General features: G+C 36.4%; 5 protein-coding genes across 20 annotated transcripts; 3 read left to right on the top strand and 2 right to left on the bottom strand.

Moving 5' to 3' along the window:
* Nucleotides 1-40722: 40722 nt before the first annotated feature.
* TYW3 (tRNA-yW synthesizing protein 3 homolog) lies at nucleotides 40723-64058 on the bottom strand. Of its 6 annotated transcripts, none has more exons than XM_002750970.7 (6): nucleotides 63812-64058; nucleotides 60545-60625; nucleotides 58320-58418; nucleotides 54330-54401; nucleotides 52456-52589; nucleotides 40723-41193 (listed from the first exon to the last, which is right to left on the bottom strand). In XM_002750970.7, the coding sequence occupies exons 1-6, from the start codon at nucleotides 63983-63985 to the stop codon at nucleotides 40977-40979; spliced, it is 777 nt and encodes a 258-aa protein (XP_002751016.1). In that variant the 5' UTR covers nucleotides 63986-64058; the 3' UTR covers nucleotides 40723-40976. The 6 variants fall into 6 exon arrangements, with proteins under 6 accessions (XP_002751016.1, XP_008999748.1, XP_078188376.1 ...); XM_009001500.6 differs by having other exon boundaries at nucleotides 63953-64058; XM_078332250.1 differs by lacking the exon at nucleotides 63812-64058 and adding an exon at nucleotides 63699-63796.
* A 79-nt stretch (nucleotides 64059-64137) lies between these two features.
* On the top strand, nucleotides 64138-90986 carry CRYZ (crystallin zeta). The gene is made up of 9 exons (XM_002750967.7): nucleotides 64138-64234; nucleotides 71689-71805; nucleotides 73243-73395; nucleotides 77126-77289; nucleotides 81803-81854; nucleotides 86340-86489; nucleotides 89295-89396; nucleotides 89496-89591; nucleotides 90010-90986. The coding sequence occupies exons 2-9, from the start codon at nucleotides 71695-71697 to the stop codon at nucleotides 90169-90171; spliced, it is 990 nt and encodes a 329-aa protein (XP_002751013.3). The 5' UTR covers nucleotides 64138-64234; nucleotides 71689-71694; the 3' UTR covers nucleotides 90172-90986.
* Nucleotides 90987-121449: 30463 nt separating this feature from the next.
* Nucleotides 121450-230833, top strand: ERICH3 (glutamate rich 3). 10 transcript variants are annotated; one of them, XM_078332247.1, is made up of 16 exons: nucleotides 121450-121674; nucleotides 143719-143812; nucleotides 146877-147002; nucleotides 150557-150628; nucleotides 152236-152364; nucleotides 157236-157390; nucleotides 161809-162024; nucleotides 171310-171490; nucleotides 180123-180309; nucleotides 186369-186670; nucleotides 193916-194152; nucleotides 210164-210613; nucleotides 222442-222567; nucleotides 222976-223017; nucleotides 226404-228748; nucleotides 229439-230833. In XM_078332247.1, the coding sequence occupies exons 6-15, from the start codon at nucleotides 157265-157267 to the stop codon at nucleotides 228728-228730; spliced, it is 4194 nt and encodes a 1397-aa protein (XP_078188373.1). In that variant the 5' UTR covers nucleotides 121450-121674; nucleotides 143719-143812; nucleotides 146877-147002; nucleotides 150557-150628; nucleotides 152236-152364; nucleotides 157236-157264; the 3' UTR covers nucleotides 228731-228748; nucleotides 229439-230833. The 10 variants fall into 10 exon arrangements, with proteins under 10 accessions (XP_078188373.1, XP_035107774.3, XP_008999741.4 ...); XM_035251883.3 differs by having other exon boundaries at nucleotides 157232-157327; XM_009001493.5 differs by having other exon boundaries at nucleotides 157232-157390.
* A 22344-nt stretch (nucleotides 230834-253177) lies between these two features.
* Nucleotides 253178-560215, bottom strand: TNNI3K (TNNI3 interacting kinase). 2 transcript variants are annotated; one of them, NM_001204802.2, is given in 25 exon segments: nucleotides 253178-253701; nucleotides 256966-257045; nucleotides 304170-304339; nucleotides 306778-306837; nucleotides 333667-333776; nucleotides 351652-351784; nucleotides 355500-355552; nucleotides 355876-355928; nucleotides 425223-425327; nucleotides 426016-426210; nucleotides 426337-426394; nucleotides 426485-426577; nucleotides 427537-427593; nucleotides 428153-428239; nucleotides 440991-441140; nucleotides 441735-441829; nucleotides 445688-445792; nucleotides 445881-446025; nucleotides 451583-451721; nucleotides 455873-455971; nucleotides 526113-526223; nucleotides 546952-547049; nucleotides 548170-548255; nucleotides 559398-559506; nucleotides 560111-560215. In NM_001204802.2, coding segments are annotated over 25 exon segments (2508 nt in total). In that variant the 5' UTR covers nucleotides 560151-560215; the 3' UTR covers nucleotides 253178-253624.
* Nucleotides 315067-326389, top strand: LRRC53 (leucine rich repeat containing 53). Its single transcript, XM_035306675.3, has 3 exons — nucleotides 315067-315882; nucleotides 320185-320700; nucleotides 324028-326389. The coding sequence occupies exons 1-3, from the start codon at nucleotides 315075-315077 to the stop codon at nucleotides 326340-326342; spliced, it is 3639 nt and encodes a 1212-aa protein (XP_035162566.2). The 5' UTR covers nucleotides 315067-315074; the 3' UTR covers nucleotides 326343-326389.
* Nucleotides 560216-576716: the final 16501 nt, after the last annotated feature.

Raw genomic sequence — 576716 nt, 5'->3', positions numbered from 1 at the left:
GGAAGGGGATTTCATGAAGAATCTGCTTTCAGTTCTGCATCACTTGGAAACGTCACTCCTACTGGAAACCATGCTAACAAATGGCAATCAAAGCCTATGTGGTGTACTTCTATAATACAGGAGTTGTTTCCCACAGCCTCTGGCCCAACTACTGGCATAACATTTGAGTTTTAATGTAGTATGGCCTTAATGTGTGGCGAGGGGTAGGATACCAGGCATAAATTGGATGTGTTTCCTACAGGAAACTTGCCTTCCAAACACTTTGCTCACTCTAAAGCTAATCATATCTATATGTTATTAGAGTGAATATATATATTATTAGAGTGAATATATACATATTCACTCTAATAATATAATATATAAAATAATATATAATATATATAACATAAGAATATATTACAATTATAAAATAATAAAATATAATTATGTTATAATATATAATTATTGTATATAATATACAATATTTTACATTATTTTATATATAATAAAATTATATCTATAATTGTATAATATATAGTATAACAAATATAACTATTGTAGAATTATACTATCATTTAATTATATAATATGTATTATATAGCAATATATAACAATTATATATTGTCATATGTGATTATTTTAAATATAATGTATAACAATATAGAATTATATTTAATATATAATTACTAATGTATTATATATGAGTATATGATTATATTAAATTATATTTTATATAAAATTATTAAATAAATATATAATTATTAAATAATGTTATAGCATAGAAAGTATTATAGTATAATTCTAAATATTTCTGTCTTTGGATAATGACCCAAAATATATAACCTTATTAATTTCTTTATATCCTTTTCTGCATATAATATTAAGGAATCACATATAAGAAATACTGATTATATGTTCATTCTTTTTTGCACCTGTGGTTACGACTCCATTATTAATGTTAACAGTCAGTTATTTTTCAGTTTATGTAGTTGTTTTATTTAAAATGGGAGGCATGGTGAGGAGGTAGATTAAGGACAATTTCACTGAAGTATCTTTCCCCTTAGATCTGAATGTGGTGTAAATAGCATATAAAAATAATCATTTATGTATATAGGGTCACAAAATAGTAAATGTAAAATCTGTTACTTGTCTCCCTCTCTCAGTAATTCCCTGAGGGTGTCTAGTAGCAGACTGGCCTCCCCTCAAATCTAAAGAACCAATTAAGCTACATGCTGGTCTAAGAACATAACTGATGAAAATATAAATTATTTTACTATGTTGGGAGGTATAAAAATGCAGTATGGTTGGAACAGTATTTTTCATTTATATGTTTATATAAAATATGTTTCATTATACTAGTGTCTATTAAAAGCAATGCCACACTATCAAATACTTCAGGAATAAATAATACCAGTCCTACACAAATGCTTTCAGAAAATCAAAATGAGGAAACTGATATGAAGTCCCCATTCCCCTTATTCCACATGCAAGAATAATAATAATAAAAAAGTACAGTAGTTACCCCCTTATCCATAGTTTTACTTTCCATGCTGTCAGTTACTCATAATCAAATATATTTAACTGTGGTCTGAAAATAGGTGAGTATAGTACAATAAAATATTTTATATTCACGCCTGTAATCCCAGCACTTTGGGAGGCCCAGGCGGGTAGATCACGAGGTCAAAGACCGAGACCATCCTGGTCAACATGGTGAAACCCCGTCTCTACTAAAAATACCAAAAATTAGCTGGGCATGGTGGCGCGTGCCTGTAATCCCAGCTACTCGGGAGGCTGAGGCAGGAGAATTGCCTGAACCCAGGAGGCGGAGGTTGCAGTGAGCCGAGATCACGCCATTGTACTCCAGCCTGGGTAACAAGAGCGAAACTCTGTCTCAAAAATAAATAAATAAATAAATAAATAAATAAAATATATATATATAATATTTTGAGAGAGAGAGAGCACACATACACATAACTTTTATTTTAATATTATAATTGTGCTATTTTATTATTGTTGATAATCTCGTACTGTGCCTTATTTATAACAAACTTTGTGATAGGTATGTATGTGTAGAAAAAAATATAGTATATACAGGATTAACTACCATCTGCAGTTTCAGGTATCCATGGGGGTTGTCGGAATAGATCTCTTGTGGATAAAGGGGTATACTGTATAAAGCAATATCCCTTATAAATAGAGACTCAAAAATCTGTAAGAAAATTAGCAAATTAAGTAAAGCAATACATAAAAATCTACTATATCATGATCAAGTGTGATATACCTCAATTAGCAAAATTTAACATTTGAAATTTTGTCCATGTCATTCATCATAGTAACTGAATTTAAAAAGAAAAGACATATTATTATTCTAGTAGATATAGAAAAAACATTTGAGAAAATCTAAGTTCTGTAACTGATTTAAAAATTGCTCTGGTCAAACTAGGAACAGAAAGGAATTTCCACAACTTGATGAAGTACCTACAGGTAATATTTTACTGAAGGGTGAAAGACTGAATGTTTTCCTCAAGATTCTATCTAACATAGTACTAGAGTTCTTAGTACAATAGGCAAGTTAAAAAAAGGAAAGGCATGCAGATTTGAATGAAGGAAATAAAATTATCTTTATTAGTGGACACTGATTGAGTACATTGAAAATTCCAAGAAAGCTAAAGGAAAGCCAGTAGAACTTGTGACATTTACAAGGTCACAGGATTCAAAGTCAGAAATCAATTGTATTCCCTTGTAATAATATAAGCAGAAAACAATGAAAAAATACTGATGAAATTGATGAAAACCTAAAGTAATGAAAAATATGCCATGTCTTTTATGAATTTTAAAAATATGCCATGTCTTTTATGAATATGAATTCTATATTATCACTTCTCCCTACACTGATCTATAGGTCAGTGCAATCCTAGTCAAAATTCTAGAAGCGTTGTTATAAAAGTTGACTGCTAGAGTTTGGATATTTGACCCCTCAAAATCTCCTGTTGAAATTTGATCCTCAATGTTGGAGGTGGGGCTTAAGAGGAGGTGTTTGGGTGGTGGAGATAGATCCCTGATGAACAAAATAATGCCCTCCCTGGTGGTGGAGGGTGGCAGTGAGTTCTCACTTTATTAGTTCCTACACAAGCTGCTTGTTTAAAAATAACCTGGCACCTCTCTCCTTTCTCTCTTGCCTCCATCGTGTGATCTCTGCGTACATACACCAGCTCCCCTTCCCCTTCTGCCATGAGTGGAAGCACCCTGAAGCCCTCACTAGATGCAGATGCTGTTGCCATGCTTTTTGTACAGCCTGTAGAATCATGAGCCAAATAAACCTCTTTTCTTTATAACTCATCTCAGATGATCCTTTATAGTAAACAAATGGATTAAGACATTGGCTATATTATTCCAAAATTCATACAAAAATACAAAGAACTAGGATAACCAAAGCAGTTCTTAAAAATAAGAACAAATTTCTATCTAATTTCAAGACTTGCTACAGCACTGTTAAAGATAATTTTATGTGATCATAAACATGTTCTATAATTGTGTGTTGACCTATAATGAAATACAGTGGGGAATCCAGAATTATTTCTTCATTTTTCACCTAACGAACTAGGTTTATGGTGGCACTTTTTCCCAGGAAGAAGTTGGGGAAAAGAACTGGTTGAGGTGGACAGCCTCATTTTAATATGCTTGCTAGACTTCCAAGTAGAAATTCATATTTCTATTTCAGTAGTCAGGAAGATTAAGGTAGCTTGGACTGGGATGATGGTGTTGAAGGCAGTAGTGAACTTGTGAGACATAAACTAACTGGAGGTGTTTTTAGATGTTCTCAAACCTTGTGATATATTAGATAGGAGTGTAAGAAATATTCAGGTGTCAGAGATTATACCAGGTTTTTCTGGTTTGCAGAACTGGGTGGGTGGTAGTGCTTTTGAATGGAAATGAACAAGATTTGTAGGAATTTTCTACTGGAGTCACAAATTTCATAGTGGATATTTAAAGTTTAAAATAATTGATAGATAGCCAAGATGTGATATCAAGCTGACAGTTGTATAGGTGGCTCTGGAGATACAGATTTGGGTATCACTAGAATGTATCAGGCAATTGAACTATGGTCAAGAAAAGTAATCGCTAGGCAGTGAATATAGAGTTATATGATAAAGAAGCATAGGACTGAGTCTGGAGGAATTCCATTGCTAAAGGACTGAGTGAAGTATGTTGAGCTTGTAAAAGAGAATGCTGAGAGTCCCAGTGAGATAATTTATGTGGAAGGTATTTTACAATTTGTAGAAGTTCAGGCAAATGATAATTTTGATAATTAAATTAAGCCCATGCTTCTCAAATAGGGATTTGAGTGCCCCCAGATGTAAGCTGATTGAATCAAGGGGCACTTAAAGCCCTGAGATAAATAATGATACATTTTCTTTGAACATCAATTTTACTCAATAGTAAGTAATTTTAAACATTGCTTTTATATGGTAACAAACAGATATATTACGGATAAAATGGAAACATCAAGTCAACTTAAAGAAAGTCATCTGATTGTACTCCCAGAAGTTCCTCCCACAGCATACCTTTTCCCTTACCTCTTGTTGTCTTCACAGGAATGTTTAGTGGGAACGTTTGAGAAGCACTGAGTCAGGGTCTTTAAGGTGATAAAAAAATTCTTTTCTCACTTTCAACTCACTATGGTAGCAAACCAGGTACTTTTGAAAAGACACTGCTTTGTCATTTATAATTTTTAAAGGTAACTATAAAAACATTCAAGTGATAGGTTGAAAAGTGCAAAGAGAAAAGCAAAAAATTCTTACCACTCAGAAACCACCAAAGTTAACATTATAAAAATGTCATTTCTGTCAATTCCCTTCGCAAGTATACCAATGATAGGATAAATATTTAAAGCCAATTATTTTAAGATGAGGCGATAGACTGAATTGTATCTCCCCAAAATTCATATGCTGAAGTTTAATCTCCAAGTATCTGGACATAGGGTCTTTAGCAGGTAACAAGGCTGCTTTCTTAATCAGATAGGATTGTGACCTTATAAGAAGAGGAAGATCTCTCTTTCTCTCTCTCTCTCTCTGTATCATGTGAGGACACAAAGAGAGGGTGGCCATCTGGAGCAAGGAAGAAAGAGTCTTCATCAGAACTCATCTATACTGGCTCCTCCATATTGAACTGTCTAGATTCCAGAACTGTGAGAAAATAAATTTCTGTTGTTTAAGCATCTAGTCTATGGTATTTGTTATGGCAGTGCAAGCAAAGGTAGATAAGACGATACTAAGAAAACTTGTAATTCAAAGTATACATTTAATTTGATCTTTAAGAGGAAAAAGGCTGAGGCGGGTGGATCACGCAGATCAAGACCATCCCGGTCAATGTGGTGAAACCCCGTCTCTATTTTAAAAATACAAAAAATTAGCTGGGCATGGTGGCATGTGCCTGTAATCCCAGCTACTCAGGAGGCTGAGGCAGGAGAATTGCCTGAACCCAGGAGACGGAGGTTGCGGTGAGCCGAGATCACGCCATTGCACTCCAGCCTGGGTAACAAGAGCTAAACTCTGTCTCAAAAAAAAAAAAAAAAAAGAAAAGAAAACAAGAGCGAAACTCCGTGTCAAAAAAAAAAAAAAAAAAAAAGAAGAAAAAAAAGAGGTAAAAGAGAAAGTAAAATGATACAAAAAGGAATTATTGAAGTTTCCCAGAGGAGGAATTGTCTAATTTTTGGAAAACAAAGAGTTAAATATTTTATGCAAACTTATGCTCTCTTGACAAGGAAATAAAAATTCACAGTTTCACTATGTTCTTGCTAAAATTGAGTATGTTATTTTCAAAAATAGTAATTTTTTCCCATTGAAATATGAATTGTCCTAATTTGTATCTCTTTGATTCCTGGAGAAGTAATCTTGTTTTTCATTTGAGGATAAATTATACATATTTTTAATATATTACCTGTCACTACATTTCCTGTTTTGTTATTTTGGGGTCTTAGAGATACATAAACTAAAGAAACAAAGGAATTAGAGCATTGCTATTGAGCAGCCACAATAATAATAATTATTTGAAATAAGAATCATCAGTGGATGTGAACATTGTCCTTTCATGAAGGGAGCTGCCTTGCCCAAGACTATCTATACTCTTCTAGGTGGTAGTGCCCTCCATAAGTCAGGAGAGTTTATATGGGACTGCATTCTGAAGGTACTGAATCAAAGGGATAGAAAACAAAATTGGATTAAAGAGAGTGTCTCAATATGAGAGTGTTTTCCCAGGACTCAGGATTTAATGCGCTGGCAAGGACCCCAGGAGGCAGCACTAGTATGTTCTAGAATGGCTGTTGCAAGTTTGGAAAAAGTGATAGCCCACACCAAATGAAACAGAAATGCAGATTTGCCATGGGAGATGGCAGTAGAAGGGATTAAGAGATCTAATAAGTGAGCATGCTAGATTGCCATTCAGCTGTGTTCAGCTGGGGAACACTGTCAAAACAATAAAGAATGTGCTGGAGAAAGTGGCATTAGCTTCATTAAGAAGATCAATGGTAGCTGTTCTCTGTAATACAGGACTGTTCCAGAACTAGGCTCTCTCATACCAAAGGGGCAAAAGGATTCTGAAATAATAGAGGCAAAGCGACAACATGTAACCACCAGTAACAAAATAGGCAGAATTATTTTAATGAGTATCAAGTTCAGAGTGGCATCCAACAGGTCTGACCTACATAGAACTATGGAGTTGGTCCGTGGAACTCAGCATTTCTATGGGCAAGACGGATGGGCAGTCAACAAGCATATGCTTAACTTATTTAACCAGAAGAAATTGAGAATGGATGATCAGAAAGTTGAGGGCCCCCGCCCTAGTTAAAAAGTCATGATTCAGATCTGAACCAGGCAATTTTCAGACCTAAATCCTGTGCTTAAAAAGGGAGGCTATGTCTCCATAAGGAAGAATCTTAGAGTAGCATGGCAAGTTTTATCATAATGATTCTCTGTATCTTTCTCCAAAGGGACTTAGGGCCTTTTGCTTAGGTGACCATACATTGGAGTAAAAATACTCAGACATTTCAGGGAATACTGGACACAATTGTACAAGTTGATATTGAAGGAAGTGTCACAATAAATTCGATTAGAGAAGCAGTCAATGGGGTCCAGATAGTAAATGGAGTGCTAACCTTGATTTCCCTCAGTGGGTCAGTTGTGTTCACAAACCCAGTGGCCATTTTTTCCAGGCCTCAAGTGTATAATTGAAATGTCCATGCTTAGTAACTGGCAGAGCCCTCCCATGGATTCCTTGATCGGTGGGATAAGGACTAGCATAGCAGCAAACACCACACAGAAACCTCTGAAACTGCCCCCTCCATTGGCCAAGATAGAAAATCAAAAATATAATATTCTGTGTTGAGTTTCTTTTATTTTTATTTTTATTTTTTTTTTCTCTGGAGCATAGATTCAAGTTGCCCTAGATATACATGCCTTGAGTTTTTTAGTGGTTTGAAAAAGTATAAAGTAATGTTGGAAGAATTCTTTATAAAGAATTGACATTTTTACAGTATTTAGCCTTCAGCTCCTAGAAGGATAAATAAGCCTTTCCATTTATTCAAGTTTCCTTGCATATACCAATAAGTGTGGTTTCTACCTATAAATATTGCATGTTTCTTGAGAAAGTTGATCCTAAATATTTTAGTTTTAATTGCCATTCTGAATGGGAAAATTCATTACATTTTCTGATTGTTGCTGCCTCTAACCAGCTCTCCAGCCACTAGTGTAATTCCTTAATCTAGCATAGGAATCATAATCTCCATGATTCAAAAAAAAAATATTCCTTTGAGAAACACAACTAAGGACAAAGCAACAGTTTCAGTTTTTTTTTTTTTTTGGAGAAGAATATTAATCATTTATTTAACAAATATTTATTGAGGGTTCATTGTGAATACAGGTTTTAACTATATGCTTTATAGGTATGTATACAAAGAGGAATATGTAGGCCCTATCCTCAAGAAGGTTTTCAGTTCATAGGAGAAATAAATCTTTATATCATTAAGAATGACAATAAGAAAGCTAAAGGATTATTGAGGTGGGAAAGGCAGGAGAGGGAAGGAGAGAAGGAGGGAGGATGAATGATGGCAATTAGAGGAGAGGGAGTTGTCTTCTGAATAATGGGATTGCAGATGGCCTCAAGGAACAGGGCACAATGTCAGCCTTGGATCCGAAGTTCTCTTCCCTCTGTCATAAAGAGAAGAGTTCCAAGGATGGACTCAGAAAAAAAGAGACACTCAAAGAATGGAAACTGAAGAAATTCACCTCAGTTACCTTGTTCTCTGTTAAGTAACAGGCAAGGTCATCTGTAGATAGCAAATACTGCAGTTTAACACATTTATGCCTGAGGTTGCAGTTTTTTGAATTTTTGCAATCAGAAGTTGGTGATGACCTTGAGCAGTAGCATATAAATAACTCCCACCTGCTTGGTGTTCCAGTAATGTAACACTAATTAAGGAAAAAAGAAGAGATTGGGCATGCTGGTTCATGTCTGTAATCCCAGCACTTTGGGAGGCTGAGGTGGGCAGATCACTTGAGGTCAGGAGTTCAAGACCAGCCTGGCCAACACAGTGAAACAGGTGTGGTGGCGCATTCCTGTAATCCCAGCTACTTGGGAGGCTGAGACCGGAGAATCGCTTGGACCCAGGAAGTGAAGACTGCATGAGCCGAGATCTTACCACTGCACTCCAGCCTGGTGAAAGATCAAGACTCCATCTAAAAAAAAAAAAAAAAAAAAAAAAGAGAGAGAGAGAGACATTTTAAAATCAGTGATACAGGAGAGAGTACAGAAAACAAAGATAAGATTAAGCAAGGTTTCACTAAATGTGATCTTACAGATCACCCACATCCGAATCACCTATGGATTCTCATTTGGTAAAAATAAGAAGTCCCCAGTTCCACTCTAAACCTATGTAATCAGAAAGGAGAGGGCAGACAAGTGCATTTTATTGTCCTCTTTAGGAGATTTTTATGCTCACATTGAAAAAAAAGAATCAAAGGAATTCTGAAGCATACCAAGTGTTCAGATGAGGAGAGGTTACTTGAATTTGTGTATGAAACATTCGATTAATTTGACTTTTATATTAAGATAGGAATTTTTAAAGACTGTCTTGAATACTAATGATCAATAATAAAAATATGTTTGGTATCATAATAAATGCCAATTAATAACTTGTGGTAAGGGACAAAACAGTGTAGGGATAAGAAGATAAAGAAGTTAAAGATGGTGTGGGAGGAGAAAAAAGTTGACGACAAAATATTGGAGAAGTAATGAGGAAGACACATGAAGGAAAGTATTAGAAGCAGAAAGGGAAAAAGAGGTACACAGTTACACAGGAAGAGATATAAAGGGATTTAATAAAACGTAAAAAGGGACTAAGTAGATTTTGCGGTTACTATTAGCATAGCCTGCTTTTAAATTTAGCTTTCAGAATAAATTATCACATTGTTTTCACCTTATCTACAGCGCTTTTTGCCACGGGATGACAGAATTACTCCCAGAACTCATTCTTCTGGAGACTTTCTATTATGACCAACTTCTAGGGCTCAAAGATCAGGGAAGACAGGAAAAATCTGAGATGTAAGCTGCGGAGTTATTGTTGGTAACCTAAACTTTGGTCACATACACACCATCAGGTCAGTGTTTTTCCTTTTGGAAATCACTTGTTACCTAGGTAATCAATCAACTAACTCTCTATAATCCCCATGCTAGATCCCTAAATACATTATCACTTCTTATTTATATTCATTTACAGAAGTAGAGCTAAAACTCTTCCTTATTACAAGTCCAGCACTCCTGTGTTAGACATGTGACAGTGCTTGATGCCCATCACAGAGAAGTTAGTGCCTATTTGACCAGTGGTATGGAGACTTTCCTGGAAATTCCTGAGAGTTTGAAGTGCAGAAGTGAAGGCAATGTGGAGAAATTGTTCTTGCAGGTAGTAAAATTTGTGTAAATTAAACTGTGTATTTACAAAATAAACTTTGATGAAGTTGAGAAGCATCCACAGAGATTCAAAGAGACATCTGTTGCAGGAGAAAAATTTCTTTCAGCACAAGGTAGAGCAGACCTGTGGCCTTTGCATACTGGTATAAGACTATAAAAATATAAATTATTCACTTCTTGACACAGGGACAAGATTAAAACAGACCCCCATATTTTATGCAAAAGTAAATTTTTAAAAGAGTGGCTCATGCCTGTAATCCTAGCACTTTGGGAGGTCAAAGTGGGCAGATTGCCTGAGCTCAGGAGTTTGAGATCAACCTGGGCAAGACAGTGAAACCGTGTCTCTACTAAAATACAAAAGAAATTAGCTGGGCACAGTAGAATGTGCCTGTAGTCACAGCTACTCAGGAAGCTGAGGGAGGAGAATTGCTTGAATCTGGGAGACGAGGTTGCAGTGAGCCGAGATTGTGCCACTGCGTTCCAGCCTGGGCAACAGAGCAATACTCTGTCTCTACAAAATAATAATATAAAAATAAAAGTTGTAAATCTTTAAAAAAAAAATACTAGAGAAAACTTTTATGGCATTATGTAAAGAAGCATTTCTTTAATACAATACAAAATGCAAAAATCACAAAGGAAAATACCAATGAATTTGAGCCCATTAAAATAAAAGCAATTTCATAAAAAAGACATTGTAAGATGAAAAGACTGACACAGAAAGATATTTTGCAACCTATGTCTTAAAAACCAACAAGAATGAGAAGGCATAAAGTCAGAAGAGAAATAAGCAAGGGATATCAACAAGCAATTTATAGGAGTGTAAATAGTCAATAAAATATTTAAAAATATGCTCAATATTATTTAGTAGTCAGAGAAAATTAAAACATTAATGAGCTATAATACTTCACAACCATTAAAAATTAATTTTAATCAGTGGTCTTACATCAAGTGTTAGTGGTGATGTGAGGAAACAGCAGTTCTTATTTATTCCTGATGGTAGAGTAAATTGTTACCATGTTAGAGAGGAATTTGACAATGCACATTAATGAAGATGATCATTCCATAGCTTCTAGCAATTTGACTCCTAGAAAAACTCTCTTACATGCATTCAAGAATATATATGCAAAAATGTAATTTCAGCATTGTTTGTAATAGTAAAAAACAAAATAAAAGAATCCTGCCATTCTATTAATTGGGATCAATCTAGCAGTTATTGAGAACTTGGACTGACTTCCCAGGAAGGGAATAGGTTATACACATAAAGGGATAAAGAACTATTGTTCTGCTGTTAAATCATATACATAAATATGAATAAATCTTAATGTTTTAGAAAGTTGCCAAAGGATATATAAAGCATAGTGCCATGTATGGAAAGTGTGAAATGAAATGATAGTGTATAGTGCTCAGGAACACATACTTATGTAGTGAAAGTACAAACATATGTACAAAAATGATTTTAAAAACACTGCAGATAAGTTTTCACCTTTGAGGAGAACTGAGGGGAAAAGTATGATTGGGTGAGGCTACAGCTATATGACATTTTTTATAGACATATGTCTATAAAAGAGGAAGATATCATGCCTATATTTAAAAAACATTAAAGTCTGTTTAATCTTGGTGGTGGAAACAGAGGTCTGTTATATTACATTCTGTGCTTTGCCGCATGTTTTAGATTTCAAATGCAATGTTTTATTCTTTTTTAAATAAGGGAAGGAAAGCAGAGATGGGCAAGAGATGAGAGAAAAGCCAGGCAGTGAAAACATTTTCCTGAACTAAAAATCATTCATTATTTTTTTAAACAGGTATTGATTACAGATTTGCTATGTGACTTATCTTTTTGTTAAGAATTTGAACAAAGTCTTTTTTTAAAGCTGTGCCAGTAGTAATTATATTGGTGTTATTTAATAGTAGAACATTATGCTTTATGACTTCAACCTGCTGAAGTCAAACCCAGTAGGGATGCTTTATTTTGTATAATACAGACTAATCCAAGTCTTTAGTTTTCTACTAGATTGTTCCTGTGTATTTGGATGGCTGCTGAATCTTTAAAGGATATACCCCTGTTCATTCACTCAGCTCCTTCCTCTTCATTCAGTGAAAACTAAACCATCTGGTGTAATGAATATAAGACTTCCTGCTCTCAATTCTATCTTCTGATTCCTCTACTAAATGCTGGTTGTCACTTTTAATTTAGAAAAACATCACTATGGTCTCCAATTCCTTCTTTAGAATTTTTCTGGGAGGATCTCAAAGCTCTTCATCCACTTGAGGGAGGCATTGCAGTTTGTCCAGGGAATTCAATTGTGGTGTCAGCCCCATTTTACAGACTGAACAAATGGAGATTTCTAAAAGTTTCAAGGCTTTCTAGCTACTGTTTCGAAAGTTAGTGCCAGTTAAGAAGCGAAGTATTAGTTGCTACTTTGAGACCTAAAATGTCAACACCAGGCAGCGCTCTGTGGAAAAATATCAGCAAAATGTTCACAGCATTAAAATCTACCCTGACGGACTCTGTGTCAGCTGTGGCTGACAGGTTTTCAGCACTTTTCCACTTGTAGGATGTGGGTGGTCTCCAGGCCAAGCCCTGGTAGAGCTCGTTAGTGAGTTGGATGGGACTTGAGGAAGAGAGAGGTAGTTGGGAAAGAGAGGGCCTAGAAATGGTGAGCTGGAGGTAGGGGAGGCTTTTACCAGTGAAAGGAGACATATCAGAAAACCTGGACCTTAGAAGGAAAAGCAATGAACAAGTGATTCATTAATCAAGGGAGCTGGAATTTAGAGTTATAATAGAAAAGGCAGAAAAATCCTCATTTGTAAATAGGAAATTTACTATTAATTTAGCCTATTACCAAGGCTTCAGTCCAGCAAGAAGGAAGGTATTCTATGTCTGACTCATTACCATCTAGCCATTTTAGTGCTTTGATTTCTCATAAGATCACTAAAGGAAGACATTTCCTCCTTCTGTTATAATAGTAAATGGGAAATTTCACCTTAGTAACCATAAAACAAGGAGTTTAAAGTGAGTTAAAGGGTTTTTCTAATATACTTCTTACCCTTCCTTTGCTTTCTTCTCTTCCTCCTTTTTTTTTCTAGAAGTCTCTCTCATATCCATCTGTCAAAGGTGATCCATGAGATATTGTCAAGAGACAGCTTAGCAGTTTGACCCTTTCAGATCCTGAACAATGAGATGCTCATTGATTGGATTCTGTGCCCCCAAGTAACATGATTCATTCCACTCAACTAAGAAATTTAACTTTTCACTTTCCGCTCTTAAAAAGAAAATAAACCTCTTAGCAATGTGGGACAAACCTGGATCTTGAGCATTGAATCTAACCCAGTGTTTTCAAGAAAATATAGACTTTATCATGTTTAGGGATTAGCCTAACAAAAATTTTTTAGGAGTCATTAAAGAAGTGGCTGAACTGTATAAGTACAAATTTCTGATTTGTTAATAAAATAAACTTTTCATTCTAAATGACCAAATGCTGCTCTTCCTGTGTGAACAATATATTGATCTGGCTTATATTCTATATATGGCCCCTCAAAATAAATCTTATGAGGTTCTGGCTTGCCCTTTCTATTGACAGATTCAGATCTCAACTATATCAGACCTAAATCTTAAGTCTCTTTGTTAGGGACCAGCAATAAATTACTTGAGGTCAAGTTCTGTTTATACAGTGGACTGTTCTGAGAGAATTACCTTCTTGACTTAATAGCTTCCTTTTGGGTGACATTTCTCCCTGAAAGAAGACAAATTGTCTAAGGTCAGTCTGCAGATCAGCTACAAGTGTAGGAGGAAATTGTAGTGGATCAGTCAAATTGCACCAGTTCTACCAACCAGCATTAGGCAGCATGCCGCCAGTCAGAGGCGGGCCCTGAGGGACTGAAGCCAGAGCTCCTTGGAAGAGTAGAGTTTTCAATTCTTTCTTTCTGGACTGCTCTTGACTTTTATTTTCTCAGGCCCCACCAAAAAACCAAAAACAAACAAACATACAAAAAACAAAACCAAAAAAAAAAAAAAAAAACCAAACCCCCCCCAAAAAAATCCTGCATTAACTATGAAATAAGATTTATTAAATTCTTTGTTCATTGCTGAGTTGCTTTAAAAGTTGATTTCCCTCATCTACCAAGGCTAATTTGAAAGTTGCATGAAAAGAGATGGTGAATTTCAGACTCAACTTGAGCTTGAATCTGCTCTGTTTCACCTCTCCTGGAATGGCTAAGTGAACCCCAAATTGCCATTTTAAAAAGGGAAAGTTTAGAAATGAGAAGTAGACGCAAAGCAATTAATAAGTTTCAGCGTTCTAAAGACAGTAATTCTTAAAGTTAAATGTATTCTACATGAAGAAATTTAAAAACACAGCTTCTTCATTACATATTCACCTACAATGGAATTGGTAGATTTGCCTTTTTACTCCTTCTTTAAGGGAAAAACAGAGAAAGAGAGAAAAAATAGAAATACAAGTCTCTTTTTAATTAAGCATTTTATCCTTTGAAGTTATTCTGATTTTTTTCACATTGATGATGTAATTTATGTAAATAATCATCTATCTATGAAAGGAGTGTGTCTGTCAAAAGCTGAAATAAAAAACATCCGTCATTTTGAAGTGATTAACATTCTCCAGATGTTTAAATCATCAGATTTCAGGAGTTTCTCTTTGTTGTGATAATGATATAGTATCCAGAACAAGAATGTTTACTTTTTTCTATGGGTCAAACGCAGATTTTTCACAATCCTATTAAGGCATGCAGTTCATTGTAATTGTATGTGCAGATGAAAGCATATTCAGTTATTATTATTCCCCTTAATTGTAAACTGCTGCTGGTAATTTTACTGTAAAGCTCAAACAAAAGGAATATACTTGAAAGGACCACCACTGCCCACTTATGTAATCAATTTATATATGTCAAGTTTGTACTGGGATGGTTATCCCCTTCTGTTACCAGACATGTGACATGCTACCACCCTGCAGCTTGGGGCCATGCATGCATGTCTCTGGCTCCTTTTGCAGGATGCTTGGAAATACAGTACATGTCGGTGATAATGTTAAATGACAGTTTCAAACTATTTCCCTTAGGCCTGCTTGACCCTTTGGTTCAAGGTAAAACAGGAATGGTTCCGCTTACCTTCAAGACCTGAGCATCCTCACCACTGGCAAATTTAACTTGGAGGCTTGGTGAGATTCCCCTGGAGATCCAATTACCCTTGTTAGGGGACCTATTGAAACATTAATGACATGTAGCCACTTCATTCATAAAGTTGGGCTCAACTCGTGCCTAGCATTACCTCCCACACACCCCTGCCAGCTTCAGATCTGAAGTGCTTGTAGGGTTTTATTAAAACCGTTTGACTAGGGCACAAACTGACTACATGCTTATTATATGCTACCTCAATGCAGACAAGGCTGAGAGAGGGGTCTCAATCCCCACACGCTAGTGCAGTCTTATAGAACTGCATTAATTAACAAGAGATATACAGAATAATGTCTCCAGAACTGCTCATTATTCATGTTTTTGGTGTGTTTTTTTTTTTTTGTCTATTGTGCTCTTGACATATATGTTCAGGAATTTAATGTGGTACTACTATTCCATGAATTGCCACACAAATCGTCTCTCTCAAACATGCCAACAGAAGGAGGAAATGTCTTCCTTTAGTGTTCTTATGAGAAATCAAAGCACTAAAATGGCTAGATGGTAATGAGTCAGACATAGAATACCTTCCTTCTTACTGGACTGAAGCCTTGGTAATAGGCTAATAATTAATAGTTACCATCTGCTATTCCTAGTACCCTACCTTCAAATTATTCTTCATTTGTATTTGAACACACACATTCCTTTTAATCATTCCTTGGCCATTAAAGTACTTTGATAAACCTTCAGTCCCTAAAATGTTTCCAAATCATCTCCATCTGACATGGACTCTTGAATCAGAACTTTATTAAAGAGAAAGTGTGTCTAATAAGTGACAAAAGCTGGAGCATTGGGCTGGGAACCAGGTAACAGGGGCTCTTTCTGTTGTTATGCCCAAGCATCAAAGCAGGCAGCTGAGCTAATCCATTGGCTCAGTGCATTAGCATTTTGTTCTTACCTTTTCTGAATAAATGTAGTGGCCTCTTCTTTCACATAAGAATGGGTTTCAACCCTCCTCTCCATGTATCCCTCATTTTTCCTCTATCTAAAATAATGTTGACTCTGGGATTATCATAAGACACAAACACCATTCCTTCTCTAAATTAAAGAAAAAGATTTGCTTCCAGGTTTTTATACAACATTTCAATTATGTTTCCACTGGATATTGAAAGGATCCAAAATGTCTTGGATTAAAAAAAATGTGCAGAGAAATACGGGGATACAACAACTCTATTTTTTATTTATCACCATCATCATCACAGCTGCTCTTCACTTAACATTGATAGAGCACATTTTAAATCTTCATATCAAATTAAAATGAGAATATTATTTCAAAATTTTAAAATGGTTCCAGATAGGGTAAATGACTTACCCAAGAACTTATATTTGTTTATTCATTTATTGACCATCTAGTTTTCTGGGCACTGTACTTTATGTTCAATATAGAACAGGAGTAAAATAATTAATTTCCCGTCCTAGGAAAGAAGAAGAGCCAACACTAGAAACTTAGGGTCAAACTGCTTCTGCTTCTATTTCCCATTTCTTTTTCCCCTCACATCTGGACCCATTGTTTTTAAGCATAAAAATAATTTTCTGTTGTGATTTGTTTTAATTTGGCAGTTAACTGCATGAAACAAATGGTGGGAATACTTCTCCGGGCAGGATAGACAATAGCTATAGAGGAGAAGAAAGAGCCCACCATTTATTTTCTGAAGTTATTAACCCTCCACATTATGATACTTTTTTCTCCTGAGATCCGAAACTAATGTCTTTACTAACAAGGAAAATCAAACCCTGGCAGAACAGGGTTCTTTTTGACAGGATAAAATTTCCTAGACCAATTTTAGACTCCTTGGGAAACTTGTAATAATCTTTAAAATAGCTAAAAACGTTAATTGGTGAACCTTTCATCTTGAGCAATTTCTCACCCATGAGCTACTATCATTGTTCAAGAACATAAATATGCAAAGTTGAACAAACAATGGGGGAGGTGCCAGTAGGACATTCTCAAGACTGACCAGTCCTCCCAGATCGCTAGCAAGTGATTTAGCAAGAGATGAAGACAGCTTTCTTATTTTTGTATTAATATAATATTAAATAGACTCCTTAATAAAGTCTGTAGATGTTCTCTTCAGCTTTTAATGCTTTTGAATTAATACACTTAAGTCTTAGGCAAATTTTTTTCTGTTTCATTTGTTTGATACAAAAAGTGTGATGTGCAGTTTAAGTCTAAGTATTTTTTAAATTTCAGTATGAGTGACTATAGCCCATTGGCAGAATCAGAATAATGTTTTTTTGGTAATTTGTCTTGCAAATGAATCTTTAAAAAAAATTCTTTCTCACATTTTTTGCTCTTCACCTTCCTCCTTGTCTCCATCTTTTTTCTCCTTTCCTCTCTCCACCATTAGCTTTCTTGAGATATTGGTCATGGAGACTCACTGTCTCTACCTCCTTAGTCTATACTGGATCAATTTGTTTCAACAGGTATCATATCTAGGCCCTGACAAACATTTCTTAGCTTTTCACTTTAAGGTGATTTTTACCCCTTTCACTCACTGCCATGTTAATCGTCCTCATATTCCATTTTTATGTTAGTAAATATCCACCAGCTAATATAAAATCCAAACTCCTTTGGATTTTTTTGGATCATTTATGTGTCCTTTTTAGTCACCTCACCCTGTCATTACTCGTTTCTGGGTTAGCATCTTTTGTAAGTACATTATGTAACACTTTACTATTTACAATGTAGCTGCACAACTGATGGTCCATGAGAGACTCATACAAATCTTAGATGAAGCTTGGTGAGATTAAACTACTTGTCCAACATCTCACAGGTATTGAAAGAGTGTTCTTAGGCTTGAACGTTGGTTTGTTGCACTCAAACCCTTAGGTATGGGATCTGGCAAACTATGACTCAAGGGCAAAATATGACCTACTGCCCATTTTTATAAATAAAGTTTTATTGAAATATAGCTATGACCATCTGCTTTTCCCAATGGCAGAGTTGAACAGTTGTGACAGTCATTGTATAGAGTGCAAAGCCAAAAATATTTACTATTTGGCCTTTATAAAAAGATTGCTAACCCAGAAATGAGTTATGACAGGGTGAGGTGATTGGTTTAATGTATTAAAATCTGATCTTTAAAATTTAAAAAGTTTCTTAAAATTATAAAGCGAATACAAGTTTATTGTAAGAACTTTGCAAAATATCAAAGAGTTCCAATATTCATCCTACTTTCCTTCATTTTTTCCTCCCTAAACCATCAGATCTCAGAGCCTGTAGGTGGAGTTGAGTCTGCAGTGGGGTGAGAGTTTAGGAGTTGCAGTGGCCCAGAATAAGGGTACACCTTACCCATTCCCCTTAGTGTCTAAGAGAAATTAGGAGGCCATAATCATAGGAGGATTGCCCTGCATGGGGAGTTAGAGCCCAAGCAAGGTAAGGAGGGCATTCCTGTGTGGGGACAGCCCAACACATCATACAGAGCTCCAATGGGGATAAGAAGGGATTGTAGGAAGGAGGTTGGTGTGGGGAGTCAGAGCCTGAGTAGGATAGGAGATTGCCATATACATGGGCATTAGTCAAATAAGAAATGCTAAGAATCATGGGAGCTAGGTTTCTCACTGTCAAGGAAGGGATTTGCAAATATGAAAAGGACAGAAATGGGAAAGAATCCTGTGAGGTTTGCTTGGAATTAAAGGCATTGGTTTTAATTTATAGATTTCAATAACTATAGGAATATATAACAATAAATATAGATGTAAATATGGATATAAGTGCGTATGTTTTACAGCTCTGTATACCGAGGGCCCAAGAATAGTTACAAGCAAATAATTAGCACATTTAACTCTAAAATGTTATCTTTTAAATGCCATTCTGCACTAAAAGAAATCAAAACTCCTTAGAGAAATGGCTTGGTCCAGGCATGGAGCAAGGAAAGTACAAGATGAGCTAAGAATACCTTGTTGTGACAGAAAGCCAAGAAGTATTCAGCAAAGGCTGAGGTATGTTATAAACACATAGAACCTTTCTTGCCTAAGCTTTCACTGCTCAAACAGGACAAACTCCCCATCAAAATAGTGTTGTTAATAGGTTACAATAAAACAAAATAAGAAACCAGTTAATAAATTGAAATTTGATGAGAAAGGATATTAGAATTGTGCCAATAATTACAAGTAAGAAGAGTAACTTTGCATGAAGAAGCCTAGAAGACCCAACTTTAATAAAGTGATCAAAGTGAACATGATCTATAATGCGGACAAATCAAAATTACAAACTACCTGATAGGATACAATGAGAATACATCATTGCTTCTTGTGATATTTGTGTCACAGATGCATAACCAGAAACTAATCATGAGGGAATTCCAGACAAACACCAATTGAAGGACACTCTAAAATTGCTTGCTTGCAAACTTCAAAAATGTCAAAGTTATGAAAGTCAAAGAAAGCCTGCCAAACTATAGGAACTATTTCAGAATAATGGAGACTGAAGGGACATGAGAACCAAATACAATATGTGATCCTGAATTGGATTTATTTTGCTACATTGTACATTTGGGGAGACATTTAGTGGAAATTAAATGGGACTGAAGATAGGTGGTAGTAATGTATCAATATTATTTTCATGATTTTGATAGTTTTCATTTGGTTGGGTATGCATAAGAATGTCTTCATTTTTAGAAAATACATGCTAAAGTATTCAGAGATATTGGAGGTAATATGTTGCAACTGACTTTCAAATGGTTTATGTTATGACCATTTGTGACTTATAAATCAAATTTCTTTGTATTATACTTACAACATTTCTGTTAATTTGAGATATTTCAAAATTTAGAAAAATATCTTTCAAGTTAAAGAAACAAAAATCACTTGTCAGTTTTCTATCCAAAGATAGGTAACCATTTTTGATTAACCTTGGTTTATAGCTTTTCAGCTTTTGTTTCTGTGTATGTATTCTAAAATGTTATTTATTATTTCTCATTTTAGTATATTTGATCATATCAGTTTTAATATTTCTTTGTTTTTTTACTGAAGATAGCATTTTTTCAACTTATTAAATATTAAATAATCAAATATCGGTGCTTATTTTTCTACAAGTTCACTGGTAATGCCTATTATAAATCATTTTTTTAAGCAAAGAGTCAAAACAAAATATTTTAATTTTAACTTTTGATTTGTGAAGATTCATTGTGAGTCACAAAAGACACCACTATAAAGAGTATACTCTGTTCAGTCAGGTCTGCTCCTGGCTTCCGTGCCTTTTTCCCATCTGAGAATAATCCTTGCTTATAGGCTTGGCTTCTTGGAGCAGGAGGAGCTATTGTCTACCTCCAGAAATAGAGTATGACTTCACAGTTTGGGGAACCCAACCTAATGCAATGAAGCTTTCCGCATGATCATCTTTGTAGTTTTTAATGTTGTTTGTGGTTTCTATCTTGATAAAATAAAAATCTGCTTTTATGGTACATCAAAATAAATAGAATTGTAATAGTTTATGTTTTAAAATAATACAACTATTCAATAAAATATCTGTAGTATTAAGAGGCAGACATGTCTTGGTGTAACTGACATATACTGAAACACCAGTGATTTGTTTTCCAATAATTTATATCTAAATGAGGTTAAGTTGGTCCAAGTTTAGCATCAAACAACTTAAGATAAGAATAATTAAGTTCAACCCTTTTGGCTATCACTGGCACCTTGTTTTCTTTCTCAAATTTTGCTTTTATCTTTATTAAAATTTGTTCATAAGTTAAAGAGTAGAACACTAACAGTAATAATAACAAGTGTGATAGTCTTTTGGCTTTTTGCCCAAATTTCTGCTTCTTTCTTTAATTCTGGATACATGGTAGAATTGTATGTTTTTGATTCCCTTATATTTGTGTAGAGCCAATGTGTTGCAAGTAGAAGTGGGATATGAGGTGTGTCACTTCCAGGCTGGAACATTTAATTACTAATGTGAGACTCTCCAGTACATTTTTTTTTTAACTCTGGTGCAGTGTCTGGCAACATTCAAGACAGTAGTTACTTCATCAGCCTGGGTCTATGGGAATACGAAGAATAGAGACTCCTGTCAGCAGTGGACATTTAATATGAGCAAAAATAAATATTGATGGTGTAAGTCACTGAGGTTTTGGGATTTTTGTTACTGCAGTGTAACCTAATCTACCCTGATAGGTATAATAATGGCGATATTATAATATATTATTATTTTATATTATTTATCATAAGCATTTTATGTCTACTATTATTTTAACATTTTTAAAAAGCTTAGTATAGTTTTATTAATAGCTTATATTACTTGCTACTGTATCATCATTATTATAGTAACAAACAGTTCTTACTATTTGTTAGGCACTATTCTAATGATTTACCTATATTAATTAATTTAATGTTCACATTTCTTCATAGAAGTAAGTCCCATTATTATCCCATTCTATATGTGACAAAACTGAGGAACAAGGTGATTAACTAACTTTTCAAGTAAGTGGTGGAACTGAATTGTGAACCTAGGTAGTTGTTCCCAGATTCCAGAATCTTAACGACTAAGGCAGTTTTAGAAGGCTTCATTAGTTTTCTATTGTATAACACATTACTCAAACTTAGTTACTTAAGACAACACTCATTTGTTATCTGACCATTTCTATGGATCAAGTGTCTGAGCCTGGCTTAGCTGGGTTCTCTGCTTCAGGATCTAAGTGGGCAGCAATAAAGGTATTGGTTTGGAGGCTTAAATGGGGAAGAATTTACTTCCAGCTCTTTCAGATTGCTGGAAAGATTGTATTTCTTGCAACTGTCTTAGTAAGGACTCTGCTTTTTGCTAACTGTTAGCTAGTGTCTACTCTCAGGACCGAAAGGGCACCTGCAGTTCCTTGTCATGTCATCAGCTTACAGCATGGAAATTTGCAATGGAAAATGTGGAAAACATTCATGAAGAGATGAGAAATTTAAGCAAAGATGTGGAAACTATAAAATAGAGCTAACCTGGGATAAAGGAGCAAGTCTGAGTGCTGTATGGTGCTTGACACTTAGATCAATATCCAGATAATTGCCGTTGAGAGACTGCTATAAATTGAAAGAGGAGAAGGAGAAGGAGGAGGAGGAAGGGAAGGATAAATGAAAGGACAAGGGGAGAAGGAAGAGAAGGAGAAGGAATGAAGGAGTTGAAGAAAGAAAGCACTGCTTTATTAAAACTTCTGTAACACATGAGGGCAAGGATAGATATGCAGATGCATCAAATAGAATGTAATGCAAACAGTCGGAGATGTATGTCCCTTTACCATGTTTCTTTGCCACATTGAAGAGTTCAGTACATTGGAGGTAGCCAGCACCTGGCAGAGCAGTGAGAGGCTATGGAGGGAACATCAGGTTCCTGAAAGGAGGCAGTGTTAGCTTCTGACAGGAACAGTGGTGTTTGGTATACACTACAGTATCTAACGGAAGCAAAAGTGAAGGTAGTAAATGTGTTAGCATCCCTGTGGAAAGAGTAGTAGGCAAACATCTCAAAACAGTTTACTTAGTGTATAGACGATATCTTCTGGAGACTCCCGGAAAATGCATTGAGGACTTTGCAGGGCCCTGATGTCTTGCATAGTATGTGGGGGCAAAAAAAAAAAAAAAAAAAAAATGACACCTGGGTTATTACCGTTAATATTCCAGCCATAAAACAGGCTGATAAGTCCTGCTTCTACTCAGATTTTGATAAATTAGATCTATTTCCCTTCTTGCAAAACCTTCATTATGGGGTCAAAGTGGCTTATTTCCTTCTTGTTTGTAAAGTTGCTCAGTTGATGTAACAGTCACTTAAGAAATCAAAGAATATTCACATTGTTTTAGAATAAGTCTTGTTGATCCAAACCACAGGTGTTATTCTGCTAATGGTTTCTTTTGTTCTTGAAAGAAATTAGTGGTCTTTTTCCCTTTCTATTTGGCATTCTCTTTTTCTAGAGCACAGCTTATTGTGTGTGGGCTATGCCTTTTCCATTTTCATTTATAAAAACTACTAGGCACTGTTTTAGTTACTTTACACACTTATTGAGACAATTCTTTTATTCTCTACTAACCTAGTTTTATTTCTGGTGAAGCTTGACTATCCTTAATAGGCCTTTCTATTTTAATTCATTGCTTATTAGCACTGCTTTTCAATGTCACTAGGTCAATTACAATCAAGAGCTTTAACCGCACCATCCTTCAGTTTAGGTTTCGGTGTATAGATTTGAACAAATTATGCAACTCTGTCAAGAAAGGATTAACTCTGTCCTTAAGATTGAATTATATTCTTAGCAGAGCCTCAATTGAAAGTCATTTTTTAAAAAAGTAATCCAGGTGTCTCATAGTACCAAGTCAAGTGCAAAAATAATAGAAATAATGACTTCTTTCTACTGTGTACAATGTAATTTGATGGAAATATTCAGGCCATACAACACTTGCCTTTTTTAACATTATATTTGAAACAACATTTGCATCTGTAAGACAAAATATAATAATGATAATTACTGAATTTTTAGTTATAGCCACAGTTTTTGTAACAGAAACACTTTTAAGTTCACTAAGTCAAATAAAAGTCCTTAATGTGTTGTGCAATTGTATGTTGTGTTTATTGGGTACTGAAGGCTAAATTCTTATTGGTAAAAGGGTAGGAGAAAAATGAGAGACCTCCAGAGCAACCAAACTGCCTTATAGTTATATCTTGCTTGTGATATGCAACAGATGACAGATGGAAATCTGGACTTACAAAGTAAATTCATGGAAAATTGATAATTTGATTTCTAAAAGGATTCACTGCAAAGGCTTTTAAGTTGTAGTCTCTAGAAAGTAATGAAATGCTTATCAATTTTATTGCTAATTGCATGGTACAGGTATCTCTGCTACTTTAGAGCTAAGCCATAGAGATTACAAACAAGTTCTGGGTTTTCCTAACAGGTAGGCTCCCAGCATCTGCCCCCGGCCCCCTACCAAGAAACTTCAAAAGCAAATGCATTAATTGCTGATAGTTTTGTCCACATTTCTACCAAATTTGCCTACTGAGCTTGGTATTCAGCAATGGCTATAAAGGGCTGCTGCTGGTAATCACTTTTGTGAGTGCAGCTGAGAAGACAGCATTTTACAAATAACATCCTGCTGTAGGCCTGGGAGGGCAAAGCTCAGGGTCTCTTCCCTGAGAATAAGCTTCTTTACATCCTGATTTTTTTCCTGTCATTTACTGTTATCAGAGGGAGAAGTATAGAGAATGGGGTTTTTTGGTTTCAGGTTCATTTACATATGCATTGTTCAAAATCATTTGTGACCTGGGCAAGGCTGAATTTTGAGATTCTGCTGACCTAGCGCTGGGAAAAGATTTAATGATGAGGATGAAGTTAGAAATGAAGAGTTCAAAAAACTCGTTTTAGTGAAAACTTTCAGGTTATTATAAAGGAAATGTAGTGCAAAACTGTTTCTTCTCAAACTGGCACAAATATGACTGTTGATTTTGTTTTTAACCTTTTACTTTTCTATCTTGCTCTGACTTTTTTTAGACAATTATATTAGAAACTGATGGGATATTGTTGTCCATTAAGAGTTCAAAAGAGATTTGCTCAAAGTTAAAAACTTTTGTGCTTTGGAGACACCATCAAGAAAGTGAAGAGTCAACCCACAGACTGTGACAAAATATTTGCAAATTATATATCCAATAAGCGACTTAGGTTCAGAATATATAAAGAACCCTTACAACTCATTAATAATAATTATAAAAAACTAAAAAATGGGCAGAGGACTTGAACAGACATTTTTTCAAAGAAATATATAAATGGCTAATAAGCACATGAAAAGGTTGCCATCGCTAAGGAAATACAAATTAAAAATCACTAGATCAAATTCTCACCCACTAAAATGGTATAATAAATAAGACAGACAATGACAAGTGTTGGTAAGATTGTGGTAAAATAGGAACCTCATACATTATGGTGGGAATGTATAATGATGCAACCATCTGCAAACAGGTTAGCAGTTTTAAAAAGTTAAACATAAGTTTATCATATGACTCAGCTGTTCTGCTTCTAGGTATCTATCCATGAAAACATATGTCCACACACAGATCTATGCAGGAATGCCTGTAACAGTATTAATAAGAATATCCCAAAAGTGGAAACAATGTCACATCCAAATATCTGTAATTGGATGAATGGATAAAATATGATGCATTCATACAATGGAATACTATTTATCACTAAAAAGGGAAAAAAGGACTGTACATGTGACCGTATGGAGGAACTCCAACCCTTAAAAATATCTCAGTGAAAGGGCCTGACATAAAAGAACACATGTCACATTATTCTATTTATATGAAATGTCCAAGAAAGACAAACATATAGAGATAGAAAATAGAATCGTGGTCGCACAAGGGTTGGGGTGAGAATGGAGAGTGATTGTAAATGGGCATAAGATTCCTTTTTAGGATGGTAGAAATAATCTGGACTTAGATTGTGATGATAGTTGTGCAATTCTAGCAATATATGAAAGTTTATTAAATAATATATTAAATGAACAAATCTTATATTTGACCAATTATACTCAAGAAAGCTGGTGAAAAATTCATTGTGAGTTTTGACTCAGATTTTGAGGGAATTACTACCTACCAGATGATATTAATCTTTGTGAACTTCCCTTTATTATACAGGTTTATTATGACCCAGACTCAAGGGTCATTAGAAAATTCATTTCATGGACGTTATTTGGACATTTTAATTTGGGGGAGGAGGCGCAGAAAAAGAGTGTCGGGCACAGGTTCTTATATGTGTATTGTTATTTGAAGATGATCAGCTCATTCCAGCATTGAAACTCCAGTTTCTTTGGTGATTCTCTAATAAATTTCAAGGTGTAAAATGTGCAAAGTTTAACAATTCTTAACAAAAATATCCCTTACTGTTGACAAGAATAGATCTTTTTAACTTAGAGGAAGTATTCAGTAAGTTTTTAACCTGATAACATAAGTTTCTATTTTCAAAGGTTTTAAATACCTTCTTTCTATAGGATTTAAATTTGGTGAAAAAGTTATGAAATGCTCTCCACAACAAAGGAAACGAGAAGCTCTTGTTTTTACATTATTTTCCAGAGAACAAAGACCCTGCTAGTGTTAAAGTTGATGAGCCCTCTGACGCCTCAACCCCGGCTTTGTGCCATTATATGTTTTTTTTTTTTCAGAAGGGATAGAGAAATGGGAAATATGCTCTAACAAGCTTCAAGTTGCTTTCCAAACTTATTTATTTTAAGTGTAAAAGTTCAAGTTCCAACATGACTGTTATTTAGAGTGAAAAACTTCTCTCTGAAAATATAAAATAGACACATTAATAAGCCAGATGTATATTAGTTACCTGCTCCCATCCCCCAATCCCCCCTTTTTTAAAGAGATATATTCTGCACGATGGAGGCTAAAAGGTGGCAGCTGTGCCAAAGTAGTGGACCCTAAATCACTGGGCAAAAAAGAGAGGGGGAGGCTCTGATTGCTCACAGTACTGGAGTGAATATGCACTCTCAACCACAAATCAAGCAGGCTGAAGGAAAAAAAAAAAGGCCCAATCAAGGCAGTAATGGCCTCCACTTCACAATCAGACAAGTGCTTCTTACTTGAAAAATCCTACCATTTATAGCTGATTGCTAACCCGAGCCTCATTTCTAATCTAAAGGGCGAGTAATAATTTGGAAAAGGAATTATAACAACTTCCCAACAATTTAGTAAATTGTTATTATTTCAGGGGGAGGGAAGGGTAGAAAGGGGTTGCTTTTGTAATGTGTTTCTCTTGCGGGCTACCATTTTTATGACATCAAATCCCATTGCCACTATGCTAGAATAGCAACTAGTATATATTGAAAATATGCTTTAAAGAAAAAGAAGAAAGAGAGAAAGACGGTATTGTATGCCATGTCACATGTTTCAATGTGGTCAAAATTAAGGGTCTCCAAAGGAGGAAGAGGAGCTGTGAATTCTTTTGCACACATTTACCTAGAATATTCCCAAATTAATTTGGGTGATTCTCTTTGAACACTACTGTTTGGAAAGAATCTTGACCTTTCAGATAATTCGATTTCATAAACAATAATACCTTTAAATACTTCATTGAGTTTGTTTTTCTTTCAGTGTTGATGAATTTAGCTCAAATAAGGTTTTCTTTACTGAAAATATTGTAACATACGGTCATTATTTACACTCTTATTTTCTAGCTTCTAAATTAGAATGTGTTTGTGCATAATATATATATATATATATGAAAGATATATATAGCCAAGCATTTCACTAATATTTTAAAATGAGTCTTTTACATGGATGCTATTTTGGAGATTCAGCTTCTTTATTATTAAACAAATGAGAAAACGGAGGCTACAATAAGGAGGTAATTTCCTAAAGGTGACACAGCTAGCCAGTGACAGATTAAAATAGAACTTGGTTGACCTTAATCTGACTACCACACCTTTTGTATTATGTCCTATTCTTTCAAGATCATTCTTTCAAGTGACTTTAAATTATGCATTTTTAGGAATGTGGCACATTAGCTTTATGTAGTGCAGGCATCCGTGATTTTTGTTAATAAAATATGCTTGACATCAACATGCAACTTTAAGCCTGAAGTGTGAGCAGTAATATTGTATCCTCATGTTTTGCCACTTTCCATTATCTTCATAATAAAACCTATCTGTAATTCAGAACCTTTTCGTCCTTAGGTCTAAGAATGTTAAATGTCACCTATTAAAAATATGCCTCATTCTCTTTTATTTCCAAAATTAAAACAAGCTACTTAAAACTGAATAGACAATTAGCAGAGCCCAAACACAATATTGTTCTTTCATTTGCCTTTTATAGGTAAGTCTACAACAGAATTCAGTAAGCAGAATGCAGGCCTCTGCAGCTGTTGCTATACATGGAGTTATTGTCATATCTGGAAAATCAGGCCATAATTCTGATTCTAAGTTAGAAAAAGGGCAAGTCTCTATCATTTGCATTAATGTAAGCTTAATAAATATTTTTATCACTTATTCATTTTTAGTAGAAAAAATAACATTCTTTGGTATTTTCCATATACTAAATATGGAAAACATACCTAGTTTTTGAATGAAAGAAAATAGTTTGATTTTAAATTGAAAAGGTTAAACATAATATACGATGCTTTCTGAAGCACAGCCGATTTTAAACAGATCTAAAAAAAAGATTTAAAAAAACAAATAAAACTATCTTTATTTATATGTGCAACTTGAATAAGAAGGCTAAATTTTTCAGATATGCAGAAATGATTTATAGCTTGCAATTACCCACTCCATTCCATATAAACAGGATCATAATTCATATTACATAATCTAAAGCTCATTTGAAATACATAATGCTATTTGGAAAAAAAAAGTTGGTTATGTCATCTTGCATGTCTAGCACCATGGCCTTAAAGTGATTTTTTTAAAATAAGTAATTTGTAATATAAAGTCCCAGAGAGGAAACGCAAAGAACTTTTAAGAAACTGCTTAAAATTTTAAACACTTTTAAGGGTAGAATATCTGAGCTATAATAGAATGTATTCTTTTTGTTTTTGTTTTTTTTTTTTTTTTTTTTTTTAATTTTTTATTGGATTATAGGTTTTGGGGTACATGAGCAGAGCATGCAAGACAGTTGCGTAGGTACTTTTTGTTACGGGAAGAGCAAAGTTCTTTTCTGACAGATGCGCGTACTACACTTCACAGCAGTTTGAAAATTAGAAAAAAATAAGTAAGACTTTCACTGTAACTCAAGAGGATCAGAATGTAAAGGCTTGAAGAAAAGGGCCAAGTAAACCCCAAAATATGACAAAATAGTAAGTAGTAACCAGAGGCACAATGTGAGATGAAGCATGATGCCTTCAGGAGTGCAACCTGAACATTTTAGTAGAATTAACAAAAATGAACTCGAGATAAGAAACCCGAAGCACTTTTTGGTTTTACTTTTGAAAATTAGACACAGTAACAGAATCTGTTCACACTTCAACGAAGGGAAAAATTAGGAATCTGAGCCCAGGAAACTGTTTCTCCAGGATAATATTTTTCTAGGAAATGTCATATTCCTACTCTCTTGTTTTATTAAAACTGAACATCATACACTGTTGTCACAAGCTGAAATGACCCCTAGTGTTAGAAAATAGATTTCTTATAGTGAATCACGGGCACAAAATATCATTGCTAAATACAATAATGTTAGCACACATTTTGTCTGTGCCTGTAATGGAACAGGCTGCTTTAGTCAACACAAAAAGACACAATCAAAGCGTATGATAAGGGAAATCACTTTTCTCTTGCCCATTAAATAAAAGAATATCTAATCCTCAGAGCCACTCAAGCAATTTGAGATTCTTGTCATCCAGAAAGGACTTTGCTTTCATTGTACAATATATATTTATAGCTACTAGTTATAGCAGATGTAGCTTCAAGGAGGAAAAAGGCAAGATTTTTTAATAAAAATTCTGGTAGCATCGTCAAGGATAATGTGTGGAAGAATTTGAAGACAAGTTTCTTGAGTAATAAAGTTACTTATATATGGGAAATCCTAGCTTTTATGGCTAAATGGAAAAGTATTCAAGATGTTTTAGCTGTGCAAATCATTAGATACATTATAAGGAGACAAACTTTAAAGTATTTAAAAGTACTGTCTCATTAAACCTACATAAATGAATTCTATGTTAGCCGCTTAATTTTTATATCTTAAAGAGCAATTTTGGGGTAGAAATATAATATTAAGGAATACAGTTCCCACGGGGTATCAAAGAAATATAGCGTGCACATTGTATAGAGATCTTTTTACTAAGAAAAACATTGTTGAAAGAGGATTGCGTTACAATTCAATAATTAATAACTAAACTCTACTATGATTCTTTTTGTATTTGTGTCAAATAAAAAAAGCTAGTAAATACCAATCAGTGTGGTTTATAGAAGCAAGGAGGAATTAGAACAAAAATTAACAAAAAACTTTTACTGATTATAATTAATGCAAAATGAAACATTAAAATACAAAATACGGGCATATGCTAATGCTTTTTAGAGATTGTCAGTCATAAATGAGATATAGACTTATGTTAAAAATAAGAAGTTTTATTTGCACTGCATTATTTATAAATGAAAAATAGAAAGAAATGAAAGAACTAACAATTTATAGATTTATGATACAGGTTAAGCAATAAAAATTACTTAGCTAACATCCAAGCACAATGTAATTATATTAAAAAATACTACATACATATGCATATTAGAAATATAGAAAGCCATTTTCAAATATGTTTTAAACTCTGCTCTGAGATTAATTTGAAAGCTTTCCTTGAAGAAAAAAAATACCAACCTTCTTATGTGCTTATTGATACCAGAGTAATTATCTAAGAATATGCCATGATGGTAAACTTCATTACTCAATAACATTAGTAAACGTTAGAATATTTAAAGAATACTGCACTGCATTATGGTTTATTCTATTTAAAACTCACAATTATAGCAGTCTTTTCTAACTTGTATTGCTCTATGGAATGAATTGCTAGGATTTGATAATCTGCTGCTAATGCAAGATGATATTACAGTCATATGACCTAATTAAACGTTGGAATTCATATTTTAAATATATAATTACCAGAGTGTCATTTTTAAAAATGTAATTACTAGTTTCTACTTTAATAGCAAAAATTGGTGTTCATGTCAACAGACTAAGGAAAGTTTTCTGGAAAATGTCTTTTTTCTCTGATTGTAAAGAAACAATGAAAAATCTCAGTGTTAAAACGCATTATTAATATTTTCACAAAATAAAATCCCTTGTCTTTTTATCTTTGTGGAAATTTCTACTTCCAGAATTATATTATATGTCATTTCTTATTGTCACTTAAAATTCATTCATCTTTTCTTATAGAAGTATATTTTCATTTTTGGCATTTAAGAAATTCACCTAACAATGCTAACATGATATACAAATGAAGAAACAAATTTCCATTATTTTAAAACAAAATACTCAAAGATTTGGGGCTTTGGGGAAGAATTTTTCATTTCTGAATTGCACAAAATCATTCATAATTACCTCTCAGTGATTTCAATATCACAAGTCCCTTCTGATTAGCCCTCTTAAAAAAAGAAACAAACCCGATTCAGAATTGTTTAGCCCTGTTGGAAGCCCTGTCATAGAGAACTACAGATTAAGTAATTAAATTGAATCGTGTATTTCCCACAGAAAGAAGGCATGATACTGGAACTGATGCAAGCTATATGATCATTTCTATATTTAGACGCTCAACATTAGCAGGGCAGCAGCTCACTGACCAACCAACCGAGTTAAGGGATCCTACGTAGGATTTCCATTTAAAAAATATGGAAAGGCAGAAAAAAAGTGACTATAGAAATGGGTGATGAAATGTAACCTTTTTAAATAACCATTCTTCATCCCTTGAGTGAAAGAATGTCCCCACAAATAATATCTTCCCATTTAGAGGATTGATTTACTAAGACTGCAATATACAAGTCTGGGGAAGCAGTTAAGTTTAGCATCCAAAACGGAGATCCAGGCAAGAAAGCAAAAACGCTAAGTTCACGGAGAAACACATGCCAAATACCTCCAAAAGTTTGTAAGTGAAAATACAAATGTGATATTTAAGAAAAATGCTGCTTTGTTTTTCAAATAAAAAGTGCAAACTAGAGATGACAAGGATAAGCCAGAAGTTACTGGGACGAAATCTAACACACACTAGGATAGCGAGGGAACAAATCACTAACGGTTTCTCAGCATTTGGTTATTTGTATCTTCACATGAAGGACAATATTTCTTATCAGACTTTACTTCCAGAGTCTCTTAATTTATTTCTACTTTTCTGCCACCAACCACAATTGAGGTCCTAAGGACTCAGCTGTGCTGTATTTCGAAATCCTCAGCAGTGTCCTCTAAACTGAAAGTATTTCCATTTTACTTATTCAATCATCAAGAGAAATCAGTGTCACACAATCCCCTAAAATCAAAGGATCAAAAATAATATATCAATAGTTGTCCAAAATCTAGAATAAGTTTTCATTGGGAATCAATTACTATCAATCTTAGAATGATTGTTTTGAACTGGCAGCAATGGATTATTTAGAGACTCGGTGGCTGAATGTAGATAGTTAAATATTGTAACTATTTGTTGTTCAAGTATTGAACATTACAGTTAACATAAAGAATAAACAGGACTACACATGGAATAGAATCATTAAAAGTACAATTGCAAACAGTTTGACACAAAAATCTATAATCCTGATAAATTTAACTGTAATTGTTTACTTTTTTTCAGACCACGTCTAGATTTAATACAGATATATTGAGAAAACAATTTCCTTAGAGACCTATATACAAATAAATAATCCCTATCTATTTGTGTATAGGTCTCTAAGGAAATTGGATAGAATAGGATAAATACAGTTTATTTCTTGAATTGGTACAAAATGATGTTGATTATGAATACCTTATGTATATACATGATGTGCGAATAATATATTTAAAGATATAAAGATGATTTCACAATTTTAACTAAATGCATGTTTTAGACTGCAACAGCCTAAAAATTTGAAGTAAATCTTGTTTCCAATAATTCTTTCATTTTACTCTTTAGACACAAAATAATTTTAATGGCATACTTTAATAACAAAGGTGAAAACTTCTGGATAGCTTTTGCTATTACAATACCATATGACTATTTAATTTATTAGAAGGATAAGTAGAAATTATGTTTTCCTAATGTTATTTTTTCTTAAAAATAAAACTATCAAAATATTCTGGAATTGACTTTATAAAAACAATAAAACAAACCAAGCCTACTCCGTCTTAAATGATGCTCACACGGCTCGGCTGTGCCCACTATGTGTAGTACTCTGCCACCTAGTGGATAATTGGAAAAAAATCAGCCAATGTGAGCATTTGATTTCTCCTTTTTCCTTCTTTACTCTCTGTTTTGTAGAATCTATGAATTAAATTTCAATTTGACAGTATGCCTATTGCTGTATGACAGTAGCTGCAGGATACATTGGTTAGTCTATGTGACTTCTTCATTTGCTTTTGCCTCATTTCAAGGCATCAGTAAAAATTGGCCACAAAGATTAACAAGTTTGAATAATTTATTGGGAATTGTTAAGTAGAATGAAATTAGCCAATATTTCTGGATCTCTGCGTAGTGATTTTCTCCAAAGAGTTAAGGACAGTTTATTTAAGTCTTATTATGTCACAGAAAATAGGTAGGAGTTGGTATGAAAAGCTGAGGAATAAAGGAATTCATTAAAGGAATGTAATGAGACAGTATTTCAGTATATTAATATGAACATTCCTGCTGCTATATCACAGTGAAATGAACTTAGTAGACAGTTTTATATGTCATTTCTGTCAACACATCTCATGGATAATGTAAACTATAAGATCTAACCTTTAATTAACAATTATTTACTGATTATTATAGACTGATGAATAATTCTATAATTAAAAAAGAAAAAATGCTGGCATGAACACACTTACTGCTTAGGAACTTTGTTTCTAAATGCCAGTCCCCCCTGAAACAAATGTGGTTCTTCGGCTGATTCTATGGCTGGGGCAATAAATGTACAATATGAGCTCAAATGCTCAAAAACTGAAAGAGGTATGTTAAAATAGACAGGGTCAACTTGAAAGGATTCTCACTGGTTAAATCTGGAATAATACAAACCTTAAAATAAATAATGATAGCAATGGGTTATATAACATTTTGAATAAAATAAGAATCCACGAGTTCATATGATAGTTGATGTGGGGACAGTGTGTGAAAGTGAAACTGTCTTTTAAAGTTGAATGCCAACTAATAAATGTAGTAGGAATAATGGAGGTAACAAATAATTATTTTGCCATCATAATAACTTATTTGGATAAGAATAATCAATGGATGCTGAAACTAGTGGGTAAAAGTTTGATAAAAATAGGTGATTTACATATTTTCAAAGTAGAGCATCCTACAACTTTTTTATTAATTACAAAAGGGAAAATTACTATTCTGGTGGTGAAATCTAGCAGACACCACTTCAGCCAAGAGATCAAAGTTAAGCTAACCAGTAATGGGACAAACTGAATTCCTGTACCTACTGAAGTTGTGCTTTGACAAGAACACATCACTTATATAATATTCTTGCCCCAAATGCGTCATCTGAATCTAGTTAAAAATTAATATGAAAAAACAATAAGTTGACGGTTATTAAATTTTCCTGTATTCTTCAAACCTATCAATGTTATCAAAGACAAAGGCTTATAACCAATTATATGCTACTAAACAAGATTAAAGAAACGTGAAACAAAATGCCATTCGGTTTGTCCTACAAAGAATATCATTGAGGCAATTGATGACCTTTGGATAAGGTTTGTAGATTATATAATTATGTTGCATAACTTAAATTTTCTGATTTTATAATTGTAATGATATTATATGAGACTGCCTTTGTTCTAAGGAAATATACATTGAAATATTTAACAGTAAAGAGTAAAATATCTTTATCTTACTCTAAAAAGTTTATATATTTATGTGAGATTATTCATATATACTATATGTCTATATCTGAGAGAGAAAGAGAGAGAATGGTCACTCTGGGTAAAGTATATTTAGGAATTCTTTGTGCTATTATAACTTTTCTGTAGATCTGAAATTATTTCAAAATAAGGCTTTCACAAGGCTTGGTGACAAAACAGAAAGACAAGATCTATTACGTTTAGTCACAAGGTATATCTTGGAATACTAACATCTGGAAATTTGTATACTTTGTCAGATATAAAGAAAAATATTTTGTGCATATTTAGTGAATTCTGAGCATCTTTTTTAACTTAGGTCATTTAACTTTATCAATCAATTTCAAGAATCTTTTAAGAAGCGAATAGTAATAGAATTTGGTTAGGGATTTTGTCGTTTGCTTTTAAAATAATAAACTAGATAATATTTCTGAACTCTCTCATATAAAATGTATTTATAAATCAAAATAGAAAGTACTTGTTAAAAAACAACAATGTCCAAGACACTGGGGATATAAAAATGATGGAAAAATAGCTTTCTTCCTCAGTTAGTCAACGTTTAATAGGATGCTGGTGATGGACATATATATATATATATATATATATATATATATATATATATATATCTCACCACTATCAAGAGACTTCTTGGTTTGTGTGGTTATAGTAGCATAAACAAAATGCTATGTATTTATAGTGAGACAGTGCTATGGAAAAGCAGGAATGGAAGAAGTTAATTATGAAATGAGCATTTAGGAAAGCTTCTCAAAAGAGGCAACATTTGAGCTGAGCCTTGATTGATGAGTAAAATTTAAAGAGCACTAAAGATCTAAGGCAAGTGCCAATACAACGTTTTTAATAATATTACTAGAAGGAAAACCCAATGAGGGCAAAGGCTTTTTCCTGTTCCAGGTGACTGATACATAGTAGGTGCTCACTAAATATTTGTCAAGTAAATGAATAAATAATAAAAATGGCATGTAAACAATCTTATTATTGAGAAATAGTTCACTTTCCTCTTGCATAGCTTGGATTTGGTAGTGGTGAGGACATTCTTTTCAATTATCCTTGGAATAGCTAAAGAAGGTAGATCATTTTTATAATATGCAAGTGTATGAAAGGTTTGTGTAAATAAAATTTATTGAAGTACCTGGGAAAAGGTATATAGAAAAATAAATAATTATTTGAACCTTTAAATAATCTGCCTTTATTTGAAAAGGAACCACAAAGAACTAGAAGTAATAAAATATAACCTTTGAAATGTAAAACTCAGTGGACTGGCTGGGCAGTAGATTAGACACAGGTCAAGAGAGTGTGAATTAACCAAACAATGACACAGAATGACGCACATAAAGATGAAGAGAAGTTTGGTGAAGGGGGATGAAAAAACATGACAATATGGAGAATACACCCATAAGTAGGTATAATATATGACTAATAGACTAATAGTTCCAGAAGGAGAGAACAGAATTGAGGAGAGATGAAGAGAGGCAAAACCTATGGACTTAAATCAAGAAATGTCAATATTGCCTCATCACTTGTAAAAAAAAAAAAGTTCCACACTATTGTAAGATGTAGAAAATATAAGATAACAGGAAATTGTGTGTGGGCCGATGAAGGCGGTATATGGAATCGAGCTGAGCTTTTTCTCTCAATTTTTATGTAAACCTAAAACTGCTCCAAAAATGGTATTAAAATAAATGAATATTTAAATAAAATGTATGGTGAGTTATAATTATAGTTGAAATTCAACCACATTAAAGGCAAAACCAAAACAGGCTGAGAGATACATGCCTAGCAAGGATAGAAAGCAAAAACACCCAGGATGTTAAAGGACTGTTAGGTTTAAAAACTTTAGCATTTATGAGTATTAAAATCCTTTTGCATTAGAGAAGCCTGCATGTTGACAGAAGCACAGTAGAGAATGGAAAGAAGAGTCTTGAAGGTCAAAGCCCATTTTTAAAGGCCAAAAATTCTAACCAAAAAATAGTCATTATTATATGCTCCCACACCTTATATGGGAGCACAATATTTACTCCCCCCAACTTCAATCAAATTAAATCCTGCCGAAGGACCCATCTATAGGAAAAACGATGGTGATCATTTTTCAGCGTTCTTCAGCACTTAACCCAGGAAATCAGGTAACTCCTCTCAAAATGGAGAAATCCCTTGTTTCCAAAATGTGGTGCTCATCACTGCCTTTGCTCACATTTGAAATCAAGTGGCTCTGAAAAGGACTTTGTTTTACTCCATCTAAGGTTAGCCACTGAGACCTTTGCCTTAGCTTCCAAAACTTCCAACCTTGCAGGCTTCCAAACAGCCACTCATAGTCCTGGAACCCAAGGGCGTCACATGTGAGCAGGTGTCAAGTCCTGGCACGTCACGGCTCAATGTGGGAAGGAGGGTTAAACACTCAGTTTAGTAAGAAAACACCCATTCCTTCTAAAACACCAAGCCTCACGTATGTGTGACCTGTGCAGTTTGCATAGGGCCCCATGCTTAAATGTACCTGTACTTGATTTAGTGCTTTGCTGATGCCATCTTGTAATTCTTAAAGCTTTTATGGGGTCCCATGTTTTCACTTTGAACTGTCCTTTGCAGATTATATAGCTGGTCCTTCTCTAATCTCTTATTTATTATATAATATACTAACATAATAATAGAGTTTAATTCTCCCTCAAAGATCTACCCAAAGTTTGCCACAGGGACCAATGATGCGTAAATGATTGAAGCAGTTGTATCCGTGAGCCCGTAGTGGGGGCGAGGTCTGTAGTGAATAGGAAAACAAGTCTAAAAAGAGCAGCTAGTACTTGACTGGCTAAGTGTTGTCCTGTGGGAATGTGAGACAGTGTTAGCCAGATCTTCCAATTAAAAACACACACACAAAACAAACTAGAGATGCACCTTTTATTTTTAAATATGAAATCATCATATTTTAAAACATTGATTCAATTAGGAAGAATATCCTCTGTATGGGCCAAACAAAACATCTGATTGGCCACAGCTTGGTCAAGTTATAGTTTATGACTTCTGGCTTAGAACAAGCAAAAGCACATGTTTCTTAGTTTCCCTCCTTGTTTTCAATAAGGTTGACAACTGTATTTTTCCTCTCTCTGTTAGAACACAAAAGCAGTTAACTTGTAGGTGATGTGGAGAATCCAGACCTTAGGAATAAATGCTTGCCTTCATCCTGGAGGAGGGAAAAAAAAATTCCTTTTATTTTGGATGGCTGCACTACAATGAAAACAAATATAAAGCCATTCTCAATAGGAAGGTTATTGTGTGTATTAAATTACTACTAAACATAGAAAAGATACAACTAAGATATAGTTGTACCTTTTTACCCATTATAACAGGTGAAAAAATAGGACACCTGAATAGGGCACATACCATGAATGAAGCTTGCAGTACCGGAAGTTCAATCAGTAACTCACCCAGAGCAACTTCTGCCATCATGTGAACTTGTATCTTGTCCTTTTAGATCTAAATGAAATGGTATCTCCCTGAATTGGACTTCTAGTACTTCCTCACCTGTAATCAATTATTCCCACATCTTTGTTCCTGTAACAATATGTGTTATAGAAGTGAAACTTAAAAGTTGTTACATATCCCTAAAAGAATTTTTAAAACTATGTATTTATATTATTAATTTAATTTATAGCATAAGTTTAAATCACAACCAGATAAAATTTCTGGCATATCAACTATAATGTTAATTTCCAGCATTAAAATATCAACTATTATATAAAGGTCTTTTTACTTAAAATATTTATGTAATCCCTTTTCAAAATATATCCAAAATAATCTAAATACCTGTCTTAGGTCAGGTTCCTTCAGAATAAGACATTATTCAAACATCTTGATTTATTAAGCAGGTGCTTGTGGGAGAAACTGGTAAAAAAGTAAGGATAACCATAGAATTTCAGGTGAAATCCCAGGATAAGCCAGGTACTGCTGAGAGCTTAGATGGCAATTGCACATCCAAGTTTATCCCATTTCTGGGCAACATAGTTTGAAGCTCTGCACTTGTCATTACTGGCTATGAGACAAGGAGTGTGAGTATGTGTGGTGGTTGGCAGGGGGTGCAGGAAACAGGCTTCCAGGCATTTCCTTCTCTCCTTTAGAGTGGAGAGGATCCAGGAGCCTGAAGCAAGAGCAGCAAAGCACACAGGCTGGAAGATGGGCACAGCATTGGTATGAGGAATACATGGCCATCTGAATGGCTTTGCAAGGGTGTCCTCACAATGTACCCCAACAATTTGATATATTATCAATACTTACTTAAAATTAGACTTCTGATTCTGGGAAAATGGAATAGGCATACTTTCTCTATTCCTTCTATTTAAACATTATATATAAAACAAACACTGGCAGGTAGAGAGAAGAAAGTGGACGAGATGGGGATTTGGGGGATCTGAAGGACAAAGTGGCAAGTTTCCTGTTTTGTTCTGGCTTGCTTTTCCTCCTTGCATAGGCACTGAAAAAGCCAGCAACCAGAAAGTGTCAGTGGGCTCAGACAAAAAAAAAAAAAAAAAAGTCCTAACCAAGGACTGCACTCTAAGGCCAAAGAATCAGGAAGGGAGAAGTCTAACGAGAGAGAAAAATTTTTTCAAATAACAGATCTACTGGAGAGATCCAGCAGTTAGCCAAAGCTGAGGAGGCAGGTCAGGGAAAGAAGGCTGGGAATCACTGTCTGATGGGTTAAGTCTACTGGAATTAATGTGATGGCTGGGGTGAAGTAAGAAATGCAAGACGAAGGCCAAAGACAGATATCTGGTAATGCCTACAAAGTTATTACCCTTTGGTTTACAATTAGAAAAACTTCTGACCTTTTATATATAAATATATGTATGTATATATAGAGAATACCTAGTGTCTCTTCCTGGAGAGTTCTGGGTCCTTTTTGTATTTTTTTCAAGATGCAATAAATGTTAAAAACTGTTAAAGTATTGGAGGGAAAAAGAAGCAAGGATTTGCCATAAACAGGGAAGTGATTCAGAAGACAGCATTCAGGAAGCCCTTGACAGCACCACATGCTGCAGAATAGCAAGGAGATTGAGGACTCAGGGAAAGTTGTTTCTCAAACAATGAAACAAAGACCTGTGTTTGAAGATGTCCTAAATGTTGTGGGAACACTACAAGAAATTGGGTCAGTAAATATCAGCATCTTATTTTATAGGCCCCAAAGACAGCAGTTCAGAACAATGATAAGAAAAAAAACAACAACCTTACAATAGCTTCAGAGCTACCTAGACACCATCTCTCATTTTATTTAGAGGACAACAGATGTCCATGAATTCTACCTATTTTGAAAATGAGAATACCAACTCATACCTATTAGAAGTCAAGCCAATGGGGGGCAAATCTAATTTCTATAACATTAACTTAGATAAACTATAACATTATTAGGAAATGCCCAAAATAATGTTCACTACCTTATATAATTTTTGACACTCTGGTATTTTTATAATTATGTTATATGACTACTTAATAATTTCTCTTTAAATATATATTTATATGACTTGGTACATTCTGAAAACATAAAATAGTAGCATATACATAATGATTTATTAATAAATGCTTTCACATTTTAAAACTTGATAGTGGCAACACTCCTATAAGGTAGGCAATAGAATTACTATTATGCAGAAGAGGAAATAGAAGCCTAGGAAATTAAATGATTTGCTCAAGGACCTCTAACTTCCATGTACAAGCTAGAATTCAAACCAAAGGCTTTTGATCCTCACAATTTTCCATAGCAAATTTGTTCTATTAGGATGCTTGGTCTTAGTAGTCATTTCTGATCAGGCTTAGTGAAAACTATGCCCATGTGTTTCACAGAGACTGTGTCAGTGGCAGGCTCTACTTTGTGAAAAATACTGGGGAGAGAGGGTTCAGATATTTTGTCCTGAACAAAAAGGTATCAGTTGTTTAATCCACAAGGTCCAAAGGGAGGAAAAATTTCTCACTGGACTCCATGGCAACAGAAGCAAACTTTGACCCCTCCTTTAAAGGCTGGAGGTTTCAAAGTTAATAGTAAATAAAATGTTACTATGATTTTTATTTAAACATCTCTGATGTTAAGGTTTCTTGAAAAGGTATACTTAGTTTTCCTGTTTTGCAGAAGTAGAAATTGAAAGAAATAAAAAGAGAGAGGCATTAAAAAATCAGTTTTATTTTTGCAATGAATCTCTACATGACTAAAACAGGCAGTATTCAATGAGCAAACACACGAAGCTATTTTTAAAAACTATCTATTTTTATAAGATAGGTTTCTCTAAAATGTAGAGAAATTACATCTTATTTTTCTGAATGGCTGATACACTCAACTAACTAAAATACTCTTATAAAGAGGAGCTTTATAAGACCTACTAGAAATATTACAACCAAGACATGCCAGAACTAAAACTCAGTAGTCTTCAGGGAAGATGGTAATATTGATCCCTACATCATCATCATCATTTTCAAGTTCTTTGACATTTTCTTTAGTAATACACTGGCTACGTGCTTTTTCTTGGTTTCTTTGTTTCTTATAAGTATATGATGAGTTATTTTTCTCTTTGATCTTGGGATGTAAGTTAGTCATAGTTTCCCTTTCCAATGCATGCTGTAGGCAGTTGTAAAACCTGTAAAGAAATAAGTACTATGGTTATATCTGTGTGTACTGAAATGAAATGAATGAAATATACCAAGAGCTTATAAGATATAAATTTGACTATGTCTCATATTAGCTTTATAAATATAAAATAAATCAAATAAATAATATGTTTTTCTAGGGAAATAAATGTGCTTTCAGTTTTTTAAGAACAGCCCTCAAAATTGGGAATCACCTCTTGCTAATCTCTGTCCTACCTCCATTTTCATCCCAAATGTAGGGGTCAAAGAAGAGGGTAAAAAAGAATGGGAATTTGTACTTCCTTATTACAAAAAGCATAATCGTAATCGCTCATTTTAGGCATTTTGTAAAATGTATGAGGTTACAAATACAGATCACCTCTATATAACTAGAAATAACTGCTCTCAATATTTTTCTTTTAAGCTTATTAATGAAGTCTGAATTAATGTATTTATTAATTCATATACCTAGTTTTCACAGTGAGAATATTCCATAAAAAGTTTTACATTGTTTTTTCAAATCTAATATTTATTGAGAATGGCAGTATAACATTATGTCATCTAGACTGGACTTTATTTATATTCAAATTTTCCCTGATACAAAAAAGAATGTGGTAAGCCTTTTTGAAAACGATGTGATGTGAGTTTTAGCCATTTCTTGACTACAGACACCTAGAAATACGATCACATAGTTAAAGGGCATAAACATTACAAGGCTCTTGATAAATACTGTTTGTTTTCCACAATAGATGTTCAAAGAAATATGCTTCTAATAGCAGCACTAGAGAGAGATCGCTACACCTATACATTGAATATTACCGTCAAAAAACACATTCTATCTGGATGGGTGAAAATGGTATCTCATTATTTTAACTTTCATTTCTTTGTAAGTAAAATAGAATGTTTCTCATTTATTAGCTATTTGAATTTTTTAGTGTAAATTGTTCTTTTCTTTTCTTCATTTTTCTATTAACGTTTTAGTATTGATTTTGTGATATGATAAACTGTAAGCTCTCTGAGAACCAGGAATCGTTTCTTTTCTATCTACCCTTACGTTAACACCTAACACAAAACTCTGCTTGACACAGTAGCCTTCAGTATATGTTGGAAGGCAGCAGGCAGCATGGTGTGTTGCATGTATTTGACAACAACATTCCTTTGGGAAAGCTGAAGTCAGCTAATTCCAATTAATTTCCCACAGTCTTGATTTTTCACATTTATAAAGCCAGATATTATTATCCTGTACCTAGCAGGGTTTTCAGAGGATTACAGATACATGTAAGTACCTAACAGAGAGTTAGTTCTCAAAAATGACTACTTTTATAGAATACAGACTTCATGAGACCAAGAATCCTACCTACCTATCTTCTATTATATTCTTAGCATGTAGTAGAGTGCTGGCATACTCAGTAATATAATGAATGAATAACCAATGAATAAAAAAGGTAACTATAAATGTATTATCCTAGGTCCCAAATTAGAATGACGTGAAAGTTAGAAAACCCCCTTGCCACTGCAGAGATCTCATCTTACTTTTATGTCCTATTATAATAGGAGACTATGGCAGGAAATTTTTGATATCTACAGAATAGATCTCTATTTGGACCAATTTTCATCTTTGTTTGAGTCAATGAGCAGGCTAAGTTCTACTCGCGAAGCCTGTAAAACTTGAAAACTCCATATAGCCACCTACTCCTAAATACTTCATATAACTCTAATATATATACAACATGATTAGTACATATCTTGTCCATTTTTAAGAACTTATGCACTCATCCGTGTACACTTTGATAGCTAGTGCTGTGCCTGGCAAATAATAGATGCTCAATAAATATTTTATCAATGAATAATCTCAAAAAGGGATATAGAGTTGAATTCAAAAAGACTGAGAAACATGACATACATAACTTTTTGGACCTTGTTCCATGGTAACATCCTTTCACTTAATGCACCCTTTACTGAAACCTGGCTCCCCTATAGACACCATTTTCCATTATTCCTCCCAAGTGGAGACTGCTTATCCTTTCCATATCCTGCTACCACAGAGCTAAGAGATGAGGTCAGAATTCAACCGGCTCAACAACATTTTCCCAAATTTCTTCATTTGCTCTTCAAGTCATCTACCAATACTCTGTTTGGTTCCTTACATTGATGAAAACTTCTATGCTTGATTTGATCTTTCTTTCCAGGTCTTGTCACCATCTTAGGTGATGTCATGATTGGTATCCTTCTCGTGTTCCACACCGCCTGTTCAGAATGACCTCAATTAATGTTATCTAAAACATAAATCTGAGCATGCCACAAGATGGTGTGGCTTATCCTGATCATAAGATGCTATCCATGTTATACAACCTCATCTTGTTTATCTACCCAGCACTTTAGGGTTAGGTAACTGAGTGTTTTTTTTTCTGGATTATACTTTCTTCCTAGAAAATGAAAGATAAGATCGAATTTCTCCTTTATTAAAGATCACAGAGAATTAACACCTGGTGAAAAATGTCTCATCGATCACATTTAAAAAAAAGTAATTACAGAGGAATGTACACCTTGCTTTAATCAACCATTAAAGAACCTGAGAACTCAAAGCTATATCCTTAGGTTACCAAAACAACTGGTAAAATGGAACGAAGATCCTTTCCTGAATAAAAACTTCAAATACCAGTTTTCCTTTCCCTTTTCTAAGAGAACTTTAAAAATCCTTTGAGAAATAGTCCTCAGTAAGTCAAAAGTGAAGTTCTCTCCTTTTACAGTAACACTTAAACCTGATTCTCAAAGGTACAATTTTCTCAGCTCACAGGCAATGAGCTCTGAGTATTTAAAAAAAAAAAAAAAAAAAAAGTAAGTTGGGGCAACTGTGTTTTTTCCCTCCTTGAAAGAAAAGCAAATAGTCTTCAGATAACTTGTACTTAGTTCTCTTCGTAAGTTTTCAGGCCAAGCCTGAGAAAATGAATTCTTGTTTTTCAATGTCAGTTAGAAAACCACTTGCAACAGAAAGCTGGTATTTCTTTGACTTCTCAAACAAAACACAGAATTGAGGAAATTGAGGAACAATTTGATTTCCTTTTAGGCTTCCATCATTCACAAATATCAAATAATTCTATTTTAATATGTATTTAGATTTTAACTGATTAAGCTCTAGCATTTCCATTAAAAAACAACATATATGTGACAGGCCCAGTGCCAGGTACTAGAAGCACAGAAGTGGTCTGTGGTCTGTGCTCTCAAGCAGCTTGTGGTTTAACAGGAGCTGCAGATGTAAAGCCATGTTTACCATGCCATGAAAAAGAGAAAGTGGAGGCACGCTGGGGACACAGTGCTCCAACTGCAATCACAAAATCCTCCTGGTCATAAGATCCAATGCCTGGGCTGAACTGCAAGGATGAATGGAAGCTGATGATGTGATAACAGAGGAATTGGGAGGAAAAAAAATGAGAGTAAGGGGGATGTCCCATGAAAAACTATTAAAAAATAAAACATATGTTTTCACTTTATATTATTTACTTATTTGGTCGTAAGTATACTGTTGACCCTTGAATAATATGGTTTTGAACTATGCAGGTCCACTTACAGGCAGACTTTTTTCAGTAAAAAGCTACGCTGAATATTACTGCTTTTCCTTCCACCTTCTCTACTTCTTCTACCTCTGGCATCCCTGAGACAGGAGGACCAACCACTCCTCTTCCTCAGCCTACTCAAGGTGAAGACGATAAAGATAAAGGTTTTTGTGATAATCCACTTCCACTTAATCAATAGTAAATATATTTTCTCTTCCTTATGATTTTCTTAATAACATTTTTTCTCTAGCTTACTTTACTGTAAGAATACAGTATGTAATATATATAATATACAATACATGTACTAATCAACTGCTTATGTTATAAATAAGGCTTCCAGTCAAAAGTAGTGTATCAGTACCTAAGTTTCTTGGGAGTCAAGTCATATGTCAGCCAGGTGTGGTGGCTTATGCCTATAATCCCAACGCTTTGGGAGGCCAAGGCAGGCAATCACTTGAGTCCAGGAGTTTGAGACCAGCCTGGACAACATGGCGAAACCCCATCTCTACAAAAAAATACAAAATATTAGCTGGGCTTGGTGGTACACACCTGTAGTACCAGCTACTCAAGAAGCTGAGGTGGAAGATCACTTGAGTCTGGAAGGCAAAGGTTGCCGTGAGTCAAGATCATGACACTGTACTCCAGCCTGAGTGACAGAGTGAGACCCTGTCTCAAAAACAACAACAAAAGCCATACAGATTTTTCAACCGCATAGCGGGGTGGTGACCCTAGCCCCATGTTCTTCAAGGGTCAACTGTACAGGGAAATGTGTGTTATTTACTTAGCTGTTTTAGACCCATTTTTAGAAATTATAAGACTTGACCATGTGCAGTGGCTCATGCTTGTAATCCCAAAACTTTGGGAGGCTAAGGGGTGACAATCACTTCTGGCCAGGCCAGGATTTCAAGGCCAACCTGAGCAACGTAGCAAGACCTCATCTCTGCCAAAAAAAAAAAAAAAAAGGCGAGACTAGCAATTATGAGGAATCTAAGACATCTGTTATTTAGCTGTGTTACTCCTATTTCCAATCTGCTGCCATGTCTGATTGATATTCTGCAGTCTCATTCTCATTCATATTGTTACTCAGGGTCCTATTACTTCTTCCCTAGACTATAGAAAGAGCCTACTTGCACTTACCCCATCTCTAAGCCATCTCACAGGTCTTCCAGAATAATAATCCTAATGCTTTGATGCCTTAAAAAAGTAGCACTATTTATGAAAAAGTCTAGTCAACAAAATTTGTGAACATTTATTAACCACTATTCTCATTCCAGACACTCAGAATATAATGATGAGCAAGAAACTGTTTTTGCCTTTGCAGAACTCAATATAATGTGTTAACTCTTGAGTTCCTTTATCTTTTATAATTAATTGAATAAATATTTCTTGGGCTTCTATTATGAGCTAGATATATGTTATGTTGTGGATGAGATATCTCAAGTGTGTTTGTGTATGTGCGTAAAGTTGGGGGCCGGAGGGAGCCCTATCTTCAATGTGACCATGTTGCAGTAGAAAAAAAAGATGTGCAATTAAACAACTGTAAATCAATGTATTACACATCTCTGTTTTTCACTGAGGCATAAACTGTAATGATACTGCTAAATGATGGTAAGAATCAGAACCAAGAAAATGGCTAGGGAGGTTAGAATAACATAAGAAACATATTAAGGAAAAGTTGGTGAGAAATTTTAATTAGATATGTTCAAACGGTTATTGGATATATTGGCTCAACACTCTAGAAAGATTTGGAAGACCTGCCAGTATATGGAAAAATAGCAGAACTAGTTGAAGCCATGGGCCAAGGACAGAAACTTGGAGAACAGTATTTAATGAAGAGGTAGAAGAAGAGAACCCTACAATGAAACTAAGAAATATCACAAGCAGGAAGAAAAGCAGCAAAGTTATGTAACAGAAATTGTTACTCTCTAATCTTCTAGGTAAACTGAACCATTCACTGATCCCTGTTTATGGCTTACATATTGCCATCTGTATTAGTCCATTTTCACCCTGCTGATAAAGACATACCCAAGACTGGGCATTTTACAAAAGAAAGAGATTTAATGGACTTATAGTTCTATGTGGCTAAGGAGGCCTCACAATCATGGTGGAAGGTGAAAGGCATATCTCACATGGGAGCAGACAAGAAAAGAGAACTTGTGCAGGGAGAATCTCATTTTTAAAACCATCAGATCTCACGAGACTTATTCACGATCATGAGAACAGCATAGGAAATACCTGGTCCCCATGATTCAATTACCTCCTACTAGGTCCCTCCCATAACACATGGGAATTTAAGATTAGAGTTGGGTAGGGACAGAGCCAAACCATATCATTCCTCCACTGGCTCCTCCCAGATGTCATGTCCTCACATCTCAAAACCAATCATGCTTTCCCAACAGTCCCCCAAAGTCTTAACTCATTTCAGCATGAACTCAGAAGTTCATAGTCCAAAGTCTCATCTGAGACAAGGCAAGTTCTTTCCAACTATCAGCTGGTAAAATCAAAATCAAATTAGTTATTTCCTAAATACAATGGGGGTACAGGCATTGGGTAAATACAGCCATTCCAAATGGGAGAAATTGGCCACATCAAATGGGCTACAGGCCCCATTCAAGTCTGAAATCCAGCAGGGCAGTGAAATATTAGAGCTTCAAAATGATCTCCTTTGACTTATGCCTCACATCCAGATCACAATGATGCAAGAGGTGGGTTCTCATGGTCTTGGGCAGCTCAGCCCCTGTGGCTTTGCAGGGTACAGTTTCTCTCCCAGCTGCCTTCACAGGCTGGTGTTGAGTGTCTGTGGCTTTTCCAGGTGCATGGTACTAGCTGTCAGTGGAACTATCATTATGGGGTCTATAGCCCTCTTTTCACACTAGGCAATGCCTGGGTAGGGACTCTGTATGGGGGCTCTGATCCCACATTTCCTTTCTGTACTGTCCTAGCAGAGGTTCTCCATTAGGGCCCTGCCCCTGCAGCAAACTTCTCCCTGGGCATCTAGGTGTTTCCATACATCTTCTGAAATCCAGGTGGAGGTCCCAAATGCCAGTTCTTGACTTCTGTGCACTCACAGGCTCACACCACATGGAAGCTGCCAAGGTTTGGGGCTTGCACCCTCTGAAGTCACAGGCCAAGCTCTACGTTGGCCCCTTTCAGCCATGGATGAAAGGCACCAAGGATGCAAGGTGCCAAATTCCTAGGCTGCGCACAGTATGGGGACCCTGGGCCTGGCCCACAAAACCACTTTTTCTCCTAGGCCTCTGGGCCTGTGATGGGAGGGGCTGCTGTGAAGACCTCTGACATACCCTGGAGAGATCTTCCCCATTGCCTTAGTGATTAACATTAGGCTCCTTGTTACTTATGCAAATTTATGCAGATGGCTTGAATTTCTCCCCAGAAAACGGGATTTTCTTTTCTATCACATTGTCAGGCTGCAAGTTTTCCAAACTTTTATGTTCTGCTTCCTTTATAAAACTGTATGCCTTTAACAGTACCCAAGTCACCTCTTGAATGCTTTGCTGCTTAGAAATTTCTTCTGCCAGATACCCTAAATCATCTCTCTCAAGGTCAAAGTTTCACAAATCTCTAGGGCAGGGGCAAAATGCTGCCAGTCTCTTTGCTAAAACACAGCAAGAGTCACTTTGCTCCAGTTCCCAACAAGTTCCTCATCTCCATCTGAGACCACCTCAGCCTGGATTTCCTCGTCCATATCATTATCAGCATTTTTGTCGAAGCCATTCATCAAGTATCTAGAAAGTTCCGAACTGTCCCCCATTTTCCTGTCTTCTTCTGAGCCCTCCAAACTGTTCCAACCTCTGCCTATTACCCAGTTCCAAAGTTGCTTCCACATTTCTGGGTATGTTTTCAGCAGTGCCCCAGTCTACTGGTACCAGTTTAGTGTATTAGTTCATTTTTATGCTGCTGATAAAGACATACCTGAGAGTGGGCAATTTATAAAAGAAAAGAGATTTAATGAACTGATAATACCATGTGGCTGGGAGGCCTCACAATCATAGTGGATGGTGAAAGGCATGTCGCACATGGCAGCAGCCAAGTGAAGACAGCTTGTGCAGGGGGACTCCCATTTTTAAAACCATCAGATCTTATGAGACTTGTTCATTATCACAAGAATAGCACAGGAAAGACCTGCTCCCATGATTCAGTTACCTCCCACCAGCTCCCTCTCACAACACATGGGAATTCATGATGAGATTTGGGTGGGGACAAAGCCAAATCATATCACTATCTCTTTTTTCTTTGTTCATGCTGTTCTTTTTTTAACCTATCTTGCTATTTTTCCCTTCTGCAGAGCTCTTCATATCAAAATCCTACCTGCACTTTAGGCCCTGCTCAGTGACTTCTTCCATGAAGCTTTCTTTGATTACACTACACCACTTCTGAGTATATATACAACATAACTGAAAGCAGTGACTCAGATACTTGTGCAATAATGTTCAGAGCAGCATTATTTACAATAGCCAAAAGGGAAAGACAACTAACCATTGACAGATGAATGAAGAACAAAACAGTCTATAAATACAATGGAATATTACTCTGTCTTAAAGAGAACTAAAATTCTGATACGCATTACCGCATGGATGAGTCCTGCATTAACTAAGTAAAACAGACCAGATACTAGAGGGTACATATTGAATGATCCCACTTAGATGAATTACCTATAATAGAGAAATTCATAGAGAGAGAAAATAGAATAGTGGTGACCAGGGGATTGGAGGATGAAGAATGGAGAATTAGTGTTTAATGGGTATAGAGGTTTAGTTTGTGATAATGAAAATGTTCTGGAGATGGAATGTGGCAACAGTTGCTTGACAATGTCAATGTACTTAATGCCACAGGTTAAAATGGTAAATTTCCTATTACATATGTTTTATCACAAAAAAGAGAAAAAAATTAATGATTGAAAGTGAACTCAATTACTTTTCTTCCAGATTTGCTTTATCAACAGTATTATATGACAATATATTCTGCCACTTTATTGTATATTTTATTTAATATTTTCTCACTACACAGTGGGTGAAAAGAACATGGCTAATTGTATGCTACTCATAGTCAAATGGTGGTTTCATTTGGCCCATGTGCTGACTGCTTATTAATAAATACAAAGATAGCCTTCCTCTTGTAGTTAGTCAATAGCTATCCAAATTTCTCTACATCGTTATGTATGAAATATCTTCCTCCATCTGGTGTCAGTCCCTGTCTCTCTAGTCTCCAACTTAGTTGTTTATAAAGCAGGTTGCTGCTTGAAGGCCTTGTCTTGCCCAACTCTAGAAACAACAGGAACCCAATGAATAAGTCTCTTCCCACTAAGAAGAGGGCTTAGGAATTGTTTCTCATGAACAAGGCCTTTTTCTATTAAAAATACGTTATCTCTTTAATTTTCACATTTCCAGAACATTTCTTACTGCTGAAATGTTTCTTTAGGATTTTTTTGAGTTTTGGAAATTCTATTATAGATACTTGAATTGTGAAACTTTGGTCCTATGACAAACCAATCTTAGTACTTAATGAATGTCTGATTGCATAACTCATCACCTCCAGTATTTATTTTTTCTCTTTTCAACATCAGAAGAGTAACACTTTCTCTGCATTTGGTTGAACATACAGCTGTTCCCAAAGGAGCTCCTTAATTTGTTCTCACTTTCTGAATTCACATGTAATTTTCTAATCAGTATCTTAAGACATTTTTACCCTTCTTTAATTTTTCCCTGATTTTATATAATAAGCATGGCTCTTGATGGCAGCATGCACATTATAATCTCAAAACATATTTTTGAGTCAATGGATTTAAGCATAATTTGATTTTATAGTTGGTGAACGTAGCTCAATTAACTCCACCAGGTGTATAGTTAGTTGATCTTGGGCTATATTTATAAGCTTGTTAAAATTCACATAAGGAAATAGAGAAAACTGATTTGCTACCTCCTATGTTTTAGCAAACAGTCTCACTGGATTACAACTTAGTAAGTGGTAAACTTATGGAATGGTACCAGTAAATACTTAACGTATAGTAGTCTATAGTCTGGTGGAGTAGGAAGCTGCTTATTTAAAATTTTATTTTAGTTAGAATACTTGCTCAGAGCATTCTGTGGCCAGATTTTTGTGGTCAGTTTTTCTCAACCAGCGTGTGGCTAGCAAATTAAGCTCTAGTACCCTAAGACATCCATTGTAAGTAATGAATTAACTTTTCTCCAATGTATCTAAAATGGTACATGTTACATAAAATCCGTGAGATAATTCAGAAAATAGTCACTCAAATAATTTTGTGAATTCTGTGGTTCAAATGAGGAACCCTAGCTGAGAAAGCCTGGATGGCAAGTATTTTTATAGTTATAAGTTTATTCTCTATGAATCAATGAAGAAGGAGAAGGGCTATCTTGTCCTGAGAGTCCAAAACATAACACAGTCAGAGCAGTCATTATACATATCTAATACATATAGCAATTATTCTTTAAGATAGGCATTTTCCAGAAGTTAGAGATAAGAAAACTGAAGTCCAGAAAGTTGAGCCATTTTGTGGAACCAGACTGAGTAACTCAGAACCCAGATTGAGTAACTCAGGATTTTAACCCAGTTCTGCCTTTGTGGCCTATTTCTACCTCATTTCACCTTTTTACACTGCCACCACTAGCACTTCTGGCCTTAACTGCTTCAAGAAAAGTTCTAAGTATTAAAGAATGTAAACAGGCAAGTTAAGCAATAGGAATCTTTTGCACTTTACAAACATGATTTGATAAAGAATGGCTTAGCAGAGAGGCATACAAGAAGCATCCTGTATGAGACCAGTGAACGAGGCTATTGCAATGGTCGTGAATGAGGAAAGAAGCAGTATGGATGGAGACAGAATGACTGAAGAGATATTTAGGTGGTGATTGACTGAATGCGAGGTAGCCAAAAGGGCTGGGAGAAGAAAAAAAGGAAATTATAAATGACAAATTGGCTATTACTCCTTGAATAACTCAAAACTGCATCTTGCTGATGGTAGGTCAGTGGCATTACTTTCATATATGAAAGACAGCATAATATTTACCACTTCATATATAAACTTTATTCTTTATATGTAAAAAAGTTAAGAAAAAAGTTGTAAAAGAAAGTAATATAAGAGTTTCCTTTGCCAGGAGGTGAAGCTGAAGAACAAAAGAAGTATGGAGATGTGAACTGAAAGCACCTTCCTACTTAGAAAGTTATGGCAATTCTAGATCTAATCCATGACAAGAATTTGGTATTAAACTAGAGATGTGAAATATTAATCAGACAAAAAACTAAGCCAGAAATGTGAAATATTAATCAGACAAAAAAATTTGACCAGGCTGTTATCCTCAGGTGAGTCTAGGTATTCTCTGATAGATCTAGGGACAGTGTGCACCTCTTCCCTGGCTGCCTTCAACTTGATCAGTTACAGCTCCTGTGGCTGCTGGGCTGTCTTTCCTAAATGGTTATGTTTCTCCCCTTTCTTTTGGTTTCTGGTGATCATGTGTCCTACCCATTCCCCAGAGAGACTCTCCGTTATGCTCCATTTAGTGCCCATGGCAGCCTGACTCATCTATTACTTTGATCATCTTTTTTATTACTGATGATAATAAAATAGATTTTAAAAATATCTACAAATGGATAAGCAGTTGGCATTATAAACTGAAGATGGCATGCATTAATGTTTTCAAGGATGACCTAGGCATGTACGAATGATATGGAAATATAATATACCTCTCGATTCTTTTCTTGTTTTCCTCCATTTTTTGATTTGCCACATTTAACAGGAAGTCAATATATTCCTCTGTCACCATCAGTTTTCCCTTATGAATTAATGGAACTTCTAAGCCATGTGTACTCCGGACAGCCTATAAGGTAAAAACAATTTAGATATGAAGACTTAGATACCAGAGACACTGAAAGTAACTAAAGAAAAGTCCCAGTCTGGGCTGTGTTTGAACATACTTTAGTTCCATTACAGCATTAGGTTTGTGCTTTGATATAATTTAGCTGAACACAGTTGAATCAAAGGAGATTAAACAGAATTTTCCCATCATCTACAGTCATTTCTAAAGAAAGGCATTCTATACATTGTCTTTCAGAGACGGAAGAAACACACATGCGCGTGTGCGCGACATGCACACACACACACATACACACACACACATAATGCCAAGAAAATGTTGAAGAGAAGCAACTAACTGAGTCTAAGGACTCAGCTTTATGGGAAAAGCAGCAATTGAATTGGGATTTTAAAAAATGAGTGCAATTTCACCAGACATAAAAATTAAGAGAGGCTGACGCTGGTGGATCACCTGAGGTCAGGAGTTTGAGACCAGCCCTGCCAACATGGTAAAACCCCATCTCTACTAAAAATACAAAAACTAGCTGGGCATGGTGGCAAGGGCCTGTAATCCCAAATACTTGGGAGGCTGAAGCAGGAAAATCACTTGAACCCGGGAGGCGGAGGTTGCACTGAGCCAAGATCGTGCCACTGCACTACCTCCTGGGCAACAAGAGAGAAACACTGTCTCAACAAAAAAAATAGCAGGTGGGGAGAACTCCGGCCAGAGGAACAACTTATCTGTGGGCAGAGAGACATGAAAGAACATGAAACTCTTGGAAAACAACTAATACGGCTGGAGCATTAAGTACATGAGTGGTAAACATAAACAGGTAGATGCAAAATAGTCTGGTTAAGACTTTGAATATCAGGAAAACATTTGGAGGCCCTGAGGTTTTTTTTCTTTTTTTAATTTTCTATTTAGCTATGCTTTATGGGTGTCCTCTTTTGTAATCCACTGCTATTTGGGAAATAGGTTATTGTTAAAGAGAGATAGAAAATAGAATATAGGAAGGTAGAAGGAGGGTAATCTCAAATAGTTCAAAAACAAACAATACAAGCCATGCCAAACTGTAAATACCACAGATCACAATAGGGCAAAATATTTAAGGGCTAGCTTGACCAGAGGACTCAAAAAGGATGCAAGTCTTTTAAGATCATCTAGTCAAAAGGTTGGAAAACTCTGCTCTAAAGGGACAGACAGTAACCACTGCAAGCTGTACAGTATGGTACAACTATGAAATTTTGCCATTGTCTCACAAAAGCAACCTCAGACAGTAATGAATCAAGTGAGTATAGTGGAATCTGGCCCCATGTGGGCTGAATGTGGCCCTAGGACAGTAGTTTGCTGGACCACTGATACTACTGAGAAAATTCAGACCCTGAGGAATGGAGAAGCTGGCCCAAGTTCACATGGTAGAGCTGTGATCCAGCAGGATCAGTACAGGGGACTTTGAACTCCCTCTGTGACTCTTTCCATGATGTCACAGTGCTTTTGGGCCTTGCCTACTTAGGATAAGGAGGGCAGAGTTAAGAATCAGGTTAAAGGTAAGTGGAAAAGAATATTATAAAATAAGACCTCAAATGCAAATCTAGACTCTGAACTTCGCCCTGTAGGAAGGAGTAAGTCACTAAAGGTTTATGAATAAGAGAACGGAAAGAAGATTTGAGTAAGGAGACACTAAAGGCAGGAGTCTAATTAGGTTATGCAATCTCTGGATCACTTTACACTGTAAAAATTGTTCTTTGACAAAATGTGTCTTACCAACATGGTTTTTCCTCTCTTTCCCACTGTTATGCCAGAGTTCCTGAAACCAGAATCTATTGCTACGGAATGCTGTTAAGAAAATAAAACTTGTTAAATTTTGATACTGTGGCTAATCACATTATCTGTTTGACTCCACAAACTACCGAAACATATATAACCCTAAAACCAATTTTTTCTTTTTTTTTGGCTAGCCAATATGGACTATGCTTAAAAATGATTTTTATCAAACTCCTAACATCAGGGAAAATATTGAAATACAAACTATGGAAGTGTCATTGAGAGAGTATAAGTAGACTTCAATAACAAACAGCGACATTTGGCTAGTGATTGCTTCCATAAAGCAGAATGTAACCAAAAATAATCATTCTTCTAATTATGTTGTATAAAAATAAATAAAATCTTTTTAAAATGAGTAAAATGTTTCTCAGTATCCCTTCTATTGCTTAAAAAACTTTGTTGAAATGATATGAGAAAAGTATAGAAAGCACAAAAATTCTGATCTGATTGGGGTGATTTTGTAAGTTGTTTTATCACTCTCTAAATGTCAGAGAGTCCTGAGGAGCGGATAAGGGTCCCTTCTTTTCTCTAGCTCAGGAGTTCTTAAGCAAGAATCATTTCGAACCCAAGGGGCCATCTGGCAATGTCTGAAGACATTTTTGGTTGTTAAGTTGTCAAAACTCAAAAGAAGAGGAAGGGGGATCTCCAGCAAATAGTGGGTAGAGGCCAGGGATGCAGCGCAAACATTCTCCATTGAACAGAACAGCCCCACACAAATAATTATTTCACCTAGAATGCCAATAGTGTCATGGCTGAGAAACCTTGCTCTAAGTACATGCTCTCCTTTTGAGATTCCCTGGTTTAAATATCATATATATATAGATGAATCCCATTTCCAGTTCAGACCTCTACCCTGAAACTGACTTTCCCTAATATAAATCTATTTTTCTCACATCCAGTCTAATTTCAGTAAATGACACCATCAGCCATCTAGCTGTTCAAGCTCCAAACCTAGACAGCCCTGATGCTTTCTACTTCTTCCTTCCCTATACCCAATTCCTATTGATACTACCTCTACAACATACCTCAAATTCATCCAGCTCTTGCCACATCCACTGCCCACTCTTCTTCAAGTCTCTGTCACCTCTCTCCTTAACTTCTGGAGGAGTCTCCCAATTAGTCTCTGCTTTCACTCTCACCCCTTCAAACCATTCTTGCAGACTAGCCAGCGACAGAATCCAAGCTCTAAACCATGACTAATGTGGTTCTATTTGTTCCACCCTCTTGCTATTTTCTCTAGCCTTGAGTGGCTTCCCTTCTGTTCTTTGAATACTCCAAACCCTTTCCTGCATCAAATTCTTTATTTTTGCTGTTCTTCTATCAGGACTATGCTTTCCCTGGTGGGTTTCATGTCATTCATCCTGTTTCTATTCAATGCTACTGCCTAAAAAAGGTCTTCTTTTTTGTTTTGTTTTTGAGATGGAGTTTCACTCTTGTCTCCCAGGCTGGAGTACAATGGCGCAATCTCCGCTCAGTGCAACCTTAAAGGCTTTCGTTAACCACCCTCTTTAAACGCAGCTCTCCCCTCACTCTCTAGTGGAGTGCTCTCCTCATCTCCTTTATAGCATGTCTCACAGTGAGAAATTATGTTTATTTGCATACTTATTGTCTGCCTCTGTCCCCTAGAATACAAATGTAAGCTCCTTAGGAGAGGGATATTTACCTGTCTTTTTCTACTTTTCCCTAATACTTAGCAGATTGCCTGACACTCGGTCTGTATGTGCTCAAAAAGAGGCTGTGAACGAGTGAATTTCTCAGTTAGCTCCCTGAAATGGTAGACTTGCATAGAGGCTTAGGCCCAGAGAAGAGCATGGCTGGGCTCAATCAGGATTACCACAGAAAACAGAACATGAATGTAGAAACAGGAGACTTCAAGTCTGGAGACGCATCAGGGATGTGGAGTGGCAAAATGAGACTGAAACAAGGTTAGATAAAAGGTCAGGGTTAGAGCAGAGACTGAAGCCACGAGCCACTGAATGATTAAACACCATGTTTTGGAGAATATCTCTAAATGCTCGTGTTTCTCAGGCCCTTTTCCCTTTATCTTTTGTACTTTCTGCACAGATGATTTTATCTAGGCTCATGGCTTAAAATAATAATTGTGTATTGGCGTCTTCTCAATGTTTATCCTTACTCCAGATGGCTGCCCTGCCTTCCAGACTTCTACCCAAATGCCTATTTGAAATTTTCACTTAGGTGGTGTTGTTATGGACTGAATTGTGCCTACAGGGCTTCAAAATTTATATGCGGATGCACTAAACTCCAATGTAACTATATTTAGAGATGGGACCTTTAAGGTGGTAACTCGGGTTAAACAAGGTCATAAGGATGGAGCCTTGATCCAATAGGACTGATGTCCTTACAAGAAGTAGAAGAGACATCAGTGGCATGCATACACAGAAAAAGGGCCTTGAGAGGATACAGGGAGAAGGCAGCTGCCTGCAAGCCAAGGGCAAAGGCCTCAGGAGGAACCATCCCTGCCAGTACCTTGATCCTGCACTTTCAGCCTCCTAATTGTGAGAAAAATAAATTTCTGTTGCTTACGCTATCCAGTCTGTGCTATTTTGTTATGGCAATGCTAGCGGACAAAAACAGGTGTCTTACAGACATTTCACACTTAATATATGAATCACATTCTTGATTCCCATTCCTTCAACTTCAGCACTTCCCATCTAGATAAAGGCTACTACCATACAGCCAGGGGCTCCAGTCACATCTGAGTAGTTATCTATCCTTGATTCCTCTTTCTTCTCCTCCCTCAGGCTGTCCTTTTCCAGGCAGCCTGACAAGTCTGTAGATTCAAACACTGAAATATAATTAGAATCGATTCCTTTCTCACCTTCTTTGCTGCTATCACCTTTGGCCAACCCACCACCACTTCACACTTAGATCACCACAAACTACTCCTACCTCACCTCTTTTCACTTTCTGCACTCCTTTCTCTACGCTGGAGCAGACCTGAGTTTTTCAGAACCAAAACCTAGAAAGCACTCTTTGCTTAAAACTGTCCCTTTGATAACTTTTCCGAGAACTCAGAAAGCAATTTGAGCTCTTTAATCTGGTCTAAAAAAGCCTTACCTGACCTGGCCCCAGCCTCCTTCTCTCACCTTCTTTCTACTCTCTAAACCCACTGGAACGTTGTATATACTTTTCCATCTTCCTGGAATGTTCATTTCCCTGCTGCATGCCTAACTCTTTCTGTTCCTTTAAGTCTTAGCTTAAACAAACCTTTTTAGAGAAGACTGTCTTCAAGTGAGCTGCTTTTTGGACTGTTATTACCAGGTTGTTTTTTCCTTTCCTAGAACATTTTGTAACTTGCAGTTTTTTTTTTTTTTTTTTTTTTTTTTTTTTTTTTTTTTTAATTTGGCTGTTCACTTGTTTGTTTTTGCTGTCTCCTAACTTTGGGGGAGGAACCAAGACAGTCTAAAATCTTGTTCATCACTGTGCCCCTAGTACTTGACATACTGAGACTCAATACGTTATTGTTGCTTAAAATGCAATTTAGTTATATACATAAATATCTAAAAGGTATAAAAAGAAGAATGAAGACTAAACAGATGTTTACTCATATTCATTTAAATGAGAAAAATGAAATATTCTTTAAAACACCTAATTGTATATGGAATTCCACAGTATTTTTTCTTAAAACTTGGCAAATGAAAACAAAACACAGAACGCTAAAGTAAAATTTATAAATAAAAATGTTAAGAAAGAAAAAAGGACCCATAACTTGTGACTTATATATTCCTAGTAATGATTAGGTACTCTTTTTTCCTAATACTAAAAATAAATAGATTGAACAGATAAATAATAAATACATAACTACTTTAATAAGATAAAATCTCATTGATATTTATAAAAAGTTAAAAGTTTAAAATTACATCTACCCATATACCTATACATTCAAGTATAATTACAACAAAATTTTACCAGAATCTGTGCATCCTGTAATTGTCGACACTGCACATGTAGAACAAATGGTTCAAATTTCAAAGTGGCATCACCATTTGCTTTCTTCAGAGCTACAATCTAAACAAATGAAAAGTGCTATCAGACACAAGTATATGCCCTGTCCTTTGGTGACTCTTAACCCCATACATAACTTCAATTTCTCGTAGAAATTTTCAGAATCACTCAGCATACTTTTTCTGCAATAACTTTTTCCTCTGCTTTCTTGGTTCTTTTTCACCAAAAACTTATTTGCTTATTTTCTTAAACTTTCTAGTTCTCCCATAAATCTTCTATACCATTGTTTCCATCTATTAATGTACCTTGAAGAGGTAAACTACTACTTTAATTCTATAACAGAGTTTTCATAAGGGAAAGTAGTATACAAAAACTGCATTAGGAGTGTTTAAATTTTTTTTATTAGATCAACATAGAGAAACATGTAATGTGAGAGAAGGGTCCAAACAAAACACTGCAAGCCATGTTCCCAAGAAGCATCCTGTACCCAGCACTAGCGTTTAACAGGAGCACTAGTAAGCTCACAAACAGTACCACATGCAATGAGCTCAGAGCACAGCCAGTAAGTTCTTGTTCCCTCTGTAACAGGCACACATAAAATTCCCTTGGCATTAGCTGGGCATGGTGACACGCACCTGTAATCCCAGTTACTTGGGAGGCTGAGGCAGGAGAATCACTTGAACCCAGGAGACGGAGGTTGCAGCAAGCCAAGATCATGCCATTATACTCCAGCCTGGGCAATGGGGCAAGACTCCGTCTCAAAAAAAAAAAATTCCTTGGAACTGCTTAGCTACATGAGAACCAATGGCCCCTGAGCCCCTGAGCATGTTCCTAGCTTTCTGTATTTCAGACCCTATGGGGCAAGGGTCAGGGTCCTTCTACTGCAGCACAAAGGAAGGTATATGCCATCACTCTGCCCTGATCAGCTGTGGAACCAATCTGCTAGCCATGGGGACTGATGCCTTGTAAAAGGCTAGATTTTGTATAGTCTCTTTCCTCCTGCTGTAAGTAAATGTTACAGCACTTGAGCCTAGTATGTGTGTTGTTTGTTGTTAGTGACCTTGACTCATGTACTAGTCTCTTCCCCAGGTAGCACCTATCTGCCTTTTGACTTTGGTTGCATCCATCTTATAGTGTATCCTGCAGCACAGTGAAACATATATTATGTCTGAGCTAGAATTTATATGAGACAGTTATTATTGTCTGCCCAGAATCCCTGGGCAACATTGTCCCTCTCTCACACCAATTGATTCTGGTGGGGCTGTCAATCATGACCTTGTTACACACCACTCTGTTAGAATACCAGAGGTGCCAAGTGCTTGCTTATGTTTGATCACAGATATTATTTCATTCGACTAGCAAAAATAATTGACCTAAGAGGGAGAGCAACTCATCTGAGCTGGACAACTCTGAGTCTTTCTCTGGGATGGACACATGAATTGTTGGAAAAGGAAGTCTTTTTCTACTGGGGTTGCTGGCAGCTACCATTTCTACCATAAGGAAGATTACCTGCAGCAGAAGAGAATAAAGGCATACTGCAAAGAGAACCAGTGCCCAAAGAGGGAGATGAATGGGTACTCTAAAGATGTGAACATCTGAATTAGCAATACTTGATTCTAGCTCCATCCGTCCTTTCCAGTTAAATAAATGATCTTTTTTGATTAAAACAGAATTGGATTTGTTAATTCACTGTGAATGAAAAATGCCTGGCTGATAAAAACTTATGAATTCCTCTAAACTCTTTAACCTAGGAAACTAAATAACCCAGCGGAGATATGAAGATTTTCAAAAAGCAATCCAGGTAAGCAGTGTATAATTTATTTATATCAGTAAAGCCGGTAACACACAGATAGTGCTAATCCCCTTCTCTTTCTATAATTTGTTCTAGGTTACAGGATTATCGAATGGCAGAATTAAAATTCAAAATTTGGATCTAATATGTGTCTAATATCCATGAACTTTCTGCTGTGTCCAAGAGGATATGTTTTGTTGAGAAGCAGTAATGCTTCCATACTTTTATCTCCTGCAACCCAAAAACAGCCATTGTAATGAAAACTCTCTAGGTTTTATAATCTTTAGCCATTATGATTATGCATACAAATCACCTTGAATTTTCTATTCTCGTCATATATATTTAAAGTAATTGTGAATTTAAAAGTTAATTTCCAAATTTATTTTTTAAAACTTACCACATCATCTTTTACACAAGGTTTGTGTGTTACCAGTAGCCAGCAACAGTTTTGTTTCTGAACTTCAAAACCATTTATACCCTAAAATAAAAATAATGTTAATCATATAATATTAATAAAAGTAATAAGCATAATGCATAGCATATTGCAGGCTTTCTTAAACTAATAATCCCAAGTCAGGATTTTAAGTGTTAATTAAAACAATTCAGTATGTTTTTGGGTAATGTTAACTCAGAACAAGAATGAGCACAAATAACTTGAGGTAGAAAATGATTTGAAAGGTAAAACTACTTAATAAACATGTTGTGAAATATGGTCATGATTTTGCAAGAAGAAAAGGAATTAGTATAAGTGATAACACCAGCAGCACATCATTTGTACTCTAGCTATCTGGCTAGCACAATATTTAAAAAAGGAAAAAAAAAATTTAATTCCTTTTGTAGGACAGCACTGTCCCAATTCCACACAAGACTTACTATTCTTTACTGCCACCTATGTTGTTCACACATTTATAATACTTCCTTGGTCTCTACAGGCATAAATTTGTGACCTCTGAATTAGACTTTAGATGTAGTCCTAAAGGGTGGAACTAAGACTGAAAGGTCAAAGTTTCAAAAAGGCAAGCATTTTAATATTAACTTAAATTGGACAAATGTTTATTTGCAAAGTTCTATTAGGTACTTTGGGTATACACAGAACCTACCCATCAAGGACGCTGGAAAAAGGATGCAGGAAACCACATGAACAGAAATCACTATACTCAAAGTAACTATTTATATGATAGGTCCACAGGAGACGCGGCTGTCTTGGCCTTGGAACTGGGAATTGCTGTGCATGTCCTAAATAAATATTTTGAATTCATTGTATGACTTTGGTGATGGTGACTTATATATTTGATCTTGGGCTGGCTACTCTAATCTTAGAGTCAAACGTATGGCTCACTTCTGGCAAGTTTACAGGATCTAATGATAGGACTGGAAACGAATGCCATCACTGGCTTCATCTTATCTATATATTACTTATCCAGATTTTCCCACTTTTTATTTTTAGTTGTGCTGCCTATTAGTAAGTTGCCCCAAATCCTTACTGAAATAAGGCAGATTAAAAAAACAAACAAACAAAAAAACCCCACAATACAAGGTGTAAGATGAGAAATGAAAATCCTAACTAGTTCAGAAGCAGTCACTACTTCCAAGTAGGTAGTATGTGTTTGTGAGTGTGTTCAGGTGGGAGAGGGGAGTTTTGGGAGTCATGTCTCAGATGGGCAGAGATGGAAAAACATTTCAGAAAAAAAAAAAAAACCCAAAACAGGTGAGCAAAAGCAAGTAAATACAAGATGAAAAACAATAGTTCAGTTTCAGTAACTAGCTAAAGATGAAGAAAAGCAATGGAAAATAAGGTTGAAAGGTATACTAGAGTAAGCATTTGGATGTTCTGATGTAGAACAAATGTGTAATAAAACATAGCATAGGTGAGAGATAAGCAGAGTTGTAATTTAAAAACATGAATCTGTTAACGGTGTCAAACATGGTTTGGAGAAGAGTAGTTAAGTGACTTGTTAGAACCACTGCAAAAACCAGGAGAGACAGAGTTGTGAAAACCAGGCAAGAGAGAGTGTGTGGGCAAGAATGCCAGTGCTCTGGAGGTAATGGAAGTGATATAAAAATGAAGAGGCTCTGCTAACGTGAGAGATTAGCAAATGAATGATCAGTCAATAATGGACCTAAAGAATGAGCCTCATAATATGCTGCCTTCCATGCTCTTAACACAATACTACGAATAAAATTAGTACAGCCAACTTTTACAGTGCACTTGGCATGGGCCAGGCACAATGCTAAATATTTCCAATAAATTATCCTATTTTATCCACACAAAATCCCTATAAAGCAGATACTCTTTATTATCCTCAGCTCATAGAATAGGAAGGAGTAGAGTTGAGATAATTTTGCTAAGGTCACATAGCCAGTGATTTTTAATTTAAGTAGTATCACTCCCAAGCAGCCTTGTCCTCAGGGACGATGTCCCAAGACCCCCTAGTGGATGCCTGAAACCTCAGATGCACGAATTTCTTTTTCTTCACAATTTCACTGACAGAAGATTTGTTCTTTCCGTAGATCTTAGCAACCTCAGCATATGCTGGTTTTTTTTCCCCGTTAAATCTTTCCTTAAGAACTTTCACCATTTTACTTCAAAGAAGCACTTTATGACTTACTGTTGGCAGATCCAAATTGCCAGCGCCATTACTCTCTTACTTTGGGGCCATTAGTAAGTAAAATAAGAGTTACTTGAACACAAGCACTGTGATGTACCACCACAGCCGATCTGATAACCCAGAGGGCTACCAAGTAACTAAAGGGCAGCAGGAGTATATAGAGGAATATTCTGGACAAAGAAATGATTCACCTCCCATTCTGGAAGGAACTGGTTGGCTCAAGATTTTATCATGCTACTCAGAACAGCATGCAATTTAAAACTTGCTAATTGTTTATTTCTGGAATTTCCATTTAATATGTTCAGACTGCTGTTGACTGGGGTAACTGAACCTAAAAATAAGGAGGTATAGTTTGTACAGATGCTCCTTGATTTATGATGGGGTTACATCCCAATAAATCTGTCATAAGTGGAAAATGTAAGCTAAAAATGCATTTACTACCCCAGCCAACTCATCATGAAGTTAAAAATCGTAAGTCTAACCATCCTAAATTATGTACGATCATACTTATCTCTGCGTAAAACTACCAGTTGTAATAAGAGTTGTAATAATGAAGGGGCTCACTAGGAGGCAGTGAACTCCTTAACCCTGGTGATGTTCAAGCCCTGGTGATGTTCAAGCAGTAACAATGATTTGCCAGAGCTATTGATGAGCGGATTCCCGCATTCAATACCTTGACAGGCTACAAAGTCTTTACATTTTCTTAGTATACATAAAATAAAATCAAGTTTTCTAACCCTTGCCATACAAGATAGTTCCCAGGTCAGTAGTTTCAACATCTTTTGGGCACTTGCTAGAAATGCACAGTATCAGGCCCTACCCTACATCTAAAGAATCGGTATCTGTATTTTAAAAGATCCTTAACTGATTAATAGCCACTTTAAACTTTTAGAAGCACTGATCTAATCCCCTAAATTTCCCAAATAAAGAAACAGAGACTACCCCGCAGAGGAACAAACAGACAGGCTGGATCGGGTGGTCAGTGGGTGGGCACACAGGGCTCCTAAAGTTTCGCACTAGAAGGCCGGCGCTGGACAGGCGCAAAGGAGCCTCACCCCGTCAAGGAGGAGAATGCGGCCAGCGCAGGAGCTGGTGGTAAAAAATTGATCTCGCATGTTCAGAAACTGCACAAGCTCTACCACATCCTCGTCCACACTGCCCTTCCGGCTGAGGTCCGCTTTGCTTAAACATTGCACCTTCCATTTCCTGAACTCCGCGATGCGATCCATGTGTGAAGGACTCAGGGTCCGCGCTCAGCTTCACGGTAGACTCATCTCTCCCTGGAGGCAGCCATATTGAAGCGAGCGGTGGCCGGAAAGGTTCAAACTTCCTCGACGTTCTGAATTTGGGAGCGTCTCGGGCCTTCGCCTGGGGGTGGAGCATGCTCTAGGCGGAGCCTGCAAAAGTTGGAGATGTGGAAGACCTCCTGTGGAATCTGAAGAAGCCCTCGCAGATTTTAATTCCCACTCTAGATTCTGGTAAGTGGTTTTAAAAAGTCTCCTTAGTTGTTCAGTCAGCGAATCTCCCCACTGCTCGTCCAAGTGGAACCGAGGATTCTAGCTGCACTCCTTTCCTGCCCTCTGTCCTCGCCGAGAACTAGTGCATAAAGAGCTCCAGATCGAAGCCATTCCTCTCCAGGGGCTGCAAGTTCCCGTCCATAAATCACGCAGGGCGTTTTGTTTCCTGGTCCTGGGCTCCTAGCCCTGGTCATGCGTTTAGGCTCTGAGTTTAGGTTACTACACCAAGAAGCGTCAATTGGCACTACCCCTGCCCAGTTCCCCCCCGCCCCAATGTCACGCTGCACCCTCCTCCAGTCACCTACTTGATTTTTCCTGTAGCCTGTGCCTGGGTTTGGGGATTCCTGCAGCAGCGCCCGGCAGTCTGCCCAGACCCCTTCCCACAGCTCAGTTGTAGGGGATTTTTTTCACCTGGGTTCCCACAATTACAGGTTTCCCAGAGCTCTCCACCCGATCTTCCTCCAGCTTTCCCAACAGGATTGCAGTCTACTTTCGGAGACAAATGTATGGTTATATTGACCTGTGAGGCCCCCCCACCTAGAATAATCTTCAAAACAAAATTACGAAACACTCTATTAACACATCGTTGGATGTTTATACTGAGTTTCTAGAGGAGACTGTGACCAGGGAAGGTGTGTCAATGATTAAACCGTTTAAAGGCTGAAGTTTGGAATGCTTGTCCATAGCTAATGGAAATTGGTGTAAGAGTCCCACTGAAGCCACTGTGACTCCGTGTCTGGTTAGCGCAGAGTTCAGCAGCAAATCTCTCCGAGCTCTACTCTACTAGGGAACAGACTGCCCTGTTCCATAAGATCATGGAAGCTGGAGGGGTCCGGAATCAGCTCCTAAACTCCTCCCCTCTTCATACCCCGTCTTATCACAAATGAGCAGAAGTGACCTGACAAGATCACACAGCCAAACAGAGACTTTCTCTGACCACTTGTAATTCTTGCCTTTTTTATATTTCTGGGTTAAGAATAATAAACCATATGCTCACATGAGTCATTTCTTATTAGCAGCAGAACATTTTACAATGATTATTTTTCAAAGTTCTCAATTTTTTTCTTTTTCTGAGTTTTCAATTTTAAAAATTCTTGCCAAATTTCTTATTTAATTTTACTTTTGCTTTTGTCTCATAATGTTCCTTTGCTCTGGCTTTGTGAGTTAATCTGTTCATCCTATGTTAAAATATATTAATGTTTTCCCAATTCCTTTATCGAATGGATACAAGCATAGCGAGGAAAAGATCACCGTTGGAGGAAGGATTCTGGATTTCCTATTTCCTAGATGCGTAAGGCCTATTGGCAACCTTTCAGAGGTAAAAAGTATAACCAAAAATTAAACCAAGGTACTCTAAGTTTTAAAAACATTTTATTTGATAAATAGGAAGACCTGTTTGAAGCATGGTTTAATTACAAAAACACACGCAATGGAAAGGCCTGTCCTGTCCACAAGGCTCCAATGCTAGGGAGTTACTTTTTAAATTAATTTTAAAAAATAGAATCATGTACTTTGTATTTCGGCAGCATTCCCTGACTTAGTGGGCATTTGAGAAATTTCAAACTCTAAGGATGCCTTAGTCATAAAATATGTGATTCTACCTGCAGGTTAGTTTGATTTCACATTTTCTAGCTCAGTCTGTCTCACTATTACTATTATAAAGTTTACGAAGTAAAGGGACTTATATGCCAATATTTCAAAGGGTGAGATGAAAAGGATTGTAAATAAAGTTAAAAAAAAAGTCAGCTAACACCATTTAAGTATAGTAGGACTTGGATTCTAGCTTTGCTTCTTTCTATGTGACTCTTGCCAAGTCTCTTAACCTCTTGAGATATTTCCTCATCCATAAAATGGATGGTGATTTTATTTTTACTTCTGCGTAAAATAATAGTTTAAATAACTTCTCTACCTGTTGTGAAAATAGTTATATCAGTGGAGGTGGAAGACTTATGCTTTTTAGAAGAAATGAGGTATCACAGGAGTTTAAGTGTTATCCTATTTACTATTAGTATGCCACATTCTTTTATTCTTTTTATAATCTTGTCTGACATCCTTCATCATTATGAAGCATATGATGATCCCATGGATAGGTGAGCTCAAAGGCAACGAGTGCAGGTTGGAGCCTGATCCATCAGAATGCTGGAGGCTCAGTGTGAAATAAGATCAGCAGAAGCAAAGTAGGAGATAGTGTGGTGAGGCCATACCGCATCACTTTACAAGCCTAATAGGCTAATGTGGCAGTATAGTACTGGGCAAGGCAGGTGAGTCTTCCAAATCCAGTAGAAAGGGTAAGTCTCCTTCCTTTATTCCTTTCTCTCAACTTAGCCAATGCCAAAATGTGGGGATGTGGGGAGATACAGGTCCTTTTTCAGAGTAATTTTACTTTTATTATTAAATAGTTTTTTTATGGTAGTCGTGAGATATGAGTGTTTGAAAGAAATACATAGGTAGGAAGAGGGTAGATATTGAAAATGAAAAAAGAGCAAGCTCATCATAGGGTATGTGTGTAGGTATAAGAGAGAGAGCACTCAGCTTACAGAAGGTGGGGCAGCGTGGGACATTTTCTCCTTGCTCTTTGTGTTCTTTGAGTTTAACACACTGCTTTATGTACATTTAAGGTTCAGAAGAATACACATTGGGTAACAATCAATGTTTGGTATTAATGTTTTGTTTAAGTCATCTTCTAGACTGAATTCTTTGAGAAAAAGAGCTTGTTTTGACTGAGTCCTGTAAATATCGTTATAGTAAATTAAAGATGATTATAGAACTATAACATTTTAGTGATTTCTCTATTCTGCCTTTTTATTTTTTATTTTTATTATTTTTTTGAGACAGGGTCTCACTCGTCACCCAGGCTGGAGTGGTGCAGTGGCACAATCATGGCTCACTGCAGCCCCAACTTCCTGGGCTCAAATGATCCTGCCACCTCAGCCTCCTAAGTAGCTGGGACCACTGGTGCTTACCACCAGGCCCAGCTAATTTTTTTTTTAAATTTTTGTAGAGATGGCATTTCACCCTGTTGCCCAGTCTGGCTTCGATCTCTGAGGCTTAGGCAATCCTTAGGATTCAGAAATGGAAAAGAACAATAGAGGGAAAAATAATGATGTCTAGTATATACAAGAGCCATGTTTACTAAGTTCTGTACTTGGTGCTTGCCATGTCTCTAGCATGTAACTCTGAGTGGGAGCCTAAATTTCAGATGAGGAAACTGAGACTCAAAAGGTTGACTGCCTTGTCTAAGACCATGTGGCTCTTACATGATAGAGCTGGGACTCACACCTAGAGCTGCATATTCCAAAACCTGCTCTTTCCATAACACCGTGTGGAAAACAAACCAAAAACAAACAAACAAAAAAGAAAACAAAACAAAAACCTCTATGTTCTTATATCCACCATGGAAAACTCTGATCTGGGCAATCTTTTCCTTTTTTATTTTTTTGATGCTTTCACTTTCTTCTCTAAGAAATTCTCGGCTTGAGTGGAGACCAGAATGGAAGTACAGTGGTGGGATTGCTGGGTAGGACTGGGCTGTTTTTTCCCAGCCCTGCCCTCTGACAGATCACCTCCTGGTCAGAGACTGCCAAGCTGTTCTAAAGTGCAGTCTTTATGCCGTCTGCCTGCTTCTGCCTCTTTTTTTCCCTGAGGACCACCCTTCAGGATATGTTATTGCTAAACAACCTTTGGAAATGTCACTTTCTCCTTTATGCTAGACACTGTGTTAAATCATTTTAAGGGTTTTAAAATGGCACAAACTTTTGATTAATTATATCAGGAATTTTACATCAATAACACTACTAAAATACTTTTGATTCCACCCCCTGCCCCCAATTGCTGTATGTGGAAATGTGGAATGACATTTTATAGCCAATATGGGCTCTATTCTGAGTAGTCCTGTGTGAAGTTCTGGTACAGTAAATATCTGAATTCTTTCATGTCAGGTCCTGGTTTCTGCAACTCTTTTTAATGTTTAAACTTTTTGTGGTTGAGGAAGATGTTTTAGGTGATGGCAGAATCTAATACTATTTGGTTGATTTCAAGAAATTACGATAACCCACAGATAAAGTTATGGAGATATAGTCAAAACCCTTTCATTACATGTTTACAGGTACAGAAGGTTTTCTAAGATCATATAATTTTCTGTACAAATGTCATTTGCCTTTTTATAGTTTATATTAACTCTGAGTTTTCATTTCATTTGACATTAACAGTGGTAGGACAGAAAGGTTAGACATGCTACTTGTAATTTACAAAAGATTGCATATGGTGCATTGTTTTTAGTTTTTGATGTTTTTCCCCTTTTGTTAAAATGAATGAACTACATAAAGCCAAGTGTTTCAACATTGATAAATCTCAAAAACTTAATGCTGAAAGGAAAAAGCAAATTGTAGAATTCATTTTCAAATCCAAATTTGCTTTTTTCTTTCAGCATTAAGTTTTTGAGATTTTTATATTTCTTAAATGATATAAAGTTTGAAAACATGTAAAACAATAACACATATTATTTAATATTCCATACACATGTAGAAGTGGTATTAAATGCTTGGGAATGATGAGCACTGAATTTGTGGTTATAGTTACCTCTTGAAAGGTAACTAAAGGGCCAGAGGCAGGTTTGGTTATTAGTACACTAGTCTTCGATTATATCTATAATGCTTTAGGTTTTTAAAATGCTAAGGTTTGTTAAAGCTGGATAATATGGTTTGGCTGTGTCCCCACCCAACCTCATCTTGAATTGTAGCTCCCATAATTCTCATGTGTCGTGGGAGCGACCTGGGGGAGGTAATTCAGTCATGGAGCAGGTGTTTCATGCTATTCTCATGAGAGTGAATAAATCTCATGAGATCTGATGGTTTTGTAAAAGGGAGTTCCTCTGCATGCACTCTCTTGTCTGCCGCCATGTAAGTTGTGTCTTTGTTTCTCCTTTGCCTTCTGCCATGATTGTGAGGTCTCCTTAGCCATGTGGAACTGTGAATCCATTAAACCTCTTTCCTTTATAAATTGTACCCAGTCTCAGATATTTCTTCATAACAGTATGAAAATGAACAAATACAGTAAATTGGTACCGTTAGAGTGGGGTAATGTGGTAAAGATACCCAGAAATGTGGAAGTGACTTCAGAACTGGGTAACAAGCAAAAGTTGGAACAGTTTGGATGGTACAGAAGACAGGAAGATGTGGGAAAGTTTGGCACTTCCTAGAGACTTGTTGAATGGCTTTGACCAAAATGCTGATAGTGATAGAGACAATAAAGTCTAGGCTGAGGCGGTCTCAGATGGAGATGACTTGTTAGGAACTGGAGCAAAGGTGACTCTTGTTATGTTATAGCAAAGAGACTGGTGCCATTTTGCCCCTGCCCTAGACATCTGTGGAACTTTGAAGTTGAGAGAGATGATTTAGGGTATCTGGCAGAAGAAATTCTAAGCGGCAAAGCATTCAAGAGATGACTCACGCATTGGTAAAAGCATTTAGTCTCATATATTCATAAAGATATGGTTTGGAATTGGAAGTTATGTTTAAAAGGAAATCAGAGCATAAAAGTTCAGAAAGTTTGCAGCCTGAAGATGCAGTAGAAAAGATAAACCTATTTTCTGAGGTGAAATTCAAGCCAGCTGCAGAAACTTACCTAAGTAAGGAGGAGCCAAATGTTAATCACCAAGATAATGGAATGGGGAAAATGTCTCCAGGGCATGTCAGAGACCTTTGTGGCAGTCTCTCCCATCACAGGCCCAGAGGCCTAGGAGGAAAAAATGGTTAGCTGGGCCAGGCCCAGGGACCCCATGCTGTGTGCAGCCTAGGGACTTGGTATCCTGCATGCCAGCCTTGGCTAAAAAGGGCCAACATACAGATCAGGCCATTGTTTCAGAGGGTGCAGGCCCCAAGCCTCTGAGGAGTACATGTAGTATTGGGCCTGCTAGTGCACGGAAGGCAAGAATTGAGGTTTGGGAATATCCACCTAGATTTCAGAGGATGTGGGGAAATGCCTGGATGTCCAGTTAGAGGTATGCTACAGGGACAGAGCCCTCATGGAAAACCTCTATTAGGACAGTGTGGAAAGGAAATGTGGGCTGGGAGCCCTTGCGTGGAGTTCCTACTGGGGCACTGCCTAGTGTAGCTGTGAGAAGAGGACCACTGTCCTCCAGAACCCAGAATGGTAGAAGCACAGACAGCTTGCACTGTGTTCCTGGAAAGGCTGCAGACACTCAATGCCAGCCCATGAAAGCAGCAAGCAGGGAGGCTTTATCCTGCAAAGCCACAGGGGCAGAGCTGCCCAAGACCATGGGAATCCACCTCTTTTATCAGAGTGACCTGATGTGAGACATGGAGTCAAAAGAGATCATTTTGTAGCTTTAAGATTTGACTGCCCTGCTGGATTTCAGACTTGCATGGGACCTGTTGCCCCTTTGTTTTGATCAATTTCTTCCATTTGGAAAGGCTGTATTTACCCATTGCCTGTGACCCCATTGTATCTAGGAAGTAACTAACTTGCTTTTGATTTTACAGGCTGATAGGCCGAAGGGACTTGCCTTGTCTCCAATGAGACTTTGGACTGTGAACTTTTGAGTTCATGCCAAAATGAGTTAAGATTTTGGGGGACTGTTGGGAAGGCATGATTCGTTTTGAAATGCGAGGACATGAGATTTGAGAGGGTCCAGGGGTGGAATGATATGGTGTGGCTACGTTCCCACCCAAATCTCATCTTGAATTATAGCTCCCATAGTTACCATGTGTCATGGGAGGTACTGGGTGGGAAGTACTTGAGTCATGGGGGAAGGGAGTCCTCATGGTATTCTAGTGATAGTGAATAAGTCTCACAAGATCTGATAGTTTTTTAAAGGGGAAATGCCCCTGCATATGCCCTCTTGTCTGCCACCATATAAGACATACCATTGCTTCTCCTTGCCTTCAGCCGTGATTGTGAGACTTCTCTAGCCATGTGGAACTGTGAGTCCATTAAACCTGTTTCCTTTATAAATTATCCAGTCTTGAGTACTTCTTCCTAGCAGTATGAAAATTAACCAATACACTGGGTGTCAGGTAAATGTTTGAAAAGGAGGTCAGTTTACCTAATGTTAATAAAACTAAACTCATAAAATTTCTAAGATATTGCAACCCAAGCTTACACAAAAGAAAACCTAAATATGTATCATGCTATGTCTATCCAGATGTTTTTGTTTGCATGTTTGAGTCCTTTGTGACTGAATCCCTATAGGAAGTAGCATGAAGTATTTTGCTTTGTAGTTGAGGGATTTGTAAGATGAAAGGTCCTTAAACATGAAATGAGATCAGTGGTAAGTTCATGATTTAAATTGTTATTTGAAAAAATTGTTTGATGTGTTCCCTCCAGGGGGTACAAACATGGTGATATACTAGATACAATATGACAATACATTAATTCTTTTCTTTCTTAATATCTAGATCACCATGGCAACCAGACAGAAGTTGATGAGAGCAGTTAGAGTTTTTGAATTTGGTGGACCAGAAGTACTGAAACTGCAGTTGAATGTTGCAGTACCGATTCCTAAAGACAATCAGGTAGAAATAAAGTTACTTTATTGAGGCCATAATTACACTGAGTGTGAGTCTCTTGCACATAGTACTCAAAAGAAGCAGACTCACAATGATTTTTAAAGACATGGAATTAGGATGGAATTCATACAACAGATACATATGGATGTTGATAAAGTGAACATAAATCTGATAATTAGTGAAGTAGATGTATGAAAAGGAATAACCTCTGGTTATAAGAAAATTTTTGATATATGGAGTGATCTATGTAGTGCAATAATTGGATTTTTTACGGACACATAAGGAGTTTTGAATAAGTTATTCTCTTACAAACATTCATGATTTTTATTTTGTGCATGCTGGGGAAACAATTTTCTTTTGCATTCATGCTTTTTCATGTGTTGTGATTCGTGAGAATTTAAGTATACAGTTTAATTCTCTCCAATGACTTTAACAATATACTGTTGATTTAAAATTATGTATTTTTATTACTACACCCTCCAAGGGTCCCAAGTCCAGTTTTCTTAGCAAACCTATGAGAGGTTTTACAATTTGGCTCTAACCTATCTTTACAAGTTTATTTCTCATCACTCCCTCTCCATAGAGAAACGGTGCTGTAACAACATTAGATTTTGTCCAGTTTCTCTAAGACACCCTTTCATTCCTGTCTTTGCACATGTAATTTTTTAACTGAAATATCCTTTTCCTATCATTTCTAAAGAATTTCTCCTTATCTTTTAAACCCTAACTCAAATACTACTTCCTTTATGAAGCCTTCCCTTACACTTATACCAGAGGTAATCATTCTGTGTTAATTAAGGTAAAATTAGCTCCTACAATTGCTGTAACCTAAAAATGCAATGGTTCAGCCACAGATAATTATGTCTCATACACTAAATTTAAAAGTTCTCAAATGTGGGTGTGTATCTGTTCACCAGAAGTGACTTAGGGACTCAGCTTCTTCTTTCAAGTGGCTCTGTCACAACCTCTCTCTTCCAGGATCACCATGGAAAGAGGAAGAGCACAGTGTGACTTGGCTAGGAAGTTTTAATGGGTCAGGCCTGCATGTGTCTGCTATCACTTTTGCTAACATTCCATTGGCTAAAACTCAGTCACTTGGCTACTCATAACCATGAGGGAAGCAAAGAAGCACTGCTCTTACTGTGTACCCAGGAAAAGGAGAAAACGAGTTTGATGAACACGCAGAGGTCTCTGCCTCATATTCCCTTAAATATTTCTTTCACAATTTTCCCCAGAATGTTTTTAATACAGTACATAAGCCATTCTGTCATGTCAATTTAAGTTAGCTTGTAAAACTGGAATGTGAGTTCGTTGAAGGCAAGCACTTATTTGTTTTGTTTTGTTTTCTCCCATTTCATAGCTTCTATAATCAGCACAGTCCTTGCATAAGGCTGAATGAATGCCTAAATTCTTTCTGTGAACTAAAACACATTGTCATTGCAGGTTCTAATCAAGGTCCATGCATGTGGTGTCAATCCTGTGGAAACATACATTCGCTCTGGTACTTATAGTAGAAAACCACTCTTACCCTATACTCCTGGCTCAGATGTGGCTGGGGTGATAGAAGCAGTTGGAGATAATGCATCTGCTTTCAAGGTATTGCATTTTTAATTATTTCTATTTTGGCTTAATTTATTTTCTTAAAATACTTGAACATAACTTTCAAATGCATTCTATTTAAGGTTTTAAAAGGCCCCATTACACAATTTCTGCCACTTGGGGGACTCCTTTAGTCAAAAAAGAAATTACATTTTATCCAGAGGCCTTATTTGTTTACATTGTTGTAAATAGGTGCTGGGTAATTTCTGGATCTTCATGTCCCCACAGAATGAACTGTGATTTTTTTTAATTTAATTGAAATATGTACGGAAAGAAAACAAACAAGGAAGTGAGACTACTTCCTAACTTTTGATGATATAAAAACTAACATAATTTTTAATTCCCTTTATAAATTTAGCTTCATAAAGGGCAAGTTAATTTTTCTGAAAAATAAGTAAAACGTGAAAAAAATTCAAGGTCACTATACAGTTTTGGAGCTCTGACTCAGCCAATGAAAATGCTATGATCCAGATCTATATATATATCAAAAGACATATTCATAGTAGACTCATGTCCTAGCATCTTTCCTCATAATTCCTTGATCTTCTCAACTTTAGTAGCACCCTACCAAAATGAGGGTGATGGAGAAGATTATGGTGTCCCTCACAGGAAGACTGGCAAATTCATTCAGCTTTTCACTCCTTAGCCTGTGACAGCTTGGCTTCTGCCCTCATAGCTCCACTGAAAGGATTCTTGCTAATGTCACTAATGGCCTCTGTGTTGCTGGAGTTAATGGGCCCTTTTATGTCATTGTCTTTCTTGACTTTTCTGTGACATTTGACACTCACAGCCACTTAACTTTTTCTTCAAAACAACTGTTTGCCTGCAGCTTGTGTGACATTATTTTCTCCTGTTCTCCTCTACCCTTCCTATCTGGGCCTCCATTTTGAGGCCTCTCGTTTTTCTGGATATTTCTCAAATCTTAGTGTTTCCTGGGGCTCTCAGTCCCTATTTAAAACTCTACTTTCTGTATTCAGTACCTTTTCCATAATCTCATACACTCCCTTCGTTGCCATTATCATGTTACATCTTTAGCATAGAGTTTTCTGCTAAGTCCTGGATCTGTGCTGTCCAAAACAGTAGCCACTAGCCACATGTGGCAGTTTAAAATTCAACTTAAATTTATATTGAAAATTCAGTTCCTGAGTCACTCTAGCAACATTTCAAATGCTTAATAAAAGCCTCCTGTCCAGTGGCCACCCTGCTGGACAGTGCAGATGTGAACATTTCTATCTTTACAGAGAGTTCTGTTGGAGACACTGGACTCACATGGTCACACTCCAGAAATGTCTCACAAAATGTGTCTGAAACCGAGTTTATCTTTTCTCACTGCCAATAGCGCCTCTCTTGTGTGACTGTCTTGGTGACTTCTGGGGTTTGAGGCTTACTCCTCGCTTTACCTTATTGGAACTGTTTTCTCTCTCCTTTCCATTTCCACTGCCTGTAGTTTAGTTCAGGCTCTCTTACCTACTTAACTACACCCCTGACCTGGATTTATATAATAGACACTTAACTTCCTCTTTTTCCCTGAAATTCATCCTTACTCTAGAATGAATCGTTTTATAGAATTTGATTCTGATTGTTTTACACCTCCCTTTTCATTCTTGCATCCATGTCTTGTAGACTTCAGAGAGACTGGTAAAATTCCTGGTTGCTGTGAAGTAAGATTGCTTCATGCTCTCTTCTCCCATCTATGTTAACATTCTTACCTCCCACTCCTCCTCACAGTGTGGTTTATTCTTCAATAATGAACTCTTTGTCCTTCCCTGCACATCCCAGGCCTTTCATCCTTGTGTTTTTGTTCATATTGGTTCTTCTACTTGACATAATTAAATTGAAACTTTTTTTTTTTTTTGAGACAGAGTTTCACTCTTGTTACCCAGGCTGGAGTGCAATGGCGCCATCTCGGCTCACCACAACCTCTGCCTCCTGGATTCAGGCAATTCTCCTGCCTCAGCCGCCTGAGTAGCTGGGATTACAGGCACGCGCCACCATGCCCAGCTAATTTTTTGTATTTTTAGTAGAGACAGGGTTTCACTATGTTGACCAAGGATGGTCTCGATCTCTTGACCTCGTGATCCACCCGCGTTGGCCTCCCAAAGTGCTGGGATTACAGGCGTGAGCCGCCGCGCCTGGCCAAACTGAAACTTTTAAACATGGATTCAAAGGATTTTACACTTTAGCTTCAATTTCTTTTCATTTTATCCCCTGAAACGGTTACATACCACACATTCATCTTCTTACTCATTGGTAGTAAATGCTGCTAATTTCTTGGCATTTATTGCTGTCCCTATCTTTTTGCCAATTTTGTTTCCTTCACTCAAAATGACTCTTCCTTGCTCTAGTTTTCAAAATCTTATCCTGTTCTTCAAGACTTCCCTCAATTATTAGTTTCTCGATAAAGCTATTCCTAATTTCCTCTACTTAGAAGTAATTTCTTTTTCTTCTACCTATCTTCAGTGGTTCATCACGTTTGCCTTGCTTTATAATTTTTTTCTGCACTTTTCTTTTCTCTCCTCTTAGAGTCTAGGATGCTTGAGGTTAGGGACAGGGGTATTGCGGTCCCTCACATAACTTGAAATAATGCTTTCTATGTAGTATGTTCTCAGTAAGTGTTTGAATTATATTGAAATCAATTCAACAAGCTTTTTAAGCTGTAAAAACAGTATTAATATTCACTTCATCATATTTGACATTTCTAGGCAACCACATTAAGTGGTGGTACTTGTCTTTGACTCTTGGATGCCTTTTGAATCTTTTTTTGTCTTCATTCTATCAGATAGCTTTTCTGCCTTTTCCGATTTCAGTAAAATAAAGTGTACTTTAGTACACTTTAATTGACTAAAGTCATTGCCTTAATAATTTGCCTATTCTAAGGAATATTAAGAAGGAGGAGTTAAGGCAGGTAGTTGAAGTAGGCAGCCTAATTTTCCCTAGTGTGCAAATCATACACTGGACCGATAATGCCTGGCTAGGGCATTACATCAACCTCAGTCACCCAGCTGCTTTTTAACAGTGAGGTCCAACAGACATTTGTTGAGACTTCACTGTGTTTCTGGTGCCGTGACAAGTGAAGAAGCCTGTCCTGGCTCATCCTGCTATCGGGGTCCTAGCATGGTTTTCTGCCTTTGGGTGTTTTGCATGAGGAGTAATGGCAATGCTGGGGTGAGGAAGCTCAGGGACAAGATTTAGAATAGGTGTTTGGTGTGCAGAAGAAAATTCACATTTTATTTGTTTCTTCTCCTAGTATTTTGGACAAAAATAACAGTTTATGTTGGCTGCCATTTACTAACTGCTTGATCTGAGGAAATTACTGAACTTCTTTGTACCTCAGTTTCCTCATCTGTGTAGCGGAGATTGCTTTAGATAATAAGCATGCCCACCTCACTGGCTGTTGTGAAGATGAAATTCGTTAACACTCCAGATTCACTGAATGCAGTGCCTGACATAGCAAGCTCTTTATGGAGCTGAGCCGTCAATACCATCATAATGCCATTCAAGGAAGTTTCTCCTTCCTTTTCTTATGTTTTTCTATTTTCCTTAGATTTTCTTCCCATTCATTCCCACTAATAAACATTTTAAATGTTCAGTATTTTAAAATTATTTATATGAGACCCTATATAGGGAGAACAATATATAAGTACTTATTTCTTGCTGTAAAGGATTATATCTATTTTGACAGAATTTTTTAGTCCTCCTGCATTTATTCATTTTTGTCTTCCCCTAGAAAGGTGACAGAGTTTTCACTAGCAGCACGATCTCTGGAGGCTATGCAGAGTATGCTCTTGCAGCAGACCATACTGTTTACAAACTGCCTGAAAAACTGGACTTTAAACAAGGAGCCGCCATCGGTATCCCATATTTTACTGCTTATCGAGCTCTGATCCACAGGTAATAACACATGCTGTCAATTTTATAACCGGTGCCAAAAGAGGGCAGTGTTAACTGCTTTCCTTCTAGCTATCTGTGCATCTATCTGTTCATCATTTTTGGTTACCAGTTCTTGTCATGAAACATTTATAGAATGGAAAGTATGAATTTGGGGGATTGTGCTAATCTCTGAAGATACAAAGTAGAGCAAACACTGTCTTCAAGATGCCCATAGTCTAGTAAGGGAAATGACATAAGAATGGTTATGTGTATGTATAATGTGGAAGCTACAGTGGTGGACATGTACATAGGGATGTATGGGCTCAGAAGGCATGTGCCTGTGGTGATGAGGTAGGCCTTCCTGGCAAGGTGTGAGACTTAGACTATTTTAAAGCCATTGTTCAAAATCTTGTTATCCATTAGAATCATCTAGGCAGCAATTTAATAGTATACTTTAGGGCTCTACCCCAGACCCTCTGGTTAGTTGCCATGGCTGGTGCCTTAGAATCTATATTTTAATCTCATCTACTAAGCATTTGAAAAGCATTGGAGTGAATTCACCTGAGCAAGCGTAGCTGGAAGGAGAGAGGACATTCTAGACAATAGGAACAGTATGGGGAGAAACAGTATGGTGTATGGTAACAGCTATAGAAACTTGATTTTGTTAGGAGATTTCAAGCGAAAGAGTAGTGAAGAATAAAGTTGGAACAGAGTAATCTCTCAATAAATGTAAGCTGTCATCAAGGAGATAGAAATCAGATGGTAAAAGATAGGTTATAAAGTTCGTCCCTTGTTCTGTAAGGGATTGGAATTAATGCAATGCTTTATTCAGGAGACTGTTATTGTCATGTTTGGTTTTTATTGAGATCATGTATCTGCTGTGTGTAGGATGGATTTGAGGATAGGAGTGGAGAGAGAGAGATAGGAGTATCTTATAGGAGTCTCCACTAGACAAAATCCTTATGGGCCAGAGCAAGGGTTATGGTGGAAGAAGTAAGTAGAAAGGGAAGAATAACTATTTAGTGGTGGTAAAATCAGGGGTATTTGGTGATTATATGCAGGTAGAGAATGAGGGACAGGAAGAGCTTAAGAGTAGTCTAGCTTTCTAGCTTGGGTCTTGTTTAACTGTGACAAAAAAAGGAGAAAGTTTGAAAGGGAAGCTGTTTTCAGTTTTGGATTTGAAATTGTGAGAGACACATCCTAATGGAGAAGTTTGGTAGCCTGTTGAATAAAAAAGTCTGAAGCTTGAAGACTGGGGATAAAAATTTGGGGATATCAGCCTGTAGGTAAGAACTGACAAGATGAAAAGTGGTTGAAATCCCTCAGGAAGTGAGAACACTGGAGTGAAAACAGAACCCTCGTGAACATCACCATTTAAGAATGTAGTCAGAGAAAAAGGATTCCATGGCTGGCAGAATCTAGAGGTCATGGTATCCCGTAAGCATCCAGTAAATGCATGGGCTTTGAAGACAGCAAGGCCTGGGTTAGTGTCTTCACACGGTACTAGTTGTGTGACCTTAAGCTACTTAACCATCTCAGGTGCAGTTTATTGACTTGAGAAACATAGGTAATAACAGCACCTGCCTGCTAGAGTGTGGTAAGAATTACTTGGAGGTAATGTGTATAAAGTTCTTAGTACAGGGCTGGCACAGGGTAAATACACAATCACTGCGGCAGCCTTAGGAGTGGCAGTTGATACTGCTACTAAGGAGTTTGGCCAGCTGTCAAATGCAACACAGAGGTCTGTTCAGAGAAATGTAACCGTTGGGCTCAACAATGAAGAGGTCATGGTGACTTTAGTCAGCTTCTTTTCAATAGAATGGTGGGAAGAGCTTAACTGAGTGGATTGAGGCAGGAAGGAAGAGGAAATAATTCCTTGAATGGAGACTATTCTTTTAAAAATGGAGGAGACAAGGAAGAGAGAATTGAAGGTTGCTTGAGGAGAGTTTGTGGAAAAAAAGGATTTTTTTAAAGGATAGACAAGACTTGAACATATTTACAGATGGAGCAAGATTCGCATAAGGTAAGATGGAAAGGACTTAGGACCTAGGTAGAGAGATTGGCTTCCAGTACGGACAGAACAGCTCATTCATAAAACCTAGAAGGGGTAAAGATGACATACTTATGGAAACATTTGAGTGGGGAGGTGGAGTGTTAAAGGCACTTATCTGTGATTGCCTCACTTTTCACAATTAAGTAGGAGGCAAAGTGGTCTTTTAAGAATCAGAGCTGAAGTGGCACCAAAATGCATGGTCATGTGATTTTTTTTTTTCTGTAATAGCCATTTGGATAAAGTATCAAGGAAGTTAGATTTGAACATTAATTCAGGGCTGGAATATTGGTGGCAAAATGGAATGGCATAAAGGAAATGAGAGCACAGAAGGCGAGGGAGAGGAGATTGGGCAGTCTTCTGTGGGCCCCAGGCCGAGTAGGGACAGAAGGAAGGCCAGGAGCAGCACGTGGGCAGACACAGAGCTGTGGAGAGTCAGTGATCTCTGCATAGTTGAAGAAAGGTTTTGAGAGAATATGGGTTTTCAGAATTAGGATAGATTGCTGTCATAGTATTGGTCATTGGCATCTGATGTTTCTCAGGTAGAATGGTGGCTGGTGTTTATAGCCCTGGGAGAGAGTGGCTAACGTGGAGGAAAATTCAGGAACTGTGGTGCTTGATTTTCTTTCTGAGGAATGCTGAATCTCCTAAATGGAGCAGGATTTGAGGTGGAAGAGAAAGCCTATGTGCCAGGTCTTAAGAGTCTTCAGTGACTAGTAGATGGTAGGGGATAGCAGCATGGAAGGCCAGGCTGAGTGCTGTGAGCACCAGGGAGAATGACTGTATTTGTCAGGGTTCTCCAGAGAAACAAACAGCAGGATGTGTGTCTGTCTGTCTGCCTGTCTCAGAATCAGTCTGTACACACACACACACACACACACACTCACTGACTGATTTATTTTAAAGAGTTGGCTCACGAAATTGCAACTGACTGGTGAGTCTAAAATTTGCTGGAGTGGGCCAGCGAGCTGGAGACCCAAGGAAGAGTTGCAATTTAAGTCCATACAAAGTTTGCTGGCTGAATTTCCTCTTGTTCACTGGAGGTCAGTCTTTGAGAACAAAGGCCTTCAACTGATTGGATGAAGCCCACTCACATTTCTAGAAGGTCATCTGCTTTACGAAAAATCCAGCTATTACAGTGTCAATCTCATAAAAAGAAAAAAACCCTGTTACAGAAACATTCAGAGTAATGTTGGAACAACTATTGGGTTCCTTGGCCCAGTCAAGTTGACACATAAAATTCACTGTCACAGCGACTCTGCGTAAGGATTCCGCCGGGGATTTGCTTGCTTTTTCTCCTCTCACCCCAGGCCCAGGGATTTATGAGAATGTGTCTTTAGTGTTTGAGGGGCATCTTATAATAATTTTTTAAAAATTTCATTGGAAAGTATTATATATACCATAGCTTAACATTAGTCATCCTATCCCCTTACGTTTATATTTTACTTTTAACGTGTTAGTTTCTTGGTAACAGTTCTCTCGATTTATTATTCAAACCTTCAGTTTAACTTATTGTCTTCAGTCCCCTTAGCTCCAAGCAAGAGTGTGGGAGAAAGTTTCACTTACTGCTCGTTGTTGCCACTTCTCAGCTGTTGGGCACAGCTGGGAGCAGGACTCCAGTTACTGTGTTCTCATTCCCAGATGGAGCATAAAGTTCCTTAATGTCTCTGCAGTGTGACCACCCCACATTGTTCTAGGACGTAAGAGATCTACCCTGAGAATCAGATCCAGATCTCATAGCATCTGCTGGCTTTTGACATTGGCACTTTCCATGTGGAATAGTGAAGCATCCCCTCATTCCTTGCTGCATGCTCCATCTTTTCAGTATGTACTAGAAAAGTAGTCATGTGAACCAGAAGTAGAAAGAATATGCCATTTCACTAGAGGCTCTGGACATTTTAGGGGACGACAAGGGAATCTTTGTGATAGGATTTATTACATTTCCTACTCTCTGACCTTTGCCGACTCAGCATTGCTTTCTGAAATGGGAGTTTGAAAACATGAAGAAGAAGAAGAAAAATACTTTTTTTCCCCGGGCAAAAAGTAGCCTAGCTATTGTGTTACTTGGGCATTACTCTAGTCCACAGAATAAAGACTGAGCTATAATAAACCTGCTTTGAGGCCCTTTCTGTGGGAATAAATGGGAATGAGAGATTCCAGATCCTCTAGGCTCCGCAGTTTCACTTCATGACCCACAAGGACTGTAGCGACTCAGAAGTAGCACCACGTAGTGATTCTAGTGTCCAGCATCGTGCCTGGCACATAAAGACTCCCAATGAATATTTATTAAAGGAATAAATAAATTGAGGGCTTTGTTTATTCTGTGGCGCTTAGGGAATATTTGGGGCTATATATCAGGTTGCATTTGCTCTTTGTGTCAGTGTTAGCCAGACTGAAAGTAGAAATTCCTTAAAGATGATGAAAACACCTGAGATTAATTAGCTTCAGAACATAAGGAGATATGACTTATGCTTTCTCTTGCAGTGCCCGTGTGAAAGCTGGAGAAAGTGTTCTAGTTCACGGGGCGAGTGGAGGAGTAAGTATTTTTTTTTAATGTATTTTTAAACAAGCTTGGGTTTGTGGGTTTCACATTATAGTTCCTTTGGTCATTTTTAAAAGCCAGATTTATAAATACAGTTAAAGCTGCTTTTTTTCTTTATGTAGTAAAACTTTTTTGATTTTGGTCTTATGAAGGTGATGCTTTTTCATGAGTTTAGCATTTCTTGGTTAATAAATTCAACAGAGGACCCCATCAAAAATATATTAGATTTTCCACCCGTATTGGGTGTGGACTAAGATAAACTCGCCTTGTTTTTGCCTTCAAGTAGCATGTTATAAGAATATTTATTTAGAATTTTAAACAGGTTTTGAAGGTTGATATTAATTCCATATTCTCTTAGATAAGGAAACTAAGGCTCATTAAAGCTTACCTGTGTTGCCCAGACAGCGCGTTAAAGCCACACTGTGAATTCTTAGTCCTTTCTATCTCCCTTCCTCTGCTTGCCTGCTGCGCTTTGATGACATTCAGGGAGTGCACTGTATACAGCCCTGTCCTTAACACCACAACCCACGGCTGAAAATGCTAATGTGGGGGAATTCGGGAGGAGGACTCAGAACTTATAATAAAATAAGCCCTTCAGTGAAATCACCCAACACAGGGCTGTCAGAAGCCTCTTCAAGAAACTAGCTGCCAATCTGCCTCTCAGGAGCTTAGAGGGAAGAGTTAGAGAGAGCTCTGCAGTTAGAATTTAACAAGAAATCCACATCAACTCTATCAGTGGATGCTTTGGAAATTTTGGAGATAAGATTTTGAATTTTAAAAATAAAAAGCCTGGGGCTAGATGCTTGCTTTGGGGAAGCTGGTTAACCCTTTCAGAGCGCTGTGTATTCTGGAGAGTAGATTGAAAGAAGTAACCTATTAAATGGCACATTGTCCCCTGAACAATGAGTGGTATCCTGAAAATGTGAATTTACCTTTAAAAGTGGCCAGGTAGTTTCAGTCCTTTTTGTCACTCTGTTTCTTTAGGTAGATGAATCACGAGGTTTCACACCTAGCTTACTACACTTCAAATAGATCATTCAAAGGGATTTCACAGATCAGACAATTTATTAAAAAACACCAGGATTGTCTTTATGGGGCTTGAGAAAATATGACAGACGTACCTTGTCCAAAACTCCCATTATTTAACTTCACTGAAGAAGCTATTTTTTGGTTAAATTAAATGTAATCCTAAATAACTAAAGGGTCTGTCAAACACATACATTTATTTAAATTGCCCTGGCTTTCAGAGAGCTAACCTTGTGCTCTGTACAGAAGGGAAAGATTTCTGTAGGAAGGGGAGAGAAGAGTTTAAAGAAAATCTCTTTATATTCCCTTTACCCTCTTGTAAAAAGCCCAGTTGCTTCACCATGATTTTTTTTTTTTTTTTTTAAGGTAAAATCCACACTGTTCTCTGAGCTGGCTGAGTTTGTTAAATCCTTGGCTGGCAGGGATAGGCTGGCGACCTGGTGTGTGAAGCGCTTCTGATCCTCCCTGTCCTATCAGAGGGAAACAGTACTGGGTTTTGCCTTGCTTCTGTTTGTAGTTTCTGTCCTCATTTAATTCAAATTCCTGTGGGATTATGTTGTGTGTTTAAAATGGTATGGAATTTATGAACACAGCTATTATCCACGTGTTGGTGGGGAGTGCCCTACTTTAGTGTAAGCAAAGTAAGTAGAAGAAAAATAGTTGACACATAATGGTGTATAATCTGTCGAAGGAGTATAGCTGTTAGAATTGTTGACAAGATTAGAATTAGAATGCCTTTAAATTGAGTGCCCTTTTAAAGCAGTTAGAACCCAAGGAGATCTATTTACATTAGCATTTTAAAGGTTGGTGTTATTAGAGATCTTTTATTTAAATTTGAAAATTAAAGTTGAAAATCAATTGTGCCCACCCCATAGTAGATTGTGTTTTATCTAATTGGATGTCTCTCTTCTGTCAGACAGTGAGTTCCATGTGTTTTTTTATTTCAGTTGAACCAAATTCCTGCTGTAACCTGGCTGAGTTCAGCCTCCTTATTACCATGGACCAAAATCTTTACAGTCCATTTCAGGCCTGGGAGTCTGTTACAAAGTTTCTATCATTATTTTTCATCGTGATTCTTTTCTTGCCCAACCCAGTCCTACCTGTAAATCACTGGTTATGAGTAGCAGGTGATTTTGCAACATTTCTCCTTCCATCCTGGGACATTTGGTAATATCTGAAGACATATTTTGTTGTTACAACTTGGGGAAGGGGTTCTGGCATCTAGAGGGTAGATATCCTTCAACACAAGGGATACTCTCCCACATCAAAGAATTATCTAGCCCAAAATGTCAATAGTGCCAAGTTTGGGAAACTCTGCTCTAAATGTTTGTGACTCTTATTTGTACCAACATTTGTCATCTAATCAAACATATTTCCTAGTATTGTTATTTAAATAATTGCTCTTTTGTCTATATTCTTAAATTACTTTGATTTCTCCTTTATACTAAGCACATTTATTTGGTATTCTATTGATTTCTTACAATCCTGTGACTGTTTTCTTTTTTTTGAGGCAGAGCCTGTACTCACCCAGGCTGCAGTGCAGTGGTATGATTTTGGCTCACTGCAACCTCCACCTCCCTGACTTAAGCGATTCTCCTGCCTCAGCCTCCTGTGTAACTGGGATTACAGGTGCATGCCACCCTGCCTGGCTAATTTTTGTATTTTTAATAGAGATGGAATTTCGCCAGGTTGCCCCGGCTCGTCTCCAACTTCTGACCCCAGGTGATTCACCTACCTCAGCCTCCCAAAGTGCTAGGATTATAGGCATGAACCACCATGTTCCACCTAATCCTTTGGCTCTAAATACCATCTGTAAGATAACAAATCTCTAATGTATATCTTCAACTGGACGCTTTTGAGCCCATACTCATATTCAACTGACTGCTGAATGTCTTCACCTTTTAGTAGATGAGCACTGTGCAGCTCAGCCTGTTCTAAGTGATTCTTTTGTGTTTATTTTTTAGAGACAGGGTCTTGCTCTGTTTCCCTGGTTGGAGTACAGTGGTGTGGTCACTGCAAACTCAAACTCCTGGGCCCAAGGGATCCTCCCGTCTCAACCTCCCACACAGCTGGGATTACAGACGTGTACCCCCATTCTTGGCAAAGTGAAATCTGGAGATTTTCACAAACTTACTGCTGTCCGGTTTTCCCCTCAGTTACTCTATGCAGTTAATCTGGCCAAAGACATAGGAGACATCCTATATTTTTCTCTTTTCCTCATCTCCGACATGAATCTGTGAGGAAGTCCCATTTGTTTTTATTTTTTTCCAGTGCTACCCCCTTTGCTCAAGCCAGCTTCATATCTTATCTAGACTGTTCTAACAGCTACAAACTGATCCTCCCCCTCCATTTCTTTGTGCCTCACATGTAACTGGAGCGACCTTTTTAAAGCCTGAGTCAACCAGATCATTTCCTGGTTTAAGCTCTGCAGTGGTTCTGCAGTTTTTAATATACTTGGAAGCCTCTACCTTCACCCCTCAGATCCTGTGTGACTCACCTTTACTGGCCTCATCTTCCACTCTTTCCCACAAGCCCCCTCCCTGAGGCACGCTGCCCCTCTTTCTGTTCTTTGACCCTAACTGCATTCCCACTTCCCCAGGTTACCATGGCCATTCACTGTGCCCATAGCATCCTCCACGTGGCTGACCGGATGTTCTTGTGGCTTGTTCCTCACTTTTTTTCGGGTCTCATTTTTTCAGAGTGGCCCTTTCTGATGATGTAAATAGTCCCTTTTCTTATCCCTCTAACCCAACAGCCAATTTTATTTTTTCTTAGCACTTTTATTCCTGAATTTATTTTATTCATTCATTTGTTCATATGACTATTATCTTCCTCTACCCTTAGAATGTAAGTTTCTTTCTTACATTATGTACCACATCTCGTACAGTGTAAACACTCAATAAACATTCACCATATGGATGAATTAGTTAATTTGCCCATATACCTGTCTCTTTCACTTAAATGGTAGAGGCCTTAAATTTGTTATTTAGAATCTCGTATGCACAGAGAAGTCAGAGAGCATGAACTGCTCATTATCTTTAAATCCTACAAACATCTTGATGCAGTGGTTAAAAACTCAGGTTCTGCAATCAGACTGGTCTAGCTCCTATTTCCGTCTCTGTATGTGACTTGTCCAAGTTACTTATAATTTGAAGCTTCAACTTTCTTATCTGTAGAATAGGGACAATAATAGTATCTACTTTATAGGGTCATTGTGAGGATAAAATAAAGCGGTATATAGAAAGTATTTAGTAAGGTACCTAGAATATTTTAAATATTCTTAACTGAGAGCTGTTTTTCTTATTTCTTCTTTACTTATTGCTTCATTTACACTCTTAAGTTGCTTAAAGTTAGGATAAGTCCTATAGGAATCTTAAGTTCATTGTATGTATTTAATAAGAGTTTGCAGGAATATAGAGAATATGTAACTATTGGGTTATATTTGTTTTTCAGGTTGGATTAGCAGCCTGCCAAATTGCTAGAGCTTACGGCTTAAAGGTTTTGGGCACTGCTGGTACTGAGGAAGGACAAAAGGTTGTTCTGCAAAATGGAGCCCATGAAGTGTTCAATCACAGAGAAGTTAATTATATTGATAAAATTAAGGTAAAATTTTTTACTGTTTTATGAAAGTCAAACTTTGTTTCTTGGAGACTTACCTGATTTTTAATGCATTTTTAGCCAACTACTCTCTTAAAGTCGTTTGCTTCCTTTATTCACTGCTCAGATATATTTTTACGAGTGTTTTAAAACTTTATTTAAAAAGCAGAGATGTCTAATTTTTAAACCTTCACTGTCATTTTTGTATTGTTTATGTGTATTAAATAGAATATAGCTTCTCTAGAATCTTAGAGCAATAAAAATTGATTTTTAATGCAAATAACGTTTTAAGTAAAGCTGCAGCTTTGTATTTGCAGCTTGATGTGAATTCTCCATGGAAAGTGAGATATCCATAGATTACAAACTGGATCTGTGTGGCCCAGGGAATAAAGTTCATTTGTTACTTGGATGCTTTGGAGGAATAATCACTACTGTATCCAAAGTGGTGGGGTGGCATTTAGTTAGTTGCTGCATTTAACAATTCAAGCAGATTCTGAATTTCTCCACTTGTACTGTAGCAGCAATTTGCTAAACACTTATTGCATTACTAATCCTCAACCACTTCCTCATGTTAGGGCGATTAGAATTTCCCAAATATTGAGTACCGTGTAGACTAGATCATTACAAATGAAGGAAAAAATGGGAGTGAGAGTTTATTACCTTAATGGCAATCATCTTGCTAAAAAGCTGAGCAAAAGCACTTACTTCTTTGTTATAAGTCTGAACCTAAGATCTAGCACTCACTGCTGATACCATTATCCAAGAATATTCACAAAGATGAAAAATGGCCCATTATTATAAGAGTATGATTTTGTTTAACAATAATCTAATTTTAGGACGATGAGGTCTTAGGGGCTTCCACTGACTCCTGCTTAAGTGTCTCCCATTTTCAAAAAATTCTCTTAACCTTTATCTCAACCCCTTTCTGTCCTTCTCTTTCCCACAAAACTTCTTGAAAATGTAGGATTTATTGCTTTTACTTCTTTACCTTCAACCACTTCTCACTGTAGTTTTGCTTATAGCCCAAGTTTTTATACTGCTTCCCTGAGAAGCTCCTAACTAACTGTCTGCTGGTCTTCTCTCAGGCCTCATCCTGTTTGATTTTTCAGGAGCATATGACCCTGACTGCTTTTCCTTGAAACAGGTTCTCTTCTTACTTTCCTGACTTTTCACTTTCAATCTCCCTCCTCTTCATATTATTTAATACTCATGTTCCTTCGGTTGTTGTCACTTGGTCTCTCATCTTCCGTGGTGCTAGACTTTCGTCCTCATCAGTCTCACATACTCCTGTGGCTTCCTTACTACCCATATGCTGTTGATTTCCAGAACTGTCTTTGTCCTGAGTTTAGTTCCTTCATGCCATCAACCTGCTAGGCATTGCTAGTCATCTGGTGACCCAAGACAGAAACCCTCACTTGATTTATTTTCCTTGTCTCTTAATTATCTTTCTCCCTCCCACCCAACAAGTTGGTCACCTCATTGTATCAGTTTCATCTCTGATGTGCCTCTCAAATGTATTTCCTTATCTCTGTTCCACTCACCACAGTAACTTAGTTTAGGCCTCAGTTTCTCCAGCCTTGACTTATTCATAACTGAGCTGATAACCCTTTTTATCTTTGCCGTGGTCTCCCTCTTTTAAAAAATCTACAGAAATAACTAAAATGGAAGCTCTATGAGGAGAGGATTTTTGTTTCTCTGTACTTGCACATGCAGTAATGAATACCTGTTTTAAAAAAAATCCAAATCTTTTCACATGGCATTCACTGTGTTTTTACTATCTGTCCCAACTTGCAATCTCCTCTCTCCTACCTTTTTCTCTCCCTGCCACTACTCCTTACCTGATTACACATCTCAGCCTTGCTTGTATTTCAGTCCTTGTGTTCTCAGTCCTCTCCATCTTTGCTTTTCTGTTTATTTGGCCCAGACTGAGTTGGCCTCAGGTCTAGCTTCCCCTTGCTCATCTTCCTTTCTTTTGGCTTAGGAAACTCCTATTCATCCCTCAGGGCCCAGGTCATCATCTCTGTGAAATGTTCTCTGACCGTGGCAGGCAATCAAATTTTAACCTTTTTTCTCTGTAATCTATGGTTTATTTCTGCAAATGTGTTACTTAGTCCATTAAATTATAGTTATGACTGTAGTATTCTCACCTTTCTCACTAGTTTTGTTTTGCGCTCCCTATGTTTGTCTTTGCAATCCTGGTACCTAGTATAATCCCTGGCATAGGGATTCATTTTTGTGTGTGTGTTAAAATAAAATGAATTTAATGTAGAAATATGTAGCTTTTTGTAAGAGCCAGCATCCAACATCCAAGATGTCAAAGGAAAAGAATTAGTGTGTCAAACAGATTAGAACAAAACCAAATTCTCCAAAACAACAAAAATCATGCAAAACCAAACAGCTAATGATATTTTCTTTTGTTTTTGTTTTTTAATAAAAATGGGAGGCCCCTGCAGTTTTGGGACTTTTTATTTTTTGTTTCTTTATGAAAGTTCATTTTAAAGATAGAAAATTTTCAGCTAAGGAAAGGTATTTTATACTCAAATTGAGTCTAGCACCTGAAAATTCCAGGCAAGTTTTATTTCATTACAGCAATGTATTTCGTACAAATATTTATCATTTTAGATGTTCTGGCTGGTAACTTGGAATTATATCATAATTATATAACTAAATTATTTGAAAATTACATTGTTGGTCTCAAAGATGTAACATTTATATATCATTTGAAACATATTTCTATAATATGTTATACAGATAGTAGCTATTTTACAGTTTTTCACTTGTCTTACTCTACATTTCTCTTTTATTATGTAGACATATGTTGGTGAGAAAGGAATTGATGTAATTATTGAAATGTTAGCTAATGTAAATCTTAGTAAAGATTTGAGTCTTCTGTCGCAAGGAGGACGAGTGATAGTAAGTATTCTTTTTTTTTATTACCACTTTAATGTTTTACCAAAATTTAACACTATTTTGCAGTAATCTTAACTGTAGACTTGCTGCTTTTCATATTAGGTTGTTGGCAACAGAGGTACTATTGAAATAAACCCACGGGACATCATGATAAAGGAGTCGAGTATAATTGGAGTTACTCTCTTTGCCATAACCAAGGTAGGAAAAGAAGTACTTCCGATTTTGGTAACTTACACACCGGTACACACCTGAATAGGCAAACTGAAAGTTTAAGTAGATGTTAAACTTAGTTATATGACTAGAGGGAGTAGGTAAGGATTAGTCACCAGAGGGACAGCTAGGGTGACAAGATCATTTATTATCTTTTGAGAGAGAAATGTGATACTAATAATTATTTCAGGACAATAGGTATTTTGTACACAAACACTGTCCCAGGCAGATGGGACTCATGGTTACCCTGTAAATAACTACTTTTTCTATAATTTTGGACAAGTTGACAAAAGTCACACATTTTTAAGAGACTTGTTATGGTATAACTCTTAGATCCTGAAGTTTTTCTAATCTTCTGAAAATTAAATCATATGGTCCAAAATTAATTTGTTATTCTTTTTCTTAGGAGGAATTTCAGCAATATGCAGCAGCCCTTCAAGCTGGAATGGAAATTGGTTGGTTGAAACCTGTAATAGGTTCTCAGTATCCACTGGAGAAGGTGGCTCAGGCTCATGAAAATATCATTCATGGCAGTGGGGCTACTGGAAAAATGATTCTTCTCTTATGATGATTAATTATTTCATGGATTTCCTATGTAATTAGAGGTATTGTCTTTCCCCCAGTTGGACTTACCCTATCTTTTCTTTAATTAACATTCAATTCAGTGAGTTTCTTATGTGAAAAAATAAGATTTTTATTTGGAGAGCAGAAGCAGAAGAGTAGAATTCATTGTATAGCTAGCAATATTTTTTATGCCATCTGTCTCAAATCAAGGAGTCATCACAGTAGCAAATAGCATGTTAGTGGTCATTTGGCATGAGGATGCATTCCAGTAATTCTTAAATGATGCTTGATTAATTCCATACCTTTGATTAAAACATGCTAGTTCACAATAAGACTGCTCAGTTTCCAAGGGTTTTCAATCCTACTTACCTTTCTAAAGGTTCTCTAGTCTCTGATTAGCCATGACTGTATTGGACTTTGAAGATTTTTTTGGACTAAAAAACCTCTCTTCTAAACTAATCTTTCTTGGATCTATAAATCTTTTGTAAAGGCAAGAATAAAGAATGTCCAGGATAATTCATTAGTTTTCTCAGGATTTTCTCAAATATTAGAATAGTCACTTCATTGTTGGCTAGCTGCCAATGACTCCATATGTTCTGTGAGAACAGGAGCTTTATCTCTGCTATAATACATAGCCTCCAAATAGGTAATACTTCTCAATTGATTAGATTTTCAGAGTAGATTTAGGTTATCTGTTTGTGTGGTGAGGGTCATATATTTTTGTTGAAAATTTATCAAATTTTATCACAAATTTGATAAATTAATGATCTGCATTTGTCTCATAACATAATGTGTAATAAAATCTATGGAAAATTAAAACTTGCTTTCTAGTTTTTATGGTATTTGCTTCTTATCACTTCTGCATAGCTCCTCACAGTCACTTCTTAACAGTGCTCTTTGCTGGAAGCCTTTATCTGAATTAAATGCAGTGATGACTTCTTAGCAGGCTTGCCATCAATACTATGTTCAGGAAAAGAAAAAGTTTGGCTGCTTGTTGTTTCTGTTTTTCTTCACATGAGCACATCCTTTTGTCTTCTTACATGATGTGGTTGATTGTTTTGACCTGATTTGTCCTATTGAATGACAATTTCTGGCTTGAACATGGAATTCTGCCTCAATAATAAACAGAAAACACAGCTAATTTTTATAGTTGAAGGATAATGTTGGCTTCTGGCTGTATGTGCCATGGCTGAAGTGTTTTTGCTATTAGCATTTTCCAACTTTATCCACTATTTCTTTTATAGGTTAACTGTCCTGTAAAATAACACTGAAAAAAAAGGGTTAAAGCAATGTCACCAATATAGGCTAGCATTTTATTTGCATCCTAAAATGGAGGATTCCTTTCCATGCCACAAGGTAAAAGACTAATTATTCTGCAAAAGTCAGTTTAATCTGTTTGTACCTTTGCCTCTTCTATAGAAAGAGTCAAAGCATACAGATGACAACATTTCACAATACATTGATACAGTTCAGTTAATCTTGAAGGCAAAACAAGCCAAACTGTATGTATTAATACCATATTTATGAATATGTAGCACTGGGTATGTTCTCTGCATAAATCTGTGTAGTTCTAGTCTTGTCCCAACTTTCAGCCAACTGCATTCACTACTTGGGTGGTGCCTGTGGCCTTAGGGCTACTGCATAGTAGTGCCTGCTCCTGATGAAAAGTAGAGAATAACCTGTATAGTAAACAAGCATTGTTTCACTCAGTCTTGGATTTCTGTTCCTGGTTGCTTTGACTTCGGTGACCTAGAGTCACATAATGTGTTCAAGACCAAATTGGTCAGCACCCTGAGCCCAAAAAGGTGAATCAACATACCAGAGGTCACATGACTAGGAAATTCAAATTCAGCTGACTTTTTTCTAGGCTATTGATATAAAACCATAAATTTAAATTCCCAGGCCTTTGGCTTTCCTTGCTCACTATACCTCTGGCTTCTCTAATAGATTATTCTGTTGATCCATTAGTTCAACAAGTATTTACTTAGTACCTAGAGTCTGAGAAAGCACCCTCCTGGATTTTGAGAATACAGAGGTATGTAAGACAGAGTCCCTAACCTTAAACTCATAGTTGGGTACGGATGAGAACCAAGTAAAACATTTTAGAGTACAAGAGAGTGTCAGACAGGGTTCTCCAGACAAACAATAAGATGTATGTGTATTAAGAGATGTGTTTAAGAGAATTTGCTCATGCAGTTATGGGGAATGGCAAGTTAAAATCTGTAGGGCAGGCCAGCAGGCTGGAAATGCAAGTAGTTTCTATTGTTCCAGTCTTGAAGAATTCTTTTTCTGGGAAACCTAGTTTTTTTGTTCTTAAGGCTTTCAGCTGATTGGATGAGGCATACCTGCATTATTGAGGGACATCTCCTTAAAATCAACTGATAATTTTTTATAAACACATAAGTAGGACATGATGACTATGTTGACACAAAACTAACCATCACAAGGGTGACAGACACAGAGGAGGGGCACTTAGTGTAGCTTGAGATTCACAATCATACATTTAATACATTTGTTGTATTTGGTAGCTGTCTCCATCCATAGTAGCTCTAACCATAGAAGTGAAAAATAGAATGCTTCTGAAAGGAAAAAAAAAAACCTAGCATTTTATAATGTCCTTAACTTAGCTTATTGAGTCAAGAAATTACATATGTGCCAAGGGGCTTCCCCAGTTCATAGTGTAAAGAGTTTTCTTTTTCTGCGCAGTTACCAGGAACAGCAAAACCTGTCAGGTCACTTTGACCTACCTCTTTCAGCCTCCTCGACCATATCTTACAAACAGAAAAACACCTCAGGTCACTGCTCAATCATTTCTTTCTAATACTGTCATTTTTTTTAGTATAGTGCTTCCAAATGTCATTTAAAAATTGTCATATGACAATTTTACTAATCCATAGGGCTCATACTGTGAGAATTTCCTACATCCAAGGAAAGGGCTTAGAAAATGTTATAGAAAGAGACATAAGTTCACTTTGGTCTGTGTCCACTCCTAAGTCATACATGGAGACAGTCTGTGTATGTCATTAAAAGTGAGTCTAATACTCATCCCAAAACCATTATGTGATACAGATGTTCATTAAATGTGCTAAATATAACCACAGATAGCAGTCACTGATTTATTCATTTCTAACTTTATGTAAAAATACCCACAAAACTCCAGTAGTAGAAGAAAGTGAAGAGTATACCTTGTGCCAAAATCCATTGGGAATTTCTAACATCAGTGTCAATCATTTGATTCATTGAACCAAATTATGTACAGAGTAGGCAGGAAAAAGCCACAACTCAATCACTGCCCCATGACAGATATAACTTGTCCAAAACTCCCATTGTTTAGCTTCACTGAAGAAGCTAGTTTTGGGTTAAATTAAGTTTAACCCTAAATAAATAAAGGGTCTGTCAAACACTTACATTAATTTCATTGCCCTGGCTTTCAGAAAGCTAACATCGTGCTCTGTACAGAAGGGAAAGATTTCAGCAGGAAGGGGAGAGAGGAACATGAATGGATACAAGACTAAGTACATGTAACCAGTGAACTTATGAAAGGAGTTGTTCAACCTCACTAGTAACAGAGGAAATGACACTCATGTACTATTGGCAGGAGTATAAAATTGTTTTTGTTCCGGAGAATAGGTAAGTAATGTCTTTAAATTTTAAAATGTGGATTTCCTTTGATCCATTAATTCTACCACAGAAATTTATCCTAAAAAGATAGACATATATGGAAAGATGTGCCAAAATTGTTTTCGTTGCAGCATTGATTATTATAGTGAAATATTGGAAACGACTTAAATTTCCATCAATTGAATGATTTAACATGCCAATCAATACATCCATACAGTGCAATACAATGTAACTATTATAATGACAAAGTAGACCCATAGTTCTAGACATGGGAAAATGTTTAAGGCATGCTATTAACAGTATTATTAATAAGTTTGAAAAGCAGATATGGGAGATATGTAGTATAATTCTACTAACATATAATCCTTTTTGTGTGTGCATTTCAAGATATACCTAGTAGATAGTTACCAAAATGATTTGTCTTAGTGCTGGGATTATAAATATTTTCCCCAACACTTTTCAAACATATTCAAATTGATCATTTTTAATAAAAAGTTGTTTCTGACAAATCAGTAGCTAAATTCTATTTAGGAAGAATAATTTATTAAATAATAAATATTAATCTAAATCTTAATGTCAAAAATAAAAATAAACTCCAGATTTCTAAATATATATATATATATATATATATATATATATATAAAATTTTGAATCTTCTGTAATTGTCTGCCTGCACATTCAGATTAACAGTTGTCCCTTGGTATACATGAGGGATTGAATCCAGAACCCTCTGAATATACCAAAATCCTCACATACACAAGAACCACAGTCATCCCTGTAGAACCGGCATACATTAAAAGCCAACACTCCATATTTATGGGTTTCACATCCTGCAAATACACCTGCATTTGGTTGAACAAAACAAAATCTGCATATAAGTGGAGGCATATAGTTCTAACCCATGTTGTTCAGTGGTCAACTGTAGTTCTTACATGTGCAGAAAATTTATTCTTATAACATGCTCAGTAAAAAAATTATAGTGTGTTTGTATTGAATTTGAACTAAGTGGATCATAATAATTTAGTTTTTTTTTAAATAATAAATTGTCCTTTGAAAAAAGTTCCATTTTCTTTTCAAAAGATAAAGCATTCTTCAGGCGATGGGAACTATCTATTTTTGGAGGAAAACTTTGTGTTTGCATTTCTAGAAATGAAGGATCAGTTTAACTCATGGCTAATAAGAAACTCAAAATGAACTTGGGCTTATTGATTGGTTTTGGATGTTTATTTTTATTGTAGCATCACATTTGAAATCCAATTTTAAGCATCACCTCTAATCAAAGCTCTTTTAGTATGTGTGACAAATGCATTTTAACAAAATTGTACCCATGTATTATTTGGTGAAATATTTTGCTTAGGAATTAACACTGCAATTCTGTTTCACAGTTTATCCATGTAATTTGAGTTTTTACATGTCTTGCAGTTTCTTTCATCCTAGAGTAGCTTTGGGTTTATTAGCTGGTTTCACTTAGTCTTGTTTATAGGTCTATCACTATAGCTTCTAAGTGCGTCTCAGATTATGTTCTCTTTTATGTCTATCAAACTGCGTTTCCACATAAATGAAAACTCTTCAATTGCTGGAATTCTTTGCTGCTTTATTGTCAGCCTACTAGCTAACCAAATGAGGAACACTACTTTCCAGAGTTTTGTTCTACCCGATGGTAGGCAATTTATCTGGATTTTTTTTTTTTACAATGAAGGAAATAATCCTATTCACATTTACAAATTTATTTGCATCCTTTTGTTCCAGTCTCCTGCTTCATTGGGAGTGATGCCCCCCTTCTTACTAAACACAATTTCTCTGAATCTCATTGCTCTGGCCTTTCCATGAACTTTCTTTAATCAGTCAGACCCTGAATCTTATATCTTCATCTTCTTCCTTAAAATATAAACCTCTCAATGTGTTTCCCATCCTGAATTCCAGAATATTATTCTCCTGGTACCCCTGGGCCTTCTCAGCTTTATTTGTAAGCATCGCTTCTTCTACTCACTTTTTAAATGTTGCTTTACTTTCTGATTTTTGTTTTCCCTCTCTACATTCCCTCTGGCTGGCATGTAAACCAGGCCTCAATATCACTTGGTATTGGCGACCCTCAAGCCTTTGTCTCTAGCTTGTTTTATGCCCTAAAGTCCATATGTTAGACTGACAACTGCTTATTACTCAGATGTTTTATAAACTTCTCAAAATTGACATGTTCCAAATCAAATTCTCCCCAATAACAAACCTGTTCTACTTCCTGTATTTCCTATCTCAGTGTATAAAGACACTGTGTACCTAGTTAGTGAAGACTGGTAGTCATTCTTAATTTATCCCTCTGCCAAGAACCCCTTCCAGACTGAGTGCACAGTGGAAAACTAGCAGCACTTAGGTTATTGGAGAAGCAGAGGAGCAAGACTTAGCAGCTGCAAGACCAGGAAAAGTAAACTCGATCTAGAGAGCCCTGGACCCCCAGAAATACTTGGAGATTATTTTTAGAGAACTATATGCCCTGAACTAGGCACTGGGGTTACTGAAATAATACAGTTTGCATTACTTCTATTTCTATGGCCTCATTTGCCCTACCTGTTAACCCCCAGGTGGTGAGGACTAGCAATTAGGTTGCACACCTTTCTAAACTCATTAGAGAGGGAGGAAATCAGGTTCCAAAGCAGAGCTTCCAGAGCTTCCAGATGGCATTTATATTAACCTCTGAAATACATGTTGTGGACATTAAAATCCATTTGGGCTGCTATAACAAAGTATGTTAGACTGGGTGGCTTCTAAACAACAGCAATTTATTCCTAACTGTTCTAGAGGCTGGGAAATACAAAAAGGTCCGGTAGATTCAGTATCTGGTGAGGACATGCTTTCGGGTTCATGGATGGTACCTTCTCATTGTGTCCTCACATGGTGTTAGGGAAGAGCTAGTTCTCTGGGCACTCATGACCTATCACCTCCCATTAACCCCACATCCTAGTACCATCACCTTGGCACTAGGTGCTTCTACCTGTAAATTTTGGGGGCACACAAACATTCAGACCAGATGGCATTTATATTAGCCTCTGAAATACATGCTGTGGATATTAAAATCCATTTGGGCTGTTATAACAAAATACCTTAGATCATTTTCCCTCATTTCAATTTTACCTCCTCTTTGACTTCATTCAGTCCCTCTCTTTATTTGCTCTCTCATTGCCAATCTCAGTTCAATGGCCCTCAGCAGCCCTCACATCCAACCAAGCTTATGTTAGTCACTAACGTACCCTCAGTTATCTTGAATTACCATCCTACAAAATTCACTAATTGAAGCCTAGCCCTGGAAGAAACCTGTAATCTGCCTCCAACTTCCAGCTTTTTTACCACTTCATAGATGGTTGATGTAGCCAATTATAAGGAGCATGTGCTGCTCTGTCTCCCCCTCCCGTTTGCCCTTCAAACCCAGCACTCTTCTGCCTCTGGTTCATGATGTCACTCCAGTCATGATGGTAAGGGAATTCTACAATCCACACAACAGACGAAAATATGGACTGTGTGAAGCTCATGCAGTTACTGATCAGGAGGAATGAATATTTTCATCTTAATTTTAACTTTTTTGCTCTAGAACTTAAGAAACTTGAGGTGAGGTATAAGATCTAGCACACCAAAGGCATTCAAATATTTGATGAGTGAAAGGTTATAACAGGTCAGGTTTTCCTACCTGTGCAATTTTCTCTTTCAAGACTAATATGTCACTTACCATTAGAGAAATGCAAAGCAAAACCACAATGAGATACCATTTCACACCAGTCAGAATGACTATTATTAAAAAGTCAGAAGATAACAGATGCTGATGAGGTTGTAGAGAGAAAAGAATGCTTATACAGTGTCAGTAAGATTGTAGATTAGTTCAACCATTGTGGAAGACAGTGTGGTGATTCCTCAAAGACCTAAAGATAGAAATATCATTTGACCCAGCAATCCCATTACTGGGTATATACCCAAAGGAATAGAAATCACTCTCTTATAGACACATGCACACATATGTTTACTGCAACACTATTCACAATAGCAAAATGTGGAATCAACATAAATGCTCATCAGTGATAGACTGGATAAAGAAAATGTGGTACATATACACCATAGAATACTGTGCATCCATAAAAAAGAATGAGATCGTGTCCTTTACAGGGACATGGATGGAGCTGGAGGCCATTATCCTTAGCAAACTAACATAAGATAAGAAAACCAAATACCACATGTTCTTCCTTATAAGTGGGAGCTAAAAGATGAGAACACATGGACACATAGAGGGGAACAACACTCACTGGAGCCTATCAGAAGATGGAGGGTGAGAGGAAGGAGAGGATCAGGCAAAATAACTAATGGGTAAGAGGTTTAATACCTGGACAATGAAATAATCTGTACAACAAACCTGCAGGACATAAGTTTACCTATGTAACAAATTTGCACATATATCCCTGAACTTAAAAAAGTAATAAATGTGTGTGTATGTATATGTACATATATACATATACATATGTATGTATACATAATTTAAAATTTAAATCATATCACAGAAGGACACACAGAGGTGTATATATACATGTTTGTACATTAACTGTAAAGTAGAAATTTGACATTTGACATTTGGATCAAGTATGAAAAAACTGCCTTTATGGGCAATCAAAGTGTAGCTCTGGGCACCTGCCATCTGTGTTCAAAGTAAAACTTATTTTTGATGGTCCAGAGAAAAAAATGGAATTAAAAAATAAGTAAAACCAATCTATTAAAAATTATTTATCTTTATTATTTTGTTTGGGTGAAACAAGAATCTAGTTCTCTTAACCTTATTCAATTTTTTACCTTTAAAACTTTTAACAGCCTAATTCTTAAACTCACATTCTAAATACTGAAAGTGTATAACATAGGTCAGTATTAATTTTTTAAATGTCAATTCAACTTAGTAGAAAAAAAGCAATTGATGTGCTTCAGTAATAACTTCCACTTGTTTTAACTTGTTATATTAGCACTTGCAATTCTATTTAATTGGCATGTAATTTAATTGCCACATAAGTTATTTAATTATATACTACAAATGGGAAAAGTTGTTTATAGGCAATCATATCTCTTTTGTTAAAATCTGGAATGCTAGATCTTCCTCAATCTTGAGTTTATATGTAATTCCTTCATGCTGATTATTTGCATTGCATAATTGAGTTATATCACATATTAACTTGTTCTGTCATTGTTTATAGTGGGGTCCTGTATGTATATTTACATTTGTATTACATTTTAGTGACAAGTTCAGACAGTCAAATTTCGATCTAATTTATTATTAAAAACAAAGGTACTAAGATCTGTGTTTCTCTCTTTATGGAAATTGCAATAGCACAATAATTCACACGTAATTTGTTCAGGCCAGGATTCCTTACTTGCTCTCCCTTCTTTGCCTAACTTCAGTATATTATTTTTGAAGGTTTACCGTAGGTGTTGCTTCTACTAAGAAGGCTTTTCTGACCTCATTAATGATCAGGTGGTTTTTCTCTGTGTTTCTTTCAGTACCGTAATGATATAGGGTGAGACAGAACTAGGGTATAGTCTCTATTTTTCAGTAGTGTGGCAGCCTTGGACTACAACAGGATATCCTTGGAAAGCCTCAGGTTTTTTGGTTGTAAATCAGTGATAATAGTTACTTATTTGATTGTTATGAAAGATATATTAAACAAACCTTATTATGCTTTTGCCTGATGCCTGGCACATAGAAAAGCTTTGAAAACTCTAGCTTTCTTCTATTTAATGTTCAATAAATAAAGGTTGAATGAATGAGTAGATTACAATTATCTATTGACTTATCTGACTCCCACTGTTCTGTTCATTTATTCAGGAATGAGTTTGTGATCTTTTGTCTCATGTAAGATGGAAAATAGTACTTGCCTCATAGTAAGTGGTTGACAAGTTGTAAAAACCTTTTGCTTTTTATCTGACTAAATCTTCCGTAAATATTATAAGTAAATATTACTCATTTAACAAGTATTTGTTAAAGCCTTACTCTGAGCCAGGCATTGTTCTGCAGGCAGGTTATACTTCAGTGACAAAGTCTCTAGTTTCATGGAATTTGCATTTCAATGGAGAAGGACTGACAATAAGCAGATAGACAGGCAAGTACACTGTCCAGTGACGAGAGGAGCTACACAGAAACATGAAAGAGAACAAAGGGGCAAGAGAATATCGGGGCAGTTGCTATTTTTATGCAGCATCATCAGGAAAGCATCCCCAAAAAGCTGATATTTAACAGGAGACCTAAAGGAAATGAGGAAGTCAAGCCTGTGGACAGATATCGGGATACAGAGCTTTCCAGGCAAAAGGAATAGCAAGTGTAAGAAATATGCACTCATGCTTCCTAAATATATAACAATTAAAAAATTTTTAAAGAAACCTTGGCTTTCTAGCATTTGCTATACAGGGTGGCAGGCTATGATGCTCCGGTAGATGCTGAGACCCAGTCAGTGGCAATCCACTCAAACCACTCACTACTCGTCACTGGTAGTCATAGGAGGGTATTCAGGAAATACAGTCTGATCTGGGTTTTGACAAGACCACTCTGGCTGCTGTGTAGGAAACAGACAATGGAAGACCAATTAGAGGCCACTGCAATAATCTAGTGAGAGATGATGGGGCTTTGCGGTAATCTTGTATTTGAACTAAATGTTATAATCTAGACCAACTCAGTCATTAAGCCAATGTCATTCATTCATTCATTCAACAGTTTACATATCTTATAACATACTGTATCTGTAATTCTTAAGGAGATGTATCTGTGTGGTCTTATTCAAAACTGAGTAAACATTTCTGTAAAGCCAATAGTGAAATTTGTATGGCTATGTGAATTAAAGTTTAATTTTAAACCATCTTTCCAATGATGATTTTCTACATTGAAAAACTCAAATACACTTAAAATAGTTTTCTTTCATTTTTAACTTCACAAGATAAACTAGTTTATCCTATATTTTCATCCACCTTGCTGCATGTAAAGCATGTCCAAACTTGTAGAAGATGAGTTATAGACAATTTATCCCTTGCAGGTTTGCTATAGGACACTTGTACATTTGGCAATATTGCTTATTCACATGACCCTCACAGAAGCTCATTATTTTGTAAATCAAGATGTGGTAATCATTCCTATGATGAAATATATATTATGTAGTCAAAGCTGGTTCTTATAGAAATTTATTTTATATCATTTTATTTTTTCAATCCTTAAAATTCATTCAGATTGACATAAAATTCCAAAATATGAATTAATGCCACCAGATGGCATTTAAATTAGCCTCTGAAGTGCGTGTTGTAGATTTTAAGCAGATAATTAAAAAAAATAGACTTCATAATAAATATAATTTTTATTTTTTGATCAAATATTTTTATAGGTAAAAATAATTCAGCTTCCCTGCTTAGTTATTATAGGATATGTTTTCCCAGGTGATGGTTTTAATTACATTAGCTGGCAACATTAATTCACTCTATGTTTGAATTTTTATTCTTTTGTACTTCTTTTTAATATATTCAACACATACTTTGTTTTTTAAAAGAACACTATAATAATTATTCCTGTGGAACCATGTAATGTATTGAGTGAAACAATTTTAAAAAATGAATATCTTTGTACATAGCACCCACATAAGTAAATATATGTAATATTTATAATTTTTGGTTGTTAATTCAAGTTTCTTCTTCATTTTTATTTATTTTTCTTAAGTTTCTGTAAGTTATATTTTAACATATTTGATTGAATAAGTGGTATTGTATTGTTAGGTGGTATGATATAAATGGTGAAAGGCATACGGTTTGCTTTAAAGCTGCAAGTTGTATGTTTTATATACAGAAAACGACCTTAAATCATCTGTTCTCACTATTCAAATGTCACAGATAAAAAATGTCTAATAAGTAAGAAATTTTTAGTTGTTTATTTCTAGAATACTTCCTCACACTTAATGGGCTAAAACAGATGTATGTACACCCTCACATACATGTGCACACACATACATATACACAGGCATATGTATATATTGTATACATATATGCGATATATATATACTTTAAATACATATACTTTAATAAATGGGACTATCTTTCCTAGAAACTGAGGGATTTGTATTATTTTTAATACTTTTATCTTAGTTCGTACATACAAACACTCAGTAAACATTTGTTAAATAAATGAATATGAGTACATGCCCTTGTCTGATTCTCAACGAGGAAATATATTCATTTGAGTTCCTTTGACAGTGAGGGAAATCATGGCCTCTTTTTCGCTATATTTAATTTCTCAATTTACTATAAGTCATTTAAAAATTTTAGGATGGTTGTGGTGGCTCATGCCTGTAATCACAGCACTTTCGGGGGCTGAAGTGGAAGGATCACTTGAACTCAGGTGTTCAAGGCTGCCAAGAACCATGATGGCACCACTGTACTCCAGCCTGGGTGACAGAGCAAGACTCTCTCTCTCTAAGTAAATGCGTAAGTAAATATTTTAAACCTTCCTTTGAAAGAATATTTATTATGGTCATCCAAATTTCTCAAGGACCTTGAGTGTGTTTTTTATTGAAGCACTTAAGCACTGTGGACACAAATTGGTGTTTCTGTGTCCTTGTCTCCAAATTGCACTTATTAAGCACTGTCTTCAGGTGAGATCAATATTTTTTGAAAGTCCCCAAATTTACTTTATATAATTATGTGCTTGGATTTGCAGCACAATTATGCTCTCATATGATATGAAATATTTTAACTCTTTCCTAAGACCACACACAAGGGAAAGAAAGCTATCTACATTAAAAGGCCAGACTCTCTTTTTTTGTTGTTTTTAAGAAAAAGTGCTCCTTTGATTTGTAACCATATAGACATAAATGATCTTTTCAAAATCCTTCTCCTTTTTCAGAGTCCACACCCAAAACATGTTTTAATATTGGCTGATGCTCTTTCCAAGAAAAATTTCTACTCAGTACATCTCAGCATTCCCTGTCCTAATTAATTGAGGCTCTGACCTCTCCCGAGCTTTCTCAGCAGGTTCATGTCTACCTCCCTGACCCTAACTAGTCTCTCCCTTCTTTCACACAGTGGTCAGAGTAGTTTTTTTAAGGTGAAAATCTGATCACTTCGCTGTCTTGCTTATCTTCCAATGGGTCCCTGCGCCACCTCCTTCAAGATTTTGGTATCCCCTTCTCTGTGAGGCTGTCCCTGATTCGTGAGAGAAAGTCATGTCTGTGGGCCCTGTACTATCTTATGTGTACCCAACCCGACTTGACAACCTTGACTATAAAAAACAATCTCTCCACAGTTAGGTGTGTAGATAGAGATATTTCTTCCCAGAAGTCTGTGAGATTCTTGAGTGTAAGGATCAGATCTCCCCCTAACAGTTCCAGTGCCCGTCAGAGCACCTGAGACATACCAGGTATTCACAAAAGATAGATTTGTAGGAATAAAATATATCTAAGCAATCCATTGTCTCCATTTGTTTTTGCTATTGTTGACACAATGCAAAATGGTAAAAAAAAAAATGTTTCTTACCAGAAGGTGTCGCACTAGCTCCATGTTTTCTGCATGATTTTTGGCTTTTCAGCTTTGCTGTAACATATTAATTGGGCTGTTATGGGAAGGAGATGATAATTTAGGCACTGTTTACAGAATAAAGCTGATTTAACCTTCAGTTTCTCTGTGAACATTTTTTTTTCAAACGTAGTGTTCCAACTGAAATTGCCAAAGTAAAAGGAAGACTTCAAATTTAAAAAACGATTAGAGTGAAATAAAAATTCAAGCTAGGGCATCAAGTTAAAAACACAGGAAAAATGTGAAGCACAAAATCAACACCTCAGAATGGTAATGGCACAATAATAGCTATAGCCACACAACTGTTTCTTTCCATCTCACAAGTGAAAAGCAAATTGTGGTTGGTATTTTAGCAAGAGGGCTCAAAGGAAAAACATGACCCAGAGTGAAATGTGCCTTGTTTTTAGGGTTCTTTGGCTTTGAAGAGCTCAAGATCCTGACAAAAAACTTCAAATCATGGACCCATGAACATTAGAAATGTAACACTTTTACAAGCTGAGAACCAGGGAAAATGAAGAAACAAAGAGAAGAAGAAACACAGAAGATGAAAAATCATCTCTGAAGGTATGAAAATATATAGTGAAGATAATTCTTTAAATAAGATATACAGTGGTCAGATACACATTACTGAATACTTACAGCTCAGGGTAGTAAAAGGAAAAGAAAGTCTCGGAATCAGACGATCCAGGTGATGGATTCTAAAATTACTAGTTGTGTGACTTAGGGTTTTATAGACCCTGGCATCTCAAATCATCAGTACTTCCAAACATAAAATAAAGCCTATTTACAAAGGGTGTTGTGAGGGTCAAATAAGATAAATCATGCTTTGTGTTCGTTAAAATGCCATATTTGGATAAGGCAATGTTAGAGAAGGATGAAGCCAACACTTCTTGAGCATCTATGGTGTGGCGAGTGGAGTGCTGGGTACTTTACATAAAATCACATGCAATTATTTTCCAGGCGGCAAGATTCTCTCCAAAGTTTCCTAGTCCATAAGCTGCAATCACAGCTCCCTCCTCCTCATATCTCCTTTCTGTTATGGCCCTGTCACCATATTCCAATGAATACCTCTGAAATATGTAAATGATAGATATTACTCCCAGCCTAAACACTGAAGGGACTCAATGAGGGATGAGCTTTACTGGAAGTGGTAATTTTCAGCTTCCAGAGGCCTTGCCGTAGGGGTGAGTTAGAATTAGTGCTTCTAAAGAAGCTCTGGATATATTTGCCAACAAATTCTGAGTGGAAATTTTCTTTTGAAGATGTAAAAGAATTTATCATCAGACCAAGATCACATATACCTTTTTAGACCTTTTCATGTGGATAGAAGAGACTTTTTAAAAAAAATTCAAAGGTTTCTTCTATTGCAGGTTAAAACTAGTTTTGGAAGATGACACTTTGATACAATAGGAATAGCCTTACCCCAGATGAGCCCTGAAGACATTTTTTCTTAATAAATTAAGATTAGGCCATATACCAAGCAACACTGCAATCTATATTTCTAAGGTTATTATTTTCATTATATGCACAAAAGTATAAGCTGTTTAGTGGTTTGTAATTTTCATTCAGAAATAATCAGACTTGAACAGGCAAATATATCATCTTATATGTATATACTCTTGGGTACGTTAGAGTCAATAGTGTTATTCTAATGAATGTCACATGGGCTAGGTAAAAAAAAAAAGAAGCCAAAAAAAATAGCAAAAGAGAGGAAGGAAACTCTAAGATTGTGTTCTGTTTAAAATACCAAAAGTGAATCTTACAGCAGTGAATGCCCTTAATTCCAGGCTTTCTCTTCTTCTATTTATCTTTGATTTTAAATAAATTATGCTTGAGATATTTGCTGTTAAAAGAAGCCAAATAGTGCCAGAGATTAAACTGTTCATCCTAAAAAATTTGCAAAGGTTTGAATCAGTATCATAGAAACACTGTTAGGACATTAGCAATGTGTGCAATAAATTATAACTTCCATAGATTTTCTTGTGCAGCAGTTCTGCAAAACTTCATTATTTCTGTGACTGTTGAACTGGAACCATTTCCAGTTACTAAAATGGCAGGTCGACTATTACGTCAATTGCTGATTAGTAGTTCTATTTCTTGACAAGGTTACCAGTGCTGCCATTTGATGTTTTGCACTGAGTGGAATTAATGTAATTCCGGGAGGTAATGGTAATGAACTAAATTTCATATCTACAAAGAAGCCTGGACAGCGGGTCAGACTTGCACTTTGGTCTTTATCTGAAATCAGATGCCTTATCACCACAAATCCTGTCAAGTTCCCCCAAATAAGCTGGATTTATTAATACGAGTTGTTACTCTTTGTTCCAATAATGAGCTCCACTACTGGTGGTTGCTCAAAGAACCACAGAAAAGCAAAGCAGAGGACCTGTCATTAGACAGCAGCCTACACAGGCAGTGGGAATTGGATATGGCTTTTAACTCCATGCCATTGGTGGTAATTTTTGGTTGCTTGCCTGATTCGCCTGGGGCAACTGAAAACCTTAGTTTTATTCACCTTAGTTTTATTCAGGCTAATTGTCAGCCTGTGCAGTGGTGCCAAATTTGAGACATGATTGACAACCAGATATATATCCTCAGATGTATGAACCTCTGGTTCATAGTCATTAGCACTCCATCACAGGGCTGCTCTGCCCCAAAGACATTAGTAGAGGCCAGTGATCTGCTGAGTCCAAAGAGTTCAGGGGAGGAGAAGCAGCACATTCCCACCCAGGTTTTCACAATTCTTGTTGCATTATTGACCATCTTGCATAGGAGAAGCCGGATGGTGTAGGGCCTATTGATGACCTTCTTTGACACCCATTTGTGTGCAGAGGCGGCTCAGGCTAGACATCATCTGTCCTGACTTGCTGGCCATATCATCATGTAGCTGTCTCTTTGTGTTGATGGATTTCTTTGAATAGCTTAGTGAGTTGAGCATTAGCTAAGTCCATAAAAAACAATATATAAACCCTAATGTTGCTTATCACATTTTTTTCTCACTCTAGAAAATCCTAAAGACTGTGTCTCTGAGACTTGTCTATAATTTTAAGAAATGCACATGAGAACAAAGAGAAAGAAAGATATGTGGAGATATTACATCCATCACCTTTAAAATCTAAACATATCTCAAACTATTCTTTTCCCCTTTGTTCTATTAAAACACATTCCCCATACAGTGAAAGAGGATTATCCTGTGCCTGTCACTTTTTTTTTGGTGCTTCTAGTGCTTGATTGTGTAATCAAAATATTAAAATTAAAATCCATATGAACAAGCTGTTGAAGATTGTATCTAAAAACAGGGCTGATGGCCAATGTGTTATGTACTGAGGGTTATCATTGTCAGGGAAAGACAATTCAAATGATATAGTAAATATGACTTTTTCCCCAGTCTGAGGGAAAAAAATCTTGCAAGGAATTAAAGCTTTCACAGGTGGCTTCTGGTGTTCATCCCCACTTTCTTATTTTGCTATATTTCTTTAGGACTCTTCTCCTTCCTAAGAATGACTTTCTCTTCAAACTAGTCCTCGAGCATCTTCATTTACCTTTTGGGAAAAATCCACTCTCCACCTACAGGGGCTGATGGTACCAGAGGATCCAGTGGCCTTCCAAAGTCTGAGCTACTTCTTCCAGAGAGCAATGCCCGGGAGTTCAGCAGGACAGTAAAGACTGGCCTCTGGCCCTTCAAGTCCTGCAGAGCAATCTCATGTGGGAGGAGCCACCCTAACTGAGCCTTCTTCAGATCTTCCCAACAGTGTAGTTGTTCTACTTTTCTTTGTCTTCATTTGCCTGATAGACACCTGCTGGCTCCTATGGAGATATATATGTGTGCATGGGCTTCCCACTCATTTTTTTTCTGAAGGCCCGGTCTTCCTTTCCAGATTAGGAAGCCTATATTCCTACACTGTTCTCATAAACTGGAAGCCAGTGGGCAGAATTCTAACCATAGATATTATTTGTTTGGCTTCCATAATGTTCTGAAAAATTAACTCAATCTACATAACTTTTCTTCTTCTTTGGAAAAAGCAGAACCTGTGGCAATCCTAGAAGGCATTTCTAGAAAGCAACATAGCTTTGGAGCTCAGAAGCAGCCAACTTTTAGACAGGCCTTGCTATAGGACTGCCTGCCATTCCCCAGTGTCTTAATATTTTTCTTTCTCCCTTGGGTTTAAGACTATAAGGAAGAAGAAAACCTTTTCAAATCAGACACCTCTCTCACAGTGGATTTGGCAGAACTCATTAATATACAGAGCAGTATCAGGTTCTTTATTTCTACTTTCACTCCTCTCTCAAATTTAATTCTTAGGTCTTCCAGGAATAAAAAATAAAACCAGCCCTTTAATAAAACATAGACTTTCTGTGGCTGTTTGCTTAGCTACATGAGACCTGACAGAAACTTTCATATGTGCACATACAAGGGCTGGATCAAGCACTTTCCATAAGGCCTCAACTTCCTTCCGGGAGGAAGGTAATGGGAGTTCCTCTTCCAGGACTGGTCGAGGTTAGTAGGTTTTAACACCATCATGCAAACACTTAGTTTCCTAGAATATGCCTTATAATCCATTTAGTTCAACGTAACTCTATGCAAGGATATCCTACAGAGTATTTGATTCCTCTTCTTGATCACTTCTAGAGATAAAGTGCTTCTCTATCATAAAGATTATCCATCCCATTTTTGGACATGTCCCCTCTAAAATGGGTGTAAAGTATTAAACTGTGCCCTTTGTTGTAGGGTTTTTGTGACAAGATTTCTATTTGCTGTTTGGTTCTAGAAAGTTATTTCTTTTGCTGAGCCAAAATTCATCTCATACCGTCTCCTAATTATCTCCCATAGATCTTCTCAGTTTCTTCTGCATAAAATCCTTTCTAATATTTTACGACACCATGGTCCTGATTATGCTTAGTTTAGACATCACCAGTTATTTCAATGTCCTCCTATGAAACAGTTTCTAGAGTGATCATCATTTTAATACCTTTATATTTTATATTGCATTTTAAAAGGCAGTTCTTTTGTTTTGGAGCACTGCTTATCATACCTAGCAGTAAATTAAACATGCTTTTTCTATTTAACTTTAGGCGAGCTTGTACAGGCAGAGAATAATCATGGTGGTCATCATTCCCATCACAGTCCATGTAAACAGTATACTCTGAAGTTGTGCGTGCAGTGTGCAGCCTGAGTGACCCTACATGGAAGTCCCTTATATATCCCAGGGAGAAGTGCCAGATATATATACAGGACAGCCATTAGTTCATTACCCATTCCCAGGGTGTAAGAAAGAAGGCAAGCAGTTCACTGCAAGAAGGAAGAAGTTGGTGGTGTGGATTTCAATGGAGAGAACTATACATATTTTGAGTTCTACCTGTTCCTACACCTACCTGCCATGCATGAGAGGGAATACTTTGCCCTCGCCTTAAACCACATGAAGAAGGTTTTCAGAGCACAACTCAGAGAATCTGGCCCTTACCTCTGAATTTGGAGAATGCAGTAAAACATATGTTCTTTGAGATATAAGTCTGTCATATAAGCACAGTATTCCAGATGTGATCGGTTTGATGCAAAAAGCAATGGAACCTTTATATCTGAGAGCATAAACCAGTATCCCATTGATGCTTTTAGTTGCCATGTTACAAAATTGCCTTATATTTTGTGAGATCCAAGATGGCTGATCATTAGCAGCTCGGGACTGTAGGTCCCAGTGAAAGTGCAAAGAATGAGAGGACGACACACTTTCAGACGAATTTTTGTTGCTCACGGACCAGGTCCCAGCAGAGGAGACCCATGGGTCACCAGTGAGACTCTTGTGGCCAGCGTGGCAGTTTTGCTGGTGACTTGGTGTGGCTGTTCTTGGTGCAGAGTAAACGGGACTGCGTCCCCTTTTGGCTGACGTTTGGAGCTCCGGGAAGGCAGAGTCGCAAGAAGGAAGCCAGACCGGAGATTCCTGGGCAGAAAAGCACCATCAATCTTAATGCCACTGTTTTAGCTGGTGCAGTGGGTTGCTCAGATTCCAGTACTGAGAATCAACAAATTGGATGTCGACTCAGAAACCTAATTAGAAAGTCGATAATTACAAAGATGATAGATGGATAAATTTATAATGAGGGGAAGAAACCAGCCTAAAAAGGCTGAGAATACCCAAAATCAGAATGCCTCTCTCTCTACAGGGGATCACAGTTCCTCATCAGCAATGGAAAAAGGCCTGATGGAGAATGAGTATGTTCAATTAACAGAAGTAGGCTTCAGAAAGTAGATGATAAGAAACTTCTGGGAGTTAAAAGAACTTGTTCTAACCCAATGCAAAGAAACTAAGAACTTTGAAAAAAGGTTTGACAAAATGCTAACGAGAATCGACAATATAGAGAGGAATATAAATGAATTAATGGAGTTGAAAAACACAACACGAGAACTTCGCGAAGTATGCACAAGTTTTAACAGCCGAATTGATCAAGCAGAAGAAAGGATATCAGAAGTCAAAATCCAACTTAATGAAATAAAACAAGAAGACAAGATTAGAGAAAAAAGGATAAAAAGGAATGAGCAAAGTCTCCAAGAAATATGGGACTACATGAAAAAATCTAACCTACATTTGCTGAATGCGATGAAGAGAATGAATCCAAGCTGGAAAATACTCTTCAGGATATTATTCAGGAAAACTTTCCCAATCTAGCAAAGCAGGGCAATATTCAACTCCAGGTAATACAGAGAACACCACAAAGATATTCCTCAAGAAGAGCAACCCCAAGACACATAATCGTTAGATTCATCAGGGTTGAAATGAAGGAGAAAATACTAAGAGCAGCCAGAAAGAAAGGTCAGGTTACCCACAAAGGGAAGCCTATCAGACTCACAGCAGATCTCTCAGCAGAAACCCTACAAGCCAGAAGTGAGTGGAGGCCAGTATTCAACATCCTTAAAGAAAAGAACTTTCAACCCAGAATTTCATATACTGCCAAGCTAAGCTTCACAAGTGAAGGAAAAATAAAATCTTTTGTGAACAAGCAAGTACTCAGAGATTTCATCACCACCAGGCCTGCTTTACAAGAGCTTCTGAAAGAAGCATTAACAACCAGTATTAGCCTTTCCAAAAATATACCAAAAAGTAAACAGCATCAACATAATGAAGAATTTACATCAACTAATGGACAAAACAGCCAGCTAACATCAAATGGCAGTAATAAACTCACATATATTATTATTAATCCTAAATTTAAATCGACTAAATCCTCCAATCAAAAGACACAGCCAAACCCATCGGTATGCTGCATCCAGACCCATCTCACATGCAAGAATACACCTTGTATTTTCCTTGGTTCTGGAGAGGAGATTCAATGATAATCACAGTAATAAAAATCTTGCCTTTATGTAATTTGGAGTGTTGATACATGAGAGAAATTAGATGGTAGATGTGAAAACTTTTTGTAAAGTGTACAGTTCTGTAAAAATTAGATATAACATGACACCATTTTCAATTGCTAGTGTATGATATCATAGATGGAGCTTTGAAGATATTGAAAACTGCTGAGCATAAACAAAAAATACATTTATATTGTAAGTTTGTGACATCTTGAAATTGGACAGAATGCTTAATAATAAATGTTTACTATGTGACAATCACTTATTTATAATCTCTGTTCTCCTTTCAAATGTAAATTAAAAAATAAAAAGAATTGCCTTATATTGAGTTTCAAAGCAACTAAATTATTCAGGTATTTCCAGATGAACTGAAGTTTGGTCATACATATTGATACTTTATATGGGCAAATAATTTTTTGAGTGTAAATCTGAAGCAACTTGCTACAGGAGCAACATCACTAAATGTGGGATTTACAATGCCTTGGTTTGCCTCTTACCTCGTTTACTTAGTTGGCCAATCATGGATCTCCCTAAGCCTCAGTAGCCTCATCTGTACCATGAGAATAATACCTCTCCCAAGGAATTGTGAAAGTTTCAGATGATTTGTGTGGGTGGTTAGCACATTGGAAGCACTAGATAAGTACAAGTTCCCTTCTGCCTTCTTTGATGACACCCACGATTTGTGATTTTGCTCATCTCCAACCACCCTGCATAGGACAATGTGACACAGGGACTGAGAGCTATTGCTATGGAGGAGAAACCACTTACAAGCATGTGACTTTGGGCAGATTGCTTCAATTCCCTGCTTCTCAGAACGTTTCTTTGTAAAAAAGGTGAAATAATAGCATTTGAGTATACGATGAGACATGACACTTGAAGCATTTAGCAAAGAGCCTGGAACACATCATATGTTCAGTATTTTTTAAAAAATTGTCATTCCTACCGCCTCAGTGACTATGACTACAGTGGAGTTTATTTGCTTTGATGGCAGGGCCCAAAACTGTCCTCCAGAAATCTGACCAAAGGATGTCTTTGAAACACTGTCTTTATTTTGTGACAACTGAAGAGCCTTTAATTTAGTTAGTCTGGAACTCAATAGCTGATTTCCAGCAGGGGGAGGTAGAAGGAAAGATGGCCACAGAATTCCATATTGAGAGTCTCATTCATTTTCATCCACATTGTCTACAAAGTCTCTTGCCAATTTCTCTGAGAGATCCTCCCCCAAATTCTAGGTGTTCTGTTCTGTTTCCCCAAATGACAAGGTAACATTCAGTATGTCACTTTGATTTCACCTGTCAGCTCTTCCTTTTATGTAATTGACTTGAAGAGAAGTGGCTTTCCTCCTGTTTTCTCTGAATTCACTCTCTAGCTGGTCCTTCTACTAACACTGCATCATCCTTTGCCGTCTGCCCTTAGTCATCACCTATAATATTTCCTGCTGTGTTGCTACCCTCTACTCTTGGGATTACAGGGAATGACCTGGGTTATTAGGAGCTAAGCTGCAAAGAGATGGCAAAATGAAAATTGAGGTTTGTACTGGCCAAAATTTAGGATTTACGATATAGCAGTGTTTAACTACATTTTTATAACTAATGGGTCCTGTGTAACTTTTCTAAACTACTATGAATGTAGTGTTTTGATAAATACTATTTTTATGCAGGAAAAATAACAAATAATGTCTTCCTATGAGAAAGCCAAATGAGCTACAATGAGATGACCCGCTATAATGATTCTGAAAAAAGAAAAGAGCAATTTTTATTTGGCTTGGGCCATCTTGTCCTCTGTAACTATCATTTCTTCTTGGCTTGTGGAAATCCTGAGAATAGGTTGCAAACCCATATTATTAGCTGAATTAACCCTTGGGTGTTGGTCACCCTAGATTGGGAATGACTGAGCATCGCCGTAGCTGGAATTATTAAAACAAAATCATTTGGTGAGAAAGGTGCTTTGTCTGTTGAAGAACATACTAATTAAAAATTCTAACTTATTTTCTTTTTATTTGTTTTTTCATGTTATGATGTTTGTGTTAATATTGTAAGTTCTCACTTATTTCATGATGGATTAGCTGCATTCTCTTAGGAGAGGTAGAATGGTGAATAAAGCAAGAGCTTTGAATCACAATGATCTGATTCTTCCACCTACAAGCTGATACCTTCATCAATCTGTAAACCTCTCTGAGGTGTAGTTTCATCATCTGTAAAAAAGATCAATAACACCAACTTCACAAGATTGGCATGAGGATGAAAGATGATGTATGTACAGGAAAGATAGTGCCTGGCACAGTGTAGATGTCTGATAATGTGTAGTTATTTTCACGAAGATGGGTAAATTACCATTTTTGAATACTTGCTATATACCAGCCCCTCCTTATTTTCTGATTAGAAAATAGAGGCTTTGGGAAAGTAGCTTTCTCTAAATACCATAGCTAAGATATGACTGTGTTCATCACCATAGGCCAGCTTTGCTGGGATAACCGGCAGCCTCCAGATCTGAATGGCTTTAATCAGCAAAGATTCATTTCTCATACATATCATATCCACCATGGGTTTGTGTGTGGCTCTACATCCCATCATCCTCAATGAGGAGGACAGGCTAAGGGAAGCACCACTATCTGGAATGTTGCTGTTCACTGAGGCCAAGAAAAGAAAGATGAAGAATTCTGCCGGAGCTCCTAAAACATTCTACCCAGAAGGGGCACGGATCACTTTTTATATTTCATTGGCCAGAACAAGTCACGTGGCCATGCCTAACATCAAACAGGTGGAAACATGCAGGCCTTTCTATAACCCAAAGTGGTAACATCTTTACAGTGATTGAATTCAAATTCAAAAATAGGTATCTGATTTACATATGCACAAAACAGGGGAACTGGAACCTCTTACTTTTTCTTAAATCCATTCTTCATCACAATGCATTTTTGGCACATCTGAAGAAATTTCTCAGAATTTACAATATCATAAGTGTAACTACTCAAGTCTAAGTGCAAAAGCACAATGCCAAGCAAACTGGAGGGGATTTGTGGGTTTTCTTCTTTTTGTGATTGTGCATAATCAAACTATGCACCTTCTTTACGGACTTTGCCTGTTTCTTTTTCATTTATTTGCCTTTTCAGTGAGTAAAGTTGTATATTCCCCTCTCAAATTCTTTTCCCTGCTTACTAAATATTTCTCCACACCATAGCACACTCCAGTGTTAACCATGTTGCTTTTTCCCCTTTGGCTTACAGCTTACGAAATCGCCTTAGTTGCTGTGTGTGAGTACGGAACACATCAGAACAATGAGCACTATACAATTTTGCACTTCTGTTTCCAGTGTTGCAGAACCTTGGCTCATCAGAGCATTTTTCTCACGTCCTGTCTGACTGACCAGTTAGCTCAGGGATAAAAGCTCCCTATGGTGACAGGCTTGCACAGGTGCAGAGAATAAACCCTGTAGTCATGATTCTTTCTCCTCAACCAAAAGGTGGATTTTGATGTGGCCTTTAAGTGAGAGAAAAACTTATTGAAAAAGAAGTCCAGAGGAACGAAGAAACCCCACAATTCTGATCTTGGGTCAGCTATGGGGATCGTATTACAAACAGTCAATTTATCAAAGAATTCTCAAGTTTTTATTTTCAAGTGAATCTGCAGAGCCTTGGGAGCATGATTTTGCTGTTTTAATCTTCCTATTTATTAATTTATTTTTACTGCTTTGGGTTTTCCTGCAATTCACCAGTGAATAATCACTCTCTCCAAACTCCCCCTCCAGAAATGTGTTTTTCTCCTTGTATTTTCTTTTATGTTTGTTCCACAGCTTCCATTGAGTTATTGTCTTTTATCATAATAAGATATTCTCATTAGTTCAGAATTTGTGATCACTCCAACAGCAACAAAACCTTTTTTAACCTGTGTGCCCTTAGGGAGAAAGTGTTGGCTAAGCAATTTACTAGTGAAAGCATGCTTGTCTGGAGAATATTTAAGCCTTATGTGATAAATCCATGAACTCCTTTAAGGGTGCTTATTTCCATGAAATGAATATGGTCATTACCATAAAGAATCTTTACCTCATCAATGTCTACGTCTTAAAATCCCATCAGGTGGCATTTCCTTAATCAAGTTTGAGTTACAACATGAATGTGTAAGTAATAAAGTTATGCTCTTATTTTTTTAAAAAAAAGGAAGTACAGTTCACATGGTGTGTTCTATGAGCTTTATCATCTACCTTCCAAATGAACAATCCTAGTCTTCTGTTTGAGACCATCACTCTACTTATAATTTGAGTTTAAGAAGCATAATTTTCTTGTCTAAACAATTTAATTCAAATGCTCACAGTTTCTCCTGTTCTCCTAGCTGTGGAGAGGAAGAGAATAAAGCAATTCCGCCAGCAATTTGTGATGCAGGAATGCTTGAAGACCAGTGCTGCTACGCATCCTTGGAGGAGCCAACTCCAATGTCATTTAAACCAAATGAAGCTATAAAAATGTTTTGAAGATGGTTGCTCTTAAGGGTGAGAGGGCATGGAGTATACTACTTACTCTGTCAAAAAACAGATGTGTGGTAATGAATGAAATTCCTTCTTTTCAGTTTGGTTTTTCATCAGCCACATTATTGAGTCATTGCGAGTGATGAGGGTTGGGAGAAGAACAGTTGGCACAACTGAGAACAGCTTTTATTTGAGATCAGTGACCTCACAGTTATTACCTTCCCTTTGTGTTTTTATGCCTTCTTACTTCTTGGATGTGGGAAGCAATACAGAAAAGTGTTGAGGAGTGTGGTTTCTAGAAACATAGACAATGGGATTTGAATTTCAGCTGTGCTACTTACTAGCTGGTATTTAACCTATCTGAACCTCAGCTTCCTCATTTGTGAAATAGTGCTAAAAATAAAACCCACTTCACAGATGTGAAGATTCAGAGCACCTGATATATAAGGTCAATGGATATTTTCTGATCTTGGGCCAAGTGGACCCTTAGTTCCGTGAATGGCAAGTATAATATCTATTTCTAATGGCAAACAGTAGTATCAGCCATCTGTAGCTGCTTCAGAAACACTGGATCAAATAAGCTAACCTAGTCTTCAATTACATGAGGCTATTGTGATGGCTCTACTCAGTTCCTCTCCGAAAATTCAATGCCTGTTGTTTAGAATGCATTTTTGGCTAATGGTGGACAATAATAGAAATGCTGAGCTCCTTAATATCTCACAAGTTCACTCATACATGGGTGGGGCCAGAGCCAAAGAAATATCCATTTATTACACTTTTTATGTCACAATTTTTCATGTCCTCTCCTCCAAATGGAGTGTCATGGAAAACATAGATTACGCTTTTTCTATCATAGTTCAAGAAATACTTGTTAAATACTTCCTAAATCATGGTAATTTGATTGATACCGAAAGATAAAGTAGGAATTTATGCTAGGGTTGGAGGAGAGGAGACGTGCACACCAACAACACAGTATATGAATGGGGGCAGGAGTGACACCCACAATCCACAGTAGAAGAGGAGGCCACCTCGCAGCAGCAGTTTGACACACCTGAGCCCTGTTGAGTCCCATTTCCTTGATGAAATTATCTCCTCCTACCATTCCTCTTTCTCCTCTCCTTTCCTTGGTTCCAAATCACAGCCTCCATGAATATTCAGGTTACAGAAGCTGGGACAGTGTCTACAGAGACAGAGTCCACCCTCACCTGGAGAGGCTTTGATGGAGAGTCTTGGCATGGGGAAGACTTGCCTCTTTTCCCCAACTTCCATCTCCACAGCCAAGTCCTACATATCTTTTAAGCCTCATCTTAAGCCCTGACTCTTCTGTGAGTTCTTCCTGAATTCTCTAGACAAACATTTTGGGGTGGGGTGGAGAATGCATTTATCAGAAGTATCATGTAAAAATAAATGTCCCTTATTCTCCTTGGAGCTCTCTTAGTAGTTATTTCTCTCCAATGACCTTTATGTTTCTCTTCTTCTTCTCTTCTTGTCCAACATTGACATTCCCTTCCCTCTCCTAGTATAGAATCTCTGGGAGAGGATGGTGAGAAATAATCAGGGTCTCAAGGGTAGAAGAAGTAATAATGTGGTTATTGTGAAGTGATGTTAGCATCAGAGACAGTGGGTACATAGCTGGACCTGTTGTGGGGTGAGGGGCAGGAACATTAGTTAGAAGACACTCCATGTTGTACCTTACACACGTTTGCATCACAGCATTAGGCACTTTGCTTGTCATTCTTTGCATGTCATTTTACCCAATAGACTTCAAATTTGAGAGAAGATAGGAGTTCTGTTCATCTCTGAGACCACAGGCCTAGAAAATGTCACTGATTTCTGGTGGCTGCTAAATAAGTCAATTGGCTGTCCCCATTCCAACTCATCAGTTTGCACATTTGATCCAACTGAAAAATAGGGATGGAAGGATCTGGAGACAGCTTGCCTATCCAGGTTGTTCAGAACTGTAAATTGGCGATATACCTTTGGGTTTGTCGCTTTCTTCTTTGAATATGTCTGCTCGGCCTTTCCTAGATCTGATGCCATAATAAACAGATCTCTGGAATTAAGCTTATTGTTTTAGTCTGTATGTGCTACTATAACAAAAAACTACAAGCTGGATCATTTATAAGAATAGAAACTCAGCTCTCACTGTTCTAGAGGCTGGGAGCCAAAGATGAAAGCATTAGAAGGTTTGGTGTCTGGTGAGGGCTGCTTTTTGCTTCCAAGATGGTAGCTGATTATTGTATTCTCCGGAGAGGGTGAAACTGTGTCCCATATGGCAAAACAGACAGAGGCAGTGAATCCATTCACCCTTTTATAAGGGCCTTAATCGCATTCACGAGGTTTTACTCTCATGTCTTAATCATGTCCTAAAGACTTACCTGTTAATACAATCACATCGGTGATTAAATATCAACACATGAATTTTGGGGGACATTCAGACCACATAAAACAATTTCAAGGCAGTGCACTCCTTATTATCAAAGGTTGGAAGTTAAATTTTGCACATTGGCACTTCATTCTTCAGCCTCTCAATGTGATAGTTTTGAGTAAACCAAGCTAACATTGAGGAATGTAAGGTATTAGGAAGCTCTCTTGCAAACTTAACCTTCTGCACAAAGGAGCATGTCCTGATGAAATGCTTACCTTACTCACCTCCCACTGAGGTCTTATATAATGATGATAAAGAAGGTAGCCCTGGATCACAGCAAATCATCATGCTTTAAGGCCCTGACACTCTAGACCCAAAATGGGAGTGGTAGCCTTGACGATCTCCGAAATGCCTTTGGGATTACATCTGGGGAGAAAGTCTTGATAACATGAACTCTGTCTTTCAGGAGAATTATAAATGCATGGGAAGACTTATTTCTCCAGTCTATTCATTAATTCCTTCATTTGCCTATTTATTCAGCACCTTCTGTGAGAGGCACAGAGGTGATAGATACTGGGAATACAGTGCTAGTCTTTGTTCTTGAAGTCTATGAGGACAAGTTACATCTCCAGTTGTAGTGATAAGATAGGCCAGAGGTAAACTTCTTCGTAATGGGAAAGATAGCAACATTGTAGGTTTCATGGGGCATAAAGTCACTGCTGCAACTACTCTGCCATTATTACATGAAAGCATAGGTTATTTGTAAAAAAAAAAAATGGTTGTGGGCATATTCCCATAAAACTTTATTTATTAACAATAGAATGTGAATTTCATATAATTTTCATGTTTCATATAATACTATTATTCTTTTGAATTTTTCCTAGCATTTAAAACTGTAGCAGCCCTTCTGAGTTTACAGACTGTACTAAAACAGGCAGTGGATAAGATATAGTTGGCAAGTATACATTGCCTACTTCTGATTCGAGATCTGATCACTGCTATGGTTTGAATGTGTCCTCCAAATTTCCGTTGAAAACTTAATCTCTGAATTCATATGTTGATAGTATTTGGAGATGGGGCCTTTGGGAGGTAATTAGGATTAGATAAGGTTATTGAAGAGAAACCCCAGTGATGACACTAGTGGCTTTATAAGAAGAGAAGGAAAGACCTGAGCTGACATGTTCTTGCCCTCTCACCATGTGATGCTCTCAGTGATGTTATGTTGCAGCAAGAAAGCCCTCACCAGATGTGGCCTCTTAACTTTGGACTTCACGGCCTCCAGAACTGTAAGAAATAAATTTCATTATAAATTACCTTATCTGTGGTCTTCTCTTATAGCAACAGAAAACAAATAAGACAGTTACTGATGTACTGATAGTTTAGATCTGTGATTCCTAAGTCCAGCTGCTGTTCACCCTAAATGAAGATCCAATCAACACTATATGTGTAATGCTTATCTCTCCCCGAACCCTGCCTTCTACTTCTCTCAATCTCCTGACCCCAACTCTCATTTCACAGGTCTTTCTATAAAACAGAAATCTTTTTACAAATTTTTGACACTTCTGGGGACATCTGGGGACTTTTTTTTTCCTGTGAAAAAATGAAAAGGACTCCAGTGACTATTTGGTCTTGAAACAGTTTAATTTAGTTTTTTTTTTTTTCTTTATTCTGTTTCCCTGTCTCCATTCTAGAAATTAACATAGAAATTCATTCTGGCTAAATTCCCAATACATTTTCACAGTGAGCATTTTCTGAAGTGAAAATTAGTAGCTTTCTTGCAGTTTTCATCAGAAATGTGAAATTGTGGAGCTCATAGGGGTGGAGAACTCAAACCCCATTTATGAATTAATACATGCTGTTGAGGGTACCTCACTGTCTGCAGAGTGCTGGGGAATCTTTTCTACAGAATCCTGAGTATCTAAGTAGTATATCTTAACTTTCTTTCTCATTCTACCAGTGAGAAAATACCATTTTCTATTTGCAAAAATGAATTACTGTATAACAACTAGCACCTATATAAGATTACATTATTTACATCATCCTTAGGGATTGCGAGCATTTGGGCAAGTTATAATGTATGTTTCTAGTTCTTCCTCCTGTTCCTTTCCTCCTCCCGATTTTTATCCTGGTGACATCTAGTTAGAGTGAGCATTAAGGGCAACCTCAAATGGGAACCACTGTTAGTGGGGATAGACATGCGGTAGAGGGGTGAAAGGAGATGACCTCTGCCTTAGTCTAGTTCTAGCCATTTGGTTCCCAAAGCAGCCTCGAATCCTTCAGTCTCAGGATCTAAGCAACTGAGCTAGCATCCTATTTTTTTTTTTTTCTTGTAATGGCTCTGGTTACTCAAGTCCAAAACCTCTAATGGTATAGCATATCTGGCTTCTATGGCAATTTATAGGGGCCATGGAAAAATGAATCAACTTGTAATTGTTAAAAGCATTTGTAGACTGAAATCAGATAGGTCTGGATTTGAATCCTAGTTTTTCCAGTGGGAAGCCATTGTAGATATTAGAAAAAATGATTAATTTCTTTATTTATTAGTTTTGATAGCTATGAAATGGAGAAAAAAACCTATCTCATAAAATAAAGATGAGGATTAAATGAGATAGTAAATGTTCAATAAAAGGCTGAGGAGAGCATTTAGTAACAACTCAGAACAAATGCTACCACTCAAAAGAGTTTTCTTTTTTACCCCTTCATTCATGCTGCAAACATTTATTAAACTGTTGCTCCCTTTTAAGAATATAGATAAATAAAACAGATGTACAAAATGAAATGGAGGAGCTTGCATTTGAGTAGGAAAGGCAGCCATTTACTTCAGCAAGGGTGTAAGTATAAAAGAGAGGCATATCCTGGCTGAGTGGCCCCCAGAGGTCAGAGCCATCAGCACACCTGAGGATGTCAAAGAGGAAGCGATTAGAAGTTTTTCAAGTAGTCAAGGGTGAAAATATGTTCCCACTAGAGGAATAGTGCAAGAGTTTGGTATTGCTAGAGTTTAAGGTAGTGAGAATGGAGAAAGTGGTCACAGAGGCTGGGGAGTGATGCTGGGGTCAGGTAATGTGGAGCCCTGAATGTCGCAGGAAGGAGTTTGATCTCTGTCATACTCAGTGGGCCTTTACCACTTGGAGACAAGCAGAATGACATTAATCAGGTGATGTTCTTCCCAACTCTGAGTGTGGCTGACCCAGAATAGAGACCCTAGAAAGCTTATACATGAGGAACCTGAGGCCAGAGATCAAGTCATTCTGTGAAACACTTGACCAAGCAAGAACAAAACAAGAATAGGTTATCTGAGTCCAGCGCTCAAACTTCCTCCACAGTAAGATCCTCATTTAAATCCAGGCTGCTTCATCTAAGCCCTGCATTCCATGTACTTCATTCCAATACAAGTACTGTTTCGAGTGCTTTCCCCCATCTTCTGAAAGCCAGCACTGTCAGCTCTGCTTGCTGGAAGTGGGGATCTCAGGAACAAGTAGGGGTTTTCCAAGGAGGAAATGAGTCGATTGTAATACCTTACAGATGCAGAAACAAATTCAAAACCCAAAACAGATTGAGAGACTTCCTTCTTTTCCTTGAATTTGCATTCGCTGTTTTACCACTGGAAACCACCGCATCACGCAGTAGCTGCTCCCCAGTCCTTCCTTCCCCAGGGCCTAGCAGAAAGCACTACAGCCAAAATGTGTGCTTGTGGCTGTTTCCATACGCGCGTGTGTTTGTGTTTTCAGATTACGGGTACCTGGGGAACTCGCGCCCCCGAGCAACAGAGCAGGGGCTCGCCTGGGTCTCCACCCATTTCAGGGCCCAGAAAAAGGGGTAGAAGCTGGCAAAACTTCCAGCTTTCGCAGGCTCGGTTTCAGCGGCGCCTCCGCTTCTCCAGATCCTGGGCGCTTGCCTCTCTCCTCCCTTAGCAACCGGGAGGCTGTGGATACCGCCGGAGGGTGGGGGCTCGGGAGGCTGCGGGTATCCCGAGCTCCCAGGGGCGGCGGGCCCAGCCCAGGTGCCTGAGCACAGGCAACCTCAGTGAGGAGCCACCCCGCGAGCGCGACTGTCGCAGCGCCAGCGTGCACGGGGCCCACGCACCCACCCTCCGCACCTGCCGCGGGGTCCAAAAGGGATCCTGCAAAAATGAGCCATTCTCACCCAGCTGGGTAAGTGACAACTGGAGCTTTTCCACGCTGCGGCAGGTGGCGGCTTCAGCGAGCGGCCCCTCCTCCCTCCTGCTGCGGAGGGAAGGGGCGAGAGGGGAGCGAGGGGGAGGGCTGAAGAGAGGAAAAAATATACAAATTCTGGGTTGCAGGGAGGATGGCAGAAATCCCAGGCATCATGTCTCCTCCCTCCCCTTCTTCGTTTATTTCACCCACGTTCGCCCCTTTTGAAATTTGCACCCTGGAAGGATTATAAAATGGATGTGAAAAACGCATACCTTAAGCAAGGACCTTCGCTGGGATCAAGAAGATCCTGTGGTGTGGAACATGTGTGTTTAGATGCAAAAGAAGAGATTACCAAACTATACATTCGTTAGGAGATTGGAGACTGAGAGATGCAGTCTCACCGTAGCTTACATATAAGTGAAGTGTCAGTTTATTCAGTATTGAAGGAGATTTCATTGGGAAGAGGGAGTATTATTTCAGGGTTTTTATCTGCTCAATCTCAAAAGGATCATAAGGGTTTTTAAAAAGTATTTTAATCAAGGAAGATTTTATGGCACAGAAAAAGAGAGGAAGGAGTCGTGTGCCTGTGCATTTACTCAATTGCTTTAGGTAGGTGAACTCCTTAGAGGACCTATTTTGGCAATATTCAATGTATTCTAGAAAGAACACCATCATTATTGACTGTTGCAAAAAAAAAAAAAGCTTTATTTTTTTTAATTGGAAGGGAGAATATCCAATTTCCTCCTGAATTGAACAATGTAATGCGTATTAGATGGTTTTTTATTATGATACATCTAGTAAGAAGATAAATATCGTAGTCAATCTTGCAACTAAATTGAAGATACTTTCCTTTTTAATTGCATTTATTGCACATTTTTAGGAACAGCAAATTAGCAAAGGACAACATATTTGAGATCATTTGGAGTTTGTGATGTTTGAAATACCACATTAGTCATTGTGTTGGAACTTATACCCAAACTTCAAGATTTTACTTTTTAATGAATTCTCTGAGTGTAATGACATAAATGAGAATGTTTGAAAAAACTAAAGCCATATAAGGTACCATATTGGAAATTAGTTTCAGAACTTTGAGAAAAGTGATATAGCTACGATTAAATGAACCTCTTATTGTATCTCAAGTTGAATTTAATTTAGGTACCTTAACATTTTGGTGCTGAACTCCTGTGCAATTTCGGTTAACTGTGGGTCACGTAAGATGTAAATAGCACTATTTTCCTGCAGCTGATGTTTGCAGTATGTTTGCATTTGGGAAAATAAATGTGTCAGTCATAGTTGTCTTCCTATGCTTTTCAAGTTTTGGCTAGCTGGAATCTGACTAGACCATTTAATCATCTATTTTAAAATGTGAAAAAAACCTGTAGCTATTTATTAAACTGAGCATGATTAAGATTTCAGAAACTAAAGTCAAATTTTTCTGAAGCTCCATTAGTTCCAAGTCTACGGGGAAAACGGAAAATTTATGATTTAATGAAAGAGTATGTTTCATGGTACTCTTTAGGAAAGGTATTAAGATGGCCACAAATACTTCGCACTTAAATGGTAAGTTCCTGAAAAGTAGGCACCATTATCTTATTAATTCCTCTGCCCCCTTTACTTAGGACAGTGTTCAGAATAAAATAAAACTCAACAAATGTTTATTGAATAAATTATATCACTGGATGGTGAATCCAATCTAGAGGTGCATGTATTCACAACTGAAAACTTTGTTAGAACTAAATATTTAATAAGTGTGTACCATGTGCCAGGCTCTTTTCTAATGTTTTACATGAACTATCTTATTAAATCTTCCCTTCATGCTAGTTTTTAGTCACCCTCATTTTTAAAGATAAGAAATTTGAGGACTGAGAAGTTTCTAGAGGTAGCACTGCTAGGAAGGATCAGGGTTGGAATACAAAGCCAGACAGCAGAGCTTCAGAGCCAGAGCTCTTCACCATCACCCTATATTGCCTCACATAGTCAACGCTGAAATGTACAGGAGCCTAAATATATAAACATTTTTTTCTGGATTAGACCAACATCTGACAGAGGATGGCCGTTTGTAAGCATCTAGTATTTTGATAGCTGATTGGAGGCTAATTTTGTAATAGTGTGCTTGTGTACATATTTTTTGGTTTTAATTTATCAAAAGTAAATGAAAACAATAAGCATAAATACAACAAATTTAAATGTCTTAAAATTCACCCAAGAACAAAATGATTTGAATTGCTAAAGTTTTTCCTCAAATAAAAGTAGTGACTTTTTCTTGCTTATGTTACCATTTGGAAATAATAAAAGTTTCAGTAGCAATTAAAAGTTTTCATTAAAGCGGAGAAGGCTTTTCTATCATTACTGAAGCAGTTTGTACTTATTACATTTTAAGGATAAAATGGTAATAAAGTGCAGTTACATACTAAAACAAAAATTTTAAATCCCTAAAATGCCACCAATCAATAAATGTTGTCCTGATTCCTTGTCTTAGTGCTTCCTTTGATTTCCGTTGCTTATTTAACTACAGCATGAAGCACTTGATGTAAAAACTGCAAAGGGTCTGTGCTGGCTTTGTTCAGATAGTTTGGAGTAAATAAAATTGGTTTTTAAAACTTCTGCCAAAGACAATAGAGATTTTGAATCTGAGCTGCATCATAATTTGGTGGAAGTCAACTATAAAATGCCATTTCCAGCATTACTATCTCTAATGAAATTGTTTTAGAGTGAAAACTTAGAATTGATTGTCCCTCTAGTTTACTAAATCTCACCCATGTTGCTATTTGCGTGTGTGTGTTTGTGGGTTGTGCACAAGTCCTAAAGGTGGAATAGGGATTTTATAACCCTCAGTCATGTATGAGGATAAAATGATATGGCTCTTCTGGCTCCTTCAAAGGATCATCACTGAATTCATGTGAAGCTGGTTTTCTGTTTGAAAGATACACTTAGCTCTAAGTAGAGATAGTCACACTTGTCTGTAAATTTTCTTTGAGGAAGGAAGAATGAGAAGCATTATAGCTCACAACAAGAAAAAAATGCAGAAGACATAGGTTTTGAAAGACTGTTCAAAGGTTTAGAAGCACTTTTTGTTAGTTTAGACTTTTTGTTTATTATACCTTTTTAGTGTAAAGAAGTGTTTCTGTAATGACAGAGTACACTGAAGTGTGGTAATGAAATAATTAACACATCCTTAGGACTATCTGATAACTCAGTCCTTTTTCACTGAAGGCAGAGTAAAGGTCATTAAGTTGTCCATTTTACATAGTATGTGTATCCAGGAGAAACATCAATGATGAACCCACCATGTTATTTACTACAGGAAGGTCCATTGCATTCCTAAGTAGCAAACATTTCTTGCCTTCTGAGTTAGCAAACTGGAATGTACTTTGGACAGCTACAGTACCATTCGTTTGTTACCCACTCCCACCATCAAAATTATCTCTTTCACACAGAATTTCAGACTTTAAGTCATTAAATATTTAAATTTGACTTTGGTAGTTTCTATTCACCCTCCCGTTAAATGTTAACAAATTAAGGAGTAAATTGATTCTGCTTAAATGAGGTGAATAAGACAGGCTCATCTGTTGTGTCTTCCTCTGTGAAGCATTTCATGTTATAGATTCTACTCTTTTAAAAATATATGTAGATGTCATTTCTTCTCTTACTCCTTTAGCAAACATGTTCACATAAGTAAACAGGAAAGGAAAGGGGTTTGTTATGGCAATGTCATTTAATTCTTTGAATTTTTTCAGAGTTATAAGGCAAAAATCACATAGCGATCACACACACAAAAAATGTTTTCGATGATCTTTCAAGTGACAATCTAATTAGGTCTTTTTTCTATTGTACAGAAAACTAAGGATTGGAAACTACAGTGTTTGACTTGCAATTGGATTTGTTGCCCAGTCATGAAAATCATTTGTTGTGTCAATATCTGTGTAATACTTCAAATTGTCTGTTTCTCAGATGTTTTTCTAAGTTCAAAGCACTTAAATAAGACCACCAGATGAAGAGAGATGTGTCCTTCAATTGTAAAATATAAAGCTAATTACAAAAAGGTGGGTGGAAATCAACATGACTGGAAGCGCATTTTTCAGGAAGATCAATTTTAGGGGCATACCAAGCAAACTTGAGCAATAGAAATTGATTCCCATAAAACAATTGTATTGGTCCATTATTACACTGCTATAAAGATACTACCTGACACTAGGTAATTTATAAAAAAAAAAGATTTAATTGACTCATAGTTCTGCATGACTGGTGAGGTCTCAGAAAACTTACAATCATGGCAGAAGGCGAAGAGGAAGCAAGGCACGTCTTACATTGCGGCAGGAGAGAAAGCAAGTGAAGGCGGAGTGTCACACTATTAAACCATCTGCTCTCCACGAGAACTCCCTCACTATCACAGGAACAGCATGGGGGAAATTGCTTCTATAATCCAGTCACCTTCTACCAGGTCCTTCCCTCAACATGTGGGGATTAAGATTTGAAATGAGATTTGGGTAGGGACACAGAGCCAGACTATATCAACTATCCTTATCGAAGTTCCCCAAGGAAAGTCTTTGCATTTCTCTCAGTCTCTGCTGAGAAAAAGCAATCCATACAAGGTTTTCAGGGAGATGGGCAAATAACTTCTCTTACTCAATTCTGAATTTAAAAATCAGCCTCAAATATTCTGAATATGAGGTAAAGTTTAATTATTTTTGAGATTTTTAATTTCCACTGATATCCTTTTCAATGAAAACTAGCCTCTGAAGGTAGTACTGAAATAATCTTCTAACCTTTACTTATTCATTTTGGTACAGGCCAAGAGAAGTTGTGTGCAGCCTGAATTATTGGGTTTTTTCCTGCTATGGCTTACTCACTTCCCCACACAAACAGTTGAGAATAGTGTATGTTATGGAATGACTCTATAAATGTCAATCAGTTTAAATAAATCTGTCAAATCAGGTGAGGATAAAATTTGCAAAAGAAAAAAATCTAAGACTAAACATTCATATTAGTTTGTAAGTGTCTTTGTCACCTTTTCCTAACTGGAAATCATAAATGATGTATTATGTGTATGATTTGCACAAAAAAAGATATTAGAGGAAAATCAGCTGAGTCACAAAGTAAAGACCTTGGCATCACACAAAAAAATAGTGAACAGATATATATTATGCTTTCAATTAAAAAAATTAAGGTAGGCCGGGCACGGTGGCTCAAGCCTGTAATCCCAGCACTTTGGGAGGCCGAGGCGGGTGGATCACGAGGTCAGCAGATCAGGACCATCCTGGTCAACATGGTGAAACCCCGTCTCTACTAAAAATACAAAAAATTAGCTGGGCACGGTGGTGCGTGCCTGTAATCCCAGCTACTCGGGAGGCTGAGGCAGGAGAATTGCCTGAACCCAGGGGGCGGAGGTTGTGGTGAGCCGAGATCGCGCCATTGCACTCCAGCCTGGGTAACAAGAGCGAAACTCTCCGTCTCAAAAAAAAAAAAAAAAAATTAAGGTAAATGTATTTATATAGAGTTACCTCATGAATTTTACTTGTTGTTTAAACGACCAGCTACTGGTTCTGATTATATTGAATAAGAATACTTGTGCAGTGTCCTACTTGTAAAATGTCTACATACTTAAGGGAGAATTATTTGAGTATGTAGACACTGCATTTTGATTTTTCCTCAGTTTCTTTTGTCTAGATCCATGGTTCTCAAACTTCAACATATAAAAATTACTGAATAGTACATTATACACACAGGCATGTGTGTTGTACTTCATGTATTAAATAAGTGATTTTCAAGGATAGACTTTTTTAACCAGGTAGTATATTTGTATATTGTGCTAACTAAAATGTCAACCCAGATGTAAGATAGGATTTACTATTCCTCTGGGTTCTAGCAGAAGTCATTTGGTTCTTTCACTGGCCAGAACCTCTAAATCACTCTCTTCTTGCACAAGTCCCAGTAAGGAAATGCATCCTTCGCTGACAACATCATTGCCGCAAATTATTATATCAGGAAATATACTTAGATTAAAGTAACTCACCTGAGAGCTCGACTTTTTGGATTAATGTTTTTCTAGAGGAAAGAAAAAAGATATGACAAGTTGAATAGTGCAGCTTGAAAACTCTGAGACTCTTTCAGTATTAAAATTAAAATTTTTTTTGACAATTGTAAAATCATTGCTTTCACAGTTAGCCACAAGAAGCATACTTTAAAAGTAAAGAACACTGAAGAGTGTAGATATATAGATTTTATGTAGGTCTGGATTCTTTAACAATTTCTTATTCTCTTGCGGGTCTACTCACTCACACTCTTTGTCCCTTGTCTCTTTTGTATGGTTAACTTTTGGTCGATGGGCAGATTACTGTGAAGTGCAGTTTCTTCTGACAGTGAAAGCATGGTTTCCCCATGCTCTGGGGACCCTCTTAGAGATCTTCATTATCCTCTTCTCTTTCTTCTGAGCTATCTACATGCATGTTCTGGGATGTGGAAGGTATCTATGCCCGTTTTTGACAGTCATCGATGATCTTTCTGTTTGCCAGCACAGATAATTCAGAATCAAGGTAGAGTATTTTGGGTTTTTATGTACTTAGAAAAGATGTTCCTTATTTCTTCTGTCTAAATCCATGATACATACTTAAATTGGTCACTTCTCTGGTTATTTCTGTGTCATGGACTTAATTGTGCCACCCTACCCTCTGCCTGCTGCCCCCTCCCCTTGTCATTTATATGTTGAAGTCCTAACCCTCAGTTCCTCAGAACGTGACTGTATTTGGAGACAGTGTCTTTCAAGAGGTAAGGGTTAAATCAGGCCAATGTGTGAACCAGACACCAATGTGACTGGTGTCTTCATAAGAAGAGGTGTTTAGGACAAAGACATCCTCACAAACATGGCCATCTGCAAACCAAAAAGAGACCTGAAACAGGCGCTTCTCTCATGGCTCTCAGAAGAAAGCAACCCTGCTGACACCTTGAAGTGTCATTTCTAGCCTCCAGAACTATGAGAAAATAAATTTCTGTTGTTTGAGCTACTTGATATCTTCTTATGGCAGCCCTACCAAACTAAGGCAACCTGTTTGTATCTGCTGATGCTCTTCATCACTTGGCTGTGCAAAAGCTGAAAGTGTTTTTTATGAGAAATGCAGAATCATTTAAAATAAATGATTGATTGGTAACATGAGGGTCACGGGTGTCTTGGTCAATTTGGGCTCTTAAAATAGAATACCGTAAACTGGGTGGCTAATAAACAATAGAAATTTTTTCTCACAGCTCTCGAGATTGGGGAGCCCAACATACATTTGCGGTTTCTGGTGAGGGCCTGCTCTCTGGTTCACAGATGACCATCTTCTTGCTGGGCTCTTCTCTTACATGGCAGAATGGGTGAGAGAGCTCTCTAGGGTCTCTTTTTTAGGACACTAACTCCATTCATGAGGTTCTACCTTCACCTAACTAATGCCTAAAGGCCCCATCTTCTAATACCATTACATTGTGGGTTAGGATTTCAACATATGAATTTTGGGGTGATACTGACATGAAATATAAAACAAGGATAATGGAGATTTGAAGGCAAAAGTTCAAAAGGGAGATAAAAGTCAAAGCTAACAAAAATATGAATAAAAGCTTAGTAAGGAGAAATAATTAAGATAATAAATCCATGATCTCTACAGGTAAGTGTTGAACTGTTAAGTCTGATTAGTAATCAAATTACTCCCTACCTCTCAGTGCCTGATGGTGGTTGGGAGACAAAATTGAACATTTTAAGCTGTTGATCCATTTTTATGTGTCTGTTATTATTTTTCTATAATAGTCACAACATTTACAAATTAATGAAAATTCTTAGGGCAAAATATAGAAGCAAGGAAAGAAACAGCAGGGAACTAAACAGACAATATAAATTGCACATAGTAGTTATGAAACAGCATTAAAAACTAAGGATTTTAAATTGAATTGAATCATAGTGTTTTATAGTAGCAGTTAATTTGGCATTCTCTATATGCCATGGATTGTAATATTTTATATTTGTGAATATTATTTGGCTCTCATACAAACAAGCTGTTTCTCTTCATAGCTTGCTCCAAGATACTTACAATAATATTGTTTCTGTTGCTTAGATTGAAATAATCTGCTCTAAATTAAAGTAATAGAGTTAGAAGGAGCTTCGACTCTCTGGGTACTAGGGACACAAATTTTTTTTATTTTTATTTTTTATTTTTCTCTTTGTATTTGTCTCTATTTTGAAAATGTTCTACGTTAAGCAGAAAAGTACCATGAGGAAAATCAAAATCATTTGAACTCCTACATCCATAGATATTAGAGTTTGCATTTTTATTATGTTCCTGTGGATTATTAGAGTTGGATATTCTGTTTTTAAAACTATACTGATAAAGCTATACTATACAGGGTGAAGACCACATCTCTTTACATCTTTGGGTCCTCATTGTACCTCAGGACTGTGCCCCAAATTTAGCTCAATAATTCCTACCATATGTCTCTGACTTTAGTGACCTTAGGAATACATCCAGCTGCAAGTAACAGAAAACCAAACTAATAGTGGCTTAAATCATAACAAAAGTTATTATTTACTTTACAAGTGGTCCTACAGGTAGGTGATTATATTTTAATAATATGAGTACTTGGGGCCTTATTTCAGATTTATTTCTGATCATCTCCTAAGCCTTTATAAAAATGGATTTGAGCATTATTTTTTCTCTTGAAGTCAATAGTTGGGAATCTCTCTGTAACTGCAGCAAATGAATATTTCACCACAATTCATAGAGATTTATGTAAGATTATGACTTTTAAAACCTTCTTTCCCATAGTTCTTTCCTTTCAGTTAAGCTGGAGACATGGAACTTCAACTAGGCTGGCATCTTCTAAAACAGAACCTGAGGGAGTAGGTGAGGCTGGCCTCAAGCTGCAGTGTGTGAAGAGGAATATTCAAATTCTAGTCCTTGGTGAGGAGATTGGCTCAGAAAAATTATTGGAAGGTCTGATGTTTCAGGGCCATATGAAAGAGGATGGAGCAGAAATCAAACTTGAGAATGCTGTGACAGGGAGAAGAAGAGCTCAGCAGGGCTGTTAAAAGGCAGAGATATTCAGAAACTGTAGATAGGAGTGTGAGAAAAAAAAATGGGAACACTTCAAACAAGGAATGAATAAAACTTCAATTGCCCAAAACTCATCTTTCCTATTTTTCCTCTTCTTCTAAATTAAAAGGACTTATATTCTAAAGAGAAAAAAATCAATGTCCAATCCAAAAAATATGACATAAACATGCTATTTCAGAAGAGGATTTATTTTTGGAGCCAGAAGGATGTACGTTTAAATTCCAGTTATGCCTTATATAAATGCAGGGGAGTTAATTTCTGCATCTCATTTTCCTCTTTCAAAAATGTGGGGCTAATAAATATCAGCACATAATAGGAACTCAGTAAATGGCAGCTATTGTGTATTTATTTTGATCTTTGTGTAAAGCACATGTTGCTTAAGTCTTTAGAATTTAATTCTTAAAGGACATATACCCCAAATAAATAAAACATACACTTCAAAATAAGCAGACATGTCCCAAGCTAAGGACATGGAAGGGAACATGGAGAAAGTGTTTCCAGTCCATAAATCACTTTCTTATTCAATTAAACTAATTACTTTTAAATGACAACCTGTTCTTAGACTCAAGAATCTTTAGAAAGAAAATTAACATTGACCTACCAATTCATGACCCCTCAAAATGAGATTGCTCCTTTAAGGATATCATGCTCAGAACAATGGAGAATTTTAATAAAAATGGATGCAATGACCCAGAGCATTTGTACCTCCCCAGCACACTTGCTCTTTTTATCAAATTTGAGAATTCAAGACAAACTCATGAAACTACATCATTGCTTTGACATTGACAAATGGTAGAAAGGCTGGTGAAAATCTTATGGGTATTATTTTTAAATGGTTGAGCATTTAAAATTTAGTCAACTTCTTTAACCTTTGCCCACGTGTCATTACCATTTTAAATCTTACCGCTGCATATAAGAATTACATTTTAGGGCAATGAGGAGGTTTTCAACATGGTTGATTATGTTTTCCTTCTCAACACACATAGTAAATCTATTGATTTGCCCTCTTTGGCAGCTGGCTTTTTTTTTTTCTTTTTCTTCTTCCTTTTTTCACCCTACTTCTTTGTTTCTTTCACATAGTACATCACTCTGTGGGATCATTTCTGAACATTTTCCTATTGGACATTAAGATAGTACTATTGATACTGAAAATAATATGTGAGAGATTTTCTTTTTTAATTTGCCATGTTTAATTCAGCTAGGCAGACCCTACGACTTGCATCACAAAAAACTAGAGGGAATCACTGACAGCTGTTAGGTACCATTCATAAGCATTTGTGGAAATACCCAAAGACTAGAAAGTAACTGAAAATTACACATACATGTGTAAAAGCATTTATGTTTGTATGTTTGTATATAAATACACACACACATACATATATGTCTGAATGCGTGGACATATGTATATTCAGCCTTCTTATAATCAGTAGATGGTAGTTTAAGGAGCTTAAGTAGGCTAGTCATAGCTGTTAGAGAGACTGTGTTCTAAGATCAAATATAAATAAAGAGTGATCAGATTTCCAAGCCAATGTAACCTTCTAAAGTATATTTGACACATAATGGTAACTGCCTTAATCAATAATTTACAATGTAATCATACTGTAGAACTCAATTCTCTTTTATTATACTAATTTTATGGTGAATTGTATTAGTCCATTCTCACACTGGTATAAAGAACTTCTTGAGACTGGGTAATTTATAAGGGAAAGAGTTTAAAGAGGTTCCTAGGAAGGCCTCAGGAAACTTGCAACCATGGAGGAAGGGGAAGCAAACATATCCTTCCTCACATGGTGGCAGGAAGAAGTGCCCAGCAAAAGGGGAAGCCCCTTATAAAGCCATCAGATCTCATGAGAAGTCACTCATTATCACAAGAACAGCATGAGCAGCATGAGGATAACCCCATGATTAAATTACCTCCTACTGTGTCCCTCCCATGACACATGGGGATTATGGGAACTACAATTAAGATGAGATTTGGGTGGAGATACAGCCAGACCATATCATAAATAATCAATGAATTCCTATTTGGGTGACAGAAACCTGTAATCTCTCTGGGACTTTGTGTACAATTTCCCTATTTCTTAGAATGAGTCCAGATAGTACTTCTGCCCCCATAGTTACCCATCCAAATTTTACTTCTTTCCACAGCACTTGATTTGTCATTTAGGATCCAGTTCAGATTTCAATTCTTCTTGTATACCCTTCTTGTGTGTGTATAATTCACTTATTTGTGAAAAGAGATAATAATCTGATACATAGGATGTTTTGCAGACTAAATGAGATTGTGCATGCCAAGCACAATAAACAGCTGCTGTTGTAATTGTAGCACATTATACTGCACTGCCATTCTTTCACTGGTTGGATTGTGAGTACCTTCAAGACAGGGATTGTGCTTATGCAGCTTTGTAACCTTGGGATAGCACGAGGCCAGGCACATAATAAGCACTTTGGGTTTGTTGCACAAAATAATTATACTACTCTTTGTGTCTGGCAGCAGGCATGCTAACTGACTACCCTCCTCTCAGTTTTACCCTCTGGCCTTTGAAAGACACCTACTGTCTTTGTAAGGGGGTTTTGTAACTGTGCATGTGTGTGCACAAGCACACACACACACATATGTGCCTGTGCAACAGGGGTGGAGACAGTAGCAGGAGGTGGTTCTAGCAGGAGGATAGTGTAAAGCTAGATGCCATGGTGCTCTCCCATCCCTGGACCTTTGCATATGGTAATCCCTCTTCCTAGAGCAATCCTCTGGTAAGTTCCCACACCTACCCCTCAAATGGCCAGGCACTTATTCAGTTCCCTTCTACTGGCTCAGACTTCATTTTCTTTTTGATTGTTTAAATCATCCTCCTGCTCTCAAGTATCCTTACTCTACTTCTTCTATGATTCTAAACCATAGAATATTTTCCTTTCAGAGCACAGGCAAATGTATATGTGATTCATTTAAGAATAAAACATTGCTAATAACAATAGCAACTAATAGTGCCATGCACTGCACTAAGCTCTTTTCTTGCATTATCATAATAATACTTAACAGAAGTTCTATGATATAAGGCACAATTTTATTCCCCTTTTACAGATGAGGAAATTGAGTTTAATAGTGAGTAAGCAACTTGTCAAAACTCATAGAGTAGAAGTGTCTACAGAAACAGCAAGACTTTTTAAAAGAACTAGCCCTTAGGAAATTAACCTAAACTTTAGTGGAAAAAAATGATAGGCATTTGAATGAAGCTCTTTAGTACAATTTTATTTTTTTCCTTGTATAATATACTCAATAATATATTTAGAAAATGTATCCTACACAGCAGCATTTTTTTTTTTTTTTGCCAATGCACAATTGCTGGTAGAACCCACTTATTAGGTGTTTGTTGATTGTTCATTAACAGAGGAGCACTACTTGCTACAGAGTTCCCTGATAGGTTGGCCATGGCTTTACTTGGTCTGTGTACAATTTGACTTCTTCTGATGCTCAATGCTGCTTCCTCTCTTTTCCTTTCACAGGTGTTGATCTCTAATAAACATCTTTTACCCCAAACTTCATTTCAGCATATGTTCTGAACAAATCTGAGAATTGTTTTCCTGAAATTAGCTAAGATGACAAGAAAGTGGGAAAAAAGGGGAAAAGGAAGAGGAGAAGGAGGAGTACATTCAGTTTTATGGTTAAAGTAGAGAAGTCCTGGTTTGAATCCTGGATCTGCTTTTAACTAATTATGAGCTAGTTATCTAACCACTCTACATCTGTTAAGTCATCTATGAAGGGGGAAGATAATACTAATTCACAGGATTGTGTATGTTATATAGAGTGTTTACACACTACAAAAATTTAAGAAACAGCTCGATAGATGCTAGTTATAAAAATTCTTGGTTTCCAGAACTTTCCATCCTGGTTACCTTGCCTCTGAACGGCCTCATTATGTCCCTTAGTTTAGATACTATTTTTCTATTAATGCATATTTTCAATTATGTGGCTACGATTTTTTTCTGTTCAAAAATGTAACATTGTAAAGAGAAGAATTCATAGTACATGAAAGTATATACCATGTCTCATATGCAACTGGTCAAACTTAGTGTGTCTCGGGCCTACTAACTCCCATTCACTGCTTCCCTATTGCCTCATCTGTGAACACTGCAAAATTTTCTTGCCAGCAGTCAGCACAGTTGGAGACCAGTCTTGTTTTTACTAGTCACTTCAAACCATTATATTAAGGCTATAAATAAAATAATATTATGGTTCTCATCTGGCTTCATTGTTAGAATAAGCTGAGAAAAATTGTAAATCAATATTTAGCATAATTGCTGAGATCTGGCAGGTTTGGATGCAAATAAAAAGAATGAAGAATGTAATATAAAATCATTTATATGATACCAGTTTAATCACCCCCTATAAAGTGACAGGCTGTAAAGACTCTTGGTCTAATTGTAGTTGGCAGAGTTTTCTTGTATAGGAATAAAAAATTATTGACCCTCATGTCAATAGTTTGTCTTTTATCAAATTTCTTCAAAAGGATATATATTTTTTTCTGCCTCCCTGGGAACTATTTTTTTTTTTTCGAATGCAATATGTGGCATGCCACAAAGGCCCCATTTTGCCAAACACAAGAAAAAACAAAAACAAATGACAAAAACAAAATTGTTAGTAAGATCACTCATGCGGAGAATGCTGTATTTAAAAAAGCCAAAATACATAAAATTTGCTTTTGAAGCTTTTTGTCATAGACTACTTCCATTTATTGTCCAGAAGCAGAAAAGGTGATCATCCTCACATGTGGATTTTAGAAAAGGATATATGTCAAGGAATTGGACCAATATGCTTTGTTTCTATTAATTGATTTGTATATTTACTCAATACATCTTGGCTGAATTTGTGTCAGTTTACTGTGTGCTCCATACAACGTCTTGTCGGAGGATAGAGGAAGAGAATCTTATGTGAGTCTGAAGACAGTGATTAAGCATGGATGAAAGAAATTCTGGTGGAGGGTGGTGAGACAAGGACCCTATGAAAAGGCTAGGTACAATTTTATGGGAACTCCTGTGACATTCTGGCATGTCCCTTGTTGATTTGTTGATGACTCATGCCTACTTTTGGAACCTGTTTGCTGAATGTAAAGTGAAGTCTTTTGTCAGATTCCATGTGGGTATTTCCCCATGTGAATTTCTGTATTCCAAAAACGATGCAGCTTTAAGCAAATATATTTCCAGACCAGTAAACTGAGATGATCCACTTTGGGGAGTAGTCCTAGCATTTTACTTCATGAATAATTGTTGGGTAAAGAAGATTGAATTATCCAGGGTCATGTATCTTGTAAGGGGTAGAATTAGAATTGAACCTCGAGCCAAGGGCTCATGGCCGTGGGTGTGCTCTTGCCCTTCCACCTTCTGCCATGAGATGACTATTTTGCAATGGGATAGTTTCAAAAGTGACAATAGGGGAATTCCCACAAGGAAGGGCCTCAAACCATCCTGTGATGGGGCCAGTTGGGATTCCAAAGAAAGAAACACTAAAGGCCCAGGTGATCAGTCCAGAGCATTTATTAAGGGAACCTAGATGGAGAGTGCTGCATCATATTCTCACAATGAACAGTGAGAGAAAAGGGATGTCCTATCCAGGTATGTCCATGATGAGGGGGGCCAGTGTATGGAGTTTATAGAAAATTTTGTTCATGGCCCTGGGCCAATTTCTTTCTAGCAAATCTAGGGAACTTTTCCAGTGCCTGAAACTTTTTACAAGGCCTCAGTTTGAGTCCAAGCCTGCTGAGAAAAACCTACAGCTGGCTGAGTCATAGAACAGTCAAGGCACTCTGATCTTTAGTCATGATACAGAAAGAGAGTGAAGGAACTGGGGAACCTTGCAGTGACACACTAAGAAGGGAGAAGGCCCTCACCAGATGATGGCACCTTGATCTTAACTTCTCAGCCTCCAGTACTGTGAAAAATAAATTCGTTTTTTAATAAATTACCCAGCCTGTCGTATTCTGTTACAGCAGCATGTAATGGGGTAAGACACAGTCCACTCACTCTTACCTTCAGTGTCCATTGTTTCTGCTCCTGGCATCTGGCATGTGGGGGAAATCTTGCAGTAGGTAGAAGAATGGCCCTTAAAGATGTCCATATTTTAGTCTTCAGAGCATGTGGATATGTTACTTTATGTGAAAAGAAGGAATAAATGTTGCAGACTGAATTAATATTGTGAATAATCTGACCTAAAATAAGGAGATTATCCTGGAGTAATGTGGGTGGTCCCCATGTAATCACAAAGGTCCCCAAATGGGGGAGAAGGAGGCAGAAGAGCCAGAACCAGAGAGCTATCATTGTGAGAAATAGTTAACCAGCCATGGCTGCATTTGGCAATGGAAAGGGCACAGGACCCAAGTCATGTAGGCAGCCTCAAAGATTGAAAGGAAAAATAACTGAATTCTCCTTTAGAGACTGCAGAAGGAATGCCATCTTAATTTAAGTAGTTTTTGCCTTCTGACTTCTAGAGCTATAATAGATTTGCATTGTTTTAAGCTACTAGTATGTGCTAATTTGTTTTAGCAGCAATAGAAAACAAATGAACTCTCTATTAATTCAGATGGACTAAGTCACAATCTAGGTTAAATAAAACTTTGTTGAATCAAAATTATTTTTAATATCTCCTCAAACAAGTATGCTTTTGAGGAAATTTTTAGTGCAAAGCATGATGCAGGAATAAATATTTAAGAGATTAGCTGATTTTAAGACTTCAGCACATTATTTTTACACTAAAATTATAAAGAACAACCATGCCCTTTTTTACATTTTTGTAGAGCTAGAGTCATCAATATTGCCCAGGCTGGTCTGGAACTCAATGGCTCCAAGCAATCCTCCCCCGCCGTCAAAAATAAATAAAATAAAATTATAAAGGAAAATCATATATTTGTTAATATACGTCTGTATGAATTTTTATTTATAGCGAGATATGATGGCTTATGCCTGTAATCCCAGCACTTTGGGAGGCCAAGGCAGATGGATCAGGAGTTCGAGACCAGCCTGACCAACATGGTGAAACCCTGTCTCTACTTAAAATACAAAACATTAGCTTGGCCTGGTGGTGGGGGGGGGCACCTGTAATCCCAGTTACTTGGGCGGCTGAGGCAGAATCACTTGAACCTGGGAGGCGGAGGTTGCAGTGATCCGAGATTGTGCCACTGCACTCCAGCCTGGGCAAGAGTGTGAGACTCTGTTTAAAAAAAAAAAAGTATATATATATATGTGTGTGTGTGTTTATATATATATAAACACACACACACATATATATATATACACACACACACATATATATATTTAAAATGTTTCTATCTCTGTAGTGGTGAACTGGGTGGATTATATTTCTCTGTGAATATTTCCTGATTCACATTTTTCCATCATTATTCTTAGCATACTGTAATCCTCATATTAGCAAGACCTGATGAGTGGTGTTTATTATGATTTGTTACATATTAGCAGGAAAAAGGCTTAGGTTACATGATCTTTGGCAAGTGATTTATACTAAGCCTTGTTTTTCTCATCTACAAAATGGGAATGATCATATCATCTGTTATGGACTGCATGTCTGTGTCTCCCCAAAAGTCATATGTTGAAACCCTAATCCCCAGTGTGATAGTATTTGGCGATGAGGCCTTTGGGAGGTAATTAGATCATGAGGGAATGGTGCCCTCGTAAGAAGAGACACAAGACAGCTTGCTTCTCTCTCTGTTCCTTGCCATATGAGGACATGATGAGAAGAGCATCATCTGTAAACCAGGGAGAGGCTCTTCTTCAAGATCCCAAACATCTTGGTTCCCTGATCTTAGACTTCCAGCCTCCAAAAATAGTTAAACAACAAACACTATTTTTGGGGCTTCTATAACAGAATATCATAACCTGCGCTATGGTATTCTGTTATAGCAGCCCCAAAGAAACTAAGAGAAATTGGTACCAACAGCAGAGTACACATATCTAAACATGTGGAAGTGGCTTTGTGGAAGTAATGGGTGGAGGCTGGAAGAATTCTGAGGTTCATGCAAGAAAAAGCCTAGATTTCCATGAGGCAATTTTTAAAGGTGATTCTGGTGAGGACTCAGAAACAAGAGAGAGAAAACTTTCATCTTCTTAGAGAATACATAATAATAAACAGAATGTTGGTGAAAATACGTATGGTAAAGGTCATTTGAATGAGGTTTCAAATGGAAATGAGGAACATGTTTTTTGATATTAGAGAAAAAGCAATCTTACAATAAATTGACAAAGAATTGGCTGAACTGTGTTCATATACTAGTGTTTTAGAAAGGTAGAAAAATTGAGGCAGAGGGTCACTTTTTCCCAGTTATGGAGCCCGTAATGGTGGAGCCAGAATTGAACTAAAGCTAGAGTTGTAATTTCTCTAACTCTTTTCATCTCAAAGGGTAATGTAGACAGTGTGGGGATGGGCAGTATAGGTAGAGATGAGGGTGGAGTTCCAGGGTGCTTCAGGCCAGAAGAAATGACTTTATCAATGTGATCCATAAAGAAATACTGCCTTAGGTTTTCCTAAAACTGACTCACATTAAATAGTAATCTTGTTTTGGAGCTTTTCCACTTTAGTAAGATAAAAGAGCTGTAATAGTTAGAGACTGTTCATATTACACGGCTCTAAAAGAAACCAGATGAAACTATGTATGTGAGAGTGCTTTGTAATCTGCAGAATGGAATATGGATATTATACTCCTTCCCCAGATCAGGATTCAGTACCTGACATGGAGATACTTGGTAATGAATTAGCTTATGATATAGGAAGAAATCTCTCCTCTCTCTCTCTCTCTCTCTCTCTCAGTCACACACACACACACACACACACACACACACACACACACACACACGTATCTGTGTATCTCCACACTAGATTGGGAACTCCATGAGTGCAGTATCTGTGCCATCTCTGTGTCCCCAGTGCCTCCAGTGCCTTATGGAACAACCTAAAATTAGTCATTAAACAATAAGCATTTGTGATTTAAAAAAACCTGTTATAATGCCTTTCCTTTGAGTTGGGATTTTTATAGGGTAGACTATCTCTCTTTGGGACCAGGAGAAGGGATTGTTAGGAATCACTGACTTTATTACAGAGCCACATTTATATATTACATGGTAGGAGGCAAGGGTTTGAGGGTTAAGTGCTGAAAGGCTGCAGCTTGGGAAGGTAGCACTCCCAGTGACTCAGCTGTGGCTCTTCTGAACTTCAAGCCCTGAAAGATGTGGGGTGCACATTGAAATGAGGGAAACAGGAACCAGCATGGAGATAAGGTTGCTTTGTTTCCTGGGAGACTGTTTCCCCAGTGCATTGAGCCAGGAAGTGGGTTTTTCCCCACCTACTGACCAGGGGATGGGTTAGATAGTCTTGTCCATCATCACATAAAAAAACAAGCATGATAGACTGGTCAGACCAGTAAGCTGTGGGTCTTGGCATGACAACATGGCCTGTGAGTAACATAGTCACAATAACCTGGTGCTTGCTGTGACCAATGGAGTGGAAGAACAGGGTACAGTGAAGGATCACAGGCTGGAGGCAGCATGACCGGGAAGTCTAGTGTTGACACTGGATGCAGAGCGTAACATGCAAAGGAATGTACAGGTGCAATGCAAACACCAAGCCCAGAGCAAGGTGACCTTATTCAGCCCAGGGTTATGCCATGAGCCAGAAAAAAAAAAAAAAGAGAAAAGTGAAGGGAGTAAGTGGCAGTGAATGCAGAGGAAAGGGTGGACTTTCAGAAAAGCTCTACTAACCGAGTTTGTGTTGGTCAGTGAAGCGCTTGTAATTGGGTAAATGCAAAATGGGCTACAAGTCCATATCAAGCACCTGTGAAGAGGACTGGAGCAGAGAGGATGAGCCAGACCACAGTGTGGCTGATACCGGCCCACACAGTGTTTGACCATCTCCCCAGAAAGGAGTCTCGACGGTCAGAAATATGGTGATGTATATGTATATGTATATGTATATGTATATGTATATGTATATGTATATGTATATGTATATGTATACAGCGGAAATGCTTGCATTGACCATTTTACCAAATCTGTATGTAATTTATTTTAGTGTAATTTCTTGATATCAAACAATTCATTAATCTACAGTTTCTGTTAAAACAATTTCAGCATTGTCTAAAAAAGAAATACCTGAGCCTGGGTGGACTCTGCTGGTTATTATTCAGCTGTCCTACCAATGCTAGTCATATGATCATAGTTGTGGAAAGAGTTGCTTTACAAATGGCATCCCAAGCAGGTGCCCACATTCATGCCTAAATAGAAAAAAGTGAGAAAACTGATGTGTAAAGACCTTTCAACCCAACTGGACTGCTCGACCTTTTGTAAGCTTGGGCAGGCATTATGCACACATTTGTTAGTAGAAGCCCAAGAGAGTAGAGTTAAAATTAGGTCCTACCAAAGCTGGCTAAGCAATTATTAGGATCTCAATAGCAAAGAAGTTACAGAGCCTGAATTAAGGAAGGGGATATTTTATCAGTCAATAGGGAAGTTGAGGTTTATGTGATCCCAACTTTTTGACCCCACTTCATTTAATCAGGGTTTAAACACTCCCAGTCATTCCAAAACTATTGACTTTTTAAGAAAAAACTTGAGCCTGAGTAACAGACAAAAGACTATATATGATATCACTCTAATGATTTATCTTAAGAATCTGTGAACTGTGGAATCATGATTGTTAGGACTGAGAGACACCTGCTCACCTTTCTGAAATGAGGAGCTGAGATATTCTGAGATTTAGAAAGGGTAAGGTATACAATGTTGACCTTTTGGAGACAGGAAACCTTTGATGAACTATAGGACACCAAGACAGTTCATTTAAAGATGGTTTCAAAGCATTATCCGGAGCTGGTTTCGATGTGCCTTACTGAAGCTCTTGGGTTGTCTTTTTACATAAACCTGGTGAAATAATGGCTTTTGCAGTTGTTCATGTGTCTGCAACTCTCATGTGGCACCTTGGTTTCTAAGCTTTGTAACTGCTTTTCAGTCTCTTTTGTGGATGAAATTAAACTTTTCTTACTGTTTGGGCAGCATGGAACTTTCCTGCGACGGGCTGTTAAGGAGCAAAAAGGCATGAAGAAGTCACCCAAATCATCTCCATGTAATTAAGGAGTGCAAACAACTAAAAAAATTGTTGTTAATGATACTTACTTGACTCTATAATATGAGTCCCTGCTCTGGTCTTAGAATAAATTAAGAACTAGCTGCTAATAAATTGCATAGATTATAAAACTTTGTTACAGGTAATAGGGTATGCATTTTTTAAAAGACAGATTTGCATTTGGGCTATCTTAAGGCTTTCTTGTTCTTTTCCTTTCTCTGCCTCTCCCTGACTGCTTCTGTCTATCTCTGTCTGTCTCCCCCTCTCTCTTTCTCTCTCTATATACACACATACAGTAGTCCCCATTTATCCATGATTTCACTTTCTGTGGTTTTAATTGCCCATGGTTCAGCCACAGTCCAAAAATATTAAATGGAAAAATTCCAGAAATAAACAATTTATAAGTTTTAAATTGCATGCTATTCTGAGTAGTGTTATCAGATCCTATGCTGTCCTGCTCTGTCCTGCCCAGGATGTGAAATGTCCCGTTTTCCTGGGTATCCGTGCAGTATTTGCCACCCACCCTTTAGTCACTTAGAGCTGTGCTGGATATCAGATCGAAAAAGCCTGGTATACATAGGGTTGAGTACTATCTATGGTTTCAGGCATCCTCTGGGGGTCTTGGATTGTATTCCCTGTGGATAAGGGAGGACTACTGTATATACTAACATCTATGCCTATGTCTGTGTATGAATGTGTATGTACATGCACGATGTATACATACATATGTGTGTGCCTGTTTCTCTAAGGTACTAAATAATTAATGAAAGATAGGTTAAAACAGAAAATAGTGCTCAACTTTGACATATATACTTAGATTGACGTACTAAGGTTTAGCATACAATCAAGAAACCAGTTTATCCTCTTTAACTCTTAAAAGACTCTAAAAATCAAAAGTGATCTATGCATTATTGGTTTGGTGCTAGATGTGAAATTAATGCAAATCTCTCTCTCTGTCTCTCTCTCTCTCTCTCTCTCTCTCTCTCTCTCTCTCTCTCTCTCTCTCTCCCCGAAAGTTAACACTTCAAGAGCTTAAATTTAGTTAGGAATTTATAATGATAAAAATAAGCTCCAAACAAAATTGTATCTTTATTTACTGAGCACATTATTATTTTGATACATGACAAATAACATCAGTAGGGATACCAAGAATAATGCTCTATCCTGGCCTGCAAATCTAGCAGAGGAGATCAATAAATAAAGAATTACATATTATGTAATGAGATAGTAACTCAGGGTCTTAGGAGGTGGGAGATGGGGGGTGGGGAGTGGAAGGCTACACAGCACACCAGGGCATATGAGAGAATATTTCCCAAGAGAAGAGATGCTTATACACCACGGGTATCATCTGCTGGCTGGCAGGTGAAGGAAGGGCCTTCACAGTCGGGGGACTACATTGTATTCTGAACACAAGAGACAGCAGGTAAGTTTGAGTTACCAGAGTTTAGGGTATGTTGTGAGAGGCTGAAGAATCTGCTGAAGTAGCCCTTACTTTCCCAGCTGGCCTCCTCTGTGAAGCCCTTTTTGACAAATGGAGCTGGCAGTCTCCTCTGTGCTGCCATGAGTTTTTGCATATTTCTGTTGTTGTACTTTTCCCACCCACTTATTGATATGCGATTTCCATACTTATCTGTGGAATAATTAAAATCAGGATGATTTCCTAGTTCGTATCATAAGGCCTAGAAAACAGCAGGGACTCAATACATGTTTATTAAACACATACATGCATGATTGGCAGGCTGTGTGAGTGAATGATTATGCACTGTTTGAGGATGAGAAAGTAAAGAATTGCCTTTGTTATCAAGCAACCCCTTGTAAAACCTTATGGGTTTTGTTTTTAAATTTTAGGTTACTTGCAGCGTATAACAGCCTTACAGATAAACACTTGGCTGGGTATTTTAACAATACGAGGATAAGGCGGCATCTCTTAAGATCAGGACTGGTAAGTTTTGGTTTCTTTTCACCCATCTTCTTGTTTTATTAAGTCCAACAATTCCCTACCTTTTCAGGCTTTCTCTTTGAGTGACATCTTCCACTTCCTCTCACTTTAGAAAAATTACTTTCTTTCCAAAGTTTTGATTTATGTGTTTGAGGTTGTTTGAAAAGATAGGAAGGCAGGTCATAATGACTGCTAAGAAAACTTATAAATAATTGAGGAAAAGGCCCTGAGAGGTTCCAACAGCATATTTCATTTGTCTGCTTATTCATTCATTCAACACATATTTATTCAACACATTGTATGAGCTAGAAACTGTTAGGAATTGAAGATCAAGACCATTTTACTGTCTTCTTCAGAAAAAAAATACTGCTTTTGATATTCATAGAATATGATATGGAAGTCATGTACATTTCAACCTTTCTCCCTAAATTTAAAAACAATTCTTTCCTGTGATGGCTTATTGATAATGTTGGTGTATTTCATTAGTTTCCCAAATGTGCTTTCCACAAAATTGGTATTCCTCTAAATGTATATAATGTGAAACCTTTTTTTTTAAAGAATGAACAAATATGGAATGTTTACTATAATTTTAAAAATTTAAATCCAAATATGAAGTGTAATTTTAACTTTTTTTTTTTTTAGTTTAAACCTGTGAAATGCTATGCAATTGCTGAAGAGTGATTTACTTCCAATTTTGTGGTCACTTTTAGAACAGGTGTGATGTGATACTGAGAAAAATGTATGTTTTGTGGATTTGGGGTAGAGAGTTCCGTAAATGTTTATTAAGTTTACTTATTTCAGGTCTGAGTTCAAGTCCTGGATATCCTTGTTAATTTTCTGTCTCGTCGATCTGTCTAATACTGACAATGTAGTGTTAAAGTCTCCCAATATTATTATGTGGGAATCTAAGCCTCTTTGTAAGTCATTAAGAACTTGCCTTGTGTATCTGGGTGCTCCTTTATTGGGTACATATATATTTAGGATCGTTAGCTCACTTATATTCCTCTCTAAATTGTCTATTCTCGTTAGCATTTTGTTAAACCTTTTTTCAAAGTTCTTAGTTTCTTTGCATTGGGTTTGAGCATGTTGAAACCTTTTAAAAATGTTATAGTATTCCATGGAAAGAAAGGGGTATGGCTATAGAAAATGTTGGTTGTTTACCATCTTAAAACACAATGGGTTTTCTTAACTATTGTTGTCATGGTGTTGAAAGAGCAGGTATTGCATTTCTAATTGTTTCTGTGCTTGGCACTCAGCTGATCTCAGAGAACTTGCTTTTCTCCTCCTGGGGCTTTGTTATCAGACAGACCTGGCTGAAACCACACTTGGTACTCATAAGCCATTGAATCTTGAGTAAATCACTTTCTTAACTTTTTCAGCCCCAACTTCCTGTAAAATGAGAGTGATGGCACCCAGCTCTCAGAATTGTTGGGGCAGATAGAGAGATATGCAATAAATGGGTATTGTAATTATTGTTACTATTAACATAACTTCTTTGGATAACAGTCTGTGAGCTTGCATACAAATGGAAAGGAGTTTGTATTTACTTATCGGCATCATTAACAAGCACTGGTTGAACCCTGGCTGTATGCATAGCAATTCAAATAAGAAAGATGCCCCCCTTTCTCTAGAGGTTCAAATATATCCTCTCTGCTAGCAGTGTTCATAGTCACCAGGACACTTGACAGAAAACGCAAATGTGATAGCCCTGCCCCAGACCTACTGATTCAGAAGCTCTGGTAAGGGGCCTATCAATTTTCAACAAGCCCTGCAGATGGTTTTCATGCAGGGTCAAGTTTAAGCACCTTTGCCCTATAGGAGCTTCTACTCTAGTTGGGGTGATCAGACACAGTCACAGCGGGGTGATAACAGTGACTCGTCTTAATTGCCAAGGGAGTGGCAGTCAGGATGTTTTAACATTTCCTCCAACTCAACACAAGTTACATGATATCCCATGGATAACACATTCAAAGACTGTAAGTGGGTTATTTGTAATTCCAAAAACACTTTCCATAGGTATACCTCTTTCTTCCACTGGAAGATGTATTAACAAAATAGATTATCAATAACCCATCACTTGTAGTGAGATCTGGTGATCTCAATATTCCAGTGTGTTGCAACTCTATTGTTAAAATACTACAATTAACAGAATTAAAAAATACCTATGTGGCTTGCATGAAAGAGGAGAGCAGAGCTTAAATAAGTGGAGAAGAAGAAGGTGAACAATCCAGATGGGTAACACTATTTGTTTACAGGGGATAGAGAACAATACAACAAATCAACAAATATGCCCACAGGAAGGAATAAAGAAAAGAAAAATAAGTAAATACGAAACAAAAACGACCACTCTTGGGACTTGCAATGATGCTAGTTGAGACCAATATTAAATATCTTGTATGTATGCCAGTGCGTAATCTGTAAAAATCTGAATCAAAACAACAAATTAAATTATATTCCAGGCTGGAGAGTGGAAGAAAAAAAGCAGTAGGAAAACAAAGTAATGAAACCAATTATTTTTTTAAAAAAACTGATGAGCTCCTCTGTAGCTCCCATGTTTGCCCTTCAAAGTATTTCCTTCGCGATCATCACTGCTCCTGGGCATTGTTTCAAGGTAGTACCCCACCCCCTTCCTCCAGGAAAGTGTTCAAAATAGAAATGAAAAGAACACCTGGGTTCCATCAAGGGAAAATTCTTACTCTGATGAAAACCTTGTTTTAAACGTCAAGTGTAGCACCTGTGTGTGTTTTCACAAGGATGGGTATATGAGACTGCCTTTCTCCTTTTTGCCCTATGAAATATTCATTTAAAGTGAAAGTTTATCAACCATAGTGATACACTCCTTTAGGCTTAGAAGCTACTGCTGCTTTCTCTCACTCCTTCTCTCCCTTATCCTTTTTTCTCTCTCTCCTTCCCTCCCACCCCCATCCCCAATGCCTCTGTGTGTGTGTGTGTGTGTGTGTGTGTGTATGCCTGTCTGTGTTCTCCACCCTCCAGCCTCCCTTTTTTGGAAACTAACACCACATTTTCTATTTTATATTTCTATGTATGTTTTATTTATTCATGACAGATCACAAGAAGTGGAAGAATACTTTCCGAAAAAGAATATAAACTAAATATTATGAAGCGAGATCATCAAAAATATATTCGGGAGTGTTTAGCCCAGGCAATTTTTCATAAAGTTCTTGATATGGAGGTACAAATATTTATTTATTTATGTATGTATTTTTTTTCTACTTCCATGTCACTGAAGACGGAGGTATAAATCTTTATTGTTTTCTTTATAATTGATATTTTCTAGTATGATAATTAATAATGTTTTTGTACCTAGAAAAAGAGATATTCTTCCTGCATTTCATTAAAAAAGAAAATGAAACAAAGAAATTCTCAATATCTCTCTGGGTAGCCAGGAGCCAGAAGACTAGCATAAGCCTTCCTTCATTTTAGTTGGAGAAAAATATGGACATCATTATATATTTTGTGATATTTAATTTTCCAAATGTAGATTTTTCATTCACAATGGCTACTCTAAAACATACCAGCCCTCACCATCTGTACCTCAATTTCCATTTGCTAAAAAAAGTGACATCTGCTTAAATATCAGTAATTCCACTGCCATGAATTATTTCAGATCTGCTATTCTTTTAAGGCTCTGAAGCTCAGCCGTATGTTACATTTCAAGGAATAGGCATTTTAACATCTGCTGTCCCTCCTACCATAGGCCACTCTGGTCAACATAGATGCACAAACCAAGCATCAACAATATATTTTTTTTAATCTGACAGGGCACTTTAGTGAGGTATCTAGCTAATTTGATAAATTATTTCAGCCTTGCTCCATGGAACTTGTAGTTTCAAGCATCACCACCATTTCAATCTCTGTGAAAAAGCGTGTCACTTCTTGGCTTGACCACAAAAGCAGTAAATCAGAAAACTTGGCTCATAAAACCATTGACCTGTGAGTGCAGTAAACATTTATGAACAACTGTAGAATTGGCAGTGAATCAATACTAAGTCTAGTGCCACTGAAAATATTTATTATTATGCTACATCAAGTAAATGAGGTATTCACTTAAGATGTGTATAATCTGTTAATTTAGGAGTTCATTTTCTGTGTCATATCATGTCCACGAATTACACAGAATCATCATTTGTGGCCACAAATTCTTGCTTGTAAAGCTATCAGCTGTAATTTTTCTGTGAAAACAATAAATAGACAGCATAAAATTAATCAATACCTTGTTTTAAATTTACTCCACAGGCACTGAGTTCTCTGATGGTCTTAATCCTTGAAGTCTAGTTTTCCAAAATCTCACTTATCACATTGCAACACATCATAAGTGTTGAATATGCTATTATTTAAATCTTTGCAGATTCCTAAAGTTTTGAATAAATATTTTAGATAAATGTTAGTATAATATACTAAATATATTATACTAATATACTAAATAATGTAATTTTTACATAATAGAATAAATAGCATATATTAATACTGTAAAACATAAAATATTATCTTTAAATTGTCACATTTGTCTCACATTTAGTTTATGATGATGCTCCTTGCTAATACTGCTATATTAACATTCATGCATTCACTCATTTAACAAGAAATAATTGCAGTTGTCCCATGTGCCAACATGAGGCTGTGCGTTTTAGCTGCAATGTAGGTTTAAAAATGTGACTAAGTGCTAGAAGAGAGGACCAAATCGACCGGACTCAGAGAATAGGAGAAGGATGACTTTTCTCTGTGGGAGTCAGAGGAAGCTGAACAGAGGTCTTGCTCTTTGAAGACTGAGTCAAAGTTCCTATGAAAATGCGGGAAGGGTGTTCCAGACCTAGGAAGTTCCAGAGGTGAGAAAGAACGTAGTAGATGGAAAGGAACCCTCATAGAGGCCAGACTGCACAGTGGGTTAGGTGGCAGGAGTGGCAGGAAGTGACATTCTCCAATAAGTTGGTACCCAGTCTCTGGAGAGCCTTAAATTTTCAACTAAGTTTGGGATGTAGGTGATGAGGCGATAAAATGTTTTTCAGCAGGGGAGTAAAAGAAATGAGCAGAGCTGTTTTAGAAAGATGATGTTGCTAAAAATGTGGAAGATGGATTAATGAGCTGGAAAAGATTGGAGGTGGGAGGTCAATTAGGAAGCTATTGCCAAAGGGTGCAAGCTAACAGCAGTAGCAGTATTGCTGGGAGACGCAGCTGTCTACAGAGAAGCTCAAGTGGGGAAAAGAATTAAGTTGACTGAATAGGGAGTAGTGAGGGAGAAGAAAGATCTCAGAAGAAGGAGTTTCTCACCTGTTAGGAGGTATGTGCACTGCAGGAGATCAAGAACAATAACATGGGCTGAAAAGAAACTTTCAAGTGGTCAAAAAAATGTCTTTAGAATGGTGTCCTGGAAGCTGGAAGGTTCTCACAAGCTGCTGAATAGTTAAATAAGATGAGCACTGGGGTAATAAAATGAAATTAGGTTTGACCCAGAAGATGAAAACATTGGTGGCTTTGGTAAAAGTAGTTTATGAGGTAGGGAATGGCAAGTCAGCGGATGCGGATGACTACAGTGAGTTGGAAATAAATGGAAGATGGAAAAAATGCTGATAGTGAATTGAACATTTTGATGATACGTGGGTAGGAGATCAGAGGAAGAGAGAGGAAAGGGAAGTGTTAAGAAGAGGATTGATGGTAGGGAATTATTGAGTCTGCAGGGTTCCTAAGGCAGCAGGAGGGAACCAAGAACAGAGGAGAAACATTTTTTCAAAGGCCCAATGAATAAAACACTCCAAAATACATCTGATTAATTTCAGTTTTCTTTGTAAGCAGATTATTTTTATGTGAGGCTTATTTTTAAATTATAGAATAATTATTACAAAAACTTTGGGGGAAAAAGGCATGAAAAGAAAAATAATTACATACAATTCCTCCTTTCAGAGACAACTACTGTTAACATGCATTTCCTTTTAGTCTCTTTTCTATTCATATTTTTACCTTAGTAAAATCATACTATGTTGTGACAGGGACAACATGGTTTTGTGAAAAAACACAAGCAAAATACAGGAAGTTAGTGTCAGATAGGCCAAGGCTGAAATTACAGCTCCTCCACTGGCTGGGTATATGACGTGGGGCAAGTTCATTATCCTCTACCTCAGGGTCTTTCTTTGTAAAATGATATGGCTTGGCAATCAGAGTCGATCAAGAAGAAATAATGTATGTGAAGCACCTTCCTAGCACAGAGACACACACACAATATAAGCTTGATAAATTGTATTTCTGAGAAATTCTGTGTCCTGCAGTATGTCCATTGTCCATTTTTTAAACAAAATCTGTATGAACCTTATTTAAGTGATCAATCATATATTATTCCATCATATGGATGTGCCAAAATATAACCATTCTTTTTATACTTCATACCGTTTCTGCATTTGTTTTGCTTTGAAGAAAAAAGGGGAAAAAAATCTTTCAGACAGTGTCTTTGTGCATTTAAAAAAATTACTTTGATTTCCCACAGTTTTAGAAGTGAAATTTAAGGGTTAAAGGTTATGAATGCTTTTAACTACCTAATATATGTTCAAAACTGAATTTCCAAATAGTTACACCAATTTATATTCCCACTTGTGCCCTGATTCAGGTGATTCTTCTTCATCTCAATGACAAGAGGGGTAATTGAGAATATAGTTAGCTGTTGGAATTATTTTCCTCTAAAAAGGTCTTTGCTACAACTGATATGATTCTCTCCTTCATTCTTTCCTGTATGCTTAGCGTTACCATCAGCTTGAAATAAAAAAGAAATTGGAGACTTTAGCTAGGAAGGAACAAATTCAGAGGTTTAAGGTAAGGAGCTATGTAACTCTCTTTTACTTTATTGTATTATTTTATGATTAAAAAAAAAACAGTGAAACTATGATTCGAGTTCCCTGGGACACTTTACTTTTGGGTAAAACATAGTTGAAGTCAATGATGGTTCCACCAAGCCTAAATCCTAGCCATCATCATTACCAAAGATTGTGACAAAAATAGAAGCTGTTTGTGCAAAATAAATTAAATGAGGCGCAAACCTTTCAAAGACAAACTTGAAAATGTTCTTTTGCTTTTATAATTCTTGTGATAGAGGTCAAGAGATTTATGTTTGTGTCTTAAGAAGGTAAAAATGGATGGTAATGTTTCCAACCTGATTGAAAACAAGACTTTTTAAGAATTATACAATGGCATATTTTCATTTGAATGTGACCCTTGGAACTATATGGTAGAAAGGATTCTCTTTAGCAAAAGAAAGCATGATGAAATGTAGACATTTAGTAAAAGGCATTTTACTAGTCCTTGTTTGTTTTCTATTTTTTAAATATATCTTCTTTGCAGTGAATGTAGGAAATAGATAAACTTGAATCAGGAGATGAGAGATTCAGTTAAATTCAAGATTTCCATTTAGGTTGACAGTTTTACTTAATTTCTTGAGTCATTTGTAATCACATGTTGTTCTTAATTTTCTGTATACTGTAGTACTACAAGTGTGTGGCCTAAGATACGTTTCACAAACTGATGAATGTTTTGTAAAGCTTCTCTAGAATAACTTGCTATAAGAAACAGTAATTTTTCACCCTTGCCTGATGCACTTAGGTCTATTTTATCAGGGTGAGAAGATAATTTTGTTACAAAAGTGTTTTTAAATGGCAGAAGATGGGTCAGTTTTCAAGATCAAAAAGTTGGTGTGTAGAGATTTGTGGTTAATCCAACTTTGCCAATATTGTTCTACATCAAGGACTGGATCATATATCTTATAATTTATCTGCTGAAATGTTGATGGAGAGAAATGGTTACTGGAAAAAAGAGTCACTCACCTTGCACGAAGCAGGAAACATTGCTGTGCGTTATTCACCGTGGCCCAGGTAGCCAAACCCACTGCTGGAAGTACATGGGCATTTTGTAGCATTGTCTGAGATGTCTTACTCTTGTGCCTCTTCATATGATTTTTATTTGTAGCAATTTTCACTTTATTACTGAATTTGGCACAAGATGTATTTTAGCTCTCCTTTTCTTAAAACATGCGACACTTTTTGCCTAATGGAATTATTTATTTTCTAAGATAGAAAAGTACTACTTTTGGTAGTCTACTGATCACAGTAGTAAAGCTAATTATGCTCACTATGCTTTTTGTAGTGTTCTGCTTAAAGCAAATTAACAAATATTACTGCTAAAATGGAGGATACACTGCTTTTGCAGTTATTTATTTGAGTAAAACTAAAGCAGACTCAATTTTTTGCCTTTTACCACCACACCTAACTCCTTAACAAAGCTGTGGAAACTTTTCCTAACTACCATGAGAGGCCTCAAAAGTAACTCTTGGATTTCTTTAGTCATATAGTATTTCTTTCACGTCAGGCACAAATCTAACCTAGATTACTAACTCTGCATCTATTTGCTAAAGCGCTTTCTTATTCTAGGGAGAGCACACAAGAAGATCTGTTGAAAATAACATGCCAATCCTGTCTCCCCATCCCCCAGTTGGCCCAAAGACTAACCGTGGCCATAGTATTCTGGTTGATGAAGGACATTCTAGTCCATTAGCACTGGTGAGTAATATTAAACACTTTGTCATGTAGTATCCCAGCTAATTAATTTATTATTTCTTATTCTCAGAAAGAATGCTCTCTGGGAGCATCCTGCCAGTCTCAAGAGAGACAATCTGTCTCTCTTGAATGTCTCACTTTTAGTCAATATCATTACCACTAAATCAATTTTGCTCATTAATGCTAGATTAGTTTTCTAGAAGTGCAGATTACTTATGTTACTTATATATCTAAATACTTTCCCTGGCCTGTATTCTCTTTAGAAAAACCCAAACTCCCAAGTGACATTTAAGACTCTAAACCATAGAACCTCAGGTTAGTTATTCCCATTTTTTTCTGCATGATTACTCTTTAGCACCCTTCAATACAGAAAAATTGAACCACTAGTTGTTCTATACATATTCTATATTTTCTGACCTCTGGATTTTGTTCTTGCTCTTCCCTCTACTTCCAGCTTATCTGTATAAATTCAGTGGCACCATACAGCATATTGGGCTAAATACTAACATTTGAGCTTCTTTTATTAAGAGTCTGCACATACTCTAAGATAAAAATAATTAAATGTGCAGAAATTCTATCTGAAGAAACTAAGCACTGATATTTTATTCCAGGTTGATTCATTTCTAACCTAAAGGTGGTATTTGCTTGAGGAAAGGTAAAGTACCTTGAAATAATATCGATACAGGAAAAGATTTGTAACACATTTGCTGGAGGTTGATGGTTTAAGTTGTAAATGAATTGCTTGATTATATCTTCATTCTTGCTTTGTGTAGCTTAATATATTTCCTTGTTAGCATGAACTTTTTCTGAATTGCAAAACATTTATGGAGAAATTGCAATGCTTTCACAGATTGTTGAAGTAGGTTCATCACATATAGCGTTAAGCCTTTGACATTTTTCAAAGGGTAAATATGTTTTGACATTTCTTGATGAACAGCTCAGATGATGAAAAGCAACTGTCTTTCCTTTGTTGTCACCCTATTTCCAGGTTTGATTTGAACATGTATATGTACATATTCTTTTACTGGATGGCAAATTCACTAGACTCTCAAAAGCTTAACCTGAGTGAAACAAAAGAAATAATCAAGTGCTGTTTTCTGTCTTCCCACCTGGTTCAGAGAGGAAAAATCCTTGAAAGGCTTTCTTTTCAATTTTCCAGCTGAACACCCTCAATAAATAGTTTATGAGACATCCAGCAGATCTTAATGTTGTAGGAGTGAAAAGGTAATTTTAAAATTACAGGAAACACTGACACCAGCCTCAAAAAACTTTCTCTCTGGTAAGCCAGGATTCTTCACGTGGCCAGCCCTGATGGTGCTTTTGCACCTTAAGGGATACCTGTTGTGATCTTGGAATTAAATAGTTTCCATTTTACAGAAATCCAAATCCTCCTCACCCCCCTTTTTTTCCAATCTGGATACATATTCTTTAAATCTGTCTCACGATCTCCAAGTGTCCCTGAGATAAAGGTAATAATCCTTTTGAGATATTGCCATTGATGTTTTTTCTTTTTGTAACTTTCTTAAATGAACAAGAAAACACCCAATACAATGTTAGTGCCCTTGGTAACCTAAATTTTCAAAACAGTATACAGATTTTTAGTTGTACCACTCCCATTAAAACCATGAAAAATCATTTCAACTAATTCTGCTTATGCTTGGAACATTGACCCCTACAGATCTTCTACTAAGAATTAGAAATAGCTAAGCTGAGTGATCACCAGGCAGTTATTTCAATTCTTATTCTGGTATGGTTTTGAGAATGTTAAGCTACAGTGCCATGTTTATTCCAAGAAAATATATTACACACAATTTAAAATATAACGAATTTAAGGTGGCTTCTGATGTGAACTACAACAATTTGTAGCTCACAGCTGTTAGTTAATGGTGCAGATTTGTTTTTGGAGTTAAATGTAATCAGTTAAACATTTGACTGCCACATTCATCTAACTGAATGATATCTATATGCAAATGTAGGGAAGTAAAATTTAGAGCACAACAGCCAATAGATCATGTGCTAGTTTGCAGTAAACTGTTCCCTTAAATTTCTACAATAGATTGTTCAAGTTTTTTGTTCAGTCGCATTATTTGACAGGAGAGAGTCTTGAGGCATGTTTGTTTTACAAAGTTCAAAAGAATTCTTTTGGGTGATCTGATTCCGTTGTTCAGAAACCTTTATTCTAATTTCTCTTTGTGGGTTTTAAGACCTTTTACCTTTGGTCCATGCAGGCTTATCTTTTATTTCTTTAAACTAAATGCTGCTTTAGTCAATTCACTTGGCTTCTCATATTGGTCGTGATATAGGTTTGTGTATGGGAACCATAAATATAATAACACTGGGAAAAACAAAACGGCCCCCTCCCCATCCCAGCATATACATGAGTCTCAGCTGGCATGCTAGCTCAGCTCTATGAAGTCATCAGAAGCCTAGACTCCTTGTATGTTGCTGATCTGCCAAACTTAAAGTGTTGCTTTTATCCACAAAAGCCAAGATGGTATATCACCATTTGTATATTTCAGCCAGAGGGAAGGGGTAAAATGAGAGCATATATCCTCTCTAAGCATATGATCTGGAAGTCTCATGTGTCACTTCTGCTCACATCTTGTTTGGCCAAAACTGAGGCATACATCTACAAAGAGTTGCAAGGGGTGCTGGGAAATATCATATTTATTCATAGTAACCATGTTCCCAGATAAAAATTCTGTTACTAGTGAAGAAAAGAAAACAGATATTAGAGAATATTATCTTTGCTACTCTTCCCATGTCTTGCTCACAACCAGCTCTCTTCCGGGTTGGATGTTCAAATTCATCCTTCTTTTCTGCTTGTCCATTTTCTTCTCTTGTTTACCATTTGGATAAAATCTAACTGCTTCTGTGAAACTTTAAATTTTATTAGCCTCTTTGGCTTGCCCTAAAGATCCTAAGAATTTTTGCTTCTAAGTTCTGTTCCCAGGTAGTTTATTGTCTGTTTGGCAGTATTTGCGTGGCTCATTTGACACTAATTGTTTTGTGTTGCCATTAGATGTTAAAATTTACTTTTTATGTTGTCATGGTTTTTGTGGTGGGAATTCAATAAATAAATATTGATTTAATAAAATCAGAGATTTAGCAACATAGGACATGCTTCAAACCTAACTTCTAAGGCTGGTTTTTGGTAGTAGGAGCTGCCTTATCATCATTTTTTAATGTATATACCCACACTTTTCCAGAGCTGAACACTTCTTGTTCACCATTCTTTGAAGTCGATATATTAAACCTTAATCATGAGTCACTTACATACCATCCTTCTCACTCTCCCACCCAAATATGTAGGTACTATTCTTGATAGGCTCTCTGCTATTGTGTTAGAACAGTTGGGTCAAAAGTCTCATTTATTCTACTTTTGACACATTGCTAATCTTTTTTTTTTTTTTTTTTCTAAGACAGCATCCCACTCTGTGGCCCAGGTTGAAGTGCAGTGGCATAGTCCCGGCTCACTGCAGCCTTGACCTGCCTGGGCTCAGGTGACCTCCTACCTCAGACTCCCAAGTAGCTGGTGCACGCCACCACACCCAGCTAATTTTTGTAGAGACAAGGTTTCACCATATTGCCCAGGCTGATCTGCAACTCCTGGGCTCAAGTGATCTACCCACCTTGGCCAACTTTTGGGATTATAGGTGTGAGCCACTGCACCCAGCCACATTGCTAATCTTTATACTAAACTAACAATATTCTTTCAATGCCCCAAAAGGCACTTCTAATGCACTATACTGGCACTTTTGATATTTGCTGCAGTACATTTTTGATTAGAAAATTCATCCGTCAGTGGGCTCAGCAGATGACAGATGGCTCAAACAAATAGTATAATTAGAAAGTGTTTAATAAACTATTTACAAAGGAGTAGGCAGGGCCAAGGAGAACCAACTAGGGATGCTAAGACTGTTAGGGACAGCATATCAGAAGCCATAGCACCCAGGCCTAATGGGGGAACAGAGGAATTGGGCACTAGAACCAGCTGCAAGTACCTGTAGCTGGGGGAGGGCTTCCCAGCCGTGGTTTTTTGTAGAGGGACCCAGCTGGCCCATTATGACCCTGCAGGGTGAGTCAAGGAGAAGAAAGAGCCTAATCTCATCTCCTGCTAATGCCTATCACTGGTGGACTCCAGCTGCAATCCTGAGCTTAGTTTGCATAGTCCCGAAAGGAGTGACTCCCAGGGTCTAGGTCGGGCCGGAGAAGGTGAGCAGTAGATCTAGAGGGACAAATGGAAAATATCTAGTGTAGAAAAACATATCCTATTTTATATAATAGTTTCCAAAGTTGCCAGTTACAATTTTTTGTTTTTGATTTCCTAGTATTTCAAGGATGCCATTGAATAAATTGCAATGCATTTCCTTTCCTCTTTTGTTTGAATTATACTGTCTGCTTTTACTTCGGCAACACTCTTAAGGCTTAAAAGATTCAGAGTAGAGTTTATATTGAAGACATTTAGACAGAAATGAGTCCATTCCAATAATATCCTTTTAGACCCCTAAAATAGGAACATTATTCAATGTAACATTAAATTGAGCAAAGCCATTGTATGAACAGCATAAATTATTGTCAGCAAGTTTGCAGTATGAATAAAAATACGGGAATGTAAAGGAGGACATCTCCTTTGTCTAGCATACTCTATAATTGTGGCATTTAGTTATGTAGAGGACTTCAACACCATATGTTTTAAGAAATACTTTGGGTCATAAGGGTATGTATAATGGAAGGACATAATTAAAGTTTAATCTGTTCAGTAAAAAGGCACCATTAATTACTCTAGGCAATTTATTGGGTTATTAATTGGTTCTGGAAACATGTCAAGGTCCTAATATAAATGGAATTTTTTTCTCTAATTGTCTAGACAGCCCCTCGACCATATACTGCTCCAGGAAATATGCAGCCTCCTACTCAATTACAGCCTCTTCCCAGTAATCTTGCAGTAGAAACTGTTCCAAAGGTAACTTCAAGGTCCAGATCAAAAACCTCATTGCTGGAAAATGAAGTTCTGTTTCCCATTGGGGTAAATGTTATTTTTGTCAATAAATATATTTTAATTTTTGAGTAGAATGTTATAGATTATCACAGTTTTCAAGGTATTATATTTGATTATAATCTACACAGCAAAAATTATATTGTGTATGTATGAAACATTTACTACATACTTGTGATTAATTATGTCTTATTATGGGAAGGCCTGTAATTTGTGTCATTGAGCAAAAAAAGTAAGGAATAGATTGGTAATAATGTATGGTGATTTCTCATTAGTTTGAAAGGCTGATTGAAAAACAAGGGGAAAACTTTTCTTAACCAAGTATGACTTCTATCAGAAAAGACCTAGTGTTGACTTCTTCCAAATTTTATATGCATGAAACCTAGAAAATTAAACTTTCCAAGAATAGGTTTGCATTTGCATGCCGACTTAGTTTCCCATCAGTGTATGAAATTGCTTCAAGTTTGACTTTTAGAAGGTTGAATATAGAAGGAAAAGAATGTCCATCTTTAAAAAATGCTGAGTTAATCATACATAAGGGCTTGATTTTGCTTCACTTTCAAGGTTATATCTCAGGTAATTTTCACTTATTTTAATAGATCACAAGAAGGAAGTATGGTAACCATGAAAAGTGAATTGCTTAAATAAGGAGGAAGAATTAGTACATTCACTAATTAGGGAGGGTATAGTTAATTTTTCTAACATGAAGAAAATTTTGCCAACTTATGAAGAAACCTGAGACATAAGTATGGTCGTCACTATGTTCAAAGGAATTATTATCTTCCATTTCTTAGGAAACACCGATATGAAATTAACATATTTTTATTTTTAATTAACAAATAACTTTGACACTGAGTAATTAATTCAGACAAATTATTGTGTTTCACAGTAAAAGTATAAATACAACTCTAAAAATAATACTATCTTATCCACTTCATGTGCTTTTCAGCTTCTTATTTCAGTTAATTGAATAATAGTTTTCCGGAAACTTTTCAGAAACCTTATTTTCAGTTAATTGAAAAATAGTTTTCCAGAAATCAAGAGGAATTTTCCAAAAGTGGTGGTGCTTCATCTAGGGATGACTGCTTACAGTTAGGCAGAAACTTGTTGAGTAATATGTTAACTAGTTTGAAACTTTCTAGGCTCTGATCTCCATTTTGAAGGCCCAGAGATTTCCTGTTTTAACCAGGGTCCAGGAATAGTCACATCTTGTGAGATTGCCCAGGCTAACTAAACGAACTCAAAATAAGCTCATTTTTCTCTAGATAATAAATGAAAATAGGAAACTCAATGATATTCGGGGGCCATTTATTCACCAAAAGATACCATGGTCAAAATTTATAGAGGAAGTGCATTCTCCCCCAGTAGGCACACATATATGAGAAGCCAAATCACAATGAGAATGTTGCCTAGTGAGCATGGAATCAGAATGAGGGTATATAGTGCAATAGAATGTTAATTCCATCAGGCTTAGGTGGCCTGATACTCCCATCTCATCTTGGGAATGCGCTAGCCAAAGGTACCAGAAAACTCAACGTCTTTGGCTGAAACCCTCTGTATCCTCCAGTGATAACTTTGCCATTAGGACTAGAAAAATTCAAAGTCCAATAGGTAGAATTTCCTCTTTCCTAGATCGTATTCAGATGGGTGCTTTCCATGCTTGCCAAGTTGATTATATTCTTTTTTAAGTTCCATAATTATTAATTCTACTTTGATCAGTACATTGTCCCATCAGATATGTGAACACCTTCAATTAGGTATTATTTAAGCTCTGCTGGCTGGGGAGCAGTTTTTGTTTTTCTTTAATGTGATTTTTCAAATCCATTCTCTGCCACTGGATGGATTTACTAATTGAATCTTTACAGGGCCTTTTCCTGTTTCAAGTTTTTGGGGCATAAATTATTGAGGGACAGGCAGCTAATGGTAGCTTTCATGTGCTGACAAGACTGAGATAAATTCCACAATAATGTCAACTAGCTAAACTCACTTTCATTTAGTAAATATTTATTGAGCACTTACTATGGCCTAGGTACTGCTTTAGGCATTAAGACAGACAAAACTAACTTATTGGAGCTTATAATGTAATGCTCACAGACATATATTTTGTCTGTGAGCATTACATTATATGATTATGTTTTTACCTGGAATTTTTTTCAATGGCATTGATGACAAAAATGATTTAATATAAAATCAGAGAAGAAACTCTTAAAGAAGAATAGTATTCTGCATCATTGCTGAGCATGTAGTGAGCACCCAATACATTCTTATTGCTCTTTACAAGAGTGAGGTATGTACTTTTGGAAAGCACTTGAAGGTACAACAGATATAAGTAAGTTGAACTTTGCTAAGTAGCAGGAGTTAGAGTCTTTAATTTAGGAAGAAGTGATTTGGTCAAAAACAGACTAGTTGAGATAATAATGACTGTATTGAAAATGAATGTCTTTAGAAGGAGAGTTTCTCATATATTATTGGTAGAAGTAGAAATTGGTACAGGCATTCATAAAGGCAATATGAAAATATATATCACCATTTTAAATGAACATGCTCAAGCATTTTAACAAGTAGGAATTTATCCTAGGAATACACACATGTGTGTAAAGAAGTAGATTCAATAATCTTTTGTATTTGCAGTGGTGAACAATGAGAAGTTATCTAAGTAATAAGGTATTCTTTTAATGTGTTATGTTATAGTCAAGAACATTTAAAAAGTATAAAGTAGAATTCCTTGCACTGGCATGAAAAGATATCCAAAATGCTGTCAAGCTAAAACCAGTAAGGTGAAAACCAACATGTTAAGTTTTTTGAAAAATTGGTAAGTCATTTCCAAGCAAGGCATGCAATTGACTGATACTTACTCAGAAATAATTTTGTTTTAAATCCCTAAACACAAAAAGTTCTAGATTCATTGATTTTCCTTTTCCTATTATTTTTTACTTATTTTTAATTTTTATTACAATATAAATATACCCCATTACAGAAAAATTGGAAAATATGAGAAAAGAAAAGATAGAGCATGACACAATGCAATATCAACCATTCTAACAATTGTAAACTCCTTGGTGAATATCTCCTTAAATCTCTTGCTGTTAGTAGAATTTTTTTCAGTCAAAATATGGGCTATCAATGCCCTTCACTCATAAGTTCCTTTTGCTCATTTAGCAATGACACATATTTGGGGAATAACTTCCCCTTATACAAAATAATTGTTCAGCAATAGGCATATTAAAATACAAACTAAGTTAGCAAAAAATTAATTAGAAATTTAAAAACAAACATAAGTACAATATGTTTATAGTGTATAAACAAACATAAGTACAATATTAGTTTATAGTGTATAAGCAAACTAGATAAACATACTTAAATATTCCTTAAATTAGGAAAACTACCTCAGATACACAAAAATTACCAATTTGTGAAAATTCAGTGACTCACTTAAAACTGACAAATGTAATTATTGATTATGCCTTTGGTGTTTTTTAATGAATAAGGTAATACATGCTGACTAAACTCTAAAACAATATGAAAGTATATGCCTGAAGGCAGCCCCACATTCAAATTTTTTCAGTCATTATTGTTTTAAATCAGAATTCACACACAAATTATTTAAAAGAAATTTATGGTCATACCATATGAATCTTTTTATTTCAAAATAAATAGATTCATGTTTTTTTTTTTTAACATGAATCTGGTGAGATCTATCATATGAACAAAGCAACATTTAAACATTCTCTTATTGATGGACTTGTATGATGTTACATTTTTTTCAACTAACTTCCTAATATATAAGGAAGTGTGTGTGTGCATGTGTGTACATGTATCCTTATACACATTTATATTAGTGAACTTGTATAGTTATCTGTGCAGGATTTATTCCTAACACTAGAATTTCTAGGTCAAAGGGTATGTACCTTAAAATTTTGATAAATATCTTATTTTTTCCTCTGTAAATGTGGTAATAATTTATTCTAAATAGTACATGAGTAATTTATGCTAAACAGTACATGCCAGTTTGTTTACAGCTTTGCAAACCCTGGATATTCTCATATCTAGATGCCTGAAACCGGAATATGAAAAGAAGTACTAATTTCCTATTGCTAAGTGTACTAAGCTCTACTTTGAAGCACAACACTTCAAACTTATTAATTTTAAGTTGTTTAATTTTATCGAGTTTAACTAATTGTTGAAGAAAAACTCCAAAAGTATTATAAGAATGTCATCACTTTATGTTAGTTAAAAAAAATCACATAAGATTAAAATTTTATGAATATTTAATTTGCTGCAGATACTACAAAGTGTCATTTTCAACAATCTGGAGTGTTTTGAGTTTGTCTATTGGTATCAGTTGTGTTTGCATGCAATGTAATCATATAGACTTGTCTTTAATTTTGGGTTACATTGAGTCACTGATTCTGTTTCATTGGTTCTTACATGATGAAATATGATTACAGGGCAAGAAGGCAGTGATGAAGTTCAGGAACTACATAAGCAATTCACAGAGAATGAATTCATATCAACTTCCAAACATTAACAGCTACATGATGCCTATTCCTCCTCCACCTCCCCCAAATGGGAAAATCACAAGAGAAAATAGATCTGAAACATGGAGAAGGAGAAGATTTCATCCAACCACTGCTCCAAATGGCTTAGAACCTCTTTTTACCAGGGTGATTATGGAACAAATTTTTCTTTTTATTAATTTAGCACAAATTACATTGCACTATTAGATTTCTAGATTTGTAGTGAAAGAATTTGGAGGAAACTGCTTGCAAAAAACATTGTGTGGAAAGAAATACAATTTTATAAGTAAGTCTGAATGAATATGAAAGCAAAGCTTAAATAGTTCAGTTGCATAATGAGTTTAGCACAATTAATAATAAAAGATTTAACAACTCTTGTGGTCAAATTTAATGTGAACAATACTTCTTTCCAAATCATTTATTTCCTTAAATTCACCTATTTAATCACAGGTTATTATAAATATCTTAACATCTCTTTCGTAAAAATTCAGAAACCGTGATATACCTAAAAAACAAAATACAGGTTAACAATTTATGGCAAATTGCTGTATTATACCTAGAAAAATTTTCTTTCTGTGTTCTTTAAAAAGATTATAGTTTGTTTTACTCATTTTCTCAAAATATTGATAGAAGAAACAGTTCTAAGGCCAGTTGGAATTTATACACCTACAAGCTGGTAAGAAAGCAAAGACCTCTTCATTTTTATTATGTTAAATATACAACCAATAGCAAAGTTTTGTGATTGGCAAATCTGGGTCAACATTTCACTGACTGACCATGAGGAAGTGAAGTGCCAGCATGCACATTGATTCTTTAAAACCAAACTCACCTTCAGGGACCTTATTCACCCCACGTCCACATCTCACTCTCAGTAGCTATACTTACTTCTAATCTCAAAAAGTGGGGACCATCTTTTTTCTTCTTGCTCAGATTTCCTTTTTTCAATTCTACTTTTACCAATTCTCTCCTTTTGTGGCTGTCTTTGACAGGGTGTTTTCTCTTTCATCCCCAAGGCCCACCCTTGCCCTGTGTCTTTGATCAGATACACTTCCACTGTTAGTGGTACCTCATACTATCTGTCATCCTCTCTAATGTGGATTTGCCACCTTCCTCTAATATTTGTCTCTGTCTCTCAACATACCCAGGCCTTAGATAAGGGAGTCAAATTCTTTCCTCAGATGCTGTAACCTTAGACTTCTGTTTTATCCTGTTCTTCATTAGTGAGTTCTCTATAGAGCAGTTTACTGAAGCTTAGTCTAACAACCCCAGGCAACTCAACTTACAAGAATATTCTTGCTCACAGTCTTACCTACAGTTGGTCAGCTGTAATTCTGAGACTCAGACTGGAGGAACAGCTCAGAATGAAGAAGTCTTGGGTTTGCCGGCCTTATAGGCAACAGAACCACAGCATGCTTTTAAGGTTCCACTCAGGAGTGACACATGTCACTTACACTTGAATGTCATTTGACAAGTTCTTGAGCAAGCCTGACCACAGTGGAGTAGGAAGTATCAGTCTCTCACAGAAAAGGGAAGTGAATATTTGGAACAATAACAGAATTGACCACAACCAGTATCTTGATTTTTCACTCTGCATGCTGGCATTGGTTTCCATTTGGCCAATGAACATGCTCTCAAAAGGTGTGGCTCACACTTAGCAAAACCAGTGACTTACTCATCATTCCCAAACACTTGGTGGTAGGATTTGATTTTTGGATGTTAAAATGTCTTACTGTGATATGCTCTACCTGTTCATGCTCTTTAAAAAACAAGTCTAAATGTCTCATGAGCCATTAGAATGTATAAAGCTTTATCTATATGAGCAAGTTCAACAACAATAACCAAGCAAGCACCATGCACTCACTACATCTTCACATTGAACTCTACTATCATATTATGCAGGAGCCCCCTTTCTCCTGCCCCATCATTCTTTACTTTTTCCCAGAGCAACCACCACACTAACTTTTATGTGAACTATTTCCCTGCTTTTCTTTAGAGTTCGATCACTTATGCATAAAATTTCAAAAATAAGCTCAAACCTAGCATTGCAATGAAAGGACACTATTTCCAGAAGAAAAGAAGCTGAGTAGAATATTTAGATCACAGTCTGGGTTTGGTTTTTTAAAGAGTTTTAAAACCCCCTTCTGAGGAAGTCAGAGTGGCCAGGTCACATGTGTGTCAAGGTATCTGGTGAGGTCCTAGTGTGAGTCAAACATGGGATGTCCAGGAGGAAAATGATCAGGGGAATGTGGTTCTGTAGCTGGGCATGGAGGAGGGAGCAGCAGCTTCTTCATCCCAGGGTCATGACAAGTGAAGCACAAATAAGCATCTGAGCCGGGTTCCCATGAAGCACAGCGTGGTGTCAGCAGGCATCCTGGCTTTGACAGACCTTTTCATGTCTGTCTCCTGAGTCAGAGGGCTTCAGTTTGACTTATTCTTTTTTTTTTCCCCCAAGAAAAAAAAAATATCTCTGTTCTCTCTCTCTTTATTATTTTTTTTTTTTGAATCTCTATTTTGGGAATGTTAGAACTACTAGACTGGTGCTCTAAGATTCTTAGCTTTTCTCTCCTACTTTCTACTTCTTTGTCTTTTTGTTCTACTTGCTGAGAGGTTTTTTTTCAATTTTATCTCCACACATTCTACTGAGTTTTTTCTTCTGCCATGTTTCAACTCTAAGAACTCTTTTGTGTTCACTGAATGCTGCTTTTAGAATGCATCTTATTCTTGGTCTGTATGATTTTAAGTCCTTGGTATTTGTGGACACTTGGTTTGTGAGCTAATATATGTCCAGTTTTAGGAAAGAATTGTATTCTTTAAATGTTGAAATCAGGGTTCTATAGGGTTTCGATAGATAAATTTAATTATGTTACTCATATTTTTACATTCATAGACTTTGTATGTGCTTGGTCTCTAATTCTTGAGTTATAATGAAAATTCATTCTCTGTAATTATGGATTTGTCAATCTGTCTATGCCAAGTTCTGTTTTGTAAATGTTTAGAAAATCTTATATGCTCTCAGACTTCAGTTTATTTTTATCTTACTGGTGAGGGAATCCTTTTTGTCATATTACTTTTTGTCTTAAAAATCTGTTTTGTCTAATAATACTTTTTATTTTCTTTAGTGTGTGTGTGTGTGGTGTGTGTGTCTTTGTGTGTGTGTGTGTTTACCGTATATAGAGAGTTGACACTTGAATAACATGAGGGTGAGTGATGTCATTCCCCTGCACAATTCAAAATTTGTGTATAAACTTTTGACTCAACCAGAACTTAACTACTTATAGCCTACTGTTGACTGGAAGCCTTATCAATAACATAATTCAATTAACACATATTTTGCATGCTATAGACATTATATACTGTATTCTTACAAAATTAAGTTAGAGAAAAGAAAACATTAGGAAAACTATAAATAAGAGAGAATACATTTATAGTACTGTACTGTATTTATCAATACCATAAGTTATGTGTTCTGTTTACAAAATGCATTGTCCGCCTGTGAGCAACCCCAGCTGGAGACTTCAATTCAACCTTTCCTTGCAATGTCATGACTTTGCTTCCTGGAGTGCTTCTAGCATCATCAGTGAAACTTTATTGCGTTTCATGATGTTATTCAGTGTTTATGATATTACACTAAACATGATGAAAAATATCCCAAACGTCAAGAGATTACGTTTTACTGTGACAAATGATTTTCTAAAGAGATGAATTGCTCATGTAGACACGATTAGCGGCACATCACATTTTAAGTGTATACTCACAACACTTGACCTCACTACAATAGCAAGAAAAGGAGGCAGTGAAATTATTACAGTAGAACAGTATGTACTGCAGTTAATTTATACAGTTATGATTTAATACTGCATCTTTATATTTGTTTACATTTCTCTTGATTGTGAATGGTACCATGCATTATCTGTTAAGTGTATGTGTTAAGTTTCAATAAATCTTAACTTTTTATAATAGATTTGTATGTATTCTATGGTAGTAAATGATAAAACAGACTAGCATTTATATATGTTTTATGCATTCATAACATACCTAACTTTTTCTTATTTTCAAAATATTTCTAGCCTATACAGTTTGCTTCAAGTTTTTTTCAAATTGTTGTAAATATCCAAAGAATTTTCCAATATATTTATTGAAAAAAGTCTGCATATATGTGAACCCATGTGGTTCAAACCCATGATGCTCAAGGGTGAACCTTGAATATACACATAAGTATGTGTGTGTGCATATGCGTGTATGCATCATTTTCACTTTCAGTCTTTTGGTATATTTAGGTTTAAACTTTAGGCTTTAAATGTGTTTCTAAAAAAAAAAATGTGTTTCTATAGCATATGGGTGGATTGTGTTTGATTCAATCTGAGAATCTCTGTTCTATTAACAAATGAGTTTAGTCCAATTATATTTACTTTGTTTGGAGATATATTTAGACTTATTTCTACCATCTTAGTATTTTTAAATTTATTATGATGATGTTTCTTTGCAGAATTTTAGGCTATTAATTGTCTCTTCCTTAAACCTCTCCTCTCTTGCCTTCCATGGCATTCTGCTTTCATGCTTCCTCGCTGTCTCCTTTTACCTCTTCTCCTACTCCTTTGTGATTCTTTTTTCACCTTCACCCATAAATCTAGCCATTCGTATAGGCTTCAGTCTTTATGCTTATTTTCTATTCAAGATGTAGTCATCTTCACACATGATTTCATCTAGATGTCTGTTGGCATTGACTCTAGCCCTGATCTTTAGGCATAGAGTAAAAATGGCTCAGTGGGGAGAATCACACACTTTTACATTAATACTCAAGTTTAGTTTATTTAGATATGGAAAAGATTCATTTAAGGTGAGATGGCTCTTGTGACTAATTTACACATAGAATCATCTTTCATTTTATGGCTACCATTCACCAAAGCATCTTTTAAAGGCTCTTAAAAAAGGAAAGAAAGAGTAAAAAGCAATGAAATATAATTAAACATTATGGAAAAACTCTCAACATGCTCCTCTACTGATTAAAACCTTCACTAGTTGACCCTTTCTTAATGAAAGTAGGTATATCCTTCTGGAAGTCTATTTTAAAGTGTGGGTTTTTAAAAATTATTCAGGTATGGTGAGACTTATAGATTAAGAGACAATTGCTATCAAAAAGATAAATTGTCACAGTTCCCAAGAAGAGAGGACACACCATGTGCATTGATTATGGATCCATATAGAATAATGTTTGCCAGTCTGGGCATTGAAGTCCAGCTAAATTGATAGGTAAAATTAACCATGACTGGGCCAGGTGTAGTGATTCACATCTGTAATCCTAGTGACTTGAAACACTGAGGCAAGAGGATCACTTGAGGTCAGGAGTTTAAAACCATCCTGGGCAACAAAGCAAGTCCCTATCTCTAAAATAAATACATAAATAAATAAAGAAATAAAAATTAGCCAAGCATGGTGGCACTCATCTGTAATCCTAGCTACTAAGGAGGCTGAGGCAGGAAGTTCGCTTGAGCCCAGGAGTTTGAGGCTGTATTGAGTTATGATTACACACTGCACTCCAGCCTAGGTGACAGAGCAAGACCCCATCTTCAATAATAATAATAACAACCCTTACACAACATTATACAGAGCCACATAAGGAAGCACCAGGGTAGGTTAAGAAGCAGAGGGAGTGAGAAAGAATATGTGAGCAGGAGCCCTTACTATGATTTCTATGGGAAGGAATAGGTGAGGTAAATCCTGAAAATCTAGAGCTCTGATGTCTCTGTAAGGATTGAGGTGTTTCTGGGCATGTTAGGAATAAGCATGAGGTAAGGTTTACATGGTAGTAAGAAAACTGGCCCAGATAAAAATGAAAAAGAAAAAAGAAAGCATACTAAAAGCAAAGATGGGAGGCAAAACCAGTGAGAAAGAGAAGAGAACGAGAAGAACATTTGCAATGTAGCGATGTGAAGTTTTCATACAACCAGTTCCTAGTCTTTAGGATATGAACACTCTTCCTCTGGCTTCTGTCAGATTTTCTCTCCCTAGGGCCACCAGCATCAACATGGGGATTGCTACTCTTTATGATCAGGCTGGTTTTGTATCAATCTTTATAAAGGAATAGTCAGCAAAGTTGGCATTTGGTTTAACAGAACACTGTGAATCAGTTTTCTTGTTTTGGTACCTATTGAGTTACTATAATTGTAGCAAGCTTCCTATTTCGGGTGAAACCAACCTACCGTAGCTTTATCAGAATATGGAAAGGACAGAATATAAAATGCTTCATTGTTCCATGTCTGTGTCCTGTCGGATCACTGTTTATTAGGTCATTACAAAGCATCTGCACTGGCTTTACTGATGGCATGAAGATGGGCAGGACATTATCCTTATGTACTGAGAGAGAGATAATACAGGAAATAGTTCCAATATCATGTGATTCATATAAACAGAGGCTTAGAGATTAAAAGTAGTTGATAGCGTTAGGACCACTACAATCAGTCCAGTTGCTAGACATTTAAATGTCTAGCATGAGAAATTGCAATCACTGGGAGATAGTAGGAGTTAGAGAATATAGCACATTTTATGTTGTCTGAGGAATGTTGGAACTCATTCCATGAATATTGGGAATCACTGAAGGACGTTAACATGATCTATTTAATAACAATAGATCACTTTGATTTCCAACAGGAGGGATATTTTGAGGAATATCAGACTAAAAGTGGGAAGACTAATTTGGAGGGTGACCATACCTATCATTTTTCCTGGAATAGTTCAAAATTCTGCCCTTCCCCCTCATTTCGTAATAATTAATAACACTTCTTTCACTGTGTGTCCAAGTTTGGATGATAAATTTTACGGTCACCCTACTTGATGTCCAGAATTCACCAGGGCTTCATCAAGTAGATGAAGAGGAGTTACTGCCCAACCCTATCAAAGAGAACAGTCACTTTGACACCTGTACTGTCTCTTTAATCTACCTCTCACACAGGCTTGGGCATGGATAAAAGGAGATTTCAGTGAAAACTTAATGTATCAATTGAATGCCAAATGTTGCAAATATATAATGGCTGGTGGGTTAACCACTCAATGGGCTTGCTATTTATTTATCAGCTCAATTGTACTTGCCTGAGAAATCTGAAAAGAAATGAGAAGAAAATTCCTAAGCAACTGGTGAAGGAAGTCAGAAAGATAAGCTAGTTGTGTAGCGGCTTGAGGCCTTGCTCCTGTTCTCCAAATGAAACTGAATTTTCATGGAAGGTTTTCATACTTACTTGAGGACAGCAGAAAGGGCCATGAAACCTTGTTAAAATTTCACCTGTCTGAGGTCATTTTATCTTTGCAAGATGGTAAGTATAGAGGCAATTCAGTCAACTGAAAGAAACAACTGTTTATTTCTTAGTGCATGTATTTAATCATGAGCTGTCACTTGGGCTTTCTGTTAGAACCCAGAAAAATTTACTTGGTGGCAATAATCAGGGAGTAATTTTTAAAGATAATGGAATAATGAGACCCAAGAGAAAAGAGATATTACTATCAGAAGTATGTTTTAGCAGAAAGCAATGTGAATAAAGGATAAAGGGCTGCCATTTCCTTTATTTTCTCTTTAAAAGTTTCTCCTTCCAGTTTCTCATTGCATACATATGACCCAGGTCTTTCCCTGGCTCTAATCCCAGTATTATCTTGTATTTATATAGTGCTTATCTCCTACAAACTCACAGGGCTACCTCTAAATCCATGCTGCTTCAGAAAGTATTGCTTAACAAAAGGGGGATGTTTGTATTTAATCAAACACTTCATTTAAGGTGCTGGGCGCAGCTTGGAGTTGGATTTGCCTGAGGTCCGCTGATTGTGCAGTTGGCTGCACACAGGCATGTCACAGCTCCACAGTTACCCAGGCAAGAGGAAACATGGGATTATGATTTTCCAAGGAGGAGCCAGATCTGCCATCATCCCTTTGCTTCAATTGTGATTCAGGGAGATGTTTCTAATCTGCAAGAAATTATCCAGTTTGCTGATTTACTTTCATGGCTCTTGATGCCCCTGTAATATGACTGTTGATTATCTCTTTATTTGAGAGAGTTCTTCCTTCCAAGAGGCAAGAAAATTTGCTTGAATTTTTAAAACTTGGACTCTCTCCTCATTTATACTTTCAGACTGTTCCTAGCAGAATTTCATTCCATCAGATTTCTTTCCTCTGGTTTTTGCTTCAGAGAAATAGAATGAAATGGAAAAAAAAAAAAAAAACTATCTGAAGTGGAAGAGGATGAATTTAGGGATGGAAATATTTTAGAGTTCCTTCAAAACTTTTTGTGGCAGCTTTGTTATTCTTTAGAAAATGCATGCTTCTCATGCATCTATAATTTGATGGAATCAACTCAGATTACTGCCTTGGATACACTTAAAGTTGGTTGCTGAACATTTTTTGTCCAGTTTAGAATTGATTTTTAGGAAAGTGAAGTAGGTGAGAAGCAAAGTCTGGCCTGTGTACAGCTCTAGAGGCCTACAGTTTTCTTCTTAGGCCGTCTTAAAGTCTTTCAACCCTCCAAGACTTTCCTATTTCTCTCTGCCTCTTCCTCCTTTCCTTTTTTTCTGTTTCTACTTCCTCCTCTTCCTCTTAGAGGTTAGGCAAACATTATGTTCATTTATTATTATGAAAATATTTCAAAAAATTAATTAGGAGTCAATGCCTAGAACATTTAATTTCTGGCATGCACATTTGCTGCATATTTTAGAAATAATTTAAATTGGGCAATGCCATAACATATCAAATAGGTTTATATAGTAATTTTAGAGACTTTTTGGGTATATTGTTTTGATACTATAAGCAATATTAATATTGGCTTTTCAGTCAACTAAATGTCTCTGTGAAACTGGATAGTCCCAAGCACAAAATATTGATGACCCCTAATCTTCAGAATGACTGTAGAAGAACTCAAACACGTGCATCTCCCTCTCAGATGGAATAAGCCCAGGGAAGGATATGTTGTCAGTGCTCAGCTGTGAAGATAAAGCAGTCAATGACAAAAACTATTGCTAAATCTCTAAGGCAGCTCACATTCGAACAAAATGATGTTACTAATATTTACTTAGTTCAATGGTTTGGATTTTTATTGGAGAACCAGCTAAAAGAGCCAAAAGTTTCTTCTTGGCATCATTGAAATTTTACTCTATATAACACACACACACCCTGACACACTTCCCTACGCACTTGCACTTAAAGTAAAAAATGACAAACTCTATCCAAATCCCCAGTATTTACATTAAAAATACAAAGCCAAAACGTATATGTTATTTAGGAGTATTTATTTTGCAATGGGCTTGACTTTTTGTGCCTTTCTAAATTGACACTTTATTTATATATTTTGTTGGTAGGTACTCAAAACCTTTTTTATTCTTTATCTTACAATGTCAGGTAAGAACTCTGATTGGAAAGTAATTAATTAATAAGCCTCATTTTTTTGTTTACTTCAGGATTCAAGAAGGATTCATAAAACATCCTTGCATAGTAATGCAGCTATTACAATGATCTATTTGGGGAAAAACGTGCACCTATCTTCTGATAATCCAGACTTCCGGGATGAAATAAAAGTTTATCAGCAGCACTGTGGTGGGGAAAACATTTGTGTCTACAAAGGCAAACTACTTGAAAAAGGTACACATAAAATGTGAATGTTTTTTAATTGCTTGGAGTTGATGCTATAGATAAGCTGCTATTGATATAATATCAAAATGACTTCAATCACTTTATGAAATTATGCATATCCAGGGACTTATAAACCAGCTGCCTAAAAGTAAATGTAGATTTACTGCTCTATGATTGAAACTGAAGCAGCAATTACTCTCGCAGATTGTGGAAGAAAGGATTTGGAGTGATTTAACCTGGTAACAGATTAATTTTGGGATGGAGATATATGATCATTAAAATGTTGCAAGAATAAGCTGTCCCCCAAATTACAAGTTAACTATTTGGCTTGCCATAGTGAGTTATACCATACATTATTCTAAGAGAAAAATACCAGATTGGCAATTTGTTCTTTAGAGGTATGCTGAGATAAAATCACAAATCCAATAAGCTGCAAGGTGAATCACACCGAAATAACTTGGTGCAGAATTTGGCTAAATAGCTTTTAGTACATTTTTGCTTTCATTTGATCATAAATCCACGTTTGTCAGCACGGGATAATTTTTATATGCAATATAGGTTTTCACAAGTTATACTGTAGTGGTTTTCTTCAATATTTAGTTCAAGGAAGCAGCAGTGAAAAGGAATAGTGTTTACAGGGTTATATTGTCACTTTCTTGCTGAAGAAACTGTCCAGAAAATAATAGCATTTTTACCAATTAAAAGAAATATTTATATTTGGATAATCTTGATAGGAGTTAAGGGGAAAATTGGGACAAATGTGGAATTTTTACTTTTAGTGTTTCTGATTTCCCTCATCAATTAAAGACAGTGACTATAACTTAAAAAGAAATTCATGTACTTAAAGAGAGACTATAAATTCATATTTAGGAATTACATATGTAAAACTTTCCATCACAAAAATGGTAAACACTTGAATGATAGTTTTAACTTAAAGTGAAATATAATATGATGCTCAATCATGTTAAAAACTTTTTTATTTCCATTTCCATTTTATATATTTGGTGGAATGCTATTTACCTTGTTTATTTGGCTGTAGCAGTCCAGAGGTCATTCCTTTCATTTTGTAGATCAGGAAAATGAGATGAGTCCTGAGTGGAGGGGCTCCCCAAGGTAATACTCTGAGCAGAGTCAAGAGTAGACCCCCGATCTCCCGACTATGTGGAAGGCCCTTGATCAGTTCCAGGAAGCCCCAGTGAGCTATTCTGAATAGCATGGAGTTTCCTACATTTTCATAACATGAGTGGTATAAAACCCCTAATGATAGTGGCATAGATTCATATACATATTTTTTAAGTGCAACTTTCAGCTATTAATTTAGGAGAATGCTGAAATTTGCTGTAAAGTCAGAATTAACATGATGAAACCTGTCCTGGAGCTTAGATCACACTTTATTCAACAAAAATGCATATATAACATCTATTTGCTGGAAAATGTGGTAGATACAAATGAAAAAAGAATGAGGTTAGCTAAAGGATTCTCTGGTAGATGAGGTACACTCTGTGACAAGAATGAAAAACCAAAGGTGATGGGAGAAAGGGTGTTACTTGGCTCAGTGTTATTTTGCATACATACTGTTGCTGGGACTTTTTGCTTATGGCATTGGACAGTCTTGAATAACAGGATGGAATAGGGACTTAAATAATTAAATCCTGTCCTTGCAATAATTTTGTCTCAGCTTGCCCTTGATTTCCAGGAAAGTAATTGTTCAAAATTGGAAAGTTGGGTGGCTCAGAGTTGACTTGTGGTTCAGCAATCTTAGCAATTTAGCTGGACTGAAAAGAATCTGCCCTTTCTACAAATCAAAGCTGTGCATGAGTCAGTAAAATGTGAATAGGGTATTAAAAGATTTCTGTTAACAAAAGTTGGAGGGGTGGCATTTGACATTGCGCTTGGAGCAGTAAACTCATTAAAATTTGGCTTTTGTGAATTTGTCTTGCCTTTTTATTAGAAGTAACAATAAAATTAATTATTTAGAACTGTGGCAAGTACATCCTTTATTCCCAAGTAATTTATGATGTCTTGCAGTTTGATTTTAGACTTCAAGCCACAAGCTGATTGTTTATTATATACACCTATGAAGTTATTGAGTATTTTCTGCTACTTGTAGAGTACAATTTCTTCATAGGCATTTTTATTTGCCATGTTTATCCTTTCAAACAACACAAACCTTGGCTTCTTGGGTTTACATAAATGCAAAAAAAAAAAAGTAACATTTTTTCTTTCTGGCTTTCTTAGAATTCCTTCCTTTCTTGCCCCATTTTCTTGTATTTCTATAACTGGATCTTGTTGCACTTATCTGTGCATTCCTTATTATGCTCTGGCAAACACAGCTGCTTCACTGTCCCATACACACTATTACTTTCTCTTTGCATGTGCTATTTCCTTTGTCTATAATACTTTCTCGTTTCATTCTTGTTACCCAGGCTGGAGTGCAATGGCGCGATCTCGGCTCACCACAACCTCCACCTCCTGGGTTCAGACAATTCTCCTTCCTCAGCCTCCTGAGTAGCTAGGATTACAGGCACGCGCCATCGTTCCCAGCTAATTTTTTGTATTTTTAGTAGAGATGGGGTTTCACCATGTTGACCAGGATGGTCTCGATCTCTTGACCTTGTGATTCACCCGCCTCGGCCTCCCAAAGTCTTTTCTCCTTTTCAAATTTAAATCTTACCCATCTTCTGGGACTCAGACTAAGGCTGGGCAGCTTTCTCACTGATTTCTACTCTGTTTTACCCCAATAGCTTTCATGCAACACTCAAAACCAAAGCAGCTCATTGTGCTTTGACTTATACTGTTTATTTTTTATTTTATTTTTATTTTTTTATTTATTATTATTATTATTTTTTTGCCAATCAGTTTGAGCTTATGAGGTTGATCAGGTTAGCCTTGAACTGATGACCTCGCCTTCACGAGCGCCATGATCTCTGGCAGGAGCCACTTTGGACCCCATTTTTTTTTTTTTTAAATTTTAAGAGACAGTCTCTCTTTCTCTCTCTCTCACCCAGGCTAGAGTGCATTGGCACAATCATAGCTCATCATAGCCTTGCATTCCTGGAGTAAAGTGATCTTCCTATCTCAGCCATACCCAGCTAATTTTTAAAGATGTATCTTGCTGTGTTGCCCAGTCCGGTCTCAAACTCCTGGACTCCAGCAATCCTCCTGCTTTGGCTTCACAAGGCATTAGATTACAGGCTTTAGCTACCACACTGGCCCTGTTTCTTATTTTTGTTTTACTTATTGCCTTTTTTTAGGTTTAAAAAATAGCTTTATTGAGGAATAAATTAAATACCATCAAATTTATTCGTTGTAAATGTATAATTTAATTTCTTTTTGGAATTGTACTGAGTTGTGCAGCCATGATCGTAAACCAGGTGTAGGACACCTCCAGCACTTCAGCAAGTTCCCTTGTTCTCTCTGACAGTTGGTCCCTATCTCATAGTCAGTCCCAGGAAGCCACTGATCTGCTTTCTGACTATACAGATTTTCTTTCCTGGAAATTTCCTATAAACACGATCACTCCACGAGTAATATTTTGCCTTGTTGCTCTTGGCGTAATGTTTTTGAGAGTCATGCATATTTGTACTATCAGTAGTGGCTCTCTCCTTATATTGTTGAGGATATTCCATTAGATGGATATACCATATTTTTAAAAAATTATTCCCCAGTTAATAGACATTTGTATTGATTCTAGTTTGGGACTATGAATGTGAAAACACAGGTTTTTGTGTAGATATATGTTGTTCTTGGTTAGATTCCTAGGTGTGGTTTTGATTCCTTTTATTTCTAAGTGTAGGTCACATTTTCCACTTTTTTTTAACATGTATTTTGATTTTTTTGTTGTTGTTGTTGAAAGCTACATATTTTAGGTAGTATATTAAAGCTCCTGAGAATTCTGGAATTCTGGATTCTGACCTTTCCCTATCAAGGGTTGTTGTTGTTTCTGTTTTTCCCTTTCTCTTTTTTTTTTTTTTTTTTTGTTTTTTGTGGTTGTTTTAGTGACTTACTTAAGTTAAATCAGTGAAATTTAGCCTCCATCATCTTGGTGCAGAGCCAGTGATGTTTTGCTTAGATTTTTAAAAAAGTATATTGCTACCTTTTTTAGTCTGGACTCTTAGGTTAGTCTCTGTGTTTTTATAGTTCAGTGCTAATATCCCCAAAAGTAAAGCTGAAAACATCAAGAATTTATTCTCTCGTGGGTTTCTAGGCCAAAAGTAAAAAATGAAGGCGTTGGCAGGGACACCCTCCCTGAAAAGCCCCGAGAGGAAGTATTCTTCTTAACTCTTTCAACTGGCCTTCCTCAGCCTGTGGTTCTATCACTCCAATCTCTGCCTCTGTGTTCACATGGTATTCTTATGTGTCTGTGCGTGTCCTCACCTTTTTTTTTTTTTTGAGACGGAGTCTTGCTGTGTTGCCCAGGCTGGAGTGCAGTGGTGCAATCTCTCCTCACTGCAACCTCTGCCTCCCAGGTTCAAATGATTCTTCTGCCTCAGCCTCCTGAGTAGCTGGGATTACAGGCATGTACCACTACGCCCAGCTAATTTTTGTATTTTTAGTAGAGATGGGGTTTCATCATATTGGTCAGGCTGAGCTCGAACTCCTCACCTCGTGATCCACCCACCAAAGTGCTGGGATTATAGGCGTGAACCACCATGCCCAACCCTCACCTCTTTTTATGAGGACATCAGTCATTGGGTGATCTCATCTCAATCTTACACTAATTATATCTGTAAAAACCCTATGTCCAAACAAGGTCGCATTCTGAGGTTCTAGGTGGTTATGAATTTTTGGAGGACACAATTAAGCCGACTACAGTGGGTTCAGGGGTACATTCAAACCTCAGGCAGTTTTCAAGTCTGCGTTAACTTTTATTTTCCACCAGGCTCTCTTGTGTTTTTTTCTGTGCATAGGGAAAAGCTACTGGTAGGCTGGAGACGTATGAAAAGGTTGAGGCCTCTCTGATCCATGCCACTTCCAGTTAGCCAGGGATCTATAATGAGCTTATCAAATGCTTTTATGACTGCCTTATTGTTTCTATCTTCCGGTTAAATTTTGAGTAGTCCACTGGCCTATTGTTTACTCTTATTAGAACTACAGTCATGACAGTGTGGTGGTTCATGCCTATAACTCCAGCACTTTGGGAGGCTGAGGCAGGCAGACCCCTAAGGTTAGGAGCCTGGCCGGCATGGCTAAACCCCGTCTCTACAAAAATACCAAAAAAAAAAAAAATTTATCTGGGCTTGGTGATGTGTCCCTGTGATCCCACCTACTCATGAGGCTGAGACATGAGAATAGCTTGAACCCAGGAGGCGGAGGTTGCTGTGAGCCAAGATTGCGCCACTGGACTGCAGCCTGGGTGACAGAACAAGACTCCTAAAAAAATACAAACAAAAACAAAAAACACCAAAACTACGATAACAGGCCAGTGGAACCTCTGACTTCTTTGTCAGATTGCCTCTGACATTACTACTTATTACTGGTCATGCCACAGACCAAGGGTTTTTTTCCTTGCACTTCAAATTGAGTCAGTCTCCACTGACAGCAAAGTGGCCGGTTATTTATGGCCTGGCCTACTCTATTAGAACTGCTGTGATAAGGTAGTAGCAGATGTTGGGGAGGACAGTAGCCCCAGGCAAAAATGCCATGGATTCCCATTACCTAACGTTCAATAATTTTTCATGAATACATACTTCTCAGTTGGTTTTAAGCCTTTGGTTCATTTCCAGAGATAAATTTTTAAGGAAGAGAGGATTTGGTGACCGCAACCCAGAAGTCCGATGTATTTATTTTGCCTCTCCTGTTTAATGATATCTTCTTGAGTGAGGAGACCACATTTGATATTTTCAGTATTTTTGTTTCTCTTTAGTCCCTAAAACAGTGCTACCAACTGTAAGTGAACAATAAATAATGAACTGTACAAATATTATAATTGTAAGCATATATAATGCTTTCTAATATTTTATGTTGTCAAATCTTTAAGGCTGTGTTGTGGATAGACTAGAGCATTCTCCCCACCCCCATCTCTATTTTATGGGTGAGAATTCTGAAATGCAACAAAGTTAAAAGGCTCACCAAGATACGCTCACCTGCATCATGGACCAAAACCTTCTGATTTCTAAACTATATTCTTTCCACTACTCCATGAAGATAATCATTAAGTCAAGATGGGGAGGTATCACTGTATTTAAATTACAAAAATAAGTAGCAAAGGAGTAAAGGCAAAGGGTGTCAATTCTTGTTCTAGAAGTCTGAAAAACAATGAAAAAACAAAATGGAGTAATATCTGGGTATTCTCTTGAGCTGCACGAGCATCAGATGGAAGGGCAGTCACTTCGATTTCCTGAGTCCATTCTCAACATTTCCTTGACTGTAATCTATTACTAAACTGAGGACTTAGGAAGTTATGGGGCATGATACTGCAGCAAAATGGTTCATGTTACATGAATGTAGAATCCAAGTTTCTATAACAAAAACAATCAAACTTGCTTTCACCACCTGAGGTGAAATTAAGGCAAATGGATTTTTAAAGATATTGTATCATTAAGACAAATGGATTTTTAAAAATAATTGTATCCTAGTTTTCCCAGACTCTGTACTTTTTCAGCTTTCTCTTTCCTAGTTTGCTTAATTTTACATCAGAAACACTAAGGTATAAATGACAGAATGACATTTTAAATAAGTCTGTTCTTTAGAATGAACTGCATCTAGTGTAGAGACTTTTTTTTTTTTAGGGAAAATGTGGTACACAGCGTTTCAAAATAACTGAAAAAATAGATTAAAATAATTCACTAATTTTTGGGGGGTAGCCTTCTATGCCGTCATCCTGGGATTTGGAGAAAAAAGATGCATCAACTTCAGCTCTTATGGATTTCACAAACATGCAAAGCAGCAAACATCTAGATTAGCATTCTTAGAAGGCAGTCCATAGACTAATAGCATCAGCACCACCTGGAACCTTGTTAGAAATGCAAATTCTTGATTCTTACCACAGACCTATTGAATCAGAAACAGATAAAGCCCAGCAATCTGTATTTTACTAATCCCTCTAAGTGATGCTGATATACATTAAAATTTGAAAACCATTGGTATATATCTTAATATGTGGTAGTAAGTGCAACAATAGGAAATGTGTACATAGTAGAGAGGTGAAAATTGTTAACATTATTAATTGGCAGACATGGAAGTGTCCAGAGAGGCTCTTTCACTTTCTTTCTTCCTTTTTTTTTTTTTTTTTTTTTTTTAAGGAAGTGACATAAGAAATATTCATGAGGGCCAGGCGCGGTGGCTCAAGCCTGTAATCCCAGCAATTTGGGAGGCCGAGGCGGGTGGATCACAAGGTCAAGAGATCAAGACCATCCAGGTCAACATGGTGAAACCCCGTCTCTACTAAATATATAAGAAAAATTAGCTGGGCATGGTGGCGTGTGCCTGTAATCCCAGCTACTTAGGAGGCTGAGGCAGGAGAATTGCCTGAACCCAGGAGGCGGAGGTTGCGGTGAGCCGAGATTGTGCCATTGCACTCCAGCCTGGGTAACAAGAGCGAAACTCCGTCTCAAAAAAAAAAAAAAAAAAAAAAAAGAAATATTCATGAGACACAGGATTTTGAGTCACTCTGTAGAGAATAAGGTTTCCCAGACTTACGGCTTAGGATCTCTGTAGGGAAAGCGGGGCAGGGTGGGAGCTTTGCAAAGAGCATTATGAAGACTTGGATGATTAAAAACTGTTAATTGTAGGCAGTGGTTCTAAATTTATTGGTGGAAAGTGTTCTCAAATCCAAACAGAATTGAGTATAGCTTGGAGATGAAATAACTGTTTCATTCATATATGCCTTAGGATATTTAAAGTCACAACTAAAAACAAAAGCATTTTAAAATGCTTTAATGAGCTCACAGTAGGCTTTTGCCATTAATTGCTTTGTCAATATATAGCACAGAAAGATAGAGGTATGGACTCTACAGAGATGTTTGGATTCAAATTCTAACTCTCCAACTCCTTGTATGATCTTGAGTAAATTACTGAACTCTTCTAAGTGAGCCAGAAGAGTTACTGAACTCTTCTAAGTCTTAATTTCTTGACCTAGAAATTAGCAATAGAAAAATTCCCACTTCACCTGATTGAAAAATAACAAGATAATAAGTCATAATGCCTGGCCATAGTAAGTGCTCATATAACCTTAGGTATTATTATTTTATTACAAATCAGAGTTTTTATAAAAAGTTAAAGTATTTATTAAATAAAAGTAATCAAATGCAATCTTATTGTCAAAAATTGTCCTCAAATTAAAAGATGATCTAGATCAAGCTTATCCAATTTATGGCCTACGGCTGCATGTGGCCCAGGATGGCTTTGAATGCTACCCAACACAAATTCAAAAACTTTCTTAAAACATTGTGAGATTTATGCAAGAACCTTTTTTCCTTGTTTTTGTTTGTTTGTTTTTCTCATCAGCTATTGTCTGTGTTAGTGTATTTTATGTGTGACCCAAGACAATTATTCTCCCAGTGTGGACCAGGGAAACGAAAAGACTGGACACCCCTGATCGAGATCATAATATTGTATTTATCTAATAGAAAAATATGATTTAACAGCTGTTAGTCCGAAGTCAGTTGCTTTCACTAATGTATTTCTATTTTAATTCCAGAGACCTTTCAGTTTATTTCCAAAAGACACCATGGTTTCCCCTTCAGTCTCACCTTTTTCCTGAATGGGATGCAGGTGAACAGGCTAAGCTCCTGCTGTGAATACAAGCATCGAAAAGGTTCCAGGCTTGGAGGCAAACGAGGCTACTTTGGGTTTGTGTGTGTTGAGAGATCATCTCCTTGCTACAAGTATGGAAACAAATGTCCTTTGGTAGAGGGCAAGTTTTGCTACATTTTTCTTTGAATGCTTTTACTAATGCATTTCCCTTCACAATTGTTAAAAAAATTGCCTCCTATATATGAGCCTAAAATATGTCAGTTCAGGGTTGTTTATTTTAACATGGAGTACTGAATTTGAAATTTTAAGATATAAATCAGATTTCCAGAGGTGTTATATAATAAAGATAAAAGGCAGTGCATTTTAAATTATTTCACTTTCTATCTTTCATTTCCTCACACTTTTGTTTGTTTGCTTTTTTCAGAGACTGAGTCTCCTCTGTCACCAGGCTGGAGTGCAGTAGCGCAATCTCTGCCCACTGCAGCCTCTGCCTCCCTGGTTCAAGCAATTCTCCTGCCTCAGTCTCCCAGTAGCTGGGATTACAGGCACATGCCATCATGCCCAGCTAATTTTTGTATTTCTTTAGTAAAGACGGGGCTTCACCATGTTGGCCAGGCTGGTCTTGAACTTCTGACCTTGTAATCCACCCACCTTCGGCTCCCAAAGTGCTGGGATTACAGGCATGAGCCGCCATGCCCAGCTCCTTTCTTCACACTTTAAGATCTGTTTCTGAAGGGAAGGAGAGAGATTTTTTGTTTGCTTGTTGTTTTTGTTTGTTTGTTTGTCCTGTTTTCTTATTCATCTTACTAACTGGTTTAACGCTGAGCCTTAAAGTGTGTGCCAAGCATCTGACTTACACGGCTGGACATTATAGGTTATGCCTATTAAAGGTTTGTCTGCATTACTGTCTGACCCAATTTTCATTCTCGCCCTTAGTTTCAATCGTGGGCATAACAAAATGCATGATAAAAGGTCAGTTTTGACTGTTATCAGCTTTCATATTGAACATTCTGTTTGAAATCAGGAGTCTTGCTTGCGGGCTTTCACATTTTCTGAAAGTATTCATCAAGCATTGGCTAGATGCCAAGCTAGAACACAAGAGTGAGTCAACTACATTACATGTCTCTGTGGAACTTATTCTAATGGAGGAAAAGCTAATAACATACCAGTAAAACAATTAATATGTTTGAGATGGTCACCATTATGAGCACAAGCAGGGTAAGGCAGATTCATGGAGTGGAGGAAGACAAGAGTCACAGGGAGTGTGTTATTTTATGTAGGATGGTTAGGAAGGGCCTCTCCGATTTTTTTTGAGCAGGAACTAGAAAATCTAAGTCTCTTTCTTGAAGTAGCTTTTGAGATAGAGGAAAAGCATATACAGAAGACAGGAGGCAGGCACATGCTTGGTGTGCCTAAGGTAACTTGGCCAGAGCAAAAGGAATAGAACCATGAAATTGAAGATGAGGTCAGAGAGACCATGAGGATAAGCCATGTAGAGTGCTAGGGTCATTGCAAGGACTTTAACTTTTATCTGAGAAAGATGGGAAGCTTCTAAGGTAGGTTTTGAGCAATGACTTATCATGATCTAACAGTAACTCCTATGGGAAAAATAAACAAGGGAGTGTAAGGAAAATAGAAGAGCTACTTCAATCCAGAGATGAGTTAATGGTGGAATGAGTTAGAAGTAATTTCAAAGGTGGAGATTACAGAATTTACTGATGAATTGGATGCAGGGAATGAGATAAAGAGCAGAGTCAAAGATAATTCAAATTTTTTTGTTTTGAATAACAAAGCTGTCCAGTTAACATGTACTTAAGATGAGACTCTGGAAGAAGAAGGCTTTGGGGGTGGTATGAAGTGGTTTTTGCCCAGGACACATTAAGTGTGAGGCATGTATGAGATAAGCAAGTAGAGATGCTAGTAGGCAGTTGGATATATGAATCTGGGGTGAGGTAAGAGGTCCAGGCTGGATATACAAATCTAAGAATGATTTGCATTTGGATGACATTTATAAGATTGCCTCAGAATTGAACATAGAGAAGATGTCTGAGTAATGAGTTCCATATCACTCGATTTAAAAGGAGAGGGAGGTAAAGAGGAACCAGCTTAAGAAGGAAAGGCAGTGAATAGAAAGAGAATCTAGAGAGAATAGTATCTTGAAAATAAAGAAAATGGTTAAAGAATAAGGGCATGATTAATGGAGTTGAATGTGCGGATAGGTGAAGTAAAATGAAGACTGGGGATTGGACATTGACTTGGTACTGTGTTGGTTACTAGTGATCACGGCACAAGTTATTACAGTGCAGCAATTGGGATGTAAGCTTTCTTGGAGTGGGTTTAAGAAATACTTGGGGAAGAACTAAGGCCAGCGACTATAGAGAAGTTTTTAAGAGTTTTGCTGTAAAGAATCATAATTAGGTGGTAGCCAGGAGGAAGAATGTAGGGGGTCAAGGAAGACTTTTTACTTTTTAAAATGAGAGATACTGTAATATATCTCTCATAAGATTGAATACCCTGGAGAAGAAAAAACATGAAGTATGATATAAAGGGGGAAACTTTCTGGAGCCAAATGCTTGGGTAGACAGGAGAAGATGAGCTCTAGGGCTCAAATGGGGGTATAAGCTTTAAGAAGAGGAGAAACAGTCTTGTATAGTAACAGGAGGAAAGAAACTGGGCATACAAGAAAAGTAAATTGGGACTGATAGATGTGCTGGGAACAACTGAAAGCTCTCTGCTGATTGTTTCTATTTTCTTAAACAATGATAAATTTATCAACGGAGGTTAATGCTTACATAAGAGGGGTTGGATGTTTTCAGAGAGATAAGAGCATGAAAGAATCATGAAGAGAATGGAAAATTGAATGGTCTAGGGCAAGATAGTGTCAATGCCCAGCTGTACTGGGGGTCACCTGAAGTGCCTTACTATTCCAACTCAGATATGCTATCCCCTTACTTGGGAGCAGGTCATTTAACACAGTTCTATTTAATTCCCAAGACAGCTAATGAACTTATATACAACCCTCCATGTGCAAATATATTGCATTCTTTGGGAGTTATGGTATAAATCTAAGCTGTAAATTATCAGCCCTGAGCACTTTCTATGAAGGTTTAATAATCATTACCAAAATCTGACTAATGGAATTTACTCTCCTATTCAATACCCACTAGGCTCTGTACAATTCTTTCTATGATTTCCACACTTGGTCCCCTCCAGATTCTTTCTTCAACCTTTCAAATAATAATATTAGAATGGTTACAATATTAAAGAATAAGGCTTATGACTTTCAACTGAAATGCACAGTTCTTATAGAAAAATGGTTTTCCATTTTTTTTGCTAACTTCATAACCATTATTCCAGTGAAATCTGTGAATGCTCAAAGTAGAACAGTATATTGTCATTGGATATAATGACAATAGTTTTACCATTGTCACTGGTAAAACTCCAGATTGTGTTTTACCTGTTATAGGTCAGGTAAAAGTTGAGTCAGACTGGTTTAAATGGGACAGGGGTAGGTGAGTGAGTCCTAGGGCTTTGATTGTTTGTCCTCTTCCACACTTGAGACATTTCTAGTTATTCTAGAGGCCATAACACTGCAGAACTCCATGGAAAGTTAAGAAGTACCCTGAAGGAAACTGATATCACTTATTATCTTCTGTAACCTTGGTTTTGTTGCCACACCCATAATGATACTTTTAATTATTTTAAGCAATGTACACTAATTCCTCCAATTCATTCAAAGTGAAATTAATTTTACATTTATGATGAGAAAAAGGAGGGAATAATACAATAAAACAACAGAAAATTATATTTCTAAAAGGATTAGGAATAACCTGTTTAAGGCACTCAGAAAGCAAGAAAAGAGGAGCAGTGGTCACTTCCAAAGTGTGAGGTTCCACAACTGTACTCATCTCTCAATCATAGCAACTGTCTGAAGAGGCATAGTAATTTTCCATTGCTAGCGTGAAGCATGGGAAGAATTGCCTAACCATGTAGAATGCAGACTGCTTTGAGCTTTAGTAATCATAATCAACACCTCAAATTATATTCAGAAGTCAAATAGGTAGTCACTGACGAGGAGAGCACAGATGTTACTCACTTTGTTTGTCCAATTCCCTTCGGCAGATGGGCAATAAAAAGTCTGTGCATGCAGTAGGGAGGCATCAAAGCCTTTACGCAGCCACAACATAAACTAAAAGTAACAGCATATCACAGGCTCCAAATCAATGGATTTGGTGTTGCAATTGATAAGGGAAGAACAGCTTGAACAGAAGGGAGTGCTGGTAATCATATTCTGTGAAGATTCATGACACCTTTATCCCAAGGAAAGCAATGTGCTAAGCACATCATCATTACAGTCAAGAAATATTTATCATGCTTAATATGGGTGAGATAAGTATAATCTTATTATCTCATTTTTTACAGCCTGATAGTTACTTTGAGTGCAAATCCTTTTAGCTTTATTTTATGGAGAGATATTGAAAAGTTAAGTGATATAACTCAGTTCTCATATTTGCTTGTTGGGAAAATTTATTGAGATCAATTTCTTTGCTGTTTCTACACTGTAGACAGCTGAAATTTAGGAAAATCTTCAGTTTAAGAAATTGCCATTGGATTCGTTCAGGTTGAGGCATTTTTCAGATTTTACATATTTTTCCTATTCTTCTGGGACTGGCAAGTCTTGACTGCTTTCTGATCCCTTTCACCTGCCTGCTATAATTTCAGTTCTCTGACAGTTGGGTTACAAGGAGAGAGGGGGACATGAGTAGTTCTAGAGAAGGGAGAACGAGGAGCCTGATAACTACCAGATACCTATTTCAGATCATGGGTTTTCTCCAGGTTTTGCCAGAAACTTCTCCAGATTGTGTTAGTGTCTGCTGAGAGATTGTGAGTTCTTTCTTTGGTGGTAAGCTCAACAGTGTAACATTTGTCTGAGTAACTAGTCATCTCTACTAGTTACATCATAACTAGGAACTGGAGGGCTACACCTGTAATAGATGAGTATGTTTGTGCGTCAATATGATATGATGGAACCTAAAAATCTTGAGTTAGAATCCAGCTCTATCACCCGCCTGCTGGGTGACCTTGAGCTGCTAGAACCTTTTAAGCCTCAGTTTTCTCATTTGTAAAGTGGTGATGATAGTTCTTAATTTATTGGTCTATGAGGTAACGAATTCCTTAAGATAATGGATACAGAGTACCCAAAAAAGAGCTTGGCACAGAGGGAGTGCTCAATAATCTTATCATTATCATAATCATCATTTTTATTAATGTATATACTATCATCATTAGAATTCTTATTTTAATATCAACTTAAGAGGTAGAAAAAGGCTATAGAAGACAATTTATTCACATTACTTTTGTTATAATTGATTTTAAAAGTTTTAATGTCATAATGCATTCAGATTATCTGCATGGCTCAACAGATTTGACTTGAATGACCTCATAATCTCCACAAATTATTGCCGTTTTGGAGGAATAAGAACTTATTACTCACCAGAAGACTGTAGTATAGACTTCAAAAGGCCATTCTAAAAACAATAATGACAGTTCCATGAAAATAAGTGTACAAACTCCTGAGTTATTTACTTAAAAGATGCAACAACATTTGACTATACATATTTTTTTAAAAATTAGTCATATTTATTTAGAGTCAATCTTGTAAGTCTTTTGTTACTGTTGTTGTGTTGTTAAAATAAATTATCAGAATGAATGGCATCTTTCATCTTCTCACCATTTTTATATCAGCTTCTCTATGTTTATAAATCTGCATGTTGTATTATCACATAATTTTCATTTAAAGACTTGAAATATATCTTCATGTATGTAAAATTCTATACCATCTGTATTTCTGTATTTATGATAGATATTTACTGTTTAGGACCAAAAATATACTTGAAGACACCGATTTTACTTTGAAACTATCATTCTTGGTTGATGAGTTATTTTATTTATTATTGTGGGTAAATATTAAGAATTCGTTGTGTTTGTTTACAAGATTTTAGTATCAAAAAAGAACAGTTTATTTTTAATTAACTTTTCAAATAGTTTATTTTTATTAGCATATACTCTAATAGAAATATTTGCATATCATTTTTTACTAGAATAAGAGATAAGTGATTTCAAAAGCTTTGAGGTTCTCTTGTGCTGCCTATAACGATTAACAAACACTTCCTGTTAATATTTTTCGTAGGTGCATTATTGCGATGGGACTTGACAAAAAAACATCTTTGCCAAAATCTAGGGAAGAAAAGAGCACTGAGAAAGGAGAGGAACTGAAGAAAGCTGAGGGGAAAGTGAGGGAAGAGAGAAAGTATATGATACCAAGAAGAAATGAGATTAAGGGGAACAAAACCTCTGTCTCAGACATTTACTCAGCTCAAGAAATAAAAACAGGGCTCAAAGAAGTAATAACTGCTGTGGAGGAAATGGAAAGTAAAGGAAAACCAGGACAAGATGTCTGGGAAGATGACCAGGAAAATACTTTAAAATATGGTAATCAACAACACAGGTGTCTTTTGTTGTTGCTGTGGCTGTTTTTTTTTTTTTTTGTCTTTGAACCGTGATTATCAAAATTTGCAAAAATATCCATTAAATGTTGTGGACTTTAGGCAGCTCTGTTACATGTGAGGCACCCCTGACCTCCTTCCTCTGCTGTTTTGTATGGAATCTTGTGTCCCCTGCCTTAGAGGAGGGCAGACCTAAGGTTAAAGGTGCTGTTGCAGGGATGAGAAGGGAGAAGGGAGTATAAGCCAATGTTAGTTAGAGACTCTATTGAGTTCTGCAGAAACCACTTTGACCAAACAGAATTTTAGCTATTTTTAACGTTTTGGAATGTACTGTTTTGGGTGAAATTGATGAATTGCTTTGGCATCAGGTAGGTACAATGTATATGATTATATGGTGATACAGTATTCCAGAACTAAAAGCAATTGACTATAGGCTTAGGGTCATGGAACCTATCTGTCTGCTGTTTATTTGCTTGCTTCTTTTTTCTCTCTTCTCTCCTTCCTCCTCTCTCCTGCCTTCCCCTGCTTCTCTGTCTCTCTCTCCACAGACACACACACACACACACACACACACACACACAGACACATCCTCATTCATATATATACATACATACATACATAAGCAGGTACACTTCATTTTATTGTGCTCTGCTTTATTTCACAAGCTTTGCAAATATAGCACTTTTTATAAATTAAAGCTTTGTGGCAACCCTGCATCAAAGTCTGTCGGCATCATTTTTTCCAACAACACGTGCTCACTTCATCTCTGTGTCACATTTTGTCAATATTTCTAACTTTTTCATTATTATTATATCTGTCATGGTGATCTGTGATCAGTGATCTGTGATGTTACTATTGCACCTGCTTTGGGGTGCCATGAACTCTACCATGTAAGAAAGTGAACTTAATCAATGTTCTGACTGCTCCACTGACCAGCTGTTCTCCAGTCTCTCTCCCTCTCCGTCCTTTCCCTAACACACAACAGTATTGAAATTAGGTTAATTAATAACCCTACACAGTACACTCTAAATGTTCAAGTGAAAGGGAGAGTTTCACATCTTTCACTTTAAATCAAAAGCTAGAAATCATTAAGCTTAGTGAGGAAGGCATATCAAAAGCCAAGATAGGCCAAAAGCTAGTCCTCTTGTGTCAAACAGCCAAGTTGTGAATGCAAAAGAAAATTCTTGAAGGAAGGTAAGAGTGCTATTTCAAGTGAACATGTGCATGATAAAAAAGAAATCCTCATTGCTGATATGCAGAGAATTTTATTGGTCTGGATAGGAGATAAAACTAGCCACAACATTCTCATAAGCCAAGGCCTAATTAAGAACAAGCCCCTAACTCTCTTCAATTCCATGAGAGCTGAGAGAGGTGAAGAGGATGCAGAACAAAAGTATGAAGCTAGAAGAGGTTGGTTCATGAGAGTTAAAGAAAGAAGCTGACTAGGTGTGGTGGCTCACGCCTGTAATCCCAGCACTTTGGGAGACTGAGGTGGGCAGATCACGAGGTCAAGAGATCGAGACCATCCTGGCCATGATGAAACCCCATCTCTACCAAAAATACAACAATTAGCTGAGCGTGGTGGCACACACCTGTAGTCCCAGCCACTCGGAAGGCTGAGGTGGAAGAATTGCTTGAACCCAGGAGGCAGAGGTTGCAGTGAGCCAAGATTGCGCCACTGTACTCCAGCCTGGTGATAGAGCAAGACTCCATCCCAAAAAAAAAAAAAAAAAAAAAAAAAAGCCATCTCCACAGCACAGAAGTGCAAGGTGAAGTGGCAAGTGCTGATGTAGGAGCTGCTGAAATTTTATCCAGAAGACCTAGCTAAGATCATTTACAAATGTAGCTACATTAAACAACAGGTCTTCAGTGCAGATGAAACAGCCTTCCATTGGAAAAAGTGGCCATCTAGGACTTTCATAGCTGGAGAGGAGAACTCAACACTTGGCTTCAAAGCTTTAAAGGATAGGCTGACTCTTCTGCTAGGGGCTAATGCAGCTGGTGAGTTCACGTTGAAGCCAATGCTCATTTAGCATCCAAAAAATCCTAGGACCCTTAAACTTTATGCTAAATTTTATCTGCTTCTGCTCCATAAATGAAACAAAGCCTGGATGACAGCACTTCTATTTACAGCATGTTTTTGGAGTATTTTTAGCCCACTGTTGAGACCTGCTGTTCAGAGAAAGATAGTTTTCAAAGTATTACCACTCATTGACAATGTACCTGGTCACTCAGGAGCTTTGATGAAGATGTGTAATGAAATGAGTGTTGTTTTCATGCCTGCTAACACAGCATCCACTCTGTTGCTATCCTTATGGATCAAGGAGTAATTTCAGATCTTATTCTTTAAGGAATATATTTTTTAAGGCTATAGCTGCCCTAGATAATTGTTCCTCTGATGGATCAGGGCGATTTCAACTGGAAACTCTCTGGAAAGGAGACGCCATTAAGAACATTCATGATTCATGGCAGGAGGTCAAAATATCAACATAAACAGGGTTCGAAAGAAGGTGATTTTAGCCCTCATGGGTGACTTTGAGGAGCGAGACTTTGGTGGAGGAAGTAATTGCAGAAGTGGTAGAAATAGCAAGAGAATTAGAAGCCTGGCCTAAGATGAGATTGAATTGTTGCAATCTCATGATAAAACTTGAATAGATAAGGAGTTGCTTCTTAGGGATGAACAGAGAAAGAAGTTTCCTGAGATAAAACCTACTTTTGGTAAAGATTCTGTGAACATTGTTGAAATGACAACAAAAAATTTAGAATATGTATAAAGCATATTAGTTGATAAATCAGTGGAAGCATTTGGCAGGATTGACCCCAATTTTGAAAGAAGTTTTACTATGTGTAAATGCTATTAAACAGCATTAAATGCTACAGGTAAATCTTCATGAAAGGAAGAGTCAATTGAAGTGGCAAACTTCATTGTTGTCTTATTTTAAGAAATTGCCTTAGCCACCCCAGCCTTCAGCAACCACCACCCTGATCAGTCAGCAGCCATTAACATCAAGGGAATATCCTCCACCAGCAAAAAGACGATGACCAGCTAAGGTTGAGATGATTGTTAGCAACTTTTATCAATAAAGTGATTTTAGTTAAGGTGTATACATTGCGTTTTTATATATGATGCTGTCGTACACTCAATAGACTGCAGCATAGTAGAAACATAATTTTAGATGCACTGGAAAACCAAAAAATTTATGCAACTATCTTTATTTCAATGGCCTGGAACTGAACCTGCAATCCATGAGGTACACCTGTATATAGAATATATATATATTCAGGGATATAAGTATGCTTGTATATATTTATACATGTATATAGGTATGCCTATATATACTTATTCCTAAAGCAGTAATAACAACAATAATGAAAGTGTCAGATACTGAGCACTGAACTAGGCACTGTGCACATGCTATCTCATTTCATCCTCACCATTCAGCATGGTAGGTATTATTACTACTTCCATTTTACAGGCTTAGAAATTGAGGCTTAGATATACAAAAAGAAAGTAGCAGAACAAGAATTTGTACCCAGGTTTGTCTAATTCCAAAGCTTAGTCTTTCAAACACTGTACAACCATCTATTCTGTAAAAGTTAGCTTACCCACTACATGGTGGTACATAGCATGTCCAAAGAATCAGAAAGGGAGAGATGCTTGTGTATCCCTCAAACTCAGGAGACAAAACCTGTATAGAAGGCACAATAGCCATGGGTTAGGGTGACCTGTGGAAGGGCTGGCTTTGGGAAAGGGACAACTTCTAGGTATCTTATTCCCCACCTCATATTTTTGCTGCCCAAGTGTTTCAGAAATCCAAGAGAATAATTACAGGGCTGTTATAGCAGTAGACTTCATGCTTGATTTTTACTGAATAAAGTGTATCTTTTACAAAAGATTTCACTTAGAACACTTTTACCAGCTCACCTTTCTTCACAATCTCTTCTAGTCTTTGTCTTATCTTGAGATGAGAATTCTAATCTATCTGTAGCAATAATAATCACAGAGGGATTAACAAATAGGATGTGTTCTCATGTTTTTTAACTTTGAAGACATGGTGGTTTATTAAAGTCATGTTCAATGAAAGCTTTTCATTTTCTTTTTTTTCTTAAACCAACATAGCTAGTGCTATGAGTGATGTAGTTTATACTCATAATACCTATGATGAGGCTATTCCATAAGTCTTTCTTCTGTGTTAGCTAGTTAATGGACTTTAAATGTCCATTTCTGGTCTTTTTGTTTTTTTGAGATGGAGTTTCGCTTTTGTTACCCAGGCTGGAGTGCAATGGCATGATCTCGGCTCACTGCAACCTCTGCCTCCTGGGTTCAGGCAATTCTCCTGCCTCAGCCTTCCAAATAGCTGGGATCACAGGCACAGGCCACCAAGCCCGGTTAATTTTTTGTATTTTTATTAGAGACGGAGTTTCACCATGTTGACCAGGATGGTCTCGATCTCTTGACCTCATGATCCACCTGCCTCGGCCTCCCAAAGTGCTGGGATTACAGGCTTGAGCCACCACGCCCGGCCCATTTCTGTTTTTAAAAATGTAGCTGCAGCAGCAACGGTTTAGTTCTTTGCATAATAGTCGCTGATCTAAGGGCAGCAAGAAGCTTGAGTCGAGGTCAGTAAGAGAAGGTTGTGGCTGGATTGATGCTGACCTGGTGTTGACTCACATCCTTATTAGTGGGGATGGTAAACAACAAGCTAATTAAATTCTCTAGAAGAAGGCAAATGGGATGGGGAGAACAGAAGATATTATGTAAAAGATTTTAGAAAGCATGCCACTAGTTCATTCATATCAAAACTGTGAGTAGATGACACAAAGGTGGTTCGCTTTGAGCTATACTGCCAGTGGAAGGTTTGTGGTTAATAGAAAGCTAATACTTAAATGTGATGATAGTGGGGATAGAATAAAGCCAGGGCAGCCTTGACTTCCACATTTGAGAGAAAACACAAAATACGATGCAGGGACTGTGTTTTGGTTCACTTTATGTTCCTTTATTTTTGTGCAGTGCTTCAATCATATAACTGTAATTGTGTCTTAATTGCGGATACTTGTACTGCTCTGATTTTAATCAGGTGCCTCCACTAAAGTATGTTGCTGTCAAAGGAGCACATACGGTGTGTAATTTCTCCTGTTCCATAAGCTACTCCCTCCACTTCCCAATCACAATAACTATTACTACTAATCCACAATATTTATTAGGTACCTGCTATTCACGGCACTGTGCTAAGCATGTTTGAGGGATTATTGCTCTTAATACTCATCACAGCTTTGTATAACCCTTGTTACAGATGAAGAAACTGAACCTTAAAGATATTAAACAAATTGTCCAAGTTCACATAGTAAGTGTTTTAACTGGGTCTTGGGCACGGAACTGCCTGATTCCCAAAACCTCACATTTCACTACTGTGTGACACTATGAATGAAATTGCAACAATCCACTCATATTCTCTCTGGCCCTCTGCTTATCTTATGATCAGTAGCAACCACATGTGGTGTGATATATGTATGTGTTTTCTGTAGCTAACCTCACCTTCTTCTTTTGGGAAGTCTTCCATGAGCCCCTAAAATGAATTTCCATTTTCCTTTTATTCCATTCTGCTTACTTAACACTACTTCACATAATTAATTGTATGTCTTATCTAAAAATCCATAGCAATCCAGGCCAGTTGTGTTGAAACTAACATTACTGAGGACCACATATATAAACCTACTATAAACGAGTACAGTATGTCCTCAACAAAAATTGGAGAGTCCTTCATGGCAGGGAATGATTTATTGTAATGTCTTCTGTCTTGCAATTTTATCCTCTTAAACATAGAAGATTCTCACAAAAAAAGGCTTAATGATTGATAGTTAACCGGATCAGGTGAGGAATTATTCTATAACTTGGTCAGTAATACTTGCACCAAAATATTTACTTGTTTTTACTAGTATTTCCTGTTTGTGTCTAGCAATATAAAGCAAATTCTTCATCTTCTTGCATATTTTACAATTTTGGTTTACCGATATTCATATTTGTTATTTAAATGTATTAAATCTCTTTTGTGGAAACACTTTTGTGATTATCTGACTTTGTTAAAGGTTTTGATTTCACTTTTCTTCTTACAGCTCCCTCATTCATTCTCTGTATATACAGAGCTTTCTGTATATGCACGGGGCATCCATATCTAGATTAAGTTCCTTTCACTGGGTAGACAGCTCTCAAATAAATTACGCAAGAGCCCCCCCCCCCAACCCCCGACACTGGCAGAGGAGCCAGTATAGCTAATTACTAAAACACACAAAATTGAGAAGCCTTTATTTTCTCTGTAATTTTTATTTTAAGGATGAGTGTTTATTTGCTTAATTGGTTCTGCATGAGATCCTCTTGTTCTCTATCCTTGGCATGTTGTCACTTCAAGATTTTTAGTTTTTGGTTTTAGATTTTTAGAAAAAGGGGAACACTTAAATATGAAAGGTGAAAAATTATAACCATGAGGGACAGCTGGAGTTTATCTGATGTGACAATTTCCTTTTTCTACTATAGATTTGTTGCACCTCTGCAGGGAATAAGCAAATCTGTGGCTGTGACAGGAATATTCTATTTTGTATAAATTTTTATCATTGAAATGTAATTATTTCATTTATTGTAGGAATGAATAATGCATATGATTTCGATTCTGGCCTACTTATAGAATCTTTCATAATGCCTTTTCTTGATGTCCATTTGTTTCTTGAAGAATGTGCTATTCACAGTGTTACTTCTCAGGGCCTTTGGACTTGATAAATTGAATTTTTCCACTTCACTATTCATTAATTTGATATCCAAATATTTTGAACATTTTTCATATGAAATATGACCTCACTGGATCTCCAAATTAACTTTCATTATTATACTCCTGTTCTCTTCATTTTTAATTTATTTCTAATTTATTGTTTTATATCAAGTTCTTCTCTTTCCATTTTGGTTATTTTAGATGATGATGTTCATTTGTAAATGAACTTTTATTAGGTTTTAGCCTTGTCATTTGGAGCTTCATTTCTTTTGCACTCTTGCGTATGTAACTGATTGCAATCTTTGATCATTTACTGTTAGTTTTCCATGTTCACTAATTGAGTGAAAGGAAGAAGCAAAGAAAGTCTCAGAGAAGAGAGGATAATGGAGTCAAAGTTCTCATTAAAGAGAAATGGGTTAAGTATAAGAGGTTCTATTTTCATTCTAATACTAGAGATTTTCTGTTTTCAGAATATGAAGAAGATTTTGAAGTAGATGAGGAGAAACGAGATGAAAAAGTCAATGAAGAAGGACAGGCTGATGTTCAAATGAATGGAATACCAAAGTCACCTTTGGATGATAAAAAGGATAATTTAGACCCTGAAAAGGAGAGTGAAACCTCATCACAGAAGGCACCAGATGCCCATGACAATGTGATAGATGAGAATGACGGATGCCCTGAGAGTGAATTGGAAGAGGATAAACAAGGTGAGTTGTTCAGCTTATCATGTAACATAGGCTGTTTAGTGAATGTGTTTACTACTTTTCTTTGTTTTCTATTTAATGAAATAATCCTCTTTTCTTCCTCTTGAATATATATATTTTAACTTTTAAATAAAGGGTACATGTGCAGGTTTGCTGCACAGGTAAACCTGTGTCGTGGGGGTTTGTTGTACACATTATTTCATCACCCAGCATTAAACCTAGCACATTTGTTATTTTTCCTGATCCTCTTTCTCCTCTCACCCTCCACCCTTCAATAGACCTCGGTGTTTGTTGTACCCTTCTATGTGTCCCAGTGTTCTCATCATTTAGCTCCCACTTTGAGAGCATGTGGCAATTGGTTTTCTGTTACTACATTAGTTTGCTAAGGATAATGGCCTACTGCTCCATCCATGTCCCTGCAAAGGACATGATTTTATTCTTTTTTTAAGGCTTCATATTATTCCATGGTGTATACGTACCACCTTTTCTTCATCTAGTGTACTGTTGATGAACATTTAGGTTGATTCCATGTCTTTGCTATTGTGACTATAAAGACATGTGTGTACATGCCTGTATAACAGAATGATTTATATTCCTTTGGGTATATACCCAATAATGGGATTGCTGGGTTGAGTAGTATTTCTGTTTTTAGGTCTTTGAGGAATTACCAAACTATTTTCCAGAATGGTTGAACTAGTTTACACTCCCAAGAACAGTGTATAAGTGTTCCTTTTTCTTTGCAACATCACCAAATAATAATGTCTCTTATTTTTTGACTTTTTAGTAATAGCCATTAGAACAGATATCAGATGGTATCTCAATGTAGTTTTGACTTGCATTTCTCTAATGATTAGTGATAATTGCTATATCCCCTGAAGAAGTGCAACAAATCTGTAGAGATTTTTTTTCATCTGATTGCCAGCCACATGTATGTCTTGTTTTGAAAAGTGTGTTTTCAGGCCTGGTGCTGTGGCTCATGCCTGTAATCCCAGCATTTTGGGAGGCCGAGGCAGGTGGATCGCTTGAGGTCAGGAGATTGAGATCAGCCTGGCCAATACGGTGAAACCCCATCTCTATAGAATACAAAAATTACATGGCAGACATCTGTAATCCCAGCTATTTAGGAAACTGAGACAGGAGACTCTATTGAACCTGGGAGGTAGAGGTTGCAATGAGCCGAGATTGTGCCGTTGCGCTCTAGCCTGGGCGACAGAGCAAGACTCTTTCTCCCCCTCACCCCCAAAAAAGTGTCTGTTCCTGTCCTTTACCTGCCTTTTTAAATGATGTTTTTCTTGTAAATTTGTTTAAGTTTGTTGTAGATACTGAATATTAGACCTTTGTCAGATGACTAGTTTGCAAAAATTTTCTCCCATTTTGTAGGTTTTACGTTCACTCTATTGTTAGTTTCCTTTGCTATGCAGATGCTCTTTATTTAGATCTCACTTGTCAATTTTTGCTTTTGTTGCAATTGCTTTTGGCATCTTTGTTGTGAAATCTTTGCCCATTCCTATGTGCAGAACTGTATTTCCTAGGTTGTTTTCCAGGGTTTGTAGAGTTTTCATTTTTACATTTAAGTCTTTAATCCATCTTGAATTAATTTTCATGTACAGAGTAAGGAAGGGGTCCAGTTAGCAAATGGCTAGCCAGGTACCCCAGCACAATGTATTAAATAGAGAGTCCTTTCCCCATTGCTTTTATCAGGTTTGTTGAAGATCAAATGCTTGCAGGTATGTGGCCTTATTTCTGTGTTCTCTGTTCTCTTCCATTGGTCTATGTGTTTGTTTTTGTATGAGTACCATGCTGTTTTGGTTACTGTAGCCCTGTAGTATAGTTTGAAGTCTGGTAGCATGATGCCTCCAGTTTTGTTATTTTTGCTTAGGATTGCCTTGGCTATTCAGATCCTTTTTTGGTTCCATATGATTTTTAAAATAGTTTTTTCTAGTTCTGTGAAAAATCTCAATATTAGTTGAATAGGAACAGCACTGAAAGGATAAATTGTTTTGGGAAGTATGGCCATTTTAATAATAGTGATTCTTCCTATCCATGAGCATGGAATGTTTTTCCATTTGTTTGTGTCATCTCTGATTTCTTTGAGCAGTGTTTTGTGGTTCTCACTGTAAAGATCTTTCACCTCCCTGGTTAGTTTTATTCCTAGGTATTTTATTTTTTGTGTGGCAATTGTGAATGGGACTGCATTTTTAATTTGGCTCTCAGCTTAACTATTGTTGGTGTGTAGGAATGTCAGTGATTTTTGCACTTTGATTTGGTATCCTGAGACTTTGCTGAAGTTATTTATCAGCTTAAGGGGCTTTTGGGCCAAGAATGTGGGGTTTTCTAGATACAGGATCATCTTGTCTGCCAAAGAGGGATACTTTGACTTCCTCTCTTCCTATTTGGATGCGCTTTATTTCCTTCTCTTGCCTGATTGCCCTGGCAAGGACTTCCAATACTATGTTGAATAGGAATGGTGAGATAAGGCATCCTTGTCTTGTGCTGGTTTTCAAGGGGAATGCTTCCAGCATTTGCCCACTCAGTATGATGTTGGCTGTGGGTCTGTCATGGATGGCTCTTATTATTTTAGTTTTGTTCCTTCAATACCTAGATTATTGACAGTTTTTAACATGAAGGGGTGTTGAATTTTATCAAAAACCTTTCTGCATCTATTTAGATAAGCATGTGGTTTTTGTCTTTAATTCTGTTTGTGGGATGAATCACATTTATTGATTTGCATATGTCAAACCAACTTTGCATCCCAGGTATAAAGCCTACTTGATAATGGTGAATAAGCTTTTTGGTGTGCTGCTGGATTTCATTTGCCAGTATTTGGTTGATGATTTTTGCATTAATGTTCATCAAGAATATTGGTCTAAAGTTTTTGTTGTTGTTGTTGTTGTTGTTGTTGTGTCTGTGCCAGGTTCTGGCATCAGGATGATATTGGCCTCATAGAGTGAGTTAAAGAGGAGTCCCTCATCCTTGATTTTTTGGAATAGTTTTTGTAGGAGTTGTACCAGCTGCTCTTTATACATCTAGTGGAAATTAGCTATAAATCCATCTGGTCCTTGGCTTTTTTTTTAATTGATAGGCTATTTATTACTGACTCAATTTCAGAGCTTATTATTGGTCTCTTTGGGGATTCAGTTTCTTCTTGGTTCAGTCTTGAGAGGGCTGCATCCAGGAATTTATCAATTTCTTATAGATTTTCTAGTTTATGTGCATAGAGGTGTTCATAATATTCTCTGACAGTTGATTGTATTTCTGTGGATCAGTGGTGATATCCCCCTGTAGTTTCTGAATGTGGTTATTTGAATCTTCTCTGTCTTCTTTTTTATTAGTGTAGCTAGTGGTCTGTCTTATTAATTAAAAAAAAAAAGTTGCTCCAGAATTTGTGGATCTTTTGAATTATCTTTCATGTCTCAGACTCTTTCAGTTCAGGCCTGATTTTGATTATCTCTTGTCTTCTGCTAGCTTGAAGATTTATTGCTGATGGTTCTCCAGTTCTTTTAGTTGTGATGTTAGGTTATTAACTTGAAATCTTTTATTAACTTGAGATATTTCTAACTTCTTGATGTGGGTATTTAGTGCTATCAATTTCCCTCTTAACACTCTCCTTAGCTGTGTTCCAGAGATTCTAGCATATTGCATCTTCATTCTGTACTCAAATGTCATTCCAGGGCAGGTTATTCAATTTCCATGTAATTATATGGTTTTGAGTGCATTTCTTAGTCTTGATTTCTAATTTGATTGTGCTGTGGTCTGAGAGATTTTTTTCTTATAATTTCAGTTCTTTTGCATTTGCTGAGGAATGTTTTGCTTCTGAAAATGTGATTGATTTTTAGAGTACATCTTATGTGGCAATAAGAAGAGTGTATATTCTGTTGATTTTTGGATGGAGAGTTCTGTAGATTTCTACAAGGTCCATTTCATCCAGTGCTGAGTTCAAGTTCTGAATATCTTTGTTAATGTTCTATCTCAATGAGCTGTGTGAAGTGACTTTAACACCACACTGGCAATATTGCACAGGTACCTCCACATTATTATTACATGGGAGTCTAGGTCTCTTTGAAGGGCTCTAATAACATGCTTTATGAATCTGGGTGCTCCTGTGTTGGGGGAAATATTTAGGATAGTTAGGTCTTGTTGAATTGAACCTTTTATCATTATGTAATCCTCTGTCTTTTTTTTTTTTTCCCAATAATTGTTGGTTTAACGTCTGTTTTGTCTGGAACTAGGATTGGAGCCACTGCTTTTTGCTGTTTTCTAATTGCTTGGTGTATTTTTCTCCATTCCTTTATTTTGAGCCTATGGCTGTTGCTGCACATGAGATGGGTCTCTTGAAAACAATGTAGCAATAGGTCTTGGTTCTTTATCCAGCTTGCCATTCTGTGTCTTTTAATTGGGGCATTTAGCCCATTTACATTCAAGGTTAGTATTGATATGTGTGGATTTGATATTGTCATCATGATGTTAGCTGGTTATTATTTTCCCATTGTTATTACCTCTGAAATTGTTTTTTGGTATAAAATCTCAAAATTTTGAATTCGAGAAGTATATTAGGATAACATAAAATAAAAGTAAATTAAGTACTCACAAGAACAAATATTTAGTTTATTGTTCTACTCTTTTCAAAAAAGAATTTGAGCAATCCTATTTTAAAATTTTATATACACATATACAAGGCAATATAATAAAGAACATAAATTATTAGAAGAACAGACAAGATAGTTTACCAGGAGCCAGAGTTGGGACTGTGACTAGGCTGGAACTAAAAATTGAATCCCAGGCTTCCTGACAGTCAAGGTAAAGAATAAAATACAATGTGCAAAATGAGAATGATGTTAACTATCAGTGAATTTTAAAACAACATTTGCCATTATTTTTATTATGTTGAAAATACTACTCAACATAATGGTCACACAGTGAAATTTTCTTTTTAAAGTTTTAAACCAGGCATTTTCTATATTTCTTTTCTACCTATATTTTATGTTTCTTAGATTAGAAATGACTAGTATATAAACTCTCTTCCAAATTTGAATATGAATATTGCAGTTAGGTTTATAATTATAATCCTATACGATATAGAGAAAGTTAAATAAATTTTTGGAAAAATGATGTAATCTAAGTCAATAATTTTGAAGAAACTATCCAAGTGACATGAACCTGGAAAAAGAGTGAAAATATATTTGCATATTCATATAACTAGTTCAAAACACAAAAGACTCTTAATTATTTCTTTAGTACAGGTGGGAAACTATCCATTTGTTGATTTCGTAAAGATTCAGTACACTCTTGTAATTGGGGATGCATTTTGTGCTGCATAATCACCTTGCTTCCTAGGAATCAAATAGATTTTTCTAAGACAGAATAATTTTTTATATTCAAACAGAGAAAAATTTAGGCAGTTCTTGGTTCTTCCTTGGAAGAAAAGCTTTAATCATTTAGACGTGTAATTATTGAATAACTGACAGCAATAAGTAAACTTTAACACTGAATACTGTTTGCATATAACTAATTAGAATCCTATGTTTGGAAAGGTATCTTATAATCGATAATGCAATTGCTCATATACCAGGCACTGTTTATTAAGACTCTATTTAAAATGTTAAGCCCTGTGCTAAATATTTTACATGAATTATCTCAGTTACCTCAACAACCTTAAAATGCAGACACTTTCCTTTTATCTCCATTTTACAAATAAATAAACTTGGTGAGATTAGGTAATTCCCAACGTCACACAGTCAGAAGGCAGTGGAATCAAGATGCAAATGCTATCCAACTTCAGAATCTGCATTTTGGAGAAAAAAAATCAAATTCAGAAAATATTCACTTACCTAAAATTAAAGGACATACCCCAAATAAAAGTTATATTTTCTTAAAAATATGCATTTTGGAGAAATTTATCTTGAGCTCTTCACCTTATCCTAGTCTGTAGCCTCTGTTTTTTTTTTTAATTTTGTTTTTAAAAAGAAGAAAATGGACAGTTTCTACTGTCAAATTTTATGTTTTTCCTCCCTGAATGGACTTCCCTATCTACCCTAAGACTGTTTGGTTAGTTCTAGTCCCTCTCCCTCTTCTTCCATGACTCTCTTCTACATCACCAGTCTTTATTGAGCTCTATAATTTATGAAAACCCATCATTCAATAGTTTATTTTTCACTCATTGTTTAGGTATGTTAAATTTTGTCCCTCTAATTTATTACACAAGTTAATAACACAAATTAATTATCATATAAAAGCTAGGACTGCGTGTACTTGTTATTTCTCACATAGCTGACTTTTCCTTTTTTTTTTCAACTTTCATGTTCAGGTGTTCATGTGCAGTTTTGTAACACAGGTAATAGCCTGTCCTGGGGGTTTGGTGTACAGATTATTTTGTCACCCAAGTAATAAGCATGGTACATGATGGGTAGTTCTTTGATCCTCACCTTCCTCTTACTCTCTAACCTCAAGTAGGCCCCAGTGTGTGTTGTTTCCTTCTTTGTATCCATAGGTATTTAAAGTTTAATTCCTACTTTAAGTGAGAACATGGAGTATTTGGTGTTCTGTTCCTGTGTTAATGAACTCAGACTGATAGCCTCCAGTTCCATCCATGTTGCTGCAAAAGGCATGATCTCATTCTTCTTTATGGCTGCATAGTATTCCACTGTGTATATGTAACACATTTCCTAAATCCAGTCTACTGTTGATGGCATTTAGATTTATTCCATGTCTTTGCTGTTGTAAATAGTGCTTCAGTGAACATGTGTATGTATTTGTTTTTTGGTAGAATAATTTATATTCTTTTGGGTATATACCCAATAATGGCATTTGCTGGATCAAATGATAATTATGTTTTTTTTTGTTTGTTTGTTTGAGCCAGAGTCTCACTCTGGCTGTAGTGCAGTGGCGCGATCTTGGCTTACCACAACCACTGCCTCCCAGGTTCAAGCGAGTCTCCTGCCTCAGCCTCCCGAGTAGCTGGGATGACAGGCTCCCACCAGCATGCCTGGCTAATTTTTGTATTTTTAGTAGAGATGTGGTTTCACTATCTTGGCCAGGTTGGTCTTGAACCCTTGACCTCATGATCCATCCTCCTCGGCCTCCCAAAGTGTTGTGTTGGAATTAAGGTGTGAGCCCCCACACCCGGCTGGTAATTGTGTTTTAAGTTCTTTGTAAAAACACAAACTGCTCATGAGGTGAAGAGATCAAGACCATCCTGGTCAACATGGTGAAACCCCGACTCTACTAAAAATACAAAAAATTAGCTGGGCATGGTGGCGTGTGCCTGTAATCCCAGCTACTCAGAAGGCTGAGGCAGGAGAATTGCCTGAACCCAGGAGGCGGAGGTTGCAGTGAGCCGAGATCGCGCCATTGCACTCCTGCCTGGGTAACAAGAGCGAAACTCGGTCTTAAAAAAAAATCACAAACTGCTTTCCAAAATGGCTGAACTAATTTACATTCCCACCAGCGGGGTATAAGCATTTCCTTTCTCCACAATCTTGCCAGTGTCTGTTATTTTTTGACTTTTTAATAATAGTTACTCTCACCAGTATGTGATGGTATTTCGTTGTGGTTTTGATTTGCATCTATCTAATGATTAGCGATGTTAAACATTTTTTCATATTCTCATTGGCCATATTTATGTCTTTTCTTTTTTTAAGTTTTCGTTCATGCACTTTGCCTACTTTTTAATGGAGCTGTTTTTTTCTTGTAAACTTAAGTTCCTTATTGATTCGGGATATTAGATCTTTGTTAGATGCATAGTTCATAAATATTTTCTCCTGTTCTGTAGGTTATCTGTTTAATCTGTTGATGGTTTCTTTTGATGTGCAGAAACTCCTTAGTTTAATTAGGTCCATTTGTCAACTTTTGTTTTAATTACAATTGCTTTTGGTGTCATTATCATGACATTTTTGTCAGGTTTTATGCCCAGAATGGCATTTTCTTGGTTATTTTGTATATTTTTTATAGTTTGAGGTTTTATTTTTAGGTCTTTAATACATCTTGAGTTGATTTTTGTATATGGTATAAGGAAGGGGTTCAGTTTCAGTTTTCTGCATATAGACATAGCTGATTTCTCAAAAGATATTTTTTAAATATTATGCAATTATTTGAATGTTAACATCAGTAATACTAAGATGCTTTTGTTAGTGCCATGATATCTGGCTGCATTTATGCTTTATGATTGGTGAAATTTTTAATAGAAAAATTGTATAACTAGCAACATATAGATAAAAAATATATAACGTTTTAAATAGATATGCAATGAAAGCTATAAGAACATACAGCTAGTTCACAAATAATAGAAAATTTAATAACCAAAATTAAATTGGCTAGGTATTTTCTTTTGTTGTTTAATTAATGATGTTACTAAGCTATGGTTTTTTTTTTTTTTTTTTTGAGATGGAGTTTGCTCTTGTTACCCAGGCTGGAGTGCAATGGCGCGATCTCCGCTCGCCGCAACCTCCACCTCCTGGGTTCAGGCAATGCTCCTGCCTCAGCCTCCTGAGTAGCTGGGATTACAGGCACTCGCCACCATGCCCAGCTAATTTTTTGTATTTTTAGTAGAGACGGGGTTTCACCATATTGACCAGTATGGTCTCGATCTCTTGACTTCGTGATCCACCCGCCTCGGCCTCCCAAAGTGCTGGGATTACAGGCTTGAGCCACTGTGCCCGGCCAAGCTATGCTTTTAAATGGTTCTTTTGCATGCTTGGTGTTTACACTAAAACAGTGTTATTATTTGGAAATCAAATCTCATTGCTGATTACTGCTTTTTTTTACTCTATCTCCAGACTTTCTCTTATTTTCCATTTCTTTATTTAGATAACTTGGCTTTTGTTATTTAAGGCATAAACATACCTTTTAGTATGTGGAGTATCTGTATTAGAGATTTTATCCAGCAAACAAGTAGAATGTATTAAAAATGATAATGACATGTTGGATTCCTTGGAATACTCTGTTGAAAAGCCAGACAGCATTTCATTTTCAAAAGTGTAAGAGGTATATGTGACCACTGAATCCCAGACACTAGTACATCCTTTTTATTGACATGATTAAGAATCTCGCTGTTAGTATTTGGATGTGTTTCATTTGAACCTGCCTGCACCTGTTCCCAGAGGGCAAACAATTGCCCAGGCTGTCACTCTTGTGACAAGTCGGCCCCATTTGAACTGCCAGCTAACAATTGCGTCAACCCGCCTTGATGAATACGCTGTGCTGAGCAGCCCGTGAGTGATAGAGTGCTACTGGCTGCAAGCTGACTAAGAGAGGACCCTGGCTTAGGAGTGATGCGTGAAACTTCCTATCATTTAAAAAGAACGACAGCTTCCTTTTCTCTGCATTTGTGTTGGCAACCCCAGGCACTAATTCACCAGTTGAAAATATATTGTCATAGATGAATGTTATAAGGTTGAGGGGAAAAGTATCATGTCGCTGAAAATATAATTTTATGGACAGTTTGGATGATAGTGCCCATGAGTAAGAGATCAACAGGTACAAAGTTACAGTTAGGAAGAATAAGCTCTAGTATTTTACTACACAGTAGGGTGACTATAGCAAATAACAACGTAATATGTATTTCAACATAGCTAGAAGATTTTTGAATGTTGTAGCCACAAGGAAATGATGAATGTTTAAGGTGATATGTATGTAATTGCCCCAATTTGATCATTATACTATGTGTACATGCATTAAAACATCACATTGTATCTCTTAAATATGTGCAAGAATTGTCAATTGTAAATTTAAAAATTAATAATGGAAAAAAGACTAGCTCCTTTTGAGAAAGATTAGACAGATTGAGGTCAAAGTAGAGATGGAGAAGATACTTCTTCCAGAATTTGAAAAAAGAAAGTAAGACTTGAAGCACTTTTTTCTAGTAAGAAAGATAATTTCATTCATGCTATTTTTCAGTCTGTTGAGAAAGTAGATCTTATAAACTTTTAAAGTCCCAGAATCACAATAATATTGTACTTAATTGGCTTATGATTTTAAGAATCTTACCCTTAATTTTTCGGCTTTATTATGGGTTTGAAAAGAAGTGTAGGGGTATAGGCTGCTCCTATGCTGAAATTCTATGTGTTGTGAGACGCACCCTTGGACATGTGTTGTGAGACGCACCCTTGGACTTCAGTGTAATGTGTCTGCTTCTTGGATCAGACAGGATTATGGTAATATTATTGATGGCTTCTGATCAGACTATAATATGTATGATTTTTTGCATGGTCAATCAAACTTAAATGTTTCTTAATGGTAATAATTGCCCAATCCATAGTCATTTTTCAATTGTCGAAGCAGGAAGTCATAACTTCAGGTTAATACTGAAATGTGGAACCATCCTTCAATTCACATAAAAATACTTTTCTATGAAGCGTTTCTCTATAGTTTGAACCTGCTTTGTAGAAACCTAGACACTCAGTGAACTCTTGTGAATGAAGAAGGGCTGATTAACTAGATCAACAGATGAATGAAAACAATATATGAAGCACAATGTGACACATGATTTGATTGTATTGTCAATGTTTTAACACTTTATTTTAATGTTTAGAAAGTGCAATTAAAGGTAAATATGAAGAAAATTTTATTTTATTTGTTTTATTCTCCTCCTGCTGTATTTTCATTTACCTGTGGATATTCATTCTTCCACATACTTGTCTCACTGATGATTTGAGACGTTTCAAATGATGTTAATAACTATCAGTATGAAAGCATATGTTCCCTATTGAGACTAAAAACCAGTTACTGTTCATAGCTGGAATTTGATAATTTATAATTTATTTTCATTAAGCATAGTTTCATCCTATAATATTTATTGAGTATAAAGCACTTGTCTAATTAGCTGTTACTATACATGAAGATATTGATTGAACTGATATAGAATGTAAACAGATTTTCATGAACTTGTGAGTATCATGAAGACAGAACTATTTATATAACTAATAGCAGGATATATAAATTCATGTGTCATGGCTAATTTGAAGAAAATAGGAAGAGCATATATGCAGATTTTTCTGTGAACTCTTGGACTAAGGAATAGGAAGGAGAAACTTGAATGGTATTAGAGTTGAAAAGCCTATTGGATACACCGGGTAGGGATCCATGGTTATGTCATTGAGATCATTTCAAGTTTTAGTTGCATTTACCAATTCTAGTTTTTGAACTTAAATTGCAGTTTCAGGACACTAATGAAGGAAACGGTGAATTTAAACTGTGGTAAAATCATGCTTCTTGCTAGCAAGTGAGAAAATGACTGAAAATGAAGGTCAGGTTTGGCATTGGTTTAAAATGGACAGTTTTGCTACTCATGGCAATAAGCGTATGGCAATAGTTTCTCAGAGGGTTATCCACAGTCACTGTTAGAGTGAACCAATACCTTTATGAACATGCGCAGTTGATCTGTTGCTCTCATGCAAAATGGTAGACAACTAGTCAATCTCTGTTTTGAGTGTGTATTGTAGGTAGAAGCAAGGACCAAGGCTTCTGTTTTCTTGTAGAACATTGCCTGGCACATAGGAAGTTCTCAATATGTATTTAGTGGACAATTGAATCTATGTAAGTTGGAAGAAAAGTGAAGGACAACTCAGAACCTCAGTTATGAGGGAGGGAGTGCAGACTTTATCCTGATTTTGTTGGACTGATGTTGACTTTGTATGTGTGTGTGACTGGTACCCTTTGTCAGGCGTATCAAACTGGCAATCAGGCAGTATAGACAGTGAGTGAGGATTGCTGGCATACAAAGCACACACACACACACACGCACACACACACTCACACACACACACCCCACTTTTGTGACTCTCCCCACAGTGTTCCATAGTTACTTGCTAAGTAACTGAATAACATGTATATTTTCATACAAACAGCATCATGATCAACATTATAAATAAACTAAGGAAGACTTTGATTGCTGCCTTTGCTTTTGATTTGTATTCATATTCGGTGCCTCAGAATATTTTAAATGGACTCTGGGCTCTAGAGTGGTGGACCAAATGTAGAATGACCACTACAAATATAAAATGAGGCCAGACTACACATTTTATGAGTTCTGATTTTTGAGAGAGAACAATTTTCTGTCTGTCATTCTTGAGTGGTAGCAGTAAAAAGTTAGCTAAGAGAAGCAATGATGGGTTCATGGCTGTGGGTACTTCCTGTCTGAGGCCTTTTAGCAACTAGAGGGATTTTGGTTTTATTGCAGTGTATCAATACAAAGGAGCATTTAACAAAACTTGCTACTTGCTAGCTAATGGACATTGGGTACTATTGAACTTCTCTGGACCTTTCTTTCTAAATCTCAAAATAGAAGGTAACTATTATTCCATAGAACTAAGTGAGATGTATGTAAAGTGCAGTTCATGGTTTGGTTTACAGTAGGTGCATAATCATGATTAGTTTTACTTTTACCATAGTAGCAGTGATATCACTCTTAATATCACAAGAACGAAAGTACGAAAGCGAAATTTATTAGAATATAGTACATGTATGATGTCATAGAGGAAAAAAGACTAATCCATCAAAAAATTATTTTATTTGATTAGGTTAAATTTTTCGCTCATGTAATTTCTACAATTACATAAGGAGAGCAAGTAAAATTATCCCCATTTTACAGTAAAAAAAACAGAGGCTTAGAGAAGTTATGTAGTATAACCAAAGCCGACACTAATAAGTAGCTGAGCTGTGATAGGAACACCAGGGTTTGTTGTACGGAAGAATATGTTATTTTCTCTCAATCTCGTGCTGCGTGAAACAAGCTTTTAATTATAGTGATGCCAAAAAAAAAAAAAAAAAAAAAAGGTTATCAATAACATGAAAAAGGAAGAAGGTTCTGGAAAGCTCCCAAATGTGGAAAGAGAAAAGTCAAAGATCTTGCTTAGGACACGGAACAACAGCACCAAACTCGCTGCCTTTGGCCAAGACCTCAGGCAATGAGGGCAGATCTTTGCTTTGCCAAAACAAGCAAAAGCAGGTTCTTTCAGCATCACTACCAGAAGGGAACACATGGACAAATGGAATTGGGTAGGAGGCATAGCTGTTTATCATCATGCTTCCAAGATAATTTTTCCCTCCTAATGACAAAGCAAATTCACATATGTGCCCTCAAAGTTTTTTTTTAATATAAGCATTTGCTTTATTTCTAACAGAATAAATAAAATTAGTTTTGAAAGTCCTATTCCATAGCCCTGAAGCTTTTTTAAGCTTTTTTATAGGCAAAGGCTTACCTAGAGTCTGTATATATAAATGAGAGCAAGAAACGAGAGTAAAACTAAATTATAGCATGAGGTTAGGGAGAAATTTGAAAACTGAAATGAGTTTGTATGGGAGGTCAGGTGTCCTGGCCACTTCGAGGCCATCCATTCTCCTATTTTTTCTTCTCTGAAGGACTGACTTAAACTTGAATCAGAGTGTATTTCAGCCCTTTGAAATAAAATAATAAAATTAATGGAAGCTACTAAAGGAAAGCAGAGAAGCACTCATTTTTTAAAAATTATATGACCAACTCTCAGAGCCAAAAGTAAGAGTCATCATTTCCATATTCAGATGGTAGATATATTTTTGGAGCTCAGAACGAGTATGACATTGAGTCCTAGCTAACTATGTAATTAATGAAAGCCATTGATTAAACTGCTAATATATCAGAGCTGATGTTCTCTTTTAAACAAGAAACATAACACTCTGAAGGAAAAGGGGAACTCATATATGCTAAAATTTCCGAACTGATACAAATAAGACAGGGAAGAGCTCTCCTTGATCTGCTACATTTTCTACCAGGGAGACGACATATCCAGATTTTATAAAATAAAGAATAAAGAATGAGTAGTTGTAGTATGTAATTTATTTGAAAAATAGTAGTCATATGGTGTTTGTCAAGGTATCAGGAGATAAAAGCAAATGGGCTTACACTTAAGGGGCTCTGTTGCTTAAAGGCTTTTTGAGTTTGTTTTTTACTGCTGTGTAGCATCTCTCAAATCTTTGTGGAAACTCTGATATGTCTCTGAGACTATATTTAAAATGCTAAGACCTGTCACAGAGAGCCGGCAGAGCTGGAGGCATGGAGAGAAGAGGATAAGGGCAAAGACAGGTATTTCTTCCCTTAAATTCTGCATTAGCTGCTACAGCCATCGGTGCAGCTGTTACATGGAAATCAAAGAAATAAAGAAACAGGAAATCCAAGCCCCAGTGGAACCACAGCATGTTCTACCCTTTATAATAATAATAAAGAAAAAGAAACAGAAAAAAGAGTAAGGAGTACAGAGAAAACAAAAAAGCTATGCAGCATTTAAATGTCAGATACTTTATTTGAAAGTATATTTATAAAAAAAAAAAACTCCAAACATAGATGTATTGGTTAGAAAAGCAAGAGCAAGATTGTATTTCTCTGGCCTATAGCAATGTATGCAGGGATTTTTATGCTGTTCAGCTTCCTTATTGAGATTCAGTGTGTATGGTACTTTATGGGAAATTGTTAAAACATTTTTGGTAATACATAAGCCAGTTGTTAAGTTTCTAGACTACATATCTGTCACCACACTGCCTAGATCTCCCAGAATTTCTTTCACCAACTTTGCTCACCCATCTCCCATCTTCTGCTCCCTTTGGCTTTTTCAGAGGACTTCCCTGGACTACTGGAGGTGTTTCAACCTCAGACTCAAACAGCCTAGAAATGCCAGAGAGTTTACATCCCCCTAGGGTGGCCCATGGTCAATGTCTGATTTTCCAAAGTATGAAAGCCCAGCTCCTGCCTAATATAAATTATATCTTAATATACCTTACACTTCAGAAGTGCCCATGGGATCAGGTTGAGGTTTAGATGGGGCTGGAAATAGCTCCGTGATTGATTTCTGCCCTTCCTTCCCTTGCTTCCTCCACTCCCTTAAGAGTTCTCCTGGAGCACATCTTTAATACATCTCTTGCACATGAATCTTCATCTCAGCTTCTGCTTCTGCAGAGCTCAAAATAAGATAAAATCTTCATCTATGCACACAAACAAGCAAGTATCACCTAAAAATATTTGTCTATGTAATGGGCAAATACATAGATCTTACTATGTCCAGATACCAAAATATCCCAGGGCGGTGGATGGTACAGTAGATAACAATTTAAGTCTCATACACACAGAATACTGTGCTGATAGAAGGAAATAAATAAAATAAATAAGTAAATGCTTTTGTTGAAGAGACAAATGATTACTCATTTTTTTCCTATAACAAAATGGATATTTACAAAGGTTTTCAGTAAAATGACTTTCAAAAAACAAAAAAAAAATGGATGGTTTATAGTTAAATGTGATCTATTGAAAAATTCTATATGCTCACATAGTCCATCAATTTGGTAGGTTTTCTTTAGCCTAAAAATCATTTAGACCAGGGGTCTTGTCCCCGGGCCACGGACTGGTACACAGTTCATGGCCTATTAGGAACCAGGCTGCACAGCAGGAGGTGAGTGTCTGGGAAGCCAGCAAAGCTTCATCTGAATTTACAGCCACTCTCCATCCCCCATCACCGGCATTACTGCCTGAGGTCCATCTCCTGTTAGATCAGTGGCAGCAACAGATCCTCACAGGAGCAGAAACCCTATTGTGAACTGTGCATGCCAGGGTTCTAGGTTGTGAGTTCTTTATGAGAATCTAATGCTTGATGGTCTGTCACTGTCTCCCATTACCCACAAGCGGGACTGTCTAGATGCAGGAAAACAAACTCAAAGCTCCCACTGATTCTACATTATTGTGAGTTGTATAATTATTTCATTATATATTACAATGTAATAATAATAGAAATAAAGTGCGCAATAAATGGAATGCTCTTGAATCTCCCAAAAACCATCCCCAATCAACCCTAATCCATGGAAAAATTGTCCTCCATGAAACCAATTCCTGATATAAAAAAGGTTGGGGACTGCTGAGTAGACTATATGGGAAAAAAGTATCAAGTCTATACTAAACTATATTTAAAAATTTTTAGTATGACTAGTTGCTAGCATAATTTTCACAATTAAACCAATTGCTTTACGAAACAACAGTATCATCACTTATATTTTTTGTAGATATGAAAACTGCTTCATCAACCTCATCCACCAGTCACCCTTCTTCTAGTGACAGTGAGGATGAATCTGCAGTGGGGGTCAGGGAAGCCCATGCTGACAATAGTACAGATGAAAGTGCCAGAAGTTCACCTTCTCAGGAGCTGAGTGAACATAATGAGCCAGGAAATTCCCACCTTCCAATTGAGGAATCCTTAGAAATTGAAATTGAAGACCAAGAAATAACAAAAGCAGATGTGGAGACCAAGCCAATGCCAATAGAGGAAAGCTTTGAGAATGTTCTTAAAGAAGGAATGGAGAAAGAAACCCAAGGGATTGCAGAGGGTTTATCTGACAAGTCTCGGAAACTTGTTTCTGCAAAAGAAAAAGAAAAGGATAAGAGCAAGATTTGGGAAGAAAGCACTGCTCAGGTGACGGACAAAAAGGCAGGTCTCCCTGGGGTGGAGGAAGGTGGTAAGTATGGCAGTTAAGTTGAGCTGACATCGTCCTCATGCATGGAAGCTGGTTTTGGTCATTGCATTATGCCAAAGCTTGGGAAATACTATTGTGATGATGCTTCTGGGAGTCAAGATTTTTTCTGTGTCTCTCTTTGTCACATAATCATACATGTATTTTAGCTTGCTGTTTGCTTTCTCTTGCGCTTAAAAAATTACTTGATAATGTCTCTCCAGCCTGTTTCCTATTTTCGGTAAATTCCTTTCTATGGGAATTCCATCTCAAGAATCAAATAAAGCACAGTGTATGTCTGAAGGCAAGAATGTGTGTGGATTTTTAGAGGTTATTTAAACAAATACTATTTGTTCTGAGCTGTATATGGATTTTCAGATATATAGCTAATGTTAATAGGTGCTTATTATGTTCCTGGAATGGTTCTAAACACTTATATATATTAACTCATCCCATCCTCACGAAAGTCCAACCTCCCTCTAAGTTAGGTTCTATCATCATCATTCCTTTCCAGCATCTGTTGTCTTCAGATTTTTTAATGATCACCATTCTAACTGGCATGAGATGGTATCTCAATGGGTTTTGATTTGCATCTCTCTAATAATCAGTGATGATGAGCATTTTTTCATATGTTTCTTGGCCTCATATATGTCTTCTTAGGAAAAGTGTCTGCTCATATCCTTTGCCCACTTTTAAAGGCGTTTGTTTTCTTCTTATAAATCTGTTTTAGTTCTTTGTAGATTCTGGATATTAGCCCTTTTTCAGATGGGTAGATTGCAAAAAAAATTTTCCCATTCTGTTGGTTGCTGGTTCACTGTAATGATCATTTCTTTTGCTGTACAGAAGCTCTGGAGTTTAATTAGATCCCATTTGTCTATTTTGGCTTTTGTTGCCAATGCTTTTGGTATTTTAGTCATGAAGTCCTTGTATTTTTAGTGAGATGTGGTTTCACTGTGTTAGCCAGGAGGGTCTCGATCTCCTTGACCTCATGATCCGTCTGCCTTGGCCTCCCAAACTTCTGGGATTACAGGCATGAGCCATCACGCCTGGCTCACCTTGAAAGTTTTAATAAAGACCATATTTGAGAGACTGTAAAGGTTAAATATAATTTTGAAGGTGGGATACAGGATGATAAACTTGTTTTAGATAGTGGAGTAGAGCAACATATATGACCTTTGAATAAGTTAACAAAAATAACTCTAGAAAAGAGTTTGACATACTTTGGCCCACAGGACAAATCCGAAGCACTACTTTTTGTCTTGTTTTCTAAATAGCCTGCAAGCCAAGAATGGTTTTATACTTTAAAATAGTGCACAAAACCCCAAGAATTTACGAACTGGGACTTTAGAGAAAAAGTTCATCAACCCCTGCCCTAGAATTTTAATGCAAAGACACTGAACACCTTCAAAAGATTTTTTTCATATATAAATCAAGGTTTTAGTTCAAATATATTTGAAACCCTTTTATTAAATAATTCAAATCTTTGATCTTGAATTTCATTATGAAATTCTGGTACATGTAAAGTATCACCTAGAAAATGTGTACAAGCTGGCAAGCTGCTAATCACAAAGGTAGAGGTATTAAACACTGACATTATTTTCAGTTTTAAAATTTTCACTGTATAAAACTAGATTGTTTACCTGAATTTTTGTAAGTAGATTTTTTTTTGTAAAGTAGGATATACATAATGAAGGCCATAATTAGGCTACAGAATATCAGAGATGTGGCACTATAATCATGTCACCTGTCAGACAGTAGTTTTTCTTTTTCTCTGAGTTTGTAAAATGAAAAGTGTATTGGCTTATTACTTTTCTCAAATATATTGGGAAACCTATGTTCTTGATTTGATAACATCTATAATTTTAAAACATTTTGTTATCTTTTTACTAAGGTGGATTCAATACTAGATGGCAAGGTTGGGGACTATTTTTCTTTGTTAAGTTGTATTATATGTGCTATTATTAATTTTTTTATTAACTTTGCACATGGAATGACATTTAAACAATGGAGAAAGTAATTTTGAAAAATTACTCATAGATTTATCACACACAAAAAGATACTTTTAACATTTGGTCAGGCTTTTTATTTATAAACTTAGGATTTATAAAGTTTTGTTGTCATATTTTATAAAATGTAGTCTGTGTTTTATCTTAACATTATACCATGATCATTTTTCACATCTTTAATTATTACGAACATATTTAATCTCTATGTGTTATGTCATTCCGTGGTTTTCTCATAATTTAGCCATTTTCTTATTGTTGAACATTTATATATTTTCTTACTTTCATTACTGTTATTAATACTTTAGTGAATATCTTATTACTAAGATTATTTTAAATTTATAAACATTTTCTTAAGATAGACTTCAATAAGTATAATTTTTGTTCAAAAATTATAGATATTTTAAGGTTTTTGATAAACTTTTTTTAATCACAAAAGTTAGGTTTAAAAGTTTTAACATTACAGAATAGAATAAAGTGAAAGTGAAAGTCTTTCTTGCCCAACCTATATTTTTCTCCAGCAATAATGGTAGACAGCAATTTTTTGTGTGTGTATGATTCCAGAAATTATAGGTAAATATATATATATTCATATGTATATATTACAAAGATACATATATGCATGTTATTTTTATATATAGTTGGAAACATATTATACATTTTGTTCTGAGACTTTTTCACTTAACACTGTATCTTGAATGTCTTTTCACATCAACAGACATCTCTTTTCTTCTTATTCACCTTATCTGTTATTTTTATATTGCCACAGTATTGTATAACTGCACATATTCTTTAAAATATCTTGCCCTCTCTGTAAGAACTCATAGTTTTGTTCTATTGTTCATCTTCCATAAAAGAACAAAATTTGGGGATTGTGAAAACCAGGGAATCTAGAGTCAGGGAATACAAAGCACACTGAAAAATATGACACTAACAGGTAAAACAGAACAAACACCATTTATCATATTCAGAATGATGTGGGAGGATTGATGCTATCAAAATCCTGAGGCTGAGTAAATTATAACAGTTGGAAGGCTACTGTTTTTTAGATATAAATATTCTGGGAAATAAATCAATAAATTCGTTAATAAATAATATATTTAAAAGTAAATAATTTTTATGAATAACAATTTCTAAGAAAATTCCACATAAAATCACAAAATAAGCACATGTGTATATTTCACTTAGATCCCTGACTAGAACCTTAGGTAAAAATGAAAGAATGCCAAGAGAATGTGTAAATAATTGTGTCTCACGTTTGTATGGTACTTAATTAATCATTTTTCAGTTATAATAAAAGCTGTGATTATGTTAAAGAATAATCTATGTCACAAATAAACCTATGGGCTAAAAATTATATACGATGAATGCGGTTTTATAGACTCTAAGCTAACACAATTTAAATTGAATTGTTTTTACTTGAGCTCATAGCAGCGGATAAATGAGTAAAGTATAGCCATTGCCTTCATACCTTTAAGGTTGATTGCATAAAATGATATTTTCCTTCTAACTACTTCATAGTCTGTCTTATTTAATTGGACTTTGTCCAGTCCATCAACAAATCAGATGAATTGAATAAAAGATGTGCTGCCCACAGTGAAGCAGATAAAGTAAAAGATTATAATTGCTAGCTACAGTAAGACAGTGTTCTTGGGTGTTAATCCGGTATTACAGGGCATAGTGTCATTTTAATGTTTATTTTCTTTCTGTTATTTTCAGCTTAAACCGTTGTAATGCATTGTGACACAATCTTGGCAATATGTTCTAATAGTGGAATAACTCAAGTGCATTAATTTGCGAAGTTAATTTAATTTATACATCATAAATATAAATGAACTAAGAGTAATGTATTTTAATGTAAATTAGAATGTAAAATGCATATGGAAGTAAACAGTTTTTATTTTTGTATGTGAATCAGGAAAAGTCATAGTGCTTGACCAGGCAATTTAAACTTAAATAATAGTATAACTAATATGACATGCAATTTTGTCATCAGGCAGGCAAGATAAAATGGTCCTGATGAAAGAACACAGAAGTCAAGTGTTATGAGTTGAGGTCCAAATACAATTTCTGAATGACCTATGGAAGCCTGTACTTGTTCTAATAGACCTCTTCGGTCAGTAAATATTTGCTGAGAATATGCTTTATGCCACACACTGTCCTCAGTGTGAGCATAACAGTCCCTTTCCACATCAATTTTATGTTCTAGGAGGGAGATATGCCTACCAAGTGAAAAATAAGCATGTGATAGGGTATCTGGGCTAAGTGATAGAAGGAAAATGAAGCAGGGTAAGGGGATAATAGACTGATGGCTTGAGGGAGGGGTGGTATTTTAGGGATGGCTTCTGAAATGATAGGACTTCTGAACAGAGATGAATGAAGTGCTGAGGGAGGCCACTCAGTCATCTGTAGAAAGAACACAGGGAGCGGGGGGTCCAGCAAGTGTGATGGCCCCAAGTTGGGAGCGTAGTTGCCGAATGAGGGATTTGGAAAGGAGGTCAGTGTGACAGGAGCTGAGTAAACAAATGAGAGAGTAGTACAAGATAAGGTCGGAGGAGGAAACTCATAGGTCATGCAGAGGAATTTATTCTGGAGTTAAGAAATCTTTCCTCTAGAAAGATGTGAGTCTGCAATAGTGTGATCTGATCATTTGGAGAAGATTATGCTGCCTATTATATGGAGGATAAACTTCAGGTTTCTTTGCAACTGTCTTTGAACAGCTGTGGTCTTCAGTTGTAATTAATCCTGGTATTTTGTGGGCCATGTGTCAATGTCAAAGTCACCACAAGAACATCTTCACTGTGTAGGTAGATGATGTTAGTCATGAACTTTGTCATAGCAAGTTGTTGGGAAGATCATCGACTGGCTACACAAAGATTGATTAGAGCATAGGTATACTTTTCAAGGTGTCCAGGAACTTAGAAAAAGTTTGGGAATATTTCTATGATGTTTTTATGGCCTTCTTACATTCTTTTTTGTTTTTTTTTTGAGACAGAGTCTTGCTCTGTCACCCAGACTGGAGTGCTGTGGTGAGATTTTGGCTCACGCAACCCCTGCCTCCAAGGTTCAAGTGATTCTCCTGCCTCAGCCTCCAATTAGCTGGGACTACAAGCGCGTGCCACCATGCCCAGCTAACTTTTTGTATTTTTAGTAGAGACAGGGTTTTGTCATGTTAGCCAGGATGGTCTCGATCTCCTGATCTTGTTACTGCCTGCCTCAGCCTCCAAAAGTGCTGGGATTACAGACTTGAGCCACCACATCCAGTCCTTACATTCTTAAAATACAGATGAAAATTCTTGGCAAAACCTTCTGATATTCAATTGCTTAGGATTCTTAACATGTTTTAAGATGGGATCAATTTGTGTTGTTTAAAACAGCACAGGAAACAGAATGAATTAGATGTCATTGAGAATACAGGACAGGGAATGTAAAAGATATAATAAATACCAAATTAGAGCATTTGTGTTTCGACATTTGGGAACCTGGAAGAAAGAACCAATAATGAGGATTCAAGTAGGTATGAAATAGAATAGTACTTTTGTTTCATGGCTTAAGCCATTTATTAAATTTATATGTATTAGTGGTTCTACATCTCCTTACTTTTCTGCTGCCCAAACCCCTCAGACACTATTGGCTAGAAAATACATAGCACAGTTGACCCACTTATCTGCAGTTTCAGTTACTCATGGTTAACCTCAGTCTGAAAATAGGTGAGTACAGTACAATAAGACAGACAGAGAGAGAGAGAAGAGAGAAAGTCCACATCAATGTATCTTGTATTATAGTGTATTATTATAATTTTCTATTTTATTATTATTGTTGTTAATTTCTTTTGTGCTTAATTATCAATTAAACTTTATTACAAGGATGCATGTATAGGAAAAAGCATAGTATATATAGAGTTTGATACTATCTACTGTTTCAAGCATCTGCTGGGGGTGTGGAATGTATACTCTGCAGATAAGGGGAGTCCCCTATACTGTAAAAACAAACAAACAAAACCCCTAAAGCCTCCAAGATACACAGTAAATTGAAGTTCTTGGCTGATTTCTTGGACTATCCTTCTTACTCCTCTGGATATTTTCTTTTCATCTGCCCTGGCTGACCATGCTGTCTAAGGCCTTAGCATGGAGAATAGGCAATTACAGGACAGAAATACCATGGCTTTGTTCTGCCCCTTTTTACATTATTTTAAGGGAGAAAAATGGCCTAGATGATATGTAAAATTGTGGAAAGGTGGGAGGAGAAAAGAGAAATAAACAAACAAAATAAGCAAAGAATTACAAAAAAAAATCAGAAAAGAGAAAATGGTACCCTGCAACTCTGTTTGGCCTGAACAATTACAACCTTCAGCATCATCATTCTAAATATTTTATTTTTTTTGTGAAATCAAAGTTTATGGTCAAGAATATCTGAAAGTTTCCAAATTATTCATTTAAACCACATAAATAATGCTTCCAAATGATAAGAATGTTTTTTAATTTAGTAAATATTTAATAATTCAGTTTGCATCTTGACTAGTAGATATTAAAGTGTCAACTTTTACATGTCACTTGTGATTGCCTGAATTTTAAGATGCGATTTGATTTGTTTCCACAAAAGCAGTTGAATTATTGCAGAGTTTCTAAGTTTCTACATTAACATAGCAGCAAGTGATATGAAGGCTATAAATTAACTTTTAAGAGAACGTTAATCAGAAACACTGTGAAATTTAGTTCATTTGGTAATATGAGTTCAGGTACCTGATTTTGCTTTCTCCCTCTTCTATTTTAATTGAGGAAGAACGTATATAAACAGCAGTGTAAATGTTTTATAAAGTATAAAAAATGTGTTTTTGTGTGTAAGGAAGGTACCATCCAGATGTCACAAAATCCAAGGAATTTGCTACATGAGGGCAAATTAGAGAAAGACATCAGGAGCTATCTTAGGTTTGTTTCCCACGAGAAAGAGGAGCATTCTCATGGGAGTTAAAATAGAAATCATCCTAGACTTCAAGGGTTAGAAGAGGCTGGAAGCACGAGCGAGCTGTGAGGAAGCAGAAAGATGGTGTGCAGGCTTCTGATTGTTCAGCGTTCTTCACTGTTGCCACCCCCCAGGAAAGCTTGTGAGGCAACACCAGCAAAAGGTCAGCTGCACTGACTGGTAGAGGGTCTTCTCCCCTGAGTTCATAGAGGCACTTCCCTACCAAAGAAGATGCCAATGCCAAGAGTCTAGCCAAGCCTGGAAGCTCTTACAACCATAGGAAAGTAACACAGTGAAGTACATTTCTGCCAACAGGGTTCAAAGCCCCACTTTCCTTTCCTTTCACCTCTATCTCTTGGGTCACTGAATTGGCCTTGGAAATGATTTCAGCTTAACCTTTGTGAGGAAGATCTGTATCCCAGTGGGATTTAACAACATTCAAGAAGCTAACCACTCTTCTAATGGAAAACACAAAATGAGCCACTCTCATTTTTATTTAAATATGAACATAAGTCCTTTTCACAATACATAAGGACATGGAAAAAAGGATTAATATAATTTAGAGGGCTGGATTCTCATGTAACTATTATTCTCTATGTGCCTTTTTTATAGCACAGAGCAGAATTTGTTGAATACACATTGCATGATAACAGTGCAATAAAACCAGAAATTATTTATAAAATATAATTCTCACCAGAAAAATTGGAAATTTAAAAGCAGTACTCTAAGTCATTCTTGGATTTAAGAGAAAAAAACAACTCACTGGATAATTAATTTACCGCAATTATTAGTGCCAACAAGTGGTGTTTGTAAGGTGACCAATTTCAAAGTATAGCCTCAAACAGCTCCCCCACTCAAACTATAACAACAACAACAAAAGTAATAAACCATATGGAGGAATGCGTATAATCAGGCTTCAAGAAATGTATAAGAAAGAAAAGCCTAACACATGAACTTAATAAGAAAAATATGCTATTCCACACAAAGAGGATGAAAAAATATGATAAATGTGAAATCGTTCCCACTATTTGAATAGAAGACTAAATATAAAGATGATGGTAATTTTTGCCAGATTAAAACCAAAATTTGATGTAGAATGTCTGCAAATCTTAAAAATAATGTTTTGGGATTTGGAAGAAATAGTACTGAGTAATGTAAAATTCTTTGCAATAGCAGCAGCAAGAACAGCACTAACAAACAACTATACAGAAAAGCAAACTCTGGAGGAAATATGTGCAACGTGGATATGACAAAAAATTTATGTTTGTGTGGACATAAAGATGTCAACAACACACATTGGGTACTACTAGGCGGGGAAGGTGAAAGGGGGCCGTGGGTTGAAAAACTTCTTATGGGTATTATGTCCGCTGCATGCGTGATGGGATCATTTGCACACCAAATCTCAGTGACATGCAATTTACTCATGTAAGAAATCTGCATCTGTATCCCCGAGTCTAAAATAAAAGTTGGAAAAGATGATTGATGTTTGTAATACATGAAGAGTTCTTATAAATCAATAAAAAGGCAAACATCATAACAGAAGAATGTACATTGTATAGCAGGAAATTCACAAAAGGAAAGCTTGTTACTAATATTGAGAGCTCTGTCCTTGCCACTACCTCAATTACTAAATTATCAAATAAAGAAAGAATTGGTGGAAATTGTGAAAGTAGTGCAGGCACATAGGACTTGCAGTCATTATTGATGACATCGCTCATCACATCTCCTTTTAAAAAGGACATTTAGAAATACATACAAAAGCTCCTAAAAATTCATAGCAATTCCTATTCTAGGAATTTGTCTTAAGAGAATAATCAGAAATATGTGCAAAAATGATTATAAGTGGTATTTAAAATAGCTTTATAATCACAAAATAATAGAAATAACTCAATATTTAACAATAGGCAATTGATGAATCAAAATTCAGTAAGGCTTTCTTAGAATATTTTATGTGTTAGTGAAGAGTCTTTTAAATTTAATGATGTGGGAAAATAGTCACAATACATTGCTAAATTAATAAAGTAGGATATTAAATGCTACCTTTAGTAAGAATCGAGTAAAAACTACTTGGAAATCTATTACAATGTTAACTAATAGTTTTCTCTGAGTAGTGAAATGATGATAATTATTTTCTCCTTTGTATCCTTTAATTTTTACAAGGTTTGGATAATCTATATAAATACTGTCTCCATATTTAAGGAAAATACAACATATATTATTTAAAATATATTTGTTTTTATATTTAAAAAGCTGACATTATAGGAATATTTCGATATTTAAAAAAATACCTTAAGTATAATATATCATTTGAGTGGGAAAAAAGGTGATTTTCTAAGACTTTCTCTGTGTGTGACAATTCCATTTTGCAACTAATGCTTTGAGAACTGACAATTACCTTTGCCTCTAGTGGTCCCTTTATTGACAGGTAAAAGACAGGAGCCTTGGGGGATGAAGAACTGAATAGAGAGAAGCAACAGTGATGTGTTGGGAGTCTCAGCATGCAGTCCTCTTTTACTATGGGTGGGAAACAGTTGAGTTTAGACACCAGCCAAGTTCTTGCTTTTAAGTTTCAGTTTCAGAAGAACATCTGAGAAAAATGACCAAGTGAAGCCTTTTCTAGTTTCACACCTAGTAAGTCCTTGATACTTAGGCCAGGGTCCCATTCTTGCTGAACCTGAAATAGGCAACACTTAACTATACAGGCTCTCATCTACTTCCAAAGGCTAATCCTCCAGGGGCAAGCCAGCAGATGTGGGCAAGTGGTGACTACATCCCTGAGACAGAGGGACTACAAGCTTCACTATCATTTCAGAATGAGTTTTAATTTTCAGATTATGCTAGTACCGTTTGGTTTTTTATAATAGTCTTTTGGTTCAGTAGCTGCTAACTGCTTAATTATTGTTTATTATTAATATTGTAACCTATATTTTTTATACCCTGTAGACTACTTGAAAAAAATTTTGATGTTTTAGCACTGATGGAATAAAGTTTCATGTAACTGCGAAACAAATTTATATGCAACACCTAAAACATTGCTTATTTGAATCTTTAGATATACAATATTCACATTATTATAGTAAGATGATATTTAACTCACATGTATTATGTTTATAAAGTTTCTAAAATAAAAACTTGATAGCAAATCCAACTATTACTTCATTGTCATGAACCGATGTCATCTAAACTCTTACTGTAAAAACATTTTTGTTACATTGGATGAATAAGAAAAAGTGATATTCAAATATTTTTAAAAGAGAATACATTTGAATGATATTATTTCCCTCTTTTAATTTATGTTTTTCCTCCTAATATTGTTAAGTCACAGTATTTTCTCCAAAACGGATTGGAAGCAGGTATCTCACTATTTGTTTCCAAATACAGAGAGATCGGTAAATAATTACCTCTTAGCAGTTCACCTTAAACTAAGCAAGAAATGACATTCTAGATCTATTTTCTCAAAGTAAAGTCTTTGTATCTGCTGTAACAGAACATCAGGGGAGGTTGAAGAAAGGAAGGAAGGAGGGAAAGGAAGGAAGGAAGAAAGGAAGAAAAGGAAGGAAGGGAGGGAGGAAGGGAAGGAAGGAGGGAAAGGAAAGAAGAAAAAAGAAAAGAAAGGAAGAAATGAAAGAAGGAAAGGAAAGAGGAAAGAAGGAAAGGGAAGGAAAGGAAAGGAAAGGAAAGAGGGAAGAAGGAAAGGAAAGGAAAGAGGGAAGAAGGGAAGGAAAGGAGAGGAAAGAGGAAAGAAGAAAAGGAAAGGGAAGGAAAGGAAAGGAAAGGAAAGGAAAGGAAAGGAAAGGAAAGGAAAGGAAAGGAAAGGAAAGGAAAGGAAAGGAAAGGAAAAAGAGTTACTTGGTTTCAGAAATACCATGTTCTTATGCCAGAAGACAGATTTCAGTTTTGTTATTTGAAATAACTTTTGTTAACCAGAATGTAATATAATGGGTAATGTCAGGGATTTATGGGATTTAATATATGGGTCATTAGATGATAAGCAAGGGATGTAGACAGGAAATTATCAGAAACTAAAGACAAACTTAATTGGCTTTACAGTTTGGCCTGGAATTATACCACATTGGGCGATGATACTTAGAAATGCTCACCATCATCATCACCATCATCATCGCTGTTATTAAGTGCCTGGACACTTGCTAATAAGTAGATGAACATGCTCTGTCTATAGTATTTCATTTAAACTCTCAAGAACCATTGAATAGGTAATTCTTTTTGACAGATGGGCTCAATGTGATATGGTTAGTGTATAATATGAGACTTGAATTTAGGTCTCTGTAATCCTGAAGTCCATGCTAGTAACCAATTACAGACAACAGGAATTTCTACAATAGCTTTTACTGTCAAATTTATAGGAAACTTGTAATAGCCTTTTTGCTTATGTCCACATGGAGTGAATATTGAGGTCAAATCATTAAAGTCTACTAATGGATGAAATGCTCATAGAGTAGTCAGCTCTAGCAGTTTTAGCAATTTAAAAAAGCAATGATGATTGGTGTCATAAAAGCCGTAGCACATGTTCCTAGAAGGGAAAATGCAACTAAACTGCTTTTTTCAATCATTTCGTCGCATGTGCATTTGGCAAACCTGTCACTGCTTCTGGCTGTTGTCTTTTTTTTTAATGCAAGTATTTCTCTGCATGGATTTCTTTACTTCATGATCTTCTTTTGTGTATTGTGTTTGCTTTTTGAAATCATAGCTTGGGAGTTGTTTATGCTTCAGCGATTTTTAAAACAAGGTTACATTTTAATGTAAATGTATTTAAATTGACCCCACTTGTGTAAATGATGTGAAATAGCTCAGCAATGTTCCCATGACCTATTTTAATACCTTTCGATATTTTATGTGACCCCCAATAAGCTGGAAAGATAATAACGGAAGGCTTGGCATCGGGCTACCACTGTCACTATGATGCTGAGTCTGGTGTCAGCAGCGAAGATGGGGGTGGGAAGCCACCGAGGAAGCTGGAGGTTGACACAAGTGGCGGTAAGAGCACATCATTACCTCGGAATGACCTTCAGAAATCCTCTGCAAAAACAACCTGTTTCCATTTTTCCTATTCGTGTTTCTTCCTTCTGCCACCTTTTTGTTTTCTTTTCTACTAATGAAATAGCATGGCCAAAGGTAGTTGACAGGCCCTAAGGGGAGCTTTAAAACTAACATCAGGTATACATTTATTATTCTTTTTTGAATATATTGATGCCTAGGATTATAAACAGGATGTTAGATTTTAAAATACTGGTAGGAATTTTCAGATGAGTCTTATTTCAATAGCCTGCCTCCCAGATAGCTGAACAGGTAGATGAACTTGCCTTAACTGACCCAATTGAAGCCATAGAGAACCATGGTACATTTCACAATGATTCATTTGAACTTTTTCTTTTTTTTAATTAGGAAAGGATTCATTGCCATTAGCATATGACCTGGCCCTTGGTGGTAAGTATTCCATCTGTTAAGAGTTCCAGTTAGAGTGTTCCAACACACCATGACTCATACAAATCTGCTCAAACTTCCTATGTTCTTGAAATCACCAGGTTTTCTGGTATGTATTGAATGACTTCTAAAAAATGTCATGATTTGAATATATGTATGTGTATGGGGGCAGGGAAAGATATTAATTTATTCATCAAATGGTCACATTATTGCACCTTCAATATTTAATAATTCTCATCGAGCACTGTGAGGCACTTGAGATGTTACTCTTCTTTCAAGCAACAACTTAGGCAGCCATGGTTTTATAGATCCTGGCAGAAGACATAAGACTTCTGGGTCAGAGAAAAAGGACTTTATTGCTTATAGCAAAAAGCCATAGCCAGAGTACCTGTATTTATGCTGTTTCCCTGAGCTCTAATTCTCCCTTGGCAACATGAAGAGGGCCAGGTAACACTTGAATATGCAGTGGCCTGAGTTACAAGAGGGGAATTCTGAGTTTAGAGAAGCCACATCTTTTATAGTGGGCATTCAACTAGAGGAATTCAGGTGCACCTTTCCAGACATTTATTATGCAATGCAGATACTGGTTATTATAGACTAAATTGAATTAAAGCAAGAAAATCTAGTTATTTGTAAGCAATGAAAGGTGTATGCAAGGAAGATTATTAGGGCTTTCTTTATGCCAGGCACTGTGCTCAGCATTTTACATAAATTATCTCACTGTCAAAGATTCTGTGAGTATAGCATTGCTATTCCCATTTTATGGATAAGAAAATGAAAGATTAGAGAGGTGTTATTTGCCAAGTTTAGTAAGTGGCAAGGATGGCATTTTTTACCCAGGTCAGTCTGACTTCCAAGTACACACTTATTCCACTAAACTAAATTGCCACTGTTTGTGAATATTGCTTATTCTCTTCTATTACATATTTTTCAAAAGCCCATGGGGTTACCATAAAAAATGTGATATTTTTATACTGATATTTCTTAGAAAAGCTTCAATTACTCTTTCTCCCTTGCTTGAGGAACATCACGTCTGACTCCCCTATGGTGTGTATGTGTTCATATACTGCCTCAGCTGGATGCCATTAGCACTTTCTCTCCTAGAATTTAGGCATAGTATATTACTACATGGTGGCTAGGCAATTTTATTTCCCTGTTTCCCCAAATGTTCTTTAATTAATTCATAAATTTAGGAACTAGATTAGAAAAACAGAGGATTTTATTTAAATGTTTTTCATAACTGCCTTTTTAATATACTTTCATGCAGGATTTTGAATAGCAACAGACACCCTATCAAAGAGACTTGACACACGTTATTGTTTCCTATTGCTCCAATTTAATTGTGTTTCAAATCTGTAATGAAATAAAATGGACCATATTCTCTCAGGTGAATTGGCTACATTTCTGTGAACAAATACTTTATTCTACATTTTGCTTTGAAAGCTTTTAGTTAAAAGTTATGAAATAACTGCTGTGATAAGCAGACCTGTAAAGTCAACCTCCACCCTATTGATAGATGGCCTGAAATTTTTATTTTACTCCTTCGAAAGGAGACATCATAAATTACCTTCCAGACACATTTTAAGGGAAATGTAATATCAACCGTTATTCCTTTACCTCAGAATGGTTTATCATAGTAGCTGGCAAGAGCCGAGGAAACACAGCAAAGGATAACCATGTCGTGGGTTAGAAGAGGTAATGGAATGGTAAGACAGTCTTGAATGGGGTATAAAGTAGAGAAGAAGTGAGAAAGATCAGAACTCCAGGCTTCTGATAGGTTGCTGGTGATGATGTGGCAGGTAAGATGGCTAGCCGAGAAGGCAAGCAAGTAAAAAACAAATGATGGACACTTGCCTACTTTATACGTTTTTGTAATTTAGAGTTTGCCACCTTGGTATAACTTATTTCATACAATCTAGTCCAGTGGTGTTTTTATAAATGAAAAAGAAGATTAAATTGATATAAATTATTAAGATGACCCTTTTCAAAGCTCCTTGCTCCCTAATTACTATTCTGCAGTTGGGAAATGGAAATGCTTTAGGCGTTTGGCATAACATGCTTTTCTTTACTTATTTTGCTTGCATATTTCAGAACATGTATATAACTTTATTAAGTAATAAAAAAATCCACTTGGTACCATTAAAAACATATGAAACCTATATTATATTTATTGAACTATGAACTATGATAGCTTGTCCACCCAGGTTTGCCAGGAAATTATGGATGAAAACTTGTACTTAAAGAAGATTATTTATGCTGAAAACAGTCCCAGTCTACAAAGTGCTGTCTTGCCCTGTGGTCCTGTTTTGCCAAAGGCAAATTAGTTTCTGAACACAGGTGAGAGACAATACAAATTGGTGTCTTTAGTGACAGGTCTTACCTTAAGCTAAAAAGGTAAGACTTTTTTACTAAAGACACCAATTTGTGATGACTAAATCTAGATATAATAGCTTATCATCTGGGAGTAAGAATGATCACTTCACCCTGTATTATGATTGTGTTGCTAAAGGCCCGTGTATAAGGAACATAGGCCCAAGACAGACATATTATGCTGCTATAGAAAATAATGATTTCCGGGCCAGTGCAGTGGCTCACACCTGTAACCCCAACAATTTGGGAGTTTGAGACCCAGGAGTTGGAAGTCAGCCAGCCCAACATGGAAAGACTCTGTCTCTACAAACAAAACAAAACAAAACAAAACAAAATAAAAAACAAAACTAGCCTCACATAGTGGCATGCACCTATGGTCCCAGCTACTTGAGAGGCTGAGGCAGGAGGATTGCTTGAGACCAGGAGGTTGAGGCTGACGTGGTCCATGTTCGCACCGCTGCCCCCCAGCCTGGGTGACAAAGCAAGACCCTGCCTCAAAAACAATAACAAAAAATAAATAAAGAAAAAAAGAGACAAAGAAAATAATAATTTATAAGAAGACAATGCTCACTATTTTTCTTATTGCATAATTTTCCACTTACTATTATTTTTAAGAAAGGAAGTTTGTATGTATTTGTAGTATGTGAGGGAGAGAAAGAGAGAGAAAGAGGAAGCCAAGACAGAGTGAGACGAAGATTTTATTGATTAAGACATGGGAACATAAAGATTTTTTTTTTTTTGCTTATTGCTGCTTATTTTCAACATTCCTGATGTTCAGCTTTTCTTTAATATCAGTGTGTTCATTAAATTTGAAAGCATTCATTTCATAATGAAAAACCATTATTAATTCATGGTGCATGTTATAGTCAGTATCTTAGATTCAATGGAGAAAGTGTTTGGCCTCTTGATATCGCATACAAACATCTCATACTGTAAATAGTGTTATATAATATTATAGTGTCTCCTCCCCTGTTCACTTGGAATTAAAGTAACCTTGATTTCTAACCTTATTTTTATAGCACCAACAATGAATTCAGTGGTGGCTGAAACAGCAACAATCAACTCAAACAAGGAATCCCAGCGATTGGCACAAGAAAAGTATACACTGGAGAAGAAAAAAGCAATGGAGGCAGATGAAGTGCCCCAGCACAGAGACACTGACATAGTACAGGGAAAAGGGGAGGCAGCGCTGTGGGGAGAAGCAGGAGTTGTTCATGAGGCTCCCTTGAGGGCGTGGAAGCCAACAGCAGAGCTGTCAGAACTGGTAGAAGAGTTCACAGAGAAAAGGGAGATTTTTCCAGGTATAGAAAGGGGGGCAGAGGCAGCAGCAGAAGCAGAAGGGGCCAGAAGGCTGGGCGAAGGGGGGTCAGACTCCACTGGACAAGCGGCAGCAAAAGATGCTGTGGGCCTGAGTAAAGATGAGGCTCCTGTAAAGCAGGCCTTGATGCTGATGGTGCTTGAGACAGAGAAGGCAGCTTCTGAAGGGGAACAGGGTTTGGAGAAGCCAGTGCTTGCAAGTAAAGCAGCAGCCCTGAATTCAGAGCATCTTAAGGAGGTGGTAACCCTGAGAGAGGCAGCGACATCGGAGGAGGGAGAGGCTGAGGGTGGGGTGGCCGTGAGTGATGCCAGGGAAAGTGAAGAGCAAACATCCATAGACCTAGAGGACACAGAACCCATGGAGGACACAGCATCCAAGAGAGAGGATGGTTCTGAAGGGGCAGTTCTTGGGGGAGAGGAACCAGCCAAAGAGAGAAAGTATGTGAGAACAGAAACACCCTTGAGCCCCTTTGCAGGAACAGCAGAGGCAAGCCGGATGCAGGGCAGCCCTGAAGACCTTTGCAAGGAAGATGTGGAAGGGGAAGAGATAGCTTCTGAGGCAGAAGCTAATAGGGAAGATGATAGGAAAGAAATGTTGCCCAAGGAATTAGATGTAGCAAGAGAGGGAAGGAAAGCTGAGAGACCAAAAACGCCTCTGAGGAAAACCAAATCTGAGAGAGAAGAGGTGACAAGGCCAAATGCACTTAAGGATAAAGACGCTTTTAAAGAAGAGCGAAAACGTAAAGCAGAAGAGGGGAAATCAGAGACAGAAGTAAGAGCTGAGGAAGAGACAAAAGCCCCACCCAAGGAAATGGGATCTGATGCTGAGAACGAAGCACCTGTGGAGGCATCTGAGTTGTCTGACAATCCAGGGCTTCTAGGAGAAGATTCAGTAAAAGAGACAGTGGATCCCATATTTGAACCGACACCTGGATTTGAAAACTCGCTGGAAAACATAACAGCTTTGACAAAAGAAGGAGGAGAGGAAAGACTGAGCGAAGCCAGAGACACAGAGCACAAAGATGGAGAAGAGCTATTGAACAGGGAGAACAGGGCCCTGGAGGAGGGGCCCCACCAGGATGGAGAGGGGGCCTTAGCAGCTCCTGAAAGTGAGCCAGCCGGAAAGGTGCAGGCCCCTGAGGGGCTGATCCCAGCCACAGACCCGGCAGAGGAGCTGGCCGCCAAAGATCACAACTGCAGTGCAAGAATGGAGGAGAGGGCTGAAGGGCAAGAAGGGGTGGATGTCATGCTAAGGACCCAGGAAGATGTTCCTGAGGGAGATTCCACGATGGCAGAAAAGTTCAGGGAAGAATTGATGGATGAGGACCCAGAGGAGGAGGAGGACAAAGAGTGCACTCTGGGGAGAGAAGTGATTCAGGACGGGAACTTGGAAGTGGACAGGGACTTGGGAGGAGGGGGAAACACAGAAAAGAATGAGGGCCTGGGAGGAGAAAGGGTTGTGGCTGAGGAAGTTCTACACGGAGGAGGGGAAATGGCAGAAACAGCCAGAGAGGAGAGGGAGGTGTTGGCAGGTTTGGAGACAGCTGAGGAGAAAACAATAGCAAATAAAGCCTCCTCCTTTTCAGATGTTGCTGAGGAAGAAACTTGGCACCAAAAGGATGAGTTAGTAGGAAAAACAGCAGCTGCAGGGAGGGCGGTGGTAGAGGAATTAGTGCAGAGTGAGGAGGAAATGTCAGCGGCAGAGGAGATGACAGTGACATGTACAACAGAGGCTGGGGTAGGTACCCCAGGAGCCCTGGAAGGGAAGACCTCAGGGCTAGGACAGGAGCTAGAGGCAGAGTCAGAGGGCCAGGAGGCAGCCACTGGGAGGCAGGAGTTGAGAGCAGCTGAAAAATTCACATTAGGATTACCACGGGAAGGAGAGAGGGAACTGAGTATAGAGAGTCTCCAGGCGATGGCAACACATCCTGAGAAGACTGATTTCACTGCAACCCAAGAGAAGCAACAGCGCATGGTGCAAGGAGAAAGCGAGGCTGCAGATGTTTCTCCCAGCAACGCGCAGGCCTAGGAGACTTGCTGGTAGATGGTGAGTTGAAGTCTGATGTGCTTGCAGGACTAAATAGCAACCCTGTGGTGGGTCTCCTCCTCTTGGGGCTGGTTGTTCCTTTATTGGTTTCTGTGCACATATAAACACACAGACTTCAGTTCTGTGTCACTTATCCCTGAGCCTATCAGGAGAGGGGCTGGGAAAGATGGAGGAGGGGCCAAAGCACACATGGGGACCCACTGCTCTTCCCTGCATGACAAGTCATGCTCGGTCTTTGCAAGGCAGCTCCTTGAAGTTGTGAGATCCGTGTCTCCCAGATAGGACCCCAAAGAGGAAATACAGAGGAGAATGTGCCGCAAAGGACAGACCACAAGAGTAAAGAATCAAACTCTATTTCACAATGCATCTCCACCCTAGTGTTTTAAAGGATGAGTCGAAGGTTGTTTGTAATCATTTGCCTTTAAATGGTCCCTTTGATTTCATTTCTGCAGTTTTGCAGTGTTTAACACATATAATTTTTACAGATATGTGTTAAACACTGCAAAATATAAGCATTCTATATTGAATATTTTAATACAGGTTATACATCTTGAGGAGTGGAACTAAAGACTAAAATTATTTTTTTGCATATCCTGCCATTTCCTTAATGCCCTCACATTCTTAGTGTCCAGTTTCCACTATTGTGAGTGATTTTATTCTGGTACTACTATCCTTTTTATTGTTTTTCAGGATAATTTAAAGATGTCTTCTGGAAGACGTAAAGAGTGGAGAAAGATTTGCTCAAGCATCTCACCAGGACTCTTGATTTTGTCTCTCTTTTCTTTTTAACTCCGAGCTATACTTGTCTGAGATGATTCCCAATCTGTCAACCCTGGTCAGTAGCTCAGTAAGCACCTTGAGAATAGCTCAAGTAGATTTGTAGGATCCTTCTTAGGAGCCATGGTTCCTCCTGGAGAAACTCGTGAGGCTGTTACACATTCTACACACCTAACACTATTTTCAAACAAAAATGATGATTTTCAAATGTTTGACTTTTACCAAAGATCACTGGAAGGCCCAGTCCTAATATTAGGGGTTTGTCTAAAGTCCTTTTTATTTTACAATACAGAGCCCAAATCCATTCCACAATCTCAGATTCATACATGGGAAATTTATTTATAATCTGTGGTTTGGGGCTTTAATGAATTGGTCTGTGATCTCTAACTTATTTTAGCAAACAATTTCATGGGTCTTTATAATAGAATGACTTATAATCCTTTGGGTATATACCCAGTAATGGGATTGCTGGTTCAAATGGTATTTCTATTTCTAGATCCTTGAGGAATTGCCATACTGTCTTCCACAATGGTTAAATTAATTTACACTCCCACCAACAGTGAAAAAGCGTTCCTATTTCTCCACATCATCTCCAGCATCTGCTGTCTCCTGATTTTTTTAATGATTGTCATTCTAACTGTGTGAGTTGGTATCTCAATGTGGTTTTGATTTGCATTTCTCTAATGACCAGTGATGATGAGCTTTTTTTTCATATTATAAAGACACATGCACACGTATGTTTGTTGCAGCATTGTTCACAATAGCAAATACTTGGAACCAACCCAAATGCCCATCAGTGATAGACTGGATAAGGAAAATGTGGCATATATACACCACAGAATACTATGCAGCCGTAAAAGAGATGAGTTCATGTCCTTTGCAGGGTCATGGATGAAACTGAAAAACATTCTCAGAAAACTGATACAAGAACAGAAAACCAAATACCGCATGTTCTCCCACATAAGTGGGTGTTGAACAATGGACACATGGACACAGGGAGGGGAACATCACACACTGGGACCTGGGGGATGGGGAGCTAGGGGAGGAATAGCAAGGGGTGAGGGGACTGGGAAGGGATAGCATTAGGAGAAATACCTAATGTAGATGACGGGGCAATGGATGCAGCAAACTACTGACACGTGTATACCTACGTAACAAACCTGCACGATCTGCACATGTACCCCAGAACTTAAAGTATAATAAATAAATAAATAAATAAGATTTCATGGAATGTATTTGCACTTATACTTAGAAATATTCATTCTTTTAATTTATGCCAGAATAATAAAGGAAAGTCTTATTTCAAAATGCTCTTTGTTTTTTGTGAGTGTTTCTGTAGTTCTACTTTCTGGGGTAGACTAGTAAAATGGCAGCTTGTAGCATTTGATCCCTGGGGCCTTATTTACAGAGCCATTCAAATTTAAATAAAAGTAGTAAATAATTAAGTTAAGCAGAATGAGTATAATGATTATAGCGATAGGCAGCGCACATCAGCATGTATGCCAACATTCTGTACTCTTTAGTTGCTGTCATTCAACGGAAAAGAAACTTGGACTAAATGAGTGTGCTGCTCACCTTCCCAAGTTCTGTTATTTCAAACCTGTGAACTAACCTTGCAGTTCATTATAAATCAATAGTCACAATTGCATTCTAAATTACCCCCGATATTATTTTCTAGTTGTATATCAGCCTGCCTCCTAGGGGTTTCGATTTCCTTGAAGACATACCAGTGCCCCAGAGTGCATGTGTTTATCTACCATTTCTTTATGTGAGGAGGCAAAAAAAATTTCCTTAAGCAGTGATTTTCCAGCAAGAATAGACATTAGATTTTCATGGGGCACTTTTATAATGACTCAATGCTTTTCCGCACCCCAGAGATTCCGCTTTAATTAGTTTTGATGGATCTATGCATCAGTATATATATATATATATTTTTAACTTTTCACTTGATTCTTCTATATAGCCAAGGTTGACAACTGCTGCTCTAAATCATATAATCCATGCTGGCCACATTACACTCAAGGTCCCTTGGGACCAGGCATATTATCAAAATAGGTATTTTTCATTTTAATGTATGATGGAGCCATTCAATGATCAAAAATACACTGAGCCAGATAGTAGATAGGTCCTTGATGAGAAGGATCAGCATCATCTGCAAATTGGTCCCAGCTCCTTCTCCTACCTACTAAATTAGAAACTCTTGGTGGGGTCCAGTAATCCATATCTTAACAAGACCTTCATGTGATACTGGTGTACACTGATGTCTGAAAACTGCTGTCATGGACTATTGATAGTATTAAGGTTTAGTCTCAGTTGGAAAGCGAACTGCAGAGGCATTGTGAACTTTCTTTCTTTGCCTCTCTCTGTCTCTCTATCTTTCTCTGTCTTCTGATTTATCTGTCTCTTTCTTCTCTAGGAAATGGCACTCAATATAAAAGCGGTGAAGTCAGGATTAAACCTATTTTTACTATGATTCTATTGATACATACAAGAAGTCCCTCTGCCCTACTCCCTATTGAAGGATATCACTTACTGCACATCATAAATCGCTATAATCTGTCTTAAAGTTTTATGAGTAGATTTCATCTACATTATATTCAAGTTCATTTTTTTTTTTTTTACTGAGCTGTGTTACTGTGGAGCTTTAACAGTATTTGTTTCCTGATTTCAACCTCAATGCTACAGAGCACTTTGAATACATTACACCTTATGGGAAAGATAGTAAACTTATTAATCCCCTTGAAAACTCAGTTTTGTATAATGTGCTCAATGGAAATTGCATTGGATTATGTTTACACTTAACACATTTCAACAAAACATCCCATAGCATAATTCTACAATCTGCATGTGAGTTTACCTATGAAATTTAGTATTGTGATATTTTGAATAAGTGAATTCTTTTCCTGCAAATACTATGTTGATAAAATTATTTCTATGTCCACCTGAAATGATATTTTTCCTGTTTCTTCACTATTAAAACATATACCAGTCATATGTTTACAGAGACATGTGAATGGTTCTTTGTATATAAGACTTGACTTTTAATCTCTGTGTTCTTTCCTTATAATATTTGAACTCCACAGAGCAGAGAAGAGAGGATTGGTTTCACTGGGCTGTATTTTTGAATACAGTATATGTATTTATACTGATTTCTACGTTCATATGTGTCTTTCACACACAAGAGATGATGTCAGGGAGGAAAATTATTATCACCTATCACCATTTTATAGATAAGTGAACAAAAGCTCAATAAGGTGGCTTGTCTAAAAATCAGTCAGTCTCAGGTTATCTGACTCAAAATTTGGACTTTTTCTTATCGTATACTTCTAAGAAGAGGTATCTTAAATAGATACTAAGATCGTACATGTGAACCTCTACATGTATTTGTTTATTTATAGAAGGGAAAAAAATAAACTTCCTCAATAGATCTTCTATCAGTGGGTAGGGAGTTATATTTCCATCTAGTGTCAATCAAAGAAAAAAGGAGATTATTAAAATAATTCAAAAGCGAAATAGGCAATCAAAGGAAATGTAGGTGGAATTAGGTTTTCTGCTTGAACTTCTTGAGTTAAGCTTTTTCTAAGAGTGTTGTAAATTTAAAGTACAGTTGAGTTCCTTAATCCTTCTAAGATCAATACTTTTGCCAAAATTATTGCCTTTGGAAAAATGATTGTTTGAGAAAAGAAAGGAAAGCCGTAAGGAAGATTCATCCAGTAAGTGAAATATTCCAGTAGGTTCAAGGACAGCCCAGAAGAAGCCGCTTCTGACCTTGGGTAATATTTCCTCTCTGTTTTCTGTACCATTTGATTATGTCATTAAAAAAAAAAATCCCTGACACCATGGCCAGCAGCAAGAGGTACAAGAGAACAGGGAATAAATGCAGCTGGAATTCTTTAACAGTTGCTCTCAAACTCACCCCTCTTCTTTTTCCCTGTGTTTTTTGTTCTTTATTCTAATATGCACTGTGACAGGAAAACTATGCTTTTCAAAATAACTGGAAACTGACTTAGCAAGATAAAATGCTGGAATTTGAGAATGCACATGCCTTCTCTAATTTTGTTCCAGAAGGCTCAAACTGTTTAATAAATCTGTGGGACTCTTACAATATTTTGGAAAGTTGAAATACCCTCATTTTTAATTAGGGAAAATGAAGTACACAAAAGATTCTTGCGACAGAGAAGCTAGTGCCTAAGTCTTGCTGCTTTGTCAAATGTTTCCTGGTCTTTATTAAATATCTACTTAAACATTGTATTAGGGACCCATAAATTATGAGCGAAATCTCACAGTTGTTAGGGAAATTGATGTAATGAGACACAGAAACTTTCAAACTGGTGTGAATGTACCTCCCAGGGAAGATGAAGCTTTTCGTGGGATTCATTGGCAAGGCTAGTTTGCAGATGCTTAATCTCCATATGCACTTTATCTTAAAATGGACTTGAGAACCAGTCTGCAGTCAATGTCTTTTGTCAATCCCCCAATCTTCTCACAATAGAGGCCAACTCTTCATTCACTTACCAAGTTTACTGTGATACAATGATCCCTAGAATGACACAAATCAGACAAAGGAGCAATTTGAAATATGGCACAGGAAAGGACTTTAATGACTGGGTAACAAATCTGTCTGCAAATCCGTTGGTTTTCAATTCTTTGTTTTCAACACAACTAAATGAAGATGTGATTGAATTGTCAGCTGATAAGTCATTGAAATATTTTTGGTTTATTATCAGTCTGTAAATTTTAGCAAATCAGAAGGAGTTCAAATAAGAGCATTGTTGTACAGTATAACAAAATAACTCCCATTCCCATTTACTTATTTATGTGACATGCATAATTACTATATTTTTATATCTATAAAACAGAAAGTAGAATAGAACTGATGTTGAACACTGTTATTCCAGCAGTAAATAATATTCATTCACAGACATACAAACTAATTAAAATAGAAATCATTATCTTAGATGCATTTTTACTTTTACTTTTTATGTGTAATATTTGCCAAAATTTATAGTATGAATGTTGTTTTGATCAAATGTGTATTACTAATAATTGCAATGATAACTCAGTCCAGGTGACATTTAACACATAAAGTCTTATGGTCACAAGAAATTTTTGAATTAAAATTTAATTTGCATAATAATTTAATGGCAGATAATTATGACAGGGTGAGAAGTAAAAGACATTTAAGTATAAAAATATACTGAAGTAGCATACATATCTATGGGCAAAGTGGAACAGAAATGTAAGTTTAAGAAAATAAAAAACATGAGATTTTCTAACACTAAAGAAGAGCTTAGCCACATACTTTTGAAAATGAATGTCTTAGGTCAGATTCTTCCAGAAACACTTTGGATCAGAGGTTTGTGTGCAGGTTTATTGGGGCTTGCCCTGTGAACAACACAATGAAGAGCTGAAAAAGCAGAAATGGGCCAAGATACAAGATGGGCAGAGATGTAGTTGCCACAGAGGTGCAACTCATCAAAGGAGAGCTCTGGAGGTGGGATGGCCAAATGCAGATGACGGACCAGGCCTCTATGTCCCCACAACAGGACAGTCATTTGATGTTGACTTCCTACTCAAGAGCAAGCATAATCCTAGGCTCGGCAATTCCTGTGGAGAAACTCAGATAGTGTACCCCACCCCAGACTGCTGGAGACCCATAGTGTCCACTATGAAGAGAGTATCAGAGTGGCACCCCATTGCATCCATGACATGGATAAAGATGATATGGAATTTCTATGGCATTTTTATGTCTTTGGACACACGTAGAAAAAAGATACAACCATTTAATCTGAAAATGTCTTGTTTTATAAAATAATAGAAGTTTACATCTGTAACTACTTAAATATATAAAAATTTTTACATGTAAATATAAAAACATATGAGGGGATATTGTTTTTCAAAACCCCTTCAGACATATGTAAGTCCACTAGTATAAAGGACAAGATGAATAACTGAAGGCCATATTTCTTGTGGCCTGGCAGTCATCCCAAGTCAGTAGCCAAAATTTTGATTAATGTACAAAATTTGTTTTATCTACTTACTATTAAAGTGATATCTGCCAGTAAAATAAATGAGTGGGTCATGCAGCTTGGTGTTGCTATAAGGAAGAAAAGTCCTAAGCATAATGCCTAGCTGTTTCTAGGAAAGGAAGCGTGAGTACACCATCAGGGCATGATACGGTTTGGTTCTATGTCCCCACCCAAATCTCCTCTCTAATTGTAATCCCCAGGTGTTGAAGGTGGGGCCTGGTGGGAGGTTATTGGATCATATGGGTGATTTCTAATGGTTTAGCACCATTCCCCTAATGCTGTCTCATAATGAATTCTCATGAGATCTGATGGTTTAAAAGTGTGTGGCAGCCTCCCCCTTGATCTCTCTCTCTCCTGCCACATAAGATGTTACTTGCTTCCTCTTTACCTTCTGGCCATGATTGTAAGTTTCCTGAGGCTTCCTCAGTCATGTGGAACTGTGAGTCAAGTAAAATTACCCAGTCTCTTTCTTTAAAAATTACCCAGTCTCAGGTAGTTCTTTATAGCAGTGTGTAAAGGGACTAATAAAGGGCGGTTAACAGTTGTATTCAAACAAAATTTCAGTGCTAACGAGGAGGGATTAGCTAACTTTTCCTGTAAAGAACCAGGTTGTAGGCCGGGCGCGGTGGCTCAAGCCTGTAAGCCCCAGCACTTTGGGAGGCCGAGGCGGGTTGATCACGAGGTCAAGAGATCGAGACCATCCTGGTCAACATGGTGAAACCCCGTCTCTTCTAAAAATACAAAAAATTAGCTGGGCATGGTGGCACGTGCCTGTAATCCCAGCTACTCAGGAGGCTGAGGCAGGAGAATTGCCTGAACCCAGGAGGCGGAGGTTGTGGTGAGCCGAGATCGCGCCATTGCACTCCAGCCTGGGTAACGAGCGAAACTCCATCTCAAAAAAAAAAAAAAAAAAGAACCAGGTTGTAAATATTTTAGGCATTGTGGGACATAAAGTCGCAAATATTCAACCCTGCCATTTTAGAATGAACGTTGCCATAGACAATATTTAAAAGAATTGGAATTGGTATGGCTGTGTCTCAAAAATTCTTTATTTGCACAAGGAGGCAAAGTGTCAGATTGGGGCTGAGGACTGTGCTCTGCAGACCATTTCTAAAGCGCTATTAACTTAATAAATAATTCTATAACTATGACGAGTAATCCTCACTCTGCAAGGGAAATTTTAATTTTCAAAACTGTACCTTAAACACAAATATTTGAAATGACTAGACTAAGAAATGAATGGCCTTTAATCTCTCAGGGGAATGGATGATTTATTTGAATCTGCTTCTCCTTTTAAGACTATTACTTTAAAACTTCATTTTAGTCAGGTTTTTGATCCTTCCTTTCCATTCTCATCTTCTCTGTTACATCTGTTGGAATGCAAATGTGAGGTGTTGTGAAGAAGGGAAAAATAACTTTAGAGTTCTGACAATTACATGTCCTGTTAACACAGGCTGATTTATTCTTCAGTAGAATAGTATTAGCTCCATGAGAGAAGAGATGTGATCTGTTCTGGTCCACATGCAATCCCCTGTGCCAAGAACAGTGTCTGGGACACAGTACATGCTCAATAAATATATGGAAATGAATAAATACCTGAATTAACATACAGACTGGGGGAACATTGTTATATGCTGTTTAAAAAATTTTTAAGCCCAGATTTCAGTGATGTTGATAGGATGCATGGAGAATCCGACTTTCTTGAGCGAAAAGAAAAACTAGTAATTTTCATAATACATTAGAGTTGGTAGGGACACTAGATATCATTCTACCTGTTCCCCTTTATGTATCAGACTGAAAAAGAGGCCCAGAGGGCCTGAGGAGTGGGTTACACACTGATTAGGGACAAAAACAGAGCCGGAAACTCTATTTTTACTCTAGAGCTTGTTTCACTTCAAAATGCTGTTTCTCATTAGTCAGATTTTCTTTTCAGAGACACAGAATCTTAATTTCTAATCAAATTTACTCTCTAAAACTCAGTGTTTTTTTTAAGAGCTAATTTAGTTCTTGCCTTGCAAACATGGAAATACAAGTTTTCAAATGCAGTGTAAGGTGAAACATTTTGGTTGTCTGGATCTTAGAGGTCACTGAAATTTGTCATTGCCCTCTTATAATCCTCACTGAGATTGTCAAGGTCAGTTAGAGACAGACAGTGGATATTTTGCACACATGACACACATACCCCTGCCGTTAATTAACTTAAAGCAAAGAAAATCTCTGAGGATGAATGGAAACTCTTCCCACTGAAGTAATCATAATGTTAATGGGAGCCATTACATTATGCTTAGCACTGAACTCTCCAGTAAAATTCAACAAATTTTAAACCTATCTAAGCATACACAAATTGAGGTAGCAAACTAAAATCTAAATTCCTGCATATTAATGATATTGGTTGCAAATTAGAATTTTCCCGAGGGGATTTCAATCTCTGGGAGTAGAAGTTGGGCATAAGAACAAAAAGAAATCTTCCCAGGTGATGGATATACACAGCCAAGCTTTCCCACCACTAATCTCCAGTTTGAATAGCTACTGCGATTAAAATGTGGACCTAAATATTATTTCACAAGCCAATTTAAATCAGTATAATACATGCTAACTCATTATGCTTTTACTTTTTTACTCTTTAGTTTTCCTGTTTTTCTCTTTTACTAATTAAGCTTCTATGAAGAAGGTACTATTAGCCCATTTTATAGATGATAAAATTGAGGCACTGAAAAGTGAGGTAACATATTCAAGACACAGAGCAAGGAAGTATCACAGTTGATATTCAGCTCAGGCAACATGGCTCCATTTGGAGCAGGAGTTCTCAAAGTTTGGTCTGTGTAAGAGTGAAGGGCTTAGTAAGATAGAATTTGCTGGGCTTTATCTCTAGAATTTCTGATTCAATAGGGCTCCAAGCCACTTGTGACTTTTATTTCTAACAAGTTTCCATGTGATGTTGATGTTGCTACAATTGGGGCCAGATTTTGAGAACCTAGAATTCAAATTGTGTTGGTGATATGGATGCATGCTAAAGTTTGAGACACCCAGCCAGTGGTTCTCAGCCTAGACTGCACATGGAGTCCTGTGGGAAGCTTTGAAGATCCTTATGCCCATCCTTCACCCAGATAATTAGAATCTCTGGGTCATCAATACTTTTTAAAGCTCTCTGTACAGCCATGATAAAGAACTATTGCTTTGGAGCACACTGTATCAGCCACAATATTCTATCGCGCCCTCCCCTCCACTGAGATTCATTTCTAATACATAATACTGCTACAATTACAATGTTTCCAATGCACAGTGCTACTACAATTACAAGAGTCATAGTGGGATCATTGTTCTGACATCCAAGACACAGTATTTGACTTATACACTATTATTCTGTAAGATGCCAATAAATATCCTTCCATTCACCACTGAGGCCTCTCTTGGAGTAGAATATTTCCCCCACAATATTTAGATCCTATTGTTTTTCAGATCTTTATCACCATTTGCAAACCATAAGATCTGTGAAGCTGAGTCCTGGTGGATGTGGGGCTGATGTTGCCTCTGGACAGCCAGAGCGTGTTAAGTGCTGTGTCTAAGTAGAGAGCCCATGTTCGTGGCAATCACTAGCCCATGTGACCCACGACCTTTAATGTAAGATGGTTGTGCAACTCCATGCACCCAAATCGAGGGATCTTCTCTAAACTGAGCACCTCTAACCTCCACGCTTGTCCAGTTCACCCCTGAAAAACATCCGCCTTGGCTGATCCTGAGGAGGTTGGGAATGGTCAAATCACAGTGTGTATTCATCTTGTCCCCCAAATTCATCTTCAAGGGAAATCAGGGTATAATAAACAAGAATGGCTTTGAGAAAAATAAGTTAGACAAGAGTAGCCTGAGGAGAAGAGCTGGAAAGGGACCAAGACAGTCTCATAGAGTATATCTGTTGGTATGTAATGGTGGTTTCCACTTACAGGTTATTATCACATATACCTGACATTATTGTCATGAAGGAGAATCTAGCGGCAAAGGAAGGAAGAAAGGACAGGCATTTTAGTTCCTCATAGGTGAGTCAAAAAATCTCTGAGATTTTTCTTCCCTCTTGCTCTTAAACGTTGCATTCTATGTAATTTTTTCAGAGTCATCTGTCAGTTTTTAAAAAATGTATGTGTCTAATTTTCTGTTTAATGCATACACTGAGCTTGTTCTTTCAACAATTTTCCTTTCTTTCTCTTTTTCTCCTTCCTTCCTCTTTTCTCCTTCCTTCCTTCTTTCCTTCCTTCCTTCCTTCCTTCCTTCCTTCCTTCCTTCCTTCCTTCCTTCATTCCTTCTTTCTCTTTGTTCCTTTCTTTCTTTCTTTGGAGCCTCACTCCGTTGCCCAGGCTAGAGAGCAGTGGCACAATCTCAGCTCACTGCAACCTTGCCTCAGCCTCCTAAGCAGCTGAGATTACAGGCACCAGCCACCAAGCCCAGCTAATTTTTTTTGTATTTTTACTTGAGACAAGGTTTTTTCATGTTGCTCAGGCTGGTCTCAAACTTCTGAGTTCAGTTATCTGCCTGCCTGGGCCTCCTAAAGTGCTGGGATACAGGCACGAGCCACCATGCCCAGCTTATATTTTTTCTTTCTTAAGGTTTTATGCAGCCATTAATTCAAATATACCTGATTATTTTTAAGGTCACAGGCTGCTCGTTAAGTTTTCATACTTCAAGTCATTTCATTAAAAAAAACCTTTAAATATTTTATACGCAGCTATTTTCTGTTCTGAAATGGATTCTTCCACAATCTGGAACTCTTGGTGGTCTGGTTCTGCAGTTTGTTCTTTCCACTGACTCTATATTCATGATGGTTTCCACTGTTCTTTCCATATTCACGATGGTTTGTTTCTTAATTGTTCATGTGTATTCAGTTAATTTGTGAATTTGTGAATCATTTTTGGGGGTCCTGTTTAATGTGCCAGTCTTTAATATATCTTCTTCTCTTTATTATTTTCTGAAGGCGTTATCTCCAATTTTAGCACTAATATTTCATTGTCCTCAGAGAAACCTTGATTTCCCTTTCTGCTTACAAAGATCACAGGTGTTTTCACTCAATTTTTTAAAAAAGGAGTTTCCTTATTTCTTGCAAGTTCAGCAAATAAAAAAATGTTTTATGTAGGCTCTACTAGTGTTATAATGGGAAGGCCCTTCAAAGTATAGAGTTCCTATATTAGAAAATGCATACTTTTGACACAATCTTTAAAATAACTGCATTGTTTAATTGAAAAAAGAATACATATATGTTTTTCAAATATTTATATGTACCAATATATAAATAGGTACAAGTTCCCAAGAATAAAGTTTGAATTTGATTATAAAGATACTAGCAGTTGAGACAATTTTTTCACAACTGAAGCTTCTTACATAATGGTTTAACATAATCGTCTTTAAATTGTTGTGAAGAGACTTTAAAATCACAGTGCTTTTGTTATTGACATTTAACATTGTAATATTCTTTTTAGTGGCATTCAAAATTGCAATGCTCTTGTTAGTAGTATTTCTTCTCTTATTTCAACTCCAAGCAGGGTTCATATATGGGTCAAGAAAACAGCTAGTTTGTATGAAACTTTAGGAAAGCAAAGGAGTTAAGTATTTTGAGAACCCTATTTTTTCATTTTTTTTACTGTTTTGTAACTTGTCTGCTGCAGCTGGTAAAATTAGATGGACTCAGAGCCTCTTTCTACTTAGTAGTAAGTTACAGGACCCTTTACTAGGGGAAGTGGGTTGTCTCAGTCTATGCTGCCATAACAAAACACTCTCACAAGTTGTTTAATGACAAGGATACATTCTGAGAAACATATTAAGCAATTTTGTCCTGCAAACATCCAAATGTACTAACACAAACTTAGATCTTATGGCCTGGACTATACGATGTAGCCTATTGCTCCGAGTCTACAAACTTGTACTGAATACTGAATAGTATTCAGTATTCTGTTACTGTACTGAATACTGTAGGTAATCGTAACACAATGGTATTTGTGTATCTGAACATAGCAAAGATACACTAAAATACGGCATGAAAGATTTTTTTTAAATGGTATAGGGCACTTACTAGGAACAGAGCTGGTAAGACTGGAAGTAGCTTTGGGTGAGTCAGTCAGTGAATGTGAAGACCTGGAACATTACCATATACTCCCGAAGACCTTATAAACACTGTCCAGTTAGACTACACTAAATGTATTTAAAAATTGTTTTCTTCAGTAAATTCACCTTACCTTACTATAATTTTTTGCTTTATAAATTTTTAATTTGTTATTGACTCTTTTGTAACAACACTTTGCTTAAAACACATTGTATATGGTATACAAATATTTTCTTTATATACCTATTCTATATGGTTTTTCATTTAAAAATTTTTCCATTTTCATACTTTTTAAGCGTTTTGATTAAACACTAAGACACAAACACACATATTAGCCTAGATCTATGCAGAGTCAAGATCTTCAAGACATAACTAGGAAATAGAAATTTTCCAGCTCCATTATAATCTTATGGGATCACCATACTATATGCAGTTAGTCTTTAACCAAAACACTGCTATGCAGCACATGACTGTATCTGAGACTTATTAATGTATAAATGACAGAGAATGTTTTTTTCACAGTTCTTGAGGCTGGGGAGTCCAAGATAAAACTGCTGGCACACGTCTTGTTAGGTGAGGGCTCATTTCTCATAGATGGCACTGTCTTGGTGTCCTCACATGACAGAAGGGAGAGAAGAGACGAGGAAACTCCCTGAAGTCTCTTTTGAAAGGGCATTAATCACATCATCTTCCAAAGAGCCCAGCTCTTAATACCATCAACTTAGCTGTTAAGTTGCAGCATATGAATTTTGGAGGGAAATATACATTTAAACCATAACCTGGACCAATGTCAATTTCCTGGTTTTGGAAGTGTGCTATACTAACACAAAATATTCCATTTGGGGAAAATGGGTGATGAATAGTAGGAGTTCTCTGTACACTGTTTTGCAAATTCCTGTGAATTGATTATTATCTAAAATAAAAAAAGGTTTTCTAAAAAATCGAGGTGGGGTGGGAGCCACCACTCCCACCTGTAATCCTAGCACTTTGGGAGGCCAAGGTGGGCAGATCACCTGAGGTTGGGAGTTTAAGACCAGCCTGGCCAACATGGAGGAACTCCATCTCTACTAAAAATACGAAAAATTAGCCGGGCATGGTGGCACATGGTTGTAATCCCAGCTACTAGGGAGGCTGAGGCAGGAGAATTGCTTCAACCTGGGACATGGAGGTTGCAGTGAGCCAAGATCGTGCCACTGCACTCCAGCCTGGGTGACAGGAGGGAAACTCCATCTCAAAAAACAATAGCAAAAAAAACAAAAAACGCTCAAAGTCGGGGGCCTAGTACAGTGGCTGTAATTCCAGCTATTTGGGAGCCTGAGGTAGGAGGATCCCTTAAGTCCAAGAGTTCAAGATTGGCCTCTGCAAGATAATGAGATCCTACTCTCAAAAATAAAAAGTAAATAATAATGTAAAAATGTTTTAAAATTCAAAAGTGGAAGCTAGGATAGGGCCTAGTGGAAGGGAGACATGAAGGAGGATGTTGTACCTGTCTCTGACTAGACCTGAAAAGAACGGAGAAAAAGGAGTCTTTGTGACACACACAGTTTGCTCTAGTTCTCCAAAGTCATCATGGGCCAAAGCTCTAATTAGTGATAACAAACATTCATTTGCCTGCTGTGTACTCTTCTATGAAATCCCTGAGTGACCCGGCAGGGTGACATGCAGCTATATAAGGGTACAGAAAACCAGTCATCTTCTCCTTGGAGACAATACTAATAGCCCCCTTTAAATGAATAGTGTTATTTGGATAGTTATTAATGTCATTCTTTACTAACATAGACCATAAATTAGCACCACAGGAAAAATGAGCTGTATGGAATCTATAAAAATAAGTGAAAACATGCCTCTTAAGGCAGATTATTAAACATTATAAGGGGATGAAAAAGGATCTTCTAACTAGGCTAAGAACATTTGTAAACATTTGTAAACAGTCCTATTTGTTGTGCAATGTAGTTCTGATTAATTACAACGAAGGCTTATGTTATGAATAATCATGTTTGATGCAGCAGTAACATTTGATGGAAAAAAGGAGGTATCTTTCTGTGACTTGAGATGTATTAATATTTTAAATCAATTAACAGCTTAATGGACAGGGTGGGGAAAGGAACAAACTAATTTAGCTTAAGCAAGCAACTTGAACAGTTTCCACTACTCACTATTGTACATTATGCAGAATTTCCATTTGTATTAATAACTTATTACTTCTATTAAACATGCATTTTCCCTAAAGCTTAATGTTTCTTCAGTGGAGACCAATTAACTGAGACAGTCTTTTCTTAGATAGCCAATTATTGTAATTACTAAAATTTTTTTAAATGTGCTAGCTTTGCATAGCTTTGACCACTTGAACTTGCCTGATCAATGCATTGACTTAGTATAACAAGAGGTGAAAGGTTTTTCATGAGTATGTGAATGCTAAAAAAAAACATTTTAGACAGTTGGGTTCCACTAAGCATAACAATCCTGTGTTGCTGTTTTATACTTTGCATTTCAGTATTTATCTTTATCTTTAACATGGCACCTTTCCAATCCAGCAGTCTTTTTGTCTTGTTTTGTTTTGTTTTTTTTTTTTTTTTTTTTTTTTGAGACAGAGTCTCGCTCTGTTGCTCAGGTTGGAGTGCAGTGGCAGCGGGATCTCTGCTCACTACAACCTCCACCTCCCTAGTTCAAGAGATTCCCCTGCCTCAGCCTCCCGAGCGAGTAGCTGGGATTATAGGCACACACCAACATACCTGGCTAATTTTATTTTTTTGTATTTTTAGTAGAGATGGGTTTCACCATGTTGGCCAGGCTGGTCTCAAACTCCTGACCTCAGGCAATCTGCCTGCCTCAGCCTCCCAAAATGCTGGGATTATGCCCGGCCTAATCCAGCAGCTTGTTGTTCTGTTTTTTTTTTAAGCTTTCTTGGGCAGAACTATGGTTTGAAGGATGGGCAGGCAATTACTGTAACTAAGGAGGAACTATAATGTGGTGGATTAGGTGCAGCTCTCCTAGAGAAAATCTCGAGTTTTTGCTTCCTGATTCTTTCCAGATTAGAGGGAAAAAATGCATTAAGCCCAGGTTTAATAAGTATTGAAGAGTTAAAAGCACAAGTAAGGAAAGATCACTGCATTCATTAGTCTCCTAAAGTGGTGAGGGATGCTTAAAAGGAAGAAACGAGAAGCATCCTGAAGACAGTTTGTTTAGGGGGTTAGTATCCTCCAGACCACACCAAGAATCCAATTATTTTCATGCAAATAACAGAACATTTCGAAACACAGGTAAAATGTCCTCCTTGCCACCTTGCGAAGACACTGAACAAGCAAATAGAGATAAAAAAGAATACTACTAATAATGTGAAATTTAGGCCAGGTACGGTGGTTCACACCTACAATTCCAGCACTTTGGAGGCCCAGGCAGGCAGATCACCTGATGTCAGGAGTTCGAGACCAGGCTGACCAACATGCAGAAACCCCATTCTACTACAAATACAGAATTAGCTAGGCCTGTGGCACATGCCTGTAATCCCATCTACTGAGGAGGAGGCTAACACAGGAGAATTACTTGAACCCAGGAGGTGGAGGTTGTGATGGGCGGAGGTTGTGATGGTCAGAGGTTGTGGTGAGCCGAGATTGCACCATTGCACTCCAGCCTGGGCAGCAAGATCAAAACTCTGTCACACAAAAAAAATTAAGTTTAAAAATTAATATTCTAATAAAGTAGGAAAGGTAGGATTTGGATTCTAATAAAGTGGGAAAGTAAGAATATTAATAGAATAAGAGTGACAATAAAGAGAGAGAGAGAAATGACTTTATGGAAATATATAGAGCAAAGGCAGCAAATTCCTAGTAACACCCCCTAATTTTGCTGATGATAGCGGGACTGCAAAGGGGTTGATGAAGCACAGCAGTGCTGAGTACAACATACCACATGTAAGAGACTGTGGAACAGCGAAAACAGGGAAAACAGGAGACGCCTGAGGGGCTGAAAGAAAGAAGACTAAAAATATCATCTCATCCCAACATTCAACTAAACCCATTCATTCATTTATTGATTCATTCTTACTCTCATTTAAGCATTAATTCACATATTCCTCCACTCCACAAACCACTCTGTACTAAGGAAGAGCTGCTGGTCAAAATTTATTTGTATACCATCTATTCTAGTTAGGTCCCACCTGAAAGCAGAGCCTGAGGCAAAAGTTCAGAAACTGCTACTTTTTAAAGGCTTGCAATCCCATAAAAGTAGAATTGAAAGGAGGAAAGTCAGGGTGAAAAGGGAGAGGATGGAAAGCAAATCTTACAGTGTTATTGAGCTAGATGCAGTTTGGGACCCAGGGCAACATCAGTTTCAAGGAATTGTCTTCTGAGGCTCTAAGAATGACTGTGCCTCAGGACAATAGGGTGCCGTGGAGAAGGGAGAAAAATTTATTTCCTGGCTTTGGTCTCTGCAAGGCAGGGGAAGACCTGGAACATTTCTCCTCAAGGCAACAGGAGAGGTCCAGGGAACAGAGCAAGAAGCAATAAGGACCTGCCTTGCCCTTAAGTGAAGGATGGTGAGGTTTTTATCCACCTGAAGTTGGTTATGGTGATGGTGGGTAGCTTAATGGCCAAGGGTATAGGGTGTTGCCAAGGTCTGAGGTGGGACCTAAAAGATGTCTACTACAGGGAGGCTGAGGCGGGTGGATCACGAGGTCAAGAGACCGAGACCATCCTGGTCAACATGGTGAAACCCCGTCTCTACTACAAATAACAAAAATTAGCTGGGCATGGTGGCGCGTGCCTGTAATCCCAGCTACTCAGGGGACTGAGGCAAGAGAATTGCCTGAACCCAGGAGGCGGAGATTGCGGTGAGCCGAGATCGCGCCATTGCACTCCAGCCTGGGTAACAGGAGCGAAACTCCGTCTCAAAAAAAAAAAAAAAAAAAGATGTCTACTACATATTTCGTAAAGATATTAGCAATTGTTTAACTATATTATGAATCTAGTTATAATTGTATCCAGATAAGATTGTGCTTTTGTGTTATTTTCCTATTCTTTTTGTTGTATAGCCTCAATTGCAGCATCCTACTTTAGGGCTTATCTTACAAACACTCACATTTTCTCAAGCCATAATGTTCTCTTAGCATCCAGGAAATAATTAACCCTCGGTGCTTGGTTGATTCCTCTCTCAGTCATGTTATATCAAGCATGGCCAATTGTTATGGAACATTTATCATGTGCCTGGCCCTGTGATAAGTGATTTTCATGCATTATTTCACTTAATCCTCTCTCTGAGGTAAGAATCATTATCTCCAATTTACAGATGAGGAATCTGAGGATGAGAGGGAGATGAAGTAACTTGCCCATGGCTGCACAGGTCACCCAGATGGTGGGAGCCAGGCATTCACTCAAGCCTAACTGTAAAGCTCATGCCCTTGACAACTATGCCCATGCTTTGCAAGTATGGTTCCAGGACAAGCAGCATCAGCCTCTTCTCGTAACTTGTTAGAAATGCGATTTCTTGGGCCCCCTTTCAGGGCTTCTGGTTCCACAGTGCTGGTGGTGGGCCCAGCAACCTGTGTTATAATGAGCCCTCTATGAATTCTGCTGCAGGCTGAAGTTTAAGAAATGCTCTATGCTATTCCACCTTTTATATTTCCATAACTGTATAGGATTAACATGTATCATCCGGTGTTCACTCACTTTTATTCTGATCACCTCAAGGTACCCTCAATATTGACATTAATTCTTATTCCTCAGATGAATTTGAGTTGCAGGAAAGAAAAAAAATACTCTTAAAGAAGAGTCTGATATTCTTCACCTTAGACTAATTTTTGAAGTGGTGTTAAGCAAACCATGGATTATTATAAGTAAAAACTGAAGGGCAGATCAACTTTCAAATTATTTTTATTGCATTTCATGGTCCTGCTTCAATCTTACCCTTCCCTGATTAGTTGAGATGAAAGAAGAGATTGAGGTCAGTGAAATTTGTGCTTAAAAACTTTCTTTCAAGATGGTGAGTATACCTTTCTTCCGCATATGAGTCCATTGCTTTAAAGACAGATACTTGAGATAATATTCTTTTATCTCACTAATTAAACATAAAGCTAGGCTGCGAGTGCTTAGAGACATGTCCTCATCAGCAGGGCCTGGCCCCCGTGGCAGTGTTTTAATTCAAGAAGCCTAATTTAATTAGCACCCTGCCACTGGGTCAGCTGCTGTGAGGCCTTGGATCTCTGGCCTGAGGAGAAATGTGCAACCCCTGCTCTTTTTATTTCTAGTTAGCCTCATAAAAGGTAGAATGTCCAAGGAGAGAGAGGAACTTTGCTTCTCCATCATGTTTTGCATATGGCGCTAATTGAGCAGATAGTCTTGGACCACAGTCTGTTATTGCTGCAGCTGAGTCTTGAGCTGATACCCAGTGAAGGAATTGCATATGTCAAATGGTTCATTGTTGCCCTTGTGGCTCTTGAAATATGGAAGTAAATTGATCAGGGGGAGCTCTTCAGTCTGCATGCTTGAGTAACTGCAAGCAAAACAAAACTAGGAAGAAATAAGGTATTCAAATCCTACTGGTAATGGCTACACCCTCTCTCCTCACTTTCCCTACCCAGTGTGCTAATGAGGAAAGGAAAATGTGAAACTCCTTGGCTTCCCTAATTGCTGTGCTTTGCCCTTATAACTTTTTTGTTCTTGATTATCATGGTGAGAGTCCTGTTTCTGTCAATCATTTTTGGTTCTTTCTGCCTAGAAAATAGCAATGCATTTTTTTTTGTTTTTGTTTTTTTGTTTTTTGCCTTGAGATTATTCCAGCTTCTTCTTTTCTATAATTACAACAGGAAAAACGAAGATGATGATAATTTTTTTTTGTTTTACTTTGCAATAATAAGCTGTTGCAATCAGGAAAAGGTTTGTTTTTCTGGCCCCTGAAACTTCTCCTGTGACAGTTTCCAAATTTTCCTCAGGACTATAGAGCTGCGGATTTGTTCACTTCCACTGCAATTCTGGATTGCGAATATGTAACGTTTTTCTATCCTTTCCTCCATCACAGTGAAGGCTGTGTTGGGTAATAAACAAATCATGGACACAAGTGCAAGACAAAAGTTGTTTGAAACCTGCCTCTATTCCTTACAAGATTGGATTCATTACTTGGCTTCTCTGAGCATGAATTCCCCACTTGAATAATAATTTTTTTAAAAATCCCCTCTTCCCAGGGTTGTGCACAAAATTAGGCCAAATACTGTATTTTAAATATTTTAAACTATTTTTTTTTTGTCACATAATAGTGCTCAATAACTGTGTTCTCTTTCCATTTTCACTTAGCATCCCCCTTGCTTGGGGAGCTCTTCCTGTGTTTCGTATTTGGCTGAAAGGATTTGATTTGTCATCTGATTTAATTTTAGGATAAACAAGGCATTGCTATCTAAGGTCTGCTGGATCTTGGCTCAAACTAACTCAAAGGTGTAGGCTCTGCAACTTGCTATTTGCAAAGATGAGGTTTTTAGGGACATTGATAGTTATTTTTACAATGGAGAAAACAATCTTCACCATCTTCATGCTCTCCTTTTATAATATAGTTCTTTGGATGCATGGTCGTGTAGCAGTAACACAAACAACAACATATGCTGGCGGTCTGGTGGCGCAGGCCCAGGGTCCCAGAACTTTGGGAGGCCAAGGCAGCCAGATCGCTTGAGCCCAGGAATTCAAGACCAGCCTGGGCAACATGGAAAAATCCTGTCTCTACACAAAATACAAAAATTAGCTGGGTGTGGTAGCCCATGCCTGTAGTCCCAGCTACTTGGGAGGTTGAGGTTGGAAGAGAGTCTGGGAGGCAGAGGTTGCAGTGAGCTGAGATCTCGTGGGTGAGCAGCCTGGGTGACAGAGTGAGACTCCATCTCAAAAAAAAGAAAGAAAGAAAGGCAAAGAACGTTGCTATGGTGTTTCAGGAACTATAGTATATACTTTATATCATTTGAAATCCTTACAGCAAATCTGCAAGATAAATTGTTTGTTTTTGAGACAGGGTCTCACTCTGTCATCAGGCTGGAGGGCCGTGATACGATCACTGCCTTGACCTCCCAGGCTCACGTGGATTCTCCCACCTCAGCCTTTTGAGTAGCTGGTACCACAGGTGTGCAGCACCACATCCAGCTAATTTTTGTCGTTGCTATTGTAATTTTAGTAGAGACAGGGTTTTACCATGTTGCTCCGACTGGTCTCGAACTCTTGGGCTCAAGTAATCTACCTGCCTTGGCCTCCCAAAGTGCTGGGATTGACACCACGCCTGGCCAAAATGATAAATTTCATTCTCATCACCCTAAAGATAATAAACTGCAGCTCAGAGAGGTTGAGTGACTTGCCCAAGGTCACACAACTACTATGACAGTTCTGAGTGACTCCAAAGCCACTGTTTATTGTTTATGAAAGAGAGAACAAAGTAATAAAATAGGAAAGGAAAAATGGAAGCAAAAGGAAAAATAAAAAAGAGAGAGAGACAGAGAAAGAAACAGAGAAATCAGACACTTCATTTTAGATGGATTGCCTAGCATTAGCCTTTTCTCCTACCACGAGCACCCATATTTTTCTCTTTCCTAGGAAAATGTCAGCTTTGGAATAATTTAACCCAAATAATCACTCTGTTGGAATAACTCTCTCCTGGTGCTGCTATAATTTGGCTTACAATTACAGTTAATTGAACATCTTCGGAGTGAGATCAGTGCTGCATGCACATAGAGAGAAATTTAATGTGCTAAGCATGCAAAAACATGATTTTAGAAGTTCATTTTTATTGGGAGGAAAAAAAAAGCAATTAGTGAGACATTTTTCAGCACGGAAGAAAAAAAAAACCTCGTAAAACCCATGGTCTTGAAACAAGCTCTAAGATGATCCCTGGGCGCCATTAAGGGTGCAGTAATGTAAAGGGTCTGTGAGCTACAGGTTGACATGTGCAAAAAGGTTCTCCTTCTCAGGAATCAAGACACATTAGTCTCATTATTTGCAGCTACTTGACAAGACAAGGGCCAGAGGGAAGCAGCAACATCAGGAAATGCAGTGTGAAGAGAGGAGGTGGCTAATTAGAGAGAAAAAAAGAGATATTGAGGAATCTGTTCTAGAAAATCTCTTTCCAGAAGAAGGGCATTTCAGAAGCAAACAATCCTCGCTCTGGATATGACCTGGGAGGACACCAAATTTACCCCAGCACTGTATACTGCCCTGACTATACACACATTTGGCATTACGTATACTGTGACTCTTTTAGTTAAAACTATCTTTTTAAAACAACTCTCTAAGGTATTTCTTTCAACTCAACTCATAAAAGGATTAAGCCCCAAAGTAGTCTGGACTAAGTGCTGTTTCACTTACTAGAGTAGCTAGGGCAAAGGAATAGAGGGAAAGCTATGGAGACAGGTGTTTTTTAATCAGCTCCTTTTTCTCCTTCTCAGTCTTTGCCGGAAGGGTTATGCCTGAGCCGTCACTTCAGGTTCTTCAGTCCTGCTTATTATAAAGTCCTTTGGGAACCTGCTTGGTGGGATAGAGTATCTGTGACTCCAGAATAATTGGATAGGGAAATGAAAAGGCTGGAGGTTAAAAGAGGATAAATCTAGTTGGAAGTACCATGTTGCTTTTAATTTCTGTCTCTGAACCTACACTGGTCTATCCACAAGCTAATCAGAGCATGCCAGGATTTGTGACTTTACAACCATAAGTCATAAGAGGCTCAAAGGGATTTAGAGGTGGGGTTGCTGTTCTTTTGATAGAAATTGTCCTCTAAAAACATAATTTCTAGCTGGCCAGGGAGAAGTGGAGGAGACAGGAACTTGCCACAGATATCTAAGGAGCAATCAGCACTTCTGCTATCCAATTATCCAATTCCATTTACATAGGAATCCACATTACTTCAGGAGAAAGCAGGTATGTCTAAATGCAGCCAGCCAGAGTCAGGCTCTAAATTCTTTTTTTTTTGCATTTTAGGTTTTGGGGTACATGTGCAGAACGTGCAAGATAGTTGCATAGGTACACACGTGGCAGTGTGATTTGCTGTCTTCTTCCCCTTTACCCACATCTGACATTTCTCCCCATGCTATCCCTCCCCAGCTCCCCTCCTCCGCTGCCCCTCCCCTATTCCCCCCAATAGACACCAGTGTGTAGTGCTCCTCTCCCTGTGTCCATGTGTTCTCATTGTTCATCACCCACCTATGAATGAGAATATGTGGTATTTCATTTTCTGTTCTTGTGTCAGTTTGCTGAGAATGATGTTCTCCAGATTCATCCATGTCCCTACAAAGGACACGAAGTCATCGTTTTTGATGGCTGCATAATATTCCACGGTGTATTGTTTGCTCTTTAGGTTCGTGGTTATCTTCTTTGAATTTAGAGAAGTGGATCTCAACCTGGAGCAACTTTGTCCCCCGTGGCATATTAGGAATGTCTCAAGACATTTTTGATTGTATAACTTGGGAGTGTGTGTATTACCATTCTCCAGGGAAACAGAACCAATCAGATATATATGTGTGTGTATATATATATATATATATATATGAAATTATGGAGGCTGGGAAGGCCCCTGCTCTGCTGTCTACAAGCAGGAGATCTAGAATAGCCAGTTGTAGAGTTCAAAGGCCTGAGAGCTGGAGAGCCAATAGTGTACATTCCAACCTGAGGTGTCTGAAGTCCTGAGAACCAGGAGCGCCAAGGGCAGGAGAAGATGGATGCTCCAGCACAAGCAGTCAAGCAGAGAGCAAATCCTCCCTGCCTCCACCTTCTTGCTCTATTCAGGCCTTCAGTGGATTAGATGATGCTACTTGCACTGGAGAGGGCTATCTGCCTTTCTCAGTGTACTGGTTCAAATAGTAATCTCTTAAGGAAACACCGTTACAGACATACCCAGAAAGAATGTTTAACCACATACCTGGGCATCCCATGGTCCAGTCAAGTAGACACATAAAATTCACTATCTAGGGGGGTGTTATTGGCATTTGGGGGGGTGGATACCAGAAAGCTGCTAAACATCCTACAATGCCTAGGGCAGCCCCCGCACCCTGTCAACAAACGTCAACAGTGACAAGTTTGAGAAACCTTGATTTAGAGAATATCCAAAATTCCTTTGCTAACCTTACTTCTCTTGCCAAAATCAAAATACATGTTTATCCTTGAATTTTTATAGTTTCCTGGCTGTTTCTTCTCATTTGTCTTTCAATAGCAAAACCATTTTGTCTCACAGAATCATTCCTGACTTCCAACTAGGAACCAGAATGGAGGGCAGATTTCTCATTTCTTGAAGGCAGTAGGCACGTTAGGTATTCTCCCACCACATCGTGCAAAACTCTAACATTAAAAAATGGCAGGTTTGCCTTCATGGGCTAGTTTCATAACTGACCCAGAGCATCTGTGACCTGTTGTTTGGACAGCAACAGGTTACCAAGTAGAGCACGGAGCACTTGGTATGACATGGAAAGGGAACTAAATAAGTGCTATACTTTTGCAAGCTTCTTGACCTAAAAGTTACTGTTTTTACCAATATGACTGGAAAAAAAATATACTCAGTGGAAATCTCATTGAAATAAAACACACTTCTAAATCAATTTTCCATTTCACCAAAGAATCTTTAATCACAGAGGTGAACACTAAAAGTAACATGATGAGGAAAGAAAATGAACAAAGTTCTAAGAAATCAAACCCATGGCTGTCAGACACGTGTCTACATAACTCAGCCTAGGAAAACATAATTATTCTCTGTCCACCACAGACTTAGGCTCCATCTCTAAGTAACAATATACACTTTTTAAATTTACAGAATTAAAAACATTTATTCATATACATTCTGTCTTATTTCTTTTGCATATTATTATTTAGGCACAAATCCAAAGCCTGCTTGTACTATGGAATTAAATAGGACCAATATAAATAAGCCCAATTTAAGGAGACCTTTGAGAGTGAAATATTATAGTTGGAAGCCAGCTTGCCAAGGTTGGAATTGTTACTGTCATTTTGGGGAAAACTCTCCTTAGGTATACGCTGAATGCTGTCAGCTGCTGTCCTCATAGCTGCCACTGTTTCGGCAAGAATGAAAATGCATAGGGCTCATGGGATCCGATACATAGCCTGCGTCAGAAAAGAAGTTCAGCTGTTACTTGTTAGTCTTTCTGTACATCCCCCAATTTTTTATAACCAGCCTGAACCAGGCAGGTCTTCCAGATCCTGTGAATAGAGAATTTGGACAATGGTTATTGGTGAGTGTTGCAAAGCAAAAGCAACATTTAACATGAAAACAGAGAGCAGAGGCCAGGCAAATACGAATAATGAATGTCTAAATTGGACCTAAGCTGGCCAGGTGGGATTTTGGGTTAGGAGTAAAGAAGGGTACACCTCATGTAGATGGCAGGTCATGATGGCTGAAAGCACAGGCTTTCACATCAGGCGAATCTGGGTTTCAGCACAGATTACACTACTTGCTGGCTCTGTGACTTTTGTCAATTTAAACTTTCTAAGCCTCAGTGTCTTCATCTGTAAATGGGAGAAATATTAGCAGTTATTTATAAGGTTGGCAATGCACCTAAGACAATTAGTAGTGTCTGAAACCCAGGGAATGCTAAGCAAATGATGGCTAAAAAAAGGAAGGTGGAGACAGCAGTAAAGAAAAAGGAAAGAGCCTTCCTTTCTCAAAGCAGGTGGCTTTGTTTGTTTTCTTCTCCCTGGTAGCCCCAATTTTAAGCGTACATCAATTCTTATGCCTAAATACCAGTGGCATTTGATGCCCTTTGAAGCAGTAGCCCTGGATGTGTCCAGAGAATGAACCTAGTGGCTTAGGATCAGGCCACTGTCGAGAGAACCACAGGGCTATGTGAAGGAGGCAGTTTTCTTTGCACTCTGAAGCAAGAAAGCCATTCATCACTCCTGTGAAAGTGAGACATTTGTCAATAGCTATTGCTGCTTTTGCTCCCTTTTGATAGCTGAGTTTTTATAACCAACCCAGTCATCTACATTTCCATTAAGGCATCTAGCAATATGCATTTGGATTGGCATATTTATTTTCATAAGAAAGGTCTCTGTCAAAATATCTTAGGTAGCACATAAACTCTCTTGAGAGGAAAAGCCACTGATAGCGATACTCCTGTCAACTGGCCTCTCCCACTCACCTCTTTTAGGACTGGCTCCAGTCAGATGTGAGGAAGGTTGCGATGGGTGAGGATGAGATGAGGGGCAGTAGGATACATAAGAGGGAATCTTAACTCTGGGTAGACTAATACAAAATCTACCCCCTTCAGCAACATATTTCCTGTAGGCTGGCTAAAAACAAGACTTTATTTCAGGCAAAGATAGATGCTTTCATAAACTTGCAATCCTTATGACCCTAATCAGTCTTCTGACATACCACATGCAACTGTACTGGCCTGTGATGTTCTAGTGCCTCTTGCCCCACAGGACTCCAGTGGAAATCTGATTGTGGACATATGTCCCACAAGGGTGGGTGGGCTCTCCCTCAGGGATGAGCAGTAAAATCAGTAAGGCATGGAGGCCAGCATTTATTATTGATGCCATGAGTGTCAGAATGTAAGAATAGATGTGTTGGATTGTGGAGCCACTCAGTTTAAGAGGAACTCAACTGAAATTTGACCATAGGCTTTAGGAGAAGACTGAACCAAGTCTGCATGTTTTGCCACTTTAAGGGAAAAGGTCTCAAGTAAAGATAAAACAGCTATGCAATTCATTTTATCTCCATTTTCTAGCTCTGCTCTTTGGTGGCAAAGCAGGGGGAGAAGAAGCTCATAAAGTTGCTGTTATACCGCAATCAGTTTATGAAATAGAATAAAGGGCAGTTAAAGGATACTTTCTTGTATGATGTGATGCTCCTAATGGGAGAGATGGGAGATTTCAAATGTATCTTCTTTGTTTATAGGCACTCTCAATCCATCCAAACATCCTCAATTTTCCTGCCATCCCTGGGGCAGATATGCATAGGAAAACCCAAACTTTGCATTATTGCACCACATTTGTCTTACTTCTCCATCTTGGAAGAAATCCTTCTTTAAGAAACAATGTAAAGAAATGCTCCATCTTAAAACTTCACCACAAAAGGAAAGACTTCTGGTCAAAGCATACATTTCAAAGGTTGCCCTATATTTTGTGGTTGTGAATTTATATCAGTAAAGGTTTGAAGAAACAATATTATATCTATTAAAAATGTGATGATGTGACACTTGGAGCGCATTTTCCTCTCAAAAGGATCTGTTTCTGAACTGGCCAATTATGTTGTAAAGCTGATGATAAAATGGGTTCATCTGCATTCTAGAGACATATTGGGAGTCAGAAGCACAAAGTTTCCCCTTTTTAAATGTGCCCCAGTAGTTTGTCTGCATCTATTCAAAAGATATTTTCTTTTGTTTGTTTCTTAAAAGGTTTCTAATGCCTTAGCTAATGATTCTCTGAAGATGAGGTGAATTGCTGAGGATCCCAAAGCCAACGGTCTCCCGGGTCTATCACCATCTATGTCAGAGACCCAGGCTCACATCATCCAATTTCTTCTTCCCCAAACCCAGCTCTTATAATAAATCTGATCTCTTTAACTGGCAGACACTATTTCAGTCCTCCATATAGTCAAAGGAAGTTGCAATGAATAAATGGGCCCATTGTGCTAAACTTCCAATTAAATAAACATAGTGCCTCTCAGGCTTAAAGGTTGATAAAAGGACATCCCAGCCCTAACACATTGATGTGGCAGCTGATGATAAAGGCAATTGTCCATCCTCTGGCTTCCAGAGGCCTGAAAAAAACGTTGTTAATTATTTTAAAGAGCTTTATTAATCCTTTCTGAAGCAGTGCTGTGTAAAATGGATCCCATCAACTATCCCCTCACCACCTCTCCAGCTGTTTGAAGGAATGGTTGGATTTGCATTTTACCCTTGAGTGCTTGGCTAAAGAGGAAGAGCTCTCCCAATACATTATGTAATTGTGAAAACTCATCTCTTGTTTTTCTTCTCCCTACCTACACACACTCAATGTGGGGCTTAGAAACAATGGACTTAATAAGATGTTGACAAAGTATTTGGTATATCATGAGAGGAAGCAGAGTTTTTTTTAAAAAAGACGTGCACTTTTTTCTATGTACACAAACACATACAGGCACTCACACATAATTACGCATATACTTATATGCTCATACACACTCACACATGCTCACACACACATTATTAACCTTAAAGGTAAAGGAGTTATGAAAGACATATAAAATCAAATTCTATACTTGCATATTGTATCATCCACAATGACGGATGATACAATATGCAATGTTTTGTCTTTTTTTGTCAAGTAGACATCACCTTCCCAGGGTTAGTTTTCTTAACAAACCTAAAAAATCTGTCTACTTACCATATTTGTCAATGGGTGAATATTGAAGACTTCTTTTCATCTCCTCCAAAGACAGACCTTGAGAGGAACATTGTCCAGTACTAGAAAATTAATAAAACACTTAGTTTCACAGTGTTGTGATCTGATAATAACATTTTTATAAACACATAATTTTTCCACTCAACATAGATCCAAGAGAAATGGCAAAATGATACAAAACAGCTTTTATCTTACAAGTGACTAGATGGAGAACAGTTGAGAATTATTTGATTTAAGTCATATCTAAGTGTGAGTCCTGGCTTTTATGCATAGTTACACTTTCTAGTAGTATAACCTTGGGTATGCCATCCTTACTGAGCCTCAGTTTATTTATCTGTAAAATAGGAAAAGAACACAAATAATTTCCAGTTTGTGTTTGTTATCTTTACTAAAAAGAACTAAAATAAGAACATTATCTTAGTAACAATATAAATAAAACACATCCCAAGAAGTATTATTATAGTGTTGTTTTTATGATAATGATAAGATATAGTGATAATATTCATTGCATGATTTTGTGTGTGTGTGTGTCTGTGCAAACATACATATATATATATATCACTTTACATATAATGTAATATTATTTCCATATTTTATAGATAACAGAACTGGCACTGGAACAAGTAAGTAACTTGTCACGCAGGTTTGGTAATAGCTCATCCACAATCGAATCCAAGCCTTTTAGATTCCAAAGCCAATGTATTTATCTATCTACTATCAAATATGAATTTCTTCCTGATTCCTACTCTTTATTGATCCTCCTTTCTCAAGTTCCTCCTCCTCTTTAGCCAATTTGTTTAATGAGGTCACTTCCTTCCAGTTCACTTGACTCAGAACCTGAATTTATCAGAACCCTCATCCTAACATCTAACTACATCTATCAGTTAATTACATATCTAAAATCTCTCTTGCATCCATTCATCCTTTGTCATTCTCAAAGCAACTACCCTTGTTCTCGCCAGACCTTCACCATGACCATAAGAGAACTCTTAATTCTCCCAGCCCCCAAGCCAATTATTTCCATTTCAGTTACCAGTATGACATCATTCAGTTACCTTGAGCCAAAATTATTGGAGTTATCCTTGGTAACAGCTTCTTTCTCTCACATTTCTCACTCAACTCAAGTCCTTTTAGCTCTGCCTCCGAAATATAATCCTAATCTATCCATCTCTCTCCAGCCTCAAGGCCTAGATTAATCTTTTTCTTCTTTGGACTTTTGCAGTTTGCCAGCTAATTGATCTTCCTGCTTTCACTTCTGTCTCTATTTAGTTCAGTCTTCATATATTATCCAGGGTGATCTTTTCAAAATATAAAACAGATTACATCATTCACCTACTTAAAACCCTTCAATGCTTCACAGTTCATTTGGAATAAAACACAAATGCTCTACCTACAAGGTCCTGGTCCTGCCTACTTCTCAAACATCAACCCATACACCTCTCCCCTAAACACTTTTTGGCATTATTTCTGTCTCTTCAACCCTCCAAGCTCTTTCCCAATTCAGAACTTCTGCCTTTGTTAACTCTACCTGGAATGCGCCTCTTAATGAATGCAATCCCTTTTGCTGAACACTTGCCCCGCCTTCATCTATGACTGACTCCTTTGCCATTCAGGCCTCAGTTCAGTCCTGAATGGCAGAGGAGTCAGTCATAGATCCTGACCACCACTCTAAGTGACTACTCCTCTGACCACGGCCACTCTCTATCACATCACATCACACATCACATAACATCACATCACACATAACATCACATCACACATCACATCGCATCGCAACACATCACATCACATCACACATCACATCGCATCGCGTCACACATCACATCACACATCACGTCACGTCACATCACGTCACGTCACATCACGTCACGTCACATCACGTCACATCACGTTACACATCACACAGCATATCACATCACATCACACATCACACATCACATCACAGCACACATCACATCACACATCACACATCACATCACACATTAGATCACATCACATCACATCACATCACACATCACATCACATCACACATCACATCGCATCGCATCGCATCATGTCACATCACATCACATCATGCATCACATCACATCACACATCACATCACATCACACATCACATCACATCACACATCACATCGCATCGCATCGCATCATGTCACATCACATCACATCACGCATCACATCACATCACACATCACATCACATCGCACATCACATCACATCATATACATCACATACCACATCATATCACATCACAAATCATGTCACAACACATCACACATCACATCACATCACACATCACATCGTGTCACATCACACATCATATCACATCACACATCACATTACATCACACATCATGTCACATCACACATCACATCACATATCACATCGCATCACACATCACATCACAACACGCATCACATCACATATCACATCACACATCACATCACATCACACATCACATCACATCACATCACACATCACATCACATCACATCACACATCATGTCACATCACATCACCCATCACATCACAACATGCATCACATCACACATCACATCACATCACACATCACATCACACATCACGTCACATCACATCACACATCATGTCACATCACACATCATGTCACATCACATCACATATCACATCATATCACACATCACATCACATCACATATCACATCACATCACATCATCACATCACACATCACGTCACGTCACATCACGTTACATCACGTCATGTCACATCACATTACACATCACACATCATATCACATCACATCTCATCACACATCACATCACATCACAACATATCACATCACACATCACATCACACATCACATCACATCTCATCACGTCACGTTGTATCACATCACATCACATCACATCACACATCACATCACATATCACATCACATCACACATCAAGTCACATCACACATCACGTCACATCACATCACACATCACATCACATCACATATCACATCACATCACATCACATCACATAACATCACCATATCACATCACATCACATCACATCACATCACATCACATCACATCACATCACATCACATCACATCACATCACATCACATCACTCTACTTCCCTCTTTCATAGATAATTATCTTGCTTATTTTTCTGTTTACTTATACACCCTCCATATTCTTTCCACACAATGAGGGTAGGGACTTGTCTCTCTTGTTCCCTGCTATATCCTCAACACTCAGAACAGTGCCTGGTTTATAAGAGAAGCTTTACAGAGTTTTTGGAGCATATAATAGAATTAATAGATCCTTAAATGACATTTTCCCCACCAGTCACTCAATACTCCCCCAAAAGGGTCTTATTATAAAAAAAAGCTTACTCCAGCACTCTCCTGCAATTCCCCAACCTGATATACCACGTCCTCTATATCCCTACTCATGTCTCTCTGTATTGTATTCTACAATTTCTCAACACATTTTTTGCCCAAGTTCAAGGCAAACAAATAAACTGAATTTTCTAAACATTCCTCAATTTTCTTTTCTCTAATGACGGTGACTCAGCTGACCTCACTGCTTGAATATGCCTATTTATCTCTGACAGGAAGCAGTATAGTGCTATGGTTAAGAATGCACATTCTTTGCCAGTCTCCTTGGATTTGAATCCTGACACCATCACTTAATATCTTGGCAAATTATTTAACTATTCTATGCCTCAGTGATGCAACTATAAAATGGGAATTATAACAAGACTGAATGTATAAAGTTAATTATGAGGACTAAAATAGTTAATAGTTTAAAGTACTATGGACATTGCTGGAATTTAGTCAGCATTCAATGAATGTTACCTACTTTTATTATTCTTCAAGGTACAACTCAAAGTTGGCATCTTCCTTGAAGCCCTCTTGAAAATCCCCAGTCAGAATTAACCTCTTCCTCTTCCAAACCCTTCTTGCACTTGATAATCCTACCACAGTACTCATCAGAGTCAGCCTTAGTGTAGAATTATCTGTATTTGTATGCTAGCGAACCTCATTACACAGATAGCTCCTGGAGATCAGAGATTATGTCTGACATCTTTAGATTCCCCACAGGGGTTAGCCAGTACTTTGCAAATACTTAAACGAAAAGTATGTTAAATTAAATAAAATTAAATTATTACAAAATGTTCATTTAGAGACACCAGATTTTTCTGAAAGCTAACATAAGTTCACGCTGATTAATTCTTTCTACTTGCCTTAAAAATGAATGCATCTTTGGCCTCACTTCCTTAAGCTAAGGAGTAGAGATGCTGCTTTTTAGAAGAAAGCAATACTTAAAAAGAAGACAAAGTATTGGCTTTAATGTGACATTATGTGTTCTCAATCAACATTAAATGGCAACAGAATGTCACTCAAGACATTTTTCAAAACACTATTTCCCTTATTAATATACGTGACTTCTTTAGAACTCTACCTCCTTTTAATAACTGTGCAATGCTCAGTAGTCTTGGCAACACAAGACAATAGGAAATAAATATTTTATCACCAAAATGACTATCTGGTTTCCTCTGAATAAAAGCTCATATCCAAGCTGCTCCATTTGCTCGGTTGCTAAATGCAATCCATGTCAGCGGACTTAACCTTTTCGCCCAAGAGATACCACATAGGCTGGCTCCAGACGCTGTTCTAGGATGACAGACAGATGGAAGCTACCCATGCCCAGGTCAAACAAAACAAGAAACCAGACCCTGATAGATGGAACTAGCTGTTTGAACCCGTGTGCATCCAGACTTCAGCAAGGGTTTCACAGATGCCCAGGGTTTAGGGGATACATCAGAACCTCTATTTCTGAAGTTGTGGTCAGTGAAAATAAGGAACTTATAGCGATGCAGCTGCCTCAGGAATTCAACAAAAGTAAATGCAAACTAATGACAGGTAAGGAAAGCACTCAATTTTGCAAGTATTTCAACACTGCTTGTCAACTAAGTAGTCTTCTTTATGCTAAAAAGATGATACAAATCATAGACAGCCATATATATGAGCTACTTACTATATGAATAATTTTGTGAATGTGAAATGAAATTTTAGTTTATTAAGAGAATGAGTCTTTGGGTTAGTTTTTGCATACTATCATGTTATAGTAATATATATTATTGTAGTGCTAATTCAAATTAGCTCCATGATATATACATAAATATAAATATTATCATCAGTCACTGTTTTTTTGTAAAGGTGCATGAAGATATGAATAATTTATTAAGATGAAGAACAGAACCAAACTTTTAAAAAATATTTTTTAAGAATTAATTCATACCTTAGGGGTATAGATGTCCTAGTGAACATCTGCCAATTAGATCAGTTCACACTCAAATCCACAATATGTAAACTATATTTTCAAGTGTGCAAGCCATTTAGGCCATGGGTTTCAGCACAAATTAGCCTGTTTGCAAATAGTCACATTGTCTGTGAATGAATTAATGCACCCTGGGCAAAGATAAGAACAAGGACATTTAAAACTAATGACAGGCCAGGCGTCGTGGCTCATGCCTGTAATCCCACCACTTTGGGAGGCCTGGGCCGGTGGATCACCTGAGGTCAGGAGTTGGAGACCAGCCTGGCCAACGTGGTAAAAGCCCTTCTCTACTAAAAATACCAAAATTAACCAGGCGACATGGCAGGCGCCTGTAATCCCAGCTACTTGGGAGGCTGAGGCAGGAGAATTGCTTGACCCCAGGAAGCAGAGGTTGCAGTAAGCCAAGGTCGTGCCACTGCACTCCAGTCTGAGTGACAGAGTGAGACTCCATCTCAGGAAAAAAAGCAAAAGCAAAAACAAAACAAAACAAAAAAACAACTAGTGACAGAAGCATTAAGAAGAATGGGAAAAGTGCTAGAAGATAATATATGCAAATATAGCCTCAACTTTACAAAGCAGGAGTAAGACAGAGCCTACAAACTAGAGTAGTGAGTTAATGTACATTATGGGCAAAGCTTCAGAAAGGAATGACTTAAACAGAAGTTTTCTCGGCTCTTAGACAATACTGATTACTAGGGGCTACCATGGATATATTAAGAAAAGAAAATTATTCTAGATTTGCTGTGTTTTTGGTGGTGGGTGAAGATAAATATAAAAGGGGAATTAATAGGCTAGAACATACAACTGGAGTCTAGCAGAGTGTTGGACAGAATTACTCCTGACTGCTTTGTAAGTAAGAAGGGGAGATCTGTGCCAGATGACAAGTGATTAGAGTGAATTGTGACTGACTGAATATCCACAACTGTCACAGTCTTCGAATAGTGAAGAAATTTCATATATATGACATTCCAACAGAGTTAAGTTGAGCCTCAGACATCGGGAATAATTAAAACAAAACACTGCATTTCCCAAGATTAGAACTGTCCAAAAAGGGGTTGAATTGTTCTAGTAGGGGGTCCTGTTCCATCCCTAGAAGCCAGTAAGCTAAGGATTGGAGTACCTCTTGGCTCCAGGTGTTGTCGAGGGATTAAGGCATCTACCTGGAGGTCTGACAAGTGATGTCCCAGATTCCTCATTTCTTACATTTTGTGATTCTTTGTTTGTTGTTGTTGTTGTCATTTTGTTGTTGTTTTGTTTTGAGACAGAGTCCCTCTCTGTCCAGCCCAGGCTGGAAATGCAGTGGTATAATCTCAGCTCACTGCAATCTCCACCTCCCAGACTCAAACAATTCTTGTGCCTCACCACAAGAGTATCTGGGATTACAGTTGAGTGCCTCCATGCCTCGCTAATTTTTGTATTTTTAGTAGAGATGGGGTTTCACTCTCCTAAAAGTGATTGGTCAGGCTGGTGTCAAACTCCTGTTGATCCACCCACCTCCACCTCCCAGATCGCTGGGATTACAGGCATGAGCCACAGCATCTGGTCACATTCTGTGATTCTTTAGAAGGCATTTGTGAATCCCATAGACTTGAGAAGCTAGTTTGGGCACGTTGGGAAAGCAGAGTGAGATTACACTGTCCCTGTTTAGTCAGGACATCTGTATCTTCCTTATCTGAAGTGTCTGACATTTGGCCAGGGCTGAATGCCTGATTTTCAATACATGCCACAGTATATCTGGCTATACATTACCACTGCTACTCAGGGTGGTGTTAGTAGCTTTTGTCTAGATACATTTCATTTGAAATGGTAACTGAAACCTGCTATTTGCCTGAAGGAACCATTGCATTTAGTGTTCCGTTTCAAAGAAAGAACTACATTGCCATTTGAGATGAAACAGAGGAAACTAGAGAAACCACTTTCACATAAACCCATCCTTAAGGATTTGAATGACAGGTTGTGTAAGGCTGGCACTAGAAAATCCAGAGCTGCCTAACAAGAATTCTTACATAAATTGGTAGAATATTCATGTTGCTTACAGGATAGAGGATCTACTCCTAAAACTATGTAATTTAACCCAAAGAGATATATCATTAAGCAAGTCCCAAGAAGAAATATAAAAAAAATAATATCTGAAGAGACTGGGGAATTCTGGTGCCATCTTTCTAGCGTGGTGGGACCAGGCAAAATGTGTCACAATAATCCAAATGGCCCCATTTAGAGCCCTGAAAGCAGTGTTGTGGCTTCCAAACTACAGCCTGCCAAATGTTTTTGGTATTGGAGCAATGAATCATGGTTTTGGCTGTGGGATTTCATACATTCTCAGAATATTTGCTAGTGCCACAATTGCTTCTGACTGAATTACATTCCAAAGAAGACTTCAGATGGGTATGCCATCCAAAAGAAATCATTTTTTAAAAATCACATTCTTTTGAGTGCAAAGCTTTTGCAAACTTGGGAACTTGGAATTATAACAGATGTATATGATTTTACATGGCTTGAAAGTAAGAGTGAAATTAAAACAATTAAAAAACAATCAAATAAAAATAAAGAGACCCAGAACATTAAGTTCTTCTATAATATAATGATAATAATTTCTTATACTTGCAGAAGGCTTTATAGCTTGCATACACTTTTCAATCAATTAGCTTGTAACATTTTACAAAACCCCAGTGAGGTGCCTGGGAAGGAATTAATTTCACCTGCATTTTGGGGATGCAAAGTCAGGCTCAGAAAGTTTGAATGACTTGCAGAAACTCACAGAGCTAGCAAGAGACAGAACCCGAACTTGAACAGAAGTTTTTCAAACTTCCAGTCCATTTTCTACTAAAACACACTCCATTTAAAAATAGCACATGTCAAACTATTGTGCAGTTATCATTTGGGGAACTCACTGAATTACAGAGCTGATAATGAGTTGAAGGGTTTTGGATTCTTTGTTCATAAAGAAGAACACTAAATTCTTAGAGAAACATCCCTTATAATCATAGCAAAATCAGAAAAAGCTTCTCTTGCTTGCTTGGTTTTTAAAAAATGATACTTTCTTTTATCCAGCAATTGCTTGCCTGTTACCTTGCTATGATGCTAACGCATGAGATACACATGCACTAAACTTTCTAAATGAGAGATTTATGATTCCTCTCAACCCTCTGATCTTGTGTAAAATTTTCTAAGCTGCATGCATGGATTCATCTTCATAAACACAGCCTGGGCTAGGTTGAACAGAGAACCGTTAGGTTATTAGTGTGATTAAAGACTTCAGGCAAAATTTTCTTCCATTCAAATTGGTCCAATTAGTTCTTACACAGCTAACAATGCCTTCGGGCTACCTGTACCCTGGAAGATTTAGCCATTTAGATTTAATAAGGCAATACCATTCAAGGCCTCCCAACTTTGCAAACACGTTTCGTGGTTTATTGCCATCTGTCATAATAAAGTTACCCATGTGATAACATTAGCACAAGGATCAATGCCATATGCACACTTACTGCCTTCTTCAAGAGGGATATCTCCAATTTAGAAGTTACCTCCTATACTCCAAAGGAATCATACACAGTAATATCTAAACAGAATTTCAGTTCTTTGCCTCAATCTAAGGAACTAATACAAAGAAAAGGTGGAGAAACAGCCTGCTGAGATGTCTAATAGAAGTGTTTACACTAGGATAATAAATGTCTTGCCATAGAAAAGGCTACTAGAGTCATCTGGCTCATCCTTTTGGCATTTAGCTGAAAACAAATAGATCTATTTAAAATAGATCTGTCATACAGGGTAAATGCCTTTGAATGCTTTGCAGTGTCTTTCTATGTAGCCCACCTTTTCTCCAGCCTAAAAAGTAAGATGATATTTCTATTAGAGACAGGAATTTATTTGGCCTAGCTTTGAAATGATCCAGTCAGACTCTTATGCATGACGATTTGCTAATTTATCAGTTAAGTTCAACATGTTTATTTATTCATGATTTCATCCCGGGTGTTTTCAAAGCATTATTTCATATTTGTCAATATTTCCTACTTGACAATTTCCTAAATTAAAACAAATTTATTGCTCCCATTACAGTGAATGGGCAAGGGCCAAAGCATTTAATGGGGCCAGAGGTCAGTGCAAAATATCTCTTTCAGGAATATCAAACCCATCAGTTTTCTTTCAATGGCAAATGTCCCCAGGCGATATAAAAATCTAAAAGATTTGGCAACCAGGTCATGGTTCTGCTTGAGCCATTAGGCAAATATCCAAGGTCTCAGCTCCCCTCAATTTTAAAGGGAAAAGCAATTAGGCAAAGAATTACGAATAAGGAAAAATGCAGTAAAAACTTAAAGTGTGTATTAATTCCTTGATGGCTCATAAATTATTAATATGCTCATCGGTAACCTAACAACACTACCACCTCTCAATTTACCTATTAATTTAAGCAGGTATAAATGAGTCAGCTGTATAAACCATTAGGAGGCAGACTTTGCATGCCTTGACTGCTAAAACTGAGGAAAATCCTCTATAGTAAAATCTCTCATATCCCTCACCTTCTGTACTATCATGCAGAAAAAAAAATTAAACTTTAAAACTAAGAGTTCTTGGCAGAGTGACAGTCATAAGGTCCACTCCTCAATTCCTCATTTTCCCACTTATCATCCGACCAGGAAGGAAACTGAGGCCTGAGAATTGAAATAACCTGTCCCAGTTCATATCTCAATGTTGTAGTGAAATCAGGAATATAACGTGGAATTCTAAATTTCTAGTTTTATTTGATGATTTTTATTCTTATTTCTAAGAAGAAAAGGAAAACAAATGTGTTGCAGACCTGCAAAGTGCCAGGGACTCTGCTAGATGCTTTACCAAACTTACAAAATTTTTTGTCCCATTCTATATATGAGGAAACCAAGGCTCAGAGGGTCTATGTTTTCTCCAATATTACCCAGTTGTAATTCAAACCTAGGCCAGGCAGTTATTAAATAACTTCCAACTTAACTCTGTTGGCTCTAGAAGTGATTCTCAAAGTTATGTCTCTATCCTTCTCTCTCTCCCTTTCTCTATGACTGTTTATCAAGCACAATCCCAGGAGCTTTCTGCTATATATTAGGAATACAGACATGAGTGTGATGGACATAGACCCTATCCTCAATAGAAATGTAGACACGTAATGGCTGGGCACAGTGGTTCATGTTTGTAAGGCCAAGGCAGGAAGATCTCTTGAGGCAAGGAGGTAGAGGCTGCAGTGAGCTGTGACTGTGCCACTGTTCTCCAGCCTGGGTGAGAGAGTGAGACCCTGTCTCAAAGAAAGAAAAAAAAAAAACATGGACATGTACAGGTAAGCTTCAACACAGGAGAAGGGACATGCTCTGAGGATACTCTCCCTATGCAGTGAAAATGAAGGACAAGCCCTGGTTCACAAGGGATACAGCAAGGTGGGAGCATGTGGAAAGACTTGGGAATCAAATGGTTGAAGTGAATACATGAACTTTCTTTAAAAAAAGAGTTTTATTTAAAAACTATCTTAAACATAAAATTGCCACAATTATAGTGTTTGTTTTTCTGAACAATTTGAGAGTAAGTTGCCAATGTAATGCCCATCATCTCCCAAATACTTTAGCATATTTCTGAAATAAAGACATTCTCCTCCATAACCACGATACAATCATTTGATTCTTCCATCTACTCCCAGATGCCATTCAAGTTTTGCCAACTATCTTAATAATGCTTTTTATAGCAAAAGAATCTAATTTAGAATCACATGCAGCATTGAGTTGTCACGTTTCTTTATTCTCTCTCTGTCTGAAATGGTCTCTCAGTCTCTACTTGAATTTCAGAACCATGACATTTTTGAGGATGACAAGCCAGTAATTTTGCAAAATGTCCTTAAATTTGGTTTTATCAGAGGTTTCCTAATGATTAGATTCAAAGTATGCATCTTCCGAGGGACATATCACAGAAGTGAGGTTGTTTCTTTCATTGTGTCCCATCACATTTTGATTTGTGCCATTATTCTGTTGTTAATTTTGGTTACTTGATTGAGTAGTGTCTGATAGGAGTCTATACTATAAAATTGCTCTTCTTCTCTTTGTAATTAATAAGTATTTTGTGAGGAGGTACTTTGAGACTATATAAATATTCTGTACCTCAGCCAAATTTTATATCATTTATTTATATCTATATAAACTTATAGTTACCATTTTATTCATGTCACTGTCATTTATATTTATTTTGATACTCAAATTAACTCATAGTTGGCCACCTGGGGTGCCCTCAATGTATCCCTTTGATATGTCACCATCTTCCTTTATATTTCTCTACTTTCTAGTGCAAGATGTTTCAGGCTTATTTTCTTGTTTCATACATTCCTTGTCTCAGCCTTAAAGTCTGTCGTTTCTTCAAGTGCCTTGTTTCTTTTTGGTAAATAACAGTATTTAGCAATGAAAATCAAGGTACTAGGTGTGTTCCTGTTGTTGAAGTGCTGCTCCTCCCAGGCCCTGTCATTTAGCAGGCACAGCTAGAGCATATGTGTGAGCAAACATAGATGTGTAAACACATTTAGACTTCTCTCTGTCAAAGCATGTTTCCACCAACATCTCCAATTCCAAACCAACTGACAGAGTGAATTCTAGTTTTCATTCTCTCCATGTTTACAACACCATTCTCTGACAATGAGAAACCTGGTTCCCATTATCCTAAATATATTTACTTATTTGATCATCGTCCCTGAATGGAAAAATCACCCACTGGTGTTGTACCCTTTCTCCACTCCAGCACACACACAGATATCCTCCTTTACCCACGAAGGCACCAATATTTCACACCTATTTGGAAGCCTTCCCCACTCTCATGAGTTCTGACACCCACCCACCTATTGCCCACCTGCCTGCCCCAAGTGGGTCCTTCCTCACTTACCTTGGGACCCAGCACTCAGCACTGAACTATGTACCTTATGCCATGACCTCCTCACCCTGCTCAGGCTCCGGCCCTTTGCACTGAGTTGTCTGCCCATACATATATCTTCTTCACCACCCTCATGCTCCAGCTTCCTTTCACCAGGCAATTTCCTGTGCCATGTCCTTCCTAGTCTGCATGAAACCACAGTGGCACTGCTCTGTAGGATGTCCTGCTTACCATGCCTGGGCTGTGGCCTTACTGGGGCCACCGTACTCTCTACTCTTCTCATAGAGACCCTTCTTCCTGGGCTTGGACTCTGACCTCCTACGCCAGGTTGCTCTCCCATGTGACTACCTTCTTTACCATATTTAAGCTCTCCCACTTTGGCTGGGGAGCCCCAACCTCCTGTGGAAACGCTTTTCTTCTCTCACTTTTATTCTGACACCCCGTGCCAGGCAGGGCCATCCCCGCTCCCATCCACCACGTCTTCTCCACACCTGACTTGGACTTTGACATTCTGTCCACACCCTCTGGGGAATTCTACCATACTGAGTCCTGCGTGATGGCTTTGGACTAAAACATTCATGAAGGGAAGGAAAGAGAGAAAACAGTAACAAAGGTGAAATTTTTAAAATGTTAATCAGATCATGTCACCTCCCTGATTATAATCCCCCAGGGACTGCCCAACACATGTAGATCAATACCCTAACACCCCGCCCTGGCTGATAAATCCTCATGACCTGGCCTCTACCTACTTCTGGAACTTCATCTTGTACCATGTTGCTCTGTCTCCCCTCTCCATCCATCATGGTGGCCTTCTGTTTCTCCTCTTTGCTCACGCCTTAGAAAGCCCACATTTGCTTTTTAGCTAGGCTGGATGTGTTTCTCAAAGTCTTCGTATGACAGACTTGTCTTTGTCATTTACCACTCAATCTAAATTTGTGTTTCCTGTTTTTAACTGTGCCTTGTTTCTCAGTAAATATAGATTAAATGAAAGACTGAATGAACTTATGATGTTTCCTCCTCTGCAATTTTGCATGTTTATGTTTGCCTGTTTACTCTGATTCTTTTTAACAAAGTTCGTGGTCATTAGTGAACCTCCTTTCATTTCTTTAGCCACTGCTCAAGGATAAGCTATATTTCCCTGACTGCTGCACACATGAGAGCAGTGACCTCTGCAGAAAGTTCCCTATTCCTATCCCTTGCCTAGCCCATTTCATCCTGTACAGCAGTGCCAGAGAAATCTGAGAATGATTTCCCATTATGATATCCTGGTCTATCCGGTGGTTCTCAGGGCAGTCTCAGATATAAAAGTGAACTGGAAGGCAATGGAGAGTGTCCATGCAAACTTCACCTCTTCTCTGATGGAGGCGATGGCCACATGGAGGAAGAAGGAGGCCTTGGTACTCCTTCAGTCATTTCCTCTCATAACTGGCATGGAACCTATCTCACACTGCAGTGAACTGTAATTTATCAGTCTCCACAACTGGACTTTGGGTTCCTTAGGAACCCTACCTTCCGAGTCTCTGTGTGCCTGGCACTTCACACAGTACCCAGGACTGGCTAGTAAAAGTGTTTACAGTGACCTGAAGGTAGTCTTCATGTTTTTCCATGGGAAGATGAATTTCCAATGTAATACAGCTTTCAGGTTATGTGACTTGAAAAAATATAGATTTTTTATGCTTTTAGAGCAGGCAAGGGTCAGCACACTTTTCCTGTAAAAGACCAGACAGTAAATATTTTAGGCTTTGTGAATCATACGGTCTCTTGCAACTACTTCACTCTGCTGCTATGGTGCAAACACAGACATAGATCATATGTAAACAAGTGAGTGTGGCTGTATTCCAACAAAACTTTACAAAAACAGGCAGGGAGTTGGATTTGGCAATGAGTTGTAGTTTACCGATCTCTAATCTCTTCTTTAGAGCGGCAGATAAGTCCTATACATATTGCTCTCCTAAGGCCGAACAATGATATCTCAGTGAATGTAGCATCTCCACACATCTTAGATCTCCATAGCTTCTCCTAGGAGAGGAATGTTAAAGACTAAAATGCATGAGCTAATGGAAAACAGAAAAAATACCCAGTTTATATTTATTTAGTGTTTACAATATATTAGACATGTGGAAATTGCATTCTCACTTCACCTTCATTGCAACCTAATGAAGAAGATGATATTCTTATTTTCATCTTATAGCTGAGAAATTTGAGACTGGAGAGCTCAACTAACTTGCCCAAGGTCACAGGTTACAAGTCGTAGAACTTGAATTTGAACTCAGGTCTATCTGAGCCCAAGCTTTTAACCACTACTTTATACTAATGGCCACTGGGTAGTTACATAAATAAAAATCACAAAACCAATTTTATTGATGGAAGATAAAAGCAGCAACTAGATTGGAGCCTACAGAGCAATACATATTCTTTCCCCCTTTTGGATTTAGAGAAGTTCAAAGGCCATCTTTGTTGATTTTAGATCTCTGGGCTCCTTTGTGTGAATTCAGATCCCTGCAAGAAATTCCATGTTCCTTTGTTCTTTATGACAAGCCAGTCCGAATGGGAAGGTTTTAAAACTCCCTCAACTCTTTGAACATGCAGAACATTGATCTTCACAAACCATTTGAAATACCCTAAGGAGGTTACAAAATTACAAGCAATTTTTTTTTTTAAATGAATGTATACCAAACCTCTGGGACCTTTTGCCTCATCACACAACACCAAAGCTTTCCTCTCCTCCTCTGTGTATTCTTTGCTTTCAGACCCTGAATAACAAAATGGTATTATGTCACCAGGGTGCCTTGTTCTCATTGAAAAGCTCTTCTCCTGCCAGTAATGTGGGGGCTCTTACCCCACTCTGGCATGATATGCTGTGATGCCTCTTTGAATCCTGGGGCAACACAAGGTTTGACATTTCCTGCAGAGCCAACCACTGCTCCTGGCTTCTGTATTGACAGGAACATGACAGTGCATTCCGTAAGAAGTTCTCTGTGGCCTTCTGCACAGCCAGACCTCGATGGTCAGTCTTATATTGGTATTTATTAAGCTTTGATAAGTGGCACACCAGAAACACACTCCTTCAGAATAGAAGCCATGCTTTGTTACTTATCTCTATAGTCCTGGCATTTGGGAACAGAGTTTACTTGCAACCCTTTTTTTAAAAACAAATTTGGTTGAAATGAGCTCCTGGCCATTTCTTCAGCCTCATATCTCAGCCTCAATGTTCTGTGCAGGTTGGCCACGTGGCCAGAAACTCAGGGTGTGAATTAGACTGAGCCAGTTTCCAGTCTGGGCACCTCCACTTCCTGGCTGCTGTCCTTGAATGAATTATTTTACCTTCCTGTGCCTCACATGACTGTTTTGTACTATGAGGACAATAATAGTGCCTATCACATATGTGGTCTTTGTGAGAATTATATGAGATGGTATACATTCCAAGTGCTTAGAAGAATCCCTAACACACAGGAGGTGCTCAGTATTCGCTACCTTATTATTGTTGTCATTATTCTCATTTTCATTTATGCTTGTGGCATTCCTTCTTTCCCTTCGTCCACTAGATAATGCTACTCATCTTTCAGGCCTCAGCTTCCCCTCCCCAACCCTTGGTTAGGTGCCCTCTTTAGTATGTCCTTTATTACAATGAAGAATATCATCTTTGATTCTTTGTCTGTGTTCCCAGTATCCAGCTCATAGCCCATGCAAAGTAGCATATTTACTATATAATTGAATGTATAGAAAGCAGGTATAAAAGAGCAAATTAATTGGCTACATCTCCTTACAGTCCCAAAGTACCTCAGCCAGAGCAATCCTTTCAGAATCAGCCTAATGAAGTTACCTCTCTGTGCAAACTCCTGCAGTGGCACACATCTCAATCACAGTAAATCTCCAAGCCTGCCAGTGGCCTCTTCCCCTTCATGAAGTGGCCCCCTTAATTCCCTACTACATCTCCTACTACACTTCCCCATCATCATTTTCCTTCATCTGGCCTCCGGGTTATATTCTCTGAATCTACAGACATAACCCCACCTTGGAATTTGCACTTGCTGTTCCTAGAACTTGCAAGGCTGATCCCCAGGGACTTGTGTTTCTCTTGTTCACTTAATTCGCATCTTTGCTCAAATGCTGTCTCCTGGGTGAGGCTTTCCTTCACCATTCTGTTTGAAATTATGAAGAGAATCATCTCTCTCTTCACTCCCTATCCTTCATACTTACTTTAATACTATATAATTTACTTCTTAAAAAGTTGCCTGTCACTCTCTTCTCACATTAGAATAAAACCTCCATGAGGGAAGAGATTATTTTTTGTGTTTGATTTGCTGCTGTTGTCGCCAGAGCCTAGACGTAAAAGCTTTGGATATTTGCTAAATGAATGAATACATTAGATTAAAATATGCTCATTGTTCTTAGAACCAAGAAAAATGACAAATATTTTATGAGCATCATTCCAGAAGAGATTTATGTGACCTTTTCCGAATGCATTTTCCTGTGCAATTTTTTAATAGGGAGAAGTTGTGTGGAGATTCCACAGTGAGTCACCAGTTGGCCCTACATACCTCAGCTCTGGCCACAGCCAGCGGAACTCCACAGCATCCCTGGAGTCCACAAGGTGTCAGGTGCAGAAGACTTGCCATTTGCTACCTAATAGACAAAACCCCCTCTATTTCTGGAAGGCCCACAGAGCTATTCCCTTTGCCTGTTTCCATAACCATCTGAATGGTTATGGAAATAACAGATCAGGCTGTTAAAATTCCCAACCGACTCTTCAGAACGCCTCTAAATAATTCTGATGGTAATTGCCACACAGTTACTATGTATTTTGAAGAGTTTTCACATAGAATTCACCGGAGTCTTTGTGGACACAAAAACTACTGGACTGTGTTTGTGGCTGGCCACAGTTAGGCTCTTGACAAAATGTCAATGCTTTGCAAAAACAATTTTTGGTGAAAGCAACAACTCCACATTCACTCATGCCTTTGGAATTGTGGCCTGATAGAATTGCCTTGTTCTCTCAGATGTGTGTATAGAAAAACACAAATATCATGCTCAAAATATGATGATACATGTCTTTACAAATCCATATGGAAGTATCAAGTGGCATAATGTCTATAGATGTGTTTTTTGAAATCATAGATGTCAGAAAATTTATTTTACATACAATTCCTTATTTAATCTTCCTAGCAACCATGTGGTATCGGTATTATTATATAAATATTTTTTTCCTTGAAGAAACTGAAGTGCAAATTGGTCAGGCAACTTGCCTCCGGTCACCTGGCTGGTAAGAGGGAAGAGAAGATTCAGACACGACCCACACTGAGGCTCATTGTTTTCCTGCTCCACAGTGTGGCTGTATTATAGAAACCTTGTGATCTGTTGCAGTGAATACACGGGGTTTCCCTTCTTATTAGTGATTTGGATTCTTCAATTTCCAGTGGGCAGTTGGACTTGGGAGTTGGAAGTGTAGGCTTCTGATCCTGGAACTACTGAAGCTTTAGACCATGCAGTGCTGGATTTTATGTGTTCATAGTCTAATCTTGAATTCCCTCTACAGATAAAGTTCCACTAAAGCTAGGGGCTAAGGTAAAAAGACTACAGATTTTCAACCTAAGAAATATACCAGTTTAAATCCATATTTGGATCAAATGATCAATATTCTAATCAGAAAATTAATCATATTCTGGAATTGCTTCCTGGGGTATTTCTCTCTCTCTCTCTCTCTCTCTCTCTCTCACACACACACACACACACAAACACACACACCACACCACACACACACACACACACACACACACACACACACACACACTGTCTATCTCTCTCTCTCTCTCTCTCTCTTCAGGGACCAGAAAAACAGGTACTTACATTTTGGGAATATGCAGGAAAAAGACAGAGTCCCTCTTTTTCATGCTACTTTTTAATTGTATAGTACCCTCAGGAGTAGGTCTTCTATACTGTGTGGGGAGAATTAGTCATGCAACTCCTACTACAAATATTCCCCAAGCACCATTCTGGAAGTGTACCCCTTGGTCTACCTTTTAATATGAGACACCAAGCTGAAAGGAAATCCTGTCTAGGGAATCTGAGCTGCTGCAGGTTCCCATAGGAACACTAGGAACTCACTGCCTTATTTATGCGCATTTGCGGCAGCTGCCTCCTTTGGTTTCTGGCTCTTAGTAAGTACAAGCAGCAGCTCCAAGAGCAGATCTATCCTAAATGTCTCTCTTTGAAGCCCTTGAGTCCATAGCTTTCTATTTGTGTCTGGACCTGATTCATCAAGGGCCTGAATGCTTCACCTGCTATATTAAGTTTCCAATAGAATCTGAACCAGAGTTTTGAAAAAAGAACAATCCCTGGCCAGTGAACCAGCATGAGAGCATTGGAAAAGTGATAAGGCAGACAGTAATTACTGGCTGTCATCTATCATTGGAGGGATGTTGATCTATCTCCCTCATCTGAATGTTTTTACTCTACCTGAATCTCTGTTACCTGTTTGGAAGATTAACAACAGTTGGATGCAGCCCCAGAATCACTCTGGGCTTTTGAGTAGCTATGATTCATAGCAGAAATGGCATTATGAATAGACCAGCAAAGGCTTTAAAGAAATTCTGACTTAGGGATCAAAACACTTAACATTTCAGTAGAAATAGTAAGAAACATTCACTCACCCATTTATTCATTCATGTATTCATTTATTAAACCTTGTGCCCCTCTTATCATAAATTTATCACGCTTTGCTGAAATGGCTTGTTCACCAACTCTGTGAGAACAGGGACTGGGGCCATTTTGCTGATCACTGTGATCTCTGTGCTAGGAATATAGTGTGTCTTTACCAATCATTTGCCAAATAAAGGAAGGCAGAAAGGAAATGAAAAAAGCTTTATGGAAATAGTAGCATTTAATTTTGACTGCATATATCTATATAAATAAGCATATATATATATATGTATGCACATACACACATACATAACGCATTTACACGTATGTGTGTGTGTGAGAGAGATAAAGTAAGGATTTATTGTACTAGAATACATATTTCATGGAATAGTTAACATTTATTGAACAGTAACTATGTACCAGGTGTTGTTTTAAGTGACTTACATAGATTGTTTCATTTAATCCTCACAATGACCATGAAGTAAGTATCATTATTATGGCCGTTTTATAGATTGAGAAGCAAATAGCAACTCGAAAGAAGTTAATGAGCTTGGGCAAGATCACATAGAGAAAATGGTACTGCAACAAGGTGAACCCAGCCAGTCCTACTGGGAGCATGTGCTCCTTATCACGATAATACACAACCTCCAAATATATCCTAATTTCAGCTCTACAAACTTCTATGGTGATGGTGAGAAGATATTATCTAAAAATATTCTGAAGTTGAAGCTGTTGCCCAAAGGAGAAACAGCTATTAAAGAACACCCTGTCCAATGAGGGCACCCAGAGCAGAGAAGGTGGATCTGTGCTTCCACAGATAGGACCCACACACTGCCACAGGGACCCTGCAGACTATTCGATCTTCCCTTCACCTCTGCTCCCATCACCACTATTCACAGCTGTGCAAGTTAAAGCTCCAAGCAATCCTCCCCAAGATGAGTCAGCTCCACGTGTAACTTACAGGTTTAAGTTTCATAAGGGGCTTTTTAGACCTGTTACACCTACCCCAGCTGCTTAGACATGTTGCAAATCAGAGGGGACTGCTTTCTTTATCACCGCCTCATAGACCAAGTCCCAGACACCAGATAGTATGCCCCAGGCCTCCCTTCCTTCTTCTTGCTCTTTTGTTCTCAGTGTCTTAAAAATGGAGGTATACCATACAGTTGCTGTTTAAGGGATTGATTTTTCTCATTTTCTTGAAGCTGTGAGACAAAAATATTGGTGTTTTGCCAAAAATTTTGGAAAGGGAGGAAGGAAATGTTCAAAGGAGACAAGTAAGGACTGAGAGAAAAAGAGCCAGAGGCAGAGGAGGCAACAGGGAAACAGATGGATGCATGAGCCTCAGAAATGAGAAGCTTGATTTCTCCATCCCAGGTAAAGAAAGGAGAATCCATGCAGTCATAGAGATCCTGGAGGGGCTGAGGAAGAAAGTCAGTGGAAATCATGCGAGGTGGTCTCAGATTCTTCAGAAAAGTCAGAGGCGAGGTCATTTCAATTCTGTATGCGTATTTAAATGCCATATCTTAAAATCTCACACTAAAGATGCTAGTTCAGTCAACTTTTGAAAAATGGAATCATAGTTTATAATCAAGGCATATGAGGATGCAAATGCATAAGAAATGACACAATGGACTTTGTGGACTCGGGGGAAAGGGTGGGAAGCGGGAGAGGGATAAAAGACAACAAATTGAGTTCAGTGTATCCTGCTTGGATGATGGGTGCTCCAGAATCTCACAAATCACCATGAGAGAACTTACTCATGTAACCAAATATCACCTGTTCCCCAAAACCCTGTGGACATAAAAAATTAAATATATATATGAGCTTGGGCGAGATCACACAGAGAAAATTGCATTGCCATATAAATAAATTGTATTCTAGGTGTAGATAGTGAACATATCACAACAGAATGGTAAACATTATAAACTTAAAGCTTTGGTTTATCTTAACTATAACATATCTTATTATAGATACTTGTCCTCACATTAGAAAATTTCCATGTATAAAATTTAATTTTCTTTTAAAGTTACATTCTGTAAGATCATTTTCTATGATTATTTACTTTATAAAAAGATTCTTAGATATTATTATCTCTATTATTCTAGCCTTTCTATAATTTTAGTTTAAAGAATCAATTCAAAAATTATACTTTTAAAGTAAGGTAATGTGTTTTAAATTAAAGTCTAAATACTCCTTAAATAATCCATATTTGTAAATGTTGTTTTAAAAATGCACCATTTACTTACAGAAAATAAATTATAGAAAAGCAAAATATGTGTTTGAAACATTAATACAATAATTTTGAGCTTAAAAGGCAGATATTATTTTGAAAATATCATTAATGATGGATTATGAAGCCTCTGCATTGACATTGTGCTTCCCAGATAGGCATCAGGTAAAACACGGGATATGAAAACTTCGTCATGATCAGTAGAATCCACTAACATCTGTAAGGAGTGGGAGCTATAGAGCCACCCTACAAAGAAGGCATATTGGGGTGGGAGAATCAGAGGTCCTTGAGGTGAGAACAGCATCTCAGGAGCAAACAAGAGTCTACAGCTGCCCTTTAGATGCATTGGTCCCTTTAGATAAAGAAGAACGAAAATGCTGTGGAAGTCTCATAAATAAAAACAATGAAAGGAGTGTGCCGTTAAGAGGCTATGTGGAAACAGTAGATGGAAATAAATATAAAGGTAGAACTCCTTTCAATTTCTATTAATGACCTTATCATTCTTCTAGCCATCCAGACTGAAAAGCAGACTGTCACATCTGACAACTCTTTTCTTCCATCGATCAGCAAACCCTCTCTGGCTACTCCACTGGGCCAATATATCTCAACATCTATTATCATCTCTCTGCTTCTTCTTGACTTAACTGGGAACCTCCTGATCCACCATCTGTCCTTTAGTACCCTGAACACAACTGCCATATTAATCTTCTAAAAGTGCTATTCTAGCCAGGTCATCACTTGCTCAAAAACTTTGAATGACTTCCTGCTGTATGCTGACCACAGTCAAAGATTGTTACATTAAGTACTGACTAAAGCAGTGGTTCTCAAAGTTTGATGCCTGGGACATCAGCCTACCCTGGGAATTGGTTAGAAATGCAAAATTTTCAGTCTACATTGCACCTGCTGAATCAGAAACTCTGGTAGTGGGCCCAGCAATGTGTGTCTTAAAAACTCTTCCACGTGATTCTTGCACATTTTCAATTTTGTGAGCCATTGGCTTTGTGATTGAGACCATGATCTCAATCATGGTTGTTTAGTTTCAAATCCTCTTTCTGTTTACCAGTTGTATTCCTCACATAAGACACTTTCTAAGCCTCAGTTTCCTCATCGATGAAATGGAACCTAGTTAAGGTTGCCGTTGTCAGTTGGACATAGCAGATTATATATAAGGTTTAGCACACAGCCCACACATATGGAGCTCTCCATAAATACCACTATTACTAACTATTATTAATAAAGGATGGCCCTGCTCTGATTCTAAACTCTTTCTACAGGCTGACTTAGTTGACCCACTTACTATTTCCGATGCAGCCTGGTACCCCTAGCACAGTACCTTGCTCATATAAGTGCTTGAGCATTTGATGTATGAATCAGTGAGGAGCTAATGCCAGAAAATTATTAATACTAATTAAGTGCCTTAGGGAAGAAGCAGCTTAGTTTGAAACTGGATGGAGAGAAAATTCTAACGAACGTTAATGAGGCATTGATTTACTATCTGACCTGAGAAAATATGATAAACCACTTGTCTTTTATTCCCATCTGTAAAATGGGATTAATGTTATTAACCTTTTTTTTAAAAGAATTACCCCTACAAGATATATTGCATATAGAAAGTGCCCACAGGTGTTGAGAATGATTTGTGTAATACATAATAAGGAACAACATCTACGAAAATAGCGGTGGGAGAAAAGCTAAATTAAGTAACCCCCATCAACAGAGCTGGGGACAATAATGTTTCTGTTTTCATTTTTTTAAATTGCTATCAGGGTTTTCTCATAATGATGCTTATGGGAGAATGCATTGTAAATATTTCTGTTAGACTTCTGCAGAGAGGCTGCTGGAGAAAATATTGTCTATCGTGTGGTTAACAATTGTTGAGAGCATTTTTGTGAACTGGCAATAAGGGCATTTCATCTATGTAGAATATTCTAACATTGAAAAATCCCAGAAGTAAGCTGCCTTAACTTGTTATAATAAGGGTTGGGGAAACATGTGGCTGTATGAGGGCACATTCATTATTACTACTGTAGAAATAATGCTGGAATTAGTGAAGGGGAATATACAATGCTGTCTATATATATGAAGTAGACACCATACTGTTATCATTTGTAACATGTAATACTTGCCATGACTTGTCACTCCTCTTTTAAATATAGCAAGACTAACTAAAGCCTGATTCTGACAATACCAAACCAGATTTCCTCTGCCACTGGGCATTCTTTTTCTCTCTCTAGGCCATCCTCAACCAAGCTGTGGAAATGTCCTTCTTTTTAAACACGGCTGACCATGTGACTTTCTGCCAAAGTCCCATGGCCCACAGTAGTGAGGTCCCATGGCCCACGTCCCATGTGGCAGGCCTGGGTCTATTTCTCCAGCTTCAGTCTCATTTTCTCCCTGCCTCATATAGGCAGGCCTTATCCACCATGAACTTCTTTCTTGAAGTTTTTCTCACATACTAAGCCCCACAGTAAAAGAACTCGATCTCTTTTCTATGACACCTCATGCCTTTTACTGTATGGATTTGATAATGCCTTCCTGACTCAACTATTCTTATCTTCTGTCAGAAAGCGTTTGCTATTTTTCCTTTATTTTCATCGTTTAGCAACATATCTAGAATTAAGAATCCCTTCCCCATCCAAATAAATAGTGATTGAGCAGGTGAATGAACAAAAAAATGGATAGTAGCATTCACTGAGTAGTCTTCAACATTAGTTAACTTTTTTTTTTCTGGCTAATGGGAAATTTCAGGACAGAAAGAAATGACCAAATTTTTTTTTTTTAAATTGAAATGCCAAAGTTATTATCAATAAAAACATGGATGATTTGCAATTCAGACCAAATTCCCAAACTAGTTCCAGTTCAAAGATCTGCAGAGGATGGCCTCACCAGTAACTGGATTGTCCTTTCCTTCCGCTCTAGTGAGGCTCCTAAAGACATCAGTACTACTGTCTCCATTTACATTTTCTGCAAAAGCACATCCTTTCTTCTCAACTGAGTCAGACTTCAGAACCTTGAAGGCAGCTGGGAGGTAAACTGCCTCTATGGGCCATTAGGTTGGCATGTGTAAGTATAGTCCTTTGAACAACTAATGATCTCCAGTCTAAAGAAATCGCCAATTTAGGAAGACTAGGCTTCTGAAGAGAAAAACCTCAGACTTCCCTTAGTTTTTATCACACTTATTTTTTTTACCTACTTGAATGTCATTGCCAGATTCAGCTTTTAGTTATTTCCATCAGTGTTCAGTCTCCATCCCTCACCTGTTGTGTCTGCCCACCTCAAACCATGATCCCCTTAGTTTGACTACATCGGATGTCAGCCACCTGCCCAACCTGAGTTATGTCTGACCTCAATTACTTGCAGTCTCTTCCTGACTTCTGCCCTAATTAGACTCATGCCTCTTGTAGAACTGGTTGCCAACAGCAACCATCAGAGAAACTTCAGTTAAACAGCATACCCTTTTCTCGTATCATTTCGATACGTATGGGCACAATAAAATGTTAGAATTTCACCTTAACTTTGGTTAACAATATATTTATTTCTGAGAAAGCACCAAAAATGTCTTTTAAGTCTCATACTGGGTTAGGTGTGGGTTTTCTGCATAGTCCCAAATGATGAAAGAAAAATAACACGACTATGACCCTCATGAAGGGCACTGACCTAACATCCAGTCTGGAATTGTTTTCTTCCTAAGCTCTGCAAAGCTCTGCCATTCCCTATATTTGTTTCGTAGGCTACCGTAAGAAAGTTTCAAACACTTGGAGGTTTCAAACAACAGAGGTGTATGCTTTCACTGTTTTGAAGGTTAAAAGTCCGGAGTCAGGTGTTGGCAAGGTTGGTTCCTTCTGAAGGAATATTCTGAGGAATAATTCTGTGCTTGTGTCCTAGCTTCTGGTAAGGAATCCTTATATTCCTTGGCTTCGAGGTACAGCACTTCAGTCCTTGCCTCTATCATCTTCACATGACATTCTCCTGCATGTCTCTGTCCTCTTCTTCTTCTTTGATTTTTTGAGACGAAATCTTGCTCTGTTGCCCAGGCTGGAGTGCAGTGGCGTGGTCTCGGCTCACTGCAAACTCTGCTCCTTGGGTTCAAGTAATTCCCCTGCCTCAGCCTCCCTAGTAGCTGAGATTACATGTGTCTGCCCCCATGTCTGGCTAATTTTTGTATTTTGAGTAGAGACAGGATTTCACCATGTTGGCCAGCTGTTCTCAAACTCCTGACCTCGTTATCTGCCTGCCTCAGCCTCCCAAAGTGCTGGGATTACAGAAGTGAGCCACCGCGCCCAGCCTTCTGTGCTCTTCTTATAAGGACAAAGTCATCTTGAATTAAGGGCCCTGCTCCAGCATAAACTCCTATTAACTTCTCACATCTGCAACAACCCTGTTTCCAAATAGGGTCACGTTTTGAGTCACTGGGGTCTGAGACTTCAACATATCTTTTTGGGGGATAAATACAACCCATAATATCCCTTCACATTTTTGTCACAATCTCGATCTTGTTTTTATCATAAATTCCGAACATAATTTCTTATGCTGTCCTGAAAAGAGCACATATGGCTTTGGGTGTAGATAGACTACAGTCAACCCAGCTTCCCTATTTACTATCTCAGGAGATGTTTCTTGTTTTGACCAGTTTTCCCATCTTCAAAATGGAGATAATATCCACCTTGCAAGTAATTGGGAATATTATATTGATAATATGTATACTAGCACATAGTAAGTTCTCAATAAATTCTATCAAGACTTTTCTTCTTAAGTGAATAATTGTTAGATACAGAGAAAAAAATAGCAATTTCTCTGAAAATGAACGTTTTCATCAATGTTCCCTTTTTACTTAAACTCTTGCTCTTGATGAGAAATTTCTGTGCAAATGTATATACAATTACACAAATTGCCAAAAGCATCACAAAGCCCTTTCAGTTTGTCAGCTTGTGAGTCTCTGACAAATACATAGAATTGTGTGAAAATGCTTTAAAACAACTGCTCCTAGCATTTTGGTCAGAATGTATTTATTAGACCGTATCTTATACTTGATTGTGAAAATAAACAAGAAAATAAATGATCTGGATTCAAATGCTCTATAAAATCTGCATTACAAGATTCTGTTCTATGGTTCATAAGGAAGCTTCTATTTTGGTGTGACTGGGTAAATTTGGTTATATAAACTTCGAATAGCCTTTGAATGGAAAAACGCAGTCATCGTTTACTGCCTGACAACCTTTTCAAGGGAGAGAGAGGCAGGCACTGTATCACCAAAGATAACTCTACTTAATTAGTTGCTGGAAGATTATTTACTACCCTTAGTCTATAGGAAAACAAAGGTCTGTCAGCATCAGATGCATCTGAGCTTTGCAGACGTGGTTGTGGCTTCTTGAAATCTTTAAAGATTCATCTAAAATATGCTTTCAGGTCTCCGTTTTTGTGAAACTTTGACAGGATAATAGAATTAGATTTGCTGAATTTCACTAAACTGTAAAGTAATGTGTCATCAGCTTCACTTACTTTCCAAAAAATATTTCTCTCTGGTAATGCTCATCAATCTAGCTTTTCAACCCCTAAACATGAAACTGAAACAAAAAGGATGACTCCATCAGTTACGCAAGTGACAAGATGTTAAACATTTAACACTCCCACATAGTAGCACCAGCTGCCTCTGGATGAAGCAGATTTGCTTAGGTTTGGCGTAGAGAAAAGAAGGAAGACAAGGAGAAGAAAAATGAAAAGAAGAGGAACTTCTCTTGCAGCGATAATGCAAAGTTCTCTGCAGATGTGCGGGAGTCTGAAGTGGGATGTGCCTACTGCACAAACCTTTTCTCCAGGGGGATCATTGCAAAGACAGCCATCATCAGGTCTGCAACTCCTAGTACCAGGGCCTCTGCATCCCCGCCGTTTCATGGACTCACTCTGATAAGAGCACTTAGTGCACTGGATTAAAATAATGAAGGGATGTGGCCTCAGTAAATTTCCACATCCCAGTATAATTTCTCAATAAATATCAGCTGAATTAAAGAACCAGGAAAGCACTCATGGGCCTCTGGTTCATCCGGACTCCTTTTCCACAACCATTTCCTCATCTCAGGCACCTCTGCTGTAATTCAGGCCAGTGAAACAGTATCGACTGAGCAAGCTGTGTGCTAAGTTGATTCTAACAGCAAAATCCTTTGACTTTGTTAACAGCCCAAAAGTAGCATCAACTTTAAAGAGTCAAGACTGTTTTCCTCTGTAAGTGTCTGGTCAAGAGGCATGTTAGTGAAAGGGTAAAAGGTATCTCCAGTTTTCCACAGTGAGCCATTTACCTGGAGGAGGAACAGGAAAGGCCAGCTTTAGGGGTTCACATAGTGACCCCATCATAAGGCTTGTTAACAGAGAAGTGTTCCTTGTAGAGTGAGGTATGCTGCAGGGGGTGCCCATTTTGAAGAACACAGTGTGAAGCTCCCAACAGTGAAGACAGAACAGTATAAATAGCAGCCCGTCAGTGGTAGGTGTTTGTTCTTTCACTCACTGGACTTTTGATGAGTAACTACCGTGTGCCAGGCATTATTCCAGGCAGTAAAGGATGAAGGCGGGAGGGGGTGGTGTGGTAGTGGAGATGCATATAAAGAGGAATAAGGCATATGGCTGAGATGCTGGACAGTTAACTCGGTAGGTCTCAGATTCATCATCCACCTTTTAATGTAGAGATTAACAAACTACAAGCTGTGAGACCTTTGAGTAAGTTAATTTCTTTCTTTTGGTGTTTTTGTTATAATGGCTGGATTTTTTTTTACATCTTTATTTCTCTTTCCTCACCATTTAAAGAGATAGACTTATAAACAGATGATCATGTGTGTGACGTCATCAGTATAGGATTAGTTGAGTGCCACAAGCCACCCTGCAGTACTGCCTGATTTGTGCGGTTCTGGGGGCCAATTCTCGGTTCAAGGTGGAGCTCTACTGTGTCTATGCCACTCATGTCTCATCTATATTACCATATTATCTCTAGCTTCATGTCTGAGTCTGTGCAATGACTCATAGTAAACACAGCTGCAGAAATCATGCTCCTTCAGGGTCCCTCACAGTTTTGAGTCATGCCCTAGCACAATTTCAATAAAGACTGGTGGCTGCTGTACCCAGTCTCATCCAGATCTTTTCATGCCCACTGACTGAATAAAGAGAAGAGTCTGAGGTCTCAGTGACTGGAAGGAAAGCTGCATAAAGGAAAGCTGCTCTCTTCCTTTCAATTTTCCTTGGGTACTGAATTGACTTGTCTCTCCATATTCTGTTATTTATACTTCTATGACTTTAAATCCTCCTCTATGGCTTCTCCTCTAACCACGCCCAACCCTTTGCTGTTTTCTAGATACTGCACAGGTTCCCACTTCCTTGACTTTGTCCCTGTTGCTTCCCTTTCCTGGTACACTCTTCCTTCCTTTCTCTGCCTGGTTAATTCTGCCAAACTCAGGTGTAACAAGATGGCTTTGAGGACGCCTACCTTGACTCTTCCCAGGCTTAATAGGGCTTCCTACACACGGCTCACTACTTATCTTCCTGTTTGTTTCTTTGACCTCCTCCCTTAGACTGTGAATTCCCCCAGGGCTGAAGAGATGTCTAATCCATCATCGGGTGTCCAATCTTTACCACATGACTCAATACATAATAGATGCTTAATAAATGATAGATAAATGCATATCCAATGGAATTAGATAAATGAAGAGGCTAGCATAATAGGGAAAATGACGCATACATTTGTGTTTTCCACCTATAAGTAACATATTGTTAATTTTTTAAATAAAGAAAATTAGAGGACAGATCACTTAGGTCAGGAGTTCAAGACCAGCCTGGTCAAAATTAGTTGGGTGTGGTGGTACATGCCTGTAGTCCCAGCTAATCAGTAAGCTGAGGCATAAGAATCACTTGAACTTGGGAGGCAGGGGTTGCACTGAGCCAATTGTGCCACTGCATTCCAGTCTGGGTGACAGAGTGAGAGACTCTGTCTCAGAAAAAAATAAAAGCATATTCAGTTTGACAAAACTCTTTATACAAGAAAACAAGACTCACTAACAAAATATTGGGCCTCTCTGGATAGGGGCAAACAGTGCTGTGTCCTTAAAAGGAAATCAAAACATATTTGTGAGTTAGTTGATTAATACCATGAACTTTTCAACACTAGCCATATTTAATTATATGGAAAGCTGCTCTCTTCCTTCCAATTTTCCTTGGGTACTGAACTCATTTGTCTCTCCATGTTCTATTATTTATACTTCTATTGACTTTAAATCCTCATCTATAGCTTCTGCTGTTCAAGATCGTATATATGTCTTTCCCAAAAAAGAAAGTTTATTTAACAAAGTATAACACATAGATCTTGGTAGTTTTGAACAAATTACAGACAAAGTGTTGTCTAATTTAATGAGCAGTAATTTTTTTTTTGAGAGATGAAGTCTCATGCTGTCACCCAGGCTGGTGTGCAATGGCATGATCTTGGCTCACTGCAACCTCCACCTCCTGGGTTCAAGTGATTCTCCTGCCTCAGCCTCCCGAGCTGGGACTACAGGTGCATGCCACCATGCCCAGTTAAGTTTTTGTATTTTTACTAGAGAAGGGGTTTTGCCATGTAAGCCAGGATGGTCTCGATCTCCTAACCCCATGATCCACTTGCCTCAGCCTCCCAAAGTGCTGGGATTACTGGCATGAGACACTGTGCCCAGCCAATGAGCAGCAATTTTTTAAAAATTCAAGAGACTTGACAATCTCTTGATACATTATTTTCTCGTTTTATTCAGATTTTTTTTAAAAGGTGAGAATTGATTGCCCTCTGTGCTAATAATCTCAGAAAGTAAAAATCAGGGGACAAAAAGCATGGGCGTGGTGGCTCACGCCTGTAATCCAAGCAGTTTGGAGGCCAAAGGCGGGAGGATCACCTGAGGTCGGGAGTTCAAGACAAAAAATGTAGTTAAACATCTGTAAGTCATGTTTAAACTCAGAATTGTCTATCCTTTACAAAAGAAATAAAATAGCAAAATGATACACAAGCAACAGAAAATTTGTTTATAACATTGAAATGCAAGCTGGGCACAGAGGCTCATACCTGTAATCCCAGCACTTTGGAAAGTAAGCAGATCGCTTGAGCTCAGGAGTTCGAGACCAGCCTGGGCGACTTGGCAAAACCCTGTCTCTACAAACAATGCAAAAATTAGCCAACTGTGGTGGTGTGTGCCTGTAGGTCCAGCTACTTGGTGAGCTAAGGAGGGAGAATTACCGAGCCTGAGGAGGCTGAGGTTGCAGTGAGCCATAATCGTACAACTGTACTGGGTAACACAGTGGGACCCTGTCTCAAAAAAAGAAAAATGAAATTCAGATCACTCAATACCAGAAGGTAGTTCACAGGAACACTTCAAAGTCAAACCCAACACTCTATTCCTTAACATATATGATATGTCAAAAACAACAATCAACATTTTAATATGGTGTTTTGTCCTCAATTTTATTTATTTCATAATTTTATAATTCATTTTTCTCTATGTTAAGCTGATAAAATATTGAAGAAAAGAGTACACAATTTATCTTTCCCTAAACAATAAAGGACAGTTTTTAAATAAAATGAAAATCATTCAGTTGTGTAAAACCAGTACATTTAGATTTGTTAGTTTTCAAGCATCTTAAATCTTTTCTATTTTTATGTAGTACTCTAGCATTTAGCAGCCACATTCACAATTGATTATCGTTTTATTTTCAGGGATTACAGAGAAAAATTGAAATCCTCCTGATTTCTGTCATTGTCATAAATAGCTGCTGGGTAGAAAATATCCAGAAACCTTTAAGTTATTCTATATGGCAACTTGAATGAAGAATGGTCAACATTGTCAAATTTGACAATCAGGTAGTGTAAATAAGTAAGGAAAGCTATGAGAAATTTATGGGTAAAGCTGCTCTTTAATGAGGAAAAAGGAGTGCTTTGCTATCTCAAAGAGAATAAGTGATAAAAAGAAGACGAAAGTGTCTGAATAAAGATCCTGAATTTCTGATAGATACAGGCTTTCATTTCTCAACTCAGAAAGGGGTTTATCCATCTGTGGGTAGAACTGTGAAATAGGAGACATTTATCTTTAGTTTAAAACAAAACAACCTAAGTTTCTTAGGGATGATATTAAGTATTTTATGTAAATTTTTTGCAGACCTTGTGAAAAACAGACAAGGTAATACATGGTCCCTCTTTTAGTTACTGAGGACCAAGTTTACACTGTTCTTAAAGGCAGAGGTGAGATTAGAACATATACCTCTGGCTTCAAAATGCAAGCTGTTTTTCCGCATAGCACAGTAACTCCCACTTCCATTATCCACAAAGTATCCTTTCTCCTGAGCAACTATTCTACCAGATGGATGCCCTGGGTTGGGCTCTGACCCATAGCTCGCTGTTGGTTTTCTCAGTTTGTGTGCAATCTCCCATGCTACCGATCTGGCAGACTGATTAGCTAGTTATCCTCTGAATGCAGTTGGCCTTCTGGCCTGCAGACTATTTTTTAACACTTTTCTCTCGGGCTTTTGTAAAGTTTGGTGTCTGGATTCACCAATTTTAGAACTACTCTGGCCAGGTTTAAATCCTATATCAGGCATTTGCCATCTGTATTTAGGGGGCTATATTTTTTCTCATCTGTGAAATGGAAAACATCATAATACCTTCTTTATTTTTATGAAGATTAAATGAGCTAACACATTTAAAGTACCATATCCTGTTAGCTGGTACAAAATAAGCACTTAATATGGTTAGACTTATGATGGTTATTATTAGTTCCATCTGTATCTCTTTGCCAGGACCACCTCTTGCAAGTGAGTATCCACATGCCCTTTAACCTGATAGAACGGCTGCCTGCCTCTCCTTTTTCTTAGTAATGCCTCCATCTGTGTTAGATGACCCTGGAGTCGTGTGCCCATTATTGTGTGCAGTCACACTGCAATATAATACATTTGGGGTCTATTTTCCATACAAACTACTTAAAGGTAAAAATACTATATATTGTTTGTGTTAGATGACCCTAGAGTCATGTGCCCATTATTCTATACAGTCACACTGCATTATAATACATTTGGGGTCTATTTTCCATACAAATTTCTTAAAGAAATATTTAAAGGAAACTACTTAGAAACATTAGTTTATGTTTGCTTTTTGACATCTTTGATTCCTGGCAAACTCCTGACAATATAGGGACTCTGCAAATGTTTGTTGAATGAACACCCGACTAACCAGAGAGGAAAAAGATGCAAATGATGCTTCAATTTTCAGGTTTTGTAATTCCAAAGGTACGTGAGTTCCTTAGTCTCAGAGCCCATGATCCTGGATGACTAGCTCATGCCATGGTACACTAAAATACCATATTAGTAGGGAATACCAACATGGCTAAAACAAGTTCTTTGAAAATCTCAGCATAGAACTGTGCATCTCCATGTTGTTGGTGTCAGTGAACCACCCTAATGTGAAGGAGAACAAGAAGTGCATTAAAGCAAGAAAAGAGACTCTGGGGCCAAAAAGATTTATACTGATTGAGCCATTCATTCATTCATTCAACACACGTATATCCATCACGCTATATGCCAAGCATTGTGATAAATATGAAGAATTGCAAAGATGAGAGATACAGTTCCTGGCCTCAAGAAGCTTACTCTGTGTGTGAATGTAAGTGCACATGCACGTGTGTGTGTGTCAGTTGACATACAAAGACATCAATTATTACAATAAAGCTTCGATTCTCTGAGGGTATATGCACAGAATATAGTAACAACAAATATGATCGGGAACTAGTTGAAGTTATTTAGGATGACTTCCTAGAGGAGGGGATGCTGGGGTTGAGCTTTGTCTTAATTGAATCCTTTATGTATTTTTGTGTTAAAAGGTGGTGGGGGGGTGGTGTGAAGAAATTTAAAAACTGCTCATCATGTGTGCTATTTGCAAATTTTTCTGCATCTATATTTAAAGAACTTGGATTGTGCTTGTCTTGAAATATTTGTAGTGAATAATACAGGGATCTTGCAATCAGCATAGTATGTAATATTTGTAACTAAATTAAGATAATAATTTATTCAACATTCCTTTCAATATATTTTCTTTAGTTTAATGTACCTTGTCAGTTGGTATTACAGATATGAAATTATTTAATATAAATGGCTCTTCCCCTCAAGAAACTTACTCACCAGAGACGTGATACCAAGTAGAAAGTGGTAAGTGAATTAAGATTGATAAATCTTTTCTGGGAAGACAGAGAATCTTTCCATCAAGTATAAGAATGAGATTAGGAATGCACATAGGGAGAGGTAAAACAACCTTAGAAAATGAACAGAATCTAGAAAGAGATGAGCACCAAGTGACATTCTAACTACCGTACATTAAGCTGGAAGGGTCCACAGAGATTGGTTACTGTATATTTGCAAGTCACCTGTTAAAATCTTGTTAAAATGCAGATTCAGCAGACCTGGTGTGGGGCCTGCGATTCCACATTTCTGACAAGCTCCTAGGTGATGACAAAGCTGCTGGTCTGTGAGTCACACGTGGAATAACAAGCATCCAGTTCAAATGCCTCATTATGATGATAATCCTAAAACCCAGGGCAGGAAGGGATTTGCTCATGTCACACAACTGATTAGTATGAGAGCAGCTCTCTTGTCTCACACTGTAGCAGCTCAGCAAGTAGTAAAAAGATCATGGGCTTTGGAATCAGGCTGATCTCGGCTCAAATCTTGGCCCTGCTGTTTACTAGTTACAAAGCCTTGGGCATGTCATTTATACTTTCTGTGCTTCAGTTTCTCATTTGTAGAATACTGATAAATAACTCTTACCCGTAGAAGAGTTGTGATAAGTCTGTGCTACGACTGGCATACAAAAAATGCACAATAGCATCTAGAACATAGTAAGAGTCTATGTTCGAATAGGCATTTCTGTTCTATGTTACAGATCAAAACACATCATGCGTCTTCTCTTTTTATCCTTTGGCTAGGTCGGTATTGCCATCAGAGCACATGACAATATTATCTACATCATAACCCCCTAGGGGCCAGGCTGTGTAAGCATCTGGTGACACTTAGTGGCACAGTTAACACTGGCTGGGCTGGCAAATAAGAGACTGACGAAGGCCAAAAAAAAAAAACCAAAAAGGATTTCATTTTTTTCACTGAACCTTTGAAAGAGAAGGTAGGATCGCAAACGTATGTCCACCAGTAAATGTTTTATACTCGTTTTCAGATGAGGCCTTTAAAACATCTGCTCATTAATAAAAAATGTTCAGCTAATATCACAAATATTAATGGTGATTATTTTCATTCCACTTTGGTTAATGCAGAAGTTATTTTCTTCCTGAGTCCATGATTTTTTTCAGATTTCCTTAGTTGCCATTACCTAAATGCCAAGAAAAACTCTATCTTATAGGTTCCAAGGAAATAATAAGAAATGACAACTGGTTAAATGTGTTTTTTTTTTTTCACAAGAAAATTCCTACTTTAAATACTAGTAAGCGAAAGGAAGAAAGATGCCATTTTTGCATTATATGAATTTAGATTTAGTTCACATGGCAGGTGTTAAAGGTGAAAGAAAAAGAAAAATCCATGAGGAATTAAACCTGTTAAACTGTTCAGAGCCATTGTAAGAGCTGCTTCAGAAATCTATTTAGAAATCATTGCCCTTGTATCTGAATCATTACAGAGACACCAGCATCACCCACTTCTTATTGCTGAGAACATAGCAACAGTTGCCATGCTAGCAAGAGATTCAGATTCGCAACACAAACACTGGAGTCAGGAGGGGGCAGGGCGAGGCCAGAGCCGGAGTCAGGGCGACTGAATGGAACACAGTGCTGCCTGTATAGATTTAATTAGGCCGGTTGTTCTCTTTGGTCTCTGTGCTTGTCCTGTCAGATATTTCAGGAGAGCAGAAGCAGTCTCAAAAGCAGCATTTTTGGACCAAGTCTTACTTTCAGCTGTACACACATGCAACTGCCAAAGGCAGGATCTGTGTGCTTTGATGTGCTTAAGAGTGGGTCTGGGCCCTCCTTTGTGTATGAACGGAGAGGGTTTCTCTTCATTTCTAGCAATGAAAACCTCATAGAACTCTCATCAATAGAAAGTCAGGCCATTCGTTGTCCCAATATGTCATTTAATCTCATTGAAAACTGAGAAATCTGTCACCATTTATTTAGCAGTTTGCCTTGGGAGAATCTTCGCAGGTTCTCTTCATGTGGCTGGGAATTAGTTAATTAGTATTGCAAAATGCTTGAGGAGGGAAATGCACTCTGGCTCAGCCTTTGGGTTAGGAGGGAGTGCATTTTAGGTTGCTAACAAGCACTGTTGAAGGATAGAAAAGAGCACGAAATTACAGCATCAGAATAGCCGTGGTGAGAGCCGCATCTCATTCTTTCTCTCAAGTGGATATGTTGTAATAACCTAAATATGTCACTCGCTCACTCTTTTCATGCAAATCTTTCATGTGTGACAATAAATCCAGGTCCTTAGAGCTTATTTTTTTAAAAAGAAGGTGCCAATTTTACACATGTAGGGCTCTTCTCATATCTTCACTTTTATTAATTTCCCATTTTCATCACCTCTTTTGAACATTTTGTTTGATGTTCTTTCTTTTACATTTTTCATGGAGAAAGGCTATTTCAAACTAAGAGTGGTTTTAAAAGTCAAGGAAAAGATTGACATTTTTCATATGCTCCTCAACTTTGAGGCTACACACCTTTGTTCAGTGTGAAATCTCCAAGCCTCTATCCTTAGTATAGCAGATAGGAAAAGCTGGAGGAGGCCTCACTCGTGGTTTATCAACTGATTGCTAGATGGCGCTAGAGAGCAAGGCAGCTAAAAACAAGCAGCTAACATGTTGCCTTAGTCCACATCAGCCAAAGGAGTTCTTAACATAGAGCCCTATCGCCTTTCAGCACAGACTATGTTCACTTCTGGTGATTCATAAGATACCAGAAGCATGGAATGCAGATGGCACTGGCAATCAATTTATAGCCCTCCTTTCACTTTTCGTGCAGATGTGTGCATATAGGAATTGCTTATATATTTCCCTATAGTGCTTTCTGGGTATGCTGCACCTAGGGATGTGGTGAAGAGGTGTTATGTGAACATAATAGATGGCTGTGTTTATCGTTTGGAACTTCGTGGAAAGAGTTTTAACTTCGTGAAAGACCCCTTGCCACTTTCTTTAATGTTCTCATCTATATAGGATAACATTCAGGGGCATACTGAGGTGTACCAAATATTTTCACATTGTCACATCAAGATGCACAGTTATATATTTCCCTTGTCAGCCCCATATTACCACGACATTAGGAGATTTTCTGATTTTGTTAATTAGTAAAAAATATGGGCATCTCAAGAAGATACGAGCTTAAAAAGAAAGAGATAAAAGGCAGCTGATAGGCATCGTGGCACTTGCTTAGATTCTAGCTCCTCTCCTTTGGCTTTTATATTTTGCCACTGAATGTCCTTAATGAGCTTGATAACTGATGTTCAGGAAGTGAGTGTCATAAATATTTTACATCTCAGAGATGATAGCTATCCTAAAAGGAAAAATAGTCTTGTCCCTAGATTTAGACAAGCAACATCTTATTCTTCTCATTATACATGCAAGATTCATAGAACTTAAGTCACCAGTGTCACTGAGTAAGAAATGCAACTCTTTCTTACAAGCTCAGAAGACACTGTTAAGGTGAGGTTTAGATACTAATATAAGGTTCAAATAAGCCTTGCAGTCTTTTGAATATTCTATAGACATCATATTTCAAATCAGCATTCTTTGAATAAGTAAAATATAGTTTAGAAAGCCAAAGATCCTTTTTTGTTTCATTATATTTATAAATCTTAAAATTATTTCTATGTAGAATTGGCTAAAAACACTGACCCCTTATTGTATTTATATGTTAGAAAGAGTGGCCTTTTCCTTCATTTCTGGCCCTTAAAAGCTCTTGGATTCTCATCACTGAAAAGTCAATTGTTACGCCCAAATGTTAGCTAAAAGACTGCTGCTGGTATTTTTAATTCAGTGAGTGCAACTGACTACTACAGTGGATAGTATGTTTAATGAGAAAATGAAAAGAAGAGCCTAATTTTACAGTGTACTCAGTTCCATAAAGAAATCATGCTATAGTAGAGCTATCTTCAGAGCTCTACTATAGTCCACAAGTGTCACTTCCGTTAAGTTCCTAGAAGGAAGAAGCTTATCCTTCTAGGTGTTCTGATTGGTTGTTGTGGCTTTTATAAATGTGGTCAGAGAGTGAGGCTGTTTTGGAGAAGTGTGATTGAAGAAGATACAGAGGGTAGGGTTAGTCCATGGCATGCCTATGAACGAGGCAGCAGCTGTGGAGTTGTGTTCAGTTTGGGTCTCTATCAGCACAGGCAGGTGATTATAGCATTTCATCAGGAGGCATAAGCTGAGGCAAAGTGGCTCCTATCAGAGTTAGTCAGAGTGAGAAGGGAAATTTCACTGCAGTCAAAGACTATTGGCTGTAGAGAGAATGCAGTATGTTTCACTAGATCTGGCAGAGCTTAAGTGTGAGGTAGTTCAGTACTCTGGATAGCTCCCTGCTAATTCTCAAAGCCCAAACTTGACACTAGAATTTTCTGGCGGTTCAAACATGTTGGCAAAGTTTAGTCTCCAGAAATAGCATGATGTAATGAAAACACTACCGGACAGGCCCAGATTAAATTATGAACTACCGTTTTTTTTTTCTACTAGTTATATGCATTACTTACATGATTTGAGTTTCTGTTTGATCTAAAAAGGGGAAACCATGAGGTGTACTTCACAAGATTGTTGTGAGAATTCAATGGCATAATTGCGGGAAGCCATTATGTTCATGCACTTCACACATGTACCAGGCACTGTTCTAAGTTCTGGAGGAAGAGCAGCAAAAGGAGAGACATTTTATGCCTGCTTGATGTTTACCATCTACTGTAGGTACAAATATAAAAGTAAATGATTTTCTAAGATGATCACTCCAGATAAATATAAGTGCTATGAAGTTCTCACACTGAATCTTGTTGGCCTACAGCATGAATTTTAATAGATTATATGGTAGATACAAGCCGTGGGTTTAAGCAAGGTGCAGGTCAGATAGGAAACACCCATATAAAGCCAAAATGCTCAAAAGGCAACATCTAGACTAGGTAAATCAGAAAAAACAAAACTCACTCTACATAAAGATATGCAGAGGATAAATATCCTATATTATTCCTGGCTCCAGGTAAGGTGAGAAAAAGAAAAATGCATATATAAACCTCAGAAGTCTCATTTGCCAGCCCACATACAAGCAAGTTTAAAGCAGAATTATTAGTACATGTGTTTTATGAAAAACTCCAAGTTGAAGTTTTAGAGTAGTCTTGAGGTTTTAATGTCTCTAGATAAAATGTGTTTGAAGAAAAAAAAAAAAAAAGAAAAGTATGGAGAGGTCTACAGCATTTTTAAATTCTCCTGTAAAATTGTAAATGATATGCAGCTTCTAGAACTGGCACAGAAATTAGAAATGCAATGAAAAAAATAAACAACACATTAAATCTAGCTTCTGCAAGAATAAATGAACTGGAAGACAGATCTGAAAAAAATTACCCATAAAGCAGGATAGAGAAAGTCAAGGGTGGAAAACTTTTTTAAAAAGAGTTTGAGAAATATGGAAAATAGAGTGAGAAGCTTTAAAACATATCCAACTAGAATTCCAGAAAGAGATAATAAGGAAGAGGTAACAAAGAAATGTTAGAAGAGACAATGGCTGAGGATTATCCAGAATTTCTGAAAGATGCCAATTTTCAAATTCCAGAAACACAATATATCACAAGTAAAGTAAATAACATAAGTTTATATCTATACACAACATAGCTAAACTGTAGGATACCAAAGATGAAGAGAACTTCTAAAAGCAGTTTAAAAAGGCAGATTAAAAACAAAAGAAATAACAATTTGATTCATAGATCAAATTTTAAGAAACAAAGAAAGTAAAACATGGAGCATTTTCCCGCTGAAGGTGCAGGAAATAAAAGTAACTGAATAACTAAAATCCTATATCTACTAAATATCTTTAAAAAGAGGGAAAATACGTGTTTTTCATATGTTTACTTCCACAGAGTAAGGCTTAACTAATTTTTAAAGGTGCATTTAAGAAAAGGAAAAGTGATACTAAGAGAAAGACTTAAAATGTAAGCATAATGAACAATGAAACATTAAACATGGGGTAAGCCTAAATCAGCTGTAGTTGTATAAAACAATGATATCACCATGGAATTTGTAAAATCTTGATGAAGCTAAAGTACTAGAAATTAAATAAAGAGATATTGTAGCGGTCAGGAGAGAATGATTTGTGATTAAAATGATCTAAGGTATTTTGTTTGAGAATAATAACACAAACAATACAAATATAATTTGTTATTTTAAATAATATATTAAGGTTTCTAGGGTACTCACCAAAGAATAGAAATATAGATCATATTCAAATAATCAAAGAAAAGAAAAAAGATAGGGTGAGAAAAAAATACTAGACAGAATAAAATAATATGATAGTAATCAGTCCAAATGATTTCAGCAATCACAATGAATGTAACTATTTATCACGCAAAAGGTATATAAGAACCCCAGAGAGAAAATTATAAACTCTTACTAAAAGATATTGAAGAATATCTAAATAAGTACAAAGATGTACTATGTTCATGGTAATGAGGACTCAATATTATAAAGCTGTCAGATTTTTTCATATTGACCTGTAAGTTCAAATATCTATAATCAAAATCTCATTTTTTTGGTGGAAAATGAAAACTGATTACAAAAGTTTTAGTAGCCCCCTCCCCTCTTATCTACCAGGAATACATTCCAAGACCCCCAGTGGATGCCTGAAACTAGATATATTACTGAATCCAATACACACTATTTTTTAATACATACATACCTATGATAAAATTTAACTTATCAATTAGGCCCAGTGAAAGATTGACAATAATTAATGATAAAATAGAACAATTATAACAATATGTTATAATAATAGTTATGTCAGGCCTGGTGCAGTGGCTCACATTCATAATCTCAGCACTTTAGGGGGCTGAATCATTTGAGCCTAGGAGTTTGAGAACAGCCTGGGCGACATAGTAAAACTCTGTCTCTACAAAAATAAACATTAAAAATTAATTGGGCACGGTGGTGCATGCCTGTGGTCCCAGCTACTCAGAAGGCTACTAAGGCAGGTGGATTGGTTGAGCCCAGGAAAAAATTCTAGGTAAAGTGTTCATTCACAAAAAATAATCAGACAGGGTCCCACTTGCAGGAAAAGTACATACCCTGAGTGTTCAAGGGAAATACAGGCTGGACGTCCCTTGTAACCCAGTGTGCACACACTTGCATTGCTGGGATGTTTCTGCCCATTGTTCTGTTGGTTTGTTTGTTTATTCATTTCTCAAATGAAAATTCACATTGATAGAATATTAAAAAAATGAATCTATAATTGGCATATTTAACAGAATACTACGTTTTGCTTTTATCTCATGGGAAAATAAATGTCATATTAATGCTCTGCACATAAAATTCACTTTTACAAAAAGAAAAAAAATAAAATTCACTTTTGAAACAATGTTACCTTTTGTCATAGAACTTTTAAATATTAAGATTAAAAAACTCATGGAGCGAATGTGCTAGTCATTTTTCTCCTCATACATCTTAGTCACCTACCTTCTATCCTTTTAGTTATTAAAAAGAAATATATTAACATTTAGTGCCCTAATAGTGAGGGGGTAGAGTGAAAAAGAGGTGGAATATCTAGCGGCTCATTATTTTTAGATGAGAATGTATTTGAATTTGACAGGAATGTAGGAGTCAAAAAAATCTGAATGCCAGAGTTTCTCTCACTTAAATTGTGGAAATACAAAGTCTGGTATTTATAGCCCAACTAATAATTTTCCTCGTTTATTATAAATAAACATATTTAATATTCACCACATGCAGTTAAAAAATAAATGAGATATTGTAGACACCTGAACAAAACAAAAGAGAAGGAAATTTCTGTTTTTAATGTATTTATGAGCTATTAGGGACTAAGACACATAAGAAAAAATAAGATGAATTATAAAGTGGCACAGAGTCCTGTAGTTTTTAGTGAGGCATGAATGAATGGAGATGGGGTAGTCCCCAGAAAATACTTCTTCATGACGTAATGATTAAGCTGGTTGAGGTAATTACTGAAGGCTGGTTCATATTTTGACAAGATCGGGGGGTGTCAAGGTTAAAAAAATTGTTAAGGTCCAGGGATAAGTTGATGGTAGGTTAAACATGGGGTGTTTATGGGAAGTAGTAAAACTTCTAATTTGTCTACAGTTTTCTTCTTTGGGAATGCTATTGACATTTTGTGTAAGATAATTTTTTATTTTTTGAGACTGTCCAAAACACTGGAGAAACATTAACATTCTGGTCCCAGATCACTAAATAGCAATAACGTCTCTTTAGTCCTTGGAAATGAAAAAAAAAAAAAAGCCTCCTACAGGTCCAAAAAGCCTAGGATGAAGAGAGAGAGTGACAGTATCACTCTCTTGAACCACTGGATCATATGATGGAAACGTGTATCACTGAGGATTTTGGACTCCTGAATCAATAATTTCACTTAATTTTAGAGACATTGGAGAATTATTGAAGGTTTTAATGCAAATAATATAATTGGAGTTTTCCATAATAAAGATTATGAAGGTAGTAGGTGGGTTAAAGCATGAGGAAGCTGGAACAGGAGAGAAGTTAATGATGTTGCAAAAGCTAGGAAGCAGAGAGGCCAAGGCTGAATAAATGAACTGGGGTTCAACTGTGTGTTTGTGGAGTGTGGGGTGTGTGTGTGTGTGTGTGTGTGTGTGTGTGTGTGTGTATGGTATGAGTTGGAGCCATGGAATTGTAGAAATGACAAGAAGACCCATGGAAAGAAGAGAAGCAATGTGTGGGAGCATTTACAGTGATCATGAATGTGGTGCTGAAATTGCTGATTGTGGTTAGTTGACAAGAACTTAGGGATGGAGAAAGGATTGAAAGTTGGAAGAAAAGGAAAAATTTTAAAGTTTTGGTATAAAAAATGGTGTAAGAGAGGTGGTAGATAAAAGAGGGGATGTTTGACCTGGGGTGATGAGGAGGAGACACGGCCATCGTGATCTGGTGAGCATGTTCTTCACTGCAGCAAATAAACATGGTCCCTTTGCTACTCTCCCATCTTCATTCCTCCTAGTTATGTCAGTTTCATGGTGCTATCACCTTACACAATTGCTGTAACCCAGAAAAACTATGAGTAAATTAAAATTTTATAAGTTATATTCAACTTTTATAAAACGAATTCCATTCTAAGTGCAGTAGGCAAGCTTTCTATTTAAAGAAACCTTTGATGGACCCTTTTGTAGTGTGAAAAATTAATCCCAAATGTATCTGTTTTACAGTTCCAAACTCTGGATCCCTGGTTTTCTTCTCCCGGGCAGCTAACTAGGTCATATCAGTCTATTCTCAGAGCCCAGCCCCACACAAACACTAATTGGTTTTCACATCTGAAAGTTTGTGTATCAGTTTGTCATTTCTAAATTTACATGATGTAATCCATGTACAAGATGGGAGATTTCATACCCTGTGGGAGGAGCAACTGCCACATGCTTAGTTTTCTAAATATATCTAGAGATACAAAATATTTTAAAAGAGGCAGAACCTCAAGAGTGCATTTCTCAACTTCAGATTTTACCAATTTGTGGGTTTGGTAGGAATTAGGGAATTCCTATTTTCTGTGGAGAAAATCTCTGACACAACTTTCCACCTCTAAATTTATTTTATAAAGAAAAATGATAATAATTAGAAACAAATATACAAACATAAAAACAAAACCTCCATCAAATCAACCATTACAAAACTCAAACTTATTGGATGTGAACTTCATGACCAAAAATTGAGAAGTAAGTGCATCATTTTTCAGGACATTGTTGAGGAGTCCCCACATCCATACATTAGTAGGGTCTATAGGAAAAACTTTGTGCTGATTTTTCAGGATCACAACACCATACCATAAAAATTACATTATAACTCTGTAATTTGAATGAGCTAGAAAATCCAAAGGTCGGGGTTACTGGTACATTGCAAGGACTTTTGGCAGGGACTATGCAGGTAATAAGTCATCAAAATAGTCCCCTTTGAGCAAGATGCTATTCCACCTTGGCTTTCTCTTTCCTCTTCCATTTCTCCCATTAGCTGTACCCACTTCTTACATAATGACTGGAAGGTTAGTATTGTACCATTTCCTTACAGCATGTTTCTAATACTTGGTTGTGTATTGGAATCACCTGGGGAACTTAAATCATTCTGATGCCTGGGTACCAAGCCCATGGATTTTGGTTTAATTGGTCCTGGGCAGTGGTACTTGTAAAAGCTTCCCAGATGATTCTAATGTGCAGCCAAAGTTGAGAAGCACTGTCTCACAGGCTGTTAAACTCATGGCCCTGCTGTACTTGTCCATCAATTCTTATGTCCTTGGGCTCAGGCTCTTCGACTTTAAGCATCTATTGATCGCTGGTCTCACTTCCTCTGCCTTCATAGACACAAGCTGAAAAGGCAGACTTGGGAGAAATAGCTGAATTTATTCACAGATTGACTTTGACTGGAAGTCCAGCAAATACAAGTTTTGGCAAAATATATCAAGCTTCTGGAACATGCCACCTCCTATGCCAGAGAAACTCAGAAAGTGCAGGAGAGTCCTGAATGAGAATTCCAGCTTTGCCTACTTACACTCTATTAACTTGGGAAAGTTGCTTGTCTTTTCTGAGCCTCAGTTTCCTCATCTATAAAAATTGGAATACCTACTTCCTAAGGCTGAATTAGACGACTAAAGGTTTAAAATAGTGCCCAGCATGTTCAATAGTGACAGCTATTTAAATGAAAAGAGAAGTGAAAATAGTTAAGGTTCATTCACTGATTACACACCAAGTGAATAATAATTACCATTTATTGAGCCAATTTATCTAATTTTTTATTCCTTATCTTCTCAAGAAATATTTCTTACTGACTTTATGCTAATCATACTGCTAGATACTAAGGATATAGTAAGGAATAGAACACACCTAATTTCTATCTTGACACATTTTAAAACTTAGTTAAATGCTTTGTCTATTCCTAGAGTTGATTTCAAGTAGCACAAGGATTGAGCTTACTTGGAGGAATGGTACTAACAAACTGACCATGAATGCACCCTTACAGCAAATCCTCAAGGAAATGCCATGCTGTGAAGAGAAACTTACACCCAGCAGACCAACAAACACTTATCAGAGTTCCATAACAGTCATGAAAGGCCAAAAGGCTATAAAACAGTTCATGAGAATATCAAAGGGAAGATCTCAAAAAAGCTGATGCTTTTTTTTCACTCAGCATGTAGTTTTAAAAAAATAAATTAGTAGTGGTATACATCTCTAGATTCTTGAAGGCCAGAGAAGCTCTGTTCCTTCCACCCCTTATTTGCCTAACTGGGACCGCTGCTGTGCCTCCTTTTCTGTGTAGCTCTCCATGTATTGTTAATTCTGTGTCTTACCTACTTTATTAGAACGATCTTTTTTGCTTGGTTCTGCTGCCATCTTTCAATCAACTAGTGCCACTATTATGACAATAGTACCTCTCCTTATAACAACTCTAAGAGCTGGTATTATTACCAGTATTTTACATGTGAGATTTAAATTACTTGACCAAAGTCACTGAGCTCGTACATGGCAAAGCTAAGATTTAACCTCCCATCGATCTGATTTCACAGCTCATCCTCTTAACCTCTGTTTCAACTGGACAAACCTCAGGTGACTGTGCTTTAGAAATATCAAGATCTGGCTGTTCAGAGAAATAACTTTAAAAGCCATAAGTAGAGAATAAGAACAGCAGATTGAACTGGAAGATGATGATGCAACCAAACCTAATGTAATCTTGGCTTATGGGTCCTTTGAAATTATGTGAAAGACTAAAATCCAATAAAAAATGGTGTCCAGTTTGTGTGGTTATCAATAAAAACTACTGATACTTAATTTCATGACATTCCATAGATTAAAGACTTATGAATCAGAGTACCATCTCTTCATAGCTCCAGCTGCAACTCTTTTGTCAGATCAGGAATATAGTAACTACAGCTAAAAAAGCAACAATTGCAATATGTAGATTGCATAAAAACCCCTGCTAACTCCAGGTAATCTTTTCCCACTTAAGACCTTTACTCTGATACTGGAGTGTGTAAGTGTGTATGTATATGTAGGTGTGGGTGTGAATGTGTATGTGTAACTGGGCCATGTGCAAATGCTTTGGCACTCATGTGGAAGGAGAGAGATTTTAAACCAGTCTTTTCTGGTCTTCCATGGGTTGGAAAGTATACACTCTATAGTGTGCCTATGAAGCTCACAGTGACTGCCTTCTTTTCTCCCCATCTACAACAGGGGCTTCTGAGAGCCATGTTTATATCAATGAAATATGACCCCATTCTTACTCCAGCTATCCATGACTTTTGCCATATGGTTTTGCAGTTCTTCCCACTAGAAATCAAGTATATTTTTTCTTCCTATTGATGTTGAAGTCAGCTGTGAAACTTGCCAATGGAACGTTGTCAGATGATACAACTTGAGCAAAGGCTTTAAATGTGCATGTAAATTCAGGCTTGTCCTCTTGAGTTACTAGCCTCTGTCTATGAGAGGAATATACCCCAGGTAGTACATTCTTCCATGTGGGTATCCAAGGAGGGTGAGAGACACAAGGAACAGACCTGAACAAGATCTGTAGCTCACAGTCAAGCTCATCCAAAATGAGCCCACAAACAAGTGAGCAAGAAATAAATGCTTATGGACTGAATACCCCTGAATTCTGGGATGGGTTATTATACAGAATTATTATAGCATTATATGACAGATATATTTCTCCTTGAAACTTAACACTTAAGCTGAGAGACAAAGAGACTACCTATTGGGTACTGGGGCATGTAAATGGCAGAGGTAGCTATGAAATGATGTTGATCTTTTATTCTGACCTACCTCTTTGCTTAATCTTTTTGTTTTTGCTCCTTTTTTCATCAAGGCAAAGTTCACAGAACATAGAATTAACCATTTAAAAACTACAGTTCAGGGGTATTTAGTACATTCACAGTTTAACAATCACCACTTCTAATTCCAAAATATTTTCATCAACCCCAAATAAAACTGGGTGACAATTAAGCAGTTACTCTTAATTTCTCCCTCCTCCCTATCCCCTGGAAGCACCCATCGGCTTTTTGTTTTTATAGATTTACCTATTGCTATGGACTGGAGTGTGACCCTTCTCAAATTCATATGTTGAAACTTTAGCGTCCCATGGGACTGCGTTGAAGAGAAGGTCTTTAAGGAGACAATTAAGGTTAAATGAAGTCATAAGCATAAAGCCCTGATCCGGTAGAGTTGGTGCCCTTATAAGAAGATAAAGAGACACCAGAGCTCTCTCTGCCATATAAGAACACAGAGAAAAGGTGGATTTCTAGACAATAGGAAGAGAACCCCAACCAGAACCCCAACCATGATGACAACCCAATCTTGGACTTCCAGCTTCTGTACTGTGGAAATAAATTTCTGTTGTTAAAAGTACCTAGTATATGGTATTTTGTTATAACAGCCCGAGCTTTATCTGGTCGGGCTAAATGTTGATGGACATTTGGGCTGTTTCCATCTTTTGGTTATTATTAATATTGCTCTATAAACATTTAAGTACAGGTATTTGTTTAAGTACCCATTTTTAATTTTAGGGTATATTTTGAGGAGGAGAGAAATTTCTGGGTCACATGGTAATTCTCAGAACCCTGAACTCTTGTTGCTCAGATCCTCAAAGCTGTTTCCTGGTTTTCATGTAAGAATTCTTCCTTGGATGTCATAAAATAGCCCAGAATACTTTTAATACATCCCTTTTGTTGCTCTAAAACAGACATCTCTTACTTAAGCTAGGTTAATGCCTGTTACTTGCAACTAGAGGAACCTAGACTAACAGAGAATAAAATTTTGAATTTTTAGCCATAAGAAAAATGGGCCGAAAACTCCTCTTTCAAAGTTCTCCAGAGGGATGGTCAACACTTGGTGATAGTAATCAGTTGACTGTCTTGATAAGATTCTGAAATAAGACTTTACTATGAGATTTGCTTAGATTACTACTCACCTTTGGGAAAAGGCAGCATAGGACCTTGCATTTAGAGCATATTCCAATTCGAAACGACTTCGTAGAGCTGACACATGACTCCTGCCAGGTCCTCCGCGACTCTCCAGGCAATCAGAAGATGAAGAAGGTGAGAGAGACCCGCTGCTGTTACTTGATGCAGGAGACATCAGCTGAGTGGAGGAGGGGCAATTTCAATTGTAAAATAATCCCAACATGTGTGAAGGCATAACATAAAATATGGATTTAACTTTCTGTTCTAAGGTTTCCCACATTTTAATTTCTATTCGCTTCAGCTTGCTTTTGGCTTTTTCTTTCAGGGAAAACCTAATGGCAACATCTGGCTAGCTTAATTTAGTTTTTTGACCCAGTTCTGTGCTGAGAGCTGGCCTATTAAATTTATGCTCATCTTTCTGAAAACACAGTAGGCCCAAATCAGATTCATAAAATATATTTAGAAGGTTATCATTCAATGATCAAAAGATTCTTCACATTCTTCACTATGGCAATAAGATTGATGGCAGAGTTTCTTTAAATCATAGCTAAAATTATTCCCTTTACATGAAATTATTCCCTTCAAGTACAATGAATTTACACAGTTTTCCAAGAATACATCAATTTTATAAGAAGAAAAATGCTTTAATGCCTGGTAAGTGTTTTCCCATATTGGACAGGCCAATCCCTTTGCCACATGGTAGTTCTTCAGATGTTTAAAAACAGCTGCTGGACTCATCCTAACTTTCTCTTTTCTGTGGTAAGCATCACTAGTTTCTTCAACCGGTTTTCATGTTACATGGTTTTCAACTTATTCACCAGTAAAATCTCTCTCTTCTAAAATGTGTATCCCAGTTTTAATTACTCCTTTAAAAGGCTCAGCGACACAACTGGATACCACCTGGCTATTTCAGAACAAGAATAATCATATCTGTTATTTTGCAAAAGAGTCACTTTATATTCTAACTCCCAATGAGTTTATTAACCACAAGAATTCATGATGCTCCTAAGCCACGTCTCCACCATTTGATACTTTCATTATTTTTTTTTTGACTCTGATGCAGGACATTATAATCATATGCATTCCTGTTAAAGTTATTCTTATTAGACATGTACTATTACTTCAACCTCCAAGAATGTCTAGAGTCCTGCTTTCAAATATTTTCTGTCCCTCTTTATTGTATCTGCTTTGGTCCAAGCCATTGACTGAAAAGTTGAAGAGTATGAAGGATAAAGTCTTATGGAACTGCATAAGACAGCCTCTTAGGCTGACTCTGGTCCATTAATTGGTGCAATTCAGTTCAGCAAACTCTCTTAGCATATAGACCATTCATCTTCTGCCCTGGGGGCAGAGTATAAATAAGAGGCTTGATCAATATATTATAATAAGACAAGCTAGTTTAGCAGATCCTGTCATGGTCCTAGTTTCTAGAATCCACCTCCAGATGGATCTATCCTATATGCTTGGAGCAAACTTGCTGGAATCCTATGTTTCTAAATGAGAGGGCATTTTAAATTCAAGCCTTGAAGCTGTCTCTTAACACCCAAGGCTTCTACAGATGCTTTTGTCCACAGGGCCTGCTGAAGCCCCACCAAATATGTGACTACTTCTCCCCACTTTCTGTAAGTCCCAGGATTGAAGAAGAGAAGGGAAAGAGGATCTTAGGTCTAAACACTGAAGCTTCTTTCCACACAAAAGTTTTCTTTAGAACTTCCAGCAAAGAGTCATGAGACAGAGCCACTCACTGCAGGCTGTAACTGCAACTAGGTCCAATGACTCTTAGTTGAGATATTTTATTAAGGGAAAAAACTCTGCTTTTCTGGGATGGCTCCACTTAGAGACTTGGTTGTACAATCTCAGGTTAATGCTATTTCTCTCTGTTGTTGCTCCTCCCCTGCATATGCAAATGTATATATGATCCTCTATGTGTGATATATGTCTTCCTCTGCCAGTAGCACTTATTTGCATTTGAGAATATATTATTTTTGAATCAGTGTGCATGTTTTAGTTCCCTCACCTATTTTGAAGTGCTATCTCTTAACCAGGTGTATGGAAAATCAAGGCAATTATAAAGAAAATTAAAGCAAACAGCTTTAATAAGGAAAGAAAATTCCATTAGCCTGATTACCGACATATATCACATTAAGCAACATACATGTGGTGTGAAAGCAATGACTTCCAATTAACTTATGCACATATTTTATTGATAATTTTTCTTTTCACATTGAATGTAAATGAACAATAGCTTAACATTTTAGCTTACATATCTCTGTATGAAGAACCTTTTGCATGAAAAATCGATTTAATAATTACCTTCTAAATGTATGTTATACTTTCCAATATTTACTTATCAATTTTTTAAGCTGAGTATGACTATGTCCATTTGCCTGCCTTATTATTTGTTGGAAGGGCCCAAATTCACTCGGACTTTGCCTTTGTCCCTGTAGATACGGCTAATTCTGCTCCACCCTAGAAACTTAATGAATAGGGTAAATATGGATGGAGTTATGGGTCCTCATAGTAGCTTTTCATAAGTACCGTCTCACCTACATTCCCTGACAGCCTTGGATATTCAGGGCTTTTTTGTGGACATATTTCAGAAGCTAAACTTTTTACCTCAATGTTGCAGAGACACTCTTCTAACTTCATGACAACTTCAGAAAACTCGGGTCTTCCCTGTAAATAGAAAAAAAGAAATTTTTCTTTTCCCTGAAGAATAAAAGGAAGGAGACTCTCTTTGGATTTTAAAATTGGGTATTAGCATTTGCAAAGAATGAGATTAACAATAAAGTGTATTTTTTATTTAAAATACACTTTTATTGAAGTGTTAATTGAATGTTCATTTGCTGTTCATGGAGGAATGTTGAGTCTCCCTCTGATAAGAGTTTTAAGTCAGAATTTGCAACTACATTCAGATAATGAAATAGTGGAAAAGCTTTAATTAGCTTTGCATGTTTTTAAATGGCAGGTTTCCTCTTCAAAATGAAAGAATAATAGCGAATACTAAAAACTATTAACTATGTCACTGCCTAGTAATATACCGCACACTATGTATAAAAAGAACTGCTAAAGCTAGATTTATAATGAACTTCACTTCTGAAAAGATCATCTCAGATTCAAAACTAAGATGATGATAGAAACCTCAGAACTATGCCTTACTTTAGGGTTTAAGATAAGCTTTTTTAAACTTCTTAGACAGTGTCATTAAAGTTATTGCCCATTATAAACCTTTGTGTCAGATGAGTTTGGTTAAAAAAATGTTGCATTCCCAATATATTTCAAACTTTGTTCCAGTTGCAAGGGATATAAAAATGATTATTGGAGAAATTCTTGGAAGTTTAGAAAATGTTGGCCTCTTTGGAGGAAATTATTTTCCTTCTTTTGTCGGATCCTAAAACCATACATTCTATCATTTCTCTCTATGAAACTTTCACTACCAGGAGGTGGAGAGCCCAATTTAACATTCAGGTGCAGTAATCAACTAACTTAGATTCTAAGTAGAACAACTTTTCCCTTACTATCTAGCACGTCCCTGAGAACATTGCTTCTCTTATAAGCTGTTTCCTCTCACAATCTCCTTGTATCTCTAGGTTGGTGGGGGCACTGGGAATAGTGACAGCAGTGGGGTGAGCAAAACCCTGTGTCTTCCTTGCTGTCACTGCTACTTCCAAATGGTTTCTTCCTCTGAACACCATCAGCCCATCAGGCTATACCACCAGAGTCTAGGTATAGACTTCCTTTGCTTACTCTTCTCTAATGAGCTTTTCCTCCAAACCCAGTTAGTCACTCAGCCTTTTAGTTATACCCTAGACCCTGTCACGACCAATGTCTGCAACCCCTCCATACTCTCCAACCTCTCAATCTTTATTAGACAACTCTCTGAGCTCTGTCTCCTTTCTCTCTTGCTCACTTCTTCTAGAAACCCAACTCCAACAATCTTTGATCACACTGGTTCTTAGAAGCCATTTTACCACTTAAAAAAACAAACAAAATAAGAGCTTTTTATTATGAGCATTTGAAAATATGTCCTAAAGTAGATACTCTTCTATCTGCCTATCTACCCACCTACCTATCTTTTCCCCAATTTATTTCATCCTTTTTTCACTGTCACTTTACCTTTACCTACCTTATATTTCATTTCCATGTATCACTTAGGTTCACTTCCAACTATCACTCCCTTTCACACATCCTCAGCTTCCTTGCCTCATCTTGCATTTTGTACACTACTGAAAAAATCCTAGAATTTGTTGAGTCCATTCTGCCTGGTCTCACTTCAAAATCATGGCCCTCTAACCTCCCGTAGATCATCAGTACTGCGCAGAGAGACGATTACGTATTTCCAGCCCATTCACTCTTTCACACTTCAGATGGCTATTTTGTACCTTCTCCCGTCTCCTTAAACCTTTAGTTCCCACTGCTACATTAAACTACTCACTTATGACCTACATAATTTGCCCTGACTTTTGTTTCTTTGGATGATCTTTGCCTAATTCTGAGGCCAGCTCCTTTACTTGTGTGCTCCAGTAATAATTCTCTCACCCATTGTTTGCATTGTTCATGTTCCATCTTTATTGTTTAATCTCCACCACTATACAGACATACTATACATTCTCCTATCTTAAAAGCAAACAGCAAAATAAAGCTCTTAACATCTCTTCTTCAAGCTTCTTCAAGCTACTGCTCCATTGTTGTTTACCTTTACAGCAAAACTGTTCTAGAGTTATCTAAATTTGCTGTCTCTAATTCCCCTCCTCCCATTTGCAATCCATCCTAATCAAGCTTTCTCTTACCATCAACACTGCTGAAACTGCCCTTGTCAAGTTACAAAGATCTTCTCATTGCTAAATTCAATGATTACATCTCAGGGGTCATCTCACCTGGCATAGCATTAAATACAAGCAACAATTCCTTTGTCCCTGAAACATGTTTTTCAATTGGTTTTGAGGACATCATTTTCTTTTTTCTCTTTTTCTTTCTTTCTTTCTTTCTTTCTTTCTTTCTTTCTTTCTTTCTTTCTTTCTTCCTTCCTTCCTTCCTTCCTTCCTTCCTTCCTTTCTTTCTTCTTTCTTTCTTCCTTCCTTTCTTTCTTCTTTCTTTCTTTTTTTTTCTGCTCTCATTGGCTTCTTCTTAGCCTCCTCTTTTGGTTTCATCTCTCCTCCTTATCTTCAAGTTTTTAATTGCCCCCAGACTCAGTCTTTGGTTCTCTTTACCCTTTAGAGTTAATCTGTTGAGGAGTTAATTCAGCTTCATGCCTTTACAAAACAATTCCCAGATTTCTATCTCTAGCCCAGAACTTTTTCCTGAACCCTAAACTCATACATGCAATTAATTATATTTATAGCCTTTCCCATTTCAGTAAATGAAAACTCCATCCTTCTGCTTGCAGAGGCAAAAGAAAAGAAGAAAATAAGTTGATCTTTGACTTCTCTTTATCATACTTGCCTTTAAAGTATCAGCAAATTATATTGATCCGACCATTCAGTATTTGAATGATCAAGTAGCTTATATTAGATCAACCCACCTACAGAAAACAACTAAAACTCTGGACAAAATGTAAATGACAGCTACCTGAAGGCAGTGGAAAGTTAATAAAAGCAAGTAGATCTTGGAAGGGAGTGAGTCACTTAAAAGAAAGGAACTAATATATTTCCCACCTCGCTTGCTCTCTCTGTATATCATTTATATACTGAGGGTAGACCACTTCTGTATTCTAGGAAACAATTAACATTCTGATGGTTTGCTTGTTTGAAGGACCAGAGGACAACATTCAGGGCAACTGGAGTGTATCAGTTATTGTTTTATAACCAGTTACCAAAAACCTAGCGATTTAAAACAATGTCCATTCATTATCTATTTCCATGGGTCAGCAGTCCAGTATAGATTGGCTGGGTTCTTTGCTCAGAGTTTCACCAGACTGAAATCAAGGAATCAGTGGGCACTGTGATTCTCATCGCATCAAAGAGGCTCAGGGCCCCTTGTAAGGTCATTGGTTCTTGGCAGAACTCATTTCTTTGTGGCTGTATGACACGTCTGGTTTTCTTGCCAATTGTTGCCCAGAAATGACTCTCAAAATCTAGAGGATGCCTACAGCTGCTTGCCACATAGGGAGTTCACAACATGGCTGTTTGCTTTTTTTTCTGATGGGCAAGGGGACATGCCTCTGACTTCTTACTCTGTGACCAGTTGTAAATCTTATTCTGCTTTTAAAGGGTTCACCCAATTAGGCAAGGCCCACTTGAGATAATCTTCATTTTGCCATATGATGAAACATAATCATGGGAGTAATACCTCATCATATTCACAGGTTCTGTCCACACTGAAGGGGAGGGTTTCCACATGGCATGTACAGGGAACAGGAATATTGCAGGCCATCTCAGAATCCTTCTTATCACAAATGGGCAGGGGAAAATGAGAAGAGATCCTGGAAAAAGTGCTGGAATCTGAGTGTAAATTCTGCCTAAATCTCTAGTTGGCCCCTAACCACACATGCATGAGGCCAACTAGCCAACCAGTTAGAGCTAAAATAAATGAACTGAGATTAGATCTGCTGCCCCATGCAGGGCATTCTTCTTACTATTTTTTCAGACTGAAATTATCTAATGCTTATTTTATGTCCATGGATATTCACTGCACTCTGCAAGGCACAACTCACAAGCTACATCCTTCTTAAAACATCCAAGTTATTCCACAAAATAAATATTCACTTGAATTTAGATTTACTTCCTTTCTCCTTGTGTTATAGACAGGTATTTACATGTCTATCACTAGCTGGAAAGTGCTTTGATGATAAGCAATGGTTTATTTAAACTTATACACCAAGCGAGTTCCGTCAGACAAGTTAAATGAGCTCAAATTTATTAAATTAAATTGCATTGTTATAATAAAAATATCATCTGGAATATGCTTACCTCTCATCCTTGTCTATGCCTTATCATCTCTTGCTTATATCACTAAAATTGCCTCCTATTTTTTCTACTTCTGTTCTTTGCCTATCTGAAAGTACGTCCCCAATCCAGTAGTTAGTAATCATCATTTAAAAATATACATTGGACCAAGAAATGCCACTCATTATAGCCTCCAATTGCGTCTCATGTTATTTGGGTAAAAACTCCATCTCTAAGGTATACAACAATCTGCTCCTCTGATCCTGTGCCTCCTTCTCTTCTCCTTCGTCTTGTGCACTCCACTCTGGCCACACCAGCCACCTCATGCCCTTGAGAACTTTGCACTGGGTTCTCTCCACCATGACACACTAACACCTTCACCTCTTCCAGCTTATTGTTCAAATGTTGTTTTATCAGAGACATTTTCCTTGTTTGTCATATTTAGAGCTCTCAGGCCAATGTAATCTTCTTCTTTTCTTGTTTTATTTATTCTATAGCACTTAACACTACATGAATTAATACATATTTTATGTTATTTGTTTATTATTTATATTTTTTTATAGAAAGTGCACTTCACAAGGGCAGGGGCTTGTCAACCACTGCTCCATCCCTAGTACTGTGAGCAGTGCCTAGCCTATAAAAGGTGAGCTACAAGTGCTTGCTGTACCAATAATATAATTAATCATTTTATGTTTTTTTTAACATTTTATTTTCTTCTCAAACTATCTTATTATAGGTAGAGGGTTTTATTATAATCTGCTCCTTGTTTTTTTTTTTTTAAATCAACCAGGGAAGACATTACAAGTGAATTGTCTTTCTTGAACATAAAATTCAAATGATGTTATATATTTCATTGGGAAGTTGGAAAAACATAATAACAGCAAAATTTAACATTTACTAAACACTGCGAGTACGCATTTAACTCTTATAATACTCTGCATTGTAGAGATTTATTATTATTTTGATTTTACACATGAAAAAGCAGAAAATAACAAATAAAATATTTTTTCTAAGATAATATAGTAAAAATAGAGCAGAATTCAAAACTAAGTAGAGCTTTTGATCTTAATCATGACTTCATATTCACTCCCTAGGTGTGGCATTTAAATCTGTAAAGAGTAAGAATTGAGTTGTAATCATGTAAGATTCGGTGCCTGAGATTAAGTTTTCATACTAGAAGAAACACTGGATTGAAAGCTAAAAGACTTGGTAAAATACCTACCAGCTATGTGACTTAGGATGGTTTATTAATGATTCTGAGCCTGTTTCTTTAGTCACCGATTGGGCTGCAGAATTAAGAAAACTAAATAAGATAATGTTGTAAAAGCACTAGGAACTATACAGTGTTTTGCAAAGTAACTTAATTTTTCAAAATACTAAGAAATATGACCTGTTTGTGAGCTCTCTGAATTTATAGCCAATGCTTTAACATTTAGGTTTAAATTCTATGCAAATTAAGGAATGTAGTTATTTATCTGGTACCTTATGAGAACACTAAGGTGCTCATTGAACAGCAGAAATTACCATAATGCCTCATAAGCTTTACATACTGAAATAATGGACAGTAAATGCCAACATTATGATATGCATTGCCTTCTACTTTCCTTTCAGGTGGATGGCTGGTACTCTTTGCCATCACGTTGCGGTTGGTGGCAGCTTGCCCTGAGTCGTGTGTGGTGTGCACCAGAGATGTAACTCTCTGTCACCAGCTAACCTATATCCTAGGTAATAAAACTAATAACTCTAAAAAGTAGTGGTCAGTGAACCTGGAAAATCGGTTGCCATACCTTTCACTGTACTGACTGTTCTCTGTGCTCAGCTGAAAAGAGGTAACCCTTTAATGAATACACTTCATACAATGACTAAAGAGACTGGTAATATTTTATTTTCCTGTTCCTGATGGTCTCAACCAAAACTATTTAAAGACCTTCATAGGTAATAGAGATAGTTTGCTGTTGCAAAGGAATATTACCATTTTCTCTAGCTGCACACTTAACAAATATATCACTTTAATTATATTTTTGTACATACTTTGTGTAGACTTGAACCCTGCCACCAGCTAGCAGAAATATAAATGAATCAGAAACCTGAACTGCAGTTGTTCAGCGTTAGTAAGATTAAGTGACGTACCAGTGAAACAGATTATTATCAAAGTGCGTCTCATTTTGAAAGTCTAGTCTTTTTTTATTGGTGGTAAATGAGCTGTAGAAATGCTAACAAGATACACTGCCTGTATTCATTACATATTGCTTGCTTAAGTCAACAATTTAATAAGACACCTTATTAACAAATTTGAGGAGAATGTGATTTACATCCTGATATCCAAGAAGAGATAAACAAGCTATAAGCTCTGCCAATGGAAAATTTCCATAAACAGCCTGAGTTAAGACACAGTGGAAGAGAATAATTTCTTCCATTTCTAAAATCCCACGACTCCGGTAATTAGGAGGCAGACGTTGTCACCACCCTTGACAGGACAGAGAAGGTTTCAAGGAGAGTTGATGTGCATATTGTTTCTAATCAGTATTGAAAATGCTTTAACACTAAACTCTCACCATCTAAAATGGATTTGTTGACTTCACTACATTTATTTTTTCTGATCAGAGATGGTCGATGTCTGTAAGAAACAAGTATTTCTCATCTACATTGTTGTACCTCAATATCCTGCTTCTCATTTACAGAACACCACATTTGTGAAGTTAGATTTCATAAACACAGAAAATAAAATGGATGACTTGTGAGTGGGGTTTCTCTCTAGATCTAGACAAGAAATAATTGACAGAAATGATAGCCTGTGTATTCAGAGTCAGCAAATCCCTAAAGGACTGGGGACCCAGGAAAACAAAACTTCATCCCATATCAAAAACAATAATGAGAGGAACAAAATACCAAACTGGCCAGAATTAATAGAATTCAAATAATCAATAATAAATGCTGAAAAAACTACCAAGATTTAAGCTTGCTTGTGCTGCAGGGATGAGAACAATTCTTCCATAAGAAGGCACTCTGAGAATCTTTTGTCTTTTATCTATTTTTTAATCTCTTTGTTTCTGCACTGCAGTCTGAATTTCCTAAGGGATTTGTGATTTGCTTCCCTATGGCTGACTGTTCTAATATCACCTGTAGACCTCCCAGTGACAATGGACTCCTCCATCCTTATGACACTGTCATTTGCAGTCAAAACAATTTTAGCATGATAAAGATGTGTTACAATAACTCCTGATTATAATACATCTTTATTGAGTTAAAATGCTTTGATTTCTAATGACAGAGCAGTGATAGCTCTGAGGTGATTATGGTGAAGGGATTTAACAGTCGGAGGCCCTGAGTACCACCTGTCATCACATGATGGACTTCATTGGAGGGAACAGATATTAGACAGGAGGCCAAGATGGCCCAGACTATAATGAGAACCCCACTGACAGATCCTTGGGTTGTCTGCAGTGAATATATATCCTTACCAAGTTGTCAACTTTCAGCCTGGGGCTAAAAAGCAGAAACCAATGCTCTTTCTCACTCTCCCCACCCCAACATGCACCTTTATGTTTGGAGAAAAGATGATTGACTTCACAGCATAAATAAATATACATTGCTATGAAACACTGGCTAGGGGGCTCAGACACAGGCTCAGCTGTTAGTTGACTCTGTACTGGGTCTGCAGGGCTAGAGCTGGTCAGTACACAGCCTCAGAGGGAGGGCCTGAAAAGACACCTTCAACATAACATCGATGAAGATAATCCGAAACAATGAATTAACTTTGACATCTGAAGTAACAGATGGGTTTATGTTTCTCAAACCAACATGTCACAGTAGCAAAGAATATAAAAATCCATCATTTTGATATATAGCCAGTTTCCCCTTAAATGTAGAAATCAGAAAATTATTTTCATGTTGTGTATTGTTTATTGTTCTTACCCAGGTGATAAGATTGCTCAGAGGGTATTGATTCTCTCTGCTCTCCACCACACCCCCGCCCACTCACGTATATCCTGCATCTAGTCTGTGCTTTTCTTCCCCACAGCAGCCCCTATGACCACGAGGGTTTTAATCATCACTGATGGATATCTCTCCTCTATTGAGAGCACAAACCTGTCTCTCTTGTTTAATCTTGCCCTGCTCTCCCTGAGCAGAAATGGTATCCAGGATGTTCAGGAAGATGCCCTGGATGGCCTTACGATGTTGCGGACCTTGTTGCTGGAGCACAACCAAATATCCAGTTCTTCGCTCACGGATCACACCTTCAGCAAGCTTCACAGCCTGCAGGTGCTGGTGCTGAGCAATAATGCTCTCCGCACCCTACAAGGGTCTTGGTTCCGAAACACGCGGGGCCTGACCCGGCTCCAGCTGGATGGGAATCAGATCACTAACCTCACAGACACTTCTTTTGGAGGCACAAATCTCCACAGTCTCAGGCATCTGGATTTATCCAACAATTTTATTTCCTACATTGGGAGAGATGCCTTCCGGCCCCTGCCTCAACTACAGGAAGTGGACCTTTCTCGAAATAGGTTAGCCCACATGCCGGATGTTTTTACTCCACTGAAGCAGCTAATCCTTCTGAGCTTAGATAAGAACCAGTGGAGCTGCACTTGTGATCTCCATCCCCTTGCTCGGTTTTTAAGAAACTACATTAAGTCTTCTGCTCACACGCTCAGGAATGCCAAGGACCTAAATTGTCAGCCATCTACCACAGCTGTGGCAGTTGCAAAGAGTGTGCTGAGGCTGTCTGAGACCAACTGTGATTCCAAAGCTCCCAACTTCACTCTGGTTCTAAAGGACAGAAGTCCCCTCCTCCCAGGGCAGGATGTGGCCCTGCTGACTCTCCTTGGCTTTGCAGGTATGCCAGGGAGAAGTGTGTCCTCCTCTTCTCTCTTCTCTTGTCCATATTTTTGCAGCATGCTAAGTGATACTTATTTCAGACACTCGTGGAAATTCGCCAGGGCTATGGAAAGGAGAGGTTGCCAGTAGATGTGGGAGGATATTAGCTGATTTGGCACAGTTTGTAAGAATTTCCTGTTTCAGGGAAGCTGTCTAACATACAGGAAAGAGCCCTGGACCAGAATTCAAGAGCCCTGGTCCTGGTATAACTAGCACTGTGATCTTTAACATGTTCAACTTGCTATTTAGAGTTTAGTTTCCTTGAGTGTAATACAGGAGTGATAATATCCATATTTCGTCAATCATCCATTCGCCCAAGAATACTGGTGCGTTTGTTATGAAACTAGGAGATATTTAAAAACTATGGGACATAGACTCTTTCCTCAAGGCACTTACATTTGTGTGCTTCTCCATGGTATATAGTAAGAGTCATAGTCTTTCACAGATGCACAAAGAGATGCTATTATGGAAATCACATATATCTTAGTCTGCAGTGTTTATATGGCACAGTAGTTATGTAAATGAGTTCTGTAGTTGCATTGCCCAGGTTTGAATCCTGGCTCTGCTCTTATTAGCTGTGTGACTTTGGATACATTATCTAACTTCTCTGTTCCTTGGTCTTGGTCCTCCTCCTGTTGGGGGGTTTGAATTCTTCGAAGATTTCTGTTCGTCCAACTCTATATAAACTTGGCCCATATTTCCCAGACCAACCAAGGGGAGGATCATATACAATTCTTTATATATTTTTTGTAATTTAAAATTTATTAAACTATGCATCGGCTATCATTACATCTCACTGGATGAATAATATAAAATGACACTTAATGTCATTAGTTGAAGACCAAAGATATATGAGATTTTTAAGTTATCTAGCTCGATGTGTGTGTTTTCTTCTATGCTCTCAGTGTATGGTGAAATCCTCTGCACCTGTGGTAACCATGGTGATGAGGGGAGAAGAGGAGAGAGAGAGAGAGATCAGAGACTGACAAATGGCATCCAAGACTGATGTATTTTGAGTATGTGCTATAAATCATTATTCCATAACAATTATCTAGTGAATTAATTGATTTGTATTTTTACTTAACTTTTAATTAGGATAGATGGAGACCAGCATCAGGTGTAGATGATGGAACTACCACCAGCAGTAATCAAGCTCACTTGGAAGGAAATTCAAATCTTAGGAAAATAAATTGTTTTATAAACCATGTAACTATGTCAGGAATTGTATGTGCTAAGAAGTAATTTACCATAGAAGACATAAGTGGGCAGCAGACGGGTTTTCCTTAAATGTGCTTCTTAGAATACTAGTACTAGTGAATAATTAATAGATATTCTAATAAAAACAGATGCACACATAGGCAATAGATGGTGAGGTTCAAATAGGTTTAGGAAGTACAAGGTTTAGCAAAGTGAAACAGGTGTACTCACTGCAACACTTCTTATAATCTTTCATTTTCTAATGAGCATTATAAATTTCTAAGAGGAATATGTGATATGGAGCATTTCTTGAAGTTATTTGGCCCTGATCCATTTTATAGAGAATTTCACTGAATTTGTGTTCTAGAGGACATCATTTTGGAAATATAATAGAGCAATTTTTAGTATCTTTAGTTATCTTTTACATATGTTTTCAAAAATATGTATTCAGAAATATATTTAGCTACATTAACAGCTCTTTATTAGTGTTGAGATGAATAAAAATTCTAGAAGATTCCAAAGGTTTTGTCAACGTGAAAGGGAGCTTAATATACATGAATAAATTTTGATAAATTATAAATATGATTACATATATGTTAGGTTTTGGTGTGTAAAATTATCATGCTAATATATCTTTCATCAAATAATTGTTAAATTATAGGGCTTTGAGTCTGTAAAAAGCCTCTGATTTTTTATGTTAATTTGCTCCATTAAGATTCTACTCTTTCTGAAGTACAAATGTGGTGAATTATCCATACTTCTAGATTGTGGAAAAAACACTTAGAACTATAATTTTGCCTATGATTCCATTTTCTTCTTCAGCTATAGCTATGTCATAAAAATTCAAAGGAATATAAATAGCTATATTCAGTAAATTTAAAACTAATAAGTGGTTATTTGGCATCAAACACTAATATCTTGACACTTAATGCTATGAACTGGTAGATAAAAAGTTTTTATGAAGCTGTAACGTATTTCTAATGTTTCAATGAGAACTTATCATTAATTTTCCCTTTTTCTCTTGCCAACTCTCAAAGATTGTTAGAACAGTTTTTAAAAATAGAAACAATGCCCATGGCAAAGAAAATTCAAACAATCCTCTTAACAGCACGTCTGCCTGCCTACAAGCTTCGTTTGCTGCTTTTGCTTTCTGCGCTAATGGCAAGTGACCATACCAGAGTGGTAATGGGATACAGATATATACCTAGCATCAGCAGCAGGGGAGTGAGTGGGTCCCTGCCATTCAGACACAATTGAGGGGAAACTGTATCTTATAATCAGATTATGTTTACTCTCATTTCAATGGCTGATTCACTTAGCTTAAAGAAAACTTAGCTTTTTCCTTCCTATATTGTTTGGCTTACTAACTGCACCAGTCGTATAAAATATCCTCCTAATGACTTTTTAAAGTTTTTTTTTCTAATAGCTGAGTCTTCCAGGAACCAATAGAACAATGTAAAACCTAAACAATGGTAGCTCAGTAATCATAATCATAATCACAAATTGCAGTGAACACTCATGAACTTTACTGTATAAAAACACTGTATTAACCATGTTACATATATTATTTAATCAGTTATCCTTATTTGAGAAAGGAGGTAAAATAAGTGTTAGAGAAATTGGAAAATATCCAAGAAAATTGTCAGAACATAGCTTTCTATTTTGAGTTTTCTTACCCATATGAGTTAAGGAGTAGCTCTAATTTTTAATTTTTTAATATGTACTTTAACATTTTAAAACCAAAATCCTTGTTTGGGATAATCTAAACTCTAGAATCTATCAACGAAGGGATTATTATTTACATAATTTTGCTACAACTTTTAAAAAGTGCCTTTAATAGAGATGATTTCAGTATGTTATAGCACTTTCCAAGAGCATATTGTTGGTAAATGAGTTAAAATGGATTTAAGAGCTCAAGATATGGTAAACTATACAATGATTTGAGGATTTTACCAGAAACTGCTATTCTCTTTGTTTGCTCTTCATCTTTAACAACAACAAAAAAAACCAATCATGACCTGATAACTTCCCTTTTCATATAAGTTTTCATTAATATTGTCTCCAGTGGGTAGAACTAAGCATGGAGACACTGAGATCATGTCATTCACTGCCCTTATTTCCAGAGAAGGGCACTGTCCTAAGGCAGATGTGGGCTTAGGACACATATCTCTTTATTCAATCTGTACTGACACCATGTCTTCCTAATCACATCTTGAGAATGTATAAAATTAGATCACCAGAGATTTTATTATTAGAATTCATAAAAAGAATCCCTTCTGTTGATTTAAGAATATTTAGTAAACATTTCTGGAGTGCCTCCTTTGTTTCAGAGTTGTGGATACTAGAGATAGAATGTTGAACAGGACTGAAAGAATCTGTAGCCTCACAGTGCTTAATTCTAGCAGAGGAGGGCTGTCTGTGAAGAAGCAAATGAACAAATAAATACAATAATACTCTTGATTAGTGTGAAGAAACAAGGAAAATCACTGTGATACACAGAAAATGAGGGTATGACTCAGGGACACTGGTTTGAACACTTAGGTGGTTGAGGAGGCCATCTGTCAAGATAGGAAAAAGTGAAACAGAAACAGGTTAGAGTCGGCATCTGGCTTTGAGAAACACTGGTCCTTGCAATTTTATTCAGAGGAGAAACTGCATAGAACATGAAATGACAGTACCAGGCAGTCTGATATTAGATGTCATTCATTCTATTATAAGTGTTCATAAAAGGAAGTGCCATAGACAGAAAAACTAATGTTACTGCAGGAACCATTTTATCTTAAATGAATTTCAGCTCATGAAACAGTCCTTTTTTCTACCAAAGAGATTCCAGATGGTGTTGTTTCTTATAATCTTTAATATGTATAAAGATCCAAATTGGAAAGCAGAACAATGTCCATGATAACCTCTCTCTGGACTGATATTTTTCCAAATGGTGAAGGACTTCCTACCCACTTTGATATCTTTCAAGTCATTAACCTTTGTATTTGTGGTTTTTACATTTGATGATTTATATGTTTCTTCCCCAGATGTTATCTTTTAATGGTCTCTCTATTTGTCACAGGAGCTGTTGGTCTTACTTGCCTAGGTTTAGTTGTATTTAACTGGAAACTCCAACAAGGCAAAGCAAATGAACACACATCAGAAAACCTTTGTTGCGGAACCTTCAGTGAACCCATGTGTGCTCATGAGGCAAGAAATTACCATACTAAGGGATACTGTAACTGCCACTTAACTCAGGAAAACGAGATAAAGGTCATGTCCATTGTGGGGTCCAGAAAGGAAATGCCACTTTTACAGATAAATAGCCATCAAGCAACATTGGTCTCTGAGTCCACAACCCTTGATGGATCATTTGGAAACCTGAAAAAGAAAGACCATGGGGTAGACAGCACTTTGTTTTGCCAGGATGGTAGATTGCTGCATTCAGGATGCTCAGAGCCTCCTGAAAATATGACAGCTTTTAATGAAGCAGGCTTACTTACAACATACTATCCAAAGAAAGTTGAAAAGCTAAGGAATCTTGAGCCTGGAGAAGTCCAGCCTCAAACTCTGCGACAGCATGTAGTAAGAACAGAAGGTGAGTTTGTCTTGTTTTAGAAAATCTCACTCTTTTTAATTCTTATTGAAGGAGGGAGCCTCCCTCCTTTAATTTCAACAGGAAATGCTATAAAAATCACTGTAGCACTAGTCTATTCCTTTTCTAAAAATACTGTGTGTGTGTGTGTGTGTGTGTGTGTGTGTGTGTGTTTAGAGTGACGTTGAGATAAAGTATTCTTTCTTTTAGGAGCTGAGAGTGCATCTCTTGGCTGCTAAAAGTACATTTTGAGGCCCAACACCTAACGGTGTTTAAAAAAGTAGTCTTTTAAATAGCCATAGTGCTGTTAAGATCTATGGGATGGCTAGTATCAGCTTTTATTCCAACATCCTTTGAGCTCTAATGCCAATTCTGCAGTAAGCAACCTCCCCAGAGCATGACATGTTAGAAGAATGGGCCTTCTAATGCTAGTGATTCATTTTAGGAATGATGTCAAGAAACACTTTGCTTGCTGAGCTGTCAGGGATGATAACTTCCCAGTCCAGGGAAAGTCAGGACTTAATTCATCGTCCCATGTTGGGAGCCAAGTGAATCTGGCCGTGACATCTACCCACTGTACATGGGCGATGTCAATATTTAGGTGGAGGCAATGAATTAAATGTCTTCCTTTTTCTTCCTGAATAGCAAGGCTATGCTTTCAGGCTCAGCAGTGAAAACGTTGACAGCTGCTCTGTAAAGAGGTTTCTGTCATTTATTTGAATTGGTTTACAACAAGCAGAGCCTTCTCTAAGAATATGAATGACAGAGGTGCTGTATCAAGAAATTCTTACCACAGGGGTCTAGCCCTAAGGATGGAATTAGGGGCAACTGGATAAGAATAAAACCATATGTTATTTCACGTATGTTATAAGGTAGGATGTGAGTTTATTTCATTGCATTCCCACACTCCAGTTCTTACCAGTGTCTGGATAATTTCACTCAAAACAGGGATGGCTGAGGAAAGAAACATACACCATAGAAACCACATCATACTGGCTTTATTTTAGAATGAAATAAGCACTTAACCTTTCATTAGACTCACACCTTAGGCAGATGTTTCATTTCATCTTTTAACTTTGTCCAATGCCTGCACTTCTCTGTGGAAAACTCTGGTAACTGAAGGGGATGCAGTCTCTTAACCATTTAAAACCCAGTCTGTTCTTTCATACTGAGAACAATGTTTTGTCAAATTGACATGAATATTTTTAAGAAATACCTGAATTTCTGCTACATGCCAGGCATTGTACCAGAACTAGAGAGGGCAGGTATTTGAGGAGAAAACAGCCAAGGCCATATCTGCTCCAGAACAAAAATTGGTAAAGAAAAGAATGCCACTCCAATTATGCCTTCTGACTTGGAAACAGAATTACAGGCCTTCCAGGATAGAGGGGACTTTAGCTCTAAACTAATAGTTCTTAATGTTTGTCTTTGAGTCACAGAACTCCCTGAGACTCTGACAAGGCTACAGATTCTTTCCCCAGAATAATTTGTATACTCACATAAAGCTCCCATCGAGTCCAACATCCTAATACACAGAGAGCAAGTAGCTTCTCCAAGGTCACCCAAAATGTTGATAGCCGATTTTAGACTCGAATTAGATGCTAGTCTGTGACTTAGATCATCTCTTGGGGCAAAGTGGAGATGAAGTGTCTCTACCCTTAGGACTGACAGTACATCTTCTGTCTACTAAAAGTGAATTTTGAAGCCTAACACCAAACAAGTTAAAAATGAAAAAAGGGGGAGCCTTTTTAAATAGCAGTAGTGCTGTTAAGATTTATTGGATGTTTTGTGGTTAAAATTTCCTTTTTTCTCACAGAATAGAAAACTTTTCTTTTTCTGAATGAAAACATTTCATGAAATAATAGCAAGTATACTAGTAAATAATTTTACATTTTAGATGAATTGTGGTTAAGACAATAGGGTCGTTTAATGTCAGGTAAACTTGGGTTTAATTCCTTGTTTGAACACTTAGCTGATATGTGACTAGGGGAAAGAATTTAACTTATTTGAAGCTTATTCCTCCATCTGTACAAGTTATAAAACAGTAAGATCTGTCCAATGGATCATGTCTCTTGTGAATATTAAAAGAGATGATAAATGTACAATATGAGCACAATGCCTAGCTCTTAGCATGTGCTCAATTAATGGTATTACTATTATTTTTGTCAATAATATTATTTATGCTTATAGGGCCATAGAGACGTCTATCCCTGAATAGTGAAAGGAAGCTTCCTTTCTAAACGGTTCATCATGTACTGTTTTCTTTTCTTTTTCTTTTTAAATTTTCTTTCTTTCTTTCTTTTTTCTTTTTTTGAGATGGAGTTTCATTCTTGCTGCCCAGGCTAGGGTGCAATGGCGTGATCCCGGCTCACCACAACCTCCGCCTCCTGGGTTGAAGCAATTCCCTTGCCTCAGCCTCCTGAGTAGCTGGGATTACAGGCAGGCACCACCACACCTGGCTAAGTTTTTATTTTTAGTAGAGACGGGATTCTCCATGTTGGTCAGGCTGGTCTTGTACTCCCAACCTCAGGTGATCCTCCCACCTCAGCCTCCCAAAGTGCGGGAATTACAGGCGTGAGCCACTGTGCCTGGACATGTACTGTTTTCTTTTAGTGAAAGAAAGATTGTAACACTAAGAGGCATTTGCAGGCAGACATTTAAAAGAAGCTAGCAGAAGAAGTTATAAGATTAATAAGATTAAATATTGTATTAATATGTATCATTTAAAAAGTTCTAGGCAAAAATTGCTGCCACACAAATCAGGCCATATTTCAAAATACCTATTCATTTAGCAAATATTTAATGAACAATTTATTAAGTTATGGGAAATAAAACAGATATGGTCTCTGCTTTCATTGAGTCAATAGTATTTCAAGTACTTCCCTTTCCTTGTCCAGGTTATTCTCTGAAACCTGAACATTACTCAATATTGCACCCATGTTCTGCCCAATATTTAAGTTGCTAATAGGAAATTAATTCAGGAAAAAATTACTAGAGCCATTTAAAAAGGAGTTAGATGTTATTCATATTTAAAGCTAACATAACCAACAACTAAAGATATATGACTATAAGTAGTATTTACATTTCTAACTCCACAATTTTTAAGTCATCATCAGAACTGACTCCAGTGTGACCATAAAGAATTTCATTGCAAAACATACAAAACAGACAAATGTCCTTTGTAGATTTGGTTAAAAATTAGGAAACATTCAAGAGTTAGAATTATCAGAAGAGTCAGTTTTATACTTTTCATAAGATTTCTAAGCATCTGTTTGGTTGGGGTAATAAAACTCTGCTAAGTGCTAAATTCTTGCATTTATTGTTCCACAGATAAGAGCAGTGACATATTTAGAAGAAGATATGCAACACCCGCTTCAGCCTTGGCAGGAGAAAGTCTTGAGAAGCATTTAACAAATGAATCATGGCAGCCTCCAGTAGAAAAAGAAGACAATGGCTTACAACCTCATAGGCAAAGACATTTTATTACAAGCTCATCATCCAAGCCTTGTGAGCCTGAGGAACACTGTGTACAAAAGACCGTACAAAAACATAGATCAAAATATGATGATCCTTGCAGACTGTTAAAACAGAGCAGACCTAAGTATTTTCAGCCAAACAATTCTCTTATCTGTAAATATGTGCCCTGTAATCAATTTGAAGATTACATGAAAGAAAAGAAGCCAAATTGTAGAAAACACTCAAAGCCTGAGAAAGAGCAAATCCAAATTAACAGTGCAATTGAAAAGTTTATGAGTGAAGACAACATAGATTTATCAGGATTATCAACAAAAATCAAGAAAGCATGTTCTCCAAAGAGGGTTAGCTTCCATGATCCTGATTTAGCAGAAATAAATAGATTGATGATATCATCCAAAACATCAACCCCTTGGAAACAGCAGAAAAATCAAAGTAACCAGCAGACTAAGTTGGATCTCAAAAAATGTAGCAACATTGGGAAGAGAAACAAAGGAGAAAAATGGTTTACTAATTCACGGGTTCTGAAAAGCAAGAGAATCTATCAGTCTGACCTCAACCGGAAAATTAAAGGACAAAACTTAAAGATAAAATTAAATTTACATCCTTTTAGAAAAGTTAGAGTCCATCCAGAAAAATCCTTGTCAGGCCTCCCAAAGCAATGCAAGCAAGTATTATTACCTCCTAAGAAACTATCCAAAACTTCTGAGACAAAAGCCAAAATAAATACTGTGTCTTCTGCAGATTTTCTTCAACAGTCAGAGAGTAGCAACTCTGTTAGACTCACTTCAAAGAGGCTGCCTCTGAAACATGCCTCAAAGCAGACCCCACGTTACCAACGAAACACTAAACATGCCCCCCTGTTCAGTGCTAACAACTTGTCTGTAGTCAACCAGAGCTCTATTGAAGACAACCATCACTCAGCTGGCCAAATTCCTGATGGAAACCCATCAGATGTGCCTCAGCCTCCTCCTATTGATGCTGAGCACAGGCACTCACACTCTCAATTCTCAACTGAGCCAATGGAAGGTGCAACTCAGCTTGAATCTAAAGTGCTTGGTTATTTACCAACTACTTGGAAAAATACAGAAAATGATGTTTTACCATCCAAACATTCCAGGGGGGCTATTGACCAAGGGACAGCAGAGTCCACTGAGTACATGGAACAGAATGTATCAAAGACCAGTGAGCTAAATCAGCTTGCTTTGTCCCCAAGGAATCTAACGCAACTTTTAGATGTTCACGAGACTGACAACTACAAGGAATACACTTTAGACCAAAATGAAGCCTTACAACACAGAGAGCAAAATTCAAGTCATGCACAACTTGAAAATAAAGAAAAAGCTTTAATGACAAAACCTCAAATACCACATAAAATTGTAGAAAATTGTATTATGGATAAGGAAGAAAATGATGTAGGAAGAAAACTTTCAAAAACAGAAACTTATGATTTCTCTCTCATTCCCCAAATACAATCCAAGAACAACCTATCATTTATGAAGACAAATTCAATTCCATTCCAAAATAGAAGAGAGCTTCCCGAGGATATCAGTACTTCTCCTGTTAGTAGTCAAACTGTTTGGCACCTAACCAAGAGTGGCGAAAAAGGAATTGACAGCACAAGTGCATTGCCCAGAGATGACGGCACTGAAGCACTAGAGATAAAAATAGTAGGGAAAGAAGAGAAAAATATGCTCGATGAAAGCAAGACAGATTCTAGTATGTTAATTCAGATCACACAAATGACCTTAAAAGGTGACACAAAGGAAAGGCAGCAAACTTGGGAAAATGGAACAAGTGAAAAACATGTATTATATGATGTGAGCTCTGCTGAGGAGATCATTACAGCTAAAGATTTAAGTGTCACAGGTTCCCATGAAACCATACTTTGCAGTGAAGTAGATCCTGAAATTAACAGTAATATGCATAATTTGCGAGAAGTTCAAAATATTCAACAAGATAAAGATAGTGCACATAAAGAAAGCACAATGACAATGGAGACACATGAAGCGCTTTCCCTCTTCCCAGGGTTAAAAGACAGTTTTGAGGAGGAAAACGAGGTGCTTTTAGTTCCTAGCAGAATAAATGAAGCCAAAAATTCTGCTCCAAAACCTGTACTGTATCCACCATCTGCTGAATATGCTAGTACCTCACCTTTAGAAGTAGAATAAAATGAACAATATAACCCAAATAATAATCCTTTTCTACTTTAGCTTTCTTCAAGAGGACATAAACACCTGCTAGCCTTTGCATAAATTACAAATGGATCCTTTTTGAGGACAAAGATGTCCTCAGCAACTCTTTGTTATCAACCAAATAAAAGCACAGAGTTGAATATATGACAAAAATCAAAGATGGAGTCATAGGATATGCCTAACACAATTAACTGAGTATGCTTCTCTAAGGAATGGAAAAACAAGTATGCAAAGTTTTGCCTAGTCTTGCAAGAGCAAGCAAACATTAAGAAAAAAGCCTCAGACAAATCAGACTACATAAGAAGAGTATTTGAGCAGATTTACATTTGAAGTTTATTTTATGTAAATTATTATACACATCTCAATTAGTAGTATTATAATATTGCTTTCTACACAAATAATTATATATTCATATTTGTGTTTGATCTGTTTTCCTAATTATAATATGAAAATAAAAGTTCAGCTTTGTTAACTGTAGTCTAACCGATATGCATATTGGTATATTTCATACATTTGCAATTGTCCTGTTGACAGTTATCCTAGATTTAAGTAGAAGTCTTTAAAACCTGTTATTTCTCTAAGAGAAAAAAATTAAGGATTTCCAGTGATAGTTGGCTGTTTCCACAAAAGTCTGCAAAATTCTATAAATCCACTAGGTGGAGATCTCACCTTAAATCATCTTAGAAGAACAGGGCTTGAAGATGAACACAATGGATCCTGAACAAAAGGAATTTTAATGAGTTTTATTGTCAATTGTTATTAGTTTAAGATTTTGAAAACTAAATGACCTATTAGTACATAGCTTTCAAGGTTTGATCTCTTGGGTTTAGCATGCCACTATTGTTTGGAGTGAGAACTCCTCCTTGTTCACTGGAATTAAATGTGAATATAAATATTAAATTTAAAAGCAACAGCAGAATAAACATGTCTCATTCAAAGCCACACTTATTTGAAAAATAGTTATATTCAAATAATTTAATTATTGAGGCCACTGTACAAATATTTAAAGCATACCTTCACTGTTTAGAATATTATAATATTTTACATGTTTTAGTAGGGGTAATAAAAGATAAAAAAGGAAACAAACTTCCTCTTCTCCTATCTCTATATCTGTCTAGGTCTATACATCTTTATATCTACATTTGGTATAATAATATAATAAAAAATACACTTTATAAAGCTTACAAGATTATTAGAACAATATAAATATTGCCTACATATCCCACCCCTTTTGTTTCCCTTCCTGTTTAGAATTGCTAGGAAATGACTTCAGTTTCTTATTTTGAAAGTTCCTAAATTTCTTACCTCTCTTCTTCTTTTCTCACCAATATTCAAGACTTTATTGCTTTTAATCCTAATTTCTCTGTATTTTTGTTCATTATCTCGGCTTGAGCTTAACTCCTCTGCCACATATCTGCCTTGCTTGATCCTACTTTATTTTTAAAGCCCTTTTAAGTTGAGACAAGTACCTATAAGCCAGCTCCTTGCACGATAAGTTTACTCCACCCTAATTGACAGCTTCTTTAACTTTGTAGGACAGGTCACTTGTTTTCTTGGTAGCTATCTTTCCTTTTACTTTTCCTTTCTTTTTCCTTAAACCATCGTCACCTTCCTGCAGTGCCTTTAGCTTTGTTCTCTCTCCTCTCGCTGCCAACAATATCCCAGATACCTAGAGGCCTAATGAGTACTCTTTGTGGCTAGCTGACTCTCAGGAGGTAGCAGTGATAGTTCTCCTGGTCTCTTTTCTCTCTTCCATTTCTGAAATCCAGTCTCTTACCTCTTTATGCTGTTTCCTTTGAAATAGTTCTCAGGTTTACCCTTGCCCTTGAATCTCCATGGTAACCTTTGTAGTCTGCCTGTTGTAATCAACTGGATTACTCAAACAGCAGTCCAGCTGGCTGCTCCAACTTCATTGTCTTTTGCTTGAGTTTCAACCCACTAGTTCCCTGTCTTTATTGGGCACAAACCACCTGGGGCCCTTGTTAAAATGCAGAGTTTCAGGCTCCATCCCAGAGATTTTCATTCAGTAAACTTAGGTTAGGGACCCAGAATCTTCATTTCAACAAACATTCCAGGGTAATCTGGAACATACAGTTTGCAGCCCACATATCAAGAAACAATGCTTAGGTAGTCCAACGAGCATTAGAAGATAATTTAGTGCTTGCCTTACTATGGGAACTACATACAATTTTTTGAGTAAGTAAATAAATCCTTTATATCAAACTCAGATGAACTTTCTAAAAATTACTTTTATCTTTATATGGCTTAAGAGAGAAAAATATAATTGCCATAATTTCATGTCCAAATTCCTTGTTCCAGTTTCCAAAATCTGTCGCCATCTAATATCAGGCTATTTTTCTATCTCTTACTGCTTTCCAGCAACCTTTTTGCATCTCCTCAATATTTTAGTTTATGAATTTTGACTAAGAAGACACCCTGGAGAAAATACTGTGCTTCAAATTCAAGGAATGAAATAAAGACACATATGGAAGAAAAAAGAGAAGCAAAGTTGATAACCTAGAAAGTCATGACCAGCATAGCAGGATGTCAGTGTCCTCCATCTAAAGATGAACTTGTTTCCAATAATGCCTGATACAGAGATTTAACCTCCTCATGGCTACAATGTTCCACCTAGTACTAGGACTTCCCTTGTATCTGTTCTCCCAATGAATTTTCACATGTTCTCTCTGCTTAGACTGCTTTTCTTTCTCACCAAGCTGCCTTCTTTCAGAAAACTCCTGTTTATGATCTCAGTGCAAGTGTTACTCCTTCTGGGAAACCTTCACTAACCTGCATTCTGTCTTTGTCCCCCAACTTGCTGGTAGTATTCTTTTAGTTCATGTTCTCACAAAATCTTGTCTTCCTTAATCTTGGCATGTAACTATAGAATCATGAATTTGTTTATGCATTAAACCAGTCTCCATATAACTACCAGGTCTTAAACTCCATTTAAGTTAAGAGTTCATATTTCTATTGAATCCCGTGTCCCTATCCCTGGGAGGTATACAGTAAGAACTCAATAAATAATTGTTGAAGGAAAAATGACAAATAGTCCATTATTCCCTTTTTTTTTTTTTTTGCCATGCAGCTTGCTGACATGGTAAAGACCTTACTGGGCCATTAATGAAGACTCAAGTGTGTCACATACAGAAGCAGCTCAACTTCACAATCCTGAGGTGGTTACCAGAGTCAAGCCAGGGCTCCGCTAACTTGCCTTACCCACATATCGCAAGTCAGTTGAAGACTTTGCTTTCCTAATATGTTTTTTCTCCATCGTCCCCTCTGCATCTCATCAGCAGAACAAAGATTCTGTGTGATAAACTTTACTTCTTAGCAGTACAACTTTTCTACTAAGCAATTGATTTCTCTCCTTTCAATATCCCCCGTTTTTTTAAACAGCATTCTTCTTTGGCCATATTCCAATTTTTGTTTCTCATTTCCCAATCTTTCGCTTGAGACATCCATTCTGCCCAAAATATGCTTTTAATACCTGCCAATGACTTACCTTTATCTCGAAATTAGAAATTCCACATGCCTATTAGCTATAATTATTAAGAGGCACATCATCAGAGCAAAAGGAATTCCCTCGATTGTTACTTTATGGTGAACTTTGTCATAGCTCACATCCCACAGAGAGAATGAAATTCTCGAATAGGTGCTTAACATACTTTTGCTCAGAAAATATGCCTGAAGTTCACACTGAAATACAAGAAAAGGTTTTCCTAAACTATTTATGTGATGTAATATTTTTATTGCATTTTAGGTTTTGGGGTACATGTGAAGAACATGTAAGATTGTTGCATAGGTACACACATGGCAGTGTGGTTTGCTGCCTTCCTCCCCATCACCTATATCTGACATTTCTCCCCATGTTAACCCTCCCCAACTCTCCACCGCTGGCTGTCCCTCCCGTATTTCACCCCCTACAGACCCTAGTGGGTGATGCTCCCCTTCCTGTGTCCATGTGTTCTCACTGTTCAACACCCACCTATGAGTGAGAACATGCTGTGTTTGATTTTCTGTTCTTGTGTCAGTTTGCTGAGAATGATGTCTTCCAGGTTCATCCATGTCACTACAAAGGACACAAACTCACTGTTTTTTATGGCTGCATAGTATTCCATGGTATATACGTGCCACATTTTCCCTGTCCAGTCTATCATCAAGGGGCATTTGAGTTGGTTCCAAGTCTTTGCTATTGTAAACAGTGCCGCAATGAACATTCATGTGCATGTGTCCTTATAACAGAATGATTTATAATCCTTTGGATATATACCCAGTAATGGGATTGCTGGGTCAAATGGAATTTCTATTTCTAGGTCCTTGAGGAATTGCCACACTGCCTTCCACAATGGTTGAACTAATTTACACTCCCACCAACAGTGTAAAAGTGTTCCTATTTCTCCACATCCTCTCCAGCATCCAGGAAAACTTCTTCAACCTAGCAAGTCAGGCCAATATTCAAGTCCAGGAAATACAGGGAACACCACAAAGATATTCTGCAAGAAGAGCAACCCCAAGGCACTTAATTATCATATTCACCAGGGTTGAAATGAAGGAGAAAATGCTAAGGACAGCCAGAGAGAAAGGTTGGGTTACCCACAAAGGGAAGCCCATCAGACTCACAGCAGATCTCTCAGCAGAAACTCTACAAGCCAGAAGAGAGTGGGGGCCAATATTCAACATCCTTAAAGAAAAGAACTTTCAACCCAGAATTTCATATCCAGCCAAATTAAGCTCTATAAGTGAAGGAGAACTAAAATCCTTTACAAACAAGCAATTACTCAGAGATTTCATCACCACCAGGCCTGCTTTACAAGAGCTCCTGAAAGCAGCACTAAACGTAGAAGGGAACAACCAGTACCAGCCACTCCAAAAACATACCAAATGGTAAAGAGCATCAACTCAATGAAGAAACTGTATCAACTAACAGACAAAACAGCCAGCTAGCATCAAAATGGCAGGATCAAATTCACACATAACAATATTAACCCTAAATGTAAATGGGCTAAATGCATCAATCAAAAGACACAGTCTGGCAAATTGGATAAAAAGCCAAAACCCATTGGTGTGCTGTATCCAGGAAACCCATCTCACATGCAAGGATATACAAAGGCTCAAAATAAAGGGATGGAAGAAGATTTACCATGCAAATGGGGGAGGAAAAAAAGCGGGAGTTGCAATCCTAGTCTCTGATAAAATAGACTTTAATCCAACAAAGATCAAAAGAGACAAAGAAGGACATTGCATAATGGTAAAAGAACCCATGGAACAAGAAGAGCTGACGATTCTAAATATATACACACCCAATATAGGAGCACCCAGATATATAAAGCAAGTTCTTAATGGCTTTCAAAGAGACTTAGACTCCCACACAATAATAGTGGGAGATTTTAACACTCCGCTGTCAATATTAGACAGATCAACGAGACAGAAAATTAACAAGAATATCCAGGACTTGAACTCAGACCTGGAACAAGCAAATCTAATAGACATTTACAGAACTTTACACCCCAAATCCCCAGAATATACATTCTTCTCAGCACTACATCACACCTTCTCTAAAACTGACCACATAATTGGAAGTAAATCACTCCTCAGCAAGTGCAAAAGAACAGAAATCATAACAAACAGTCTCTCAGACCACAGTGCAATCAAGTTAGAACTCAGAATTCAGAAACTAACTCAGAACCGCACAGCTTCATGGAAACTGAACACCTGGCTCTTGAATGTTGACTGGATAAACAATGAAATGAAGGCAGAAATACAGATGTTTTTTGAAACCAATGAGAATGAAGACACAACATACCAGAATCTCTGGGATTCATTTAAAGGAGTGATATAATTTTTAAGAAGAAATTTTCTGGACATCAAAATCCAGATGTAGGGATTGAAGGAACTGATAAGCAACAGTGGATTCATTCATTTACTAAACAAACATTCTTGAGCACCTTACTTTAGATATTAATGTTATAGCAGTGAACAAAATAAAACAAAGCAAAAAGCCCCTGCTTACATGGAGCTAATATTTTGGTAGTGATGGAAAATTCTAAACAAATACACATGTAACATATCAGGTTGAATGGTCAGGATAAGAGGTTATCTTCTGAGACACTCAATTCACATCTCAAAAGAATCTTTATTTTTCTTCTTAAGAGTTTCTGTGTATATAAATGAGACTGGGTAAGGATGTGGTCTGGATTTTGCCTTTAGAAAAAGAATGGAAAACTTGGTTTCCCTTTTCAAACATCTGGACTGGGGCTTATTCTGTTTCTCCTTCAGTGAGATACTTCCTGAAATAATAACAGCCTCACTTTATTCTCTTGTTGGAGAGAGATAAAGTGCCTAGGAAGGATCAGAAACAAAATTATATCTTAAGAGGACAATAATAACTAGAATGGTTTAGGATGGAAAAATAAGAACCATTAGGTCTTTATGTGTGAGGTTCTCCAGTGCGAAGAATGCTAACTAATACTTTTCATTCTGAGAAGAGGAATCAATGGATTGATATCAAACACAAAGATTTTAATAGACAATAGAATATGCTGGCAGAAGGATTCTTAGACACTGGACTGAACTGTGCTACCAAGAAAGAAGTTGTGCAAAATCCTCTGTGAATCTCTGAGAACAAAGCAGACATCAACCTGTCTGCACACTTAAGAATCCTTGTAAACAGATTGTCTGGAATTTCATTCTGTGATAACATGACTATTCCCCCTCTATTCTTTTAGACTTCTGACTATATAAAAATTTATTTTACTGTTTACATATCCTTCCGTAACATTGATCCCTCCATTTGAACTCTAAGTCTATGCTGTTAACCACATTATAATACTGTCATTCAGAAAGTTAGAGAGGGATTAGGACCCAGGTCTTCTGCCTCCTACATGACCCAGTGCTACTGAAGACCACCTACCCCGAAGGCCTGCCTCATGTTTAAAAGCAAACACAAATCCATCTTGTGCCAAATTTCTTGCTTCAGAAAATGACTAAATGTGGCTCACACGTAGTTAATAAAAATTGCAGCTGAGATGAGACTGTGAGTCATCTGTCATACCCTGGTCTCTCTTTTACTAATCAGTTGTGAGAAACATTTCAAAATCAGAGAGCAGCAGCTAAGAAATATGAGATACTCAGACTTCTTGAGGCAATTAGAGACTAAAGAGCAGAAGGCAAATCAGTCTTCCCGCCTTGACAGTCTTAAAATACACACTGAAAGTAGACTTTGGAGTTATACTATTTGTGACAGATTTTGACCATAACACATTTTCCAAGAGGAAATAAAAATTTAAAAATTACTCACTTCAGGACATGCATTCCACCCTCGTATCAGAAGAGAAGATATGGGCTTGGGAATAGAATAGCCAATGGGAGGTCTGATGTTGTGGTAAGCCATGTCTGCTGCCGCAGCCGCTGCAAACCAAATGGTCATGTCAGTTTTGAAATTCACATATTTATTTCAAGAAACAAATGAAGAGGCAACAACAAAAAAAAAGCGTTAAAAATCAATCTGGGCAACATCAGCAGAGATTAACAGAGACCTCTAGGCTTTTCCCCTCAATGGTCTAAATAAAGTGGTGGATAATTTGATACTATAAGTTTATCTTTATAATTGTTCATTCATTTAGTTTCAGACTCAATAAATAGCAGAGGGCATTTATAAGGAGTGAAAGAATATGCAGAGAGCAAGTAGTTTTGTCTGTCTGAAGTATAGGGTATGTACATGATATTATAAGAAGGAAAGATTGAAAGGAAGATTAAACAAGACAGTATGATGTCATAAATCACAGGCCAAAGGGCTTATACTGTGTGCAGTAAACATGGGATACCACTGAAACTTGCACTTCTGATAGCACCTGTATCACTTGAGCAAAATAGATTTTTTAAAGCTTAAATCCTATTACTGGTTACAAGGTTGTTGGGGTTTTAATTTTTAATATTTATATAGTAATTCTTATTTTTAAAATTCTCTGGGACACTTCAAATCCTTATTTTAGCTAACAATATTCATTGACTGAATTCTCTTGCATTGCCTGCCTGCATGGATTTCTGAATATTGCTCATCACAAACTCCGCATCACTGTGTTGTGATTCTTAGAACTTCATTGTAGATTCCTGATTGCTAAATATTTCCTGTTATGCAACCAACGATTTCTATACTCCCTTAGAAACCAAGCTTGTAGCTACTTCTATGGAACACATTTTGAATCAGGCATCATGGTAGATAACTACACAAACTTTAATCCTCCTAACAACTATGCAAAGTAGGTGTTGTTGTTGTTGTTGTTGTTGTGTGTGTGTAACTAGTTTTTAATTTATAAACATTTTACATATAACTAGTTGGTGCAGCCTTTTGTTTCAAAATCCACGGTCTCTTCAGCACACATTATAATGAAAATACTCTGTAATCAACACATGATGCTCTGTTTATTCCTCACATAAATTGCTCTGCATCAGTGGCAGGATAAAGTTTCAGGACATTCCTGCTTCCTATCTTTTAGATTGTGGTGTTGTAAGTATCTGCCTATATCTTCAATGACTTTCGAGATGTAACCCACAACTACTATCTCTACTCTACCAAAATTTACTCCCATCAAGTTCTGTTTATCTATACACTTTCAGTAGATCTAGTGAAATTATATGCAATGTGATTTGATCAACACTTTGCTTTGTGCATTATTCTGGATTATTACCTAATTTTACCAATTGTAAAATTAATATTTGTTCTTTGTAGAAGTTTAAAATATTAAGAGATTTAGAAGGAATAAATGTTATCATTTAGAAGAAACCATTGTTAAAATATTTCACATATTTCTTATATATTCTTTACATCATTGAGCTTATGTCAATATACAATTATGTAATTCTTTTTTCCTAAATATTAAAAAACTAATGTAAGCAATTAAGCATTTTCTCATGTTATTAACACTCTATGTTAGCATATTTAATGACTGCATTTAGTTTTTAATCATTTCCCAATTTTAGGTTGCTCCAAGTTTGGGTGTAAACACTTCAAAGAATATCTTTTCAACATGAGCTGCCAGATTTCATAGATTATTCATTTATGATATTTTGAGGACTGAAAACGATGTGCCAAAGTACATAACTACTTTAAAGACTTTGGTACAACGATTATTTTAACAGTTGTACTAAATTTATACTCTCAAGAGCATGTGTGTGAGGATTATCATTACATCTGCACCAGAATTAGGTTTTTTCATTTTATAAAAGACGTTACTAATTTCAGAGGTAAATATATCCACTCATTTTTTGTTATTTAAATGGAGTTCTTACTTATGAAATATGCCACTACTTATCAAATGTGTCTTTTGTGTCACAAAAAAATAGGCACTATGGATTACTTTCACTGGTTACTCTTGAGTGTTTTAAAATTATTTCTGGAATGAGGTAAATCAATATGAAAACAAACTGGTGCTTGGCAATCATTGATCTTCTAACTACTTTGTTACCTTATGATCATTTGGATATTTTTGAGCTGGTGTAGCTAAAAGCACATAAGCCAGTATGGGTAGCACATTTAAAGTAATTATACATAGCCTAATGGGTGGGGAGGGACTAGTCATAAAACGAGTTAAACTTAGATGCAAGTGCCAACCATTCCCCTTTGAAACTCTTTTAGATGCTGATATCAAATGTATAGAGTTACTTGTTTGCTTCTTGGCAGTGTGTCTGGAAAATCAGTTTAAGATGAATGATATTTAATTCTTCATTATTCAAAGTAGATTCTGCAGTCTTGGCATCTCCTTCTCCTCTGCTTTATGCACTCTTGGCAGTAAAGCTGCTCATTAGCGCCTCCACCAGAAAGTGGGCGATGCAACATGAGGGGTCATGAAATTGAAATTTGTCATCCTGAGATTGTTTTGTCAGTCTTGCCTAAGCAGCCACGTTACACTAACAGCTGGGAAATTTTCTAGTATTACAGATTCAGGAAGGAGATGTTAGCCCAATAATAAAATTTTTACCTTGATTTATTAAAAAAATATGTTAAAGGATTTATGTAAATATTGGTTTCTACTTTACAGAGTGAGATTTTGCCATTAAGGAGAATAAAGCTAAATTAAAAAATATTAATAACTATTTATTGAGCAACTATTATTATCCTGAAATATTTATCAATAGTTTAATAAAAACAATAATCTAGATTCTAGAGTAGGAGTATCTAATAGAACTTTTTGCAATGATATAAATGTTCTACGTTGTTCAATATGAAGCATAAAGTTACAGAGCACTTAAAATGTGGCTAGTGTGACTGAGAAATTGAATTTTTAATTTGTTTAATTTTATTTAATATATATTTAAGTCGTCATGGTCAGTGGCTTTCATATTGAACAACGTAATTCTAGAGCAAAGCTCGCGGTCCCATTATCCTGAATTACAAGACTTGAGTTAAACACAATATTGTGAGTCAGTCTCAGAGTCTACATAACCATAGTGTCAATTTGTGGATTCAACTTCTCCCTTGCTTATCAGTACTTTATCAAGAAAATGAAAGACATGAATGGATATTGTTGATGTTGTTTCTCAAACGTTTCAGACCTGCGAAAAGCTACAGAACAGCCATTCAATACAACATGTGATAACTTCATTCATTTATTCATTTGTCAAAATGTACTATTTTATGTAAGTGATAATAAACCAAAAATAATCTGGTATTTTTTTTTCAATGAAAGCTGCTAAATGAAGAAATAATAAACAAGCGAATGACTAGTTTTTTCACTTCATTTTATGGTTCAGTCATTAATTCTAAAATGTGATTTCTTTTGCCTGGAATGTTCTCCCCTAGCCCCTTTCCTTTATAAAATCTACTGTCATGAAGGTCTTATCTTTGATTCACTTTTCCTGGGTACACTTCCTATGCACTCTTATAGCAACCTGTACTATTATAGCATGCATTATACTTAATTGCCTCTTTATTTGTCTGTCTCTGCATATAGAGCATAAATGCCGTGAGGTCATGGACTGTGTCTTTTCACCATTGTATATTCTGTGCCTAGCACAATAACTGGCTATTACTAGGTTTCCAAACGTATGCATTAATTCCCTTAGGATAATGGCCTCCAGCTGTATCCATGTTGCTGCAAAGAACATTATTTTGTTGGTTTTATGGCTACATAGTATTCCATGTTGTTTACATACCACATTTTCTTTATCCAATCCACTGTTGATGTGCACGTAAGTTGATTCCATGTCAATGCTATTATGAACAGTAGAGATCATTATCCCAAGGGTATTAATGCAGGAACAGAAAACCAAGTAACACATGTTCTCACTTATAATTGGGAGCTAAACATTGGGTACACACGGAAATAAAGATAAGAACAACAGACACTGCAGACTACTAGCGTAGGAAGGGAGAGAGAGGGGCAAGTTGAAAAAATTCCTGTTGGGTACTATGCTCACTACCCAGCGATGAGATTCATAACCCAAACCTGAGCATCACAAAATACTCATGTAACAAACCTGCACATGTACCCTCTGAATCTAAAATAGAAGTTGAAATAATAATAAATGAAACAATTAAAAAATGTAGGCATTTTTAAATTATTTAACTGGAACTGAAATAAATTCTGATACATAGGACTCAGTAACATTTATTGAATAAATGAATGAAGATGATGGCTAAACAGCAATAAATATCTTATTCATTATTATGTTTAGAGAACAGAGAACAATGCTTAACCATCAATAAACACTGTAGAATGAATATAATGCTTAGTTTAATTTTAGATGACAACATGATCAGGTGAAGTACTGAAATCTCATGGCAAATTTAATCAACGACGATATTATCTTTCATTCAAAATATGGAGGGAGGTGCTTCGATAAATTGAAGCAGAATGACATAATAAGTACCTTTATCAAGAAAATCTGTGGTCTAATTTTCAGTCTGGCTCTGTTGTAAACTCTCTGGGAGACACTAATTAAGCCGATATGTCTCATGAGCATTAATTTGGCTAAATGTAAGAAGCAGAAAAGACACAATATATTGGTGGCAAGCATGGGATTTGAAGACAGGGAACCCGAGTATTTCAGTCTTGATTACCCTCTTACTAGCATATGACATTCACCAAATGTCTTATCCTAAAAGAACCCAACCCACAGGTTACTAGGACCAAATGCGATAATATACATTGAGCACCAGGCACGTTACTGGCTCTCAAGAAGTGGACCTGCATTGTCGTTGCTATTATTATCATCCTGCACATCTAAGAGTCTTACCGATTCTTTTTGGTTTGAACTTAGAGAACTAGACATTTTGTTTATTTTGTTTAACACCAGTCATCTAAGGTCCTTTTTAGGTTCTCTTTGGGTATGAACACAAAGTAAAATATTTCATTGAGTTACAGCAAATTTTAAGGCTAAAACCCATCTCATTGGTCATAAGCCTCAGCTCATAATGCAATATCACTATGCAAAGAGACTGACTATGCAGCTCTCCATGACAACCTTGATTATCTATACCCCACTTATGGATAAGTTAGTATTAGAGTCTGAATCTCTAAAGTAACCTTTCACTGTCTTCTATTTTATAAAATTAAATTTAGAAACTCATATTAAAAAGGGTGCAATAGAATACAATATTTTGTTAGTAAGTTTTGACTAAGATAAAATTGCCAGAATGTCTTAATTTTTTCAATTTTGATTGTGTTTATATGTGCTCGGAAAAGTATAATTGATTCTACTTCATTGTTTTTAATGGGCAGGGCTGTGGTGAGACAAAGCAAATGTGTTCTACAATCCCAGCAAGAGCGAAGACACATTCTTTGTTAAACTGACACTTTTCAATGATGTATCACCAGAGTGTGTAGCATCTGAGAGAGACCGTGAGATTACAATCTTGAGATTGCACTAAGAATGGCTTAATTTTTTAAACCACATCCCATTCTCATTACATACTGTCAAAAGAATAGATTAATTTGCTCCATTGTCTGTTCTCATTGCAATCTTTGTCAGTGTAATGAAATATTGGAATGTTAATATCAGGTATATTCAGAGAAATATCTCCATCCATTGGACTGATTTGATCTTTCCAGTGATCTGTGTGGTGATTGGTTGGCTCTACTCTTTTTAGTGATAGACTGATAAGGATTAGCACCATAAACATAAGATTTCAGAACTTTAGCTCACTTTTATTTTCCTGCTGCTTGTCAAAGCACAGTCCACATAATCAGTGTGTTTATACTCTTTGAAGTTATGTTCGAAATGCATTAGGGTCCAAATAATATGTGGAAAAATACATAATCGTCTAATATTTAAAGAGGGGTGGCAAACTCATATGACTACCAATATAAGACCTGTCAAATATCTGCGTCTCTAAATGTACTTTAATTCATACTTTTAAAAACCATATCGGACATAAAAAAAGTCTGCAAGCCATATTTGGTTCCTGGACTTCCAGTTTGCATATTTGAGTTAAGGTCTCAATATGAAGTCTCACCAAAACCTGCCTAAAATATTGACGGATGTTCTTAAATTACTACTACATCCCAGACTTACTAAGAGCCTGGCATTAAGAAATCCTAGGACACAGAGTTAAGTCTCTTTGTGGACCAGCTGGTATCACACAGGAAAACAAAAAGAAAACAAGAGGCTCTATACTTTGGTCCCAGACTATAACTTGAAAGTGATCCACAAATCTGGGTACCTTGTTATAAGGAAATGGGAATGGATCCAATACATATTGATGGATTAATTCATCTCAGCTTTCTTTTTTAGTTGATCATGATGTATCAGAGGATACAAGCCCAGGAGAGAAATTAAATCTGGGAAGCAGATGTTGATTTCTTTCTCTAAAATGTATTGAGGACAGCTCCTATTTGCCAGGTTGTGTCAGCTTCTTTTCCATCTTGCCTGGTTCTCTCTCTACTTGGCTTCATACCTTGGCTCCTTCTCCTCCTAATCTGATCATTTCTCTCACAAGTTTTCTCCTTTTCTTGTATCCATCATTATCATGATGGTTAAGCCAGAATCCTGAAAGTGTTTCTTGACTCCTCATCTCCCTTGTGATCCCACCTCAATCCATTGGGAAATCCTATTAAAATTTCCCCCAACTGATATATCCTTTCTCTTTCAAAACTACTGCTTCAATTAAGGTCGTGGATATTTCTTCTAGACAAACTGATTTTCTTGCCTCCAGTTTGGAATTTCTCCAATCCAGCCTTTGCTTTGCTATTCGAGGGAGCATTCTAAAATAATAATAAGAGTTGTTCTATATCCCTTCTTAAATGTTGCAGAGACTTCCACTGATCACACACAAGGCCTGTTAATTGAATGTGACAACTTGACTGGCATAAGGGATACCCAGATAGCTGGTAAAATATAATTTCTAGTGTGTCTGTGAGGGTGCTTATTGAAGAGCTTAGCATTTGAGTTAGTAGACTGAGTGTAAAAGATTCACCCTCACCAATGTGGGCAGGCATCAACCAATCCCTTGAGGACCCCAATAGAATGATGAGGCAAAGAAAGGGTGAATTAGCTCTCTTATCTGGGGCTGTGACATTCATCTTTTTTGGACCTCAGAAATCAGCACTTCAGTTCCTTGAGCCTTCAGACTCTAGAACTTCCAGTGGTGACTTTCCTGCATCTCAGGGCTTTGAACTCACACTGAATTACGTCACTGACTTTCTGAGTTCTCTGGTTCACAAGACAGCATATTGTGGGGGTTCTTGGCCTTCATAATCACGAGTCCATTCTCAGAACAAATCAACTCTTTATATGTAAATAGATATATTCCACTGGTTCTGCTTCTCTGGAGAACCCTAACTTGTACAGGGACTTCCAATATCTGGTTCCAGTTTTACATTTATAGTCTGTGTTGTTTGATGTCCTTGTAGTCTCTACTTCATCCCTACTGAATTATCTGTGGATATCTCAGTCCTCTGGGCCTTGCTGGTACAGGTTTCTGCTGGAACGTCTTCCTCACCTCTTCTTACTTAGTAGTTTACCTACTTAATTAGTAGTTACCTTTTAAAGGTGCATTCAGGTATTATCTTCTCTAAGAACCCTTCTCTGATACCTTTTTACTACCTCCAGTCTGGGTAAAAGGCCCTTACAGGGAAAATCCTTAGCCCTCTGTGCTTCTCTCTAGTTGAGACTTATTCTGCTTATTGTACTTCTGTCACTCATTCTCTATACTATGAGTAGTTTGATGGCCTTGTCAGTGACTTATTCCTCTTTATTTTCTGCTTACTATGGCATAGTTCCTGGCCCATAGAAAGAAAGCACTCAATGGTAGCCTAAAGATAATAATAGTAGCTAACATTTATTGAATGCATATTATTGTCAACCACTGCTCTAACCTTTTGAGGGAGGTCTTATTATTATGTCCATTTAAAAAATAAATGAATGCTGGTGAGGATGAAAGAGGAACTCTCATACACCGTTGGTGGAAATGTAAATTAGTACAGCCACTATGATGGAGAACAGTATGGAAGTTCCTGAAAAAACTGATAATTGTACTACCATATTATTCTGCAATCACACTGCTAGGTATACATCCAGAAGAAAAGACATCAGTATGTCTAAGAGATGTCTGCACTCCCATGTTTACTGCAGCACAATTCACAATAGTAAAGATTTTGAATCAACCTAAATGTACCTCAATTGATAAATGGTTAAAGAAAATGTGGTACATATTCAGACATTAAAAGAATGAAATACTATCATCTGCAACAACTTGGATGGAAATGGAAGCCATTATGTTAAGTGAAACCGGCTTATTTCACTTAACATAGAGCCATATTTCACTTGTCACAGAAAGACAAATATCACGTGTTCTCACTCATACGTGGGAGCTTAAAAAATATGAACTCATGGAGACAGAAAGTAGAATGATAGTTACCAGAGGCTGGGAAGGGTAGTGGGGAAGATGAGATAAAGTGGAAATGGTTGATAGATACAAAAATACAGTTAGATAAAATGAATAAGATATAGCATTCAGCAGCATATTAGAGTGACTACAATAATTTATTGTATATTTTAAAACAACTAAAAGAAGTTATTTATAAATAAATAAATAAATTATTTATTATTTAATTAGAATGTCCCTAATGCAAAGAAATGATAAATATTTAAGATAGATATTCCTATTATTCTGGTTTGATCATTACCCAGTTTATGCCTGAATCAAAACAGCACATGTACCCCATAAATATGGACAACTATTATATATCCATAATAACATAAAAGAAAGAATTAAATAGGTTAAATAAATTGCACAAGGTCTCAAGACACATGACAATTCTCTTTAGCCTCTACAGTGTTAGTCTGAAAAATGTTTTCTTTAAAATATTGAATTAATTGCCAACATTAAACATTTACAGATTCCTTAATTAAGCAGAAATTAGTGATATGGTCAGAGTGGGTATACCTACAGTCCTGCTCAGTGCTGTTTGGCCGGAGCGAGAGTCAGAGCATGTGATTTCTTATTTAACACACTGTTCTGCTTTGAGCATCTGCATGCTTCCCATGGTCCTGTGGGCATTTGATCTTTTTGATTTGACCTTTAAGGTGGTGGATGTGATGGATTTTCAGTTTTTCTAAACCTGAGATTACAAGGTTAATTTCAACATGTGAGATGCAAAAGACACCCTAACTTCAAGTTTTTCTGAAAGTATACCTATCACTTGTGTAGGAATCAATGCTAATATTGGTGTTCTTTGTTTATATTTTTCCCAGGAGGTAATATGCTGCTAAATCCAGAAGGATGAGTCCTGTATGATGTTGCTACTACCATAATTGATAACGCTGTCTCATTTGCAGTCACGGATTCGTTCCTCATTGTAAATGGCTAATATGTAGCTTATATTGAATCTGATGCTTCACATAATTTATTGCCGAACATATGCTAGATTGCCTAACCACTGCAATGATATTAGACATCTTGTTTCTTGATTCATGGTAACTGTCCAACTTTGAAAAATTCAGCATTTATCATAAACAAACTCTCTTTCCAATAAAGTACTACACATTTTAATATCTGTGATATTGGAATAAAGTTATTCTTAGGCAAGACTTTCAACTTTTTATTAAATAATATTCTCTCTCTAAAATGGATAACTATTTCTGGTGTCCATGAACCAAAATCTTAGGTCCATCTTTATCATTTTTAACTATTTGCTTTATAATGAGCTAAGCCAAAGGAAGTAGAGAAAATTACAAAATAGTGTGAGCAAAATGTGATAAACATTATGATAAATGGTGACTTGAGCTAAGGAGCAAACTGCACTTAACTTGATATTGGAGAATTAAGATAGATTTTTGGGAAAAAATTATATTTAGACTAAGACCTGAAAATAAATTGGAGTTGGTATAATGAAAAGTGAAGAGTGTCTCTGACAAACAGCCTAATGTGCACAAATGGAGGTGAGAGGAGACATGCTGGGGAAACAGAAAGCTTCCTATGGTTGGGATGACTCCGGATGACAGGCTGCTTGGGGTGAGAGGGAGGCCAGGGAGGCAGGCAGGAACATCATCATGAGGGGCTTTGAAGACTGTTTTAAGACATTTTGTTTTTATCTTAAGAGCAAACGATAAACACTGGGGATTTGAAGTCAGAGAAGTGCTATGTTCAATTTTGCATTTTTAGAAAGCTAATTCTAGTGACTGGTGGAAAAAAGATGACGAGCAAAGCTGAAAACAGGATACTATGTAAGACACGGTGCAGTATTTGACATGTGAAATAAGGAAGTAGCAGTGGGGATGGAGATAACTGGATGGATTTGAGAGATAGAACGTAAAACCGAAAATAGGAAAATAATTTTAAAAAGAAAGAAAGAGAGAAATAAATAAAGTGAAAAGTAAAGAGGAGTCAAAGATGACTTTGAAGTTTCTACATGGGCCACCTAGAGAACAAGAGTGCCACTAAGTACAGAATCAAAGGGAGCCTTGACCTTGTATTATACTTTTTCCTAATCTTGCACCTTACAGTTACAGAAGGTTTGCAATTAATAAAATTTGGTCACAAACATCATCTCATTTAATGCTCACAGGAATTTTGGTAATGTGGTAGTCAGCATTAATTGAATTTACTGAGGAAATAGAACTTGTGAAAAGGCGTAGAGGTCAGATGAAATGCAACATACTGAAGTGAAAGAAGGCTAAAATGGCTGGAGTGCAGAACGTGAAATGGTGTTGGTAATGTGAGGGGTATAGAATCAGGGAGAGCTTTATAGAACATATTAAGAATTTTGAGATATAATCCTAAGAATATGGGAAGCCATAAAATAATTTTAAGCAATGGTGACATACTAGGTTTATGTTTTAAAAATATCATTTTGGTGGATTGTTTGTTTAGAGATTGGAGAGGAAAAGGAAACAAAAATCAAGAAAGAACAGTCAAAAGTGATTTCAGAAGTTCAAGTGATAAAAATGGCAGTTTGCACTGGGGTGATGGCAGATGAAACATTCTGAGAAATAGGCAAATTTGAGGTATATATCTCACCACTTCAGTTCAACATTGTACTGGAATTCTGTGACTGTTCAAGAAGGCAGACATAAAGATTGGAAAGAACAAAGAAAAGAGAAAGAAGGAAAGAGAAAGAAAGAAAGAGAGAGAGAGAGACAGAATGGAGAGAGAGAGAGAGAAAGGAAAGAAATACAGAAAGACAGAAAGAGAGAAAGAAAGAAAAAGAAAGAAAATCTTTATTAACAGATGACATAATTATTTATGTAGAAATCCCAAAGAATGTACAAAAAAGGGAACTAGGATGGAGAAGTAAATTTAGTAAGTTTGTGGGGTGCTAGATTGTAATAAAAATTTTGTTATATTTCTATATATTAATGCTAGCAAAAAACAGATATTGATTTATTTTATTTTATTAAGTTCTCAGGAAATGTGCAGGATGTGCAGCTTTGTTACTTAGGTAAACATGTACTACAGTGGGTTGTTGCACATATCAACCCATCACATAGGTATTAAGCACAGCATGCATTAGCTATTTTTCCTGATGCTCTCCCTCCCCTTGCCTCCACCAACAGGCCCCTATTTGTGTTGTTCCCCTCCCTGTGTCTATGTGTTCTCATTATTCAGCTTCCACTTACAAGTGAGAACATTCAGTGTTTGGTTTTCTGTTCCTGCATTAGTCTTCTGAGTCTACCAGCTGCATCCATGTCCCTGCAAAGGGCATGATCTTATTTCTTTTATATAGCTGCATAGTATTCCATGGTGTATATGTACCACATTTTCCTTATCCAATCTATTATTGATGGACATTTGAGTTGATTCCATGTCTTTGCTATTGTGAATAGTGCTGTAATGAACATAAGCACGCATGTATCTTTATAATAGATTGATGTCTATTCCCTTGGGTATATACGCAGTAACATGATTACTGGGTCAAATAATATTTCTGGTTCTAGGTCTTCAAGGAATCACCACGCTGTCTTCCACAATGGTTAAACTAATTTACATCCCCACCATCAATGTACAAGCATTCCCATTTCTCCACAGCCTCCCAACATCTGTTGTTTGTTGACTTTTTAAAAATTGCCATTGTGACTTGCATGAAATGGTTTCTCATTGTGGTTTTGATTTGCATTTCTCTAATGATCAGTGATGCTGAGCTTTTTAAAAATATGTTTGTTGGCTGCACAAATGTCTTCTTTTGAGATGTGTTTATGTGCTTTGCCCACCTTTCAATTATTTTTTCTTGTAAATTTAAGTTCCCTATAGATTGTGAGTATTAGATCTTTTTTGGATGGATAGATCACAAACATTTTCTCCCATTTGGTAGATGGTCTGTTAGCTCTGATGATAGTTTCTTCTGCTGTGCAGAAGCTCTTTAGTTTAATTAGATCCCATTTGTCATTTTTTTTTTTTTTGCTTTTGTTGCATTGCTTTTGACATTTTTGCCATAAAATCTTTGCCCATGCCTATGTCCTCAATGGTCTTGCCTAGATTTTCTTCTAGGGTTTTTATATTTTGGGTTTTACATTTAAGTCTTTAATTCATCTGAAGTTACTTTTTGTATAAGGTACAAGGAAAGGGTCTAGTTTCAGTTTTCTCCATATGGCTAGCCAGTTCTTCCAGCACCATTTATTAAATAGGGAATCATTTTCCCAAAGCTTGTTTTTGTCAGGTTTGTCAAAGATCAGATGGTTATAGATGTGTCATCTTATTTCTGAGTTCTCTATTCTCCTCCATTGGTCTATGTGTCTGTTTTTGTACCAATATCTTGATGTTTTGGTTATGTAACCTTGTAGTATAGTTTGAAGTTGGTTAGCGTGATGCCTCCAGCTTTGTTCTTTTTGCTTAGAATTGTCTTGTCTATATGGGCTCTTTTTTGGTTCCATATGAATTTTAAAATATTTTTCTCTAATTCTGTGAAAAATGTCAATGGTTATTTAATGGGAATAGCATTGAATCTATATATTACTTTGGGCAGTATGGCCATTTTCATGATACTAATTCTTTCTCTACATTAGCATGGAATGTTTTTCTATTTGTTTGTGTCACCTCTAATTTTCTTGAGCAGTGGTTTGTAGTTCTCCATGAAGAGGTCCTTCACTTCCCTTGTTTGTTGTATTCTTAGGTATTTTATTTTCTTTGTAGCAATTGTGAATGGGAGTTCATTCATGATTTGCCTCTCTTCTTGTCTATTGCTGGTGTATAGGAATGGTTATGATTACTGCGCATTGATTTTGTATCCTCAGACTTTGCTGAAGTTGCTTATCAGCTTAAGGAGTTTCTGGGCTGAGACAATGGGGTCTTCTAGACATAGGATCATATCATCTGCAAACAGAGACAGTTTGACTTTCTTTCTTCTTATATGAATCTGTTTAATTTATTTCACTTGGCCTGATGGTTCTGGCCAGAACTTGCAATACTATGTTGAATAGGAGCAGTGAGAGAGGGCATCCTTGTCCTGTGCCAGTTTTCAAGAGAAATGCTTCCAGCTTTTGCCCATTCAGTATGATATTGGCTGTGGGTTTGTCATAAATGATTCTTATTATTTTGGGGAATGTTCCATCAATAACTAGTTTATTGAGAGTTTTTAACATGAAGGGATGTTGAATTTTATCAAAGGCCTTTTCCACACCTATTGAGATAATCATGAGGTTTTTGTCTTTAGTTCTGTTTATGTGATAACTTACGTTTATTGATTTGTTGAACCAGCCTTACATCCTGGGGATGAGGCCAACTTGATTCTGGTGGGTAAGCTTTTTTTATGTGCTACTGGATTTGATTTGCTTTACCAGTATTTTATTGAGAATTTTTGCCCTGATTTATATCACAGATATTGATCAGAAGTTTTCTTTTTTTGTTGTATCTCTGCTAGGTTTTGGTATCAGATGATTACAGTCTCATAACAGGAGTTAGGGAGGAGTCCTTCCTTTTCAATTGTTTGGAATAGTTTCTGAAGAAATGGTACTAGCTCCTTTTGATACCTCAGGTAGAATTCAGATATAAATCCATCTGGTCCTGGGCCTTTTTTTGTTGGCAGCCTATTTATTACTGCCTAAATTTCAGAACTTGTGATTGGTCTGGTCTGGGGTTCAACTCCTTCCTGAGGGAGTATACATATCCAGGTATTTATCCATTTCTTCTAGATTTTCCTTATTTTCATAGAGGTATTAATAGTATTATCTGGTGGTTGTTTATATTCCTGTGGGGTCAGAAGTAATATTCAGTTTATTATTTTTATTATGTCTATTGGATTCTTCTCTCTTTTCTTCTTTATTGGTCTAGCTAGTGGTCTATTTTATTAATTTTTTTCAAATCCACCTCTGGGATTAATGGATTTTCTGAAGGGTTTTTTGTATCTCTATGTCCTTCAATTCACTCTGATGTTGGTTATTTCTTTTCTTCTGCTACTTTGGCGGTAGTTTTCTCTTGGTTCTCTAGTTCTTTTAGTTGTAATTTTAGGATGTCAATATGAGATCTTTTTGAGGTAGGCGTTTAGTGCTATCAATTTATCTCTTAACACTGCTTTAGCTGCATCTCAGAGATTCTGGAATATTGTCTCTTTGTTCTCATTGGTTTCCAAGAACTTGTTAATTTCTGCCTTAATTTCATTTTATACCTAAGATTCATTCAAAAGCAGGTTGTTCAATTTTTTCATGTAGTTACGTGAATTTTAGTGAGTTTCTTAATCTTTACTTCTAATTTGATTGTGCTGTGGCCTGAGAGACTGTTTGTTACAATTTCAGTTCATTTGCATTTGCTTAGGAGTATTTTACTTCTAATTAGGACACTGATATTTTTAAGAGTAACATTTACAATAGCATCAAGAGACACAAAGTAGATAGAGATAGGTATAATAAAAATTATTCAAGTTTCTAAGCTAAAAACCACAAAATACATAATGGCAGAAATTTTAGAAGACCTAAGTGAAGAAAGAAAGAAACCATGTTTATTGACCAGAAGACTAACATGAAGATGTTCATTCTTCCCAAATTTATCTAATAATTCACTGCAATTGAATCAAATTCCAACAAGTTTTTTATAGGAATATAGACAACCTGATTCTAAAATTTATATGAAAAACAGAAAACCTAAACAACTGAAGCCTTTTTAACACAGAAGAACAAACTTAGAGGATTCACATTACTTATTTCCATGACTTTCTATAATATATTAAGATAGTGTGTTATTGATTTAAGGTTAGACACATGACCAGTGAAACAGAATAGAGTTGAAAGTAAATGCATACATATAGGGTCAACTGATTTTTGACAAATGTACCAAAATAATTTAATAAGAAAGGATAGCATTTTTAAATCATGTCAAAACAATTGAACATCTGTATTCAAAAACCAAATGGACAAACCAAAGAATAACAAATTCAACCCATATCGTACTTTAAAAAATAAAATTCAAGGTAGATCTTATACAACCTAAACTTGTAAGACTTCCATACAAAAAGTAGGAGGAAGTTTTTATGACTCTGAATAAGGCAAAAATATTTTTAGATATGATACAAAATAATTTAAAATTTTGGTAAGACGGATTTCATTGACATTAAAAACATCTGCTCCTTGAAAGACATTGCTAAGAATACAAAAAGGCATGCCACAGATTATAGAAAAATCCTTGCAAAACAAGTAGTGGATAAAGTACTTCTCCCTATAATCTAAGAGCTCTTACAACTAAATGATGAGACTATTTAAACAAACATTTTATGACAGAAATATGGATACCAAATATGTACATAAAAATATCAACATTACTAGTCATCAGAGAAATGTAAATATCACAGTGACATTCCACATACACCCCCTCAAATGGCTAATATATACATAGATATTTAAAAAGAGACAATCCAAAGTGCTGGCAAGGGTGTGAAACAACTGAAATTCTCACAGATTATTGTTGGAAATCCCTAATGGTATAGACACCTTGGAAAAACTCTTATTATAACATGTAGCACCATCTGTTACTCATTTATCCAATGGAAATGAAAACAACTACACAAAGGTCTCAATTATTTGAGCAGATTTATTCCTAGTAACCTTAAAATGAGAAGAACTCAAAAGGCACGAACTTCCATTGTATAAACAAATCATGGTACATCTACAATTAGAAATATTACACAGAAAAAGAATGAATCACTGATAAATGCAACATGATTCCATTTATATGACATTGGTATACAAGCAAGCTTATGGGGACAGAAAAGAGATCATTGGTTGCCAAGGGCTGGAGGTATGAGAAGTGGACTGACTCCAAAGAGGCACTGAGAACTTTTTGGAGTGATGGAAATGTTCTACATTGTGATTGCAGTTGTAGTTATACAACTGTATATATGTATAAAAACTCATCTAAGTATTAACCTAGAAAGGTAAATTTTACTGCATATATATAATACCTCAATAAACCTGATTTTTTAAAAGACTATTGCAGTGGTTTAAATGAAAGAAAGCTTGGGCCAGGATGGTGGTGGATTACGGTAGGTGGTAGAGAAACCCAAGATGTATTAGAAGGTAAAATCAATAGGGCTAGGTTAACTGATTGACACAGGGAATGAGGAAAAAGGAGTTGTATTTCTCTCTTATGAAAAAAACACCACAGTACATCTAAAGTTATAGTCAATTTTTTGTATATCCATCATTCTTACCAGGATGTACACCCTCAGAAGTAGAAAGAAGGAAGGACATCAAACAAGACCTTACAAATGGCAACGTTGGTCCAGCTTAAAATAGAGTACACACATCCACACTATAATAAGGGCTAAGTATAGTTTAAAACTTTAGAAAATATGTGGAGAAAAATTAGGACAATTACAATATCGTTATGCTGAACAAACTTCGCACAAAGCACATAACCTGTGAAAAGCACTCTGCTATGCAGAGTGCAATTAAAAGACCATGTGGTAGCTTGGGGAAAAAAGTACTCCAAAAATAGAGTATGAGATGAGATATGGCTTCCTCTCTGTACGTGAATACTCATATATTTTGATATTGGTTAAGACTTTTAACTTGTTAAAAGGGATGTTTAAGTAACATGTCTTTTGACTTCATCCTTCTTATATATTGTTATAGGGTGGCCATTAGGAGATTACAATATAATTATTTAAAATTTACTTATGATGACATTTGACAACTACTTTACAAATGTGCTAACTTTTAGGGATGCAAAGTCCTTAAGAAGACATTTCTAGTGTGACAACATATGAGAGCTATCCAAATACAATTGACAGCTATATGCAAATGAAGTTTACTTTAAAACTAATGTACGTGTATATTTTGCCTGTGATTAGATTCCTCACCTTCACTTTCTATATGTAAGTAAAGGATAATGTTTATCATCAATGAACACTAGACTCACTGCATGTCCCATTTTTAGAATGTATCTATCTATGCACAAAACACGAAAGTGTTAGGAAAATCAATATTCTTTTGTATTATGTGAGAAAAACAGAGAGCAGCCCTAATATGTTATTTTTGTGTTACTACTTTCTTATCCCTATATACATATTAAAAGGGTAATTCTAAAATCTATTCTCAAAAAATAAATATCACATTGTCCACCTCATTTGCCTCACATGCCACATGGTCATAGTTAGTTGCTTGTTTTATTAACAACCAATAAATCAAAGTCCTAAACTTTAATAAAATATACTTACATTTCTATGTGTCTATGTCTGAAATCACAGTTAAGTCATTAAATTTTCTGGACTGGGCACACACCTTAAAATAATTTAAGATTGCTCACCTCCTCTTTCGCCATCTCACTGAGACCAATCATTTTGGAGAAAATGTTTCTTGAAGTCATAAAAATGCAACGAACTTCCTAAAACAGGAAAACTTTAATTGCAGCATGTCTTACCTGGCTTGAGATGAGCGAATGGAATTTCGCCAGTGAGAATTTCCCATAGACACAGGGCATAGCTGAAGACATCTGCCTTGATGGTGTATCGAGTGCACTGCGTGAACACCTCAGGAGCCATCCAGCGGAGGTTCTGCACATCAAGAAATATCCACAAGCCATTTACCAAGTGTTTGGTTCTTCTGCTGCAGAGTAGCATTCTTCTTAGCGAGAAGTTGCTGTGCTCTCCCAACGCTCTCAAAAGGCATAAATATAAATTAATATCCATACATATCACCCTCAATGTGTGCAATGAACATATTTATACATACACGGTGTGTTTACTGTGGCTGTTCACTTCCTTAAAGGGCATTTTTAATCACTGGAAGATCATAAAATTCATAATTTTTCCAAAAATGTCACCAGTAATTAATTATCAAGTAACTCTGCCTCTTCTACAATGAAAGGCAGCATATCTTTTTAAATCTATGAGCACCTTTCTTCCCTAGAAGCCTTACAAGGTTCAGAATAGCCAACCATGGGTTCATCCAGGTACCCTATATCTCCCTGGGAATCAATCACACACTGTGGGAGACACCTCCTTCAAGCCTTAAGGTTGTAATTTAGGAAGTCATTAACCTAGGCCCATAAATAGTGTGCTCATGGCTGAGGAGAGATATGGCTCCAGAGGAGTGCCCAGAATATTCCTATGAAGTAGATTCATCACTGGCAGGATCAGGTCTGTCTTATTTTCTCTGCCCAGATACGCTTTTTATGAATTCTGGTTGTGAAATATTCCAGAAAGGAAGCCCATAAAATGTTACAAGTTCTTCTGTACAAAGTTCTAGCCTCTGTTTCAATAAAATTATTTACATTCTTTTCATTTGTGTTTTCATATTTTTCAGTTAAAAATATGAGTTTCCATTCTGAGACGCAAATGCATAAATTTGGTTGATTTCTAGTTTAGGGCACAGAACACTGGATTTTTGAGTTAGGAGATGAAAATTCTAGCTCTGGCTCTACCACTTGCTGAATAGCCCAGGGCAAGTCTCTTGTGTTCCCTGGAACTCAGATTCCTCAAGGACAAAACAGAGGAGCCACACCTCCCGGTTCTATCCCCAGGGCACCATATCAATAAACTTTGCTAAACACTTTTAAATGTCCATTGAAGGAAACCATTATTCTTTTACCATTCTTACCAAAATCCTGTGTGTACTGTTAGCTGCTAATTCTTTTGGAATGCCCACCTTATTTTGAAAGTGTGCATAGTTACAGCTTTCGATTAATATCTTTATTCTTATTATGGGGTTTATATGCAATTCCTCTACATAAGCTTCCGGATTCCAGAAAGCCTCCATTTTTATAGCAGATTATGCATTGTGTCACAACATTGTATATATGGAAGCAGGTATATAATATGCCCGTTTTTTCACAGAGGGGTCATAGAGTAATTAGATAACATTCATACAGCCACATAACTAATAAAAAAACAGCTTTCACTGGCCGGGCGCGGTGGCTCACGCCTGTAATCCCAGCACTTTGGGAGGCCAAGGCGGGTGGATCATGAGGTCAAGAGATCGAGACCATCCTGGTCGACATGGTGAAACCCCGTCTCTACTAAAAATACAAAAAATTATCTGGGCATGGTGGCGTGTGCCTGTAATCCCAGCTACTCAGGAGGCTGAGGCAGGAGAATTGCCTGAACCCAGGAGGCCGAGGTTGCGGTGAGCCGAGGTCACGCCATTGCACTCCAGCCTGGGTAGCAAGAGCGAAACTCCATCTCAAAAAAAAAAAAAAAAAACAGCTTTCAAAACAAATTTCAAATTAACTCTCTTATTCTACTAGCATCGTCTTTAAGTACAGCATAATTTATTCATTTATTAGTGCTGTGCTTAAAGACAATGCTGCTCGAACAAGAGTGAATATACTTACTGTTGGTTAAATTCAATTTAATTCAATTCAATAAAAGTTTATTTAGTTGGAGAGTTTCAACTAACTGCATTTTAGAATCATGTGGGGGAATTTTTAAAAGATGCAGGTACCCAAGATCAACCTTAGGCCAATAAAAATAATAATTTCTAGGGATCAGATTCAAGCAGTATGCTTGAAAAAACTTTTAAACTTATTTTAATGTACACCTAGGGTGGAGAACCACTGACTTAGCTGCCTCTATGTCCCATGTCTTAGATGAGGTTTGTGTCCTGCCAAAGATCACTCATTGTTCTGACCTCCTTTACCTCATAAACTACCACTTCCCTCCTTGTTCACCTCACTCCAGCCATTCTAGCTTTTAACACATCAAGAACTCTCCTGCCCCAGGACCTCTGCACTTACTATTGCCCTCATCTGAATAGCTTTTCTCCCACATAGATTACTCCCATGTCAGATCTCTTATTAAATGTTAACTTTTTCCTTCATCCTGTCTAAATGGCATCCTCCTCACTCTCCCTTCATTTACTCTTTTATTTTTCTTCATAACATTCATCACTGCCTGAGATATAGTTTGTTAATTTGTCCAGTGTCTATATCCTTCCTGTAGAATATTAGCTCCATAGGAACAAGAACTTAGCTGATGTTGCAAAGAATGAACAAAAAGAGAGGACTAGAGTTAGAAGCCTATTGTGATATTAGTCCAGAAAAGAAAAGATGAGAATCGGAACTGAGGCAGCAGGAAATGAGAAGTAAGAGGTTAAGATGAACTTAAAGAAGAAAAGAAAGAGACATCCAGAAAAAGCAATTGAATATAAGCAGAAGCAGGAAAGGAAAGAAATGAAAAATTACTCCAGGCTTAGGTAATTAGTTATCAAAAGTAGTCCAGACAGAGAAGTCTACTTTTTTTCAGGGGGAGGGATTGGGGAGAGTGAAGGAGAGGGCAGATAATGAATTTAATTGCAGACATTTTGCGTACAATTATCCTTCAGATATTTTATATATATAATAATCAGATATTATATATATATAATATCTGAAGTAAGGTTATTATATTATATATATAATATATATTTATTTATATTATAAAAAATATAAATATTATATATATAATATAATATCCTTACTTCAGATTATATATAATATATATATATATTATATATATATATATATATATATATATAATATATATATATATTTTTTTTTTGAGACAGAGTTTCGCTCTTGTTACCCAGGCTGGAGTGCAATGCCGTGATCTTGGCTCACCGCAACCTCCCCCTCCTGGGTTCAGGCAATTCTCCTGCCTCAGCCTCCTGAGTAGCTGGGATTACAGGCACGCAGCACCATGCCCAGCTAATTTTTTGTATTTTTAGTAGAGGTGGGGTTTCACCATGTTGACCAGAATGGTCTCGATCTCTTGACCGCGTGATCCACCCGCCTCGGCCTCCCAAAGTGCTGGGATTACAGGCTTGGGCCACCACGCCCGGCCCTATATTTATATTTTACTTAAACATTAACACTTGCATATACCACTTATTACCTTACAGTGTTAAAGTGGAGAACGATGAATAGTTAATAGATGCTGATGAACTACTAATTATATAGTGAGTTCCCTATTAAATGTTAACTCTAATATAAGTAGTTAGGTGATCTCAATATGAAATGATCCATGCTCACCTCATTCTTTTCAGTTACATTTGAAATATATTCTGTATTATTTTATCCATAATGTTTTCCAAATATATATCTTATCTATTTCTCTAGTAGAGCCTTGAGATAATTATTTTGACAGCTTACTAAAAAGAAAAACAAGCCATTATCCTGACACTGAGACAATGACATTTCTTCCAGTTAAAACTGCTCTCATCTTACGTCCTCTCATGCTGAGTTTACACATTTTAATTGGTTTATAATTATAGGAAACACAAGCAGCGGCGAACCCCAGGTTGTTTTGTCATGTTGTCTTCATCCAGAGACTGTAGAAATCTTGATTCTGAGGGAAAGAGAAAATAAATCACGTCAAAAGAAATATCTTAAAAAACAGTAAAAGATCACTGCTAAAATTTTGAAACTTCAAGAAATTTTTGTCGTATTCAAATTCTCACTTCCTTTCTCTTGGCTGGAGATAACAAAGAAGGAAAACTAAAATTAAATGACAGATTTTCAAAATGTAGGGTCATTGTAATTTGAAAGATTTAGGGTAGCATAGCTGTCAGTGTGAAATCCATTTTCAGTTGCATGGTACAATATCAGGTGCCAACTAGGAACAAAGAAAAAAAGGGATGCCCTTTGGGGTATTACTCACGGACATCTCACCTCCAAAATCTGCCACCACAGCATGCCCGTCCTCATAGAGAAGAATATTGTGACTGTAAAAAAAAGGAAGAAAGAAAAGAGTAGGCCTAGAGTAAGCTTTGCTATGTCCTAATCTAATTGGCCCCTCAAAGAAGGGGACTATAGACATCATTTGTTTTCCCAGAGACTAAATGGGCCCCAAAGAGCGAAATTAAATTTTCTTAGTTTTGCTAATTCAAAAATCTCTATTTATAAAATGTAATCATGTTTATACTTTAATCTAATGTGAGGATCTAAAGAATTCCTAGTTTAGGCAAGCCTTTTAAACTTGTCAAAAAGACCCATCAGCTGAAGATCAGTTTTTCCGCTCCTTGAGGCTCATTTGCTAAAACAATTGTGGTTACCAGGAAGGAGTAAAAAACATCATGGCCCCGTTAGATTCAGAGGAAGAGAACCAGCTTGCTGGAACCCTAGGCACAAGGACAGTTCAAGACAAGGCCTGAAATGCCTGTAGTAAAAGGATTCTCTATGGAAAATGCCATGATCTATACATTCTAGATACAATCTCAGCACAAAGGAGTGTTTTGAAATCTGAAATGATGCCAGCTAAACCACTTTTCAAGGTTTTGAGGAGAAGAGCATAAAGGTCACCAAAGTCTCCCTTCAACCAAGAATTCAAGCTGGATTAAGAAGAGTATCAGAGTAGAGCTTAAATGTTCTCACAACACACACAAAACAGTAGCTATATTAGGTAGATAGATATATTAATTAGCCTGATTATAGTAACAATTTCACAATGTATACATATGTCACATCACCTTGTACATCATATGTATAACTTTTATTTGTTAATTATACTCCAATAAGGACAGAAAAAAAGAGTGCCCTTTTTATGAAATAAATCAACCTGGGATAGTACAAAGAGAGGTTACTCTTCCCACAAATTAGTAAACTGAGTTGTGGACTATCTTATAGACAAGCATACGATAGTCTGAGATTGTCTCTGAATGCTACTTACCAAATGTCTTTGATATCCATTTCACATTTGGCTTGTAAATGAGTCATTTCAGTATTAGGAGGTTGCCGCTGGATTTTTTTATGCATAAGGGCTAAGCTATATTTATTTTATAATAAATTACATAATGTTCCTTTATCCTTAATTATTTTGCTTCACGGTCAAAATAAGAAAAATTCCACTATTTCTTAATCTTGCGTGAGTCCAATATGATATTGAATCAATTTATATAATTGCTTTCTGACCTGACTTGACCTTTATAAAAAAGTTACTTTTGAACTCCTCTTGTAGTTGCTACTGGTTTTATCTTTGGAGTACAGATAATCTTCTTTTAAATTACAGAAAATCTAAAATACATTAAAATCCCTTTTCTTGTGGTATCCCAGTGTAGAAGTATTCCAGGATGGCAAAGAAAACGGGGACCTCCAACATGATGCCTTAACCACAAATTACTAATTAATACACATGATGAGAATGACACTGCCCTATCAGAGAACTCTACAGCCTCGGGAACTCTCTGGAAGTTCAATGCAACAAGAAAAGTGCATCTACACGCTATACTACTAAATAGAGTAGGTTAAGAAAGGGATTAGCTTCGAAGTGGGCTTTGATGAACACTCAGTAAGTAATCGTATAAATATGTGCTGAGACTTTGTCATGTGCCAGAAAAATTTCTGTATAGTGGAATATAGTGGTGAACATGACAGGCAAAGACTGATTTTAAACAGTAGTGAAAAGATGAGGCTGGAAGAGACAAAGGGGAAATGAATTCTAGATTGGGGAAAGATCTTGGCAAAGGGCAAGAATTGAGAGTGTATGCAGTATGCAGTAGGAATTATACTAAAAATGTACTGACTAAATCAGAGAATACATGCTGAAGAATTTTGAGGGAATATTTGGGTGGATGTGGTGTTGATTTGCAAGGGAATTTGAAAGCAGAGAAGAATTCTGGACTTGATGCAGGAGGTCAGAAGGCACTAGCGTAGGTTTTATGCATACAGTTTCATGCTCTGAGATCACAGACTGGTATTTCCAAATAATTTTAGAATGTAGTTACCAAATGACTAAAGTATGAAGGTAGAGCAGAAAAGAAAGCAGAGTGGATCTATCAAAACATCTGAGAGAAGTGCTTATATCTGTGACCAGTTTAAATATTAGAGGCTAAAATACAACAACAACAAAACAAAGATAACCTCCATAACTCTAGCTTGGCCTTCGAACTATGAAGCAATAATATACACGGTGAGAAAGAGCCATATAACCAGAATATCTGGCAACTTTTATGAAGAGCATAGTGGCTTACTTGGGAGTTTGTTAAACTTGAGTCAGTGTTATCCTTGGCAAGATTAGACCCACCAGATAAACAACTGTAACATTTATCGTATTGAAGTCACATTCAAAATGAACTCTTATGTTTAAAAAATAATAACAAGTCAAACAAAACAAAGGATGTAGTGACAGTTTAGGAACACAGGACAATGCAAATTAGTAGCAATAAATGGGTCCAAATGTCAAAAAGAATGCTATGAGAGTGACTTTCCAGAATGAGAGCACCATAGCAAGTGCTAGATTAAAGTGAAAGTCTCTATGCACTTCAAGACAGCCCTTTGGATTTGTCTACTTCTTCTCTAACCACTCACTAATGATGAAAATTAAATTTTAATACCATCTCTAAGAATCTTCCACTCATTTTTTCCACTTAGTAGTAAGCTATGCTTCCTATATGGAGTGAAATCCATGAAGCGGGCAGGCAGGGGTGAAGCTGACAGAACCTGTGCTAATCAGTCATGGTGACACAGTGTCAGTGGGCATCACACCCAGAGTCACAGCCTCTAGAGTCAGGGAGGTTGTCAGAAGGGTCAGCAATGCCAGGTTTGAGGATACCAGGGAAGGAGAAAAGCTTGGAGCTGAAGCCAGCTAGGACAACAGAAGTGGTGCAATTATTATTAATGATGAGTTCAAGAGTTTACTACTGAGAGATGTCACGAGCTACAAGTTTGGAGCATCGTAAAGACTGTGGGAATGTGGGATCCGTGGTGGAGAGGGTGGCAGTGGAGAAAGAAGGGAGTGAATACTGAGTGAGGGTCTCCTGTGAGCAGGCACTGGTGTTTTCAACAGTTCTCCATTCCTCATGGAGCCACTATGGAAATGGTATTAGAAAACTTATTTTACAGCTGGGTAACTGAGGCTAGAGAGCTGAGATCAGTGGCCTGTATCATAGTTGGGAAGAGGAGGAACAAACAATCAGTCTCTAAAACTTCCCCATTTTAGAAGCTGACTCTCACACCAACCAGACCCAAAGGAGGGGTCAGGACTATTACAATTAGATATCTGGAAAGAAATTCCAGAAATCTTGCTTGGGTGAAGTCAGGCCTACCAGCTAGTGCCCAAAATACCTGTTTTCACTGTGTTACTTACTGTAAGGTAATAAGGCTGAAATCAATAAGCTAATTGGAAATAAATCTAATATGCCTCTGCTCTACGAAGACTAAACCGGCAAAGACTATCTTTCTACCCTTCAAGTGATTGGGTGTTATATCATGGCTCTTTAAAGAAACATAGGTGAAGGAAGCACAGTCACTGCAAACAAGGAATGTGCAATTTTGACTGGGAAGTAAGCCAGGCACATAAAGAGTATCAACACCAGGCAGACTATCATCAGGATCAGAAGCAAGAAACAGAAGGGTGATGGGAATTCTCAGGCTTCTTTTCCTTCAAAAGACCACCCAAGAGGTTCATTTACATCTGTTTGCTCTTTTATAAAATCTTGAGAGAGAAAGGCAGTCCTCTGTCATATATGCTATTGTAGAGTACATTCATGAGCATTGTAACACTTCATGGAAACAGCCCCATGAATCAGATCCTTCTGATTTGAATTTGACAAATCAGCAAAATTTGATTTGATTTGACAGACTAGCAAACCTGTCAATGGTTGAGCTAGCACCGCAGCCCTTACTTTTGAGGTCAAAGAAAATTGTTAACCTATATTGTAAGACACGAACATGTACATACAAGCAGTGCACATGCATGAGTACACACATACATGCACACACATACACACACTTGCATCTTACACTCTCCAGAAACATCTTTAAGGGTGAAGAGTCACTGAGGAATGCTTTTTAGATAACAGCGAGTTTGCCAAGGGAATGTAAGTAGATAAAGGTCAATAAGTCCTTTATGCTTAGCGTAATTTTTAGCATTTCTGCATTTAACATTTTGATTTCATCTAAATGAGTGTGATTTCTATACTCCATGCTGTTTGCTAACTTGCAATTTTGTTGTGTCAAGTGAGGCTTAAACTCAGAAGCAAGTTGCTTAGTTCATGAGTATGCCCAGCCAACCTTGCAGTGTCAGCAGCTCAGAAGGCTTTCCTGCTGCTTTTGGTTATCCTGCTTTATAGGAGATATGATATGCTAGAAGTACATTTACTAATCTGGAGATCTGAACAAATCTCTGCATTTTACTGTAACTTATCTCTTTTCATCTCTTGCACCTTGGCCTCCTCGGTTTCTTGCCCCAGATAGTAGGACTTGGGCTGAAGCTCTAGCTCAAACAATTACTGACAGAGTTTACTCTCTCTGTTGCGAAGCCCAAGTTCTATGCTAGAAACTGCAGTGCATACCTTCAAAAGAAAGAGTGTGGTCTGACTGGGAACTAAATGCAAACTGAAACAAAGAATTATCAAGGTGCATAATCTAGAATTTAAAGTGGTTTTCATTCTGAGAGACCTAGAAAATCATATAGTAAATGTAAGAATTTATTATAAAAAAGATCATTAACCAAGTATAAAAAATAGTCTTAAGAAATGTGAGGAACAGGAGGTACTACATTTTAGAAAGAGGAGCTGTAGTGAGAAGACTACTGAATACCTGGTTTTTGCTATTACTAGTCCTGTGATTCTGGCCAAGTTATAATACTTTAACTTTTTCAGACTCCTTTTCTCATGTTCAAAAATTGTAAGAGAAATGAAGAAAATGAAAAAGAGATAGAGGGAATTGGATAAATTCTGAACTGCTAAATGGGTATTAGCTAGTATTAATACATATAATACCTAGCTTACAGCAGGTCTATAAAACTTCAGTGCAAATGGACTTTTGTAAAAAATAAAGCTGTATACAATAGGTATTAAGTAAAGAATCTTGGAAGCAAAGTGACTTTCTGGCTCAAAACTCACAATAGAGACAGACTTCACAGTGAAATATTTCAACTCACTCTTAGCCCTAGAGAGTCTCTTCTCCTTCCATTCTTATTGTCTTATTCTCTAAACCATTTTTGCTTTGATTGAAAGACTGTGTTACACCTAAAGGAATCTTTGTTCCCCAGACTACACTGATACCACAGTATTTGGACTTGGGTCTAGCTTTGTCTTTTATCATGAAGTAAATGATTTGAGTCAATTGTTTATGTAATAGAAGTGAGTATTTATCTCTTTGAAGTGTCTGTCTTTCACAGATTACTCCGCAATAATGTTCTCTTAACCTTAACAATACATGCACTTAGTGGAATACAAAATATAACTTAGGACAAGATTTACCTCATCCAAATAAGCAATGCAAACAGAAGCCATGCTCTGACCTTCAGTTCTTTATTCCTCAGTAACACAATTCACTTTCAGAGAAGAATAAGCTGTTTGCAATGTGGTGTGTGCATATGTGCATGTATGTGTGTGTGTGTCGTGTTTAAATTTCATAAATGTTTTCTCCAGCTTTCTTTTAACCAAAAGTGAATGGAAGTTAAAGTCTGCTGGTTCCTTTCTACAAAAGAAAATTTTCCCCAACCTCAGAACTGAATTAATTTAATGAAGTCATTATGTAAGGATCATGAGTCTTTTCATTTTAATTGCCTGTATTGAAAATTTACCTAAAGTGCTCAAATGATTCATAATCAGTTGGTTATGCACTGTAGTCCAATACTAATTGTCACTATTAATCAGACTGGCCTGATTATTAGACCATTTTCCAATTCTGATTTTCTTCCAGAGCTGGACTGAAGTTCATGGTGGCCTTAGAAGGATCAAGGTGACTCACTACTTTCACTCTGCTACCATTAGAAGCTCTTTTAAGTCACTTAAAAATTCATAAATATTAATTCATCTTTTTCTGAATTACAGAGCCATGTAATTGCCTATGTCAGTTGTTACTAACAAAAACTAGTGTAAGGGCACTATGGCCAACCTTTCAGCATCCTTATTTGAAGAGATGACAGCCCCCAGAAGTGTAAGCTTAATAACACAACTGCAGTGTTTCCCAGAGTTCCTATAAGCCACTATTCTCTGATGTATCCCTGAAGGTAATTAACTCACATGATTAAAGACACATGGCTATCGGCATGCCTGGAAGGATTCCAAGGGTTAAATCAGTGGAAGCAATTAGGCTTCATTTTCAATCTCATCACACTGTGAAAGTCATTAGTTTACAAACACATTTGCCTAAAAGGCAATCATTCAGACCTGATGCTGAGAAGTCCTGGTCTGTGGATCTGCTGGCTGCCACATTTTGCCCCTAGAGCTGCGTGATAACTCAGGACTCTCTTCCTGCCACAGACCAGTGACCTTTGGCATAGACAACTACATTTTTCTCTTCTCTTGAGTCTTCCTTGAAAACTCCTCATGAACTTTGGCAGCAGCCACTGCCAAACTCAATGGGATACCTGAACATTAGACTCCCATACACTGAACTGATTCCAATTTGTTTCAAGGTGCTGAGTAGACCCGTGAAGTGCAATTCACATCCACTTACTTTGGATCTTTGTACCCTTTCCTAAAAAACTCTTCCAAGTCATCTAGATCAGTTCCTTGTAGTCACAAATATAATTTCATATACTACCTGTTTTGGTCTTTTTCTCTATCTGCTTCTATCTATCTATATCTATCTATCTATCTATCTATCTATCTATCTATCTATCTATCATCTATCTATCTAATCTCTGCTTCTTACATAGCTAGGTAACAGCTGTTGATCATAATGTCATTATCTTCTTGAGGGTAACTACTGGAGGTACTGGTTTTGAGCCCCAGGATAACAGAGACAGTACGTTTGGGCTCAGGGAGATTTGCTCCTTATTCATGTATGTTATGTGGTAACTGGACTATCAGGAACTGCCTGAGGCTGTTTCACAATTTGGATTACAGATAGAAACATGACAACAATCGTATAGTAACATGAGAAATCACATACTTTTAGTTTATAGCCAAATAAAGCCTCACCCTTCATTCTGTGTTTAGAGAGACAGGATCTTACTCTGTTACCCAGGCTGGAGTGCTGGTGTGCAGTGGTGTGATCATAGCTTACTGTAACCTCAAACTCCTGGGCTCAAACAATTCTCCCACCTCAGCCTCCTGAGTACCAAGTACTACAGGCACGCACACAATGTTCAGCCGATTTTTGAACATTTTGTAGAAATGAGGTCTCAATATGTTGCCCAGGCTTGTCTTGAAATCCTGCCTTCAAGCAATCCTCTTGCCTTGGTCTTCCAAAGTGCTGGGATTGTAGGCATGAACCCCTGCATCATGCCACCTCCCCCTACATTCTGGACACCTCCTTGTACCTTGGGGCCTAACATAAACTACTTCAGGACTCCTACCATGTCCAGAAGAATTTTCTTCAAGATAAATGAAGCCTTCAGGGGTCTGATTTTGTTTTTTCGTTTTGTTTTGTTTGTGAGATAGAGTCTCACTCTGCTGCCCAGGCTGGAGTGTGGTGGCACAATCTCGGCTCACTGCAACATCCATCTCAGAGGTTCAAGTGATCCTCCTGCCTCAGCCTCCCGAGTAGCTGGGATTACAGGCACCTGCCACCATGCCCTGCTAATTATTTTTGTATTTTTAGTAGAGATGTGGTTTCACCATAAAGGTCAGACTGGTCTCAAACTCCTGACCTTGTGATCCGCCTGCCTCGGCCTCCCAAAGTGCTGGGATTACAGGCATGAGCCACGGCGCCCAACCCAGAAGTCTGTTTTTTTAGACTTTATTTTATCAGGGCACTCCCCTCCTTACCAAAGATCAGAGAACCTCAAGCGTAAGCATCCCTCTAAATCCCTTTGAAGGCAGTTCTTCACTACAAATGCAAATTGTAATTTTATTTTTTTATGATGCCAGAAAAGAACTCTAGTTTAACTTTATACAGATTGCCTTGAGATTCCTTGTACATACCCTTGGTTCTTTAGAGGAGGTATACAAGTGAAGAGCCGTGTTGACTACTCAATGGCTCCCAAAACTCATCCAGGAATAGCAATATAGAGATCTTAAACATAATCTAGGTTAGAGAAAAGGAATTTACCAAAGCCCCTGTCATGAACTTCTAAACATGGAAAGCCTAATTTCAGTGAACTCTTGGAAACCATGGAAACGGACAACTCCAATAAATGCAAAGGATTGTAGAACCTTGATTTTTCCTAAAACAAACTTCAACCTGTCAGTAGAAGTATATTTCAAGGCTTACCTCTAAAGCTACCGGATTTGTCCCATTGCCAGTGGGATTGAAGAGGTGGATTATAAGATTTGTATTGTGGTTAAACCCATTTATTGAGGGTAATGTGAAAAAAATTCATATTCTCTACTTACTCTTTGCTCAGCACCATAAAATGCAAGTGGAAGAGTGATAATGACTAAATAAATCTAACCACATACATGCACGCTATTGATTGTGAGGTTTCTATGAGCAAGTGCTCTAGAATAAATAAAGTATAATTTTCATTTCTATGTATGGTTATAGTCATTTCTTATTCATCTTAACATGGTATAATCTTATGAAGAATCTTAGGCATGCAAACTGCAAAATGTAACACTTTTGAATGCTGGATTGACAATCAAGGTAACACAAGAGATGACAGCTATGCATTCACTATATATACTTTTTTTAATTTAAAATTGAGAAAGGGAGGAAGGTTATCCGAACAAAATTGGCAACTTTTCTTCACAGGAACTAACATTTTTCTAGCGCAGTGGTACTGCGGATGAGGAGAGGTTTTTGACTTCAGACAATTGGTTGTGAAACTTGGATTTGGTGGTCATAGGTGAAACATGGGAGTTTTTTTTTCCCCATAAAGCATATAGTCAAAACTTTAGAGAATAAAGAAGATGGCAAAAGATATGTGACATTTAAGTGTGAAAAGGTAATAATTAGCTAGTCTGATTACTAAAATGAAGTCATCAGGCCAAAAAAAATCAAAAAAGTTTCTAACTTTTGCTATTTAACTATTGCCTAAGTACTGCTTCCTAGCCACCTTTCTAAACATTCAGTTTTGAATATACAAAAAAATTATAAAGTCCCTATTCAATCCCTACTCTGTATGTAAGCCCTGAAATGCACTGGACATTTGCATGTGATGAGCAAACACAAGTCTTCCAAAACAAAGGAGAGGCGGGAAAACAATACAAAAGTCTAGTAGCAGAAATGTGGTGGACAGAAAAAAGGAGACATAGCATGCAATATTCTAGAACTGAAAGGAAAAGATCATTAAATGATACTTTATTCTATACAGGAAGAATATGAAGAGCTATTTCCCGCCTGCCCCCACAAGGCCACCTAATGAATCATTTAATTAACAACTATTCTTTTTCCTATATTTGCTACTCTTTTCCCCTGAACTGAGGATTTAAGCATGTCTCTAGCCTATGCAAAGTGTGTAGATACAGATGCTAAAGGCAGGAACTGCAGGGTATCTATTTTTACAAAAGTGTCATCAGATTTTTCTCACTCACATTTAAGAAACTAGATCCAAGAATACTCTTTGGCAATGTGCCAGAGACCTTCTGAGCACCTATTCAACACCCAGATATAAAATGTCTGTTAACACTCTCCATCTCTGCATGTTAAAATTAAATCCTAGACACTAATGGGGAAGCGAGGGGAAAGAAACAAAGCCAGAGCGAGGAGAGTATAAAGGAAGAACTAGATGAAAGACAAGTAAGAGGAAAAAGTAAGATGCCATTGACATTTTGTGTGCTAAGTTTCCTGTTAGAAGACCCTGGCATAGGTGTACATGTGTCAAGCAGAGGAGGGCTGAGCTTCAAAATAATACCTATGAGGAGAGCTGGGCTTTATAAACAAACAAGGTTTTCCGTATTAAGAAGAGAAGCCTCAGACTTGGGCAACTCCAACAGAGCAGGAGAGGCAGCTCTATCTCTGATGAGCAGAGGCTTTGCTCCTGCAGAGCTTGACCTCTAAGGAATGTCTCCTTCTAATCTCTCAGAAGGAGCCACAGATGAGTGTTTTTAAAAGTATGACTTCAGGGGAGTTTGTTTGCAGTCCTTTGGAAAGCAGGGATTTGTTGGTAACTCAGGAAAGGAAACCGCTTTTACCTACTGGACTAATCTGAAGCTATAGCTTTTACTATGGTATCTCCATCTCCACTTAGCGAACACAGGAAAACTAAATGCCCATCTCTGCAAAAGGGCAGGTTAAAAATGTACTTAGTTCCATATGCCTTCCATCAAGGACACTTTGAAAATTCACAAGAAATGAACATATCTTTTTTTTTTAAACTCACTGAACCATTCATCGTCTCTTCAGTTGCTGAGAAGAGAAGCTGTTTATTTTTTCAAGACACCAGATAGTCTATCCCTGTGAGCTAGAAGTATTAGTCACAGGACTGTAAGTTATCAACCATGACAGTTGAGGGCTATTTTAGCTCAAACCCTTCGTCAATGCTATGTGACTGTCCCCAGAATACCCTCTAGCTCCTTCTTGCTTCTCTCCTTCCCTTTGTTCATGGTGTCTCCTCCAAGTTTGAATTTACTTCCAACGTTTTCTCTAAATAAATATCCCCATATTTCAGGATGCTGCTCAGTGATTTCTTCTCATCCCAGCTTTCATAGCATTTGTTTCCAATAAGGTTATAAGATCCACCGAAGCAAGACCCATGCCAGGGGAGTTATTGGTAACCAATGAGCTCATATTGAATTAAAATGTATTCCTGATACTGGAGGAGTAAAGGGCAAGAAAGAATGAGAAGCACGGGAGAATTTTAGGGGCTGGTCATATTTAACAGCAACGTTCCCTAGAATTGAATTCTGTATTATCAGACTAAATTGTTGTTTCATATTTTTTGTAAATATCCAACTTGTGACTGAAAATAAACTTGCTGAGACTTAAAACCTCAATTCTTAATTTTCCCCTTTTCGTCCAACTCCAGGAAAATTCTTATCTATAGGTTTTCTATATATTCAGCATTTACCCAATACATATTTATGAAATATCCATTTGGCTTTTACTGCATTGCTGGATATTGTATAGGACACAGCTTTCCAATAAACTCACCTTTCCAGTAGAGATGAGGAAATGAGCCAAATAAACATTTTTTACTTTATTCCTTAATCATTGACTGCCATGCCTAAGCCAGGCCCCTCTGCCTGAAGCTTTACTCACACCAATGACTCTGGCCTCCTGCCCTTCCTGACCAACTTGTTCCTTCTCCTGATTTTAAAACAAGCTTGTCTTGTCTGCTGTTTGAATCCTTACCCAAATATTCTAGCCTGCATCATTGAGACTAAATGCTTATAACTATTTTCAGTTCCATACGGTTGGCACTTAGTATTTGTTCTCTCTTACTACTTTTTTCACATACAATTTTTTTCTTTTTATACATATCTCCTATTTCTCCAGGTAGATTAAAACCATTCTTAAGCCACTTCGAATCATTTGTCCCCCATGATCTGAGCAAATTATAGCAGCTCAAGAAACACTATGGTTGTAAATCATCAGTATATCTGATATAACATCTTGACTCTTCAAAGTAACCTTTTGAGAAACATTCTATTTCTCTCTTCTTCCTGCTTCTTCAGCTTTTTTTTTTTTTTTTGAAATGGACTCTCGGTTTGTCACCCAGGCTGGAGTGCGGTGGCATGATCACTTGATCATTGCAGCCTCCACCTCCTGGGTTCAAGTGACTCTCTTGCCTCTGCCTCCCAAGTAGTATGGATTACAGGTGCCTATCACCATGCCTGACTAGTTTTTATATTTTTATTAGAGATGGGGTTTCACCATGTTGGCCAAGCTGGTCTCAAACTCCTAACCTCAAGTGATCCACCTGCTTGGCCTCCCAAATTGCTGGGATTATAGATTCAAGCCTCTGTGCCCAGCCTCTATTTCTTTCTTCTTTATAGTCAATATTCTTAAAGGGCTTTCTGCTTCTACATCTTTACCGACCATCCCCTCTTGAATCCACTACAGTCTCACTTTGTCTCTATCACGCCAATAAACCTGTCCAATGTAAACTAGTAAGTTGTTAAATCCAGTGGAATCTTTTAGGCTTCATATTATACCACGTGATGCTTTTGAGCTCTCTGCTTGCTTCTTTTCTCTTAGGGCAGGATATCATCATGAATTTAGTTACCAAAATACAATTTTGGGGCCATCCTTGATTCCTCCCTCTTCCTGAGCTCCCTCATAAAGTGTCACCATGTCCTATCAATTCTATTTTAAAATCAATTCTAATGTATCCATTATGTGTTTTAGATATTACTCAATTCAACAGTAATACACTTATCTCCACTTGACATCAATAATCTAAGACTTTGTCTTCTAATATCTCATTTGTAGAACTATAGGAGCTCTCTTTTCAATGGTAGGAATGATGCTAGGTTTTAAATAATTATAATGATAGAATTACTCTGTGCTGGGCACAGTCATAAGCAACATACGTTAACCAGTGTAATATTCACACAACCCAACACAATTATTATGTCATTTTAAATGTGAAGAAGGAGATAGTTGAAGCATGAAAGGATAAATTACTCGGATAGTGTTTAGAAAATCTAATGACAATGTGTTAAGAGAAATGTTATGTGTGACTAAACAGTTTAACTATATGAAGAAACGTAATCACAGAAAGGTTAAGCAACTGCCTTATGGTAACACAGCTAGGTATTTTGAATTCCTCATCTCATTTAGTCTCCACAGTAGCCTTATATGGTGATATTCATATTTCATCTCTACAACTGAGATATAAGGTCACACATTTGATAAAGTGTCAGAATTATGATTAGAATCTAGATTTTGCTGGTTTCCAAATTCGTTTACTTTCCTCCACACATACTTTGACAGGGTCACACAGAATGATTTAAGTAAAGTTAAATTAGAAAGTATGGCATAGATTTCTAATTTGTTGAATCAATTTGGGAACATCTGTTTTGAATATTGTTTTCAGTGGAAGCAAGGAGAATGAGTGTTAGAAGAGTGCAGTCTATAAGCTAAAGAAAGTACGTGCAACAAAGGACACCAGAAATGACGATTAAGGAAAAGTCTGGAACAGGGAGAGACAAAAGAAAGAGGGACCCCACGAAGGCGAGAGGTGAGGAGTGTGCATGTGGGAGGAGTAGGAGGGAAAGTGGTGGCAGAAGGGACCTGTGGCATCTGAAGGAGGAGATAAGCTGAAGCATGAAAGGATGAATTACCCTGATAGTGTTTAGAAAATCTAATGAGAATGTGTTAATAGAAAATGTGATGTGTGACTAAACAGTTCAACCGCATGCATATTTCATGATGATGTCTTTATGTGATCAGGTTACTCATGAATCCACCAACTGAAACAAAGCCAAAAGTTATCTAGTGATTTTATTCAAGTTTACCAATAGCTGCTGAGACTTTGTATGCATCATGGAAGTGACACATGATTAGTATTCTAAAGAAGTCTACAGGCTATCCAGCACGTTGTGGATACTTTGTATTCTGTATTTTATCCCTGTTGCAGAACATTTTGTTCCTAAAGAATTTAGTGTTTTTTTTGTCTTGATTTATGTATAGCTGCTCGATTTAACTCCGTGGTAATGGAAACAAGAGTCTTGTAAAGATTACCCACATACCCTGTATAGTCAAGAAAACAAATGCAAACATTAATTTCAGTGGCTGGTCTCCAGGAGATGATGAGCTGAAGTGGCCCTAAACTCATGCACTTGAAGTTTGGTTAGGGAGCTCTTCTGGAATGCGGAATGAGTAAGGGACTGTGAAGTGGAGATTTGGGTTCAAATATCAGCTCTGCCATTTAGTTCACTGAGTGATGGGGGAGGGGAAGAAATTAATTTACTAAGCTTCACATTTCTCTTCTTTAGCAATGTGAGATTTTTTAGTAAAGATGAAATAAAATAATATGGATGGAAAAAATCATATAGCATAAACCTGACATATAGTGTTTTCTCAAAAAAGAAATAATGGAAATGAAATGCCAGCACTGGAGAATTAATTGGTTGGTTTCTAATAGGACAGAAATAAAAAAAGTCAAATGAGATATTTCTCATCAGAGTGATAAAAAATACACATATACTTTCACTTTATTTCAGGTAAAGGGGATGTGTGAACAATCTTAAATAGCGAGCAGAATAATAAATAACCTTAGGTAGAAATCACGTTAAGATATTAGCTTTTGTAGAAGGTATTGGCACATTATGGTTCTAAAGGCTGCAAGTGAGCAAATATTTATTGTTCCAATTTAAAATGTCCTTTCTTATGAGGAGTAGGATTTCTAAAGGAAGCAATTGTGCTGAAAAAATTAAAAGAAATAAATAATTAAAAAGGCAATCAAGGTTTCTTCTCTCCTCCCACATTGGCATGTAACTCTTGGCTTTTCAAATTTTGCCCAACTTGGAAAAATGCACTCAGCAGGTTGAAAAACTGAGAATCTGGTGACCAGGAGGGCATTCCATGTTAAGAGTGCTGAGAGTGGTATGCTACACAGTGGGCCTGAGAAGGCCCAGCACATCCCCTTTCTCAATGACATGGAATGGCTTATGCCTTTATCCCTACCAGATATTAAGGGGATGTCAGTTCTCTTATCCTTAGCAATCAAGCTAAGCCACTTATTCTTGCGAAGTCTCTACCATTTTCCCATTTTACAATCATCTTTCTTTCTGGTTTAAATTCTTACAGCACTTAATTCATACCATAGTATAGAAAGAACAGTGAATTTAGAGAAAAAAGACTTAGACTTTACTACAGCTCTGCCAATAAATAGCTTTTTTAAAAAAAATTACCTCAAATTGCTTATTTCTAAATATGTTACTTCAATTTCTCTTATCTCTAAGAGCTATCTCACCAGGTTATTGTAAGGATTAAGCAGTAAATCTATACAACCTTAGTAATTTGCAAAGCACTATACAAATGTAATCATTCATCATTTATGTGTACTTCAGAACACCCACTTGGCTGTAAGCACCTTAAAAACATGAATCATCCTTTTTGTTCTTTAAATCTTCAGAGATTAGAAGTAGGTAAAATTTCAGTTTTGATTTTTACACACTGGACGTTCAGTAACCGTTATTCATGCTGGCAGGGCTCTAGGGCTTGTCAAATATCAGGAAGAGCCTTTAAACTTCATAGAGACTCAGGACAATTCCAGTAGTTGCTCGTTCACCTAAAAGCAGATAGGTAAGTGACGCTGGCTGTGGATAGAGAAGAGATATTTTTAAACCCACTTATGCTTAGTGTTCCATTATTGGAACTCTAAGCGTGTGGGAGTTATTTATATCCTATGGTTCAAGGTCATTGCAAAGGTCTGATTTTTCACTCATGCAAAAATTTTAAAAATTGCAACCTCCAGCAAACATGGGTTAAGATAAGAAAAAGAACAAAACTAATTACAATTCCTGACAGTATAGATAAGAATAAGCCATCTTTTTCCTTCTAAGGTGGCATGTAAATTTGAAATCAGTTAGTTTCAAAGACTGACACAAGTCACATTCCCAGCTTGAAAGAGTTACCATGTGATAATGTTCTCTGACACTTCTTATGGCTATTGCTAAAACTGGCATCTGTGGAACATTGCGTCTTAATGTCAATATTGCCTTGTTATGGCTTGAGTGGAAGCATTGCAGTTTGAATGCAGCTGCCTTATGACATGATAAAGAATCCTGAAGCCTGTGATGCTGCTTGCAGTGTTCTCTCCTGATAAAGTAAAAGTGTAGGAGATGTATGTTGGTATTTAATAATTTTGAAAGCTTTGAGAAAGCTGTGAGAACTTGGCAAAACATAGCTGGCCAGAAAATTTCTTTGAAGTATTTCTCAAGCCCTGTGCCTATCCTCAAAGGCAAAGTGAAATTCAAGGAAGACACTGCATAGAAGCAAATCCCAGTACCTTCCTCTGGCAGTCTTTCTAGAGTCTCACAATGTTCTTTTCTTCCTTTTCTTTGAACAATTAGATGCAAAGAATGAATTATGTGAATTCTAAAATGTTTAATATAAAACAGTAGCTTTAAAATATATTAATTTAAATATAGCAAACAATTTATTTGCAATTTTTCTCCTCCAAATATAGTAGTACTTCTTCTACTTAATTTTTGGCTTTTGTTACATAGACTTCTACTTCTCTTGTAGTGACAAGTGAATAAAAAATGCTTCCAAATCTATTTACTCATTCATTTCATACTTATATATTAAGGAATCAAATTTCTTAATATATTTGTATATTAAAGAATCAACTGTCTCTTCTAAATTATTTTGTCTTTTGTCTTAACTGTCTTCTTGACACCCATGCCATTTGAATTTATTCTCTCCTCAGATCTTCATTATCTTCTACTTTGATGTATAACCATTTATGTTATATCACACCCTCTAAATACATTATGAAATCTACAAATACAATATATATGTATTTTAATCATTTCTATACTTAGCATGATTCCTGGAACATCATAGTCATCCAAGAGATGTGAGTTTAATGCAAAAATATAAGAATATTTAGCTTTTGTCAGCAATTTTCATTTGTTATGCTACTTTGTTAATACCCTGCGTAGGTTATCCAAATTTTCTGCCTGAGAGCTGAAAACTAGATAGAAGCTTTTGCCTGAAAAATAATGGATTATATTGTTTCAATATATGCTGCATATCTAGTTTGTAGACACAAGTTATTGGGCACCCTCAAGTTTCCTTTTGAAGTACCAGAGAAAAACAAAACACATACAGAAATGTACACACATCACAAAGACACATACACACAAATTCACAATAGCACTGTGATATACACTCAATACACAATAGCACAAATCAATGATTGGCTGAACTTTCAAAGGAAACACCCCTAATTGTAGCATGGATAGTGTAGTAAGTAAGCCTCAAAAAATAAGTCCACCTCCTAATCCCCAGACTCTGTGGATGTTATCTTATTTGGATGAAAGGTTTTTATAGGTAATTAAGTATTAAGTTTCTCGAGCTGAGATCATCTTGGATTATCTGGATGAGTCCCAAATCCAATGACAAATGTTCTTATAAGAGATAGAAGAGAAGAAGACAGGAACACATAGAGGAGAAAGTGATGTGAAGAAGGAGGCAGAGATTGAAGTGATATGACCGAGAACATCAGAAACAAGAGGCAAGGAACAGAATTTTCCCTAGAGCCTCTAGACAGAGAACCATCCTGCTGACACTTTAACTTTGAATCTGGCCTCCAGTACTGTGAAAGAATTAATTCCTGTTGTTTTAAGCCACCAAGTTTTGATAATTTGTTATGGTAGCCACAGGAACCTAATCTTGATGGACTGGTAAAAAATAATTCTTTGTTAACTTAAACCCAGAATTTTTAAACAGACCAACAGAAGAAACAAGAAGGAACTATGATAAAGCATCTAAGTGCCCCTTTGTGAATATTACCCACTTGCTAAGTAGCAGCAATCAGCCACATCTAAGCATATCCTAGTGAATTATAAAACTGCAGCTACTGAAGGTATCCTATGAACATCTAAGACAGAAACTGACTTAAAAGAAAGTTTATCAACATGATGAAACCCCGTCTCTACTAAAAAATACAAAAATTAGCTGGGCGGGGTGGCACGTCCCTGTAGTTCCTGCTACTCAGGAGGCTGAGGCAGGAGAATTGCTTGAACCCAGGAGACGGAGATTGCAGTGAGCTAAGATTGCACCACTGCACTCCCGCTTGGCACCTGGTGACAGAGCGAGACTCTGTCTCAAAAAAAAAAAAAAAGAAAGTTTATGATGATTTTTATTTATTTATTTATTCTCTTGAGCACCGAGAAGAATGGGCTAGGGAGAATTTTGCTTTGGGGGTTAAAATGGAAACTGAGTCTTTAGTTTGGACAGAATATCAGTGTAAGATTAGGTTGAGCTATAAATGCCAACTATCTTCCTTAAATGTAAAATTGACATATTGTAATATTTAACATTTAAATAAAGACAGATAATTCACATTGGACTACAATAAAGTTCTTTTGAAAATGCTTTTGAGTCAGTTTGCTGAGAATGATGGTTTCCAGTTTCATCCATGTCCCTACAAAGGATATTACCTCATTCTTTTTTATGGCTACATAGTATTCCATGTTGTATATGTGCCACATTTTCTTTATCCAGTCTATCATTGATAGCATTTGGGTTGGTTCCAGGTCTTTGCTATTGTAAACAGTGCCACAATGAATATACATGTGCATTTGTCTTTATAACAGAATGGTTTATAATTCTTTGGGTATATACCCAGTAATGGGATTGCTGGGTCAAATGGAATTTCTATTTCTAGATCCTTGAGGAATCACCACACTGTCTTCCACAATGGTTGAACTAATTTACACTCACACCAACAGTGTAAAACTGGTACTATTTCTCCACATTCTCTCCAGCATCTGTTGTCTCCAGATTTTTTAATGACTGCCATTCTAACTGGTTGAGATGGTATCTCAATGTGGTTTTAATTTGCATTTCTCTAATGAACAGTGATGATGAGCATTTTTTCATACGTTTTTTGGCTGCATACATGTCTTATTTTGAAAAGTGTTTGTTCATATCATTCACCCACTTTTGGATGAAGCTTTTTTTCCTTGTAAATCTGTTTTTTTTTTTTTTTTTTTTTTTTTGGTAGATTCTCAATATTAGCCCTTTGTCAGATAGGTAGCTTGCAAAATTTTTTTCCCATTCTGTTGGTTGCTGATTCACTCTGATGATTGTTTCTTTTGCTGTGCAGAAGCTCTCAAGCTTAATTAGATCACATTTGTCTATTTTGGCTTTTGTTGCCATTGCTTTTGTTGTTTTAGTCATGAAGTCCTTGCCTATGCCTATGTCCTGAGTGGTTCTACCTAGGTTTTCTTCTAGAGATTTTATGGTGTTAGGTCTTATTTTTAAATTATTAATCCATCTAGAGTTAATTTTTGTGTAAGGTGTAAGGAAGGGGTCCAGTTTCGGTTTTCTGCACATGGCTAGCTAGTTTTCCCAACACTATTTATTAAACAGGAATCCTTTCCCCATTGCTTGTTTTTGTCACAAGAACAGAAAACCAAACACTGCATGTTCTCACTCATAGGTGGGTGTTGAACAATGAGAACGCATGGACACAGGGAAGGAAACATCACACACTTGTGTCTGTTGTGGGGGTAGGGGGCTAGGGGAGGCAGGTGGTAGGTGGGGAGGAACTACATTGGGGGAGGAACTATATTGGGAGAGGAACAACATTGGGAGAAATGCCTGATGTAGGTGACAGGGGGATGGAGGTAGCAAACAACCATGGCATGTGTATACCTATGCAACAATCCTGCAAGATCTGTACATGTACTACAGAACTTAAAGTATTATATATATAAAAAATATTTTGCAATCCAATATCACTTCAAATAAGTTTTGAAGATTAAAATTACTACTGAGAACTCTAAAATAAATTATCACAAAAGAAAAAAAAAGCATTAGGTTGAGCTGCCTAAATAAATTGAAAGCACCAAATAACAATTTCTTGAACTAAGTAAGTTTATTTCTCCTGTAAGTTTCAGAGTCTTAGAGGCAGGATTCTATGGCTAAAGTGCTAATTTCAGTCATTAGGAACTGAGACGCCTTCTTTCTTGCTGATCTGCTCTTTCTGATGCATTGCCTTGTGTTCCAAGATGGCTGCTTGAGCCCTAGCAATCACATACACAGGAAGCCCTAAAGGAGAGGGTGAAAAGGGAAGACCTCCTACCTTTTAAGAAGAGTTCCCACAATCCCATATAACATGTTTACTTGTATTTCCATTGCTTGAATGTAAGCATCAGTTGATGTTTAAATTGAAATAAAATTCTAGGCTGGATGCAACATTGAGCTTCATACATCTTTTTTTTTCTGTAATTTTAAAATTTTTATATTTTAGCAGCCACATTTTACTTAAAAACTTTCAAATCTTAAAACGAATAGTGAAATGAATACCCATAGTATTCTCCTAAATGTATCAATTATTAATATTTTGAGATATTTGCTCTCTTCTTTTTTTCTTTTTTCTATCTCTCTTGCTCTCTCTCTCTCTCTCTCTCTCTCTCTCTCTCACACACACACACACACACACACACACGCATACATTTTCCTTCTGAACCGCCTGGACATTATAGCATGTAATCCTGTAGACTCAGACTCTCTGTGAAGTAGGTGCCAGTATAGAATTGGGCTTACAGGAGATGTATTGTGTGGGCTGTGAGAAGTAAACAGTTGGCGCAGTAGGTGAAGGCTGAGAGATACTTGAGACTCCTGTGAAGAATGGGGAGACGAGGAGTCTGGGGAGAAAAAGTTTCAGAATGCAGCACATTTCTAACTAAGTTTTGGCTAGGCCAATGGGAAGTCCTTGAGCCAAAGCCATCTGTTAATGGAGTCCTGCTTCTTAAGGGCATGAGTTGCATTAGTACACCTACCGTGCACAGCCACAGACTAGGAGCAGCATGAAGGGTACATTGGCTTGAACAGGGACATACATGACATATAGCTACCAGGGTAGTCAATTTTGCTCCTGTCTACAGGAGATCTGAGCAGTACATTTTCAAAGTTGCTATGACACCTAATACTTCATCACATATATCCTAAGAACAAGTGTATTTCCCTGAAACACCAAAATAACATTATTATGCCCCTGAAATTTCAATTTTTAAAAGATATCTCTGTTAACATGTTATACAATTACCTAATGTAATATATTAACAGAGATATTTTGTATTTTGTGAGAAATGAATGAAAAATAAAAAGACAGAAATGAAGAAAACATCATATAAAAAATTCCAGAAAACATTACCACCAGTCAAACATTTTTCTAAATGATTTTAGTGAATTTAACAAAATTAAATTGTAAGGGAAAAAAATTATTCTTGAAAAAGAAGATATTTAATGTAAGAGTAAGAAAAAAATCAATTAAAATTCATGTACCTAATTTCAATTACACTAGAAAATATTGAGTAGAAGAGGAATGGGAAATAGAGGCATACTAATTTTGTTGCTTTTTATCAGGGGAATGTCAAGTTATAATATGTTCTTGGATTTGACTGTATAAGCCATCTTCTCAGTGTCACACCTACTAGTGTAAAGCTTCTACCTTTTGGAGAAATCTATTCCAATAACTTCTAGGCACCCAAAACTATGTCACACATGCTAACAAAGACTTCTTTTCAGCTGCTCTGTGCCAGTTCTTCAGTTCCTCCTTACTGTCCATCATTAGTGTAGCTCTGCTCCTTACTGTCCATCATTAGTGTAGCCACTCAAAGGCACCACACTAAGGTCCGTTTTGGTAAATGCCTACAATGGCATACAAAGTTATTATCACCCAGGTTGCTACAAATGCCTCACTTGAAAATTTGACTCTGCTTTTTAAATTCCTCACATCTTTGAATTTCAGTGCTATGCTATGCTCCATGCCAAAGCAAGAAGAGCTCCCTTTCCCCAGTTATGTGCTATCTTTGGACACCTGAGAACCAGAGATACTCTGGTGAAAAGGGCAATGTGACTCCCATGTACAACACCTTCCTCCAAGATCTCAGAGCTGAAACTCTGAGGTGGAGCCTGGGACCAGTCTCAGATGGGGCCACCCTAGAAAAACTCTTCCCAGACTGATAATTCTTTATGTTCCCTGTGTCCACAAAACTTCTCATGACAAGTATCTAAAGCATATTCCCTTCTGGAAGGCAAACCAGAATGTCCGTATACCAGTCGTAGCTGTATCTTGGCCAAAAACTAGGACTCTCGTCTCACTCATGTTAAGTAGAGGAAATAGGTTTAACAATGATTTATAAAAACATGACCATAATCTAAAACCAAGACTGGGAGATATATTGTTCAAATTACTGGGAACGGAAAAGCAAAGAAAACTTAGTCTATAAAGGAAAGATATAAAAAAGAAAATGTCAAAAAAGTATAAAGATATAAAGCATAAAGATCAATAAAGTAGAAAAAGTATAAAAACCAAAAATTAGCAAAATTTAATACCAGGTATGATAATAAATGTAATTGTATTAAAGACGAATATTAAAAAGCAAAGATTTTTATAGAAAGATTTTTTAAAAAGTAATAAAGACTTATCAACAGGTGTTGTTGTTATGTAACAGGTGAAAACAATGAAAGCAGAGATAATAAAAGTTAGAAAAATAGACTGTTTTTCAAGCCATAGCTGTAGCAGTGAACAAAATACATAAATCTCTATACTCACAGTATTTACATATAGTATGACAAGACGATGAACATTTAACAAATAAATGAATGACGGGTCAGAGAGATGTAAGCTATGTGTAGAAAAATACAACACAGTAGGAAAAAAAAAAAAAAAGGAAAAGCTGCAAGGGCGGAGGTGGCTATTTGACCTATAATGGAAGGACTCACTAATACGATAATATCTGAGTGTGGACAGAAATAAGAAGTACAGCCATATGGGGTGGGGAAGACTGTTTCAGCTTGAGGGAGCAGCAAGTGCAAAGGCCTAAAATTGGGCATGCTTACAGTGTTTAGGAACAAAATACAGGCCTTCGTGGCTGAAATAGAGTAAATTAGAAAGAGAAGGAATTTGTTTCAGAGTTTTCACAGGACCAGATGATGTAGAGCGTTTTAGACCATTGTATTTTGACTTTTACAGCAAGTGATTTAGGGAGCCATTGGAAGGTTTTGAGTGTAAGAGTAACATAATCTGACTTTTATTTTTTAAATGACTTTTGTTACTTTTTTGAGGTTAGGACAAAGAGTTGGGAGGAGCAAGAACAGAAACAGAGAGATGAATGAGGAATTTACTATGATAGTCCAGGTGAGTGATTAGTGATTTGGATCAAGATGGCAGTGATGGTGATAGTGAGAAATAGTTTAATTCTGGACATACATTCAAGAGAGTTGGCAGAATTTCCTGAATGGTTAGATGTCTTTTGTACCTACTGATTTGCTTGTCTTTCTTATAAGCTTTCAAGTTCAATGATGACAGAATAGATACATTACTCAGCCTAGCTCCTTTGCACCAACATAGCATTTGCCCTAAAACAAGCCATTGATATTTTGAAACTAAGTTCAATTTCTATATGCTAATATACAGGTACATCAGAATGTGCATTGCTGAACAGCAAGAGAAGCAGAACAACGTAAAAGGCATCAACGCTACTCAAAAATTTTCCGTCCATTGCTTGACACAAGTTCATGAGCAGAATCACAATCCCAAGTATAACCGGATGGAATAAAGGCTAAAATTAGTATGCCAGACAAATGGCCCTATGTTTCTTTTATTGTTATAATTTCCTCATACAAAACTCCATGCATATTTTATTCTTTAAAATGAAACACTATTAGACTCTTACATCAAAATGTCAAGATAGAAATTTTAGAGACAATGCAGAATGATTTGTTATAAAATAATCAAAATTGTAAAATAGCCAGCATAGATTGTTATATATGGACAGAATATTTTCAAGTAAAGATTTCATAGGATTTTAAAACTGTGATTAATTCAGATGCCACAAGTACAACACTAACAAACACAACAGCTCCATTATAAAATTGTCGCTGTATATGTACTTGATGATTCATTCTTTTTTATCAATAGGTTATGATGAGGTGAAAACTTGTAGAGCACTCCTATTCTGCTATCATCCAGCAAATAGCCATGGAAAAGGATGTACTCGTTGTGAAATCCAATGCATGATATGTATCGTAAAGCCTTCTAAATGAAATAATAAACATATCAATGTTAAATCATCTGCAATCACACTGATAAGAGAACTGATTGCAACTGATTTTACTGAAATCTATATGTTGTTCTAACTTTACACATTCTTTTCTATTCTTTTGAAGACACTTGGAACATTATTAAGAAATAACGTTAAATAATACAATAATTTGGAGGCATACTAAAACACCAAGTGGAATGTAGAATCCTACTATGAGCATAAATTTTTGGCACTTGCATTCAAAGTATGCCACGTTCTTTATACAGAATTAAAGTATCTCCAATTAACTTCCACAGAAGTTGCTACATTTTAGTTTTGTTAAATGTAATGGCACATGTACTGTGAATTAAATACATTTTTTCAGAAGACATCAGTTAATTTCATAAACATTAACATATTAGAGTGTACAATATTCTTAAAATTTAGGAAGAATATGTGGCTCTACTGTAACAACACCTTTAAAACTAATTACCACTATTTTAGAAACAGCAGCTTTCTTAATACAGTTTGGTATTAAGATGAGGTGTGAAGTGTACTTTATATAGTGAAATGTATTGTGTGACTATATTGAGAAGATGTTAGAAAAGTAAAATAAATAATATTTAGATTTAGTGTTGTTTTATACTAATATAAATAAATAGTATTTAGTGTTTTTTTTATACTGATATCCAGGGATTTCTCATTTGTTTCAGACAAGCCTGACTGTGACCAACATATTTACTTTTATTTATACGCTTTTAAGAAGAGCCTTATTCCTTTCTCTGTTCCTACAGTGTCCAGCACATGCTAAACTTCATAAATGTTTAAATAAATGATTACTACGTGAATGAAAGAATAAACACATAGATGACTGAATGAATTCATTACCAACAATCAGTTCAACAAGGTGGCATTGTTAGTCTGACATCACTAATGACACCTATTTTGCATTCTTTTCTAGCCACAATAACTATCTTCCACTCAGTTGCCTACAGTTTCTTACCTGAGTAACAGAGAACTCATGGTGTATATTTGGAGAACAGGGGATTAAGATTGAATGTGATGGGCCAGTTATGGTGGCTCACGCCTGCAATTTCAGCACTTTGGGAGGCTGAGGCAAGCGAATTACTTGAGGTCAGGAGTTTGATGCCGGCCTGGCCAGCATGGTGAAACCCATCTCTATTAAAAATACAAAAATTCGCCAGGCCTGGTGGTATATGCCTGTATATCTAGCTACTCAGGAGGCTGAGGCACGAGAATTGCTAAAACCCTGGTGGGGGAGGTTGCAGTGAACCAAGATTGCACCACTGCACTCCAGCCTGGATGACAGACCTTGAGATTTCATCTCAAAAAGGAAAAAAAAGCAGGATTGAATGTGATGAAAAAACATTACAAAATTATGTGGCCTGATGTCATTGAGTCAAGGTGAGACAATATTTAATAGTTATTTTAAAAACCCCAAATCCTTAGCAACCTCCTACACTGGCTCCATCCACACCCTCCTCCTTACTCTTAGCTTGGGCTTCTTCACATAATAATGGCAGTATTCCAGAGGGCAAATTCAGGGGAATAAGTACATATCCAGCCTCTGCACGTGTCGTGTTTGCTGGTGTTTCTTGGCCTAAATTAAGTCACTTGTCTAAGTCCTCAGTCAGGTTAGGAACAAACATACAGTCAAGTGTATGATAACCAGGAGGCATGATTCATTGGAGTGGAGGAGGGGATTAATATAACAATCTACTGAAGAGTAATGGAATTAATTACATAGTCTGGAAAAGTTACTCTGGATGCAAAGTAGAGATTTAATTAGATGTGAGAAAGAAAAATCAGAGTCCAAAGTCTGCACTGTTATGACAAAGAACCATCCAAATCTCCTTACTCAATAAGCAGTGCTCTTTTATCTAATCTGTGTTGCTACCTTGCTACCTTTTTTGTAGTTATGTTTAAATATAAAGAAGAGTTCTTTATTGCTTCGATTTGCTTAAGATTCCATACATAATACTTTGAACTATGTATTCTACAATATGTAAGCTATTTTATTTTATATTTCTTAATAACCAACAACTCTAATTTATCAAATTCTCTCTTCCTGGAATGGCCCTACTCCCGTGTCTACATATCTATGTGTCTAAATTCTGTCCACCCTTCAAGAGATGTTTCTAATTCACCTTCTCTATTTCTTCCTCCTCAGTGCTCACTCCCTCAACGCTTAGATGTTAATATCTCCTTTTCTTATCTGTATCCCTTGTTACTTTCTTTGTTCTGAATAATTATTTGTTTCCATTTTTTACCTATCTTACTATCTTCTAGAAAACATCAATAATTTCTTATTCATTTTTCTTACCCCTCAGTGCAAGACACATAATAGGCAATCAAAAAAGATTAGTGAATAAATGCATTGGCAGAATCTCAGGCGGCAGTCAGGGGTCTTCAAGGCCATTATTTCTGAACACGTGTGTGTGCATGTGCGTGTGTGTGAGGAGGGTGTGTATGAGGTCGAATAGGCAACAAACCATGTAGACCATATAATTTGTTCCAGTTGACTTAGGCATTAGATCCCTTTTGGCAGGATTTGTATACAAAATTTCTAATTGATGATTACTTCAGGTTGATACCTACAAGAACCAACAAGTTTTACCCATAGTTATTATTCTTTCTTTTAGACAAAAAAAGTTGTATCTCAGTGTATCCACACTTAGCTGCATTCCAAATGGTTTATAATGATGATAATTAGCATTTAAATAGAACCTACCTGTTCAAAGGCCATGCTTATTATTTAGTGAAATGGTCACACTATTACCATTCATTGAGAAATCTTCAAATATAAAACCTATGGTATGTAGACATCATAAAAGCCTAGGAGCTGACAGAGCTGATGATACTGTGCATTTTGCCAGCAACTTTGATTTTATGGCATAAAATTGAATTGTGGAAGACCATTAGAACTTTCTGAGACCTGAAACTTAGCATGCAATGTATGCTTTAAGGTATGACTACACAAAGACAAAAAAAAAAAACTTATTTCCACAATAATCCACCATTTGTTAAAGAGAAAAACCTTTTCTTTTCTACAATCTCTTAATCTTCACAGGACATTAATCAACACTGAAAGAAATCAGTCTGTTTGAAACTCTTGGTGAGATCATTCAAAGCCAGTCTCAGGCTGTAATTCCTCATAAGACACTATTGATTTTGAGAGCACCATAAGAGCATAGTTAGGCTTTCAAAGAATAAATTTCAACTCAAGATCCCCATTGGCTTTTCACAGTTATCTCATCATCTTGGCTATTACATTTTTGTATCTTAGTAGAAATTTTAGACTTTAAAAAAGTTCTTTTCTTAGCTCTCAAGTTTATATCTGGTTTTTCATGGTTTAGTTTTGCAGCTGATGAGCTCTTCAAGAAACACTAGACAAGGTCTGAAACTAGGTTGATGAAAGAATTATAGTGTAACTTAAGGTAAGTAGTGAAATGCAAATAAAACTAGATTTTTTTATCTTGTTAGAAATTAATATTTTCTTATTTCTCAAAAGACACACATTTGTGTTATGAAAATTTGGAGACTCATACATTGAGGAAGCCTGGAGTAGTGGAAAGTGCACTGGATTAAGAATCAAAGTTAAATAACGTGAGTTATAATCTCAGCTTGCCATTAACTAGCTGCGTGATTTTGGAATATTAAATATAAACTCTTCAGGACAGCTAAAGTTCTAGTTTTAAAATAAGAAATTAGGGATTAATAGTATTTTAATTTTATAATTTAAAATGCAATTCTATAAATGGCAATATATAATTTAAAAATAGAAACTTCCTTTATTAATGTGGTTAAGAGCCTGTATCTTGTTGCACATTTCATCAGAATTAATTTGTCATGTAGAATACTATTAGTATATTCATCAGTCAAGATTTATTTTAAAACAAAATTGTTCTTACATGTATACTTTAAATGATTGCAGCTTAACTATCTTCTTGCCTTAGCATATTTGGTGGAGATCAGGAGTTACAGTATTTCCTTAATCCCATGTTTCTTACAATTTCTAAGAGTAATCACTGAATCAGTTGGAACCTTGTACATCCTCACTAATTGACTTTCATAGTAAAGTCACTAACCTATCCAATTGTCAATAAAAGAATAAAATATATAAAATATCTACATAAAAATTGGCATTCAAATTTGAGATGTGCACAAATAAGAAACACAAAAGAAAGGCCTGGAGTGGTGGCTCACACCTGTAATCCCAGCACTTTGGAAGGCTGAGGTAGGAGGATCATTTGAGCTCAGGAGTTCAAGACCATTCTGGATGACATGGTAAAACCCCATCTCTACCAAAATACAAAAAATTGGCTAGGTGTGGTCATGGGCACCTGTAATCCCAGCTACTTGGGAGTCTGAGGTAGGAGAATCACTTGAACCCAGAAGGCAGAGGTTGCAGTGAGCCGAGATGGTGCCACTGTACTCCAGCCTGGTCAACAGAGGGAGACCCCATTTCAAAAAAAAAAAAAGATACATAAAATAGTTTACATATTGTAAAATACATAAAGTATTCCACCTGGAATCTTAAGCAAATCAAAGCAATAAAGAACTTTATATTTAAACATAACTACAAAGAAGGTAGCAAGGTAGCAACACAGATTAGATAAAAGAGCACTGCTCAGGAGGCTGAGGCAGGAGATTCACTTGAACCTTGGAGGTGGAGATTGCAGGGAGACAAGATTGCACCATTGCACTCCAGCCTGAGTGACAGAGTGAGACTCTATCTCAAAAAAAAAAAAAAAAAAAAATTGCACAGCTTATTGAGTAAGGAGATTTGGATGGCTCTTTGTCACAGCAGTGGGGAGTTCAGGCTCTGTCTTTATTTAGTCAGACATAGGTTTGAATACTGGCTTCTGGACTTCTTAGTTACATGACCTTGGGAAATTAATGTAACTTCTCTTAGCCTCAATGTCCTCAAATGCAAATCGGTGGTAAGTGTCTTTTCTATCTTATAGACATGTTATGAAGATCAAATAAATAATAAATAGAAAAGTATTTATAAATTGCAAACTGTTATGCCAATGTAATTTTATTTGATATATAGCTAATTCTGGTACCATTAAGAATACCCCCCCCCGCTTTTTTTTGGTTATATGGAGGCATTAGATGAGTGTCAACTTTCTTGAAGTCTTCTACATTTATACATAATGCAGACAAAGCTTTTTCTAATTAAGGTATATGTGTAATGAGTTTAAATAAGTTTTCTACAAAAAGCACAATACAACAAAATGTCTTATACAGACGTAGGTTATAATCTTAGTCTGAAGAACTCCAAAAATACAATAGCATGTTGTATTTGGATTTGAAGACAGGATTTTGCTTTTTTAAAATCCAGTTACACAAAATAAAGAAGGATTTAACTTTTATGCCTATGACTTGTGACTAACTTGAGTAATTGATGATCAATAGGGAACCCAGAATTAGAAGGTCTATCTTTTCTGAACTTCATTTGTGGGTGGATGAAATGTGTTACATAGACTCAGATTGCTTGGAAAGAATGAATGACTGGAAAATCTGAACACAAACCTGACAAAAGCAAGAAAGAGAGAACTGAAGGAAGAAACCACATTTCTTACCTATCCGTTATACAATGGGCAATGCAGAAATTATTTTGGAGATATGTATTATTCATTAGAATGCTGTGAAGCCAGCAATATTAATTTCAGATTTTATAGAAGAAATTAAGAGTGACCAAAAGAGAATGAGCTGATTTAGTCCATGGGCTAATAGGTAGCAAATGTAAACGAGTTTCAGTGATCACTGAGGTATTTTCTAAAGCCAACACTTCATATGGAAGGTTATCCCCACTTGAAAATTGTCATCAGTTTGGCATTCAGTGTCCTATCCATGCTCTGTAAAATGTTGTGGTGGAAGCAAGGTAGATTGTTTTATGTGACATAAGGGCTCTCACATCTAGCCATTATGTATGTGGTGATATTTTGAGAAGACCAACTTGAAGTGGTTGAGAAGGGTTCTCCAGGAGTCGAGATTTATAAGAGAAAGACTGTTACTGTGTGTGAGTAGTAGTGGTGCTACAAGCAATGGCCACAGTAGTAGGTCAAATTCATGAGTGTGATCTATGAGGACAAGTGACATCATGGAACTATGAAAGGAAAATTTGGTGATAATCATGGACATATACCTGGAAGGTCTGCAAAAGGAGTAGGTGATTGTCATAGTGCTAAAGTTCTATATTATTATTTAAGGCATCATAAGTGGTATCCCCTTACATCAGCTTGTAAAAGATTTATACCATCTTCTTTGGTGGGGACCTAGGAAACGGTTCTATTTTGTACCATTTTGTACAAATAGTAGAGAAAGCGGATGTAGTTTAGAGACCAGATATCTCCTCTTCACTTAAAGTCAAGTATAAGAATAGCAGCTGTCAGCCATTATCTTCACTTCAAAATGAAGAAATGGGTAAGTCTGAAGATAGAAAGACCCAACCTAAATTCCACTCACACATATATTTTTAGAAAAACAAAACAACAAAACCTATGACTATGCCAAGGATGCAAATCTTTAATCATAAGACTTTAAATCTTGTTTCCTGAATAAAATGTTTGAATAACTTAGTGCTAATTTAATTTTCTATTCATACCTGCTATAATATTTCCTTTACACAGTAGGCATCAGAATCACATTTTCTTGTATCTGATATGGCAGAAATCCCTGCTGCATGGCAGAGTAGCAAAATAACCATGATAAAAGATTTTATACAATTACATCTTCCAAGGAGTTCTGAGTTAATAGCATATTTCTCAATCTTAGAGGCCTCTGGTACACTTTACAGTATGTATGTACCACACCATCAAAGGCTGAATTGTTTTTTATTTATTTTAAATGCAGAATAATCTTCACTGATTTTACTATTATCTTTGGCTTTGTTGAACATCATGCCTTCAAATTTACATTTTAATCCTGTGTATTCAGTAGTTTAAAAATAGCTCAAATTGACAACTGATTTATTGGTGGAAGGCTTTGATCGAAACACATTTTCATTGATCCCAAAGACCCTAACTTTGACAAATGGAGTGCCAGAAGAGGATAAGGAAGAAAGAAGCAAAGAGCATATCTTTAAGTTATTTGCTTGATGTAGGACATTTGTCGAGGTTCTTTATGCCATCTTGGAGTAGAAGCAGAGGCATTCTGCAGTGATAATTGTAAATGGCATAGGCCATTCACACTTGGCGATGGTTTCTGGTTTCTTAGTAGATCTAAAGCCTTAATATGAACTGCAGTAGGCAGGACGGCCACTCAAAGATATGTACACTGTAATCCCCAGAACCTGAGAATGCGTTAAACTGTACATAGCAAAAAAAAAAAAAAAAAAAAAAACTTGGCGTATTTAACTCATGTTACAGGCCTTAATATAAGGAGATTATTGTGAAATATCATGGTGGTCCCAATCTAATCACCAGAGGCCTTAAAAACACAGACAGTTCTGGAGCTGAAGGCAGAAGAGATATAGTAAAGTATGTAAGGGGGATTTAAAGCATGAAACAGATTCAAAATACCTTCTTGGCTATAAAATGCAGGGGCCCACATGCAAGGATTGGACAGCAACCTCTAGAGCAGGGGTGCCCAATTTTTTGGCTTCCCTGGGCCACATTGGAAGAATTGTCCTGGGCCACACATAAAATACACGAACACTAATGATAGCTGATGAGCTAAAAAACAAAAAAACAAACAAAAAACTCATAATGTTTTAAGAAAGTTTACATGTTTGTGTTGGGTCACATTCAAAGGTGTCCTGGGCCACATGCAGCCTGTGTGCTGTTGGGTGGACAAGCTTACTCTAGAGGATAAGGGAAGCCTCCAGCTGATAGCCAGAGAGGAAACAGGGACTTCAGTCCAACAACCATTAGAACTGTTTTTGCCAACAACCTGAATAGTTCAGAAATGCATTATTTTCAGCAAGAGCCTCCCAATAGGAGACCAAGTGACCCATCTCTCAATTTTGGCTTTGTAAAACCCAGAAGAAATAAATCAGCCTAGCTAACCCAGACTTTTTTACCTATAGAGCTGTGAGAGAATAAATGTATGTTGTTTTAAGGCAATACATTTGTGGTTATTTGTTATATCAGCAAAGAAAAACTGATACACTAATACCTGAATATAACTAAATGTGAAGATGCTTGTAGTAAGCAAAAGTCCAATGTTCACATATAAAAGTTTCAGATTGGTGCTCAACTAACTTTTTGAAAATCAAGAGAATAATACTACCTTAGTTGGCTTACTCTAACCTCACTAAAAGATGTTTACAGGGAACTCAGTAGTTGATCACAGGAAATCATGTTGATTTCTTTCAATTTCTATACATTTTCTCTAATCCTTATTTTTTCCCCATCTAACCAGCTCCTTTAATCTTTCCTCCTGATGTGCCAGTTGGTGCTGTCATAAAGACAGTGAGATAATCCTTGGTGATTTTCTCTGTGCCATGAAGTCTTTTAAGTGCTATTTTGTAAACAGTTTTTAAAAACTCTCTGGCTCTCTGCATATCAATTTTCACCACTTTGGTTTATTCCCATTGTCATTCACTTAGATCATTGCTTATAACCTATGAATAGTTTTATTTACCACTTTTCAATGTTAAAAATGTAAAGAGGGTCATATTATTTACCTGTTTAAAATTAATGACTCTTCTTAGTTCCAAACACATTTGCTTGATTTAAACCACCCTGTATATTTTGGCACATACTTCAGCCTCATGCTTTTTTTAGACTCGTTTCTCTATTCTTTGATCAATCACACTGAGATCCTAAGCTGTCCACAACTTTTTGTATATGCTCCCCCGTCTCTGGTGCCTTGTCTTTACTCATCACCTGAATAATCCAACTGTACCTAAAAGCTAAACTTAACCACCGTCTCTTCCTAGAAGCCTTCAGTACCATCCTCCCGGTAGGGTTAGAGTTCCCATCTCTGTGTTTCTGTAGATGACAATGCTTAACGCTGTCATACAGCTTACTGTATTTTGTTGACATTGTCAGTTCACTCAATGATCTCTCTTTCTTTAAACTGTAAACTTCTTAATAATATTTTAAAATCTTATATAGTCAATGACTGTCACATACTAGGCATTAATATGCATTGAATGATTAAATGAAATGAATAAATGAATCAACCAATCATCAAATCCGTTAACAGCTCTGGTTGCTCTTTTGGGCTGGGAAAACCAAAATCACAACCAGAAGTTTAGTTAGTAGGGTCATAGTGATCTATAAACATATATAAGAATCAGAGCCACAAATATAAAAGAGTCATAAAGAGGGCAATAGAGAACTGAAATTAGGTAAAATGAATCCATAGTTTGGGTGATTAGCATAGGCCAGAGATTCTCAAAGTGTGGTTCCCAAATCAGCAGTATTAGTCTCACCTGGGAACTTGTTAGCAGTGCAATGATTTGGCTCTGACTGAGATGTACTGAATCAGAAACTCAGGAATGAAGTCCAGAAATCAGTGCTTTAACAATCTTTCCAGATGATTCTGATGTATGCTAAAGTGTGACAACTACTGTCATAGGCCAAGAGAATTAGATGAGTGACTTAGATTTTAACAAGCACAGTTAAATATTTAAGATATCAAGTTCTTGGGAGGAAGAAGACAAGAGGAGCTGGATATGAAAAGTTAAGCTGTCAAATCTGATGAAATTAAACAGGCAAGAAGAGATAGAAGAGATAGAACAATTGATAGAGAAACGCAAAGCAAATCAAATAGCAATAGTGAGCCAACATTTCCTAAGCTTGTGGGTCTTGATAGGTTTGGGGATAGGGAAGATATGAATTCTGATACATCGTTGGTGGTGATGAAAACGGATACAGTAATTCATATTTAATGAAAGCTTTCTAGGTGACTCAGATACACATTACCTCTTGTTCTTAGGTGAGAGGCATTTTCTTCTTATATCTGTATCCAAATCAGATTTTATATGTATGAAGTAGTCAATCCAGCTCAAATAAAAGTACATTGGGGTGGGAGGTCCAGGTTCTTAACTGCATGCATTACTAAATAGATAACACATAAAAAGGACTGAAGAAATTTCAATCACTTACTCAAATGGTGGTAATAAAGCAAAATGAAGCACAAGAAGTAGAAATTTAAAAACAAATACTCAGCTTTCTCTTCATTATCCAATGCAATGTGATTAGCATGGACTTCAGCCAAGTCTTTCAACTCTGTTTCTCATTAACTGTGTACAAGAATTCTTAAGAAGGAGCACAATTTCCATGAGTTTGCATATATGATGCCAAAGATTCATATAAGAATAAAACTTCAGTCAATTATCTATGTATGTCCCCAAATATAAATATTTAGCTTATTTAAATGAAGCCACTGATTCAATTTCATTTTTCATGTAGATATTTTGGTAGCTACAGCCTGTATAGTATTGTTTTTGCCCTCTAATAACTTGTTATGAGTTTGAACCTAAGGTTAATAATAGACAAATTATAATAAATCAAATCTCTATTGAATCCCACTTTATGTTCAGCAATGTCTAATTTACTTAGTATTGACATATTGAAAGTTTGGCAGTAACAAGGAAGAGGAGATAAACAAATGTTACTTCCGAACTGAGAAAATTCAGAACAAAATAGAACTCTATTTTATGAAATTGAACCTCAAGCTTGATGTTGACAAGTTAAAATCAACTAAGAGGATGTACCATGAGATTTTTACTAATGATAATAGCAGATGAAAACTCCTTCTGAGATAAACTGTATAAAATATCTTTGAAGGTTCAAAAACAGCTACAAACCGTGAAGAATTAAGGGGCTAAAACCCAGAATGAGAATGAAACCCAGAGATGTGAATCCAGCATCATGGGTCACTTTTCCTCTTTGGAAATCTTTCTATTCCATTTCTTAATAAAATACCCAACAGAAGCAGATAGACCATCAAGAGACATGTAAAAAATGACCAGAGTAACATATTCTTATTATGGAAATAGTTCAAATATCCATCAACATTAGGATAAAAAAATAAGTGTATTAATATAATGGAATACTATAGAGTTGTTAAAACTGATATATCTACCAAATAATTTGAACAAAATAAACCAGATATGAAAAATTGTCTATGAATCTACATATATAGAGTTAAAAATAGGCAAGACTAATCCATAGAATCACATAGCTGTATTGGGGAAGCGGGGGTAATAATTATACATTTGAGTTTTGATCAATTCGCCGTGGTTCAAGACTCCAGTGTAATTCAAGAACAGGAGAAAAATGTGTTTTCTCCAAATGGTCCAAACCAGAAACACATTTTTTCAGTGGGTTTTGGAGGCAGATCCTCAGCGAATAATATGTTACTATTCCTTGCTTTGTTATAGTTCTTTCTAGATAACTGTTCCTGAGAAACTTCTAAAAGAAGGGCAGTATAATCACCATGAAAGCAGGCATTAGGCTTCCCGGCTTGCCTACTGAAATAACTTATTACTAGTGCCTCATTCCATCATTTTCAAAAGCTACATAATTACTGCAAGAGTTGATTCAAGAAGTCAGATCACTTGACTTCGTGGTATTTTTGTCTGTCTACACTTGGATAATTCTTTACAGTGGAACAAAATTTAGCTATTATAAAATGAAGAAATAAACTGAAAGCTATAAAGGATGAGAACTCTCAGATTATTCCAACTTATTATTCAATATTTAAAAAAAAAATATATATATAATTAAATTTTGTATCATTTCTATCAATACCATTTAGGATGGCAGAAGTAAGCATACACCTGAAATTGCATTCTTCCTGTTAAATGATGAGCTCCCTTCCTGAAGCAAATGCTATGGGTGATCCAGATCCTAGAGGTAATGGCAGGCCTTTGCTTGAAGAATTAAATATTGAAGCATAAAATAAGAAGAGTTTTGAAATAATTACATAGCGATTTTATTGTTTGAATTTACATGGCAAAGATGAATCTGATCGTATTTAACATCTTACTTCTTCTGTTATTTTCTCTGTGTTAAGCTGTTATTATCTCTCTTAACCTCCTAATGGGAGAATTATATTTGAGCAATTGCCTCTCCAGCAACATTTATGAAAATGTTTAGTACTCTAAAAGTACTTCCCTCTGTAGCTTATTAAATATCTTTTCTAACTTGTTCAAATGGAGTATGGATTATTTAGCTTCCCAATAACTGAAGAGTAGAATTTACCAAACAATGGCAAGCTATTTATACATTTTCCTTTTTGTTACACAATGCAGACAGGTACATGCCTTTTCACTGATAATGTTATTAAAGATTCAATACCACTTGTAAATAAAAATGGTCTGAATTATATAGTAAAGTATTAAAACCAATAAATAAAAAGTTTGAAAAACATCTTTCCTCCCTCTGTGAATGCATTAAAAAAATCTTTACAACACTGCAAAGAACTATACAGAGTATCAGAACTGCTGACATGGAAAATCAACCATATATGACATTTGATGTATCATATGCACACATGCATATGGGCTTGAATGACTTATAGGAAGATAACTATGTTTTTATCAAAGCTTTTCTATGGGTATAGAGGCTATCCTCACTCAATGTTTTTGCCAGTATAGAACAACTGCTTAAAAACTGCCTTTTAGAATTAGGCTTATCATCAACTTTGAAAAGTAAGAAGGCGAATCTTGAATTTAAGACTTTAAAACTTTCCAATATTCTTGACATTCTTTTTCTAAGTGCTACCAAAGTCAGCTTTCTCTTAGACTTAAAATCACTCAAAACTTTCTGGTATTTTCTTTTCTTTTTTCTTTATAAGATATTGAAATGGTTCAATTCTATGCTCCCAAAGATATTACTGTGCTTCTCCGAATTTCTTTCCATTCCTCTTTTTCTCATTAAAAGGCCTTAGCAAACCCCTTTATTCTACCCATTTTTGCTAAATAGCTCTTAAGGAAAATTGCACAAACAGTGGTCTGAGATGTTGTATAGAGTTTTTCTCTAAACTCTCATAATGCTTTAAATTGCTCCTGACCTTACTCAGCCCAGTGGTATTTGTGTCTGTGGTATGTGTGAGCACTAAAAATTTCCCTCTTGATCCTCATGTATCTTCCTCTCTCAACTCACATAGCAGTAGAGTTTAAGTGTCCCAATTAAGCACCAACTTATCTTGACTTGTTTCTGTCACTGCTTTTTGATTTAATTTAATTTATTTTTGCTCTGGCTGGAAATTCCTGTTCCTTCAAGTCTCAGCTCATGTATCATGGTGGCTTTGAACCCTTTCCCAATCTCCATGCAGAGTAGTTTCATTTTCCTCTGTACTTTCACAATGCTTGGTATAATATTTGGCAATTTTGCTTTCCTACTAGGTTTATGCTCTTTAAGAACAGAAACTATATCTAAGTTAAATTTGAATCCCCTCATACAAACATACTATAGAGTATATCCTAAATCGATTCTTGCTGAATATATGAACAGGTCAATTAACTGCAAGAACAAGGTAAGGATGCAAAAACAAGGTAAGGATGCACCCCTTTCATCATATGGTCTTTATAGCACTGATGACCAACCCATGTGCCACGGTCCCTTGGGTGGCCATGGTGCTACTGCTTGGCAATTATACAGTTGGTAAACTGTTGTTTTTGTCTATTCAGCATGCACTCACAGTTTTTGGTTTTTCCTTGGGGAGTCTCCCTCTATGCTATTAGTTCATCAGGTCCACGTACATCTAGGATTGTGGGAGTGGTTTATGAGTTGTCCAGCCAAACAGAACCTCCTCTCTCTAGTATTGATTTAGGAATAAGGATGAGGCCAAAACTAGGGCAATCAGAGCTGAGGATATACACTTCTAAGATATGTGTTGGTGTTGGTAATGTGGAAATACAAGATCACTTTCCACCACAAAAGTACCCATCAGGTCAACAGGTGCGGATTAAGAATAAGGCCAACAATAATAAAATCAATAAGAAAAAATGCTTAGAGATGGAGAGAGATTTTAAATATATCACTTGAAATTCTACATCTAGACATGCTTAAATGACACCTACTCCCAATTTTTCAGTTGTGTAAGAGAAAATCATTTCTGTTTTGCTTAACCCAGTTTGAATGGGTTTTCTGCCATTTGCAATTTGAAAAGGTCATTTAAAAGTCTAACAATCCAAATTTGCATTAAGATTTGTCTAGATTAGGAACTAAATATATACATGTCATACATATATACCATTAAGTTTCAATGGTATATATACCAGTAATTTTCAAGAGCAGGCACAGCTATCCACGCAGGGGCCTAGTATTACCTGTTTCTTCTGTAGTTTACTGACCTAAGCCAATTCAAGGCACTTTATCTTGGAAATGGACCACATCATTTCCTTTAATTCTCTTCTCTTTTTCTTTTTACTCTGATTGGTCCCATTTCCACACTTATTTTTGAATGCTTTGGTTCTCAAATTGTTTCAAGAGCTGTTGACTCTCTTCATTATAAGAGAGCAGATCTGATTTGGTTTCTAATAATAGTTGATATGTTATGGGCATTTGTTTGTTGATAGGTATTTTGATTAATATTGGGGTTAACTCTCTAACATAAAGGATAATGCAACACGCTACAGCTGTTAAGACTCCAGCTCCTATTATAAGGGATGTCAGAATGGAGGCTACCATTCCTTTCATTTCCTGAACCAATACTCTAGCCAGTCAGTAAATGGGCCATCAATTCCAGCATGTTCCTCCAGTTCATTGGCTGAGGTTTTTAACCCTTAGAATGCCTTTGTGATGGTTCCATCTGGAGCAGTATTGTTAGGAACGAAAGTGCAACACTTTCCACCCAGCGTTAACACATACACCTCTTTTCTCTACTAAGATCATATCTAGTGCAAGTCTGTTCTCCCAGGCCATTCAGCTGGTGGCATCCAACTGGCTAGTCACTACTTTGAGAGCATCTCCAGTATAGTTAATGAATCTCTGTTGATTATAGTAGATGTCATTTATCCAATACACATTTTAATTAATAGTTGACCACCAGAAGAGTGCTGATTCAAACCCAGGAGACACTTGGTTTTGGACCTTACATTCATTAAGTACTCCTCTAGGGACAACATAAATGCTGAGATTGAAAGAGTTTGTTAGATCTCTCCAACTTTGGTGGCCATGTGGATTCTCAGGGATCCTATGGAATGCCAGAGTGAATGAAATGGCCAACAGAACTAAGGAACAAGTCCCAGTCCAATTGGATGGTGGTAGGTCGTGGAGATTCCTCTTTCCACAATACCACCAGACATCAGCCAGGAGTATATGAAGAGCTGAGTGGCTGCCTTTGTTTGACTCACCAGTAATGTTTAGGATGTAGGTACAAGTTGAAAATTCTCTCACGAGATTATTGAGCTCTTCCCACCTGTTAGAGAGGCAAAAGGAATGGTTCATGTGCCCCATGGAGAACAAGGCAATTTCTCCAGTGTCTGATCTCTGCAAGGTGGGAAAAAGCAGTAATAGATTTTTGCAAGTCTCATTTCCCCATGCATCCTTGTCCTAGTATAGAGCCAACATGCAACACATTTGGGTGGGATTGGTATCCCATCCTAGGGGAAATGGAACCACCTGTGTCTCAGGCTGCCAGCAAAGCATGCATAACAGTCGCTCTTATTAATAGCTAGTGGCCAGGTGTGGTGGTTCATGCCTGTAATCCCAGCACTTTGAGAGGCTGAGGCAGGCAGATCACAAGGTCAAGAGTTCAAAACTAGTCTGGCCAATATGGTGAAACTCCATCTCTACTAAAAATAGAAAAATTAGCCTGGCATGGTGGTGTGTGCCTGTAATCCCAGCTACTCAGAAGGTTGAGGCAGAAGAATCGCTTGAACTCCAGAAGGGCAGGTTGCAGTGAGCTGAGATCATGCCACTGCACTCCAGACTGGACGACAGAGCAAGACTCCATCTCAAAAAAAAAAAAAAAAGAGCTACTATCGAAAATTGGGCCCATGTAATGTAGGCATTTACATCCCCATATCCAGTCTCCATTTCTAAAATCAGATATCTAATTATTTCTACTCTCTTAGGGTCATTGTATGGTGGATTAAAGGAAGTAGTGGGACTGGGAGTTTTAGTAATCCTTGGTGGGCTTGGGTGGAGTTGCTGACTAGCCTAAAAGCTAACAAACCCATGGGATCCCTTCCTCAGATATCTATTCCTAATCCATACCTCTGAGGCTCCAAGGTTCCTGGTCTAAAGTAGGTGGGTTGTTTGTGGTAATTAATATAGAATTGCACTCTAAATTTCTACAGTTAGGTGGCATAGGGTTCTTATACAAATGTATTTTATTCTTTATGGGTTTGCTTTTGGAATAATGGCTCACCCAGCCTTGAAATTGGGTGACACACTAGTTCTCATTCCAGCTAGCATGGGGCTTTCCCCAGTAGCGACCTGTTTTAGGACATAGATATTTGTTTGCTTGTGACAGCTGCCTTTGGCTCCCTAAATTCCCACAATGTAAAGACTTGGCCGGCATCAAATTTTATGGTCTGGGAGTGAAGGTTCTAGTTATGTTGACTATTAGTTTGATTGGATATTCTTTTTCTGCTAGGCTCCATCCAATAATTGTGAGCCCTCTCACCCTTGGTAGTAGGATTAATCCTAAACACATCCACTCCCAATGACAGAGCCTGCCATTGGGATTTGCCTTAGAGCTAGCATTAAGGGTTCCTTAGGTGACCTATGAACTTCCTATTCATCCTTTTCCCTTCCTTCCGGGATTCTTTGACCAGTCTCTCAACCTGAATGTAATGTGTCCACCCCTCATCCAGCTGTTCATACTGCTGTCTCAGTGATCAGGAGCACTTGATAGGGACCTTCCTAGGTTGGGGGTAGCTTGTCTTCTCTTCAAGTCTTAATTAGCACTAACTCACTAGTTGAAAGTGGTGAACCATGAACTCAAGAGGTGGGTTTGAGTCAGAAGTCCTTTCAACCTAAGGGATGACAGGATGGAGGATATGTCCAGTATATTACTTCTTAAAAATTGGCCTTTGGTTTCCACACTAGGAAGGACAGTAGTCCTGCCTAAATACAGGAGTCCATATAACAGCTTGTAAGGGGAAAATCCCAAGTCTTTCCTTGGGGTTATCTTAATACTAAGGAGTGCTTTTGGGAGACATTTGGTCCAAGGCATTTTAGTTTCTTTTTCTTTTTTCTGTTTTGAAATGGGGTCTTGCTCTTTTTGCCCAGGCTAGAGTGCAATGGCATGATCTGGGCTCACTGCAAAGTCTTCCTCCCGGGTTCAAGTGATTCTCCTGCCTAAGCCTCCCAGGTACCTGGGATTACAGGCACCTGCCACCGCTCCCAGCTAATGTTTTGTATTTTTAGTATGGATGGAGTCTCAGTCATGTTGGCCAGGCTGGTCTCAAACTCCTGACCTCAGGTGATCCACCCGCCTCAGCCTCCCAAAGTGCTGGAATTATAGGCGTGAGCCATCACATCTGTCCTTTAGTTTCTAAGATTAGTTTAGTAGTTTGCTTTCCAGAGGAGAGGAGATTCCAAAGGGTATAGAAATCCCATCTAATATGTGAACCTTCCATAATTCCTTCTAGCACCCTCAAGGTAAAGTGGCTCCCACTGTCTGAATCAATATTTTCTATCAGGCAAAATCTGGGTATAATTTGTTCTAAAATTATTTTTACCTCATTCCCAGCAGTGGCAGTTGGGAGGGAGAAGGCCACCAGTCAGCCGGAGAGGCAGTCTACCATTGCCAGTTGATACTTTAGACTCCCTATTTTGGGCATTTCTGTAAAATCTACTTGAATGCTTTGAAATGGCCTTAACCCAGAAGGTCTCCCTCCGGTAGTCTGTTTTCTAAATACCTTTTTTTTCTAATTCTCTGGCAGGTCATACAACCCCCACACACTTATTTAGCAAGGGTGTAAATACCTCTTTCCCATAAATCTTGAGTATTGCATTACACATGGCCTGGAGACACGAATATCTTTCTTTATGCCGTATGGACATCAGTTCTCTCATTATGGGCCTGCTTATTTCTCTTCGATCAAGGGGCACCCACCTTCCATCCTTAGTTTGAGTGGCCTGTATCTTGCTCAGCTCTTTCTCCTCTTTAGAAAATTGGGGCCTTAATACCATCTTAGGGATATCTGGGATTAGGTAAATAGTTTCACCTCTTCCTCCAGGAAGGCTTGCTTAGCCGCTTTACCTGCAAGCCTGTTTCCTACAGCTTCTATAGTGTTTCCTTTCTGATGGCCATTGACAGGAACTATGACTACCTTTGCAGAAGCAGGAGGTTTTTAAAACCTGTTTGATTAGTTCCCCATATACCAATTCTTTCTCCCTGCTATTTATTAGGCCCCGCTCTGTCCAGATATTTCCAAAGTGTCTACTACTCCATAGGCATATTTGGAATCAGTATATATAGTGCCTTCTTGGCCTTCTAGGAGCTTTAGTTTCTGCAAAATTCAGAGGTTTGGGCTGACCAGTTATTGGGTAATCTACCTTTTCCACCTAAGGATTGTTTGTTTCCATTGTGTCTTTTCCCATCTATCACTCAGGGTGACACATCCACAAACAGCCTCATCTCATCATGTAGTGGAGTTTCTTTAAGGTTGGATCTAACTTTAGTTGGATATTCTATGATATCTAAACAGTTATGGTCTGATGCCTCCTCATTCTTCTTCCTTTTCCTAAGAAACCAGCTGGATTCAAGTAAGTATATGTTGTTAAGACCAAATTATCTTTTTCTGGTAATATGACTTTATATTTTAAAATTCGGGAACAAGTTAACCATCTTCCAGCTCTTTGATTTAATATATTCCTGACCTAATGTAGGGTGCTCACTACCAGAGCCCACCGAAGGTCGACTTTCCACTCTCCTCTACCAGCTTGGCCGTGGCAGCTACTGCTAACTTGTACTTTAGTCTCTTTGTCTCCCGTCTTTTACAGACATTCTCTCTTTCTCTTTCTTCCTCTTGTACTCTTCCTCTTAAATTATCTCTCCTTGGTCTCACCTTCTGTGTCTCTCTTTGATTTCTGTCTATTTCAGTCTCTCTCTCACTCATTTTCTTCTTCTATCTGTCTCTCTGTCATCCCTTGATTCTTTTCTCCCTTAAACTCAGTATCTTCCTCTTTCTTTCTCTGTGTGTGAGCCGAGCTGTGGTGTGCCCTGGCTCCCCTCTGTCCATCTACAAAGATGGACAGCTCTGCTGAAATGACAAAGATTCAGCACCAGCTTTCATCAACAACTTTCAGCAGCCAACTCCCACACGCAGCTGCATGGCTAGCTCTCCCCTACCTTCAAGGTCAGCAGCTTAACTCTTTCTTTCTCTTCTTACAAAAACCTTTTGAGCTTCCCTCAGTGATTCCTCTATCAGTTTCTATTTCCATTCTTCAATCTTTTGCAGTGTCTTAGTAATATCAGGCTAGTGTTTAGCCACAAAATTAACCTTTAAGGGGCCTTGCCCTAATGAGTCCTCAGGATCTAATCCTAAATATTTTCTAATTTGATCCTTAAGCCTCTGTAGAAATGCAGAGGGAGACTCCTATTTTTCATGTTGGATCTCAAATTCTTTCGAGACATTCTGCGTCCTAGGAGTGGACTCTTTAATCTAATTATTAGCTCCCTAAATTCTTGCATTTGGACCCAGTCCCTGGGGTGATTATTATCCCATCTGGGATCCGCATTTGGGGATTTCTACTCAGCTGTCATGACTCCTAGCCTGGAAGGATGCTGTCTCTCCCAAATGGTCATGGCTGCCCTTCTAATCCATTCCCTTCCCTTCCCCAGTAAACAGAATATTCATGATTGACATGATCTCAGACCAAGTATAAAAATTGCATCCTAACAATTGATCTAGCTGCTCTGCTAAATCCAGGGGATCTTCTAAGAGTGGTCTCATTTCCTTTTTAAATTTCCAACCTTAGTACTTGTTAGAGGCGCATTAACAAATCCAACCGCTCTCTGTCTCATAGGGACTTCTCTAAGAGGGTACATGTTAGACATCTGCTGTTTAGAAGGAATAGGGACATTCTCAATGTCTCTCTTACATTATTCTAATTCTTTCCTCAAGTTTGGATAAGGATTTAAAGGAGCATTGGGTTTAGCTCCTTCATGAACCCCAGATTCCTCTTCCTCTGGCCTTCCTGCTGCCTCCTGATCTCCCTATCCTCTACTTTGTGAGATGTATGGGATTGGGCAAGCATGTTAGGGGATCCCAGGGTTTTTCACTGTGTGAGGGCACTCTTTACTGTGTTCTTTTTCTCCCGCTTTATGGGGGAGCATTCACTATCTTTTCTCATGAGGATGAAGTCTTATTATTCACATAAAGAATTAAAGATTGGCACACCAAGTCCTCATCTGAGCCAACTTAGGCCAAGAGACTGAAGGCTGATGAATGGGCTCTTTCGGCTGAATAAAACAGCAATACTTTATCGTCTTTTGCTTTTCCTTGTCCCTGGTTTGAGGGTATCCCTCCAAACCTGCAGCATTCTCTCCAGTGAATTCTGGGAGAATTTCAGATGGAGTGTCTTTAGTTCCCTCTGCTCCCTAGGCCTAGAATTCTTATTTCACATTTTCAGTTAGTCTCTGTGTCTAAGCTTTTCCCTGTGTACTCAGCCCCACCACTGGAGATTTCTTGCACACCCCGAAAATCGATTCATCCATCTCCGGCCATTTACCTCACAGGAGAACGGAACCACAGATTGAGCCTCCACACTCGCTTCATATCTAGGATACATCTCAGTCACACACCGAACTTGCCCAATCACCAAGGCAGGATTTACAATCCAATTGTTCTACCCTGGCTTGTGCACGACGTTGCCCGGTGGCCGTACTACCTGCTTTTCTCCCTGTGTCACTTTCATTGTCTCCTGAATAACAGTCTCAAGTTTGTCTACAGCTTCTGTGAGGAGCCGGGACACCCAGACAAGGCAGGCCACCTAAATCAGGTGAGACACATCTCCCCTCTTGGCTGGAGTCCCACTCCATGAAGGCATAGAGTTCCACCAGGTTGTGAGGAACAAACTCACCCATCCAAATCCAAAGAATGGACTCAGAGACCTGGAGAATAGCGAAAGTGAGGCTTCTAATGATGGGCTTGCAAGATTGGGTGTCTAATAGGCAGGCACCCCCAGAATAGTTAAAACAAGCAATTTATCCCCTAGGACGCAGGTCCTCTCCTGGTTCCTCATAGGCTATGAGTACTATGGGGTCACAGTCTTCCTGGTTGTCACCTATTGGTTATTGCATAGGGGCTTTAGATATTTTCTTTAGGGTTGTTCTGCTGCATTTTGTTGCAGCCCACAATGCATTGCAATCCTAGTTAGCTCAGGGGCTCTTCAAGTATTTGACTTATGACCTAAGTAGCTGGGCAGGCTGATAAGAACAGACCAAACTTCTTTGGTTCAGGTGAGGGCAACTAAGTGGGGGAAAAGGGCGGGGTTCAACCAGCAGGCGTCCACTATCCAAGCAGGAGCCTAGTATATACTGTTTCTTCTGTAGTTTGCTGACCTAAGCCAATTCAAGGCACTTTGTCTTGAAAATGGACCACTGTATAAATTATTTCCTTCATATAGTAAATAAAATATAAAAAATTATTTATAGGAGTCATTCACTTTAGGGAAGCATGGTTAAGCATGCTCTAAAAGAGACCAACTAACTCTAAAAGTTCAACAGCATTACTTGAGGTCTTCCTAATTTGAAATAGTAAAAGAGACTGTCACAGCCAAAAGCTTTGTTATCACTGAATTGAAACATCTGGTGCAGTCCTGCATATGGAATAAATGCATATTGATTGATTTTGATCATAAGAGGAGGTTTTTTTCCTCTTAGCTTAAAGATAGGATTGCCTTGAACCAGGTAATATTGTTGATTTGCAACCATGTTGACCCATATTCAACCAAAGGCAATATTTGACCAAAGCCAGTTTCATATGGTTCACCCTAATACAAGTCCAACAAATCAATATAGTTTTACTATTTTTATCTCATGGCTATATGACAGGGGTCCCCAACCTGTGACCTGGGGAGTGGGATGCATCATAGGAACTGGGCTGCACAGCAAGTGAGTGGCAAGCGGGTCAGCATTACTGCCTGAGCTCCACCTCCTGTCAGATCAGCAGTGTCATTAGATTCTCATAGGAGCACAAACCCTACTGTGAACTATTTATGCAAGGGATCTAGGTTGCATGGTCCTTATGAACAAATGTCTAATGACCGATGAGCTGAGAGGGAACAGTTTCATCCTGAAGCCATTCCACACCAGGCCTTGCTCCCCATCAGGTTCACCCTCCCCACCTTCCCCACCTTCCCCACCTTCTGTGGAAAAGTTGTCTTCCACAAAACCACTCTGTGGTGCCAAGAATGCTGCTGTATAATACCATTCAAAAAGAAGTAGACATAGCAATTTTTTAAACATTTGTTGCTTGACTCACCTTATTTTTTTTTTTCAAACTGGTTGTGTGTTTAGACATCGCATAAGAAATAGAAATTGCCTGGAAAATTAATTTCCATTTCTAGTTCATTGATGGTCTGCTAAAGAAACAGACTTTTCAGGTGCTTGAATACAAGTAGCCCTTTCTCTACCCCATAAAGTAAGCTCACATTTTTTTGATAGATGTTTCAGGCCCACGCAAGTTTTTCTTTCTTTCCTTTTAATTATATGGTGTGCTTATACAGATAAAATTCTTGAGAATAATTTGGCTTATTAAGTTTTCAAATCCTGTCTGTGCTCATCTTTTTGTCCAGAAGGCTTTTCCATTCTATCTATATCCCTATCTAACTCAATATTCCTGTCCTTCTCTACTGATTTAATTATCTGAGATAGCATATAGAATAAAATTGAAGAAAACTGCCTTGCAATTATGAGAATAAAATAAATATAAACCAGTGCTCACTGCCTTTTACCTATGCCTTCACTCCTCTCAGCACATTGCTTTCTGCTAATTGTCACAATGACAGCCATGCAGATTATTTGCCATCTCTATGAGGACTACATGTTCTGTGTCTTCACAGTGCCTGAGGTGCATTTAGAACACAGGAAAACAGCTATAAGTGGCTTGTGTTTAGGCAGAAAATGTTCCCAAAAACTCTAGATGCAAAAACAGTTATTTTGTATTCCTGAAGACACGTATGGTACTGCCTCAACCTTAATTATTCTTCCCAACATTTGCAAAATTAAAACCTCAAATTAAACATCTCATTAATGTAGCTCCTTTGCAATTCATTCATTTGTTTCAAAAATGATAAAGGGGAAAAATTATGCATTTCAGGAGGTACTTGGTCACAATACCAGCTCACATTTATTTGAATGTCTCGGAAAATAGAAACTGCAAAGCCTCTTGTGGGAAGAGTGTGGAAAACAGGAAGTCAACCAAGTGAGTAAACATGAAATGGAGGATTATCCTTATTTGTGAGAAATCCATTCCTGCACAAAATTGAATCAGGGGTTTCTGCATCTAAAGTAGTAGGGCTATTGATGGAACCTGGGAGAAATGACTTTATAGATGAGAAGTAGACTGGTCTAAGCGCTATGGACAGCATGGTCTAGTGACTTGAGAACTAAACCAGGAGTCAAAGATGAGGAGTTAAATCCCAGTTCCATTACCTGCTGGGTTTAAGTAATTTATTGTAATTCAGCAGACTCATACTGAGCTCCTATCTCTGCCAGGCCCTGAGCCAAGTGCTATGATTTTGTTCACACGATTAGATCCTTCTCTTTTGCAACACCTACTTTTCCTTTGTACCAGATTATTCCCTCATCATGGACACCTGCTCTAGTGGCTCCCATCCTTAAAATCCCCCCCTGACCCAGGCCTCCCTCCAGTTACAATCCAGTTATCCACTTATGACAGACTTATTGTAAGTGAAAGCATCCTAAGTGGAAAGCGCATTTAATACCCTGATAAACTTATTGTAAAGTCAAAAAATAATAAGCTGTACCAACCTAAATCAAGGACCATTTGTATATTTTGATCAACTTACTTAAATTATCATTTATATTCAACATAGTAGATAACTTCTGACTAATTGAAACATGCTCCCCTCTCAAATCCCATAGCACCATTTGCTGCTGGCTTTCCTTTGTCCTCTTTCTCAGGTCTTCTCAGTCTTCTCTGAGAGCTCCCACTCCTCTGACTTAGGTCCTCTTCTCTTTGCTCTCTCCACAGATGATCTCATTCACTTCATAGCTTTCAAGGACATCTATTTGCAAAGATTCTCAAGTGTATAATTTAAGTTTTTGTCTCTTTCTGAGCTTAGATTTGTATTTCAAACTGCTTTCTGAAGGTCTCTTCTTAAATGTCTAATTGATACCTCAAATTTAAAATGGGCACAAAAGACCTCTTGATTTCTATTTCCCAAAAGCTGCTTCCCAATAACATCTCAAAAATCTCATCTGTGTCGGCCAATTTCTTCTCTCCTTCTCATCTCCTATATGTATTTAGTACACTCTACCTAAATGAACAAGCGAAAAAACCCCATCTAATCCATTGCTTTCTCTCCACGTCCACTGTTACCATTCTATTCCAATTCACTTTCATCTGCCACTTGGAATGTCACCATATATTTCCAGCTGCTCTTGCAGCTTTCAGTTTTGGCCTTTTCTCCCCAATACATTCAGAATATCCTAGAATTAATCTAATAAAATATAACCTCCACAAAGGCAGGTTCTGTTTTGGCAATTGCAGTATCTCCAGTGTCCAAAAAGAGTTGGCGTATAGTATACATTCAATAAATATTTGTTGAATAAATGAATAAATAAAGCAGATCATGTTCCTCTCTTGTTTAAACATCTCCATAGTGTACTATCATATTCAAAGTAAGATTTCAACTCAAAAATGGTCCATAGGCCATACATGTGCCTTTTGCTAAACTTCTATTTTATTTTCTATCACTCCTTCACTATCCAGTATGTTTCAGTAACACTGCTTTTTTTCTGAAAAAAAAAAAAGGTATGTATATATAATTTTTTCATTCCTACCTAGAGATTTTTCCCTTGCTGACTCATTGTTTCTCTGGAATAATCTCCCACCCATATCTTTACCAGGATGGAGCTGCTTTGTATTATTATTCAGATCTCAGCTCAAATGTCACCCTCTCAAAGAAGGCTTTCATAACCAACAATCAAAATCAGTCTCTCCATTCCTAATAACTTACTTGCCATATCTAAAATCACCTTGCTTATTTCTATTATCATCTGTCTCCTCCCACCCTACCTCTCCTACCCACTTGTAATCTGTATGCTTCATGAAAGCAGAGACCTTTGCCATCTTACTTAATCCTGTAACATCAGTACTGAGCACAGTGCCTGGTAGATAGTAAGTGTACCATAAAGGTTGGTAAAATAAATAAATGTTAAAATACAGTATTATCACTACAGCCAGAAGCAGTGTGATGACCTCAATGAATTTATTACTTCCAAATAATCATCTCAACCAGAAACATTTCAGAGTTAAATACTGACAACATCCACCACTGTACCTTTTATAATTGGAGACTATAAACCAATTTGCTGTTATACAATTATAATAGAGCACCTCAAAATAAAGTCCAGGGAGTATTATTTTCTATGGTATGTTGATGAATAAGTCTAATTAATTTTCAGAATCCCTAAAAGTGAAAGGTAATAATCTTACCCAAATTTCTTTCATCAGAGAAACTTTTCCATGGCATATCTCTTTTGACCAGAATTCCAAAGTTTTCCTTTAGGAAAACACTGAATTGAAGAATCCAGTGATTGTAGGAGTCATTAAGATGCCCTCTACATTCTTCTCAAACTCATTCTTCCTAATTTTGGACCAATAATGAGACCCCTTATTTTTGTTCTGCCAGTGCTATTCACTACACACCACCTTTCAAAGGCCTCTAATACTACCATCTTCTCCCAGTGTCCTAGACTTTTTGAGGTAACTGATACTTTTGACACCTTGTACTACCTAAAATTGTCCCTTTTCTCTTATCTCCATGATTACCCCTCTCTCCTTTCTCTAATGGCTCTTCATCCTGTATCAATATTTTACCCTCACTGCTATTTCTAACTGAACTCTCTACATGAAGTAGTCATCTAATCCCATAGCCATAGCTATAAACTTTTTTTCCTGAAATTTACATGTAGCCCTTTCCAACTTCTAAAGAGTCTAAAGGAATGGTTCATCATTCAACAGTTTTCCAGCACTTATTATTTAGTAGGCTATGTTTGGTGTAATGGTACTAAGATGAGTACAACGGTCCTGGTTGTTTAACTTGCCCAGCCTACAGTCAAAGTGAGGTGACAGAATGAAAAAGGAAATTCCAATAAAGGAAAATAAGTGTTAAGAAGGAAAACAAGTGTCATAGGGGCACAGGCTGGTCTAAGAGGAGAGGTGTATCAAAGAAAGCTTCTAAAAGATACTAAGGTTCATGAAATTTCCAAATGTTTTCTACCATATTCTTCACAATTTTCTATAAAGATGATTATTTTGCTGGCACTTCCAACAAAATGGTTGAAATCAGTTTCAATATCTTTATGTGCATCTTATTGTGTGCATCATCATCTACCTTGCCAACTAGGCTGAAATACTGACATCTTTCCATTTTTTCCTCTTCCCACCCTTACTTGGGATCAGTTACTTGTTCCAGTCAATTTCACCTCTACCATAGATCTATAATCTTTAGATTCCTTTGCTTTCTCATGGCTTCTGTCTCAGATCTAATCCTCGTTACTTCTGGCTTGTGCTATTTTAATTTCCTCCTGACCTATGGCAAATGCTCCTGTACTAAGCTACTCTCAATAACAGTGCCGGAGAGTCTTGCATCTTGGTCCATTCCCTTGAAGTTAACAGATACTGAGGTGAGGGCGTGCTCTCTCCACCCAGCAAAGTACTCTCAGTTGCATGGCTGCTTTGAGGATGGTTAAATACTGGTCTTAGCTGTCTGTTGTAGGCAGCACGTGAATGTCATAGATGGTGGACAAGAATTCCTAGATAGAAGTTCCTATACTGTCCTGAACTTCCCAGCTATTTCTTGTCTGATTTGAAACCTGGAGGCGAGGAGACATTTCTGAGATATGTTATTCTGGCAGTATAGAAGGTTAGTATGAGATACTGTATCTGTGGTTTGATGGTATATTTTTTAAGAATAAAAAAAAAAAACTAAATAAAAATATTATGAAAATATTAAAATATGAGAATCGTTTTCCTTGCTATATTTTTCAGATAAGTCAGGAAGTCTATGCCAAAATAAATAAATGTATAATTAAAAGTAGGATCGTGTCAATTCTCAATTTTCCACCTATAAATTATTTATGGTGGCCCAATGTTTCCTTCCTATCTAACCAGATCTCAGGTGGCTGAGATAAGGCAAAGTCTGATGTTGTGGATGAGATGAGGAGAGAGAGAATGATTAGCTGTGGTTTGACTATTTTTTTTTTTTTTTTTTTTTGAGACAGAGTCTTGCTCTGTCACCCACGCCAGAATGTGCAATGAGGCAATCTCGGCTCACTGCAAACTCCACCTCCTGGGTTCAAGTGATTCTCCTGCTGCAGCCTCCTGAGTAACCTCCACCTCCTGGGTTCAAGTGATTCTCCTGCTGCAGCCTCCTGAGTAGCTGGGATTATAGGCACATGCCACCATGCCCGGCTACTTTTTGTATTTTTAGTCGAGATGGGGTTTCACCATGTTAAGGTATATTTTTAGTATTGACCTTGGACTATTACTTCCTTTGAATTGCCATTGCATCTGCATTTTCCTCCACCTCTTCCTCCTTTCTTTCTTGCTATTTCTCAAGATGATTAGTGGAGTTAAACAAAGCATATTGTGACCATCAAGAGGAAGAATATTTGTTGAGTAGAGAGAGGGAAGACAGATAGGATTATTAAGTGCTCTTTCAATGAATGATTTGATACTTGTAACAAAGATCTGAGAGTTGGTACCTTAATAAACGTACATTAAAACAAGTTATTTCTAGAACCATTTAAGATAAAGAGATCAAGAAACTAACATTTATTGTATATCTACTGTGTGACAGACACTGCTAGTTATTTTAAAACACTATGAGGCAGATACTATCCCTATTTTATAATGAAAAAATTGATGTTTAGAAATAACTTGTTAATCATTGCAGTGTTCTGAAATGGCAGAGCTGGGATTAAGCCCCAATATCTCTGACTTCAAAGTGCACAGTCTTTTTGCTATACTTTGGTTACAGGTTCTCTTTTATTTTTCCATTATTCTTAAAACTGCCATCTTGATTCCTAGTCTTTGTATTGTTGACTAAAATGCACGGTAACTTCCTTTATAAGAAATAATACTGAAAGCTTTTTTGGGCAAGCCAAGCCCAACTTTTGAGATAAGGGCTTCAATTTGGGAAGTCCCAATGGTTTTCTTTTTGAAACAAATTCTAGCTATGAATCTCAGTCTTCAGAGCAGGAACTTCTTGTGTATAAAGCTGTGTATTCTTGCTGATTATACAAACATTTGACCAAAATATGATTTTCATGGCACTTCACTAATCAAACGCTCAAAATATGAATTTTTGAATGTATTTGCTTGTTTTTTTTTTTTAATTGCTTTTTTGTTTCTTTGACTCAGAGTATAGTCTTAGTTCTCACCATGGTAGGTTTTATATTCCAAAAGACCATAGTTTTCCTTAACATATTCTAAAGAATGTGAAACAAAATAGGAAACACACATTGTCAATTGTTTATATTTTCAATCGTTGAGTCATTTAACAAAGGTAAGAGTAGAAGTTATATGATTATAGCTTCCTTTCAGCAAAAACTATCTGTTAAATGTATTTGCCAAATAAAAAGAATGCATAAAGATAATATATCCTGTGTAGCCTGTCTATAGAAATTATAACATTTACAAGTAAACAAATGCCTTTCTGAAATGCCCAAACCTTCCTTGTTCTGACAATGAGTACATATCCCTGGTGTACGGTTAAGGTTAGCAAAGTAACCTTAACTGCTGCCCCAAATGAGATCCACGTGAACTATATTTTTGTGAGTCACTTATAGTCCTCAAGGGATGATTTAGTTGATCACCAATACCTTCATCGTGTTCATTTTTAAGCTTTAAAATTCACACTAATTTCTTTCTGTCAACTAATTTTAAACTGTCCAATCCAATTTTCTGAATTGGGGCTTAGTTGACCTTAGAACAGAGTGCTCGCAGACCAGTTATTTGATGTATAATTTCCTCTTGCTGAGACTATGTAAAAGTGACTGACAATTTGAATTTTGAAGAAGTCTGACTTTATATTTATTACACAAGAATTACATTATTTATATTTTCTTGAACTTGATTGTAAATTAATTCATTTCTTGTATTTTTTTCCAAGTTACAATACCAAATTTCATTAGATCCCATAGATGTGAATATTTTATAAAGTAAAACCCATTCTAGCTGCACCCCCGTGTTCCACATTTCAATGCTGCATATCTAGTAACACATTACTCTGAATCAATGGAATGATTTTAGGCTAGATATTTTTTCTTTTTAGATGCTGTATCTGCCTGTTTTCAGTACTGAATAGGCCTAAAGTCTTCAATCTACCAGTTGTTTGATGATGTGTTGGTTTGTTCTCTTGCTGCTAATAAAGACATACACAATGCTGGGCAATTTATTAAGGAAAGAGACTTAACTAACTCACAGTTCCATGGGGCTGGAGGCCTCGCAATCACAGCAGAAGGCAAATGAGGAGCAAAGTCTTACGTGGTGGCAGGCAAGAGAGCATGTACAGGGGAACTCCCCTTTATAAAATCATTAGATTTCATGAAACGTACTATCATGAGAACAGCATGGGAAAGACCCACCCCCATGATTCAATTACCTCCCACTGGGTTCCTCCCATGACACAAGGGGATTATGGGAGCTACAATTTAAGATGAGATTTGTGTGGGAACACAACCGAGCCCTATCAGATATGTAAATACTCTACGCCTTTCTTTTGCCATCCAATGTATGCACTTTCATATTTGGCTAAGGAGTAGTTTCTGTCACTGAATATCTTCTGCATCACAACAGAACCTACAAGAATAGAAAGTGCACAGTCTCAAAGGCACTCTCTCATTTTCCTTCCTGTCAATGTTTATGGTACTTGGACTTTGCAGACAGCTACCTTAACCTCAGTATGATACAGATTTGTATTCATCAGTGCCATCTTAGTAAACCTTTTTTACTTCCAGTTTAGTTAGGTTGAGTTTCCTCCTTTAGCTGGAATTGTTTTTGATACCCTTGATGAAATTATCTGGCAGATGATTATTTCTCCTTTTTAAGGTTTTAAAAAGGACACATACCTTTGTTCATGATTGAAAAGGTATCAGTTCACATTACTTTGCATATCTCTTTTTAAGAATTTCACTTTTTGTATTTATCACCCATATTAGGCAATTTATTTGCATCCACATTAGAACAAAGAAGTACATTTACTTAAAGACTACAATTTGATGAGTTTTATTAGTTATATACTCCTGTGAAGCCAACATCTCAATCAAGACAAAATATTTCTGTCACCCTAAAAACATTCATTGTCCCTATTGTAATCAACTCCTTTCTTACTCCTCAGCCCTAGGAAAACATTAATTTTCTTTTCAACTCCATTGATTAGTTTGCATTTTCTAACATTATATATAAGTGGGATAATATGGTATGTACTATTTTATGTTTACTTTCTTTCACATGGCATAAGCAGAATGAAGGCAGAGAATGTTGACCATATTTGAACCCATAGTTGAGATAATTCTGATCAATTACGAGGAGTAAGGAGTAACTGAGAAGTGAAAAGGATAGTTTAGAGAAATCAAAATAATTTTTACTAATATGAATAGAAGGCATAATACATTGGTGCCGTTGAAACCATAAGGAATACTTAAAAAGGGAATAAAAATCCTTATCAGAGACCAACTTCTGGGTCAGCTAAAAATTAAAAGTTTTCCATTAAGGCATCCAATAATCGCTATATTTAAGAAGCTGAACATCAACATGAAACAAAATTGTGAAATGATTAATTTAGACATAAAAATTTAACAAGTTCAGGAAATGTTGCCACTGTTTTTTCAGGTTCACATGAATCTGATTTTAGTTCCCACATACTCTTTTCAGAGGAACATTTAAATAATTTGACTGTGACAAGCCAGACTGTTTTGAGACCTCATTGAAAGTCAAATGAAAACATTAATCAAATGCAAAAATATTCCAGTCAGGCATAGCAATGCTTCAGGTTAGAAAATAAAAATGTTGCCTGTGAGAAGGAAAATCAATTGATTTAGAGAAAGCAAGTATTGGTTCAAATCTACATGGTCAGTAGTGACTGGAAATCACTAGAATTTCAGGGGGTTGTATTTTTTTTTTCAAAATCATCAGATAGTCTTGTGCTATAGCTACACTGCGAAATCAGTTTATTTGACTAACTTTTCACCTGAATAAAACAGAAAATCAGATCAGTCAAACAACCAATTGTCTTTTCCTTTCTCCCTGTTTTTTTTTTTTTGGACAGCCTTAGTGACTAGCATGCAGATTATTACCTATAACACAAAATAGCCAGATAAGTGTCTTGTGGAATAGCAGTCTTGATTGAGCAAAAGAATGACTTTTATACTATTAAATGTCACAAAATTGTTCAATATTAAGTGAGAACTCCCTTCTCATTTCAGCTATGAATTCTGGAAAGTACAGCCCCTTGGTAAGGCAATCGGATAAATACATTGCATTGCTCTTCAGTCAGTGCTGCTTCTGTTTTGTGAGGTTAAATGACTATATATCCCTATATTTTGGATTAGCTGACTATATAGCATGGGTAAGAACCTTAGTCTGTAACTTATCAGCTTTATCACCTTGATAACTTTCTAAGTCTCATTAAGCCTTTTTCTGTCATTGTGTGTTTAAAAATGCCTTCATATAGAGTTACAAATATTTAATTAGATGGTGTCTGTGATGCATCGAGTTCAATCCCTGGCATAAAGAAACATTAATATATGTTAATCTTACGTTCCTTGTATTTTATTAATTCATTCATGCATCTGATAAATATTAACTAAATTTTTATTAGGGCCCAGTCACTGTGCAAAGCACTGGGAATAAAATGGTGTAACATCCACAGCTTCTGTAGGGATTAAGCTTAGTGTGTAGTGGGAACACACTCAAGTTCATGAGCAAATTTAATAGCGTGAGAAGTGCTGTCCTGAAATAAGGAAGAGTATGATGTGCTGTGGGAACATTTAGGAGGGCTTCCTGAAGGAAGCATTGGGATAGACAGGAGTTAGAAAGAAAGCTTTTTGGAGGAAGCGAGGAGGGGCACAGAGAAGAAGAGAGAGGTAAGGCAGGGCAAATGCTTGTGTCTGAGGGAACAGCATGTGTTAAGACCTGCACTAAATGAAGCTTTTCAGATGAAGGTTATAGATGCAGGTCCACCAAGAAAGCCAAAAAGCAAAACAAGAACAACAAAACCCTTTTTCTCTCTAGCTCTCTCAGTGCTGAAGAACAAGCTGGGCAAGAAACAGCTCTTTAGTCTCACTTATATTTAGGACGCAAAAAAGAAGAAACTGTGTCAAACTCACAGAAGATTAATAAAAGTTCAATGCTAAATGTTTGCCTGTAAGGCCACCCATATCTCAATAGAATAAGACTCAGAATATCTTTCACATTCTTTGTATGAAAAGAAAAAAAAAAGGAATTAAAGAGAGAGAAAGAATTCGAAGGCTGTAATCAATCCTTTTCTTTATAAAACCCTTCAATTCAGGAGGCCTGCCAGAGGCTAAGTCTTTCAGAGACCATGGACAGGAGAAAGCTTATTAAAATGTGCTCCATTCCCAAAGAAAAAGGTCAGTCATGATCCCCAGACCCTTAACTCTGAGTAGATTTAATGAAAGCCAACTGCTATTTTAAGAATTTAGAAGGGGGATTTCCCTCCCAAAAGAAGGCAGACATCATCAACGCCCTAACACTATTTCATCTATGGCACCAGGCATGCTTTTCACTAACTTTCTGTAGGTCACTAAAGCCATTAAATGAGGGTTTAGTGACTGAGAATACAGTTCTTCACATACAAGGCTTGAAATATAATTGATACAAAGACCATCCCTCCAGGATTAAAGAGTTCTAATCATTCTGTGAAGCTTGCATGCTCTTTCCTCCATGCTGGCTGAAGAAACAGTACATCTTTCAGAAAAGGACTATGCTGTTTCCCACATCATTTGGTAACCACAAAACCTTTCACCTTCAGTTAGAGAAAGATAATCTAGACTACTCTGCAAATAGTACTGACGCAGCAGCTAGATACAAAATGAATCTTATTCCAAGACTTTCTGGTAACTCTGCTTTATGCAATTAATATAAATTATATACAAATATCTCTTGTAGAATCTTTCCCTAACGTCCTCCATTGACGGTTGTCCTGGTACCGTTATTAATCACAAGGGTATTTCTGTGACCAGGTAGACATGGGCATCATTATTTCCATTTTGTAAATGAGGAATCTGAGGCAGAAAAATGTCAAGTGACATAACAGCAACACAATAAGAACAGGAATAGAAATGACAAAAAAGATTGTCTCTTGGGAATCAATAAGGTGTGATAAGATAAATTCTTCCCTTTCTTCCACTATTGAAGGAAGGATAAGGGACAACCTTCTCAATGTTAATTTTGAAAACATCCTCCCTGGCTGTTTGTAGTCTGAAGGACAATTGATGAGTTGAGTTGCTGGGTGCTGCTTGAGTATAGAGAAAAAAAGCTGCCTAACCTCATAGGTGCTATAAACATCCTCTGCAAAGATGGAGCCTCTCCTACTTGGATTTTTCATTCTCAGAAATGTGCCTGTGATGATACTTTCCCTTCTCTGCCATTATGTTTCCAAATAAATGATAGTTGAATATCTAAATAGATGGTGTTTAACTTGCTCCTTTAAGATTTGTGAAGGAGTCCCAGAAAGAAGAATCACTGAGAAGGATCTTGGATAATCAAATAACCGTATTACCCCTCAGCTACATGTGTAATCAAATTCTATTCCAGATCTGCATCTGTCTAATGGGAGTATCAGACTGAATCCCTGATGCCAGTTTGAACCATGAAGGGTAAGAGGTCTTAATGAAGGCAGCAATATGTTATTTGAATCCCCTTGACCTTCTCTACAGAAAGAGATCTACAGTCAAACAATCCAATTATTTCCCAGATCTTTATGGCAAGAAGAAATTATCCATCTGAGATATTATAAGCAAAGTTTGTGTAATACAATCAAAATGGAGAGATAGGTTGTTAGAAACATTTCATTCAGGAAAGTAATGCAGGAATGCAAGAATTTTAAATAGTGAAAAGATTCAGAAGACTAAAGAAGAAAAATAACGCTAAAAATGCTAATGTATTTTCTCACTTAAACATAATAAGATAGGCATAAATATAACCATCTTAGAAATTAGAAAATTTAAGTGAACTGCTCAAGGACACAGGTAATATATGGCAGAGGTGGGATGTGAACATGCTTAGGCTGGCTTCAGAGCCTGTGCCCTCCATTAGTTCTCCTGTGGTCTTTTAGGATGTTAGCCCACATCAACACATATCCAGAGGCATCCACACTGTAATCCTAGCCAGAGAAGACTAATATTATTTGAAAACTTTCTTCCAAATAGGGAGGATTTTGAAATAGAAAATATTAAATGAGACTTTTAAAAAGTTTATAATTATCTGTGTCTCTTTTTCTAGGCCAAATTCAAAGTATAGCTAGCTATTGGAAATTCAATCAATTAGAAAGAAATTTGCACTTATTAAGATTGTTTCTCATTTATTAGCTAGAAATTTTGGCTCTGGGTTCCCAGTCAGGTTGCACTCAATTAAATTCCAGAATCTTAAGAACACAACAACATAAATGAATCTCAGCAAGCAAGGGTTGAAAGCGAAGTGAGAAATGCACAGATTACCACACGGCAGCATTAATATCATTATTGAAAGGTTAGCTGCTTAGGAAATCGACAAGGTGCCAAGAGGGCATTCACGGTGCCTCCCAAGAAATGAGAGCAGAGAAGAAACGAAGCTGAACAGAGAAAAGCTTTTGTTGACATTTTCAAAAGCCAACTTTGTACAGGCCATATCCCCAAAGAATAGAAAATGGCAATGTAAGAAACCAGTAACACCAGAAAATTACAGGCCAGTGAGTTCACCACCAGTTACAGGAAAGCATTTGAAAGGTTTTAGAGGATCAGGAGAGGTGTCACTTCTCCCTCCACGCTCAGTCTGTGGGTGAGGGAAGGTGACATTGTTATAGGGAAGGTACCGTTGCCACGTTAGCTTTGAGTATTCCCTGGGTCTTAGTGTTGTATTAAGGAAAGAAGCTGCAGAGTGAACCACAAGAAAGCACTGAAATAAGAAATCCTGATGCCAGGTTCCAGTGTGGAGTAACACCATTTTTATATGAAATAAAAAGTAAATGTTGGTTTCACAGGATTTCTAGTTTTGGTCAAATTAGTACCTGACTTTCTGTGCTGTTATACATACAGATACATTCATTTGCACACACACATCATCTTGTGTAGCATTTCAAATGGCGTACAGAAGATGTGAGATTGGGGTATTTGTCTGCCTGGGATGAATGAGGCAAAGATTCTGATGGAAGCTACTTACCATCTGTGAGAGATGGTAAATTTGTACAGGTTTATGCAAGCAATCGGATAGTGTGGGGAAAACGAATGACTTTTTCTGACTTAAACATACCTGTTTTCATTTAAAGGGTGTATGTGTCTAAGGGAATTTACTTAATGGGGTGTTAAGTAAGGGCACTATTTTTAGAATTAGTGAATGCAGCCAAAATTAAATGAGACGTTCTAATGAAGGCAGCTGAGAGAAGAACAACATTTTAACTGGCCCTGGGAGGAAACTTTAGCTATTTCTGTAGGGAGACAAAAAGAGAACAACTCAGGACTAAAGGACATTCTAGTAGGGAAGCATGGGAGGGAGAATCTTAACTAAAATGAAATGTCATGGGATGGCTGGGACATAGTTGGCCCTCTGGAAACTATGAGCATTAGTTGAGGAGGCAGGATGAATCTACCCTCAGAGAAAAACCAGGAAGAGCTGGATGGTGAATCTCTGTGTAAATAATGGGTAGAAACTTGAGTCAGGGAGAACTGTTTCTTCGGGAGGTTCAGGGAGCTGAGGACAGACTGACTTCAGATGGAAACTGAGCATGTCAGAAATGGGGATAGAAATTAGGACTGGACATCAACTGAGTGCAGTTCATAAATAGGATTAATTTGTAGAACTAAATATTTAAGGAGCCCCTTCTGTTGGATGTGGTACAAGGTTCTTTAAATACAGTGGTCATAGTCTTTTCGTTTTAATTTTTACTTCTGAAGAAAAAATATGTGTGTGTGTGTTTACTGACATATAGTGCACAGGACTATCACTTAATGTTTTAAAATGTATATAGCTTATTTCATACTATTATACTCATATAGTTACATGGTTTTCCTCTTGACCATATTTTGATTCATCTCCCCATACTCCCAAAGCTATTCTCATGTTTTTAAATTAACAAAAGTGAATTAGAAGAGTTATTTCGAAATTAATTCCTGTATAACATGCTTTATTAAGTAGTTTTCATTCATTTCTCAATTACTGGTATTAGTTCATAAGTTGTGAAAATGCATTCATAAACTAAAAATATTTAGTATGCAACTAACATTATATTTGTATAACTAATTCATGCAAATCCAGATCAGCCTTCTCAATTATAACCGTTACTCAAACACCTATTACCTGTTATCGCCAGTGTTCCTAGGGCCCATGTAGCACAGACTTCTGGCTGACCACAAAAACTTATTTCATCTTGTTCTGGGCACACAGGTAGACTACATTTCCCAGGACCTTGTATGGCATCACCAAGATAGAGCTGCCTGTACCACCCAATGCCACGGCCTCAGAGTAATTGTCAAGTCACATTGGTCATTATGAATTGTGTAAATACCTCTGGGGATTAGCTGAGGTGATGAAATGATATATTTATATCATAAAGTTAAACTGGCAACACCAATAAAATGTGTTTTATGCCAATTCCTGGCCCGTACAACATGTCATGCACATCTAATATATTCTTGCCTCATTAATGCTCACTTGAATTGGGATGACTCCCAAGGAGACCCTAGAAGTCACCGGTTAAAATGGGTCCTGAGTAACCTCATGGATAGGGACCACCTCAACATCTTGTTCATCCACACAATCAAGATGCAGATTTCAATTGTATTGGAACCATTATACATTATCGACTGTATAGTTACAGTGGATAAACTACCCTTAACTAATCTGAATTTCATATTGGAAATATTCATAAATTGTATAGCTTAGTTTTTTTATTACTCAACGCAGTAATAAAATTGAGTCTGATTGCAGCTGCTTGCATTTTTTAAGAAAAAATTTAACTTGAAAATCTGAAATCAGATTACAATTTTGGACATAAACATTTCAGAACCATGGGTAGTCCTAATCCCTAAGGCATCCATTGTATATTATACTTAAATTTTCTTCTATGTATTCCAAATGATAGTGATTATTTCTCATGCTGAGGAGATTTGAAAATCATCCCTGAACTCACCCTCTGTAGAGCTGATGTCTTTCTTCTAGTTTTAAAAGTCTGGAAACATTACACAAACATGTGGAAATGTGTAAGTTTATATGAGCATTTATATATAAATGTGTATACTTATACGTACATTGATAAAATAGTGAATTCAAAAGATGGAGATCCACAGATCCATGGTACCTATGGAATAGAAAGTTCCAAAGATAGAGCAGTTTCCATGGGAGTTGTGTTATTTGTGCTAGGCTCCTCTGGAGCAAATTACTTAGAATTCATGTGTGATATTAGCAAGTTCCCAGGAGTGTAAATTTTACAGATAGCCAAAACAGAAATAAAAATGTTAATATTAGACTACTGCAGTGCACACTGCAGTTCATGTGGGTAATCAAGGCCATAAACCCTAGAAGAATATAGAATATGTACACATATATATATGAATCCTTCTCTTTATATCTATTTAATACATATAATTTTGTATCATATGGGTATATAGTACCTACATAAACCATGTGCAATGTAGTTGTCTGGTATTGAAACTTTTATATCTGTTTTGGCTACCCATGAAGATGCTATACTCCTAGGAACTTTCTAATGCCATACATAAATTATAAGTTATTTGCTCTGGAGGAGCCTCATATAGTACAACTTCCCTGAAAACTGCCAAATCCTGGAACCTATTCTGTGCCATAGGTACCATAGAGTCTGTGGCTCTCTGTCTTTGACATTCATCACTAAATAAGTGGATGGACAGATATATACATAAATGAATGATTAAACTGACATTAGACTAATGATTTTGAAACCATTTGGAGTTACATTGTGACTTGATTCCCTAACATTCCCACTTCACTTTGGCAACAGAGAACAATGAAGTTGTATGGCAAATGATTAAGAGGAGTAATTGACATCAGACTAAAATGCAGTTCTCTCAACATTGAGATATTGGAATAACTTGAAGTGCTCTCTCAGAATGTGATACATGGGCCCCAAGCCTGGAGGTTCTGATGTAATCAGCATAAGGATTTTCTTAAAGTTCTCTCAGAGACTGTGCAGCCAAAGTTAAGAACCACTGCACTAGAACAATGTTTCCTCTTCTAGATCACAAGAATTAATTAGTAGTCTTGTTTGAAAGTATAGATTCCCAGGCCCAATCTAAGGCATTCTGAATCAGTACCTTCAATGTCTTTGAAATTTTTTTTAAAAGCCTCCAAATGATTCTTCAGGAATGTTTGAAAATGCTTTCTTAGGCTCTAAGCTCTGCTGGACAAAGTGTTATGATATGGCATTCACACCTGTATCCCTGGGGCACAGCAAAGACCCTAGATCATATCATGCATTCAATAAATATTTTATGTCTTTCAATTAACTGACATTTTTAAAGAGCAAATGAGTAAAAATAATTGATAAAATTAAAAATGCCACTTGTGATGACTGGTTTTATACTAGAGAATCACAGATAACAGGGTTGTCAAGGATTTCACAAGAGTTATAATGGGTTCTCTTGCAGGACTTTTCATAAGTATTATAATGCAATCAGTTAATTGGTCTGCATATAGATAGTCAGAAGTCTCCTGAAGATGACATTTCCCAATGGAAGCAAACTTCTTTCTGTGTAATCACTTATTAGCAAAGTCACAATTTAAAGAAGTAACTCAGAGGGGTGTTATATAATATATGGAATTCCAGGAATACAAAATTAGAAAATTGACAGTTTGTTTATTTTACTTAATTGCTGTGTTTTCTTAAGTGCAGGAATTTTATATTCTGCGTTCAACTGAGAGGCAAATGCATATGTTAATTAAAGCAACTATTACACTTTTCTATCAATAATATTTTTCTTTGGCACTTCCTAAAATCTTTACTATTTTAGTTAAATGTCATCTTCAAAATTAAGAATCTTTTAGCTCTAACATCTCTGTCTTTCTAAATTACCTGTCATTTGTCATTGGAAATTTGGCTATTTTTAAATTATCACTCATTATTTTCCTTTATACCCACCAGCATAAGCTGACAGTCAAAAACAGTGAGTCCCTCTCAGATCTAGACCCGAAACTAATTAGTTATATCACATAAAAAAAACTCTGTATGTATTAGAATATTGTTGTAACCCTTCAGGGGGTCTTCCTTGACCAGTGCCTAGATAAATTTGATTTATCAAGACGGGAATTGCAATAGAGAAAGAGTTTAATTCATCCACAGCCAGCTGTATGGAAAAGAGAAGTGTTATTATTATTCAAATCAGTCCCCTCAAAAACTTGAGGATGGGGTTTTTAAGGAAACTTGGTGGGTAGAGGTATGAAAGTGAGGAATGCCGATTGGTTGGGTTGGAGATGAAATCATAGGGCATCAAAGTTGTCTTCTTGGTGCTGAGTCAGTTCCTGGGTGGGGGCCAGGAAACCAGATGACCCAGTTTATCAGTCTGGGTAGTACTAGCTGAGTATCCTGTATAGTGTCTGCAAAATATCTCAAGCACTGATTTTAGATTTTACAATAATGATATTATCCCCAGAAGCAAATTGGGGAGGTTTAGAATCTTGCAGCAATCCAGCTACCTGATTCCTAAACCATTATTTCTTGTGGCTAATTTGTTAGTCCTATGAAGGCAGTGTAGTCCCCAGGCAGGAAACAGGTTTGTTTTGGGAAAGGGCTATTATTGTCTTAGTTTCAAGGTTAGACTATAAATTAAGTTCCTCCCAAAGTTAGTTTGGCCTATGCCCAGGAATGAACAAGGACAGCTTGGAGGTTAGAAGCAAAATGGAGTCAAGTCAGATCTTTCATTGTCATAATTTTCTCGGTTATAATTTTTGCAAAGGTGGTTTTAATTGCAGAGTGTTTTTCCATCCCCAATATATAAGGGAACATATGAGGGGTTAAGAATAATAAAAAATGGGCCGGGCGCGGTGGCTCAAGCCTGTAATCCCAGCACTTTGGGAGCCGAGGTGGGTGGATCACGAGGTCAAGAGATCGAGACCATCCTGGCCAACATGGTGAAACCCCGTCTCTACTAAAAAATACAAAAATTAGCTGGGCATGGTGGCGTGTACCTGTAGTCCCAGTTACTCGGGAGGCTGAGGCAGGAGAATTGCTTGAACCCTGGAGGCGGAGGTTGCAGTGAGCCGAGATTGTGCCACTGCACTCCAGTCTGGCGCCTGGCAATAGAGTGAGACTGTCTAATAATAATAATAATAAATGCACTTTATATAGTACTTCACAATTTGTAAAATAATTTCATATACGTATTTCATGTGAATGTCATGGCCACTTCGTTATGGAGGTATCACTATTTCATTCCTTACAGTGTTAATATAACATATATAGTACTGTATCTAAGGAGAATGCCATACATTTGATCCATGCATGTTTACAGCGATGTTTCTGCTTCAATGTCAAACAATTTGAAAAATATACTTTTCCAAGAAAATACACACAGCTTCTAGTATTAAGTAAAAAGCTTTAAATCCTTTAAGCTATAAATAATGACTAGCAAGCTCCAATGCCACAAAATGAATGTATAAATTAGGTCAAGTATAAGTTGGTAGGTGATTAGGTCTATAGCAAATTAGAGAGATACATTCCTGTTTGAATTATGGTCACTTTAAAAATATTAAACACTCTGGGCCAAACAAAACCTATCTACATGCCTTCTCTCCAACATCTGCTCCACACCAGCAGAACATCAGGTATGAAAGAAGAAATAAAGCAGGAACTCAGAAGCATAAGAAGATGATATAAGAAATAGTTTAGGTCACAGGAATTGAATTTTTAAGAGATTAAAGTACAGAAAGAAGGTTGATAAATATTGCTGATGCCTATTCAATATAATCAGTATGCTCTTTCTCTCTCTTCTGACATGGTTTTGCGTTGTTGTTACAGTAGAACATATAGAATACTACAAACTTCAGACTTAGTCTCTCTTTTATTTAAGTCAGCTTTCTGATCTGTAAAATGGAGATAATAATAACTATCCCATAGAGTTGTGTAGATAAATGAAAGCACGACAAGAACTTAGCAAAGCTCCTTTCACCTTGTGATAAATAAATAATAGATATTATCATTCTCATCCTTTTCACTGAAAATAACTACTTTTTTACTCCTTCCTTGAGATTCTCCTTAGAATATATAGTTGGCCCTCTAAATTCATAGGTTCCATGTCTGTAGATTCAACTAAGCATGGTTCAAAATTTTTTTTAAAAGATTGTGTCTGTACTGAAGACATATAGAGACTCTTTTTCCTTCATCATTATTCTCTAGACAATACACTGCAACAACTATTTACATAGTATTTACATTGTACTAGATATTATAGGCAATCTAGCAATGATTTAAAGTGCAGGGGAGGATGGGCCTAGGTAATATGCAAATGCTACAGTGATTAATACCAGAGACTTGAGCATCCTCAGACTTTGTTATTCTTGAGAGGCCTCAGAACCAATCCCCTGCATATACCAAGGGGCATCTACTGAAGATCAAAATTAACTTTCAGAGCTGGATAGTAAAAGCCTCAGTTGTCTTTATTTGCCATGGGAAAAGTAGAGTTCTTTCTTTTCACTCAAATAATTTCAACAACCACAAACTTGAATATAAAAGTGTTCCATCCTGTGGGCTCACATATCCTTTCTCCTTTAAAATTATAAAAGGTATTGGGCAAGTTGGCTGTTATATGCAAGTAGTCATACTTAAAACAACAAGGCCATTGCTTCTTAAAGTGACATTCAAAGAAACACCACAATAATTTGGTTCAGTTAAAAAATATTAATTATACAACTTATCTGTGTAAGACGTAATGCTTAGTTCAGAAAATGTGAGATGAAGAGAGCAGTCTCTGACCTTGAAACCCTGACTTGCCCGGGCTAATGGGGAATACAAAAATATAAACAGACCATGTTGATACAAATGCAATAAGTGTACGGGTTTCCCACTCTCTGATGTGCATCTTTCTCTCTATCTCTTTCCATGAGACTTCTAAGTACTATGGGAAAGCAGAGGTTAGTATGCTCTGAAAAGCCTGAGAAAAGATTAATGCCTGTTCTTCAAACTCTACTTTTAGCTCCATAACCTCTAAGAAGCCTTCTACTCTACTGTTATCTTTGACTTACTTGAAATCCTCTGAAAGTTGCTATTTAGTCATTTTGATCCTTAATTATTTTCTATATAAAGTGGGTCTTTAGTTGCTTTCTGGACATATGCCTTATATAGCCAAGTAGCACAGTAAGCTCTCTGTGGGAAAGGGCCCAGGCTCTTCTGAGCCATGTACAGTGCTACATATGCATGCATCTGAAAAACAATGTTTTGCTGTTGGTACCAGATTAAGGATTGATAGAAAACAGTCTACAAATAATTGATACAATAGTCTGGGACTCTATCATAATGAAGGCACCTACTAAATGGTGTTTCATAAAATTTTAAAATTTTTGATGCAATTAAGAATTTAGGTTAGATTAGAGGCAGCAACAATTGTAGACATAAACCTATATCAGCTATACAGTAAATGTTCTGCTATTATTTTAATCAACATTTATATTTTTGGTTCTGCCCCATAACGGGTGGTGACAACTTGCATATAACTTACAGGGCAACAGAATATATAATGGCCCCCACAAATGAAGAGTTACAGCTAGAAAAAACTTGCAATGATTACTTATTGCAATTTACTCATTTGTTTTAATACAATGTGCAAAAATGATTGAGATGGAAAGATAATACTCTTAAAACTCAAAATCATCAGTTTTATATCATCTAAATATAAACTAATTTATCTTCTAAATCTGTTTCTGAAATAGCTACCTAAACTCAAAGAAAAAATATTTGTTAACATAAATGTTTGGTTTGAAATTAAGAAAGGTAAAGAACTGGCCGGGCGCGGTGGCTCAAGCCTGTAATCCCAGGACTTTGGGAGGCCGAGGCGGGTGGATCACGAGGTCAAGAGATCGAGACCATCCTGGTCAACATGGTGAAACCCCGTCTTTACTAAAACTACAAAAAAATTAGCTGGGCATGGTGGTGAGTGCTTGTAATCCCAGCTACTCGGGAGGCCGACGTAGGAGAATAGCCTGAACCCAGGAGGCGGAGGTTGCGATGAGCCGAGATCGCGCCATTGCACTCCAGCCTGGGTAATAAGAGCGAAACTCCATCTCAAAAAAAAAAAAAAGAAAAGAAAAGAAAGGTAAAGAACTAACAGCTAACAAGAAATTACTTTTATGTAAAAACCAGTAAATAATTATAAATAGATTGAGACCTATATATGTTTACTTTAAACACCTACGATTCTACCATTCACATATATGATTTATCTCTCTTATCTTTCATATCTATCTAAGAAGAGAAAAATAGCTCAGAGCAGTATGAGCTATATGAGCAACACAAAATGTATCAGGCCCAGAGAGACATGAGTATGGGATTTTAGCCATGTCCCCAGCCGCCAGCCCCTTGGGGCAATAGTATTAAGGCATTTTGTTCCTGACTGGCTGTGTTATCCATTCTCTTTATGTTCCTATAATTTTTGATTAAAAAACAAGGCAGAGCTAATCAAAAGCTTATATTATTTTAATGTAAATTTTTGGTAAATAACTTAAAAACTGCTTCTTTTTTTCTTAAAAACTAACTTGTAACTGCTGCTAAATGGAGTGTGTATTCAGGACAACTTGAATCCATGCTCATGGGTAATAATCCTCAAACTTTGAGCTTGAATAAACTCTGTATTTTGCTATTTAAAGTTGACATGTCTCTACCTTCCATTTCCACTGCCACTAGTGAAATTCTGCTTTTCATTACTTCTTATGTAGATTACTGCAACAAATGCCTCACTAGTTTCTTGACTCTCTCTTCAAGTTGATATTTTTACCGGATGCTGGATTGATCTTTCAATAACATAGCTCCAAATTTGTGGTTTTCAGCTCAAACATCTTCTTTGTTTCTTTACAGAAAAAAAAAGTCTAAAATACCTTGGTAATAGCATTCACTGGTGCCTGTGCTTTTGTTCTGTTTTTCTATACTTTTAATAATTGTCTGTTTCATACATTATACACATGACATACATCGATGTACTTTGCACACCAAAATGAAACTATAATTCCTATATATACCTTTAACTTTCTAATCTCTGTGTATTTTATTAATGTCTTCTCTAAGCCTATAGTATGCTCTTCCAAACTACCCATCTTTCCAGACCAGGGTCATGTCATCAGAGTAATTAATATTTAGTAGCTTCAGAACTGTAAAGTTTTTATCAAGGACTATATACAGAATCTGTGTGACCTGTATTGATTATCATAAAATGAATGTGGCTGATGTGAAATCATCTGACTTGTTTCCTACACTAAATCAGTTGTCCAACTATTCTACATAGCACCTTTGGGCTTCCACAGAGGTGGCACAAGAATCTCTCCTTAGCATTGGGAAATGGGAAGTAAATAGAGTTTTCTACACCCCATTTTACCCTTACCTAATGCTGCTCCATTTTGTATATCAGCCTTTCCTATCAGACTTTACTTAGAGAAAGTTTTCACCAGTTAAGAAAAGTTTTGAGATCCCTTGGGGTTCCACCACTGGAACCCTCTGGTTTCATATTTATTTCACATAAAATCCTTTTCACCTGAAAACTAGGTAAATAAGCTGTGGTTAAGCTGAATTACTAATATAAAAATACAAAAATGGTAGCACAATGTAGTGTTTCAGATAATTTTATATCGGGAGCTACTCCAACACCTCACTTTATAGGAGACATTTCATTTTTTAATAGCCATTTAGCTCAATGCTTGATCTGACCTTACTGACCTGAGAACTAGTTAGCTGCTGCATCTTACAGATATTACCATATGAGTGAACATTCTTCATAGATTTAAAAGATCCCTGAGAAGCAGTTACATAGCTTTCTACTCCTGTAAAAGACAATGACAAAACTTTCTACTGCCTAAGTTTGTGGTAGCCTGTCCTCTTACCCACAGAGTACCTGATCTGCAACAAGTCTGAAATTATCTTCACTGAAATCTGTCTAAAACTCCCAGTTAATTATACCCTTCTGAGTTCATTATTTAGGAAAAAAAAATACCTGTTCAAGTCACGATGTATAATTGGCTGTGTCAGGTTGTGAAGGTACTCCATGCCTTTGGCAACATCTACTGCAATAATTAATTTAGACTGCAAATCAAGAATCCTAGAATTTAAAAATAGATTTAACAGAGATGAAATGGTCAAAGCCAATACCAAAAAAGCAAATGATGTCTGAGAGTTCTTATCTTGTATAATTTTAACCATTTTTTTCTTTCTTGAGGGTTAATCTAGAAATTCAACAAATCTGGAAAAATAGTATTCTTACATCAGAAAATTCTTAATTATGAATCAATTAAGATATAAAGCATCTCTTGTTTAAGATATTATACTTGGTTTTATAATTTATTTATAATGCTATACTTAATTTCTTGGTAATATTATGAAATAAAATCTATTTTAATCACTTAATGAAACTAAATCCTAATTCCTATATGCATAAACCCAGGAAGTGAATTCATTTTAGATTTGTGCAAGATCACTTCTTTAAACTTTATTTTATTCTGAGCTAGCATATATCCTCTTTATCAGTATTTCAAATTTAACCTAACAATTTTAACCTTCAGTTGCCATTTAAATTCCTTAAATTTGTTATCTTCAACTGAATTTCTGTTAAGAAAGCACAAAGCATTTCTATTTATTGAAACACAATTATTAGGCATAAATTAAAATGCCACACTTGCTAGCACTCAGATTTCAGAAGGTAAAGGCTCATCCAATGAGAAAGCCTCTGACATATTACAAGAGTAATTCCAATGGCATGCCAAGGATAAATCAGAACAAAAGACCCATACCTCTTCTGCTCATGAAGGAGGGAGAACAGAGAACCCCCTGATATGTATTGAGTGACAATGGCAAATTGGCTGGGATCATTCAAGCAAGCGCCCACAAACTGAATTACACAGGGATGATTGAGCTGGCAGAGAATGGACACCTCTCGGCAAAACATATCCACATCTGACTTGGAGCAGTAGGTATTGGCTCGATAACTGGAAATGGCAGCAACAGGAAATCCTCAGTAAACAGATGGATCTAAACAAGGGGCTTGCCATACATATGCTTCTCAAAGGTCACAATTCCACCTGGATGCTGAATTTTTTCATTTGTTTGCTTACCGTTTTATAGCCACTATTTTATTCCTGCATCGTCCTTTATATACTTTCCCAAAAGAACCTACAATTGTTTAAAATAAATAAACAAACACATATTAACTTGAGCTCATTCAACCAAAGCAGACCTTTATTATGATTTTTTTTAGGTTACCTGATCCGATAATCTCATGAAACTCAATTTCTGAGAGCTGAAGATGGAAATGTGAAGGCAATCCAGCTCTTAGGAGGAGAATATCTGCCTTCTCTGAAAACAGAAATTGTCATTTTATTTTTTAAGGTAAAAAACACACATATGATATATATACACACATGCATATATATATATACACATATATATAGTCAAAAACATAATTTCCTAGTAACATTTAAGTTCTGTTTTCCAACTGTAATTGACTACTGGAAGATGCTAAAACATTAACCCAAATGATCCCTGACACTCTGCACTAAATTAATGTTAGTTCTATGACTCGATTACTCACTCTGTTACCAGGGCTAAGGGTTTATTCCTGATCTGGTCACCAACCAGCTTGCCTGCATGACATAGCAACCCTGGAGTCCAGTCCATATCCTATCATGATAAAGGTTCTGATCTGGTAACTCTCTTCAGTCTATTCCAATAGCCTTAGCCAAATACCCATAAACTAACCTCCAAGGGATGCCAATTAAATGACAGGAAATAAACATATGAATCATTCTAAGGAAACACTCAAAATGAAAAAAAATACTGTTAAAATACTTCAAATTCCAAATAGTTAAATATGAATCTACATTTGAATCATATTTTTTACTTTCCTGTTCCAATGTTATTGATTTCTGTGTGCAACATATATTCAAAAAAGGTACCAAAGTATTACTTATTGGGGATATTTTGAAAAATAATGTATTTTTATACATATTTTCTAGTCCCAATTCTTCTTAAACAAATATTAATATTTATAATTCATTTTTATTAAAAACAGAAACATCTAAACAGTCCTATGAGAATTTGATCTTTCTTTAATAGCCGTGTCAAATTTTCACTGTGATTGTATCTTCACGCACTGAAAGGAGATAAAGGGTAAGGGATATTATCTCTTGATAATATTCATTGTGCTTGCAAAATATTCATCATTTGTTATATGTAAAACAAAATTGAAAGTTATGTTTTAAGCAATAGTTAACCTTTAGTAATCAAATATAACAATTTCTCCAGATTATAAGTACCTTTTGTCATGCTTTTAATCTTCCCCAAGGGGGATGGAACAGACACATAGGCGCCATCTAGAAATCAAATTATATAATGGAGCTGAAAGTAGCAATCACTTTTTTCTACATAAAAGTTCAATATTATAAAAATAAGCAGGTGACGAAACCAAGTAAAACTATCGCTTAAAGCCAAAATCTTTCTCTGGATGCTGAAATTGTACCACAAGTGTTTATTTAGAAAGTGCATAAAAAGATTTTTTAGAAAATCCAAGTTGTAGCAGACTCTAGCAGATTTAATTTGTGTCTGGATATGAGTATTCTGTAATAGATTACTGAAATGGAAAACGACTGCTCTCAGCTTATCCAGGCCTTCCTAGTCATGCGCAAGCCTCATAAACATCCAGTCTGGGAAATGTAACACTTGGAGGAACTGCAGATTGGTGAGTTGGAAAATAGCCAAAATGGAGGCTTCTTTATGTTCGGCCTCACCCAGACCTAAGGTTACTTAAAATAAATCTAATCTGACACAGGCTATGCCCTCCTCCCTAGCCGCAGAATGATAGTAACAGAAACACAGATTTACCTTTAGGCACAATATTATACAACAATGAAAACTGAATAAGAAAAGGAGTACCTCCTCCAGGCTGAGAATATTCATTACAAGGCAATTCATCCTGCGATCTCTTATAATGTTTCAGGAGTGTAACAATGGCATCATGCCCTTTATGAAAAGACACAAAGAACAAAGAGTCTTAAATTTTAATTTATTTAGCCTACTCTCAAATCCAAAATTTATTGGAAGTAGCTTACAACATAGGACAAATCATAAGAGATAATGTATTGCAATAGAAATTTAGTTTAATCATTCATTCATTGGTTCAAAATAATATCTTAATGCCACCATATGTGAAGCACTATGTTTGGCACCCTGGTGGGTACAGGTACTGGTAATACAGTGAACAAAGTGACTATGGTCTTACCCTTAAGAAGCTTACAGTGTAGTTAAACAAATAATCATAAAAATGATGAGAATTTCTAAATAAGGAAATATTAAGTACTGTGGGAGTATGTAATAAGGGCACAATTAAAAGGGCCAAAAGCACATATAGTCATCAGGAAAAAGAGATGTATTTGCTGTGATTGAGCAGTACATTTAGTTTAGAATTGCAGTATTTTGCAGTACTAAGATAATTTACGTAGGTTTTCAGAGACAGCTGGCTGCCTGCCAATATTTATACTCCTCTTTCACAGGGTGATTTTGTCATTGGGAATGGCTGCCCATCCAGTGACATTTTCCTATGTACCTTACATTCAACTGTGGCCTTGTGACATATTTTCATGAAGGGAATATGAACAAAAGCAAAGTCACTTCCAGGTGTATGCATTTAGAAACAGGTGAGCCTTCTCTGCTCTTCCCATTTGCTGACTAGACACAGAAGGCTCTGAAGCTCTAAGCGTTGGAAGAAAGCCATCCACCCTGGACTCGTACATATATGAGAAATACTTTTCTATCGTATAACACCATCAACATTTTGGGATTTACTAGTTACACTAGGGGCTTATAATTGTGAAGGATAAAAAATGCCAAATGCTCCTCTGAAAAAAGCAATGTTTTCCAATAAAATTAAACTTTGATACTATTTTAATGTGGTAATTATAAAAATAATATCCTGAAGCTGATATATAAAAGGGAAAAACAGTCAACCTTAAAGATCTTGCCATAGGATTTGTGAAAACAACAGAGCTCATTGTAAAACTGTCAAACTTAAGGAATTGAAAAAGTATAAATACTTATCCATTACAAATAATCTGCAGTTAACTTGGGTTAAGCATACACCTAGCTTATGTAGAGGGTATATGCTGAGATTTGCTTGCCTTTCAAATCCTCCCTTCCAAAACAAATTTAAATGAACAGTGCATTCAAGATCATGAGATGGAAAAAATTATGGTATTTACCAGCACTAAAAGCTTTTCCAAAAGTAACAAGTCTAAGATTCTTTGAGAAAAAAAAAAAGGAAAAAAAAAGGATTGTAATTATAATTGCTAAAACTGGTAGCAAAACTGAAATCTACATAGTTAAAAACTAGCGTCCATTTTCTTATCCTCTCCAGCTTTCTATTCATGACTGGTGGATATCTGATTTTTCTCGAATCATAGGCATAACTTACAATGAAATAACACGGCGGGGGGGCAGTCCCATTAGTATTCTTTCTTTGGACTCAAGTGAGCTCACGATCAAGGAAACCTTAAGACATTCAGGATATTAACCAACAAACAAATTTCTAGGAGAAGCACCTAATAGGCAGAGAGAATAGAAAATGTGGTAGTACCAAGATGGGAGCAAACATATGCTTAGAAAACAAAAGAAGGCCAGTACGGCTGGAGTATCACAAGCAAGGATGAGAGTGGTATCAGATTTGGTTGGAGAGGTAGGCAAGTGTACTTCATGTGGACTAGTGCATCTCAAACTTTTACTATGTGTAAGAATCACTTGGAGTGAAAGTTCAGATTCCTAAGCCCTGTCCCAAGAGATTATGATTGAAAAAGACTGTAGTAGCAGATGAGTGTTGCGTTTCTAACAAGGTCCCAGGTGATGCTCGTAGGTAATCTCCACTTTGACTATAACTTATGTAGAGCTTTACAGGTGAGGATAAGGAGTTCAGATTTTTGTGTAGGGTAAGTGAGATGGGGAGCCACTGAAGGAATTTAGTTAGTTAAAGGATATGATTTGTTTTACTTTTTTAAAAGATCCTCATCTATGGATAAGAAATGATAATTCCTCCTTGTAAGATTGTTGTAAAGTTTAACTAAGATGATGTATGTAATATGCCTTACAGTTCTAACATATCAATTTTGTGTTTCACTGCTTTTGGGTCTTCTCACTGCTTTTTCTCTTTGCTTTTTGCCCCAAGAATTGTAGATGAACTCGGAAACTCCTTTTTGGAACTTCAGGTGAATCTTCTAAATACCAGCGTATTCATTTTCTATTGCTGCTATCGTTAGTTACAACAAACATAGTGGCTCGAAGGATACATATTTATTATCATATAGTTCTGGAGGTCAAAAGTCCAACGTGGGGTTTTCTGAGCTGAAATTAAGGTGTTAGAGGGGCTGTATTTCTTTCTAGAGGCCTTAGGAGACAACCAGTTTCCTTGACTTTTCCAACTTTTAGAGGCCAACCACATTCCTTGGCTTGTAGCCCCCTTCGTATAGCTTCAAAGCCAGCCATGATTGGCTTAATCCTCATATCCTATTATTCTGACCTCTGCTTCTGCCCTCCTTTTCCATATTACAATGAGCCCACTGGAATAATCCAGGATAATCTGTCTCTTAAAGTCAGCTAAATAACAATCTTGATTATTCCCCAAGTAAGGCAGCCTACTTACAGTTTCAGTGAACAGGACCTAAACATCTCTGGGGGGCATTACTTGCTACCACATGCAGTTTCATGAAGATTTCAGTGTGCCTGTGCCTTGCTTGCGTGTTGGTGCTACCTGCTGTTGAGCATTTCCTTTTCTTGCTTCTGTGGCCATTTTAACCTCAGGATAAAAGTAGTACTACTGACCAAAAGTTCCTTTGGAATTACAATTTGGCCAAGTTTCCTTGACTCACACCTGTAATCCCAGTGTTTTGTGGGGCTGAGGTGGGGGGATTGTTTGAGGCCAGGAGTTCAAGATCAGACTGGGAAACATAGCATGACCCCCATCTCTACAAAAAGTTTTTTAAAAACTTAGTGGGGCATGGTAGCATCTGCCTGTCATCCCAGCTATTGGGGAAACTGAGGTGGGAAAATCACTTGAATCTAGGAGTTCAAGATTGTAGTGAGCTATGATCACACCATTCTACTCTAGCCTGGGCTAGACCTGGGAGATAACCCTGTCTCTAAAATAATAATAGTAATAATAATAATAACACCCCTCATCTGTTCCTTTCAAAATTCAGATTCTGAGTTGGTTTTTGTTTTCGTTTTTTTTATTTATTTTATTTTTTTTCTGCCCTCCACACTTCTGATCCCACTTTAATAGGACCTATAGTGCTTTTGGAATCTTCCTTTTACCTTCTTTGGTCTTTAAGTGTTTGGACCTAGGAAAAACACAAAAACAAAAACTTTGTCTTATTTCTGTTTTTCCTAGGAGAGACTTCTTGGGGGAATAAAAACAACCCAAACCCCTAGCATTTACCCAAGCACGACAAAGCTAATTCACAGAGCCCACCTTCCAGTCTATCTCAGCCCCACTGTAGAACTGATATTGGCTGACAGATGAGAGGGCCTCATGCTTTCCCCAGTGAAGCAGAAAGTTGCATCCTGAATCCTGAACGCCTGTGTGCGTTAGTGATCACACCCTTGATGTTACCTTTCATTTCAACAGCTCTCTTGGCTCCATTTGCTTTGAGCAGTTTTCATTTCCTGCCAGCACAGTGGCACAATTTGCTGGCATTTTCTTTGGGATGCTTTTCATCAAGAGCCTAATGAGTGCCTGGGTTCTGGCTGATGATAAGCATGAGGCTGCCAGGGAAATGCCAAGAGGCCCCCTCAGCTCTGGAAGGCATCTCCGCTTGATTTCCCACCTCCTGCTAACTGTGGGCTAAGGCACCCACGTATGGGAAATTTTCCATGACTAGAACTGCTCTGACAAGCCACTAAAGTACATGCAAAGAAACCTGAAATCCAGTAAAGCCCAGGTCCTGGATGCTTGGCCACAAGGAGTTAAGCAGAAAAATAAACCTTAATGGAACTCACTAAATGGCCTTGTTAAGCCAAACTCCTGATAATGGATACACACAGATAACCAAAGCACACTAATGGAATACCTCCAGAGATAATCAAACTTCCACTAATTAAATAAAATGTTTTCCTATATCTAAGAATTTACTATCTACACCCAAGCATTTTACCAAAATAGGAGGTTGCTATGTTATTAGCCTAATGCAGCTCTAATGACAATCTGCACTTTCAGAGTATTATTCACTGGAGCACCAGAGGGTTTTGGCAAATGAGATTCTTCTCCCAGCTTGAAATCTCTTTTATTTCCTGTTCCTCACTCTTCCAGTCCTATGTGTGTTCTCCAAATTTAGTGTCTTCCCTGTAATTTCTCTACTTGTGTTTCTTTATTTCTTATATTTGGTGTGATTTCTCTCCCTCTTAAATTCTCTTTGCTTTCAACTTTCTTAATATTTTAAACTTTAACTTTCTTAAATTTTTAAATTTAACTTTCTTAAATTATTTTAAAACCTAGGTTTTGTTTAAGATGACAAGTCAATCCAAGAGACTATTACAAAAATAGTGTAATATCTAAATCATGGTCATATATACAACAGATGCCTTATCATTATTTAAGAAGGGAAGTACAATTTATCTCTCTCGAAGGTTGACTTTCTGTTTCCCACTATTTTAACTTAAAAACAATGAAAGCTGATTCTAATCTCTTGCTATGAGAACATTTTAAGAACTAGATCTGGAGATTAGTGGTAAATGACACCAGTACTAAGAGCTCCATGATTTGGTGACTCAGAGGTCTTTTGGGTTCACGGCTGTGGAGAAAACATGGAGATTTAGTCTCAGTTACAGAAGGAATTATCATTGACCTCATATGTCTCATATGCCCAAGTCATCAAAGGAGCAGCCTGGGCCTTGCTTTATACCTGGCCCAAATAATAAAGCTTTCACAGTAATTATACATGAGGCTTTGTTCAATATTTTAATATATTCCCTTCCCATTAAGTTAAAAACTCACTTTCCAGAGCATTGAAAAGTGGAATCAGAGGATGGCTTATGACAATTGCCCTTCAATGGCTCCTCTTCCTCCTGACCATGCTGGTCCCATACACTGTTCATTATTAGATCAGAGGTAACAAAAGTTGCTGATTTGCTATGTCTTCCCATCACTTAAATATGAAAGATGTCCTAATTTTATATCACAGAGAGGGAACTCACATCCCCTTTGACCAATTACTCTTGTCCCTTAATCACCAGGCTCCAGTAGGGATGTCACTAATCCTTTACCTTAAGAGAAGGATCCACAGGCATGAAGAATGATTTTGCCAAGAGATTTTTATACACAAACTAAATTATTAGCTATCCTTCTTTTTTGTCTTTTTCTCATTCTGTTTTTTATTTTCTTTTTCCTTTCCTACTTCAAACATTCATTGTGCACCAATGAGGGGCCAGCTCCAATAACATCTTCCCTGAGAGGCTTTCCCCTTCCATGATTACTCAGTTTTAGAGAGTATCCTTGAACTTTGTGTTCATCATTTCATTTCCTTTTTATTTCAGTCATAGCACTTATTGTTAACCCGTATTTTCTACCTGTTTTCTTGCTTGCAGCCTGTGTCTTCAAGCTAGAAATGCAAACTTCCTAAGATCAGGGAGACATTATCTGTCTTACTGATCCTATCACTAGGAACTTAGTTCCTAGTACAGTGTCTGTCACATATTATTAAGCTGCCAATGAATTTCTCTTGAACAAATCAATGGTACTAAGTATGAGAGAGAGTGGTGAAATAGAAATGTTATTTACTCTTATAATCAATGCTATCAAGTGGAAAAAAATTATATAAATATTTTAATCAAATTTTATTTAGACAACTTCTAAGAAGAAAAGATACATGATGTGAACGTGTATAATGGTGAATCTTACAAAAATCTGGAAAGGTCAGGAGAGTTAAGACTGTCTTTCAAGCTCAACTTGAAAGATGAGGACAAATTGATTAATCAAAAAGGGAGGAGAAAAGCATTCCAGTCAGAAGAAAATTTTTGCTGTTCCTATGCATAAAAAGAAGAGCTTTAGAACATTCTTTAAAACATTTTTTTCCTATTTATTTGCATATTAGGATGTGCAGTTAATAAGAAACCTATGATATTTACAGAAATGGCTACACAGACAACAGAAAAGTAGTACTTAGTATTTCTGAGAATATCAACTCTCCAGATGCCATATAGTAGGACATAGAAAAGAATGCTATGTCTAAAATATTTTCCTTTTGTCTCTCTTATTGCTTTCAACTAGCATGTACTGGAGTCATTCACTGTATTCAAGTTTTTGGGAGACAATGAACTAATGGCCCAAATGCTTGCTCTTAAGAAGCTTTTAATTTGGTAAGAGGAGAGAGTGTTTCAGTATGAAGTGGTAAACACAGAGATAGAGATATGCACATATATAAAGTAAAATATAAAGAAAAGATGTGTGTGCTAGGCTGGAATGTCAGGGAAGACTTTCCAGAAATCTTCAAGAAGACGAGGAGACTTCCATAAACTAAGTCTTGAAGACCAAGTGGCAATCAGAAATTTAAACAATGAGGTGACATGGAGAGGACAGAATGGATGTAGAGGGAGATTGAACTGCCATGAGAAAAGTCTTGGAAACATGAAATAACATGATATGTATAGAGAAGAATGAGCAGTTTTATACTACTACTGCTACGTGAATTGACACTGCCTCACCAGGTTATTATGTGGATTTGATAGGTTAATAAATGTGAAGTGCTTAGAACATGCGTGACACAGAATGCACACTGAGTGAATGTTGGTGATCTAGTGAATATAACGATGGTGTGGCATGCGGGGTTGTCCATGTAACAGGAGAAAGAGGACATGAGGTTCAAGAAGCAGGAAGTACACAGGACAGGAAAGTCTTTGTATGTTATGATATCAAGCAGAGCCTTTTTCTCATGGGTGATGGAATGTCAGAGAAAGGTTTTAAACTGGGGAATAATATGGCCTTATTTGCACCTTGAATATATCTCTCAGTCTATAGTTGGAAAATAAATTTTAAAATACTGAGGACAAAAAAGGGCAGCTACGAGGAATGGATCAGAAGTATTATAAGAATCTGAACTAAAATAGTGATAATGAAAAAAAGTAAAAAGGATGGATTAAAAATGTACTTATTAAGCAAAATAAGGAAGACTTTTCTATTGAATGGATAGGATGTGTGGTGGGAGGAGAAGTTGAGGAGTAAAAAGTAATCAAGCATCATTCAAGATTTCTGACCTAAGTGACTAAGTGGATGCTAATACCATTAAATGGCTGATTGAATAAAGAATACATAGTAGAAGAAACAGAATGATAAGGACACAAAAAGATGTTAAGTTCAATTTTGGACTTACTGAGTTTTGCAGGGTCCTCAGATATCCAAGCAAAGAAATCCAGCAGTCAGTTGGTGTGGTAGCTTGAAAATATGATTACAAATTCTTTGACATTCCACCTTGACTATGGAGAAAAACCCTGCTGCAGGAAAGAGGCTCGCAAATTTGTGCTATAGTTTTAAAATATTGTTTTATATATTTGCATGCGACTATGCATATTAGAATAATGTCTTTGGATTACTTTCATAATATTTTGATTAGTTATTTTCAAATTCTCCTTGATTTTGCTTCACTCTGAGGCTTAAAATTAATGGTATAACTTGAGCCATAAATAAGAAATATCAATATAACAAAACAACACATGTTTTATAGATGCAGGGATTGTCCAGAGGTGTTTGGCAGGAATATAAGCCCTTCATTAGTGAGTTTAGAGCGGATGCCTATTATCCTAATATATCATAATTTCTAACTGTACAATAAAGCATGTTATAAATTAGGAAAGACCGTGAAATTTGGGAGGTATGTGGATTTGACTGAATCTCTGCTCTGCACTTAGCAATAATAGCTACTGCCATTCTCACTGAGAATCTGTTATGTGCCAAGCACTTAAATCTTATCCGTAAACCTCATCAGAATTCTGTAAAGTGGTTATTAATATCCTCATTTTGAATTTGAGGGTAAATGCTGAAAGAGGTTAAAGAACTTGCCCAAGGTGATTAAATAATAAGGATGGAGTTTGGGCTTAGATCTAATTTTACAGTGTGTTGGTAAGAGCTTGAATTCTACAATAAGACAGACTCCTTGTTTGGTACTATCTCTCTGCTCAGCGGCTGCAGGGATTGGGCAAGTGTGACTTAACAGCCCTAAGTCTTAATCTATTTATGTATAAAATAAAGATAATACCAATTTAAAGGGGCATTTTGATTAAATTATATATACATATATATGGATATGTAAGAGATGCTTAGTGAATGTAAGTTCTCTTTTACTATTCATTTTAAGTATATGAATTTTTATAATTATTATATTTCAAAAACATTTTTTCTGTGTTTTCTCACTACAATGATGAAGGTTCTTTTCATTCTAATGACAGTCGAAATTATTTTACTCATTTTTTAAAAGAGAGCAACTAAACAAAAACAAAAAGTCACACATGGATTCCTTATCCCAATCCATGCTTGCACGCTAAACTAGTATCACTAAACTAAGTTACTGAACTTCAAATAGATAGGAATTCAATATAGAAAAAGCCTGGGAGTTTATAATCCATTGGTGAAAATTTGTCAAATAATTTAATGAGTCTATCTCTTGTTACTTGCACTCCTCTCCCACCTCATCTATGTTTTTTTTTAATGTCTAAAAACTGTAGAAACTCGTGACTGTAAGATTTCATTACTTTTAGAGACCACACCATAGTCCATTTACTATAAATAATTCACACAATACTACACTTGTCAAAAGGAATGAACAAAGTATATATCATGGTACAGGAGCCTTGATTTTTATTGTTTTTGCTCACTTACTCACTAATTCTCCACCTCCAGCTCCCTGCCACTATGAATTAGCTGTCTTTGCTGTACACAAATATTGTATTCTGGGTAATTAGATATTGTGATAGGAGCCTCTGTATATTACTTTAACTGGTGTCAGTACTGAAGCGAATAAGAAGGTTTTAGTTCTGTTTCTAGTTTGGGTTATTTTCTGACCCTAAACAGCCTGACATAAAGGATGCTTTTCTTTGTCAAAGGGAGCCTTTTCAAATCTAACTGCCAGACACACTACTGAGGTATGTGTTCAATTCTAATTGGCTGAGATCTTTTCAATTCGGCAGTTTCATCTTTAATGCAATGGATGTAAGATTATGTGTAGGTCTTTTCAATGGGTTTTCCATACTGGTGATTAGGGCAGAGGATTTGAACATAAGCAGGCTGCTGGCTATTCCTTCTGACCAATTTAAATCGATTCATACAGGTCCTTTGTACCACAGGTAAAGGGCAGAACAAATTCAAGTGAGTGAGACAGCTATTGCTACTCTTTCAGATGGCATAGTAGAAACGAAGAAGGGGGGATGGGGAGGGGAATCACTCTAAATACTGTAAAATTGGAATTCTAAGCAGTCTGGCAGATAAATATTGAAACTTTAAACAGTAGGCTTCTGTGTAGAATCAAGGTCGCCAGGAAAATTATTTTCAAGATTGATTTTGATATCTTTAGGTTAAAAGGGCTATGCAAATAGAAAGCATTCTTTATATCTGATTCCATAAGGAACCATAGTGAGTAAACCCTTTTCTGAAATTATTCCAAAGGAGAATACATAACTCTTCCAGAACTCCAAATCACACTTTCATGTGACATATCAGAAAAGTAGAAAAAAGGTCAGTTAAATTTAGCTTGGGTCAGATGAAAAATTTCAGACAGAAACAGGTGCTGCTGAGAAAGACTCCACAGTTTTCTGTTGAGAGATTAGACTATGATGAACTATTCAAATTGGACAGATCCAGAAGTATACCTATTCAGATAACACCCTTGATTGTGAAGCTCCCTTCTTGTTTATCTCTCCTGGGATAGTATGGGGTACATAGTAAATCATGAGAGAGCCATTCTAAACCATATCAAGTAGAGTTTTTAGTCCTTCCTCAACTTTACCTCCAAATTGCTCAGGGAATTCCTTAGTATACCATATCAACTAATTTAGTAACTTCCTCTCCATGGAGACAGGGAAGCACTTCTTTATTCAAAGGAAACAGGGACAGGTACACTGCTGACAATATTAACAAGGCCACTTCAATTCTTCCTGAACACATGAAAACAATGCAACATTTTTTTCAGGAAGAGGAAAAATAGCAACAATTTCATTTTGTTGTCTGACTTGCTTTGCCCTAGAACATATGCAAAACATCCATCTGTCTTCTGAGCAACAACATTCAATTTGTTAAAATTCATAGTAATAAAGGAATGCAACACTCATGCCTGGCACATTAGTTTGAACAAATACGGTGACAAATATGGCATATGTTGCAGGGGCCAATGGGCAAGTCCTCTAAGGTAAAAGATCTTTGTTTACATTTCATAGGAAATCTTAGAAGCTTACAGAATGATTCATTGTTTCATAAAAGTGTGGAATTCCACAAAAAATAAAAGTAAAGCCAGTTTTCAACTATCACTCTCAATCAACTAAAAACAAACAAAGTCAATCCCTGTGAAGAGATGGCTGCAGCAGCAATTTCTGAGCTGCCTTCCGGAAGACTAATGCTTTGTAAACAGTCTTACACTGAAGCTCACATTTCTTGAGAGACACTGCGAATCACTCGAATAAATGCAATGTGTGGAGTAGATAGAATTTAGTAAGGCCTCCTGAGACTTCAGAAAATTAAAGATTTTCCAAATGATATTCAGATGTAGAACTACCTACTTTTTAAATATAAAGCAGAACACCTTTATATCTAATAGAAACACAAACATATGTTAAACAAAAGACATATATCTATGTATATGCATGTTCATAACACAGTACTCTTAATAGCTCCAAATTGAAAATTATCCAAATGCTCATGAACAGAATGAATTAAAATACTGTGATCTAGTCACAAAACATACTAAACAATAAAAATGACCAATCTACAACTGCCTACAACAATGTTAATGAATCTCACATATTGTTGGCTGAAAAGAGCCACACCCAAAAAAGTACATACCATAGCATTCCATTTATATAAAGTGCAGAAAGTGGCAAAACAACTATGCTGCAAGAAGGCAGTGATTGGTAGATCACTTAAGGGAGAGATTACAAGAGAATGTCAATGGGGCTTTTAAGGGACTTGTTATGTTCAGTTTCTTCTTTTGAGTGCTGGGTGAGTTCAATCTGTGAAATTCATTGACCTATATGGTTACAATATGTGCAAAAGTATATGTTTGTATTTATACAATATTCAAATGAAAAGCCAAAAAGTGAAAGCCCACACAAAATATAGTAGGCCTATATCTAACTCATTACTTAATATCCTGTCTGTTCACTTGTATTTATTAAAGTAAGTCCCCTATCATTTTTCCATTAGCAGTCTTCAGACCTGTATATTTTTCCTTCTCCTTGTCTATGTGCTTACTGCATGCTTACAACAGTTCTTCATTTCCATCCATCAGACTACATTTCTCCTTTCATTGATGGATTTCCATATTCCACTTTAGTCAGAAAACCTTTATAATCAACTTAGTAGGCTAGGAAATCTTACACGTTAATATTTGCTATTTTCAGTATAGTCTTTTAGAATTCTAGTATTTAAAAAGATAACTATGGTTCTTTAAATATGTTGATATCCTTAAGAGACAATGCAGTCATCAAAAGTTAAAATAATCATTAAAATGTGCCTTTAAAATCTAGTATATTTTTATAGTATTCAATTATAACCTACAATTTCAAAGACAATATATACTCTTTCATATCACCTAAAAATCTAAACTCCTTAGGAGTGTGTGTGTATAGAGAGCTCACTTATGAGGCAAGTATATCTCAAAAACAATTACAAAGATGCCTTTTCACCATCTCAATATCTTCAGTTATTGAGATGGTGAAAGGGACTTGTGAAGAATTTGAAATGACGAATTTGTTATCAAGCATCTTTATTTCTGAGTTACTGCTAGTACCACTGCTATCACACTAAAATACCAATTACTTAGAATTTATTTTGTGTCAGCCACTGTTCTAAGCAATTTGCTTATATTATCTCATTTAATATTTACAATCTTGTGAAGTAGAAGTTATAATCCTTATTTTTCAAATGAAGAAAGTGAAGCTCAGAAATCATAAATTATTTGTACAAGATCAAATAATATGGCTTGATTTAAACCCAGTTGTTCTTATACCAGATCTCAAGCTTTCACCACTTTGACCTTAGATAAGTTTATACTTAAGCAATTAAGTTTGTATTCCAATAAGTTTATACTTGGCTCCCTCACATTTTTCTGGCACAAGCATTGTCAGCAGGGTTAGATCTGACAAATATTTCTTTTTTCCCCTCTTGTACTTATTTCTTTCTTAAAAATTTGAATCCACGTGAAAATTCCCCCATATAAGAGATAAAGACCAGCACTGAGCCCACTCTACTATCATTAGCCATCACAATTTTATTTCTCTGGTAGCTAGAAATGTTACTTTTCTCTTTTCAAAGTCCCAATACTGAGAATGCCATTGGCTCATCTGCAGCCTAGGAGTTGCCTTTTCTGATTACAGTGTATTGAACTCTGATCCAAGGGCCTAGAAACTCAAGTAAAATCTACAGAAGAAATGAGAGTGTACAAGTCATGCAAGCAAAGTAATTATTGATGCATTGACATAATCTATGCACACAGTTCAATGTATCACCATAGAGACATGATGATTAAAAATATACCTTTTTCATAAGCCCACATCAAACACATCTGCTCATCTTTTTCACCACTAGACCTGCTGGGATCACAAGCCACTAGATTCATATCAGCTCCATTATCCAGTAAGAACTGAACAAGGCGAATGTGACCGTGGTAGCAAGCAGAGTGTAATCCTATAATAGAAAAGAAAGAACAAAAGGAGAAAAAAAAAAGAAAAACTGCACCCTAATTTTCAAAAGACAGTTATCACCACATAATAGCATTATTTGCAAAGGCATAAAGTAAGGATTTATTTCTTTGATAAAGAACTAATTTTATTATTAACCAAACAAGACATTACTTTAAGCAAAATGGGTATTCTATTGTACTCAGTCTTCTACAGAGACTGTCTTTTCCTCACTACAATTATAGTATTTCTACATCTATTGTAATTACCAAGAACAAATGTTAGTATCTTTACACAAGTAAATGAACAAAGACTCAACACAGGTATTTTTCTCGATCACCAAATCAAGGGGCAGAGCAGTGTGGTCAGTCTGTCCCTAGTGAAGGCCATAAGAAGATGCACTGACTATAGACGATTTAACACAATAATAAAATTGACCAAAAAGTCTGTCAGTCGTTGTCAATTCTAAATGATGTCAGTTGATAAATACCCTTTCCCACTAGAGTTGAGCTCTCTCAATGCCCCCACACCCCTTTGTATACCATTATCCTTAAGCACTGATAAGCATCCAGAACTAGTGACATTTTCACCACAGTCTTACCAGTGTGCCCATCCCTTCCTTGGTGGTTGATGTTTATGACATTCTGATCAAGAAGAAACTTGACTAGGTCAATGCTCTTGCCATAGGTACAAGCACTGAAAAAACATAAAGCAAGAAAGATAGAAGGCTCTTGTTATGGACTAAATTGTGCCCTCTCTTTCACACCTCGAAAAATCATACATTGAAGTTATAACCCCTGATAACCTGACAGTGAGACTGTATTTAGGGACAGTGTCTTTAAAGAGGTACCTAAGTTAAAATAGGTCATTAGGGTGGGGCCTAATCCAATATGACTGACGTCCTTATACGAAGAATCTGGGATTAAGACACAGATGACATAGAGAAGCAGCCATGTGAAGACACAGCAAGAAGGCAACCATCTGCAAGCCAAGAAAAGGGGCCTCAGGAGAAGCCAAACCTGTTGACACCTTGACCTTGGACTTCTAGCTTCCAGAACTGTGAGACGATAACTTCTGTTGCTTAAACCACTCATTCTGTGGTATTTTGTTTATGGCAGCCCTAACAAACAAATGCAGCCCTGATTAAGCCAGGCATTCTAGATGCTCACATGTGTATAAGAGAGCCAAAGACACAGAGAAGGCAGGAGGTGATAAAAAACAAACCAGCACCATCTGTAAAGGCTAAATAAAAATGTGGATATATGGTGAGAAAATCCTAAATATTCTCACATCTGGACCTTTAAAAAAAATTTTTTTTAATCAAATGTTCTCTAGGATATTTGTTATTTTTCATATAAGGAGAAAAGAAGGAGATAAGATGCAAGAATTCCAGGCATTTTTAGCTGCAGGACATAGGAACTGTTCTGCAAGACTATCGAATGAGAAATTCAGAAGGGTTCTCAGAGTTTTAGTCAAAGTCAGGTCTTGGTCTGAAATGATTCCTGGTAAAACCATCTACTGTCTCTCCAAACACTTCCTTGACCAGAGGGTAAGATCTCAGAGCTTTCATTTTACTGAAGGAGCATTTGCTGTGCACTCAAAATCCAAAGTTCTGCCACACAAAACCAGAGGATCTTGGACAAGTTCTTTGATCTCTATGAGTTTTAGTTTTACCATCTATAAAATAATGATAGAAAATGCCTTCTTAATTTGCCAAATTGTTGCTGAAATTTCAAGTGAATTAATGCTTATAGAATCACATTACAAACTGTAGAAGACCTTTCATTATCAGCTCTTTCCAGTTGTGAGAAAGTATTTGTAGAAAAATTAATACATTTCAAGATGCAAGGAAATAAGATTTTTTATAGATAAATTTACAAGTAGATTTGTTGAGACACTTATTTGAAATTCTGATTTCTACTGTTTACTGGGAAAGCTAAGATGCATAGATAAAAAAATTTTGTATGAAATTAGCATGTCTAGTAAATGACTACTGGATTAAACTTTTTGATTAGTAATTCTCATAAATGTTCTTTTCTTGTAGTTTCCCTCATACCTCTGCTTCTGCTATCACTTGTTTACTAACAATACTCTACCTTAAAATCATGAAGAGATATGAGGTATGTAATAGGCCACACCTAAATGATGGCTAAAGGAAGGGCACAGGGACTTGGTTCACTGGGTCTTAACACTTCCTCTTCCTGGGATGGCCTTGCCTAAGTCATTTTTCTTTCATGAAATACCATTCTTTTTTTCTTCCAATTAAACTAAATATGAAGCATTCTAATGAATTCATTGCTGACCCCTCTGCTTCTTTGTAATTTTAATCTCACAGTGCTCATCACACTGTGATACTGTACTGGATACATCTTTGTTTCCCTTGATACCTTACAATAGGGATCCTTTAAGGATGGCAAGAATCCTGTCATCTTAATGTACCCAGTAGCACCAATACAAGGTAGGTCTTTAACAACACTTTCTTGAATAATGGAGTGAATAAAAAAACTACCATCTCAGTGCAATATATCATAGCATCATTAACTATTTGCAATATAATATGACCCATAATAGTACACATTTAATATTGATTCATTGCTCTTTTTCAAAGAAACTACTTACAGAAAATCAGTTCTGAATATATATACATATATATGTAATATATTTATATATGTGTGTATATGTAATATATTTATATATATGTGTGTGTGTATATGTGTACTTCTTTGTGTATATGTGTACATATATACACATATACATTTGTATATATATGTGTGTGTGTGTATATACATATGAAAACCACAAAAGAAATGCACTGAGTGCTTACTCTGTGCAAAATACTGTGATTTCTACACAGAAAAATTTGTACAGTGAATTCCTCATGTAAAAGGAGTTTCTTTTCTAAATATTTGCTTAAAATAAATATACCATAAACATTAATCTGTTACTCTGAGTAGCCACAGGCTTACATGAAATAAAACAATTGGACATATACTTTGAACTCACTTCACAAATCTCATATAGACAATCTTTTGGAGGTGACAGTCACCCTCTGATTACAGTTTTTTCCAATTTTAGTGCACGAAGTAGCAAAATGATTTGAAAACTAGCCTGAGGTGTCATCCGTAACAGGCATGACCTAATGGGAAAGAGAATACCAGCAACCAGTACATATCAGTTCTGCCAACTGTCCCCTGCAGGGACAGATTCCACTGATCCATTTGACTGAAGGCAGGATCTAAGGAGTTTTTGCATTCGTTCTGTTACTGAGAGTGTAGAAAACAGACAAAATATTTGGTACTAGAACATGAAGAAATGTAAAAAGCACAGGATTTGGAATTAGGTAGGCATTTACTACATTATTTTCTAGCCATAAGAAACTTTGGCAGGTTACTTAGCTTTTCTGAGCCTTAATTTTCTCTTCTGTAAAAGAGACATAATAAATCCAACTTCATAAAACGTCACAAGGATTACACGAGATAATGGATGCAAATCATCTGGTATATGGTCACTATTCCATAAATGGTGGTTTTACTTCACCTTATTTTTTGACCAAGTCTTTGGTTGACAAGAAAAATCTGGAAATGCATGTGAAATTTGACAGGTTGATGCCTGAGGCAGAAGCATAGGCTTCATTTTAGAATGGTAAGAAAAAAAGAGAGTCTCCTCATTTTTATTATCTATCAATGCACTACAAAAACATTATAGAAACAACAAATGAGTCTCAAATATACTTTCAGAGGTTACAAACTAATGAAAAATATGTAATGTGTAAGTGAACTAATTTTCAAGATCTACTAAATTGCTTTTACTGTTATAGCAAAATAGTTACTCAGTAAAAATGAAGGCCTTAGATTTTATAAAGCATTCACCTTCCTTTTGGGCATTTTAGGGAACTATAGCTCTGACTTATTAGCACCCTTTTCTTATTCTCTCTTTTTACTTTTGGTTGCAATTTTTCTAATCCCAGCTGCTCCTTCAATGTACTTTTCTAGAGCACACCGTAAAGGGCTCTTATGAATTCCTAAAAAAGAGTTAATGCCTTCTTAGGTATTTGAGTGGCCACCCTGGCTAGGCTTTTACAGGCTGACAGATGGATGTTTTAGATAGGTAGACACATTTGCACGTAAGGTTTAAGTAGAAAGGAAAAAAGTGTCACATTTAATGCTGATGAATTCTGGTAATGAGATTCTTGTTGGAGGAGGATTATGGGCACATCCCTTTTTGGCAGCTTTCCACGGAGTGAAGAGGAATTGAAGCAATATGCTTACAGATGTTGATATGCCTGTTGCCTTGGCAACATCAGTCCCTGTCTTTGTGGCTGCTGCCAGGAACGCAGCATCTGGCTCCAGCCCCATCTGTTGTACTGACTGCAGCATCTGCCTCCACCTTTTCTTCTCTGCATCTAGCTTGGGCTCTTTGTCCTCTGCCCTACCTCTGCTATTGCTCTCTGATTGCAACATCTGCCACTATTTGTTCTTGCTTTATGTACACAAGTTCAGGTGCATTTGAGTGTCAGCTAAGTTTAGTGGCTATTGCACTTAAATATTCTTTTACCTGTGAAAAGCTGTTTCGCTGAAGATGTTTTCCTTAGTCAGACTTTCTGTTCCTGATATTTGGATGATTTCCTTGGCAACTTCAAATTTGCCATTGTAGCATGCCCTAGATTTGAAGAAAATATCTTGTTAATATTGTAAGCAAGTACATAGAGTGTACCTGGAGGACCTATGGAATACTACATAATACTCACAGGTGCAAGGGGGTATCTCCATAGATATTAACAACATGAGGTTGAACTTCCAAATCACTTTGCAGCAGATACTTAACTATATCATGGTGTCCAAATCGAGAACAGAAATGGAGTGGGACATGGTCTTCATTATCTTGAGCATTCACTATTATCAGCAAGCAAGAAAAATATATGTTATCTAGAATTCTCTGTCACCCTTCATATGTGTAGTACCATGGACATTTTTAAGTGCCTGAGAGATTCCAGGAAATTTCCAGTTAATGGTAATAATAAAAAAAATTAAGCACGACCAATTTTTAAAATTATAATTTTATTTTATTGCCTATTGCCACATTGAACAGGCTACAGGCTTTCCTCTGGCTTTCATAAATGCTATGGAACACATCAAATCAAATCTATCTCACACAATGAAACACTTCAGGAAAATAATAACATCCAAAAGATACAAGTGGCCTTATTTCCACAAGTATCACCTTTCTAATTTATTATTTTTTTTCTCTGAAGGATGTTAAGGATTACAGATCATGGCCAGAGCACCATTCCCAGAGATTTTGGTTCAGTAGGTTAGAGTGGGGCTCCACAACCTATATGTTATATGTTTACAACACTGTTTTAAACAGCTCTGATGTACATCCTTAGCTAAACATTGCCATACTACAGTACGCAAAGCATAGTATAATGAAAGGAAAAGCACTTTAGACTTAGGCAGACTTCATTAATTGTTTCACTTTAGACAGGCTATTTAAAATTCAATTCTTCATTCAGTAGTGGACATTTGTCCTTCTCTTTGGAACACCCTGACTTATAACCTCTTATGACACTTGGGTAATTCCCTATACTGCAAGCACTAATGAGAAGCCAAGAACACATTTTATCATAGAAGTAGAAAATGTGCTTTCCAAGATCTCTTTGCAGCTAGGGAACAGAATTAGCAGAGGGTGACCATATGTCCTGGTTTAGGCTTGTTATCCTGGAATAATTCTTAATAATGACGCTTTTACTCTCAACAGTTCCCTGATCTGGATACCTATCTATAGACTCCTCCAATCAACACATCATATGAGCCTCTGACTTCAGAGCTGATGACACAAAAAGCAGGGCCTAATCTCTCTTGGCAATGTGTTAGTGGTGGCAGTAGCTCCATCCAATTTCCCATGGTAGCAATTCCAGCCACAGATTCAATGCCCTGCATTATTGGCATCAGAAGCACAAGTGTCAATGTGTGCCTAGCAAAGGTGGCAGTGCCTCTTCACAGGACCACATTTGGGCATGATTTTGGATGTTGTTCCTCACTGTGATAATTTCAAACATGGCTTTCTACTCTGTTCTGGGGAAGAAGATTCTGTGTGCTATATGACATCCTTTAATCTACTCCTTTTATGCCTAAGTTAGCAAGAGTTAGTTTCTAATGCTTGAAAGTAAAAAACAAAACAAAACAAAACAAAACAAAAAAACTTGACAGATACACTCTTGTTCTTCAACAAGAATCAAATGATCATTATGTACTAGCCGTTAAGCTAGTGTTGGAGGTATAGATGTCTTATCAGTAACAACGGATATAGTAACACGATTGTTGCAGGGATGCTGAAAAGCATAAAGAGGATTATGATAGGAAAGCATCTATGTAGCATGATGCTTGTCAAGTACTAGACATTTAATAAAAGTTACTTAACCTTTTTACTAATAGCCCTCTTAGAAATTTGCTACATCCAAAGCTAACAACAGATAAATGCAGAGTCTATGTTCTCAAATAACTTAGTCTAGTTAAACAGTCAATCTTACAGTCCTGAAGTAATAACAACTGAACATCAAACTGCTCAATGCCTAATCTGGCTTTAATAATTTTTAAAACTAAAATAATCAAATCAATGCTCCAAAGCCATTTGTTTTATTGTTTGATTACTTTGTCAATCTAGACAGGATCTTAATTAGGCCTTGTAGGGGCTATATTTGTAGACAATCATTCTCGTTTTATTGTCCTGCAAGATTTTAAGCCAAAGGGAAATCTTTAACAAAGTCATTGAGCTTCTCCTCCCAAGGCTGTTATTAAAAACAAACGTTTGAATCTTTTTTTATTAATGAGTAGCTCAAAAAGACACCTTTAATTCTGAGAAATGTTCTTGGTTCTTTTGATTATCTCCCCTTAAAAAGCTTTTTCTTTGTTCGCATTCTGTTCTAAGCTAGGGAAAGTCAATGCCACAAGTCAATGCTTGAGAATAGTCAGGAGTCCAGGGCATCTGGAGCATCACATAAGAATTCTTGAGGTTCAGAAGGAAAAATGCAAAGCAGAATGCAGTGCAATCTTCTATTAATTTATAATTTGCCTTTGGCCATTCTTGGCTCCACCCAGTATTCCTCTCCCAACTGAATCAGTAAACTTCCGATTAGGTGATTTACTTGGTGAATTAACTGATGTGGTTGATATATATTTCCATCAAAAAAGACGTAAATACCAACTGAAAGAACAAGCCTGGAGAAATAATGGGATCAGACATAGAATTTACGTGTATACACGTCCGTTTTTGCTTCAGTTATTGTGATGTATTTAGTTTTGTCTTGGGCCAATTTGCAAAGAAAAAAAGAAAATATGTTATTATGTCATAGGATAATTGAATGCATAAATAACATTCTGTTTGCTCTAACTTAGCATCTTACTGAGAAACGTATAAAGGAGAATTTAAAACAAAAGAATACATGTAAATCATCATTAGGAAAGTATCTAGTGCCTGGTCCTCTGTTTTAGAGAATAGGTATATAGTGATGTCTTTTGAATGAAATATTGAATATTGGATGCTGTTTCTTCTTTATTTCTGCATACTGACCTTAAAAATACAACTTTCAGATTAACCCAGCAAATGTTAGCACATCCTACAAGATCTTTAAAATTACTCCCAGATCTGTCTTTTATAAGCCTTTGGTAACAGATCTGTGTAATACATCCAACAAGATATATTTCATAAAATAAAACACTTTCTCTTGTTGGGCGTGTTTAAGGATTTTTTTGTGGTTTTCTGTAATATTCAGCTCCATCCAGTTCCAAAGATTGTGTAATTTAAAAGACATACACATTTATGATTAAGATGACAAAAATTATTAATTCTAAATTTAACTGTTTCCATTTTTAACATTATCAAAATGATAAATTTTGAAGAATGTATTACTTTTTTCTTATGCAGTCCAGCAATATTTTAAAATTTTCAGTCTCTTTCAGGGGGCATTACACTTCTTCTACACTGCCCTAAGAGATACAAAGAAGTAAAACAGAGGCTTAAAACATATCTGACTGAATAGATCAGCTTCCCAAACATGCTGAACCAAAGAGGCTGCTTTCACAATTACCCTTTAGGCTATTTTGCAATCTGAATTTATTTTTATTTGTGACATTTTGTTACCATGGAAACATACTGTAAATATGGGATTTCAAACTGTACTCTTTTGGGGGTCATTTATTTAATCTTTCTCCTATGTCCATTTACCACAGGCAGGGCCCATATCTAAAATAAATCGTTTGGAGGCTTAGCTACATCTTAATATATAAGTGAACTAACGTATAGTAAGTCCTGCTCAGTGTCCATGGGCATAGCAGATCTTTTGGTTTAATTTTTGCAATTGGTTGAAGTGCAAATGGTACTTAAATATCAAGCATGTACTAGAAAGAAATAAAATTACTTAAAAATCTGAGTCATGCTGTCTCTTGATTTTTTAAAAATGATTGAATAGGAGGCATGTCATACTTATGTGCACCAAAAATAAAATGTAAAAAATTTTATCATATGATGTTGGTATGTAAGGGGAATATGGTTGTAGTATGACACATTTCAATGCCTTTTGCAGAAGAGTCTTTTGATCCTGGAGACATGCAGATCATAAATGACATTCATTTTGACACTACTAAGCTCTGGAGTTGTGCAGATGAATGAAAAGCTAAGCTTGGCATCAATAATTAAAGGAAAAAGTGATGCGGTTCCTGACCCTTGGAAGAGTGAGGCAGTTTCTACAACATGGTTATGTGTTCAGTGGTTCACACAGGTATACCTCTGCCTATTCTAAACTAACAAAATGAAAGAGACTGCTTAAACAAGGTCCAAGGAACAGCATTCCTTACATCTTGACAACATAGGTTGTTTATAATAATGCTCTAAAGTAGATGCCTGAGTTACTGCATATTGGCTTATAGAAAACAATACAAACTATGATTTTAAATTTTACGAAATAAAGTGGCCCATGTTTACAACTTGGAAACTGGAAATTACTCTAGTCTCTTGCTATAGTTGTCTCTAGGAATCTTTGTGTATTCCTCATGGGTAGATAAAAAATCTGATTAGCTTTATTAACTAAATATCAATCTGAATATTGGACCAAGGCACTGGCAGTTCCAGAGATTTGACAACCATGTCCTTTTGGAAATGTGTATTGTTCCTGCTGCAAAGGCCAGCAGTTCTTACAACTGGATTTTAATTAGGTCTCTTGGGGGGTCAATGAAAGAATGTTGGATATGCCTGAGAGAATTTAATGGCAAGATGCAACTGTGAGTGAATTTTTATCAAAAAATAAAGTTTGTGTGTAAAAGTGAAAAAAAGAAATTTTCAATAACTTATAATCAACTTTCCAAAATTTATTTTATAATTAAGAAAATAAAAATGAAAGGAAATTCTATTCTATCAACTGATTCTAAAATTCTTCTATGTATTCCAAAGCTTTTTTCTGAAATGGATGACACTCAAACTCTATCTCTATTAAAAACTATAGTAATATAATATCAAATATTGGGGATGCTGTGGGAAGCAACTGAAATCCTCATATATTGTTTTAAGATTTTAAAATAGTACAAACATTTTGGAAAACTGTCTAAAAATTTCCTAAAACATTAAACATATGCATTATTACCTTTTTGTTTATCAATTCACACAACCACACACACACACACACACACACACACACACACACAAACATAATCAAGAGAAATGAACATATATGTCCACAAATAGACTTGAATAAGAATGCCACTGGCAATTGTATTCATAATAGAAAAACACTAGAAATATTAAAATATCCACCAGGAGAAGAATGGATATACCAGTTGTGGTATATTCATGCAATCATCAACAATATAAAAGAACAAACTATGTTCCATACAACAACATAGATAAATGTCCAAATCATCTTGTTGAGCAAAAGAAGCCAGGCACAAAATTATACAAACTTCAAGAACAGACAAAACTATATATAGCAATAAAAGCCAGAATATTAATTATCTTTGGTGGTAAAGTCTAGTTACCTGAGATGAGTGCATAAGGGAAGATTTCAGAGTGATGAAATCTGGGGGGTTTACAATGGGTGTATACATACATATATATTAATTAAGTTATATACTTTACATTTGAGAATTTGCTAGATGTAAATAATGTCTCAATTTATAAAAGATTAGTGAACAACAGCAAATATAATTAATTTATATATGAAAACTCTTCACTTCCACTGGAGCACCTAATATATTAAGAATTTAGCTAAAACGTGTAAAGAAGGATTCACATGTAGGCTTCATATACATATTAAGGATAATTACGACTTGTGGAGCAAATAAATAAATGACTACAGGATTAGTCAACTTCAATATTTTTCTCTAGTAAGTAAGAGAAGTACAGGTAAAACGTATACATAAAGAAAATGATAGAAAAGTTATTTTAAACATGTAATCCTACCATCTGCTTTGCTGCCTTCTTCCATCAAGAGTTTTGCAATATTAAAGAATCCTTTTGCAGATGCTAGGTGGAGGGGTCTGTCTCCAACTTCACCACTTAAATTTACATCAGCACCAAATTTCAAAAGAAGGCGGGTGACCTAAGGGATTCATTTATTTGAAATTAGTATCAAATTTCAAACAATAATGAAAAACTTTAGGCAGTATACAAGAAAACAACTGGTTTAAACCATAAAATATTGATTGTTATATCACCTAGCAGGAAGTCCAAAACTGGAACAATTCTAGCATTGATTACCACAACAGCTTAATAACTCAAGTTCTTTCTGTCATTCTGTTCTGCCATGCTCAGCAAATAGGATGGATCACCTTATGGTAGCAGAGAGCTGCAGCATCTCCAGGCATTACAAACTGAAGTCCACAGTGTAGAGCAGAAGATGATCTCTACCCTTTGGAACAAGGGAGCATTTTGTTTTAATCTAGAAATTCCTTGTTAAAAACTCCCCAGAAACCACCTTCCCATATCTCTTCAGTCTGGACTAGGTCATTTGCAACTTTCTAAACCAATCCCTGGGCAAGGGGAAAGATTTACTGTGAGTGACTTCACAGTGACTGGAGATCGGGGCATCTCTAAGCACAACTTTTAGGAGACAGGTTGAACAGTGAAATAAAAATCATGAGTCTGCAAGAAAGAAAAAAATATATGGCCCAAAGTGGTAATAGTTGAAGTGATACTTTTGCCTAAGCAACTAGTGGTTCCTGCTACTGTATAATATGTAATGAAGTTGTTAACTTGAGGGGTGATATAATATACTGATTAAGAGTTAAGGTGCAGCATAAGAGAGGCCTAGATTCGAATCTAGAATCTGATTTATGTTAGCTGCGTGTTCTTGAGAAAAATTAGTTAATTTATGTATACCCAAGTTTTTTCATATGTGCAATGGGAATAATAACAACACTTAACTTATGGGTTGTCATGAGGAGTAGATTAGGAATTTGTTTAAAGTGCATAGCGCCATGACTGAAGTACAGTATTTGTCTTGTAAATGCTATTTTTTATTATTGTTGGCGAATTGAAACAGTGTTACTTACAATTTCTGTTTCAGAGTTAATGTGGGGCTAGATGAGTTGCTAGGGAGCTTTGAAAAAATCCTCTCCATAGTTTTTAACCTTGAAAACCTACTTTTTCCATTTGTTCTCTTTAGTATCGACTGTCTTGTCAATTTCATAATGTGGGTTCATGGTACATAAAAAGTCCTCTCTAGAATGAATCATGCAGATCTTCTCTGAAGGATCTCTTCCAAAGTCTCCTTCTGGCCAGAGCCAGTGGTAGTTGACTTGATTCTTGATTTTTATGGCAGCTTCAGTCATATCACTACTAATCATCTTGCTACTGGAGTTCTAGCTCTTTTTCTGGATATGTGAGTAAACTGGAAATAGGTACAGTAGCCCTGGCATCTTCTCCAATTTACTGAGACTCTACATCCATATGGTCAGAGAGGGACAAAGTGATGAAGCATGTAGGAGTCTTCCTGGGATTGCTTTAGGTAATTTAGGAATTCCTTTGAGTCACTTACATGTATACTTAAGAACTTTCCAAATAATTTGTGTAACCTTGACATTGCCTCTCCTAAGACTTTCAAAAGTCACCTCAGTGATACTAAAAGGTAAGTTAGGATGTGTCTGAGTCATTAAAATAGCAGTTAGGGTTCAAATAGCAATTGCCCTCTCTCAATTGTCTTCACCACTGAAGCATCAGCACAAAAGTGAATTCAAGTTCTAAAACTATTTTTACTTCCCATAAGTCAGCAAATAAACATGTCTTGAGTATTAATCTCTCAAGAATATGGTAGACATTTGAGAGAAATTCTAGGCAAAATATTAGCTAGGTGAGATGTGGGGAACTGAATTCCTATTGAGTGTAATGGATAAGAGCCAGGGTTTGGAAATTAGGCTTCTACTTATCAGCTATGTTGCCTTGAACAAATCATTTATCCTTTTAATACTTTAGTTTCTTCATTGCTAAAGTGGGAATAATAATATTTCTACCTCTTGAAGTTGTTGTGAGGATTAAATAAGTCATCTCATGAAAAGCACTCGGAAAAGTGCCTGGCATTCAATAACTGTTAGTTAATGTGGTAACCCCAACTTGGAGCATGTGCCTTTTATCTCTTTGTTGGCTAATGGGCTGATCAAAACTTAATTCAGGAGAAATGAAAACAGCAGAGGTTTAGTTTCAAGAACCTTGCACGCCTAAGCAGATATTTCCACTTACACAGACTCCATATATTCTGATTATGGGACTTTATAATAGACAGATTTAAACAATCTCTGAAATCGATTGTCTATTAAGCGCTATTATTACATACCTAGGAAACATTGCTTTTGGCATAAAACATCTACTCTTCCACTTAAAAATAAGTAAATAAAAACATGGCAAGGAACATGGCACATTAGGTACATTTATATATTGAATGTAACATTCTCCTTGTCAGCATATTTTAGCAAATGACAATGGCATCTATAAATTACTTTTGTGCTGCCTTCACACACAGAAAGTGAGTCCCTTATCATAAAAGGGCCATCCACATTTTCACATAATTTTATAAGACTGTGACTATATTTTCAGGGAAAGTAAACAAATTTAGTTCTCCACCCAACATGCATAAAGGCTCTTTATGTTTCTGCTGGGTGATGAGGTTAATCGCCAAAGAGGATGACTCTACAAATAATATGCATTGTATATATCCTGTCTGTGCCTGAGGTTAGAAAAGGATGGCATTTTTCCATTACTTGTGCTTTTGGGCCTGTACTTCCGATAGCATTTTCAGTGCCCAGCTCTTCAGTGCACTCCAGTGCACTCTGAACAGCACATCAGTGAAATAAGCAATCTTTCCTACCTATAGGTCACGCTTCACAGGTCTTAGAGTGTCCAGGCATATGCCAGCTAGCTAGCAGAGGAATAAAGGCACGGTGACTATAATAGTGCGGGGACACATGTAAGTTTGATCTTCAACTTGGAACCCTCAGGTGGTGCTGTGGCATGACCTCCAGGAAGGTAAAAAGGAATAATTCTATCGTACAATTGAATGAGTCTAGAAAGACAAAGTGAGAAAAAGTGAAAACGGAGTATTCAATGAACAGTTATATGTAGTTATCCAGTTACATTTGTATTTCTCTCTCTCTCTCTTTTTTTTTTGGTTGAGTATTCTCACTGCTAAAGGAAAGTGTTTAAAAGTAACATAAAAATTTTGTCTTTTGATATGTTAAGGGTGAAAATCAGCAGACTTTGGAATTAGAACATGTCTTCTTGAATTCGGGCTTTTCCATTTAGGACAATTGTCTGGACTTGATAATTTGTCCCACTGGTTGAAGAATAAGAGGAGATACTTTGGTACAACAGAACGAATATAGGCTTTGGGATGAGACAGAACTGAGTACATATTCTAGCTCTTCTACTTATTATTATTAATAGCTGCATAACTCTGGCATGCCACCTCACCTGATGGAGCTTCATGCGTACCATTGATAAGAATGAGCAAATAACAGTCAATTTTAGGTAAGTGGAAAAATTAGAAAAGAAGACAAAGGTTCTATCATAGTGCCTATTTCACAGTATAAGCTCACTCATGTGGCAACTCATTAATTTCATAAAGTTGTGAAGGTTAAATAAAATCATATATTAAACAAAATTATATTAAAAACTTTAAAGATTTGTATATATATATTACTTTTTATTACAGAATATAAAACTTTATAAATATGGACCTGTTATGTAATCACATATTTAAAACAAATTGTATAATTAAAGCACATTTATAGTTGTTTTTATACAGCATTTATGAGTTGTTTTATTGTTATTTCAATTAGCATCATCACAGCTACATTTACTGAGCATTTGCCAATTTATATCTCACCCTAACAGCAACTCTATGAGGTTACTATTAATATCTTTCTGCATTTTATGGGTGGAGAAATGAAGATCTTACGTAACCTATACATGGTCAAAACACTAGGAATTTTTCAAATTTACGGTGACTGATTCCTGTGGCCACACACTTACCAATGTATTCTACTGCCTCTTTGTGTACTAAGATTGTCAGTAAAAAATAAATAACATAACAACTGTAATACTTATATGGATCTACAAGCTCCTCAAGGATGAGTTGATGAGACTAAGGCAAAAATAATTCAGAGATTTTAAATATAAGCTCTTTGAAGATAGGACAATTCAACAAAAGCTGACACTTAAGCAACGCCTAACCTTTGGAATTCCTACTGTCAGACTTACCTGTTCATGCCCATAGTATGCTGCAATGTGCAAAGGAGTGAAAAAAACTGCATCTTGAATATTGACATTAGCTCCATGTTGCAGCAGCACATCAGCAGCCTGGACAAGAAAACGATTATGGTCAAGAACTTCAACTGAGTTATCTTCCTATTAAGATTCAGTTTACAACCACCATGCACAAATCTTCAGGATTCGCCACCCTACAACATAGCTTTCTTCTATCTACCTTATCCAAAACTTCCAGTGTCTTGCTTTTTTCTGAAAGATAAAGACTAAATGTCCTTAGTAGGACATTCAAGGTCTCTTCAATCTGAGAGTGTTCTTTTTAAATGTATTTCTCATTACTCTCTTTCATAAACCCAATTGTAGAGTCAAAATGCATCCAGCTTCATGCTCCTTTGAGGCTTTGTTCACATTATTTCTTTAGCCAGAAATGTCCTTCTGCCTAATATATGAATGCTTAACCTCTAGCTAAAATGCCATCTTCTCCCAGATTTCCTCAATTTCCCTCCCTTCATTGCCATCTGCCTGGCTGAAATTAAAAATTACCTCCTCATAAATCTCATGTAACTTTCACTTACATAATTTAGAACATTTTTCTATTTATATACATGCCTTTTGATCCTTACTAAAGAAAAATTTAAGGTCAAAGTGTATGTCATATTCATCTTTATAACCTTATTCTAGCATGTGGCCATGTAAATAGTAATCATTCAATAAGTATTTGTTGAACGAATGAATGAACAAATGAAAAACCCTACCAAGAACTGTTGGCCAATTGTCATCGTGGAAAGCCATAGACTGGTATTTGTAGGGGAAAAATATATACATTTTTTCTATCCATTTTAGGTTTTTTGGCTGAGATCCTATGAATTAGATTGAGAAAAAGGCAGATAAGTAAGAGAAAAACAAATGGGCTTATTAGCCTGTGACAAATAACTCAAAGTAGTTAACCTGTTTATATTTGGACCCATCAGAAATTTTAGATTTTCCAACAAAAATTCCTTATTTTATATGACAACTATTAGCAACTCTAATGCTACCCACCAATTGAATAAGTTATGAGATAAGCATGACTTTCCCGTCATGTTTCCTCAACTGTGTGAATCACAGCCCTGCAGAACCAGGGAGGGACTATGGGCATTACTTATCAAATCCTGACATTTTAAAGAGAAAAAAATTGAGAACCAGTAACTAGGAAAATTTCAAGGTCATAGAACAAGTTATTGTCAGTAGGAAACTAAATCTTTAATCTCTTGCCTCAACTTAGAACTTGGGCTCTATAATCTTAACAAAAATTTACAATAACTTTGTAGAAGTAGTAACAAGACAAAGAAAAATAAACTTTCTACTGGCAAGAAATTGGGTGAGGAAACTAATGGAAAATAAAAGTTAGTTTTAGCAAAGTTTGTTATATAGATTCCTCTGGTGACTTCTTTGGGCTGGTAAGTGTCTAGAGTTACCTCTCTTAACTTGTGTCCTTTCTGGTAGAGAAGAGAGGAAGGACTCTTTAACAAATTTATGTCCCTCTTTTAGGCAAATAGAAGGAGAGCAAAGAGTTCCTATATCTGTTTCTTTTCCATTTTCTCTAGCTCAAAATAATCAATAAGCCAAAGTAGCGTATTTTGGGGAAGCATATTTTGCTGCCCTTCACAACAAACCTGTTGATACTTCAAATTTCTTCTTCTAAATGCCTATCGCCTAGTCTCTTTTTTCTGTACAAGAGATTGACATCATTCCTTCAAATTTTCTTCATTTTCATTGGGGACTTTGCTAATCTACTGCTTTTTCTTCAGTTGGCCAAATAATACACGTTTAGAAATTTTTTAAAAGTCTATTAGAAGAGAAAACAGAAAAATGGAATTTAAGAGCTCAAGGGACTTACGTCCATCACCTCTTTTGTTTCTATGAACAAATTGCCTCCTAAATCATGTTTCCTCAACTGTGTGAATGATAGACCTACAGAACTAGAGAGGGACTATGGGCATTACATATCAAACCCTTACAATTTAAAGAGAAAAAAATTGAGAATGAGGAATTAGGAAATTTTCACGGAGGTAGAGTAAGTCAGTGTCAATAGGAAACTAAAGTTTAGTCTCTTGTCTCAAGCTTTGTTTCTGAGTGTTCCGTAGTTGTAAATAGCTAATTTTTTACTCTTCTATTTATTTGTCCATTAAACACAATTTATTGAGCAAATATGAGCCCAAACTGGTATTTTACATGCTTATCTCATAACTTATTCAATTGGGAAATAGCATTAGAGTTGCTAATAGTTGTCATATAAAATAAGGATTTTTTGTTGGAAAATCTAAAATTTCTGATGGGTTCAAATATAAGCAGGTGCATAGGCTTCTTTCTCACAATAATTTTTTTTTTAATAATTGAATATTGCTGACTAATCATCAGGAGAATACACACTGTGTACAGGGAGTTGTTTTTCTAATACAAAAATTGAAACTACAATGAACTTTTCTTGAGGGAACATTATGGATCAGGCCTGGAACCAAGTGTATCAGTGGTAATTGAAGCCTACTTTATTTCATGCCAATACACGGAAAGAGGTGCTACTCTCAATTTTAAAGATGAAGAAACTGACCCTCTGGGGAGTAGAAGTGAAATTCAAATCCAGGTCTGTTTGACATCAAATCTTGTTTTTACCAGTCCACTCCTGTGACCTTGATCTCATTAACACTAACCTTTAAGTAAATAAAGTAACTCATTCAATCCCAGATAGAAAGACGCCTCAGTAGAGGCTCCATAGATTTAGACTGAAAATGAATGCTGGAGCCATTTGTAACAAGTGCTTGGTGTCTTTTGGCTTCAATATGCCTGGGAGTTTAATCTCAGGAAACTTTAAAGGAGGCCCCGAGCAATCAAGGTAGATTAAGCTTTTTACAATTTCTCTTATTTTAAACATAGCATAAAGTAGATAGCATGAATTTTTATGTAAAATGGATTTTCAAATGTTAACCTATAGAGCCAATTTCTTAGGCATGCTTCCAGAACTTTCATTCTAAAAGATAAGAGCTCTTAGGCTTTAATAAATAGTCAAACGGCATTTTTTTTCCTCCTAAGTTTGCACTTATCCAGTTACTCAGAAGGTCAACCTTTGGATGAACATTCATTAATTATAAACTGTTGGTTTTCTGAGAAACTGTCAAAATGTAAGTTTTAATAAAACCACACAGAATCATTATTGAATTGTAGGCTTTTCTTAGTTTGTTTTAAAATTCAAGAAAATATTTAACCATTGAGAGCAATGCATGTTAGAATTATCTAATTTTAGCTAATGAGTAGAATGCATGTATTAATTTGTATGACCTTTGGAGTAATGATGGGGAAAGTATCTCCCAGCACTCTATTGGGAATATGGTATATTGTCTGTCATGTGGACTAAGACAAGTACACTCATATAAACAATTAGGGCCATATATATATATATATATATATATATGAAGTTATTTTTCTCATAATTCATCTGCTTCAGAACCTGAAAGGTTGGTAAATCAACTTCAAACTCTTTTCACTACATGAAACTCTGTGAAGTCATAGACTGAAACTGCTTTGTTCCCTACTATGGTAGGTAGGCAATAGGCATCTAATAATTGTTAAATTGGATTTATATTCAGTACAGTTAAAGTGAAAATTTGGAAGGTATATAAACCACCAGGCATTAAAGAATTTAAACATTAATAATTAGGACTTAATTATATGATAGGAATTTTAAACAATTCAACAAATATTTATTAATAATTGATTTCAAATTAACCTTCAGCAAATCCTAAGTGTTTTCTATATTTCAAGACCTATAATTTGAGTTTTAAATATATTATAACATTAACATTTTTACATGGCATATATTCTGTTGTTTTGAATTTTTTTGTGAGAGTATATGGTCATGATGATTTTTTCTCAGAAAAAAATAGTAAAGTTGTAAACTAGAAACAGATTTTATGATAGCTATTTTAATATACTTTAAGGATATAAATCTTTAAACACTTTGAGGATATACATTGTATCATACTTAGATTTATGTAACTAAGATAAATATATATTTATCTTAATATTATTAAGTATATATGTATTATTAAATATATATTTAATGCTGTGAAATATATAGAATATATTATATTTATATAAATGAATGATTATAAATAATAGTACTGACATATATAAATATATAGTTGATATATAATACTATTAATATAATAGTATTAATAATATCACTGAGATACATATACTCAATATATATAATACTGAGATAAATTAAATACTATTACTGAAATACATATATAAGAATAATTCTAATATATATAATCTCAGTAACAGTATTTAATATATACTCAGTATTGTTATAAAAATATCTATTTAAATATTATTATTTTTTCTTTTTCTTTTTTGAGATGGAGTTTCGCTGTTGTTACCCAGACTGGAGTGCAATGGCACAATCTCGGCTCACTGCAACCTCCGCCTTCTGGGTTCAAGCAATTCTCCTGCCTCAGCCTCCCGAGCAGCTGGGACTACAGGCACGCACCACCATGCCCAGCTAATTTTTGTATTTTTAGTAGAGACAGGGTTTCACCTCGTTGACCAGGATGGTCTCGATCTCTTGACCTCGTGATCCACCCACCTCCGCCTCCCAAAGTGCTGGGATTATAGGCGTGAGCCACCACTCCCGACCTTAAATATTATTAAATATATATCAGTAGCATTATTATTAAAGAACTAAGATTCAATTATAGGCTGGTAACTTGGTACTTTTTACTTATGGAAGGATAAGGACTATAAAGTGCCTCACATTAAGTGGTTGTTTTATCAGCGCAGAAAAGGAATTAGAGCTCTTTATTTTGATAGCAGAACAATTACCATGTGAATTATCCTTTACAGATATTTTTATTTACCAGTTGACTCTCAAGAAATTTCCAAGTGTTTCACCTCCAGTTTTTCTAGCTTGTAATTTAAACACTGATTTGTGTATTCTGCTTTTTCTTCTTAGAATGTCTTCCTTTTTCTTTGCTTGCCACACACCTGGTCTCATGACCAAGCTCAGTTCCCATGTTCTCCATGAAAAGCTTTTGCAAATAGGTCATTGTATTAATCACTTACTTTCTGAATGCCTGTAAAACTTAGGGACACAGTATAATCTTTCTGGAAATTAACATTCTTGCATAAAATTTTAAAACGTGTGCTTCAAAATTGTCTCTATAAAGTATACGAAGTTTTGATTCCAGGTAAAAGGACTTTTCCCCTGAGGTTCTGAAATTTAATCCTTATAACTAAAATAGCCAGACCTTATTCAAAATCTCAAAAATTCCAAAAATAATGTCTATAATAGCAAAAGCCCTCACTGTTCTTTCTTGTTAAAGGTTTTTGCTACAGTTTGACTTTAAGTTATTTGACTTAGATCCATTTAGCTCCCTCTCTATCTTTTATTTTAAGGAAGTCATTGGGCAGGGATAAGGGAGAAAAAAGAATGACCGTATAAAGAGGAAGTTTTTATGGAATAGGTACATTCTAGATGAAATGAAATGGCAATCAATCTCAGTTGAAATTACCAAACCAAATATAGTGCCTCATACTTAGCAGACTTTCAATAAATATCTACACTTGAAAATTAAATTTTTCTTTGCTATAAGTGGTATTTTATTTTTTATTATTTCTTTGGATCCTCTTCAAATTCATGCTTATACCAATGTTTTCCTTAAGATTTATAGTTGGCTTAAGGCTACAATGTTCACTTCTCTATGCCTGTGTCTAACCGTTATTATTGAGATTTATAGACAGAAGAAAAATGAAGCTGTATTGGGATGACACTCATTTCCATTTAGGGGAAAATCTGCATTAGTAAAGCTTTAGATGAAAAATTGTTTTTCCAAAGTCACAATGATCCTAAAGACATTAGCATGAAAGTTGATTTAGGATTGATATTTTTCCAGTTATTTTCAGGTCTGACATTCAATAACCAGTTCTCAATTATTGTCCCCTCCAACTATTGTGCTTCCTCCTAAACTTCATAGACAATATTTTTTAAGAGTCATCAAAAACTTTTCTCCACCTTTCCTCACCTCCTATGTCACTCCTCAGCCCACTACAATCTGCCTTTAGACCTCAACACTCCAGGGATATTTCTCTGTAAAATGACATCAAAGGCCCCCTAATTGCCCATCCTCTTAGATGCTTTTTAGCCTGTAGTGGATTCTTATAATTTTGTATTGTCTCAGGATACATTTTGATTATAAGATTTCTTATACCACAGGCAGTACTTTGTCACCAGGGACAGTTTCTAATTCTCTACCTCTTCCCAGTTTCTCAATATGGTTCATCCGGATACCTGTCATGTATGACAATCTCCTAGTGACCCTCTCCTTATGGGACAGCTAGACATAATCTACTTGGCTTGCCCTTCTAACGCCCACATCTAGCTTGAACTGAGCAGTAGATGTGCAGCAGTGACTTCTCTCAATCACAGCAAGGCCCCAGGAGCTAGTGCCTGCTTACTCTAAACCCATCAATTAGAACTTCCCTCGGGAAACCTACCTGTGTAACTGTTGGATCCCTATTGGACTCCAATAAAGGTTTTGGCATCATGGTCCCTCTTTCTCTCTCTTGATCCCCACTTGCTGGTGGGTGTATGTGTCCTGAACTGCCCCAGGCCCCACTTCCCATTGGCCCTGTAAGATGTGCTGTCCTCTTCTCTCTGAGATCTGTAAGTTTATCTTATAAAGTCAGGTTTATGAGAGCCCAAAGGCACCAAAAAGCACCCATGCTTCTTTTTGTCTTATGTGGGATTATTTGGGACCAGCTAGTAATTCCTTCCCACTGCAGAAGGTCCTAGTGAGGAGACAGCTTTTGAAAGGTTTTTCAGTGATCATCATATTGGCAGCATATTTACAAAAAAGACCATGACTATATAATTGTTTGCAGTCTTTAGCTTCTGTTATTTCATGTGCTTTGTTGCGTTGCCTCCTCTGACACATTGAGCTGATCTGCTTTCTAAGTTAGGGCTCTCCTAAAGAGTGGCTGTCTTTGTATGCAAATACTTGACACAGGTCAGCTAAGAGCCACAAGAAGGTCTGTAAATATCAACAAGTTTCCTGTGAGAGGAGCACCTGGTCACAGATAGGTATTTGGCTACCTGCCAAGATAAAGAGGTAGCTTGTGAAAATACATGAAACCCTGTCAGGGTGGGACTAACATTTATAGTCCTCTTGTGAGGAGACCTCAAGACTAATTAGAAATTGTATAACAAGTCATTTTCCTTATTTTACTGTTTATCAAGCCTTTGCTACCATTGTCTACATCTTCCTCAACATCTTATTCTCCCTTAGATTGCTTGACACCACAATTTTCAAGTTTTCTTTCTTCCTCTCTGCTTACTTATTATTATTCCTCCACAGAAATGGCTTTTTCTCCGTTCATCTCTTAATTGTTGTTTTTTTCTCACTGACATTTGTGTTTCCTTGTGATCTCCCTTTTTCCTGTAATTCTTTTGTATTAATACATGTAAAGCACTTAGCACAATGCTTCGCTCTATATGTGCCTTGATTGAGTTCATCTATGGCTTCTACTTCTACTACTAGAAACACACACACATACACACATGCACATGCACATATGTTTTTCTCAGATTTCCTCCAATATTCAATCTACCTGTTTTGGCAACTGACAGTCCTGCTTTGTATCTTTTCCCTATTTCTCAATCACTTTTACCCTGGGCTGATACTGTCTCTGTAAGGCCGGCTGCCTTGCCGGGAGTCAAACGGACACATTCATCACTCTCTGCACCTGATAACTGTGTCATCACCGGAGCTCACTATCTGGCCTCGCCACATGGCTCCCCTAGCACTCACCTCTGCATACCATAACCAAGCCCACACTCAGCACTAAATTATGCATCCAACCTCCAGCCCGCTGTTAAAAATAAAACAGCAAAAAAATTTTTAAAGAAGCCTCACCATATGCTGACTGGCAACAGCCTGCCCCTTACGCCCCCTGCAGGCTCGCATAACCAAAGTCCCGCCCACCTATCAATGACAGCTAGTTTCATGTACTTTCTACTTTAACTCCATGTACTTCCTGCTCCTCAACAGCCAATAGAAATGCCTTCTCTTTGTTTCCCCAATAGTCAATCAAGGCCAACTTACCCAAGGCCCCGCCCATCTACCAATGACAGCTAGTTTCATGTACTTCCTACTTTAACTCCATGTGCTTCCTGCTCCTCAACAACCAGTAGAAATGCCTTCTCTTAGTTTCCCCAATACCCAATCAATTGCCTGCCCTCCCCATAAAACCCCACACCCTGAACAGCGGGGCATGACTTCTCTGCACACCCCCCCCACCCCCCCCACCCCCCCGGACCACTGAAGCTCACCTGGGAACTAAATAAATTAGCTTCTCCCTTTTTTATACTTGCCTCAGTTTCCTCATTTTACCTCGGCAATAAATCTTACAGTCTCTACATAGATCAAATCTTTATCAAGTGCTCTTTGATTCCTGTCATTTTGAATGAGGCATTAGAAGGCAAAAAGAATGTGCGCTAATGGGCCAAGAATATCTATCTCATTTAATGTTCACAACAGTCTGATAGAATTGTTATTAATAGCCCCATTTTAAAAACAAGGACAGCGAAGCTCAGAGTTACAACGTTGTAAGGAAAAACACTTAAGTGTATACTCAGGTTTATGAGTGCCCGAGGCACCAAAAGGCACCCATGTTGCTTTTTGTTTTATGTGGCATTATTCGGGGTTAGATAGTAATTTCCTCCCACCACAGAAAGTTCTATTGAGGAGACAGCTTTTCAAAGGTTTTTCAGCAGTAGTCATATTAATAGCATATTTGTAAAAAGAACTATGACTATATAATTGTTGGCACTTGACTGAAAAAAAGTTAAACTTATTCTAAGTAATATGTTAAGGGTCTTGCAGAATCTCATATATTAAAATGAGAAGTTTAGGATGTTTTTCTTACAGAGATGCACCAAGAGACTTTAAGAAAGAGTAAAACACGTTTACTTTGCATCTTAGAAGTATCTTTCTAGGAAAAGTGTATGGCTTGAATGGATTGAAGAAAGAGCAAGACTAGAAACAGGTAATCAGTTAGTAACATCCTGAAGTAAGTTTTGTTTTGCTTTGTTTTTAAGAGACAAGAATAAAACGAGCTGAGGTAGTAGTGGTGGCCTGGAGATGGAGAATAGATTTCAGAGATATTCCGATGGTAGAATCACTGGGAACCGTGGCTCATGCCTGTAATCCCAGCATTTTGGGAGGCTGAGGCAGGTGGATTGTCTGAGCTCAGGAGTTCGAGACCAGCCTGGGCAACAAGGTGAAACCCTGTCTCTACTAAAATACAAAAAATTAGCCGGGCATGGCAGCATGTGCCTATACTCCCAGCTTGAATCTGGGAGGCAGAAGCTGATGATGAGTAAAAATGAGAAGAAAAGGTCAACAAATGACTATAAAAGAGGATGCCTACAAGGGGAGAGTAACATGAAGATAAAACTTTGTTTACTTCATGAACGTATAAAGTAGGAAAATCACCTTGAGTTACTGTCTCTTTGATTAATTACTTGTAATAGTTAGTTCATTTTTGGTTACCTTTGGCAGAACTGTGCTCTTATTCCACACCACAGACTGTTTCCATTGGGGTCAATCTCTCAATCAAAATTTGAACATAATTCTCAAGTTTTCAAACAAATGAACTGAAAACTATATCAATTAAAATTACCAGGAATTGTTTATCCATTTGTATTGAAGGCTTATATTGGTTAGAAAGCATTTTAGATGGTAACATCTGCTTTAGAGTCACCAAGCCCTTTTTTTTGACTCTATGCTCTAATTTCTATAGGCTTTATTTTTAATTAAATATATATTAAATATGTTAATTATAGATATTATAAATTAAATATATATTATATATAATTATACACACACACACATGCACACACACTCCTTGACAACCATTGTAAATGTTAGCTGAAATTACTCTATGTCAGGTTATTACAGAGTTTTTCACTTATAACATTGATTGAATATTTTTGTAATGACTATTATTTTCTTGACATAGTTCTAATTAAGTATTTGAGTACAAAAATCTATTGGAAAATAATTTCTTCAGGCTGTCACAGAAATGAGGTCTTTTTATATGATCTTTCTCTTATTATCACAGGTTAAAATTAAATTGGATCTTAAAATTACACAGAAGATGATTCCACAAGATAATATCATAAAAGAAATTAAAAAGCTCCATAAAGCCATGGAAATAAAACTTACATACTAACTTATATATATAAAGTAATTTAATCAGTTGCATAAATTTAGCATCACTTCTTAGGAAGCGATGAGAATACAAGCAGAAAACTGATGGAGAAAGAGAGGGAGGAGAAGCAGGATGAGGGCAAGGCTGAAGACACAAGTGATTACCATTTTGTAGAGGTAATAATTGATACTAGCAAGTAACACCCTTTTGCTAAAGTAAGAGGAGATATTTATAGGATATGTATGGTTTAAAACTGGAAAGGCAGGGAGCCAGAAAAAGAAAGAAAAGACTTCTCTAAGAAGAGAACAAAAAAATGCCTGTCAAGGTAACTCACAAAAGAGATATTTGTAAGAAAAGAAAGGCAGATTTTCTGTGTTCAGTTAATCATCATCTTTGCTTCATTAGATGTGTACTTCTTCCCCTCATCATTCTCTTATATGGAGGTCTTATTTTAATATCCCTGGTTGAGAAAAAAGGCTTTCAAAATTCACAAATGAGTGCATCATATTCTATGCACTTGAAAAGCCATAGTTTTGTGTTAGGCATTTATTTATATAGATTGTCACAGGCCCCACAGTTTTTGCTACATTGTAATTGTTCAGACTTGGAAACTGGAGTACAAGTTAAACTCCCTCCTTCTGGCATTCCTCCTCACTTTGGACCTATCCTCAACCTCACATTCACAGAGAAATGAAAGTAGTGCCGGACAATCAGTTTTTTAATGACTTTCCTTCCTTTACTCAAGTCACCTGTCCTTCTCTTTTCTCAAAAAAACAAAAAAATCTTCTGCCAAGATATCTTGAAAACCAAAGTAATTTGCCTATATTTGAAAAATGAACTTTTAAATTACACTTAGTGCGCTGGAGTCATCTAATAGAACATAAGAAGGGACACAAAGATTTTGCATCTTACACAAGACTAAGTAATAAGGATTCTAAAAGTTATATCAGTGGTTAATGAATATCAAGCAGCTGGAATATAAAAACGAAAAAGACAACTTTAACAATGAAGTCTCAGCCAGGTGCAGTGGCTCACACCTGTAATCCAAGCTCTTTGGGAGGTCATAGCGGCCAGATCACCTGAGGTCCGGAGTTTGAGACCAGCCTAACCAACCTGGAAAAATCCTGTCTCTACTAAAAATACAAAATTAGCCAGGCATGGTGGTACGTGCGTGTAATCCCAGCTACTTGGGAAGCTGAGGCAGGAGAATCACTTGAACCTGTAAGCAGAGGTTATGGTGAACTGAGATTATGCCAGCCTGGGCAACAGAGCAAAACTTCGTCTCAAAGAAAAAAAACAAAAGAACAAAAAGAACAATTAAGTCCCAGGCTCAAGAGTTAATCCTGGTGCAAGTGAGTGTATAGAAGATGTAGTGTGTGCCTTTTTGGAACTTCTTCATTAATAAAACCAGAAAACTGAGTATTTGATATACTCCAAGATACGTGCTTAATTCATTTTAGGACAGCAGATGTGGGTAATCAATTGTACCTTACAGACTATTAAACAATAAAATTGAAAATGTTGGTCTGCAAAAATTTTGGAATAAGTGATTCCATGAAATTGGCTCTTCCACAGTTGTAAAAATGTTTAACTGGTTATGAAACACTATGCTTTGACAGATACAGAAATGGATTATGGATAATTTCCTTTCTGAGAAAGAGTTTATCAAAATGAAGAATACACATCATCTAGTCAGAAACCTATTATTGGGATGGAAAACAGTAAGCATAATGGTGGTAAATGTATTAACCATTCCATTGGTCATGTTAAACCATGTTAAGGTAAATACAGGGTGGCTAAGAAGCCTACAATAAAAACAAAAAGAAACACAATATCACATGAGCCCAAGTAGTTTTGGCTTCAGAAACAGAAATGAACAGATATAATTGCAGATGGGACTCAAGCCCAGACTTCTATAACCCAACACATGGCTAGGAAATGGCAGAACCTGTAAACAAACATACCATGCAGGCTTGCTCCAGAGCCCACATGACAAAACCACTATGCTATGCTATGCTATGGTTAAAAACCATTGCTCCTGGAGCCAAGTTTTACAAAAGTTTAAATATTTTTCACACTTTTATTTAATGAACTCAGAGCGCAACCTGAGTACTATGACAGAGTTGAGCTGGGTGGCACCTAGCGTTAGGGGCATGACCCAGCACCCTTTTCTTGCTCCCTGCATGACCTCCAATGTACCATTGGAACATCAGACATCGGAGAATACATACTGGAAGTCATTGTTCCACAGAAACGAGTTGTTACTTTTTGGAGAATAGCAGTGTTACCGTATCTACTTGCCAGGCCATGTGTGCTCCAGGTGAAGATGAGGCCAAACACATGAGTATAGCATCATGCCACATTTCCTCGGGTAATGGAGTCCATATCTTCCAGACATAACAAGTAATCTCTCTATGAATCCATCTTTCTATATATTTGATATTGTCTGATAAAATATAAGTGGTATTGGTTCTTCATGAAGTTAAATAGTTCCCTTGAGTTTGGGGTTGACATAATGACATTTCTAACAACTAAAATATGCAAAAATTATAAAATGTCATTTCCAAGATTAGGTTACAGCAAGATTATGATTTTGTCTTACACTCTTTGACCTCTCCTCAGGTGCCTTGTTGTGAACTGCCCTATGGATAGAATCGGATGGTACCATTGATGCTTCTGGATAGCAGCAAGTATGGACTTAAAGCCTGCCAAAGTCCAGGTGAAGCAGCACGGAAGTGGATTAGCTTCCAGTCACTCACTGACATGGCCACAACCTCACTCAACGCTTCTACTGCAGTCTTCTGAGAGACCCTCCCTAAGCCAGAGGATCCAGCTAAGCCATTTCAAGATCCTTGATCTATAGAAATTGCAGTATAATAAACGTTTGTTTTGTTAAGCCACAAAGTTTTGGGGTGATGTTTTATATAACAATAAATAGTTTAATATACTATTGTGCCTCTCAATTCATTATTTAAAACACCCATGTTTGAAATTACTTTTACAATTAAATAGTTACTACTTATTTGTAAATATTAAAAGAGAAGCAACAGGTCAGATCAATAAATATTTTTTAGTACCTAGCTATTCTAACCACTGCACTAGGTACTGGGAGTCAAAAATAAATTAATTACTCAAAAGCAATATGCAGGTTAGTGAAAGAAAAAAATAACTATGATATAAGGTATATGTGAATTTGATAGTAATAATGTGTGAACTATCACAACACAGGCAAAAATCTGTACATTTTAAATTTGGTCTGGGGAAGAAAGAGAAAATTATAGAGAAGTATAGCGTGAAGTAGAACTTTTCTAAGCAAACAGGGGAGGATACAAAACCAATTTTTCCATCCCTCAAACATTTGCTCATCCGCTGGCTCCTGCCACAGAGCATGTGCTCGCCAAATTCCACCCTTTCTTAAAATATAATTCGAAGTGTACTCTCTGCATAAAATCTTTTTAGACCTTGAACTTTATTGAACTAATTATCTAGACAAGTGATTAAATATCCTGGTCACCTAAGAGTCACACTGAGGCTTTTAAAAAGAATTTATTACAGATATCCCCTCCAGAATTACTGAATCAGAATCTCTTGATACCACAAACCTACATTTTAAAAAGATCCTTAGGGACTTTGTCATGCATCCACTATGGAGTAACAGAGACTAGATTACTCCTACCTGACACAATCTCAAAATGGGCTAAATACATGAAGGATTAATGTTTAACAAACGAAATTGGACATCAGGAAATGAAGGACAATAGTTCCTAGTAGATGAGAACAAACATGATGAGCCCTACAATTGCCTCAGTGTATTATCTTTAGAGAGATTCCAGGCCATGATATAAAAGGGGAAATTCAGGCAGACCCAGGCAAACTACCTCTCTTGTGAATACATAGTTGAGAGTCTGGAGAAAGCAAGGTGGTTAGCATTCATAAAACAGATTAGCAAAGACGAGAAAGCTCTCCAAAAAAGAACTATGGAGATATGCAGGTGGTTCCCCTTGATGACTCGGCGGAGCATTGATCATCAGGGCCATCTGAGGAAACTACCACTAATTGGGAAATGGACCAACAGAGACTATTACTGGCAACAGTGCTCAGTACTCACATAGGTCCAGGAATAGACCCTATTCCCACTGGATAGACCCAGACTGGAAAACCTCCTGATTCATAGGGCATTAGATGAAGTACTCACAAGAGACTTCCCTAAGTGGGAGGTTACTAGCTCTACACAGCACTGCTTCATTCTTATCAAACAAATCTTAAAGCTAGACCTAAAAGGATCAAATCTAGTTAACTGCATCTTAATAGGAGTAGATATGGGAGTTGTTTTAAGGATATTTATAGGAATTCAAAAACATATGGAACCCAATTACAAAAAATTCATTGTATTTGAAATCCAGTCAGAAATTGCCAGAAATCTTCAAAAAGGCAAAAAAATATGATTTTCAAATAGCAGAAAAGCAACCAATCAAAGCTGACTCAAAAAGGACACAGATGTTAGAATTTTAAAATAAGCATAATCAAATAGTTATTAGAACTATATTCCATAAGTTTAAAAAGTTAAGTACAACCATGAAGATATAATAAAGACAAAGTTTAAATTTCTAGAGATGAAAGCTATATAATATGTAAAATGAAAAACATATTAGGTGGGATTAACAGCATGTTAGACATTACAGAAGAAAAGATTAGTAACCTGGAAGACATAGAAATAGACATAATACAAAACGAAATGTGGAGAGCAAAATGTTTGTTTGTTTGTTTTTGAGACAGACTCTAACTCTGCCATGCAGGCTGGAGTGCAGTGACACGATCTCGGCTCACTGCAACCTTGCCTTCCAGATTCACATGATTCTCCTGCCTCAGCCTGCCAATTAGCTGGGATTACAGGAACCTACTATGATGCCCAGCTAATTTTTTGTATTTTTAGTAGAGACAGGTTTTCACCATGTTGTCCAGGTTGGTCTCGAACTCCTGACCTCAAGTTATCCACCCACCTCGGCCTCCCAAAGTGCTGGGATTATAAGCATGAGCCACTTTGCCTGGCCAATAAATTTTTTAAAGTGAAGAGTATCACTGAGATTTTGGACAACAGCAAACATCTTAATATGCATGTAATTGGAGGAGAGATAGAGAAAATATTTAAATAAATGAGGTAAGAAATTTTCCTAAAGTTAAGGTAAAATGTAAATTTACTTATGTAAGAAACTCAATGAATCCAGAATACAATACATGCGAAGGAAACTATACCAAAAAACATAATGATTATATTGCTCAAGTCAATGATAAAGAGAAAATCTTAAAAGTAGCCAGCATAAAAACATACATTACATATTGAGGGCCAAAATGTAGGGATCAGATTTTGTGTCAGAAAAAAATGCAAGTCAGAAAACAGTAAAATTATAATTTTAAAGCATTAAAAGGAAAAAATAGACATGTAATTTAAAATTTTATGCCTAGTAAAAAATCTTCTAAATATAATGATGAAATAAAGTATTTTCCAATCAAATAATATAGGCAAAAGATTTTAACAGATACTCCATCAAAGAATATATACAGAGGGCAAATAAGCACATGAAAATATGCTGAACTCATTGGCCATTAGGGAAATGTAAATTAAAACCACAATGACATACCACTGCATACCTATTAGAATGGTTAATTAAAAGAAAAATTGAACATACTAGGTATTAGTGAGGACGTGGAGAAACTGGAATTCTCATACACTGCTGAGGGGAAGGTAAAATAGTATGACTTTAGAAGCCGTTTGTCAATTTTTTTAAAAGTTGCATATAAATTTACCAAATGATCCAGCCATTGTACTCTTAGATATTTGCCCAAGGGAAATAAAGCCTATGCCCATTCAAAGACCTATACAGAAGTATTTATTTGCAGCTTTATTTGTAATTGCTAAAAACTAGAAACAATCCAAATGTTCATCAATAGGTAGGTAGGTAAACATTTTGACATATCCAAATAATGGAACACTATTCATGGACTAGAAATCTCATTTGACGATTTATCATATAACTAACATTAAAAAATTTACACATTTATTGATCCTCAACTTTCCATTCCCCCATTCTATACAGCACAGACACAGGATCTTCTTCCATTTTTCCCCATCACAGTGATCTGGAAGTCCTTTATCCAGTTGTGGAAACCAGAAACCTAGGAGTTGTTGTGACAGCATGTTCTCCTACTTCCTCATCATATGTAACCATCACAAATTAATTGGATTTTACCCTCTAAAATATTTTGCAAATGTGTCCTTATTTCTTCATCTCTACCACTGCAAACCCATGCCCAGGAAACCATTAGAGATGATTGCCTCCTAATATATTTCCTTGCATAAACTCATCTAATTTAGTTTATTTTTAACACTATAGCCAGTTACTTTCTCAGTTTGAAAATTTGATCACCACTTCTTAATGCCTCCTTATTGCTCTTTGGAGGGAGACAGAATTCCTTAACTCAGTGTATCATCTAACCCAGAAACACTTTGAGAAAAAAAGAGGGTGGACTCTATTACTCTAGAAAAACAGACATAAAACAAGAGTGTCCTGAAGAATCAGGAACATGTGGTCACCCTATAAATTAGTCTCCTAGTCACCTGGTCCCTAGCTGTTTTCTCTAGGCTTCTACTCCACCAGATTCTTTAACTCAGTTCCTGACACATACCCTCTTTTCATGTCTCCTCACTGCGTTTCTTCCAGCCAGAAAGCTCTTGTATCTATCATTTCCACATACCTAGATTTCCTCCGCCTGGAAATCTCTCTCTTTTTCTTATCTGTAAAGTGGAAATAATAATATTACCTACCTTGCAGGACAGTTTTAAAAATTGAGTTAATATATGCAAGCCACTTAGTCCATAGCAAGCACTACATGTAATTGTTACTACTACAACTCATACCATCATTATTATTTCTTCTTCTCTTTACTTGATTAACATCTACTCAGATTCTTAAGTTCTAAGCCAACTGATCAATTCCTCCGTGATTCTCCCCCAGCCTTCATAACCATGGATACATTCTTTCAGCAAATATTGAGTTGCCTGTGTATCAGGCAGGGGCTCTGTTAGGAATGGAGAATAATATGAAAAACAAAAACAAAGTATGTGTCTTTGTTGAGTATATATCTTAGCCAGAAGACAGGCAGTAAAGCAAAGGAAATAAAAGAAAGACTGTGTTATATAATGATCAGTGCTGGAGAAAAATAAGAGGGAAGCAATTACATTGAGTAAGAGAGAGGATGGTCTGGAAGGGCCTCCCTGAGAAAATTACATTGGAACCAGAACTTTATGAGGGTAAAGGAGTAAGACATTCAGTAACTGAGAAAGAAGAAAAGTCCAGGTAGAGAAAAGCAGGTCAAAGGTCCCAAGGCGGGAGCATGCCTGGCATGTTTGAGAAACTTAAGGTTGAAGAGGAATTAACATAAAAAGAGTGGAGATTAAGGTTAGAAAGGAAATAAGTACTTTTGCTCTGAATAATATGGGGTCTTTGGAACAGCAGAGTAGCGTATCTCATATATTTTACAAGTCTTATTCTGGCTACTATGTTAAAACACGCTAACGGAGAAAAGGCAGAAGAAAGATTAAATCATCTTCTTTTAGGCAGAGCATCACGGTGACCTTTCTCACAGCTTTTATCATAGTGGCAGTTTTATGCTTCTTGTTGATTATTTGTTTGCCAGTCTTTTTCACTAGAACATAAGCTTGGAGAGGCTAGAATCATATACAATTTTACTCACCATTAAATGATCAACACTGAACACAGATCTTGGAACCTATTAGTTGCTTGTTAAATATCTGTTAAATAATTGAGCAAACAAATCAGTTAATGCATATTATTATATTTTGAATTGTGCTTTCTTTAACAGATTGTGAGCTCCTGGATGGCATTAAAGCTTTATTTTATACTTCTTTCAATTTCTAGAACTATCCTATATCCTTGTACATAGTGGTCAATAAATGTTGATTGACTTGATTTGCTGTTTCCCTAGTCTATTTTTACATCTCCTACAATATAAATTTCCTTGAAGAAAAATATGTAGAGCACAAAAGAAATCTTCTAGAAACTCAACATAAGCTTTAAAAAGTCTAAATAAATAGCATGAACTCTTAAGGTTTACATATTGCCAGAAACTATGAAACTCACACAAAGGAGAATCAATGATAGATTTTTTCTCCCTGTCTTTTGGGAAATAAGACTTGATAATAGAAGTTTATTTATAATCATAGCTGCAAAATTACCTCTAGGAAAGCAATAATAATGGAGCAAGCTATCTTGTTTTCTTACATATCCAATTAAAAAAAAAAAGCTAAAACTTGGTCTTATTTGTTAAAATCACACCAAGAGAACCAAATCTACAGCATTTACCAAACCAAGGCTCCATCCAGCTTACTAACTCCGTGACATTGTAATACACAAATGGAGGTATTAATTGGTTGACTGAAATACACAATAATAATACATTTTACTGCTTGGAAATACCTGATAAATTTTAAATACACAATAAATGTATGATTCATTCTCTAGTGGTTCTTCTCTAGGCTGAAAATATGCAATGTTTTTAAATACTAGTCTTAGAAATAGTATTTAAACTAGAGTAATAATGAAATCTTCTCTGTTTCTGGTTACTTTTTCTCCTCTAAAGACACCTTTACTTGTAAAATTGCTCGTATAAGCTCTGTTTCATTATGTGGCAAATTTCTATTATTAAATCCAAATAAAACCTAATTTCTGTCCATGAACAATTTGTATGCAAATCACATAGTATATACAGAATTCACATAAGAAAGAGGTTACAGTGAGTTGCATTTTCTTTCCAGTAATGTTCTTCACATGCTTGAATTTTGGTCTCAATTAACAGAGGCTTCATAGAGGCATTTCATAATTTTTTTCATGATAGAATAAGCACAGTGTGAGGTAGAAACAAAAGTTTCAAATTGCTTTTCTTCTTTTGACCTATTTCCTAAGTATAAGATATAACTGACTCAAATCATTTTCCTAGGCTCTAGCAAAATGTAAACTATAGCATAAGAGGCTGTGAAGTCTCTTCACTATTATTTAACTAAACACATTTTTCTCTCCAAATTGTAATCAAATTAAAGGGAGCAAAGACAATTACATATATATTTTTTCACTATCAGCCCTTCATTTTGTTATGATTTTGGTCACTTTCCAGTTAAGAACATTTTCAGGAATATTTATAAATGTGTATGTGACATCAAGGTGTGCAACCCAAGCAGTTGCAAAGGATCCTGTACGTAGCATGACTTCCTGCATGACTTAATATTCTGCTGTTGCTGTCTCGAAATTGTCCACACCCCTGTTTTAAAACAAAATACTCTACTTTTATTTTTTGAGACCTGAAAATTATGTAGCCTGTTCAGAGAAGAAGCAAATTAACTAGTCAAATTTTTAAGCAGATCAATAATATGCAAATGAGATAGATACAAATATAGAAAGTGACTTTATTTGTTGTAAATACTTTAACAAAATGTTCTTTGTTTGAATTAAAAAATTCAGTGCTAATCAGAATCAACCAAGAAAATGCTTATCTTGAAAGTTTTGAAAAACAGCTTTTTTCTTTTCTAGCTTTTCTGAAATATACTCTTACAAATATTTTAAATTTTCACCAAAGAAGGATGAAAAAGTATAGCAGGCCCTGAACTTACAATAAAAGTTAAATACATACATATACATTTACATGTATGTGTGTGTGTGTATATATCAGAAAAATAATTATCCTGCTATATGGGGAATAGGGAATAAATCTTTTAAATGGTCAACTTTCGAACTTGAAATACTAAAATATGTGTGCATATATACATATATATGTGTGTGTGTGTATATATATATATATATATATATGCAATGAACTTTTTCCTGCCAGCTTCCCTGAGGTAATCTTCTTAAAGATCCCCTTACTTCAGCTCTACAGAATACTGGTTAAGAGTTCAGTCTTATCATGAGTTAAAATTTAGACTGAAATAATAGCTGTATAATCTCTGTTTTTCTAATCAATAAAATTATGTGAGGATTAAATGAGATGATGTAATAATAAAGTAACCAAGACGTTAACTAAATTCTTGATAAATGTTCACTCCTCAGCTTTAGGATGAAAGCATCAACACAGAGTACAGAGAGTAGCTTTTCACCAGGCAGGCACTGAGATGGCAGAGAATCCAAATCATGCCCAGCACTATGTCTAAAAGCATGGCAAGTCTAGCTCTGTAGGGCAACCCTGAGTGCTGGATCTATGGAAGGAATGCAGTAGTGGAAGACCCGAGAGTACTACTGTAGTTCAGCAAGCAGGTGATTGTCCTCTGACAATTTGTTAAACCTTAGTGAGGTTCTAAAAGCCAAGACTCCAGGTTTAGGAAATAGTCTGACCAAATGAAGACAGGAAAAGAGGAGCCTAAAGAGAAAAAGAAACCTGGGAATTGGTGTGAGAAAATTATGAGTCCAGCATGGCTTCAGACTGTGTCAACCAGTAATTCACTTGCAATTGTCTAATGAAGGCCTGCTCTGTGCCAAGCATGGGAGAAAGAGAGCCCTGGTCCTGAATTTAAGAAGTTTACTGTATAGAGTGGCTAAATAAAATAGGTGACATCAACACAGTGAGAGAAGAACACTAGAGATAAACCTTGTGTTATGGAGCAAAGAGGAGGGGATGAATGAGGGGGTGGGAAGTGAGTTCCCCAAAGAGATAATACCTGTTTTGAATTTTGCATCTTAGGAGGATGTGTAGGAGCAATCCAAAAAAGAGGTAAAGGAAGTTCCAAAAACATAAACCAGAAGAATCTCAGGCTCTAGGATCCAAGACAGTGAGCCAGTCTCAATTTCATAGGAAAAGACTGGGTAAAATGTGACTGAGGCTGTTTGAATACTGTCTGCTTAGGTACAGATTGGTTCTAAAGCAGAGCTGAACCTTTCCATGGGGGCTCAGGTGGCCCCACTGATGAAACAGGGAAGGCAGAGATTAAAAAACTGGGGCAAGGGTAACAGGGACAATAATGGTAGAGATATTAGCAGTATTGTAGGAAATAAACAGTGACCCTCAACTCTCATTTTAAGATTTCCCTTTTCTCCTATGTAGAATTTTAAATTTGTCGCTAGTGAAAAGAACAGATGTCAGGATTTCTTCTTTTCCTAACCATCCCAGCAAGGTGACGATGAAGACAGAAATGGCCAAAAGGATCATTGGTAAGGGTTAGCTTGCACAGTTTTGCCAATTAGAAAATAGTCCAGAATAATCAGATTAGCCTCTTGTTTTAATCCCTCCTCATTAAATAATTTAAATTCCTTTCAGTCCTGTGTTTATTTTGATTAAAAATATACATCATTTTCTCATAATCCCACAAAGGCAAGATCAGTCATAAATAACCTCAGCAGAAGATATCCTGTTTACCTTTTTCTTATGTTTTGTTTGCCCTTAACATTCAGTTCTGCTACAGTTTCATAAACATATTCTGTGATAAACCTTGTATCCCAAACAAAAGCATTGTCCAGGACCCAAAATACCCAATGTCAAACACTGTTGAACATGTGTCAGAGTAGAGGATTACTGAGAAGTTAGGAGGACCTCCAGGCACTGCCCTCTTTGACAAGTCACCACTTTCTACAAGTAAGACTGATAGTGATTTATCCTATTTTTAACAATCTCCAGAAAAGAGGACCCTAATTTCTCTGTATTTGTACCTCTCCCCTGACTTTCCATGTCCATATGCTTTATAAACTTTTTAAAAATGAGTGAATAAACATAAGTAATTTTGAACCCAAGAAGTATAGTAACCAGATATTCCCAGAAAAGCTGTTTATCTTTTAGAAGTGCAAGGGAACAGAGAACTCATAAAATCTAAATACAACTGATATGAAATAGAAATCACACAGGTATCAAACTTAAAGGCTGTTAACTTTCTAATGTAAATGGAGCATAATACAAATATTGAGTTAACATTTTAAATACTAGTGATTAGGCCAAAATGCTATAAAGTAGGTGAATTATTTCACAACACATACCAACATATATATATATATTATATTAATCATTTAATAAAAAGCAAAGGCAAAGGATTTTTCTGTGCATAAAATTTCAGTATTCCGAGGAGAGGCTCAAACAGACTAAAATTTCATTTGCAGACCTGTGGCAAGACTCACTCCCATTTACATGATAAAATGTCACCAAGAACAAAGAGATCTCAGATTTGGACCAGATAACAGACATATCCTGAGTACACTAAGAACAATTTACTATTCTTGATACCATCATGAAATTTGCCCTGGAAATGTATCATGGGAAGAAGGGCTTGAATCTATTTTTGTCATCTTTATATTCTTCTGTGTTAATATATTTTAAGCTATTTTCATAGAAAAAATATGAGGTGTAACATACGGAATCCTAGTTCATTAGAACCAAGGGGACTTATAATTGGAATAATGACTTTTTTCAATAAGAAGGAAACTGATTAGTGATAATAATTTTTAAAAATCTTCACTGTATATGGCAGATTTTTTCTGACAGCTAGAAGCCTACAGGTTCTGAATTAATTTATGTGATTATGACAACTGAAAATGTATTAATATAACTCACTGTAACTCCTAATTGCTCACATTTCTGAAAGAAGAATAATGATTAAAAGTTATGTTTTAAAATATCAAGTATCTCTAAATTAGCAATGTCCCACATGTAGTTCAACAAATAGTTCAAAAGTAATGATCCTTGCAGTCGGAGGTTAATTGCAAAACAATAAAAACAAAAATTGAATCTATTCAACAATAAGCTTATCTACAATTTGAAACATCTATCTTGAAGAAAAATAATGTTTAACTGGGGACCAACTCACTTAGAACTATCTGAAGGTTAGCTCTGTTTGGTGTGTAAGTACGGAAAAGAAAGTACAATGAGGCAGTAGAGATTATAGCACTTGGCTGTCCTCTGTATAGAAGGAGGTGGTCCTTCACTGAAGTTAAGCGAACAAGAAGTATCTAAAAGACAGAAGATATATTTATAATAAACTTACCAAGATTCTTCAGATACCTTTGCATGTATCTTTAAGATCTTTAAGTTCTTAGTTCATTCAAGAAAAATTAAAACAATACACTGTTGCTAATTCATTACAAGTACAGTTTAATCAACAAAGAGGAATACCCACTGGCAACTTGCATATAAAGAAAAAGCTTAATTGTAGGTATATGGCTTTATTGTTTATTTCTGGGTTTTCTACTGTGTACTGTTGATCTATATGCCTATCTTTGTACAAGTATAATACTATTTTAGCTACTGTATGCTTGTAGTATAGTTTGAAGTTGGGTAATGTGATACCTCTGGCTTTGTTCTTTTTTGCTTAGGATTATTTGGCTATTCAGACTTTTTCTGGTTTCAGATGAGTTTCAGAATTGTTTTACTCCACTTATGTGAAAAATGACATTGGTAATTTGAAAGAAATTGCATTGAATCTGCAGATTGCTTGGAACAGTATGGGTATTTTAGTAATTGATTTATACAATCCACGAGTGTGGAATAATTGTCCATTTGTTTGTTTGTGTCATCTATAATTTATTTCATCAGAGTTTTGTAGTTCTCCTTGTTGATATCTCTTACCCCCTCAGTTAGATGTATTTCTAGGTGTTTTATTTATTTATTTTGTGTGTGGTTCTTGTAAGTGGGATAGCATGCTTGAGTTGATTCTCAGCTTGAACATTATCAGTATTAAGAAGTGCTACTGATTTTTGTATGTTAGTTTTGTATCCTGAAACTTTACTGAAGCCATTTATCAGGTCTAAGAGTCTTTTGGAGAAATCTTTCTAGTTTACTAGATATGAAATCCTATGGTCAGCAAACAGAGATAACTTGACTTCTTCTTTTCCCATTTAGATGCCTTTTATTTTTTTCTCTTGCCTAATTGCTCTGTCTACAAATTCCAGTACTATGTTGAATAGGAGTGGTGAGAATAAACATTCTTGTTTTGTAATAGTTTTTGGGAAAATGCTTCCAACTTTTGCCCTTTCAGTATGATATCGGCTAATGGCTTGTCATAGATGGTTCTTATTATATTGAGGTAAGTTTCTTCAACACTTCATTTGTTGAGGATTTTTATGAGGAAGGGACCTTTCATTTTATCAAATGCCTTTTCTGTGTCTATTGAGATGATCATTTGGTTTTTGTTTTCAATTTTGTTTCTGTGGTGGATCACAATTATTGATTTCCACATGTTGAACCATCCTTACATCCCAGAAATAAAGCCCACTTTATTGTAGTGACTTATCTTTTTTATGTGCTGCTAGATTTCTAGTATATTGTTGAAGACTCATGTCTATGCTAATCAGGAATATCAGCCTGTGGTATTTTTGTCGTTGTTATGTATTTGTCAGATTTTATATCCAAAGTGGTATTAGTTTTCCAAAATGAGTTAGGGAGGAATCACTCCTCCTTGAGTTTTTGGAATAGTTTCAGTAAGATTAATATGATCTCTTCTTTGTATACCTGGAAGAATTTAGCTGTGAATCTGTCTGGACCAGGGTTTTTTTGATTGGTAGGTTTTTTACTATTGATTCAGTTTCACAATTTTCTGTTGTTCTGTTTGAGGCTTCAATTTCTTCCTGGTTCAGTCTTAGGAGATGGTGTGTATACAAGAATTTAACCATTTCCTCACGGTTTTCTAGTTTGTGTAAACAGAGATGTTTATAGTGGTCTCTGAGAATATTTTGTATATCTGTGAATTCAGTTGTTGTTACTTTTGTCCTTTCTGATTTTTCTTATTTGAGTCTTCTCTCTCTTTTTTTCTTTGTTAATCTGGCTAGTGGTTTATTAATCTTGTTTATCCTTTCAAAACCAATTTTTTATGTCATGATTATTTGTTTAATTTTTTGGTCTCAATATCATTTAGTTCTGCTCTGATTTTAGTTGTTTCTTTTCTTCTACTAGCTTTAGTTTTCTCTTGTTTTTTGAGCTCCTCCTGGTATGACATTAGGTTGTTGAATTTGAGATCCTTCTATATTCTTGATGTAGGCATTTAGCATTATAAAATTTCCTCCTAACAGTGCTTTTACTGAAGCCCAGAGGTTTTGTTATGTTGTGACTCTTTTCATGGCTTCAAAGAAAATTTGATTTCTGCCTTAATTCATTACTTATTCAAAGGTCATTCAGGAGTAAGTTTTTTAGTTTCCATGTATTTGTGTAGTTTTAAGAGTTCTCCTTGGTATTGATTTCTCATTCTGTTCCTCTGTGGTCTGAGAAGATGCTTGATATAGTTCAGTCTTTTTTTTTTTTTTTTGAAATTTATTAAGACTTGGTTTATGACTAAGCCTATGATCAATCTTAGAGAATGTTCCCTGTGCAGATGGGAAGGTGTTTTCTGCAGTTGATAGGTGGATTATTCTGTAGATGTCTATTAGGTTCATTTGGTAAAGTCTCCCACTGAAGTCCAGAATTTCTTTGTTGGTTTTATGCCTTGATGAGCTGTCTAACACAATCAGTGGGGTGTTGAAGTCCTCCAGTATTACTGAATGATTGTCTAAATCTTTTCTTAGGTCTAGTAGTAATTGTCTTACAAATCAGGGTGCTCCAATGTTAGGTAAATATATATTCAGAATGGCTAAAACTTATTGTTGATTTGAACCCTTCATTATTATATAATGCCCTTATTTGTCTCTTCTTACTGTTGTTGGTTTAAAGTTTGATTTATATAATACAATAATAACAACCCCTGCTCTTTTTTCATTTTTCATTTGCATGACAGTTCTTTCTCCATCCTTTTACTTGGAGCCTAAGAGTTTATCCTTTTACTTTGAGCCTATAGATTCAAAGTAAACTCATAACATGCAAGATGGGTCTCTTGAATATAGCATAAAGTAGAGTCTTGATTTTTATCCAACTTGCCACTCTATGTCTTTTAAGAGAAACATTTAGGCCTTTATATTCAAAGTTAATATTGATATGTGAGCCTTTGTTCCTGTCATAATGTTGCAGCTAGTTGCTATATAGTCTCAACTGTATAGTTCCTTTGTACCTAGGTCCTGTGGGCTTTGTACTTGTGTATGCTTTTGTGGTAGCAAGTATAGTGCTTTCATTTCCAAAAATAAACAATGGAGAAAAGAGATCATATTCAATAAACAGTGCTGGGAAAACTGGCTAGCCATATTTAGCAGAATAAAATTGGATGTTTGTCTTCTACCACAAACAAAACTTAACTCAATATGGGTTAAAGACAAGTGTAAGACCTTAAACTATAAATCTCTAGGAGAAGACCTAATAAAAACTCTTCTGGAATTGACCTAGGCAAATAATTTATGACTAAGACCTCCAAAGCAAATGGAACAAAACCAAAAATTGAAAATAGGACTTAATCCAATTAAGAGCCTGAAGATGGCGCTGTGAGAACAACCCAGGACTGAAGCTCTCGAATGTGTGGAGAGGGTGAGTCAGGGCCGCATTTCCAGATGGATCTTTGTTGCCCACAGAACAGGGAAATTCCCAGGTGTAAAAGAGATGTGGGATGCCAGGCAGAGGTTTTGGCTGGTGCAGCCGGCAGCCAGCAGCCAGTGCGGTGGTGGCCCGTGCTGTAGCACAGCGGCACTACACAGCACTCCGCACAAAGCGCACTGGTCCGGGGGCCCTGTTGAACCGGCAACCTGAGACTTGAGAGGGCTGAACTTGAGACTGAACGGGACTTGGACAGTGAGCCAGCCCAGGAAATTCCAGGGACACAGCATTTGGGGTAGCGCAGTGGGACAAACAAAACGGCAATTCCAAACACTCCCGGTGGAGAGGTTCCCTGAGGGCGCAGCTCCGTGTGGGAGTGGCATCCGCCATTACCGAGGCAATCCGCCCCTACTGAGGTACACGCCCATTGCTGACGCAGCCTGCCATTGCCGAGGCAACCCGCTACAACAGAGATACTCCGCCACATGGAGTAGCCCGTGGCAGCAGGGCAGAGACCGCAGCAGAAGGGTAGAGACTGCAGCAACAGGGCGAACCTCACACCAGCTTGGCAGAGTCTTGGCAGGCAAATAGTGACTAGACTGCCTCCTAGATGGGCAGGACAGCACAACGGGCACTCAAAAATAAAGCCCCAACCCCCCCAGACAGAGCATCTGAGAAAAAAAGGGTTTTCTTATGAGTTCTGTTGCAGCAGAATTAAACATAGCAGCCTAACAGCCCTGAATGAACAACAGAGCTCACAGCTCAGCAATTGAGCTACTATAAAGTACAGACTGTCTCCTCAAGCAGCTCCCTGACCCCTCTATATCCAAAAGACTGACATTTGGCAGGCATCATTCTGGGACAAAAATAGCAGAAAAAGAAACTGGTAGCATCCCTCACTGTTCCGCAGCTGCTATAGGTGCACCCCAGACAAGCAGGGCCTGGAGTGGACCTCAGCAGTCGTACAGTGAAGGGGCTAAACTGGTAGAAGGAAAACCAAGTAACAGAAATACTTCATCATCAACAATCTGGGTGTCCACTCAGAGACTCAATCGAAAAGTCAGCAACTACGCAGACGACAGGTGGATAAATCCACAAAGATGGGAAGAAACCAGCAAAAAAATGAGGAAAACACCCAAAACCAGAACACCTCACCTCCTAGAAAGGAGCAAAACTCCTCACCAGCAAGGGAACAAAGCTGGACGGAGAATGACTGTGACGAAATGATGGAATTAGACTTCAGAAGGTGGATAATGAGAAACTTTTGTGAGCTAAAAGAACATGTTTTAAATCAACGCAAAGAAAACAAGAACCTCAAAAAAAGATATGAAAAGAGATTCGAGGAAATGATAAGAATGGATAACTTAGAGAGGAATATGAATGAATTAAAGGAGCTGAAAAACACAATACGAGAACTTTGCGAAGCATGCACAAGTTTCAATAGCCGAATTGACCAAGCAGAAAGAAGAATATCAGAAGTCGAAGATCAACTCAATAAAATAAAGTGAGAAACCAAGATCAGAGAAAAAAGCGCAAAAAGAAATGAACAAAGTCTCCAAGAAATGTGGGACTATGTGAAGAGACCTAACCTACATATGATAGGTGTACCAGAATGTGTCGAAGAGAATGAATTCAAGCTGGAAAATACTCTTCAGGACATTATCCAGGAAAATTTCCCCCACCTAGCAAGACAGGCCAATACTCAAATACAGGAAATACAGAGTACACAACAAAGATATTCCGCAAGAAGAGCAACCCCAAGGCACATAATCATCAGATTCAACAAGGTTGAAAAAGAGGAGAAAATACTAAGGGCAGCTAGAGAGAAAGGCCAGGTTACCCACAAAGGGAAGCCCATCAGACTCACAGCAGATCTCTCGGCAGTAACACTACAAGCCAGAAGAGAGCGGGGGCCAATATTCAACATCCTTAAAGAAAATAACTTTCAACCCAGAATTTCATATCCAGTCAAACTGAGCTTCATAAGTGAAGGAAAAATAAAATCCTTTGCGAACAAGCAAGTACTCAGAGATTTTGTCACCACCAGGCCTGTTTTACAAGAGCTCCTGAAAGAGGCACTACACATAGAAAGGAACAACCAGTACCAGCCATTCCAAAATCACACTAAATGCTAAAGAGCATCAACATAATGAAGAATCTACAACAACTAATGGGCAAAACAGCCAGCTAGGATCAAAATGGCAGTATCAAATTCACACATGACAAGATTAACCCTAAATGTAAATGGACTAAATGCACCAATCAAAAGACACAGACTGGCAAATTGGATAAAAATCCAAAACCCATCAGTGTGCTGTATCCAGGAAACCCATCTCACATGCAAGGATACACAAAGGCTCAAAATAAAGGGATGGAGGAAGATTCACCAAGCAAATGGAGAGCAAAAAAAAGCAGGAATTGCAATTCTCATCTCTGATAAAATAGACTTTAAAGCAACAAAGATCAAAAGAGACAAAGAAGGCCATTACATAATGCTAAAAGGATCGATACAACAAGAAGAGCTAACGATCCTAAACATATATGGACCCAATACAGGAGCACCCAGATATATAAGGCAAGTTCTTAATGACCTACAAAGAGACTTAGACTCCCACACAATAATAGTGGGAGACTTTAACACTCTACTGTCAATATTAGACAGATCAACCAGACAGAAAATCAACAAGGATATCCAGGGCTTGAACTCAGACCTGGAGCAAGCAAACCTGATAGACATTTACAGAACTCTCCACCCCAAATCCACAGAATATACATTCTTCTCAGCACCACATCACACCTACTCTAAAATTGACCACATAATTTGAAGTAAAGCACTGCTCAGCAAGTGCAAAAAAACTGAAATCATAACAAACAGCCTCTCAGACCATAGTGTAATCAAGTCAGAACTCAGAATTCAGAAACCAACCCAGAACCGCACAGCTTCATGGAAACTGAACAACTGGCTGTTGAATGTTGACTGGATAAACAATGAAATGAAGGCAGAAATAAAATAGTTCTTCGAAACCAATGAGAACAAAGACACAACATGCCAGAATCTCTGGGGCACATTTAAAGCAGTCTCTAGAGGAAAGTATATAGCAATAAGTGCCCATATGAGGAGAATAGAGAGATCCAAAGTTGACACTCTATCATCAAAATTGAAAGAGCTAGAGGAGCAAGATCAAAAAACCTCAAAACCCAGCAGAAGACAAGAAATAACTAAGATCAGAGCTGAACTGAAGGAGATTGAGACATGAAAAGCCCTTCAAAAAATCAATAAATCCAAGAGCTGGTTTTTTGAAAAGATCAACAAAATAGACAGACCACTAGCCAGACTGATTAAAAAGAAAAGAGAAAACAATCAAATAGATGCAATACAAATTGATAAAGGGGAAATCACCACAGATTCCACAGAAATTCAAACCATCATCAGAGAATATTACAAACAACTCTATGCACATAAACTAGTAAACCTGGAAGAAATGGATAAATTCCTGGACACCTATGTCCTCCCAAGCCTAAACCAGGGGGAAGCTGAAACTATGAATAGACCAATAAAAAAGTCAGAAGTCGAGGCAGCAATTAAGAGCCTACCACACCAAAAAAGCCCAGGTCTAGATGGGTTCACAGCCGAATTCTACCAGACACACAAAGAGGAGCTGGTACCATTCCTTCTGAAACTATTCCAAATAATCCAAAGAGAGAGAATCCTTCCCAAATCATTTTATAAGACCAATATCATCCTGATACCAAAACCCGGCACAGACTCAACAAGAAAAGAAAACTTCAGGCCAATATCCATGATGAACATAGATGCAAAAATCTTCAATAAAATATCAGCAAGCCGATTGCAACAGCAAATCAAAAAACTTATTCATCATGATCAAGTAGGATTTATCCCGGGGATGCAAGGCTGGTTCAACATACGCAAGTCTATAAACGTAATTCACCACATAAACAGAACCAAAAACAAAAACCACATGATTATCTCAATTGACACAGAGAAGGCAATGACAAAATTCAACAGCCCTTTATGCTAAAACCCTCAATAAACTTGGTATCGATGGAACGTATCTCAAAGTAATAAAAGCTATTTAAGACAAACCAACAGCCAATATCATACTTAATGGGCAAAAACTGGAAGCATTCCCTTTGAAATCTGGCACTAGACAAGGATGCCCTCTTTCACCACTCCTATTCAATATAGTACTGGAAGTTCTAGCCAGAGCAATCAGGCAAGAAAAAGAAATAAAGGGTATTCAAATAGGAAAGGTGGAAGCCAAATTGTCTCTATTTGCAGACGACATGATAGTATACCTAGAAGACCCCATCGCCTCAGCTCAAAAACTCCTGAAACTGATAAGCAACTTCAGCAAAGTCTCAGGATATAAAATCAATGTGCAAAAATCACAAGCATTCCTCTACACCAATAAAAGACTTAAAGAAAGCCAAATCAAGAATGAACTGCCATTCACAATTGCTACAAAAAGAATAAAATACCTTGGAATACAACTCACAAGGAACATAAGGGACGTCTTCAAGGAAAACTACAAACCACTGCTCAACGAAATCAGAGAGGACACAAACAGATGGAGAAACATTCCATGTTCATGGTTAGGAAGAATCAATATTGTGAAAATGGCTATACTGCCCAAAGTAATTTATAGATTCAACTCTATCCCCATCAAGCTACCATTGACTTTCTTCACAGAACTGGAAAAAACCACCATGAACTTCATATGGAACCAAAAGAGAGCCCGCATAGCCAAGTCAATTCTAAGCAAAAAGAACACAGCGGGGGGCATCACACTACCGGATTTCAAACTATACTACAAGGCTACAGTAATCAAAACAGCATGGTACTGGTACCAAAACAGAGATATAGACCAATGGAACAAAACAGAGGCATCGGAGGCAACACAACATATCTACAACCATACAATCTTTGACAAAAACCAGCAATGGGGAAAGGATTCCCTGTTTAACAAATGGTGTTGGGAAAACTGGCTAGCCATGTGCAGAAAGCAGAAACTGGACCCCTTCCTGACACCTTACACTAAAATTAACTCCAGATGGATTAAAGACTTAAACATAAGACCTGGCACCATAAAAACCCTAGAAGAAAATCTAGGCAAAACCATCCAGGACATAGGAGTAGGCAAGGACTTCATGAACAAAACACCAAAAGCATTGGCAACAAAAGCCAAAATAGACAAATGGGACCTAATGAAACTCCACAGCTTCTGCACGGCAAAACAAACAGTCACTAGAGTGGATTGGCAACCAACAGAATGGGAAAAAATTTTTGCAGTTTACCCATCTGACAAAGGGCTGATATCCAGAATTTACAAAGAACTCAAACAGGTTTACAGGAAAAAAACAAACAAGCCCATTCAAAAGTGGGCAAAAGATATGAACAGACACTTTACAAAAGAAGACATATATGAGGCCAACAATCATATGAAAAAATGCTCATCGTCACTGATCAGAGAGATGCAAATCAAAACCACATTGAGATACCATCTCACGCCAGTTAGAATGGCGATCATTAAAAAATCTGGAGACAACAGATGCTGGAGATGATGTGGAGAGAAAGGAACACTTTTACACTGTTGGTGGGAGTGTAAATTAGTTCAACCATTGTGGAAGACAGTGTGGCAATTCCTCAAGGCCTTAGTAATAGAAATTCCATTTGACCCAGCAATCCCATTACTGGGTATATATCCAAAGGACTATAAATCGTTCTACTATAAGGACACATGCACACAAATGTTCATTGCAGCACTGTTTACAATAGCAAAGACCTGGAATCAACCCAAATGCCCATTGATGATAGACTGGATTGGGAAAATGTGGCACATATACACCATGGAATATTATGCAGCAATCAGAAATGATGAGTTTGTGTCATTTGTAGGGACATGGATGAATCTGGAGAACATCATTCTCAGCAAACTGACAAAAGAACAGAAAATGAAACACTGCATATTCTCACTCATAGGCGGGTGATGAAAAATGAGAACACATGGACACAGGGAGGGGAGTACTAAACACTGGAGTCTATTTGTGAAAAGGGGCGGGCCAGTGGGAGGGGGAGGTGGGGAGGGATAGCCTGGGGACAAATGCCAAATGTGGGTGAAGGGGAGAAAGGAAGCAAAACACACTGCCATGTGTGTACCTATGCAACTGTCTTGCATGTTCTGCACATATACCCCAAAACCTAAAATGCAATAAAAAATTTAAAAAAAAAATAGGACTTAATCAAACTGAAGAGCTCCAGCTATACAGCAAAAGAAACTATCAACAGAGTAGACAGACAACCTACAGAATGTGGAAAAATGTTCATAAACTATGCATCCAACAAAAGAATAATATCCAGAATCCATAACCAACTTAAACAAATCACCACCACCAACAAAATAACCCCATTAAAAAGTAGGCAAAGGACATGAATGACACTTCTTAACAGAAGGCATACAAGTGTCCAAGAAACATGAAAAATGCTCTGAATTACAAATCATCAGAGATGTAAATTAAAGCCACCATGAGATACCATCTGACACCAGTCGGAATGGCTATTATTAAAAAGTCAAAAACTAACACATGTTGGCATGGATACAGAGAAAAGGAAACACTTATAGACTGTTGCTATGAATGTAAATTATTTCAACCCCTGTGGAAAGTAGTTTGGAGATTTTGCAAAGAACTAAAAATAGAACTACCATTTGATCCAGCAATCCTGTTACTGGGTATCTACTCAAAAGAAAATAAATTGTTCTACCAAAAAAAAAAAAATAATAATAATATAACACCTGCACTCACATGTTTATTGCAGCACAATTCACAATAGCAAAGTCATGCAATCAATCTAGATGCCTATCAATGGTGGATTGGATAAAGAAAATGTGTACATATGTACCATGGAATATTACATAGCCATTTGCGATTATGTCCTTTGTAGCAACATGGATGGAGCTGGAGGCCATACCTTAAATTAATTAAGTGTTAAGTGAATTAACACTTAGAAATAACTTAGAAACAAAAAATCAAACACTCCATGTTCTCACTTATAAGTGGGATCTAAACAATGGGTACACACAGACATAAAGAGGAAAAAAGACAGAGGTTTCCAAAAGTGGGGAAGAAGGGAGGGGAACAATGGTTGAACAATTACCTACATTCATTATTTGAGTGATTTCAGTAGCCCAAACCCAAGCATTAGGCAATATATTCATGTAACAAACGTGCATATGTGCCCCCTGAAACTAAAATTTTAAAAATAGTAAGAAGAAAGAAACACCTTTGGCTCCATATTAGCCTGTAATTCCAGCACTTTGGGAGGCAGAGGCAGGTGGATCACGAGGTCAAGAGAACGAGACCATCCTGGTCAACATGGTGAAACCTTGTCTCTACTAAAAAAAAATACAAAAAATTAGCTGGGCACGGTGGCGCGTGCCTGTAATCCCAGCTACTCAGGAGGCTGAGGCAGGAGAATTGCCTGAACCCAGGAGGCGGAGGTTGCAGTGAGCCGAGATGGCGCCATTGCACTCCAGCCTGGGTAACAAGAACAAAACTCTGTCTCAATTAAAAAAAAAAAAAAGGATGACAATAAATGTGTACGTGTATATATTAAATTGAAACAAAATATTGAACTATGATATGTATTTTTAATGAGTTCTTTCTTTTGCAAATTAAAAAAAATTAACCAACTGAATCTAGGTCTTGATCAACTGAGATGTCTTTGTAGCATCTGAAGAAGGTGTTTTCAAGCTGCTGGGAAAACTGTTGAGCCAAAAGCAGACAGCACAGCCCTTAGTTGTCTGCCCCACTCTTGGGGTTTCCCTTAGCTGAAGAGAGCTGCCTTGCTCAAAGTCATGTGCCCCTTCTAGTGGGCAGACAGAGACCAACAACCAGTTGCTTTGCAAATGTAAAAGCCCAACTCCCTCCTTAAAACTTGGAAAACCCTCAAGGGTTATCCAGTTTCAGAGCTCTTCATGGGATTGACTGAGCTTTCATTGAGGCTGCATCACAACCCAACTTCTTCCTAGCTCAGTACCGGTTCTTTCTTTTTCTTCATGGATATGGATCCTGAAAACATGTTCCAAAAAAACCTCCTGATCCTTAATGTCTGTGTGAGTTAAGTGAGTCCTGCAGTAGGCTTCTACAGTGTTTTCATTTCAACCTGGCTATTAATGAACACCTCACTACTTGCAGCCTGCCTGAAAATCAACATCAAAATTGTCAATTTGACCATAGCACAATACAGATATATGGTCCCCGCCTTCTCTACATCCCTTTCTCACTTACAACTCCTCTCCCTATGCCTCTTTTTCCTACTCAAAGTCCAACAAGAATAGATATCTGATATCCCACTTTAGTTTCTTATAACTTTCATTATATCTCATGACCATATTATTATAATTAATAACTAAAATAGGGTAATACTAGCTGCTGTAACAAATGAACCCACAAATTTATGTATCAAACCCAACATAAGCATACCTAAAAGATATTTCAGGCTTGGTTCCAGAGCACAGCAATAAAATAAATATTGCAATAAAATAAGTCACACATATTTTTTAGTTTCCCAGTGCACATAAGTTATGCTTACATTATACTGTATTATATTAAGTGTGAATAGTATTATTTCTAAAAACATAATGTATATACATTGATTTAAAATATTTTATTATCAGCTGGGTTCAGTGATTCATGCCTGTAATCCCAGCATTTTGGGAGGTTGGAACAGGAGAATCAGTTGGGGCAGGGAGTTTGAGACAAGCTTGGGCAACATAGTGAGACCACATTTCTACAAAAAAATAAAATAAAATAAAACTTAGCCAGTCATGGTGGCACAAACCCATAGTCCTAGCTACTCTGGAGGCTGAGGGAGGAGATTCATGTGAGCCTAAGAGTTCAAGGTTACGGTAAATCATGATTGTGCCATTGCTCCCCAGCCTGGGTGACAGAGCAAGACCCTGTCTCTAAAATAATAATAATAATAATAATAATAATCACTTTATTGCTAAAAAAATGTAAAATGCTAACCATCATCCTAGTATTCAGTAAGTTGTAGCCATTTTGCTGGTATAGGATCTTGCCTTGATGTTAATGGCTGCTGATGTGTGGGTTGCTGAAGGTTGGAATGGCTATGAAATTTTTTTAAATAAGACAATGCTAAGGTTTGCTACATTGACTGACTCTTTCATGAAGATTTCTCTGTAGCAAACGATGTTCGTTAGCATTTTACTCACAGTAGAACCTCTTTCAAAATTTGAGTCAATCCTCTCATGTCCTTCTACTACTACTTTATCAAGTAAGTTTATGTAATGTTTTAAATCTCTTGTCAATTCAGCATTGTTCATGTATCTTTACCAGGAGTAGATTTTATCTTTGGAAACCACTTTCTTTGTTTATCCATAAGAATTCCTCAACCACTCGAGTTCTGTCATGAGAGTATAGCAATTCAAACACATCTTGAGGCTTCATTTGTAATTTCAGTTTCTCTATTTCCACTCCATCTGCAGTTACTTCCTTCACTGAAGTCTTGAATCCCTCAAAGTCACTGGAATCAACTTCTTCCAAACTCCTGTTACTGTTAAGTATTTTGACTTCCTCCCATGAATCAGAAAGAATCTTAATGGCATCTAGAATGTTGAACCCATTCCAGAAGGTTTTCAATTTCCTTGGCCTAGGTTCATCAGAGGAATCACTATTTATGGCAGCAATAACTTTACAAAATGTATTTCTTAAATAATGAAACTTGAAAGTTGAAATTATGTTTTTGGTGGATGGGCCATGAAATGGATGTTGTTTTTGCATGCATGAAAGCAACATTCACCTCCTTGCACATCTCCATCAGAGCTCTTAGGTGACCAGGTATGTTGTCAATAAGCAGTAGTATTTTGAATTATTTCTTTTCCTGAGTAGTGAGTCTCAACAGTGGGTTTTAAATAATCAGTATACTGGCCCAGCATGGTGACTCATACTTGTAATCCCAACACTTTGGGATGCCAAGGCAGGTAGATCATCTGAGGTCAGGAGTTTGAGACCAGCCTGGGCAGCATAGCAAAACCCAGTCTACTAAAAATAGAAAAAAATAGCAGGGCATGGTGGCAGGCCTATAATCCCAGCTACTTGGGAGGCTGAGGCAGGATAATCATTTGTACCTAGGGGTGGAGGTGAACCAAGATTGCGCCACTTCACTCCAGCCTGGGCAGAAAAGTGAAACTCTTTCTCAAAAAAATAAGAAAAAAAATTCAGTATGCCATGCTGTAAACAGACATGCTGTTATCCAGGCATTATTGTTCCATTTATAGAGCACAGGCAAAGTAGATTCAGCATACTTCTTGAGTGACTTAGGATTTTCATAATAGCAAATGAGCATTCACTTCTGGGTAAAGTCACCTACTGCCTTGGTTGCTAACAAGAGAATCAGCCTGTCCTCTGAAGCTTTGAATCCAGGAATTGACTGCTCCTCTCGAGCATGAAAGTCCTGGATGGCATCTTATTCCAATATAAGACTGTTTCATGCACATTAAAAATTGGTTTTTAGTCTAGCCACCTTCATTTATCTTAACCAGGTCTTCAGTATAATTCGCTTCAGTGTTTACATCAGCACTTGTTGCTTTACCTTGTACTTTCATGTTATGAAAATAGCTTCTTTTCTTAAACCTCACAAAACAACCTCTGCTAACTTTAAACTTTTCTTCTATACTTCTTCATCTCTCTCACACTTCATAGAATTGAAAAGAGTTAGGGGCCTTGTTGTGTATTAAACTTTGGCTTAAAGGAGTGTTGTGACTAGTTTGACTTTTTATCCATATTGCTAAAACCTCCTCCATATCAGCAATAAGGCTGTTTGGCTTTCTTATGATTCATATGTTCACTGGAATAACACTTTCAATTTCCCTCAAGAATTTTTCCTTTGCATTCACAACTTGGCTAACTGTTTGGCACAAAAGGCCTACCTTTTGGCCTATCTCAGCTTTTGACGTATCTTTCTCACTGAGCTTAATTATTCTAGCTTTTGATTTAAAATGAGAGACATGTGACTCTTCCTTTCACTTGAACACTTATGAGCGATTGTAGAGTTATTAATTAACATAATTTCAATATTATTGTGTTTCAGGGAATAGGTAGGCCCCATGAGAGGGACAGACATGGGAAAACGGCCTGTCAGTGGATTAGACAGAATACATAAAATTTGAATTAAGTTCACCATCTTGTCTGGGTACTGTTTACAAAACAATTCCAACAGTAAATCAAAGATGACTAATCACATATCACCATCACAGATATAATAGTGACAAAGTTTGAAATATTTTGAGAATTATCAAAATGTGACACAGAGAGATGAAATGAGCACAGGCTTTTAGAAACATGCCGACAGATTGGACTGAGGCAGAGTTGCCACTAACCTTCAATTTATATTAAAGAAATGCAACATCTGCAAAGCACAATAAGGCAAGGTTCAATACAACAAGATATTCTATGGAAGTCTATTTCTTGCACATTTACCAGTAGGCATTTGGTAAATAGGTTGGCATGTTGGCTCTCCTCAACATAGTCATTTAGAAGTCACTGCCGTCTTTACTAAAATGTCTGCAAGGTTCCTCTGAGAGACAGCTTTATTCTAGTCCACCATAGGAGAAAAGTGCCTGGAAGAGCAGGTATGGAGGTTATTGGAGGCCACACGTGGAAATTGTGGACCCCTCCTTCAATGAGTATTCAGTGGCAAGGCCACCTCAAACTGCAAGTGGGACAGGAAAATTCAGTCTTCCTGAATGTCCAGGAGGAAGAAAAGAACATAGATTTTGGTTAGCTGCTCTGTCACATTAGGGTCACTAAGAAGCCATATCTCCCAGGACACAGTGGATCAACTTTCCGCAATTAAGTCATTTTGTGGGGACTTGGGACTAATCTATAAAGTTGAGCTTCTTCCATTATACCTTCTCTCCATGTAACTATTTAATGTGATAGCTGTTGATCTTTTTTCTGTTTTATCTGGGTTATTCCTAATTTCCTATATTACCCTCTCCCATTTTCTATGAGATGGAGTCTCACTCTGTCATCCAGGCTGGAGTACAGTGTCATGATCTCAGCTCACTGCTACTTCTGCCTCCCAGGTTCCAGTGATTCTCCTGTCTCAGCCTCCCAAGTAGCTGGGACTACAGGCTTGTATCACCATGTCCGGCTAATTTTTGAGACAGGCTTTCACCATGTTGGCCAGGATGGTCTCGAACTTCTGACCTCCGGTGATTCACCCATTTCAGCCTCCCAAAGTGCTGAGATTATAGGCGTGAGCCACCACATCTGGCCCACTGTTTTTAAGTAACACATATAAGAGAGAAATATGTGTATGTATTTTATAGACAGTCATATGCTTAAGATGATTCTTGCATACATCTCCATAGAAATGCACATTCACACTTTATTGGCATATTTATGCATAATTAAGGAGATAGAACTAGAACCTGGTAGATCAATATCAGTCATGTTTCTAGGCTCTCTAGTTACATTTATTCCCCCAAAACAACATAATAAGTCAATTCTATTATTATGATTATGTTAGAAAGAAAGAAATGTAGAGTTTGATATAGTAAGCACCTCATCCCCACTAAAGGCTAGTCAGACAGCAAACAGCAAAACTGGCATTTAAATTAAAGTTTGTTTGCCTCCAAGCATACCTACACTTTTAACCAGTCAGTGTACTGCCTCATAATTGGTGTTTATGCACCAAATACAATAAAACAGATGCACAGGCTAGAAACTGGGACAGGAATTGTGAATACTTCTGCTCAATTCTATTTCAACATTTTAGTGGGAGAATGGTCTTTACTAAACTCTGAGCTTCAAAGCTTTTTAAGATCTTTTTGTTTTATATTCCTCTCTAGGCTCTCTTCTGCTTTTCACTTTGTCCTTTAGTAAATCATTTATTTGCTTCAATCTTCTAACATTGAAATGATAATTCTGTAATTCCATTCAAGGAGTTTCTATCAGTGTCAGTAATAACATATGTCTTAGTTATAGTTAAATAAAACTTTGAAATTATTTTTATATTGAAAGAAAACCCTTAGAAAGCTGAGATTCTGATATAGTAACTTAAATAGACTGTAAAATATATGACTATGTAAGCACATATTTAGGTGTCTGTTTAAAGTCATTTTTTTTTCTCACAGAAAAACAAATCTTGTGGTCCATAAGCTTGATCTAATGCATCTCTGGACAAGTAAAAGTCTTTTTAGAGTATTTTCTATTTCTTGTTGTGTCCCTGGATGTTCAGTGTGTTACCTAGATTTCTGCTTCTTGAAAATTATGCCAAATTCCATTTAATCCTGTCCACAAAAGTGATAAGGAAAGAAAATGATTCTAAAGCCAAAAGAGTTAATTCAAGATAGAAGCAAATATATAGAATTCTAAGTTATAAAATTAGCTGGAAAGTTTTGAAAACGTCTTGAATGTGAAGAAAAATGAATGGAATTTTAATATATATGTCACTTATTACATTTTATGTATTTGTTCATATGTAAATATGAAGTAACAAATTTTAGTTAATGCAATATAGCAAATATTAGCTTCTTGCTCTAGAAGATAACATACAAATGTCTACATAAAAGAACCACTGCCTGTCTCTTCAGCATCCTCTCCAAATTCTATTATGTAAAACTTCAAGGTCCAGCCACATAAAACTGCTAGTATTTTTATACAGATACCATGATGCTTCTTACCTCTGTGAATTTATTTGTACTATTTCTTCACGTTGAATGTTCCCACATTCAACAGAGTGACTTAGTTTCCTCAGGTTTATAATGAAGATGATAATACCACCTATCTTTGGAGTTATGACAATATAAAGAGACAATCAATGTAAAATGTTTAGAAAATACCTGGCTTATTGAAAATGCTCAATAAAGATTGTTTTAAAAGATAGGTGGCTTAATCTGTACTATATTTATTTCACAATAGTTCAGCCAATGGTATACTGTTGCTGTGGAAATTTACTATGCCAAAAAATGTCTTTCATGATTTCTAAGGTCTACTTATTTGATATATGTTTGCAAAATATTATGCTCACATTAACAACATATTTAAAATAGCTAGATAAAAAGGATTGCACTCATGTATATTGATAAATTCTCTAAACAAAATAAAATTCAATATCCTGTCACAGAGATGCAAAAGCCAGTAACCATAAACAGTTAAACACATAAAGTTGCCACCGATCAGCATGTTTCAGGCTAGAGGCTGCTACATTTACGGTGGCAAATAATTGGACATATTTCATGAAATCAATGACTCAGGAGGTTTTTAATTTCTGTTTTTCCCCCTCTGAAGAACAGAACCCCACTCTGTCTCTTTTTACCTCTGATATAATTCAGGGAGAATATCAAGTCTTAATTTAAAATGAGTGATGTAGTATGGAGTTTCAGATGATATATCTTTTCAAAGCTGTCAGTTCCTTTCACCATGTTTCTTATATTCCAAAAACAAGTTTAAATTAAACATAGATCAACAATAAATCTGCCAAATGATATCTTATTTATGGCACTTTCAAAAGATACATTGATTTTTTTTTTATAAACCAAGATGGACACTTTCTGATTCCTTCAGAATTAAAATTAAAACAACTAAAATATTTGTTGAAAATTTATTAGCTATGACATGTCTCCATGTCTCCTATCTTCACAATATTATTCCCTGATGCATCTCTCTTGTAAGGTAAGGGAGCATATTATATATAGTGTGAAAGAGGCCTCAGTTTTCATCATCCAAACTTATTAAATATGAAATTATTATGATATGAGGATTGAAAAGGATAGAAAACTACAGTAGAAGATGATTTCACCAGATACCTGGGACAAAGTCTATTGCAGATTTATGATATCTCTAAAAATTTGGATGATTTGACTCTCAAATTTGAGTGATCAAAAGATCAGTGTAATTTTTATACCATGATAAAAGTGTTAATCATCAATTTGCAGTTGTGCAAATATTTATACTTAAATTTGACATCTACACATGACAATTCTTTATTTTAAAATGCTTACCTATATATTCATATAAGTAACCAAAAGCTCTTACAACTCACTGCAATCACTCATTACTATTTGTGCTACCTATGTTGCAATATTTGAGTCTTTGAGAAAAAGATACTCAAACTCAGTATAAGGTTATCTGTTGTGTGCCTCTAATTTTTATTTTTAAATAGGTATATTTATTACGATTATCTATGCCTACTCTACCATTGTATGCTGAATATGTGAGAGGCAATAAATGATATCTTTAGTTAGCAGAGGTTCAGAATAAGATAAACTATAGTGGAGGAAGTAAACTGTGGATCCTCAGACTGGATTCATTTGATGAGTTCCTGAAATCTGGGCACAGTGTGGTCATGGAATGAAGCTTTTGGAGGGAAGCCAAAGAGGTAAATATATTTTGTATATGGGATTAAAGTAAATAAAGTATAGTCAAGTAACACACTTTGGAGGCAATAAAACATGTTAATGACTTTGAAAGTCTCCAAATGAGACGTTGAATCAGTTTCTCCTCCCTCTGAAACTAGGTGGCTTATGATTGTTTTAACCAATAGGGTGTAATAAAAGTGATGCTAGATGACTTTCAGGGCTAGGTCATAAAAGTCCATGCAGTTTTTATTTATTTGGTGGAATATAAAAAATATATACACCAGAAGAACCTTATAAGAAAAATAGAACTACCCTGACATGCTATGAGAAAACCCAAACCAAAATAAATGAAATCCGTATCTTGAAGAGATATCTGTATTCCCCATGTTCATTGCACGTTATTCACAATAGTCAAAATTTGGAAACAACTGAAGTGTCCATTGACAGGTAAATGGATACATAAAATATTATATTTATACACACACAATGGACAAGATGCCAAGCATGATTAGGTTCTGGTGACAGCCCTCATCCTGGTTTCCTCACATGGCCAAGAGAGAAAAGAAACAAACTCTCTCTTACCTTTTCTTAATTCCATCATGAGGGCTCCATCATCATGATCTTACTGTCTCCCAACTGTCTCCCAAAAGCCCCATCACCAAACGTCTTCCTAATGTGGATTCTGATTTCAATATATGAAGATAGTGGGGGAATACCAGTCGTTAGCCCACAACAAACTAGCTACATTTGAAGTACTCAACTTGTGAGTACAGTAACCAACTGAGCAGTGAAGAATTTCCACCATCACAGAAATCTTTACTGGATGATGTTGATCTATACTGAAGAACAGAGACCAAGAGAAAAATAAAACAGAGGGAAAATATTGTGTTAGTGTAAAAAATTTCTAAAATAAAAAGAAAATCAAGTCCCAAGAGGAAAGGAGAGAGAGAATGGAACTTAAAGTGATATTTGAAGACATAATGCCTGAGAGATTTTCTCAAATGAAGAAATACATGAAGCCACGTATTCAGTTAATACTATAAATCTGAAGAATTCCAAATAAAAAGCAAATAATCACTAGGAATATCATACTAAAACTGATAACACCAAGAGAAAATGTTTAAAGCACCAAGATTTTTTAAAAGATACAATACTATCAAAGAAACAACAATAATATTAATTTTTGGTTGCTTGACACAAATAATGGAATGGTGTCTTAAAAGCATGAAAACAAAACCAACAAGACCAAACTCCTGTCCAACCAGAATTCAGCAACCACTAAAAATATCCTTCAAAATTGATAGTAAAAACATCATTTTATTTCTAATAAGCAAAACCAGAAAATACACCCCCCAGTATGTGTGCATTAAAGGAAATATTTGAGAACATATCAAAGGAAATTCTTCAGGCAGGACCAACATGACTCCAGAGAGAATAACAGACACACAGAATGAAATGAATAGCTACAGAAAGGGTAAATATGTGTTTAAAGCTAAATAAAGAGTCCATACTAAAAATAGTAATAACTTATAGCATTTTAAATAAATAAATAGGCCGGGCGCAGTGCTCCAGCCTGTAATCCCAGCACTTGGGGAGGCCGAGGCAGGTGGATCACGAGGTCAAGAGATCAAGACCATCCTGGCCAACATGGATGGTGAAACCCCGTCTCTACTAAAAATACAAAACTTAGCTGGGCATGGTGGCATGCACCTGTAGTCCCGGCTGCTCGGGAGGCTGAGGCAGGAAAATTGCCTGAACCCAAGAGGCAGAGGCTGAGATTGTGCTGCTGCACTCCAGCCTGGCACCTGGCAACAGAGTGAGATTCTGTCTCAAAAATAAATAAATAAATAAATAAGAAGTAACATACAACAAAAATAGAATAAGAGAAAGTGAGAGATACATTATTAAAGTACCCTAAAATTCTTTCACTGTTTGGGAAGCAGCAAATTTAATTAAACTTTAATAAGTAATGTTGTATCAGATTTTTAATGAGTAAAGAATGCACAGTATAATCTCTAAGGTGACCACTTAGTGACTAGTAAAAATACTTCATTTAACAGAAGACAGGAAAGGAAAGAAAACAATAGTAACAAAATCAAATAATAAAACAATATGTTTGAACTCAAATATGTCCAATAAATTAAATATTAAATAAACAGATGAAATATTATTAGTCTGAAGTTTAAAATACAAACAAATATTCCTTATAAAAGATACATATTAAATACAACAACACACAAAATTTGAACATAAAAGGATCAAAAGAAAAATGCCAGCAAACACTATTCAAAGGAAAGCTGGCCTAGTGATACTGCTAAAAGATAAAGTAGAATTTCAGGCAAAGAGAATTAGTAAAGATAAAAAGGGACGTTTTATATTTTAAAAGGAGCCATTTCATCAAGAAGATATAGCAATTCTAAATCAACAGGCATTTTATTAGTATAGACTTAAAAGATATAATTCAAACTTCCAGAAATAGAAAAAAATAGATATCCATGATTAATTATAGTGGGAGAGTTTAAAGCAACTCTTTTATTAACTGATAGAACAAATCCATAAAACAATAAGTATTTGGACAATTTTTAAAATGTGATTAACAAAAATTACCTAATTGGGAAATATCCCAGCAACTGAAGAATGGACAGATTTTTCAAGTATGCAGAGAACATTTGCCAAAATTGACCATATGCTTAGTCATAAAGCAAGCCTCACCAAATTTTGAAAGATTGCAATAATACAAACTGCAATTTTTGACCATAATCCAATTATACTACAAATCAAAGTAAAAAAAATTAATAGCTCTCAAAATGTTTGAAAATGACCCATGAGACGAATAAGAATGAAAATTTAAAAGTATTTTAAAGTGAATGTGTGTGTAAATATATAAAAACTTCAGGTATACCACTAATGCTGTGTTTAAAGGAAAACATATGGTCTTAAATGTAAATATTTAATAAGAAAAAAGGATGAAAATAAATAATCTAATAATTCATCTTAAGTTAGAAACAATTACAAGTTACATTTTCCCAAGAAAACTAAAAGAAACAGTTTAGGAAAGCAGAAAACAATGAAACTGAGTAAAAAGTAATAGAGAAAATAAAAATACAAAAGGTTTTAAAGGAAACAATAATTACAAATTGAAAAATTTCTGATTAGAAATCTGAGGAAAAATATTGAGAAGGAAGAAATACATAATATTAGTAATGAAAAAGATTATTATTGCAGATCCTTAAAGATAATGAAGAACTTACGATCAGTTTTATGCCAATATGTTTGAAGATTTGGATGGAAATAATCAAATGCCTTGGAAATCACAACTTAAACGAATATAAGAAGTGAAAAATGTCAGTTTTCCTTCACTCTCAAAAAATAATCCAGACTTCTTTCTGATTTGTGTGTTGTAAATATTTCCACAATAGCTAATTTCAGTCTAGTTGCATGACATCACAGAGCGGACAGTCAGAAAGAGGGGTGCAAAATGCACCCTGAACCAGTGGCAGTATCAAATAATTCCCACAAACCACTATTCATACTTACTGAAATATCAAATTCATAATTTAAATGTATTTCCAGAAAGAAAACCTATATCCTAGATAAATTCATGAGTAAATTTTATAAATATTTTTGGAGAAAATAACAGAAATTTTCATGAACTTTACCAAAGAATAGAAGTTTCTAATTTATTCTAAGAGGTTAGGATTTTCTAACATTATGAGAAATTATGAGAAAATAAATTACAGGACAAAGGCATTCAAATACAGTTGCAAAAATTCTAAATAAAATGTCAAAAATCTATCAAAACATCATATTGTACACCATAAATACATGCAATTTTATTTGTAAAATAAAAAATAAATGAAAATATCAACAAACTGAATTCAATAAATATAAAAATGGCAAAATGTTAGAAAAAGTACAGTTTAAGTTAGGCATGCAAAGTTAATTTAGCAGTCAAAAACCAATGTAAATTAGCACATTAATGAAATAATAGAAGAAAACTACATAATGATCTCATAGATGAGAAAATATATTTGATAACAATTTAATATTAATATTTATTGACTAACAATAGAAGGAAAATAATTTTCTTAATGCATAAAAATAACTATATGTACTTAGAAAACAAACACATAATTATAGAAACTCTATAGTTAATGCTCCAATATAGTTTTATTCCTAAAATGAAGGATAAAGCAGGGCTATTCTTTGTCACCGTTTCCATTTGACATTCTTCTAGAGAGCCAGTGAAATAAGGAAAGAAAAAGAAATAAAAAACTAAGGACAGAAGAATGCATTTGCAATCTAATCATTCCCATAGTAAATACAAATCATTTAAATCTGAATTATACAAAATCACTAGTAACAAGGCCAATGCACAAAAATTATATTTTTATTAATTAGCAACAAGAAATCAATTAAAATTTTAATTTAAATTTAAAAGTAATTCTATAAAAAAATCACAGAATTGGCAACCTGGTTTTAATATATATAATAAAATGAAAATAGCCAAAAACTAACAAGGAAAATCTTAAAGAATAAGATTATTACATTTTTATTCTTGGATATCAAAACTTGTTGTAAAGCTTCGGCAAGGAAGACACAGTGGTAGTGACATAAACAAACAACAGAACAGTAGGTTATTATAGAGTCTAGAAACAGACCATCACATATACAGACACTTGATTTGTTGATAAAAGACAAGATGGAGCAAAGGGAAGTACAAAATGTGTTGGTAGCTTTAACTGCAAATATGTAAATAATAATACTTAATAAAAATGAATTAATCTTTTAAGCAAAAGAATATCTGTCTAGGATAGAATAAAATTCAATTATATGTCATTTACAAAATGCCTTTAAGGTTATAACGGGTATGAAGGTTTCAAATAACAGGATAGAAAAGACATGTCCAATAAATTATCAGCAATAAAGTCTCATTGTTAAATTGATAAGCGAAAAATGGACTTCATGGTTAAAGTAACCCATTACTGGAGATAAAGCAGTTAAATTTATTGTAATGTATTCATCAGTTCACCCCAGGAAACTATAATCATGTTAAATTTTATATTAATAACACATAGCATCAAAATATATTAGGCAAAACCTTATAGAACTACAACAAGAAACAGGAAGATCTACACCAATGGTGAAAAAGTTTTAACACAAAATTGAAAAATAAAGCAAACAAAAAAATAAAGATATAAAAGATACAAAGGAAAGAATTAAGCTCTTGTCTTAATTTGCACTATAATATATGTAGCAAACAATTGCAGAATGCATATTCACTTCAGGAATACAGAGAACATGAACAAAATTGACCAAACATTGGCCCTTTCGGCAGCATTCAATGCATTTCAAATACTAGAAAACTAATAACCAAGTTCTTTGTTTACAGTACAACTAACTTTTAAAAATCAATATAAAGGTAATTTTAAAAACACATAGTTTGTAAAGTTGGAAACCTACTTCTAAATAATTTATAGTCTAAAAAAATTTATAGTAGAAGTAAATATGTTTTTAAACTGAACAGTAACAAAATATATTAAAACTTAAATGTACCAAAAATAGAACTTAGAAATGTATAGCCTAAAACGTTGTTAGAAAAAAGGCTAAATATCAATAAGCTAAGCTATGCATCCCTCTTAAAAAATCAGAAAAAAGTAGTGAAATTATATGAAGTTTAAAAAGGTAGACGTAGAAATTGATTTAAAAAATGATGAAAAACACAAACATATAATAGTAGAGAAATTCAACAAAGCCGGAAGTCAATTTTTTGTAAAGACACAAAATTGCTAAACTTTTGATTTCTGATAAGACTGACAAAAAGAGAGACCAAAAATATCAGTATCAGGAATAAAAAATAATATGCCACTATTGATAGAAAATTAAAATTATTAAGAGACTATTCTGAGCAGCTTTATTGGGATGTTGCATGACCAGACAAATAGATCAAATGAACACAACAGAGATCTTGAAAGAGATTTACAATTAAATGGACATTTGATATATGACAGCATTAGTATTGTATAATATTAGTAAGGAAAATATAGGCTTTTTGATGAAAGGTGTTGAGACAATTGAACATGTCAAAAAATTAAGTTAAACCCATGTTTTGTACCAGAAACTGGAATCAATATTAGGTAGGTAAAGCACTTAAATGTTGAAGACAAACCATGAAACTTTAAGAAGATAATATTTAAAAATATCTGCATGAAATTGAGTCTTGGGGGAATTCTTAAACAATATATGAAAGCATTAACATATATAAACAGAAGTCATCTGTAACATACTTAACCATTAAGGAAGGCAGGTTGGAACAATGGTTAAGATCACAGACTGTGAAGTCAGTCAACTTAGGATAGCATGTAACTTACACCACTGACTAGCTGGGTGACCTACATTAAGCTGTTTAGTCTTTCAGGAACTCAGTTTCCCAATTTGTAAAATGAAACTAATAATGATATCTATACCCTACATAAAACAAGATAATCTGTATAATGTGCTTAGAGCATTCCCTGGCACATAAAACCTAGTAAACATGTATTATGTGGCTACATAACAGTCAAATGCATATGAAAAAATGTCACAATTTCATAAGTAATCACTAATAAGGAAATCACAATAAATAATAAAGTCACAAAATATGCATTTGATTTCATTTACATAAAGTTCAAGAATAGAAAAAATTAAAAATATAAAATTGATTTTATACAGAGCTATACATTCACAAATTACACATACATTTACATGTACTTAATATTTAGGAGAGCAAAGGAATCGTTATCACATAGGGAGAGGGATTACTGTAGAAGAAGACAGATATGAAATCAGAAGTTTTCGTGAAGATTCTCTGAGGAACTAGAAATTATCTGCTTCTTAAACTGGTGGTGGTTGCATGAATATCTACTTAATAAGTCTTCTTTAAACAGCCTCTTTCTCTCTCTTTATGTATGTGTATACATTTAAAGTAAACATTCTTACGAAAGAGCATGGTGCACACTTAGAAGCTGTCCAATGTATTTTTTTATTATACTTTACGTTCTGGGGTACATGGGCAGCTCATGCAGGATTGTTACATAGGTATGCACATGCCATGGTGGTTTGCTGCATCCATCACCTTGTCATCTACATTAGGTATTTCTCCTAATGTTATGCCTCCCCAGCCCCCCACCCCCCTGCTATCCCTCCCCGAGCCCCCCACCCCCAACAGGCCCCAGTGTGTGATGTTCCCCTCTGTGTGTCCATGTGTTCTCATTGTTCAACACCCAGTTATGAGTGAGAACATGCAATGTTTGGATTTCTGTTCTTGTGCCAGTTTGCTGAGATTAATTGTTTCCTGCTTCATTCATGTGCCTGCAAAGAATGTAAACTCATCTTTTTTTATGGCTGCATAGTATTCCATGGTATATATGTGCCACATTTTCTTTATCCAGTCTATCATTGATGGGCATTTGGGTTGGTTCCAAGTCTTTGTTATTGTAAACAGTGCTGCAATGAACCTACCTGTGCATGTGTCTTTATAACAGAACAATTTATAATCCTTTGGGCATATACCCAGTACTGCCCAAAGTAATTTACAGATTCAATGCTATTCCCATCAAGCTACCATTGACCTTCTTCACAGAACTGGAAAAAAACACCTTCAATGAAGAAAGAGTCTGCATTTCCAAGACAATCCTAAGCTAAAAAAAAAAAAACAAAGCTGGAGATATCATGCTACTTGACTTCAAACTACTACAAGGCTATAGTAATCAAAACAGCATGATACTGATACCAAAACAGAGCTATAGACCAATGGAACAGAACAGAGGCCTCAGAAGTAATGTCTCACATTTACAACCATCTGATCTTTGATAAACCTGACAAAAACAAGCAATGAGGAAAGGATTCCCTATTTAATAAATGGTGTTGGGAAAACTGGCTAGCCATATGCGGAAAAGTGAAACTGGACCCTTTCCTTACACCTTATACAAAAACTAACTCCAGACGGATTAAATATTTTAATGTAAGACCTAACACATAAGAAAACCTAGAAGAAAACATAGGCAATACCATTCAGGACATAGGCATAGGCAAGGAATTCATAACTAAAACACCAAAGGCAATGGCAACAAAAGCCAAAATAGACAAATAGGATCTAATTAAACTTAAGAGCTTCTGCACAACAAAAGAAACTATCATTAGAGTGAATTGGCAACCAACAGAATGGGAAAAAAAAATTTTGTTTGTTTTTTTTCGAGACGGAGTTTCATTCTTGTTACCCAGGCTGGAGTGCAGTGGCACGATCTTGGCTCACCGCAACCTCCACCTCCTGGGTTCAAGCAATTCTCCTGCCTCAGCCTCCCGAGTAGCTGGGACTAAAGGTGCATGCCACCAGGCCCAGCTAATTTTTGTATTTTTAGTAGAGACAGGGTTTCACCATGTTGACCAGGACGGTCTTGATCTCTTGACCTCATGATCCACCAACCTCGGCCTCCCAAAGTGCTGGGGTTATAGGTATGAGCCACCACACCCGGCTGGGGAAAAATTTTTGTAATCTACCCATCTGACAAAGGGATAATATCCAGAATCTATAAAGAATTTAAACAAATTTACAAGAAAGAAACAAAAAGCCCCCTCAAAAAATGGGTGAAGGATATGAACAGACACTTCTCAAAAGAAGACATTTATGCAGCCAATAAACATGTGAAAAAAAGCTCATCAGTAGAGAAAGGCAAATCAAAATCACCTCGAGATACCATCTCACGCCAGTTAGAATGGTGATCATTAAAAAATCAGGAAATAATAGATGCTGGAGAGGATGTAGAGAAATAGGAAGGCTTTTACACTGTTGGTGGGAGTGTAAATTAGTTTGACTAATGTGGAAGACGGTGTGGTGATTCCTCGATGATCTAGAAATAGAAATTTCATTTGACTCAGCAATTTTTTTTTTTAAATAAGAAAAGGATGCTTCAGAAGCACTTAATGTGATCCTACTTTTGAAAAAAGATGTACCTTAAAGAACCTAGGAGAATATCCACCAAAATGTCAATGGTAGCTGTTTTGGGGTAGGACTAAGTGGAGAGAGATGGGTAGCCATTAATTGTGGTGTCATTTTTGTAAAGGTGAGTATTTAAGAAAATTCATTCATTATATTAATAAGAAAAACTAAAAAGAAAAAAAACTTCAGTATCACAATGAAACAAATAACATTACACATGTTTCACAAAGTCTTTATACGTCTTTGTACGTTAATGTATAATCTTGTACAATGTCATGTTTAATGACGGCATAGCGTCCCACCACATCCATGTACTGTTTTGATTTAATAAATATTAATGCTGGACATTTAGAACATTTTACTTATTTATTTTGCATGAGCACCCCTGTAATTCAATATCTTATTATTTTTGTAAAATAAACGTCTAGAAGTGAATTTGCTGGGTTAAAAGGTATACAAAAATCTGATGCAGAATTTGCATCATAATTTTGACAGCAGTATTTTGAAGGTAAAATTGTCATTCATATATTGGTACTGGATTTTGTTCAATTACAAATATTATAAAAGGTCAGAAAGACTTAAAATGCTTAGTTACCGAAATTAGGCACAATTCCAAGAAGTTCCAGTAAGGGCTCAGACTTGATCTCTTGAAAAAAAAAAAAAAAAAGAAAAAGAAAAAAGAAATATACAATGGCAAAATAGGTTAAGCAAAGAATCAATTCTAAACATCTCTTGAATTCCATACCTAGTTTATTGCTGCCCATGTGGTATATACTCAGTGTGCCTGATTAATTGGAGGTTACTAAATTTGCCTAATTCATAGGGGTTTTCCACTGTCCCGGGGATGCCAGTTGCTTAAATAAGCAACTATTTAATAGAGGCAATAAGACACCAACCTACAAAAATTCATAGGCTGTCACTATAAAATGGTGATTGACGATATTTTCAAGGAGCTGTGTTATCACATGGCTCATGGAGTACTCCCTTCTAAACAAAGTGACTGTCTCTTCCTCAAACAATTCATTTTAGCCCTTCTCAGTATTACCGTTGTGAGTGTCATGCATTTGGTTTGCCAATGTGTTAGGCTAAAAGATATAAAAGCAAGTTGGACAGGGACTGTCAGAAACATATAATTTTCTAAGTATGAGGTTAGTGGGAGAAACAGCAGATATAAATAATCTGAATAAACTTATTTATCTTGACGGTTTGCAAATGGATCAGAAGCTATCAATGGCAAGGCTGTGTGATATAGCACAGGACTATAAGTCAGTATCTGATTTTATGCCAGAGAGCACAATTCCCATGTTAGACTGGAGACAAGATTATTGATTAGAACAAAGATTGGGAAAGTTCAGCCAAGTCATAGAGAGAGACATGTAGACCTAAAAGACTAATGATTCTACCTATGGGTGTATTGGACTTCTTTTTTGTGGAGTGGAATAAAGTTAAACCCCATTACTCTCTTTTGTTAGGGTCAAACTTCTTCATTAGATTAAGTCCAAATTCTTTTTTTTATACTTTAAATGGTCAAAAGATATATTAAATGAGGAGAAAAAAATGGATAGCTTTTATATAAAAAATTTTAAAGATAAAATTTGATCATCATTTTAAATTAATTTTTAAAAATTAAAATAGCATATATTCATAATTTTTTAGTCAAAAATGTTTCTACAAGGTCAACTTTGAAAAACAAAGTTCTCTGGCTTACTTCTCCTTCCATTACTCTTTTCCAAAGATAATCACTTTGACTAATTTAGCTGCTCCTTTGGATATTTATATCCACAATGTAAAAATAATTATTTTTTAAGTATTTATTTTTTTGTTTAATCACACTATGTGGAAGGTGAAGAAGTAATCCTTTTACTTGTTGCTTCAAGCCACCACTTATGTTCTTTCCCTATTCTCCCATATATAACTTTAAGCTTTTCCTATATTCAGTGTTTAAAAATTTGTTTATTTAGTTATTTATTTTTGAGAGTCTCACCCTTTTTGCCCAGGCTGGGGTGCAACAGTGTGATCTTGGCTCACCGCAACCTCTGCCTCCCAGGTTCAATTGATTCTCCTGCCTCAGCCTCCCGAGTAGCTGGGATTACAGGTGCCCACCAGTGTGCCTGGTTAACTGTTCGTATTTTTAGTAGAGAAGGGTTTTCACTATGTTGGTCAGGCTAGTCTTGAATTCCTGACCTCCAGTGATCCACCCGCCTCAGCCTAAACATTTATTTTTCCAGCTTTATTGAGGTATAATTGACAAGCAAAAAGTATATATTTATTTTGTACAACATGCTGCTTTGATGCATATACACGTTGTGATTACCACAATCAACCTAGTGATCATATCCATTATCTCACAAGGTTAACTTTTTTGTGGTAAGAACATTTAAGATTTACTCTCTTAGCAAATTTAAAGTATATGACATGATATTAACAATTCTAAATACTATATAGTACATTAGATCTCCAGAATTTATTCATTCTGCATAACTAAAACTTTATACTCTTTGACCCACATATCCCTATTGCTTCATATCCAGCACCCAGCAACCACCATTCTACTCTCTGCTTCTGTAAGTTTAAATTTTTTAGATTTTACATGTAAGTGAGATCATGCAGCATTTGTCTTTCTGTGACTAGCTTATTTCGCATGGCATAATGTCCTACCAGTTCATTCATGTTGCTGCAAATGAGAGGATTTTCTTCATTTTAAGAATGAATAATAGTCATATATATATATATATATATATATATATATATATATATATAGAGAGAGAGAGAGAGAGAGAGAGAGAGAGAATATGTAGTATTCTATATCCACATTTTCTTTATCCGTTCATAAATAGATGCACACTTAGGTTGATTGGTTGATTTCATATCTTGGCTATTGTGAATATTGCTGCAAATAAGAATGAGAGAGGAATAGAATGAGACATCATTTTTTGAAAATAAGAGTGCAGTTATCTCTTAAACATGCTGATTTTGATTCTTTTGAATACATACCCAGAAATGACACTGTTGGATCACATGGCAGTCCTATTTTGAACTTTTTGAGGAATCTTCATCCTCTGTTCCATAACAGCTGTACCAAGGTTCACTTTTCTCCATATTCTTGTCAATACTTGCTATCTTTTACTTTTTTGATAGTAGCCATTACAAGAGGTATGAGGTAATAACTCATTGCTGTATCTTGTTGTGGCATTTTTTTCATATACTTCTTGGCCATTTGTATTTACTATTTTTGAGAAATGGCTTTCTCAAAAATAGTAATAGGTTTTTGCACATTTTAAATTAGAATATTTGTTGTCTTTTTACTGAGTTGCTAAGCTGAGTTCCTTATATATTTTGGGTATTAACTCCTTATCAGATGTATGGTTTGCAAATATTTCCTCCCATTTCATAAGTTGTTTTTGTATTCTGTTGATTGTTTCTTTTGCTATGCCAAAGGTTTTCAGTTTGATGCAATCTTATTAATCTGTTTTTGCTTTGTTTCTTCTGTTTTTGTGGTCATATCCAAGAAATCATTGTCCAAACCAATTTCAAAAAGGCTTTTCTCTATGTTTTTTTCTAGTAGTTTTAAAGTTTTAACCCTTAACATTTAAGTCTTTAATTCATTTTGAGTTGATTTTTGTGTATGCTATGAGATAAGAATATCTGGTTTTCTCATTATCATTTATTGAAGAGAATGTCCTGTTCCTACTGTGCATTCCTGGAATCTTTGTTGAATAAATATTCTTATATCCTGTAGAGGTTTTCTTATATGTGATGAGTTGCTTTTCTCTTGGTGCTTTCAAAATTCTTTCTCTGTCTTTAACTTTTGAGAATTTAATTATGATGTACGTTAGTGAATATCTCTGTATATTTAATCTATTTGAGGTTCTTTGGGCTTCAGGGAACAAGATACTCATTTCATTTCCTGCTCCAAATTTGGAAGGTTTTCTGTTATTATGTCTTTCAATAAGCTTTCTTCCGCTTTCTCTTTCTTTGTTTCTTCTTGGACCTCCCTAATGTATACACTGGTTTACTTGATGGTGTACCATAACTCCTGCAGGCTTTTCCACTTTTGTTGCTCTTTTTCTCCTTTTTGTTATTCTGAGTAATATCAAATAACCTGTTGTTTTCTTAGTTTTTTGTTCTCGATGATTCTCTCTTCTGCTTGATCAAGTTTGTTGTTGAAGTTCTCTGTGAAATATTTTAGTTCAATCATTGTGTTCTTTAACTTCTGAGTTTCTGATTGATTCCTTTTTATGGTTTTTACCTCTTTGTTGAACCACTGATAATCTGTGTTCTCTTGTAGCACATTGAGCTTCTTTAAGGTGATTATTTTTAATTCTTTGTCAGGCGGTTCATAAATCTTCATTTCCTTAGGGCCAGTTCTTGGTGCTTTGTTTCATGTTTCCCTAATTATTTGTGATCCTTGTGGCCTGCCTTGTATTGATATCAATGCATTTGAAGTAGATGCCTCTTTTAGTCTTTGTGGACTGGTTTTAGCAAGGAAAGCCCTGAACAAGTCAGCTTGTCCAGAGATTCTGACCAGTTTATCCACTGTGGTTTGCAGTGGGCTTGCCACTGGAGTCTTCAGGCAGGCTGGCCTGCTGCCTAAGTCAGTGGGTTCACAGGCCTAGTACCTAAGTCCACAGAGACGGTCTGATGTCTTATTTTATAGGCGCAGGCCTGGAGCCTGGGTCTACTGGGAAGGGCCTGGACATTGGGTCTGTATGGGTGAGGCTGGCACCTGAGTTCATGTAGGAGGGCTTAGAACCTGGAACTAGTAGGGATGGCCTGCAGCCTGACTTGTTGAGGCCTTCCTGGCACTGGGGCAGGCCCAGATCAGGCCTGGAGCCTGGGGCTGTGAGGGCTGGTCTGATACTAGAATAAACCTAAGTCCTGAGACCAAAGGGGCTAGTTTGGCAGTGACATGGGCCTGGATCCTGGGTCCATGGGGGACATACTGAGGTCTGGGCCATGAGGACTGGTTCTGGGATCCACTGGGTCTGGTTCTGGGATCCACGGGGATAGGGATGGTGCTGGGGCCTGCAATGAAGTCAGGGAATCACTTTATTCTCCTCCTTTACATGGAGGGTATCTCTCTTCATACTGAACTGTAGAGGCATTAGGGAAGGCTGACAGGCATATTATAAAACTATTCTTCTTGCCCTCTTCAATGTGTCTTTGCCAATTTCTCTTCTCCGTTAGGATGCCATAATCTCTCATTTGAATTTCTTAGCTCTTGTGAAGGTATTTTTGTGTGTAAATAGTTCCTCAGATTGATATTTCTGTGAGATGACAAGCAATGGAAATTCTATTCTGCTATATTGCTGACATCACGTACTTGTCATCATTTTATTAAGGCTGTGATACTTTTATTTTATAGGTTTTAAGACTAATTTGTTTGAAGCTATTAATGAAAATTGCTTGTAATTTTGTAAGCTACTTTCTTCGTGAAATATGTCATTATAATCTCTTCTGCCTTTATGGAGAGGAGAAATAATTTTCCTCAGTCTGTATAATTTCTAAAACACTTGATTAATTATTAGTTTAGTCATTTGACAGAAATTTATTAAAAATCTACTACATGCAAAATCACAATATTGGAACCTGAGGACTAGGATGATTTCTAATATGCAGTTCCTATGCTCAAAAAAAGTATTAAAAAAACAAAAAAAACCCCATATTTATGAAATAGACAGTGTTACATGTTATTAGAAAGGTACAAATAAAATGCTGTGGCTGTTCAGAGCATAGAAAAACTTCAAGATAGATGTATCCAACAATTTTATGAATGTGGCATTTCATCTGGGCTTTGCGGGTGGGTAGAAAGGCAAACCATAGACAGACTATAATGTTGTATAACCACAGGGCATAGAAATGGGCACCAGTTACTTTAATTTAGAGCATGTTTTGCAAGATAAAGAGCACAAAGACCCATGGGTGTAAAGGTAGGTGAGCCAGCTTATCACCACTAAATCCCTTGCTAGGTATATTTTGAGGTCAGAAAGGTTTTTGTTCAGAAGAATGACTTTACCGAAACGATGTGTTAGTGAGCCCCTGGAATTTTCAGGAGGGTTTTGAATGAAGCGGACTATAAAAGATCTGGACAGGGGCCTTATAAGTCAAAGTACTATTGTAAGAAGTCCAGGAGTCAAATGACAGAATGAATTCAGAGAAGAATGAAAGAACATATTGGCCACTAACTAGGAATAATCTTTATATTTCTGAACAAAATTTGTATCCCTTGACCTTTACCCTATTTAACTTGGAACTTTCCTCAAGTCTCCTGAATAGCTCAATATATACCTTTTCAGGATAAATTATGAGAAAAATTCTTCAGCTCTTGGCAGGACCTGCTCAGATGTGGAGATTTGTGGTAATTATGAGAAACTCAGCCCAAAGCTGAGGGAGTTGGCTCATTTATGCCTAGTGTTCCATTACTGGAAAACTAAGCTTGTGGGAGTTATTTATATCCTACTGTTCAAAGTCATCACCAAGGTCTTATTTTTCACACACACCAAAAATGTGCAACCTCTGGCATAGGTGGGTTAGTTAGTAACCTGGGATCTGCTTTAGGATAGATAAAAAGGAAAAACGGCAGCAAACTGAAAGATGCAGCAAGTCTTCTTTATAATAACTATTAGGTTGGTGCAAAAGTAATTGCAGTTTTCTTAAATTAAAAATAATGGCAAAACCCACAGTGACTTTTGTAACAGCCTAATATATTGATCTAATGAATAGCTGTACATGAACAAGTGATACGTAGCAAATGGAACAAGTTCCTTTAAGGATCACCACAAAAGAGAGATTCTGTGAGAGAGGACAGTTGTTGAGAGTTAGTTAGGAAGGCTCTAGCTTCTCCCTCCACCCCACCCTCAGCAAGTTTCTAAAGGTCTTTGGAGATCCACCAAAGAAAGCCATTAAGAAGAACAACTCACACAATGTTTATAGAATATCTAATACTCAAAGGCCTCCACTGTCTAAACACCATCCCATGATGAATCATCCCTGAGGGAAATAGGTAGCCCCCACTTGTTATTTTATTACTGTATTCAAAGATCAGGTAGAAAATAGTAATATTCCAATGTATTCCTAAGTAAGGGTAAAAAGAAGAAGAATTTTCTGTCCCTCCTGAGACACAGTGAGCTCAAAGACTTTCAGATTCTGAGGATGTGACTTTAACAAGCTATAGAAACTTGGATTTACGACTCAGTTTTCAAATTCCTGATAGGGAGTACAGCATGCAAAAAGAATGTTAAGTGCAGATGAATTAAAATATATAGGTGTTTCTTATCATCTGCTACCAATATGTAACAGAATTATTTCTGTTTAGCTGATGCATGTTAATTAATAATATGTATGTATGTGTTTAATGAATTATACACATTCACATTATACAAATACATATTCATTATAATGAATTATACACATACATATATGTATATATTTCTTTGTGTATATATGTGTGTGTGTGTGTGTGTGTATATATATTATGTACGTATATATGTATGAAGAACCTAGGAAGTTGGAAGCAAATTCAGTGCATAAAAGGTTGGCATAAGGATGCAAATTAACACAAATGGTTACAAAGGGATTTCTCATTTCAGGTTGATTTGATTAGCAATAATATTTGAATCTAATTTTTCAGGTAATGTTTCTTCCATCATTTTCCAGAGCAGCAAGTTGATGAACATCTCATTTACATTTTTATTAGCCTATAAAGCTTTTCTTGCTTATGCTCTTCTACCTCACCCTGAAAGCAATACTTAATGTTCAATAATAGTTAACAGAGTCTATGGCAAAAGCCTGAGTGTCCAAAAAAAAAAAGACAAGCTAGTATCCTTTTATATTACTCCTTACAATTGATAGATGATTACGGAATTGTTCTGAGATCTTAAAATAACTGATAATAATACATGATCTATGATCTTGTGTTTATCTCCAGACCAAAAGCCTGCAGAGTAGCAGACTGCTTTTTTGCCTTTTTAATAAAGAGCATTCTGTAGCATAGGGCACACTCAGTAATGGGGTATAAAGTTTGTGGTTTCAACTCCAGGGAAAACCATTTTTGAATGCCACAGAACATGTAGTGTTCTTAAACTAAGTCTTAGCTATTTAAGACCATGTGTACAAGAAACGTTTAGTTTCAGAAACTTAACTGTTTGACATGAAGGTATATCAAGTTTTGGCATCATGGAACAGCACATGACTATGCAAACCAAGTTCGGAAACCTATAAAGTTGATGACGATGAATGGTGATTGTAACACCTATCAATCATTAATGACATTCACTAGAGTGATATTTAAACAATAATTTATAACAATGTGCATCGGCTGGCATATTTGGCCTTTGCCATGTTTCCCGTAACCAAATGATGGTAGTCCCTGATGTGCACACTGGTGAAATACTACAGAATCAGGGCTTGTTTCTCTGCCTGTGAAATTTTGGAAACTTATCAAAGGCAAGGTAAAATTGCAGCATTGTGTGAGATAAAGATGACATCAGGCTACATAACAGATTCAGAGAAAGAGAAAGGCAGAAAGAGACAGAGAAAAGCTTCCAAATTATTTTTACAGATTCAGCATAGCGTTTATTTCCAAATCTGACAAGCATAATTGCTATGGAGAATTGTGTCCCCTCAAATTCATGTGCTGAAGCCCCATCTCTATAATACTTCAGGATGTGACTATTTAGAGATAGAGCCTTTGAAGAAGGCTCATAATGTCATTAGGGTGGACCCTAATTCATATAACAGGTGACCTTATAAAAAGAGTAGATTAGAACACAGAGACAGAGATGCCAGACATGTGCACACACAGAGATATGACCATGTTAACATACAGTGAATGCATCCGCCAACTAAGGAGAGAGGCCTCAGAAGAAATCAAATTTGCCAACATCTTGATGTTGAACTTCGATTGTACTGAATTGTGAGAAAATACACTTCTGTTGTTTAAGTCACTCAGTCTGTGATATTTTGTAATGACAGCCTTGGAAAGTAATGCCATAATACAGAAAAGAAAACCATAGACCAAACTCACTTATGAATATTAGCAAAACAAGTTTAGCAACAAGCTAAGGGAATAATGTACCATGACCAACTGTGTTTCATTCCAAGAGTACAATGATAATTCAATTGAAAAATGACAAATGATCTGAAGTATCAACCATTGCAATTAGGGAAGAGAGGAACAAGATGTTTAATTATTGGAAGGGAAGCAAAATTATCACCATAAATTGGAATTTAATTGTAAAACAGGAAGTTCCAAAAGACTCATCTAAAACGTATAATAATAAAATAAGTCAGTAAGTTGAATGTTTTAAATTTAAAAATCAAGGACCAATGTTGCTTGATTTTTAATATGTTTTATATAAGTTAGAAAAGCCATTCACATTGCAATGAAAAGACAAAATCACTAGAAATAAATTTTAACAAATCTATGAGAATAATATTCTGCTGAAAGACTGAAAAAGAAACTTGAATAAATGGAAAGAACTTGTTCTGAAATAGAAGACTCAATATAATAGGGATATCTTTCCCCAAGTTAAATTGTACATTAATGTTTTATCCTACCTAGGATACCACATTTTTTTTAGAAATGTGTAACAATAAAATCAGAAACAAAACAGAACAAATAAAAATGACTGCTAACTTTCCAAAAGTTTATGTGCTACGTAGTATCTAAGCATTTAACATATATTGTCATTACACACACACACACACACACACACACACACACCCCTAATATGGTGGCTAACAGTATAATCCACTTTCTAAAACTATAAAATAAGAGGCCAAGGGAGGACAAATTACTTTTCCATAGCTGAGACTGCGCTGGGTCACACCTGAAGCCAGCATACTGGGTCTTGCCCAAAGCCTGTGGTAACTATTTCTTGGCTACCACTTATGTTTATTCAAGGCCTGAGGGCTCATTAATCAGCAAGTGGTGAATCCTGCCAGGCCCAAATCCTTCTCTTCAGGGCACTGGGTTCCCTTCTGGCCCAGGGTGGGTCTAGAAATGCTGTTTAGTAGCCAGGACCTGGAATCAGGAGGGGGTTTCCAGAATCTGCTGGTTGCTTTCTCTTACCATGGCTGAGCTTGTACCCAAGTTACAAGACGAAGTCCTCTATACTTTTCTTCCTTCTCCCTTTCCCAAGCAAAAGAAGTCTCTCCCCAAGTCGCACGGCCTGGAGTTGGGAGATGGGTGATGCAAGCACTCCCTTGGACACCACATCTGGTTTCTTACTGGGACACAGGCACCTCAGGTCCACTGGTTCCAAGCCCAGAACAGCATCAGTATTTACCCAAGTACTATAGTGCTTGTGGCCTGTCTTTCAATTTTTTTCAGGACCCCAGCACTGTAGTCATTCAATGGTAGACCAAGCTTGAAGTCAGGTTTCTATTGCCGCAGTGGAGGGTTACCTTCTGGCTAGAGGCTAGTTTAAATGCTCCCTCCATGGGTTCTGGCAGAATTCTGCCCCGTTTTGTTTTCCACTATGATAGGATAGCACTGAGTTCCAATGCAAAGTTCAAAAATTACTTTGTTCTCTCTCTCTCTCCTAGACACACAGATTCTCTCACTGTGCCAGTGTGGAGGTGGGGAAGAGTTTATGGAAGACTGTCTTCCTCTCCCTCTTCAGTGACTCTTTCCTTGATAAGATGTTAAAAGCAGGCACTGTGATCACTCACCAGATTTTCAGTTCTTATGAAGGTTCTTTGTTGCCTGAACAGTTGTTCAACTTGGTGCTCCTGTAGGGGGTAAGGGGACGATTGCTGGGGAGTTAAATTCAGCTATCTTGCTCTGCCTCTTTCTTAGCCCATTTTTCAGTGGGATTATTTATTATGTCTTACAATTATTGTGCTATAGTTCCATTGCATTATAACTTTCTTCTTATTTTAATATTACTACTGGCTGGGCATGGTGGTTCACACCTGTAATCCCAGCACTTTGAGAGGCTAAAGCAGGTGGATCACCTAAGGTCAGGAGTTCAAGGCCAGTATGGTGAATATGGTGAAACCCTCTGTCTACTAAAAATACAAAAAAAGAAAAAAGAAATAGCTGGGCATGGTGGCGGGAGCCTGTAATTCCAGCTACTTGGGAGGCTGAGACAAAAGAATCGCTTGAACCCAGGAGGCAGAGGTTTCAGTGAGCCAATATCAGGCCACTGCACTCCAGCCTGGGCAACAAGAGTGAAACTTCATCTCAAAAAAAAAAAAAAACAAGAAAGTAAAAGAGAGATGACATACATAAAGAGTGCCAAAAATGTGTAAATTACTAGACACATATTGTGCATAATAAGCGATTATGCTCCTGGGACCTAGAATAAGCCCTGAATGCCACTTTAATAGTTACTAAAGCACTTAAATCAGCACCAACCAAAAGCAAATTGTAAAGCAAATCAAATAAAAGCTACATCATTCTAATCATTCATTCATTCATTCATTCACTGTTTCTATTTATCTTCCTCAGATATTTTTAAATCTAATTTCTTCTAATATCCTTTAGGGGAGGGTGTCTTAAATTCGAATATGCATATGAATCACCTGGAATCTTCTTAAAATGCTAATTATAGGTAAGTCTGAGGTAGGCTTGAGATTCTATTTTCTAACAAGTTCACTGGCTATCCTATATTGCTGGTCAATAAATCAAATTTTGATTAGCAAAACTTTAAGGTATGAACTGATTACTAAAATTTTAGCTACAAAAAGCTAACCACAACTCAAGCTTTAGAAACTTTTGCATTTTAACAAAATCGTAACTGCTTAAAAATGCAAAGAACAAGCCTGTGATGGGAAGGAGGATTAATCATATGGAGTAGGGGCCTTGCTAAGTACCCTGGTAAGAGGTGCCCTGCCTATTCAGGAAGAAGCACCACTTAGCCACTTTCTCTCATGGGGATGGTTCTAGTCTGATAATTTAGGCATATTCTTGTGACTAGAAGTGTAGTTTTGGAACTTGAAGTTGTAGTTGAAGATTTCCTTCCAGCATTGATTTATAATGAAATAGACAGACAGTAGAAAGAGAGCTGCAATTACACTACCAGTTGAACTGTATCTTTTTCTGTTTTGCTACATAAAGTCATACATAATTAGAACATAATTTTGATAGAAATCAACCCTATTGAACATGAATGAACCTTGAAAATTTGACACAAAATAAAAGAAGCCAGTCACAAAAAGATCACGTTACACAATTCTATTTCTATAAAATGTCGGGAATAGCCAAGCTGTAGAAATGGAAAGTAGACTGATGGTTGTCTTGGCAGTGAGGGGTGGGTGGGACTGACTACTTAATGGGTATAAAGTTTCCTTTCTGGGTGACAAAAATATTCTAAAATTAGATTGTGGTGATAGTTACACAACTCTGCGACTATACTAAAACCGATGAAATGTACATTTTAAATGGATGAATTATATGATATGTGAATTTTATCTCAACAAAGTTGTTAAAAAATGTAATGCAGAAATTTTAGAAATAAATAATAGATCCCAAAAGAATGGGGACCATACAAAAAGACACCAGAGTATCTTAACGTGCTTGGTCTTTGAGATGGTTCCAGTATTTGGCCATAAAATGGTTTCCCAGCACATTCTGAGCTTCTGTGTAACATGTCCAAAGCTTAAATGCTGGTCAGATGAGCTCAGAGGTTACTGTTTGGATTGGGAGGGAAGCAGTGTAGCACTGTGAGAGCTGGTGCTGAAGCTAGGTGGCATGAGAATGTCTGCTTTACAAATTTTGGGCTCTATCACCTTGGACAAGTTACTTATTTGTACTTTGGTTTTTTCCATCTGAGGAAAATGAGGAGAAACTCTCAACTGAGGATCAAGTCAATTAATATGGTCAATAAAAAGTTATCTGTTCAAAGCCTTAACTATTATTGTGTTTTGATTCTAAAAGGAATTCACAGGGAACTACTGCCTATTCACAAGATTGGGGCAGATCTGCTACTGTTTAGGTAAAAAACTCGTGACTACTTTCTTCCTAAAAAAATAAAAAGAGAAAGAGAGAGAGAACCCACATTTTATAATTCTAAGCATTCTGTCATTTATGCCTTTGGAGAGAAAACAAAAGCCATTGTTAAAAAAATAACGTACACAGACTCAGAGGATTCTTGGTAAACAAAACTTTCTACTGAAACATTTAGATGATTTAGTAAAGAATCAACTGAAACAATATCAATTGCATTTTCTTGAAATCAGAAATAAAATCCAGAATAACTGGGAGGCATGTCTGAAGCAGCAATTGGGTAAGTGTTTACAATTTGAAAATGGGATGTGGTAAAATAGAATAAATCCAATGATGATGATACTCTCACTGCACAAGGTGTATATAAAAGTACACTTCTGTTAAAAAAACCACTTGACAACCTCTACACATTGTACATTGGTTTACATGTTTGCTTCATGCCTTTATGTTGGCTGCAGAGGTTTGACTTCTGGCAACTGCAGAAGCTACTGCACAAAACACCAGAGTAACAACTTTTTAAAGAGTTATTTGATTAAGTATAAAGTGTTTTACACTTGGGGCATGAGTGTGTTGTGTGCTCGTATACCTACATTATATTTCCATAGGTTATGATGCCCAGATAGTGAATGAGTTATAAAATTGGTTTTGTATACTTTAATGTTGCTTTGATTGCATGTGTAGTAATGCTTGGGCTTTAGATAGCAACATATTCGGTTTGTTTTTTCACTTTCTGAATACTTTTTTGTGTCTCGTGGGTATAAGCTGTGTTACAGCAATAAATAGAAGAGTCTCTGGGGAGTAATTGCTCTTTTATTTACAAGACTACAGATGTGAAGGTAGACCACCAGACTGGAGTCCCATCCAGCTTATTTATCCTCTGAATGCCCATGTAGATGTCATTCAACTTCTCCAGTTCTCAGTTTCCTCACTAAGAAATTGAGTCTGACAGTAGTTATCTCACAAAACAACCAAATGACAAATGTATGTGAATGATAAAGTACCAATAAATGTTAGCTAATATTTTTCCTTTTCTGTGCCTTAGAAAGCCTATGACTCACAATCTCCAGACCTAAAGGGAATAAGAGGATTTAATGCATGTTTATTGATTGCTGACAGGATCTTAGGCCTTATACAAAGCAGCATATGCAAATGTATTGATAGATGGATATATCAGTCAAAGAGAAGTATCGGGACCTGGGACAACTAATATTTGCCTACTCTTCAAAGCACAGTAAAATTAAATATTGAGTCCCAAATTGTAGTCAGCATGTCTAGGAATTTGAAGCACTTGTTCTCTTCTATTATTGAAGAAGACAGCTGCCTAGTCAATGTAAATTTTATTGTAAGATTGTTTAACAGAATTCACAATTATGGGAGGACAAACATACTTGAGGCACTAATGGAAGGTCTGAATTTGATATGTGGAGACAAAGAGTCCTGTCAGACTTAGCATCAGCTATTGTTTCACAGAGAAAGGTGGGCAATAAAAGATAGTGACTATTAATGAAAGGGAACACCCACTGATCTGTTGCTATCTCTGCTAACCACGATAATAAAAAATAAGAGTGGAATAAGCACCTAAATTTTTAGTATAGTAAGGAAATAGTCAATGCATATTTTATCCTAATGTGCTCAACCTTTCTGAACTAACCTTTCTGATGTCTGGGATCCTTTAACCCTTGAAGCTCTCCTAATTGTAACATTAAAATAATCCTAGTCTTCTTCATATCACTGAGCAATTCTTTGTTTCCTTCAATGGCTATTCAATAATTCCATTAAGTCTCTGCACAGATTCTCTTAGGACCATTCATTATAACCAATATACAACTTTCAGCCATTATTATGGCTTCTAATATTATCTCTCTATATGCAATTTCTAAAAATTTACGTTAAGCCCAAACATGTTTATTAAATGCCGTTTGTTTGTTCCTAAATGATTAATGAACATTTTCACTTGAAAATTTGTATGTCATCAGAAAATCAACATGTCTGGAGCTAATTGATTTTTCCTCAGAATTGAATCCTTTACCCAAGCTTTTATCTTTGTTTGTTTAATCATCACGTAATCACACTAGAATTCGTGCTAAATAATGCAGTAAAAGAAATCCTTTAAAAAGGTTACTTATCAAATCCTCAATTATTCTCTTACTCAAAAACTTTCTCAATAATTCCCTCTTTCCTATGGGAAAAAAAAATCACATTGGTTCTTCTAAGTTTCTTTAAAAAGTGAGAAATTCTGTGTTTTACTAATCTCTTTATCTGCCATACTTTCTACTCTTGTGTGTTACATATTGTAAACCACAGTAATTGCTTCTTGCATTAATAAACTCCTTAGACTTCTACTCTCCAAGGTTCCTTAGTCTGGTCCATTCTTAACTCTCTTTACCTAGAGGGACTCTTCCCAATTTGTTTCATGTTACCATTTTACTCACCATCCCAACAACAAGCTTAGCTTTTCCTTTCCTTCCTATCTGTGGGCCACAGTCATCTTCTTTTTGCTGTCTAAGTTCTCATCATACTTTAAAGAGCAGTCCAGTTTCAAATCCTCTCTCACAACTACTTCTATAACTCTTGGAGCCCACATTAATCTCTGATAAGGTTTGGCTCTGTGTCCCTACCCAAATATCAGCCTGAATTGTACTCCCATAATTCCAAGGATGTGGTGAGATAATTGAATCATAGGGGTGGTTTCTCCCATACTGTTCTGGCGGTAGTGAATAAGTCTCAGGAGATCTGATGGTTTTATCTGGAGTTTCCACTTTTATATCTCATTTATTCTCTCTTGGCCTGCTGCCATCTCTGTAAGATGTGATTTTCCCCCTCTTTGCCTTCTGCCATGATTGCGAGGCTTCCCCAGCCATGAGAAACTGTAAGTCCAATCAAACCTTTTTCTTTTGTGAATTGCCAGTCTTAACTCTTCTAATTATGTGTTCTCTGAGATTTTCGCTATATGATTATTATGTTTCTAATTATAGATTACCCCTGACTTATGATGGTTCAGCTTAAGATTTTTTGACTTTGTGAAAGTGATACATATCAGTGGAAACCATACTTTGAGTACCCATACAACCACCCTGCTTTTCATTTTTAGTACAGTATTCAATAAATTGGATAAGATACTCAGCATTTTATAAAATAGGTACTGTGTTAGATGATTTTGCCCAGTTGTAGACTAGTGTAAAGTTCTGAGCATATTGAAGGTTAGCTAGGCTAAGCTATGATGTTCAGTATGGTAGATGTGTTAAATGCACTTTCCATTATGATATTTGCCACTCATGATAAATTTATTCAGATATAACCCCATCATAAGATGAGGAACACCTGTAATCCTAATTATCAAACTTACTCTCATCCTTCCTACTCCATACTTATAACTATATTGCTGTTTTACTTTTGAATTGCCTATATATTTTTTCTGCATATTTATTTTGTGGCCCAGTTATATTACAAAATATTTAGGGAAAAATCTATGTCTTATTTTGTTGTATCATTCTTATACTCTAACCGTTTATAGACAAATTTATAGTCAAAAATCATTAAACAAATTAATAAATATGGGTATAGATATATTGACAGTATTTATTACAATTATAGTTGACCCTTCAACAACAGAGGTTTGAACTGTGCGAGGCCACATATACATGGATTTTTCCCTGAGATAGCAAGACCAATCTCTTCTCTTTGTCCTCTTCCTTAGCCTATTTAATATGAAGGAAATGGGTATGAAGACCTTTATGATCATCCACGTCCACTTAACAAACAGTAAGCATATTTTCTATTCCTTGTGATTTTCTTTATAACATTTTCTTTTCAGTAGCTTACTTTAATAATATAGTACATAATGCATGTAAAATTAAAAATATGTGTTAATGTACTGTTTATATTATCAATAAGACTTTTAATCAGCAGTAGATTATAAATAGGTAAGTTTTAGGGTAGTCAAAATGTCTATATAGATTCTCAACTGTACAGAAGATCAGTGTTCCTAACCCCCACATTGGTCAAGGTCAATGGTAATAGTTTTAAAAGAAATAATAAAAAAATATTCATTTTGAATATGATTATTTTAGATAGTTTTAGATACACTTTTCTTTATTATTTGTTCAGTAATTTAATTAGTCCCCTATATAAGGAAAAAATAAAGGCTAATGTATCTATACTTGATTTTCACAGTGTTAGATATTGACTGTAAAAGTCATCAAGTATCAGCTAATGAGGGAAGTCAGAAAACTCATAAAGAATTGAAAGACAAGAGTAGAGATTTCTTTGGCATACTTTGATGAGGTTTGCCCTAAGTCTGGTAGAATCAATCTAATGCTTCCTTCCATATTATAATTTAGAAAGAAAGAAAATAGAGCTATTTGATTCGGAGGTGAAGAAACTAAGCTCTTAACCACTATGCTTTAGAAGACACTGCAATTCTATCATTCACAAAAGTAATAAACACAACATTAGGAAAAAAAGGGATTTTGTTTTGAAAACATATTCTGTCATTTCCCTGGCATTAAGAGGTTGATCTTGTTTTGCTAGAACTTAGTATCTGCTGCATAAATTATTTCACCCAAATTTCTCAATATTTACCACTCATTTATTTTATCACTGGCCCCAGTTTATTTCTTTTGTTTTTGGAAAACATTTGTATTTAAGTGAATCTAATAAAATTTCCCCTTTCCTCATAGATAACACAAACTCACTTACATTTACAATGAATCTCACCAAAAAGATTTATTTTCTATGAAATAAAGTGATATGAAAACGGGTGGAAATGTCAAGATGAAGGAAACTCTTTTGCTCTCAATGAGATATTTTGTTCTATATGCAGCTGTTTGTTCACAGTTTGTGTGTGTATACATGTGTGTATTAATGAAGAAGGTATAATTGAATTTGCAACATGACTAAAAGGTCTTCCTTTAATTAAATAGTTAAACAGATAACTATTTAATAATGAGAATGTGAGACTTCTCATTTTCTACATTGTTGAGCTATGTTGTGTTTCCACAATTGAGAAAGTATGACAGTCATGGGATTTTGAGTAAAATGATCAGGATTCCAAACATGGCTCTTTTTCTCAATGGCTTTGTAATTTGTCAAGACAATTACTATATAAGAGCTTTAGTTTTATATCTATCAAATGGCAGTAGCAATAAAGACTATTCCTTGAGGATTTGTGAAGTTAACCAAATTATGAAAATGGAAGTCCTTCCCATAATAGGATATATAAAATTAATACTTTAAATTCAAGTCAAGATCCAGAGTCCTTCCTGTGACCTTTAAAATACTGTGTGATGTGGCTTGGAACCATTCACCAGACCTTGTCTTCATCATTCTACCTTCAGTTCACTCCAATCTAACAACTCTAGCTCAATCATGTTCCTCATACACACCCAGCCTTTTTAGGCTTCAGGGTCTTTGCAAGTGCCATTCCTTAAGCTTGAAATTCTTTTCTCTTCTTTTACATGGCTGACATTCTCATTACATTTAAATCTCTGTTCCTTTCAGAGGCCTTTCTGTATAGCTTATTTAAAATGGTGCCCACTTCTCTCTTGTTTTCATTTTATCTCACTTTATTAATTTTATGGTACTCACTATTAATTAACATTATATAATATTTTCTTATCTTTCTTGTCTATTTTATTCTTTACAGCTAAACCCTACACAATGAAAAGTTTGCTTGACTTTCTTGCTAATGTAACCCCAGCACCTAGAACAGTATCTGGTGCATAATAGGTGATGAATAAATATTCATTCAAGTAATGCATAAGTAGATAAATGAATGAATAATTTTTCATTTTGACCTTACTCTGCATTAGGCAAACTACAAAGTGCTTTATGTGAATTATCTAATTTAATCATTATAATAGGCTTACTTATATTCCTATTTTATAAGTGAAGAAAAGAGGGATGTCATGAGATTCACTAAATTCCCCAAGGTTAAAAATCTCAAGTTGTGGAAACTGAGCTGCTATAAACCCTCTGTATATCTAGCTACCTTTATGTTAATTGACGATTGCATACACTATTACAAAATGGACTGAATTGACTACCCAAAGCTCATTTATGTAGCTAAATTTTACACCAATAGGAATGAATGTGTTCAATAGCTAAAAAATAAATCAACTTGTAGAGTCTCAAAGACAGACAGTATTTGAAAACAGTTAAAAACAATAATACAAAAAATAAATAAACTTTGTTTTCACAGGTGCCAAAGGTACAACTTACCTCTAGGTGGCCAGCTACTGTAGCAATATGGAGGGCAGTGAGGCCACCATATCCAACCTGCTGTATATCAGCTCCACTGTGAAGCAGAGAAGTGATCAATTCTGCATTATCCTGAAAGAGAACACATCTTAGGGTTACTTTTCTACTAATAGCAGGTTTAAAAGCTGTGCAACAGGATGTATTGATTTTCTGCCTATCAGTCAGTTCGAGTACTCAAAGGAAACTTAAGTGTGATTTCTAGCATACGAGCACATTAGATGCCAGAGAATAGTTCTCAGGTGGTGGAAATGTAGGACCAAATGACAGAGATGTTCAGTTCCAATCAATACACTACTGATTGAACAAGAAAGACAGAAAGGACATTATATACAGTTAGGCTCTTGTAAACTCAAACTCAATTTTACATGTAGGTTATTCTAAGGCATATGCTTTTCTAGCAACTAAAATTAACTCCCAATGAGGTCAGGAATTTACAGAAATAGTTTAAAGGTTTAATATTTTCTTCTCCTTCTTCTTCTTCCCCTTCCCCTTCCCCTTCCCCTTCCCCTTCCCCTTCCCCTGCCCCTGCCCCTGCCCCTGCCCCTGCCCCTGCCCCTGCCCCTGCCCCTTCCCCTTCCCCTTCCCCTTCTCCTTCTTCTTCTTCTTTTTCTCTTTTTTTTGACACGGAGTTTTGCTCTTGTTATCCAGGCTGGAGTGCAATGGCGAGATCTCAGCTCACCACAACCTCCTCCCCCTGGGTTCAGGCAATTATCCTGCCTCAGCCTCCCGAGTAGCTGGGACTACAGCACGTGCCACCATGCCCAGCTAATTTTTTGTATTTTTAGTAGAGACAGGGTTTCACCATGTTGACCAGGATGGTCTCCATCTCTTGACCTCGTGATCCACCCGCCTCTGCCTCCCAAAGTGCTGGGATTACAGGCATGAGCCATTGTGCCCGGCCTAATTTTTTCTTCTTTTAGAGATGAGGATGAAATATACCATTTAAGAAAAGAGTATGAACCAAGTACTGAACAAAGTGCATGCAGCCCAGTAGACAGTTTCATGTTAATTCAGTAATTTCTTATCTAATGTATAATATCATTAAATCTACACATAATTAATTCATAGTGTCTTTCTTGACTCGTTTTACCAGTGAATATGTTAGAACTATTATTTAAGCCTCCAAATTTGAAAAATTTATGCAACAATTAAAGTAATTCCTACTTTTTACAGTATTATTTTTATTTCTGCCTTTGGAAAGATAAATAATATTTATAACATTAATAATAACATTAACTGAATTTTTATTTTATAGTTCAATTTTGTAATTTTGTTTGGTATTTAATCTTTGTAATACAAACGTTTCCATGTTTAAGCCTTTCCCTCAAAGTAAGAAAACCTCAACTTCTGTAATATTTGGTCTATCAACAGCTCAAGTAACAATAAAAAAGTCAAGTCTTCATAACATAAGCCAGTGCATTTATGACTTACATACATATACTATCAAATACTCTTTGTTAAGAAAATTTTACCATTAGAAAGCAAAGTTTGATTTCTTAATGCTGTCACACGTACATAAAAGCCTACAAGAAGTTCTATAATATGAAAAAACTTTGATGAAGAGCTAAAAATAATAAAACTAATTTTATAGTTTCAAATCTTCCCCTTTTTCAAAGTGCTCTTCCAAGAAAGTAAAATAAAGACTTCATCTTCAACCTTCATTCTTCCATTGGCTCTGTATGCTTGAACTACAAACTTGTATTTTCTCCATTTTTCCACTGAAGCTAAGCTAGTTTTATCTCCATTCTTGCCTTCATTATCCAACGTTCTGAAAAAAGACATTGATTTTGGTAATAGTTCTGATCTAATATTTTTAGCAATCTTTAGGTAGGCATACCCAAGTTTCACATAAATCTCAAATGAGTTCATCATACTTAATCTATGTTGAATCTTGCTTTTCTCACTAAGGCAGATTTATTTTTCACTTCTCTTTGCATTGTATTATCAAGAGAAGTCACCATAACTGTTTCTTCCACTTAGGGCATTAAGGACCTCACCAGTCTCCTGAAATCAATCTTCAATTTGTAAAGGTAAACTATTTATCAAATCCAACGTCTTCGTAGTCATTCTCTCTATAATTAAATCATCTCTTTCTTCTGGAAATTCTTATCTCCTTTGCTTTCCTAAAACTACACATTCTTCGATTCCTTTGTGTTGCCTGTTTTTTGTTTCTGTCTGTCTCCTAACACTGTGATTTGGAAATTTAAACCTAAGCTGCTTTCCCATTTTAAAGGTCACCTTGGTAATTCTTATACAATCTGACAAATACATCTTTAGTCCTGACTTCACTGCTAAGTCTGAGTCCCATATATTTTGCCTACCAATAGCATCTCAAATGCAAAATTCAGAATTGCTCTTGTAACTATCATTTATTATTTTCCCCAGGCTGACTTGTAATCGTCTAGCATTCCTTATTTATATTAATGCCACTTTTATACTGGAAGGGACCTGAAGTCCCTTCAGCTCAATTAGTTTCAGAATTCTACACGTTTTAACTCACGTATACTCACATTTCTTCTTATTTTTAACATAATCCCATGTATTACACAGCTTGCTAACTAGTGTCCTTGACTAATACTTTTTCTCATTGCAGTCCATCCTCCATACTATTAGATACATTTTCCTACACCCAATTTTGATCATGCATTTCCCTTTTAATACACCCTTTATATGCTAAAGAAATATTTGTTGACCATATCTGATGTAGCAAACTCTTTTCTGAGCAGCGGTGACACTGCAGTGAGAAAAGGCAGTGAAATCCCTGCCCTCACAGAGCTTATATTTTACTATGTTTATGTGAATGGAGAGACAAAAAGTAAACAAGTAAGAAATTGTTGTACAGTAGCTTAAAGTACCAACTGCTATGAGATGAAAACAGACAAATGATTAGATGGCTATTTTAAACTGGGTAATTAGGGAAAGATTCACTGCAGAGGTGAACTTTGAAATAAACGGTAAATGCCAGAAAGTCACAATTTCAAGGATAAGCATTAAAATATGAAAACTAGCTAGTGCAGAAGTCATAAGACAGATATAAGTTTGGTGTCTTTGAAGAACAACAACAAGGCTAACATTGAGTAAATGGTTAAACAAATGAAAAGAAGTTTTCAAGATGAAGTCAAGGATGTATACTCTAGCAGGGCTTTATAGGCCATGGTATGGGATATTTGGATTTTTCCCAAGTGCAATAGGTAGTAGTGAAATAAAATAGTAGAGAGATGAGGGACAACAAGGAAGAAGCAGAGTTTTAAGCAGAAGTAAAATGTTTTGTTTTCACATGTTAAATTTGAGCTGCATATAAAGCAGGGTTAAGATGCAGGTCATGGAATCAGCCTCCCTAATTAGAATTTCAGCTCTGACAATGTCTATGTGAACTGGAGTAGTTCTATCACCTCTTTTTGCTGATTTCTTTAATTATATAAAAAAGAAAAGAGTAATTGTTTTCACCTTAAAATTGTTCTGATAATACCTATAAAGCAATTAAAAGGTACCTGGCACCTACAATACCCAATAAAATTCATTATTATTGGACTCAGGAGTCTGGGGCTCAGTATAACCTCAGTGAATGGTACCTTCCAAATAAAATACTGATTTGATTTCATCACTTAATTTCTCTTTCTCCTTTCCCTTTACCTCCTCTTCAGAACTCCACTCCCGCTGCTTCAGGAGTTAGGATTGAAACAAAGGACTAAAACATGAAAAAAGGCTGTACTAGTACTGGAAGTGAGAAAATGTCAGCTAGTTTGGCTGTCAGTAGGCTGCCAGAAACTGAGAATTCCTCCTCCAGAGAAAACAGTTCACAGGAGTTAACTCTCACTTCACCAATAACCTTGGTGAGGGGCTAAAGACACGAGTAGTCTTGACATAAATGGGGAAAACATTAACTTAAAACATTTTCCCTGAAGACTGTCAGAAATTTAAATGCAGAGAAGTAGGGAAGGCCTTTCTAAGCATAAAATTATATTTTAAAATAAAGAGAAAATATGATAGATTTGAGCAAATTAAAGTGTTAAAAACACAATATTATCAGGCAAGTGACAAATTGGAGAAATATTCACAACATATAACACTGAAAAATGGTTTACATATTTAATACATAAATATCTAGTATAAATCAGTAGAAAGATGGATACTGTTTTATTCACCAATATTTATTAATGAATGTTTACTTTATGACAAACACCGTACTAGGCTAAATTAAAATAAATTCTATGTAAATCACAGAGCATGTGAAACATTTATCTATTAGGCAGATTTTAGTAAACACACATTTATCCTTTTCTCAAGTAAAAAAGTACATTAGGATTCCTTCAGAAAGGGCAAATGGTAAGGTCAAAAGTTAAGAGTAATAATTTATCCTTTCATACTTTGGTTGGATTTCCCAAGATTTGACCTCTAATTGATCTAAATACTTATTAACTGAATACTACCAAAATAGAACTGTTATCTTATGCAGCTGTGCTAAAGAGAAAAACATAAAGCAGTAATTGCTGCATATAAATTGCTTACTATAAGCCAAGTTCCATGCAAAATGTTTAATCTATATCCTCTCTTTTAAGCTTCACAATTTACCTATGAGTGAAATAATTATTAACCCTATGTTGTAGCTGATATCACTCAGGCTTAAAGAATTTAAAGTACTAACTGAACTTTACTTTGTAAGTTTTGGAGATAGATGCAAACCCAGGTCTGTTGAACTCCAAAGTCAATATTTCACTTCTGACTTTCCATATCTCAAGGAAAATCTAATCCAATCTCCAGGAAAGACTGAGAGGACATACTTCTGTTGTATTAAACTGATACGCTTCTTACTCTACAGGAATATTTTGTCCTAATGAAATAATTTTAGGAGTCAGCAATATGATACACATCTCCCAGAAAAAAATTCTCCTGTAAAATGCAAACATTTGGTAAATTTTGAATATTCTAACTTTGATGTCATTTATTGCTTGCACTTTACTATATGTAACAAATATCTAATGACAATACTTTTAAAACAAAGTCTCTTAAGACTTGCTTAGGGAAGAGTCTTGTGGGAACTGGCAGGTTTCCCTTATGTACTCAGTAGCCAAATTTAAAGCATTATTATTCAATGTGACACACAGAAGTATCCTAAAGTGTAGGATAAATAAGCTCTTTGTAATGTATTCATGTGCATATTTATTATTTTTAAACAGAAGAAAATCCATGTGTGAAAGAATGAGGCTTAGATAAAAAAGCAGTCCAGCTATATCCTTGAGAAATGGAATTTGAGGTAGAATAGATCTCCCAAAATGTATGTAAATGGATAAAAACATTTTGTAACGGTAGTAACAGCAACTCTGTACTACTCATAAAACCTGAAAACAGCGCTTACCTACTATCCTGCTTTGTTGTTAGCTCTGTGATTATTGCTGTGGATAAAGCCAAGATAAGCAGCCACTATATCACAGAGCTCAAATCCTCTACTACCATATTACATAATTTTTAAAATGTATTTACTAACAAAAAATATTTTCAACTCCAGTCCAGTATAAAACATAAACTGATGTATAAAAATGTACTTTCTTCTGATTACGGACATAATATACCTTCTGGTGGTTTTAAAACATGGTGCGCATTTCCCTATAATCTCCTCATGGGTATTTGTGATCTACACCTTTTCCCCTTGAACCTGGGTGGATTGTGACCAATAGCATGAAGCAGTGTTCCTTTTCTAAGGCTAGGACATAGAAGACCACACAGCTTCCTTCTTGTTTTTTGAAAAACTTGTTCCGGGAGCCCTGAACTACCATGTAACAAGTCTGAATAACCTGTGGCAGCCATGGTATAAGGAAACACAGGCCAAATAAAGGCTCTTCAATCAACTGTTTTAGCTAAGTTCAGCCTTAACAGTTATCTCAGCCAGTGTGTGAAGCCTCCAGAGAATTGCAGTCTACAAACTGATGAAAAAACCCAGTCATTCACATTTTCTCAGCTGAGGCTCTAAACATTGTGGAACAGAATCAAGCCATCCACATAGCATCTTGTCTGAATTTTTGAACTAAGAATCTGTGAGAATAAAAAATTAGTTACATTAGAGGACCAAGTTTGGGATAGTTTGTTATGCCTCAACAGACAACCAGAATACCTCAGAGCAGAAAATGTAAAAAACAAAGAAAAGGAATAAATAATTCAATAACCCATAGTTCTACCACATAATTACTATTATCATTTATGTGTGTATTTCCCCTTCCATTCTTTGTTCTATGTATGTATGCTTGTGCAACTAGATGGAGCACAAGCTACCCCAGGAAAACAAACTCGAGTTTGCATATTGATGGGCACTTCCTACATTTGCGACATATTTTTTAACCTTTTGAGCTGTCAAGTTTTTGTCTGTGAAATGAAGATATAATTGTATCATTCTCATAGCACTGTTGCTGGGATTAAATCAGATAATGTTATCATGTGTTTAGTACAATGCTTGACACATAATAATTATTGTTATGTACACTACTGATCTAATTCTACATATAGGTAATTTCCTTTTTTCATATATTGTAGAATCATGACCATTTCTTCATATGTAGCAGAAATAGAGATATGCCACTGACACTTCCTTTATGAAGAATGTGGGCAGATGGTGGTTGGCTGGCAGCTTTCTCAGTTATTTCAGTATCCACTGCAGCATTACAGCTGTGGTCAGTCTCTTCTTTGGGTGGCCCTTACCCCCAGTCAATGACTGAGTAAGGTGGTGGTAAAAGAAGGGCCTCAACATTTCTACCCTGTGTAGCACTCCTTTCATTGGCAATTTTGCCTCTGGAGCTCCTCAGTGGGCTGGTGGAGATTTTAGCAGATCTGTATTGTGGTCTGACTGCTGTTCATAACCAATTCCGTTTCCTTCCTTTTCCTTTCATAGGTGTTACCTTTAAATAAATCTCTTGCACTCTTATATTCTTTTCAGAGACTACTTTTCAGAAAACCCAATTGGCATTCCATAGCATAAAATGTGTTTCTTTAACGTAGCTTTAAATTAGGCTGAACTGGGATTTGAAATAAGTTCTTCTGATTTTTAATACTATGCTTTTCTTAATATAGCATGTAATTCCCTCTCTCCCAATTACGCTTCAACTACTAATAATTTGTCTTTCATGTATAAGCCCTGACTTTGTATTAAAAAAATAATACCTATCTTACTTATCTTATAAGGTTGTAATAAAGAGCAAATGACATAATGTATGTGCAAATGCTTATAAACTCAAGATACAGGTATAAGTTTATATTCATATTAAATGTATCACCCCCAAAATTGGCCTACCTCTATGAGAATATTCACCTTATGACTCAGCCCACTCTGTCTCAAGAGATGTTTAATCATAAAATACTTAACTTTTTATCTATTGGGTTCCAGAGTTGGCCTAAATTCTTTTCTGTAATATCTTATTCACTTCTAATACTCCCTGAAGTGTCATATCTAGCTCCAAGAAGGAGCTGAACTTAGTTTAGAAAGAAAACTATGTTCTTGACATAAAAATAGAGAAATATAAATAAATGTTTTAATGACAGGTTTCTCTAAGTATATTTTTTCTTCACCAACACAGTTTATCTGGCATAGCAATTGTTAAAGTTTATGTGTTTTATAAAGAAAAATTTTTTTAAAGAAGCAATTTTGGAGGCTTTGAAGAATATTATTAAGTTTTCCTTTAGGACAAGGAACTATTCAGGGCTTCAGTATAAAATGTACTTAGTTCCAGGCATTAAAATTTAATGGACTAGAGCTGCCTCGTGCATCATAGACATTCCCAGTGGAAGTATCTATTAATCAGTATGAAAATAACTGCTCACTCACAAAGGTTCATACCTATATGCCTCTTGTTGAAATAATTCAGAATTTATTTTCACAAAAGATATCAGTTTTTAAGAGTTTCAGTGTGGTGGAAATACTTGACTTTGCTTGAAATTTTAGAAAAAAAGAGAAGTAACACATTCTTAGATTATCTGTACTCCTGCTTTAGACCTATTTTTTCCTTCACTTCTGCCAACTCTCTTTCATATATTTTCCCATTTTCCATAATGTCTTCCTCCCTGCAGGCTGCTTCCAACTGCCCTTTGAACATCCTTAAATCATCTCATTTAATAATATATTGATGATTTAACAGGAAGAGGTAATAAGAGATAAGAATCTCTAGCTGTTGTGGTGGGGTGGGGGAAGTAAATGCATGCTATTTGAAAAGGCATAATAAGTACTTTAATTTTTTTAAATTTGTTTTAGTTGTAACATAATATCTATTTTAAAGTTTAAAAATAGCATTTAAACAAACTCTGAATTTTTATATTTATTCCAAGGAGCAAGAGTTTAAAAAGATAGGATAATGCTATTTCAGCAACCCTCCTGATCTGGCCTCTCGTCAAATCCTGCCCAATCTTGTACTTTTTGGAAGAATAATTAATGTTTATTGCCTCCATTTCCCTAACTCTATTCATTTCCAACCCATTTTTATATCCTCTTCTCCCCAAAGTTTACTAAAATATCCCTTGAAGAGATATTCGACAATTTCCTAATTTCTAATTCTAATGGCCCAAATAGGACGCTATTTTCCCCCTTGTCAGCCTGATCCTACCTCCTTTGAAATATTTTCTTCTCCCAGTTACCAAAGAACTATAACTTCACTTATAAAACATCTATTCATTAATGTGTATACATCAAGGATTGATCTAAGCACTCAGGATAAGATAATAAGCAACTTGGATTTGATCTCTGCCTTGATGGTGCTCATAATTATTATCAGAGATTATAAACAGGCTACAAGAGGAATAGATAGATATATGGATTAGCCTGTAGAGTTTTTGTGACTAAAAATCTACATTAATGATCAACATTTAAATATTAGGAAACTTCATATAATTTCTAATTCTCTGAAATTTGGGGCAGTAATGTGTCTACATTTTTACATGACAGTGATTAGCTGAAACTGAAGAGTGACCATTCCCTTTATGTGAGGTATATGTTTTCTAAGTTACCACAGTCTTCGAGTTTTAGTTACCATTTATCATTGTCTGTTGTATTATCTAACACTTTGATTTACTTATGTCATCCTTGAAGAGATGTGAGATTGTGGCCCCTAATATAGAGGAAGATAGAAAGATGTAACCAAGTATTAACATAGTAATATCATGGAGTAGCATACACAGTATAGTAAGTACTGGGTGCTAAGAGAGTACATTGTAGCAATACCTAACTGGCACTTGGGAGGTATCAGGGAGGGTTTTCCAGGAAATACTACTGCCTGGTGTAAAAATTGAAGTACAAATTACAAATTACCATCTTCAGTCAGGATCCTATTAACTTTTTATTGAGAACATGTTCATTTAAAAGAGATTATGAAATTGTATTGAGAACATGTTCATTTAAAAGATATTATGAAATATTTGGTTACTAGAAAGAAATGTGCATATAAACAAGCTATCTTAATGATTACTCTATAAGCAAAAATTTTCTCTAGTTTCTTAAGTGAGGACCTAGTATTAAAGTGTTTAAAAGTCACCATTAACTGGATAATTTAGTTAAATATGCAAAAAGTGGAATTCTTTTTCTTTTTTTTTGAGTCTTTTTTTTCTTCAAAGTATTTATTACTATCTTGTCAAATTCCCATTTGGGGAAAATGCAATCTTTAATCAGGAACCTTTATTTGTTCAAATAAAAAGGTAACTTAGACTTAAAAAATCAATTTAAGCTAATGAATATTTTAATATGTCCTCTAAAACAGTGGTTCTCAACAGGGAGTGATTTCTACATCTCTGGAGTGATGTCTGGAGACATTTTTGGTTTTCACAAATGGGCACGAGGGAAGTAGCTCCTGTCACATAGAGAAGAGAGGCCAGGGATGCTGTGAAACATTTTTATAATGCACAGGAAAGCTTCCCACAACAAAGAATTATTCAATCCAAATTGTCAGTAGTGCCAAGGCTGTGGAACCTTGGTCTACATAGATAGCATTTAGAGACTGTGAGACATTTACTTTGGGTCTTTGGTTTTAGAATAGTTGAAAAAAAATTTCAACTTTGCAATTAAATATATGTGCTATGGAGGAAAAGAAGTCAGGATAAAAGATATTAATACAATGATTCAGCTATGAATCACCACTGATAGAAAACATAGAGTTTTCTGATGGGCACAGTTATGTAGCAAAATGTACCTAGGTCTGCTAAGCCAGGCAACATAGGCTTAATTCAATTTTTCCCCCATTCATTTCCTTCCCCTTTTAATACATATATAGAATCACTTCTGTTTCTAAATGATTGGAATTAGATCTTGCAAGAAATATATAGGATGAGATAAATAACCATTACCATTCAATATCTGCCTTTATCATATGAAATGTTTTAAAAAGAAGTTACTGAATCAAAATGCTACTTCTTTCTCTCTAAAGAAATTTCATTAAGTGGCTTGTCTGTGTATTGAATAAGAGTTAAATGTAAGGCTAAATTAGGTGGTCTAATAGGATTTTGTTCATTAGCTTTCTCAACCAAGATCTTCTAAACTATATCAGAGGTCCCAGTTTTTCCCCCAAAGTCTTGTGTTTCATTTTAGGAATATAAATTAGATACTACCTAAAGAAGTATGCTTTATAGTGGGATATAAATATGACAATAATTTTGTAATAAAATTCATTAGGGTAAAAAAATTAGAAACTCTACTTATATACATTTATATATCAAGATAAAGTTTTATTAATGTCTAACATGTAAATTTACCCTGGTGGCCTCATTTCATATATTAGTCATGTGTCACATATAGTACCCAAAGTACAACATATAAATACTTGATATTCTACATGGGAAAGGACGGAGAGCTCCCTCTCATTGTTATTTTTTTTTCTTTAGCTTTTAGTTATTGAGGATGTGCTATAGCTTATGTGAGCCAAAGTAAGTGGATTTTTAAATTTTAACTGAATAGACAATTTTAAATTTGGCAGGTATCTTTAAAAGAGTCCTGTGAAGAAAATACACATCATATATATTACTAAGTTAAGCAAAGAAAAAGCTGGTACTTTTTCTACCAATCTGAGCTTCATATAAGTCAACTTTCTAATCTAATTATATTTGTAATAAACTTGTCAAAATATTTTATATTATCAAAAAGGTTATTTGAAATATAAATGTATAGCTATAAACTTTAATACTGTCTTCCAAAAGTAGATTTTGCCTTAAGCTATTAAAGATATTTATTTGTTAATGTATATAATTTATAAACACATGTGTGCATTTCAGGGTACTAATTTTATAGAGTACATGATAAAAGTTGTTTGGAGTCCATTGATCCAAACTCCACTTTGATAATGTTAGGATTACTTTTTCTCATCTCTTTAGAATGTAATAATGCAGAAAGTCTAGTCCATTTTGGTTTGTTTTTCTATGCAAAATAAATAACATGTTAGTTTCTAATAAATGTTTGTTAAAGTTTAATAATAACAATGGTTAATTTGTATTATTTACTATATGCTAATTATTTCGCTAAGTACTACATATGATTTGTTTCCTTAAAACTCTAATTCCATCTGCTTCATTTTAGAGGTAAGAAAATTGGGGGGCAGAAAGAAAACTCAATTTGCCTAAATATACATAGATAGCAAGTCTCATAACTGAGATATGAACAGAAGTAGTCCAGCTTCTAAGCTGACAGTCTTTCTCAAGTTACATAGTATTAAAAATGTCAAGTATTATTTCTCCTAATGTTTGGATACTCATTAATTTCCAAAGAAGTATTTCTCAAGGATCCTTTACAGGCCCCATATACTGAGGAATCAAAGAAAAAGACTTAGTCCCGAGGTCCAAAGTTCACAGAACAACATTCGAAATATGCAAATAAACAAATAATTATAAGTGCTATAATAAAAGGTAATGTAAACTCGTAATTGAAACCCAAAAGTGTGTATAATAATATTTTTCGGCGAGTTCAAGAAATTCAGTTTATCTTGGTTTTAAATAAGTAATAATTTTGCATCAGGAAGAGAAATAAAAAAAATTTAAGCAGAAAAAATTATAAGAACAAAAATAAAGATGTGTGGAATTGCTTGGCCTAAAGAATGGAGTTATCTAAAATGGAGATCTTCAAACTAGTCTGCAAATACATCAGCTGGGATTTTTTTTTTAATGTACATTCTGGTAATGATGGTTAATTTTAGGTGTCAGCTTGACTGGGCTAAGGGATGCCTAGATAGCTAGTAAAACATTATCTCCGGGTGTGTCTGTGATATACTAGCTGATGCCTTCCAGAAGGCATTAGCTGTAGTTTGTTTGTTTGAGACAGGGTCTCACTCTATTTCCCAGGCTGAGTGCAGTGACATGATCTCCCACCTCAGCCTCCTGAGTAGCAGGGGCTATAGGCAGGCACCACCACGCCCAGCTAATTTTTAGTAGAGTTGGGGTTTCACCATGTTCAACTCAAACTCCTGAGCTCAAGTGATCCACCTGCCTCAGCTTCCCAAAGTGCTGGGATTATAGGCATGAGCCATCATTCCCCTCTAGCATTTTCACTAGTAGACTGAGTAAAGATGATCATTCTCACTAATATGGGTGGGCATCATCTAATCTATGGAAGGTCTGAATAGAACTAAAAGGTAGAGGGAAGGTGAATTTGTTTTTATTTGACCTGAGACATCCATATTCTGCCATCAGACATCACTGATCCTCGTTCTTGGGCCTTTTGACTCAGACTAGGATTTACACCATAGGTTCCCCTGGTTCTCAAATCTTTGGACACAGACCAAATCATACTATTAGTTTTCCTGATTCTCCAGCTTATAGATGAAAGATTATGGGATGTCTGGGCTCCATAATCATGCGAGCTATTTCCTATAATAAATATGTCTCTAGATAGATAGATAGACAGATAGATCCATTGATTCTATTGGTTAAGTTTCTCTAGAAACCCATGAATAGTCCTGGTTGAATACGACTGGATAGGAAATAAGAGCAGTATTTCTGAAATCTTTTAGTTGAGGTAGATGTCACTGATCATATGACCACAATTTGAGTTGCCAAGCTTGAACAGTAATCCTCAATATGTAGACTTAGATTGCTTTTATCAAAATTCCTAGGTTGTTTGTTAAAAATTTAGATTCCTAGAATACCTTAGATGTACTAAATTAAATGCAAGTAAAGTAGAAAGAGAAATACTCATTTCAAGCACATAGTTACTATATGATTCTCATGCACATTAAATTGAAAAACATTAGGGTTGAATGGGAAGGGACTACAGGAAAAGAGTCTGGAAAGTGATTCCAGGAAAGTTATGAATTAAGAAATCTTGAGTCTCTTATTTAGAAGTTTGAATTTCATTATATAGGCAATGGATGACAATAGAAAGTTTTAAAGTGAGCACTGATATCACAGATTTTTGTTTCCTTCATATCATTTTGGAAGCAATGTAAAAAATAGATATGGTCATGGCATTTTAATCCATATAGACTTTCTCTACTGGCAAATAAAATCTACAAAATGGAACAAAATATATGATGTAACTGTTCCCAAGCACTGCAGAGCATGAGCAAAGATCTGTGTCCTTCCGGAAAAGGGAAAGATAAAGCAAGTCACACAATATCCCATGATTGGTCTGGTTTTCTGCCTAAAATACTTTTCTGCCACAAAGCATAATATGGAAGTCTCACTGAGTTAAGAGTGTAGATCAGAGTTCTGATATTACAAAGTGGCTGTAATTTGTGGACCAGGGTAACTGAGAAGAAGCTGCATAGAGGAGACACCGCAGAAATCTCCATGGAGATCCATCATGAGTTATTGAGCTGATCTAGAAAAGATCACCTGATTTATGGCTGAAAGGTGAATGGTGGTGATACTGGAGGTCATGCAGTACTGGGGGATTTTGGAATTCCAGTCAGCAGGAATTAAGAGACTTTACTGAGTCTCTCGGTAAGGCTTGGGAATTCAAGTGACATACCAAAAAAAACCATGCTTTAGGAATAAGGACCATGTCCAGAAGTGAGAACCACATGCTAGAATAAGAAGTATTTCAAGAGGCTAAGTTCAAACGAAATAGATTCAGCCTTAAAAAAAAAGTCAAATCAAGATTGACTCGATCAAATGTATCCACCAGAAATGTAACTGCCTGCCAAAAATGAAACAAAACAAACATTAAAAAAAACTCAACATTCTTTAAAGGAAGATGACATGATAAAGATTTCCTATAAAATATTATACATAAATTCTAGCTTTCAATAAAAATTTAATTGATATATGAATAAATAAATGTGCTCTGTAGTCAAGATAAAATAGTAACAAATAGTGCGCTAATCTAGATGTTGAAAACAGCAGATTGGGCATTTAGTCACTCTAAATGGTTCAAAAAATAAAGGAAAATACGGAAAAATGAAATAACAGATGTGTCATCATAGCAGAGAAATTGGAATTATATCTTAATCTTAATAAACAAAAATTCTAGAAGCAAAAAGTAAATATCTGAAATGAATAATTAGCTGGTAGATTATTAACAGATGGGAGATGGCAGAGAAGCGGTCTGTGAACTTGAATTGAAATAAGTAGAAATAATCTAATTTAGAGAACAGAAAGAAAGAAGACAAAAGAAAATAAACAGACTTGGTGATATATGGAAGATTATCAAACAATCTACCATATGTATTTGAAAAAACTAATGGTTAAAATTTCTGAATTTGATGAAAACTTAAACTTACAGGTATAAAAAGCTCAATGAATCTTAAAGAGCATTATATAGGGAAAACTATATGTAGGATTATTATAATCAAACTTCTAAAAAGCATATTTTCTCTCCTGTTAATTTATTTAAAAGATATGAATGTTTAGCATAAAAATTATAATATTATATTTAGGTTTATATCCTGTATAGATGCAATGTATATGCCAACAATGTCGTAAAGAATGAAGATAAAATGGAACTATACTATTGGAAGGTTTTTATATTTTAAGTGAAGTAGATCAACATTCACAGGCAGTGGACTATGACATGTTGAGAATCTAAAACTGTATTGTAATCACTACAATCATAAGGTAAAAAATAATGCAAAAACCTTTTACTCTTCAAATGTCACTATTATGAAAATGAAAAGGCAAGTCATAGAGTGAGAGAAATTTCTGCAAAACTAGATTCAAGAAAAGAATTGTAATAGAATAAAGTTCCCTTACAATTCAAGAAAATTAAAAACAAAATTACAAATGGGAAAAAGATTTGACACTACATTAAAAATAAAAGATGCCTAATAAGCACATAAAAACCTATTCGGGTCTGGTCACATGCAAGGATACACAAAGACTCAAAACAAAGGGATGGAGGAAGATTTACCAACCAAATGAAGAGCAAAAATAAATAAATAAATAAATAAATAAAAAGCAGGAGTTGCAATTCTCATCTCTGATAAAGTAGACTTTAAAGCAACAAAGATCAAAAGAGGCAAAGAAGGACATTATATAATGGTAAAAGGATCAATGCAACAAGAAGAGCTAATGATCCTAAATATATACGCACCCAATACAGGAGCACCCAGATACATAAGACAAGTTCTTAATGACTTATAAAGAGACTTAGACTCCCATTAATAGTGGGAGACTTTAACATCACATTGTCAATATTAGACAGATCAACAAGACAGAAAATTAACAAGGATATCCAGGACTTGAACTCAGACCCAGAACAAGTAAACTTAATAAACATTTATAGAACTCTCCACCCCAAATACACAAAACATACATTCTTATCAGTATCACATCACACCTACTGTAAAAGTGACTACATAATTGGAAGTAAATCACTCCTCAGCAATTGCTAGCATTTCACAGGTTTAAATGAAATGTTGGTTGGCTGCTTGTTTGTTATTTTCCTCCCTTATTCCTTCCTGTCTCCATTGTTAAGCACAATTATTGGCATAAAAGAGGTTTTCAATACCCATTTTTAGACTGCATTCTAGCCTGGGCAATAAAGCAAGACGCCCGTTCTCTCTCCCTCTCTCTTCCTCTTTCTCTCTTTCATTCTTTTTTTTTTTTCTTTCTCTCTTTCTTTCTTTTTTTTCTTTCTTTAAAAAAAAACTATTCGGGCTGGGCGCAGTGGCTCACGCCTGTAATCACAGCACTTTGGGAGGCTGAGGCGGATGGATCACTAGGTCAAGAGATCGAGACCATCCTGGCCAACATGGTGAAACCCCATCTGTAATAAAAATACAAACAAACGACACAAACTCATCATTTCTGATTGCTGCATAATATTCCATGGTGTATATGTGCCACATTTTTCCAATCCAGTCTATTATCTGTGGGCATGGATGAATCTGGAGAACATCATCCTCAGCAAACTGACACAAGAACAGAAATTGAAACACCGCATATTCTCACTCATAGGCGGGTGATGAAAAATGAGAACATATGGACACAGAAAGGGGAGTACTAAACACTGGGGTCTATTGGGGGGAAAAGGGGAGGGCCAGTGGGAGGGGGAGGTGGGGAGGGATAGCCTGGGGAGAAATGCCAGACGTGGGTGAAGGGGAAAAGGAAAGCAAAGCACACTGCCATGTGTGTACCTACGCAACTGTCTTGCATGCTCTGCTCACGTACCCCAAAACCTAAAATCCAATTAAAAAAAAAAATACAAACATTAGCTGGGCGTGGTGGCGCACGCCTGTAGTCCCAGCTACTCGGGAGACTGAGACAGGAGAATTGTTTGAACCCGGGAGGCGGAGGTTGCAGTGAGCCTAGATTGCACCACTGAACTCCAGCCTGGCACCTGGCAATAGAGCAAGACTCTGTCTCAAAAAAAAAAAAAAAAAAAAAAAAAAACCTATTCAACCTCTTTAGTCATCAGGCAAATGCAAGTTAAAATGCCAAATGTGGATGAGGGGCAGGAAGGCAGCAAAACACACTGCCATGTGTGTACCTATGCAACTATTTTGCACGTTCTGCACATGTACCCCAAAACCTAAAATGCAATAAAAAAGAAAAAAAATTATAATGAAATACTAAAATTCATTTCTATTCATCCAATAGAAATGCTAACAACAACAAAAACGACTGATCACACCAAGTGCTGGAAAGGATGTGAAAAAAATATAACTCTCACACCTTGATGTTGGGAACATAGGGAGGACTCACTAGTTTGGTAAACAGTTGGTAGTTTCTCATAAAAGTAAGCATGTACTTACTATGTGATGCAGCAATTCCACTTTTAGGTATTTCCCAGGAGAAATAAAAATATATATTCAAAGAAATACTTGTATGTGACTGTTCAAAACAGCTTTGTTTATAATGGTAAAAATCTGGAAAAAAAGTCCATTAGCAGATGAATGGTAAACAAATTGTGGTATATCCATATAAAGGAATACAAGCCCACAATGAAAGCATTAATTACTGAATATACAACATGGGTGAATCCCAATAGCATTATGATAAGTGGAAGAAACCCTACAAGAAAAGAAAACATACTAGTTGTGATAAATTTATTTAAAATTCTAGAAAAGAAAAAACTACAGTGATAGAAAACACATTCCTTTCAGAGACCAAGTGGGAAGGAGACTGACTGCAAAATGGCATGAGGAATTTTTTTTTTGGTATCATAGAAGTGTCCTATAACATGATTGTGATGATGGTTACATGATTACATACATTTTCAAAAGTTAACAATTGTAGACTCAAAATTGATAATTGCATTTGGTGTATATTATACTTCAATAAAATCAAACCCTATGAAGAACCCAAAAAAACTAAAACAAAAAAGTATGAGGATTAATCATTCACATGATTTGGCAGCAGCTAAATATCTGCTGCTCTTTTATTAATGAAATCAGAGATTACTCTACTGATTAGAAAATACCAAGTCATGATGTCAGAGACATTCGAACCAGAGCGACTCCATTTTGAGTGAGAGCTAGGAAAATAGGAAAATGAGGCTGAGACTTACTGGGTTGCATTCTCAGAAAGTGAGGCATTCTTAATCTCTAGATTGTTTATGGTTAAGAAAACAAATTAATAATGTTTACTGAACAGACCCAGACTTGGGAGTGTCCAGATATCCTGATATCTGTAGAACAAAGGCGTTCCTAATTTTGCTTTAAAGATAATAATATTGATTCTTGCAAAATATAGTAATTAAGAAAATTAACACTTTATCACAAACGCTTGTAGCAGAACACATCTCCCCTTATATACAAGCATTGTACTGAGGGTGGATGTGCTCCTCCTCTTACTTTGAGGGACATCCTACTCTGTCTATGGAGTAGCTGTCCTTTCACCACTTTACGTTCTTAATAAACTTGTTTTACTTTCCTGCAAACTCACCCTGAATTCTTTCTTGGGCAAGATCCAAGAACCCTCCCTTAGTCCCTGCATCAGGACCCCTTTTCTCTAACAATGAGTGAGGCCCTGATGCCAGGGTATATAATTGAAAGAGCTATTTGATATGGCGAATAAAAGGATGGGAGTGTTACATTATTCATTTTGTGAGTGTTATGACCAAAATAAAATTCAATTGCAATACCAAAAAATTCAAAGAAATATGTATAAATAACTGGTATACATGAAAAATATAAACATTAAAAAAATATAAGGATAGGCTGAGAAATTATTTCAAAGTAATGGAGACTACAGAAATAAGAAAACGGAAAATGTGTGAATCCTATCCTACACAAGAAAAACAAATCCATAAATGACACAATTAGGACAATCAATAAAACTTGAATTTCAACTATAGATTATAATATATCAATGTTAATATCTCAGTGTTTTTTAATTATCACATTGGAGTTATGTAAGTGAATTTTCTTGTTCTTAGGAAATGACTGAAGCAGCAATAGGACGTGTTGTATACAATTTACTGTCAAGTGGTTCTTAAAAATCAGAATAAGGGAAATGGGATAAAAGGTAAACAATGTACCTGGATAAGGTGTATACAGGAGTTTCTTGTACTATTCTTGCAATTGTTTTTCTAAGTTTAAAATAATATGAAAATTAAAAAGTTATTAATACTATATGGGGGGAGGGAACTGGAGCCTAAAATGAATTATATAATTACTGGAGTAGTTCTGTTAAAGGATAATTAGAAGTAGCTTTAATGTGTTTAATGGTTACCAGGTTTAATGCCTGGTAGTATGAACGACTACTTTATATTGATTTTGTGTTTAAAATAAAATAGTAACTTCAATTTTTTTAAACCTTTGTTAAGAAATTAGCAAAATAACCATTCATTTTATTATGGCCTTTTAATAATTTTTGTCTGATTTGTTTCCTAAGAATCTAAATTCATTTAAACTTGTTATGAAAAAGTTAGTTTATGTACCCATCTCTAAAATAGAAGAAAACGTAAAAATAGAGCAAAGAAAACTCTAAAAATGAAAATTTAGTTATTATAAATAGAGGTTGAAGAAATATATTTTCTAAATATCATAGCAATAAATCATTCAGAAGCCATTCGTGTGCCAGTGTCATGCTAAATCTTAGCAAAATGAACTAATACAGAAAAAAATCTCCCAGATGGTGAGCTTCCGAATTCATGGTTTCATACAGTGCCATGGCTATCCATCACCACCTTCCTGTTCCTTGGAGCTCTTCTACTTTCACCTCCTGCCTTTCAGCAGAAAAGTCAACATCAGATGCTGTTTTCTACACTGGAAACTCAGACTCCGTTGTAGTTTAGCTGAGTAATTAACAGGTATTAAAGACAATTTAGAACTCAACTAAGGCTTTCTCCCAGAAGGAATTAGAAAAATTGACTAGGCATTCACTGGGCATGAAAAGAGATGGAACTTTAGAATATTTGTACTATGAATTACAGGAATTTGTGAAGCTGATTCATGGGAAAACATGGTCCTCTTCCCTCCCAATGACAAACTCTCTAGCAGTTGGGAGAGTGATATATGGTGCAGGGGTTCCTAATACAAGCAAAACGTTGTCCCTTCTTCCACACCTGCACACACAAAATTAAAATAAAATTCTGATACAGATTCACATGAAAATGAGAAAAAACAAAATAATGCAATATACAAATGAGATTCCAGGAGTAATGAGCCAGCTATACTTGATTTTAATCACTATTCTAATATTGACCAGGTATCAAACTTTAGTCTTCGATTGCATTTTCTGTAAAATAAATCCTAGTATGCAGTTATTTTAATGATTAAATATATTAAACTTACTATATTTAGCTCCTAATAAAGACAGAGTAAGTAGAAACTTATTATAATTATGAAATGATCAATGCATACTATATAATTTGTATGTTTTAAACATTTATATTAATAAAATCTCAAAGTTCATTTACAACACTAAGTATCCCAGTTTGCCCAATCCACTATTATATTTATTATTCTATCAGGTGCTAAGATTAGGTTGGAAGCAGGGGCTAATATAAGAAAACAAAAAGCTGAAGCAAAAAAGTTTTTTTAAGAAAAACTTGCAGTAAAGAAATACAGCTTCAATGTGCTTCTTTTGTCTTCAAACACAATCTCATCTCTCTCTGCACAGAGGCAGCCTGGTGTTTTGATGAGGAGCTCTGCCAACAGAAATAGACTGCCTTGTCTTAAATCCTTGATAACCCCTGGCTAACCATGCAACCTTGGGGACAATAATCATATTCACTTATGAGGATCTTGTGAGAATTAAATGAGTTAAATACAGAAAGCATTAAAAAGAGCATGTGTCTGGTATACAGAAGATACCTTCTCAACAAAGAGAAAGAGGTCCTTCAGTAATGTAATGCCTCTGGTCACTGAAAATTTTCAGTGACTACTAATTTGAAAAAAAAAAAAGCCTAAAGACATACACTATCCTTAGTTCTAATGCAGTGTTTACGGTAATTAAAATGTCATACCTTATAAACTGCTAAATGCAAGGCTGTGAATCCATTTCTTGTCAGTCGAGATGGGCGGAGCCCTTTCAACATAAGGGTTCGAATATGTGATTTGTTGCCTTAAAGATAAAAATGAAAAAAGGCTAAATCGTTGTGGGGATGGGGTGAGTTTAAGACTCCTTGACTTAATGATAAATTTTATATAGCTGTATAAAAATGTCAAGCTGATGTTCTGCAGGTCATTTGCAAAGTTTTCTATTAATTGACAACCTTACTTACTAGGTGACATTCCTTTTCCATTTATAAAACCTTATACTAATGCTGTGTATTTTGGCTCTGTGTCTTAGATTTTTATTTAGTACCCTCATCATCAGATGGTTTTGAAACATAAACACATAATTCACCGTAATAAACTATTAGTGAATAAGCTTAAATTTAAAAAAATCTAGTTGTAGAGGATTTCTCTGAACATTATTAACACTAGGGCTTATTTAGGTAGAAGATATATAAAGGGTATAACCAAGGCTGGGGAGGCACGTTTAAAGTTGAGAGAACTATCTGTTAAGCAGAGTCTGTTTGCTTTGTTCCGGAGAAATGGTTAAGGGATATGGTTAGAGCTGACACGTACACATTTCTGTTCCATTTTAAGAAGTTAAGTTCAATGAATTTAGTTTGGATTTACAAAATAAATATTAACGGTTCATTAAATAATTCAATAACTTTACTGAGTAGCTACCATATGCCAGGCACCATTCAAAGTGCTTGAAATACATTAATAAACAAAAGAAAGTGTAAGCAAAATTAAACTCTTAATGCTCACGTCGATCAATCTTTACTTTTAGATTTTATCTTTGGCATTTGTCACTTTTCCACATACTCTTGTTGCATATTGTAAAGCAACTGCTTGGTGATATTTTGGGGAATGCTTTAAGTGCTTCTGAATTTAAGTTAATCCCTGACTGGCATGCCTAATATTGAAAAGTGCTTTTGGATTTCCAAGCAAACTGAGTGACTTGGTTTCCGGTAGAAACACAATGAAGCTTAAATTTAAAGCAGAATCAAGTGGAATATTCTCCCTGGTAGTTACTGCCTAATCTGAGATTATCAAGGTTGAAAAAGGCAAAGCAGAAGAGGAAACTGAGTATGAATAGAATTCTCTTGGAGACTGTTAAGCAGCTCAAGTCACTGAACATATGCACATATAACCAGTTTGAGAAGTACTAAGTTTCAAGTACTCACCTCCACAAATGCAACATAAATGAAGTAGAGACAGCCCATTTTCAGTGCGGTATTTTAAATTGACTTTACTGAAGGCTTCATCAGAGCTGAAAAATATTTTACAAATGATCACAAAATTCATCTTTTAGCATATTGTCTTTCATTTGAAAATTATAAATGCAAATCCTATTACTATCAATCAGAAATGTATTTTATCTAAGACTATTTTGCACTTACAGAAAGTCTTGAGCCCTCTATATGAAGAAGTAAAATTGAAAGGAAATTCTGTAGTTTTACGTTGCAGTGATACCACCGGATGTAACACTACGATTCCAATAGTTGCTCTGGAATCACTGTCAGCTGCTAGATGTCACAATAGCAAATTTACTGGTACTTTTTAAAGATAAGTAAACAGATCAGACATAATATAGGAACTTGAGAGTCACTGTGAGTACAGAATACTTATATAATATATATATAAAATTGATTATAAAAATCAGAAAATTGTACAGGTTGTCAAATACAAAAGGTCAAGAAAAGTCAGATATGGCTTGAAATTATAGGGGCCAAGAAAGACCTTCCCCTTTGTCTCTCTAAAGGTTCACTGAAATCAACTGACAAAATGTGTATTAATAGAAGAAAAGTCATAAAATAAATTTGATTATAGGTTTACAAGGCACAAGAGACACAAGACATAAGAGCCTTCAGAATGAAGACCCAAAGATACAGGGACCACTCATTTTTATGCTTAGGTAAAACAAAGTATGGACAGCCATGTAAAAATATGATTGGAAAAGAAGAGTATGATCTAATGCTAATAGGAGAATGGAAATCCAGAAAGGTCTATCCTTCTTGGCCTCTGTGAAGCATTCCTTCCTTCTGGGTATGAGGCAGGGCTCTCTTTGGAATGGGAGTCTTTTATAACCTAACAAACAAGATAGGTCAGATTATTTATGTCCAGTTTTTACATAGAAATGTTGCGGGGGAGGTTGTGGTTACTGTAATATTTTTAGGTTTTATGGCTGGCTTTGGTGAAAACAGGTTCTAGTTTCTATGACCTGCCTAGAAGGGAGAGGGATTTTAGTTTATCTGGCTATCCACTGGGGAAAATGAGGAGCCAGAGACAAGAGGGTAGGAGAAGATCAGAGAGAAACTTTTGCCTCTGAGGCTGCTTGTAAAGCCTTCATTTTGAGGTATCATTTTCTAAGCCTCAATAAAAATGATGCTAAAATAATCTAAAGAGTTATGCTTCAAAAAGAAAGTTACATTTACAGTGACGTTGGCAATGGTACCAACAGTGCAATAACCATTTTTTGTTTACGTATCACATGCCAGATACTGTAGTAAGCACTTAACCTTATTTATTCCTCACCACAGCACAGTATCATGCATATTGTCATATATATTATTTTACTCATTTTATAATTGAAGAAACTGTAGCTTAAAGAGGTTAAATAATTCACTCAAGTTGGAAAAAAAAGAACAAACTACTTAAAAGGCAGAATCAGGATAGAGTTTGAATCCTGGTGTAACTATAAAAACGAGGCTTTCAAGAATTACCATGCTGATGAAATGATTTTTTTTCACTTTGAAAACATCAGAATATAACAGGTATTGCTATATAATATTGGACATATATATTGTAAAACTAATTTTCTCGGGGGTTTATTGCTACATAGGAGCTCCAAAGCTTCAGTATTTGACATTAAGTTCATTATGGTTAGCTCAAAAGAACCTGCGTCCTTCCCTGTTTTGCTTAGGCTGCAAGTTACATAGTTTTTCTCGTGATGGGAAGGCCTCTCTATCCTCCCCCAACCCAATACTTTATTTTCTTTCTTGTGCTTTTATAGTGTGTTTCATTTGCTGGATAATAGAAAGACCCTGGAAGAAAAGCTGAAGCAGTTCAGAGCTTCTGAATCATTGTCCATCAACATTCTCAGTTTCCAGTCACAGTTTTCTTTCCCTTTATATTTATGGACACTGATTTCCTACAAGCTTTAAGAGAAAAATCCAATCTGCCTAGCTTGAAAGGCAGAGTTCAGCTCTGCCGAACACCTCTGCTATTTGAAGTCTTAACCACAAAGAAGACCTCTGTGACCTGTGAATGCATTTCCGAGGGTGTTCCAAGTACCTAGTTTACGTTCTTCCAAGACATCCATAATATATTTGGCTCTGAGGGTTTAAAGGCCTGGCTGGGGCAAAGACCACACATTTCTAAGAACCATGTTATTTTGTGAAGTTATGGCCATACCATAAATAACATTATCATTTATAAGAAAGCTCATTTTATTATAAGTAGACATTTAAAACAGTGGCATTTTCATCAGAAATGATTTTGATTGCAGTATTCTTTGAGCTGGGAGAAACTGCTGATAGAAGTGAGTTAAATCTTAACTATCTTTCATGAAATTCTAAACTCTCTGCTTACATTATTAACATTTATTAACACTGGAGTTTATTCTACTTCTACAAAAGGCATTCCAAAGCAAGGTGAGGTGTGTTTCCCAATATTAGCCAGCATGTCTACGTGCTTTGCTGCAGGGAAACACAGAAAGCAAGAAGGGTGGGAAGGTAAAAAAGTTTGGGAATACTATATTCCCATGGCTGTGAAAACAAACCACTAGGCTTGTCATTTCTAATTAAAGCATTTCACTGAGGTTCTTCAATGACCCTGGATTTAGAGCCTTTCTCTTTTTAGCAGTGCCCTGGAGAATAGCACTTTTTCTTTTTCTATTTTAAAATTCCAATAGCTTTTGATGTTCTTAACTTGGTGCCTTGATGATAATGTTCTGAATTTATAGTACCTTTCAAGTGTAAGTACTTTACAAGTGATATGAGACTTTGGCTCACTCACCAAAGACTATGCTATCTCTCTAAAGCTGCTGGAGATTTAAATAGGCAGGAGGCAGCTTGAAATTGACCTGTGAGGCCAAGGATATGATCTCATTTCTACTGAAAAATGTCCTGGGAGCACCAAGGACCTCAAGAGGTCGAGAATTTTAGCTTTACATTCCTTTTGAAAGGCTACCTGTGGCTCTCTAGGGCCCTCCTGGGGCAACGGTCTTTGTTCAGACAAAGGCAAGGATTTCATTAATAGAATCACTCCACTTCTCACCTGGGACTATATCACAGTACCCTACCAGAGTTTAGACCTTTATCTGTGAAATCTGACCCAATCAGAGTGTACAAGACGTTGGGATTATATTCTTTTTTCCAATATCTTATCACATGGTACTTCCACCCCTTTCTTTTTGGAGAGATTTTCCTGAATTTCTCCATAGATATTATGTGAGATTTTGGATATGAGTGAAATGAGTTTACTTTCAGATGTCTGTTTTCTATGTATACATAATTTTTATTCATCAAGGTGCCCTGAAAAGTTCAAATTATACATGGAACACAGAACTGCACATGAAAGTCTCTTATTTAAACTTGATCTCTCGAACTTTTAATACTAATACATTTTCAACAGTGGAGCTATTCAAAGAATGAAAATTCCAAAGGGGCGGAGGGAAGGTCAAAGTTGAGATGAAAATCACTTTATTTGAGAAGGTAAACTTAATTGCTTTCTGATTTTGTGATCTAACTTTGATGATCCATTCAATAAGTCTGGCACGACACCTACTAAACACCTGCTATACGCCCCACCTCTGTTCTTAAGGCTCGCTTCAGGTTGTTTCAGAGTTTCCTTAATATACACTATTCACTAATTCCTGGATCCTTTGAATGCATCAGTCCTGGAAATATATATACTAGATAAAACCCTGAAATTGACTGTAGTGTTAGTCCTGATATCTAATACTCTGACCAGCTTTGCAAAGCAAATGAGCATGGATAAACAGAAAATACAAGATGCCAGTGTCCATTGCTTTATTTTTTAAAAAGAAAAGCACTTAGTGAAGGTTTATGGTTTACATAAATAAGATTGAAAGATTAATGACTCTTTATTCAACAATTATTCCTCAGCTAACTGAATCTTAAACTAGACTTTACCATCCATATGTGACTCACTGGAGAGTCCTAAAGAGTTCCTTGCTTTAAACTGAGCTGCTGCTTGTTGCTTTTGTTCTCTTCTTGAATTATATCCTCCTTGAACTCATGCAACTTCTATTAATGTCAACAAAATGAATCAACAGAGAATAGACTCCTGTAATGTTTGGCAGTCAAGTGTGATTTTAATAGTACAATTTTTAGCTCAACTTTAATAACTGGAATGTACATTTTTAAAATGAGAGTTACTTTGGGGGCTATATTTGAATCCTAATTCTCACTTCCCATTAACTTCTAGTCAAACGTCTCTGTTTTGAAACATGTAATTAAAATATTCAAGATATTTAAGCAATCATTCCTAGGAGAGAAATTTCATTTTCTCTTCTTTTGCCTCTTCTAAAGTAACTGTGTATGTCAAATTCACTGCCAATTGAGCATCACTTATGTATTCTAATACCCTAAGCTCAATTTATTTTTTAATTTCTCCTTTCATTTTTCATCACCTGCCATGCCACACTATAACTTAACATATCCTAATGAGTTCATAGTGCATGCTGGGGCATGAATGAAGTTCCTAATTAAAATAAAGCCACTATTATGAATATATTTCTAATAGTAAATGCTGTCCTTAATCATTAAAAATGATAGTTCTGTACTCAAAGGTTACTTTTTTTCTTGTAGCATAATGAATATCTTTTCTAGCCTTTACCTTTTACCCAGAAAAGTGTGCCGTTTTGTGATCCAATTAAACTTCTTTTTCATGACCTCATCCTTTCAAGAAAATATCTGACATGACCACAAGTGGAAACTTATTAAAATGTAACATTTGAACAGTTGGCCAAAAAATAACACACTGCTGTCCAAGGTATTCAGACAGGTAGATACATTTTAAAGTTAATTCATTGGTTAAAACTTATGGGAAAGCCAAGAATGTAGAAAGAAGGTAAGGATATTTTATGGGTAGTCTAGTTTCCCAAATTGATCATTTAAGTTTCAAATGGCTAGTTGCAATGTCTTGCCTATTCATTGCAGATTCTTCCCTGACCCATCCCTCCAAGCAATAGAAGTAGATAAATAATTAGTAAGATCTATTTCTAATATATATCGCCAAGAAATATCCAGAAATATATTTATTCAATGTCTTCCAAATCAAATCTTCAAACTAATAATTTGAAGTATATTCATTTATTCAGTCATTCATATAATAAACAATTAGAGCTAGAGTGACAGATACAGCAAGAATAGCTAAATATCATAAAATTAGCGTAATAATTGTTATAAGATTGTTGTGAAGTGTAAATCAGTTAGAGCTTGTAAAGCCTTTATAAACATTAGCTGCTATAATAGTTATTTCTAGTAAGACATTGGTATTGATTATTTTTACTGTTTTTTTGTTTTGTTTTGTTTTGCTCTTGAAGAGAGGTACAGGAAAGTAGAAAGGAATCATGGAGGTATGAATGGGAGAGAAGAGAGGAATGGGAAGAGGGGAAGAGAAAATGATAGAAAAAGAGCTAGAGATGGAGATGGAGAACAATAAGAAGAGAAAGATAGAGAGACTGAGGTCAAGTTGCTTCTCAATTATTTCACAAGATATTCCTATAAAATGGTGGTTCATAACTAGTTTTACTTGGACAAACAAGAAAATAATTAGAGAAGTAAACTGTCTTAGGGCATTATGAATTCTTTTTTCCTTTCTGTTTCCTTTTTGGTTTTGAATTTTGGGTTTTTTTTTTTTTTTTTTTTTTTGATGATTGGGTGTTTGTTAATGATTCTCCTTTTTTTTTTTTTTTTTTGTTTTGTGGCTAATTGGCAAAATACATTACCCAGAAATGCCAAATAATATTTTAATTCTATCTTAATTATGAGATGACATTTCCCCTTCAATATCCTACTTAGTACTTTGACAAAAAAACATCTACTCCTCTTAAATAAGATCAGCTTGGAAAGTTTCTGGGGCTATTCATATAATAATAGCCAAATTTCATAGTTGGCTATAGTTCTAAAAATATTTTTAGAAGGTATTTCATTGAGGGATGAGCATAGTGGAATGCAACTGGCCTTAGAGGAAATCTTCAGAGAGAAAAGGTACAAAAAGGTATAATTCAGAAAACCTTTCTTTTTCCATATTCTCTCTATATCATGACTTTTTAATGGAACAGAATATTTTTTCAACCATTTTTTGTACATTATTAAACTTAGTCAATTTTAAAGTGAGGCACTGTAATTACTGACCAAGATGTACCAACTCGATGCCAAAAACAGATTAAAAATGAGAAAAATATAGGTTTTTTTTGGATTATGTTGGTAAGTCATAGTGTTTAAAAATTATAAGATTTCTGGAATATTCTCATAGTTTTAAACGTTATAGATTGAACAGATAAAAAGTTCAGTTGACAATGAAATTAGCAAAACATAGTCTTAAAATTTATTATGATAAAAAACTATGGAAACAAAATAATTCAATTGAAAACATTTTAAGTCATATGTGGATAGCCATCACTTCCTTAGTTTTTTTCAAAACTATGGAAGGGTAATATGTATTTTATGGGTGGTGGATTTTTAAAAGTCTATTTTTCTATTCCTATCCCCGGGGCATTTCTAATTTATAGGATACAGTAAAATCGTGAAGTGTCATGGGAAAATAAAATTTCTTCAAATATAATTCTGATTCATGCCTCCTTATTCCTCTGAGGTTGTATAATATTCATAACCAAGATTATAAATATGATACATTTTGAAATCAAATAAAGATGAATACAATCCTAGGTAAATCATACAAATTGTTTAATCTAGTTCAAGCCAGTTTAATTTGATTAGCCTCATTTTCTTCAGGTATAACATGGCAATTGCAACACTTATTTCAGAGGGTTGTTAACATAAACAATAATGATTAAATGTTAACTAACATTTTTGAGGGATTGCCATGTGTCAGACACTGTGTTAAAGCACTTTACATATACACCATTAGGATTATCTGAGCTGATGCACAAACAGGTATGTAGAAGCATTTCTGGCATATGGTAAGCACTAAGTTATTAGTTTGTTTTACAAATAAATACAAATATAAATAAGGCTAAATAAGAAAAAAGCTGCCTTAGTGAACACACATACTAGTGGGAAGATAGACCTATAAATAGATAAAAACAACACCATGTAGTAAGTGCTATCATGTTGATAAAGATTAGAGGCAGCACAGAGGAGGATGTAATCAGACAATGGTACTCTAAGGTGCCATTTCTGTCTTTCCTTCTCCTTCTGCCTTCTCTTTTTCTTCATTTCTTCCTGTTACCAATTCATTACCTAAACAAATGTCCACAGTTATGAGTGAATGCAACTTTATAGCAGAAGATGAAAGAACATTCTATTTCCATTTTCATTCTTTCCTATATCAAGCTACTATTCCAAAGCTGCTATAAATTGGCATAACCAGGATAATTATTTAGCTCTTTCTGTCTTATGTTTAGTATTATATTGCTGCTTATTATATCATGGGTAAAAGCTATGCCAGGAAGATTGTGTATTTGAGGTGATAGAGCAATGGTGCATTATGTGGTAAAAAAATCTCTTATAATGAATGAAATTAGCATCTACCAGGAATGCCATAAAGAAAATGGTTAGCAAATGAAAAACTGTGTTTACATCAGTGATCCTTATCTTTGACTCTAGCATTAATGTGAAATATTCCTTTTTGGGCATTGTATACAGTCTCCTTGCTATCTACGTGTTTAGAGAAAGGCTGATGTCAGGCAGCATAACATAATTGTTTATCATAGAAATAATCTTTATATTATAAGAGAAATAAGGGTGAGAAATGAGATACTAACATTTATTTAGAACCTATAATGCTCTAGATACTCATTTAAATGTCATTTCATACAATGTTATGTTTGATCTTCCCAACTACCTTTAAAATGTGGTGGATGAGCGAGTAAGACAGTTTATATTCTTAGCACAATATTCTTTTCTTTCTTTCATCCAACATGTTATTTCAAAGAAAAGAAAATCCACAGAACTATGCCCCAGAAACAACTGACTTGTTTTCTCCAAGATTATGCTATCTTCCTTGATGAAATCAGACAAAAGCAGATTATTCTGTTTTTGGTTCTCTTGACTCCTGTATACCATACTTTCTGTTCTCACATTCCTCATTCCTTCATTAATATCACCTCAGGCAAAGAGTTCTCAGTGCAACTCAGATATCTTCCTAGAAGTATCATTTTCAAACTTTAGAAATATCATTTTTATTATGCATAGTTTTTTCTGGGGAACTTGTTAAACATTCAGGTTCTTGGAAGGTATCTTCAGAGATTCTGAATCATTTGATAAAGGGTAGAGTCAGGGAATCTAAAATTTTGGCAAGTACTCAGTTTCCATTAACATAAGAGGCCCCTAGTACTTGTAGAAGCATCATTCTAGACTGGAAAATCCTCTCCTCAGCTTCCTCGTCATCACTTCTGGCTACTGGGACGTTCTGTAGCTTCTATAATGGCAGCAGCACAAGGCTATTAGTCTTTCTCTCTCAAAATGCCTTACTACTATCCTCAGTAAATTTGACAGCCATTTTGATGAGCCTTCGAATACTCTAGTCTCAAAATTCTTCAAATCCCTTTCAATCAAAATCATTAAAAGCTATTCAGATTATGGTATAATCTTAAATTGTTCTAAAATTTTACATGTTTAATTTTGAAGTCATTCTCTTCATAAAATCTTTCACTCTTTCTTTTAATAAGCTATTTGTTACTCCCATTTTATGATAAAGTCTGCTGTCCTTCAAATTGTACTTATTTATCCAAGCAATCATGATAATAGAAATTTCCAATTATTCAATACTTACTATGTGTTAGGCCCTGTACTAAGTATTTAATTCACATCATTTAAAAAATATTCTGTGAGGTAATTATTATTCACCTCATTTTGTAGATGCAAATGAGGCTTAAGGAGATTAAAAAACATATTCATGGATATACAGCTTATAAATAGAAGAAGCTGTATTTAAAACCATGTTTGTAGGATTCTAAAATTCTTACATTAATTTACAGTTGTTGTTTTTTTTTTTAACGTTGTCTCACCAGGCTGGAGTGCAGTGGTGCGATATCGGCTCACTGTGACCTCCGACTTTCTGGTTCGAGTGTTTCTCCTGCCTCAGCCTGCTGAGTAGCTGGGATTACAGGCATGCGTCATCACGCCCAGCAAATTTTTATATTTTTAGTAGAGATGGGGTTTCACCATGTTGGCCAGGATGGTCTCCATCTCCTGACCTCGTGATCTGCCTGCTCTGGCCTCACATATCTTTCTTACTGAACTCAGATAATATGGTCAAGACAATATTTTTCTCACTTTTCCTAAATGTTCTATGGTACTCATTCATTTTTGGCTATACACCTTTTTTAAACTATGCTTTTTATCTATAATGCTTCCAAAACATCAGTGAATAAATCATGACCTAAATCCTGTTTTTGTAATCAGGGTATAGTAAGAAGAGCACTATCTATGGAGTTAGGCAGACCTTGATACAAATCACATTCCAGGATTTACTGATCATGTGATTTGACAACTCCCAATGCATGGTTTCTAATCCTTAGTTTATTACCCACCAGAGTTAATATTATTCAGCACACATGATATGACAACAATCTACATATGAGTATAGATTAAATAATGTCTTGTATTTGATGTATCTAGAACAACACTTTAATATGAGCTGGCACTCAACAAATTCTGGACTGTAAGCTCCCTGACAAAGATTCCTGCTTCTCACCCCGAATACTAATCAGAAAAGAGAAGGACACAGTTGTTGCATTTAGTAGAAACATAGGAAAAGTCTGTTATAGCAGTTGTCAAGATAGCTTGTAGTCATCAACGTGGTGTGAGAAAGAACCTACAACTTAAATCCATTGTTAAGCCTAATATTTAAGTTTGGATAAGTGTAGTTTAAGCTAGCCTTTACATATTTGCTCAATACTTTCTAATTAAAAAATAATATTAAATAACTGAGGCTTTGACCTTTAAAAGTTGAGGAAAATCTCTTCAATTTATCATATTTTATTTAGCATATATATTTGAGTCAATAAAAGCTGGATGTTTATGATTAATTTCTATATTCATATTTATCCAACAAAACAAATACATGTTTATACTAAAGTGCCAGTTATATCTCTAAAGTAATTTCAAATGTTGTCCCATATCTCAGCATGTGATACTACTTGCAAAACTCATATCAGTGGTATCTCATCATGAGTGTCAGCATTGTGTTCATTATCCTGGGCGAAACTACAGAGAGAATCAACTATTTTCCAAACCATAAATTGAACACTTGTGAAAGCCTTGTTAAATCCATTGACAAATTTCATACATGGATGCTTTTATTTGCCAGTTATGTGAGATTTATATGTTTACTATATTTAAAATTTCATTTTTAAGATATCTCATTTGGTCATTGCTTTACACTTGTTTTCTAAGTAAGATAGAGGGAGTTCTTTGTCATGAGTGCATTACATAAATAACATAGCTGCACTGAACACGGCTAATTGGCCTATGTGAAACTTTTCCTTAGTCAGTCAGGTAACTTTCTTGACTCTCTAAAGTGCATCTAGTTTCTCAATGTCAGATTCAATTTATCCAGAAGGCTTTTTGTGTATATAAGGGTCCTGCTCTTCTTCCCTGAACATTTTGTGTCTTCCAAGGTTGTGACACTTTCCTGAATTATTTTTCTTTTGTTATCATGGAACAAAACCTACTGAAATCCTGAAGCCAATATTATAGGTTGTTATATGATTGTTCAGGGGCAGAATGAGACTCAGTTCCATTAAGGGATAGCCTTTCAATGTCAAGAGACCAGAGGGTTTGTTAAAATTGGACTTATCCTCGTAGTTCAAAGAGAACAATGTGGGTAATATGTGACCACTGTTTGGGAAGAAAAAGCTTGCTTTTCATTGCTGGCATGGTTTACAAGAATGATCTAATTTCAGAGAAGATGATTGAGATCAGCGATAGCTTGCATTCAAAAGCTAGTCCTAAGATCTTTTTTTAAACTTTAGTGATGGCGGGTTACAAGTCATATTTTAAAGAGGTGAGATATTAATGTTTGCATTTAGAGAACTATATGAGTGGTCAAGAAGAGATAATCTGACATCCTAAGGCTTAGAACATGACTCCTTATGTCTGAGGTTTTACAGGTTTAAAAATATATACATATTTTCAAAAATAAGGTGAATACCAAAGATACTTATACAAAGAAATAATAACTTTTACAACTTTACCCAAATATATGCTTTAGTTCTGTCAGTTCTTTTTCCTTGATCTGCAGGTCATCTTCTAATCTTTCTATTGTGACAACGTATGATTCACTAACTTTTTTCTTCCATTCATCTAGTACAGAAGAACAAATGAGATTGATTTATGGTTGTGTTTTGCAAAATGTAGACACAGATCATAACATACAAGTAATCAAAACTGTTTTTCATTCTAGATTCGACAATACTCAATATAAATTACTGATTTTGAGTTTAAAATGCAGATGTTTATATTTAAAAAGCAATCATATTGAATCGAAGTGATTAAGAACCCATTTGATATTGGATAATATATTTACATAAAAATATAATTGACTTAATTCATTTTATTTTATTGCATTTTAATTATAGCAATCTCTAGTTGCACGATGGTTTTTAGTTTTTAAATACTAGATACTTAAGATATAATTCTCAAATCCCTATATTCAGCAATATTCCAAAATTTCCTGTAACAGACCAAGGAACTAAAATAACATTTTTGTAAAAAATTTCCTGTTTCCTGTAAAAATCTTCAGACAAAAATAATTTGAGTTCAGATAGTTTTTTTAAAGACTTCCATATAATATGCTGCTTTATCTTCTGTATACAAATTAGCACATATTCTAATGAGTTGTTAGTTATCAATAACTATAATTGAACCATGTCATATTTAAAGAAATAAGAATAATTAGAATAATTACCAGTACAAGTTTGAGTTGGTCTAGATTTATAATTTCCCATTTGTTATAAGTTTCTTCTTTTCTCCAGGGAAGTTTTTCAAGTTATAAGATTCCAAGTTCAAGTGCAGTGACAGTCCAGTTGAAAAATACTATGATAGTCTGGCTAAAAATAGGTCCAACTGCCAAATGGAATGTCATGCAACAATGACAGAGAACAAAATAGTGTGTGCTTTCAAGGGTGAAATCATAAAAGGAACTAATCAGTCTGTTTAAAAGAACGGTATCAAAAATAAATAACAAATGTTTCAATAGGATTATTTGCTTCCATCAATTGATTATCTACCTGTACATACTTTCATGGACCATTTATTTAATAGATATATCTAGAAAGTGATTTAGTTACTTCTGAAGTTCACAAAAGAGTTATTAAAACTACTTAGACCTTCTTCCAAAATCATTTTCTCCTAAGCCAAAATAATGGCAGTTGGAAAAGAGTGGTAATAGAATGTGTCTACATAAATAAATCATAAAAACTCATATCCTCTGGCATATAACTAATAGAAATGAATGTAAGTTTGGCCTATATAAGAACTACATAATTATGTTTGTATGAGGAAATTCTCAACATAAACCATGATTTATACTACTTGTTGATTATTCTGACCATAAGAATCATAGATAAGAATTAAAGACATTAAGTTCTACAAATAGCAATTTATAAAATAAATGAAAAAAACAGCAAGATTAAGAAGATTGAGTATTTGCCATGTGTTAGACCCTAGTCTAAGTGCATTACATATATTTCATTATTTAACCCCATACAATCTTGCTAGGTGAGTGTTATCACAAATTATGGATGAGAAAATACAGAGTTTCTAGTAAGTTGGAAGTCTCAAATCAATTCTGATCATGTGACTCTAACATCCAAGCTAGACGTTATTGATGTGTCTCCCATAATTTCTCTCTAATTCATCTTCTATTTACTTCATGGGGACATTTCTCTTTGTATGCATACTGTGTGCATATTTCTACTGATATAAAGAACATAGGCTATGATGTAGAATAAATGGGAGACCCAGAATGAAAACATTAAATTTTTAACTGTATATTTATTTCAGATAATTTAATACCTAGAAAGTATAAATTTTGATCTTCAGATTCACATCCAAAGGATGTAGCTTTAATGAAGATATGGATTTCATATTTTCTATAGTTTAATGTTAAACAACTCTCTTTTTTTAAATAAATAATTAGACAAAGTTAGGATTCACTACATCTTTTACCAGCAAAAGTAATCAAGGTTTCAGAGGAAAGGCTTCCATGCTGATAAGATCTAGTTGGGGCATCAAGTATCTGGCTTCATAGATACTTGTCCTCACCTGGACATCTCCTTTTCTCTTCTCATCAATACATGCCAACCACAGCTGTTGATACTTGCTATGCTGCAGTGGCATCTGGTCACGTTGGTCCATGCAGTCTACATTCTCCTTGTTTGAAGGCCAGACATCTTCAGTTCCACCAGCTTTCTCTAAGCACTTGTATGACCCCCATTTTCTTCGTTTGGAAAGTCTTTGTTTTGTCCAGGAATCTGCCTGCCTTAATCTCATATTCCTTCCTTATCTTGAAGACAATTCTGGACAGCCTTCTTTAAAAGGCCTGCAATCTCCTTGGGAAATAAGGTACCAGCTCTCTCTCCTCTTAGAGTTTCTTAAAACAAGCCATGATTTCTATACTCTCAATCTAGAAGGACAAAAATGGGAGCAGGGTCCTAGGCCTTCTAGTGGACAACTAAAAATCTATTTTCTTATTTATCTCTAATATCTAAAATCTTCCATCTCTGTGTGTGTGTGTGCACACGCGTGCACACATAGGTATCTTTTCTAAATATGGAGAAAAAATTAACTCTTAAATTATCTTGCATTGTGTTTCTAATTTCCTGTTTGTGACACAAGTCTGATGGACTGGTTTTTAGGATTGTTTTCCCTTTGATTTTCAAGGATAGTTGTATTCTCTTAAAAAGCCTATTTTTACAAATGAAAGCTTTGGCTTTCAAAGTTGTGATTTCTGCTATGAGTTTGAAAATCCAATAACCAACTCAGTAGAATTCTATCAAATTCTAATGCAATACATTTTGCTGGAAAAAAATGAAAGGATAACAACATAAGAATGCAGAAAACTACCCAAAATATTAATCATTATTGAACTATAATAGTTTCCTGGTTTGAAAAAACAATATTAATCTATAAGCCCTTCTTAAGAATGTGGATCTAAGTAATGGTTTGAGGTAGGGGAGTAATTTTTCTGGGTACCTTCAGCTTGATGAAGAAATACTGGAAAAAGTAAATGATTCAGTATAATATCCATGCATCCCATTTCCAAAGAATGTTGGAAAGAAACAACATAGAATAAAAAAATACTTTCCCTAATACTCAGTACATTTCTGTAAAAATCACTTCTCTCTAATGAAGAGTCAGTCACATACTTTAACATCAATCCTACTCTTCCCAGTCCTGAGACATCCAAAAATGGAGAAAGCATGTTATATCATACATTATCTAAAACACAACTTGATTAAAAAAGTAGTCAGCTTTCAAACTTTAGTGAAAGTAGGCAACATGGGTAGCTTTGTTAAAAAAAAAATAGAAACCTGGGCTCGTCCCCAGAAATTCTGATTCAGTAGATCAAGAGTAGGGCCCAGGAATTTGAATTTTAAGAGGGAACGCTGATGATTCTAATGTAGCTGCTACTTGGAGCATCATTTAGAAGCACTATTTTAAGACTGCTTAAAATGAGATGCCTACTTAACAGAATTTTTTTTTTTGCCTTTGAACTTTATGTGAGAGCAAAGAGATAAGGAGAATAAAAACAAAGGAAAGATTACTTCAGATTGAGTCTCACAGAGTTCTATCCTATGGTAATTGCTGGGGCAATAAATGATTTGGCTGTGCAAGTATAGTCTCATATTTTAAAAGTGCTTTACAAAAAATTGAAGCAACCAAGATATTCCTTCAAAAGTGAACAGATACACTGTGGTATATCCAGAAAATGGAAGATTATTCAGCAATGAAAAGAAAGGAGCAATGAAAAGAAAGGAGCCATGAAAAGTCATGGAAGAACTTTAAATGTGTATCGGTAAGTGAAATAAGCCAGTCTAGTAAGGCTACATACTGTGTGATTCCAAATATGCAACATTTTGGAAAAGGCATAACTATAGAAACAGTGAAAAGATCAGTGGTTGCCAAAGGTACAGGAGAGAGAGGAAGAGATGAGTAGGTGGAGCACAGATCGCTTTAGAGTAGAGAAATATTCTGTATGATACTGTAAAGGTGGATACATGACATTATCCATTTAGTGAAACTCATAGAACTATATAACACTAATGTAAACTATAGATTTTAGTTAAAATCATGTATCAATATTGGTTCATTAATGTTAACAAATATATAAGATGTTATAAGAAAAATCATGTGTGTGTAGTGGGAGTATGTAGTAACTCTGTACTTTCCATTTTTTGTAAATTTAAAACAATTCTAACAAAATATTAATTTTAAAAATTATGGGAAATTAGAAAATAAAGGATGCAAATAATAATAATTCCCTAATGAGAGCATTTGAAGCATTCAAGGAAATTTAATAATTTGTAAAGAAAAGCCAATTCTAATACATGATTAATAGTAAGGTTTCTTCATTAGAAAATGTCAGAACACATTTAGTAAATATTATTTCTTCAACTACTTTGTTTCAACTAAGTTTGATATTCTATTTAATTGCCTTAATCTAGTTTTAATGCCTCTGTATTTTCAACTGATTCCTCAGACCACTTCTGCATACAAGAAGATATATTCTAATACTCATTCAATAAGCCTACTCATGTTTTTTCTGCATTACTTTATTTTGGGTTGATATTTATCCCAATCTACACTTATGCATCTGCTATTTATATTTATTTTATATTGATTTTTTATAAAGATTTAAAAGGATGCTTTCAAAGTGAGAAGAATAAAAATTGACATTGACACTTCTACATTTATGGTTCCAACAGAAGGACGATAAAGGAAATGTATCCCATGAAATTAAACTAATGCACTTGGAACAATTATTATCACATTTAGGAGTTGAATTCATTTATACTTTGATGATTTCTTCATTGTATGTGAGTCCTTATTAATATATTTCTATGTTTTGGGGAAGCATAGAGTTTCAATGTGTTGCATCTGCTTGACAATTAAGTTAATCGTTGCTTTAAACATAAAAATCTGGAATTACTAGTTAGTTTATATTTAAGTTTTTTCCTTACTGTGTTTTGGAGTCCAAAGTTGTATTTTAATAAAGGAAAGCATAGGCAATGGTTTTTCAATGTTGGCTAGAAAGAAGATATGTAGAAGAGTAGATAAAATAATCTTGACATTCAATATAATGTTATGCCAGTCCATTATGTTGATATCATTATTGTGTTATCATGAAGTCTTATGAGCAGGAAGTAACAAGTATTTAAATGTTTAGTGAAACATATGCAAACTAGATGTTGATAGATCAAATTACAAGAAATCAAGCTACTCTATCACAGTGAATTTTCTGGGTGTCCAATGGCAATAGAGTGCTTGATTCCTCACAATTCAAGCAACAAATTATGTTTTCTTGCTTTTGAGTTTTTGCTTTTCTGATATAAGAGAAATGGTAGAGTATTTTTAATTTGAATTTCTTTTTTTATGACTGAATTTTGGATATTTTCAGGTATTTAAAAGCCATTTTTATAGCTTTTTCTGTGAATTTTAAAATTATTTTTAAGTTCTGGGGTACATATGCAGAATGCAGGTTTGTTACATAGGTATATATGTGCCATGGTGGTTTGTTGCATCCATCACGTCATCACCTACATTAGGTATTTCTCCTAATACTATCCCTCCTTTAGCTTCCATTCCCCAAGAGGCCCCAGTGTTTGATGATCCCTTCCCAGTGTCCATGTGTTCTCATTGTTCAACTCTCACTTATGAGTGAGAACATGCAGTATTTGGTTTTCTTTCCTTGTGTATATATTAAGGGCCACAAGAGCTATATTGATAGAGGCATACAGTGTGTAATAATCCCATCAGGGCAAATAGGGTATCCATCACATCAAGCATTTATCTGTTCTGTTATAAGCAATCAAATTATAAACTTTTAGTTATTTTCAAATGTACAATTAAATTATTTTTTACTATAGTCACCCTGTTATGCTAATGAACACTAGGTCTTATTCATCCTTTTGATCTATTTTTTGTACCCCTGAACCATCCCCACTGACCACCCTCTACCCTTCTCAGCTTCTGGTAGCCACTCTTGTGTTCTCTATCTCTTTGAGTTCAATTATTTTTATATTTAGATCCCATAAATTAATGACAATATGCAAAATTTGTCTTTCTGTGTGTGGCTTACTTCATTTCACATATTATCTCCAGTACCATCTGTGTTGTTGCAAATGACAGGATCACATTCTTTTTTTACGGCTGAATAGTACACCATTGCATTTATGTATCACATATTCTTAATCCATTTATCCATCGATGGGACAATTAGGTTGCTTTCAAATCTTAGCTATTGTGAACAAATGATGCCACAAACATAGGAGTGAGGTTATCTCTTTGATACACTGATTTCTTTTGGATATGGAATTCAGAAGTGGGATTGCTGGTTTATATGATAGCTCAATTTTTAGTTTTTTGAGTAAGCTACAAACTGTTTTCCGTAGTAGTTGCATTCATTTACATTCCTAGCAACAGTGTGCAAGGATTCCATTTTCTACACATCCTTGCCAGAATTTTTTATTGCCTGTCTTTTTGATATAAGCCATTTTAACCGAGGTGAGAAGATAGCTTATTGTAGTTTTGATTTGCATTTTTCTCATCATAAATGATGTTGATACTTTTCATATGCCTGTTTATCATTTGTATGTTTTCTTTTAAGAAATACATTTTCAAATATTTTGCATATTTTAAAATTAGATTATTATATGTTTTTCCTATGAAGTTGTTTGAGCTCTTTAGAAAATTCTGGATATTAATTAATTGCTGTCAGATGGGTAGTTTGCAAATATTTTCACCCATTTTTTATGTAGTCTCCACATTGTGGATTGTTTCCTTGCCATGCAGAAACTCTTTAACTTGATGTGATCCCACTTGTCCATTTCTACTTTGGTTGCCTGTGCTTATAGGATATTACTCGAGAAATCTTTGCCCAGTTCAACATCCTGGAGAGTCTCCCCAGTGTCTTCTTTCAGTAGTGTCATAGTTTGAAGTCTTATAGTTAAGTCTTTAATCTATTTTGATTTGATTTTTCTATATGGCAAGAGATAGAGATCTAGTTTCATTCTTCTGCATATGGATATCATGTTTTCCCAGTACCACTTACTGAAGACACTGTCCTTTTCCCAGTATATGTGCTTGTCATCCTTGTCAAAAATGAGTTCAATATAGATGTATTAATTTATCTCTGGGCTCTCTACTCTGTTCCATTAATCTATATGTCTGTTTTAATGCCAGTACCATGACATTTTAGATACTGTAGCTCTGTAGAATAATTTAGAGTCAAGTAGTGAGATTCCTCCAGTTTTGTTCTTTTTGGGTAGGATAGCTTTGGCTACTCTGGGTCTTTTGTGGTTCCACAGAAATTTTAAAATTGTTTTTTTCTATTTCTGTGAATAATATCATTGGTATTTTGATAGAGATTGCGTTGAGTCTGTAGATTGCTTTGGGAAGTATGAACATTTTAACAATATTAATTCTTCCAATTCATAAACATGAACAATCTTTTTCATCTCTGTATGTCTTCTTCAATTTCCTTCATCAAGGTTTTTTAGTTTTTTATTTTAGAGCTCTTTCAATTTTTTGGTTAATTCCTAGATATTTAATTTTATTTGTAGCTACTGTAAGATGGATTAATTCCTTGATTTCTTTTTCAGATTGTTTGCTATTGGCATATAAAAATGCTACTGATTTTTATATGCTGATTTTGTACCCTGCAACTTCAATGAATTTATCAGTTTGAATCATTTTCTAGTGGTGTCTAGGTTTTTCCAAATACAAGATCATACTTTGCTGGCTTTTCTTTACTGAGAGATGCTTTTTATTATTGCTTTGGTCTCTTTCTTGTTATTGATCTGTTTAGGTTTTGGATTTCCTCCTGGTTAAATTTTAGTAGGTTGTATGTGTCTAGAAATTGGTTCATTTCTTCTATATTCTCCAATTTATTGGAATATAGTTGCTCCTAGTAGCTACCAATGATCCTCTGAATTTCTGTGGCAACAGTTCTATTGTTTCCTTTTTCATTTCTGATTTTATCTGAATCATTTCTCTTTTTTTCTTAGTCTGGCTAAAAGTTTTTTGTTTATCTTTTCAAAAAAACACTTTTTGTTTTATTGACATTTTGTATTGTTTTATTTCAAATTCATTTATTTCTGCTCTTATATTTATTATTTCTTTTCTTCTACTAAGTTTGAGTTTGGTTTGGTTTTGCTTCTCTAGTTCTTTAAGATGCATCATTAGGTTGTGTATTTGAAGTTTTTTTTCTTTCTTGGTGTAGGCACTTATAGCTATAAACTTCATTCTTAGTACTGCTTTTGCTCTATCCCAAAGATTTCGATATATTTTGTCTCCACTATCATTTGTTTCAAGAAATCTTTCAGTTTCCTTCTTAATTTCTTCATTGATTCACTGGTTATTCAGGAGAGTGCTGTTTAATTTCTCTGTGTCTGTATAGTTTCCAGAATTTCTCATGTTATTGATCTCTAGTTTTATTCCATTGTGGTCAGAGAAGATCCTTGATATTATTTCAGTTTTTGTGAATGTTTCAATACATGGTCTATCCTTGAGAATGATCTGTGTACTGAGGAAAAGAATGTGCATTCCCACAGCCATTGGACAAAATGTTCTGTAAATATCTATTTGTCTATTTGGTGCATAGTGTAGTTAATGTCCAATGTTTCTTTGTTGATTTCCCGTCTAGACAATTTTTCTAGTGCTGAAGAGTCTGGTTTTGAAGTTTCTAGCTATTATTGCATTGGGGCCTATCTCTCTCTTTACTTCTAAGAAAATTTGCTTTATGTACCTGACTGCTCCAGTGTTGGGTGCATATATATTTAGAATTCTTATATCCTCTTGCTGAATTCACCCCTGTACCATTATGTACTGACTTTTTTGTCTCTTTTTTTAATTGTACTTTAAGTTCTAAGGTACATGTGTAGATCCCGCAGGATTGTTGCATAGGTACACACGTGCCATGGTGGTTTGCTAGCTCCATCCCCCCCATCACTTACATCAGGCATTTCTCCCAATGTTATCCTCCACAATCTCCCCATCCCCCACTGTCCCTCCCCTAGCCCCTTGCCCCCCAACAGACTCCAGTGTGTGATGCTCCCCTCCTTGTGCTCATGTGTTCTCATTGTTCAACACCGACCTATGAGTGGGTACATGTGGTATTTGGTTTTCTGTTCTGTGTCAGTTTGCTGAGAATGAGTTTCCAGATTCATCCATCTCCTTACAAAGGACATGAACTCATCCTTTTTTATGGCTGCATAGTATTCCATGGTATATATGCACCACATTTTCTTTGTCCAGTATATGATTGATGGGCATTTGGGTTGGTTCCAGGTCTTTGCTATTGTAAACAGTGACACAGTGAACACATGTGTGCATGTGTCTTTTTAATAGACTGATTTATAATCCTTTGGATATGTAACCAGTAATGGGATTGCTGAGCAAATGGAATTTCTATTTCTAGATCTTTGAGGAATCACCACACTGTCTTCCACAATGGTTAAACTAATTTACACTCCCACCAATAGTGTAAAAGCATTTCTATTTCTCCACATCCTCTCCAGCATCTGTTGTCTCAAAAATTTTTAATGACCGCCATTCTAACTGGTGTGAGATGGTATCTCAATGTGATTTGATATGCATTTCTCTAGTGACCAGTGATGATGAGCCTTTTTTCATGTTTCCTGGCCTCATAAATGTCTTCTTTTGAAAAGTGTCTGTTCTATATCTTTCACCCACTTTTGATTGGGTTTGTTTTTTTCTTGTAAATTTTGTGTCTTTTTTAAAGCTTTTGTATTGAAATCTATTTTGTCTGATGTAAGTATAGCTATGCATGCTCTTTTTTGGTTTTCATTGGCATGGAATGTCTTTTTTCATCCTTTTATCTTTATCTTTCATCCCTTTGTCTATATGTATCTCTGTAGATAAAGTATGTTTCTTGTAGGCAACAGATTATTGGGGCTTTTTTTGTTTTCATCCATTCAGCCAGTCTATGTCTCTTGATTGGAGAGTTTAGTCCATTTACATTCAATGTTATTATTGATAAAGAGGGACTTGCTTCCTGCTATTTTGTTACTTGTTTTCTAGTAGCTTTGTGATTTTCTCTTCCTATCTTCTTTCTGCCTTTTATCTGATGTAAGTATGGCTACTCATGCTCATTTTTGGTTTCCATTGGCATGGAATAACTTTTTTCATCCCTTTATCTTTATCTTTCATCCCTTTGTCTATATGTTTCTTGTAGGCAACAGATTATTGGGTCTTTTATTTTTTTTTCATCCATTCAGCCAGTTGATGCCTTTTGATTAGAGAGAGTTTAGTCCATTTACATTCAATGTTATTATTAATAACAAGGGACTTAGCTCCTGCTATTTTGTTGTTTTCTAGTTGTATTGCAATTTTCTCTTCCTATCTTCATTTCTGCCTTCCTTTTAGTGAAGGTAATTTTCTTTGGTGGTATGATTTGTTTTCTTGCTTTTTAAATTTTGTGTATCTCCCACATGGGTTTTTGACTGGAGGTTACATGAATCTTGCAAATACTATCATATAACCCATTATTTTAAGCTGATAACAATTTAACATTGTTTACATAGACAAAAAAGCATAGAGGAAACTGATAAAAACTCTACATCTTAAATTTTGCCCCCACTTTTAATTTTTTGTTTTCATTTATGTCTAAATGTACTATCTATGTCTTAAAAAGTTGCTGTTGAAGTTATTTTTGATTGGCTTATCTTTTAGTCTTTCTACTTAAGAGTGGTTTACACACCACAGTTATAGTGTTATAATATTCTGTGTTTTTCTGTGTACTTACTATTACCAGTGAGTTTTGTACTTTCAGATGATTTGTTACTGCTAATTAACTCCCCTTTCTTTCTTTCTGATTGAAGTACTTCCTGTAGCAGTTCCTATAGGACAGGTCTGGTGTTGATGAAATTCCTTAGCTTTAGTGTGTCTGGGAAAGTAGTTCTCCTTCAGGTTTGAAGAATATTTTCACCAGATATACTATTTTAAGGTATAAGGTTGGTTTTTTTTTTTTCAGAACTTCAAATATATCATGTTACTCTCTCCTGATCTGCAAGGTTTCCACTGAAAAGTCTTCAGCCAGATGTATTGGAGCTCCATTATATGTTATTCATATCCTTTCTCTTGCTGCTTTTAGGATTTTTTTCTTTATCCTTGACTTTGGGTGTTTGGCAACCAAACTATGAGACACAGTCTTTCCCACTCTTGCCTCCCCTTTCCATAGGCAGAGGAGCCTCACATTGTGACCAGCACCATCACTTGCCCATGATGAGTACTGTTAGACTACTGCCAGTGTTCCCTTAAGACCCAAGGTCTGTTTAGTCTGCTTGTGGTGAATGCCATCTGGCCTGGGACTCAACTTTCAGGACAGTGGGCTCACCAATAGCCCAGGGCAGATCTCAAAATGCTGTCCAAGAGCCAAGACCTAGAATTAGGGGCCTTAAGAGCCTACTTGGTGCTCTTCCTTACTGTGGCTGAGCTGATATCTAAGTTGCAAGACAAAGCCTCCTTTATTTTTACTCTGCTTTTCTCAAGTAGAGTGTGTCTCTCACTGTAGCCACCACAGCTGGAAAAGTGCTGAGTCTCATCTGAAGCCAGCAAGCCTCCAAGTTTTACCCAAAGCCCATAGCATACTACTTAAGTATCACTGCTGGTTATTCAGGGCCAAATGGCTCTTTCTTTAGTCAGCAGGCCCTGCCAAAACTTGGTCCTTCCCTTCAAGACAGCAGGTTCCCTTCTGGCCCAGGATGTGTTTAGAAATGTTGTTCTGAAGCTAGGGCCTGAAAAGGGGATCTCATGGCTCTGACCAGTGCCCTATTCTACTGTGACTGAGCTGGTATGGAAGATGTAAGACCAAGTCCTCTTTATTCTTTCCTCTTCTTTTTGAGAGTTTTCTTTTCACTTGTCAATTATCTACCTGTGGCTGTTCCTTAAAGTGAAAAGAAATGTATTTTAATATAGGCAGAATAAATTATTTAAAGATTTAAAAACTGGGACTATATAATGTGGTTGTTAGAGAATCTATAGACATGTAGCTATTATGTAGCTAAATTAGATAAATAAGTTTGTTTGGTTCCCCCTTGTTGACCCAAATGACGAATTCCCTGTTACTTACTGTAGCAGACTCCAGTAATAGAGAAAGCAGGAAGCTGCTTGTCTGCTACAGTGTGGCCACTGAAAATTAAAATCAGTCCTGGTAGTTCTTCAACTTGAAGGGAAAAGCCATGCCTGATTTTTAAAAAATGTTGAAAGCCCTAAGATATAACAGCATTATCTAAGCACCATGTCTCTGGGTTTATATATGATCCTGAGTTAGTGTGCTGAGTGATTCCATATGACCAGTTCTTTGCTTATTCCCTCCAAGCAGAGAAAGAGTCAGTAAGCCATCTGTCTATAGCTGCCATTATTTTTGTTACTTCTCCTGTATCTTCTTAATGGCAGAATGGTGATTATAGTTTATGCACTATGTTTTATAACCCCCTTGTCACCATTCTCTATAATACTGGCAGAAATAGCATCAGCAATTTGTGTGTACTCAATCTTCCTTCATCACATTGGCAAGTTCAGCACTCCACCAATCAGAACTAATTTTGATTCAATTGTATCTTTAGTTGTGGAGCTAGACTGTCTCTTTTCACAGTTGAAATTTCACATATATAATATTTAATATCTTGCATAAAATTTAAAGGAGTGCTAGGAATTAGTACAATGCTGTTGGGAGTACAAAAAACTCAGCTTTCATTCATAACCCCATTGGTGGATCAATACATTTCGTTTGGTATATAGAAAGTTGCAGTTTATATGGCCATACAGATTTCTGATTTCTTTTTGCAGAGACTATTGTCTCTGAAGCCAATTATTTAGGGGACTTGTTATAGCAAGTAATATTTCAGTGCTTCTTTAATGCCAGGCAGACTTTTAATAATAAACCCAAGTTAAGTGCTTCCAATTCAACATATGTCCTCATCGATTTATATCTCATTTTATTGGCATTCAAATAATACACTCTTCCCAACCAGAATTCAAGTTTAGTATCTAAGTATATACAAAAAAGATTTACATTTTAATTACAATTTGTAAAAAAGTTCATGTTTTCCTTGCAATTTTACTCCCTTCTTCAATATGGATTATCAAGACTAAACTATAATTATTATTAATTTCAAGACCACTTGTTTTCCTGTAGAGCCATTTTTAGGAGTTTCCACTGTTTATAAGACTAAATTGTACTTCCTTGACTGGTAATATGGAGAGTGATTGCTCTATTATTCTTGTCTTTGTCTCCAGGAAAGTCATATTCCTGCTTCAGGATTCAGTTTAAATGTCAGGTCTACTGAGGAGTCTTTATCAACTTCACCAAACATTTTGGCCATGTTGTTGTTGCTGATCCCATGGTATCTCATACCCTGCTTTGTCTCTTAAACCCATAATTTGGTCACATGTCATTCACACTAATGGAGAAGAAAAATTGTGAATTAATGGACTGAAGCTCAAGCTAGAAAGCGTAAAAATGAAATTGCCATGAATACTAAAGAGGCAAGTTCCAAATTACAGATCAGAGGAAGTTGTACATCTAAAGGTGTTAGAAGCACCTCTGTGTTGCCCACGGATCCCATTCTTTGCATACCACTAACTTTATAATTTAAGGTCACTCCCTCTTGAGAGCCAAAGCAAATGATGTGAAGACAATTCTAACTGGGGTGTTTCTGATGCCTGGGTTTAATAAAACATAGTAGATTATACTAGATTTGATTGCAAGTCTTGAGCCTATTTGTTTAAGTTGGCTCATCATGTGTTGTAATTTCCTAACTTCTGGCCAGAGTTTCCCAAGTTGAAGGCTAGGTCTGATTACACAAATAGTTACCTGAAATTATCACCCATATTTTCCTAGTTCATATGTACATCCAGAGAAAAAAGAATAGTGCTTGTGGTAAAGGGTTGCAAGGCATTTGGAACTGTGTAGGCCTTAAGCATATCAGAATGAGAGATAAATGCATATTGTCATATTGGAGTTTTCACAAATTAACTTCATCATTATCTTTATGAAACTCTCATTGCCCATGATTCTCAGTGCATCTATATAACAGTTAACCTATTAGTGAACTACAATAGTTATGTTTGGGTCCTCTAAAGACTATACATTCTCTCTATATAAAACTCATTTCTTTTACAGAGTCTGGACATGTACTAATCTACAAAGTAATCTTGAGATGATCTATCAGGGATGCATCCTCTAATGTTACTAAAGATGGCTGTTAGTAACTATTTCTTTTTGAAGATGAAACATATTTATATGTGGTAATTTTATACTATAATTTTATATGTGTTAATATACACTATATATAATACACATATATACATTATATAAATATGCATACACATATACAATACATATATGTAGTTTAAGAGTAGGCAAGAAATTAAAATAAACACGTTTAAATTCTACTCTAAGTTAAGTTGCTATCCATGAAGCACCTGCTTCCATTAAGGGATTTATTATAGAATATAGAATTAATGCTTTTATCCCTTCTCCTTGGCAATAGTAATGTGAATGCAGGCATCTTTGCATTTGAAATAGCCCAATACAGTTCCTGATGGATATAGGTATAAATTTAATTGTTTTGGATTGAATTGAACTGAACAAAATTGAACTGAGCTGAAATGGATTGACCCAATTGAATTGGATAGAATCCATTACTTCAGTAACAGAAATTTTGCTAAGGTTGGACAAAAGGTAAAGTGAAAATAGAGTAAGCCATTGCATTTCGGCAGACTAAATACTACAGCCCTTTGAAATTATATTCAAGGAGAATTCAACAAATATTAGTCTCTTTGTTTTTCTCATCTTCCCTCTAACCATATAGCTAATCCTTAAGAGGTTTGTGCATTAGTTGAAGTTACTAGCATTAGTGATTTATACAAGGGATTTGATGCTCTAGCAATAATTTACAAAACAGATTTTCAGGGAGATTTTACAAACTACAACTATAAGTATCTACTCATAATCAACTAAATTATTATTTCCTGAAGTTAGGTCCTTGAATTAGAAATAAATAAAATAAAACTCCAAAAAGTGATTTTGATACAGCTTGTCTATAAGGAAGTATCAAGCAGGGACCTTGCTTACAGCATTTATAACTTAATTTGATATTAAAAAATCTAACTTACTTTAAAAGGTAGCTTTTGGTCAGTATCAAATGATTGGTGCAAAAAAACCTCCACATGCAGCACTTTGGGAGGCCAAGGCGGGTGGATCACAAGTTCAAGAGATCGAGATCATCCTGGTCAACAAGGTGAAACACCGTCTCTACTAAAAATACAAAAATTAGCTGGGCATGGTGGCACGCACCTGTAGTCCCAGCTACTTGGGAAGCTGAGCAGGAGAATTGGTTGAACCCAGGAGGCAGAGGTTGCGGTGAGCCGAGATCGCGCCATTGCACTCCAGCCTGGGTAACAAGAGTGAAACTCCGTCTCAAAAACAAACAAACAAACAAACAAACAAACAAACAAACAAACAAAAAACCTCCACATGCTATGTTAAAGGAAGAAAGGGTTACATGGGCTAGTACGGAAGGATTCTGGAATCTGGCATGATTTGCAGTAAATCTTGCTACTTGTGGATTTTTAAAAATCTTGCTACCAATAACAAGGGCTGAAGTTGAGGCAGCAATTAACAGCTTACCAAGCAAAACAAGCCGAGGTCCAGATGGGTTTACAGCCGAATTCTACCAGACATGCAAAGAGGAGCTGGTCCACTCCTTCTGAAACTATTCCAAATAATTCAAAAACACGGAATCCTACCCAAATTTTTTTATGAGACCAACATCATCCTGATACCAAAACCCGGCAGAGAATCAACAAGAAAAGAAAACTTCAGGCCAATATCCATGATAAATGTAGATGCAAAAATCTTCAATAAAATACTGGCAAACCGATTGCAACAACACATCAAAAAGCTTATCCATCATGATCAAGTAGGCTTCATTCAGGGGATGCAAGGCTGGTTCAACATATGCAAATCTATAAACCTAACTCTTCACATAAACAGAACCAAAGACAAAAACCACATGATTATCTCAATAGATACAAAGAAAGCCTTTGACAAAATTCAACATCCCTTTGTGCTAAAAACCCTCAATAAGCTCAGTATCAACGAACGTATCTCAAAATAATAAAAGCTATTTATGACAAACCCACAGCCAATGTCATACTGAATGGGCAAAAACTGGAAGCATTCCCTTTGAAATCTGGCACGAGACAAGGATGCCCTCTCTCTCCATTATTCAATATAGTATTGGAAGTTCTAGCAGAGAAATCAGGCAAGAAAAAGAAATAAAGTGCATTCAATTAGGAAAGGAGGAAGTCAAATTGTCTCTGTTTGCAGACATGATTGTATATTGAGAAAACCCTATCATCTCAGCTGAAAATCTCCTTAAACTGATAAACTTCAGGAAAGTCTCAGGATACAAAATAAATGTGCAAAAATCACAAGCATTCCTATACACCAATAACAGACTTAAAGAGAGACAAATCAAGAACGAACTGCCATTCACAATTGCTACAAAGAGAATAAAATATCCAGGAATACAACTAACAAAGGAAGTAAAGGACCTCTCTTCAAGGAGAACTACAAACCACTGTTCAATGAAATAAGAGAGGACACAAACAGATGGAGAAACATTCCATGCTCATGGTTAGGAAGAATCAATATTGTGAAAATGACTATACTGCCCAAAGTAATTTATAGATTCAACTCTATCCCCATCAAGCTACCAATGACCTTCTTCACAGAACTGGAAAAAACCACCATAAACTTCATATGGAACCAAAAGAGAGCCCACATAGCCAAGTCAACTCTAAGCAAAAACAACAAAGCTGGAGGCATTATGCTACCTGACTTCAAACTATACTACAAGGCTACAGTAATCAAAACAGCATGGTACAGTTACCAAAACAGAGATATAGACCAATGGAACAGAACAGAGGCCTTGGAGGCAACACCACACATCTACAACAATCTGATCTTTGACAAAACTGATAAAAACAAGCAATGGGGAAAGGATTCCCTGTTTAATAAATGGTGTTGGGAAAACTGACTAGCTATGTGCAGAAAGCAGAAACTGGACCCCTTCCTGACACCTTACACTAAAATTAACTCCAAATGGATTAAAGACTTAAACATAAGACCTAACACCATAAAAACCCTAGAATAAAATCTAGTATAAGCCAGTGTTCTGTAAGTAGGAGAAAAACACAAATTATATGAGAATTCATGTTATGTTAAGGAAAGTGAGTGGTTTAAACAGAGACATCATTTT

Source organism: Callithrix jacchus, chromosome 7 (genome assembly GCF_049354715.1).
Source record: "Callithrix jacchus isolate 240 chromosome 7, calJac240_pri, whole genome shotgun sequence".
NCBI lineage: Eukaryota > Metazoa > Chordata > Mammalia > Primates > Cebidae > Callithrix > Callithrix jacchus.
Note: the sequence above shows the minus strand (reverse complement) of the source record. Positions and strands in the feature narration are given on the sequence as shown.

Excerpts from the sequence above, each read along its gene's own strand:
- LRRC53 (XM_035306675.3), top strand. The coding sequence starts at position 315,075 with ATGACCACGAGGGTTTTAATCATCACTGATGGATATCTCTCCTCTATT. Across the intron at positions 315,883-320,184 it reads GACTCTCCTTGGCTTTGCAG|GAGCTGTTGGTCTTACTTGC; the intron begins GTATGCCAGGGA and ends TATTTGTCACAG. Across the intron at positions 320,701-324,027 it reads GCATGTAGTAAGAACAGAAG|ATAAGAGCAGTGACATATTT; the intron begins GTGAGTTTGTCT and ends ATTGTTCCACAG.
- TYW3 (XM_002750970.7), bottom strand. The coding sequence starts at position 63,985 with ATGGATCGCATCGCGGAGTTCAGGAAATGGAAGGTGCAATGTTTAAGC. Across the intron at positions 60,626-63,811 it reads GCATTCTCCTCCTTGACGGG|GGTATAAATGGTTTTGAAGT; the intron begins GTGAGGCTCCTT and ends TTTTTATTTTAG. Across the intron at positions 54,402-58,319 it reads TACAGGATGCACAGATTCTG|CATTCCGTAGCAATAGATTC; the intron begins GTAAAATTTTGT and ends TTTTCTTAACAG.
- ERICH3 (XM_009001493.5), top strand. The coding sequence starts at position 121,652 with ATGAGCCATTCTCACCCAGCTGG. Across the intron at positions 147,003-150,556 it reads ATAAAGTTCTTGATATGGAG|CGTTACCATCAGCTTGAAAT; the intron begins GTACAAATATTT and ends CTGTATGCTTAG. Across the intron at positions 162,025-171,309 it reads TAGAACCTCTTTTTACCAGG|GATTCAAGAAGGATTCATAA; the intron begins GTGATTATGGAA and ends TGTTTACTTCAG.
- CRYZ (XM_002750967.7), top strand. The coding sequence starts at position 71,695 with ATGGCAACCAGACAGAAGTTGATGAGAGCAGTTAGAGTTTTTGAATTT. Across the intron at positions 81,855-86,339 it reads TTCACGGGGCGAGTGGAGGA|GTTGGATTAGCAGCCTGCCA; the intron begins GTAAGTATTTTT and ends TTTGTTTTTCAG. Across the intron at positions 89,592-90,009 it reads CTCTCTTTGCCATAACCAAG|GAGGAATTTCAGCAATATGC; the intron begins GTAGGAAAAGAA and ends TCTTTTTCTTAG.
- TNNI3K (XM_078329224.1), bottom strand. The coding sequence starts at position 560,150 with ATGGGAAATTATAAATCTAGACCAACTCAAACTTGTACTG. Across the intron at positions 455,972-526,112 it reads CAGTAGCTGGCCACCTAGAG|GCTGCTGATGTGCTGCTGCA; the intron begins GTAAGTTGTACC and ends TTTCTTGTCCAG. Across the intron at positions 428,240-440,990 it reads GATGTGGGCTTATGAAAAAG|GGCATGATGCCATTGTTACA; the intron begins GTATATTTTTAA and ends CTTTTCATAAAG.